This window comes from Cupressus sempervirens, chromosome 3, assembly GCF_028749045.1.
Source record: "Cupressus sempervirens isolate cs-2001-9-10 chromosome 3, ASM2874904v1, whole genome shotgun sequence".
In the NCBI taxonomy this organism is placed as follows: Eukaryota; Viridiplantae; Streptophyta; class Pinopsida; order Cupressales; family Cupressaceae; genus Cupressus; species Cupressus sempervirens.
In genome coordinates this window covers 618,178,995-618,755,710 of record NC_143120.1, presented here as the reverse complement: position 1 = coordinate 618,755,710, position 576,716 = coordinate 618,178,995, and the positions used below count along the sequence as shown (strand labels likewise).

Sequence of the window (576,716 nt, the reverse complement as noted above, 5' to 3'; positions counted from 1 at the left end):
AGCTTTAGCCAACATTTGGAGACTAGTGATTCTATGAACCATCTTCTTCATGATCAATATTGGTTATTCTAATCATAACTATCCATTGTGCACCTGACTAAGAATAAACCTAATCCATTTTACTTGGAATTCATGGGGCATGTAAGGAATATGGGTTAATCATTTTGTCTCGAGGTGTTGATGCTCAGGTTTCAAGACGCCATTTACACAACTTTTCTAGGGTTTTGTCCATTTCTAAAGTACCAATATCTTGAATCGTGCATTTAAAATGAGAATGAATGTTGTTAATCAACAATACCTTTGAAGGGATTTGAGATTATGCTCCACTCAGGTCTAGGGTTTTAGTAATTATAGGAGTGACCTTGAAGTCCGGTGTCTTCCATTCTACACCACAAACTAGCATATCTGATCCTTCCTTTACCTTACTATTGTTGGATGCCATCTTCATTTGGTAGGGTTTGAGAAAATTCTAAAACTTTGATAACAATTCACTCAAATTGCTTGGATGTTCTTGAAGATTGCACTGCGCAATAGCTCTTGAAGATTCATGGTGAAAATGACTTCAATTTCATTCCTTTTATCATATTTTTCCATAAATGCTTGGTACGAATGGTAGATCAAAGTGATAGATTGTCATCCACTTTTCTTGCATTGATTACTCGATAGAGTCTTCCATCATTTGGTAACCACATAAAATTTAGTTACTCTTGACCTCTCTTGGTAGAGTCTGTGACCCGACCTCACTCAGTAAGGAAAGTAACTTGGTAGTAACTGGTACCCTTTTGCTCGATGATCCCTTTGTATCTTGAATACAGATATGGATCTTTTCCCTTTCCAATTAGAACTGATTTGGATGTCTTCTTTGGTAGCCTAGTTCCAGTTCTCCTTTGAGAAATCCAGTAGAAATTGTGGAGTGATCTAATTCTTGAGTGACTTGTTCATCATTGTTTGGACTTGCATTCTCAGTAGACTTTGGAACCTATTGTTGTCTCATCTATTTTTTGATGTTATCAGCCTTTGTCTTCTTTTCATCTTCAATCCTTCTAGTATTCATGTAGTTCTTAGCAAGATGACCAAGTTCGGTACAAATGAAACATCTTTTAGTAGTATCTCTTTTCCTCATATGTTGCTTTACATAATTCATTCCACTATGTCCAAATCCTCCACAGTAATGACATCTGCACTAGGTGTTGTAGTCCCAACCAAATATGGCTTTTACAATTTGTTTTGCTGGATTCAATATCTTGGTTTTGCATTCTGATGACTTGTGTCCATGTTTCTTACATTTGTGACATTTACTCTAAAATTTTGGTTTCCCTTTGAATTCATTAGCCTTATGACCATGCTAGTTGTAACTGTAGAACCTTCCATTGAATTTTGCTTTTCCATTGCTCCAACATTTATTTGATGTATGACCTATCTTACCATAGTGACTGCAAGTAGGTTTTTGATTCTTTTGAGCTCCTTGCTTGGAAGATTCACCTTCTTCTGTATATCCAATTCCTGCTTTTCCTTTCTGTCTATGATGATTTTGTTCATTCAACTGATTCATGTCTGCTTGAGATCTCATCATTCTTTCATTGATTTTCCTTTCAAATTTTAGATCATTTTGTAATATTTCATTTTCTAGACCTTCGATGGAAGATTTCTTCATTTGCATTGGTGAGTTGATTAATGAAGTCGATTTGCTAGAGGGATATATGTTGAATCTCATTATCCTTTCCTTCTATTTCTTCTTTTATCTTGTTTTTCTCTTCCATGACTTCACATAACCTTACTGACTGAATTTTTTGTTCTCTTCTTAGTTTTCTTACTCCTTCTTTCATAGAACCATTCTTTTCTAGAAGTTCTTTGATTGCTTCATTTGCTTCATCTAAGCTGCTTGCTGAGTGAAGGTCTTCAATTCTTTCTTTAATGTAGAGATGATCATTCATTTGAATTGCAAGATCTTTTCTTCTTTTTAGAGATTGAGAGAGTTTCTCCTTTGCTTTCTTCAGTTGGGCAAAAGCCATTTCCAAATCTAGCTTCTCATTATCAATAGCCTTGTCAAGTTTGAATATCTCCATGGCCTTTGATCTTTACTCAAGCTATCAAACTTTCTCCTGAGAAGCATAAAGCTCTGATACCAATTGTTGGAAATATTCTTAAAGGCTAAGTTACTAAGAGGGGAGGGGTGAATCAGTAACTTTGAAAAATTCTAAAACTTAAACCAGTTAACACTTATTCCAATATGAAAATTCTGATCGAATTGCATGCATGAGAAACTAAAAATATGAAAGCATGCATAACACTTTGACAAATAGATTTGGTGACCCAAAAACCTTCCAAATAGAAAGTAAAACTAGGGTGTGGATGATACCCACAAGCTTTAGTACTACAGTATAAAGTTGGCTTGTTCAGGCTTACATTGATCACTCCTGATGATCTGCACTGTTAGGAGTAATAAGGATTGCTAGGCCCACCTTGTTAAAGGATTTACAAACATACAATGAAGTATGCACTTGATAAAGAGATTTGCATAAGATTATTAGGTCTACCTTATTAAAGGATTTGACTGATCCACTTGTTAAGATGAAATAGTAACGGATCTTTGATCTACAACTTGGTTTGCTAAATGAGATTCCTTTAAGTGTATAAATCACCTTGCTATGATAGATGAATCTTTGCTGCTCCTTATATTGTTGTAGCCTTTGTAATTCACACTTCTTCTCTTCAATGATGATTACATTACTTCCTTATTGATTCCATACATTCATTGGATGTGATACAATACATTACATATATACCAATCCAATTACACAATTACAAAGTTGGCCACAATACAAGTTTACACAAATATTACAAAGTTGGCTCAAATGTAGACACTCGGGTTCGAAAGACTAACTCTATGAGGTTCTTATACTTGACATCCACTGTCAATGCTCAACATCATCATGCACTCAATAGATGTAGAAGCTTGGTCCATACTAATCACTTCCAAGTAGTCTCGAACTTGGTCTGCACTGATGACTTGGTGAATACTATGAAACTCGTCATATAAACTAAGTCTCTTGGTTACCACTGCATAGCTCGATAAACACTATCACCTCAAGCTCAGTATAAATTGAGTCTCTTTTTTAACACTGAGTAGCTCGGTTAACACTAAACTCACATTATATCAACTACGAACTCAGTACGCACTACACAACTTGGTTTGCATTGTAAAGTCGACATACATTGAGATGCTCGATTTACACTGCTGATCTTCACAATATTTGTAACTATTTGACATATACTGAGATGCTCAATTTGCACTGCTGATCTTTACAATAGTTGTAACTATTCAACATACACTGGAGTTTATCCAAAGGACTTGGTAGTAATTGTATAACTCGATGACAACTGAAATGCTTGGTTAACACTGTTAGTTGTAAAATAAGCTTGGTATATACTTACAATCTAAATATGTGTATGTCACTAATAAAAAACTTGACTGATCTGTCAAAAAACTGGAACAAAGAAAACTCTGTACGCCAGTGCCCATGTGTTGTATGTAAAAACCTCTTATGGCCTTATACTTTTTTGCTGGTTAAAAATGAGAAATGTTTTGGATTTTGGTGTTTCTCTTTTTGATATTCTATATTTTTCAGGATATATGTTTTTTTGTATTTTTTTTAAAAGTATAGATAAAGCCTCAAATAAAATAACTTTAATGACTCAATCATAACGACTATAATTGAATTTCAAATTAATTGTATTCTCTAATTACATAAAATTCTAAAAACAATAAGCAACAAGCCTGAACTTGATTTGCATAGTCAACATTATCGATTAATTAGAAATTTTCTCCATGTTTAGGTGCTCGATTTGATCTCTAAATCAAAAGAATACGGTTCTAGAATAAATATTTTGATCACACTTTGGCACCACATGATTGATAAATGAGTGACAATATCCCTAGGATGTCAAACACCAATGATAAGGATTGAATGTGGTTTAGTAAGGGTAGATTGCTCATCCAAGTGACAGATTATAGGTCCAAAATAGAGTATACTAGGCCTGCCAATTCACACACAACTAATGTAATAGGCTCTCACGTGTAGGAATAACTTGCAGACATAACAATGAGATGCTACCCCAATCCCTATTGATATGATTTACCTCAAGATCTATTTGTTGTGTAAAGACAATCAAATCATTGCTATCCAAATTAAAACACAAACTAGTGATATCTAAAATTTACACCCACCACAAACTCCAACTATCGATTAGGAAAATTTCAATGAATTCTCTTCCCAAACCATAAAATATTGCCAATAAAGAACTCTCCTTAGATACAGTGAGAATAATTGGCAAATTACTTTATAATAGCAACAATTTGTAAGCTATCCTTTAAGATAATTCTCAGAATTCTCAGAAACTTCTCACAATAGATCCAATAAAAACTCCAACAAATAATATTCCTTCAAATCACACCATAGAATGAATCTCTCCTAGATATAGTGAGTAGAACAAGGATATTTGGTAAAGTACTTGGAATTTGTTCCACATTACCTCAACTATGGAATCAATGAACGACTTAGAACCAAACCCTTATACCTTAGCAAGGGCATCAAAATTCAGGACCTCAGATTAAGCCACAAAGGCACAAAAGAAAATATATATTCAAACATGTTTTTCTCAACAAATGGGCTTGTATTTATAACCTCCATATGCTCTTTTGTTGCCAAAACATTAATTAGAATCTTCCATTAGATTCTTTTACTTGACTTGACTTAACTAATTAATAAATGGCTCTTTCCAATGATAACTCAACCTTCAACTTAAGTGAAATTATAAAGTTAAATTATACTTTTATAATAATCTATTTAATTATTTAATAATAATTTGGCCACTAAAAATATAATAACTCCCAAAATACTCATCATTTAAATATGTCATTTGAAATAGGAGTCATACCTATTATTTTTCCATGTGACCAATTACACTTTCAAAAAATAGAAAGGGTCCATCTCAATCAACACTCGACTTCAAGGATAACTTTAAGAAATCCCTCCCAAAAAAATGCCTAAAATGCTAGTAAATCCAACATTTTGTGGGCGGGAAATTTTTAATGTTGAGTGCAATTTTTTTATTCCATGTAGCGAAATAAAATATTATATGTTGGCAATTTTTTTCTTGCCCCAAAAAAAATCATTTTAAATGTGGCAAATTAAATATTTTTCTTGTTGACAAATAAATAATTGATGGCTATTTTTTTCCTTGGCAAAAATGAGATTATAGGGTCAAAGGCGGATGACATGTTTTGTAGGAAAATGAATAATAATGGTCTTGGCTAATCTTTAGTGATAAACTTTAAAATCTAAAAGTGAATTTGCAAGTGTATTGGCTAGTGACCATTAGTAACCAATTGTACTAACTAGTGTACTTTCTATTATTAATAACATTAGTGTCACCATTGGGTAGTGACCAACAATATTGAATACTGACTAGTGTACTGTCTATTATTAATAACGTCAGTGTCAGTTTTCACCATTAGTAATTACCAACTTGGCTACCATCACTTTAGTATCATTAATACATTAGTTTTATCGACCATTGATTAATTAGAGATCAACAACATAAGATGCATTTCAGGGCCAGTTGCTTGAAAAGACTTGGAGCGGCATGAAAATATCCAAAATGGAGACACATGGCATGTTTTGCATAGAAACCATTAACTAGAATGTAGTGAACATCACATCAAGATTAAAATCATAAATGTAGTATTGACAATTAGAATTATTACATTCCATTTATAGCCACCTTGGTAGGCACTTTGACTATCTGACATTAATGCGAGTACATCTCCCAAACTTGAAAATTACTAGAAATACAAAAAAAAGATATGAAAGATGACGAACACCAATCAATTTAATGCAACTACCATTAAAGAGTCTCTTCAATTCCCTTTCATTATCATTTCTCAAATTCTCAAATCTTAATCTGGTTTGTAGAGTTTCTTAGAATCTTAGGGTTGTAAATTGTAATTGTCATTTGTGATGGATACACCAATTTGGTTGAAATGCACCATAATGGGTCTGCAAAATCCCTTTTTGGGCATGATATTTGAGGATATCCCAGCCATGGTTTGCAAGGAAGATGCCATAGGTCCTTTTATCTACTCTTCTTTGTTCATGGTCCTAGGCCATGAATTCTTAAGAAATGAGAAGAGGTATTGCGTGTCCATAGATATTACCTCTTGCTTCCTCGCATCTCTTCTTGACCTTGGAGATAATCAGGTAAACATTTTGATGCTTTTGCAAAACATTTTTAGAAGATGACACCCAAATTCTTGTATTGGTGGAGAAGTTACCAGGGTTAGGCATTGGCATCCCTTTTGCAAATGTAGCATACAAGTGTTGGGAGCAAGGCATAGGGAGCATTGTACAAAAGCATCCCTTCCTGCTCAACATGAATGAAAGATAATTGACTCACCACCAAAAATGGGCACGACTTGGGAGGGATTTTCTGTTGAAGTGGTTATTGTTGGATGACGTCAGTGACACCGACTTCACATGGCTACATGAGTTCAACGACATTATCATCTCCAAGAGATTCCTCACGGAGGGGCTTGAAGACCTTTCTAATTGAAGGCTTCAAGCCCTCAACCTGTTGATGCTCCATGTTCCTTGGTTCCTTGTTCCCTATTTCCTTGACCCTTGTCCTTTGGGTAAAAAAAATATTTTAAAGATATTTATTTTTCTTCAGATTAGGTCTTGCCCTTTAATGTAAATTACGGAATAGCAAAATTAGACTGATTTAATCAACTATTTTGAATCTCTATGCTATTAATTAGTAGTGTGTATATTTTACAATCTCAAATATAATCAATGAAAACAATAGTTTTTGGCTTCTCAAATCATTGTTCCTATTAGTCTATAACTTTGTTTTTGGCTTCTCAATGTATTGTTCAAATGTTAGTCTATGACTTTGTTATAAAAATTAATTGTTATAAAGTTAGAAACAAAAAAAGGGTTTCAACAATCCCTTGTGGTTTCATATTTGATTAATAATTTATAGTAAAACAATATTCAATTGGATACAATGAAATTTTGTAGTATTAGTATACTAATATGTATATGTATGTCCTTTAAATTTCAATACTTGCAAATTAATAGTTATTAGTTATAATAGTTTTAACTATTATTAATTTATTTTGAAAAATAAAATAGTTTATTAAAGTTTAACTTACGATACGTGTAACATCATAATTCCTAATTCTTGAATCCTGAACAATGATCATACAAATTAATTTGTATAACATAAGATAGATAAGATAAGATAAGATAAATTTATTAATGTCCAACAAGACACCAATAAATAATATTGAAATTTGATTTGAAAAGAAAAAGTTTAAACGAACATTTATATATAAATGTTCATATAAAAGATTGAATATTAATTAATTTATTGATTACTTTCTATTTTCAAATCAAACGTAAATTTATTGAAATATCATGATCATCATAATATTTTTAACTTTTTATCATATTTTGAATTAATTGAAAAATGCCACGATTATTTAAATTTAAATTAAGTTATCACTTATCATTATCAAGCTAGAACAATTTAACAAATATTGATTATAATCTAAGTTAATTTTAATTAAGTAAAACTGTTACAATTATTAAATCAAGTTATCATTATCAAGCAATTGCCAATTATTGATCGATGAGTGATAATTGATTATAATTTACAAATAATAATTTATTTTTTTGAAAATTTGATGTTTCATTAATTTTACATGTTTAATTTTATTCTAATCCAAATAAGGGATTTTGGAGATTGTTAAGAAATTCAAATAATTTGTATGTTTTAACTAAATCATTTAGTTACAATGTGTGCAACTGGTTATTGCATTTTGTGATTTAAGTTTTAATTTGCATTGTGCAACAATAAGATAGATTCTAATTTAAATAATTAATATTAGTTATGCGAAAGGTTTAATGATTCACAAATTGATCTGGACCGTTCAATGAATGATAGATCAACAACCGTGGCTCTATTTAGGGCCAAATTTTAAAAGATTTAAGTTAAATTCTATTTCTACCCAAAATCAGGACACATCTACTTGAAGATTCTTTCTTATAAGTTATAGTTATGTTCGAGTCCCGACCATTGATTAAAAGAAAGATTGACGACCCCAGATGAATTTCGGGTAACTTTTGGAAATGCTATTGCTGTTGTCAAGAAACATCAAGAATTGTGACACATGTCCATGAGAATATTCCGCTACTCAAAATCAGGACACATGTAGTCCAAGATACTTTCTTATGGTTATGTCTGGCATCCGATTCTCAACCATTGATTAAAAGAAATATTGACGGCTCAAGATGAATTTTGGATTGATTTTGGGTATGTTTTCCCATGTGCCTAGATTCATCTAGAATTGTGACGCGTGTCTAGTCATTGCAATGCTCGATTAAGTAATAAGTGTCAGAACTCAGTTAATAATAATTATGTTTAGTCTTTTAAACTTTTTATTAGTTAATCCTGATTGTCAAGTAAAAGACATATCAACAATCCTAGATGAATTTTGGGTAAATTTTGGGAAAGCTATCACTGTTGTCAAAAAAATCTAGATTTGTGACACGTGTCAAGGATATGTGTCCGTGACAAGTGTCACACTTCCATATGACTCTTGACAACAATAATAACATTACTCAAATTTACCCAAAAATCATATCAATTATTAAATTTGATTTTTATTATTTAATTTATTTAAAATGTACAAATTTCAAAATTTAAATGTACATTGTACATTGTATATTAATGTAATTAATTATTACTTTTTATTAATATAATTATGTACATTATTGAGTCTTGATGTCATTTACATGTACATTGTACATAGTATTAGTAAAGTACTTTAAACCATTAATTACTTAATACTTACATTTTAACTTTTAACTATTAACCTTTTATGTTTTTAGACTATTTAAGTTCAGAGTTCTCGAGAGTCCGATACTATAGGGTTTTCAAATTTCAACTTTTCAAAGACTCTAATTGAGTTCCATTTTCTGTTATGAAGACTGAAAGTCTAAATCTTGAGTATCATAGGACATCACCAATTATCTAAGTATCTAATAGCACTAGTATTATCGAATCTTGAATCTTGAATCTTGATTTTGGGTATTTAATTTAATTTTTTTCGTAGTGCAATAGAAGCAATAGAAATCTTGATTCTTACTATCTTAGGTTTACACTTTACAATTTTTTAAAATATGGCTCGGGGAAGAATTTTGTGTAAATGGTAATAAAAAATAGTAGACATGGGAAAAAAAAAGTCAAAAACCTCCAGTATGAGTGCAAGCATAAAGGAAAACAAAATCATTGTAGAACTCAGGCAAGTGCTACAAACCCTAGGTTTCATCGATGAATGTCATGATATTTTTGATCTTGTTATCCATGGAGATTTGGGAATCATGGGAATTAGACATTCTTTGTTTAATGAGTGGAATGATCCATAAAAGGGGAGAAATTATTTTAAATATAACAAAAGTATTGGCACAAATACAAATAAACTAGCTACTTTGGTTAGTGGATTAATAAACCTCACTGTACCAGAAGTATTCCCTTGCCCTAAAATTATAATGCTCTGCGCTCATAATTATGATGAAAATAGAAAGGCAATTTTAAACCAAAACACTCATGAGGAAATTTTATCCATAATTGAGAGTGAGTTTTTCACTCTGTTAGACCCAGGGCTAGGGTTTAAACTAGAAGGCTTTAACAAGCACATTGACTTGGATAAACTAGCACATGCTTATGAAAAACTAGATAGAGTTTTTCAAGTTTCATATATTAATGGTTTAATAAACTCAGAGCCATCTATTGATCATACTAGTGTTACTATTACACTGGACATAGACCATAAGCCTCCTTACTAGTATGATATTTTTGTGCCATGGGTTCAGAATACTATTTCTTTGTTATCATTTTGTCTGGGATTGGATAGTAATAAGGAAGTGGGAGCCAATGTTTTCTTGAAATGATTTATAATATCCATTGTTGAGGTCAGTCAGTTGAGAATGTAAAAGTAAGATATAATTATGTTCAACACATTGTTGAATCTATGCAAGAACAATTAGTAATGATTAAACAAAGTACAACTACATGAAATATGAAGAGTTTAGGTTCATAAAATTACTTGTGCTACCTTCTTTAGCAAAGCATCACCCAATATTTGAGACAGAAAACAAGTTTGACATTGAGGTCTATAAGTTTGATGAGAAAACGCATGATAAATTAGAGACTCCAAGTCTAGTATATGAGTGAACACATAAGATGAGGATTACTCCTAACAATACTAACTACAACCATTTTGTAGACTTCTTTTTGGCACCTATTTAGCAAAAAATCATAGGCACTTTGATGCCTAGATTGCCTATGTCTTGTAAATATTGCATTCAACTAGGAAATTAAATTCAATTGGCTGATTGGTTCTTCATGGAAGACTACACTGTGTTAAAGTTTTACGGTTCAGTAGTTGAACCGTGGAAACTTCCAATACATGTTACATAAAGGGTTTTTGCATTGGAATATGTAAGGCAGATGGAGAGCGTAGATGAACTCTTCACTGGACAATAAAAGAAAATTATATTTTCTTCCTTGTCTTTTACAATTGGAGGCCTCAATTTGAGAGAAAGGCTTTCAAAGTGGCAAATGAATTCGTAATTTTTTTTGGCTTTAATTTTGTCAGTCACTGGAATTATGATCCACTAAACATAATTAAGACAAGACTTATTGCCAATGGGAACTCTGTAAGCAAATATCAACATTAGGAGATGTCATTGATAGAAAAGTTAAAAAACATGGATTCGTGGGATGAGGTTAAGAAAGAGAAGAGAAACATGCAATAGAGAATAATATTTCAATGTAAGAATTTTCATTCCAAATTATGACATTGCACATATCAAAGTCACACAAATAAAAGCCTCTGACATACTTAAACTTCTACAAAAAGCATCTCAACCTTCTAAGAGTTCTATGTCGAAAGAAATTAAAGAGGCTTGCAAATTTGAATTAAGATGTCAAACCAAGATGACTGATTTTTGGAAAATGAGGAAAATTTGGATGAACCAAAGACCCCATCGAGTTTTGAGGAAATTGAGGAGGATGAACTCTTTAACAATTATTAGAATAAAGAGCATCCAACTGTAGTATATGAATTTCACACTTGCAGTGATAGTGATAGTCAAAGATAAAAGGACCTCACATTTGGTGGAGACATTTGAGGTACTTAGGATACCGGTTCAACCAAGCATATTATTAATCTTCAAACGAGTGATTCTATTAAACAAATGTATAATAAAGGGGCAACTATGATACAAAAAATGGGTTATGCAGGTATAGGGCCCATTGGTGCAAGTGGTGAAGAGATTTGGAATTTAATTGTATTACTAGACCCACCCAAATGTGGAAGTAAAGTAGTCATTGGACTCTCTGATGAGATTGAAGATGATTCATTTAGAAGAAAGGGCAAAAAACCATTATACTTCTACTTATTAAGGCCATCCCAACACAAAATTTGTTAAATCTTAAAATCCAGCTATAGTTGATCCCACTGGCACTGGCACTACCACTAGCATGGGTGAACATTGTAAAAAAAGCAAAAAGTTATGAAAATTACAACACAAGCAATGTTAATGGTTACTTTACCAATATATACACCAGTATCTTCTATATAAAACCCTAAAAATAGTCTTAAAATACCAGGATTTGGAATAGGCCATCTTCAATATGTTGGCAATCTTCAAAACACAATTATAGGTGGAGTAAGTGTAAATAGATTTAGAGGAGCATACAACAATACAACTAATAATTCACCTTTCAAATAGTCAATTGTGCTAGAAAACCCAAATTTTAGGTTAAATGACTTTGCATCAAAGTTTGATCAGAAAAACTAAAGAAATAGGAAAATTATGAAGACTTTGAAAAGTGATGCAGTTGCTAAACATCAGGGATCTAGTAACAATATATTTCCAACATATGATCTAAACACTGAAATGATGAAATTCGTGGCTATTATGCCCCTAACAAGAGATAATAATCTACCAGAAAATCTAATAAATAGTAATGATGTACAAGTTATCAATCTTCAAATGGACTTCTCAAAAGTGAAAAATATTGACAAAATCAATATATCAAAAGAGAGCAACAAAATGGTCTACTCTACACTTCTGAAAGTGGAGAAGGAAAAAAAGGCTTGCAAAGCAAATAGAAAAGTTATAGGTAGACCTTGAAAATGTGAAGGCCAAGGAGAAAGCAATAGACAATAGGTTGAAAGAATTGCAAAATAGGATAAAGAATTATTCTTCTATAGAACCAATTGTCCAGCAAGAAAAGATGAATGAACAACTAAAAAATCTAACTAAAGAATTGTATGAGTGCAAACAAAGGTTTCAATATGAAAAACCCTCTACTACACAGTTGTTCAAGTCTTTAGAGAGTAGTGCATAGGTAAACAATAAATTGAAAATTGACCTGGAATCTGCTGTTCAAGAAAATAATAATTTGAAGATTGAATTAGAGAATGAAAGAAAAAAGTACTCCTCTTTTGAAAATACAATCCATTATTTGAAGATGGCATTGGAGAATGAAAAGAAAAATGAGGAGTCTAATGCAAGGATAATTGATAATTTGTAGAAGGAATTGAGGAATGAGAAGAAGAAAGAGGAGTCTAGTGCAAACACAATCCACAATTTGAAGATGTAATTGGAGAATATGAAGAAAAAAGAGGAGTCAATTGCAAAGGCAATCCTTGATTTAAAGAAGGAACTAGAGAATGCGAAGACAATGAAGTCTAGTGCAACTAAAAATAGTAACACAATCCACCATATGAAGAAGGAATTGGAGAATGTGAAAAAAAGAGAGGAGTCACTTGCAAAGAAAATGCTTGATTTGAAGAAATAATTGGAGAACACAAAGAGAGAGGAGTCTACTCGTACTGTTAAAAGGCCATGATTTGAAGAAGGAATTGGACAATGCGAAGAAAAAGGATGAGTCCACTGTGAAGACAATACATGATTTAGAAAGGGAACTTGAGGATGAGAAGAAAAAAGATGTAACTATTGCAAAGACAATCAAATATTTGAAGAAGAAATTAGAGGATGAGAGGAAGAGAGCAACTAATTGGCAAGGGAAACTAGAGGAAATATAGAAAAAGGGTGAAATAGAGATGTTTGAAATGAAGAAAAAGATGAAGACTGTAATTGCACAAAATATAACTACATCTTCCAAAGACCATCATGTTAAGGATACTATAATAAACATGGTTAAGGTTATCAAACAAGAAAATTGGGAGAAACTAATGCAGAGCAGTGATAACTTGTTTGAATGACTTGATTTAAATAACAATATTTGAGATGCCTTTGAAAATGTAAAAGAAGATGTTGATGATAAAAAAAGTATCTTCACCACTTCCTTAAAAAGTATTGCAATACAAATTTTGAATAAAGTATAGAGATCCAGTGAGAGGGATTTGGAAAACTAAGGAATAAACAACCGCTGTGATACCTCTGTAATGACTTTGTGGTCTATCATAATTGTGACCAATTAATGAAAATAGATGAATCTCTGAAATCTTCTTCTAGAGACTTGATGAAGATGAATCACATCATATTAAACTTGCTAAATGCTAGATTACCAAATCCAACTTACTCAAATGACAAATTTATTGGAAAAGAAGATTACATGAAAAAGTTGCACGACACCATGTGAACTCTGATTTAGGAAACTTTTTTGAGAAAACCACTCCAGAATGAATTGCAAGTTGCATCAAACTACTATCAACAATGAATGCAATTATAGATAAATTCTTCAATTCATATAAAATATCTCTTCGAAGTATTCATTGTTCATGAGGTTACAACTATTTAGGTACAATCTCAAAAAAATAGAGCTTCCAAATGATGTAGAATAAGTGCCCTAAAGAACATCAGTGGAGTTGGGTCATCTACTCAATCTATTACCGTTAGTGTCAGCCATAGCTAATAGCACTAAGAAGTAACAACTTAGTAAGTGATAGTACTATAATCATTTTTGTTACTTGTTGCTCTTAAATTTCAAATTTTGGATTTAATTTCAACTTTGTCTAATGTTAATTGTTACAGGAATCAAGAGCTAGCATATCAAGATTGTTGGACAACCAGGCATTGGCATACTAGTACTATACAAAGCAAACATAATTTTTTCCCTACTCCTACTTGAAAAAATTGTACAATTAGCAATGTGGCAATGTGATTATACGCACATAATATAGTAATAATCTAATTACATAAACAATTACAAATTGACCTACAACTATTGTTACTCCCTTGTATCTGTAAAAGGGAATTCAGGGTCATTTGACATTGATTCATTTGCAAAGGGTTTTAATATTCTTCTTTTCTAGGCTATATATTTGTATAATTATTTATAATTATTAAATGTATTATGTTACACACTGTTTTATAATTATAAATTATAACACAATTTTTTTAAAAGAAAGCTCATTATGTTACAATTTCTTAAAGAAACTAGAATCAATGAAAATCTAAAATTGTCTAAAAACTAGAATGAATGAAAATATTAAGTTCAACATGTATAAAAACTAGAATCAATGTAAATCTCAACATGTCTAAAAAATACAATCAATGAAAATCTCAACATGTATAAAAACTAGAATCAATGAAAATCTGTACATGTGAACTCTAAAAGTAAAAACTAGTTTCAATGAGAATCTCAATATGTAAGTTTGTAATATCAACATGTTTAAAAAAAAATTAAGCATCTATAATAGGATAGTGAATGAAGGGTATAAATTAACTTCTACAAACATAATTAATTAGTAGATAGAGTCTTAGAAACTAGTAAGACTAGAGCACATAAATCAATTTGAATTGAAATTGGTAAGACCAGAGCTACTAGCCTACTAATTGACTAACACAGAAGTTAGAACTTGAAGTTGAGAAGTTGATATAGTTGCCACTCTACCTAGGCTAGCTCAACATCACTATTATCAAAATCCTCCTCATTTATTGCATATAAAATTTTATTGTTCATTATATTTTCTTTAGATTCATTGTCAGTATGCATGCCAAAGTCAACTTCATCTTCATTGCTTCCAATATCAAGACATGAACAACTGCAACTACCACCGCCACTACTACTGCCACTGCTACTACCACCACCACTGCCACCACCATTGCCATTGCCACTTGGGTTTGAAATTTTGACCATCCCTCTTCTTTGACATTTTTTCTCCAAATGCTAAGAGCCTTTTCATAAGGGAAACTATATACCTCATACCTAGAATTATAGAGCCTCAAATAATTATCTAGATTTTTGTCTAATTTGTTTATAACCTTTGACTTTAGGAATCCCAAAGTACTAAAAACTCTCTCATACTCCACTAAACCCAATATCATTGTCAAACATAAATCAGTAAGCTTGAAATATTCTAGTATTGACTCTCTCAACTGATTGCTCTAACCAAGGTTTTTTCAGAGCTTTGTTACCACTCCCTCTTCATTTGGATTCTCCATAAGATCATATTGTTCCCTCATTATGTTTGCAAAAGAATATGATTGATCTCTCAGTTGAGATTCATCTAAAATTCCATTTATAGTTACCCCATTGATTACTTTAGGTTTGCAAAAATGCTAAATCAAAGTCGTCATCCTTCAAAAATCACTCGGACAGTTTAGGGACCAATGTTGAGGAAAAATAATAGACATTGCTTCTAGCAGTACCTCTAAAGGGAATTTGACTCTAATTTGTGATGAAAGATTGTACAAAACTCAGTTGACAGAGTCAAGCACAGAGTCTTTGATCTTCTTGAAGTCTCCACTTGTAACATGTGCAAGTACCTTCTCTGGTTCTAATTCTACTTTTCTTCCTACTTTATAAAAAGTTTCCAGGATTGTCCAAATCTATGATTTCTATCCACTTTGCAAACTTTGATCCATTTAATGGTTGTAATTGATAAAGAGTATCTAGGCTATTACATGTCATTTTATGTAGCTTATTATATTCTACAATGTACATAACTCTTTGTTGAACCCTTTTCATAATATTTCTCATGTCATGTGGCATAGGGAGAATAGTTGCTAAAGTTAAGAGTAACTTAACATTAGTTAGACTTAAATATACACGAGGGAATTTGTCTCAGACATAGTGAAATAGTCTAAATAATGACGGATATTCAGAGAATACTTGATGCACTAGTCCATCCAATGATCCATTTGGTATCATTATCTTAAAGAAACTTCCTCCATTAGTAAGTCCTTGAGGAAAGTGTTGAAATTCCTAGACTTGTTTTGGACTTCGACAAAAGTATTGATAAATCTCTTTGATTAAAGATTCTGATTTACTTACACAACCAAAATTGCTGATAATTCTAAAAACTAGATTCATTTGATGGGCCATGTAGTGAATGAGAATAGCGTAGGGTGCCAAATCATTCTTGATCTTTTTTGCAAATACTACCTTTATGAGCTTGCATAACTGAAGCTCCATCCCCTTCAACACACACCAACTTTTTGGCAATCTCCATGTTATCCATACCTCCACAATCAATTAGAATACTCTTTAATAAATCATATAAATTTTTAGTTGTCACACTACAATTCAATTTAGCAATAGATAGTAGAAAGGGTTGATGAAAAAGATCATTTACAGTATAAAAATGCATGCACACTCAGGAAGTATTATAAATTTTTGTAACTTCATCTAGAGACAATACAATGAAATTTGACTATTTTTTTTTTCCCCTTCATATCTTCTTTTTCAACCTGTGCAAGATAACTAGCACATTCCCACCTGCTGTTTACTGACCAGTGACTATTCAGATAGTTTCAAACTTTTAAAAAATGCAATAAACTAGTAATTGAAGGGTAGTCCATCATATGATGTCCTCTACTCAAAATATAAAAGACCACACTTAATTGAACAAGTTTTTCCATATTTTCCACTTCCATTGCTTTCCTAATGAAATCTTCAATGAAACCTTTTACTCTAGTACATTTTTCTTGTAATTGCTTTTGTAACTCATATAATTTGGCATTCCTAATATGCAAAAAGTTGTCCTTCATTTTCCAAGTTAGCACAAATATTTTTAACTCCATCTATAGTTTCCTTTTTGTAAACTTTACCAACATGTTTTTCTATGGTATCAAGTTTAAGTTGCAACCTCTTCTCCTTCTTTGTTATGTCTATGAAAATCTTACATTTGTATTCTACAAGAGACTCACCATCAATTGAATTGGAAACTATTTCTATGAACCAATACTTTTCTGCCCATTCTAATTGAAAAGTCCTTTTGGATAGATCCCAGTGAGATTGATCTTTTTTTGATTCCAATTTCCTTTTCCCCTTTTGTGCATGAACATGATTTATGGAATCACTTTTGGTTTTCTCACCCAACTATGAGTCTATAATATAATTTTGTGACTCCCTACTCAAGAGAAATGCCTCCAAATTATGTTCAAGTTCATCCTTGACTGAGATATCAGGTTCACCAACTTGAACTTCTTCAATATGGTCTCAAACTTGTGATGTATCTCCTTTTTCAATATGACCGGGAGATTTAATTTGTGAATCTTGTAGGTTTCCAACATTTCCACCACCAAAATATGTGGATATGGTTTTTGGTTTTGGTAATGGTGGCTTCTCTTGGCTTTTAGGGACCCTACCAGAACCCCTGTTACCCCTCTTGTTTGGCATTACAAACCGATAAAGGCTGCAAAAAAAAATCAAGTTTCAACTTGTTGAACAAAAGACTCAAAGAGTGACAAGTCAAAGACTATGACAACAAACTATTTAGACTATATATAGTAACAATAATATGATTCATTCTCATAAAAAATGTACTACAGTACTACAACCTACGATACTACCCAATAAAATTTACAAACCTATCTTAGCATGTGAGGTGTCTAGTGGACAGTAAAAAATAACTAGTACTAATACCATATAAAAAATAAATTAAAAATCACTTCCCTTTAACAAAAACCACTGTCCATAAGTCAATGGACAATGAACTCAGAACTTTGAGACTTCAACAACAATACGAAATGTCAGTCTCTACTTCCAGACTAGAAAAGAGTGAATTGTGTAGAATGAATGTTTATATACTACCAATATAGGTTGGAAAATTACGTGGGTGGGAATGTCAAATTTAGGTGAAACACACCTTCCTATGCAAGCTAACAATAGGATACAATTGGCTAAACAGGGTTGGTGGTCGACACATATTGGGAAAATGGTAGGTGACGCCCAACCCATGGGAAAATTAGTTGGTTGTAGTAATGGTGAAAGAATATTTCCCAATAAGAAATAACATGCAAATGATAGAAATTTTTTTAAAATAAATGTATCCAAAACATATATTATAGTGGCAATTAGACCGAGATTTTTAACCAATCATGTGAAAACTAATGGGTGACTACCACAAACATTGGACCCAAATCATATAAATATCTAGTGATGAGGTTGACCTACGTTACATGCACTATTCACCAAATGACGATTGACCAATGAGATGAGATCGCCAAATGGTGAAGATTCACTACTAAAGTAATCTCTTCTAAACTCACCACAAATAGTAAGTACACAAAACTAAGCCCAAATAAAGTCCAATATTGGCCAAATGAAGACCAACCAGTAGCTTACTAAATTGTGGAGAAGACAAGACCCTCTTAAGCCAAGCCACTGCCATATAAGACCCTCTATTCACAATAATTAGCCCACGAGGATCTCAATAATAGGCTAATCTTTAAAATTCCAATGCTAACATAAATCACAAGGAAATATACTCTAGAATCCATAAAGAATCCAAGTGTAGCATGAAGCTCTATACCTAACTAGAATAAGGACAACTCTGTACGCCAATCCCCATGTGTTGTATAGATAGCTATGCCTCCCAACCATGTATAACCTAGAGGCTCACTCCCATCATGCTAATGGAGATATTGATCCAACCACAAACATAAAGAAAATTTATTGAAGGTTAACACTCACACCAGCCAAAATAAGGGAATGAAACCAAGATCACAAGACTATGTAGTACAATAGGTCTTGGTTAGACACTCTATGGGATAACTATGTAGGACTCTAGTGGAGTGTAGGTTGTTTGGCATAGGAAAACCCAAGCTATATCTAGTATAGAATGAATCCCTTAGAAAACCATCACTTCGTGCCATCACAAAAAAATTTGTAGAAGAGTGCAGAATGTACACACACTTCACCCTTGCATCATGTTGTGGAGACCATTCAGGTGTGTATTTATCTTATAATTAAGTTTTATTATGAATTAGTTAATTTGGTTATCACTTAAATCTCTTTGGTTTACCTTATCATCCCTAATCTAGGGCACCAATATAAGCCATTCCACACATCTATCCTACATACCCATGCTCATCACATGATAAGTGCCTATAGGCAATGCATTTTCCTAAGCCAACTCTGAATGAACAGTCTCTGAATTGACCTAAACTAGGGAGTTTGGGTTTTGTAAGATCCTGTCATAAACACATATATGTGATCATGTATGAGCATAACCCACCACACTAAATCAATGCTAAACAAGGGTTAGATGAGAAAAAAATAAACACCAAGTGTAAAAACACACTCGACTAAGCATAGTTGGGAGTACTGATTCAACATGAATCCCAATGAATATAAAGTGAAAACATGGTTAGATTGAAAACCTAGCAAACATTTTGAATCCATAACCAAAATTGTTGCCAAGAATCACTCAAGAAAATTGAGCAACATGTAAAATGAGGTGATGTAAGAATCGCTCAAAAATAGAGGTTGATGAAAATTGACAAAATTAAAACCCATTTCCTAAATGGGGGTCAATTTACCCCAAAACCAAATAAAAATTGAGTTTCAAGCTTGTTGCAAAAAAGACTAACATAACACTATGCAATTTATAAATTTCAAAGTAAAAAACCATAGATGCTCACACACACCCAACTGGGCCAAATAAATATATGAAATAGAGGGTAACATTAGTTCTCAACCTCCTCACTAATAGTAATAAAAAATTAGAATCTTATACAAGAAAAAACTAATAAAATGGAGAAGCCCTACCTCACTGCCAAAAGGGAAAATAAGGAAATAGATGTCAAAAATAACAATGACACTAATGTCAAACAAAATTTGAACAAAGGAGGAGTTCCCCATTCTAAATCCAGTGAGCCAATTCTCACGGTGATCCCACATACACAACTCACACAATGAACAAAAGATTGAAACACTCACAAGGGGTTTTGGAGAATTTTCTCCAAAATCCTCAATTTCTAAGTGAGAAGTAAGAATAAGCTCACTTTTAGTCAATATATGCACTTTTTACTAAGTGACATATAAATTAGATTATTTAAAATTAAATTATCTAGTGCAAAATGAATCCCGTGGAAAACCATCCCATCGTGCCCTCACAACAACTTATGTAGAAGAGTGCAGAAAGTACAAACATCTCACCCTCACACGATGTTGTGGAGATCATTCAGGTGTGTATTTATATTATAATTAAGTTTTATTATGCATTAGTTAATTTGGTTATCACTTAAATCTCTTTGCTTTACCTTTTCGTCACTAGTCCAGGGTGCCAATAGAAGCCATTTCACACGTCTATCCTACATTCCCATGCACATTACATGATGAGTGCCTATAGGCAATGCATTTTCTCGAGCCAAATCTAAATGAACAATCTCTCAACTTACCTAAATCTAGGAGTTTAGGTCTCACAAGATCCTATCATAGACACATAGACATGATCATGAGTGGCCACAACCATCCACACTAAATCAATGCTAAACAAGGGTTAGATGAGAAAACAAGAAACACCAAGTGTAAAAACACACTCAACTAAGCATAGTGTTGAGAGTATTGATTCAACATGAATCCTAATGAATATAAAGTAAAAACATGGTTAGATTGGAAACCTAGCATACATTTTGAATCCATGACCAAAATTGTTGCCAAGAATCACTCAAGAAAATTGAGCAACACGTAAAATGAGGCGATGTAAAAATTGCTAAAAAAAAGGTTGTTCAAAATTGACAAAATTAAAACCCATTTCCTAAATGGGGGTCAAATACCCCAAAATCAAATAAAAATTGAGTTTCAAGCTTGTATGCAAAAAGGACTAACATAATGTTATGAAATTTATAAATTCCAAAGTAAAAAACACTTAGATGCTTACACACACCCAACCGGGCCAAATAAATATATGAAATAGAGGGTAACACTAGTTCTCAACCTCCTCACCAATAGTAATAAAAAATTAGAATCTTAAATAGGGCCAAACTAATAAAATGGAGAAGCACTACCTCACTGCCAAAATGGAAAAAAAGGAAATAGACATCAAAAAATAACAATGACACTAATGTCGAACAAAAGCTAGACAAAGGAGGAGTTCCCTAATCTGAATCCAATGAGCCGATTCTCACAGTGATCTCACATACACAACGCACACAAAAAACAAAAGACTGAAACACTTATAAGGGGTTTTGCAGAATTTGCTCCAAAATCCTCAAATTCTAAAGTGAGAAGTAAGAATAAACTCATTTTTAATCAATATGTGCACTTTTTACTAAGTGACATATAAATTAGATTATTTAAAATAAAATAATCTAATTATCTCCCTTAATCCAAATAAATCTAGCAATCCAAATTGTTAGGGAATTAACTACGATAAAATAGCTAGAAATATAAACTGTAAGGAAACTTGCAATAAAGAAATAATATAATTGTTTCCATATAACCCATAATAGATATGAAATAAATATGTAATTTAAATCCACATGCAAGAGAATAAACAACATACCTAAAAAAATGTGACACAAGATATACCTTGGGAAACCCTCACTGAGGGAAAAAAACCCAGCCTCCAAAAGAATCCATCACTAGGTATTTTTCAACAAAAACACCATTGCAATACAACCATGAAAGCCTTAAAAGCCATAGAAAAAATCAAGAAATCCATGTGAATAAACATGAATCCACACATCCCATGCCATGCTTCTAACCTTCACAAATTTTCCCTTGGCTTACCTGTCAAATCTTGTCTTGCTCAACTCTTGCCTTTTCACTTTTTTGTCTTTCTCTACAACTACCCTTGTGGCTACTTATATAGTGGCAAATCCCACAAAACCACCAAGTGGTTTACATAAACCATGTGATACCTAACCCATTGACTCCACATTTAATATTGGGCATTTAATTATTTTCTCCAATATTAAATAATTACATCAAATATTATCACAATATTACAATACAACTCATCAAGTATATCCCATGGGAATATTTATATGTTGCATGTCCATCTAGGTGCAACATTACATAATAAATATAATAATACAATATAAAAATACTATGCAATGTGTGCAACACCCATCATCTCAACAATCTCCCACTTGTTGTATACATTGCATAAGGTCAATCCGTAACTGTATAAATGAACAAGGAGATAATCCCTCTTAGCACATCCACCATCATGGATCAAAGTATGAAAAGTGCTCCATCCTAGTACCTAGAACAAAATCAAAGTATCCAACATCTCAAACATGAATGGAACCACCTTTTATTATGCCACTGCCACTGGACATACATAGAAGCCATCCAAAGAGAAAGCCACCCAACCTATCACATTTGAAGATCATAAAATCATGTACCAACTTTAATGTCAAGCACAAACACCTGATCCAAGGGTAATCACATGTATTTGTAGTTGTCAAAATATCCATAGCTGAGATAACACCCACAATAAGTGCCAACCCATCCAACTATCCATACTTCCAAAGGTATATTGAGTGAATCTCACATCATCAACATATCCAATCTGTAACCTACAATCATAAATCTCAAAGTAATACCTGCCACATATATTCCAAGAATCTCCCACTGAAAAAAATAACATCAAATTTGTAACTAATCCACTCAAAACATCTCAAAGAAGTGAATCATGTAGTATCAAGGATATCCATAACACAAACCAATATCATGCAAGAACAACTCTCATAACAAGTCTCCAATGCTCTCCCAAGTTCTCCACAACCAAAAAATGAAAGAGATAACATGAACCAACACTAGTGATCATAATCTCCAACTAATCTCAAATCCAATGTGAGTGAAATTGAACATCTAGGAAGATAACCAAGACCAAAGATAAATTATACATATAATAACATGTATCATGTTCTTCTACAAACACCCCCAGATGTAAACTATGCAAGTATGATCTACTCCATAAAAACCCAACCAAGAATCCACAACAACATCCAAACCATACTATATTATTCCTAAACCAAGGAATAACCATTCCTAATCTAAGGAATTTGCCCAATATAAAACCATCTCCCAATATCAACCAACATAAAAAGAACATATGCACATTGAGATAACCAATGATAAACCATCTCTTAAATGAACCCTCCAAAACTAACTCATGTACCATAGCTCAAGATACATATACATGAAAGACAAGCATAAACATAATGCACTTGAGAGAAATAATGGGCTACACCTCTCAAGTAGTAAACAACCGAGTAAACTAAGAGTGGGGAATGAGAATGCTCATCAATATATCCAAGTCTCCAACCAAGACTCATCTAAGAAAAATCTCCTCTCAAGTCCATATCAAGTGAATGCCCCTTAGACTTACTACTAAAACTATCAATTTTCTCAATAAATACTTCTCTAATCCAAAAGAAATCAACATCATCACTATCTCTAAGTATCCATGAGCACCTGTAACATTCAATCCATGCCAATTCCAGATGCAACATAGAAATATCATGAACTATCCAAAAAATGATCAATGTATGCAATACAAAGAAAAACAAAACTAAACCAAGATCAATGTCAAAGTTCCAACCATGGTCTTAGGAACAAAAACATGAAAACATGATCTAACCATCTCAACTAAAGAGATAACGTGCTCCATATGAACATACCATAACATGTCACAACTATAATTGTGTATGAAGAGTATACCATGACATGATAATGAAACCATCCTAACACCAAGGATAACATGTCAAATGAAAACAAAAACTACAACTTTACAAGAATCCCATAAGTCCTCACGATGCAACCATCTCCACATACCATGAAGAGAACCATCTCCACACACCATGAAGAATCATCTCCACACACAATTAAGATACAAATGCACCATGCATATGTTAAAAATGCTTCTGCAAGTACAAGATTTAAGAAAAACCTCCAACATCTACAAATACTTAATAAATATATCAACTCCAATAACTATCACACAAGCATGGTACCAAATCACCCATGACATCATAAAATCCATCTCCTACATGAAGATCCTCCAAGTCTACACACACAATTATAGTGTTAGTACCAAGTGAAACCAAGATCTCTGAACCAAGAAGATATAAACCAAACTAGGAACTAGTCCCCATACTGCCACCTCATCACTGTCACAAGCTTCCACTAAACTATATATCCAAGCTATCTATGACATCATGATGAAAAATCATCCTTTAACCATAAGAATCAACCAATGCATTAAACCATCAAAGAACTCAAAGTGCACATCATAAGCTCTTAAAAAGAAATCAAATAACCATGATCCTCAACCAAGAAGATACATCGCCATAACCAAATAAGGAATCCAAACTAATTAACATCAAGGATGTACCTATATATCCAATCATGTCATGCCAAAATACATGGCACCATGATCACATCCATAAGCTAAGCAACTAACTCTCAAAGTTTCCAACCTGTCAACATAACAGTCAACCACAATTCTTCACCATTACTATACTTGGTAACAACATCTCATTCCTTCTAAATGAAGAAAAAATAGAAAATCATTGACTAAGGGCATAAACAACTCAAATCCAAGTCACCAATCTGAAAATGCATCAATAATAAAAGATCAATGGGCAAATACAACCCATATACAAGCCATAAATGCAACCTATAATTATAGACTGCTTACAACACTACACAACTTGTAGAACCAACAAATCATCATACATATGCAAACCAAATACTAATAACCATATCATCATGAGACCAATCTGAAATATGATCTAGGTATACAATGACATCAAATCTCAAATCTCCAAGTTATAAACTCACAATATTACCATAGTCAATATATATCATAAACCATTCAGATCTATATATCACCAAATAAATCATTCCAAACATGCACCAAATCTAAACCAATGTATAGAGCTCTCCAAGATCTTTTCATTGACAATTTAAAATCTAAAATTTGACTCTGCATGTCCAAGTAATGCCCAAATCTGTGCTCACAATAAATAACTTCTAACTTTTAGGCTTTTAAAACCTAATAGAATTTCAAAATCATAGAATCAAACCTACACCAACTTGTAGTGCTTTGAATTAGCTTTTCAATGAGTTTTCAATGACTATAAGAAGTCCAAAATCCAATATCTAGAGAGAAAGTTATGGTCGTTTTACCAAGACAATCTTTTTACCATTTTCATTGCAATTTTTTTTGGATGAAAATTCCAATAGGATTAAATTTGACGACCATCATAGTCTGAAATTAAAAAAACCTCTTTCATTTCCTCTCAGCATGACCAAACTAGGGAATATTATATATCAAAATTTATGGAAGCATCAACCCAGATCCAATGGTGAGGTCTATTTTTGCCTAGGAGGTCATCTCTATAAGCTCCCCCCATAAACCCTCATTTAAATGAAACATCTAAAAAACCCTTTTGTCTAATAATTTCACATGCCCAAAATCAACCAACATCCCATCATAACATTTAATCCAAAATCCTCAGTTCTGCAAAAAACAACCTAGAAAACTCATTTATCTTTCCCTTTCTTTTATCTTCTCATGCATTCCCATGAATTCAATCTAGGGTTACAACACCACAACTATAACTCTAATACCACTTGTAAGGAAACTTGCAACAAAGAAATAATATAACTATTTCCACATAACACATAATAAATCTGAAATAAATATGTAATTGAAATCTACATGCAAGAGAATAAACAACATACCGACAAAAATGTGACACAAGATATACCTTAGTAAGAAAAAACCTAGCCTCCAAAAGCATCCATCACCATGTATTATTCAACAAAAGCACCATTGTAATGCAACCATGAAAGCCTTCAAAGCCATAGCCACAACCAAGCAATCCATGTGAACAAGCATGAATCCACACATCCCATGCCATGCTTCCAACCTTCACAAATGCTCCCTTGGCTAACCTGTCAAACCTTGTCCCGCTCAACTCTTGCCTTTTCACCTTTTTGTCTTTCTCCACAACTACCCTTTTGGTTGCTTATATAGTAGCAAGTCCCACAAAACCACCAAGTGGTATTATATAAACCATGTGCTACCTAACCCATTGATCCCACATTTAATATTGGGCATTTAATTCTTTTCCCTAATATTAAATAATTGCATCAAATATTATTACAATATTACAATACAACTCATCAAGTATATCCCATAGGAATCTTTGCATGTTGCATGTCCATCTAGGTGCAAAATTACATAATAAAATATAATAACACAATTTAAAATATTATGCAATATGTGCAACACCCATTATCTCAACAAAAACTAGATTTAAATCAAATATAAAATTTCCCTGAAACAATAAAATCACAATAATTAATAACTTTTACGACCACTACAAATTCCTAAATGCACATACACACTCACATATCTAATAAAAAATGCATAATACATCCAAATTTATGAATTAATCAAAAGGTTTATTATATTAATTAGCATAGACACATTACCCATATAAAGATGACATTGGCTTAGTATGAATGATCAAATCACTTACTCCACATGCCATTGTTGGGGATATAAGTTCTACATAGTAAACAACCTGATCAAGTGTAGATGCACAATAATAATATAGCCAAAGCAATAATACACACAATCACATAAATAATCATTTGATTAATTTCATCAAAATAATCTATTTAAGTCATTCATTTGTACCATAATAAGAGATTACTGCAAGAATGATATAAATATCCATAGCACAAACACATAAACTATAATATGATAAATTACATCATTTATCCATAAAAAAAGTTTATAACCTAATAAAAAATAACTAGGTATCATCACAAAGCATTATGTCACATCACTAGCATCATCATGTAGATATGCTCAAATAGAACAATGTAGCATAAAGATCTATCAAGTATGATACTAGCAACCAAAGTAATGTCAAATAATCAAAGCACCTGAAATGCATGAAAACATAAATATTATAAAGTACCTCCAAAAAAAAATAGGCCATGGTATAGAATGCAAACATGGGAGGCATTACATCTTCCCCCGCTAGGTATGAGATTACTCTTAGAACCTTACAAAAACATAGGGGTACATCTCCCTCAACCATGTGGCATCCTCCCAAGTAGCTGAAGTCTCATCATTCGGGTCCCATTGGACACTTTCCTTTTCTATGTCCCAACCTCTAAGGTTCATCCTCCAATGCTAAAGGATGTGAATGGTCTCCAAAGAAAGTTGCCCATGCTATACCTATAAATCATCCCAATCAAGTACATGGGTCACATCAAGAATATACTATCTCAAAATAGAAACATGAAAAAATCAAGTATGTAAAATAGGCTAGGTGGAAATTCTAGGCGATAAGAAATGGGACCAATCCACTCTAGGATCTCAAAAGGTCTAACAAAACATGGTGCCAACTTAGAACCTTTTGCATAACATATGGGGCTCTTATGTGGATGCACTCTCAAAAATACCCAGTCATCCCTAAAAAAGTGAGGATCTAACCTATGAACAACTACACACTTCTTATATCTATCCTAGGCATTAATCAAATGCTCTCTAATACATACCACCTACTACTCCATATCTAGAAGCATCTTTGAACCCAAAAATAATTTGGTCCTCTAATTGATCCCAATCCAAAGGGGTTTGACACGGTCTACCATACAAGGTGTTGGGACTAAAAATTGCATGGTCAATTTTGAGTATCATTGAGAAAATTAAGCCCTATAAACGCTTTTTGATGCTTATGTACTCGGTTATACTTAAGAATCCCATGAGATGTTTAATGTTTCTAACACCCTCCATTTAGAATATCCACATGTTCCATGAAGTTAAATTGAGATTTCGAGCCATTTTGTGAAGTCTTGTTTTGGGTAATTGCCAATTCTACATTTTCACCTAAGTGTCAAAAGGCGACAGGAGGTTGTGTTTGCATCTGAATATCTCGTACCCAAAAATGTTTTGTGATTTTCCACTTTGGGAATTCTAGTGTCCATACTAGAGAGCCCATGTTTTAGATTTTGAATCGTTTCAAGTCCGTTTGACTAGGTTTCGAATCCCTCAAAGTTGGTAGTTTACTGTTTTCATGCTGATGCAATTTGCACACAATTCTGGGAAGCCCTATTTGACGTGTTATAACTTTGACCTAGTTGACCAAAATGTGAAAATTACTTTTGCGTTGGATTGTAGACATTAGAGACTTGTTATGTTTCAAGTTTCTGCTTATGACAAATCCATTTGATCAATTTTCAAACGCGATTCTAAATGCAATTTCTATCTTTTTACTAGTGTCATAAAGTGCAGATTGATTGGAACCCCTATTCATGACGTTATAACTCAAGATCCATGATTACCTAGATCGAATGGATTGTACCATTGTGTTTTCCACTGAAAATACTCCAAGTGTGTCAATTTGCAAATCATGACGAATCCATCTGTACACTTTTCTAGGTCAATTCCATTTTCAAAAATTATTTTCTGTCAGTGTTTCCAATTTGCAAAATCCGAGTAGCCCACTTTGACTGATCACCATTTGTGCCCTATGATTCATCATGAGCCCAAATCTTGGTTTCATAATGTCCTCATGACAAAGAACCAATGCCCTAAGTTTTGTTCTTCCAAGTGTCCATTTGCCCAGTGTTTGAAGCCAATTCTGAACCCAATTTATTGCTTTCTAACATGTTTTCTTGCAGGAAGTTCTGTAAGGTCAAATTTGATAGCGAATATCTTATGACCTTGAATTCATCATGAGATGAAATTTTGACAGGGTGAAAGAGTGCAGAGTAAAGAATCAGTGTGTTCAATCTCAGGACCTGATCAGGTGTGGTCATTTTTAAAGTTCGAGATGCTAAATGGATTAATATGAAGGATCAGTTGTCTGGAAACAAATTTTTTTTTTAGTCGGACCAACCTTGGGGCCTGACTAGTCCACATCAGATTAACTAGAAGCTTGGCAGCTAAAGTTGTGGATTTTCCCAAAATAGGAAGGCACCATTGATGCCACATTATCTGATACCTAGGCAATATCCATACTTTATGAAGAAGGAGGTTTCAATCCCTTATAGGTCAAAGAGGATTTTAGACATACTGTATCATGAAGTGCTGAATATGTTTGGAGAAAAACAAAAATGTTGCATTGAAAATACATCGGATATTCTTCTATCATGGTTGAAAAGGTTGTTAGTATACATGGAAATAACAATTGGAATGAAATACTAGAGTAGCTCTTAGCTTGCAACTTTGCCGATTATTCATTAGACCTTGTTCCTACGAATCCAACTGATGATTTTGAGAGGTTAGAGGGTGCCGATGAAACCAATTTGGCAGAATAATAATAATTTTAAAACTCCTATTCATAAAGAAGAGATTGGTAAATTTTATGGTGGATATTGTTATATCATTTTATATACTTACCATTCTAGGAATTGGAAAGAAGAATATTATCTTTATTTCTGGTTGGGGCAGGAGAGAACACCGAAAGATTAAACCATATGGCTCTATACAGTAGTTGCTAGATTCCATTTGCACACATTTTAGCATAGACAATTGCACATGTAAAAGACCTTCCTACCTGCGACTTTAATACTTTCTTGAAGCTTTAGGGCTCTTCTTGTTTCCTCAATGTTCCACAAAGTTTTAATAATAATAGTTTACTCTCTCCTCAAAACACAAAGATTTAAAGGGTGCCTACAAGACTCAAAATCAAATATTTTATACAACAATGCCTTTGTGTAGAGTGAAGAAGCTGCAGTAAGTTTTCAATGCAGGGGAAAGTGGAAGAGTTTTAAAGGAAGCTGCTAGCTAAATAAAATGTAGACATAAGTCTGACAAAGAAAAGACTAAACTACAACATTTGTAGAAGGAAGAAGAGCTTCCAATCTGCAATGTATTGAAGGAAAGCCAACATATTAGAAGGAACTCCCACGATTTGGAGAGCCCATGTCAAAGATGGAGCCGCCAAGAGGAACCCACGCAGGTAAAAGCTCACGCCTAGAAACAAAAAGCAGGCTGGAGTACCATGCCATGTAGGGGAAGTTTGAAAACTGTGAAGGAGCCATGTTAAGTCAAAGCAGAAGAGGTTTAATGGTGATAATGGCAATGGCAGACATAATTTGCTCAAGTCTCAATCTCCTAAGATAGAAAATTGCTCGCCTTTGCCCAACAAATCACATCAGAAATGGACTCATCTCTTTGGTTTTAGGAAGGAGGTTTCCTTCAACATATGTGAAGCCCTAAGAAGTTTCAAAGAAGAGTTCAACTACTTTGTACTATGCAAGTGATGTGGAGGCGTTAGAAACCATAGAGAAAAAATCCGCAACTACAAAGCAAAAACAAAAAAGAGAAAAGTTATAATGATTAATCCCACATCCGCTATGTGCGAGTATTTTAAATGTTTAAATATACCCATGCACACATTGCTTGATGTCCATAAGATGCCCATTTTTATAAGCCAAAGTTTGAATCGTGTGACCAAACCCTTGGTCGGTTAGTTGGAGGCCATTGCAACAAAATTTTAAACAAATCGACGAATATGATGACATGGTAGGTTTAGATGCGGAGGCATAAGATGATGCCATGTGGAAGATCTAGTGGCTAGTGCTTGCCTGCAAATAAAAGTTGTGAGGTAGTTAAATATTGCTGGCATGCAGGCAAGTGCCATGTGGCAAGAGGGTTCTGATGCATGATGACATGGCACAAGCAGAATGAATTAACAACAACTCAAGATGGAGCCTCCAGATCATGCCACGTGTCAAGATCCAATGGCTGGCGCGTGCCCGCTTCCTAGAGTTGCAAGGTGCATAAAAAATGTAGGATTGTGACAAGTGGCAGTGGGCCCTGCTGAGATGATGATATGGCACTGCATCTAAATAATGATGAGGTAGTCCAGTAGCAACAGATGGGCCAATCACAAAGCGCCATGTGGTGCTTGGTCAACAGAGGTTGACCCCAGAACTGAAGGCTAGGGGAAAATAAAATATTTTAAATTGTCTTCTTAAAACGTTTTTCAAAAAAGGTCTATACGTGCAAGGTATTTTAAATAAAAAAGGAATTTAATCTAAAGTTCTTACTTTAGATTAATTTAAATTTTTCAAAAATTTAAAAAACAATGAGTTGCAAATCAGACATTTCTAGCAGAGGTGGACATTTTCAAACTGACTTCCTGGACATTTTTGGTAGGCTAAATATGCGATGTTATATATCGCCGAAATTGAGAGAATCTAATTTTTTTGATTATGCAATTAGTTTCTGCAGTCTGTTCGAGCTATAAGAGGTTTTCTATCAAGATTCCTATTGTGCAACTATATTCAGGTAATGAAGTTTAGAACTATTTCATAACATAGAAATGACCTGAATATCAGTAAAATATAGTGAAGATGCAGTTAAGGTCAAATTATAATCAGATTCACTTAGTAAAAACTCAATTTCACTAGCATTTTCATGAGGCAGATAAGATATTTTGGCAAGAAAAAGGGTTTTCATCATTGAATAGAAGATATTTTCAAATCAGTTACAAAGTAATGATGAAACCAAATCAGATCAAGGTGTGGAAAGAGGAAGGAGGTTTTGTAACTGAAAAAGATTGATTTCCAAATGGACACATGTCACTCTGATATCGAATCAGGGAATTCTTTCTTTCCTATATCTTTCTATTTTTCTTTCATTATAAGGGTTGGTAGTTTTCTCTGGGTAATACCAGCAGGGTTCCAATGTTTTACTATGAAACCATTCTTTCAACACATTCTCTCTTGTATGAACAACATTAGGAAGGATAATATAGATATTTTAGATCTATTAGGTGTTTTTTGTGTTTTGATTTCATGCATATGAATGTATAATTTCAAGGAAATTAATACCAAGAACAATAGATGATTGAGTTTTAGTTGAATCTTGTTTCCTTTATTAGTTGTCTTCAATGTTTTACAATCTTGGACAAAGAGCTTAGGCTGTAGTTACAGTCCCTTAAGGCTTTATGTTATTTCATTGTTGCTTATAACTCAAAGGGTTATGTAAATGCTTTAGGGAAATCAACAGGGTTGCAAGTTTGTTGATGGGGATATCATGTAAGAATGAGGTTCAGATTGAGCATAGATGTCTATTTACAAGTTAAACAGATAGATCAGATATCTGAAGATACACATATATCTCAGATATTCATATGTATGTTTTTGATTCATGGATTTTCCCAATGGTTAAATCACTGATCAGTTACAAGATCATTATGTCTTACTGCTGCATATCTGAGGTTTTGCTGAATTCAACATTATTAATCAAATGTGTTTTACCCTTTTATGTTGAAGAGCTATCAAAGAATTGACCCACACTCAACTTATGGATTTCATAGGTTGCATTTTGCTACTATAGATCTATGTTATTGCATGAGTTATTAGGACATATAAGGAGTTTTCATTTACAGTAAATAAGTTTAGATTTATGTCTAATTACACTAGTACCATATCTCAAAACCTCAAGGTTAACCTGCCTAGGTTTTGTAGAGCCTAAAGTGTAGGAGTTATGCCTTATAGTTGGCCCAAGACTACAGTTAGGTGTATTCGTCATAGGAATTGGCTAGCCTTAGATGCATTCATCTAGTTTCTTGGCCATTTTCAAAGCTGTTAAATCAGGAGCCAACACAAGGCTTGAAAATGTGACATGCCAAGAGAGATATGGTACCAATTGTTATAAGAAAAATCCACCAAATAGAAATGGTCATCCCATTTTTCCTACCAATCCATCATGTACATGCAAATAATGTCCTCCAAGACCTAATTCACCCTCTTAGTCTATTCATTAGTCTCTAGGTGATAGCCAAACTAATTGAGCTGTGCATGCAAAACATGCTAGAGAGGTGTCCACAGTGTTGAGGTAAACAATGGATCTCTATCCAAAATGATCTTACAAGAGATCCCATGCAACCAAACAATATCCTTCAAGAAAACATGAGCCATCAAAGAAGTTGTGTAGGATGCTCTCATGGGTTAAAAGTATGTTATCTTGGACAACTTGTACAATATCACCATAATAACATCACAAAAATGTGATGACATAGGCAACCCTATGATGAAATCAATAGATATTGTGTACCACTTCCACTTTGAAATGGAATGTGGCTGCAAAAGACCCACTGAATACTAATGCTCTACCTTCACCATCTGGTACTCAAGGCATCAATCAATAAAATCAACAACATCATGCCTCATCCCTACCCAAAATTATAACTTTCTAAGGTTGGAATGCATCTTCTTGATGCTAGGATGTGCAAAATATAGTACATAATGTGCCTCTGACAAAGCTATAGAACAAAGATATTCTAATAGTGGCACATAAATGCACTTCAAGTGTCACAATAGCCCATTGGGCTCTAAAGAATAGCCATAAAATTTTCCCTCAAAGGTACATCCAAACTCAATCTCTACCTTAACCTCATGATACCATAGGTCACTAGGAAAAGCCTCTTAGATATAGTTGTGCATATCCACTATGAAGGAAAAAACTAATATCTCATGCCTTCTCTCACTCAAGAAATCAATGACAACATTATCTTTACCCTTGATTTAATGAAGGTCAAAATTGTACTCACATAAAAACTCAATCCAATAACACTGCTATTCATTCAAGTTTGGTTGAGTACAGATATATTGCAATCGACGATGATCATTGTACAACTCAAAGATATATCCCAAAAGGAAATGTCTCTAGTGTACAAGTGCATGCACAAATGCCATTTACTCCAGAGCATGAGTAGGGTAAATCAACTCATATTCCTTGATCTTCCTAGAATCATAAGTAATAACTTGACTCCCCTCCATCATCACTACCAAAATATCCTCCAATGATGCATATGTGCACACCATAAAAACACCTATAGGATTAGGTATTGTAAGGACTAACAGACGAGTCAATCACTCCTCAAGAGCCTCAAATACTAACTCACAATGATTGGTCTTGATATACTTCTTCCCCTTCTACTGAAGAGAAGTGATAGGGTGAGTCACACATGAGAAATCCACTACAATACCCTCCCTTTTCATGACGTGCCCCAAATACTTTACCTTAGATTGAAAGAACTTGCACTTTCCCAAGTTTCCATAAAACTGATGGTCACGTCAGCACTACAATACTTGATGCAAGTGGACCTTTTGTTCCTCCATAGCTTTAGAGTAGATCAATATGTCATCGAAAAAAACAAGGAAAATTTGATTGAGGTAAGTATGGGACACCCCATTCATCAAATTCATGAACATTGATGGCACATTGGTCAACCCAATAGGTACAACCATGAACTCATAATTCTCATAACATGTACAAAAAGGTGTCCGATGAATATCAACCTCATGGATTCAAAGTTGATGGTATCATGACTTAAGGCCAGTCTTTGAGAATACTCTTAATCTCTTCATCAAATCAAACAAGTCATCTATCCTCAACAAGGGATATCATTTCTTCATTGTCACCTTATTCAATTTTTGGTAGTCAATGCATAACCATAATGATCCATCCTTCTTCCTAATGAAGGTGAATGGTGCACCCATAGGGATACACTAGGATGAATATGGCCCTTGGATAACAAGTCCTCTAACTAGAATTTAAGCTCATTCAACTCCTGAGTAATCATGTGGTAAGATGTCTGAGAAGTATGTTTTGTTCTTGGGATGAGATCAATGCAAAAGTCAATGTCAAACTTTAGCAACATACCTAGTATCTCATCAACAAAAAAATCTACATAATCGTGGAGGAGTGAGTGCTCTTCAAGTGATAACTCTCAAATCTCAACATCCTTTAGGCCACTGATAGAGATTACAAATGTTTGACATTGCATGCTCTATTTCAGCTGCTTAGATGAGATCATCCAAAGTGGAACCGATCTTTGGATCCTTACAAGTTTAACCTTCCCACCCATATCATCAACACACTGTACTAAATTTTGTTAGCAATTAATACTAACCTAATGGGAGGATAACCAGCCCATACCCAACATGATATCATAAGATCCTAAGGGTAGGATATTAAGATCAACTACGGTGGTGAAGGTTCCCAAGTCCAACACACAACCACTAACCAAGATTCACAAACACTTTGGATCTTGTAGCTAACTCAACCTACCACCTATATACCTATCATGATACCAATAGCCCACATCAATAAGCAAGATATGGTGAAATAAAAGGATTTGAAGCACTAGAATTGAGAAGTGATAAAGTGGAAAATCCAAGTACATACTTGTAGTCTTAACTATGTTACCCTGATGCTCAGCTTGATGGTTGTCATTTATCACAAAGATTATATGGGATCTACTTGTCTCCCCCACAATAGGATTTGACATGGCTGCAACCTTCTTAGTCTTGCTGATATCTTTTGAGGACATCCTATAGCCTTATGGTTAATCTGACCATAAGAAAAATATATCCCATTGGCATAACTATATTTGGACCTACATCTTAGACTGTTAGGCATTCCTTCTATTGGAATCTTGTAATCCACTTTGGGTGGATCAACTCCAATGTGATTGTTTACCTTGGAAATAGTCACACCCCTTCCCACTTGTTGGATCTGAGGTCTAGCCACCCTATTGGCTTGGTAAAAAGCATCAGTTACCACTTAGATTACACCCACCTCTTGAAGGTGTTGACTGGGTAGGAGTCTATCCCATATATTATGTCTAAGAGGAAGGTACACTTGAACCTATAGGCCATGCACTATGGCTTTGTATACCTACTCTAGTGTCATAGCCTCTAGCCACATTTCTCATAGAAATTATCACCTTCTCAGTAGAAAATGCAAGTGTCCCAAGCTAATGCAAACTGACATCTCCAATTATGGAGTCCTTAAGATCCCAAACAAAATGTTGAGTGAGGAGTGCCTCATTAATTTTAAAGATCATGTATAACCTCAACTCAAAGAACCTCATCTCATGCTGATCTACTGACATGTTACCTTGTTTAATCTCATATAACTCATCACCTTGTGCCTCTTTCTATTGAGGGAATATGAACTTCTTGCTCAACATCTATTCAAAGATCTCCTAGGTGAGATCCACTAGACTGATCTAGAGATTTTTTCCCTTAATATTCCACCACAAGAATGCATGGTTTCTCAGTTACATTATAGCACAATATGTTCTTAGGTTGCTTTCATAAGGATGCATAGGTAAGAAACACCCCATATCTAATAACCAAGTCTTAATCTTGATGCTACCTCCTCTACCATCAAAGAACGATGGTTTGAACTATTGAAGGTCTCTCATCATGTCAATCCAAATAGAATTTTCATCATCATAGTCTCGGCCTCTTCTCACCCTCTACCACCAAGTGGTGTGCAAGAACACTCATGCTCCTCTTAGTCCTCCCTATTATTGTGCTCAAACATATAGAGTATGTGCCTTGCAATCCCTCTCCTTGTCCACCACTTTATTGGGAACCCTCAACCCAAGGTCCTAATTGAGCTATAAGATCCTATAGAAAAGGAACCAACACCTCAAGTGCACCTTGATTGTTTCCCTTTCTTTGTGATGTTCCTCTTCTTAGTATTCTTCATTTTCTACCTCTCCATGTTTATTATGTTGAGTATTCCTTTGACCAAAATCTCTATGTGAAGGAGGAATCCTTAAAGGAATATCAAGAATCCTTAAAGGAATATCAAGACAAGAGTTAGATACTTATGAAAGAAGATGAGGATATCAAACCACAAAACATTAAGTATGATATCAATACATAAGAAATTAAATATCCTCTATCATAGTGGGAACATAACACAAAGATCCCAATGTTGCAACATGGGCTTTGATGCCATATGTAATGCCCCTCATGGAGATCCTTGGAACAAGGATAAACACAAGCTAATATTTTTATTTTATGTGTATAGGTTACAAAAACAATATTAAATACATAAGAATGAAATGAAAGACTAACATAAAATAACCACCAAGGATCCCCAAGTGTTGCTACTTACCAATGAGTTCATTAACCAACTACATGAATTATGCATACAAAGTTCATTCCCAATGTACAACTAGCATTCAATAAAATAATTTATTTTATATCCATTATCCAAGATTCCTAAGTGTTTAATCCATACAAGTCAATTCACCATTTAATACAAGGTAAAGATTGCTAATGAAAATAACTGCACCCTACACATCCTATAACTTAATGGTCAAAGTACGAGGAGCAAGAAATCCCAAAAGGGTACCTAAATTACCTTCTAGAACATACCTAACAAGTTGGGAAGTACCCACTATTTGGCTGAACAGGTATTCCAAAAGACCCCAAGCAATACTTTACAACACTACGAGGTGATAGACTATCCAAAGGTAGTATGATAGACTGCATAAAGGTAGTATGATACTTATCTAGTATTGTACAATAGAACACAAAAGGTAGTACGATACTTCTCTAGTATCATATGATATTCTCCAAACTTCAGTATCGCTATGCCTCCCAACCACATAGAACCCATAGGCCCACTCTAGCCATGCTGATCGAGATAGTGATCCAACCCCAAACACAAAGAAAAGTCATCCAAGGCTACCACTCATGCCAAGCAAAATGGGGACTAAAACCAAAATCATGAGACTATATAGTACAACAAAATCTAGTCAAACACTCTATGGGATAACTATATAGGGACTCTAGGGGGGTGTTGGTCACCTGGTATCAAAAAGCCTAAGATATATATGGCATGGAATGAATCCCTTGGGAAACCATCACACCATGCCCTCACAATAACTTTCATAGAAGACTATAGAACATACAAACACTGCACCCTCGCATTGACACTACAGAGAATGTTAAGGTGTGTACTTATCTCATAATTAAGTTTTATTACCCATTAGTTAATATGGTTATCACTTATTATAATTGCTTCATGTTACCTTATTGGCCCTAGTCTGGGGTATTAAGAGAAGCCACTCCATATGTCTATCGTACATATCCATGCTCATCACACAATGAGTGCCTATAGGCAATGCATTTTTCCAAGCCAACTAGGAGTTTAAGTCTCACAAGATCCCCTCATATGCATGTGCATATGCTCATGTATGGGTACATAATCACGTATGGGCACAACCATCTACACTAAATCAATGCTAAACAAGGGTTGGACGAGAAAACAAGAAATACCAAGTATAAAAATACACTCTATTGAGCATAGTGAATACATGGTTGGATTGAAAACCAAGAATACATTTTGAATCCATGACCAAAATTGGTGCCAAGAATCACCTAAGAAAATAGGATGACACACAAAATGAGGTAATGCAAAAATTGCTAAAAAATGAAGGTTGTCAAAAATTGACAAAATTAAAACCCATTTCCTAAATGGGGGTCAAATGCCCAAAAATCAAATAAAAATTGAGTTTCAAGCTTATATGAAAAAATGACTAGCACAACACTATGAAACTTCTAAATTCCAAAGTAAAAAGCTCTCATATGCTCATACACGACCAATTAAGCCAAATAAACATATTAAATTTGAGGGGAACACTAGTTCTCAATGCCCTACCCTAAAGCAATAAAAAATGATATCTTAAATAATCCAAAACTAATAAAAGGGAGAAGCCCTACCTCAAGCCAAAAGGGTGGAAATAGAAACAAATGTCAAAAATAATGGGGGTGCCAAAGTTGACTTAATGCTCGACAAAGGAGGAGTTCCCTACTCTGAATCCAAAGAGCCAATTATCGCGGTGATCCCAAGAGGACAACTCATACAACGAACTAAAGATCAAAATGCTCACAAGGAGTTTTGGAGAATTTGCTTCAAAATCCCCATTTTCAAAAGTGAGAAGTAAGAATACACTCACTTTTAGCCAATATGTGTACTTTTCACAATGTGACATATAAATTAGATTATTTAAAATAAAATAATCTAATTAGCCCCCTTAACCCAAATAAATCTGGCAATCCCAATGCTTGGGATTTAACTATGATGAAATTGCTAGAATTAGAAATTAGGTTTAAATCAATTATAAAATTTCCCTTAAACAATAAAATTTCAATAATAAATAACTTCCACGACCACTATGGATTCCTAAATGCAAAGAAATGCTCAAGGATCTAATATAAAATGCATAATGAATCCGAATTTCACCAATTAACTGGAGGGTTCATTTTAATTAACACATATATGTTGCCCATACAGGGATGATATTGACTTAGTATGAATGGTTGAATCACTAACTCCACATGCCAGTGTCAGGGATATAAATCTAGGGCAATAAATAACCCAGTTAAGTGTAGGTGCACAATAATAACATAGCCAAAGTAACAATACACAAAATTGTGTAAATAATCATTTAATTAATTTCATCAAAATAATCTATTTAAATAATTCATTTGCACCATAATAAAAGTTTATTGCAAGAATGATATAAATATCCATAACAAGAAGCAAATCAACTATAATCTGCTAAATTCCATCATATATCCACAAACAAAGTTTATAACCGAATACAGAACAACTAGATATGATCATAAAACATCATGTCACATCAGTAGCATCACCATGCAGATATGAACAAACTGAACAATGTAGCATATAACATCTATCAACTATGATACTAGCAACCAAAATAATATCAAATCATTCAAGCATGTCGAATGCACATAAAAATGAATATCATAAAAGTATCTCTGAAACAAAATAGGCCATGGTACATAGTGCACACATGAGAGGCACTACATCTTTGATATCTAACTATATTGAGAATGGATGTTGATGGAGGTCCTTAGAAGAGTCTTCCCTATATAAATCTAAAAAGAAGGAATTGAATTAGGTTCTAGTTCCTACACACATTGGTTTTAAGGATAGAATAGATAGATTGATTTGGAGTGGGTCTAAAGACACAATTTATAGTGTAAAATGTGGTTATGAAGTTATCATTAATTCTCAATAATGATAAAATGAAGAAGGGTACTCTCCCCTTAATACCAAAAATACATAATAGAAATAGAGAAACAATCACAACTTGCAAGAGCAAAAACAAGTTTCTTATTATCTTCGAAGTAAGGAATTACATATTTCAAAAATATAATTTATGAAGCCACATGGTCATTTTCTTTACAATATTCTATAAGATGGAGTCATGAACAACCACCCATAATTTTTCTAGACAACCCTACAAGGCTTTATTATATAGGAAAATTTCCACTATTTGGGAAGGTTCTAGAAATTTATCCCTAACCCTTAAGGTTGACCAACCCTAAAATTACTTTATTTTTCATATTTATTACATGTAGATTGCTCAAAATAATCTTAATTTATAATTAGGTAGCCCAACTTCTAGAGGCCATAACTTCTTAATAGTACACCCAATTATATATTATAACCATTTTCTAGAAATGAAACCTCTTGATCTATGATGCCTAGTCACACAAGCATTCATCAAATATGGTTTGAAATGAAATAAAGTGTTTATGAAGTTGAATTGGTAATAAAGTGTTTGAAAGGCCTATAGGATAACTGGATATCTAACAACCATGTTTTAACATAAAAAATAATGACATGGTTGTTAGATATCCAACTATCCTATAGGCCTTCCAAACATTTTATTACCAATTCAACTTCATAAACATCAACAGTAATAACTCAGTGATCTCATTAAAATTTACAATTCTATAATGTAATCAATTTACTCCAAACTATTATCTCACTATTTCTATAATTATCGAGTATAAAAAATATAACTTGGCTTTTACTTAAGTATTACCTAGTTGTTGCCTTACTGTTACCGAGTTGCAATATTATGTAAATATCATGAAAATAAACTTGAAATATAAAAACATTCACACATTTGACACCATGATTTAAGGTGAAAACCCTATAAAGGAAAAAAAAACTAGGGACTAGCAACCCAAATAATCTCACTCTTCTAAAATAAGCTCTGCTAGGAGCCAACCTTGTTAAAGGTTTACATACACATTTTTAGTGTGATTTGGTTAGAGGGTTTTAACATAAAGATAATCTAGACCTTATCCATCCTTGATCCTATTTAAAGAGTGGCATGCTCTAAAGGACTTACAAACATGCTCTAAAGATAATCATAGACTTGTTGTTGGAAACTTACAATTGGAACAATAGTTGTTTTTTCATTGATGTCAAATGTATTGATAAGATATATTTCTACCTAACCTAAATGTCATATCTATTTGATTGATAAAGAGAATTTGAGAAGTTTCTCATAACAATAGCACCCAGAGGAAAGGTTGAATTATAAAAAGGAAGTTGCAATAGACATTTGATTAGATAGAATTTGATAAAGCAAAGTGATTGTTTATGTCAAGAAAGCTAATTGAAGCTAAGCAGAAGTATAAAATATAGTTAGTGTTAAGTAATTCTAGTGTCAAACAAGCTATAGTTAGTGCCAAGAAAATCTAGTGTTGACCAAGCATTAGCATTGACCGAGCAAGATAGTTGATGCTGAGCCAAATTGTTTTACAAAGACCAAGTGCCTAAATTTAGAGATTTCTGAGTGACAGTATAAGAATGAATTCAAGGAAATCATGAGATCAAGATAACTTAGTTGATTTCTTGGGAGATGAAAACCGCATTGAAGATAAGTTTGATGAGTTGGATCATTAAATTGAAGGCAAGGATTAGGTAAAGACTTAATAGATAAATTCTAAAGAAGTTTCAAGGAGAAGATCAAGAAGATGGACAAATACAATGAATCAAGTTGAATATGATTGTAAACCCTAATATCTAAGGTGTATGTATAAAATGGTAAAGAAAAAATTTATTATTTAAAGAGATACAAAGCTGAACAATTGGTGTTGTGTGTGTATGTGTGAGATTGTATGTGAAGAGAGATATATACAGAGCAAGGTTGATCAATAACACATGAGCGTGAGTGATTGCAAAGTTAATAGAGAAATCTTGTAGTGATGATGCTAATGTTGTTAAGTGGATCTAAAAAGAAGGCTTAAGTGTTATTAAGAAGAGTAGACTGATTGCTTGAAGGGTCTCCAAGTGAATCAAGATTAGAAATGAAAGTGAAGAACTTATCAGCCAGTCAGCACAAGGACCAAAAATAGATTTGAACAAAAAAAAGTGAGTGGTAATCACATAGATCAAAACCTACTATTTTATTTCTAGTTATTTTAAATAGTTTGTATTGAAATCATTTTAACAGAGGTTGACCTAACAATCATTTGAAGACTTAATAGTATGTGTAAATCCTTTAACTAGGTGACATTCTAAATGGAATAATCAAAGTCCTCTTACAAGGCCACTCCTAATAGGGTGAATAAATCCTCTAACTAGGTCACATTTAACAATGTGTTTTGTAACCTTTAACAGGTTGACTCCTAACTGAGCTCACTTTGAAAGAGTGAAAAAGAGTAACATGTTGCTAGTGGTTTTTCCAAAATTTGGTTTCCACATAAGATCCTAGTGTCAAAACTGTGGTGAATGTTTTATGTATGTTTATATTTGATAATATTTTTCATTATGCAATGAAAGCTATGTTTATGATAGTTTTATAGTATAGACTAAGCAACAATGAGATAAGAAGAACAATGAAGTGTTTATTGTTTAATTGTTCAAGTGGTACACATTGACCTTGAGTAACTGATTCTCCCCCTTCTTAGTAATTATAAACATTTATAAAAATTGGTATTAGAGCTTAGTGCTTACATAGAAAATTTTGAAGGTACTTAAAGCTAAAGATCATGACTAACAAGAGAAATGTACCCAAGTTGAACAAGGAGAACTTTACTGCATGGCAGACCTTGATGAAGTTGCACATATTCAGTATCAGTGATGCTGTGTCAATTTTATGGACAATCAATATGTAAAGGTAACAACTACTCCTCTGATTGCTAAACAATTGAAACAAAAACTAGAACATAAACAAGCAATGTTGGAGATCTCCTTAGCCCTAAGCTATGCTAAGTTTGATGACCTAAAAGACTGTGATAGTGCAAAGATGATGTGGGACAAATTGAAGACCATATATGGAGGTGATGCCAATGTTCTATGAGAAAAATTAGAAAGCTTGAGAGGTAAATTTGATGACATGAGAATGATGTAAGGTGAGAAGTACAATACTACAAAAGAGTTAAAGAGGTTCTTAATGTTCTTTGAGGTGCAACTGGAGAAATCAAAGATGAAACAGTGATAAGTAAGGTATTGAGGACTCTACTCCCTATCTACGCCATTAGAGCCTCTACAATCCAAGAACTAAGATACACACTAGGCAACAATTTGAACTTAGAAGGTGTAATTGGTAGAATTACTATTTTTGAGATGTCTAACTTTGATAACTACACACCTACTACTATTGAATTTTCTTTCAGGTCACAACTAGTTCTTAGCAAGAAGAAAGGAAAATATGTGAAGAGTGAAAGAGATAATTTTGATGACAACATTAATGAACTTGAAGCCCTCATTGTAAAAAGGTTTGGAAGAGGAATAGGTAAATACAAAGGTAAATTTCCTATCATTTATTTTTCATGCAACAAATTTGGTCATATTTCTAGTAGAGATGATAAGGATGAAAGGAGGGAAAGAAAGTACAAAGGAAGAAGAGAGGACAAAGATTATAAGAGAAGCAAGGATGACAAAGGTAATGAATCTTGTTATATTTCTAAAGAAAGGACTGATAATGAATCTGAGAGTAATGATGATGAAGTTGTCTATGTTGCTATGAAATAAGATTTTGATGATGAGAAGACTGCATTAATTTCTTTTGTGAACAAAAGTGATAGATGGATAATTGATAGTGGATGTTCCAATAATATGACTGGTGATAAATATAAATTTGAATAATATGGTCCATACAATGGTTGATGTGTTAAAATTTTGTAATGATATCCCATGTATTATAAAAGGTAAAGGTACTATAACTAATTGACAAGATAACATGTGACAATGTTTACTGGGTTGAAGGACTTAACTACAATTTGTTGAGTTTTTCAAAATTGAACAAATTAGGTTACAAAGTTGAATTTCACAATAGAAAGGCCGAGATACATGATGATGATGGTAAGCTAATTGGAACTGATGAGCAGACAAGAGGTAACTTATTCTATCTAGACCTATCAAGTGAGACATCTTTGTTTACACAACAAGAAGATTTTTGGTTATGGCACAAAAGATTATGTCATGTGAACTTTGACAATTTGGTGAATATCAATAAGACAAAGAAAGTAAGAGGGTTTCCTAAACTAAAGAAGTTTGACAATGCTATGTGTAAACAATGTTAATTGGGAAAGATGACAAATTCTATTTTTAAAAGAAAAACATATACTGCTAATGATATTTTGGAATTGGTTCATAATAACATTTGTGGACCCATTGGCATTCAAAGTTACCATGGAGATCAATATTTCATTTTATTTGTGGATGATTACTCTAGAATGATGAATATGATATTTCTTAAAGTTAAATTTGATGCTTTTAAGTTATTTAAGTGGTATTTAGGCAAAGTTGAAAAAGAAATAGGGAAGAGTCTAAAGTTTTTGAGATCTAAAAGAGGTGGTGAATTCATTTCACGTAAGTTCAATACATTTTACAATAATAGAGGAATCAAAAGAAAGATGTTAGCACCAAGGACCCCTCCTCAGAATGGAATAACTGAAAGGAGAAAAAAATCAATAATGGACCATGCAAGAATATTAATGATGGAGAAGATTGTATCACAAAAATATTGGAGATAAGTGGTTAGTATTGCTGTTTATACCTTGAATAGAGTACAAGTTAAGAAAAGTACAAATGCTACACCTTTTTAACTATGGTATAGCTATGCTCCTAATGTTAAATATTTCAAAATATTTGGTAGTAGATGATATATTGAAAGACAATAAGAATGTAAAGCTTGATGCAAAAAGTGATTAAGTGTTAGAATTTGAAAAGATTAATAACCCAGAAAACTAGTGCAAAGAATAAATATCTAAACTATGAATGAAAATGACACAAAATCAAAATAGCAACATAGAGTTAGTCTCCAAGAGAGAAATGCAAATGCTAGAAGCAAAATAGCATTAAGAGGATGCAACAACAAGAGATGCAAATACAAGCCAGGTAGCATGCTTATATAGGCTAGGAAGAGGGAGGAGGTGGCAACACCAACCAATGAGGAGCAACCATCTATCATACTAAAGATAGCAAAGTATCTTCCCAAGATAGCTAATGGATGCTCACATGTAGGAAGGTGACACCTCACAACCATTCACCTAATAAGACATGTTTTATTAACCTAAGTGAGATTATTAAAAGTGTAGGAAAAACCTAGCAAAATAGGAAAAATAAAAAACTACACTAATACCCCCATAAGTGAAGCTTAGGTGGATGTAGAAATGGGTCTCGACTAGTCAAGCCTGATGAGGTACCATGTACATAATATTTCCCAAAAGAGAGAGAAAAGAGACCCCCCCCAAAAAAATTAGGACTCTGAGTGAGAGGAAGAGGCCCCCCCAAATGATGAAGCATCTCACACCCCCAACAAAACTCACAAATGAAGGAGCTTGTTCTTAGTGAAGGGTTTGGTGAAGATATCAGCAACTTGCTCAGAAGTCGGACAATAGAAAAGGTCAATGACATGACCATGGATGAACTCCTGGATGTAGTGCATGTGGACCTCTATGTGTTTGGTCCATTGATGATGAATCGAATTTTGTGAGATCTGAATGGCACTCTGGTTCTCACAAAATATGACTGATGGTCATCTAATCTGAATACCAAAATTAGTGAGAAGATGTTGAAGCCAAATGGCCTCAATGGCAACATTTACAGCCCCTTGATACTCAGCCTCAGTAGAAGATAGAGCAATAGCAGAGTACTTTTTGCTTGACCAACAAACAAGACCTGAGTCAAGTGAGAAGCTATACCCTGAAGTAGACTTGCGATCCTCAGAATCACCTGCCCAATCTGAATCTGTGTAGCCCACCGAATCAAGCTCAATACCTACTACATAGTGAATCCCACAACTATGAGAACCCTAAATGTAGTGAAGGATCCACTTAGCTGCTTTCCAGTGTAGCTCATGGGTCTCCTGCATGAATCAAGAGACCATGCCTATAGCATAGGAGATGTCAGGTCTCCTATGAGTTAGATAAATGAGACTCCCAACAAGTTGGCGATACAAAGTGCCATCAACAAGTGGAGAAGAAAATTGAGCCTCAAGTTTGACTCCAGAAAGGAAGGGAGTCAGAGCAGGCTTACAGTCAGCCATATGAAACCTTGAGAGTAAATCTAGAGCATACTTGGACTGTGTGATGGTGATCCTAGAAGGAGACTAAAGGATCTCAATCCCGAGAAAGTAATGCAACAAGCCCAAGTTAGTCATCAAAAAACTATCCTAAAGGGCCACTTTGACATCCTTAATGGTGGGTGAAGAACTTCCTATGATTAGAAGTCATCAACATACAAAACCAAAAATAGAAGTGAATCACCCTATTGCAAAATGTAGACATTAGGATTAGAATGTCATCGAGTGAACCCAACTGATGGAAGGAAGGAGTCCATCTTGGCATACCAGGCCTGAGGATCCTATTTGAGGCCATAGAGAGACTTTCGAAGATGACACACAAGTGAAGAATCCTAAAGGAAGCCCTATGGCTGCTCCATGTAGATCTCCTCATAAAGGTCACCATGAAGAAAAACACTCTTCACAATCCATTTGATGTACTTCCCAACGATTAGCTGCAACAATGGCAAGAACAATTCGAATGGAATTCATTCAGGCAACTGGGGCAAAAGTCTTAGAGTAGTGAATCCCAGGAACTTGGGAGAATCCTTTGGTGACCAAGCGAGCCTTGTGTTTGTCAACTGACCCATCTGCTACAAATTTTGTTCGATAGATCCACTTAAATTGAACAAGTTTTCTTCCTTTAGGAAGAGGGAAAAGATCCCAAGTGTGGTTCCTCATCAAGGAACTAAACTCTTCTTGCATAGATGTATCCCACTCAGGAATACCAAAAGCCTCATGAAAGGACTTTGGATTTGAGGCAGTAGCAACGAAGACATGTGGAGCATCCTAGAATTGTGAACGAGTTTGCCTGGTGTCTGATGGATCCCCAACCCAATCACCTGCAGACTGCAAGGTCTGTCCAACCCAAAGTGGATAGGAAGATGGAGAATCTGGAGGGGAATCATTAACCTCTGAATGATGACTAGGAGAGGAAGGAGGTGAGTTCTTTGAATCACTTTCTGCATCAGTAGTAGAGGTAGAAGATTGTTTAGGTGAATCTGACTCATCAGAAGATCTGTCATGTATTCCAAGTGACTCTAATGTCAAGGTAGAAGGAATTGGAGAAGTGATAGAAAGCGAGCTTGAAGATCCCTCCTCAAACTGAACACTCCTCTCAATGAATAACTCATGTGTAGTAGGGTGGAGCAACCGATAACCCTTCACACCATTAGGGTAACCTACAAATATGCAAGGTCTACTTTATAGATCCAAGGCCTTACGTTTCTCTATAAGAATGTGGGCCCATGTAGGGGAGCCAAAAACTTGAACGTGCTTAATTGATGGTTTCCAACTACTCCAAGCTTCAAAAGGAGTAACTCCCTTCAAGGCTAGGTGAGGAACACGGTTCTAGATATAACAAGCATGGTTAATGGCTTCTGCCCAATACTGTGGTGCAAGAGATCTAGAGTGAATCTTATAGTTTTCCATTTCCTTCAAGGATCTATTCTTCTGTCCTACAACACCATTTTGCTGAGGATTGTATGGAACTGAATGCTGTAAATCAATCCCCTCTGAAGTGTAAAATCTTTCAAACCAATGGTTGACATACTCACCACCATTATCTATGTGCAAAACCTTGATCGCTTTCCCAGATTGATTTTCTACAAAATTTTTGAAGTCTTGAAAATGATCAAATACCTCTGAATTTTGTTTGAGAAAGTACACCCATGTATATCGAGAAAGGTCATCAATGAATGTGAGGACATATTGGGCCCTGCTGAAAGAAGGATGTTGAAATGGACTAGCCAAATCACTGTGAACTAACTCTAGTATCTGTGAAGCTCTCCATGCCTTACTTTTGTCAAACTTTTCCTTAGGATGCTTACCAAGAATGCAACCTTGGCAAACACCTCCTGAGAATTGAACCGAAGGCAACCCTGTGACCATGTTCTGCTAGTTGAGCTGATGCAAATAGCAAAAGTTAAGATGGCCAAACCACTCATGCCATAATTTACTCACATCATTAGAGTGAGTGAGAAAAACAGATGAAGGAGAATCAGGAACAAAGTGAGAAAATAGATAGAGTCATGACTAATGATCTGCTCTACCAACTGCAACTACATAATCTCTATGCAACTCACGTATCTCCATTGAATTAGGAGTGAAATCAACCCACTTGCCTGAACCTGTGTGAGTGATCTAGTATATTGATAGGAGATTAGTTGATAATGAGGGTACACAAAGAACATCATGGAATGTGCCATCCCTCACATCAACAGAACCTCTCCCACACACCTCAACAGGAGTGTCATCACCCATCAAAATAGAAGGTATAGTACATGGCTCCAAGGATGCAAGTTCTTCCTTAGATGAAGCCATGTGGTGCGAAGCACCCAAATCAAGAACCCAAGTGGATGGTGAGGAAGCAACTGCAACAAGAGCCTTGCCCTTTCCTTTCCCCTTGTTGTTTTCTTTTGCCTTGTTAGACTCTTCATTAGAACTTTGTTTGATAGACTCAGGAACACTAATATTATTCTTCTCAAGAATGTATGTCAAGTGATTAATTTGTTTCTTCAAACATTTATGTTCATCATGACCAGGTCTTTTACAATAGGCACATTTAACCTTTTCTTTCTTAGGCTTATTGCCCTTAGAGGATGAGGTATCAATAGTTGCTTTTGAAGCAATTGGTATCTGATCCTTCTTTTCCTCACTATTATTTTGTTTCTCATCCTTACTATTGTTGTTACTACTTTGTCCTTTTTGTTCTTTTGTGCCTTGGTTGGAAGCTTAGGCATGTGACTTAGAGGACTTAAGAGTGCCCATTTGGATTAGCTTGTCCTGTTCTCAAGTGAGATTGACAGCAAAATCATCTAGAGATGGCATGGTGAATTGAGTACCAAGTGCACCCTTAGTAGCATAGAAGGTAGAGACAAACACAAAATATTCTAAACTTAGCTTAGAGAGAATACTAAGAATCAGTTATTCATCTTTCTTTTCAATTCCACATTGTTTTAACTACAACCTTAGTGATTTCAATTTGGTGAAAAAATCTTGGATTGTGTTGAAATTGCCTGAACTTAAACTAATTAATTCATTGTTCAACATATGACCCCTCATTGAATCTTGTGTGCCAAATAGTGTTTCTAGCTTTGTCCATATTTCATTTGGTGTATCCAAAGACTCAATGTGAAATAGCAAGTCAGGAGAAACAAACAAACACAATGTTCCATATGCCTCATCACATTTGTTAAACCACTTAGGCTTATCTTCATCTTTATTAGGTTCAATTTCAAGTCGCATAGTTATCCTATTTAATCCAACTTTCCTTAAGTGAATTGTCATGCGTGATTTCCACTCAAAGTAATTGTATGGAGTTAGGATGGACATATTTGTTTTGATCCATGATGAAGAAATGCAGAGAAGAAATGCTAAAAAGAAGAGAACCTAGCCACGACAATGCTGCCCCCCCTTTCTACTCAATCAAAGAACCCCCCCCCCCCAAAAAAAAATTGATTTGGCACTTTATTTTAGTGTGTTTACAACTACCACTAGAAAGAAATACTTAGTGGTCTTGATTTCAATGCATTACAAACCCTCATGAAGAGCATATGTTGAAAGTGAAATTTAGGCACAATAATCAAGGAAACAAATAGCACCACTATGATCTACTCAAAAAATCATGCACTTTCAAAAAAAGAATCGCCTCAATACGAGGTCGTATGAGAAAGTTATGATCCTCCGAAGTTTCCAAAATGAGAACTGTGCACAGTTATGGCCAAGAATCTGCAATTTCTGAAAAATTTATGCATGAAAATTAAAAAACAACTCCACTAGTGGATAGATCACAAAAAATAGCCAAGTTCATAACAAGAATCGTCAAAATCGAAGTCCGTATGAGCAAGAATGAGACTTTTGAAAACTGCATTCAAATTTGTGACTGCCAATGGAGAAGGGTACGGCTGTAGCTTTCTGTGCTCAATTTTGCAAAATATATAGATTGCATGCAAAATTGAAAAGATACTTAGATGGTTTTTCGGGGCTGCAAACATAACCCAGAAAGCGTTTCTCTTGCTGATGTATAGAAGATGTAGCTGTAGTGTAAATCCGATGCCTTTAACAATAAAAAATGGCCCAACAACCAAAAAATGACCCCAAAAACTAAAATATGTCATGAAAAGATTGAATCAGCTACCTAATTCAATAAATGACATGTTGGAACCTGCAATATTGATTGAAAACACCATATATGCAAGTTGGTTGTTAGATTTGAGATTGAAACCCCAGTTTTGCAACTTGTATGATGATCTTTGATCTTGGTGAAATGAAAGCCAAATCTAACTTTCTCAAGCCTATTGGATGCATTGGAACAACCAAAAGTGCTGCAATCACTTAGAGATTAAAAATATTTTTGTCAAACTTTTCTGATTCTCAAGATCATCCGAAGATGCGAGAGAAGAGTATACAGGGTTTTTCAAAAATTTACAATAAGATTTATTAGGCCCCCCTGAATCTCTCAAATAAGGAAACTAAAATCTACTCTTGCATGCAGAAAAGCTCTGATACCATGTTAGAATTTGAAAAGATTAATAACCCAGAAAACTAGTGCAAAGAATAAATATCTGAACTATGAATGCAAATGACACAAAATCAAAATAGCAACACAGAGTTATTCTCCAAGAGATAAATGCAAATGCTAGAAGCAAAATAGCATTAAGAGGATGAAAAAACAAGAGATGCAAATGCAAGCCAGGTAACATGCTTATACAGGCTAGGAAGAGGGAGGAGGTGGCAACACCAACCAATGAGGAGCAACCATCTATCAGACTAAAGATAACAAAGTATCTTCCCAAGATAGCTAATGGACGCTCGCATGTAGGAAGGTGACACCTCACAACCATTCACCTAATAAGACATGCTTTATTAACCTAAGCAAGATTATTAAAAGTGTAAGAAAAACTTAGCAAAATAGGAAAAATAAAAAACTACACTAACATTAAGGAATATTCCTAGGTTATTGCACTAAAAGAAAAGCTTATAAGTGTTTAAATTCTAACACTAACAAAGTCATGGAAAGTGAAAATGTGAGAGTTGATTAGTTTGTAGAAAAAGGGGACACTTCATGTAATAAAAATTGAAAGACTATAGTACATTCATCTATGTGGATGATGATGCTCCCAGCTCTTAAAGTGAATAGATGAGTCAAGCTGCAAGTTCCCATTAGATAGGAAATGATGGACTATAAATGTAAATTGCTGAGCATCAAAGAGTGGGTGTTGAGCAATAGAATAAAAATGCCAAGTCATAGACAAACAAATGTCGACCATTAGAGAGAAAATGCTGAGCATGCAAAACTTGAACTAGAACTAGAACTAGAACAAGGAAGATCAAATGAACTTGAGATTAATTTTCAAGATGAGCATATGGAAGATCAAAGAAGGAAACTACATGTGATAGAAAAATATGTGAGAAGACATCATAAACCTGAACAAATCATTGGTGATGCTGAATCAAGTGTTATTACAAGAAGAAGACTCAAAGACAATACATGCTTACTTTGTGAGTTTGAGCTCGAGTCAATAAAGGATGCCTTAGACAATGAAGATTAGATTCAGACAATGAATGAAGAAATTTACTAGATTGATAAGAACAATACTTGGACCTTAGTATTAAGACCTAAAGATAAAAATGTCATTGGGACAAAGTGGGTTTTCAGGAACAAGCTCAATTAAGAAGGAGTTGATTATGGAGAAAAATTTGCTCCTATGGCAAGACTTGAAGGAGTCAGAACTCTTCTTGCATACTTAGCCTACAAGAATTTCAAGGTATATTAGATGGATGTCAAATATGAATTTTAAATGATATACTAGAGGAAGAAGTATACATTGAATAACCTGAATAATTTGTAGATCCAAACAAGAAGAATATGATATGTAAATTGAAAAAAGTTCTCTATGGATTGAAGCAAGCCCCAAGAGAATGGTATGAAAGATTACATAACTATTTGGTAAAGATTGGTTTTGAAAGGAAAAATGACAACAATAACCTATATTTGAAGAATGGTAAGAATAATGACGTACTATTATGTAAATTATTTGTTAATGATATTATAGTTGGAGGAAGAGAAGCATTATGAAAATCATTTTTTGATGAAATGAAGAAAGAATTTGAAATGTCTATATTTGGTGAAATGAAATTCTTTTTTGGACTACAAGTGTATCAAATGAAGTTTTCTATTTTTATTACACAATCCAAATATATCAAGGAGATACTAAATACTTTTGGTATGGAAGATTCTAGGCTAGTAAGTACACCTATGTCTATTGGACATAAGCTACCTAAGATTGATGATTCTATTAATGTGAACCAGACCCTATACAAATCCATGATTGAAAAACTATAGTATGTTGTTCACACTAGGCCAGATATTGCTTTGATAGTTGAGATAGTTGCTAGATTTTTAGAAAATACTAAAGAGAATCACATGATGGTAGTGAAAAGGATAATGAGATATCTAAAAGATACAAAACACTATGAATTATATTACAAAAGAAATGATAAGTTTGAACTAGGGGTGTTTATTGACTCAGATTGGGTAGGAAATATTGATGATAGAAAAAATGATATTAGAGGTGCATTCTTTTTAGGAAAGAGATTGGTGTCATGGACAAGGAAGAAGAATAATTATATTTTCCAATCTATATCTAAAGCTGAGTATGTGGTAGCTGTAGTGAATTGTTCAAATATTATGTGGATCAAATAGTTACTGAAAGGTATGAAGAAAAAATCATAGCTACAATGGTTATCTATTGTGATAACATAAGTTCTATCAATATTTCAAAGAATCCAGTGATGCACACTAAGTCAAAGCACATTTCTATCATCACTACTTGAGGGAATTAGTTCAAGAAAAAGAAGTAAAGCTAGAATATGTGAATACTAAAGAATAGATTGCTGACATATTCACAAAACCCTTACCTAAAGATGCTCATGAATATTTTAGATGTAAACTAGGGGTGATTCCCCTAATCAAAGCTACTTAAGCAAGCAAGGTGCATTTCATCACATATGATAATTAGAATATCCATCATAGCGATGCAATACAACTCTACTTTGTGAAGTACCTAAGGTAGATAATTTAGTACAACATAACAGATTAGTCATAGACACATGAAAAATATAAGCCAAACATGCTAAATCTACATAATTCAAATGTATGAAGAATATGAAACTGAGACAACTACATATCTTTGGAATTGTTTTCAAAGAGGGAGAGATTACTTAAGAGGGAGAATTTACTACAAGATAAATTTAGAAAAGAAGAATCACATCAGAAATACAACCTTTTATATTGTATGGTAACTAAGCTACAACTAGTATTGTGATGTTTGAGATGTTTCCATCAATGCCAAAGAGGGATACTGTTGGAAACTTACAATTGGAATAATTGTTGTATTTTCATTGATGTCAAATGTATTGATAAGATATATTGCTACCTAATCTAAATGTCATATCTATTTGATTGATGAAGAGGATTTTAGAAGTTTCTCATAACAATATCACCTAGAGGAAAAGGTTGAGTTATGAAAATGAAGTTACAATGGACATTTGATTAGATAGACTTTGATAAAGAAAAGTGATTGTTTATATCAAGAAAGACAAGCCAAGATGAGTAGTAGTATAAAATATAGTTAGTGCCAAGTAATGCTAGTGTCATCTGAGATACAATTGTTGGAGTTAAAGATAAAGTAACTAAGAGGGGGGTGAATCAGTTACTTACAAAAATTAATCCACAAATCCCTTAGATGTCTTAATGATCTAGTTACTGCTTTAACTCGGTAAAAAATTGCTGTAACTTGATAAATTAAACTATTACAATCATGCATGTAACTGAAAATAAAGTGAACACAAGAGACACCAGATTTAACGTGGAAACCCAATATGGAAAAAACCACCAAGTAACTAGTCACCAATTTTCACTCTTTTGAAGTGAGCCCTGTTAGGAGCCAACCCTGTTAAAGGTTACAATACACACTATTAGGTGTGACCTTGTTAGAGGGTTTAATCACCCTGTTAGGAGTGGCCTTGCTAGAGGTCTTTAGAATAATTCAACTGAACTGTCACCTTGTTAGAGGATTTACAAAATGGCTGTTAAACCAACTCTGTTAAGAGATTTGAAATCACTACTACAATGGTTAGAAAGCAAAAATGAATTGACCTGAACAAGATGCAATTGAATTTTTTGGATACAGGTCTCTAAAGTTCATTAGATCCTCCTTGATCAGATATGACTCTGCTACTCCTCAATGATCTTTGATCATTCTTCAAATTCACTCCCACAATAATCAGTCTTCATCTCACATTAACTTCTCATATCTCCATACCATCCTCCTTTGAATTCGCAACTTGACTTCTTACTTATACCATTTAGATTTTCAAGTCGACTCATTTACATGTTACATTTACCAATAAACCATTCAACAGTCGGCTACATATATTATAAACAAATAAATGTCCTTTACTGGCCGACCTTGCTCGGTAACTACTACTTCCAGGAATTTCCAGAGCTAACCTTCTTGACTTGGTTAACATTACAATATATTAAAAATCTTTTGGCTGCGGAGTTTACTTGGTAAGAATTGCTTTTACCATATTACCTTTGAGGACCGAGTGAACTCGGTAAGAACTATTTTTATCATATTTTGTTCGATTACCGAGTGAGCTCGGTAAGAACTGCTTTTGTCATATTTTCTTCGATTACTGAGTAAGCTCAGTAAGAACTAATTTTTTTTGATTACCTTGAAGGATTGGTAACCAATTGTCTACTTGGTAGATACTGCAATCTATCTTTACTAACCTTTTGGTCTCGGTAGACACTGTCTATTGCCTTATTGACCTTCTGAGCTCGATAAACACTGTCTATTGCCTTGCTGACCTTCTAAGCTTGGTAGACACTGTCTGATGACTGATATGAAATTTGTGTGACATCAAAGATAACACACAATTGAACAATTGTATCCAACAATCTCCCTCTTTGGCATTGATGGCAACACAACATGTCATAGCAGAATAAATTTTGAAAACAAGTATTTTTAATGACAAAACTCCTTCTTACATATAATCTCTCCCTCTTACACAAAATCTTATTATTTGCAAAATTTTAGAAAGATATGATAGTATATATTCTCCCTCTTTGACAACACATGCCAAAGATAGCTCAAAACAACTGAATAGCATTGTACCTGATGTACTGATTCATATGCAATGTTTTCATTGGTTTGCTGTATCAACTGATAGATCTTCAATTCTGTTCTTGTTGATGCATCACTAAAACTGTATTTTAGTGAGCTTCAGATAGGGGAATGACCCCTAACTTACCTCTTAGATACAAGAATGCATCCTTAGGTAAAGACTTTGTGAATATGTCAGCAATTTGTTCCTTTGTATGCACATATTCTAATATTATTTCTTTTTCTTGCACCAATTCTTTAACAAAGTGATACTTTATGGCAATATGCTTGGTTTTTGAATGCATCATTGGATTCTTGGAGATGTTAATTGCACTTGTGTTATCACAAAACATAACAACTAGTTTTATGATTTCTTGCTTCATACCTTTCAATAATTGTTTAAACCACACAATGTTTGAGCAATTTATTGCTACTATAACATATTCAGCTTTCGCTGTGGATTGAGATGTACAATTTTGCTTTTTGCTTGTCCAAGAAACCAACCTTTTTTCAAGAAAGAAAGCTCCTCCACTTGTGCTTTTTTTGTCATCAATATTTTCTGCCCAATCTGCATCAATAAACACCTTTAAATCCATTTTTCCTCCAAGTTTATACCATAATCCATATTCTTCAGTTCCTTTCAAGTATCTCATGATCCTTTTGATTTCCATCATGTGATTTTCTTTTGGTTTTGCTGAGAATCTTGCTACAATACCTATTGCAAGGGCAATGTCTGGTCTTGTGTACACTACATATTGCAACTTTCCAATCATAGATCTATATAGTGTCTGATCCACTTCCTTTGATTCATCATCCTTAGTGAGTTTTAATCCAGTACACATAGGAGTCCCAACTGGTTTGCAATCTTCCATACCAAACTTTTTTAGTATTTCCTTGATGTATTTAGATTGAGTGATGTAGATGCCATTCTTGTTCTGTTGAATTTGAAGACTGACAAAGAATTTTATTTCACCAAACATTGACATTTCAAATTCCTTGTTCATTTGTTCTGAAAATTCTTTGCAAAGATCATCATCTCCTATTAACAAAGTATCATCTACAAATATTTCTGCCAAAACAATCTTATTATCTAGTCCTTCTTTTATGTACAAACTGTAATTGTCATCAGTTCTTTGAAAACCAATCTGAATAAGATAGTTATGCAATCTTTCATACCATGCTCTAGGGGCTTGTTTCAGACCATATAATGCTTTATGCAACTTACAGACCATGTCCTTCTTTTTTGGATCAACAAAACCTTTAGGCTGCTCAATGTAAACCTCTTCCTCCAATATGCCATTGAGAAATGCTGACTTGACATCCATATGATAAAATTTGTATCCTTTGAATGCAGCATATGCAAGTAAGGTTTTGAAACCTTCCAATCTTGCAATAGGAGCAAAATTTTCTCCATAGTCTACACCTTCTTCTTCAGAGTATCCTTTCCATACCAATCTAGCTTTGTTCCTTGATACCTTACCATCTTCATTTAGTTTATTTCTAAATACCCACTTTGTTCCAATCACATTCTTGTCTTTGGGTTTAGGTACAAGAGTCCATGTTTTGTTTTTCTCTATTTGTTCTATCTCTTCATTCATAGCTTCAATCCAACTTTTATTGTCTAGTGCATCTTTGACATTTCTAGGTTCAAAATCAGCAAGTAAACAAGTGCCTTTCAACTTACTTCTTGTCATTGCTCCTTTTGTTTTATCACCAATGATCTAATCTAGTGCATGATGCTTTCTGACATATTTGGCTAACACAGGCTCCTTTCCTTTTGAATGACTTGCATTGTTATCTTTCTATCTCACAACTTCTGGTTCTGATTCAGGTTGCTCGAGCTTGATAGATGCTAACTCGGTAGCTTCTATTTGCAGCTCAAGTTCTTGCAGCTCGGTAGATGCTGACTCAGTTTGAACTTCTTATGACTCGGTTAATGAAGACTCTGGAGTTGAGGATTCCTGATTGATCGGTATACTCGATATTGTATCAGGTTCAATGTAAAAAAATCTTCTATAGTTTTCAGGTTCCTTTTTGCTTTCTTTTTCTAGTCTTTCTGCAAACTCATCAACTTTCACATGTGCACTTTCTATAACTTTGTGAGTAGATAAGTTCAAACATCTATATGCTTTGCTTTTGCAAGAGTATCCCAAAAATATTCCTTTATCACTTTTAACATCTAATTTACCTTTTCTAGATTCTTTCACAATGTAACATTTACTTCCAAATACCTTTAGATAACTTACATTGGGTTTTTAGCCATACCACAACTCATAGGGTGTTTTGAATGAGTCATTTTTCAGCTGTACTCGGTTCAAGATATGCACTACAGTGCTGATAGCTTCCTTCCAGTATATAATAGCAAGGACTTTCTCAATCATTAAGGTTCTTGCACAATCCATTATAGATCTGTTCCTTCTTTCTACTATTCCATTTTGTTTAGGAGTTCTAGGTGCTGAAACCTGTCTTTTGATTCCCCTTTCAATGCAAAAGTTATTGAACTCATGTGAAATGAATTCACCACCTTTGTCAGACCTTAAGCATTTCAGTCTTTTGCCTATTTTCTTTTCTACTTTGGCCAAATACCATTTGAACTTTTCAAATGCTTATTATTTCTCTCTAAGGTACATGACAGTCATCATTTTTGAATAATCATCAACAAATAGAATGAAGAATTTTTCACCAGTATAACTTTCAATGCCAATAGTTCCACACAAATTAGTATGCACAATTTCTAGAACTTCTTCAGTTTGATAGTTCTTGCTTTTAAAACTAGTCTTTCCCATTTTACCAATTTGACAATTATTGCATAGACCAACCTCAGGTTTCTTTATGTCAGGAATACCTCTTACTTTCTTGAATTTACTAATTTTTATTAAGTTGTCAAATTTTACATGACACAACCTCCTATGCCATAATTAGCTTTCTTCAATTTGAGCAATGAAACATGAACATTCACCAAGTTCAAGATAAAATAAGTTACCTATTGTTTGAGTGCTAGATCCAATTCTAGCAATCTTGCTTTTCCATGCATGAATTCTACTTTGAATCCATTATTGAGTAGCTATACTACACTCAACAAATTGTGCTTTAGTCCTTCTACCCAATATGCATTATCACATACAAGTTCCTTGGTTAGTGAGATTCTTCCTTTTCCTTTTATACAACAAGGTTCATTGTTACCAAATCTTACATTGCCACCATCATAGTCTTCAAAGTATTCAAACTTAGTTTTATCACCAGTCATGTGATGAGAACAACCACTATCTATGATCAATGTATCATTTTTTCTCATATGAGAAATTAGTGCCATTTTCTCATCATTATCAAATTCATCTTTTACAACAATGTAGACAATCTCATCTTATTCTTCATCATCAGAATCATTGGAATCTTTTGCCATAAAACATGTTTTCTTACCTTTATCCTTGAATGATTTGTAGTCTTTCTTGCCATTGTACTTGTGACCTTTCTTTTCATCTTTGTTCTGCTTATTTGGGCATGTAGAAACAATATGCCCAATTTCTTCACAAGAGAAACTGATTAGAGGAACTTTATCTTTGTATTTTCCTTTGCCTTTTGAATATTTTCTTGCTAGTAGAGCTTCAACCACTTCAAGATCATTGTCTGAACTTTGTTCTAATTCTTCATCACTTTCTGATTGTGGTTCCTTCATCTTTTTCTCTTTTTCTTTGAGTGAAAGCTTGGCTCCAAATGCTGATTCAACATTCTTGGCTGCTGGAACATAGTTGTCATAGTTGTCTAGCTCAAATGCAGTCAATCTTCCAACTATGGCCTCTAGATTTATTTTATGATTAACCTCACATCTCCTTTCTTGAATTGCAGAAACTCTGATTGCATAAATAGGAAGTAGAGTTCTAAGAACTTTACTTATAACTGTCTCCTCACTGATATCTCCTCCAGATGCTTTGATTGCACTAACACATGCTTTAACTCTTTCAACATACTTTGCAATGTTTTCATCCTCTCTCATCCTCATTTGATCAAATTGTCCTCTCAAACTTTCTGCTTTGGCTCTTCTCACATTATCATCTCCTTCATAGATTTCTTTCAGCTTGTTCCACATTTCAAAGGTAGTTTTGCAATCCTTGATGTCATCAAATTCTTCATAACTTAGAGCAGATGCTATATCTATCATCATGTTATTGTGAGTCTTCTTTTCAGCAATATCATTGATAGATAATGTACTAGAAGGTTCTTCATATTTTTCATCAAGGTAGTGCAGCCTTGTATCACCAATGGAAGCCAGATGAAGCCTCATCAATCCTTGCCACGCTGAGAAGTTGTCCCTGTTAAGTCTTGGAATTTCCCTTTTGTAAGACATCCTGATCTTTAGCTTAGATGCTTGAAATCTTTTCCTGTAAGCACCAAAAGCTCTTATACCAATTGTTGGAATTAAAAATAAAGTAACTGAGAGGGGGGCGAATCAATTACTTACAAAAATTAATCCACAAATCCCTTAGATGTCTTAATGATCTACTTACTGCTTTAACTCGATAAACAACTGCTGTAACTCGGTAAATTAAACTATTACAATCATGCATGTAACTAAAAATAATGTGAACACAAGAGACACCAGATTTAATGTGGAAACCCAATATGGGAAAAACCACCAAGTAACTAGTCACCAATTTTCACTCTTTTGAAGTGAGCCTTGTTAGGAGCCAACCCTGTTAAAGGTTACAAAACACACTGTTAGGTATGACCTTGTTAGAGGATTTAATCACCCTATTAGGAGTGGCCTTGCTAGAGGTCTTTAGAAAAATTCAACTAAACTGTCACCTTGTTAGAGGGTTTACAAAATGGCTGTTAAACCAACTCTGTTAAGAGATTTGAAATCACTACTACAATGGTTAGAAAGCAACAATGAATTGACCTAAACAAGATGCAATTGAATTTGCTAGATACAGGTCTCTATTTAGCTTCATTAGATCCTCCTTGATCAAATATGACTCTGCTACTCCTCAATGATCTCTGATCATTCTTCAAATTCACTCCCACAATAATCAGTCTTCATATCACATTAACTTCTCAAATCTCCATACCATCCTTCTTTGAATTTGCAACTTGACTTCTTACTTATACCATTCAGGTTGTCAAGTCAACTCATTTATATGTTACATTTACCAATAAACCATTCAACAGTCGGCTACAGATATTATAAACAAATAAACGTCTTTTACTGGCTGACCCTGCTCGATAAATACTGCTTCCAAGAATTTCCAAAGTTCACCTTCTTGACTCGGTTAACATTACAATATATTAAAAATCCTTTGGCTGCTGAGTTTACTCGGTAAGAACTGCTTTTACCATATTACCTTTGATGACCGAGTGAACTCAGTAAGAACTATTTTTATCATATTTTCTTTGATTACCGAGTGAGCTCGGTATGAACTACTTTTGTCATATTTTCTTTCATTATTGAGTGAGCTTGGTAAGAACTAAATTTCTTTGATTACCTTGAAGGCTCGGTAACCAACTGTCTACTTGATAGATACTGCAATCTAGCTTTACTAACCTTTTGGTCTCGGTAGACACTGTCTATTGCCTTGCTGACCTTCTGAGCTCAGTAGACACTGTCTATTGCCTTGACGACCTTCTGAGCTTGGTAGACACTGTCTGATGACTGATATGACATTTGTGTGACATCAAAGACAACACACAATTAAACAATTGTATCCAACAACAATTCATGCTGAGAAAATCTAGTGTTGACCAAGAGTTACCATCAACCAAGAAAGACGATTGATGCTGAGCCATAAATATTTCCAAAGACCAAGTATTTTAGTGATGATCGAGTGCCAAATTCAAAGATTTCCAAGTGACAGTATAGGAATGAATTTGATGAGGGCACACTACAAGACCAAAATGAACACAATAGGAAAAGGGGAATATTATTATCAGAAGTGATATGCTATTACATTCATTACAATGAAAAGAGACCCAATGATGTGCCCTAGGGGCTTACAATGTTGTCTGATTTTGGAGAAAAATCCTCCTCAAAGTACCTTCTCCCAAACTCCACCAAAAATTTCATTTACAATGCCATAAATGTTCTTAAGTAACCCAAATTAGGTTTAGTGTTAGGAATACATTTTAGAATATGCCATTTGGAATCCACCACAAAAAAAAGGTTCTAGAAAGCTTGTAAGAAGTCAGTGTAAATTAAAAGAATCCAGAAATGGTAGTCCAACTTTTGGGAGGCATAAATTTTGATCCGGGACTCTGATTGATGAAAAATTTACATTTTTGGAAAGCTCTCCAAGCACTCTATAACTTTATGGAGTAGCTTTTCTCATCCCCCATTTTTGGTGCCCATTCAAGGTCATTTAGTGCCTCAAAGCTAACTTTGAAGTGCTCTTGGAGGGTCTCTAGGCAACTTAAAATTGCAATAACTTTCAAACCGCAAAATCTTTTGACCTGATTCTTTTTCTGGAGTGCTTTAAATTACAAGTATAATCATCCCTACAATTTATACCATCTAACTCATCATAATTATGGATCAATTAAAAAATAACCTATTTTCTACATTGGTATGTATGCCAAGGTGCTCAAAAACTCTAACCCAGAAAATCTATAGTGTAACTATGAGAGTTGGAATCTCTATTTGACCGAAATGGGTATCTAGAAATGAAAACACATTAAACACAAACTAACACTAAGTACATTTTTGGGTGATACAAGATTGTCCTTACACCACTGAATGCTCCTGCATCAGACACCTAGGGTAGATTGAAAAGTGACCTTGTCACTTTACAGCTGGTAGAGGAAAACCCAAATGGGCAACCTTTGTTGTGGATATCCAAGTTGAATCTTCTACTGGTTGTCCTTTCCATTCACCAAGTATTCTTCATATTGCCTATTTTTGGTACTTTGACCCACATGACTATCCATAATTTCTTTAATCTCTTCCTTCTCAGAAGTAGGGATTGGACATGGCTCTAGCATCAACTCCTCATTTGCACCATCATCATGATATTTTGTTAAGTCGACAATATTGAAAATAGGAGAAATGTGAATCCCATCTAGCAAATCCACCTCATATGCATTTCCCAAGTCATGTTTCTTCAAAATTTTGTAGGGGCCAAATTTCTTCATCTTCAGCTTGTTGTAGGTACCCACTGGAAATCATTCCTTCCTTAAGTATACCATAACAAGATCCCCAACTTGGAACTCCTTATGTCTCCTCTCCTCGTCTTCTCTAGCCTTATACTGTAGGTTCATCTTGGTAATATGTGCATGTATCTCCTCATGTAGGTTCTTGACATGTTTAGCAAAGTCTTCTGCCTCAACACTTGTCCTCTCCCTTTGCTTCATCTTTCTTAGCTTTGGTGCAATCCTTGGACCACTCCCATACACTATTTAAAATGGTGATCTACTAGTACTCCTATTCATAGAATTATTGTAAGCAAATTCTACTTGTGGTAGAATCAAATCCCATCCCTTGGGCTTATCTCCTACTAAACACCTTAGCAAATTGCCCAAACTTCTATTTACTACTTCTATTTGTCCATCAATTTTTGGATGATGTACATAACTAAACTTCAATTCTGTCTTCAACTTCTTCCACAAAGTCCTCTAGAAATACCCAAAAAATTTAGTATCTCTATCAGAAACATTACTTTTTGGGAGACCATGTAGCCTCACTACCTCTCTGAATTTTTTTTTTTGCAATATGCACTACATCATGAGTCTTGTGGCATGGAATGGATTGTGCCATCTTGGAGAATCTATCAACCACCACAAATACTGAGTCATTACCCCTTTGTGTCTTTGGAAATCCAAGAACAAAATCCATACTTATGTTCTCCCAAAGCTTCAATGGATCAGGAAATGGTTGATAGAGTCTAGTATTATGACTAGATCTTTTGGCTGTTTGACATAATTGAAAACTCTGCACAAAATTCTTCACATCCTATGATAATTGAGGCCAAAAATAATGTTCTCTAATAACAATAATGGTCTTATCTTGACCAAAGTGTCTTGCTATCCCTCCACTATGCTTCTCCTTGATCAAGTTATCCCTCATGGAACTCCTTCGAATACACAGTTGACTTCCCTTGAACAACATACCATCGTGATTCATGTAATCTAGCCACCTGGTCCTATATAGAGTTACATGTTCTTTAGAAGCCTTCCAAGCCTCTACAAAGTCAAGATCCTTAGGGTAAAAATTCTTGAGTTCATCAAACCCAACCACTTCCACCTGCATTACTATCAACAACAACTATCTCCTACTCAATGCATTTGCAACCCTATTAGACCTTCTATTTCTATGTTTTAATACAAATGTATAGCTTTGCATGAACTCTACCCATTTCAAATGTCTCTAATTCAATTTACCTTAGCTATTTAGGTATTGCAATGCATGGTGATCAATATACAAAACAAATTCTTTTGGCAACAAATAATGCCTCCATTTGTTTAAGGCTTGAACTATTGCATAGAACTCCTAATCATAAACATAATACTTCTTCTTTGCATCATTCAAATTTTCACTAAAATAGGTAATAGGTTTACCTTCTTGGCTCAACACAGCTCCAATAGCACTAACACTAGCATTACAATCTACCTGGAACACTTTGTTGAAATTAGGAATTACCAACATAGGCTGCTTTTTGACCTTCTTCTTCAACAATTTAAAACTCCTTGTAGCTCCTGTAGTCCACTTGAACTTTTTTTTATCCCCCCTCATTGTTTCAGTTAGGGGTGCACATATACTAGTAAAATTCCTAATGAACTTCTAGTAAAAACTAGCCAGACCATGGAATGACCTCACCTTAGCAGTAGACCTTGGAGTAGTCCACTCCAAGATGATCTTCACCTTCTCTAGGTCCATTTTGAGACCTTCAATTGATACAAAAAACCCCAAATAGACTAACTCCCTTTTGACAAAGCTACACTTCTTCAAATTAATCAACAAGTTCTCTTCCCTCAACCTTTCAAAATAGGTAATAGGTTTACCTTCTTGGCTCAACATAGCTCCAATAGCACTAACACTAGCATTACAATATACCTGGAACACTTTGTTGAAATTAGGAATTACCAACATAGGCTGCTTTTTTACCTTCTTCTTCAGCAATTTAAAACTCCTTGTAGCTCCTATAGTCCACTTGAACTTTTTTTTATCCCCCCTCATTGTTTCAGTTAGGGGTGCACATATACTAGTAAAATTCCTAATGAACTTCTAGTAAAAACTAGCCAGACCATGGAATGACCTCACCTTAGTAGTAGACCTTGGAGTAGTCCACTCCAAGATGACCTTCACCTTCTCTAGGTCCATTTTGAGACCTTCAATTGATACAATAAACCCCAAATAGACTAACTCCCTTTTGACAAAGCTACACTTCTTCAAATTAATGAACAAGTTCTCTTCCCTCAACCTTTCAAGGACACTACAAATATGCAATAAATGTACATCCAAAGACTTACTAAAGATCAAAATATCATCCAGATAGACAATAATAAATTATCCCAAAAATTTCTTTAATACCTCATTCATAAGCCGCATGAAGGTGCTCGGTGCATTGGTCAGTCCAAAGGGAATGACTAACCACTCATATAGACCCTCCTTGGTCTTGACTATAGTCTTACACTCATTTCCCTCTTGTATCTATATCTAGTGATAGCTACTCTTGAGATCTATCTTTGTGAAGTAATGAGCTCCACTCAAGTAGTCCATAAGATCATCCATCCTTGGCAAAGGAAATCAATACTTGATGGCTATTTTATTTATAGCCTGATAGTATGTGCACATTCTCCACTTTCCATCATTCTTTGGTGCTAGCACTGTAGGTACTGCACATGGACTCAGGATCTCTTAAATTAAAACTTTCCTCAATAGCTCCTGAACTTGTCTATTTAGCTCCTCAGTCTCAATAAGAGTCATCCTATGAGCAACCTTGTTAGGAAAAATAGCTCCAGGGATTAAATCTATTTGATGACTAATTTGCCTTATTGGTGGCAACCTTTCTGGCACATTATCAGAGATGATATCTCCATAATCACTTAATAAAACTAAAAATTCAAGTGGAACTTCACTACTACCTTCTTTATCCTTTCTAGGAACTAAAGCATAACACATATGATGATGCTTCATGCCATCTAGAAAATTCCTTCCATCAACAAGACATACCCTAGCACTACTGCATACCTTTTCACCCTCCTTTATCAAGGGCTTCAATTTGTGGTGAACTCCATCCTTTGTCAAAGAGTATGTATTTGCATGATCATCATATATAGCATGCCTATAAAAATTCCATGATCTTCCCAATAATAAATGGCAGATATCCATTGGGATGATGTCACAGAGAGCCTTGTCATGGTAACTCCCAATCTTGAACTTTACCAAAAATTGCTCACTAACTAGGACCTTATGATCATCCTACACCCAATAAATCTGATAGGGATGGGGGTGTTTCTCCCTATTGAGCTTTGGATTTGAGACCATCTCCTATGATACCAAGTTGTTAGTGCTTCCACCATCAACAATCACATCACAACATTTACCCTCTCACTTGCACCTGGTATGAAAAAAACTCCTACTTTGTCCAGGTTTAGTCTCACTACTCAGTAAGACCCTTTTATTTACTAGAACCTCTCTTCATTTTGCATCCTCTAAATGTGATGACTATGTAGCATCATCCACATTAGCAACCCTTTCTTGACCATCAACTCTCCTATCTATCCTTCCTTGGTGTTGAGGGCATTCGTAGGCACAATGACCTTCTTCATTAGAATGAAAACATGTACCATAGAAGTCTCCTCTTCCTAAACCTTGTACACATCCTCTACCTCTTCCTCTTTGATTTCCAAAGTTTTGATCATGGGAGTGGTTGAAACCTTCATTCCTCTACTTTTAGCTAGTACCCACATCTTCATTTTTCTTTTGGTTATGATTTTAGCCTCCAAATGACCTGCCATTGCCCCTTCCTCCTTGACTGTGCCCTCTTTTCCTTTCATCAATTTTTTTTTTAAAGCTTCACCTCAACTCACAAAGAAAAATAGTATGCCTCTTTAATGCTAGTCATTCTCACCAAGCTTAACTCCTAAATGTTGGGTCTTAACCCATTAAGGTAACGAGAAACCTTTTCCTTGTTTGCTTCTGCATGTCCTACCCTAATAATAACTCCATAAAATTCCTTTGTGTATTTTTGGACAAATATTTTTGCTTGTTTTAATCCTTGCATCTTCTTGAACAAATCAAGCTTGTAAACAACAGGATTGAACTGCTTCTTTGGTTTGTCCACCATGCAATCCCATCTTGTGATTTTCTCCTTTCCTCTTCTATTTCTTTCCAACTGAACCTCTTGCCACCAAATTTTGGCATGGCCTTTCATTTTGGCCTTCAAAAACTTAACCCTTTCAAGGTCTATGATATCCTCATACTTAAAATATTCCTCTAGCTCATTGATCCAGTCAATCAACATGTCTGGGTTTAGATTTCTCGAAAACATGCTTACATCAATTTTAGGTCTTTTTCCCAGCTTGGCAATGGCCCTAAAAAGCTTCTACTTCACCTGGTTTAGGACTTCTCCATCTCCTTCCCCTTCTTGCATAGTATTTACTTCTTCTTCATTTTCCTCCTCACTTTTATCGCCTACGACAATATTCATCCCTCTACGGATATCCTCTTGTAATGCATGAACTTGTCTCTGGAGGGCTCTAACCATAGGAGGAACAACCTTGGTGCTTCCACTGTGCTCTCTTCATAGAGGCATCTTCTCACTAAATTAAAACCCACAACCACACAGTCCTGGTGCAAATTGCCTCATAGTCGGCGCTCTGTCTACACACTCAGGAAATGCCACTCTGATACCACTTGATGAGGGCACAATCTAAGACCAAAATTAACACAATAGAAAAAGGAGAATATTATTATCATAATTGATATGCTATTACATTTAGTACAATGAAAAAAAACCTAATGACGTGCCCTAGGGCTTACAATGTTGTCTGATTCTAGAGAAAAAACCTCCTCACAGTACCTTCTCCCAAACTCCACCAAAAACTACATTTACAATGCCAAAAATATTCTTAAGTAGCCCAAATTAGGTTTAGGGTTAGGAGTACATTTTAGAATATGCAATTTAGAATCCATCACCACAGCAAAAGGTTCTAGAAAACTTGTTAGAAGTCGGTGAAAAATTAGAAGAATCCATAAATGGTAGTCCAACTTCCAGGAGGCATAACTTTTGATCCGGGACTCCGATTGACAAACTGTTTACATTTTTAGAAAGCTCTCCAAGCACTCTATAGCCATACAAGACAAATTTTATTGTCCCCCATTTTTTGGGCCTATATGAGGCCATTTAGTGCCTCAAATCTAACTTTGAAGTGCTCTTAGGGGGTCTCCAAGCAACTTAAAACTACAATAATTTTCAAATTGTAAAGTCTTTTGATTTCATTCTTTTTTTGGAGTGCTTTAAATTATAAGTATAATCATCTCTCCAACTTACAACCTCTACCTCATAATAATTATGGCTCAATTAAAAAATAACCTATTTTTTGCATTAGCACTTATCCCAAGGTGCTCAAAAACTCTAACCCAAAAAATCTATAGTGTAACTATGAGGGTTGGAATCTCTATTTGACCCAAATGGGTATCCATAAATGAAAACACATTAAAAAAAAACTAACTCTAAGTATTTTTTTGGGTGATACATGATTGCCCTTACACCACTGGATGCTCCTACATTAGAATTCAAGGAAATAGTGAGATCAAGATGACTCAGTTGATTTCTTGGGATATTTAAATCATGTTGAAGATAATTTTAATATGTTGGATCATAAAATTAAAGGAAAGGATTAGTTAAAAACCTAACAGATGAATTCTAAAGAAGTTTTGAGAAGAAGATTAAGAAGATGGATAGATCTAATGAATCAAGTTGACCCTGATCGTAAACCCTAATAACTATAGTGGATGTAGAAAATGGTAAAGAAAAAATTGCCTATTTAAAGAGATACAAAGCTAAATAGTTGGTGTTGTGTGTGTATGTGGGAGCTTGTATGTGAAGAGAGACATGCAAAGATAGGTTGATTTGTAATGCATGAGTGTGAGTGATTGCGAAGCTAGTAGATAAAGATTAAAGAGATGTTGCTGATGTTGAAAAGTAGATCCAAGCATAAGTCTTAAGTATTATTGAGAAGAGTGGACTGATTGCTTGAAGGGCCTCCAAGTGAATCAAGTTCAGAAATAAAAGTGAATAACTTATCAGCCAGTCACCACAAGGACCAAACATAGATTTGAACTAGAAAAAGTGAGTTGTAATCACACAGATCAAAACCTACTATTTTCTTTCTATTCATTATAATTTTTTTATATTGAAATCCTTTTAATAGAGGTTGACCTAATAATGATCTGAAGACTATCAGTCTGTGTAAATCCTTTAACTAGGTGACATTCTAAATAGAATGATCAAAGTCCTCTTATAGGACCACTCCTAATATGGTGAATAAATCCTCTAACTAGGTCAAATTTAATAGTGTGTTTTGTAACCTTTAACATGGTTGGTTCCCAACAGAGCTCACTTTGAAAGAGTTAAAAAGAGTAATATCTTACTAGTAGTTTTTTCCAAATTGGGTTTCCACGTAAAGTCCTAGTGTCAAAATTGTGGTGAATGTTTTATATATGTTTACATTTGATAATATTTTCATTATGCAATGCAAGTTATGTTTATTAAAATTTTACAGTATAGACCAAGCAACAATAGGATAAGAAAAATAGTGAAGAGTTTATTGTTTAATTGTTCAAGTGATACATATTGATCTTGAGTAACTAGTTCACCACCCCTGTTAGTTATTCTAAACATTTTTAACACTTGTAAAGTCCACTTGGTTAAGATATTTTTTTGCTATAATGGTAAGAAGGTATCAATCAAATTGTATGTTAGGTTTAACACTACCTTTCTTGTTTAGATCTTTGTTCTGTTGTCTTCTTCCTCTTTTGATCTGTCATTGGTTGATTCACTTCTTCACACTTTTACTTTTCTCTAACTCTACTTGACCTTCCTTCTACTCTACTTAGTTCCCCTTGCTTTGTTATGCTTCTTGTTCTCCTTCAATAATTCAACATTCAATTAGCAACCAAAAACTTGTTCTAACATCTCCTTAAATAGTAAAATCTCTACTTCCAAATTCTTCCATATTTTTTTGCTTAATCACATTCGTCAATATTAGGTTTAATGTACTTAGCCACTTAGTAAATAGAACTTTCATTGAACTTTGTGATCATCCTTATCTCACTCAAATCTTCATCATCTCATCTTCATTTTTTTCAATCCCAGATCTTGTAATGAGCTTTGAATTTAGCCTTTGAACTTCTCAAACTTTCTTTATTTTTACCACAAGTCAACCTCAGATTCCATCCTAATATTTTTCCTCTATCTCATGCTTAGTAAACATTACATTTCACTTGGGCAATATATCACTTTATTAACACTAAACTTCAACTTATCTTTCCCAAATGCTTGATTAATACTATATTAGCTTGGGAAATATTGTACCCCTTTTTTCACCTAGTCACTTGTTGTAGCTTGTATCATTCAGTGAATACATAAACTTCATCATTACATTGTATAATTACATTATTGTAAAACAATCAAACCAATATTATAGTATCACTATAAAATTCATTCAAGTGCCCATTAAATACCATACTTATCAACTCTACCAACATCATACTTTGTTTAGATTCTCTTCATCAACCAAATCCTCTTCATCAATCAAATGATATGACACTCTACTGATTTAGCATAATGTCTAGCCAACTAAGAATTTGATATCAATGACAACATAACAAATGATATGAATCTTTCATATACATTCATAGCATTCATAGTTACATCATCAGATGCGGCTAACAATCGCCCCCTTTGGCATTGATGACAACACATAAACATTTGATTTTATACTACAAACCATCACATAAGATAATCAAATATATGTATTGACAAAAATACAACTTGTCAGTTCCTTATCGTTATTCAAATTCTTTGCAATATAATTCATCACCAGATGTACTTAGTATGTACCTTAAGTAGTATTAATCTTCAACATTTCTCCTCCTAAGGATATGTCTCTTTGTGTTCAATTGTATCTCCATTCTTCTTGATTCTTTAATTTTGGTTATTCTCTCACTCATTCCCCCTTTTTACAAATCATTATTCTTATATATTCTCTCTCCTTTTTGTTATTATCTCCCCCTTTGACAACAATACCAAAGGTAACTATAATTTCCAATGTGAAACTTATAAACCTTGTAGTTATACTTTGTACATTACATGTACTATTTACATCAATTTTGTTGCAATCATTTTCACAATATTAGAATTACTTCTAAAGTGTGAACTCTTGCATCAAATCCACAAAGATATTTATGTTCATCCATGAATTGATGCAACATGCATCTTCACTTAGTGAAATTTGGATAGGGAAGGACCCCATTTTTACCTCTTAGATACTCAAAAGAATATTTAGGAAATGACTTGGTAAATATATCAAAAATTTACTTCTTAGAGTTCATGTATTCAAGCCTAATTTTTTTATCTTGTACTTTCTCCCTCAAGTAGTGATACTTGATTGATATATGGTTTGTCTTTGCATGCATCGCCAAATTCTTTGATATATTTATTGCACTAGTGTTATCACAACAAATAGTAATATAATCGATTATTTCTTCATGTATTCCCCAACAATTGCTAAATCCAAATAATCCAAATAATATAGGAACAACAAACTTAGATTTGAGTAGATTGTGAAATAAAACTTTGTTTCTTGTTGCAACCATGTGATCAATCTTTTTCCTAAAAAAAAATCTCTACCATTTGTGCTTTTTCTATCATCGATACTTCTAGCCCAATCAACATCAATATAGACTTTTAGAGTACTGTCACTATCTTGTTCATATCATAATGTAAATCTTTAGCCCCTTTAATATATTTGAATATCCTCTTGACAATAGTGATGTGTGTTTTCTCTAGATTAGATGAAAATCTAGCAACAATTCCAACATCATGTGTAATGTTTGGCCTAATATGTTGCAATTTACCAATCATTGATTTGTATTGAGTTTCATTTACCTTAGCAGTAGTATCTTCTTTTGATAATTTCACTCCGATCACCATAGGTGTCTCAATTGGTCTTGAATCATCTATTCCAAATGTTTTCAAGATTTCTTTCACATAATTAGAATGAGTCACATAGATACCATTCTCTATTTGATGAACTTGTAAACCAATGAAAAATTTGATCTCACCAAACAATGATATCTCAAATTCTTTACTTATTTGATTAGAAAATTATTTACATAGCATATCATTTCCACCAAATATGATATCATCCACAAAAATGTCAACACCCAACAATACCCAACACCGTATTTTTATATTCACTCTTCAAATACAGATTATTGTTCTCACTATACACTTCAAATTTCTTATAAGTAGCATAGGCCAACAATTTTCTTACTCCTTTCTATCTTGTGACAAGTGCAAAAGTCTCACCATAGTCTATTCCTTCTTCTTGATCATAATCTTTGCAAACTAGTCTTCCTTTTTTTCTCATCACTTCTCCATTTTAATTCATCTTATTCCTAAAAAATCCACTTTTTTCCTATCATATTCTTGTTTGTAGGCCTCAGTACTAGTGTCCATGTTTTTTACTTCTCTATTTGGTCAATTTCTTCATCCACAAAATTTATCCAATCTTCGTTTTTAAGTGCAGGCTTAACTATTCCAAGTTCAAGATCAACTATTGAATAGGTATTGTCTCTCGACTTACTTATTTTCATCACTCCAACACTCTTGTCTCCAATGATTTTTTCAAGTGAATGATTCTTTCTCACATATTTTTCTAACATATGTTTAGATCTTTGATTTTCAACATTATTCTCACTCCATTGGGGATTAGCTTCCTACTCAAGTTGTACTGTCTGCTACTTGGGTAAAGTATGTTGTTGCTTGGTAGCTCTCTAATGTAACTTGAGTAGTGCATTAGGTACATCTTCATACACATATACAAATATGCTCTAATATCTAGGTTCCTTCTTGCTATTCATATTGTTCTTATCTGCCAGCTCATCAATTCTCACAATTTTACTTTCAATCATTATGTTAGTAGCTTTATTCAAATATTTATATGCTTTTCTCTTAGATGAATAACCAAGTGAAATACCTTCATCTCCTTTTGAATCAAATTTACCACTTATTGCATCCTTTTGAATGTAACACCTACTTCCAAATATTTTAAAATAACTCACATTAGGTGTATGACCATACTAGAGTTCATAGGGTGTCTTATTTGTTCCTTTCTTCAACTGAACTTGGTTGAGAGTATCGACTACAATACTTATGTCTTCTCTCCAAAAAAATTGTTCAACATCATTTTGAATAAAAATGTCCTTATGTAGTCTACAATTAATCTATTTCTTCTATTATCAATTCCATTTTGTCATGGTGTGCTCGATGCAAATAACTATCTTTTGATACCATTCTTAACACAAAAGTTAGTGAGTTCAATAGACATAAGTTCACCTCCTCTATCATATCTTATACGTTTCAATTGTTTACAATTTTCTTTCTCAACTTTAGCCTTGTGCCTTTTGAACATATCAAAAGCACGTGATTTTACCTTCATGAACATGACAATCATCATCCTAGAGTAATCATCAACAAATAATATGAAGTATCTGCCACCATAATAACTTTCCACTCTTATTGGTCCACAAAGATAAATATGCACTGATTCCAAAATATCATTATATGTGCATAACTTGCTTGAAAAACTAGACTTTTTCATCTTACTGAGATGACATTCTTTGCACATAACATTCTTAGGTTTATGCAAATTTGGTAAGCCTCAAACTCTTTTCTTTCTACTTACCTTCACCATGTTCTCAAAATTTACGTGACACAAATTTTTATGGCACAACCATCCATCCTCAACTTTAGAAAAAAAACATGTCTCAATAATATGATCAAGAAAAATAGATTACTTTTTCTATGCATTCCAATTCCAATAAGATTTCCTTCATCATTAAAGATTTTGACTTTTTTGTTCTATAACTACAACTTGTGACATCCATTGTTTGACTAAGAAATAATCAAAATATTTTACTTTACTCCTTGTAGCCAATAAGCACCATCACATATAACTTTATCATTCAATATTGATGACACTCTTCCTTTTACTGGACATGGAATATCATTACCAAATTAACAATTCCACCATCGTCAATTTCTTCAAGTTTGTCAAATTTAGTTATGTCACCAGTCATTTGATGTGAGCATCCACTATCTATAATCCATGAATCATTCTTGCTAACATGTGAAACAAGGCCTTTTCCCCTTTCATATGTTTCTCCATTGGGGTCTTCCTTGATAACAACATACATCATTTCAACTGTTTCCTTTTTATCATTAGAGTTGGACTCGGTGTGCTCTTCTGTAACAATGTAACATGATTTCTTTCCTTTCTCTTTGTAATCCTTATTCTTCCTATACTTGTGATGATTCTTGTCATTTCTATCACTCTTTCTTTTGTTAGGACACTTAGCTACAAAATGAATAACTCCATTGCACATAAAATAAATTAGGGGTACTTTATCTTTGAATTTACCTTTTCATCTTGGTAATATCCTTGAAAGAAGTGCTTCAATATCATCCATATCATCTTCAGATTCATTTTTAGTTTCATCTTTACAACTCTTCTCTTTCTTTGAACTACCCATGGTTAGTGAAGACTTAAAAGAATTTCCAAGTATAACCAAACTGTTATCGTAATTGCTCAACTCAAATACAACCAACCAACCAACTAAACTATCAAGTGTCAAATCATTACCAAACATAGCTCTAACTACTTGAATTGTAAAAATATTTATAGCACATATGGGTTGAAGAGTTATGAGAACTTTACTTACAATATAAGAATCACTAATAACTCCTTCAACAAATCCAATTGCACTAACAACTTCTTTGATTTGATTCACATACTATGTAACATTCTCACCTTCTTTCATTTTCATGTCATCATACATGCCTCTTAAATTTTCTTCTTTAGATCTCAACATGTTTGGACTCCACCATGTACAAGTTCCAGTTCGTCCCACATTTTTTTAGCATAAGCATAGTTCTTGACATCATCAAACTCAAGATCATTCAGGGAAGATGCAATTTTAATTATCAGACGATTGTGGTATTTCTTCTTAGCTATTTGTTCCAAATTCATAAGATGGAGTGGTGCAGTGTGTTAATTATCTAGATAGTAAATAGAATTGTCACCAATTCCACACAAATATATCCTCATTCTTGATGAAGGAGCACCTTGCATCATAGAATAAAAGGAGGTGTGATAAAAAAATTGGGGAGGAGAGAGAAATTAACAAAATTAGAGGAAAAATAATTTTAAAAAATAGAAAACGAAAAAAATAGAGAGAAAATATTTTTTCATCTATTGAGGTGCATGAGTGGCATAGAAAGAAAAAAAAAGAAAAATGGTTGTCATTTCATTTATCGAGGTTTGTAGGTGGCACATTAGAATTTTGGGGAAAGTTTCTTAAATCATGCATTTAATATTTGTTGTGATCCAAAAAGGTAAAGTAATTAGAGAAATTAACAAAATTAGAGGAAAAATAATTTAAAAAAATAGAAAATGGAAAAATAGAGAGAAAGTAATTTTCCATCTATTGAGGTGCATGAGTGACATAAACAAAAAAGAAAAGAAAAATGGTTGTCATTTCATTTATCGAGGTGTGTAGGTGGCACATTAGAATTTTGTGGAAAGTTTCTTATATCATGCATTTAATATTTTTTGTGATCCAAAAAGGTAATGTAATTTTCTAATTGGCTACATGGTGGTGCTTAGTTGTGTTTGGGTGAGAATTAAATATTTGTTGTAAGGTAGTTGCATTTACCTTTAATCCCACATTGGTTGTGTTTGTAACATTTTGGTTGGCAAGTGTCTATTTAAGTAAGGTATACGAGAATTTGTAATCAAGCTTTCATGGTGTGATATCTTCTTGTATAGAAGCTTGGAGAGAAGGATAAAGTAGAAGAGCAAAGTTTGAGAAGAGTTAATAGTTGCGGCTTGGGAAACATGGAGATCACTTGGCGGCTTGCGAGCACAAGTTAGATTTTCCTTTGAGGTTTTTACTAAAGTGTGGATCAAGACTAGCTAGGCTTTGGGTTGGATCTTAAGGATCTTGTAGAACTATTACTTTCATCTTATTTGATTGTAACCATGAATACCTTACAACCTGATACATTGCATGTAATTAGTAATTTTATGAATAAAGAGTTGTTTTTGGTATCAAATTTTATTTCTTGCATTGTGTTTATGTTGTGTGGTTATTTTCTAGGGGCTAGGAAATCTCCTTTGGGGATTATCCTACCTTCCACTGTGTCAAGTGGTATCAAAGTGAGTTTTCCTAAGTTTTTTGAATGATCGTTGAAGTTGAGGCAATTTGCACTAGGCCCTAGGGTGAAGATTGTCTGATCGAGATTGGACCTGATCAATATTATGGCATATTATTCCTTTTGAAGTCTTAGATATCTTTGTTGTGATGTGGAAGATTATGGTTTTTACTTATGATTACAAAGGACTTGTAGATGGATCGATGGTTGTGAAGATGGAAATTTGATCTTTTTGACTGAAAGTTTGATCAGGTTGGTGGTTGTTAAGAGTGTGGATTTCTTGCAAAGGGTTTACAAAGATATTGGAAGATGCTTATAAGATGATTGGACCTTGGGATGATTGTATATCTCTATGATGTGGTGGAGAAGAATATTAGAGATATGGCTTCTCAGTTGGAAGCTAGATTGACCAATCAAGTTAAGGAAGGGATAGTTGAGTTTCACAGAGATTTGTGTAGCTGGAGTCTATCAATATAGAAGAGAGTGGTCTAGCTAGTTAAGAAGACTATTTAGAGAAGAAGACAAATTATTGTTGAGGAATAGGTAAAGGATGACTTTTTTGAAGCTGAATAGGTATCTATTATTGGTTTTATTGATTAGTTTGTGGAATCTGATATGAAATCTATAAAGAAACTTGCAGTTGTTGCTGAGATACTTGAGCTTACAGAAGAGATTCCTAACCTTGTTGAGAGTAGAAAGGAGATTTTTTTCATGATCAATTGGTTAGATTTGACATGAAAATTTTAGACCATCTTATTGTGGATGATGGGATTACCAATTATGAGGATTTGTATATGGTTGTTGATAAGGACCTGCATTCATATATTATTGTTGAGATGATTGAGGATGTACCAATTACGGTTGATATGGTTGATATAGATTTCCATATTTCTACTGATGTGGATATGGTTTTGTATTCACTAGTTGTTGATGTGGTTAAGGATCTACATGATAATGTAGATCTGTGTGTTCCTAATTTACCTATGGTTGATATGGATGAGGATTTACATGTTGCTCTTATTGTGGATTTTAGCTTTTGATCTTACATATTAATGACTTGGTTTTGGATTTCTCTAACATGGATTTCATGTTTGAGGATATTGTTATTGCTGGTTGTGATCAGATGCAAAGATTGTTGGTGAAGTATTATGTGTAGTTTGCTCCTAGGAGTAAGCTTATTGATTGGGTTGTTGAGATTCATTCAATTATGGTATTTGAGTGGATGAAAGATGTTAGATGTACATTTTTTTTTTGTGTGGGATGGATTGGAAACCTTTGGTGAAGATAAAGTTGGTTGGAGGAATCTCTTTTAGCATCAAAGTATGGGACACACTTTTCTATCTACTCGAGGAGTCTGACACAAGAACATCTTGCATCAGGAAATAAAAGGGGGTGTGATAAAAAAAAATTACATAGGAGAGAGAAAGTGGCACAAATTAGAGGAAAAATAACTTAAAAAATAGAAAATGAAAAAATGGAGAGAAAAATATTTTTCATTTACTAAGGTGCATGGGTGGTATAAAAAGGAAAAAAGGTTGTCATTTCATTTATTGAGGTGTGTAGGTGGCATCTTATAATTTTGTGGAAAGTTCCTTAAATCATGCATTTAATATTTGTTGTGATCCAAAAAGGAAATGTAATTTTCTAATTGGTTACATGGTGGTGCTTAGTTGTATTTGCGTGAGAATTAAATATTTGTTGTAAGGTAGTTGCATTTACCTTTTATCCCACATTGGTTGCATTTGTAACATAGTGGGTGGTATTTGAAGATCCCCTCCTATGGGTTGGGTGAAATCTAATTTTGATGTTTCAATTAAAGGAAACCCTAGAAGAGATGGGTGTGGTGGAGTCCTAAGAGACCATAATAATAGAGTAGTGGATGATGTGGCTACACCTATAGGTCACTTGACTAGTCATAAAGCCGAGGCTATTTTTTCCCTTTATATGTCAAATTGGCAGTGGAAACTAGTTATAGGAACTTATGGCTAGAAGGGGATTCTTTAAACATAGTTAATATGTCAAATAATAAAAATATGATTATATGGAATATTGATGGAAGTATCATGGAAATTAAAAATTTGATTAAAAAGTTTGTTAAAGTCATCATAACTCATAATTTTTGGGAAGGCAATAAAGTGGCTAACTAGATAGCTGATAATGTTGTCTACAAGGATGAAAAGCTGACCTAGAGTGATTACCTCAACAAGGAAAGTGAGCTGATGGAGATCATTAATTATGACATGGCTAATGCAATTAAAGGAAATATTACATGAGATTTTGCGATTTATTATGGCAAGTGGTGTTTTTATTATAAATTGTAATCACATTTCAAGGAGGTACTTTTGTGTCATCATCAAAAGGACTTGGCACATTTTCTAGGTGAAAAGCCTTTTTGAGGTTAAACATAATTTGTCTCCTATGAAACTTACCATTTTCATCAAATTTACAAAGTAGTTAGCACTATGGGTGGGGAGCCAAGGAATCAGGAGCCATCTAGCTACAAAGAATGGAAAGCAAAAAGTGCAGTGTGTGAGATTTTCTAGAAGGGAAAAGTGATAATGTGCATTAAGAAGTTGCATGGCTTATACAAACCCCACATTACTGATTGCTTCTTTAAGAACTATTTTGAAGAAAGGAACACTCTTCATGGAGTAACAATGGATTTGACAGAGGAGTTTATAGTAGAGATAACTGGTCTTCCAATGGAGGGCTTAAAATTCAGAAAGGAAACTAATATTTCAAATGCTTCTTTCAAAAAATTTCCCAAAAATGAAGAGGAGGATAAAAGGCTAGTGAAGAATAGGGACTTCTACAATCTGGAACAAATCAAGGTAATTTGGCAAGATGTTTTTTCATGTGTATATGGTTATTTTATTTTGGATGGTAGATCAAAATGGGTTCATAAACTCCATTTTGTGTTTTTTAACCATTTATGGTATAAGGATAGGCTATCCTTCCCTTTCTACTTGAATTTTCTTTTCTTAATAGCCTCCAGGCCCATAGAAAGAAGGAAACTAGGCCCATGCTCTATGAAGGGCTTATTTTGTTGATTGAAAATTATTGTAGAAAAAATACAGTGAAGCTCTCACTAGTAGTGTAGAAAAAGAGAAAATTGGTTGGTAATGAGCCTTATCACAAGATGAGTGCCAAGAAAATTAAAAACAACACTATCAAAATTAAGGAGGGTTAAAGTGATAGCAGGGGTAAAAAGAAGAGGTCAAGGTGGATACAAATAAGAAAGTGAATGAGGAAGTTCTAGAGTTTGAGAAAAGTATAGATGAAGAGGAGGAAGTAGAAACTGGGGATCTTAGTTCTAACCTAGATGGGTATTCTAGTAGTTGGGGTATCTCTATGGTTAAAAATGATAGGGAAAGCATAAAAGAGGGGAATTTGGAATCAAAATCAATTTTAGAACCTTTAGGGAAGAATGGGAATATTTTGAACCAAAGTGCAGGGCCTTCACCAACTAAAAAGGAAATAACTGATGGCAAGATCTTGGTTAATTTTGGCAAGGAGAAGAATGAAGAGGTAAAATACCTTGTCATAAAAGATCAAAATATAAATAAAGAGAACCAAAAGGAAATGATGGGTCAAGCAGGTTTGAATAATGAAAATCAGTTTTATCTTAGGGTGACCTAGGAAGTTACAACTAATTCTGAGAAAAGGTCACATGATGAGACCAGAGATGAAAACAAAATGGTGAAGATGTATTTTCTCCACAAGGCTAAGTTAAAAGATGACACCTCTCTCTAGGTCCACTCATGACTCTATAATGAAATTATTGTTATCAAGAAAAAAAGGGAGAAATCCAGAGAGAACTAGATAATGAAAAATTGAAGAGAGTCAAGTTGGAGAATCAGGTTGGGAATATCTCTGAAAAGTTGAAAGCCTATGAACTAGAACTTCACCAATTGGTAAAAGACAATGGGAAAAGTATGGATATGGTAACTTTTAGTTTATGTGTGATTGCTGCTAGTTTAGGTAAAAAGAGCAATGAGGAGATTATGTCCCTTGCTATTGTTGTTGTCAAGATTTTGGGTAGCCCTAGTAAAAGAATGAGATAAAGCACGAAGAAAGCTATGAGTGATGCTCTTGGATCTGTTGCAAAAGACATCCTATGGGGTACTGTGGAAGCTGGTAAGAAATTAGCAAAGGTTATTTAAGAACTTATCTAGTTACTGGTTCTATTCTCTTGTAGGGAAATTGGTCCTGGTTTTCCTATTTTTGTTTTGTTTCCAGCTTTGTATTGTTGTTTACTTTAGGTTCCAAGTACTTGTAAAACTTGGTTTTGGACTTTGTTTTGTTTATTATACTGGTTTTGGGTCTTTTTAAAACTTGGTTTGTTGTTATTTTTGTGAACTTTGGTTCTAGGGCCTTGTATAACCTGGGGTTCTTTAACGTTTATCTTTCTGGTTGCTGTAAGGGGTTTTGGGTCCCCTTAAAAGCTATTTTGGCCTTAATATAAAACATATTGGTGGTAAGTTCCTATTTAAGAAAGGAATATGATCATTTGTAATCAAGATTTCAAGGTGTGATCTCTTCTTGTATAGAAGCTTGGAGAGAAGGATGAAGTAGAGGAGTGAAATTTGAGAAGAGCTAGTAGCTGCAACTTGGGAAACAAGGAGATTGCTTGGCAACTTGTGAGCACAAGTTTAGATTTTCCTTGGAGGTTTCTACTAGAGTGTGGATTTGGACTATCTATGGTTTGGGTTGGACCTTTAGGATCTTGTAGAGCTATTATTTACTTTGTATTTGGTCATAATTGGGAAGGCCTTATAGCTCGACACATTGTATGTAATCAATTATTTTATGAATTAAGAGTTGTATTTGGTATCCAATCTTATTTCTTGTGTTGTGTTTCTATTGTGTGGTTATTTTCTAGGGGCTAGGAAATCTCCTTTGGGGATTCTCTTGCCTTCTACTACGTTAATTCTTTTTTTCCATGAGGATAAATTCTCCTCCTCTAGTTTTGGTACCTCTCTCTTCTACATCTTTGGATCTTTAGCTCAAGTTTCTTCAAACTTCTTCCTCCAAGCACTATGCTCTGATGCCAATTATTAGATAACTAGGATGTAGAAGTGGGGGGGGGGGGGAGGGTGTGAATCGGTTATATATAGCTATCCTAAAGGCCTTTAAAACACTTTAGTACCAATTCAACTTCATAAACATTAATAATAATAACTTGATGATCTCATTCAACTTCACAATTCTATCTTGCAATCAATTCACTCCAAACTATTATCTCACCATTTTTGTAATTACCGAGTATCATAAATATAACTTAACTTTTACTTAAGTATTAGCTTTTCATTGTCTTAATTTTACTAGTTGAAATATTATGTAAGTATCACAAGAATCAACTTGCAACATAAAAATATTCACAAATTTGACACCATGATTTAATGTGGAAACACTGTTAAATGAAAAACCACTTGGGATTGACAAACCAAAGAATTTTACTCTTTTGAAGTGATCTCTACCAGTATGCAACCTTGTTAAATATTTACACACACATTTTAAGTGTGTTCTATTCAGAGGGTTTTAACAATAAGATCATCTAGACCTTATTACTCTTTGATCTTATCTAAAGAGTGACCTGCTCTAAAGGACTTACAAACATCACTAATCGATGTTACCATATAGGATTTCATAGACTTGTTAGGTTTACTTAGTTAAGATATTTTTATGCTACAATGGTAAAAAATTCCTAGTTAAATGATCTATTAGATTTAGCACTACCTTACTTGTTCAAATATCTGTTATGCTCTGTCTTCTTCCTCTTCTAATATCTCTTTGGTTGATTCACTTCTTCACACTTTCACTTTGCTCCAAATCTACATGACTTTCCTTATGCTCTTCTTAGTTCACCTTTCTCTATTCTACTTCTTCGTTTCCTTCAATAACTCACATCCATTCTGTTGGAAACTATAATTGGGACAATTGTTGTGTTGTCATTGATGTCAAATCTATTGATGAGATAGTTTTTTTCAAATTGATCTAAATGTCATATCTATTTCATTGATGAAGAGGATTTGAGAATTTTTTTGTAACAAAATAATCTATAGGAAATTTTGAGTTATGAAGAGGAAACTACAAATTGACATTTAATTAGTTCGACTTTGACAAGACAAAGTGATTGTTTAAATCATGTTGATAGAGTAGAAGACAATGATATTTAAGACTTGACAGTGTGAATAAAGATAAATCACTTATGTAAGCTTGATCAAGTAACAAAGTAAAAGACCAAGGAATTTTTTTGTACATGCTAAGTGATGTTAGTGTCAACCTAGCCACATTGAGTGCCAAAAAAATGTAGTGTTGACTAAGCATTAGTATCACCTGAGTGACAATGTTAATGTTGAGCAAGAAGTTCTATAGCGACCGAGAAACTTAGTGATGACTAAGTCTCAAAAGTTAGTGTTGGCTAAGGAACATAATTTTAATTGTTTGTAAGGAATTATAATTTAAGATAAGGAATGGAAAATGTGTTGAAGATAAGGATCAATGAGTTAGATCATTTAATTCTAGGAGACGATTAGGTAAAAGATCTAAGAGATTAATTCAAGGAGAAGTTTCTAGAAAAGGAGAGATAAATAGAATGGTGATTAGATACATTGTATCTGATGGACCGAATCATGAACCCTAAGATCTATAGTGTTAATTAAGTGGAAAAAGATCAAAAGTGCCTATTTAAAGAGGTACAAAGGAAAACTTTCAGCCATGCTATGTTGTATGTTCACATGAAGGAGTTCAAGAGAGTTAGAGCTATTAGTAATTTTTTTGATTGGTGAATCTAAGAAGAAGGCTTAATTGAGAAGAAGTGAAGAGAGATTTCTTGAAGGGTTTCTAAGCAAATATGAGATTGAAGATGGAAATGTAGGCTAGATAGTGAATCAATATTGAGAACTAAATAGAGATCTAAAAATGCAAAGTGAGTTGTACTAAATAGACCAAACTTGCTATTACTGTCTAGCCACTATGAAAAATATTTGAAATCCTTTAATCAAGGTTGACCTATAAGTCTTAAGGACCTAACCGTCTATGTAAATCCTTTAATAGGGTGATATTTTGATGAAATGTTCTAAAGTCCTCTAACAAAGCCAATCCTAGTAGGGTGATTAAATCCTTTAACAAGGTCACATTTAATAGTGTGTATTGTAACCTTTAACTAGGTTGGCACCTAAATGGGCTTACTTTAGAAGAGTGAAAATTGGTGACATGTTACTGGTGGTTTTTCCAAATTAGAGTTCCACATAAAATCTTAGTGTCAAACTCATGTGAGTGTTGTTGTGATGCTTTACTAATTTAAGTTTACATTCTACAAGTCTATTAATTATAGAATAGTGGAAAACCATGTAATGTTGCTAATAGTTTATAGTAGAGGTTGAGCAATGGAGTGATAAGATTTGAAATTATTTAAGTGTTTGTTTATTCAATTGGTACATTTGGACCTTGGATAATTAATTCACCTCCCCTCTCAATTAATCTAAATATTTTAACACCATTCAACATTCAATCAAAAACTTAATAAACAACCAAAAAATTATGCCAACATCTCCTTAAATAGTAAAATCTTTGCTTCCATATTCTTCCAGGTTTTGCCTCTTAATCACATTTGTTGGTCTCATGTTCAATGTACATAGTCACTTAATAAATAGAGATTTCATTGAACTTTGTGGTTATCCTTATCTTGCTTAAATCTCCATCATCAGATATCCATTGTATTTTTTTTCGGTCGTAGATCTTGTAACAAAATTTGACTTTAGCATTTTAACTTCTTGAATATTTTTTATTTTCACCATAAGTTGGCCTTAGAATCCATCTTTCTTAATTTATTCTTCTAGCTCATTCTCAATTAATATTACATTTTAGTTGGGCAATACATCACTTGGTTAACATATGAATTACTCAATTAGCACTGAACTTCAACTTGTCTTTCCCAAACACTCAATTAATACTATACTAACTCAAGAAATAATATACTCCTTTCACCTAGTCACTTGGTCTAGCTTGTATATATCAATGAATATATAAACTTCATTATTACATTATAGAATTACGTAATTGTAAAAGAATCAAATTAATATTACATTTTCACTATCCAAATCATTCAAGTGTCCATTGAGTACCATACTTATCATCTCTGCCATCATCATACTTTCTTCAAATCATCTTCATCAATCAAATGACATGACACTCAACAGAATTAGCATCATGTCTAGCCAACTAAGGCTTTGAAATCAATGAAAATATAATAAGTGGTATGATTCTTTCACATACATTCATAGTATTCTCAGTCACATCATCAGTTGGGACTAACAATCTCCCCATTTGGCATTGATGACAACACATAAACATCTAATTTTACATTAAAAATCATTACATATAATAATAAAATGTATGTATTGGAGATAATACTTCTTGTCATTTATTTTCCTTTACTTAGGTTCTTTGGAACATAATTCATTATCAGGTGTACTCGATCTTTATCTTAAGGAGTATTAATCTTCAACATTTGTGCCCTTTAGAATATGTTTCTTTCTATTCAATCGTATATCCATTTTCCAATATCATCTTCTTCATTCTCTCCTTTTGGTTGTTCTCTTCCTCATTCTATCTCTTTGCATATCATCATTCTTACAGATTCTCTCTCCTTTCAGTCATTCTCTCCTCCTTTTCTTATTCACTCCCCCTTTACTTATTATCTCCCCATTTGACAACAATGCCAAAGGTAACTATAAGTTCCAATGTGAGACTTCTAAAAACTTTTAATTATATTTTATATCTTGCATGTACTATTTACACCAGTCTCATTATAACCATTTTCATAACTTTAGAACTGCTCCTAAAGTGTGAGCTCTTGCATAAATCCACAAATATAATTTTGTTCATCCATGAATTGATGTAGCATGTAACTTAGTGAATTTTGGATAGGGAAAGGATCCCCAATTTTAAATACTCAAAAGCATATTTAGGTAGTGACTTAGTAAATACATCTATAATTTTCTCCTTAGACTTCAGATATTCAAATCTAACTTGTTTATCTTGTACTTTCTCCCTTAAGTAGTGATACTTGATTGATATATTATTTGTCTTTGCATGCATCACCTGATTATTTAATATATTTACTATACTAGTGTTATCACAATAAATAGTAACAAACTTAATAATTTCTTCTTACATTCCTTCTAATAATTGATTAATCCAAACAATATTAGAAGAATTAATTATAGTAGCAACATACTCAACTTAAGCAATAGATTCTAAAATTAAACTCTATTTTTTGCTCAACCATGTTATCAATCTTTCTCCTAAAAAGAAATCTCCACCACTTGCATTTTTTCTATCATTGACATTTCCAGCCCAATCAACATCAATATAGACTCTAAGAGTGAATTCACCATCTTGTTTATACCATAATTTAAAATATTTAATCCCTTTAAAATATGTGAATATCCTCTTGACAACAATCATGTCTGTTTCCTTTGGATTAGATGAAAATCTAGCAACAATTCTAATATCATGTACAATATCTGGCCTACTATGTACAACATATTGTAATTGACCAACCATTGACCTGTATTGAGTTTCACTTACCTCAACAATAGTGTCTTCTTTTGATAATTTTACTTCAATCACCATAGGTGTCTTGAATGGTCTCTACTTGAATCCATTCCAAATGTTTTCAAGATTTCCTTTACATTCTTAGACTGAGTCACATATATACCATTCTCTATTTGATGAACTTGTAAACCAATGAAAAAAATGATCTCACCAAATATTAACATCTACAATTATTTACTCATTTGATCAGAAAATAATTTACATATCAAATCATTTCTATTTAATATAATATCATCCAAAAATATAATGGTGATTTACCAGTGCTCTAGTTGACATAATTATTATATGCAAATTCTACATGTGGTAAAATCAAATCCCATCCTATTGGCTTATCTCCAACCTAAAATCTTAGTGAATTCCCAAAACTCCTATTCACCACCTTTGTCTATCCATAATTCTATGGATGTTGTGATGAGATGAACTTCAAATGTATTTTTAGCTTCCTCCACAATGTGCACCAAAAATACCCAACAAACTTAGTGTCTCAGTCTAAAACTATACTCTATGGTAGACCATGTAGTCTCACCACTTAAAAAAAATTATGCCACATGAACAACATAAATGATTTTTGTGTAAGGAATAAAATGTTCCATTATTGAAAACCCCTGGACTGCCACAAAATTAAATCATGCCCTTAGTGAGTTCTTGGTAAACCAAAAAAAAAGTCTATATTAATATCCTCCAATGACTTCTCTTGTACATGTAATGGCTAATACAACCATGTATTCTCCTTTGATCCATTTTCCATTTGACATCTTTTTGTAAGTATGACAAGTAAAACTCTCACTAACTAGAGCAATGATTTTACCTTGACCAAAATATCTAGCCAATCCTCCACTATGTTTCTCCTTAACAAGATTCTCCCTTCACATAATACTCCTTGGAATGCACAAGTATCTTCTTGTGAATAGAATACCATTCTAGATGATGGAATTAAACCACGTTTTTATGTCTAGAGTATCAAGTATGGGATTTTTGAGCATCACCAATGTTAGGATCCTCTAGATACAAACTCTTGAGTTCCTTGAAACCAACAACCTCAATTTGCACCTCTATCAACAAAATTTGTCTTTTGTTAAGAGCATCTGCAACCCTGTTAGACTTACCACTCTTGTATTTTAAAAAAAATGTATAACTCTACAAAAAATCAATTCATTTCAAATGCCTTTGATTCAACTTTCCTTGAATATTTAAATATTGTAAAGCTTGATGATCAATATACAAAACATAATCCTTAGGTAGAAGATAATTTCTCCACTTTTTCAATGCTTGAACTATAACATAAATTATTAACCATAAATATAATATTTTATTTTGGCATCATTTAACTTCTTATTGAAATAAAAAACAAGTCTACCTTCTGGGCTAAAAAAAACCCCTATTACAGTACCACTAGCATTACAGTCTACTTGAAACATCTTATTAAAAAATTTTCACAGTGTTAAAGCAAGTTGTTCCAATAAATTTCTATTTTAACAATTTGAAACTTGTATATGCTCTTGTAGTCTACTTAAACTCCTTCCTATCACCTTTGATTGTTTCAATAAAGGGTCTACATACACTACTAAAAATATTGATTTAAAAAAAAAAAAAAAGCTATCTAAACCATGCAAAAATATTACTTGAGTAGAACTTCTTCAAGTAGGCCATTCACAGATAACCTTCATTTTATCTAGGTCCCTTTTTAGACCTTTTATTGAAACTACAAACCTATTATACAGTAACTCCTTCACAAAATTGTGCTTCTTCAAATTAATCATTAATTTGCATTCCCTTAACTTATCAAAAACTGATAAATATGCATTATATGCTCCTCCAATGTCTTACTAAAGATCAAAATATCATCTAGGTAAATAATGAAAAACTTACCTAGAAATCCTTTTGGTACCTCATTCAAGAGTCGCATGAAAGTTCTCAGTGTATTGTTTAGCTCAAAAGGCATGATTAACCACTCATTTAATATTTTTTATTATCTTGAAGGCAGTCTTCTATTCATCTCCTTCTTTGATCTAAATATGGTGACACCCACTCTTTAGAACTATCTTTGTAAAATATTGAGCTCCTCTCAATCATCCATAATATCATCCATCCTTGGCAAGGAACATATGTACTTGATTTTGGTTTTATTGATAGCCCTATAATTTGTACACATCCTCCATCCTCCATTCTCCTTTGGTGATAATACTACTAGTATAAGACATGTACTCAAACTCTGTTGAATCGACCCCTTTTGCAACAACTTGTGTACTTATGTGTTCTTGATGAAGGGTCAGTTTGATACCACTGACGAAGGGCTATACCACCCTTAACAAATCATAAAAAAACACTCAACAACATGGAGATAAATAGAAGGAAAAATACTTTACAAAGTGAACATTAATAATTAAAATTAGTTACAAATTCTCTAATATGAGAGAATCTCAACTTTTGACAATATGAGAGAGATTCTAATATAAGAGCTTATAATGTAAAACCTTCCATACTAAGATCTTGCACTCCAAGATCTTTCAAAGTAATATCTTACATACTAAATTAGCTTACCTTGAGAGATTTAACACTAAGAGGTTTCTTATATAGGCACTTACTACCCAAGAAATTATAAACACAACCAATGTGGGATAAAGGTAGATGCAACCACCTTGATAAAAATATTAAATGCCCACCCAATTACAACCAAACACCACCATGTGGGCCTATTAGAAAATTGTATTTCCTTTGTGGGCCAATAAGAAAATAGATAAGACTCAACCTCTAGATAAGGTATAACTACCTAGCTAAAAATATTAAATGCATAATTTAATTAAATAAGGAACTTTCCACACACTTCCAAATGCCACCTAACATCAATTTTTTTCATTGTTTTCTTTCTACACCACCTATACACCTTGGTAAAAGAAATAATCTCCTTTTCTCTTTTTTAAAAATAATTTTAGTGTGCTCCCCTTTTTATTTTTGATGCAAGGTGCTCCTACATCAGGCACTTGAGGTAGGAATATTTTTTTGAATATGGATTCACAAAATGAAGTATCCACTATTGATTTTATTTTTTCTTTACATCTAACGTAGCTAAAAAAAGTATCTGTTGCTAATATATTTCTTTTTTTCTTCTCTTTCAACACCTACTTGGGACAAGTATTTTCTACTAACGATGCTCCTCTACAATTAACTTCATCCAAGTGTAATTCTCATTCTCTTCCAGTCTTGTAGGATTTAATGCACCTGTAAAATACTATGTAATATCACACAAATCTTATTTTTCATATCTAACATCACTTGCAAGGTCCTTATGTAAACCATCATTATTATCTTTCAAATTCATCTCAAATTAAACATACCAAAGATTCATAAAATCTTACCTCTTCAACACCTTCTTCTTTGTTTGCTTCTTTCATGTCTTTAGCAAGGCATATAATCACTTCACTTTATTGAACTCTAAGAAAGGCATTCCACTCTTCTTCTACTATTGCAACCTTCATTGACAGATCATCTTCTTCAAGTATAGGTTCATGAATCTTTTCATCTTCAAGATCTTCCTCTTCTTTTGCACCGCATGCATAGTACTCTACTATATCCTCTTTCTTTCCTGTATCCTAAGAATTTTCATCATCTTTATTTTTTGATGAATTAGTCTTCTCTTTTAAATCTACACTTCAAGTTCATCTACTTGATTCTTCAAATCTAATTTTGAAACTATTTCTTTTTATCTTTATCTATTTTTCTCAAGTCTAGAAATTATAAGAATCCATCCAATCACAAAAAATCATCTTCTTATTTCTCTTCTCCATACTCATTTCCTATTAAGAAAAATTCACCCAACCCAAGGTCCTGGCATAAAATGCCTCATGCTCAATGATATGCCTACATGCTCAAGAACTACTCTGATACCACTTGATGATGGGTCACTCTTATACCTCTTAATAAAGGGTATTCCATTTAGTACCACAAACACATAAAAAAAAATAGAGAAACAACAACAATTTGCAAGAAAAAAAAATGGCTTCTTATTGTCTACAAAGAATAGAATCGCAGATCTTAGAAATAAAATATAAAAAATCACATTGACATATTCCTTACAATCTTTTGTAAGACAAAGCCACCAATAACCACACAAAACTTCCCTAGACAACCTCGGATTCCTTTCTTATATAGGACAATTTTCACCACTTGGGAAGGTTCTCAAAATTTGGCCCTAACCTTTGAGGCCAACCAACCTTAAAATTACTTTATTTTTCATATGTATTACATAGAGCTAGCTCAAAACAAGTTAAAGTATAATTTTTGGTAGCCCAACTTCCAGAAGACATAACTTCTTAATTGTAGACATGATTGGCTATTATAACCAGTTTAAAAAAATGAAAGATCTTCAATCTACATTGCATTACTATGCAAGCATCTACCATTTGATGTTTGACCTCATTTTAGAGCCTCTAAGGCCTTCAAGATTAAGTTCAAAGTTTTTATACCAAAATCTATACCAATTTTTTTCAATAACTTCACCAATACATATGCAAATGAAACTCAACTGGTAGGATGATATATCTAAGATGAATCTCCACTTGTACAATTAGAACAACCTGAGATTGTATGACCACACTACTAAAAATAGTAAGTATCTAGAAATAAAAACTTTTTACTAAAACAACCCTTATGGAAAATATATAAACAAAAACATTTTTGGGTGATGCAAGATTGTCCTGACAACTAGGATGCTTCTGCATTACAAAAGGTGGATCTCCCCCTTAATTTATGATGGGATTCTACTTTTTTTTCTCAAAGTTTGGATGTTTTTATGGGTTTCTCTTGATGAAGGATGTTCCCCTTAATACCAAAAACATATGACAAAAAAAGAGCAATAACAACAATTTGCGAGAATAAAATGTGGGCTTCTTATTATCTCCACAAATACAAAATTACATATTTTAAATTTACAATATGCAAACCTACATGGGTGCCTTCCTTACAATATTCTACAATACAGAGCTACAACCTGTCATCCAGAGCTCTTGTAGATAATTTATGATCCTTCCTTATATAGGAAATTTCACACTATTGAGGAAGGTTCTAGACATCAAACCCTAACCCTTGATGCCAACCAACCCTAAAATTACATATAGAGTCAACTCAAAAAAATAATGTCTTTCATTTTGGAATTTTCAGGTGGTCCAACTTTGGAATACCATAACTTGTAAACTATTGGGCTGATTGAATATTATGACCCCATTATAAAATCCTTAGCTTCTAATCTATGGTGCTTGAGTTGTTTAGGCTCCAATTAACCTCTTTTTAGAGCCCATCCAAATCCTCTAAGGCCTTCAAAACTGAGCCTAAAGTTTTCATACCAAATTTCCAAACCAAAAATTTTCAATAACTTCACGAATACTCATGATATGGAAGTGAACCTCAACTGGTAGGTTGATATTTCTAAGATGAACCTCCACCTCTAAAATTAGGACATTCTAACCTCATATTACTAACTTACTAAGTAACAAGCCTCCACAAACAACATCTCTATACTGAGAAAACCTTCCTTCAAGAAACAAAAAGGAAATATTTTAGGGTGATGCAAGATTTCTCTTACACCTAGGATGCTCCTACATTAGACACCCAAGGTAATTTGAAAAGGGAACATCATGTCTAATGTAGTTAGTAGAAAACCAATATCATCAACCTCCTCCCTTGCTAGTCATGCTAAATCTTCTAATGGGTAAGCTCTCCAAAAAAATTTAATGATCAAATGGTTTAAAAAGATAGGTTCTGAAGGGCATTCAAGATGTCCATTATGTGAGCATCATGAATAAATTATGAATCAAATTCTCTTTAATTATACCTTTCTCTTAGGAGTTTGGACATGGTTATGTGATCAATTGAACTAACATCATCCTTTTCTATGGACCTTCTTGATCCCCATAAAACTTGGCCAAAAAGACCAGCTAAAAATCTTTATAAAAACCTTTGGTTTTTGGCTCCCTCAATAATAGTATGGGAGTTACAAAAGGAGAGAAATAGAAGAATTTTCCAAGATAAAAATATGGATAATCCTATTCTAGCAAACAAAATGGAAGTTACTATATTAGAAGTTATAAAAAATAGACTTAGGAATACTAACTATATTGGAGGTACTTTTTCATCTTGGGATATAGACACAAGGAAGAATTGGTTCAACCTCATTATCCTTCCTTAGTTTGGTAGAAGTGGTATGGATAAGAAATAATTAAAAGATGATTGCCAATTGGATCCTACTTTGGATAACTGATGCAAACTAAATTTTGATGGTGCTTTCTTGAGGAAACTCAAGGAAGGAAGGTATGGTTTGTATCATCCACTTTTTGTATGGCTCAATGCTTGCTAAATTGGCCAAATCCATGGAGAATGATGCTAATAATATGGCTTAATTATACACTTTAACATCAAGGAGTAAATTTAATGGCTTAAATTATCCACTTAATCATGGAGCGGGTAATAGGCAAGATGGATCTCTTAACTACACTTCCATCTTAAATTAGAAATAATGATACTGATAAAATTACACCAATTCACAGGACAATTTCAAGCATACCAACTTAGATCTATTTCTATTTCTTCTATTCTATAAAAGTAAATCACTACTATTGGGGCGCACAAACTTCCAAAAGTAGACGATTTCTTAACTCTAAGTGTATAAGATATTCTAGTTTGCATACATGAAAATGAATTAATTATAATACCATGCATGAACATGAGACAACAATACAAACTATAGTCACAAATTATAATTTTTATGACAACTATTTCTTCTATTCACAACTTCAAAATAAATTGCTTCTTGTACTCACTTTTATCCAAATACACACAAAATTAACACAAACTAAAGATAGAAACACAAATTACAGTCACAACTTCCAATTTGAGGTAGCACGATTTCTTCTAGACACAACTTCAAAACAAATTTTTCTTTATATTCACTTTTCTTTTAAACTTGTACAACAAATAAAAATTTTGTTTGCACAAAAATGGCAAAGCTGTCTTGCATATAAAAATATGATTATTTACATTGAAGGGAACTTCTTTATATAGGAAAAGGAGTGAGATAAAAATGAAGAAAAAGGGGGGAGAAACTACCCCACCTTGACCAAGTCAAAAGGAGAAAGAATATTTATTGGATTACATGACTGAAGGTACATGTAATCAGGTTATATGCAAATGGATTACACATGACCTATCTTATGAGCCTATAAAGCTTAAAACACTTAAACAAACTTAAAGAAAAAATTGAAAATGTTGAATCAATATTGAATATTATCAGAAAATCCTTGTACTTTGTAATGCAATAATGAATAATTGAAAGATTTATAAGTCTCATGCTCTATGCAATTTCATTCACCTTGATTTTTGTGACATTACATAACTTGATGACTTAGTAGTTTTCTTCAATAAACTACCATAGGCATTTTTCTAAAAACCTGTAGCTTGAGATTCTGATCATCACATGCACTCAAAAATTATCCATTGCAAATTCAACATTAAACCTATTAGAGAATTATGAAGTGGCATCTTCCTCTTCCAACAAAGTATTGTCTTCGGTGAGAACCTTGCACATCCTATGCTCTAGATAATCCATAATGTTAGTTTCCATAGTACTGCAACATCTAAGGGCTTCTTGCACCTCTATTGACAACCTTTATATTAATCATGCCTTATGAACCATGAAACCTTTGTATTCATATAACATCTATGGGATGATCTCATATTGACCAAGACATCTAGGCTAGTTTATGGCATTTTGTTCCAAATGCTCAAATCTTTGTCTAAACTTCATTTATGGCCTTTATAAAATACCCCTGAGACATCCAAGAAATTTAAAAACTTCCTTTATGGCCTAAAAATCCCTGTATTATAATTTGTTCAAACTAAGATTTTCCACTTCAGCTCTCTGATTTACCTATTTTGAATGTGGTGTAGTGACAACAAATTGTGAAGACTATTCACAAATAATCTCATGAAGGTGAATATTCTTCAACTTGATCTAGTTCTTCTTCTCCTATAGTTCATCATTTTTGGACAAGGTAGAAACTCCATCTTTTTCATCGTAATGGCATCCAACCCACAACTATCTTCCTAGTTCATTTTTTTTGAACTTGTAAAGCTCTTTAGGTGGCTTTTTCACTAAAGGATCTACAATTTTAGGATACTTGGTTTTCTTATAATCAAATAGGAATCAAAAGAAAACCTTTTAATTATGTACTAGAAGTTTGGATTTGTTCTTCTTTGGAAAAATATCATTAGGTGGTACTCAATCTTCCTCCTCTTCACTGTAGAGCTCTTTAATCGTGTTGGTAAGTTAAAATCTTCTTTAGTTAGGATTGGGATGGTGGATATTGTAGACATTTATCCAAATTGTATCTTTATTATCATAATAGTGCATGCCTATGTTTGCACAAATGGGATCATGCATTCTCTTTGTGATGATTCTGAGATAAATATTTCAAACCTGACAATTTGTTAATCTCAGATTGGTTTTGACAAAATAGTGAAAAAATGCTTAGTCACTATTCAACAAAGAATAGTGCAAGCTAGGTGCAGAGTGCATGCCGAAGATCGGGGCAAGCTGAGAAATCAGTGTGTGTCGAGTCATTTAGGTGTTAAGACAACAGAAAGAACCAATGTGCCAAGCAATTTTGGTACCAAACAAATAGAGTGTGTCGAGATATTCAAGAGTTGAGTATCAATATTAAGAGCATAGTGAAGGCTGAGCATCAGAGTCATTGGATGCTGAGTGAACAATTTATGTCATAGATGTTTTTAATGATACAAACTTCTATATAAACCATTTTTGGGTTGAGATAATCATAATTTCAATTATACGAGATAAGTATGGAGTCATATTACGAATCCCTATACAATACATACAACCAATCAGATTAAGGGAAGCATTAGGCACTAATAAGGATTAACTACAGCTGTTGATTCTTACCTAATCCATCACCACCAATGTTTATTTAAGAAGGCTAAACCTTAAGAAGTTTATGAATGCAAGAGAAGATGAATGCTAAGAGTTTAGAGGGAATTCATGGTGGTTTAGATGGTTATGATAGAGTTATACATTGCAAAATTAGTTTGAGAAAAATAGAGTAAAGAAGTGAAAGAGCAGAGGAGACATATCTGATTAGGAGGATCAATGTTTAAATAGTAAGGAGGAGATATGACATCAAACAACAAGGTGCTAACTAAAGGATCATGGTTTTGAATCATTCCAACAGGTGATACAAAGAAAATCTCTTAACCGAGTAGTCCTAACAAGCTATTGTAAATCTCTTAACTGAGTGCTTACTTTATTGTAAGTTCAAATCCTCTAAAAAGGTGAGATCTAATAGTCTTTGTAAGACTTTGATACTATAGACCTTTCATAGGGTAGACCATAGCTTATGATCAAACACATTGTAGCCATAATTGGCCACACTTTACAACTACAGTAGTGAAGATTTGTGGGTGTCATCCCTACCCCAATTTTACCTTCTCATGTAACCAATTTATTATGTTATGTGTTATTTACTTTATGCTATTGATGTGATGCATGTTAAGTTATTTTAGTTTATATGTTAAGTTATGAGGTGGATGTTGGTGATATGTTTTAAGAGGCAAAAGTTTTAAGTGCTGATTCACCCCCCCTCTCAAAATTTACTTTCCCATTGTTATTTCCAAAAATTGGTATCAGAGCATTGTTCTCTAGAAAGGAGAGTTTTACAACTTTGGAGGTAAGATCTTGAAGATGGAAGTCTACAAGTTGGGAAAGACTATTGAGAACTAGAAGATTGAAATAAAACTTTCCCTACATTGACTCAAGGAGGAAAGAGATGAATTGCAGTGTTCATTGAAGAGAAGGAAGAAATTGGCTCTTTAGTAAAATGACACTCAATACCAAGAAGAATACATTACTAGATTGTTTGAGGATGGAAACTCAAATGAATCTAATGTAGCTATTGTAGATATGATGGAAAATAATGGTGCCCTAATTGAAGAAGTTAGAAATCTCAAAAGAGAACAAGAAATACAGTCAATATTGCTATGTGAGATAACTACAATGAAAAAGAAAGCTAAGGAAGACAAAGTTGTGATTGAAAAAGAAAAAGAATATTGAATAACGAACTTGAAGAGAAGACATCAAATGTGCAAAAGATTGCTAACATGCTATTGGATACAATGAATCAATTGATGCTTGCAAACCATGAATTGAATGGAAAGGACATTGCGATCAAAATCCTAAAGTCATAGAATGATCTACTACAAAATGAATTAAGAGAAAAAAGGGAATTCATTAAAAGATTTAACAAACCAAGTGAAGCCATAAAATACTTTGAGAAATTGACATAATCACTAAGACCTAATAATGATACTATTGGATTTGGATACACTAATATTGAAGAAGGAGAATCATCTAGAGGTGGTGAGCAAAGGAATAACAAAGGTAAGAACTACAAACCCACTTGTCATAATTGTGAAAAATTTGGTCATATAACAAATGTTTGCAGGAGCAAAATTGTCAACCATAACCCCAAGCATAAATACAAAGGATACTACTACAACTACAACAAAAAAGGATATCAGGCAAATGAATGTAGGACCAAGACCATAAGCACTCAAAAATTTGAAGGATATTGTTATAGTTGTCATAAGTATGGACACAAAGTATATGAATGTAGATCTAAGACCAAGTGGACATCATACAAACAAATAAAGGTACACCACAATGGAAACTCCTATGATTGGGAATGCAACACAAGGTATACTTGTCACTATTGTCAAGAATATAGACATGTTTCCAAAAATTACATAAGGACACATTTTTTTAGGCAACTACAATAGATGGTTGAGTGAGATTACATGCTTTAGTTGTCTCAAGACTAGTCACGTTAGCAGAAATTGTCCAACTAGGTCACCAATACCAAGCAATGAATTTAGTAAAGATAAAGAAAATGTCAATGTTAAGAAAGTGAAGGTGCAGATGAACAAGACATGGAGAAAGAAGGAAGATTAAATTACACCAAGTTTAGATGAGGTCACTTCATCTAATGGATTAGGTGATAACATCACCCCAGACTAGGCAATAAAAAATGTGTGGAACTACATTTGAAAATTTATATTATGCATCAGTTCCAAATGTCTAACATCTGAAAAGAATAAATATGCATGAATCAAGATGAAATGAATAAGTTTAGAGTAAGATTTACTCTATAGATATATTGTTTTCTATGTTAATGTTGAGTGATGGAGACAAGGCTAGTATGAGGTGAGATTTCTATATTAGCTAAGCATGTTGAAAATCATATGATAGTTGAGCTTACACATGTATAAGCATTGAGCATTTAATGCCAATGTTGAAGGGTTATATAGTCAATTTTTGAATTATTTGTATTCACTAGAGTTTGAAGAGCACAAAAAACATGAAAGTGATTGGCGAAAGGAGATTGTAGTGTTTGCAAACTAGATCTAACTGCTACTCGACACCATTCTATAGATTGAAGAGGTATTTAGCTTGTGCCGAGTTACACTGTTTTATTTTTTGCAAACCCTAGGAAATTAAAATGGCAGCTAGTTCTTTGTCTACTATTAGGAAATAGGGGAAGACAGTTTTCAATGTTTGGTTGATTAGCAATGATGTTAGGAAACCCCCCTTCTAATAAATTCCTGAGATTATATACAAGGGAGATCTGTTTGGTGCACTATCCATGATACCACCAAAGTTTCTCATTATTTAGGATGTGAGATGTTGTTACACTAGAAAGATTGGACAGGTTGGAGATATGGAAATTAGGGAAACCTACTAGAAGTTGTGTGACAATGGTATTTTGAGGGAAAAGAATAAGATTGTCGAGCGAAAAGGGTTAATGTGTGCCCTAGAATTTCCTTAGATGTTTAAAACAGAATGGATTGAAATTTTTCTAGGCCATAGACATGACAACCAGATTTGGTTAGGGGGTGGACCAATCAGGATTACTAAGAGGATTGTGCATAGAGTAATAGGGTATCCTATCCTTGGCTGACCAAAGAGCATGTAGAGTGATGAAAAGGAGGTTATTGAGAAGAACACGTGCCATATGGAAAAGGTGAGGGATGTCAATTGACACTATTTTAAATCCCACTATTTCTTTGTAGTTAGAGTCATTGCCCATAAATTCTTTCAGTCAAGCTGACTAAATAGTCTTTCCTATATGGAAATCCATTTAGGTTACAAAAATGTGAAGAGAGATCATTCCTATGACCTTGTCGAGTTACAACTACAATAGTTATCATAAAACTTGGAAGCCATTAGGAAGGCCAAAAGTGCATCTTGTAAGTTTGGTTCTTTGATTATTTTCATTTTTTTCTATGTGAAAAATACATTCCCCACTTTTCGTAAAGTTGCTTGGAAGACCAACAGGTCAGTTACACAATAGATTGCAAAATTCTTTGAGCAAATTGGAGACAATTTTGAGTTAGTCATAACCAACTATTTTGAGGATTTAAAGAAATCCATGAAACAAAGATTGAGGATTCCTATATCATTAGTGGAACAACATTACAACGATGTGTGTTTCCTAGTTGATGCAAATTATACATATGTGCAAGAAACAATACCCAAGGCAAGAAGGTTAAAACCCTTGCCATATGAAATTAACATGCATGAAGCCTCAAAAACAATCACAACTTTATTAATAGAGGAACTTGACTCTTTGGAAACTATGATGAGGAAAAATCTAGAAAAATAATAAATTTAGAGATTGTCTCTATTATAAGAAAGAAGAAAAAATAGTGAAGAAGCTAAAAGAGAAGTTTGGTGAAGGTGATGAACAAGTATAAGAAGAAGAAGAAGAAGCAAAAGGCCAAGCACCACTAGAAGTTACACAAGGCATAGGAGGAGATGAAGATGCTGATGTAGAAGGTGTTGAGGGAGAAGAAGCTCAGGAAGCACCTAAGATTGCCGAGAAAAGGATAAAGGAAAATGAAAAGATAGTGGAGAAACCTAAGAAGGTTGTAAAGCAGCCACAACAAAATACAACAATACCTTTAACAAAGTCAAGCGCTCGGGCAGTCACTGCACAAGTAAAAGAAGTTGGAAAACTTAAAGGCATAAGAGAAAATGTCATAGAAGAATTGAGCCAACATTCTCAAAAGAATGTCAAGAGATTAAGGAAGAAGTGAAAGCCACAAGAGAATTCAAATGAGGAGAAGAAAAAGTTAGATGGCTCGAGTCAATTCAAAGTGGTAAACCAAAATCCCTCTTCTAACATTGATAGCTTGTGTAAAAACATTAAAACCAATCGAGATTCATCAGGTTTTTACACATGTTGATTTTGATAAGCTAGGGAGTGTTGATAAAAATAAGGTTAAAGAGGCCATATATGATATGATGTCTACTTTCAAAACTAATCCACTAGAGATTGCCAACTCTTTACCTAAAATACTTTATGACAAAGTTGAGAAAAAGTGGTAATTCAATTTGACCACTGAGAGACAAATAAGAAAGGCTACATTAGCCCAAGTTATGCTTGCTTTGAATAAGAAAATGATTTCTAAAGCCATGGAAACATATAAAGGGAAATTTTCTCCCAAGTACTGAGCATTTAATATAGTGAAGAAAAAAGTTGAGGATGTGGTAACCCAGAGCACATTGTTATGGAAATTTATTTATGGGCTATCCACTAAAGCAATATTTGAGAAAGGTGAACAAGAAGAGAAAGAACTTGATAATAATGAAAAAGGCATATATAAAGAGGTGAACCCAGTCAAGGAATGTAATGTGGAGGGAATTGAAGGAACTATAGAGGAGGCAACAATTGAAGAAGAGCAACAAGATGTACAAGATACACAGGTGCCAAGTGCCAGTCCCCCACATGATGACCAAGAGATTCAACAAGACTCAATAAGCATCAAGGATATTCCTAATAAAAAATCATAGAATGTCAATCCTTTGAATGAAGATGATTTGAAGAAAATTTTGCAAGACTCTATCAATGCAACAGCTTTAATGCAGTATTCCAATATTGGTGAGAGTGGATGAGATTCAAAAGGTAGAAGTTGCATCTACAAAGGAGAAACAACAAGACACATCAAATGTGCCCCCACAAACTACAAAGATAAAGGAAAAGGAATCACATGATCTACAAAGAGATCAAAGTGTCAATCTTGAACATAAAGTTGATACAATAAAGACACCATTGTAATGCCAACTATTTTCATATAGATGGAAGAGGCAAAAGTACAACCTACAGGTATATCTATGCCTAGCCTAGGTAGTTCAGGTTTACCAGCTATAGATATTGTTGATAAGGATGGAAGAGAAGCGCCCAAGGGTTAGGAAGCAAGTTCTATACCTATTCCACCATCATAGAGTGAAGTCAAGAATAAAGGAGACAAGACAAAAGAGTTGAAGTTGACTATTGAACCCAAGGAGAAAATTGGAATACATACTCTAGTTACATTGCCAGTTTCTACATCTCCTCTCAATAGTCACACTCTTCAGAGGCCGAGTACACATGCTATACCATTATAGATAACAAGGCCAAGTTCTATCACACCAAAGAGTGTTGAAGTTACATCATATGAGAATGTAAGCTTAGATGAGGTGATTGATCTACCAAAGTTTGATTTGAAAACAATCAAAATTGAAGAAATGAACATTCTTCAAGATGATCTACAAAGGAAGAAGAGGCAAGAAATCTTGAGGGAGCATAAGAAAAATCAAGTTTTGCATGAAATCAAAGACATATTTATTGATGCTTTCAGTTTCCCAAAAATAAATAAAGATAAGCCCATTACAGAGAAACTTGTCACCATTATGGACAAGATAAAGGATGAAGACCTAGATTCTAATGTCAAATTATTAGAATGGTTAGAAAAAAAGTTTCATACAAAGGTTTTAGAGAAGATATCTAGTGCTATTGCACTAAGACAGGTTGATCTTGCAACCAAAATGGAAAGTGTGAAGAAGGTGTTAGAGAAAATTTTCTCTCTCAACACAAATCTATGCAATGTTGATCTATTAACTAAGGAAAATCAATAGGCTATTGACCAGCTGCAAAGAGATTTGCAACTCATAAGTAGTACATTAAAACTATCTCCTGGTAATAGTCAGATACATTTTTAGAGGTTATTGACAACTTAGAGTAGGCTTTTCAAGTTGCAAGAAAAAGATACCAATATCAATTCTACTCTGATCAATATGCAGTCCATGTTAGCACCTCACATGGAAGTGTTACACAAGGAACTAGCCTTTGTAGACAATTTGATGAAGAAAGATTCCCAACTTTCTCCTCATGAAGGATTAGTTGACCTAGCTACTAATATTGAAATATAGATTCATTCATTAGATGCAACATGTGATAATTGGGATGCAACATTGAAAATTTTAATGGAGCTACACCAACCATTCCTGGACAAACACACTATAAGTATACAACCCAAATGACATAAGTATCAAAAAAGGGGGATACAAAATTTTGGATAATAGGATTAATGAATGAAGAAACATAAATGAAGCATTTACTGAGAGGGAGTAATGAGGTATGGAATATAGACAACAATTTTGCAAATTTTGAAAATTTGAAGTTTTGTATTGAAGTTGAGAAATGAAGAAGCATTATCTAATAAGAATGTTTATGCCATGAAAAAGTGTTTTTTCCACTCATGTAAAAGGGGGAGATTGTTAATCTTAGATTGGTTTTGACAAAGTAGTGACAAAACACTCAGTCATTATTCAACAAAGAATAATGAAAGCCAAGTGCAGAGTGCATGCCAAGTGATCAGAGTGAGCTGAGCAGTTAGTGTGTACTTACTCATTTAGGTGTTGAGCCAATAGATGGAGCCAAATAAATAATATGTACCGAGTGATTTTTGTGCCAAGGAAACAAAGTGTGCTGAGCTATTCAGGAGTTGAGTATTAGTATTAAGAGCACAATGAAGGTCAAGCATAAGAGCCTTTGGATGTTGAGTGAACAATGTCATAGATGTTTTTAATGGCACAAACTTATATGTAAACATTTTTGGTCCAACATAATCATAATTTCAATAATAAGAGATATGTATGAAGTCATATTATGAATCCCTATGCAATACATGCAACCAATCATATTAAGGGAAGTGTGGAAATAAGGATCAATAACAACTGTTGATTCTTACCTAATCCATCACCACTAATGTTTATTTAAGAATGCTAAACCCTAATAAATTTATGAATGAGCAAGGAGATGAATGCTAAGAGTTTTGAGGGCATTTATGGTGGTTGAGATGGCTATGATAGAGTTATACATTGCAGATCAGCTTGAGAAGAACACAATAAAGAAGTGAAAGAATAGAGGAGACATATCTAATCACGAGGATCAAGGCTTAAATAGTAAGGAGGAGATCTGACATCAAGCAACAAGGTGCTAACCAAAGGATCACAATTTTGAATCATTCTAACAAGTGATATAGATAAAATCTCTTAACCAAGTAGTCCTAACAATATGTTGTAAATCTCTTAACTGAGTACTTACTTTACTGTAAGTTTAAATTTTCTAACAAGGTGATACCTAACAATCTTTGTAAGCCTTTAACATGGTAGACCTTTTATAGAGTAGATCATAGCTTATGATCAAACACATTATAGCCATAATTGGCCACACTTTACTATTGTAGTAGTGAAGTTTTGTGGATGCCATCCCCACCCTAGTTTTACCTTCTCATTGGAGGGCTTATGGGAAAGCAAATTTATTGTGTTATATGTCATTTATTTTATGGTATGGATGTAATGCATATTATGTTATTTCAATTTATATGTTAAGTTATGAGATAGATGTTGGTGATATATTTTCAGAGGAAAAAGTTTAAAGTGTTGATTCTCCACCCCCACCCCCCCCACCTCACCTCTTAGAACTTACTTTCCCATTGTTATTTCCAACACAATTGAGGAATGAAGTTGGGAAACTTGGCCCTCTATAAGTGTTGGAAGAGTAGAGAATATCTCAAACAAATCCTCTTGACTTTTATGCTATTCTTTTGTGAGGGTAGAAGGATCTATAGAAGAGATAAGTAATGTTAAAATTTTCACTTTAGAAATATGAATGATGGGTACATACAATATAGAGAAAGAATCTACACCATTTTTCAATGCAAACAAGAACAATTCACCTGGGATGAATGATTGTTGGTTTTTTGGCCATTATAGAGGAGCAATGATTGTGGCTTCTTCTTCCTCATCTAATTCATGTACCTTGAGGAAGGCTTGAGAAGAATGTGATGTTGGAATGCTAACCTTTCCTCCCTTGAGATTCAATTTGAAACCCATTTCTAGCTCTAAAATAGAAGAACCATATTTCTCCTTACCTTGAACTTGAAATTTCATTCCCATTAGACCGAAATGGTTGCAATCTACCCCAAATTTTAATTTAATCCTCTTTATACCCCTTCCTTTTAGTTATGTGTTTATGTTCATCAAGATAACTTGGAATTGGTCAAATATTGAAGTTGATTCCTTCTACTACCATATGATGGGGGGTAAGAAGAAGCTTCTCAATCTAGCTATTGTGATATTCTAGGTCTAAGATCATGTTATCATCCTCAAACCCTTCAAGAATAGGGACTAAGTTGAGATCAATGATCTGTTGCAATGCAAGCCAATAATAGACAATTATGGTCACATCTATTTCACTCCAAAGCTCTATGTAAACATCTTCCATGCATTGAACATGGGTGAATGCTCTCTTCATCTTGGAGTTCATGCCCTTGTAGTCCAAATACACCCTAGACTTGACATTATTGAATGTGATTAGCTGAATTTCAAATTCTATAGCCTTGGCCTTGTACACTGTGGTCAACAAATACTTGCCTATCTAAAGAGGATATGTGGAGGAGACCTTGAATCCTGGCCTATTTTGACTAGTTTGATATGTTTGCATTACAATGAGATATCTTGACAATTCAATAAGGATAACCCTATCAGTAGGATAAGTCGGTAAACAAGAGGGCTCTCCTACAAAGCAACCAACTCTCATGTATGTGAAGTTGTGGAAATTTTAGGAACATGCACCCATATTGACTCACCTTTTTCCATGCCTCCTTAGACATCCTCTTCATTTCCAAATATTTATCAAAATGATACTTAAAATTACCAAAAAGGCATCATGTACCCTTCTATTGTGATACTTACTTTGTGTAAGAATGAGCTACAGACAATAACTTCATATTGGAACTAGGGCTTTATATCCATTGGTGGAGAGTACTGAGAATGTACCCATAGTTGCAATAATGTAAACTAGATAAGAATTAATGTGGAATGTGAGAGAGCTCTTAACATGAGACAATTTTTCACATATTGTTGTACTTATGATGTCTCCCCAATAGATATTTTCTCTCCTTTCAAGAATATGGTAGCTAAACTTATTCATCCATGAATCAAAGTGATTATATTCTCTAGGCCATAAATTAACTTGGTTGAGAAAAGTAATCAAGACATTTACTTCTTGGAAGAAATTAGTTATGGGCATTACTTTAGGCCATCTAGAGAAGATTTCTCTCTTATTGATAAACCACTTATCATTAGATTACTTGACGTAATCATGCTTGTTCTCATTCCATAGATGCAAATATTTCTCTTTGGTGAGGTCCATGTGCTCTAGACTTTTAGGATCTTTAAAAATATTTTCTATCACATTCGAATGTAGGCTAAGGACAACATTCCCATATACATCTTTGACTATCCTTGATTTGGCATCAAAATGATTTGAACATTTCCATACAAACTTAGGCTCAAGGGATTCCATAGGGAAAGTAGAGACTAAGTGAATCTTATTTCTTTTGATCCACAATATGTCTTACTAGGAGGGTATCTCAATCCTTTGTAAGAAATCTTCAATGTCAACATGATGATTTTCTGTGTCCGTGATCTCATCAAAGGAGGATGAAACCAGAGATGGGGCACTATGTGCTAGTTCTGTGTCATACTTGTATTTCATTTTTCATTTTCCTTTTGAATGTGTAGATTTCTCATACATGTCTTGAACTCCAACATGAAAGTTCCAAAGGGTGAAAACAACATTTGATGGGATTGGATGCATGAAGGCTTTTGGGGTTTCAATCATAGTGATAGGTCTATGAGGGATAAGTGTTCAAAGTATGATTTAAATACTTTTTGAACACTTTGGAAGGCTGGAAATGGTTCAAACAACTTGTATTTTGAGAAAAAATGGCCAAAATAAGGTTTTATATGAAGGATTACATATTGAAAAAACATGGTCTTTGCTTTGAATGACTAAGAATGTAAGTTGAGAGTATATGGATATATGTGGACGAGAGTTTTGTATTTTAAAAGGAAGACCTTTTCCCCAAATTAGGTTTTTGAGATGTATTTATGCATGGTAAAAACTCACTATTTTTATCATAAATATGCAATCAGGTTTTAGGAATTTGATTACACATTTGGAAAATGTGGAGTTACCAAAATTTGGAAATGGATTGGATATGTAAGACATGAATATGAAAGATACTTGCATCCTTTGGGAGAAAATTCAAACTTTTCTTCACAAACAAACTAAAACAAGAAAATAATAAACACACAAAAGATATACAATAACAAGAAATGAAGATGAAGAACATATCTCTTACTTTTACTTAACTTGATTAGTTTCAACACTTCACTCTTGTATGCAAATTCATTTTTTGGATGTAGGATCTTTGCATTTACAAAGAATGTGAGTTTTTTTTTTATAGGTAACATGTTTTTTGTATTAATTATAAAAAGATAATGCTTACACAAATATGCCATAGTATTAAGTGACCAAATTCTCATAAGTCCTCATAAATACCCTCCCCCATTTACATTGAAGTAAATACATACTATCTAAGGGTATTAAAACCCACAAACATATCCCATTCTAGTGAACAATGGTATTCACATGTCATGGAGAAGCTACCAGTCATCCAAAAAAGGGCCCAGCACACTCAGTTCTTGAACCAATTTGAAGCATCCTCCTTTGTAAAATTTGGGATGGAACATTCATCCTCCACTGATCACCTCTTCCTACTAGTTTTGATCATGATTTTCTCTCTTGTCAAAGACACATCAATCCATATTCTTTTCCTCATGGAATCCCTTGATGCACCACATCTTTCCCTTACTTGTTGGTATCTGAATAGTTTTCCAAGTGGTCACACACTTTTCCTTGGTGTCATCTTCATTAAACCTTCTTCACATCATCTATCACCCATATTTTCTTCAACAAAAAATTAACCACCTTCCTCCACCCTTCCACCACTTTTGGTAGGCGTACCTCTTGAGGAGCTGCTAATGACAAAATGACCAAAGGTTGTAGTGAGGAATTACCACCCCAATTAACCTCCATGGTTCCTACCCCATTCTGGTTCTACACCCAACTTGAATTTGTTGATAACCTTCTACTCCCATAAGCCATTACGGGTGTAGACACACATCAATTACCCTATGAACTTCCTCTTTTATCTCTCCAACTAATAGAGCTAGAGCTACAAAGAGGGACACTATATCTAGGTTGGACCTCTTCCTCCAGTAGGAGTCCAAGTATTCTAGGCTAAACATCTCCATGATACCACTCATAAATCCCTAGTCATCAAAAATAAATAATTTCTTTAGTTGCCTCACTATGATCTTTCCTTCATACACTCGAGTTTGATTGTCGAATTCCAAAGCAAAGTTGGCCTCCATCTGCAAATGCCCGTATTGTAAAAAAGACCCCACCCTTCTTAAAATCTCACCATCGAAAGATCCAAATGCCTACTTTTTGAGAGTTGTTGATTAGTGTGTATCCTTTGTCACATGTAGGGGATTACTTCCTCTTGAGTTTCCTTCATATCAAGAGTTAAAATAAATAATTGAGAGGCACTCCTTCAAAGGGAGGTAGGCAATCACACTTAAAAACACAACATCCTTAATCTAAATTGAGAAGCCTAATGTCTTCAAAGATTTTATTCTAGTTTCCAAAAGAGGCATTTTCTCCCAAGCTGGCCAACTTATCTGCCACCTTATTTGTCTCCCTATAAACATGAGATATCTTCAAGTCATTAAACTCTTATAGTAGGTACTTTATCTGGCTAATATGCTTGTCAAGATGCCAAGACTCCATCTTCCCTTTCTTGATCCCATTTATACAAAAAATGAGAGTTTTGAACTTATATTAACTTGAAATAAAAATCTAGGACTAGAACTAAATAAATGGAAAGAAAAGAATTAAAGAATGCACAAAATAAGAAAAAATGATCAAGAAATACAAACATAACCTAAATCTTACACTTACTTGAAGCAAAGAGAAAAACTTAGAGAAAGAATAAGTTGGAATGAAACTCTCTTCTCTCAAATCGAGTTTTAGAAATGTGTTTGCATATGTAGATCAAATGCCTTTGAAAAATTCGATCTCCAACCCTAAATCACACTTTTCACATGCAAAGGAATGTGAGAAATGATGCAAATATGTTTCCAATATGCTAATCACACTTTTCCAATTTGTTTACATGATGGAATTGGAGTCCCAAATACAAATCATAATTTTAGGGGGCATTTGCATATGTTGAAAATGATGTATTTGCACATACCAAAAGCTCCTTCCTTCAAATGCCTAAGAAAATCATACTTTTCCAAGTGCTTTGCATTTACAAGATGTAATTCTTAACTCAAACCATGCTTTTCCATCCTCTTAACATGTCACATTTTCTTATAAATGCCCAAAAGCAGAGTTTCCTTGAGAAAATGCATATTGAAAATATGCAAAGGCAAAGATGAAAACTCAAACTTCCAAGCACATTGGGGTTTTCATGGCCAAATGCATATTCAAAATAGGTTTGATATGTAATGACTAAGCTCATATAAACTTAAACACTAAAAAAGAAGGGAGAAATCATGTTTAAATATAATCATTTGGTGAAAATAAGGCTTTTCTAGTCGATTTACATATTTAAAATAATTCCATGGATGCAAATGGGGCTTTCCAAAACACATTGCACATTACACATTTGCATATTCTTGTAAATCACACCATTTGGACTCATCTACATGTTTTAACAAAATATGCAAAGTGTATATTGTAGTTTGCAAGTTGGAATGCATATTTAAAATGCATGTAAAGTGCATATCGCACTTTTCAAACCCATTCTCATGTTCCATTTTGCATAAAAGCCCAAGCTTAGAGTTGGTACCATTGTTCTGGGTGGATTATATATTTCATGTCTTCTCTTTTAGCTATTGGTTCAACTCTGACATTTCACATGTAAATGAGTGAATTAGAGTTTTCATGGTCATTTACATATTTAAAATACATGCAATACCACCCACCCAAGTTGTTTTGCAAGCCAAATTATGGTTTCTAGGAGAAAATAAAAATTGTATATTAAAAAATATGTTATATGCAATTGACTCAAAAGGTGCAATTTGCCACTTGGAGTAAGGAAATACAAGTAAAATTGCACTTTTGAGGTGCAATTACATGTATAAATGATTTTTATAACTTATTGTTTCTATTTAGCACATGTTTAATTGATCCACTTAAGTGAATCTCATTTTTTGGGGTCCATTACATATTTACAAATAATATTTTATGTGTCATGTGTAAATGCATTGAAAAAATGAGATTTTCACTTAAGTGTTTTTAAGTTAAAACAATAAAGTGCAACATAACATCAAATTAGATTAAAAATGTAGTTTATAACTTTAAGTTATAACCTAAAAGATAAAAAATGTAAGTATATAACTTAAAAACATATTATAAAGTGATTTTAAGTCATATTTTAAAAAAGTGCAACATAGCATTAAAATATAAGGTCTAATATTTAAAATGTGCAATGGGGGATCTAAAACCTAATTACACATGCACTTAAGCCTTAATAACTTTTAAATAACAACTTCAATTAAGTCCCAAGATAGCTTCAAATGAGAACATGATCAAAAACATGATATTGAAGGAAATAAAATGACAAAAGAAATTGAAACAAAGATGAAAAAATACAAAAAATACTTTGGACACCTCAAAAATCAAGTATAGGATATTAAATTGAAGAAAAAAAATGACTTGACAAGAACCTTTAGTAAAAAGTGTTAGAGTAATTAGATATTTTCTAATTAACTCTAGTTTTCTTAAGCTAAACTTTAGGCATCTAATAATTAATTCTTTTATTAAATATTATGATGCATTCTAAGTTAGATATTTTTAGGGTTTTGATCTCCTGTATAAGGACAATCTCTCTTTTTAATTATTAACCAATTCATTCATTGTTGATAATAGCAATTTATCTTTTTGATCATCAAGAATGTCTTATCTATGGATCTGACAATTCCAGCCTTCATAGCTTTTTGCTTCTCTCTTTTGTGATAGGTGTTTGCATGTAGGTGATTCTTTGGAGTTGTAGGGTTCATATTGCATCAACTTCAACATGGTATTAGAGCTCTAGATCTTCATGCACTTATTTTGTTCTTGAGAGATTTGACATTGGTTTGGCATCAGTTTTCAAATCTGTGGCTTTCAGAGGATATTGTATTGGATTTGGTGGGGGGGGGGGGGGGGGGGGGGGGGGGGGGGGACCTATTTTTTAGAGCACTTTGAGCCCAAACAAACATCACTGTTGAGCTCAGAGCACTCAAAAATCCCCATTTCCATATAAAATACGTCCAGTTTAGATGCTATTAAAATTTGAGGCAATTATTTTTGCATCCAAGTCATTTTGACCTAGGCACACATATCAAGGCACTTTATTATCTTTGGGGACATCGTATGGTAGTTTTATCGATGGATTACTTAGGTGTTTCCTCAGCCAGGGTGAATTAAAGAAAGTTATCATATTTTTGGATTGATGGGATTAGTTTTGATTGAGAGCCGGTGAATCTTTTCTCTTTGAAACAAATTGCATTCTAAGGGAAAAAGCCCCATGCACAAGTCTTTTCACCTGTAGGCTCTATACACTCACACAAACCAAGTTGGTCCCTGTGCATATCCCTCAACTAACACTCTCCTCTCTTAGCTCGCATGCCTTCATGTCTGCTCGATATCTCCGTGCCACCTCAGCGTAAATTTTGTGAATCTCACTCTTTGTTTGGGGGAAGAGCATCCTATTTTGGGTGTCATTCATTTTTGGGATGCAATTTACAAGTACTTAACTATTGTGACAATAACATATTTTTTGGAGTGCTTGCCTATTTTGGAGATTGAACTGGAGCTAGTTGTTGAGCATGATTTTTATTTTACCTATCATTAAAGATAGTGAATCTTGGGGACCCACATATCTCTCTTAGAGCTGTACTTGCAAACACTCATTGTGGTTTGGGAAGATGGAATGGAATTTTTTTCCATTATCTTAAAATGGCAGTTTATGGTTTGCAACTACTCCTCATTCCCCTATTGTGAGATTTTAGTATTTGGTATGAGATTTTATATTAGTGCACCTCATGGAGACTAGGCTCCATATCATCTGTGCTCTTTGATTGTGACCTTTGCCTCATAGAGTGCTTTGACTTAGTGCTATCCATGACTTGGAGCCTATGGAGCATTCTATTTCCTTGAATATCACCCCATCTAAGCACTTGGAAAAGCACTTCATGGAAATTTCTTCTCCTTTACAGCGGCAATTTGAAATCCCACTTCGCATTAACTGCACAATCACCATTACCAATTGGGGGTGGAAGAGGCATGCATAGTCACCCAATTGCTATGTTATTTTTGGAGTCTACATAGGGAAATTTGCACTCAATTTATTGTATTATTTGAGTCTACAACATAGCATGACTTTTTTTGAGAGGGGCCATCTCTTGGCCTTTATGACTTTATCTACAATGCGATTTCCAAGATTTTCTTTGGTGAATTAGCTGTTCAAGTTCAAATCAATGAGTTCTAGAGGAGAATACAACAATTTGGACATAGTTTTTTTCTTAAGCCTTAGAAGCTCTCTTTATTAGTCATTGAATGAAGATTATCGGGCTCGACCCTTGCCTTGAGCATCATTCAAGATATGTATTAGAAATCAATGCCATTGGCCTCTCATCACACATGTGAGATTGAATTTAGTGCCTTTTTGTTATTTCTTGGTGGTTTGTGGGAGTTTGGAGTTGTGTTCTTTAGTGTGATTAAAGGTAGGTTTCATGCCTTTGTTTGTAAGTTTTTCCTTCTTTTATGGGTGGCTTATTTTGCATAACTTAGTGGTTTTTTTGCTATGTTAATGTGGTTTTTGGAGTCTCATCCACAATTGGTGCTCTCTCCATTCTCATCACTACTTTGCATGTGATATGGCCTTATAGATGCCATGTGGCCTTTTATCCATACATACTCTAAGCTTTGTACTTGCAATTTTTTGGACCCAGGTCCTCTTGTTTTATCACTCAGCTATTGGTTGAATGACTCTAGCCTGCTTGAGTTTTTTAGAAGGGCAAAAATCATGGGTTGCACTGTTATTGGACCACCCATGTTTTTTATTTCAAACATTCAATTTTATGCCCATCAGATTTCTTTTTCTAGCTCAGGCTCAAAGTCAAGAGACAACTATTTTCCAGGCTCTTGGTCTTTTACTAACGGATTATTTTTTCAGCAAAGAGGACTTTTTTTAGGCATTTTTTTGCCTCAATGTCTATTTGACTATCAAATTTATGCTCATCACTTGCTTATGTCAACATTGCATCACCAGTTCTTGTCACTCCTTTAGCCTTTGTTTGGACCTACCTTCATATTTTTGCTCATATCTCATGCATACAGACTCCATTTTATGAAAACAAGATATTATCGGAAAGATGATTTTGAGCCCATTACAGTGGTACAATTAGTTTTTTGTTTTGATTCTTTTTTGATGGATTTTCCTACTATCAAAGTCAAGGATTCAATTTTGCAGTCCAGGAGACTTATCTTGAGCATCCGATCTCCAATTTGGGAATTATTTATATTGTTGGAAAGGTCTTTCCAAGATCTTTCTAGTGATGCTAGTTTTTGTTTTTAATTATGCTCCAAACACATTTTATTTAGTCTTTTTCATTTTTGCATTCTGGTAGATATCTTGGTTGTTTTAGGTCTAAGGATCAATTTCATTGCTTCAGATGATTTGTCATGACTCATACTATCTATTTTATTAGTCTTATGTCTCTTCTAGTCTATTTAGGCTTCATTTGTATGCATTCTTGCAAACACACTAAGATAAAGTACCGTACTACATCTGTATCTTTGTTTTAGTTATTTTTGCCTTGTTTTTCCTTATGATTCGAGCAGTGTTATTTAAGGACACTCATGTAGATTATTGTATTATTAGGACGCATCATATCTTGTGCCTTGTTGTACATGCACTACTCTAATTAAAGTGCCATAGGGGTTGATGTTTTGCCTTTTTTTTTTCCAATCTTCCTTTATCTAGTGAGCTTACTTTCTATGACATTAGTCTCATGAAGTGTCTGAGATTAATTACCTCAGCACACACATATATACTCTTTTGTGCATATTGATCATGGTTCCTTGACATGTAGCTCTTTTGGCCCACTTTTCTAGTTCCTTTTCACCTCACCCTTATCTGCATTAGGTGGGGTTCTTCTATTGTTTCTCATGCTTCCTTGGTTCGATGGAGTGAGCTATGTATTCAACATTTGTTCCTATGTACTAGGCGGATGAAGTGGTTGAGTACCTATGCATTTTAGTGAGATGGATCATTTACCATAAAGATACTCTTCTTTTCATTCCCACTTTAGTTGTGACCTTCCATGTTCGATTGATCAACTATTTAGGCTTTGGTGTTTCATGCCATCTATATCTTTGAGTTCAGTTATTTGCCTTTGTGTGCCTCCTAATTTGATGCAAATTATAGTCTTCTCTACTTGGTCAAGTTCTATTTTAGTGGAGGTTCTTCAGATTAGCAGTTACTTTTGATAGATTTTTGTAGCTTCTACATGCTTCAATGGTGTTCTTCATGATCATCTTTTGTTCCTATCTTTTGGGACATTCCTTAGTCATTCACTAGTTTCTTTCAATATTTTTTCCATCTCTTTTTGGAGTAGGGTTTTTTCCATGTGGTTTTCTCTATTTCTCCTCCTTTTAGAGATTTGGTTGTGCTTGGGTACCTCATTAGGCTTTGTTTTCATGACCCAATTCTACTTTCAGTAGTACTTTCTAGGTTTTTAGCTACTCCTTAAAGTTTATCTTAAGGGGGGTGTTAGAGTAATTAGATATTTTCTAATTAACTCTATTTTGCTTAAACTAAACTGTAGACATTTAATAATTAATTCTTTTATTAATTATTATGATGCAACCTATGTTAGACCTTTTTAGGGTTTCAATCTCCTTTATAAGGATGATCTCTCTTTGTAATTATTAACCAATTCATTTATTGTTGATAATAGAAATATATCTTTTTGCTCATCAAGAATGTCACATCTATGGATTTGGCAATTCCAACCTCCATGGATTTTTTACTTCTCTCTTCTATAACAGTTGTTTGCATGCAGGTGATTCTTAGGAGTTGTGGGGTTGATATTTCATCAATTTCAACAAAAATACTCACTCTATGAATTGGGAAAGAGTGATTGATCAATTCTTTCCAATCTATAGTGAGTTATATTAGAGAAATATAAAACTTAATTAGAATCTTTTATTAGTGTTACCTCCATTTTTTGATGACAAAATGAAGGTTACCACACACATACACACATTAGAAATATATTTTATTCATTTTAACTTAATGTGTAGGCTTTTTAGTGTTAATTATATTATTGGTTACATCTTAAACTTGTGAAGGAAATTAAAATGCTCTCTTTTAAAGGATCTAATTAAAATTTAACTATACTCTTTTGGAATAAAATTATAACCCATAAGTGGGTAGCTAATCAATTAATGAGTGTTCTTGGTATTCATGGGTATGATTGGTTTTCTTTGTCTTGAATATGGATGCAGGTTAGTCAGTAAGCCAAATTTTCAGTTTGAAGACTATTCCAAAAGACCATGTTCTCTTATTTTTAAAGAATATATGTAATCTTATTATATTCAAAATTGTATTGACATGTAAATAAATCAACATTCACGACAATGAAGGGTAATTGTAAATTATGCATATCTCTTAATGTAATGTGTAAAAGAGTATGGACCTATACTATCTTTGTAAGGGAATACATTGAACCTATTACTAAATCTAGTGTAATAAGAAGGAACACCTTCTTCAAAGTCCCTAACTAAGGTTGGAGAACATGTATTTTAGAATTGATACTTAGGATGTAATGTCCTAGGCTATACTAGCTAGCGGCTTTCTTCCCTTTTCTTTTTCTCCTGGTGCCTACAGTTTGAACATGGATAATATTAAACATAATTTTAATAATAACTAAATATAAGTCAAAAACCTATTACCAAGCCAAAAAAATTGTTTTCATATATAAAAATTAATTTTACATATGAACATATAAAACTACAATGGTTTTTAGATCTATATGGAGGGCAATGATGCCATATGGTTGTAAAGACAATTTCATAAATAAATATATATTACTATAATGTTTATTACTTTTTGTGAGTAAGGCAGTGCCATTAGATGAACAGTATTGAATTTATTTAAAGAAATTTATGAAGATGAAAATAATAAATGAGTTTCTTAGTTGGGTGGCTTCTCATTGCCAAATTTTCCAATATATTTGTCATTCATGGTAAAATTTTATGTTAATGATGTAAATTCAATTTTATGTTAAGGATGTAAATTCAATTTTGTAAAAGAATATATAAAATTAGAAAGTTATTTTCTTATTAGTTGTGTGAAAATGCTACTACAATTGACTATTATTAGTTCCTGCTGACACACATGATACTATTGCAATTGTTGAGTGCTACAAAAACCAAGTCAATTCTTTCAATTAGCCAATAGAAATAAAGATTTTTTGTATGTCTCAACTTTTTTACAAAGTTTAATTTATTTATATATTTATTAAAATATATAAATACTATTTATTTATAAGTTGATTGGTTATTGCAAAAAATAGTAGGGAGAAAAATAACTATTCTTAGTCAAAAATTAGGAAAAAATTGAATCAAGACCATTACTAATACAAATATCATAATATTATTAAAGTTGCAAAGAGGCATCTAGAACTTTCAAAGCATCTACAAGCTTTCATAGAAAGAGGCAACACAACAGTATATATTACAGAGGCAACATTATATACATAATATATGCATCATGGAAATAGTATATACACAGTGTATAAAACATGGGAGTACAAAGGAAACAATATTTGAGATCAATATCCCTTCCCGCCTCCCTTGCCAATCTCTAGCAATACTACTTACAAACCCCAGAAGCAATCAACAATGAGCAATCAATGTAGAATTGAAAGAAACTTTGGGTAGAAATAGTATGCATACCCCTTGAAACCACAAAAAATCTATGAAAAACACCAACAGTTATGCCCTAATAAAACCGTAACACAATCCCTTGGCCCTTATGTACAACACACCAATTCCATGACATTCATATATGCATATAGTATATCCCCTTACCCCGAGTCACACGTCATATAAGAATATACTTTAGAAATATCTATATACCAAAATGATATATATGTATGCCCTACCTTATATCTCTCTTCCTATTCTCTTCACTCCCTTAAATTCCATTTTTTCTTTACTATCCATCTCGCATCTTGTACAATAGTTTTCCAAACAAGTGGAATTAAATCAATTTGGAAAAAAGTAGTGGTTCAACTCTGATTTAGCTTGGTGCACCTACTTCTTATGCAAGAATCATATAAGTACACGGTTCCAATACCTCCAATCCCTTGCTCCTTCCCAAGTTTCTAAAACTGTGGTGGATCGATCAGTCATGACTTTTTTTTCGTTCAAAATCGGTTCAGATTCAACGATGCCCTTCCCGAACACCTCATTGATTCCAAACTTCTTTCATCTACTGCTTCTCTCCTTTATGTCCTCCTTAGGGCTGCAATGTGGCCCCCTTTGTAAACAAGAGACCAAATTTTAACTGAGGATTCAAACTGTAAATAGCTCATGTAACGCCTCTACTTCTTTAACTAGACAGGTTTCTGAGGAAGTTGTTTTTGAACCAGATAAAGTTGACGACAATTTTATCTCCTCTAATTGGATTTTCAAAGAACATTGATTTTATTCACTCATCTAGGCCTAGGAGGATTTTCAGATTGAACTATCACATGATTCATTTCAGAGGACTGACATGTGATTTCAAATTTTTTATTTGCCTCACTGCAGAAACAAGCTATATTTTGGTTAAAGACCTCAAACAAGATTAAAAAATCAATGTTGTGGACAAGAATTATTATAGGATGTGTGCACCTGGCATCCATGCAAAGTTTGCCAACATCAGAATTGCTATTTGTTAATTCTGTTCCTGCAACATACACGTGTCTATGCATTTTCGTCAAACATTTTTATTACCCTTTACAAAGCTTTTTATGTCATACTTGCTTGGATAGAGTTTGATTGATGGTTTAAAATATATTTATACTTATTGAATGTAGAATTATTTAGTAATTTCATCTAAATATTATTTTATCATTTTTAAACTTTGAATTAATTTAATTAAGAAAAAATTAACTTTAGTATATTTATGTTAACATTGTTGTTGATAGATAATATTTCAATAGAATATAAATCTTTTAACATTACGGTGAAAAATTTCCTAATAGAATTGTCTAAACAAAATACAACTATGAAAAGGACAAGTTTATTTAATTTCAAACAAATATGAATAGTGATTAATTTTTATAAATTTATTATTTATATTTATCTTGAAAAGTAAAATATAATATTTTCTAAATAGAAAATATAGATATGAAAGTTGAAATAAAAATTAATAGATGCTAATTCTTGTGAAATAGAGGCATTAGATTGTACTCATAATGTATATCAGACACTATTGCCATTATTGGCCTCGCGTATATGATGCTATAGCCCTCTCTATATTTTTTAACAACGTCTTCATATTAATAGAATGTTATGTCTCTTAGAATAGATTCTGACACCCATTTCGACGAACAAAATAATGTGTCTAATATGTCATTTGCAATATTGTCCAAAGTTGAATCATATTTTATAATAATTATTAAAATAAGGTATTATTATATAACAAATACATTTTATTTCACTTTTTCTTGCTTAATTTTATATGCATCTACTTGACACATACAAACACATTTGAGCTAACAATAATTTCAAATACAAATGAACTCTGCTATAAATAATGGTAACATACAAACATGTGCACACACATCATCACATTACTACCTCTTCTTATTCTATTTTTCTCCTTTCCTCCCAATACTACCTTCATCTCTATTTTTACTTACTCTTAACTATACACATGAGGTAGGACTATGACACTTTGCATCTCTTGTTTTATTTATGTTATGATAAAACAAGCATGAATACTACAACTAATTAATTTCCTCATCTAATTGTTGCAAGAAATAAAGTTGCAAAAATTATTCATATTGTAAACTACATCCATATAGGAGCATATGGACAAAAAAGGCTAAAGTTACTACAAAGAGTCAACTTCATTAGTTCAACAATGCAAGAAGTGATGGAATTTTTTTTTTTGAACTTTCAACCTTATTGATTTTTACAATGGTGAAATAAGAGTAACATGCTTTAATGTTATTGAAAATAAATGTTATGTCCTCATGGAGATTAGGAGAGTGTTTGCAATCTCAAATGGGAGCCTCAAACCTACACACAAAAATGTCAACTAGTTAAAGAATGATTGATTCAAATTCTATTACAAAGTAATTCCATAGTTAAGTTGAATTTGGAGGAAGAGAGATTTATGTACAAAAATGACATTTTAATTTTATATCAATAAGTGAATTTAATGGCATGGAAAACAATTATATAGTTGATATCATAGGTGTTGTTTTTCTAGCTGATCCATCAAATTTTATATTCAAAAATAAATGTTGCACAAACTAAACAAAGAACTCTTCAATTGAAAAACAAGGCAAGGTTTATAGTGGAGCTCAACAGTGTAGGGTGGTTTTTGCACTAAGGAAGGCCAATGAATCCAAAACCTATATGAATCAGGCACTTTTCTCATTCTTATTGTAAAGGTTGGACATATCGATGATTTTGGAAGAAAATTTATAAGGACAATCAATGCAACCCAAATTCTTATAGATCCAAATCTTCTAGTGGCTTATCAATTGAGATATTTCTTTCCAATCTATTACAGGTAAATATAATCTTTTAGACAAGATGAAATATTAAGAAATTGTGGCGCAAATTAAGGATGGGTGACTTGGTTGAAGTAATGCACTATGCTAGATTGTGATAAAACTATCGTCTTTTATAAAGATGGAAAATATTTTTATATTAGTTTGACTCTTAAAATTTGAAGATAGGAAATGCAAAAAGAAGGTGAATAGTAATGGATATGGTAGTTGGAATTGTCAAAGATGTGATAATATTTTTCTTTAATGTGATTACATATGTATACTTCAATTTAAAGTGCAAAATGATACAACTTTCACTTGGATTAATATTTTTTGAAAAGCAGGAGAAGAGATTACATATGTTATATAAAAGAAATTAGACATATTGAAGCATAAAGATCAAAATGATGTCAAACTTGGGGAAATTATATAGAAATTTATTTTTAATAAATAAATATTTAAATTTAATGTAAAAGAAGAGACTTATAATGATGGAAAAAGGGTTAAGTGTACAATTGTCATAAAATTAGAAAAGTTTGACTATGCACCTGAAAGAAAAGTTTTATTAGATTCAATTGTGGAATTCTATGTTTTATTTAATTCATTTAATTCTACATGTATTTATTTTTGAATGAAAAGGACTTCAAACATTTCAAATAATTCTTTTGGATATGTGCAAGCTAGTTGATGAAGGATACTCCCCTTACACACTCAACACATGCTACAATACCCCTTAAGGAAGGGCCACATTGCCCTTACAAAATTATATCCAAATACAAAACAACATAGAGAAAAATAGAGAATAAAATGCTTCATGAAGAATAGATTGATAAGACTTGAAGATTCTTACAATTCTCCCAATTGAATAAAGATGAGATCCTTACAACTTCTTAAAAACCAAGACCATGAATATCCACAATCCACAAAATACAACACTAAGTGTATATGTATTTCCCTTGTCATTTTATAAGATGCACTTATTTGATAAATTCTCCTTTTCTCTTAACAATCCATAGTCACTTACCCTCGAATACCATCTTTTTCATTTTTATCCTTAATGCATTGTGCTATAAAAGATCAAATGCAAAAATTATAATTATCACGGGTGAATATTAAATATTCACATTATTATACCTAACTATATATTAATTGTTGTATTGAATTTATTACTTTCCTTTGTCTCTTGAATCTTTGTATATTTTCCATGTATGTGGATTAGGACTATATGAATGTATAATGTTACTTTTAGTTGATTTATACCACTCTAAAATTGCTCATTGTTTCTAGGAAATTGCTTATCTACCACTATCCATTTTTCGACTATACGAGCTCACAATTTGTTAATATATTATTGCATTGAGTTGATTTAGACACGTCCTTAAAAAATATCACTCTATACCATTTCCCCCTCTTCATGAAAAAACCAAAGCATCACTTGTACTATGTGTGATGTCTATTTCATTCTTACATGTGCTATGAGATTCTTGTTTCTCTTCTTGGTTGTTCTTGACATTAGTGTCAAAAGTAAATAATTTTTTTTGTAAGACAATAGTTATATAAAAGCACATGCGATGACCTTGAAAATGTTCTTGTGAAATACCTCATTTACATGTTGATAATGTTGTAAGATTCCAATTATGATTTATTTTATCAAGTGATAGTTATCCATATACTTTGGCAATCAATTATTAAGTTGTCATATTTCAAAAGATTGTGATAATGTTATGGTCAATATATCCTAATGTATATTTTCAAAGGATGAGTGAGAATACTTAAGTGCATAATGTATAAGACCTTGGATATACACATTCTAAGACATTAATAACATAAGGTTTCTAAGCCATATCATGTGCACTTAAAATAATAAGTGAAAAACAAGTATTTACATACGGCAAAGCTTAATGTATATGAGCTTTGTCGAATATTATGAAAAAAGTAATTTTACTTTTATCTTATTTAAAATCAGTTTAAATGCTTAGGGGAAAATAGAGAGAATTACAATTGATAGAATGTGGTTGAATCTTGGAGTTTCTCTAGTGTTTGGTATTTGTGTGGTTTGAGAGTGCGTAGAGAGTAATGTGGAAGTAACTAAAAGTTTGTCCTATTGTAGAATAATATGCATTAACAATTCATTCTTAAGTATATCGAATATTTGATCCTTACTTAGTGTTTCAAAAATAAAAAATGGGAAATTTTGTTTTCAAGTGTTTAGTTATCTAGTCAATTTTTGTTTATTAAGCATTTTTTCAATTTCAAGGGTTTTATGTGTTACCTTAGTATAAGGTTCTTATATCTATGCTAACACAATTTTTCTCCAAGACCTTGTTAAGTTTTTTAGTTGTAACAAACCTCATTAATCCCATGCTTTATTATGTTTAACGTTGGTTTTGGGTTTGTGATATGTATTTTGAAAACCCTAGTTTAGTTTGTGATAAAATATTCTATTTTGGGTTTAATAGTGATACATATTTTATGTTCTCACAACCCTAATTTGGGCATGTTGAATGGATGGTGTATCTTCTAAACCCTTCAAAATAATTTTATATTTTGTATTATATGTTTTATGTTAATGAGAAAATTGTGATAATTGTGTAACTTGGTTGCGATGTGTTGTTGGTTTAAGATGTTTATTTTGCTTTATCAAAAAGTTTCAATTCGTCATTTACTATTGAACTTTTAGAAGTAGTAATTTTATTATGGATAGTTTGAATTCATATTGAAAGAGGCTTATTTGATGATCTTATATGATAACAAATGGAAAATTATCTTGATACGTAGATTATTTATTAAAATAATAGTATTATACTATTTTTGTGCAGGTGTGTTTTAAAAAAGGTATATCATATTTAAAGTTAAATATGATTTTTGTATTTTGAGTTTTGCAAGTAATAATGCAAAATAAACTATATAACTAAAATATATGATATTTTAAGGATTATAGTGAATGATTCTTTAAGATATTAAATGTATTATATTGAAAGTGAAATATAATATGTAGAGAAATAGAGTGATCATTTTTAGTGAATGATAAAATTTAGAAATGTATATTGAAGTTGAAAATGATCAAGTTAGTTAGAGAGATTGATCATTGTCAATGAGACACATTGTAAAAAATGAGTCATATTTAAATGTCAATGAGACACATCATATATAGTGGGGTTATACTAGTGAGACATTTTCTAAATAAGTCAGAGAGACATTTCACAAGTATTTTTCCTTCTCTTTAAGGGTTTTCCACTCATTAGAACAATGAGTTATGATTCTTTTACAAGCTTGTCATTTCTCATGTTATCATTGATATTGCATGTATATGTTACATAATATTTATGGGTAGTCACATCCAAAGTAAAAATGACACTTATTTAGTATAAATTGTTGCCTTTGAATTAAATAAAAAAATTCCTTAAGGAATTGATTCATCCCCCCACTCTTAGTGTCTTTCTCACTCTAACAAGTGGTATTAGAGCCAAATCCTTGAACGAGAGTTTAGGGCTTCCTAGAGGCTAGCATTGGAGTGTTAGTGATGGAAAATAGAAAAATAAATAGAGAAATGAGAGATGTCAAGAAAAAGAATGTAAAAAAAATTTCAGTCAAGTCTAGTAATGAGGTGTTACATGATTCACCCCTAAGAACTGACACAAAGAGTAATAAAGATGGTTTATTAATGAGATTGACGATGAAGAATAATATTTTATCATAGATGAAGATGACTATGAATAGGAGTGTAAGGATGATATAGAAGGTAAACTCTCATGAAATATAAATATATTTAAGCAATTGAAAAAAGAGAACTAGACACTATATGATCAACTCCAACCAGAAAAATACTCCAAGGATGAGGTGATTTCAAATTTTGTAAAAAGATCTTTAGATTTTGAAGAAAAAACTTATAATTATTATAATGGAACAAATAGAAGAATCCAAAAGGGTAGTTGATTTTACATAATATAATCTTGAAGTCAAAACTAGTGAATTTCAAAAACTCAAAAGAGCAATTGCCTCTCTAGTGAAAGATATTGGGAATGTTAGGAAGTAACTAGAGAACAATTAGAATTTTGATGAGACCACATATAAGTTAAAAGACATGCCAAGAAATAAAAGAACATAAATATCATATTGTCTAACCATATTAGATAGGGACAATCTCTACTACTAAAGAAGGGTCAAAATGTAAGTCAAAATTTCTAGCTATAAAGGCAAATGGAATAGAATAGAGTTTTAAGGTCAGAAATAAGTCAAGAAAGAAGATAGATTTAAGTCACTCTATTTCTACCCCTAAGACTAAAGATAAAATATGCTAAAAAGTAAGATCATTGTTAGAAGACAAACAAAAAGACATCAAAATAAGTGGAAGAAGAAATAACCAGTTCATATTATAGGTTTCTATTGGGAAATGTCATTCATTGAGGTACAACTATTCCAAATTTCTTGTTGATTGATAGCTGTTGTATTGTATGGCTTCACTGGTTTTGATCACACTAGATGAACCCATGTATCACACCATGTGGTGCAGGTTATCACACAAATATCTTGTATTGCACCACATATAAAGTTTCATCATATGATACATGTTGAATAGTTCTTGTATCGCTCAACTATTTTGGTAAGTTTGATGTCTCTTTTTGTAGTCAGTGTATTTTTGATTTATGCTTCTTCTTTATAGATATGTAATGATGATATATAGTACCTTTTTGATGGGTTTCTGATGTACTTTATGCTTATTTGATACAAGAAAGCTTCACAAACTTATATATTCATTGAGCCTATCCATAAGGTCTTATATTAGTTAGACACCTTAGTGATGTTGATTAGGTATTATTCATGCACTTGGCCTCAGGAAGATATTGTAACTCTCAAACATCCATGTTAGTCATGGATTTCTAACAACTTTAATAGAGCATTTTTATTATGAGCATAATACATTTCATCTACCCATATAAGAGATCACTATTACATTGGAGGATGTGTGTCATGCATTAGAAATTAGTAAGAATTTGCTTTCAGGTTTAGTACTTGCATTATTTTAGCATATTGATATATTTATCTCACCCTTGTAGGTATTATTGACACAAAACTTTGCACCCATGCTTGAGGTATGACCCTAAAGAAACCTTGTGTGACATGGAAATAACCTTCAAGTGTGGGACTTGCACTTTGAGGCTGAATTTAGTATGTCTTCCTTAAAATCAAGATGCACTTGACTACAAATTTAAGTGAAAAGGGAGAAGGATTGCATGAAATTAAAATGTTGAAAGGGAAAGGTGATGCACAAGATTAAAATTTGGTTACTCTCTCTTCCTAGGACTGCACTACACATCAATAAAACCTTGAAAACATACACAACTCGCATTTCTATTATTAACTAAAAGATTCATATATAGACAAAAAATAATCTTCCACTTATATATAATTAATAAGAAAAATAGATACAACATACTAATTTCAAAAAATAGGAACCAAAACATTTGGCATAAGGCATAAAGGAATTACATAAATAGAGCATAACTGCTATTGCAAAGAACTAGAGAAAAACACTCTAGGAAGAACCCAAAAAATATATACAAGAGTAGCTTTTAAAAAGATCAAACATAACTCAATTACAACATGAAAGTTCAAACTCCAAGTACACTGGAGTTAAGTTGCAGATTTGCAATCAAGAAATATTAGATAAAATCTGATTTTGTGCGCACATTTGATCATGAAATGACATGAAATAGCTTAAAATTAAGGAATTCTATGCAAGGAATAAACAACCCAATTAACATAAATTAGACCAATCTGATTTCCATGTGTATTTGATCCATGAATTGATAGGATATGGACTAATAAATTCCATTGCAATCAAGAAAATCATGCCCATAGCCTCTACAAGTGGCAACATAGGAAGGAAAATAATTTGTGTTGTGTTTAAAAATCCAAAAATATAGCCTGACAATAAATATTTTGCTCTTGGGTCTTATCATAGTTGTTAGTAAACAAATTTGTCTTCTATGAAAATCCTTCACAAATAACTTTGAAATGTCCAAACTGAAAGACAAACTCTGAAACCAATAGTTGAGTCACTTGCAATTATTTTATCAAGTGCTCTCTAAATTTTTTTATGAAGGTACAATTCCCTCCTTTTGATTTATAATAAATAATTTTCAGAGTTCCTATAAATGTCAAAAATAACAAAATGAAAGATGTCTCTGATCAATTATCTGTGATGGGCTAAAGGGTAACAAACAATGTCACAATTTATGGCGACTCAAGGGGAATGCTTTCTTGCTAAGCATATGACAATCAACCTTTAATAAATCCAATGGGGACAATCAACCTTCAATAAAGCATATGAAAACAACATAAAAATCAACAACCCTGCAACCTGAAAAAACATCAAAAATTTCTATCTCCAAGAGGGAAATAGATATGCTTGTGCACTTCTTGGAAAGATGGAAACATCTAATCTACTATGTAAACAACTTTAGAATAAAAGAAATCAAACAAAGCCATTAATTGACTTGTTAAAATAGTTTCCCTTTCTAACAAGTTTCTTGTTCCTTTCATGCATGTGGGCAGTTGAAAATATCAACAAGCATGAAAAACACATTGTTGCATGAAATACCTTTCCAATGCTTAGAAAAAAAAAATCTCTTCCACATTAGGACAAGATAAGCTTTCTCCTCTTTGTGGTATTCATCCCCATTCTTCGAAATAAACATGACCAGGATCAATAAGATGATTTTTTGTAGAGCTTGATTCCTTACTGGGCATTCTCTTGTTGGTAATAGGTCTAGGCAATCATCCTTGACCAGACTGATATGCTCTACAATGATGGTATTCTACTGGTCTAAAATTAGCCTCTTTTCCTTGTGAAGAAATGATCTTCACTATTAGGATTAACCTCAGACAGAAATAACAATTACATGCAAATATAACCAAAAAAGAAAAGAAAAAGATCACACATAAGAGAACACAAGACACCAAGATTTAATGTGGTTCACCCAATTCCTAGGCTATGTCCACCAACAAGAAGTCCAATATTATTATGATATAGTGATTACAACTTGATTCAATCCATAATCCCTTACATCTCAATACCACCGCAAGAACCAATTTTTACATCACACCTTATGAAAAAAAATCTCTAACCCTAAGCCTTTTTATTCAAGTTTTTTTTCCACTTACAAAATTAGGGCTAGAATAATAGAAAAATAGTAGCCAACGCCTTTTACAATATAAGGTCATTTTTGGTTTTAGGGGCATTGCCCTTGAAAACCCTCATGGGGGCCCTCACCCTGTACTACCCAAGGACCCCACAAGGGCACTACCCCTTGACCCCATCTTGGGGGCACTGCACCCAAACCCCTATAAAAATAATCTAGAGGGAAACCACATTGAATAAACCTCCGAGTCTGATTAGGCTCCACATCACAACATTCACCTCTTCCTTGTGATGATTATGAACCACCTTATTTGGAGCTATTAGTATGGTGTGGATTTCCACATGTTTCTATCACAACTCATAATTTTTTGATGAAGGAGAAGATGGGTTCAAATCAATGGATAAGAAAAAAATTCTAGCTCATCCCAAAAGTTATCTTCTTCATTAGACTCTTCCAATTTTTTTGCAATAATATGCATAGGTTTAGGGGCCACCTTAGGCATATTAGCATGTTCTTCCTCAAGGAATAAACTATCCTTTGGGTCCTCTTCATCATCCTTTATATCATGGATGACTTCTTGATATAACAAATATATCCTTATTTTCTTGTAAAGGCTTGAAAGCCAATATTTGTTCCTCAAGGATAGCAACAACCTTGTTTTCATCTTTTTCTTCCATAAAAGAGGTATTATCTTCAAATAAGAGGATGCCCTCTTCCTTTTATTTAATCCCCACCTTTATATCCTCCTCAAGCCTAGGTGAAGGCCATAACTCCTCCCATGGTAGCCTTATTGGATTTGTTTCATTCTCCCAAAATGACATGTTTGGACCATTAGGAGTCCACATAACAAGTTCACACTTGAAGAGTGAAATATAAATAGGTATTGAAGGATGAGAGGGTAAAATTTGTTGCACAAGGAGTGGAGAAGGTACAATAGTAGACTCTTATAATGGAGGGGGCTTCCTAAAGCTTTGAATGGTTTTTTTTGGAGAAGTATCCACCTCTACCTCTTTGGTCTGAAAATGAGTTAGCGAGCCTCATTTTATATTCTTCTACTGCAACAACTTTCCTTGCAAATTTCTCCTCAATTTGTCTATATTATTTCCACATTTCTCCCCCCTCTTGGAAATAGCAGTCATCACCTCATGTTGTTGGTCTATCTCTTGTTGCCTCTCAATCTTATCAAGATGTATATCATAGGCCAACAATTTCTCACTTTGTTCCTAAAACATCATATCCATTTTCCTACTATTTTCATGAAACTTCAAGTCTATATTCTTTTGGAAGTCCAATATCATGTCTTTAAGATTTGTATATGGGGATGTTGGTACTGGAAGAGCAAGAGTGGGAAGGTAGTAAGGATTTTAAACAAACTAGCCATTTGGTGCAATAAAAGTATTTGGGCCATAACTAGGTTGTGGTTGAGATTGATAGTATGAGGGATGAGGAATATCATTTTCATGATATTGGGGAAGAGTAGTCATTTATTATGAAATGGATCTATGACTAGGTATTCAAACAAATAATCTCATACAAATATTGGAAATCACAAAAGATCATAAATTATCTTCATACATACCAACACTTTTTCTTCTTGAAACCAATAGATTTGCACTTAGAGTCATAATGAAATTTGATAAAATTCCTCCAACGGATGATAAAACTAAAAATAACACCCAAATCCTTAATTGATAGATCTCAATCCTGCTAACTAAAGGACTTATGTAGCTAAAATTGTGTCCCACTAGACTTTCCAAACAATATTAACACAAAATTTCCCCCCACGCTTGAGGCATGACCCCCAAGAAACCTTGTGTAATATGGAAATAAATCTCCAAGTATGGGACTTGCACTTTGAGGATGAATCTATAGAGAAGTTCAACTTTCTTACAATCAAGATGTACCTAACTATACCATTAAGGGAAAGGGGAGAAGGATTGCATGAAATTAAAATATTAAAAGAGAAAGGCGATGCACTAGATTGAAATTTGGTTACTCTCTCTTCCTAAGAATGCACTATTGAAGTTGATGAAAACTCAACCCCATAGCTCCCAAGAATCATCTACACACAAACACCTGTCACAAAAAGAGAAGAAAAATATATGGAGGCTGGAATTCCTAGATCCATAGATGAGACATTCTTAATGAGCAAAAAGAAAAATTGCTATTATCAAAAGTGAATTAATGTTATAATTACAAAGAGAGATTGCCCTTACAAAGGAGATTGAAATCCTAACAAGTAACTAACCTAAGTTGCATGATAATAATTAATAAAAGAATTAATTATTATATTCCCAAAGTTTAGCTTAAGTAAACTAGAGAAAATAAATGACTTAATAATTAAATCAATATGATTTAATTAACAAGAAAAAACTTTCTTACTCTAACACCCCCCCTTAAGATAAACTTAGGGAATAGCTAAAAACCTAGAAACTACTACTGAGAGTAAATTTGGGTCTTGACAATAAAGCTTGATGAGGTACCCAAACACAACCAAATTCCTAAAAAGAGAAGAAATAGAGAAAACCACATGAAAAAAACCCTACTATAATTAAATCAGTATGATTTAATTAATAAGATTGTTTTTATTACTCTAACACCCCCCCTTAAAATAAACCGAGGGAATAGCTAAAAACCTAGAAACTACTACTAAAAGTAAATTTGGGTCTTTAGAACAAAGCTTGATGATGTACCCAAACACAACCAAATCTCTGAAAAGAGAAGAAATAGAGAAAACCACATGAGAAAAACCCTACTCCAAAAAGAGATGGAAATAATGCTAAAAAAAACTAGTGAAGGTATGAAGAAGCCTCCAATCTAGGGAATGTCCCAAAAGATGATCACAAAGAACACCACTGGAGCATGTAGAGCTGCAAAGCTATGTCAAAAGTAACTATTGATTTGAAGAACCTCCACTAAAATAGAACCTAACCAGGTAGAGAAGACTATAATCTGCATTGGATCAAGAGGCACACAAAGGAAAACAATGAACTCAAAGATATAAATGACATGAAACATCAAAGCCTAAAGAGTTGATCAATTGAACATGGAAGGTTGTAACCAAAGTAGGAATGAAAAGAAAAGTGTCTATATGGTAAATGGTCCATCTCACCAAAATGCATAGGTACCCAACCACCGCATCTGCCTAGTACATAGGAACAAATACTAAATACATACCTCACTCCATTGAACCAAGGAAGCATGAGAAACAATAAAAGAACCTCCCCTAATTCAGACAAGGGTGAGCTGACATGAAACTAAGAAAGTGGGCCAAAAGAACTATATGTTAAGGAACTATGATCAAGATGTACAAAAGAGTACATATGTGTGTACTGAGGTGATCAATCTCATACACACCATGAGGCTAATGCCACAAAATGAAAACATAGTGGACAAAAGAAGATGACAAACAAAGGAAAAACATCAACACCCCATAGAACTTTAATCAAAGTAGTGCATTTATAATAAGGCGCAGGATATGGTGAATCCTAGGAATACAATAATTTGCATGAATGTCTTCAGATGAAACTACTCGAATTAGAAGGTAAAACAAGGTAAAAAAAATAAAAATAAAAATTTAGATAGAATATGGCACTTTATCTCTGTGTGTTTGCAATAATGCATACAAATGATGTATAAATAGACCATAAGAGACATACGACTAATACAATAGATAATACAACCCATGACGAATCATCTGAAGCAATGAATTCAATCCCCAGACCTGAAACAAGCAAGATATCCACTAGAATGTTAAAATGAAAAAGTCTAAATAGAATGTTCCTAGAGAAGAATCTAGAAAAATAACTAGCATCACTAGAAAGAACTCGGAAAGACTATATCCAGAGTGCAAAACTATACCCCTAACTTTGATAGTAGAAAAAGCCATAATAAAGCATCAAAACTGAAAATTACCTATACCACTGTGATAGGCTTAGAACTAGCTTTCCAGTGATATCTTGATTACGGAAAACAAACTTTGTATGCTCGAGATATGAGCAAACATGCGAAGGTAGGTCCAAACAGAACATGAAGGAGTGACAAGAGTGTTGATGTAGTGCTGACATCATTAGATGATGACATAAATTTAATGGTCAAACAAGCGACAAAGCAAAATATTCTGGTAAATTACCCTTGATGTCATAAAAAGAACTTCCAGTATGTCAGGAAAAGATAGTCTTCTCAGAAAATGAAGGGTTCAGGCTAGAAGAAAAATCTAGTGGCCAATAAATGCGCATGTGTTTAAAATCTAACACCCAATTTTCATGTAAAAGATGCAATACCACATATCAACCAAAAGGAATGCAAATTTATAATGGGCCCCATGTAAGAAAATTCCAAGAAAGAAGTCTCTATGAAGCACCATATGTGTGACAAATATCACTCAACAAAGTGAAACCACTAAATAAAAAAACTCCAAACCTCCAATTAACATGGAAAAACTATTGGAGTTTGACCCACGGACCCATAAAAGAGTTGGCAAAAGTTGTGTTATGAGCAGACCTTTTTGTGCGAATAGAGACAAGGCTAGAAAAGGGCGGTGCAAAGACCAATGTTGCCCTCTCTAGGCATCTAACCCACCAAAAAAAAAGGTCAAAAAACAATCCATTACATGGAGAGTGCTCAACTCTTGTCCACATGGAGCACACATGGAGGTATTGAATATAGAGGTTGGACGTCAATCACATGGTGCCCACAGACCAAGGCTCTCAAAATAGGGTGCCAAGGTGACATTACATATTGGGTACGGTGGACAAGCTTCTGCAAAAACAATGCATCTGCTCCAAAGGGGACCCAAAGCATAGGCACAAAGTTGTGCAGAGCCTAAAGTCATCTCAACCGGTGCACATAGGACTAAAAAGGTAGATCCCCCAAGAAATGTGAATCAAAACCAATTGTCGATGGCAATAAATCAGTCCAATATTCTTCTCCAACCATGTGAATGCATCCAAGCAACCGAAAAAGCCAAGAGCCGATGATGCTCTTGAGATTTTGAAAAATCTCGTGTTGCAATCCAAAAAAGGAGTAGAGAATGCCAAAGATTGGGCTAGAAAAGATGGTGATGGGACTCCAAGTTCATCAAACAAGTCACCATGCTCTGTTGCGGGTCAAGCTGACACCCCATGTAACTGTCTGTGCACTTTGAGTTTTAGTCACCACTCCTTCAATCATTACATGCTTTTTGGCACAACTCCCCACTAACATCTGCACCTTTTGGAGGTGGTATTTGGTTTTTAAAAAAAACCACACTTGACATGCACAGTGGAAGAGAAAGGCCACTGTGGATCAAGGAGGGTAAGCCCAAAATTCACAAACTGTCCATAAAGAGTGTCAAAATGCCAAAAAAGGGCTCCAAAAAATTGTAGATCCAAGGAGCATGAACAAGAAACTGCCTAAGGGATTGCTGAAACCCGCAATCTATAAATCTCCCATCATATTGAAAACAAAAAAATGTCATTGGTGCCGAAACTGCCTAGAGAAACCATTGATTATTTTTGGTTGACTAAGAGTGAAGCTTGATTTTATTAAAACCTCTGTACACTTTCCAAGATCTGGCATGTGTTGATGGGGGGCCTAACATGTAGGCAATAGCTCCAAATCTCAGGAATTGTAAAGTCTCACTTGCAATTATGTGCATAAAACTGACAAGTCAACAAAACTTTACAAGCCCAGAGATGGAAAAAGCTTTGTTACCAAAAATGAATCTGTCCATCAATTTCCAAAAAATCCATGACCATAAACCTCCATATAAGACATAGATCAAGGGGTAGCACATCCTTCAAAAACCAACAACTTCACCCAAAAAAAGAACACTGAAAGAGAGGTTGTCAAAGCCCAACATAGAGGGAACGATGGCATGCCAAAGGTGGGCCATGGGCTGTAGTTTGAAAAGGACAATATTTTTTTGGTTTAAAAATAAGCCAAAACAAATAGCTACCTCATTTTGCGTGTCGAGGTTAATACGACCTAGATGCAAAATTTTTTGCCTAAGATTTCAACAACATTCAAATTGAACATATTTTATATGGAAATGGGGGGTTTTTGAGTGCTTGGAGCTCAATGGTGATTTCTATTTGGGCTCAAAGTGCCTTGAAAATATGTCCCTAGATTAAATACAAAACACTTCTAAAAATTGAAACTCTTTGAAAGAGAAAAATATAGATCTAAAAACCAATCCAAACCTCTTACAAACAGAATAGAGGAATGAATATCTAGATTTTTGATACCATATTGAAGTTGATAAAAGCTCAACCCCACAACTCCCAAGAATCATCTACATGCAAACCCCTGTCATGGAAAGAGAGAAAAAAAGTATGGAAGCTAGAATACCTAGATCTATAGATGAGACATTCTTGATGAGCAAAAAGAGAAACTACTATTGTCAAAAGTAAATTAATGTTATAATTACAAAGAGAGATTGTCCTTATAAAGGAGATCAAATTCCTAATAAGTAACTAACCTAAGTTGTGTAATAAGAATTAATTATTATATGCCCAAAGTCTATCTTAAGTAAACTAGAGATAATAAGTGACTTAATAATGAAATTAATATGATTAAATTAATAAGAAAAAATTTTATTACTCTAACATGCACTATACATCAATAAAACCCTCTTAATGTACACAACTCACATTTCTATTTTTTTATCTATAAGAATCACATGCAAATTAAACTAATGAGATGGCACAAGGAAGATGTACTTGTTGTCACAAAAGTTTGCGCTCTTGTCCAAAGTTTTTACCTAAGGACAACCTTGTGAAATATGGAAACAAGCTTCAAGTTGTGGGAATTGAACAATGAGGCTAAATCTCCAAAGAAGGCCGACTTCCTTTGCTATCAGGATGCACTTAGACTACACTTGGAGAGGAAAAGGGAGGAGGAATGCATAAAAGCAAGCTACCTAATCTGTTCTAAGGATGTGATGCACCAAAATAGAGTGTTTAGACCAATCTCTACCCATACATGCACAGTACAACTATTATGACAATCCAAAGATATATAGATTCAGCCTTATTTTTTAACTCAATAGCCACATGCAGATCAGAAAACCAAATGAGTGACACAAGGAAGAAGAGATTCACTTTATACCATTCATAGGCCAAAAGATATACATACATGTAGGTTACAAATATCCACAATACATCAAAGAGAGGCAAATAAAGCTTGCACAATACATCAATGGCTGAAAGAGATAAGACAGAGTGTCATATAATTTAGAGGCAAAAGGGGATTTACAGTAGTATGCTAGAGCAATACTAGAGAAACAGAGAAGATCTGACCCTAAGAAAGATTATAAGATCTTCTTTTATATTGTAAGCATAACTCAGAACAAAACTAGAAAAGATTTGATCATAGCAAAAATCCAAACGTAGGAAGATCACTTATTCACCAAACAAAACTCTAAGAGGACAAGAACAATGGCCATTGACCTTCTGACTAAGTAGATAGATCAATAGGTAGTGATGGAGTGTTCCTCATAGTTATCAGGCTTGGGGAATGATGAAAGTAGTTGCAAGAGATTGAAAGATCAAATTCGCCATCAGAGAGCTACCTATTCCTTGTTACTAACATGCCAAGTTAGATAAAAAATGTAGGTCAACCATATTCAACTGTTACTCTAGACCTTTCTTGCTACCTGGTTGGTTGAGGACTCCTCTTTTTCTAGCTCAGTGAGTGAAGCTTCTTATATTTTTGGTTAACACTAGAACTCACGATCCTATAATCGTCAACTATGGTAAAAAAAATTCATGTCACATTTTGTTCCTAACCTTGATCTCTACGATCTTACGATTGCCTATACCATAGAGCATCAAGCCGATCCTTCATTCTCCTTACAATCCTTTAATAGTAACAAGACCTACAATCTCATGATAGAATGATGGTATGATAACACTCTCAGCATAAGGTCGCAGTACCATCAATCTCCCCTTGTGATGTTACAGGCACACTTGATTTGACCTCCACAATCTTACAATCACAGTCTATTGTAATATCGATAGCTACAACAATAACCCCTATGATCTTACCATTGTAGTTCACTATCTTTTCATCATGACTTTGGAGGTCTCCTCATTTGCACTTGTGACCTTACAATAAAGGAATATCATATGATTGGAACACCCAATGTCCATCTGAAACTAGCCTCCACCCCTTCTTACCTTGCGATCTTACGACTCTAAGATCATATGACTAACCTTCCCCTTCATAGCATTGGCAGCCTGGGAAGTCAACCCCACAATTCTAGGATCGCTGACCTTTCATGGAATCAAAAGACATATCCCTTTGACTCACGATCTTACAAAACTTCTAATATCATGACTACCTGATGCTATGCCAATTTTGTTCCTCGTGTCTTCAGAAGACATCCTTGCTGTGCCTATGATCTCACGATCATTGACCATCATAACATTGGGCAAGACCTTTCTTTGGCTTATGATCCTTCAACTATTTGATATGTTACGACAACTTGACCACTCAACCAACAGAAGCCTCATAGCATCTTACCACTGCTTGATCCACCCGATGATCCTTCCATACAAGGGTTATAGTAAGATCAGGACCAGATTACTTTGTAGCAGCTCCGGGACTTAAAATATAACATGAAATGGCTTAGAACTTAGGGATAATCTATGGTTATAATTTGCACCTATGCATATTCAAATGTTGGATCTTTGAATCTTGTGATCATTAGGTGGGTTTAAATATTTGAATTCAATCTTTTGGTTGGAGGGCACTTTTGGCCAACAGTACTCATTTATATAACATTCATAAGAAAAATAGATATGACATACTAACTTCAAAAAAAAAAACATTTAACATAAAGAAAATAATATGCACAATTCACAAAACGCCGAGAGAAGATTTTTTTTTTATAGAGAATTCTATTACTGCAAGGCATAAAGAAATTACATATATTGAGCATAAATCCTATTGCAAAGAACCAAAGAAAAACTCTCAAAGATGAACCCAAAAAATATGTACAAGACCACCTTTTAAAGAGATAAGGCATAACTCATTTACAACAGTGAAGTCCAATCTTGAACTATACTGGAATTAAATTACAAACTTGAAATTAAAAAATATTACATAAAATTTGATTCTTTGTGTGCATATTTGATCATGAAATGATAAGAAATAATGAGAAATAAAGGAACTTTGCAAGAGGAATAGACAATCCAATTAGCATAAATGAGATCAAAAATTTCCATGTGCATCTAATCCATGAAATGATAGGATTTGGGACAATAAATGCCCCTACAGTCAAGAACATTACACCCATGCCCTCTACAAGTGGCAACATAGGAAAGAAAAACATTTGCATCATGTGTAAAAGTCCAAAAATGTAGCTCTATAATAAATATTATTCTCTTAGGTATTATCACAGTCATCAGTAAAAATTAATGCAAGCATGAAAATACACAATATTTTTGGATTGCGCAACATTGCACCAAGAATTCCCTTCATTTAGATTGACTTGGGATCATATGAAAGGTTATAAATACAAAATAGTTTTGACTTTCGTATTATCACACCAAATATTTAATTCTTCTCATATCCACTTGTAATCATACAAAAAAGTTAAAAACACACTACATTTTTTACATGTAGATGTCAAAGGAGGAATAAAATATTCCTACGATAAGCCAATCTCCTTCGATGCTAAAAAAACACAATGTTTTTGAGTACTTGAGAATATTTTGAAAACACTCAACTCTCCTATGTTGAAAATAATATAACTTATCCCATGAAAGATGTCTCTGATTAATTATTTGTAATGGGCTAAAGGGTGACAAAAAATGTCAACATGTATATTTTTATCAAGCCCCTGTCAAGGGCATTGTTTCCATGAAAGTGATATTTTTTGATGATACCGGCTTGGAGAGGCACATTACATGGGACTACATGATACATCAGTATGGGCTAGACTATCCCTTAGCATGTATTCTAGCATCACTTATTGGTTGAGTGCTATCTCCAGATCATAGTCAAGATGGATTCTTGTGTGATTGGGGGAGATTATAGAGAGATATGTTGAAACAACCCCATGATTTTTCTTGGGGTCCCAATTTGTTATGTGATCTCTACCAAAAGATGCATTATTTAGCATACTAAAGAGGTAAGTGATGGGTTATGGGTGTTATGGTAGCATAGACATGGGCATGGAAGCACATCCCAATAGATAAGCTAGTTGAAGATGGAGCACGAGCATCAGGGATGCTATATATTTACAAATACCTTGGCTATATTCATCAACCCCCATTAGGAAAGACCCTATATTGAAGATGTAGATTAGATGATCTAACATAAATTATGGCATCCATATGTATAAAAAAAAAAATGGGAGGAGCTTATATGAAGCTTTCTTATACATTCTACAATAAGCCTTTGGTTGGGAGGCATCCAAGACTCTTCAAGAGGCTCAACATACTTGTGTATGGAAATAGTTTAGAAAATAGAAGGGGATGAGTACTAAGTATATAGCATATGCCAGATATGTAGATGAGGAGGCCTTAGGATTGGGGTCCATGATTTATTATGTGGAGGCAATGCAACAGATGTAAGCACTACAACCAATATAGTGGGACTAATTTTTTGATGTGTTGGATGTTAGGACGATGATAGAGTACAAGAAATACCTATAGGCTCATCTATTTATGAGGTACATAGATCTAACAAAGAGATTACCCTATCCTGAAGATGTGGAGGATGATGGTGTGGGAGGTGGAGATGTAGGTTGGTCTGAGGGCTCCTACACAAATATCAGATAAGACACTAGGAGCCAACAATAGTAGGGCTCTATTATTAAGACAATGTTAGAGATGGGACAAAATGGGTACACTAAGATCCATTAGGATAGTTACCATGATGCATATAGAGGAGGAGGGGAGCATTCTATACATCGACACATGGATAGGTGCCCACAAGCATAGTGGGATAATGAGAAGTTGAGGAACAAGGAGTAGCTAGTAGATAATAGCTTGATAGAGGACGAAGATCATGATGCTTTGAGTAGAGATGGATCAAGCGCAAATCACTATAGCATTGTAAGACCATAAGATTGATGATCTCATGAGAAAGCAAGATCGGTGAGAGAATGCACCAACCTTAGAGAGAGGTCATGCCCATTAGGAGGTGCAACATTATGGTACTCAAGTGACATGTTATTTTGGCACCTATATTACAATAGTTCCTCAAGTACAAAAAGTTCCCTCATATTCAAAGTTGTCTGCACAGTCTAGAGATGAAGTGCTAGCACCTACTAGAGAGCATGCTTCTCCTCCTCCACCTTCTGATCTCGAGGGGTGAAATGAGTCATGAGATACCTCTATAGTTTTTTACTTAGGATTTTGATAATTTGTATCTCAATTTTGATATCATGTTGTACTCATGATGTATTAGAGGTATTTTTTGACCTAGACAATTGTGGTATGGAATTTCCCCCTAGTAAGACCTAGACAAAGAATGATTCCAAATGATAGTAATCTTGCGAGAGTCAACAGGGTCATAGTCAAAGCTACAATATGATAGATTGAGTACAAATTTTACAAGTCGCATCTATTTGGTAGGTCTTCACAACTTGGCGAGATTGTTATTTTTGATGCTATGCTGCTTGTTTACTAGCACCAAGACATTTTTAATTTTTTTTTTGGATTCATCAAATCACCTATCTACCAAGTTTTCAATTTGATGATCATTTATTTCAAGGCTTTTTATGATGTTTTTCTTAATTTTTAGGGCTTTTATGTTGTACAAGATCCCTAGATGAAGAAAGTAAGGTGTAGAACTTCTTCAGATGGATAATGTTGATAGGTTCCATGTGTTGTTCTCCCTTTGGTGTTGAGAGTTGGTAGTGTTGAGACTCAAAATTAAAGCCCTGATTTTGAGTACCATTCTAAAAATCAAGCCCTATAAGCACTTTTTAATGCATGTGTACTCGACTATCCTTTTGAGGCCTAAGAGGTGTTTAATGTTTCTAATACTTTGAATTTAGTATATCCACTTGTCCACTTGTCCCATGAAGATAAAATGGTATTCTGAATCATTCTGTGAAGTTCTATTTTGAGCAATGTCCAAATCTGCATTTTTGCCCAAGCATCAAACAACAATAGGAGGCCTAGTTTGCATCTGAATATATCGCACCTATTAATATTTCATGAATTTCCACTTTGGAAGTGTTTAATATCCATATCAAAGAACCTATTTTTCATATTTCAAGTCGTTTCGATGTGTTTCGATTAGGTTTTGAATCCCTCACAGTCAACTATTTATTGTTGTCATGTTGATGCAAATTGTTCATAATTCTAGGAGGCCCTGTTTGATTAGTTATAACTTTGACCTAGTTGACTAAAATGAGAAAATTCCTTTTGCATTGTATTCTAGAGGTCAGAGAATTATTATGCTTCAACTTAGAGGTTATAACGAATCAGTTTCATCAATTTTTGAACATGATTCCATTTGCAATTTGTAAAGTTTTACTGGTGTCATAAAGTGCAGTTTGGTCGGTACCCTTGTTCGGGATGTCATAACTTTGAATCCATGATAGGTGAGATCAAATGGATTGTACCATTATGTTCTCCTCTGAAAATTCTTTAAATGTTCCAATTTACAAGTCTTGACAAATCTATCTGCACACTTTCCCAGGTTCATTCCATTTGTAAAAATCACTTTTCTGCCAGTTTTTCCAGTTCTACAAATCCAAGTAGCCCACTTTGAGAACTTGCCAAATGTGCCTAGTTATTCGTCATGAGCCCTAATCACATATTTATACTCTCCTTTTGATAGTGAACCAATTCTCTAGTTTTTGTGCCCCCAAGTATCAATTTGCCTTGTTTTCAAAGCTAAATCAAAATGTGATTTATTGTTTTCTAACAGGTTCTCTTGCAGGCAGTTCTGAAAAGGAAACTTTGAAAGTCAATATATTTTGATTGAGAATTCGTCATAAGGAAAGATTTGGCAGGGTTTGAGAATGTGGATAGAGAATCAACATGTCTGATTTTAGAGCCCAGTCAGGGGTTTTTGTCAGTTTTTAAGGCCAGCCAAAGGACCTCTTGGCAAGAAAGTTATAATTTGCAAAAAATGATAAAATGAATCTTAATTGGCAGTTCAGTGATGGATTTTGATTTTGAGTAGTATCAGATGATTAATGTATCAATCTAATAGTTCAATTGTTTGGAAATATAATTGTTTTTAGCCGGACCCACTTTGGGGCCCAACTAATTTCGCTAGCCTGATAAGACATCATGAGATTTTCAAAGATGTTATAAGGATGAGATTATTATGATTTTATTTGTCATAATCACTTGGCATATGCACATGATATTTCAAGGCAAATTGGATGTGTGAGTAGTACACATGGTAAAAGGGAATTGAACATATAAACATGGCCATAATGTTTCACCAGTGAGATGCTTTTCAACCTTAGGAAGGAAGTTATGTGCCACAATTATCACAATTCTTGAAAGATATAATGCTATTGTGTGTGAAGCCATTCATTTTTAAAGAAATCTGCAATGAAGATGGCGAAGGTTGCCAGGATCTAAGTATGGAATCAACATCAATACAACTTTCCAGTCTTCCCTTGGTGCCAATGCACATGAGAGGGATTTTAATGTGTAAGCAGATCGAGATACAAACCACTCCTTGCCCGGGGAACAAGGATGTTTGCAAAGATTAATATAGATACATCAGTTTATTGGAATTATATGAGATGTTATCTTTTGACAAACATAAATCATACATATTAGAGAGAGGCTCAATGAGATTGTTGAAGCAATCGATGTGAAGTTTCCAAATGAGCTAGCAGGGATTTTTAAGATTGTTTAATCTTCTATTTTCAAGTCCTGTTATGTTCTTAACATTGTTTTGTTCAAAATAAGAAAATAAGTTGCCAATGTGTATTATATGAGCAGAGTGGATATTAATGTGAAACTAGGCAGAGACATTTATGAGGGAAGATCTTGTATTGATGTTTTTTCTGGGCTGCAACAAGTTAAAGTGATTGCAATGCATTGATACACCATGGCAATGATGTTGCACCTTCACCCAAGCTATTAAAGAAGGAACCATGGAAGAGAGGATGTATCATATTGATGTGGCACTTGAAGTTTAAATTCTTTTATTAATACCAAATTTGTGTATCTTTGATTCTGAATGGAGGAAGTTGTGCATTGTAGAGGAGGAAGAGATGTCCAATGTTGAGAGCTGGGAGGCACAAGAACAATAGTGCCCGAATTAACCGGCACACTCGAAGCATTGATGCTTCGAGTGGCTGTTGTGGGGCCCTCAAATGTTTTCGTTTCCGTTCTCTTCTCTGTAGCAGTTCTGTGACTCCTCACTGACTCTAAACAATTCTAGTAAGTCACCGCTACACTTTAATTTGAATTCAAATTTTGAACTCTCCCACCCAATACTCTGCCAGTGCATGGGTTAGTGAGGTGCTTGATTAAGCAGGCACTTCTATGATATGTGTTACAATGGCAAAAATGCCTAGAATGCAACTTGCGCTCGTCGCAGCCCTACGGTAACCTCACTTCTCTTGCTGATCCTTTCAATTTTGAAGATGTTGCTTTGTTTGACAATCCTATTACTTTTGACAACAATTTTCACTCTCCTCCTATTGGTAGAGTGCAGGGATTTTGTTTATACAACATGAATACTACTTACAATGTTTGAGTTTCCTTCACATTTGTGCTGAATTCAATGGATTATAAGGGCACTATTAGCCTCAGTGGAGCAGATCCAATTGTGGTCAAGTACAAAGATATATCTATCTGTTGTGGGTGGTAATGGAGATATTCCCGATGGCTAGGGGAATCACAACAATTGATAGTGATGCATATGAGGGAGATGTTTATTTCAGGCTATGAGTTAACATCACAACTGATCATTGTTAACTAGAATGGTGTGTTTTGCCTGTTTACTTAAAGTCAATTTTATATGTCAGTCTCTGTTAGTCCTTTAAGGATGAATGTAATCATGGGATTTCTTTTTGTGCTTGTTTTCAGTACATCGTAGCAGTATAGAAATTTGAGAGGAATGAAAAATATGGTGTGTTGGATATGTGTAGAAATGTTTTTATATTTGGTTCAACTTTTCGCATCACTCATACATATTGTGAGGGAAATAAATTGCCTCACAATCCCGCAAACCATGGCTGTAATGGTAGAACACTGCATTTTGAAGGGTCAATGCCACAGATTTTTGACTTCACTGATATCATGCAAACCATAAATGAAGATCACACAAGTTTTGCATAATCAGCTCTAATCTCTTGTGAAATATACCCTCAAGATAGTCATTCTACTACAAACCTCTTTATTCTCTGTTTCATTTCTCTGTTGTAGCCTTCCATGCCTTTGTTAAAAATCTTTATTTTAATATATATTTCCTCCAGGCCTTTTTCTAAAAAAAATAACAAAAACTTTTCTCATCCTTGTTAATCTTAATAGCAAGTTTATGATTTTATATATAAAAATAATTTTGTCAAAATTGTTAAGTTAATTGACATGACATGTTAAACTAAAATATGATTTTATGTCTTAATTTTATCTTCAATTAGACTAACTATTCAACTATTCTAATATTGAAGAAACATATCTTTATATTTTTAGGAAGTTGCCTTAGAGGAAAAAATGTATTAAAAATATTTTGATTTTTTTTCTCAAATATTACATGGTTTCAAATATAGTTTCTACACTAGCGTATATATATTTATATATATATAAAATAAGCCAAGAGATATCTTCTAGAGGCACCTATTTTCATAATCTCATATCTTCTAGAGGCACCTATTTTCATCATCACATATTTATATGAGTCTAAGAGGCATGAAAAAATGATTTGAGATTCTTGATTTGTCTCATTTTTACTTCCATTTTCTCTCTGTAATTTTCATGATTTTAATTATAATTATATTTAGTTTATTTCTATTTTATTTTTCTGACATGTAAATGAACGTCAATTTTTTTCCAAAATAAAAAATGTTTACATTGAAGATTGCTGCTACTGTAGAAAGCCTCTCGGCTTAATAAACTTGTAAAATGTAAACAATAAATAAATCTAGTTATAAAAAAATAGATATGATGATTAAATCACTAGACGTATTGATAAGTATTGAAATAAAAGTAGTTTAATGAATTGAGAATTTGATTTTCTCCTCAATTTTGTAATTCAACATACAATATGACATATCACGAACTTTAATATAATATTATTTTGTTCATATTTTGGGAGTAAATATAAGTCATTTCTTTCATAAATGCCTAGTAAATAGTTTAAGATGATTGGTGTCATCGAAAACTTTTTCGCTAAGTTATGAATCAAGGAGAGCACAAATGAGAAACCTCATCCCCACACACCACTTGTTTAAACCTTCAAGCACTGTGTCAACATAGTAACAATATAAGCATGTTTATACAAAATTAGTTCAAATAAGTAATTTGTGAATAGTAAGAGCTTTTGTAACCCTCTTTGACTAACACAAAAGAAACATGTTTATTTATTTAAAACTTTTTTCCTTGATTGACATTAGAATGAGTGTTATTAATGATATTTTTATTAATATACAAATAAAATCTTTATTTCTTAATATTGTCTAGTTTTATGATAGTTTTTCTAAAGGTTTGAGAATCTTTGGAAAAGATAGAATATTTTTAAAAGAAAGAAATTTGTCTTAGTAATATATAGGGAGGGTTGTGTTTAGTCATAGCACTATAAAGTTACATTTCAACCAAAGAAGTATCTCTATAATTAGAGGTTACACTTCAAATAGAAAGGTCTCACACCTTGAAATTTCTTCCAATTCTTTACATAAGAAAAGAATATATTACACATCCCAAACTTGTTTGTCGATCTAAAATCAATATTCATTCAAATTTATTGGTAAAGATCCTTACAAATCTAGTCCAAGTTAGATTTATAGAATTCACTAGAAAGACCATCAGGGCTAGGGGCCTTGTCATTCTTCATAATCTTAATAGCCTTTTCAATTTCTTCAAGAGAGATATTTTGGCTAAGAAGATAACTATCTTGGTTGGATATAATGTTGGGGATAAACTTTTTATAGTGATGTCTAAGCATCACAACTTTAGCAGATTCTTCTGAAGAAAATAAATTATTATAAAAGTTGATAAAAGCTTCTTTTATACATTTTTCTTGAGTGATTTCTTGGTTGTCCACAAGGATTCTATTAATAGATTCATTAGCTTTTTTTGTTTAAGAAGATTGTAGGAGAGTTTAGAACCTCTACCACCATTTTGGATCTAGTGAGCCTGAGATATGATCTTGGCTCCCTTGATTTTGATTTGTTGATGGTGCTTAAGGTTGTTCTGAGCCTGAGCAACTTGTGAACATAAATTGATATCTTGGGGATCAGATTGGACATTAGTTTCAGCAAAATGAAGTCTACCAAAGAGAATTTTTTCAGAGTATCTATAGTCCTTAGCTTTCTTTTGCCCAATGGTCTTAAGAACGTTATGCCAAGTAGAGATATTATGATTCCATAAGTCAATAGGAGAAAAAAAAAAGGATATTTTTTTGGTTAATAATTATAATAAGTTGAATGGTAGCAAGAACATCTTCATTAAGCAGGAGAGAATTGTTAAGAATAAACCTTGGGTTAACAGCCTTTTGAATAACAAGGGCATTGTTAAGTTTAATACGGGAAAAAATGGGATGGTGGCCAGAAAGAGAGGTAGGTGAAACCATGACCATATTACCAATGTTATCAAGGAGGAAAGAGAAGGAGGTTTTATTGGCATAAAATCTATCAAGTCTGGCATAAATTCTAGAGGGGCTTTGTTGAAAGTTGCACCATGTGTGCCATATGCCATTGTGATTATTAGAGTTGCCAGTTAGGGGGTCAAAAAGGGTCTTAGAAGATTTCAATCTATTCCATTGAAGTTTTTCTTGATCCTTCCAAGTGAAGGGGAGACCGCCAACTTTGTCTTCCTGATCTTCAATCATATTAAAATCACCCCCAAGGATATAGGGAAGGGAAGCTCAGAGAGCCAATCCCAGAGGCTTGCCCGTTCTTTGTAATCATTAAGGCATAAATGGAACATATACCAAAATGGACAAAATTACAAGATAGGGTAGCCCAAAAAACCCTATTGCAAGGAGATACCCCTTTGTTCGAAATGTAAGGAGTCCACTTAGGACCAATAAGGAGGCCTACACCCCCTTTGCCTCTATTGTGGTTGGAGTGGATCTTAATTGCATCCTTCTAAATAAAGTTCAAATTACTTTCAAGAATAAAGTCGGGGGATTTTAGTTCTTGCATCATAAGAGAATCCATATGATTAAAAGAATCTAAGAAACGTTTAATGACATGCTTACTATCTAGGGATTCAAGACCACTCACATTCTAGGAAATAAAATTAATGTTGAACTTGATGAAAGAGGGGGATGCTTAGGGTCTGTGGGCCCAACATTAACCGAATTAAAAGAAGGATTGTCATTCTTGTCACTTGTGTTTTTATTTTTGGAACCTAGGGGTTGACCCCTTTTTTTACTAGGAGAGTAGATTTGTCATCCAATCCTTCATTATCATATCCAGATTGCATTAGAACTTCCATGTCATCAGATTTGGATAAAAGGATTTCTATGCTAGGTGGCGAGGCGATGGGAGATGTGTAGGAGGCAGGATGTCGTATGGAGGGGGTGGCAGACATAATTTTAAAGATGTAGTCATCATCAAAGACCTTTTGGGTGAAGCTGTGAGGTGAAATCATATCCACTTTATTTTTAGTGGGTTTGATCTTTGGCAGGTAGGAAGCAAAGTCTAGAGCTGCCATAATGGCTAATGGAGTAGACATAGGTGAAGCCCTAGGTTCGGAGTTGGAGGGAAGAAGAACATTCTTCCTTCTACGCTTTTTCTTGACCACAGTTTGAAAACCATCCAGAGGGTCAAGCTTCAAGATAGGCTGAGAAGAAAATAATTGTTGGGAGGAGATAACGATGGCCTGTAAATCAACAAGAGTGGCAAAATCATCAGATGACAAGGTTGAGGGAGGAGGAGGAGGAGGGGCTTGGGGAAGGGATGAGGAAGTTGGGGGTGTAGGGGCCTGAGATTTAAGGGGAGCCTTCTTAGAAAGAATCGGGCAGTCCTTTGTGAGATGCCCTTTGTTTATATATATATATATATATATATATATATATATATATATATATATTCATGTATGCCCTTCGTTTTGTCTTATTTATTCATTTAGGACTATATATAATAATTTAAAAAATTTAAAAATATCTAAACAAATATATGACACTCTTTAAACATAATATAAGAAATATATTATAATATCATTTTAAAATATTCTTCAAATATTTAAAAAAAATACTTCATAAAAAAAATATTCTAAGAAAACATCAATTGATTTTTATAAACAACATATCTTTTATATCAATTACAAATAAATAACGAAAAAATATATACTTTTACTTTAAATTATACCTACCGAATACAAGCACATTTGAATTTTATTTATTTACAATAAATTTTATAATACATTTATATTTAAATTTGAATTCTCTTATTATTTTATAAATATTTTTTATACAATTATTATGATTATTTTAAAAATATTATATTTATAATTAACATCAATATTTTTAACATTCTTATAACAATATAATGAAATAAAACTAAATTAAATTAAATATTTAAATATTCACTTAAATTTATTCAAATATATTAAAAAATATTATATTAAAAATATATCTAAAAAACATAAATTATTCTCTTTGTGTATCAATTACAAATTAATTAATAACTATTTAACTTTTGTATTCTCTAAAAATTTACCTTCACATTCTCTAAAAAAAAGTTAGAAATGAAAACTATATAACTTACTTTTCATTTAAAAAAATTTGGATTTGAGACCGCATGGCTTCCGTATTCTAACACTCTCAGCATTTACGATAAATTTGTTGTGGGCTCCACAGAGCCTTTGCCAGGATTGTGCGGGAGAGTTTTTTAAAACTAGATTCAAATTAAACCGTAGCTGTCACCGTCATCGTCGGGAGTGAGAGAGGAGTCAGAACGCCAACGGAAAACTGGAACCAAAACGGAAACCACACTAGCCACTCGAAGAGTCAAAGCTTCGAGTGTGCCGGTTAAGCCCGGCCGAAGGATAGAGAGTGAACAAGTAAATATGGGAAGACAAGATGTGCATTGGCTTGAAGCACTGGATCAGGTATCAAAAACAAGAAACATAAATGCAAGGGGAGTAAGAAAATGCATTGCAAAATCATTTTCATGCAGACCTCCTTAATCAGCCAAGGAGACGCTCTTATCTGTACTTAGAAAAGACGCTTCTACTGCTACAAAAGTTATTGCATCACTTTTGGCATGTTATTCTGTGGCAGGGGAACCTTGTAACAAGAATACATAGATAGAAGAACGAAACAAGGAAAATAATGGTATTTCTAAAACCTTTCATAATAGGATGGACATTGATCAAACGATGATTTGTTTTCCAGAATCAGTTACTCATTGTTGTCGCAATGCATTCCGTGAGATCACTATGAAAGACAAATTTGGAGATCTTTTTAATTTGGTCCAGAATAAGCAAAGAGAGATGTAGATTTTCTATTTCTGCCTAAAGAAGTACCTATAAATCAACACAGAGCACCTGTGAGAAGAGAAGCTGTGGAAGAATGAACTCAGGGTTCTAGTCCCATATGCATGTCGTGGGAGTTGTTTTTTGTCTTTAAATACCAAATCACTCCTAATGCATTATAGAAAAATGGATTTTGTAAGTTACAAGGCTCGCATGGTGGGACCCATTCACTAGTCGGGAAAGGAAGCAATCTTGACCAAAGTGCGCTAGTCGAGCTGATGAAGTGAACATTTTGGACAACCCAAAATTGGAAAATGGCACTTCGACTGAGTTGTACAAATCTGATAGTGACACGTGGCAGGGACTTCCAAAGTGCATTAGTCAAGCCGATGAAGTGAACATTTTGGATGACCCAAAGATTGGAAAATGGCACTTCGACTGAGTTGGACGAATCTGATAGTGACACGTGGCAGGGACTTCCAAAGTGCACTAGTCGAGCCGATGAAGTGAACATTTTGGATGACCCAAAGATTGGAAAATGACACTTCGACTGAGTTGGACAAATCTGACAGTGACACGTGGCAAGGACTTCTAAATCTATTAGATAGATAGATAGATAAAATTTTAACGTCCACGAGGCCAAAAATAGCCTATGGGACAGCAAGACAACTCAAGCAGACTTAAGTAGCGCTGTTCGCCTCTTGTGTAGACTAATGATGAGCCCCCCCAATATGCTTCTTGAGGTATTGATGTGGCAGATAGTGCCACGTGTTGCGATGTTGCTATGTCGCAATGTCGTGGCACCATGCTGAGGTGTCATGCGACATAGAGACCAATGATATGGCAGGATGACATGGTGCAGTGATGGGGTGATGAAGTGGAAATGCTAACCGCATGCTGACATGGACCAAGGTGCCACATGTCACGATGATGTGGCAACATGTTGACTAGGATAGCGACATAGTGACCGATGATGTGGTCACTATGTGGTAGAATAGAGGACCAATGAGATAGTGACACATGGCGCTTGGGTGGTGGGTCTCAAGTGATTGTGCAAAAATCAAGCTAATCTAGTGGTGACACGTGTTAGGGCCGGTCAAACTAGTTTGACCCAGATTGAAAAGTAGGAGGCAAAAAGGCACAGGCATGAAAAATCAATTTTTAATTATTTCCCTCAAAAGTACGTACAGGGTCATTTTAAATTAAAAAATTTTATATTCTAAAGTTTAGACTTTGGAAAATTTTAAATATTTGAAATGAGACATAGTTACAAAGCCATGACATGAGCCTAAAATTCAAACTGAGATTTTGGGTGTTTTTGGTAAGAAAGTATGGCACTATTATATATCGCTAGAATCGGGAGAGAATGAACTTTCCATTTTTGGAGTTTTTTTTTCCACAGGAAGCCACTAGTTCAAGTTATGTGAGGTTTTCTCTCAAGTATCCATTTTTCAGTTTCATTCAGTTCGGCCAGTTTAGATTTGATTTCCAATGAAATGGTGAACTGAATGAATATAAAAGGTAGTATGAATGCAATTAGGGGTGAATTTTGTTACCTTCAAGTTAGTTGAATCATGGTATTATCAACATTTTAGATATTTTGGCAACACAAGGGTTTTCATCATTGAAGAAGAGATATTTCAAATTTGTTACAGATAATGGTGAAAATCATATCAGATTTCAATTTTAGAAAGAGGAGAGATGTTTTACAATAGCAGGGAATGAAGATTCAAGTGGACACATGTCACTTCCAAATTAGATCTGAGATTTCATTCTTCTCCTATATCTTTCTCTTTCTCATCTATTATAAGGGTTGGTAGTTTTTACTGTGAGACCAAGGGTTCCATTTTTGAACATATTTCACTACTGTGATACCACATTCTTCAACAGTTTCCTTTGTAATGAACAATAAGAAATAGGAATACAGATAGTTTCGATCTATTAGGTAGTTTTACATTTCAATTTCATGCATATTATTGTATTTGTTTCAAAGAAATGAATGAAAATGTAGTACCAAGTTAATCTTCATTCTGATATCTTATCTCCCATTCATGTTGTTTGTGATCTTTTGTGTTTTGTAAACAAAGAGTATGAAACTCAGTTGCAATCTATTGGTTGTATGTGTTGATTTATTTTGCTTATTACTCAAGAAGCCATGTAAATGCTTGATTTATCATCATAGGATTGCAGATCTCATCAAGGGATAGGTCGAGTATGAGATTCACAAAGATGCAGATGTCTGATTCATAAGATGAATAGATAGATCATGAAGTCTTGATGTATGGGATATGTCAATGACTTTTAGGGATGTGTGTTAGGGGTTTGTGGGATTTCCCAATAGATAAGGCACTGATCAACTACAAGATCAAAGTGTTATGTTGTTTGTATCACATTTTTGTTGAAATCAACATCATTAAGCAAGTATCTTTCCCTTTAATGTTGAAATAGTTGAAAGGATATCCTCACTTAGCTTATCAATTTCTTATGCCATGTTATTAGCTATTTCATGTCTGGGATCTTTGCATAAGTGTTAGAAGATTAAGGGTTTTATTTTCTTTGTTAGGTTTAAGTGTATTTTTTAGCATTGGTACCATATAAGTGAAGTCGAGGTCCACCTGCCTGGGTTTTGCAGAGCTTGAAGTAGAAGAAGGGTGTAGCCTTATAGTTGGCCTAGTGTTTGAAAGGGTATGTTGAAAATAGGAAGTAGTAGCGCTAGATGTATTATGTTCTCATTAGGGTAATTTGAAACCATAACGTTTCAAAACATCAACAGGTAGGATCCTAAGCTAAATATTTTCATGATGATGTAGGGACCCAACCAGTTGGGTTCAAAATTCCCTTTCTAAGCATGGTTCTATTATTTCTTGGGATTCTTTTGTAGTATCGAATCATTAACCTTGAAAGTTTTGTGTCATAATTTCTTGTTTTATCCTCTAGAAATTCTCAATGGTCGTGAATATATACTTGTGTTCTCTTGATGAATTTGGATATATTTGACCTCCATGGTCAAACACCCACTATTGAAAGGGCTAGTGTGGGATAAAAGGAATAAGATCCATTGTCAAAGCATGTATCAGATTGTTGTGCATCTTATATTGCTTCCATGTTTTAGAAAAATTGGCTGCACCATTTTCCATGGCAGGCTGATGGTAATTAGATCTAAGTAGTTTTGGAGTGAGAGTGAGATTGATTGAGTGATACCTACACATGTCTTCATAGATTTCAGCTAACACACACATAGACTCTTCTTGTTATAGATATCCAAGTAGAGTACCATCTAGAACTCTCCTAATCAATTTGTCAAAAATGATGGTGTACTAGGAAACATTATAGAGGAATTTCCACTTTTCATTCATATACAAGTTGTCAGGAACTACTTGGCAGTGGAGAAAGGATTACATTTTGGTGTATTAGAATGAGTCATGGACAATAATAGCGTATATTATGTGGGAGTTTGGGAAATTGTAGGTGTGACAATGCAAATCTTCCATTAGGAACTCATAGTGTGATTCATGCTCTTGTAGTTGAAGGATGAATGCTAAGGTAACCATTACATCATTAGCATTGTTTTCATTCCTTAGGATTTGGTGGAAGGTGAATAAAATAAATTATTTCTTCAAATTATTGATCATCCATTTGTACGACACCAATTTTTCATATTTAGTTTGGTACTCACAATTTATCTAATTTATGATGAGATGCGAGTCATCATAGATGTGAAGTTCCACAACCCTCCACTCAATAGCCATTTATCAAGGCCTTGTATTCAACAATATTATTTTTATTAGGAAATAATAACTTGTACACCTTAGGTATTGTATTAGCCTTGAGGAGTGACAAAGATAACTCTGGAAACTGAGTCATATTACATGTAGGAGCCATAAAAAAAAGGGTTTCCAAGTATGTTCTATGAGGTATATGATTAAAGAATCAAGCAACTCAATCTGTAAAGGAGTGTCATCTTGCAAAAATCAACCAAATGGTCTACAATAGCATGTCCTTTAATGGCCTTGGAATTGACATAATCAATGTAAAATTTAGAGAGAATCAGCATCCGTTTTGCAAGCTTTCCCATTAAGGTTTCTTTGTTGACTAGGTACTTCAAGGGATCAATCTTAGAAACTAGTTGTGTGGTGTGCACAAACATGTAGAGACATGACTTGTGGGAGGCAAATAGGACTATAATTAAAGCCTTTTCAATATTTCTATAGTTGATCTCATAAGGAACTAATGTCCTACTGATGTAGTATATGATATGCTCCTTATTTTCATCTTGTTGGGTCAGTAATTCCCCCACTGAGGTAGTTGTAATTGAAATGTATAGGATAAGAAGCTTTACTTGAATAAGTGGCATGAGTATTGATGGGTTGGAAAAATACTCCTTGATTTTATTTAGGTTTTAATCACATTCTTCATTCCAGATGCATTTTTTCCCTTGTGGAGTTTCTTTGTAAAAGGTTGGACTCTATCAACCAGTTGAGAAATAAATCACCGAATAGACTATAATCACTCCTGTAAGCTCCTCATTTGGTGGTGCCATCTTCATAATGGCCTAAACTTTTTTTAGATCAACTTCAATGCCCTTGGCTGAGACGATATATCCAAATAACTTTTGATGTGACTCTAAATGCATATTTCTTATAATTTAAGCATAGCTTGAATTACTCCATGCAGTCCATAATCAAACCCAAGTCTATTAGACGTGTCATCCTTTTCCATGATTTAGCTAATGTATCATGGACATTATCATCCATGATTGTATGCATCATGTTGTGGAAGATTGTTGTCATGGCTCTTTGATATGTAGCCTTAATATTTTTCAAATTGAATTACATCGATCTCCAACATTAAGTACTTCAGGAATAGGTGAATGTTGTTTTCTCTTGGTGTTCAAGAGTGATCTTGATTTGGTTATACTTAGAGAATTTTTCCATTAGGGAATATATCTCATAACCTAGAATCATGTCGATGATAGGAAATGGAAAGTCATCCTTTGGGAGAAATTTGTTTAAATCTTAGAAATTTGTACAGACATTGATGAATTTTTCATGTTTAGAAATTAGAACCATGTTGGATATCCACTCTACACAGTTGTTTTCTCTGATAAATTTGGATTGTAGGAGTTTCTTGAGTTCAACTTTTACCAGTAGAGGGATATGAAGGTGTATCTTTTTGAGCTTCTATTTGACAAGCTTAATAATTGGTGCTATGGAAACATGATGCATGTATCCAATCTTGACATACCAAGGTAAGTCTAGGAAAAGGTAATTTTCTTCTCTATGAAGAAGTTCGTGATTTTTTTTCTTCTCTTCTTTAGGTAGAGATCGAGCCATATGGATGATGTGGGGGGACTTGTTTTGTCCTGATGTTTACTACATGTGTAGGTTTAATGAGAATCAATGATTTATCTTGAAAATGACTAGGTAGGCTACCAAGTATCTCATCCTTAAGTACCTCAAAGAGGTTTTCACCTTTAGATGCACTTTTTCTTTTTACTATTTTTGGTTCTGACATTGCCACTAGGTGGTTTTCTCCATTATAATGCTCATTTATTTTTATTTTTATTTTATATCTAAGATATTTGATATATTTCTTTATCATATTAGTAGCCAATTCATTGTAGAATACAAGTTCAATAACATCAAGGTAGCTGGCTAAGGTTTAGTCATTTTGGAAGATGGGAAGATCAATTGGTTGGTATTATTGGGACCAGTCAATGAGTTTAGGATGGATGAGGGCTATGGATATTAAAGGCTCAAGTGAGTTGATAGTATTTCCATCATATTCTATGATAGAAAAACTAAGGTTTATAATATCATCTAATAAAGATGTCTAGCCCAATAGGAATCCTAACATTATAAACTTGGTATGCAAAGGCAATGTGTGAACCGAACTCATTCAAGCTAACTTTTGGCTTGTCAGATGAGTTAAGTGGATAAACATAACTATGTACAACATCAAAATCCAACTCAATTATAGAAACTAAAATTGAGTTCCATTCCCATTTGTTGAGTAAGTTATACTCCCTTTATTTCCATCTCTAGGAACTAGGAAATGACCATGTTTATGTGTCCCATATGAGGATCATCTCTTTGGGAGAGAGGGTATGGTCGAGACAATGAAACCTTTGCATGATTGGTTGGAATACCTACTAAGGCTTTAGTCATTTATATAGCTTCAAGTCCCTTAGTGGTAACTTCTTCTTCATCCTCTCCCTAGAGAAGGGATGTCAAGGGTATGAAGTTAGTTTACTTTGGAGAGATGGTTATTGGAAAAGGAGTGTATAGTCCCCTTGATGACGATGGTTTCTTTCTTGTAGGAGTAGTCATTCTTGAGACATACTCTTAATTTTGACTTCCTCTTCTTCTGATTCCTTTAGATCCTCATCAAAGATTGGACTTGTGTCAACTAGATTGGTTGACATTTAGCTATGATGAAACCATAATCAGTTTTACCTTTAAGCCTTATAGAAGTACTTAGAAATTCCACAATGGCATCTTTATGATACTCGATGGGTCCTTGGCTAAAATAAACCATCCTTTGAAGGAATTCAAACCCTTTTTCATATTTTTTAGGGTGATCTCAATATGCTTGGTTTGTGTTTCTTTATCCTCTCCTTTGTGGATCCAAGTGCAAATGGATTTCTCTTTATTTTCTTCTATAAGAGGGACAAATGTATATTTAAGATTAATACCATCCATAATTAAGTTTGCATTGTTGTTTATAGTGCAAGACTAAAGTTCCAAATTACTAAGCGTTGACATATAATGCATGTGTTGTCAAAACTTTTACACCCAACTATATCTCATTACATATGTATTTTCGAAAGTTATGTCTCAATTTCATTTACATTTGCACTCTTATTATAACTTTGGGGTTTTTTTGTACTTATTGCATATGCAATTGTTTTTTTAACCCCTAACTACATTCCTTCTTACATGCAATTTCATATGTAAACATACATTATAGCTCACAGTACATGCAATGTATATTGATGCTACAATGTGTTTTTGTGGGTTTAACCCCAAAAATGATTTTTATTGCACTTGCGTTATATCATTCATGATGCAATTGAGAATTTTGGTCCTGATTGCAACTAAATATCCTACATTATCTAGTACATTTGGAAGATTTAGTTCTAATTTCATAATTCTGAACTTCCACTATAAACTATTGTAATCAATATTTTTAGTCTTAGTTACACTTATCAAATACATGTACTCCCCTAATGTGCAATGTACCGTCAACAATCCAATAATTTTTTTCACTTTTAGTCCTTTTTCCCCTTTCTTGTGTCTTTTCATGTTTATTCAACATTTTTGTCTCTTATATTTTGTGTCATGTCAACTTGTCATCTAACCATGGAAGTTCTCAAATCCACCATTGTCACTTCATTTAAAGTGCTCTCATTCATGCTTTTCACCTCACTTTTGTGGAGATGATTTCCTCAAAGAATTAGTATTATCCCAAACTAGAATTTCACAGGAGTCTATAAGCTTCATAGCAATTCTTCTAATGTAGAAGACTAGACATAGATCTAAATCGACATACTTTGAATCAGCCTATGAGTTGGTGTGAGTTTATCAATATCACTGTTTCCAACTTTTAGATAAAAGTATAGTTAACAGATCCATCTTGTCCATTATTTACTCCACGAGTAGGTGCATTCTTTATTGAAATAAGAGGAAAAAATAGTGGTAACACCCTTTAAAAAAATCTCTAAACTTCTTGCTTACCTTGAGTTGATTGAAGGAATAGTGAGAAGGGAACCTTCTCTTTAAGGAAAAAGAGACTTTGTCTCACATGTTGCAACTAATAACCCTATTTTGCAAGGGAGATTGTATAATTGTCATGTGTAAAATATCCACCCAACCATGTGGACACTATCTATGTAGCAACATATTTGCACTTTGGTAAAAAACATATTGCTAACAATAGTATGTTAGCAATTATGTTAACTAATTGTATTAATATGTGTTAGTTGTAATACTCCAAAATTGGCAGATTGCCATGCTAAACCAATTTTGATCTATTCAATCAATCCCAAGTTCTATTTTACTAGGCAATTTTGATTCTGATAATCTCTACTCGACCTAAGTGTCAAATGTAGAAAATCATTCATCCATATTAATCACTTACTTTAATCAATTCATGAATATTCATTGAATTGGCTAAATTAACCTTTTTAAATTAAATTAATTGAATTATAAGTCATAGTACTTTAATTAAATTAAATTCACCATTTTGGCTAATATACATGAGAAATTAAATATCCTCATTCTAATTATTGAATTTAATTATTCAATTTAGAATACTCAATTATGAGGTCATATTTAATTTCCTTAAATCAAATATCTTTTCCAATATTCTCTCTTTAGTTCAGAAATGGAAACTCTGAGCTGATTAAAATTAAAAAAAGGAATTACATCAATTAACTCTTTATTCCACTCAAAAGCAAATTAGTTAACTTCCTTCATAAGGAAACTTTCTATTTTGACTAAATCTTCTTCAAGATCTTGACCACTCATCCAAATCGATCTTGACCATTGATCAATTCTTGGATTCTATTTAAGAAGCTCTCAATTCCTCATTAGAAAGGTTGAAATTGAATTGTATCAAACTTATGCTAAACTAATCAAGCATTTTCATTCATAGTATTGTTATTCTTGCATAGTAATCTCATTTAAATTAATGGTTCTTTCTTATTCCTAGATAAATACTTATCTCATCTAGCATAATACTACATCTCATTTAGCAATAAATCCTTCATTCTAGATGTCTAGTTGCTAGCTTCTCGGTCTGAGAGCAATAACATAATCATTCTAGTCAGGAGATAACAAATCAAACTGTTGAACATTTCAAATGAACAATATCATGTCTATCTCGAGATGATCCCCTAGATAATGATCATGTTGAAGTGTGTGTGAAGATAGAGGCTCACATTTCCTATTTACAAGTAAATAACATAGTTGCTAACATACTATTGTTTGTTAGCAATATGTTTATTTACCAAAGTGCAAATATGTTGATGTCTAGATAGTGCCAACAATGTGCATATTGCACAATGAAAAATATGATAACATGTATATATCCAATTACAAACATAATATGTGAAGACATTGAATTTGTTTCATTAATTAGACTAGAGAAAACCATCCGTAGAAATATTACCATTTCACACATAATTTTTAATTTTTAATTGAGTTTACCACTTTTCTTCTTATTTTTTTTAATCTTCGATTTAATAGATTGATAAAAATAAAATTATTATATACGATTCTAATTTGTTATTAATTCATATATTTTTATCAAATTTCTTACTATGATAGATTCACTTCTTTTATAATATCTCATAGTCACCCCCTCTTTAAACATCTTTTATAAACAATTACTGTTTGATATGTAAAATTATATAAAATATCTACCAAATATGTTATTTAAAAAATAATCTAAATTGCACTTTTTAAATCTATTTTCAACTCGTTAAATAACTCTTATAAATGAACCTCAAAACTCATCTGACCCATTACGCTGAACAAATTGCCTTTAAGCTCCCTTTTTGAAGATTTCATATTACGAAAAAGCAGATTTCTTTAATAACATACTGATGTAAACCTTTGTTAAGGACTCAATTTCAAACATAATATTCACATTAACTCTCCTGACAAAATGTAAGGATTCAGCTCGAGCAGCAATATCTATGAACAATTAAATAAGATTTTACAACTATGAAAATTTGGACAAAAGCGATTCGACCACTCCCTGGGCAATTGGGTGGTATGAATCTCTTGCTTCTTCAAACACTCTTCCAGCCAATTTCTTCCCTTCTGAGTTGCTCTGTAAGAGCCCTGTATACAGCGGCCTCAAAAACAACATCCTCCCAACTTCTTTAACACACTTCTCAATTTCTCCATACAGAGCTTTGTAACCAGAGTACGCTGCAATTGTCAAGAAAGCGACTTTGACTTCCCAATTGTTACTTTCACTAAAATGAAATTGTTGATCGAGAGCGGAGATCTGCATTCAAGCAGGACAACAAGATAGATAAAGTCTCTATGTATATATGAAAGAAAGATTTTATTAATATCTATCTGATTCTAACAGACTAAACAAACTGACCATACTATTCACTTTTCCATCCCTTAGAATTTAATTGAGACAACTATTCACTTTGTGATTGGGTTTCTGTAGATTGATTATTCTACTGTACTTTATGAACAGTGCCTGTTTCCAATTAAGGAATGGAGACACGTCCTCAGAGGAAATCCTTTTAGGCTCTCTGTGAAGACATTCTTTTTAATCACTTCGATAAATACAGTTGTTTCATGTTGGGGAGGCAAAAAGTGGGCTCATCAAGGCAAAAGAGAACAGAATAAAAAACAAGTGTTTTAGAATTTTGATTAAGAAACAGGATCAAAAAGATTTATGTCGTCCAATTGCATTGGGAATCTATTCGCTACTTTTACTCTCTCTTTTTAAATAGTAAAAACAAGGTTTTCTAATGGAAAAAACTGACAGAGAGGCTAACAAAGAGAGTCAAGTGAAAAGTGTGCATTACCTGTGACGCCTCAAGTTTCTTGGGCAAATTCTCGAGGAAAAGTTGCCACTCTTGCCCCTGCCATTTGCAAAGGGCTTCTTCAGAAGGCATTTTCCCAGCCATGAAATCCTTGGAGGCAGACAAGACCCTCTTGTGGATTGTGGAAACAGGGTCCATGATGTCTGGAGGAATGCCAATACCATCTATCCACTCATCCAAATCAATTTCATTCTCTATGCCACGAAGATTTTTCTTCAAAAAGGCAAGGAATGTATCTGTATCGATTGATTGAAACTTGAAATTCCTGATGTACTCCTTCAGAAACTCGTCGAATGCAGGGCGTCCAACCTGCACAAAGAAAAAACAGTCAGGTGCATTTCTGCTTTGCTTATCATATGGTGCTAGATGGAAATCAAAATGATCATATCGCAGCCCAAACCCTAATGTGTGGCTTAAATGTCATTTTATGGGGTCTGATATAGAAGCACAGTAAGTCCCCATTCGAAACAAAAAAAACCCAAATGTGGGATATTTGCAGTGTAACATCAGTGCTGGGGTATGTTGGGACGCTTGGGACGAGTTTCTTGGACAATGTCTAAACATAAACTAAAACGTAAATCTTACCAAGACAAATCTTAGCCAGCAGGATACTTTTTTTTTTTCAAACTCCTCTCCCTGATAATATAGGTTTTAGTTAACATTTTAGCCAATACTGGGAGATGATGAGGGGACTGTGGCAGGAGGGCAGGAGGTGTTGTATGCCATATATGAAACTTGAAACACTAGTCATGAAATGATGTTTCGATATAACATATCAAATTGAAATATTTTTACGTAGCAAAATTGCAACACCAATCATAACCATTAAACATTCAATATAATAACACGATACATATCCAATAGTAACATTCAAAATTCAAATAGAAATTAAGCACATCCACAATAGTAACATAGTTGCAGAATGGCCAAGGTGAGAATACTTGAATACACTTAGAAGTACTCAGTACAAAGACGCCTCAAGGAGAGGCAGAGGCACTCGGTAGTTTTGTAGAGGGTGCAAGTGTCCAAGTTTCACTCGACTTTTTTAGGATAAGTTGATCATCACACTACCCAACAAGATATTACAATTTTGATTCTTCCAGATCAGCAGGTGGCTACATTTAAGCTATATGAAGCCTCAAACACAAGATCGATTGGAGCCCACATCCTATTATATGGCTGAAAAAGCCTCAAAAGTGAGAATTTGTGGGTAAAACGACATTTCTCACACCCAAAGTGAAAAATAAAACCAGATTCATGCAGCTCCATACGTGGCCCTATATTCCTTTTAGGGTTGCTGTAATATAACCTCAGTAAGTCCCCACATTCAATCAAACGTTTCAGAAAACACAAAAAGGTTAAAAATTCTGTGAAGATTTGATGACCCACCAAGGAAATTGTTCAGATATTTAGTACACGTTGAGAACCAGTGTCAGCCATAAAGTTGAGTGACCCAGTGTGTGACTGACGCTGGGACCTACTTTACAATGAAATGACAAAAATGTATGGCGCTGTTGGATTAAAATTTGTTTCATCCTGATGGACCACGGAACTAAGAATCAAGCAGCTCCAAAAGCAGAGAAAGTGAAAAACAAGTACCCACCTGACGCTCAATCCGCCAAAGGAATTGAAAACCTTTTTCGTATGGCACACAAGAATAAACATCATCAGGATCTACGCCTTCCTGATTTGTCCTCAGCTTGGTAAATTCCATATTGTCCTTGAATCTTTCCATCTCACCCCTCAGCCCACAGCATCCCAATCCAATGTTCAGAGCAGCACGCTCCTCGCCATCCACAGCTTCAATAATTCTTCTCTCTGCATATGTAGTAAAGCCCTAAAGAAAAAAAACAAGTTTTAAAACAAACCCCCACATGTCTGGAAATTCATAATTCAAAATAAAAATTACTTATGCGTTATCGAATTGAAAAACTTAAACTACATCATATATTCTTTTCGGTATTTAGATAATAGATTTCACTGCGTATGTAGTAAAGCCCTGTAGAAAAAAGAAAATTTAAAACAGACCCCCACATATCTAGAAATTCGAAACATAAATCAATAAATCACAAGTTACCATCATATATTCTTTCTGGGCATTTTGATTTCAGTAGTTTAAGGATTAGGGATATACCTCATTTAACCAGAACTCGTTATTGGAGGCGTTACAGATAAGATTGCCAGTCCAACTATGAGCAAGCTCATGTGCTACAACCTGGCCACCGCTCATATCTCCAACAATAACCGTAGGAGTTAAGAAGGCCAATCTGGGATTCTCCATCCCTCCATAGGGGAAGCTAAAGGGCAACACCAAAAGATCAAACCTCTCCCATTCATACTCCCCAAAAAGTTCCTCACCCTGCTTGATAATCTTCTCCGTATTTCTAAATTCATGCTCTGCAGCTTCAAGAACAGGTGAAGGCTCAGAGAAAACCCTAGTCCTAGGACCAACATTCCTATAAGTGATATTTCCCACCGCAAAGGCAAATAGATAAGGGGGTATGGGCTGTTGCATTGAGAAATGATCTACAATCCGTTCATGGGAAACCCATTTATGATCAGAGCATGCTCCCCTGGCTTCTCCCTTCAATGGCGGTGCCCTTCCGGTGTGGGCGGCAGACATTACGGAGTTCATCTGTAGAGGAATGTTGATAAGGGCAGAATAACGAATCCTTGCCCTTGGAGTGTCCTGGCAAGGGAATATAGAGCGAGCATGAATTGACTGGCATTGGGTGTAAACATAAGGTAGCTTTTTCCCTACAGTTTGTGATGGATTCAGCCATTGAAGGGCTGAAGCGGATTGATGGGTTTTGAATGTAACATTGAAGGAGATTTGATCTCTTAGAGAAATCTTTAGAAGGGTCCCCTTGATGGAGTCTGAAGTGTCTAGAACGAATGGTATGGGATTTGTTAGAGTGGCATCTTGAACTCCATGGATTTTAAGACACCTGGTATCCAGATAGAGGCTCCCTGTGTAAGGCTTTTCTAGAGTCAGTAATGCAGAGCCATCAATTGTTTTGCTATCAAAATCAAAATAGAGTGACAGACTCGCATGCTTGGTCAGTGGGTTCTCAGAATCTGTGAAGGAGTGAGGATCAATGGGAGCCATCACTTACAGGGAGGGACTTACAGGTAGGGACACAGGATTAGTGTTTGGATCGAGAAGAGAAAACCTCGCATGCTTATAAACCATTGCTGGGCATTAGTTATATATATAGAACTGAAAAACATAGGATGATGTGTAAGTCGGCCTAGATAATGACTCATTGCATAATTCTTATGGTCCAATGTTTAAGATATTGAACAAAAATCAAAGCCCAGCATGTGAAGCAATTTACAGCTAGAATCTATTCGAAATTCTGTCCAAATCTTCTTAAAATATTCAATTATATGGAGAAAACATAACTTCAATATGGCCTTCCAACATATTTTTGGATGGAGGTCTTGTATGAAATCATTTTAGTTATTGGGTATGGGAGCATTAGCAGCCAGAAGGTTGTGTTTTTTTCAATTATGAAAAAATGATAATTTGGAATGTATTTTTACTTTTGTGAGCATCCATCCATTAAAATATAGAATTAAATATTGGAAAAAAGTCGGGGCTGGAGTATGCTTGTAGAAAAAAACTACAAGTATTTCCAGCGACTTTGGTTTCCCTGTCTTTTATTGGTTCTTATTTTTCTTCAAAATATCTATCTACAATATTTATTATTAAAATATCAATCTAACATTCTATTTTGGATGGCAGAATTGAATTATCATAGGTCATAGCTCCACAAATTGTTAGTAAAAATGAGCCTAGCCAAAATAAGCTTAGCAGCCTCATGGAGACCCACACGGATAAACGTATCCATTCTGCCATATATCAAATAGTTTATACAGAAACCAATATATGATTTTCGATTTTTTATGCAAGACGACCATAAACTTGCTCAATTTTGATTCTCTTTTCTTAATAGTTTCTTTGTTAAAAAGACTGTATAAGAAAACATCTATCAAGATATCAACATAATTGCTCATATATTGTTATAAAAATGAGATTACAAAATTTAATATCTTTCCAATTGAACTGCCCCAAAAGTATAAAAACACCCATTTTACTATTCTAGAAATCACTAACACAATTATTCTAAATATCTTAAACATCATATTATGAGCATTGGTTTATTTATTCTTACTAATTGCTTTCATGGTACTTGATAGGCCAATATTGGATTTTCTGCAATGAATCTGTCTTTTTTGGGACAAAACAGATTGAAGTAAAAAAAGAGATTTGGCAAGAGGCAGATCAAAGGCCCAAATGTAAAGATTTGTTCATAAATTTTATATAGGAAAGGGAAGGTAATGTGTTATGACTGGAAGCATTTGTCTTTGTACCATGAAAAGCAGGTAGAAGAAATAGTTAAATAAGCAATCTTTCTCTGAGAAGTTTTCTTTTTTTGTAATTGAAGTACACATCATGGACCAACTATTTTGTCTCTCTCGATTTCTGTCTCCCCCAAAATGCTTCTTTTCATAGTTGAAGTACAAGTCATACCTCCACACTTTTTACGTCTCTTGATAGCTTTGACATGCAATTCCAAGTACGCCCAGCATTTGCCACGTTAAATAAAAGTATTCTTTGATGCAACTTCTGTCTGGCGTGTTGGATCATTTTTTATTAAATTAATTTTTATATATAGAATTTCGTTGTGACCACATTGTCGTCCCACATCTTGTTTTTTTAAAGAATTATTTAAGTATGGGGATCCTTAAATTATGAGCTAAATAATTCATAGTTTTGTATATCTATTTTTTTGGGAAATTATTTATTTTATGTGAGGTGGAAATTAGAAAAATGACAAAACATATAAAACAAGGATGCGTTGTGTTTAGTTCCTATTAAATTATTTTATGTTAGGTGGAAATTAGAAATATAACAAAACATATAAAACAAGGATGCATTGTGTCTAGTTTCTACCAGTAGTAATCTTGTTTTTAAAAATATAATAAGAAAAAGTAATGTTAATATAGTTTATTAATTTCTCAATAAAAATAAATGTCCTCTTAAAACAAGGATGCATTGTGTCTAGTTCGTGTCATTAGTAATCTTGTTTTATTTTGTGCTATTAGCAATCTTGTTTTTTAAAATACAATAGAAAAAAGTAATGTTAATATAGTTTGCCTTTTTTATTTCAAAATGACTATTATTAATTAAAAATGAAATTAGAATAATGAATGTTTAAAGACATAACCTTGGGAAAGAGTAATGGAAAATTTGTATTGAAATTATCCCTAAATAGTGAGCTGATTGAACTTGTAAAATAGAAAATTATAATAAATATACTTGAAATTTTGGAAAGAATGAAGAATATATAAATCAATCAAATGAAATTACAAAAATATTTTTAACATGTTAAAATGGAATCTTCATATATTCTTAATCTTATAGACCTATTTACTTATTATGAATCAAAGTTAATAGAAATGTGAAGAAAGAAATTGCATTTGTACTAAATTAAATAAATTATATTAACAAAAAATTGTTTGTCAATGTCAATATGCTAATATAACATCTCGTATTTTAATGCTTCAATATGTCAATGAGAAGTGGAGTCGCCAACATTCATCGATTTTATTATTATTTAGTCATAAAAGAAGAATAAATAGATTTTGACATAGAATACGCCATGTACATCCAAAATCTCACAACTCTCACTGATACCAAATAAAGAAATTGCTACAACCAGAAGCATGAATCTGTACGATTACGAGATGGCTACAACTAGTGAGAAGGTTTTCTACAAGCTTTGTAATGAATATCCAAGGTGTACAAAAGAAGCCCAATTACACCACAGTCTTGGAGTCTAGATTATTCATTTTGTGGCACAAGCCAGCAAAGAAAATGCTAGTTTTTCATGAAAAAACACTCGCTAAAGGCCATGGTGCTCAAACATAGTACATATTAGAGAAGGTGCTTTCCATTGACAATAGACCCTCATCATGTTTACAAAAATCTCATATAGAAGCTCGTTTCTACAAAATGACTCCAACAATAGCTACCATGACAACAAAGAACTATCCAAATGAGATTATTTATATTTTAGACTTAAAAAAGAACTAAATTTGTCATCATAAAAGGAAAATGAATCTCACAGACCAGTAAAGCCCTAGTAGTCGCTAATAATAGAGGGCGTGAATTTCTATGGGAGTTTATAACAAAAATAAATAACCTTGACATTGGTAAGGGTTTGTTGTACATTGGTAAGAAAACTAGGGTTACATTGCTAAAGAACTTAATTTTCTTGATTTGATTTTAGTCTCTACCACAATCAGACATAAAATTTAAAGGAAGGAGAAACAATTTTTTTTACATATAATGTAGATAATGAAGTTACAAGATGCGCAATTAATCAAAAGATTTGCTATTTAGAAAAGAAAAAAGAAAAAAACTAAGTAGATATGTAATTTCTGAATATAGAAAAAAAAGCTAACAACTGAAACAAGAAAAAGATCCCCATCTACAACACCTGTGCATGCATTGATTATGCATATCTTCATTATTTTCTCTAGCTAGAATAACCCAATAAATTCAAATTGTATTGCAAGTAATGGTGCTCTACAATCTTTGCATTTTGCCTCTTCAACATTGTACAAAGTATAAATTGGTATTCACTAACGATTTCTCTACCAAAAAATTTGACCACACTATATTGCTAATATAATCCATTGTGATTTTACTAAAAAGTATGCATCCAAAACAGGCAACTTGATTGTCTCACATGCAACTTTAAATCAACACAGGTACTAGGAAAAAAGATGGACACAACCTTCCCCACAATGTTGGCAAAAATATATGAAACATGCAAATTCAAATAATGTTTCCGTGAACTAAAAACTTGATCATGAATATTCTAGAATGTGTAGGAAGGGAAGAATAGATGAGGACATATTTTTTACTTAAAAATTAGATGTTTCCATAATAATGCATTAATTGCAACCATCTACTATTGTTGGATTTTTCCTAAGCTTATAGGAAAAGCCAAAAGTTGAGGAGAAATATTTGACTTAAATTATTTCAAAGTAATTATTAGAAACTGTTGGACTCATGACTGTTGATTGTACTAACTAGCCAATAAGGAATGAAATAAAAGATTTATAATAAATTTTATGAAGAAATAAAAATTAGAAACATTATAAATGTACAAACATTTGTAAAAGTCTAGGATTTGATTGGTTAAAGAAAATCAATTGACATTCCATGAATGGTATAGTATCCTGCCTATGGTAGGAACTAATAAGTTATATGATTGAAAAGAGTATGTCTATGTTTTTTTTAAAGGACATTCTTAAAAAATGAATAAATTTTTCAAATTTAGTAGGGGTTGAATTTTTTAAGTTCAAAATCTAAGTTTATGCAAATATATATTTATAAGAAAAGAAAATTTGAATTTTAAACTTGATTTTGAAAAAAAAAAAAAATTCTATGTGTGTTAGGCATATTTTGTTAAAATGCTAGGACATTAGGATTGGATGGAATTGGTGTTTAGTTGTTTGTAATGTAAATTATGATGTGGCAAGAAAGAAAGAGCTAATGAGAACTAATAACTAAAACCAATGAGATCAAATATTTAAAAGATTTAAAAGATTACTTCGTGAGTTCAATTTTGTATGTCCATGTGGATATGTTGTATAAACATGAACAATTACTTCTTGATATTAAGATCCAAGTTTCACAAATATGTATACTAAAAAAGAAAATTTGAATTTCAAACTTGTTTTTGTAATTTATTTTGTGCCAATGATATTCTCTCATAGAAAACGGGTGGAAAATTGTATTTTTATAGGTGTTTTATGGTTGCACTTCATTTTTATGTAATATCAATATTTTTAAAAATTGTCTATAAGGGATGGAGTGACTCATCCCCACTTATTTGTAATATAAAACATGATGTGACAAACAAGAGATAATGAGATATAATAATTAAACTAAATGGGATTAGACAATTGAAACAATTGCAAGATTAACCTATGAATTCAATTTTGTAAACTCGTGTAGATATGATAAATGAAAATGAAGGCCTTTAGTCCAATCCTTAACATCAATATAAATTTCACTAAGGACCCCCATTAGATGGAAGCATGATTGTCAACCTTGTGATGATTATCCATCATGCACACATGATATCCACATGCTTAAGTGCTCTTTTCATTGTGAATCCAATGAATACTTACAATTCTAATTATGTATGCATTACTTGGTGGATTTTTTTCCAATCTTGTAGGCTAGCATCTTTGTATGATGCACATTATTATTGTCTTGTCTAAATTGATATGTTCATGTGTCAACCATTACTTTCGGCATATGTGTTTTATGACTACCTAATTGGTTACCTCCTAGTAAAGAGGTGTGCCTAATAGTTCCATAGGGTTGGGATGTGTTTAATAATTGTTGGGATCCATGGATCCTTTAAAAAATATTGAAGAACCTACATGGATGTCTTAATATTGTACTTGTACCAAAATTTCAATTTCTATCTTTTGATGAAGATTTGTTATTTGAGACAAGTTAGTCCTTGTAAGTACATTTATAATTATGATTAAAAATATTTTTGTTTTGGACTCAACCTATTCATATTTGTAACATGAGAACTATTTTATTATTATATAATTTTAAACCTTGAAATCACATGTGCTTGGCATTTTATAATCATATTTGGTAAAGTCCTATAAACATGATGAAAAAGCATAGGTTATATTTCTCTATGAAATGAATGTCTACATGCTCACTTTGTGGCTTGACAACAAGTGCCCTAAACAACTGAAGGAATAATCACATGCTCACCTTGTGACTTGACAATAGGCACCCTAACTACATTAGGGTCATGACATGCCCCCAACCTCTCAAATGATGACCCTCACCTCTGCCCTAAGATTCTAACATATCAAAATAATTGGGGATCTCCCCAAGGACAAATTCACAATACAATTTCTTTAAGAAATGCATTGGAACCTCGTGATTATTGCAGGGAGGGGCATCAAAGACCATCCACCATCTATCCCAAAAGTTATTTCTAATATCATCATGTATGAACCAATGGATGGGGAACCTTTTAGTTGTATGTTTAACAGTGTCTCGTTCTCCAAGCTTTTTAAACAATGCACAAATGCTACCTTTTGCTATGTCTTTTTTTCTTACATCTTTATAGGATAATTTGTTTGTATAATATCTTCTTTCTTCTTCCCTCTTAACACACCAAATATCCAACCGACCACTAACATAAGCTACATGGCTTATAATGGACTCAAGGGAGGATGCCAATTATGCTCTCATAGGATTGGTTTTTCCAAAAGCTTTCAACCTACCAATGATTGCTTCTACTTCATTTTTCCCTCTTTCTATTTCATTCATTATGTTGTCTTGGGTGCTAGGAGGGGGTCTTTCAATCGGTGAAGGTTGCAGAATTTATATTTTTATCTTGTGGAGGGTTTTGATTTGGATCGGTTTTCATTTTAATTTTGTTGATCAAGCTAGGGATTTGGCGGTTGATTATTCACATTTCTTGATAAGAAACCAATTGCATTCTAAATAAATAAACAAATTTAAAAGCAAAACTAAAAAAACCTACAAATCAATGTAAAAACTTATAAAACAATGCAAAAACATATAAAACAATGCAAAAACAAGAGTAGAAAACATACTACGTGATCTCGATCTTGATCTCCAATGATGAGGAGGCATTTTGAGGAGGTGGGTGAGCACATTCTTCAAGTTTTACAAACTGCGTGCGTGCTATTGAGGAGAAATAAGACAACAACAAAAAGAAATGAAATGGGCCACGGGTTTGTAGCCCATATATTAAAACTTATAATTTTAAAAAAGCACACATGCACTATAGTACACATGCACTTTGGCTTGGGTTTCACAAGCCTAAGGCTTGTGGAGCCCAAGCCAAAGTGCGTGCGCACTTTTAGAATTTTAGAATTTTGTTTTTTGTGTCATGTTTTTGGCACCACAACTTGGCGCATCAACCCCATAAGAGGGGCCATTATTATTTAATAGTGGAAAACCACGCCAGTGGAGCATGTACTATGTATGATTTAGGTAGGCTTGGAATGTACAATGCATAGTTGGTGTGTTTCCTTCTCCATAATGCTCATCAACATATATCTCCCTTAGATAAGTATAAAAGTAAGAATATTTGAAATAGAATGCATGGATTTCGTGCAAAGATTCATCCATTCCAATGATTGGAAAATCTTTAACATCACATACACACACTCGTCACTTTCAATTGTTCAATATATTGAGTGTACAATTAAGAGAAATACAAATTGCAAGCTTTTGGATTTCTATTTCACAAAATCCAATCCATATTGTATGTGGTAGTGGAGCATTGATCTCTGATGCACTAATTGAAACTATTATCTAGATAGGTTGACTTGAAACTATTATTTGGATAGGTTGTTGGAGATCAGCCATGTCCTAAAAAATTAAAATGAATGTTAGATATAAAGAAAAAAACTACTAACATTATTTAAAGTTTGAAGTCCTAACTTGTAATTTTTTTTTGCAATTCTTAATGATTTGATATTGTGATTATTAATAAAATTTAGAACTATTATGACATGCCATCATTTAGCTATGTTATTAGATCATTTAGAAACTTTATATGATAAACCACCAAATTCGATAATCAATGTTCTTTTATTTATGAAAATAATATTAGAAAATATTTCTACTCATTTATAATTCTCTCTAAAAAAAAAATCTCTATTATTGTGCCTATCAACTATTCAAAAATTGAATTATATATTAGCAATGTGGAAGAGAAGCACAATTCATGTCAAAAATGTGTGGAAAATAATAATCGTTCTAATTTTGTAAGTAAAAAAATTGTTTAAATGGTCATTTGGTTATAAGTTATATTTTATTTTATTTTAAAAAGAACTTAGTTAATGCAATCGATGTTTTCAATTATTAAAATTGTATATAGTTTAGGTAATTTCATTCAATTTTATTTTTTTATAGGTAAATAGCCGAAGCCTAGGTTATTTATTATTATTATTAAGATTCATTATTATTATGTGTTAATCGTGAGTAGATTCAAACCCAATACCTCTTCAATGAGAGGCTCGCAATTTACCAATGCATTGTAGGCTCTTGCCTAATTTCATTCAATTTTTACTTTTTTGAAAAATAAATTTTTTTTTTTGTATTTTTAAAAATAAAATATTAATAGTAAATTAATATTTTAAATTTTCTTTGGAAAATATTCTAATCTTTAATAAATATTTTAATTTTATCTTTTAAGATGCAAGAAAATAAATTACTTTATAACATTATTATTTTATAATTATTATAATTAAATATAATAGATAATTTAAATGAATGACATAACCACCTAAAAAATTCATCAAATAGCATATTTCTAAGATAAAAGTATCATTTTTTAATAAGAAAACTATTTTAAATATGATTTGTAAAATATTTGCTAATAAATAATTAAAATTAAATACATAATTAAAAATTAAATAAAATTATAGTAAAATAAATGATTAGCGAATACAAATGTGCAACAATTTTTTATATATTTATAATTAATTAATTTGATGAGATAGATTTTAGTGCTTTCAAACTTTTAACTTCTTTTTACAAAATTGGTTTTTATTTCAAAAAAATTGTAACCAATAAAAATGAAGAAAATTAATTTTCAAATTTTGAAAAGTTAAAATTTATGTGTTTTGTTTTATGAAATGCTATAATGTAATATTATAATAAAAATAATACATTTTGATTTGTTGAAATTCTTAATCACCAAATGAATTTGTAGTTAATAATAACACCATATATATTTTTAATCTATTACATTGTCGAAATAGGTACCCCTAGATTACTTCCTATGACTTAACTTAGAGTCAACATATCCATGACTCCACCAAATGACAGTAGAGAATATATAGTTTTCTATCCTGATAGGCACAAACATAATCAATTTAATTACCCATTTCAAAATAGAATCAACAGGCAATAACCAGAAAATAAAGTGCCTACAACATACCCCTTAAGGCTAGTTGTAGCAAGAAACTTGCCATTTCTGATAGCTTCTAGATTAGCTTGGGCAACATCCCTTGGACAAACTATTTGTGGACCTTTTGGTACTTAAGTTTAGTAGCTTGTTTGCTTGGGAATGACAATTAAAAGTTTGGTCTTCCCTTATGCTATCGAAGGGAAATGAGTGTTGAGCTCCCAAGAACATATAATTTGAATGATGGTTTCACAATTTTGTTATAAAAATTTGACATTATATGATGTATCATAAAAAAAAATCATCTCAATTCAATAAATTTGAAGGCGCTTCACTTTTGTAATGAGTTGCAATCCATCATTCTGTGTAACCCCTCTCACCTTCTGAACTACATAAATTACATTCCACAATTTGTCTTGATTGAATTCTTCTGCCCACCACCACAAATATGCTTGAACTCTTGTGCACAACACAACAAATATGATTGAATTCTTGTGCTAACCACCACAAATGCAATTGACTTTTTGTTCCCACCACCCCAAATATGATTGAATTCTTGTGCCCACCACCACAAATACAATTGAATTTTTGTTCCCACCACCATAAATAAGATTAAATTATTGTGCCCACCACTACAAATACAATTGAATTCTTGTTCCCACCACCAAAAATACTTGATCACCACCCATTTATTAAGTTCTTATGTAAAAATCTCTTCCTTTGTTGCAAGACATTCAACTATTGTAATTATTGTGTAAACACCCGGGTAAAAGCACAAACCTATGTCACCTTTTATGAAGAAATGTGATATCAGAATGCGACAGTTCAACATTAATGACAAAAAAAATGGTATTTGTGTTTAGAATTTGAAAATGATGTAAACTAATAAAATGTGTAGAATTGGATGAAATTTATGCCTATCATTTTTAAAAAAAAATTTTGAGTAAGAATTTATTCATTTCTTTTATTTTGAAGTCCCTTTTTTAACTATAAATAATATAGGGTGTAGTTCTCATCAAAAAAATAATGTAAATCATCTTTTTTTGTTTTGATTTGAAAATATCTTATAAATGACATGTATATCTATTGCAAAAAAAAGAAGAAATAATTATTTTTTATTTATATTTTCTTTGTTATAAGTACTCAAGCTCGACCTTCTTAGAAGCCAATGGTTTTTTCCTCCCGTCAAAACTTCCCAATCAAATCTACACCTTCTTGAGAAAAAATTACATATTCATGAAGAGGACTCTCTTCTCTAGACATAAGTATAGTTTTTTTGTTTTTTTAGTATGATTTACTATTTTTTCCCTTTTTTAAGTGAGCATCTTTTGAAATGTTGAAATATCGACTTATAATATTTTTAAATTCTAGCATATTATAACTAATCAAAACACTCAAAAATTTATATAATGATGATATTGAATCTAAGATCTATAAAAGGGTATTTTTAGTTTTTGAATAAAATTGAGTTTTGATAGAGAAATGAAATTTGACCAAAATAGGTTTTGATATCACAAATGGTGACACAGATCTGTGCTTTTACCCACCCTTCATCCCGAGTGAAAACTCTCTCTTTCCCTTTTTTCCCAAGTGAAAACATTTTTTAGTAAAATATATCCCCTTTTTCATAATACCCTAATGAAAACATTTTTCTTGGGTGTAAAAATAATTCACTCTTGTAGTTTATCATTGCACATTTGATACTTTTGAAATTTGTCTCCAACAAGTCATTTGACATCTTGAAATTTTTATTATTATATTATTTCAGAGTGAAACATTACATATGTATGCAATATAATCTATTTTATGTACCTCTAAGTATCTTCTCCACTACTTTTTCAATGGGGACTTGTTCAAGATATGAAACCTTGGCCACACCAACATTACTATGTTAACTGGTCTCCATTGAAAAGCTTCATGATTGGCTTTTTGAATGGCTTCATAATCACTTACAACTACAACCTGCACAAACCATGAAAATAGAAAATAAAGATGGAAAATTGAAAATAGTTTGTGCAACCATCTATTTAAGCATAAGATAACATAAGAAAACATTGGTTGAATTATTTGACCTTGGTATTAATCTTGTCCATTTCACATTGTTTTTTTCCCTTACTACTTCTTTGGAGGCTTTGAGAAATTTAGATGGATTCCTTGCCACCAAGGTCACATAAGCACCTTGCAAAATTGTGTCCTTATCAATCTCAAGTCCAATACCACTAGAGCCTCATGTTATTAGGACATGTTTTTTCTCCAAGCTATGCATACTGGCTTCTTTGCCTTGTGATGGAAAAGATTAAAAGAGAAATGAGAAGAATGGTTATTGTGGCATTGAATTAACAAAAATAGACATAATGGAAAATAACTAGAGTATGTTGCTTTACCTTTTTAGTGTGCATTGATGAGGAATTTAGTCTTCATAAATGTAATACAAATATCTATAAATGACTTTGAACTAATTTTTTAAATTTTGGTAATTAATGATATATAACATCAATTTGAATGTTTACAGTTAGTTTGCATATTACAAATCATTATAAAGCTATTTTATCGTAAAAGGATAGGTAGACAAGAACTTTCAACTCAAAATATTTGTAAATGAATAAAATAGAAGATTTGCCATTTTATTTGTAATTTAATTTAAAGATGGTGCAATGACATTACTGTGAAGTGAACTTATATCATTGCTAGATCATCCAAAAGAAATAGATGCATGCCACAACACAAATGGTTGTGAATCTTTTGAAATTTGACATAGTTGGCAATGACATGGCCATAGGGGAGATAACTATTTTAGAAAGGAACAAAGTAGGATTATGAAGAGGCAAATAAGCTAGAGAATGCTCTTGGAGAAAAATTCTAGTGATTATGAATAATTTATCTTCCTCCACCATGTAGATCAGTCAACACACTCTAACAATGGAGCTTGAGATTGGACCTCCCTTGTATTGGCAATACAATCAATCAGATCTACAAACACACCAATAGTGAATGAATGCCTTCTTTTTTGTGATGGAGAGTGAGGTAACAACATAACATCTCCTACAAAGAAATTTTTTTTAGGCATTTTGTGTTGGATATAAGCATTCAATTGTATGTTTTCTTTGATGTTACATAAATGTCAAGTATATATTGAGCAATCAATGTATGTCAAGCTCACTTAGGAGTCAAAGGAAGTTCCAATGTATGATGAGTGTTTCAAAGTTTAGAGAAAGTGTCCACCAAGCTCACTCGGGTGCCAAAGGAAAGTCCACAAGGAATGAGTGTTAATTGAGCTCACTCAGTTACCAAAGGGAGTTTGTAGAAAGACAACATCTACTGAGTTCACTTGGTAGCCAGAGGAAAGTTGGTATGGAATGAGTGTTAACTGAGATCACTCAGTTAACAAAGGAAGTCTAAAGAAAGTCTTTCGCTGAGTTAGTATTGACCAAGCTAGGTCAACTAACAAATGATTTTCTCAAGTCAGCATATTTAGTTTGATGAATTTATTTGTTAAGTCTAGCCAACTTAAGGAATGACTATTGATTATTTAAAAGTGTATTCAAGCTGATTTGACAAGGTAAATGATATAAGTATAAGGTCAAGTTGTGGAATTGAATGTGAGAAGCAAGAGAAGGAAGAAGATGAATAGAGAAAGTGAATTTGAAGGATAATAGAGTATCCTGAGTTGATCGAGCTGCAAAGATTAATCTGATCAAGGATGGTCAAGTATTCAAGCAAGAACAAAGATATGAAATAAAAAAAGACAGTTGCATCAACTATCAAGTCAAGTCATTGTTACTCTCTAATAATTGTAGCAGTGAATCAAATCTCTTAACAGAGAGCCTAACAAATATTTTCCAAATCCTCTAACAAGGTGGCATTTCTAGATTGAAGTGTTTAAAGACCTCTAACAAGGCCACTCCTAATAGGATGAACTAAATCCTTTAACATAGTCACACCTAACAGTGTGTTTTGTAAACTTTAACAAGGTTGGCTCCTAATAGGGCTAACTTTAGAAGAGTGAAAAATAGTAACTAGTTGCAATTGGTGGTTTTCCCAAATTGGGTTTCCACATTAAATCTTGGTGTCTCATGTGTTCATGTTATTTTCTTTATGTTTTTGCAACTAAGTCAATTAAGGTTAATCACATTTAATATCATCAGATTTGCATGTTCAATGTTATCCAAGTAATAGTGCATATATTCAATATTAACCAAGTGTTTACCAAGTGGTATTCATTCTTAGTGTAAACCAAGTTACTGTGTTAATCGAGTGATTTAGTGCTAACTAAGTTACAATAATATTTTGGTTTCAGTAGAGTATTGGTTTTGAATTATATTGACATCTTAAGGGATCTTGGATTTGTTTTTGTGGTAATTGATTCACCCCTCCCCTCTTAGTTAATCCTCTTATCTTTCCAACAAATGGTATTAGAGATTTTGGTGCTTGCAAAGAAAGTTTCAAGGACCTAAGCTAAAGATCAACATGTCTTACAGGAGAGAGATTCCCAAGCTGAAGAGATAACTTCTAGGCATGACAGGAACTCATGAGACTACATTTGACAACCATTGGAGACTCAAGCCTAAAGTACCTAGACACCAAGTATGTGGCACCTACTAGAACTATGACTGTTGAAGAAATTATAGAAAAGAAGAATCATAACATTATGATGATTGCATTGCCTCTACTCTTAATTATATTGAATTTGATGAAGTAAAAGATTGTGGTACGACTTATGAGATGTGGATTAAGATGAAATCTATCCATGGAGGAGATAAAAATGTGAGGATAGCTAAGGAAAAAAGTCTTAGAGGTCAATTTGATCAAATGAAGATGAAAGAAGATGAGAACATTGCATAGTATAGTGAAATAATCAAAGCTAGTGTGAGTACAATTAGAGCTTCAGGTGGAAAAATAGATGATGTGATAGTGGTAAGAAATGTACTCAAAAATCTTCTTCCTATCTATGCAATTAGAGTTTCAGCTATTCAAGAAATGAGATATAATCCCAAGAATGATATAACTTTGGATGCACTAGTGGGAAGGTTGACAACCTTTGGGTTAGATAACTATGTTCCTAACTCTGGTAACATTGAGTCTACTTTTCAAGCTAAACTATCACTCAAGTAGAAAGTTGCAAAGTCTAAAATCAAAAAGTTTAACAATGAAGATGAAGATGGTTCTAATGATGATCTTGAAGTCATTGAAGCATTGTTTGCAAGGAGATTCTCTAAAGGAAAAGGAAAGTACAAAGGTAAAATACCTTTGATTTGCTTTTCTTGTGAATAAGTTGGTCACATTGTTACAACATGTCCAAATAGAGAAAACAAAGAAGAAAACAAGCATGAAAAATACAAAGGCAAGAAGGATTTCAAAAGCTACAAAGACTACAAGGACAAAGGTAATAAATCTTGCTACATTGCTAAAGATTTTGATAGTAGTGAAGAAGATGAAATAGTTTACATTGTTGTTAAGGATGAATCAGATGATGAGAATGATAAGATGATCCTTATTTCTCATGTTAGTAAGAATGATACATAGATCATTGATAGTGATTGTTCTCACCACATGATTGGTGATAAATCTAAATTTGAGTACTTGGGACACTATGATGGTGGGAGTGTTAGATTTGGAAATGATGAACCTTGTTATGTGAAAGGAAAAGGATGTATTACTTTAACTGATGAACTCATATTTGAAAATGCTTATTGGGTTAAAGGATTGAAGTGTAATCTTCTTAGTGTGGCACAATTGAATACCGTTGGATTCAAGGAAGAATTTGTGAATAGGAAGGCCAAGTTGCTAGATGAAAAATGAAATCTAGTTGGGATTGGAAATCAAACAAGAGGTAATCTATTTTTTAGGATTAACTATTGGAATTACAATAGGAAAGGTAAACTTCTAAGGGGAGGTGAATCAGTAGTTTAAACTTTGACCCATAAAATCATTCACCACACATCCATCTCATACATTCAATAAGTAAACTAGAATACCATGTAAAGCATATACATCTAAAACATGTAAACAAGTAAAGATTCACACATGTAAGACACCATATATGATTACCCAGAAACCGTCCAATGAGAAGGTAAAACTGGGGTGGGGATGACACCCACAAATCTTCACTACTGTAGTAATAAAGTGTATCCAATGAAGGTTACAATGTTTTGATCATGAGATGTGATCTACCTTGTGAAAGGTCTGCCCTGTGAAAGGCTTACAAAGACTGTTAGGTCTCACCCTGTTAAAGGACTTAAACACCCTATTAGAAGTGTGCCTTGATAAAGAACTTTAACTCACAATTAAGTAAGCACCTTGTTAGAGGATTTCAAGATAGCCTGTTAGGACTACTCTGTTAAGAGATTTAACTGATTCACCTGTTAGAATTATTCAACAATGATCCTATGGTTAGATCTTGGTTGCTTGATAATAGATCACCTCTAAATTGATATATTCTTTATCCTTCTTGATCAAATGTCTCTTTTTTATATGCTCTTCTCTTCCTCTGTTCTCCTTTAAGTGATTTTGCAATGCAATCTCAGATCATAACTCCTTAGCCACTATGAATGCTCTGTTTATGCATGCAAACTTCTCTCTTTTCTCCTTCATACTCCTTTTCACACTCTAGAGAGTTTAGGTTTTTTCCTCCTTAAGAAGACTTAGGTGAATTAGGGTTAGGTATGAATCAACGATTGTGATTCATCCATTTTGCCACTTAAACCTTCCCTTTACTCGATTGACTGCATGTAATTGCATTGGGAATCCAACTTAAGATTCATCCTTATTTCCAAAATATCATAATTCAATCTTTAGTTAGCTCAAAAAATGGTTTACATAGTAGTTTGTGCCATTAGGGTATGTATAGGATCATTCAACCAAACTATGGCCTTAAGTGGCAATGAAAAACCAACAAATCAGAGTTATGTCAACTTGACACATAATTTTAAAGTGGTTATGTACTTTATATCAAAAATTTGTAAGAAAATAATTTGTAAGAAATAGAATGTAGTTTCTAAAATACTAGGTCTTATCTGGAGAAAAAAATATTTGACTGGTCAAAAGTTTGGATTTTAATGCAGTACTACAAAAATTTCAGGATGAAAATAAAAAGTAGGTGTATGCTTGACCACCTTAATCAAAATCAAATGATAATATTTTTAAAATAAAATTATAGATATAAAAAGTAGACTCATGCCTGGATGTGACGCATATTTTTGGGTATTTTTATTCCAAATAAATAATTAAATATGAATTTTCTACTAAAAATTTTTTGACAAAAAAAACTCCCATGTCTGACCACCTTAACTAATTGAAAACTCTACAAATTATTATTATTATTTCTTATACTACGCGAAGCATAGAATGTGACACAACTTTTAGATTTCAATTTTTTTATACCGTTTAAAAGTTATAGCTATTTTTCAATCAGTATGTCAATCAACACTTTACAATCATCTTCATTGAAAATTAACTAACAAATACTTATCAAACTCATAATTTGACAGCAATCATATCGATGGAATCTCAAGAGTGTTATAAAACAACCCTTTTTGTTTCATTCAATTTCGATGAAAATAACACTATCAGATGGCTACCTGAAGTCTGAGTGTTAGTAAAACCCTTCTCAAACATGTTTTTTGGGTTGACCAAATAGGCTTGGTAAATACCGAGCCTAATTGGATACCCAAAATAAAATCAGGTATCCGATCTATAATTGGATACTCGATATGAAATCGGGTATCCGATCACTATGAGTTTTTTCAATTGCAATTTTGGAGGGAATTTTGAGAGGAAAGATTTTCCAATTGCAATTTTGGAGAGAGGGAAATTTGAGAGAAAAAAAAATTTCCAATTGCAATTTTGGAGAGAAATTTGAGAGGGAAACTTTAGAGGGTTTTAGAGAGAAATTTATTTGGGGGAAGTGTGGACATTAATATTATTATTACATATGATTATGATTATTATTATTAACTATTATTATTATATATGATTTTAATTATTATTATATATAGTAATATGTATAATAATAATTATTAAATATAATATAGTTATAAATATAATAATTATTAAATATATATAGTAATTTATTTATTTTTGATAGGTAAACGACCGAAGCCTAGGTTATTTATTATTATTATTATTAAGATTAATTATTGTTATGTGTTGATTGCAAGTAGATTCGAATCCAAGACCTCCCCGAAGAGAGGCTAGAAATTTACAAATGCGTTGTAGGCTCTTTCCTATTAAATATATATAGTAATATTATATGACTATTATTATATAAAATAATCTATATGGTTATTATTATTAAATCTATAATCTAGTAACATATAGGATTATTATTGTTATATAATCTAATAATATATTATTATTATATTAAAATATATAGTATTATATTATTAAATATAATATTGTCATGAAATGCATCAAAAGCAGTCATAGGTTAACCTATGACCCCTTTCGACGCATTTCATGATAACATATGTCCCTAGGGCCCCTAGTGACCCAACTTGATGCATTAGAACCAACCACATGCATCCCTAGGGCTCCTAGGGACATACGTTGTCATGAAATGTGTCGAGAGGGGTCATAGGTTAACCTATGACTCCTCTCGATGCATTAGAACCAACCACATGCATCCCTAGGGGTCCTATGGCCCCTTGGGACATACGTTGTCATGAAATGCGTTGAGACGTGTCATAGGTTAACCTATGACCCCTCTCGACGCATTGAAACCAACCACATGCATCCCTAGGGGTTTTGTGGCCCCTAGGGACATATGTGTTGTGAAATGCATTGAGAGGTGTCATAGGTTAACCTATGACCCCTCTTGACACATTAGAACCAACCACATGCGTCCCTAGGGGTCTTAGGGATGCTAAGAACATAGGTTGTCATGAAATACATCGAGAGGGGCCATAGGTTAACCTATGATCCCTCTTGACGCATTAGAACAAACTACATGCATCGCTAGGGCCCCTAGGGACATACATTGTCATGAAATGCATTGACCTATGACCCCTCTAAATGCATTAGAACCAACCACATGCGTCTCTAGGGCCCCTAAGGGCATACGTTGTCATGAAATGCATCGAGAGGGCTCATAGGTTAACCTATGACCCATCTCGATGCATTAGAACCAACCACATGAGTCCTTAGGGGTCGTAGGGCCCCTAGGAGACATACGTTGTCATGAAATGTGTCAAGAGGGATCATAGGTTAACCTATGACCCCTCTCAATGAATTGAAACTAACCACATGCATCCTTAGGGGTCGTAGGGCCCCTAGGCATATATGTTGTCATGAAATGCATCAAGAACGATCATAGGTTAACCTATGACCCCTCTCGATGCATTGGAACCAACCAAATATGTCCTTAGGGGTCTTAGGGTTTGTAGGAACATACATTGATGTGAAATGCATCGAGAGGGGTCATAGGTTAACCTATGATCCCTCTCGATGCATTAGAACCAACCACATGCATCCCTAGGGGTCCTAGGGCCCCTAGGGACATAGGTTGTCATGAAATGTGTTGAGAGGGGTCATAGGTTAACCTATGACCCCTCTCAACGCATTAGAAAAAACCAAATGTGTCCTTAGCAGTCCTAGGGCACCAAGGAACATAGGTTGTCATGAAATGTGTCGAGAGGGGTCATAGGTTAGCCTATGACTCCTCTCAACACATTAGAACCAACCACATGCATCCCTAGGGATCCTAGGACCCCTAGGGACATATGTTGTCATGAAATACATCGTGAGGGATAATAGGTTAACCTATGACCCTTGTTAATGCATTACAACCAACCACATGTGTCCCTAGGGGTCCTAGGGCCCCTAAGGACATAAGTTGTCATGAAATGCATCAAGAGGCCTCTCGATGCATTAGAACCAACCACATGCATCCCTAGGGGTCCTAGGGCCCCTAGTGACATACACTGTTGTGAAATGCATTGAGAGGGGTCATAGGTTAACCTATAACCCCTCTCAAAGAATTAGAACCAACCACATGTGTCCCTAGGGGTCCTATGTCCCCTAGGGACATACGTTGTCGGGAAATGCATCGAGAGGGGTCATAGGTTAACCTATGAACCCTCTTGATGCATTGGAACCAACCACATGCATCCCTAGGGGTCCTAAGGCCCCTAGGGACACACGTTATCATGAAATGCATTGAGAGGGGTCATAGGTAACCAACCACATGCATCCCTAGGGGTCCTAAGGCCCCTAGTGACACATGTTGTTGTGAAATACGTCGCGATGCATTAGAACCAACCACATGCGTCCCTAGGGGTTCTAGGGCCCCTAGGGAGATATGTTGTCATGAAATGCATCAATAAGGGTCATAGGTTAACCTATGACCCCTTTTGACACATTGGAAAGAACCAAATATGTCCCTAGGGGTCTTAGGGCCCCTAGGGACATACATTGTCATGAAATGCATCGAGAGGGGTCACAAGTTAACCTATGACCCCTCTTGATGCATTAGAACCAACCGCATGCATCCCTAGGGGTCTTAGGGCCCCTAGGGACATAGGTTGTCATGGAATGCATCGAGAGGGGTCATAGGTTAAACGATGACCCCTCTCAATGCATTGGAACCAACCAAATGCTTCCCTAGGGGTCTTAGGGTCCCTAGGGACATACGTTGTCATAAAATGCATTGAGAGGGGTCATAGGTCTCAACATATTAGAATGAACCACATGCATCCCTAGGGATCCTAAGGCCCCTAGGGACATATGTTGTCGTGAAATATGTCAAGAGGGGTCATAGATTAACCTATGATCCCTCTCGATGAATTAGAACCAACCACATGCGTCCCTAGGGGTCTTAGGGCCCCTAGGGACATAGGTTGTCATGAAATGCGTCGAGCAATGCATTGGAACCAACCATATGTGTCCCAAGGGGTCCTAGGGCCCCTACGGACATATGTTATCATGAAATACGTCGAGAGGGGTCATAGGTTAACCTATGATCCCTCTCAATGCATTGGAACCAAACACATGCTTCCCTAGGGGTCCTAGGGTGCCTAGGGACATATGTTATTGTGAAATATGTCGAGAGGAGTCATAGGTTAACCTATGATCCCTCTCAATGCATTGGAACCAACCACATGCATCCTTAGGGGTCCTAGGGTACCTAGGGACATACATTATCGTGAAATGCATAAAGAGGGATCATAGGTTAACCTATGAACCCTCTCAATGAATTGGAACCAACCAAATGCATCCCTAGGGGTCCTAGGGTGCCTAGGGACATACATTATCATGAAATGTGCCAAGAGGGGTCATAGGTTAACCTATGGCCCCTCTCAATGCAATTGAACCAACCACATGCATCCACAGGGGTCCTAGGGCCCCTAGGGACATACATTATCGTGAAATGCGTCAAGAGGGGATAGGTTAACCTATGACCCCTCTCGATGCATCAAAACCATCCACATGCATCATATGTTGTCATGAAATGCGTTGAGAGGGGTCATAGGTTAACCTATGACCCCTCTCGACGCATTAGAACCAACTACATGCATCCCTAGAAGTCCTAGGGCCCCTAGGGACATATGTTGTCATGAAATACATCAAGAGGGGTCATAGGTTAACCTATGACCCCTCTTGACACATTAGAACCAACCACATGCATCCCTAGGGGTCCTAGGGCCCCTAGGGACATATGTTGTCATGAAATGCATCAAGAGGGGTCATAGGTTAACGTATGACCCCTCTTGACACATTGAAACCAACCATATGCATCCCTAGGGGTTGTAGGGCCTATAGGGACATACGTTGTCATGAAATGCATCAAGAAGGGTCATAGGTTAACCTATGACCCCTCTTGATGCAGTGGAACCAACCAAATGCATCCCTTGGGATCCTAGGGCCCCTAGGGACATACGTTGTAGTAAAATGCATCGAGAGGGGTCATAGGTTAACGTATGACCCCTCTCAACGCATTAGAACAAACCACATGCATCCCTAGGGGTCCTAGGGCCCTTAGGGACATACATTGTCATGAAATGCATCGAGAGGGGTCATAAGTTAACTTATGACCCCTCTCGATGCATTGGAACCAACCACATGTGTCCCTAGGGGTTGTAGGGCCCCTAGGGACATACATTGTCATGAAATGCATCGAGAAGAGTCATAGGTTAACCTATGACCCCTCTTGACATATTGGAACCAACCAAATGCATCCCTTGGGGTCCTAGGGCCCCTAGGGACATACGTTGTCATGAAATGCATCGAGAGGGGTCATAAGTTAACCTATGACCCCTCTCGACTCATTAGAACCAACCACATGCATCCCTAAGGGTCCTAGGGCCCCTAGGGAAATAGGTTGTCAAGAAATGCATCGAGAGGGGTCATAGGTTAACCTATGACCCCTCTCAATGCATTAGAACCAACCACATGTATCCTTAGGGGCCCTAGGACCCCTAGGGACATAGATTATCATGAAATGTGTTGAGAGCCTCTCGATGCATTAGAACCAACCACATGTGTCCCTAGGGGTCCTAGGACTCCTAGGGACATATGTTGTCCTGAAATGCATCAAGAGGGGTCATAGGTTAACCTATGACCCCTCTTGACGCATTGGAACCAACTAGATGCATCTCTAGGGGTCCTAGGGCCCCTAGGTACATATGCTATCATGAAATGCGTCAATAGGGGTCATAGGTTAACCTATGACCCCTCTCGATGCATTTTAGAACCAACCAAATGGATCATAGGTCATAATAATAATAATAACAACAATAATAATATATGTCGTTATATTTAATAATAATAATAATAATAACAATAACAACATATATAATATATTACGTTATTATATTTATTAATAATATAATAAATAATAATAATAATATATATATATATATATATATATATATAATATTTATATATTATAATATAATTATAATATATATATTATTATTATATATATTATAATTATAATATATATATTATTATTATAATATATATATATTATTAATATTATAATATATATTATTAATATTATAATATATATTATTATTATTAAATATATATTATTAATATAATTATAATATATATATTATTATTATATTTATGGATTATAATAATAATAACATATATTATTATATTTAATAATAATATAATATAATAATCACATATATTAATAATAATAATAGGTCATAATAATATATAATACATAACAATAATCCTAAATAATATTACTCATCATAAATTCTCCTAAATAATATTACTCATCATACATTCCCCTTAATTCCCTCCTAAATTTTGGCATCGATATCAGATATCTTATCTGAAATCGGATATCCAATTTAGCATCAACTATCCAATCTTAGATCAGATACCCAATTAAACTAGCATGATTTTTTCAAAATATTCCCTGTCACTGCAAACCCGACAACATCGCTTTTTGTGGGCCATTTTCACCGGTTTTGGGAAAACTCATGTTTTGGGGCTCAAACAATCGAAAAAGGTTTGATAATATGTCATTAGGTGTCCGATATTGTCATCTAAATGGGGAGCAGTAGTCGTCGAAAGGCTAAATGCAAAAGGAAGGTATCCAATGAAGACATTGCGGCATATAGGGAAAGGGACAAGGTAAATCACTGAAAGAAAAGACAAGGTATGTTAAATGTGAGTCAAGTTGACGATGAATTGGTTAAAGGTGAAATTATAGAGTCAGTTAATGAATATGTGTAGTTGGGGAATGAAAATGTACCAATTGATAACGATAATGCCGGCATTGAAAATTTAGAGAATGAAAATTTGGAGGATGAAATGCTACTAGGTCATAATGTAAATTGCATGATTGACCATGCCGAACATGACAATGCACAAGAATCTTACATATCTCCTAATTATAATTGACATGAAGGTTCTAGAACACCAAAATGGATAATTGAAATTGATGAAATGATTATTACCAATTTGGAAGGGAAAAAATCAGAAAGAACCATTCGGTTCTGGGCTTCAAGACTATATAAGATGTTTTTGGCAATAAGATAGTGGTGGAGCAATGTCAACTTTTTATGCACTTATTAAAGATGCAAAAGATGAGACCTATGCTTTCCAAATTGAAGATTCATGTCAATAAAAAATTGGAAAGAAATGCCATTATTGTGAAGAATCTTTTCAGTGCTCTAAATAGCATTGGAAAAAATAGCAACGAGAAAGATAAGAGAGTTGCTCGAAGGGTTATTACAACCTCTTTGGTAAGTCATCATTTGAGAAAGGGTAGATATATGAGACAAACTTATATTGACTTGAACCTAAATCATACTACTTTGAGAAGAGAACTTAATAGACGAGAGAGAATTGATGATCCTGTTCAAAATGAAATATGGGCTTTTGGTAGGGAGACTTCCACATTCTGATAAGAAGCTATTTGATGATGTGAAGGAAGGCATTACACAATTTTGGCACTCTAGCTCGAGAGTATCACCCAATGCTAAAGACATGTTAAAGTTGAGAATTGGCATCAGAGACCACACGCCACATACGAAACATTATTTGGAGGTAAGTCGAACTATGTTGTTCAAATAATTTAGAGAGAGTCATCCAAGTCTTCATTTATCACAAAGGGCTTTTGAATCTTTGAAGCTATTTTATTGTGTGCCACTTAAAATTTGAAATACATGTTGTTGCAAATATCATGTCGAGTTTTCTATGCACTATGAAATATTACACTCCATCTGTTCTACTTTGCATAGTAAAGAAATGTTGCAGAATTGTGGTGCTAGTGGGCTTCCAAAATCATCAAGAGACTTGCTAGATCAATTTTTATGTCGTAGAGTTGATGGTTGTTTCTTTTATAGAAATACTTGCTTAAATGAGAAGTGTTCAAAATGTGGTGGCTTATCTAAGTTTGACACATGCTTCCATGAGGGGTCTGAACAAGATCTTGGAAAAACAATAGTAAAAAAAAGGTATATGAAATAGTGAAATACACATTGAACAGTGGGGGTGAGGGCTCTAGATGTGAGTTGGTTGCAAAAGAAATCAGTGTGGCTAGATTTATTTCAAATTTCAATACAAAACTTTTCTACAAGTATGCAAGACATATTCACAAGTCTTAGTGGTTGGATCAACAATTTAGAATGTGTAAGGAGACTTTTCCCATTGGCACTATTATATTAGTTGTTGACTTTGCTGAGAACTACACATTGCAACCTCAAAATGAGACACAATCTCAGTATTACAACTCCATTGAGATTGTTATTTTCATCCACATAACATATAGACATGCCCTTGATAGTGCGGAAGATAATCAGAAGATTATTAGGGAATATCATTTTTATATGAGTGATGATAGATCTTACTCTCACAAGTTTGTGCAACACTATTTCAAGAACTATTTTGATTTCTTACAGGAGCATGCAATTGCTATGGATAGACATATCATTTGGTTAGATAACTATATAGGTCAATTCAAGAATGCTCGCATGTTTTATTGGTTGTGTAAGATGCACGTAGAGAGGGGGGTGCCTCATATTTGGAGTTTTTTTTAGTCTGGCCATGGAAAAGGGGAACATGATGGAGTAGGGGCATGTGCGAAGAAAGCTCTAGTTAAGGAGCAATTGAAGATTTTAGGAGCAAAGCTTCTTGATGCTCATAGCATTGTTGATTGGTGTAGTTTAGCATTATCATAGGGGGATACTTTTGATTCAATGGTATGTAGGTTCTTTTGGTTGGTTGAGGAAGGGTCCATAGGTGATAGATCAGATTGTGCTATAGTGAGAGACTCATAAAAAATGCATTCATTCCAGAGCTCTGATTTTAGTACATGGACCATTTGGACATAACAACTAGCTTGCTTTTGTCCTAGTTATTTTTAGTGTGATTGGGATTACTGTGACCCGAGTGAGTGGGTGGACACATGGGCTCCACATTATCTTACTCCATTGTCTATCATACCCTCTATCAGAAATGATGACATGGAAAGTTCACTTGAGCATAACCATCTATCAGATCTTCTTCATCTAGGATATGTCTTTTCATTGGTTGCACCATAGGGGAATGATGAGAAATCTGATTATTGGTTAGCATGTTGTGTAAGAGGTAAAAAAAAGCTTATACAACTAATCACAGATGATGATGGATTCACATATCCTACTGGTTCAGTGGTTGTCGCTGGAACATGGCTGTGGACATACATGCTTAGAAGGAATGGAATTCCTGCATTTGAAGTCTATCAGAAGCACAAAATAATTCTCATATACTCACATCTTATTATAGCAACAAATGTAAAGTTGTTGAAGCATCAAGGAAGACCAAAATTAAAAGAACTTTTTACTATTACTAATGCTGATCATGAAGCCCTATTGGAGACCCTAAAATAGAGAGAGGACCCTACTGGAACACTCGACTAGGTATATTTACTTCTTATGTTATTTTCTTCATAATGATTCAGTGAACTGATGATTATCTTATTTACTACAATAAGTTACTAATATTTTTTATGATATTGGAATGTAGGTACATCATGAAGAGTAGCCGTGCATGAAGATAAAAAGCTAAATAAGAAGTAGAATGAAGAAAAATCTATTCTATTTTTGACACTATGATTTTTGATAATACTTTTATTGATACTACGATTTTTGACAGTACTATTTTTGACACTAATATTTTTGACACAACGATTTTTGGTAGTTATGTATTGATGTAATAATGATGAAACACTTGATATATTGTAAATGTAAACTTGTTGATTTAATGTAAGAAACAAAGATGATTTTACTTAATGCAATTTATGTGGTGGGACCTAAAAAATGATGATTTTAATACATATTAACACCAAACTTGCATTGTGCCAAATGTCAAAAACTTGAGAGGTAAAAAATAATGTTTTTCCATTTAATACTAACCGTACTAACATCCTTGTTTCGACCATGGTTGAGGGTCGTAACTCAGAGCTCATGAGGGCTATCGATGAAACATCAAATTCTACAGGACGGTGATGTCGAGCCTAAAATAACATATCTCATTTTCAAGAGATCACATTCTGTTTGGATTTGGCACAACAATCTTGCTCGATGCCAAAACTCGCAATGTGCCTCAGTTCATAGGTGCACCACAACATAATTTTGAAACTGCTGATCTTGGCATCAAATCATCATCACCATTAGCTTTAGATGGGTGGGTGAACCCTAGTGACACCCTTGTTTCAGTCATAGACACCATCCATTGTTTGCGGCCACCCCATATCGAGGAGTCTCCAAGGTGCTATAAGTGCATTTTGAGGTCGATCTTTCGAGGGTCGTAACTTAGAGCTCATGCAGGCTATTGATGAAATATCAAATGTTATAGTATGGTGATGTCAAGGCCTAAAATAACCTATCTCATTTTTGAGACATCACATTTCGTTTGGATTCGACACATCGATCTCGCTCGATGCCAAAACTCGCAATGTGCCTCAGTTCATAGGTGCACCATAGCGTAATTTTGAAACTACTAATCTTGGTATTGAATCATCAATTCCATTAGCTCTAGATGGGTAGGTGAACCCTAGTGACAGCCTTGTTCCAACCACAGAGATCATCCATCGTCCGCGGCCATCTCGTACTGAGGAGTCTCCAAGGTTCTCTAAATGTGTTTTGAGGTCGATATTTTGAGGGTCATAACTCAGAGCTTGTGTGGGCTATCAACAAAATGTTGATGCTACAAGATGGTGATGCTAAGGCATAAAATAACCTATCTCATTTTTGAGAGATCACATTCCATTTGGATTTGGCACAACGATCTCGTTCAATGCCAAAACTCATAGTGTGCCTCAGTTCATAGGTGCACCACAACGTAGTTTTGAAACCACTGATCTTGGTATTGAATCGTCAATGACATTAGCTTTGGATGGTAGGTGAACCCTAGTGACACCCTTGTTCTTGCCATGGAGACCATCCATCATCCGTGGCCACCCCATACCAAGGAGTCTCCAAGGTGCTCCAAGTTCGTTTCGAGGTTGATCTTCCGAGGGTCATAACTTGGAGCTCGTGTAGGCTATTGATAAAAGTTTGAATGCTATAGGATAGTGATGCCGAGACCTAATTAATCTATCTCATTTTTGAGAGATCATATTCTATTTTGATTCAGCACAAAGATCTCACTCGATGCCAAAACTCGTAGTGTGCCTTAGTTCATAGGTGCACCACAACATAATTTTGAAACTATTGATCTTGGCATCGAATCATCAACACCATTAGCTCTGGATGGGTGGGTGAAATCTAGTGACACCCTTGTTCTAACCACAGAGACCATCCATCATCCGTGGCCACCCTATACTGAGGAGTCTCCAAGGTGCTCTAATTGCATTTCAAGGTCGATCTTCTAAGGGTCATAACTCAGAGCTGGTGAGGGCTATCAATGAAATGTCAAATGCTATAGGATGATGATGCCAAGGCCTAAAATAACCTATCTCATTTTTGAGAAATCATGTTTTGTTTGGATTTGACATAGTGATCTCACTCGATGCCAAAACTCACAGTGTGCCTTAGTTCATAGGTACACCATAGTGTAACTTTGAAACTATTGATCTTGGCATTGAATCATTAGTGCCATTAGCTCTAGATCAATGGGTGAACCCTAGTGAGACCCTTGTTCTAGCCATAGAGACCATCCATCATTTGTGGCCACCCCATATCGAGGAGTCTCCAAGGTTCTCTAAGTGTGTTTCAAGGTCGATCTTTAGAGGGTCATAACTCAGAGCTCATGCGAGCTATCGATGAATTGTCAAATGTTATAGGATGGTGATGAAAAGGCTTAAAATAATCTATCTCATTTTCAAGAGATCTCATTCTATTTGGATTTGGCACAACGATCTTGCTCAATGCCAAAACTCACAGTGTGCCTCAATTCATAGGTGCACCACAACATAATTTTGAAACTGCTGATCTTGGCATCAAATTGTCAACGCCATTAGCTTTGGATGGATGGGTGAACCTTAGTGAAATATTTTTTTCAACCACAAACACCATCTATCATTCATGGCCACCCCATACTGAGGAGTCTTTAAGGTGCTCTAAGTGCATTTCAAGGTTGATCTTTCAAGGGTTGTAGCTCAGAGCTCATGCGGGCTATTAATGAAATGTCAAATTCTACAGGACAGTGATGTCAAGGCCTAAATAACCTATCTCATTTTTGAGAGATCAGATTCTGTTTGGATTCGGCACAAAAATCTTGCTCGATGCCAAAACTTGCAATGTGCCTTAGTTCATATGTGCACCACATCGTAACTTTGAAACTGTTGATCTTGGCAACAAATTGCTAGTGTCATTAGCTCCAAATGGGTGGGTGAACTCTAGTGACACCCTTGTTTTTGCCATAGAGACCATCCATCATCCGCAACCACCTTGTACTAAGGAGTCTCCAAGGTGCTCTAAGTGCTTTTTGAGGTCGATCTTCTGAGGGTTGTAACTCAGAGCTCGTGTAAGCTATCGATGAAATGTTGAATGCTACAGGATGGTGATGCCAAGGCCTAAAACAACCTATCTCATTTTTGAGGGATCATGTTCTCTTTGGATTCAGCACAATGATCTCGCTCAATGTTGAAACTTGCAGTGTGCCTCAATTCATAGGTGCACCATAACATAACTTTGAAACCACCGATCTTGGCATTGAATCATCAGTGCCATTAGCTCGAGTGGGCAAGTGAACCCTAGTGACATCCTTGTTCCAGCCATGAAGACCATCCATCATTCGTGACCACCTCATACTGAGGAGTCTCTAAGGTGCTCTAAGTGTGTTTCAAGGTCGATATTCTGAGGGTTGTAACTCAGAGCTTGTGTGGGCTATCGATGAAACATTGAATGCTACATGATGGTGATTTTGAGGCCTAAAAGAACTTATCTCATTTTTGAGAGATCATGTTCCATTTGGATTCGACATAGTGATCTCACTCGATGCCAAAACTTGCAGTGTACCTCAGTTCATAGCTGCACCACAACATAACTTTGAAACCACTGATCTTGGCATCAAATTATTAGTGCCATTAGCTCTGAATGGGTGGGTGAACCCTAGTGACACCCTTGTTTTAGCCATGAAGACCATCTATCGTCCACGACCACCCCATACTGAGGAGTCTCCAAGGTGCTCTTAGTGCATTTCGAGGTCAATCTTCTAAGGGTCATAACTTAGAGCTCGTGCGGGCTATTGATGAAACATCAAATGCTACAAGATAGTGATGCCAAGGCCTAAAATAACCTATCTCATTTTTGAGAGATCACATTCTATTTGGATTCAACACAGTGATCTTGCTCGATGCCAAAACTCACAATGTGCCTTAGTTCATAGGTGCACCACAATGTAACTTTGAAACTACTGATCTTGGCATCAAATCACCAGTGCCATTAGCTCTGGATGGGTGGGAACCCTAGTGACACTCTTGTTCTAGCCACAAAGACCATCCATCATCTACGACCACCCCATATTAAGGAGACTCCAAGGTGCTCTAAGTGCATTTCAAGGTCAATCTTTCGAGGGTCGTAACTTGAAGCTCATGTGGTCTATCAATAACCCTTTACTAAGTTTGGTGAACTTGTATGATTAAGAATTTAAAGTTATAGCAAAAATTTCTCAAAATTGTAACTTTTGAAACTTTTTCTTGCAAAGTGAAAATGAGTGCAAAGAGTCCATTAGGGGTTGGATCATGACCATACAAGGTTGGAAACACCTATATAACATGTGAAATGATAGCACGCATTAATGAAGCTAGTTTTGTTAAGTGGATCAGTATGGGTAATCTGATCAATGTGAAAAATGTATAGATGTTATTCATATGGATATGGTATTGGGGAACCAAATTAAAAGGGTTTGATCCAATCAAGTCTCTTAAGTTGAGATATTTTGAGGTTATGTTGAAATTGAAAAGTTGTGGTATGAGGATAGTAACAAAGTGAAGGGCTAGTTATCAAAGATTATAAGTCTATGAATGAGTTCGTGGTTGGGAATAGAATCCATGTTTGAGGAGTGAAGTCCTTAAGTGTGTTGAGATTAGATTTGAAGTCAAGAGTTAGTTTCAAGGTTGAAGGTGGAGTTTAAAATTAGATTTGGGGTTATGTGAACCTTGTGTAGGAGGTTAACAAGTGTGTTTATGTCATGATAGCACTTCAAATTAAACGTTTCATCCAAATTCGATAATAAAGGTTGTTAAAATTTTATTCACAAATTATTGCATTTTAATTGAATATAAAAAACATGATTAAAATTAATGATATTTCATAAACATGAACAATACACATGATCCACGATAAATTGAACAATACTAGATACTAAATTAATATGTATATCATTGTGCACATAAATGACAAAAATATATATCAAAATACATGTACCCATAGACAAATTACACAAATATATATCAAAGTTCATGTATCCATAGACAAATTACACAAATATATATCAAATACATAGATCCATATACAAAATGTGGCTGATCATGCCATCATAATGTGTATAATATCAATGTTTGTGTAAACAATGTGGCATATGCCATCTCAAAATGTCTCATGACACATCCTATGACAACTATACTATCCTAGGCTACTGGTGGATGATCAAAATGTAGCCTCTTCACTGCATTAGGTGGATCAGATGCCTCCTACATAAACAAAAAAGGAAAACCCAAAGTTAGACTAATAAATTTATATGATTCTTTCTATCTAACATTGAATCACTCAAATGCATAATGGTATTTTTTTTAATGATATTTTATACTATTAAAATTTCATAATAAATACCTCACTCATCGACCTCCTGCATCAGTCAGGAGTCCTCTCGTATGCCCTCGGCAATGCTTGTACCTCGCTGATTGTGGCCTATGTATGTTCAAATATGTTTGTCAGATGGATCTATAACTTCTATAACATTATAATTCATAGCATGCTAAACTTATAACATATTTAATCAAGAATTCATAGTACAACTTACTAGTGTAGGCTCCTCCTCAGAATATAGTGGCTGCATCATCAAAGATACAAAACTCTCCTATCCAACTTCGTGTGCACTAGGAGTTTCCTATGAGATACAAAATAGTAGTTGTTATATCACAGAAATTAGTTTTGAATTTATTTATGAAGATAAGTAAAATAAAAAATAAATGATACTTATACATACAATGGGGCTCTCGGTGTGAATAGAAATGCTTGAGCATCTACGATGCAGAATCTACATGGGCTCATCATAGTAGCCACACCCTATACAATAAAGAATTTAATTAAATTTCATTACCAAAATTTTTTTACAAGAATGCATTGATATTTAATCAAATAGAAAGCACCTAATTACCTTTCCTTTGTCAATTGGTCTTGGCTCATCCCTCACACTTTGTCCCCTAGGGACAGGTGGTACTTGCAAGATAAAAAGAAATATTAGAAACCATATATGCTATAATATCAAATAGAAAAAATAATGAGAACACAACATAATGTACCATAGATGTCTCAAGGCCAAATGAAATAGCTTAGAGCATGGCATCATCAACCTATCTCAGCTCCTCCTCAGTCATCACCTAAACATGAATGAAGATCACATACATTTATAAGTCAGTATGGCTTAAAAATTAAAATTACTCTATTATAAAAATTAACTTTAAATTGCATATGTCATAACAAAAAAATGTATACATGTACCGACATAGAAGGAGTCCATGCCTCTGCATGTCCCTTCTTTCTCGCATCAAGGTCTGTAGCCTCTACACGTGCATTTGGTGTATCCCCATCTAATACAAATGGATACTTAGGAAGATCACATATGGGACCCAAAAAAATATTCTTGAATTTAATGCAAGTATGAGGCACATAAACGTGTGATGAGCTAGCCGATGATTAACTCGTGCTAGCATCATCAACACACAGAGGTAGGACTGACCTAGCCTAAGATATCAATAGGCTACTCAGTTTATGGATGGCTCTAATGGTCTAAGAGCTAGCCTGTATGATAATATTAGGATGCTACACTTAAGGAGGGGGGAGACATCAATAGGGGGAGAAAAAGTGCTAGCTTTCGTCCACTGGGAAGAGGGTCTATCCTGAGGAGCTCCTAGTCCTACAACCATGTTGGGCTTCATGCTCTAATAGTTCACCTTGAGTTTCAACACAAATTCTACATACAATTTTCTAAGGAAATAAAATGGCATCTCTAAATTTCTATGTGGAGGGATGTCAAAAACCATCCACCAACGATCCCAAAAGTTTGCATGTATGGCATCATTTGTGCGCTATTTAATCAATAGTTTGGGCTGTTTGTGATCAACTGGTAAACTGGTTTTTTGGTTTGCAAAAAGGGCAACCAAATCATCTTTACTTATATTGAGGGCCAAAACCTCATCATAGTCCAACCCATCATCAAACATCTCATGCATTTTTTCATGTCAACGAAGAGTGGCATTTTGTTCCTTGATAAGTGTTTCAATGTTATCCACTATGGTGTTCAACATGGATAACATAGGAGCCAACATGGGTACATTATTATATGTTGTTTGCAAAGTCCTCAATTCAATGAGATTTTCAAATATCAAATCCTCAATTTGAGGAGGTTTTTGAGGGGATAAAGGATCATTTGGTGGATGATTTTGCAAGGGCACTAGATCATTTGGTGGGGGGTTACAAGGAACAACATTCCTTGCCTTAGTATCATCATTTTGGTCTATCATACCTATTAATTCGCAAAACATAATTTATATTAAAAAAAACCTAAATTTTAACAATTTCTATAAAAAAAACCTAAATTCTAACAAATTCAACTAAAAATAAAAAATTTATAATAAAATTTGATAAATTTATACTAAAATTGATTAAAAACATTAAAAAAATACCTATTATCACGTATCTGACTACAAAATAGATATCTGAGCTTGAAAAATGTTGTATCACTATTAAAATAACAACCCTCAGGTTGTGTTAAAAAAAAAAAGAAAAGTATAGTTATCAAGTATTTGATTTGATATTGGATACTTGATATTATTGGATATCCGATATTAGATATCCAATAATATCGGGTATCCAATATCAAATCAGATACTTGATAAGGGTTGAGGGCCTACTTTCCAAGTTTGGTACTAGGATAGGTGAAAAATGTCAGAGAAAATTTTGAAACACTTTTAGATATTTTCAAACTCTATTTTTTTTCACATCGCCACTTTTTGGCACACCATGATCTTGCACAGACCCATTACAAACAACTATGTCAAAACTATCTTACTCAGCATCTGAAGTGTCTGATGTGTTGCATATACTATCTTCTATACTGTGACTGAACATTTGTATCACTTAGCATGCACTACTTGCTCAACTCTTGAATCGCTCGGCATACACTATCTGGTTGGCACTTGGGTGACTCGGCACATGAGGGCCTCGACACTCACTATGGACTCAACATGCTCTATTAAATACATCTTGTGCTTGGCATGTATTACTTGTTTAGCATGAACTAAGTAAATGATATAAGTGTGTAGAAACTCACTTGTCAAAACCAATCTGAGATCAACAATCTCCCCCTTTAACATGAGTGTCAAAAACAGTTGGTCATGCATTGATATCCTTAATCTTAAGGGCATAACATATCTCTTATTTGGCTTATGTACAAAACTTCAAAATTTCAAAATTTTGTAACAACTTATATACCTCAAAATTTGATAACTCTTGAGTTGATAAGTCTATTCTGTACTTAAAAATTATGTACTCCTGCTAAGTAAATGTGTCTTAATTGATACTCTTTGACTTCATGTTTTTTCTTTTCTTGCTCCCCCTAAGCTCATTCTATCTTTTTCTCTTCTCTATCTCCTCTCTATTACTCTTCCAATCCCATTTTTAATTACTCTACCTCTTTTTGACACTAATGTCAATGGGCTATACACTAATAGTGTGTTTATCTAAGAAATACTTATGGACCTCTAGAATAATTTTGAGAGCTGGATCCCAATTGTCACATGCTACATCCAAGGACTTTATTTGGATGGCCAGCTCGACTACAAGGTGAACTATGTCATCTAATATTGAAAGATTGGGGTCTTTCTTCATAAGTGTCTCAACATAGCCTAATTCCTTGTGCAAAATTTCCATATGAAGGATCAATGTTGTTTAGATGCTAATCAATTTTGCCCTTATATTGGCTTCATCTACTAATATTGTAGCTAACTAACTCTAGGTTTGTAGCAAAGTTCTGAAGTACTTCTCACTTTGAGTTGGTGTCATAGGCAATTTTGCACCTGATGCATTAATTTGACTTTCCAAACTCAAAATGTGACTTCTTGTCTCTTGTGTGAAGAGTGTTGGATTGCATAGTTTAGTGTATAATGAGAGAATATTCTCAAGTACCTTCTTCACACTTTCTACTTTAGTGGCCAAGGCAAATTGTATGAGTGCTATATCACTTGATATTTTCTCATTTACTTTATTCTAAAATTTATTTTTTGACCATTCTAACAATTTAACATTTGTGTCAAGGTCTGCATCACTAACCTTTTCCACTATAGTTGTCAGTTGTTCAATGAGTGTCTTGGTCTCATTTGGAGTAGGTAGACTAGATGCATCTAAAAAGATGTCTTTGATATCCAACAATGCTACTTCTACTTGTGCTCCCTTCTGAGTAGTTTCTAATTCTTTTTTCTGGCTAGGGCTTCTTGGAGTATGCCCATCTACTCAATTTTCATTGTTTCATAGTCATACTTTGGTAACACAATCTCTTCATCAAGGCTTACATCTCCATATTGTATCACTTCTTCAACCTTTGATGTACTTGAACTCGACATTGAGATCTACAATGACATTGCATTTGTGCTCAATGTTTGAAGAGTTTGACTTGAAGGTGTGCTAGATTCTCATAAAGTTACCAAAGCTTGAATGACTACTCGCTCCTTCACCTTTGGTGTCAATTTAATCTCTTTAGGCTTGTCCTATTCTTCCATAATGCCTTGTGATGCACCTTGTACTTGTGTTGTAGGTGTAGATAAGATTATTTGACCTATTTGACTTCGTTCTTCAGTAGTGGCCCGAGTTTCCACTTTATCTGCTTCAACTGTATCAACCTTTTCAATTGTATCAACCTTTTCTGATGTAGCTTCAGGTACTTTATCCAAAGGTTTTACATTAGTGAGTTAAGGGGTGATAGTAGGTGGTTCTTGTGTATTCACCTCTTCCCTTGTTGTTTCAGTCACTGATTTTTGGATCTCATCTACACTCACCAATATAGGATTATCATATAATTTTTCCTGTAGTGTAGACTAATCAAGTATCTTTTTGAGATTTTCCTCTATAAGGGGATTGATGTTTTGAGCAGTTAGATCAGAAACATCCTTCATTGTTACTGTTTTAGTATTTATACTTGTTGTTTGTTGAGGGTTGATATTTGGCAGTTGTGTATCTTGTACACTCTGTTCTTCTTGTTGCTCTGCCTCAGTTGTTGCCTAGTCATCTACTTTCATTTATGTCCCTCCCTCAACAATATCTTCATTTTTATCATCTTCTTCATCGTCCTTGACCTCTATGGGCTCTTGTTCACCTGCCTTTACTATTGCTAGCCCATATGTGTCTTTCCACATCTGTGTGGATGTCTTAACAACGTCTTCAATATTATTTTGCAAAATGCTAAAGGCTCTATATTTAGGTACAAACCTAACTACATATTTCTTCACAACCTTAGCAATTTGTGCCTTACTGAGTTTAGGCATCATTTGTGCAAGTGAAGTTTTCCTTATTTGTCTTTTCAAGTTCAAACAATAATGCCATTTCTACTCAACTCTCTCATATAAACTTTTGGGCATAGAGTTAGCAATTTCTAGTGGGACTTTCTTAAAATTTGCCATCATGGCATATATAGCTTCCTCCACTTGATTCTTTTCTACTTTACCAACGTTATCAAAATCAACATGAGAAAATCATAACAAGTCTGCATTATTCTTAACATTTTCACATAGATTCTCTAAATCTAACAATGGATTGTGACTCACCACTTCAAATTGGGTATTGTCATCTGATTTTGTTTTCTTCTCATCATATTCAGCTTGTGCAATGTATTTCCTCCTTGGATTTTTTTGCACACCACCTTCTTGCTCAGTTGGTTTGGCTTTCTCCTTAGCCTTTTGAGTAGTCACACATGCCCTAGCCCTCATAGTAGGTGTTATAGGCTTGGGATGGCTTGGTTTGACAATCTTCTTGGCCCTTGTCATTGGTTGTGCTTTAGCCTTCCTCTTCTTTTGATCAGTAGGTGTAGGTGCTTCGTCAACTTCTTCTCCCTTGACACTTTTAGTAACTTTTGTCTCCTCCTCTTCCCGATCTTCTCCCATTCCTTGTGTAAGTGCTAGTGATGCTTATGTCTAGATGTCTTCTTCCTCTTCATCCTCTTCATGCTTGATACCTTCACCAAATTTTCCTTTCAATTTATTCACCAACTTATCCTTCTTCTTGATAATAAAGGCAGTCTTCAATTCCATAGTAATTTTGGATTTTACAATTTCATAGTTTCGAAATGCCTTAGCATCTTTTTCAATATCTTTTGCAAGTAATACAATAATAGCTACAAAGGCTTCATCTACATTTATTTCATATCCTAAGGGTCTCAACCATCTTACCCTTGGTGTAGTATCTTGAAAAAATGTGTAATCAACATCTACTAGGAAATAAATGTCATCATAATGCTTTTCCACAAGTAATACTAGAATTCTCAATATTTTCTTCATAGACTGCTTAAAGTCCTCAAATTAGCTAGTCATAACTAACCCAAAATTGTCACCGAATTGTTCAATGAACTCACCAATCTGTACTGCCACTGACTTGTTTGTTTTCCATGCAACTATTCCAAATGTAGGAAAAGTGTTTTGAACATAAAAGAATATACATATCAGGATAGAACCAAATTTTCATTGAGCACTCTGTGTTTCTTATGGCTCCTAGGTTCTTAACCAATTGTTGTAGCTATAGCTCTGCAAGATCATATGTGTGATATTTCTTGACAATCTTATAACTAACATCCACTGCAATACATGGAACACTATTCAATATGCTAGATTGGTAAAACTTGTATGAAATAATCCTTACTGCAAAGTCTAACAAAGGATCTATGATGGTATCAATTGTCATTCCTGTCTTGTTCCACATGACTTGTGTATTCTTTTAAATAACCTCTTTTGGTTCACTCCTTAATGTCTTAGGCCAATCTAGGGTTGGATACACTGTTACCCTATGGATTATCCTTTCTATAATTTTGATAGGTTCATTATCTAACCATAGTGAAATATCATGAATTCTACTCAACACAATCCTAATCCATTCAGTTTTGAGAACATTTGGGAAATCTAGGGCTCGTGTTAACCCTTTCTTTTCTACAATTTTAAATTCTTCCCTTAGCACACCATTCTCACAGAGTCTATCATATGCTTTCCTAATCTCCATATCACTAATACTTCCAATTTTATAGTTGTAACATTTCCTAACATCTTGCATCATTAAAACATTTGGTGGTATCATGGATAACACATTGGAGGGGTCTTGTTTGTAAGTAATGTTTGGAATGACTTTGAATATTGGTTGCTTAACCTCATTACTAACCAGTTGCACATTCAAAACCTTCTTACCGTCTACATTCCTTGAACTAGATTCCATTATGCATATGCTAGGGTTTACAAAAATATAAATAGTGTAACTTGACACTTGATAAATACCTTGCAAGATTTGACGAAATGTTGTTGAATCATTGCTCAAATATTTTGCATTCACTTTGGATAGATTTCTATATCACCTCTTTCTCTCCTTGCTCTTTCTCCATTTTGAAATTGGTGAAGTTGATGAAAGCCAACTTCACAGCTTGCCAAGATCACCTACATGCAAATAACCTGTTGAAGGGAATAAAAAGAAGGAAGGGTGGAGCTTGGAGAAACTAAATAGACTAAGAGAGAAAATATTACAATAACGAGAAAATGAAATTGTTGTACAATATTGATATGCAAAAGATATGAAATTACAATAGGAAAGCCCAAATATAAAGGCCTCTAGGAAGCTTTTAGAACAAGCTAGAAAGTGCTAGGAGATAAGGTTAACAACTAAACATATGTCCACAAAAGGTGGGATATCCTCGATCAAGGTGAGAAGATAAATATGACTTAGATAGGAACAAACTCCCATGTTCTTAACAACTCCTAAACTACAACTAATTAATAAATGCATTAACCTAAGTAAACTTAAGTAAAAGCATAAATAATAATTATTTACTCTAACACCCCCCCCTTAAGTGCAACTTAGGGGAATGCACTTAAGCTTACAAACACTAAGATGTAATGCATAATGGGTCTTAGCAATGAGGCCAGGTTAGGTACCTATGTACAATGAAAAGAAATGCAACCTTTGAAAATGGGGAAAGAGGGAAAACCTCATGGGAAAAACCCTTCCCCAAAAAGAGGTAAGAGAAAACCTAGTGAAGGACTGAAGAAGCCTCCAACTAGAGGAATGTCCTAAAAATAGGAACAAAGAAGATCATGAAGAGCATCACTGAAGTATGAAGAAGCAACAAATTTTGTCAAAAAGAAATCGCTAATCTGAAGAACCTCCATGGAAAATAGAAGGCACAAACCGAGCGTGTCTATATGGTAGATGATCCATCTCACTGAAATTCATAGGTAGCCAGCTACTGCAATCACCTAGTATATAGGATCAAATACTGAATACATAGCTCACACCATTGAACCATCAAACCAAGGAAGCATTAGAAACACTAGAGTAACCCCCCTTTAATGTAGATGGGGCGAGGTGACAGGAAACTGAAAAAGTGGACCGAAATTCTCTTGCAAAAAGAACCAAGAACAATAAGAGAGAGGAAGAGGTACAAACACCTATAAAGGCATGTGTCACTAACACATCATGGGGCTAATGTCGTGAAAGGGACACTCACTTGAGAAAGGAAGAGGGCACAAAAATGACAACAACTAACCCCCCATGGTGCTTTATAAAATAGTGTGAGTACTACTATCTCAAAATAATGTTCATGAACTCGAAATGCAAGAGTGACACTTTATCTTAGTGCATTTGCATAAAGATGCTTACGAATGATATCAAAAATGATAAAAAAGGGAAAATAGCTAATACAATAGATAGTACAACCCAAAAAAAAAAATCTCATGCCACAAAAATAATTCTCAGACCTGGAACACCTAGGATATTCATCATAGAGAAAAAATGCCAAAAACATGATAAAAAGAGCATGGGGAAAAATCTAAAGGAAATTACAACATTTCTAAAAAATAGATAGAACTAGCTTTCCAAAAAGATAATGTTTTCAAAAAATGGAGATGGGACACACAAGATAAGCTTGCTAGAGTGAAAACAAAACATCTAACTTTGACTGCAAAAATGAGCCACAAATCTACATCAAAACCAAAAATACTTGCACCAATGTCTCCATCTTGGAACTAGATTTTTGGCACTTTTTTTAGATTGGAAAAATACCTCCGTATGCTCAAGTTATGGCAAAAAAATGGCAAGTCAAAAAGGACCTCAAGACCTTGTAGGAGTGCTGATGTAGTGTTGACAACATGCTAATATCAACATTTCATGATGCTATAATTGATGACCTAATAGACGTCATGGAAAAAAAAGACTGCCACATGGAAGTACAACTAACTGTATGCTCACATGGCACGAGCCATGTGGCAGGTGCCAACATGGCACTCATACCATGTGTCACTCAGAGAACCAAGCAAGTGGGCAGCTCGCATGGCAGAAGAGTGGTGGCAATATGGGTAGCTCTTGCTAGCTGAGGTGGTAGCGAAGCCGTGGAATAGGGCGGTGCATTGGTGTCTCTACTGGTGGGGTTGGTGGGCTGGTGACCCACTGATGATGAATGAGTTTTGGTGGTGCCACAACTACGTGGCTAGCTACAACAGAGCTTGGGTTGAGTGTAGGTGATGTGACGGTGGTCCCACAGTGGCTACTGAGGCTGCTTTTTTATTTTTTTGTTTGTACAATCCTCTCAGGGGCTAAAAAAATTTGCCAGACACTACAAAAGCCAAAAAAGGAAAATTTTATATGAATACTGACTGTAACAGGCCTTCTAAACTTAATGGTAGTGTCTGTTTAGGCCAAAGTGCTCTCAAAAAATGCTCTTCCCCTAGATTGAAGAAAAAAATCGCAAGCAAACTAGGGTCTATGTCTCTGAATCATGGCTTCGAAAATCCTTCAACCAAGAAGTAGTAGGGAGGCTCTGATACCATGTCGAAGTTGATGAAAGCCAACTTCATAGCTCGCCAAGATCACCTGCATGCAAATAACTTGTTGAAGGGAAACCAAAGAAGGAAGGGTGGAGCTTGGAGAAACTAAATAGACTGAGAGAGAAAATATTGCAACAATGAGAAAATGAAATTGCTATACAATATTGATATGCAAAAGATATGAAATTAAAATAGGAGAGCTCGAATATAAAGGCCTCTAGGAAGCTTGTAGACTAAGCTAGGAAGTGCTAGGAGATAAGGTTGACAACTAAGCATACATCCACAAAAGGTGGGATGTCCTTAATCAAGGTGAGAACATAAGTATGACTTAGATAGGAACTGTATTGCATAAAAATGTAATAAATGGAATGAACACTAAGCAACTAACATCTATTCCTACATGATTATGAAAACCTCAAAATATGTAAATAATCATAACATGAAATCAAAATAGCTTAATCTACTAATGCAAACCTCATGAAATCACCAAGTGGTTGATGATTTCTTTGCTTATGGGATGTGGTTGCTCACAATTCTTGCAACATAAAAATGGGGTAGATAGTAGATGTGGAAATGAGGAGAAGCCTCTCATTTTATAGGAAATGAGATGCAATGGACAATTGAGATTCAATGCAAGATGAAGGGCTAGAATCTCTCAGGATCGATGAGGTGTCCATGAGGTGGAGGTCAAGTAGACTCCATGTGGATTAGGTTTTGACCATTGAAAGGGGGGAAGACATGCTCATACATGTGTGAGCAACCTTTGATGGTGACATGATCAATGAGAAGTGTAAGAGGTGTGAGAAGCATGGTCTTTCACACTTGTGAGACACCTTGACTCTCATGCAAGAGGACAAGTGTGCAAGAGGTGTGAGAAGCATGGATTCTCACACATGTGTGAGACACCTTGATTCTCATGCAAGAGGACAAGTGTGCAAGAGGTGTGAGACACCTTGATTCTCATGCAAGAGGACAAGTGTGCAAGAGGTGTGAGAAGCATGGCTTTTCACACATGTGTGAGACACCTTGATTCTCATGGAAGATGACAAGTGTGTAAGAGGCATGGAAGGCATGAGGTGTGTGGGAAGTGTGAACATCCCTCACACATGTGTGAGCACACACTTAGGATTAAAAGGTGATTAAAAAAGATGATTAGGAAAAGTAAGTGTGATTAAGGAAGTGGGTAGGTTTAGAAAGATGGGTTAGTTAGGAAAGTGAGGTTCGGTGAGGGTTAAAGTTAGGAGCCATGTGTTCAAATAGGACTGAATGTAATATTTAATTCCAAGTTGGATCAAAAGGTATTGATTAAGTAAATGAAGTACTTTACTTAATTAAAGTAAATAGGCTAGGATGCAAGTGGAAAATGCTAGGATTTAAATAAACCTTAGTTTGTTTAAATCAAAGAAAGGCGAATATAATTAAATAAATGTAAATTTATTTAATTAAAGTTAAGGTAATTAAATAAATAATAAATATTTATTTAATTGGCCATGAAATGGGTATTTGGAAAATTTTAGGTGTCTACATTTTGCCCCTCTTTGATATAGCATTAGTAATGTTATATCAAAGAAAAATAAAATATAGTGGGTGGGAGGATAAGACTAGTAGCATAATGCCCCAATCATAGAAGGATGAGGAAGGATGATGAGGGTGGAAAGGTATGCCTTCTTGAGAGGACATGCGGGTTAGGAGAACATGGATGTTCTCTCAAAATGGATAGGAACATGAAAGGGAGGGGAAAAATGACAAGAGTGATAGCGTTATGCTGCAATGGTGTGAACAACCTAAGTTTCATATTGTATTCAACGCTATGCACCAAGGTATGAGGAACCAACATGACAATGTGTCAAGTATGTGATAAAAAGGGTCTAATACAACCATATGCATTATGAAACCATGATATGGAAGACCATGATTCCTGGGACAATAAGATGCAAAGACCATGATAAATGCAAAGAATACTAATGCATACAAGCAACAAGCGATCATGGACAAAAAACCAAAAGCAAAGAATTTTTTTTCCTCTAGTCAACCTAAAAACCAATTAATGAATTGATTGATGATGATTGATTAAGGATGGCAAAGCTAACGATAAGCGTAATGCACATCCAAGGATTGGGAAGGATTCATCCCATGATAATGTTGGAAAATGGTTAATGGATTATCAGCTGAGTGGGTCAAATTGATGAATTGATTAAAGATTGATGTACAAGATTGCAAGACTAGATTGATTGGATTAGTATTGATTACATAGTAAGATTTTTTTTATTTTTATTTTATTTTATTGGAAGTTGGATGTATAGATGAAAGTGAAATGCAAGTAGAAGAATGAACGTGGATGAGATTGAAAGAATGATGTTGATAAGATGAAGAATGATGAGAGTAGAATTGATTTGATTTGATGTGAAAGGATTAGAAGAAGGGAAAATTGATTGAGATAGAGGATGAATGAATATGATTGAAGTGAGTTGGAAGAATTAGATTGAATGTGATATAAGTGAATGCAGGATAAAATGGATAGAAATGAAGTGATTGAATGAATGTTGGATAGAATGGATTGGGACCAATGACAAGGGAGAGCCACGACATGGTAAATGGAGGAATAGCAATGTGAGTTGGAGGATGCAAGGAATGGTGGAAGGATATGAGTGGCCAAATGATATGGTATTGAAAAATGTGGAGCCAAGGGACATGTTTTAGAGGAGGCCAAACACCCCATACCAAGGATAGGAAAATGGAAGGAAATATAGTGGGAAAGGATGCATAAAAATGGAAAAATTGGATGAAGGCTAGCGTATGGAGGAAAAGAAGGCATGTGCTCTTCCAAAGCATGTATGAAAATTCTGGTATTGTGCCTCTAATAGTGATCATGAGCATGGGTATGAAAGTGGAATGAATAAGGGATATGGGAGGGAGGGTATGGAAAAGGGGTAATGATATGGAGAGTATGGATGGCATGTGATATGAAGTGGATGAAATGGTGGGATGACCAAGATCAAGGACATATGAAAGGGGGATGGAAGTATGTAGGAGTATGGATGGAAAATGGATGAAATGAACATGATAGGGATTATGGAATGCAAGATATTTATAGTATGTCAAGGTCAAATATATGAAAGGATTATGGCAGTATGTAGGAAAATGGATGGACAATGCACAAGGGATATGGATGGATGAAAGGAAAGTGAAAGTCAAGATCAAAGATAGAAAAGGATAATAAACAGTAGTTGGAGGTATGGAAGATATGTAAGGAAGTGTGGTATGGATTAAGTTTGCCCCTAGTGTAGAGTGCAAGTGGAAGAGGAAAAGTGTCTAGAAGGATAAGTGGATGGTATCAAGCATCAAGATATATGGATGGTATCCCTTGATATTCTTTATTTTCAAGGGATTTTGACTATTTTCTCATAGATGTTGGTAGGATAGTGAAAAAAAGGGTGAAATGGGTTGGGAAGTGGAGGTCAAGGACTTATGAAAAAGTTTGGATTAAGGGGGTGGATTGGGTGGGAGGAAGAAATGGTTTATGGATGCCAAGTTGGAAGACTTGTGAATGAGTGGATGTAGGAGATGGAAAGATCGTCATTGGCACACACCTTGAAAGGTGATGGAAAGGAGGAAATTGTGGAGGATATTTAAGTGTGGATTTTGGGATATAGGGACCCAAAATAGATAAAGGAGATGATGAATTTAGGATGGTGGATTTTGGGACATAAGGACCCAAAATGGATTTTGAAAATAGAAGCTTGGATGATTTATGAATGAGGGAAGCCTTTGGATCAGTGAAATTGGATGCCATTTTGAAGTTTTCTTTGAGATTCATTGCTACATTAAGTAGCTTTGGGATCCACAAAATTTTTGCATTTTTGATGTTGAGCCTTTGTGGCCTTTTGATTTTGTTTTGGATCTGATTTTCCTTTTCTTGGACATGTCTTTTAGAGGTGACATGTTGATCCTTGTATTTTTGTGGATTTTTGACTTTATTTTCTTTTTCTTCAACATCCAATTTGCTTCCATTGGCCATGGTATGAGTGCATGAATGTAAATGGGGTGGAGAGTGTATAGATGGTGAACATTGGAAGGAATTCAAGGATGTGTGGCTTTGTTTATCTTTATTAGGAACATGAGGGGATGAAGGGGAAAACATGGATATGGTGGATGGATGTACGTAAAGACCCAAAATGGAAGGAAGGGATGAAGGGCTAGGTTGTGGAACATAAGGAACCAAAATGGATGGTAACGAGGAAGGAATGGGAATATGGATATAAGGGCCCAAAATGGACTTGGAATAGGAAGGATGGGAACATTTGGGTTTGGAAGGAGGAACTTTGGAATTGGAAGGAGTGAAAGGTGTACCAACATCCTGAGACAATATTTTTTCAATGAGATACTTATCATTCTCAACACAAGATGCAAGTCCATGTAAATGGGGTTCATGAATGGATTGGATAGGTGTGATAAGATCATGTGGAGGATTAGGATCACAAGGGGGATTATGAGGGATAATAGTATCTTGAGATGGAGTGGGATCATGAAAGGCAAATGAAGGGCTGCTTTGATCTTGACTTAAAAGAGGATCATGTAGCAGAATGGGTGGATCATGAGATGGAATAGAATCATATATTGGAGTGGAGGGCATGGAACCATGAGATGGAGTGATTTGATCTTGACATGGAGGGGTATTAGTGGATGGAGTGGAAGGAACCTCTTCATGGAGTGGAGGATCTGTGGGTGCTAACTCTTGAGATGGAATGGAATCGGTAAGATGTATGGTACATGGAATGTCTTGATCTTGATTAGGAAGGGGATCATGAGATAGACTAAGAGGGATAAATGGATCGTGAGGGATAGGGGAATGATGGGATGAAGAAATACTTAGATCTAGAGGAGAAGAGGAATCTATAATGTCATGATTTTGAGGAAGGTCTTGCGATGGAATTGGGGGTATGACTTTGGGTGATTGGTGCACTTCATTTTGTATTTTACACTTAGCCAAGAATGATGAGAAATACCCCTTACAAGGTGGGGATGATGTTTTTGGAGGATTAATATTGTGTGAAGGTGTAACTCTGGGTAGGGGATTGGGATGATGGTTTTTGAAATTAGGCTCAAAGTATGCGGAATTGTATGGAGGATTGGGGTTGGATGGGACATGAGGACTATGATCTTCGAAACATGGGGGAGGAGGACATATGGCATGGAAGGTGGACTATTTTTGCTTACTTACTAAGAGATAATTCTTTAGTTGCTCCATTTCCATGGCAAGGTCATTTGTGTTTGAGGAATTGTGTGGGCTATGAATGGAATCGTATGTAGGTGAAGGATAATGAGGTGGATTTCCCTTGTCAAAGGTAGAAGAATAATGACATGAGATGGATTAAAGTTGGATATGAAGTGTTGAGGATGGATTTTTTATGCAGGTTGAATAGGAGGTAGAACTCCATATTGTTTTTGAAGATCATCAACCATTTGATTAAGAAAATTTGGATCCATAGAAGAGTGATGAAAGATTTGATGATGGATGGAATATGAACTTGGGACTAGGAACAATTTTGGACTTTGTGTCAATTTGATTTGAATTCGATTGGACTTGATAAGGATTTGATTGAATTTGATTTGATATTGATATTGATATTGATATTGATTGGATAAGGGTTTGATTTGATTTGATGAAAAACCCTATGATATTGCAAACAGGTGAATGTTGGATTTGAATGAAAGTCCAATGTTTGTGAAAATGCTCCTTTGTCCAAAGTAGAAGATTTGATGCAAAGTTGAAATAGAAGAAGACTTGAATGGATGAAATTAGAAAGATTGATTATGGATGAAGATGTCAATGGATCAGATTAAGAATTGATTAGAAATGATTGAATTTGAAAAGGAATTGGATTAGAAGAATGATGATTATGAAACATTAGATGAGGGAATTGAAGCAAGGTGTGGAGTATGTACCATGACTAGGATGAAGATTAGGACTTAGATTGAATGATTAGGAAGACAAGGAAATGATTTGGACGAATATAGATGATTAAGACTAAAAGGAATGGTTTGAATGATGAAGACAAGAGATGTATGAGGGTGAATGATATGTGATGGACAGAAGAAGTAACGTGGAATTGATGTGGACAACTTGACTAAGAGGAATTAAACCAAGACTTGTTTTTGTTATTTTTTGAGATTTTTTAATTTTATTTTTATTTTTGAACTTCTACGATTTTTTGGATTTTTATGTTTTATGATGTGTTTGGTTTTTTTAAAAATTGAGATGCAAAATCAAACAAGGAAATATATACAAGGCAAGTGTGTTTCAAACACTCAAGAATGCCAAATACACCAATAATCCTACAAGGCTTCAACTAAGATGTACAAGGATCAAATAGAGGGTCTCCTCGATATACGCAAGGTACGTGAGGCCCAAATCTATAGATGAAAGAAAATAATGCCACATTGCTGGGGGTAGACGGTAACCCAAATATCCTCCTTCACTTCCCAAAGGTATAAAGTTCTTTGGGGCTTAGCCAAGAGTGACAAGATTTTACTTCCAAGAGAGGTGTCTTTCGATTCACCTCTTGATTTTTATACTCCACTAGAACCTTGGAGTTGAGGTCGTCTCAAGGGGTGATGAAATCCCCAAGCAGGCCTCCTAAAAAGATAAAAACAAGACCACTTATTTCTTGTGCACCCAAGATCACCCAAAGGCGCGAGGGGAGAGAATATGTAAGTGGCCTCGGGGTTGAAAAGACACACATTCTTTCTCGATGAAACTTTAGATTTTCTAATCTACTTTGCAAACACATGTGATTATAACATACAATGTTCTTTCCAACTTGACAACGTCATACAAATTGAGAGTTCACCAACATAAGTAAATCGAGCGTCATCAAAATAAGAAAAATTGATAAGGAAAGAATCAATTCCGTCTATGCCTTTCAAGATTGCTTGATTTTTCATTTTAAGCACCAAAATGAAATGTGTATTGCAATGTTCATTCATCATTAGACATGCAAGATTATGTTATCATTCATTCCAAATAAAAAGTGTTCAATTTCCTTATAGCATTCAAGATTACATTTGATTGTTTTAGCTTTTAACTATACATTCCAAGATGAGTGTTTAAGCATATAAGTTCATTTCCAAAACAAATATAAGACAAAAACCTACAAGAAAGATGGTTAGTGAGAAAGTATCCCTACAAAAACACAAGTTAGGGCAGCAAAAATGTAGGACAAACATGAAACAACCCTGCAATGAAAAGGTAAATACAAAGTTCAGATTTTGACAAAAAAATCAGTTATCTAAACAACATTAAAATTTTATGAAACTAGCATCATCATGACGGGCTTGGAATCAACTTTCTAGAAATATTTTATTTTTCAAAAATGGAGTTCGTATGCTCAAGTTATGAGCAAAAAATCAAAGGCTGCTCCTTATGGTCTAGAAGGGCATGTGGAATGCTTGTGCAATGATGACATTAGCAACCTGTGAGGTTAAAATTGATAGTTAGAGGTAAACGAGGTAAAATTTTTTTCTATTTTTTGATGTTTTTTCTTTAAAAAAAGTGAAAACCACAGGTTCCTTAAAAGATAAGTTTTAGTTTTAAAAAATAAGCATAAAAATACAAGCCAAAGTTAGAACTTTAATCTAAAAATAAATAAATAAAAGATTTGTTTCTCTTTTTGCTTTTAAAAAAGAAGAGGGTGGAGGAGATGAGTGAATGAGGGTTTGGTTGTAGCGGGCAATAAAGAAGTGGCCGACGAAGGGTTTGTAGGGGAGGTTTTGAGTGGTGGTGGTGTTGAGCCAAGGGTAGGCAGAGCGTTTGGCAAGTGGAGGTGCTCGGCCTGAGCAAAAATTTGCAAGCGACAATTGGGAGCTAAAGGAAGGGGGAGTGGTGGAGGGCAAAAGGGAGCTGGGCAAAGGCATTAGCTAGGAAGTGTAGTGGGGAGTTGCAGCCACGGGTGGCGAGAAATGTAGAGGACTGAGCATAGGCGGGTGGTGTCTACGGGCTGTAGCGGAGCAGGGGATGGAGGAGAGGTGGCAGAGTTTTGAGAGTAAGTGGATGTGATCGCAGGAGTAAGCAGAGGTGACAGTTGTGGGAGGTCGCAGGGCAGTGGCACCTATGGGAGGCAAGTGCAGGGAGGTGGACAAGTGGGAGAGAAGGGTTTGCATGGATGGAGAGGAGATTGCAACAGGGGTTATGGCAGGTGATCAAGCGATGGTGGGTTTTTCAGCCGGGAGCAAGTGATTGTAGGGTTGCGTAGGGAGTACGAAAGGGTGGAGCAGGTGGCCTTCAACTAACAGAGGAATCGCAGGGGCAAGGGTGGCACTCATGGGTGTCACCGGTAGTGGTGCCTACGGGTGGCCGCACCTGTAAAACAAAAACCGATTTTAATTTTTAAAAAAATTCTCTAATTTTTTAAATTTTTTTAAAATTTTGTTTTGTTATTTATTTATATATATAAAAATGCTAACAAACGCTTTTTATACATTTTTTAAAAACTATTTCCCCACTTAGACTAACCCTTTTTAATTTTTTTAAAAAATAATATATATATATATGTTTAAAATGCATAAAGAAGACATAAATGAAAGAAAAATAAGCCCCACCCATTTCTTTTTCTTATTTATTTATCAACGAAGAGGGAGATTGTTTTTTTTCCTATTAGCAAAGAAATATATTCAACGTATATACACTCGTAGGACTTGAAAATAGAGCAATGAGAAATAAAATATAGTGTTATATGTGAAAAAAACTTTCTTTACGTGCTCCAAACATGATGATGGGCTTTATGGCTCGATTAGAGGCTCTTCATAAGATTTGATCTCCAAGTGCTTCTTCAACCTACAAGCTTGAACACTCACACATGACTCAAAAAAATAGGTTAAATAGTTAGTTCGAACCCATGAAGTGGGTCCCACCGGGTGTGTCAAAATGTTTGCATAAAAATGTAATAAATGGAATAAACACTAAGAAACTAACATGTATTCTTACATTATTATGCAAACCTAAAAATATGCAAGAGAATATGTAAATAAGCATAACATGAAATCAAAATAGCTTAATCTACCAATGCAAACCTCATGAAATCACCAAGTGGTTGATGATTTCCTTGCTTATGGGATGTGGTTGCTCACAATTCCTGCAACATAACAATGGGGTAGATAGTAGATGTGGAAATGATGAGAGGGCTCTCCTTTTATAGGAAATGAGATGCAATGGACAATTGAGATTCAATGCAAGATGAAGGGCTAGGATCTCTCAGGATCGATGAGGTGTCCATGAGGTGGAGGCCAAGTAGACTCCATGTGGATTAGGGTTTTGACCATTCAAAGGGGGGAAGATACTCACACATGTGTGAGCAACCTTTGATGGTGACATGATCAATGACAAGTTTAAGAGGTGTGAGAAGCATGGTCTCTCACACGTGTGAGACACCTTGACTCTCATGCAAGAGGAAAAGTGTGCAAGATGTGAGAGAAGCATGGCTTCTCACACATGTGTGAGACACCTTGATTCTTATGAAAGAGGACAAGTGTGCAAGAGGTGTGAGAAGCATGGCTTCTCACACATGTGTGAGACACCTTGATTCTCATGCAAGAGGACAAGTGTGCAAGAGGCATGAAAGGCATGAGGGGTGTGGGAAGTGTGAACATCTTTCACACATGTGTGAGGATTTCTCACACATGTGTGAGCACACACTTAAGATTAAAAGGGGATTAGCAAGGATGATTAGAAAAAGTAAGTGTGATTAAGGAAGTGGGTAGGTTTAGAAAGATGGGTTAGTTAGGAAAGTGAGGTTGGGTGAGGGTTAAAGTTAGGAGCCATGTGTTCAAAAAGGATTAAATGTAATATTTAATTTCAAGTGGGATCAAAAGAGATTAATTAAGTAAATGAAGTACATTACTTAATTAAAGTGAATAGGCTAGGATGTAAGTGGAAAAGGCTAGGATTTAAATAAACCTTAGTTTATTTAAATCAAGGAAAGGTGAATATAATTAAATAAATGTAAATTTATTTAATTAAAGGTAAGGTAATTAAATAAATAATAAATATTTATTTAATTGGTCATGAAATGGGTATTTGGACAATTTTAGGTGTCTACAGGAACAAACTCCCGTGTTGTCAACAACTCCTAAGCTACAACTAATAAATAAATGCATTAACTTAAGTAAACTTAACTAAAAGAATAAATAATAATTATTTACTCTAACAAAGATGATGTAAAATGAGTGAAAATTGATCAAATACCCTTTTGAAAACTTGCAATCCATGTTGAGTGCTTACACAGCTGTAAGCTCGACATCAACCAAATTTAGACTCACTCGGTATCCATTAGCATTTCCCTCATTTGACAACCATTGCAAGCTCAACACCAACTAGCCAATTTTTTAGCTTGGCATCTATTGGCATTTCACTCAACACTTATAGAAAAAATTTCATGCTCGACAACAGCATGTTCAAAACTTAAAGATTTTTCTTGGATTCCTAATAACATCTTGCATCTTTGTTCATGTTTATGTAAACATTTCAGTACTAAATCTTTTTGGAACCAATGAAAGAAATAACTTTTAAATATTAGTCCCACATACCATTTGATTGCTTAGCTAGATGAGGTGTGATCACTTGATCCATTGGTGAAGTGATCCCTTCTCCATTTGATGTGTTGCAATTATCTTTCTTCTTCCATGTCTTGTTCATTTTATTTATGAAATTTTCAACATTTGCCTTTCCTTTTCCTTTATCAAATTCACAACTTGGTGCCTTTGACCTTGTTGGGCAATATCTACTAATGTGACCTATCTTCAAACAGCTAAAACATGTGGTTGACTCAATCACCTTTTGTACTCACCTCTAAAGCATGTCCTAATATAATTTTCGAGAACATGTCCATATTCTTGACAATAATGACAACTATATCTTGTATTATAATCCTAGTTATAAGAGTTGTCATTGTTCCTTACCTTTGTTTGTGTATTTGATGACCACATGGGTTTGGTTCTACACTCAAAAGCTCTATGTCCATACTTCTAACCTTTATAACAATATCCTTCAAATCTTTGTGTGTGCATGGTCTTGGTTCTACATTCATATGCCTGATGACCTTGTTTGTTGCACTTATGATAGTGAACCATGTTCTTATGCTTGACATTCTGATTTGTAGTTATGCTCTTACACACATTAGTAGTATGCCATTTCTTACCACAATTATGACAAGTAAGTTTGGAATTCTTACCTTTGTTTCTCCTTTCTTCAGCCCTTTTGGATGACTCTCCTTCTTTAGTACTTGTGTATCCTAGTCTAAATGTATCATTACTGGATCTAGGGGATCTCAATACTTTCTCAAAGTATTTGATGGCTTCATTAGGTTTATTGAAACTTTCAAAAAATTCCTTTTCCCTTTTTAGGTCACTTTTCAATTGCTCATTCTGCAACTTCAATGTTGTTATCTCAATGTCCTTGACATTTAGTTCATAGTTGTCATTCATCATTTGACTCAAAGTATCCAATTGCATGTTAGAAATCTTGGTTAGCTTTGATGATTTCTCTTCTAGTCTGTTGGCTAAGACTCTTTTGTCTTCTTCAATCATGATTTTGTCTTCCATAGCTTTTTTCTTTTGTTTAGTCACTTCACATAGTAGTATGGCTTGTGATTCTTTCTCTAACTTGAGATTTTTAATTTCCTTAGCTTGGGCTCTATTCTTTTTCATTAGAATTGTATCTGTTCTATCAAATTCATTGGAGTCTCCATTAGCAAGTAGCTTAGCAGTGTCTATCTCTTTGTATTATGTTTCATTCTCCTTAATAGAAATTTCCTTCCTTCTCTTGAAGGATTTCTTTAGTTCTTCTCTTGCTTCATTCAGTTGATGTAGAATGAGTTGTATTTCAATTCCTTGATTCTCAAAGATCTTTTCTAACTTATAGACTTCCATTTCCAAGATCTTTCCTCAAAGTTGCAAAGCTTCTCTTTCAAAGAACAAGGGTCTAATACCAATTCTTGGAATTACAATAGGAAAGTAAACTTTTGAGAGGCAGGGGGGGGGGGGGGGGTGAATTAGTAGTTTAAACTTTGACTTACAAAATCATTCACCACACATCCATCTCATACATTCAATAAGTAAACTAAAATACCATGTAAATCATATACATCTAAAACATGTAAACAAGTAAACATTAAGACATGTATGATACCAAATATGATTACCTAGAAACTCTCCATTGAGAAGGTAAAACTAGGGTGGGGATGACACCCACAAATATTCACTACTACAGTAATAAAGTGTATCTAATTAAGGTTACAATATTTTGATTATGAGACATGATCTACCCTATAAAAGGTTTGCCTTGTTAAAGGCTTATAAAGACTGTTAGGTCTCACCCTGTTAAAAGATTTCAACACCCTGTTAATTACATAATTGTGAGTTAATTAAAATATGTCAACCCAAAATTAATGATAAAATATTCACGATAAAATAGAGCCCAATAAAACAAGGCCCAAAGAATTATGAAGTATGTACAATACTTCCCTGACCAGTCACATCAAACTAACAATCTCTAACTTGGGGGCTAATCAAGCTCCACACTAGACAAAAATATCCCACTTGGAGACTAATCCTATAGAAATACTACTACCACATGGGGCTCCCATTGGATCAAACCACCCTGGACTCAGCTATTCTTTTATTCTTTTTAGTCTAGAAGACCAACCAAAGCTGAAGAGGAGTTTAGCTTCTCCCTGTTCACTACCTTTGTAAACATATCTATTGAATTGTTACTTATATGTATCTTATACAACTTTATTGTCCATCATACAAAACTTATTGAATGAAATGGTATCGTAACTAAATGTATTTTGTCTTTGAATGCATAGCAGAATTCTTCGTAAGATGAATGTCACTTTGGCTATCTATAAACAAATAATTATCCTTCTGAGGGTGTCCCAATTCTTCCAAAAAGATCTAAAGCCATATCATCTCCTTGGCTTCCTCTATTGCAACAACATACTCTACCTATATAGTGGATAAAGCATAAACCTTCTACAATCAAGAAACCCAACTCACTGCTGCCCCACCAATAGTAATTACATAACCTGTAGTACTCCACCTAATTTCAATATCCCATACCAAATCCAAGTCAACATATCCCTATAAATCAGTAGTAGAGCCCCCAAAATGTAGACACTTACTGGATGTTCCTCTCAAATATCTGAGGATCCATTTGACAACATTCCAATAATCAAGCCCTAGATGACTCATATACCTGCTAACGACTCCCACTGCATGTGCAATATTTGGCCTTGTACATAGCATAACATACATCAAGATTCTTACATCTAAAGCATAAGGTACCTAGGACATCTTATCCTCCTCTTCTTGTGTCTTTGGACACATCTCCTTAGTCAACTTCAAATGACCAGGTAAAGGTGTGTTGACAGCTTTAGCATCCTCCATAGAGAAACATTGCAACACCTTTGCAACATAATCAACCTGAGATAAAGTTAATTTTTTATTCTTATCTCTCAAATATCTGAGGATCCATTTGACAACATTCCAATAATCAAGCCCAAATCCTTCATAGAAAATGTATGTGTTAACTGGCGTTTCAACCCCTTAATGTGATCCATGTTAGACCCAGCTACAAGCATATCATCAACATATAAACATAAAATAATGTAGCTATCATAATCCAACCTCTTAAAATAAACCCAATGACCTAAATAACACCTATTATATCCATGTTCATGCATAAAAATGTCAAATTTTAGATACCATTGCCGAGGTGCTTGCTTCAAGCCATATAGACATTTCTTCAATCTGCACACTAGGTTCTCCTTATCTTTGACCTCGAATCCCTATGGTTGTGCCACATATATCTCTTCATCCAAATCACTATGAAGTAAGGTTGTTTTAACATCAAGCTACTCCAAATACAAATCTTCAGTAGCCACAATACTTAAAATAGTATGGATAGAAGTCATTTTAACAATAAGAGAGAATATCATCAAAATCAATGCCTTTTTTTGTGCAAATCCTTTTACCACTAATTTGGCTTTAAATATTTTCTTACCTCCATCCTCTTTTTTCAACCGATAAACCCATTTATTTTGTATATCTTGTTTACCTGCAGGAAACTTGTAGAAATCCTAAGTCTTATTTTTCAGCGAGGAGTCCATTTCATCTGCCATTGTAGACTCTGATTGAATCTTAGTATCCACCTACACAACTTCATCATAATATTCCAGTTCACTAGCATCAGTAAGTAAAATAGAATACAAAGAATGAGAAAATCTTTTTGGAGGTATACTTAGCTTTGTTGACCATCTAACATTCACTAGTGTGTGTGGTATTTTTTGTTTGTTGCACATCATGAGGAATTGCTAGAACATGATCTTTTGGGGTATCATCCAACACTACATAATCATCTTCTTTCTTCTCATGTTGTTGCAATAGATCTTTGTACAACACTTTCTCATTGAATATGACATCCCTTCTTCTTACAATTTTACAATTTTCAAAATCCCAATGCCTATAACCAAATTCATCAATGCCATATCCAAAAAAATACATTTCTTTGACTTAACTTTTAGCTTGGTTATATTTTTAGAATCTATATGAGCAAATGCTTCACAACTGAAGGTTTTGAGAAAAGAATAATTCACCTTCTTACCAGCCCATGCTTCCTCTAGAATACCACATCCCAAAGGAGTAGGGGGACCTCTATTAATCAAATATAGAGTAGTATTGCCAACTTTTTCCCACATGTTTAAGAGAAACCTAGAATGTAACCTCATGCTCTTTGCATGCTCCATTATAGTCCTATTCATGCATTCAACCACTCCATTTTCATGTCGAGTCCTTAGAACAATTTTTTGTAATACCATTAGTGGAGTAATAATATTCAAATTTATGATTGTAATATTCACCACCATTATTAGATTTGAGACATTTTAATTTCTTACCAATCTCATTTTCAACCAAGCATTTCCATTTCTTAAAAGTTTGAAATAAATTAGATTTCTATCTAAGGAAGTAAATCCATACTTTTCTAGTTGCATCATCAATAAATGTAACATAATACTAAGATCCACTAAGGGAAGATACTTGAGATGGTCCCCATACATCTGTATGCATAAGCTCTAATCTCTCGCTTTTCTTTTCCTTCCCACTCTTCACAAAAATACTCTCTTTTGTTTTCCATACACACAACTTTCACAAAAATCTATATTAACACATTTTAGACCTGATAAAACTTATTTTGAATGAAGTAATTTCATATCTTTTTCACTCATGTGACCAAGTCTATTGTGCCAAAGTGCTATATTAGAATTTACAGTAGCTATTTGCTCTCCCTGCTCAACTATAGCAAATGTTCCTAAACATTCATTTTTCTCTAAAACAATCAAAGTAGAAGGAATAGTATGACCTATACAAAGATATAAGATTCCTACTTTCACACCTTTTTCCACTACAAGAAATTTTTTTGAAACCTTCCAATTTTTATCGTTAAAAGTAACTACACAACCCTCATCACTAAGTTGCCCTGCTGAAGTTAAATTCCTACTTAGTCTTGGAACATGTCTTATGTCATGTAGTAGCCAACGATTCCCATTCTGTAACTTAATCTTAACTTTAACCTTTCCAACAATCTAATAGGGTTCAAAATAAACAAGTCCAAAATCCCCTTGGACATAATCCATAAAATAACCTCTATGAGGTGTAGCATGAAATGAAGGACTAGAATCTAAAACCCATTAATCATCAACACTTTTTAAAGACAAAAGCAAAGCATCCTCCTCGGATTTTTTACTTACTACATTTTCAACCTTATTCCCTTTTGTTTATCTCCTTCATTATTTTTTCAAGTCCATCAATCTTTCTTCTTATGCTCAACTAGTTTCCCACAGTACTATCAATCTCTCGGTCCTATAGATTGAGACCTCTTCCCCTTTGACTTTCCTCTTGATTTCCCATGATTTCTAGAATTATTTTCTCTCTCAGTTGTTCTACCTCTACTTTGTGCATTCAAAGCACTTCCTAATGTAGATCCACATGAGGTTTTTCTATGAGTTTCCCCACTCAAAATAACACTGATCACATCATCATATTTTAGGGTATTAGATCCAAAGATATAATTACTCACAACCATTACTAAGTCATTCCAACTTTTAGGCAAATAACACAAAATCAAGAGAGCCCTAATTTTTTCATCAAAATTAATACCCACTGAAGATAATTGAGTAGTAATAGTATTAAACTCATTTGAATAATCCACAATAGATCCACCTTCTTCCATTTTCATATTAAATAAATTCTTCATGAGAAATATCTTATTTGAAGTAGAGGGCTTTTCATACAATTTTGCTAGGGTTTCCATAAGCTCTATCGTTGTCTTCACTTTTTTAGTGTTAAATGTCACTGATGGTGCCACACATAATCAAAGTCTTGCAAGTGCCTTTCTATCTAAAAGATCCTAGTCGTCATTTGTCATTAATCGCCAAGTCTTGGTTTTTCCTTCTAACGGCTTCCATAAATCCTTCTAATAATGATAGTCTTCCATTTGCATCTTCCATAAGTGAAAATTCTACTCATTAAACTTGTCAAACTTTATCTTACCCTCATCTGCCATCACTCCTACTCAACCATGAGACTCCCACTCAACTATGAGACTTTCTTGGAGAGGATAACTAAAAAAAAAAGACCTCTATCTGATACAACTTGTTAGGATTAACCATAGATAGAAATAATAATTATATGCAAATATAAAAATTAGAAGGATATAATAAATTACATCACCCAAACCCTAGGCTACGTCGACCAAACAACAAGTCCAATATTATTATGATCTATTGATTACAACCTGATTACAATTTGTAATCCATTACAATTCAATACCACCACAAGAAGTGATTTTTGCATCACACCTTATGGAAAAATCCATAACCCTAAGCCCTTTTATACGGGTATTTTTGCCACTTTAGGGTTATATTTAATTACAATACATCAGCCCAAAATTACCAATAAAATATTTACGATAAAACCCCAAAGAATTATGAAGTATGTACAATACTTCCCTTATCAGTCACCACAAACTAACACACTCTACCTAGATCTAACTAGAAATTTGATGTTTCATAGCTCAAGTAGAAGAAAGATGGTTATGACATAAAAGGTTGTGTCATGTGAATTTTGATAACTTGGTCAACATAAGTAAGACGAAAAGGGTCAAAGACATTCCAAGCCTAAAGAAACTTGATATGGGCATGTGCAAGAATTATCAAATTGGAAAGATGGGAAAGACAAGCTTCAAAAGCAAGAATTATCATTCTGAAGAAGTGTTGGAGCTGGTTCATACAGACCTTTGTGGACCTATTGGCACAAAAAGCTATTGTGGAGATAAGTAATTTATTTTATTTGTTGATGATTATTCTAGGATGATGACATTTATGTATTTAAAAGATAAATTAGAAGCTTTTCAAAAGTTCAAATGGTATCTAGCTAGAGTTGAGAAAGAAAAAGGAAAGAAACTGAAATGTTTAAGATCAGACAGAAGAGGAGAATTCAATTCTAATGAATTCAATGAATTTTGCAATGAAAGAGGAATCAAAAGATAGGTATTAGCACCTAACACACCTCAGCAGAATGTAATTGTTGAGAGAAAAAATATATCAATCATGGATTATGCAAGGACACCGATGATAGAGAAGAACATTGCTATCAAATACTAGAAGGAAGAAATTGACACTATAGTTCATATCTTGAACTGAGTTTAGCTGAAGAAGGACTCATATTAAACACCTTTTGAATTATGGTATGGCTATAAACCTAACATTTTTTATTTCAAAGTGTTTGAAAGAAAATGTAATATTCTAAAGGAGTCAACAAAAGGAAAATTTGATGTGAAAAGTGATGAAGGCATATTCTTGGTATACTCCAATAAGAGAAAAGCATACAAATGTTTGAATCTATCTACTCACAAAGTTATAGAAAGTACACATGTAAAGATTAATGAGTTTACAGAAAAGAGTGAAGAATAAAGTAGTAAGGAACCTGAAAACTACATAATTTTTTTTTACTATGAGCCTGATACTTTACCTGAAGCTCAAACAAATGGAAATTAATAGTCTTTAGCACCCAAGTCCCCAAAATCCCCAGTTCAACTTGAGTTATAGCCAGTGCAACCTGAGTCATAGTTAGAAGGACTCGAGTTTCAACCAATGAAAAATGAGTCATCTGATGGACCTGAGTCACAGATAGTGGGATCTAGCATGATTCAAAAGATCATGGTAAACCTAGTGAGTTCAGAAAGAAGGAGCCCAGACTTGCTAGATATGTTATAAGGCATCATTCACTTGTGAAAATCATTGGAGATCAGTCAAAAGGTACAATGACAAGGAAAAAATTAAAGGGTACATGTTTTCTTACTAAGTTTGAACCTAGAACTATCAAAGATGCATTAGGAAATAAAAGCTAGATCGAAGTAATGAATGAAGAGATTGATCAGATTGAAAGAAACAAAACTTGGACTCTTGTTCCTAGACCCAACAACAAGAATGTAACTGGCACAAAATGGGTATTCAGAAATAAATTGAATGATAATGCAGAAGTTTTAAGAAATAAAGCAAGTCTACTGTGCAAGGGTTATGATCAAGAGGAAGGTATTGACTATGGAGAAACTTATTTTCCTATTGCTAGTGTAGAACCAGAATCAGTATGCAAAGAACATTAACAAATAAAGTAAACATTCACAAACCAAAAACTAAATTCACATATATGCTTAGACAAAGGAAGAAAACAAGAAGTGCAAACCTCACAAGAAAAAGCACTCCATGCTTTCTTGATTCTGTAGATGTGTCCTTTTGCTGTGGATGTATGCTCAAGATGCTCAAAAGCTGCTTTAATGGAGATGGGTAATGGAAAATTGGTAGCTTTGTGAGCTCTCAATTTGGCATTATAAGGGTATGGTTGATGGCTTTGGTTCTCAAAATAGCATGGTAACTTTAGCTCAAATATTGTTGATGAAATGGCTTGGGATGGGATTCAATTTATAGGCTAAGGGGTAGAGGGATGGAGGGCTTAGATGCAAGGATGGATGAAGGCTTAAGGAGGGCTAGGATGCACTCAAAGGAGAGCACATGGATTGTGCTTGTTTAGCACCAAAGGGAAGGTGAAACTTGTCACAAGGAGGATGAGTGTGAGAGGGTAGGGTAAAGGGTTGGTTAAAGTCATGATGAGTGGGGTTGAGTATGTAAGAGGGATGTAAGAGGAATGAGTGTGGAAGAGGGAAGAGTGTGGAAGATGGGTGTAAGAGTCATGAGTGGGCTTGTAAGAGTCTTTTATGTTTTGTAAGAGCACTCATGACTTAGTGGTTGGGTTTTTTGAGGGGAGACTTTGGTTTGGATTAGGAAAGTCTTAAACTTGTTTAAGGAATGTGACAACATTAGGGGGTGGATTCGGCTTGGGTTTAGGATTAGATTAGGGATGTTAGAGATGTGCAAGTGGATGGCATTAATGAGGGTGGGTGAGTTAGTGGCTAAGCTTGGTTAGTATGGGTGGATGGGGTGGATTAGGCTAAATGGAGGATTAGAGATAGGTTAGGGGTTTTTGAATTTGAGGATTTCATTTATCAAATAGATTTATTTAATAAATGGGGATTTTTGGAATTAGATAGGAGAAAAGGATTTAATTGATAAATAATAGATTATTTGATTTATCAATTAGGACTATAGATGATTAATTAAATTAATCAACTAGGGGATGACAAAGGATTAATTAAATAGAAATTTAATTAATAATGCCTTTTTAGATAACTAAATAGGATTACTAAAATAGTGTAATCAAATTTAGGTGTCTACATTTTGCCCCTCTTTGACATAGTGTTAAGACAACACTATTTCAAAGAAGTTTGAATGAAGACAAAACGAGGAAGATGTTTTAGCAACAAGGTTGCCCTAGTCTCGGATAAGAAGAGGAGAGACTAGACTTAGATGATGCCCCCTCAAGAAGGCGACGGGGAGAGAAATGAGGCTCGATGACTTCTTGAAAAGTACAAGAAATTGAGACGAGCTGAGACGCAAGTTGGCGAAGAGAAGGGGCTGAATTAGCTCAAACTCTCACTACGGGAGAATGATAAAGGGAAATCAGAGGCACAATAGTAAAGCAAGCTTAAGACTTTCCAGGATTGGGGGGGCGAGGGGAGGAGGAGCGGAGCGCTATTAAAGGAATCCATGGTAGGGAGATGGATGATAGAATGATAAAGCTGATGCAACAAGATTTCAAAGAGTCAGATTGGCAGAAGATGGGTTTCAGGAATCCCTAGGACTAGGATTGTGGATCTCAAAAGATGAGGCTTGGTGGATTGATTTGATTGGTGGATCCCTAAGACTAGGATTGTGGATCCCTAAAGCTAAGCGTGAGGAGTGATTCAAAGAGATACTGATGCATAAGCTGGGGTAGGAGTGACAGATATAGGATATAGATGGGGGATAATGGAGATGAAGGGAATCCATTGAAGCTTTTTGAGTGGGGGGATACTTCAAAGAGAAGTACCACCATGTAGTTGAACACTAGATTTGCTATAGGACTATTGGTTAATTGCCAGGGTTACCAAGAACATCAAGGCCTTTTTACCAACCATCCAGAGGACTGACAAACTGACTCAAAACAAACACACAAGGATTGCCCCAGTATCACACATGAATCCCAGAGGAAGCAGCGTGGAAACGACACTAGGTAACCCACAAGCAGAAAAGGAAAACAAGCAAAAGACCTAATCAAGACCTTATGCTCTAATTGCCCCATTCATAGCATACCATGATATGGAAGATCGTGGCAACCTTGAGGAGGGAACAAGGAGATTGCTTGGAAAAGATATTTCAAGACCCAAAAGGGAAGATCCCAAATCAAAAGAAAGTGAAAATCCAAAAGAGAACTGTTTGCCAATGAGATGGGTAGGACAAGGTACTAACGGACCAAGATCAGACATGAGGAAAGCTATATCCTGCAAGAATCTATCAGAGAGCACCTAAGCTGATGGATCTGGATGAGTGATGCGTTTGGCAAGCTGAACTAAGAAGGATAACACTTTGGTGACATGAGATCTAGCTAAAGAATGCATTGGAATATCTAACCAAGGTGTGCGATGTGTGCAGGATGTTGACCAAGGATGAACTAACACGAAAGCTGGATAGATACAATGATACTAAGCTAAAGAGGATGTACAAGCTGATAGACCAAGATATGTTACAAATGTACAAGTTTGTTCATGTTTTGGTTTTCTGTGAGATGGAAATGTTTGTGAAGGATGGGATGTCTATAATAGTTGATAGGTGGATAGGTAGATGGTTTGTGAAAAGCTTAAGGAAAATGGGATTCTGTGTGTGCATGTGATAGGATACAGGCTAGGATACAAGATTATTTACAAGCTAGAATATGGTACAAGCTTTGGACAAGATTCAGATATATACAAGGTATGGTACAAGATTTACAAGGTATAATACAAGCTTTGGTAAAAGATTTACAAGCTATACAAGCTTTGGTACAAGATTTACAAGGTATAATACAAGCTTTGGTAAAAGATTTACAAGCTGTACAAGCTTTGGTACAAGATTTACAAGCTTTACAGGAGGTATTGACAAGCTCCATCAGATTTTGGATATTTTATTGGAACACCAAGTGAACAAGCAGGTGTTCTTTGGGATGGTGGGTGAATGGATGAGGGATAGGGTAGTGATAGATAATGGATTAGTCTTTAGCACACAAAGTGCCTGAATTGCTAGGTTTTCACCAAGGTACCTATCCAAGGCGCTTGAATTGCCAAGTTTTCACCATTGGACGCTTATTTCTCTTTACTATTTTTTTTTTTTGTATTTTTTAAAAGCTGGGTATACCAAGGATCTTCAAGCATAGAACTTCTTGAGATGAATGATGTTAGTGGGATCATTCAAGAGTTCTCCTTCTGGTGTAGATAATTGATAGGCTCCAGAGCCAAAGGAGGCAGTAACCACATAGGGACCAAGCCATGTAGGTTCAAACTTGCCTTTCTTTTCTCGATCTGCTTGGACTTTCATATTTTCTTTGAGGACCATGTCACCTGGCTGAAAGTGTCGTGGGAGCACCTTCTTGTTGAAATTCCTTTTGAGACGAGTTTGATAGACTGTGAGATGGTCATAGGCTTGTTGTCTCTTCTCGTCTAAGAGATCTAGCTGGGTGAGTCGAGCTACTTTGTATTCTTCATCTAAGATTTGCCCTCGCAAAGATATGCGTAGTGAGGGAAGTTCAACTTCTATAGGTAATACCGCTTCGGCACCATAGACTAGGGAGTATGGAGTTGTGCCTGTGGATGTACTGAAGGAAGTTCGATAGGCCCATAGAGCTAGATTTATTTGAAGGTGCCAATCACGGCCGGAATCATTGACAACTTTCTTTAGGATTTTGAGGAGGGTTTTATTAGTTGCTTCTGCCTGGCCGTTACCTTGTGGGAAATATGGGCTAGAAAAGTGGTGATGGATGCGGAGGGAAGTGCATAATTCTTCTATGTTGAGATTTTCAAAGTTACCTCCGTGGTCAGTGAAGATGGTGGATGGGATGCCGAAGCGGCAAACAATGTGGTACAAGATGAACTTGGAGACTTGAACTCCTGTAGCTGAGACTAGGGGGACTGCTTCCACCCACTTAGTGAAATAGTCTGTAGCTGTTATTATCCATTTATGTCCATCAGATGAGAGAGGTGTGATAGTTCCAACTAGATCAAGGCCCCAACAAGAAAATGGCCAAGGTGGTGCAATAGGTTGTAGATCCTATGTTGGAGCGTGCACAAGATTTGCATGCTGCTGACATGGGAGACACTTTCTGAAAAAGTCACAAGAGTCTTCTTCAATGGTAGGCCAATAGTAGCCTACTCTAAGGATTTGTCGTGCTAGGAAAATACCACTCGTGTGGGCACCGCAAAGTCCAGAATGTACTTCTTTTAATGCCATCGCGGCCTCATTTTCATCTAAACATCGAGAGAGAGTATCGTGATAACCCCGACGATATAGGGTATTGGCTATGATAACATAGCGGGATGATTTTCGGATGAGGTTCTGGCGTTGGGTGCATGTGAGGTGAGGGGATATGATACCATCGTTAAGGCAAGCATGAATTTCATGGTACCAAGGGGATTGGGACCAACCAAGATACAAACACGGTTTGAATCCTCATTTGCATAAGCGGGTGTGAGGAGCTGCTCAACTAAAAATTCATACTGCGTAGCATCTTGGGGAATTTCCAAGAGTGAGCCAATAGTGGCCATGGCATTTGCTGCCTTATTCTGCATTCGAGGTACTTGTGTAAACTGAAGCTTTGTAAAATGCTCGGTCAGCTGATCAACTAGCTCTTTGTAGGGTAATAGCTTTTCATCTTTGGTTTGATATTCATTTAAGACTTGTTTGATGATGAGCTGGGAATCGCCAAAGATTTCTAACTCAGTGATATTTCATTCTGTAGCTATCCTTAATCATGCTACAAGAGCTTCATATTCTGCTATATTGTTGGTGCTAGGGAATTGTAGCTTGAAGGCTTTTGGAATGTAATCTCCTTGAGGTGTAACTAATAATATTCCTGCCCCTGATCCATGAGAGGTGTATGAGCCATCAAAATAAAGCTTCCATGGGGGCTGTTCTTCAAGTAGGCAGATATGCTCATCTGGAAATTCTGTGAGCAAAGGATATGCATCTACTAGAGGTGCATCAGCTAGGTGATCTACTATAGCTTGCCCTTTGATTGCCTTTCTGTCCACATACTGGATGTCAAACTCACTTAGTAGCATAACCCATTTGGCCAAACGGCCTGTAAGTGCTGTTCTGGAGAGCATATACTTGAGAGGATCAATCTTGGAGACTAGTTGGATGGTATGACTTAGCATGTAGTGGCAAAGTTTTTGAGTTGAGAAAACAACTGCCAAACAAGATTTTTCCATAGGAGTGTAATTGAGTTCATAACCAACTAGGGTTCTAATGATATAGTAGATGGCTCTCGCTCTGCTATAATCATCATGTTGTGCTAGAAGTGCCCCTAGAGTAGTAGGTGTTGCTGATATATACAAGATCAAGGGACGATCAGGAATTGGTGGAACCAAGATAGGGGGATTGGTGAGATACTGCTTGAGCTGATCGAAGCTGTGCTGACATAAAAGATCCCACTTGAAGTTCTCATTCTTCTTTAGCAAGTGTGAAAATAGTGTACACTTATCTGCAAGTTGGGAGATGAAGTGCCGGACAGATTGAAGTTTTCCCTGAAGAGAGCGAAGCTGTCGCAGTGTCTGGGGAGGAGGCATGTTTAAGATAGCCTTGACCTTTTTGGGGTCGATCTCTATACCTCGTTTAGAAACTATGAAGCCTAGAAGCTTGCCAGATGTGACCCCAAAGACACACTTCTTGGGATTTAGCATGAGATGATATTGGGCCAACCTATCAAAGAATTTCTCCAGGTTAGCAAGATGATCCATGAAGGTGTGAGATTTGACTAGGATATCGTCCACATAATCCTCCAAAATGCTATGGATAAGATCATGGAAAATGGCTATCATAGCTCTTTGATAGGTAGCCCCAGCATTCTTTAGGCCAAAAGGCATCATGGTGTAGCAAAAGGTTCCCCAAGGGGTAGTGAATGCTATCTTATGCTGGTCCTCTTCTGCAATCTTGATCTGATTATACCCAGAAAATCCATCCATAAGGGATAGAATTTCATGTCCAGCTGTAAGATCTACAATCATATCTATGTTGGGCAAGGGAAAATCATCCTTTGGACAAGCTTTGTTAAGATCTCTAAAATCAGTGCAAATTCTGATGTCACCGGAAGGCTTAGTGACAGGGACCATGTTGGAGATCCATTCTGAGTAGTCAATAGGTCGGATAACCTTAGCAGCTAACATTCTTTCTAGTTTAGCTTTGACTAGTAATGCCACCTTGGGGTGCATTTTTCTAAGCTTTTGTTTGACGGGCTTGATCTTTGGATCGACTGCAAGATGATGAACTACAAGCTTTGGATCAAGTCCTGGCATGTCCTAATATGACCATGCAAATCGGCCAATGTTCTCTCGTAAAACCTCAAAGAGGAGGTCAGCTTGGTCTTGTGATAGGGATGCAGCAATGTGAACAATTCTAGGGATCTCTGAAGAACCAATGTTGACTTCTCTAGTATCCTCTATTAGAATAGAAGACACCTCTGGTCGATTATCTTGAGGAGGCAATACTAAGTCCTCATGTTCTTCTTGTGGCTCTGGATTTTCTTGCTGAGGGGTTCTCTTCGCTACCTTAGCTAGTCCCAGATTTACCTTAGTTCCAGTTTTGGGTGTATCGAAACTAGGTTGGGGATTTTCTCCAAAATGCCCCTTGGGATCTAGCTTGTAGATGTAGGCAGAATCTGGCTTTGTCTTCTTATGAGGAGTTTCGGTTCCCATGAATCTTAGAAGCGCTTCCTCTGATGCAAACTCATCAATATGTATGACACTTGGTTGGTCCCAATCTATGAGTTGTGGATGAGCAAGTGGTAGGTCAATGAGATGGATGGATAGTTCTCGGAGAACAGAGTCTCCTAGGAAGATTTGGTCTGAGATATCGTTGTAGGCTCTCTTTTCAACTTCCTCAGGAATGTCTTCGATTTTGGAAAGGTCACAGTGGATGTTCGAAAAAGTGTGACCGTTCTCGTTGGTGCCCCCAGTTGTGGGTATGCCAAAGCCAAGACTTGACTTTATTTCCCAATTATGTACTTTGATGGGACATTGCATGCCCCTTTCTTCTGGTCCTAGTCCACCTCCTTGATAGTTGCATTTTTCAGTGATGAGCTTATGTTGTTGGGGATACTTCTGGCTGAAGTGATCAAGGTGTGCTTGATTTCTTGGAGGTGCATCCTTATGTAGCCAATTGTTGATATCTGGAGTGAGCTCCTCATGAAGAGGGGTTTTTGAGGACACAAAGGTGGTTGGGCCAAACTGTTTGTATCGAGGAGGTGGAATCTCCTTAGCTTTTTGATATGTTGGCCGTCCATGGGTATGTGGATCAAGTGGGATTGTTCCGACAGCAAATGCATCTGATAGACTATATTCTCCACAACCTTTGTTGTTGATCTTTACAGTAGATAGGGTGGAGGCAAGGATGGTTTCTGCGTCATTACAAGTGTGGGATGAGCTGGCGATGGCTGTGCCGATGTCTATTCCAGGGCAATGGTTTGTATATGAAGCTTCAACCGCATTGCAGTAAGCAAAGGGTTCTGGATCGGCATGGATGGTTACCTCAGTGCCCTGATGTGGAAATTTGATGCACTGATGGTAGGTGGATGGAACGGCCTTCATAGCATGAATCCATGGGTGACTGAGGAGGATGTTAAATGGTAGGTTTAGATCAACAACATGGCAAACTGTCTCTTGGATGACCAGCCCAACCTTGATTGGTAGCAAAATAGTCCCTTCTGTGGTTCTTTCCAAGTTGTCATAAGCTTTGATGGTGATAACCTCACTGATCATATCTGCCTCAGTATACACAACTTGTTTTATAAATTTTAGGGTGCAAATGTTCAAGGCTGATCCATTATCTATCATTACTCTTTTCACGGAAAAATTGGATACCATGATGGCTATGCGAAGTGGAAGGGTGTGATCTGGCTCAACCGCGGGTATGTCGGTGGGTTTGAAAGATAGGGCACATGAGGATGAAAGGTGTCCAACAAGATTATGAAAATAAGTAGCATTGATATCAGAAGGGATATAGGATTCTATGAGAGCACTGTCAAGGATGTCTTTGTACACAAGACTAGTGTGGAGAAGTTCTAAAATGGACATTTGGGCTGGCATGTTCCCAAGGTGTTCCAAGATATTGTACCAGCTTTTTGATGGAGTTGATGGTGTTGATAAAACTGGTGGGCCTGTGATGTTAAATCGCGCTCTTCGACTGGTGACCGCACACTCATTGTCTGGTCCTTGGATATTGATAACATTGACAGAAGGCTCTTTCTCAAATATACAACCTATAAGGCTACCATAGTCTATATAGGATGAAGTGTGGTCATTGTTCTTCCCATGCTGTTGGTTTGGATGGCGGTTGTTGGTATTGTTTTGGATAGGTGCTTTTTCAGGATTTTGGTTGTTGTGTGGAGGAAAAGCATTTTGATAAATCTGTAAGCCTGCATTGGGAGAGGTTTGGGCACCAATAGTGATTTCCTTCCGATCAATGAGGTCTTGCACATAGTCTTTCAGTTTCATGCATCTGAGGGTGGTGTGACCGCTTACCCTATGGAACTTTCAATACTCATTGTCCTTGTACCATGCAGCTTTGAATTGGCTTGGATCAATTTGCTGGGTAGGAGGAAATTTGATGAGGTTTTCTTTAGCCAACTTCTCAAAAATAACATCCAATGGCTCACCAAGGGGTGTATAGTTTCTAGGCGCAGGTTGGAATCTGGGCTTTTGCCCTACAGCTACATTGATGGCATTAGCTTGATTGTTAGACCCTTGAAGGTTGGGTCTTGTATTGTGGTTTTGATAGCTTTGGTTATTTCGTTGTTGGTAATTGATAGCTTGTTGGTTGTTTGTTTGATATGGTGGGTTAGACTGGTTTTGAGAAGGACCAAAGATATTCACATGTCTGGTGTCAGTAACCCCATCTATTGCAACATGCTTGTTTTTGTTCCAATACCTAGACTTGTCATTGGAATGTGATTGATTTTGGTTGGCCTCTTTATAAATCTTTACCACACCATCTTTGATGAGTCCTTGCTCAAGGATCATTCCTTTCTCTTTGATATCCTTATAGGTCTGTAAACAGTTCATGGTCATGTGGTGAGCTAAGCTGGGATGTGCATTATCAATAAACATTTTCACCACATGGTGTTCTAGCAAGGTGCAGGATATGCGGGTGGTAAGGGTTTGCCATCTTTGCAAGTATTCGGCAAGGCTTTCTCCACCTTTTTTCTTGGTGTGGACAAGATCAACTATTGATAGCTCTGTTTCAACAAGATGGGCATATTGGGCTACAAATGCCTCAGATAATTCAACAAAGTTTTTAATTGTGCCATAGGGGATTCTATAAAACCATTCAAGAGTTGGTCCAGCCAAGCTTTTGGGAAAAAGGCACAAGAGGAAGACATCATTGTATGCCACGTCCTGGCAATGCATGTAAAATTCTTTGATATGTGTGACAGGGTCTCCTTTTCCTCTGAATTTGTCAAATTTAGGTACCTCAAAGTGTTTGGGAAATGGTGTCGTGGTAATGGCCCTGTCAAATGGGTAAGGACACACATTCTCAAACTTGAATGTCTTTGGATCATTCCCTTCTTGGATGGCTTTCAGAGCTGTCTTCATTTGCTCCCACTCTGAATTGATACATGATGGTTGGGGTGCCCCCAATGTAGGAGTGCCTTGAGGTAGGTATGTGCTAGATGGGGCCACTGAATATGGATGACTGTGAGGGATTTCCTGATAGGGATTGTACATTGTTTGGACAGCTGCATGGTGGATGACGGGTTGTTGAGGGGGAGGCAGCGCATATTACTGCATGTGCTACGAGGCTTGCTATTGATATGGGATTTGAGGTTGGGATTGAGGAACATAAGCTGGCTGTGGGATAAATGGATTGCTTTGTGGAGGTAAGGTATAAGATGGTTGTGAGGCTTGGGGAAAGGATCAGAGGGCTTGTGGGGTTTGACCAATATATGTGGGTTGTGCCCCCATTTGGGATGGTATCTGCAAATAATTGGTGGTTGGCTGGGGTGGTGGATTACCTCCTAGAAGTGGCATTGAAAAGTAGTTGGTAATTGGAGGTAATGGATGAGTTGGTGGTGGAGGTGGTGGGAATTGAAAGCTTGGGAATGGAACTGATGGGGTTTGATAGCTTTGTGGCTGGATTTGGAAGCTTGGTAGAGTGGTGGTGGGAGCTGGGGTCACTTGGGAGCTTGGTAGAAGATTGGAAGTAGCTTGTGGGTTTTAATAGCTTTGTGGAGTGAAGGTAGTAGCTTGTGGATTTGTGGCTGGTGGTATTGAGCTCCCAAGACTTAATGGAAATGATGGGATTGTACTTTGGGCTGTGGTGAACAAGCTAGGGGCGATGAAAGGTTGATTACTTGGCCCCATGGGTGGCAGCCCTATTGTATATTGCTGAGGTTGGCCAAAGATGCTAGCACTGATTTGGGAGATGGGTGGATTTGGAAGGCTGGGTTGGGGAGCAGCAGCAATAGTGAAGGGGGTGAACAGTGAGGTGTTTTGAGTAAAGGGGGTTTGGAGCGGAGAGGTATGAACCAAGGATGGAGTGGTGGTGGCTAGGTTGGCTTGCGGCATGGAGATTTCAACTTGGGTGGATGATGGTATGTTTGGGTCTGTTGGGTCATATGGATTGGCTGGAGGCTCTTCTTTTGGAATATATTGAGGATAATTTGGATCATAAGAGCCTATGGGTGGTGGCAGCTGCCCAAACAATGGGTGAGATGGGTCTGATAATGGAGGGGGTCTTCCAAAGTCAAAGGTTCCTACATTGTCCCTTCTAAAATTAGCCATGATTGTCTCTTTGTTTTTGTCTATAATGGAGTTTACCAATACTGCATTTCCTGGTTGGTTCATGAAAGCTTCAATGTCACTAGGTGATGGCATAGCTTGCTCTGGGCTGAAGGATGGTTGAGTGCTCAAGGGGGGTGAGGCTGTTTGATCCAAATGATAGGGCTCCATTGTTTCTTTCTTCTTGGCTAAGCGAGTGACGGGTGGCATGAAAAATGCTCCTAGGGATGAGATGCAATAATGCTGATGGATGCAAAAGGGGGAAGGCTTTTCTATGCAAATGATTTCCTAGGTTGAGGCAAAGCTATATGAAAAAACCTAAGGAGGATCGAGTTGGGGATTCTAACTTCAAAGATATGTTGTCAAAGCACCAAAGGTCTGCTTTCCTATGTGCAAGCTTGGTGGTGATTGTGTCAACTTAAGGATAGACTGATGATCCTTTAAGAAGAACACGAGATTGACCACTTGTGGATCCCAAATTTTAGCTCAAGGTGATGAGGGATAACAAGTGACAAAGCTAGATTACCCTAGACAAAGCTCTGTCAAAGGGATAACCTTGGTGAGATTGGTGGATTTGGAAGATTTTAGGAATGGCAAACTTTTAGCAAGGTGACAACAATTTTGAAAGCTTAGATGTGCAAATTTTTCAATTACTGGCTAGATGGTATGATTCTAAATGAGATGGATGAGCTAATAATGCTTAAGGGGATAACCTAAGATGGCTGGCTTTTCTACAAAGATGTGGAGAAACAAGGGTGTCTAATCATAGAAATCATGCCTAGTTGGTAAGGCATAAGTAGGATTAACTCCTGGATGTTGGCTAAATTTGATGGTGTGCTCTAACTAGGCCTCTTGAAGTGCTTCGTTGGTAGCTTTGTCCTCTGCTTTGTGGAGTTTGGAAATTCATGGGCTTGGTGTTATTTCTTTTCTCTTGGCTGAAAGTTCTTGGTATGCTAGAGATGGCTTGAGTTTGACCTTGTGAAACTTTTGTTTGGGTTTGGGTTGTTCCGACATAAATTCCTAAATTTGCTTGGCTTTGGGAAAAATCTCAGTTGTTTTGCTTCAACTTGTTCAACTTCCAAAATAGACAGTGACTACGCTAAGTGTGCCCTAAGCTAGGATTGACCAAGTTTGGCAAACATTCATTCAACAAGTAAAATAAAAACAAGCAATAGATAGGAACACCCAGATAGAAGTTTGTGGTTCTCAGAATGTGATACTTGCGCCAAGGAGTGTGTATGTTCTACAAATGTTTCGATCAGTCACTCCAAACACATTAACATCCTAGATGGTTTTCTGCAAGGCTGACAATTGGTTTAGCTAGGGATTCCTCGATATACGCAAGGTACGTGAGGCCCAAATCCGTAGATGAGACCAAAAGGATGTCACACAGCCGAGAGGAGTGGTAACCCACTTCTCCTCTTTCACTTCTCAAGGGTATAAAGTTCCTTGAGGCTTAGCCCGAATGACAAAATCTTGATCCCAAGAGAGGTGTCTTTCGATTCACCTCCCGATTCTTATACTCCGCCGGAGCGCTGGAGTTGAGGTCGTCCAAGGGGTGATGAAATCCCCAAGTAGGCCTCCTAAAAAGAAACAAGGTTTTGGATCCTAATATTATGCACCCAAGATGGCCTCGAAAGACGACAAGGGGAGCGAAGACTCGGATGACCTTGGGCTAAAAAACACGCTTGTTCTTTTACCAACTGACTCTTATGTGTGCTAATCTAGACTTTGCAAGCACTCATGTTTAAGAGACAATGTTCAATTCCAACTTGAAGCGCCAACAAAAGTAAATCGATCGAAGAATGCAAACAATAAGAAGAGTTAGGGTCAACAAAAGCAAACTCGCGCACCCGGAGGCCCTCCACGTCAAGTATCGATTAATTTTCTTTAAGGCATTCAAGATTGAGTGTGAGTTTGTTTTAAGCCCAAAACAAAAGTGTGTGAGATTCGATTTCAAGCGCGTGCTTGGAGGCTCTCCACGTCAGTTGTTGTTCAATTTTAGTGCCCAAACTTGAAGTGTGATCGATTTAATCTAGATTTTTGGCCATTTAAGAATTTTGATAAAGTTAAAGCAAATGTTCAAAGACCAAGTGAGTGAGTTAGATTGTGGAACATTTAACACCTTTTTCAAGTAGACCCATCCCCATAAATGGCGCTGAGATTGCAACCAATGGTTAATATTTGATGGGTGATTAGAAAAGAGGTGAGTCCAAGGAACTACTCAAATTGATTTTTGTAAATTTGTATTTTAACTTAACAAAGTTTCTTAAATGTCCAAAAATCAAATTTTACCTAGATTGCATGTGAAAAAAGAGATTTGTTTTGTTCAATTTTAGAAGCTCCAAATGAAGTGTTTGATATTGTAATGGTTAATTGATCCTTGGCATTCAAGATTCGATTTTTTTTTTTAAGCATGCATTCCAAAGAAAGTTGATTTTAATCCATGACATTCAAGAGTGTGTTTTGAGCAACATTCATTCAATGGAAAATGTGTTTAACCATTCAAGTTCATTTTTTTTTTTAGCAACATGCATTCAAAGACAAATGGTTAAACATTCAAGTTCATTTTTTAGCAACATGAAAACCTGCAAGAAACATGGTTAGTGGTTCCATATGTGCTCCAACCTACAATGAGACAAAAAAAAAGCAATTTAGTTAGTTAGCCAAAATCTTCAAAAATGAGAGCTCAACTATGGGAAAAAAAAATTTAACTTTTTTTGTTGTTTTTTCTACGCGTAAAAATGGTGTGTAGAAATGGAACATAAGCAAGCAGAGAAGACAGTCTGTCAAAATACGAAGACGCTGAAATACAGAGATGCCACAATACGAAGAGGACAAAACAGATTTGCAGCACAGAACACAGGTGACAAGCAGAGACGCCGATTTGCGCAGATGCGGATTTTCGCAGACGACGATTTTCGCAGACGCGAATTTTTGCAGATGTCAATTTTTGCAGACGCGGATTTTCGCAGACGTTGATTTTCATAGACGTGGATTTTCGCAGACGTTTATTTTCACAGATAGAATAGGTTGCAGACGCCAAAACTGCGCCAAAAAAAAAAGCTGAAAAATGTGAATTTTTTTTTAGATGTTATTTCTTCTTCCTAAGTGTGTTCTTTAACCTGCAAAAATAAGCAAAACACCCTCACAACACACTCAAACAACAACAAACATTAGATGGTTAGAAAAATGACATATAGATGAAAATAGATGATTAAATGACCCATAGTGAGGTCCCACTGGGTGTGCCAAAATGTAGAACCAGAATCAGTATGCAAAGAACATTAACAAATAAAGTAAACATTCACAAACCAAAAACTAAATTCACATATATGCTTAGACAAAGGAAGAATACAAGAAGTGCAAACCTCACAAGAAAAAGCACTCCATGCTTTCTTGATTTTGTAGATGTGTCCTTTTGCTGTGGATGTATGCTCAAGATGCTCAAAAGCTGCTTTAATGGAGATGGGTAATGGCAAATTGGTAGCTTTGTGAGCTCTCAATTTGGCATTATAAGGGTATGGTTGATGGCTTTGGTTCTCAAAATAGCATGGTAACTTTAGCTCAAATATTGTTGATGAAATGGCTTGGGATGGGATTCAATTTATAGGCTAAGGGGTAGAGGGATGGAGGGCTTAGATGCAAGGATGGATGAAGGCTTAAGGAGGGCTAGGATGCACTCAAAGGAGAGCACATGGATTGTGCTTGTTTAGCACCAAAGGGAAGGTGACACTTGTCACAAGGAGGATGAGTGTGAGAGGGTAGGGTAAAGGGTTGGTTAAAGTCATGATGAGTGGGGTTGAGTATGTAAGAGGGATGTAAGAGGAATGAGTGTGGAAGAGGGAAGAGTGTGGAAGATGGGTGTAAGAGTCATGAGTGGGCTTGTAAGAGTCTTTTATGTTTTGTAAGAGCACTCATGACTTAGTGGTTGGGTTTTTTGAGGGGAGACTTTGGTTTGGATTAGGAAAGTCTTAAACTTGTTTAAGGAATGTGACAACATTAGGGGGTGGATTAGGCTTGGGTTTAGGATTAGATTAGGGATGTTAGAGATGTGCAAGTGGATGGCATTAATGAGGGTGGGTGAGTTAGTGGCTAAGCTTGGTTAGTATGGGTGGATGGGGTGGATTAGGCTAAATGGAGGATTAGAGATAGGTTAGGGGTTTTTGAATTTGAGGATTTCATTTATCAAATAGATTTATTTAATAAATGGGGATTTTTGGAATTAGATAGGAGAAAAGGATTTAATTGATAAATAATAGATTATTTGATTTATCAATTAGGACTATAGATGATTAATTAAATTAATCAACTAGGGGATGAAAAAGGATTAATTAAATAAAAATTTAATTAATAATGCCTTTTTAGATAACTAAATAGGATTACTAAAATAGTGTAATCAAATTTAGGATTACTAAAATAGGATTAATTATAGTTTGTGACATAGAAAGGAGACAAATTTGAATTGAAAGCATTCACTAATGCTGATTGGGCAGGAAATGTTGATGACAGGAAGAGCACTAGTGGAGAAGCATTATTTCTTGGAAAGAGGCTAGTATCTTGGACAAGCAAGAAGCAAAGTTATATTTCTCAGTCTATAGAAGAAGCAGAATATGTTGCAACAATAGTCAATTGTTCCAATATTGTTTAGTTCAAACAACTATTTTTAGGCATGAAGGTGGAGATCAAGGATCCAATTGTTATCTTCTATGATAACACTAGTGCAATCAACATATCTTAAAATTTAGTGATGCATACCAAGATAAAAGACATTGCAATAAAATATCATTTCCTGAGAGAATTGGTGCAAGACAAGGAGGCAAGATTGGAATATGTGAATACAAAAGAATAGATTGTAGACATATTCACCAAGCCATTACCTAAGGATGCATTCTTGTATCTTAGAGGTAAGCTAGGGGTCATTCCCCTATCTAAAGCTCACTAAATAAAGTTTAGTGGTGCATCAACCAAAGCATTTTGAAGATCAATAATGTTAATGTAGTATTGTCAGAGCAGATTGCATATGAATTAATACATTAGGTACATGAAAACTACATTGATTGTTGTCTTTGGCATAAGATGTCAAAGAGGGAGAGTTTGTTGTCAAATATCAAAGAAATTTTTATGGTTGAAATGTCAAGAGGGAGAATTTATCATCTGTCAAATCAAAAATTTTGGATGAGATGTCAAAGAGAAAGTGTTGATATAAAAAAGGGAGCATTTTTTGTCAGAAGAAGAAATTGCAGTCAGAGGAATTAGAGAATGATGATAGAGGGAGCTCACACTAATAGAGGGAGTTCTCATGGATGAGAATCATAATGAAACTAAGGATATTATCCTTACTTCTATTATTTCTCTAAAATTTCTATGTATCATGACATGTGGTGTTACCATCAATGCCAAAGAGGGAGATTGTTGGATACAATCATTCAATTGTATATTGTCTTTGACATTACATAAATGTTAAGTATATACTAAGTAATCAATGTATGATGAGCTCACTTAGGAGTCAAATGAAGTTCCAGTGTATGAAAAGCATTTCAAAGTTTATAGAAAGTGTTTACCAAGCTCACTTGGGTGCCAAAGGAAAGTTTGCAAGGATGAGTGTTAACTGAGCTCACTTAGTTATGAAAGGGAGTTTGCAAAAAGATAGTGTCTACCAAGTTCACTCGGCAACCAAAGGAAAGTTGGTATGGAATGAGTGTTAACTGAGCTCACTTGGTTAACAAAGGAAGTCTGAAGAATTTTTTTGGCTAAGTTAGCGTTGACCAAGTTGAGTTTGCTATCAAAGAATTTTTTTGAGTCAACATATAAGTTTGATGAATTTATTTATTAAGTCTAGCCAACTTAAGGGATGAATATTGATTATTCAAAAGTGTATTCAAGCTGACTTGACAAGGTAAATGGTATAAGTATAAGGTCAAGTTGTGGGATTGAATGTGAGAAAGAAGAAGAAGAAGAAGAAGAAGAAGATGAATAGAGAAAGAAAACTTGAAGGATAATAGTGTATCTTGAGTTGACTAAGCTGCAAAGATTAATCTGATCAAGGATGATCAAGTATTCAAGTCAAAACAATGATTTGGAATCAACAAAGATAGTTGCATCAACAATTGGGTCAAGTCATTGTTACTCTTTAATAATTGTAGTAGTGAATCAAATCTCTTAACAGAGTTAACCTAACAACTATTTGCCAAATCCTCTAACAAGGTGGCATTTCTAGATTGAATTGTCAAAAGACCTCTAACAAGACCACTCCTAATAGGGTGATCTGAATCCATTAACAAGGTCACACCTAACAATGTATTTTGTAACCTTTAATAGGGTTGGCTCCTAACATGACTCACTTTAGAAGAATGAAAAAAAGTAATTGGTTGCAATTGGTTTTTTTTCCAATTTGGGTTTCCAAATTAAATCTTGGTGTCTCATGTATTCATGTTATTTGCTTTATGTTTCTAAAACTAATTTAATTGAAGTTAATCACATTTAATATCATAAGATCTTCATGTTCAGTGTTAGCCAAGTAATAGTGCATACATTCAGTATTAACTAAGTGTTTATCGAGTGATAGTCATTCTTAGTGTAAACCAAGTGATTCAATGCTAACTGAGTTACAATAGTATTTTAGTTTCAACAAAGTATTGGTTTTGAATTGTACTAACATCTTAAGGGATCTTGGATTTGTTTTTGTGGTAATTGATTCACCCCTCCCCTCTTAGTTACTCATCTTATATTTCCAACATCTTGGTTTGCTAAAATTAATGTGTGATGAATTTATTTTCACCTAACCCCATTTGCATGAAGTAGCGACAAAAAAATTGATCTTGTCCCTTGTATTAAAAATTTATTCTCTTTTTTTCATAAAATATTTACATTTTGCATCTTGAAAGAGAGAAATTTTTGATCTTTGATATTAATATGCTAGCCAAATCTACTTGAATTAGAGAAAAATTACTAGAATGACTGCTACATCTAACAAAACTCTGATTATTTGGACCCTTTTCCATACTAGAACCATTTAATCCATTAAATATTTACTTACCAAACATCTAATGACAATAAATATAGAGCTCTTGTCATGATCCACTACAACTCACAATATGTATTATATTAATCACTTTATCTTTTGATATTTGTTCAATCTTCTCTGTTTCTTTGAAACCTAAGGTTTTTGAAATTTTGGAAAATATATATATTAGATGTTGGTTTATAGGGCTTCTTGTCATCTCCCCTTTTCAAATAATTAAAAATGATAATCTTTGTTAAGGCAGGCAGGCTCAAAAAGGTGAAGTTCGGCAAAAGGGGCTAATCTTTAGAAACCAATGGACTACTAAATGAAAATTATTATTAAAATATGTTTTATTAACCCATATTGGATGTGAGTTAGGGTTATGCCCTCTTTTAATGGATTTGGAGGCATTTTGGGCTTACTCCAGAACTTGATTTTTGCTTATTGCTTTGTTGTTCTTCAGAGGTTGCCAAACCTGTGGAGAAGGAGACCCAAGGATGGGAGTTTGAAGGTTTCTATGAAGGATAAGGATGGGAGTTTAAATCCATTCCATGTGCAAGCTCATGCAGATTTTTCCCTTGTGTTGAATAGTGCAAATTTGTGAGTTTTTGGGTGTGTTTTTGTAAGAGTTTAGTGTTTCCGGTTGAGTATTTCATAGAAGTTTGGGTTGCTGCTGTATTTTAGACATTTAGATGTCAAAATAAATCTGAATATATGTATTTTTTCATGATTATAATTTTTTGATAGATTATTAGTGTTTTTGTGGTGTTTCTGGGCATTTTTGTGTTAATTTTGGGAGCCCGATGAGCATGGTTTTTGTCCTCCGTTTGGAAGTTGTTGTGTAAATTCTATACAGATCTAGAAATGTCATTTTTAGGCCATTATTCTGGTGAAATTTCTGTAAAAATGTCTACTTTCAGATTTATTAATAATATGTGAAGCTGTGAAGTTTTTGGCACTATTCCGGGCATACCCAATTTGGGTTTTTTATTGAGAAATTGGTGGATCTTTGAAATATTGGTTGTTTGATTTTAAAAATCTGATTAGAGGCTTGAAATATCAAATAAAATTAGAAAGGGGACATTTTAGTGGTATCAGAGCTATGATCTTGCTAGCCTGAGGGTTTGTAGAAGTTTGCATGCAACTAAGTGAAAGAGAAAAGAGATATTTGCAGTGAGAAAAGAATAAAGAAATTTTGATCAAACCTCTAGTTAAAAGTAAAAGTAAAAAATTCAAGGAAGGAAAAAGTATGGCTGATCAAGATGAGATGGCAAAGAAATTTTTCCAAGACATCCAAAATACTCAGAAGCAAACAGTGGATAGTTTGGCAGAAACTAGAGAGGCTTTGCAGATATTGATAGAAAAACTACAAGGAGTTGCATCTATTAATGAGAAAGGGAGCACTTTAGAGGAGCCAAGAAATCTAAAACCCACACCCTCTAAATCAACAAAAACTATTTTCTTGCTTGTAGATGAGCCACCAGAACCAAATCTAGCCCTTAATCCCATGGAAGAGGTTACAGGTAACTTGATTGCATTAAGAGCTACTTACAATGGCTTAGATGATGATTTTCACAATTCGGTTCCTTTTAGAGAATATGTGGGTATGATGAACACTTTGATGCCCAAGAAAGAGTATAGGAGGGAGCATGACATAAGTGGAAGAGAGCTCAAAAATAAAATAAGCAAGTTTACAACACCTACTTTTGATGGAACAAATAAAATTTTAGCTAGAACATGGCTACAAAAATTACAGACCTTCTTCACACTTAACCCCATGAAGGAGAGTGATGTTGTTCAATTTGCAAGTCTACGCTTGGAAGATGTAGCCTATGATTGGTGGTATCATAGAATGACTACTCAAGGTCATGATCAGGTAACTACATTTGATGATTTTAGTCAAAGAGTGATAGATAGATTTGACCTTAAGGATGGTGAAGAGTACTTTAAAGAATTGTCAAAGTTGAAGCAAACCAAATCAGTTAATGAGTATATAGAAGAGTTTCAAAAAGTGGATGTTATGGTACTTGTTATGAGTGAAAAGAGGATTGTTTATCTTTTTCTTGATGGTTTAGAAGATTCTATTAAGGGTTTGGTTAAGGCTTTCTCACCGTCAACCTTACAGGAAGCTATCAAAAGAAGCTTGCAACTTGAAACTTGCGTGCCTATGAAACCAATCACTAATAAAAAACCCCCAAATCTTTGGCAACATAAGGAGAATTTTCAAAAGAAGACTTTTCCAACACTACCACCAAAAGATGTGATAAATGTGGCAAAAAAGAAGGTAGATGAAGAGACTAGGAGTGAATTACGAAGGAAAAAGCTTTGTTTCACTTGTAGAGAACCATGGGTTCTGGGATACAAATGTTTGGGGAAAGGTCAAATGCACTATATTGAAGTTGCTTCAGAATTTGATTTAGATGAGCATGAGGAATTTCATGACACTAAAGAGGAGGAAGAAGAAGAGAAAGAAAAAGAAATCAGCAAGGATGACACTTTAGCAGCATTATCAAGAGTCCCAAGACACCATCCCTTTTGAATTCGAGGGGTACTAGTAGGGCAAAGGTTGAAAGTTCTTAATAGTGGGGAAACTCACAATTTTATTGATGAGGGATTTTTCATGAAAAGAGGGCTTAAAGAAAAATATTTTGAGGGATTCAATGTTACTGTAGTTGATGGATTCGCTATGCCTTGCACACGGGTGGTGAAACAACTCAAGATGACCTTAGGAGATTATGAGTTATGTGATGACTTCTATGTGGTTGGCATTGGGGAGATAGATCTTGTATTGGGTGTTTAATGGTTGAACTCTATTGGAGGCTATTACATGAACCATCAAACTATGGAGTTTAAATTTCATTCCAATGGGAAAGAAGTCTTATTTAGAGGCTTATCGAATGGAGCACCTAAGGCAGTCTCTGCAAAGAGGATGGAGAGAACTTTTCAAAGAGGACAAGTAGCATGGGTAGTAGGAGTCATAATCCATCCAAAAAGCTCTCCAAAGAATCAAGATAATTTCCATTTTGAAATTCAAAATATTCTTGATAAGCATAGTATAGTTTTCAATGACTTGCCTCTAGGATTACCACTAGATAGAGGTTTTGAGCATGTGATAGAGTTAGAACAGGGTGCCAAACTAGTTATAACAACCGCATACCACCATCCAAGAGGTTAGAAGGAAGAAATTGAAAAACTATTAAAGAACTCCTGGACATAGGACTCATAAGGCCTAGCTCTAGTCCATTTGCATCATCTGTGGTACTTGTCAAGAAAAAGGATGGTACAATGAGAATGTGTATAGATTACAGGGCTCCAAACAAGAAGAACATAAAAAATAGGTATCCCATATCACACATAGATGGACTCATTGATGAGTTACATGGTGTTGTATACTTCTCAAAAATTGACTTAAGATCAGGGTACCATCAAATTCGAATGAGGAGTGAAGATGTGGAAAAGACTGCTTTCAGATGTCACTATGGGAACTTTGAATTTCTTGTTATGCCATTTGGCCTCACTAATTCACCTGCAAAATTCCAATCTTGTATGAATAAGGTATTCAGCCAGCATCTTCAAAAATTTGTTTTGGTATTTTTTGATGATATCTTGATTTACAGTAAAACATGGGAAGAGCATCTAAAGCACATAGACACTATTTTGGGAATCTTGGAGCAGCAATCCTTCTATGCTAAGCTATCTAAATGTGAGATTGGTTTGAAAGAGATCCTATATTTGGGACATATTATAAGTTCTAAAGGAGTACATGTTGATCAATAAAACATCCAGGCAATTTTGGATTGGCCTCCACCCACTAATCTTACACAGTTGAGAGGTTTCTTCGGGTTGTGTAGCTACTATAGGAGATTTGCCAAGGGATTTTCTCAGCTTGCTTCCCCCTTGACTGATTTTACAAAGAAAGGAGCTTTTATTTGGACAGAAGAGGCACAAATAACATTTGATAAGCATAAGGAGGTAATGAGTTCATGCCCTGTGCTTGCAATTCCAAATTTCTCTTTACCTTTTGTTGTTGAATGTGATGCTTCTAGAGAAGGTATAGGGGCTGTCCTAACTGAAAGGGGACATCCAATATCATTTGAGAGTAGAAAATTAAATCAATCAGAGAAAGGTACTCCATCTATGATAAGGAAATGTTGGCAATCATGCATGCACTCCATAAGTTCAGACAATATTTGGTATGTGGGAGATTCATTGTAAAGACAGACCATAATAGCCTCAGGTTCTTCTTGAACCAAAGGGATTTGAATAATCATCAACAAAAATGGGTAAGAAAATTGCAAGCTTATGATTTTGATATTGAATACATGAAAGTAAAGAATAATGTGGTTGTTGATGCTCTCTCAAGATAGCCCACTTTGTGTTCCTTAACATCTATCTCTGTTGATTGGAAAGTCTCCATAATTTCAGAGTATGCTAAAGATTCCTTTGCCACCAAGATTTTGGATAATTTAGTGGATGATAATAGGTAAAAGGTTGTTGATGAATTGATTTATTACAAGAACAGGATCTTCTTAGTGCCAGGATAAAAAACTAAGCAGAGGATATTGAGGGCCTTTCATGACACACCTTTGGCTGGTCATCAGGAATACTTCAAGACATACAGGCAAATTCGAGAGTAGTTTTCATGGAAGGGTATGAAGGAGGATGTCCTTAAACACATTAAGAAATTTATGGTATTCCAACAAAGCAAGAGTGAGTAAAATTTTCCTGCAGGGTTGTTGCAGCCACTTCCTATTCCTAAACAAAAATGGGAAAGTATTTCCATGGACTTCATCACTGGGTTGCCCAAGGTTCAAGGCAAGGATTGTATATATGTGGTGGTAAATAGACTAAGTATGCACATTTCTTTCCTATCACATCTGATTTCAAGGCATCATAAGTGGCCAACTTGTTCTTCAAGGAAATTTTTAGATTACATGGCTTGCCTAGAAACATTGTCAGTGACCGGGACAGTAGATTCCTCAGCTCTTTTTGGAAGGAGCTCTTTCATTTGGTAGGAACTGAACTCACTCCTAGTACTATCTATCACCCTCAAACAAATGGACAAACAGAGATAGTTAATAAATGGATAGAGGGATATTTGAGGAACTATGTTTCAAATCAACAACATGCTTGGGTGAAATGGTTGCACCTAGGTGAGTATTGTTACAATACATCTCATCACATGTCTATTGGTATGCCTCCTTTTTGTGCTCTTTATGGTTATGATGCCCTTTCCTTTGTTGATCTAGTACTTTTAGATAGAAGAGTACCTGCAACAAGTGATTTTTTCCAGCGAAGCGAAGACATAATAAGGTCCCTCAAGGATAATCTACAACATGCATAGAACCAACAGAAGTTGTATGTTGATAGGAAAAAGACTGAAAGATCTTTTGAGGTGGGAGATTTGGTATTTTTTAGGTTGCAGACATATAAGCAAAGCACCTTGAAGAGGAGTGGGGCAGAGAAACTCAAGCCAAGTTTCTATGGGCCTTATAAGATCATCAAGAAGGTAGGAGAGGTAGCTTATGAATTGGAGCTCCCACGAAACAGTAAAATACATAATGTTTTCCATGTATCTTGCCTGAAGAAGGTTTTAGGCCAGCAAACCATACTATCTACAGAATTACCACCTCTTGATGATGAAGGGAAATTGGTTTTGATACCAGAAGAGATTTTGGATACAAGAGAGAAAATATTGAGAAATAGGAGCATCATAGAGCATTTGGTCAAATGGAAAGGATTACCACTGGAGGATGCAACTTGGGAAAGAGCACATATTATTGAGAATTCCAACCTTCATTTCTTGAGGACAAGAAATATTTTGGAGGGGAGGATTTGTCATGTTCCCTTTTCAAATAATTAAAAATGATAATCTTTGCTAATGCAGGCAGGCTCAAAAAGGTGAAGTTTGGAAAAAGGGGCCAATATTTAGAAACCAATGGACTAATAAATGAAAATTATTATTAAAATATGTTTTATTAACCCCTCTTGGATGTGAGTTAGGGTTATGCCCTCTTTTAAGGGATTTGGAGGCATTTTGGGCTTATTGTAGAACTTGATTTTTGCTCATTACTTTGTTGTTCTTCAAAGGCTGCCAAAATTGTGGAGAAGGAGACCCAAGGATGGGAGTTTGAAGGTTTCTAGGAAGGCTAAGGATGGGATTTTAAAGCCATTCCATGTGCAAGCTCATGCAAAGTTTTTGCTTGTGCTGAACAGTGCAAATTTGTGAGTTTTCGGATGTGTTTTTGTAAGAGTTTAGTGTTTCCGGTTGAGTATTACATATCAGTTTGGGTTGCTGCTGTATTTCAGACATTTAGATGTTAAAATAGAGCTAAATATATGTATTTTTTTGTGATTATACTTCTATGATAGATTATTAGTATTTTTGTGGTGTTTTCGGGCATTTTTGTGTTAAATTCGGGAGCCCGATGAACATGGTTTTTGTCCTCCATTTGGGAGCTGTTGTGTAAATGCTATATAGATATAGAAATTTCATTTTTAGGCCATTATTCTGGTGAAATTTTTGTAAAAATTTCTACTTTTAGATTTATTAATAATATGTGAAGCTGTGAAGTTTTTGGCACTATTCCAGGCATACCCGATTTGGGTTTTTTATTGAGAAATTGGTGGATCTTTGAAATATTGGTTGTTTGATTTTAAAAATCTGATTAGAGGCTTTAAATATCAAATAAAATTAGAAAGGGGGCATTTCACTTCTTATGGGTACAAAGAAAAACCACTAATTGAGAATGATGGCTTCTTGTTTTCCACTATCGATGACCAATATAATTTGATGGTATTTAGTCTAATGACTATTTGTTAGGATACATAGATGTAGAGAGTAGGAATTCCTTGGTTTGGTCCAGATTCATTCCATAGGCAATGTTTATCCAACATTTGATTTAAATGCCCTTACAAATATAACGTCTCTCAGTTAACTTCTTTTTTGTCTGATTTGACTGGCATCATATTATAATCACATTTCCTCACCTTTCCTAAAATAGATAAAAATTGTGTTGGTTTCTAATCATGCCCAAGCAAATGTTATATCCGTTGAGCCCAAATGTATAATTCTCCAAAGGGAGCTCCATGTGTGTATCAACCTTGAAATGAAATCCAATCTAGGGAAATAAATCTTCTATAAATGAGACACATTATAATACAACCCCAAATAGTTATGCTTTTTGTATTGTATTGAGTCTAAAAAATAAAAGCCCTTGTTATTCTGTCATGTATTTTCTCATCAAGAATAATGAAAGCAGTCCCTAAATCTAAAATTGTTATTATATTTCTTATCTCCATGATATTCATGATCTTGGAAGTCAACTTCAAGTTTTTTCTACCATAGTTATGAATCTTAGACTGATGTATATTGTAACTAGTTAATATATTGTGAAGCATCGTATAAATTCGTCTACCATATTTGTGGATGAAACTTCACACAACTTTGAACATTCAAGGGCATGTTCAAGATTAAAAAAAATGGTACATATTTTAGTGGCAACTCACTGACTTAAAAACAATTTTTATTTCAAGGATTATTCATATAAAAAGCATAATGTGTGCCCTATGCTTGCATATAAATTTTTATCAAACATCAAAGGGGCTTTCTTTGGGATTGTGCATAAAAGATGTGTAATGAAAATACAGTAGACAATAAATATTACCTAAACAAAGTCGGCTACTAATCTCTTCATCATAAAATTTTTGGCTTGTAGACAATAGCAAATTTTTTGATTCTACCATTTGTGATGGAAAATTCTATTTACCATCGACATGGTTTCCTATCAATATGTTTCAATTTGATGAGAGAGTTGACATAAAATTGAGTACAAAAATGTATGCACAAAATCCTGCAATCACCTAGAGAACATATCAATGAGAGACACAAAGGCAGGGGAATGTAAGGAAGAAAAGGTATGCAAACACACTTCCTATGCTAATCTTGAGAGGAATGTAATCATCTAAAAATGGTCATCTAGACTATGAACCCCCTTTCTAGCATTTTTAAATAATATATCTAATGCTTATCCTTGACCAAATCTCTAAAAATCCATTGATTTGATTGTATCCTATAGTTTGACCACTTTATCATAAGTTCATATTTAATTTAAAAAAATGTCCCATTTTTTATTAAATAAAATTCCCCACTCATCTCTTACCCTAAGTTGCACACACATAAAACATTATTACTTTTTTAAATACAAAAGAAAAAGCATTTTTGTCTACACATGAATGCACAATTTTCTATGTGAGAGAAATATTTTATTTTAAAATAAACTTTAATTCTCCTCCACACATTTGAAACCTTCTGAAAAGTCAACATTATGTGATTGGTTGAGATGCTTGTCCACATGGATCATTCAAGATGTAATTTTCTCCCTTGATTATGCCTATTTTGCTTCTTAATCTCTACTATCCATTTTTCCTTAAAAAGGAGGGCTCTCTCCTCATTCTAAGATCTTAGTCTCTCATGCTATTATTATGCTCTAAGTTTTCTTGGTGATTTTGGAGACTTGGATCATTCTTACATTTTTTCTTTTAGAGTAGCTCTCATTCTACTTACATTATGACATACATTTTAACTTAGTTTCCTTTATGCTTTAGCTTAGTTCTCTTTGTTAGCTTGAATTTTTTTTAAGAATAGCTTGCATTTGCATTGCATTTTATTCTATATTCTTGGATGCTATCATTCTTGCTCCCATCTTTGAATCTCTCATTCTATGGTGCACCTTACAAGGGTTTCATAGATTGGTTCATTTGAGAGCCACCATCTCATAGCCTTTGCACATCATAGATAGAGAGCTATAACCCAACTCTTGAGATGCCCTCTTTCATGGGTATTCTCAAGAATAATGGTTTATAGAAGTGTGACACTTTTTGTACACACATTTTTGGCACCCACCATGGTGAAAAATACGAAAAAATTGAAAAATCTACCAAGTGGTGAAAACCTAGGAACGAGCACTACTTGAGACCCTTGCACCTATGTCTATCAATATCATTCATTCAATCTAGAACACATTTCCTAGCTTGGAATTTTCTCTTGTCTTTGTCTTGTGGGCATGGCTGCTTAGCCTATTAGGGTCTCCTTGTGCACTAGGGTTTCTTTGGAAAATTACATAATAGTGTTTCTCAACACTACCCCCCCTTGACATCAAGTGTTTCTCAACACTTTTTAGATACTCAACCTACAACCTAGGATGCTATTATATTTCTCACTATCAAATATGAGTCTTGTAGAAATGGCCATGTGACTTCCACACACACACTTAAATATTAAACTTGCTAAGCTATGATGAAATTTATCTTCTTTGTGTGTTGTTCATGATGATTTATTTGCTGATTTTCCCTCCCTAATAGTCTTTCGAGGATGTCATGGACTAGAAGATTGAGGGTATGGGGTATGTTTCACTTATTTTCTACTTGTGAGTATACTTTTTTAGTCTAAAAGTGTGGAGAGAATTCATGCTTGTCCTACTTGACACTTTGGACATACAATGTATTATCCTTGCTTGTTTTCACAAGATTACACTCGAGGGTTATCTTTGCACTCATGCCTTGATATAGGTGTAATCTTGCCATACTAAATTTAGGGAATCTAACTACACTAGTCATCTTGACCTTTATGTCTTTGATGCTTAGGTTGGGTTTGCACATTTCTATCTGATAGATCATATTCATATCCTAATAGTCATACTAGTGATGATTGTATGATCTTTTGATGTCCCTAATAAGGATCGATGATAAAAACTAGGACCTACTTATGTAACCCTTGTAATTGCAGCTTTTCATACTAGCTTGCATTCTAGGGTTCATTCTAGCTTAGATTTTTATTTTGCATGTTGAGAGAGCTCTCTTCTTTATCTTTCATGGACGTGTCCATTGATTGCATTCATCCTTCTCGTGCCTCTTCTTGACCTTATCTTTTCTTTCCTATTTCTTGCTTCTTTTCTATCTTACCATCTCATCTACACTTTTTACCTATCTTTTCTAATCTCAACATCATGAATCCATTTTCAAGATTTAAATTCAAATTTGGGCTCATCTTGCTAGTAAAGATTTCTTCCTTCTTCTATGTAGTTGGCTGAACTATCGAAGCTTAATCTTTGAATCTTGTTGGGACAATCATCATTTCTTCATTTCTTCATCATTTCTACTCTCTTCCACTCTTTGCTTTCATTTCTATTTCATATCATTTCATCTTTCTTCTTTCTTTGACCTAATTCTTATGCTTTATCTTTCTTTGTCAATCTTAGTCAATCTAGGGCATATCTTCATTGCGTGGTGGTCACTGTTTGGTCTTATCTCTTACCTATCATCAAGAGCTTTTCTTTATTCTAATTTGATCAAATCTAGCTTATTTTTGCATCTCCTCTATCTCATTTTGGTTTCAATCCTAAGGGGGTAGGAATATTCTATCATTGTTGAAAATTGCTTTCTGCTACAACTATCTATTTTCTCATCATATCAATGCTTTTCTCAAGTACTAATATTTTCCTTCTCTCTCTCTCCTAGTGTTTAGTACTATTGCTATTAGGTTTTACATTCAGGACTTGCTATCTCTTTTTGCATTTCATTCTTCAGAATCAGATCTCTCTAACTATTGCCTCCTACTTGGCTTCTGTATTCTTTTATATCAGGTGTTCCTAGATCAATCACACATTAGTCAAAGAAGGGAAAATGTAATCACCCAAAAATGGTCATCTAGACTATGAGCCCCCTTTCTAGCATTTTTACATAATTTATCTAATACTCATCCTTGATCAAATCTCCAAAAATCCATTTATTTGATTGTATCCTATAGTTTGACCACTTTATCCTAAGTTTATATTTAATTAAAAGAAAATGTCCCCCTTTTAATTAAATAAAATTCCCCACTCATCTCTTATCCTAAGTTGCACACACATAAAACATTATTCTTACTTTAAATATAAAAGAAAAGACATTTTTGTCTACACATGAATGCACAATTTTCTATGTGAGAGGAATAGTCTATTTTAAAAATAATTTTGATTCTCCTCCACACATTTGAAACCTTCTCAAAAGTCAACCATTAATTGTGATTGGTTGAGATGCTTGTGCATATGGATCACTCAAGATGCATTTTTCTCCCTTGATTATGCCTATTTTTCCTCTTAATCTCTACCATCCATTTTTCTTTAAAATGGAGGGATCTCTCCTCATTCGAAGGTCTTAGTCTCTCATGTTATTGTTATGTCGTAGGTTTTCTTGGTGATTTTGGAGACTTGGAGCATTCTTGCATTTTTGCATTTTAGCTTAACTCTTATTCTACTTACATTATAGCATAACTTTTAGCTTAGTTTCCTTTATGCTTTAGCTTAGTTCTCTTTGTTACCTTGCATTTCATTTAGCATAGATTGCATTTGCATTGCATTTTATTCTATATTCTTGGATGGTGACATTCTTGCTCCCATCTTTGAATGTCTCATTCTATGGTGCACCTTGCAAAGGTTTCATAGATTGGTTTATTTGAGAGCCACCATCTCATAGCCTTTGCACACCATAGATAGAGATCTATAAGACACTTCTTGAGATACCCTCTTTCATGGGCATTCTCAAGAATAATGGTTTATATAAGTGTGACACTTTTTGTACACATAAGGACAACTATGCAAATTTCAACTTAAGTATCAATAAAGATCTCAAGAAATGCATTAACAAAAAATCAAAATGAAAATGAACATATACCACAATGATTATTGTGGGAAAACCCTTATCGGAGAAAAAACCCACCCTCCAAAATCCGCATAATGTATTATCAAATCAACAAGATTACAGTACACTTGCAATGCAAGGTCTTATATGAGTATCACCACAACTTTGAACTCATAGAGACACCTTCTAGCACCCAGCCTTGCCAAAAAAAACTCAAAGATCAAACTCCTCCACAAGCTTCCTTGTATAGTGATTTTACAACCTTAAAACCATTTGTGGTTTTATCAAACCATGGGAAAAACTACCAGCCACATGTTGCCCATTCTTAACACTTGTAATTATAAGATGGAAAAAACAACCAAGTTAAAATAGAAATCCAGTCCATAATTTTGTCCCTTGTTTTAGACCCTCATAAAAGTATAATGAGTCATCTATGCTTTAAAAATGGCCCTCCTATATTCTACTATGGAAAAGACACATTTTTAACAACTCATACACTTTTTTCCAATGCATAAACATGTGGAAAACTATGACAATTTTTTTTTGGAAATTTATAGAAAAATCTTGCAAGGTTGAGACACTTGTATCTCAACATTTTCCCACTTGTCAAACACCTTGCAAGAGTTAGGGGGTCTAGAGTTTTATGGACTTAATTACTAGGGGTCAAGAGGCCCATAGAATCTAAACACCATCTAAACTTATGTGTTCCCACAGACTTAGTTAATGCATTAGCAACATTTGTGAAAGTGTCTATCTTCTGCATCTTTACCTTGCCATCCTCGACCATATCTCTCAAAAAATGGTATTGTACATCTATGTGCTTGGTCTTGGCATGAAAAGTTGGATTCTTTGATAGAAAGATTACACTCTAATTGCCATTATAAATAATTACTACACCTTGTTTAATCTCTATATCAGAACACAATCTCTTTAGCTATATGCCTTTCTTGTAGGCATAATTAACTATCATATACTTTGTCTTTGTAGTGGATAGAGTGACCATAGCCTGCTGCTTTCTCATCCAACTCACCAAATAGTGTAACAACATATGCATTGGTGGATCTTCTTCTATCAACATCATTGGCCCAGTTTGAATCCACATAGCCTTGAATATTTGTTTCATGTTCCATGAAAACATATAGAGTACTTTGATGTACCCCATAGGTATTTGAAAACTCTTTTTACTGCATCCCAATGTGCTCTTCCTGGATTAGATATATAAAAAGAAAGTACTCCCACTTCTTGGGAAATGTTTGGTCTTGTATAAACCATAACATACATCAAAATTCCAACTACACTCTGGTATGGTACTCTACTCATCTCTTCCATCTCCAATGGGGATGTAGGACACTATGAGCTAGAAAGCTTTGTTCCCATAGTAACAAGAACATTCAATGGTCTAGAATCCTTCTTATTTGAATATTCTCATAATAGTACCAACATACTTACTCTAGCCTAGCCAAAGCTTTCTATTTTTTCTATCTCTTATAATCTTCATTCCTGAAATGTGCCTTGTTGCACCAAGATCTTTCATTTCAAGCTGTGGTTAGAGCTAAGATTTTAACTCCACAATCATAATTTTCCCTTTTCCAATAAACAACATGTCATAAACATATAAGGAAATAACTAGGAAATGATCACCATCAAACTTCAAATATATATTGTGATCAGATTTAGACTACACAGATCCCAAACTCAACGCATATGTATTGAACTTCTGGTACCACATCCTAGGACTTTGTTTTAAAAAATAAAAGGATTTCTTCATCTTATAGACCAAATGAATTTTATCTTTCACCACATAGTGCTCTAGCTGTGTCATATAATTTTTTGCTCCAAATCTCCATGAAGGAAAGTTATTTTTACATCCATTTGCTTAACTTCTAGATCATAAGTTGATGCAATAGAAAGTAAAAATTGAATGGATGTTACTTTTTCTACAGGAGAAAAAATTTCACCATAATCCACTCCTGCAACCTAGGAGTAGCCTTTTGTAACTAAACACTATTTATACTTCTCAACACTTTCATCTAAAACCATCTTCCTTTTGAACACCCATTTACAACCAACAAGCTTTTACCCTTTAGGCAATGATACAAGGTACCATGTGCCGTTCCTCTTAAGAGCTGCCATCTCTTCATCCATGGCTATTTTCTAGGACTTTGGATCATTCACACCAAGAGCCTCTTCCATAGATATCATTTGATCAATGTTAGCATTGGAACTTAAAATTGCAAAAGGATTTTGAGTACCTATTCATGAACTTTACTAAAGTAAGCCCCTATAAATTCTTTTTGTGCTTGTGTCAGGTTGCTATTTTGAGTTATAGGATATGTTTAAAGTTATTATTTCCTTTCATTTTGAATTTTTATACACCTCCGTTTTCATTGGCTAGAAGTTTTGAGTAATTTGGTGAGGTGGTATTTTGAGCACTTGTCATAATCTACATTTTTGCCAAGTATCAAAATGAATTTAGAGGGCTAGTTTTCATTTGAATATCTTGCACCTAGTTTAGTATCATGACTCATCACCTTGGAAATGTTTATAATGCATATCATATATCCTATGTCTCATATTTTAAGTCATTTTGACATATTTTGATAAAGTCTTGAATTCTCCAAAGTCAATTGTTAATCTTTTCTTTGTTGATGCACTTTGCCTTGAATTCGAGGATTCCCTGTTTGACTTTGAATAACTTTGACTCAGTTGAACTTATCAAGAAATTTCCTTTAATAATGTATTTTAAGAGTTAAGAGTTATGTCAGGTTTTTAACTTATAATGAATCTTTTTGATCAATTTTCAAACATGATTCCATTTGCAATTTCTAATATGTTGATGCATATTGGTTTCATAGATTGATTGGGAGGCCTATTCGAGATGCTATAATTTTTAATCCATGATTGATGAGCATATAAAAATTTGACCACTATATTATACTATGAAAATAATCCAAGCATGTTAGTTTAAAATTTTTTGCAAATCCATTAGTCAACTTTTCCAGGTTCATTCCGTTTGTTAAAATCATTGTTGTGTGAGCATACTTATTCTTGCAATTCTATGTAGCCAAATCTACACGTTGGCCAATTGCGCCCAGATTATTTTCATGAGCTCAAATTTGTATATTTATACTCTCCATATAAAATTTTACCATTTCCCCAAGTAGCTAATTCCCAAGTGATTGTTTGACTAATTTTTGAAGCTAAATCCAAATACATTTTATTTCTTTCTGACATGTCACTTGCAATAAATATTTAGAAGCACAACTTTAGTGGTTAATATCTTTTGAATATGATATCATCATAAGTTGAAAATTTATAGAGTGGGAGTTTGTGGACTAGGGAATAAATTTGCCAAGTTTTGACCCTCGGTCAACTGTTCTTATCAGTTTTTAAGGCCAACCTTAGGACATGTCGACACAAGGTTTGACATCTTTGAGAAGATGAAAATGAGATGCAAATAGTCAATTAGTGATCAAATTTAGAAATTTCTCAACACAAGAAGGTTTTTTAAGAGATTATTTGGATATCAGTTGAATGAAATCAAAAAACATATTTATTCAAGTCTTCTTGGGACCCAGCTCATTGTTTCACAACATGATTTTATTGCAAGTTAAAAATTTATTTTGAATGAGACTAATTAGTGACTAATTGATGTCATTTTCAATGTGTTTTTAAAAAGGGTTGTGAATGGTCTTTTTATTAGTCATTTATATGGTGTACAAAGTTGAAATCATAACTATATATTTTTATTTAAAGTTGACAAATGAAGATTTTCTCCATTATGTAATCATGAGTAATGCAATTGAGAAGGGGGTTAATAATCTTTAATGGCCCATCTTCTGCCATGATGGCTTGTAATCTTGCTCATGTATTTTTGATGAAATCAATTTTCCTTACAGTGAGGTTGATGATTATGTGTTTGTTAAGCATGTTGTCCTTTTCATTTCTATCATATGAGTAAGGTTTTGGTTTGCCTAAGTAATTCAAGTGTTCAATATCGTCGTTGTGGACGATTTGATTGTGAAATAATTTTTGATGTTTTGTCCCACATTCATAATGTGTAGACATATTCATGTATATTTATATTTAATGACTCAATGACTTAATGTCTAACACTTTGCACTTCTTGGATACAAGCTACAAGGCATGTCTCAAGCCTAGTAGGGGTTGCTTTAATGTAGTCATGATGTATGTTTTGAATAAATGGTGTAATAAGTAGATAATGAGTTGGCAATGATATGGAGAAACTAACCAATGAATACCAAATTACCAAATGGCATGTTCTGAGGTGAGTGCATGATCACGGAGTTAACCAAGCGGTTGGAAAATTTGGTCGTGAAGTTACACGTAGGTGGTTAATCGCAATGTTGCAAGTCAATCATGCACTAGATGAGGAGGGTCATGAGGTGGCGATAGTCTTGTGTGTGACTTCTCTACTCAAGCTAGCATTTAGCGGTCAAGGGCTCTGAGGTCATGACTAACCGCTAGAGGTTAGTCATGACATCTCTACGCTTAGTGAAACTTCAAGTTTTAGGGTCCTAAAGTCATGCTAACAATTTGAGCACCACTTCTCTACTCTTCAATAAGTCCCATTGAGCACGTTGTGAAGCCGCACCATTGGGACATGTGGCAAGGAGTGATGACTAGGTGCTGAGGTGGTAGTTTCAGGCCAATATAAATGTGACATGTGGCATATGCGAGTTTGAAGGTAAACTTTAGGTATTCTCAAAATTGAAATATTAATTGTATTCCATTCTAAAATGTGCACTCATTTCAAATGAGAAAATATTGAAAGGAGATAGAGAGCATAATGTGGGGCCCACATGAGGATTTGTCAACCAATCATATGAGTTACATTTTAATGGACTTGTTTTCTTATTCATATATTTTCAGTATATAAAATTAAGTATTTTTTGTTAAATTTTTTTAAAATAGCATGTTCACCCTCGAGAGATGACAACTTTGAACAAATGCCTAGGGCATCATTCTAATCCAAATATAGGACTATCATATACCATTGTAAAGATCTCCAATTTTTTTTTCCATTTTTGTAGTCAAAATATGTTCAGGTCGAACAAGGTCAATATTATTAGCATATTTTTAAAATAGGGACATTCTCAAATAAAATTTCTTATTTTTATTATGTAGCTTCATTTTCAATTTCGGGTCAAACTAGGAAGTGGGTTGTCTCCAAACTTGACAAGGATATGCCTAGTAATGGTATTTTACCTTGGAAGTTATTTAGTGGACATTTTGGTTGTAGTTTTTTTTTTTTGGCAAGCAATTAGCTTCTTCATCATTTGGGGATAAATTGGTCAGTTTGTTGAGGCAAATATGAAGATTTGATATTTAGTTGGAGGGGTAAGAGAGAAGAGAGATGCTTTGCAATAGAAGGATGTAGATTCAAGTAGACACTTGTAATTTATAGATTAGATATGAGATTCTTCTCCTTCTTTATCTTCTTTCTTTCTCTCATTTTATAGGGTTGGTTCCAACACATTTGAGCAAGTCTCATTTCTGTGTTTCCACCACTCTCAAAATTTTTCTTTCTATATGAACAACATATGTAATTTCCTTAAGAAAATAGTCAAGTCATATTTTCAAATCTAGTTTATTGTGTGTTATCTTGAGTTATTATGTTGATCTTGATGTACTTTTTAAAGAAATGAATACAAAGCAATAGTTATCAAAATATAGTTTCATGGTGAATCTTGTCTTGTATCTCTAAGTTTTGCAATTTTTTGCGATTTGTGGACAAAGAACCCAAATATGAGTTGCAACTTGTTTAGGGTTGTATGTCATTGTATGTTTTGGTATTGATTGAAGGAATCAAGTAAATGCTTAGTGTATTTTTGATAGGGTTACATTTCTCATGGAAGGATTCCTGATGAGCAAAAGATTCATTTTTGAAAGTTGATGTCTCATTTACAAAGTAAATTGATAGATCTTCAAAATCATGATGTATGTTTTGATTTGAGTAACCCAATGGAAAGGGCTTTAATCATGATTGGATAATCACATACTTTTGTTATTTCATATTTGGCTTATGCTGAAATCTTTAATATCAAAAAATCTATTTCCCTTTCTTGTTTGTAGAGCTAAACAGATGACCCCTACTTATCTTGTGAGCCTCTATTTTGTGTGATTAGCTACTGCACATATAGTTTTTCACTTAAGTATAGAATGTTAAAGGGTTTTACCTAGTTTTTGTAGATTCTTGAATATGTTTTAGCACTGGTTGTATTTGTAAGAATCCAAGGTCTACTTGCTTAGGTTCTGCAGAGCCTGAAGAGTAGAAGGATAGTTTCCTTATAGTTGGCCTAGGTTCTATTCAAAGTGCATCCATCATAGGAGTTAGCTACCCTTAGATGTATTTTTTTTTAGCTACCTTGTTATTTAAACAATTTCAAATTAGGAGCCAACAAAATGGCAACTTTGTTGGTGATTGTATTGGATTTTTCTAGTAGACAAACCTTGAGAATCTAAAAAGAAATCTGATACAACAATGAAAAGCACATGAATAAATTTGTTATAGTATTAAGGTTGTGATGTGTTTTCCATTTCCTTGCTAAAAATTATGTCCCTTATTTTTTCCTTATTCATTTACAATAGTAGCTTTGAGAGTTGGATGTAAATTGCATTGTTAAAACTAAATTTATCATCAATCAATTTAGTTATGTACAAAGTATTGTGGTAAAATTCAGAGTCAAGAATGATGAAGTTTATTTTCTCTCTTTCCCAAGTGTTTAAATTTTGAAAGGTGATTTGATGATCTTTAAATTTCCACAAGTTGAAAGGTTGGTCCTAATTTGTTATTTAACAAATTATGTTTAAAATTTTATCTCACAAGTGTGAGTGACGACTCTAAGATCTCTACACTAGTTTTAATTTTTTATGTAAAAGATTTGAAGGACTTTTAGTATTTTTTTGGGAAGATTTGAAGCTTTTTTGAGTAGTTCTTGGAAAGAGAAGAGAATTCATAAAATCTCAATTTATAAGTTTGAGTGTTGTATCCATCTATTGATTTATTAAAGTTCAAATGTTAAAAAGTAAATCATAGTAGTGATTCCAATGTCCTCTTCAAGGATGTGGTGGCTCTACATAGTTATCATATATTATATGACAAAATTTCATATCTACAACAATATGCAATCAACAAATTAAGTTTCAACATCAACACTCAAGGTATTTTGATTTTTATGTGTTTTCTTTACATGAGAATTGGGCGGTGAAACAATTACCTCTAATTAGTGGTTTCAACACTATGAGTAAGGGGTGTAAGAGTAAAATGGGTTCATATTTAAAAATGATTTACCAATTTATGAAAGTGTTTGTGAAGGTATTGCCTTGTTGAAAAGGGAATTTTATGACCAAGTCATATCTTTTAGAAGAATGGGAGTAGGAAGTAGAGAGGGTCAAATGGTATTTAGTTCTATAAGAAATTCAAGACAATACTCATGGAGCTTCCCCTTTCTTTGAGACCTAAAGAATCCTCATGACCTATTGTGTTTTTAGATACCTTCATGCCTGATTCAATCAATTGGCCAGCATATTCAATGTTAAAAAAGGTTGAGCATATTGAAAAAGTGATGAAGTGAATTGATAATTTCTCATTTGAAAATATTTACCATGTTATGTCTTTTGATAGTGATAGTGAATGTGATGAATCCATAGATACTGATAATTTGTCTTTAGATTATGAAGATAAGGGTTCTAGATCTAATGACTCAGATGAATGCAATTAGTATGAAGAATATGGGTATATAATTGATGATGAATCTTATGATAACATGTATATAGAAAGTGAGAAATGTAGGAGCAATTGATATGGTACTTCTTGTCATGAGTATGAGTTACATGAGATTTAAGATGTAATCTCAAATAAGGAAGAGGTAGTATATTTTTATTATGTCACAAAATTTTCAAAATGTGATACTAATCAATCTACTTTTGCAAATATTTTACTTCAGCCAAGTCTTGCCTGCAGCTATGAAGGAGAGAAAAAGTGACTAGGAATGAAGGCTTGCTAAGTAGTGAATAGATTTCAGCACTATTAGCTTATGATTTTGAAAGATATGGATCCAAGGATCATTCTTTTTTTCTTTTGTCACTAACACCCATAAGTTTCTATGAGAATCAAAGTGCAAACATGAGTGAAAAGTATGACGCATATCCTGATTCTCCTAAGTCTCCATCTTAGCAAATACATTATGATGTAGAAACTTTACGTGAATATGAAGTATGGTATAGTGTTAATGTGTTTGATGAAGAAAATTATACTATTGTAGTTACCAATGTGGAATCATATTTACTTTTTTTAAATGTCCTTGAGGATGTTCCCACATCTCACTTTTCTGATCGTACTCATGATGAAATTATTTCTAAGGTTTATGATACTAAAAGTGGTGAAGAAATTTGTTCATTATCAAAATTGGAGGAAGTATTTGGCAATGAGATGTTTACACATATGGTAAGTTTTAATGAATTATGTAATGAAGAGAGAAGAGATGAAAGTGTGTATGAGCTTCAGTTTGAGTTTTCTTCTAATACTGATGATCTTCATGATAAATATTTCAATGCATTCACATGATTTTCCATTAAGTTATTTGACAAGGATAACGATAGTAATCAAACTTCTAGATATGAGAACTTTTATGAGGATTCTTTACACTTGGTAGTTGATCCATTGTTTTAATGTGAAGAGGTTTCAGCATATGACAAATCTGATCGGATGAGTGATAATGTTGCAAATGAAGTGATATCAGATTTCAGATACTCCTCACAGCTGGATACACAAGGTGAGTTGTAGGTTCTTGATGTATGTAACTTGCTAGATCGAGTAGAGTACCTATCCTTTGTGTTTCCACTTGATAGCATGCATGAATCACAAGTTGAAGAAGACTTTTAGAGTGGTTTTGATATTCATGAACATATTGATCTACATTTTCATAGTGAGAAAGTTTTATGTAGTGTTCCTAGTTTATTTATGCATTATAAAATGAAGAGGATGATTATGGTTTGCCAAATGAGTTACTTGAAGACACTGATGTATTTAGTTTATGATAGAGTTAAGAATATCCAATGAAGCTTTGGTGGCCTAGGGCCATCATTTATACTAGAGAGATAGATTTCTTGATTTCAATAAAGTGTGGTTTAAGGAAGGGTTTTGGAGTGGTCTTCTTATTCTAGACATTTGAATTCTTTCCATTCCTACAAGGGACATGCATCCCCAGATAGAGCCACTATTGGGACTCAAAATTGCAAAAGGATTTTGAGTACCTATTTGTGAAATTTACTAAAGTAAGCCCCTACAAATTATTTTTGTGCCTATATGTTGGATTTCTATTTTTATTAATAGGATATGTTTCAAGTGCTTATTTCCTTTCATTTAACATGTCTATGTACCTCAGGTCATTGGTTGGAAGTTTTGAGTAATGTGGTGAGGTGTTGTTTTGAGCACTTTTCTAAAGTCTTCTCATGAGATAATGTGTTATGAGATCTTTATTAGTTGGATAGAACTTGAATGTGTGCATCACTATTATCATGACTATGGTCCAAAATTTAGGAGTTTCTTTTATTGAACTATTTTCCTAGTCTACTAATTATGACAGTGGCAAGTTTGTTCACATTAGTCTTTGCAAAATCTTGAACATTCATAGGTGATTATCTATGATTGTGCACCAGTATTTAAGAATCACCATTACTAGATCCTCCATCCAATACTCAAGTCATCTAATATGGGGACATTTTAATTATCTTATCCATCTTTCACTAGGCCATGGTATCCCAGTTAAAATTGGCCCAATGCCAATCAACCTTTCACAAATATGATTGATGGACCTTAGGGAGAAATGCATTGATTTCTTATTGTGTAAAAGCTATAGATTAAATGTGAATATGAGGGAATCCTCTCTCTATTTTAGACAAGGAATTTGCATATGCAAGTGTACTTGAGAGGATAACAGTCAGTCCAAAAATGTAAGCAAACAAATGAATTTGTTTATGTTGCTTAGGTCTAGGCTAATTTGACACCTAACAATTGTGGTAGCTAGTGTGTTTCCAATGTTGAGGGAAACCTAAAACCATGTGTTTTAAAGTATTCATGTGTGTCTAAATGGGTATGCATAGTTCTAAGAAAAATGAGGAAAAATTCATTGATTTCCTAAAAGTAGAAATCCATACTCAAGTATATTGCATTCCAATCAAAGTTCAAAGATGATGATCACAAGTAGTGTAAACAAGAAGGGGCATAATCATCTTCAATGGCCCATCTTCCACCATGATGGTCTGCAAGCCTGTTCATGTCCTTTTTGATGAAATCATTTTTCCCTTACTATGAGGTTGATGATTATGTGGTCGTCAAGCATGCTTCCCGTTTTATATCTACCATTATGAGAGTAAGGTTTTGGCCTTCCTTAGTGTTAATGTGCTCACTATTTTTATTGTAGGGGAATTAATTTTGAAGGAAATCTTGAATTTTTATCCCACATTCATAATGTGTAGAAAAATTCCTATGTATTTGTATCCAATGACTCAATATATTAGTGTCTAAAGCTTTCTGCTTCTTTTATACAAGCTATACGACATTTGTTAGGCGTAGTGGGGATGCTCTAATGTGGCCATGAAGTATGTTTTGAATAACTAGTGTGATAAGTAGATGATGAGATGGAAACAATATGTAGAAGCTGATTGGTGAATACCAAAGTACCACATGGCATGTTCTAAAGTGAGCGCACGATCGTGAAGATAACTAGGCGATTGGAAAATTTGGTCACAAAGTTGCACAGAGGTGGTTAATCACAACATTTCAAGTGAATCATGTGGCTAGATGAGAAGGGTCGCAAGGTTGTGATAGTCTTTTATATGAATTCTCTACTTAAGCTATCATTTAGTAGTCAAGGGTTCTAAGGTCACAACTAATTGCTAGTGGTTAGTCGCAACATCTCTATGATTAGTGACATTTTAGGGTTAAGGGTCCCAAAGTCACACTAATAGTTTGAGTGGCACTTCTCTACTCTCTGAGTGGGTCTTATCAAGCATGTTATAAAGCTACACCATTGAGACATGTGGTAAGGGGTGATGACTGAGTGTTGGGGTGGCAATTTCATGCCAATCTAAATGTTACATATGGCATCTACGAGTTTGAACGTAAAGCTAAGGTATTCAAAAAATTGAAATATTAATTGAAACTCATTCTAAGGTGTGTGCTCATTTCATATGAGGAAATATTAAAAGGAGATAAAGAGCATAATGTGGGGCCCACATGAGGATTCTTCAGCCAATCAGATGAGTTACATTTTAATGGACCTATTTTCTTATTTATATAGTTTTGAACTATAGAATAAAATATTTTTGGTTAAATGTTTTAAAATGGCTTGTTCATCTTCAAGAGACAAGTACTTCAAATGAATGCCCAAGGCATCATTATGAACCAAATATAGGACTATCATATACTATTGGAAAGGTCTCAGAATAAAATTTCCATTTTTGTGGTTAGAATATGTGCATGTCTAATCATGTGAATACTTTTTTCCAGATTTGTAAAATAGGGGCATTCTCAAACAAAGTAACTTGTTTTTGCCATGGACCTTCATTTTTAGTTTCATGTCAAACTTTGAAGAGGGTTGTCTCCAAACTTGATAGGGATATGCCTAATAATTGTATTTTTCCTTGGAAACCATTTAGTGGAGATTTTGGGAAGAGTTTTAGTGGAAATTTTTTTTTTAGGCAAACAGTTAGTTTCTTCATCATTTGCAGATATTTTGATAAGTTTTTTGAGGCAAATGATGAATATTTTATATTGAGTTGGAGGGGAAGAAATAAGATAGATTCTTTGAAATAATAGGATGAAGATTCAGGTGGACAATTCGCCTTTATAGATCAAATTCGAGATTTTTCTACTTCTTTGTCTTCTTTCTTTCTCTCAGTGTACATGATTGGTTCCAACACATTTGAGCAAGACTCATTGTTGTGTTTCCACCATTCTCAACATTATTCTTTCGGTATGAACAACACGTGTAATTTATTTAAGCGAATAGTGAAGTCATATTTTTAGATCTAGTGTATTTTGTATTATCTTGAGTTATTATGTTCATCTTGATATACTTAATTCAAAGAAAGGAATACAAACCAACAATTATCAGATTATAGTTTTTTTGTGAATCTTGTCACCTATCTCTGAGTTGTGCAATTTTCTATGATTTGTGGACAAAGAACCCAAATCTCAATTACAAATTGTTTAGGGTTATATTCCATTATATGTTGTGTTTTTGATTCAAGGAATTAAGTAAATACTTAGTGTATTTTGATCGGGCTGTGTGTCTCATTGAAGGGTTCTAATGAGCAAAAGATTCATTTTTTAAAGTTGATGTCTCATTTACAAAGTAAATTGATAGATATTCAAAATCATGATGTATGTTTTGATTTGAGTAACACATAATGGAAAGGGCACTGATCTTGATTGGGGAATCACATACTTTTGTTGTTTCATATCTCGGTTATGCTAAAATCTTTAATATCAAAAAAATTATTTCTCTTTCTTGTTTGTAGAGCTAAAAGAATGACCCCACTTATCTTGTGAGCCTCTATTTTGTGTGATTAGCTACTACACAAATAGTTTGTTTCTTAAGTATAGAATATTAAAGGGTTTTACCTAGTTTCTGCAGATTCTTGAATATGTTTTAGCACTAGTTGTATTTGTAAGAATTCGAGGTCTACCCACCTAGGTTTCGTAGAGGCTGAAGAGTAGAAGGATATTTTCCTTATAGTTTGCCTAGGTTCTATTCAAAGTGCATCCATCATAGGAGTTAGCTTCCCTTAGATGTATTTTTTTTAGGTACCTTGTTATTTAAACACTGTCAAATTAGGAGCCAACAAAATGGCAACTTTGTTCGCGATTGTATTGGATTTTTCTAGTAGACAAACCTTGAGAATCTAAAAAGAAATTTGATACAACAACGAAAAGGGCATGAATAAATATGTTATAGCATTAAGGTTGTGATGTGTTTTAAATTTCCTTGTTGAAAGTTATGTCCCTTAGTTTTTCCTTATTCATTTACAATAGTAGCTTTGAGAGTTGGATGCAAATTGCATTGTTAAAACTAAATTTATCATCAATCAATTCAGTTATGTGCAAAGTATTATGGTAAAATTTAGAGTCAAGAATGATGAAGTGTATTTTCTTTCTTTTCCAAGAAAATCGATAGATATTCAATATCATTATGTATGATTTTATTTGAGTAACACCTAATGGATATGACATTGGTCTAAGTTAGGGAATTGCACAGTTTTGTTGTTTCATATCTAAGTTATGCTTAAATCTTTAGTATTAAAAAATCTATTTTCCTTTCTTGTTTATAGAGCTGAAAGCATGACCCCCACTTGTCTTGTGAGCCTCTATTTTGTGTGATTAGCTATTTCACATATAGTTTGCTTCATAAGTACATAAAATTAAAGGGTTTTATCTTTTTTTATGTGGATTGTTGCATATGCTTTAACACTGGTTGTATTTGTAAGAATCCAAGGTCTACCCACTTATGTTTTGCAGAGCCTAAAGAGTAGAAGGATAGTTATGTTGTAGTTGGTCTAGGTTCTATTCAAAGTACATCCATCATAGGAGTTAGCTTCTGTTAGATGTAATTTTTTTCAGCTACATAGTTATTTAAACACTTTCAAATCAGGAGCCAATAGTTTTCATCCAAAGAAATGGTGCAAGGAGGGACATAATAACTAGGGCCAAAAGCACACCTAGCTATCCAAACCACCCTACAAGAGTTAACACATCAAAAAACACAAAACAAGAACAACACTAGGGAGGGAGAGAACAAAATGTTTTTTTGATTCATTAGATAATCAACATACATGCCCAGCTATAAGGCCTTCTGGGTTACAACCAATTACAATATATAATTTCTAGATTCATGATCCAACTTCAAGTTCACACTTCTAGTAACATAACACCTTATTCTGATCCTCCAAGTTCTCCCTATAAATTCAATCCCATACTTCCTTAAATATTCATGCGACCATAGGTTGACCCATCACAAAATTAAATCTTACATTAAATGCTTGTGCAACCACAAGTCAGCTCACATCAAATATAAACTACCTTTATCAAAATTAAATACAAGCAAGGTCAAGCCAAACTAGAACTAGACTCAGACAACTCAAAAAATGAAGGCTCCACAAAATATTAGCACTTGACATCAAAACAAATTCTTGGCAACCACATGAACTCGATAACCAAAGGATCACTCAAAAACCACACAAAATTGACAAACAAAGGATCACTCAACAATCACATAAACTCGGCAACCAAAGGATCACTCAGAAACCACATGAACTTAGCAACCAAAGGATCACTCAATAACCACACAAACTTGGCATCAAACAAAATGATTAGCAATGCAAGAAATTGCAACTTGGTACAACTAAAAATATGTAGGATAGTAGAGAAACCTAGGATGCTCTTGCACTAGAAAACAGGGTAGAAAAAATGATTCTTTTGAATCATTGAGATGTCACAACTTGAGCTGAATCCAACTTGATTGAGAAATCCATGAGGCATCTTCAATAGGTCTATTCTTCCACTTCACCAAATATTCATAATAATCTTTTCCTCTTGTACTCTTGCCAACTCTCTAATCTAATATCTGTTCAACTTCATTAACCTTCTACTTAGGATAATCACCTAACATGTCCAGTTCATCATCTGACTCATGATACTTATATAAATAAAAAAAATTGAATATAGAAGATATATCCATGTCATTAGGAAACTCAACTTCATATGCATTCCCAGTATCAAATTTTCTCACGATCTTACAAATTCCAAACTTCTTCATTTTTAGTTTACTTTATGTTCCAATAGGAAATCTTCCTTTCTTCAAATGAAGCAACACCTCATCACCAACTTCAAAATCATGATATCTTCTAGACTTATCAACATTCTCCTTATACTTCGGATTACTTTGTTCCATCCTCAAATTTACTTCCTTATGTAAAGATTCTATAAAATCAGCAAATGCTTCCCTTGTAGCACTTCTCTTTTCTTCACCCACAACATCCCTCAACTTTGATACTCCTCTAGGTTGCATTCCAATAAAAATCTCAAAAGGTTTCTTCCTTGTACTCCTATTCACAAAATTATTATATGCAAATTTAGCTTGTGCCACTACTATCTCCCAATTACTTGACTTATTTCCAACTAAACATCTCAGCAAGTTACCCAAGCTTCTATTCACAACCTTTGTCTATCCATCTATTTGTGGATGGAATGTAGAACTAAAATTCAACTCACTACCTATCTTCTTCCACAAAGTCTTCCAAAAATAACCAACAAACTTACTATCTCTGTCAGAAATAATACTTCTTAGTAATCCATGCAATCTCCCAATCTCTTTAAAGAAATGTTCAACAACATGCTCAACATCTGATGTCTTCTTACATGGCATGAGATGAGCCATTTTAGAAAATCTATCTACCACAACAAATGTAGAATTATACCCCTTCACTATTTTAGGCAATCCAAGAACAAAATCCATACTGATGTCACTCCAAGGTTTCTCAGAAACAATAATAGGCATATACAAACTAGTATTCCAACTTAGTGCTTTTGCAACTTGACAAATTCTGAAACTCTTTACAAATTTTTGAACATCCTTACACATCTGTGACCAATAATACTTCTTTTTTAGAAAACTCAATGTCTTGTCAATTCTAAAATGTCTAGCCAATCCACCACTTTGTTTTTCCTTGATCAAATTCAACCCCATAGAACTTCTAGGAATACACAACTGAATTCCTTTAAACAACATACCTTCTTGAATGAAATATTCATCATACTTACTTATGTGATCTATTAGATTTGGTACTCTACACTCTCTCCATGCCTTAGAAAAATTAGGGTCAGTATCATACAACTCTTTCAGTTCACCAAAACCAAGAACTTCAACCTTCATCTTAATCAATAAAGAATACCTTCTACTCAATGCATCAACAACTCTGTTAGTAACTCCACTCTTATGCTTGATCACAAATACAAAATTTTACAAGTACTCAATCCACTTCATATACATTCAAAGGATCTATGCCCTTCTTTACCACATCTGAAATAATTGCCATGTAAACTACCTCTAGAATAAGAATTATCTCTTCCTTAGTAAGAACCAGTACCTCCTCAATAAGAATTGTTGATCTTAGATTCATTTTGAAAATTGAGTGTCAATACACTTAAGACATTTACTTAGTTCATGCCAAACTAGTAATGCATGTCAGGTATAATATGTAAATACAAGACCATGCCAATTTTCAATAGGTATTGAATCACTCATGTGCCGAGTAGATAGACCATGTTGAGTGATTCAAGTGTTGAGTGAATAGTAGATACCAAGTAGTTTAAGTACCAAGTTAGAAACAAAATTATAGTATGTGTCGAGTAACATAGATTGGACATATTTGTTTGTGATTGTACAAACAACTATGTAAACCATTTCCTTGCCGACTTAAGGATAAATTACGATCTTTTGGAGATAAGGATGAATATATTTGTAGAATCTCTATGTATTTTCATGCAGCTAATCAAAAAATAGGAAGGATTAAGGGGCAAAAAAAGATAAATCTTAGCCATAGATTCATACCTGATCCGGGGGATATTTTTGTCAAAATTCAAGTATCTCCAAAACTCCAACAATCAGCATTAGATTAAACTCCTTGAAATTTTGGACCCAACACAATTTGAATGGGCAAGAAAGGAGTCCATACACAAAAGTTACGACTAGTCTAAGGTTGGTCAAATTCAGGTACAGAGGCTATTAAAAAGGAAAAAAATAGACTCTCCAAATTTGGTCAAATTCGGCATCAAATCGAAGGTCTCATCAAGAGCTCTCCAATGACGTTCGTTTTGTCAAAAACGAAGATCGTATGTGAAAATGGCACCCGATTGAAGTCCGAGGTGGTGTGGCATTTAAATATACATATATTTAAAAAAAAAATTGAAAAAAATGCCATTCAAAAACATAGTTGATGGTCGGGGGGGTTTGAACCCGTGACCACCCAGCTCTAAAGCTTGGTTGGTGGCCGATGGCCCATTGCGTCACTTTCAATATACAACTGGCGCACATTGGATATAACCCATCCCCACCAAAATTTGGAGGGAAACAAGGCTGCCGACGGGGTTGGAACCCCCGACCGGCACCTCTTCCAAAAGAGTTTAACTGCCAATGCACTATTTTGGCACTTTAAAATATATTTAGCGTTGTTTTAATTTATCCCTTTAAACCGACGGCCTAACCTTAGTAAAATAAGGTTATTATCTATTTTGACCCCAAAATTAACATAAGCCAATTCTTTAAAAAATGGCTAAAGGTCAATTCGAAGGGAGGAATTAATTGAAGGGTCTAATATTACATCATTTTGTTATAGCCTTATTTTGGCTAATTTCATATATAAAAAGGGGGGTTTAGGAGACTATTGGGGCATTCAGGAAAAGGAGAGAACGTCCAAGTGCTGAGTATAAGAGAGATTTTTGAAGTGCTCATTCCTGTACTTTGAAACAATGTGATGTTGTTGTACTTCAAAGGAATGGCTTTGTAAACATTTGTACTTGATTTTTGGAGATAATCAGATTGGTCCCCCAATTGGAGCAGGACCCGGAGACGTAGTCCATACGAATGAACTCCGAGATCAAATTGTTTGCGTCTTCTTTCTCTCATTGTCTCTTTTATCAACTTAATCTTGTTGTTCTCTTATTTCATTTATGTTAATTTGATTCGTTAAAAGTTTTAAATTAATTCTATGTAATCAATTAGCATTCCTCTGTAATAGTCCTAGATCCTAATCAGATCAAATTTGGTATCAGAGCTTTTGTTGGACTAGTATTACAGATTTGAATGTTAACAAGATCCAGGATTGAGAAAGGCGAAGGAAAGCTTGAGGAATACAATCTTGAGATTGGAAAACGAAGAACTAAACCATCATCACAAATGGCAGACGAAGGTGGACAAGCTTCTCAAGATAAGAGTATTCAAAAGACTCTTCAGAATTTGCAGACAATGGTAGAAGTTTTGGTACGAGAAAGAGAAGAGAAGATGCAAAGACGTGCAGCTTGAAAGGACAAAGGGAAAAAGAAAGGTGCTGATCGTGATCCACCAAAGACACCTCCTTCTTCTCCTTCTTCTCCCTCTTCTCCTTCTTCCCCCTCTTCTCCTTCTTCTACCCATTTTGAGTCTTCTAATATTTTCAAAGGAGGACATAAGCCTCGAATTAAGTTGGATGTAAAGTTTGACTTACCAAAATATTGTGGGGAGTTAAATGCCGAGAAACTAGATGAGTGGATTCAGGAAGTAGAAGTCTACTGTAGAGTTCAAAACCTTGTAGATGATGTTGACAGAATTCAGTTAGCCACTCTTCGTTTGGGTGGTGTAGCCCTAACTTGGTGGGAGAGTAGGTCTCGGGATGAAACTTCACAACATGGTAAGTTTAGTTTGTCTTGGTCAGAATTTGTTACTGCTTTAAAAAAGCAATTCTACCCCCTAGGCCATATGCAATAGTTAATGATGAACTGGCAACATTTTAGGCAAGGGAAAGGTCAGTCTATCCAGGATTACACCCATGATTTTTGCAAAAAGGCTATTTCATTAAATGTCCCATTGTATACCCAGGACACCTTACTCAAGTATATAGGTGGTCTTCATTCTTACCTAAGGCATTCTATTCTAGTCTTGAATCCTTGTAATTTGGATGAAGTATGTGTCCAGGCAACACATTTAGAATCAAGGGGTAAGGGTACTTTCATTGATAAGTTTGATAAAAAGCCATCTAAGTCTAAGGAAAAGCCATCTCCTAAGAAAAGTGGTCCTAACAGGCCTTATCAACTCCTTTAATAGGGTGACATTCCAAGTGAGTGATCAAAGGTCCTTTAACCAAGCACACTTCTAATAAGGTGTTGAAATCCTCTAACAAGGTGAGAATAAATAGTCTTTGTAAGCCTTTAATAGGGTAGGCCTTTCATAGGGTAGATCATGTCTCATGGTCAAACTATTGTAGCCTTAATTGACTACACTGTACAACTATAGTAGTAAAGATTTGTGGGTGTCATCCCCACCCCAATTTTACCCTCTCATTTGAAGGGTTTTTGGGTAATCATATCTAGTGTCAAAGTGTGTGTGTTTAATTGCTTTCATCTTTTAGATGCATTTACTTTACTTGTTATTTCAGTTTATCTATTGAATGCATAAAGTGGATGTGAGGTGAAAAGTTTTATGGTTCCAAGTTCAAACTCCTAATTCACCCCCCTAGAAGTTTACTTCTTTCCCACTTGTAATTACAACAATTGGTATCAGAGCTAAGTTCTTAGGAGGAGAAGCTTTGTAGCTTAGAGGAAAGATCTTGAAATGGAAGTCTAAAAACTGGGAAAGACTATTGAGAACCAAGAGATTGAAATACAACTCATACTGCATCAATTGAATGAAGCTAGAGATGCTTTGAAGAGTTCATTGAAAGAAGGAAAGAAATTGCCATAATAAAAAATGACACACAATACAAAGAGTTTGACACCAAAAAGCTATTTATAGATGGTAACTATAGTGAATTTGATGTAGTGATTGTATATCTAATGGAGAAGAACAAAGCACAAGATGAAGAAATCAGAAATCTCTAGTTAGAGCAAGAATCACAAGCTATACTACTATGTGAGGTGACTAAACGAAGGAAGAAAGCTATGGAAGACAAGGCCATGATTAAAGAAGATAAAAGAATATTAAATAATAGATTGGAAGAGAAGTCAATAGAGCTATCTAGGATCTCAAACATGCAATTGGATACCTTGTGCAAAATGATGAATGGTCATCATGAGTTGAATGTCAAGGACATTGAGACAACTACAATAAAATTATAGAATGAACAATTGCAGAATGACCTAAAAAGAGAAAATGAATTTGCTGAAAGTTTCAACAAGCCAAATGAAGTAATTAAATACTCTAAGCAATTACTAAAATCCCCTAGATCTAATAGAGATACAATAGGACTAGGCTACACAAGCACTGAAGAAGGAGAATCACCCAAAACTATTGAGAAAAGGAACAAAAAAGGTAAGATTTCCAAACCTACTTGTCACAATTATACTGCTAATGTGTGCAGGAGCAAGAATACAAATTAGAATGCTAAGCCTAAGAATATGACTCATAAGTGCACTAAATAAGGTCATCAGGCACATGAATGTAGAACCAAAACCATGCATGCACCAAAATTTGAAGGATATTGCTACAACTATTAGAAGTATGGACATAGAGCTTTTGAGTGCAGATCCAAATCCATGTGGTCATCAGACAAGTCAATAAAGATAAAAAGCCATGTACATTCTTACAATTAGGATTACAATACATGATATAGCTGTCATTATTGTCAAGAATATGGACATATCCTTGAAAATAGTATTAGGACTCACTTCAGTGGTAACTACAAAATATGGTTGAGTCAAACTACATGTTTCAGTTGTTTGAAGACTGGTCACATCAATAAACACTATCCAACTAGGTCAAAGACACTAATTTGTAGATTTGATAAAGGTAAAGGCAAGACAGATGTTGAACACACCAGGAATGAGATGAATAAGACATGGAAGAAGAAAGATGATTACAGTACATAAAATGGAGAAGGGATCACTTCACCCAATGGGTCAAGTGGTCACACCTCATCAAACTAAGCAAACAAGAGGTATGTGGGACTAATATTCAACATATTACATCATACATCAGTTTTAGAAGAAAATGGTATTGAAAAGAATGTATCAAGATGAATAAAGATGCAAGGTGTTGTAAAAATTCAAGTTAAATCTTCAAAGGTTTCATGGTTTTGCCAAGCATGAAAAGTTCTTTGTGTATGTTGAATGAAACACTAGATAGTGTCAAGATGTGAGACTAATTCAATGGATGTCAAGCCTATAGTAGTTTCCAAGTGATGGTCATGTCATTAGAGGTCGAGTGGAATAAAAATCATGTTGATGTCAAGTTTATAGCTATACAAGCATTAAGCATTAAATGCAAGGTTTTTGAAGGATATATGGTCGATTTTCACTCATATTCATCATTTTGAATTTGAGAAAGATCTAAAGATGTAGAAGGCAATTCAAAAGTTTGGTTGAAGCAACTACACAGATCCTAGCAATGATTTCACTCATGTTCTTTGAATTTCCAAAGTATTCTTCATAAGCTGAGCTACATAGTTTGAAATTTGTATAAACCCTAGTTTGTCAAATATCATCCAATTCAAGGAACATAAAGGGACAAGAAATTTTAAATATTCAATTAGTTAGCAATGAGGTGAAACAACCAAATTTCAAAGCAATTCTAGATGTTGCTTATAAACAATGCCCATCAGGCACACTATCCATGATTCCCTTGAAAGTTATTATGGTTCAAGATGTTATAAAATGTTATAACTTCAAGATAGGTGGAATTGGTGATATGGAAATAAGGGAAGCATATGATAGATTTTGTGAAGATGGCATCCTAAAAGAAGAGTTCAAAATTTTAGAAAGGAAGGGTTTGACCCATACCCTAGATTTCCCCATGATGTTCAAAACATAATGGATAAAGATCATATTGAGTAGAATACATGATGGATCCCTATGGTTGGAAGATGGACCAATCAAAATTTTAAAGAGAATAATTCATAGGGTGACTAGTTTTCCAACCCTAGATTAGCCAAAGACTCTACGAAGTGACTCAAAAGAGGTTATAGAGAAAAATACAGGAGCCAAATGGGACAAATGTGGAATGACAATTGATACCATCAGAGACCCTCTATTGGACTTTTCCATAAGGGTAATTTATCATAAGTTTTATCAATCAAGAAGATTGAATAGTGTATCCTATATTGTAGTAGATGTGGGCTACAAAATTTTGAAGAAGGATCATACCTATGATCTAGCCGAACTTCAATTGCAACAAATAAAAAAGAACCTAGGAGCCATTAGAAAAACCACGAGTGCATAGTGTAAATTTGGATCAATCCTAATTTGCATATTTTTCTATGTATATAATACATTTCCATCTTTTGGCAAGGTGAGTTGGAAGACGAACAAGTCAGTAGCTATGCAAATTAATGAATACATTGAACAAATGGGTGAGAACTTTAAAACTATCATGACACATTATTTTAAAGACTTTAAGAAGTCTATGAAGCAGAGGATGATAATACCTATTTCATTGGTTGAAAAATATTACAATTACATATGTTTTCTTGTAGATATTGATTACACATATGTACAAACTACCATACCTAGGGTAAGATGTCTAAGGCCCTTAGGTTATGAGATTAATGTTGATGAAGCCTCAACTGCCATCACTACAATTCTTGCTGAAGAAGTTGATAAAAAAACCAAAATATTTGGAAATTATGATGTGATGAAGTCTAAAGTAGAAATGGAGTTGAAGACAACCTCCACACTAAAGAAGAAAGACAAATTGGTGAATAAATTAAAAGCCAAATTTGGTGAAGGTGCCGCAGAAGAAGAATAGGAAGGAGTTGAAGAGGATGAAGAGGAAGAACAAGATAAAACTAAAGAATCTCTTGCATTAACCCAAGGCATGGGTGAGGATAAAGAAGAAGAAGAGGGTGTTGAGGAAGAGGAAGCAGAGGAAGCACTAGTACATGCCAAGCCAATGATGAGAGGCTAAGGCATAGCTTGTGATGAAAAAGACAAAGGCAAAGCGAACTTCTAAGCCAAGCTCAGTAAAGCCAACAACACCAACAACTAGAGCAAGCACATGGGCCACTGCACAAAAGGCCAAGGAGAAAGCCAAAGAAAAGGCCAAAGCTATAGAACAAAGAGACCAAGTGTAGAAGAAACAAAGAAGGAAATACATTGCACAACCAGATACTAATGATGAGAGAATAGAATCTAAGAGTACAAGCCAATTTAAAGTGGTAAGTCATACACCTCAATTTGATCTCGAAAATGTCAAGAATAATGTAGATTTGTCTGGTTTGAGAAATGTTGATTTTGAAAAACTTGGAAGGAAAGAAAATAATTTTGTAGAAGAATCAATATATGAAATGATGTCCAAATTCAAGAATACTCCACTTGATTTTGACAATACTCTACCAAAAAGTCTATATGACATTGTTGAACAAAAGTGGCATTATTATTTAAACTTGGAGAAGCAAATCAGAGAATCTACATTAGCACAAGTTAAGCCAAAATTGACAAAACAAAAAATTACCAAGGAAAACAAGAAATATGGTGGAAGATTTTCACCTAAATACAGAGCCTTCAACATTCTTTAGAAAAAAATTGAAGATGTTGGGAAGTAATCTACCCAAATGTGGAAATTGATTTATGGGTTAACAACTGTCAAACAAGGAGAAGAAGACCCCTTTGAGGGAAGAAATAATGGTGATTAAAATGAAGATAAGGATGATGACAAGGAAAAACTGAATGTTGAAGAGGAAGCGCAAAAGAAAGATGAAGACATGGCAATAGCTGAAGAGCAACAAGAAGAACAAAGTGTGCAAGACACACAAATGCTGAGTGTCAGCCCTCCACATGACACTAATGTAACTATAGAAATTGTAATTATTAAGGATGTTCCTAATGTCTCTACTTAGAACATCAATCCTTTAACTGCAGAAGATCTAAAAAAGATACTAGACCAATCTATACTTCAGGCAAGATTATGTGAAAACCCAGTATTGGTTAGTGTGGATGAACTTCAAAAGGCAGTAGCTAAAATCACACAAGATAAGGTGAATACACAAGAGCCACCTTCTACCATCCCTTTAGCTACTAGTGATCAAACTTTAATTCAAACATCAGTGGACACATCTACAAAGGTTGACACAACTATTGAAATTTATTTGGTTGAATAGAGACAGATAGCAATAGAAGAGAAAGAAACAACAAATGATCAACCTGATGCACAAGCACAAGTTGCAAGTCCAATCATTGTGATTGACCAAAGAATATCTAAATAAATTAAGGATGCACCAAGGGAAAAGAAGAAAGAAGCCATACAAGCATTGGTAACCTTACCAACATCTGGTTGAGCACGGAAGATGTACCCCTTCAAATTTCAGCACTAGGCTCAAGCTCTTCTAAGATTGAAAGGGTAATTCACTATGGAGATGTAACTTTAGATGAATAAATAGTGATACCTAAGTTTGATTATGTAACAATGACACTAGAACAAATAAACATGTTGCAACAAGCTTTAGAAAAGAAGAAACACCAAGAAATGTTTAGAAAGGAGTATAGACAAAAGCAAGCATTACAAGAAATTAAAGACATCTTTTTATATGCATTTAGCTTGCCAACTCCAAAAGAAACTAATACACTAATGGAATAGTTGTTAGATATTGTGGAAAAGGTTAATAATGAGGACCTAGATAAAAATTCCAAACTTTTGGAATGGTTTGAAAGATAATTTCAAGGAAAAGTGAATGAAAAGATATTTGGTGATATAACATTGTCACAAGTTACTTTGGCAAATAAGGTTGAGGATGGGAAGAAGGTACTTGAGAATATTTTCTCATTATGTGATCCCACACTCTTCACCCAAGACACTAGACATAGAATTCTAAGCTTGGAGAGGAATCTAAACATCTCAGGTATGCAACTAGATCAGAACCCAACTCAGAGTGAGAAGCATTTCCATACATTGCTTCAGTCACATAGTCAACTCACTATATTAATAGAAGAAGAGACTAATATAAGACCCAACCTGACAAATATCCAAGCCTCCCTTACCCCACATATGGAAATACTCCATAAAGAATTAGGCTATGCAAAAAATTTGTTAAAGAAAGATTCTAATCTTTCTACGCTAGATGGCCTAGTTCACCTTGCAGTAGAGCTAGCGATCCAAATAAAGTCATTGGATGTTGCATGTGACAACTGGGATGATGCTCTAAAAATAATAATGGAATTCCATAAATCTTTATTGGAAAAATACACCATAACCATATAGACACTTTGACATAAGTGTCAAAAAGGGAGAGATAAACAAACCAAGGGAGATAAATAAGTAAGGGGGAGACTGACTAGAGATAGATTAAAAGGAGGCAAGAATAATGAAAGGGGGAGATATGAATAAAGAAAATGAGAAAAAATGAACAAAGGGGGAGTAATCAGAACTCCAAGTGGTATACAATTTTGAGAAATACAATGTAGAGATAGAAATAGAGTAGAGTAGATATCAGCTATGTCAAAGCATAAAGAGTATAAGTTCTTTGAAGACAAAAAGTATTAGTTAGCAGAGACAAATCTACTTAGAATGGAGCATAGATTTTGGATATAGAATAGACACATTAACTCAAGGGGAGTTATACATTTTGAGGTATATAGGTTATCTCAAAAACTTTAAAATTTTTGAAGTTCTGTATATAAGCCAAGTTAGGACATGTTATACTTGAGTAGATCAGATTGTTTGTATATATTCAAGTGTTTTTGACACTCATGTCAAAGGGAGAGATTGTTGATCTTAGATTGGTTTCGACAATTGAGTATCAACACACTTAAGACATTTACTTAGTTCATGCCAAACTAGTAATGCATGTTGAGTATAATATGTAAATACAAGACCATGTCGAGTGATTCAAGTGCCAAGTGAATAGTAGATGCTAAGCAGTTTAGGTGCCAAGTCAAAAATAAAATTATAGTATTTGCCAAGCATTAGTAACTTCAAGTGTCGAGTAACATAGATTGGACATGTTTGTTTGTGATTGCACAAACAACTATGTAAACTATTTGCTAGCCGACTTAAGGATAGATTATGATCTTTTGGAGATATGGAAAAATCTATTTGCAGAATCCCTATGTATTTGCATGTAGCTGATTAGAAAATAGGAAGGATTAAGTGGCAAAAAAGGATGAATCTCAACCATAGATTCATACCTAACCCTAAGCCACCAAAGTCTTTAGATGGAAGAAGAAGCCCTAAGTTTTCTGAGAGAATTGAGAGGGTGAATAATAAAATTGAAGAAGCAAACAAGAGAGTTTATAGAGCATTCAAGCTGACTTAGTAGTGAGAATGAAATGTAGAATCAATTAGAGGAGAACAAAGGATAGATTAGGATACAACATTGATACATCTGATCATAAAAAATAAAGAAGGATATTGTGCAGATTTGATCTTTAATCAGGAAATCTAGGGCCAATCACAAGATCTATGCTAAGGCATTTTGACAGGTGATTTTAGTTAAGTCTCCTAAGTAGAGTGGTCCTAATAGGCCTTATCAAATCCTTTAACAGGGTGACATTCCAAGTGTGTGATTAGAAGTCCTTTAATGAGGCACACTTGTAATAGGATGTTGAAATCCTCTAACAATGTGGGACTTAACAGTCTTTGTAAGCCTTTAATAGGGCATGTCTTTCATAAGGTAGATCATGTCTCATGGTCAAACCATTATAAACTTAATTAGCTACACTTTACAACTATAGTAGTAACGATTTATGGGTGTTATCCCCACCCCACTTTTACCTTCTCATTTGGAGGGTTTCTAGGTAATCATATCTGGTGTCAAAGTGTGTGTGTTTAATTGCTTACATATTTTAGATGCATTTACTTTACATGTTATTTTAATTTATCTATTGAATGCATAAAGTGGATGTGAGGTGAAAAGTTTTATGGGTCCAAGTTCAAACTCCTGATTCACCCCGCCTCTCAGAAGTTTACTTCTTTCCCACTTGTAATTCCAACAAGATTCACCACCTTTCCATTCAGTATTTCCTCTGTCATCATTCTTCAATTTAGAATTTCCCTTATCTTGCACAAAATTGTCAGATCTGCCACCTTCTCCATAAGAACTACCTCTACCTCTTTGGAATCTACCATGTTTTCTTATTTTTCTTTGCTCATGCTTCTTTATTAAGGACTCCTTAGCCTTCAAGGCATATTGGTATGCTTCCTCCACACTTTCCAATTTCACAAAACTTATTTCATCTTGAATTCCAGATCTCAACCTATTTATGTACCTTGCAATTTTCTCAACATCATCATCCACATGTTTACATCTGATGTCCAATCTAAAAAATTCCTTAGTATATTCCTTCACACTCATGTGTCTTTGTTTCAGATTTTTCATCTTTCTCAACAAGATAACTTGGTAATCAACAGGGAGGAATTTGTTCTTTACTTTGTTTACCATCTTCACCCAAGTTCTGATCTTCTGCTTTTCTCTCTTTTGTCTATTAGTTTGAAAATGCTCACACCATAATGAGGCATGTCCTTTCAATCTAGTAACTACAGTCTTCACCATCCTATTATTAGGAGTGTTTTCATACTCAAAGAACTTCTCCATTTTAGAGATCTAATCCAACACAACATTGGTGTCCAATTTCCCATCATAAGGAACAACTTCTACAATAGGCTTTGAATTTTATCCAGGCAATAATTTCAACAACCTTGCTTCATCTTGATCTTCATTAGGTTTGGTGCTACTACTTCATCATCACTTACATCATCAAGATGTGCTCCTCTCCTCTAGGTTGTCTCCATAGCATCTAATCTAGCTACATTTTGTCTCAATGTATCGAATATTGCATTATCAACATTTCTTCTACCTCAAACCATCTTTACAAATTAGGTTCCTTCAAGATCATAACCCTCTACAAGTTATAGGTCAAATCCATAGATTTGCAACCATTCAACCCAATGCACTCAGGGTTCCACATGATCCAATCACTACAAGGATGAACCTTGAGCTCTGATACCACTTGGTGTAAGGATGGACAAAATAACTAGGGCCAAAGGCACACCTAGTTATCCAAACTACCCTTTAAGAGTTAACAAAGTAGAAAACACAAAACAAGAAAAACACCAGGGAGGGAGGGAGAAAATTTTTATTGATTCATCAGATAATCAACATACATGCCCAGCTATAAGGTCTTCTGGGTTACAGAAAATTACAATATACAACTTCCAGATTCACGATCCAACTTCAAGTTTGAACTTCCAGGCACATAACACCTTATTACAATCCTCCAAGTTCTCCTTAAAAAATCAATCCTAGACTTCCTTAGATACTCATGTGGCCACAGGTTGACCCATCACAAAATTAAATCTTACATTAAATGCTTGTGCAACCACAAGTCAGCTCACATCAAATATAAACTACCTCTATTGAAATTAAATATGAGAAAGGTTGACACAAACTAGAACTAGGCACAAAAAACTCAACAAATGAAGGCTCCACAAAATACTGACACTCTACATCCAAAAAAATGCTTGGCAACCACACAAATTTGGCAACCAAAGGATTGCTTAGCAACCACATGAACTCGGCAACCAAAGGATTACTCAACAATCACACAAACTCAGTAACCAAAGGATCACTCAACAAGCACATGAACTCGGGAACTAAAGGATCACTCAACAACAACATGAACTAGGAAACCAAGGGATCACTTGCCAACCACACAAACTCAACATCAAATAGAATTCTCAAAAATGCAAGAAATTGCAACTCGGTAGAACTGAAAATATGTTAGATAGTAGAAAAACCTAATATGCTCCTACATCAAGAAAATATACACCTCCAATCATTAGGAGAATATCCATACATTTCTTGTGGTTTCCTTTTCCTACTAGTCCTTCAAACTAATTTTTATTTAGGTTTAGGTTCAGGTTTAGTTTCACACTCAGTTTTAGGTTTGTGTTGTAGTTCTCCCTCTTCCTCTAATGATTATGAACTTGTAGAGCTCTCCTCAACTTCTTGTCTATCTAAGGGCTTTGATTCAACTTTCTTAGGTGTAGCAAGAAGTTGAATCACATATTTTTCTTTTATTTGCTATGGTTTTATAGTAATAGAGAAGGACTTAGTTTCTTTAAATATAACACTTCTAGAATCAAATACATTTTTTTCAACAATATCCCAAAGCTTGTATCGTTTTACACCATAACTATATCTGATGAAAGTACATTTTATAGCTTTGTTATCCAAATTTTCCTACTTCTCCTTAAGCACATGAGCATATGCCTCACAACCAAAGACTCTTAGATTTTTAAGTGAAGGCTTGTGGCCCAACCATGCCTCCATTAGTATTTTATTAACAAGAGATAATCTAGGAGACCTATTTATCAAGTAGAAAGTAGTGGCTATAGCTTCAACCCATAAATTTTGTTCTAGTCCAACATCACTTAGCATACTCCTAGTCTTTTTGATCAAGATCATGTTCATTCTTTATCCAACTGCATTATGATGTGGAGAATAAGGAGTTGTCTTTTGTATTTTAATACCACAATTTGTAAAAAATGCATCAAATTAATTGGAGAAAAATTCACCACCATTATCAATTCTCAAATATTTTATCTTCTTTCTAGTCTGCAACTCAACCAATGCTTTTAATTCTTTGAAATGAGTAAAAACATCAGATTTACTCTTAAGAAAATAAACCCACATTGTTCTAATGAAATCATCAATGAAAAAAAGATAATAAATTGATCTACTAATAGAAGGAAAATCAACTAGAAATAATACATCTAAACAGATTAGATCCCAAATACATGAGGAAATATGAGAACTCGAATAAAATTGAGTGCGGTTTTGTTTACCATAATACAATATTAAAAATAATCAAACTCAAGATTGCAATCATTCAACCCATCAACAAGTTTTTTATTTTACAAGGCCAATAGACCCTTCTCACCTATTTGGTTCGGTCTTTGGTGCCATAACATGGTCTTCTTCACAAGAAACTTTAATTTGATAGATAGAGCACCCTTGGGTACCCAAAAATTATGACCACCTATTGAAGGAGAAACCCTCTCCTTTTCTAATGAAGCAGTCCTTGAAAAAATCATATTAGAAGTGTTATTGCTCTCAATTGTGCATGCATCAAGATGGTACAATGTACTTAATCTTCTTCCTCTTTCTATCACCATAGCAGTTTTTACCATTTTCACACCTGTGTCAAAAAATTAAACATGAACACTTGCATTTATTAGTTTGCTAACAAATAAAAAATTTCTTGCTAGTCCTAGGATATGCAAGAGGCCATAAAATTTTCTAACTCTACCATTAGAAAATTTTACACAAATACTTCCACAACCAACAATATCAAGACTTGAGTTATCACCTAATACACCTAACCACCATCAAAATTGTCATACTTACTAAATTAGTTTATATTAGGATTCGTGTGGAAAGTTGGACTCGTGTCTATCAACCATGCATTGTCACTTGAACAAGTGCCTAGGGCTTTAATAAAATAATCTCCATCTTCCTTCTTGGACTCATAATAAAAATCTTCCTCCTCCTCCTCCTCCTCCTTATTCTTCTTCTTCTTTCCCTCTTTGCAGTCCTTTCACCCATAATTAGAATTTGATTTTGAAAATGTGTCTTGTGGAACAATTCAAGATGTTAATCCAAGGATCCATATTAATTTTTGGATCTAGAAGCCCAAGATGTGTTTTTAGCTTTGTTTCTATATGTTCTAGTGCTTGTAGCAGTCATCTTAGTAGATTTAGTTTCTTGTATACTGTTACCTTGGACTTACCAGGGGATTTTGATCTCCTCTTATTTTTGGACTTTGAATGGCCATGCTTCTTTAATTCTTGCCTCGTTCTTTTATTCTTCCTCAAACACTCAAATCCTCTTTGAAATTCAAAGAGATTTTCCTTCTCATCTCCTTAGAAAGTAGAGAACCAACAATATCCTCTATCTTCAAGACAACTAAAGTGCTCCCTATGGCCATGAAAAGGATATCCCATGAGTTTGACAACAAACATAAGAATATTTGGCACCATTCTTCTTCATCCATTGGCACTCCTACTAAGGTCAACTGATTTACCAACATATTAAAGCTTTCCTAATGTGCAAAAATTTGTGCACCTTCTTTCATTCTCAAGGAATATAATTTATTCCTCAAGAAAATCTTGTTTACAAGTGATTTCACTTGATATATCTCACTTAGCTTCTTCTAAATCTTCTTTGTAGCAGATTCCTCATGGATATTTATTAGAATTGAGTCTGCAAGACACAATCTGATGATACCTTTATCTTTTCTATTTGCCACATCATACTGTGCAGTTGAAGTCAGGTCTATGAGCCTCTACTTATTCTCATCAATCACATCCCATATATCTTGATCAATCAACAAATCTCCATCTTCAACTTCCACATCAATCCTCCTTGACATGCTTTCTATCTTTTCAATGCTATAATATAAAAATGAAATATTCCACACAAGCTCCTACTCAAACCTTGATTAGCTCAAAAACCCCTATACCGAACAAATAGAACCAAAATTAGCCAAGCTTTGATACCACTAGTAAGGAAGCAATGGTATGTGGAAACACTTCCTACACTAATCTTGAGAGGATGATTATACATATTTCAACTTAACTATCACAAAAGATCTTAAGAAATATATTAACAAACAATCAAAATAATAATGAACACATAACACAATGATTACCATGGGGAAACCCTTACAGGAGAAAAACCCCATCCTCCAAAACCCACATAATGTATTATCAAATCAAGAGGATTACAATACACTTTCAATGCAAGTTCTTACATGAGCATCACCACAACTTAAAACTTGGAGAGATACCTTCTAGCACCCAGCCTTGCAAAACAAAAATCAATGATCAAACTCCTTTATAAGACCTTCTTGTATAGTGATTTTATAACCTGGAAACCACTTGTGGTTTTAAAAAACCATGGGAAAAACTACCATGCCACATGTTTCCCATTCTTGAAATGCATAATTCCAAGATGGGGAAAACAACCAAGTTAAAATAGAAATCTCGTCCATAATTGTGTCCTCTAGTTTAAACTCTTATAAAAGTCATATAATGAGTCATCTATACTCTAAAAATGGCCCTCCTATATTCTATTATGGACAAGACACATTTCTAAAAACTTATAGACCTTTTTCCAATGCATAAACATGTGGAGAACTGCCACAAACAAATTTTGGAATTTTCTAGAAAAAGCTTGCAAGGTTGAGACACTTGTAGCTCAATAGGGAGGAAGTGATTGAAAGGCACCAACAAAAATAACATGTATACCTAAGAAATGTGCCCTAGACAAATGCACATGAACTATAAGGAAATGATATAGGGAGGGGCATAGAAATGATGTGTGAAGGAAGATTGTAGTGAATAATGACATATAATAAATGTAGATTGAATACAATCACTGTTAAGATTCATGTCATTTCTTACAAGACATCTCAACAGTTAGTGAGCTTGTCATCAAAACATTCTAATTTTGTTCATGTTTCCAGGTGAAGCCTAAACAACAAAAAAAATTAAATTTGAGGAAGGGATAAAATATAGTAAGTTGAGATCTACAAAGAGAGAATTACAAAAATAAAATATTCTCAAGATCTTTCAGAATCTGATGTCTTTTGTCTTTATGTGGAAAGTAATGCCAAGAAATTCACAAGACATTAACATAAAATTGAAAAATTAAAAGAGTATATAGAGAGATGTAAATAGATGCTACCTTTGTTATAGAGATTTTGTATGATATTTGGCATTATGGAACTTCATGGTCTTGTTTCATTTTAGAGCCTAAATCTACCTTCTCATGTGTACATTTTCTCTAAAATTTACAATCTCCATCTTTGCCTTTACATGGTATAAATATATGTACAACGGAGAAATATGACATTTTACATTTGCACCTATGATTGCACAAAATAATCAAGTGGTCATACCTTCTCACAAAAAATAATGGATAGATTATTAGTTTACTGAATTGGGTGAGAACTATATGAAAATCACCTAAATATTTTTAGATATTGAAAGACAAGTTGTCAATGATCACAATCTCATCATATCATTGTATTTATAAATGAGATTTGTCTAATATTTTTCCATTATGAAAGTAGTTGAGAGAAGTTAGAAATCAATAGTCATTCCTTAGATCTAATTTGATGTTGTGCTTTAATTCAAGCATCTATCATGATTGTAAAAAATATGATAGCAAAATAAAAAATTTAGAAAGTAAAGTCCACCAAGATAATTGGGGGGTGGGGGGTCAAATCTATTATCCAATCATTAAAATATTTATCAACCTTATTAATCCTTAACCATGTGAACAATATAACCAACAACCATAAGAAGATATATATACAAAATAACACCATATATGTTAACTAGGAAAACCCTTGATCAGAGGGAAAACCCTGGTAGGGATGGTGCCCACAAAATGATGTACTAATATAAAAGTTCCTTGTAAGAGGATGAAATCTATTAGGAGCCAATGAAATAAATTTAGTACATATTAGTCCCTATTAGGAGACTTTGAATCCATGTTAGGAGATTCCAACCCTATTAGGAGTTGTAGAAAGCAGATGGACCCATTGTCCAAAGAGCTTCAGGGGAAAGACCACTGAACTCACTGTCCAAATGATATTTGTATTATTCCTTGAAGAATAATAGAAATGAATAATCTCAAACTCCTATATCCTCTTGACTAGACTAATCCTCTTTCAGATGTCAATACTAGATCTTCCAAATCACATCTAATAATCCCTTGGATCACTCACATGCATTTGCCAATTTTGCATATCACTAGTACAATTCACACTTCATACTTTATCTATAAGGAAAATAAACTTCCTCTATACCACAACCTCAAAATAATTTCTTGAGTCATCCTTGAGGCTTTCCCAGTTAATTAAAATAGTACCTCATTAAGACATTACAACCATTTTACAATTACACAACACTATAAGGTCACAACCTTCACAAATTCTCACATGTGTGACCTTTGACCTTGTGCACTCGTTAACATCATCATCAGGCTATCTATTGTCATTGTCTAACTTCTCTCATCATGATTCTATTCCTATTAAGAGATACAATCCAAACATTAGAAATCACTTATCAGGTACTCTATCTTTACACTATCATGTGTAATTATTTAATAACTTTTGCATATATTTGAGTCCTAATACACACACTTGTCAACTTTATCAGGATAGGAATATCATCAAAATTCATGCTAACAATCTCCCCCTTTGGAATTGACAACAACATAGTTGAAAAACATCTAAGTTCCAAGAATACCTAATCCAACTCTTTTGTTGTCGTTAATGTTCTCTTCTTTTTGAATCTTCTTCATCAATCAAATTTAAAACTCATGAGAACACTTTTATGTTTGTGCTTCCTTATTCTTAGGATTGGCATGAATCCTTCACACTCTTACTCATAGGAACAAGTCTCCATTCTTATCTATTATACATGGATAGAAATAAATTGTTCACACTTCTCCACCATCAATCACTCTCAATAGTACATCTCCCCCATTGTTACACATCTCCCTCATACTATCAAAAGATATATTTTATGTACACTTCCCCCCCCATTAACATCAATGAAAAAGGATTCATTATGTCAAACATCTTCTCCAAGTTTTCAACTAGGTCAAGTGTCCAAAGACATTGTTGTATACCAACTACCAAGAGTCCTTGATGGATCTTCTCATCACAAATACTCCCCCATACATAAAGCATCATCATTTAGCCTAGATAAATAATAATGATGCACTCTCTACATCATCTACTCAGAAGTAGGCAAAGGCATAACCCCAAGCATACCTCACAAATACTCAAATGTATCCTAGGGCAAAGGCTTTGTAAAAATGTTTACAATATACTCTTTTTAATTTACATAGTCTAATATGATTTCTTTCTCTACAAATTTCTCTCTCAAAACATGATACTTAATAGATATATTCTTAGTCTTAGAATATAACATAGGATTTTTAGACATACTTGCTATACTTGTGTTATCACAATGTATGATAATAGGTTCTAAAAACTCTATTCCAATGTCCTTCAACACCTACTTCATCCATATAATCTAATTACAATTATTTGTTGCTGCTACATACTCTTCTTATGTTGTACTCTGTAAGATACAGTCATGTTTCTTTCTTAGCCAAGAAACTTATCTTCCTCCAAGAAAAAATGCTCCATCGTTAGTGCTCTTTTTGTCATCCATATTGCCTGCCCAATCTGCATAAATAAATGCACACAAGGTAAAATCACTTGATCTATCAGAACACAAGCCAAAATTAGGTGTACCCTTCAAATATCTTAATATTCTCTTTATTTTTTCATATGTGCTTCTCTAGGATCTTCTTGGAATCTTGTGACTATACCAACTGCATTTGCTATATTTGGTTTGGTGTGAGTCATACATTACAAACCTCCAATCATGGATTTGTACTTCTTCTACTCAACTGTAGGTGTCTCATCTTTGCTAAATAACTTGTGACCAACTATTATAGGTTTACCACCATGATTAAAACTTTCCAAGCCAAATCTTTTGAACAAGTCTTTTAAATACTTAGTCTGTGATAGGAAAATACCATCATTGTTTTGCACATTCTATAGACCTAAGAAATATTTCATCTCACCAATCATACTCATCTCAAATTCATTCTTTATATCATCAAATTTTTTTTCACTTGCTTCATCATTACCTCCAAAGACTATGTCATCCACAAATATCACAATGATCAACAATCAATTCTCAATATCTTTCAAATACAAATTAATGTCTACCATACCTTTAGTAAATCCCAAATTTTTCAAATACTTGTCCAACCTTGCATATTAGGTTCTAGGTGCTTTATTTAGACTATATAATGCTTTCTTCAATCTACATATCACATCATTTTTTGTGTCAAAGGAAATCCTTCAGGATGCTCTATGTAGACTTCTTCTTCAAGTTCTCCATTTAGAAACATTGACTTACATCTATTTGATAAAATTTGAGATTTTTACTTTTTGCATAAGCTGAGAACATCCTTATTGCTTCAATTCTAGAAATAGGGGAAAATATTTCTTCATAATTTATACCTTCTTGCTATGAATATCCTTTTCATACCAGTCTTGCTTTATTTCTCACAACGTCACCTTGTTCATTCATCTTGTTTTTGAAAACCCATTTAGTTCCTATGATATTCTTGTCTTTAGGTCTAGGAACCAATTCCCATGTCTCATTCTTCATAATCTAGTCTAGTTCTTCCTTCGTTGCTTGAATCCATTGATCATCCTTGCATGCATCATCTTCAATTTTTGGTTCAACTTGAGAAATCAAACACAATTCTTCATGTACCATGTTTCTTATCATAAATCATTTTTCTTTACTTCCAATAATCTGATTAGTAGGGTGATTCTTTGTCAAATTTTTGTTAGGTGTAGGCATTACCGTTTTAACTCTTAGGTCTTCTCTAGGTTCAGATCTTGCTTCTTCTCTTTGCTAAAAAACTTGAACATTATTTTGCAAATCATTTTTAGTCTCAAAGAAAACTTCAACATTTTGTATAATAGGTTTAGGCTTATCTTCTTCTTCATTAGAATTATAATCCAACATTCTTCCTTTAGCTCCAAACTTTTCAACTACTTTTACATTTGTGCAATCAACAATAGTCTTAGTGCTTTGATTAAAACATCTATAAAATTTTCTTTTCAATGAATAACAAAGGAACATAGCTTCATTTCTTCTTTCATAAAACTTACCAATATCATCATCTCTCTTTATGTAACACTTATTTTCAAAAATTCTGAAATACTTTATTGAGGGTGCATGTCCAAACCATCATTCATAGGGAGCCTTGTTTGTACCTTTTCTTATATGCACTTTGTTCATTGTGTTTACTATTTTGTTTATTTCTTCTCTCCAAAGTTTCTTGGATACATCATTCTCAAACATCATGGCTCTTGCTACTTCTATTACAAACATGTTTCTTCTTTTAGCAATCCCATTTTGCTTAGGGGTCTTAGGTGCTGATAATTGTCTCTTGAATCCATTTTCTTGACAAAAAGTGTTAAACTCATTCAAGGAGAAATCTCCACCTCTATCTGATCTTAAATTTATTTATCTTTACTCTAATTTAATTCTCAACCCTATTCTTAAACAACTTAAACTTTTCAAATTCCTCAAACTTTTCTTTAAGAAATTCTACCCACATCATCGTAGTGAAATCATCAACAAAAATCATGAAGTACCTTTCATCATGGAATCCTCTTGTTCTGGTAGGACCACTTAGATATGTATGGATAATCTCCAATTTTGTTGTGGTAGTGAAATTTTTTCTAGGAAAGGAAAATTTCTTCTTGTTAGCCATAACACATTCTTTGCACACAACATTAGTAGGCTTCACAATTTTAGGTAAATCTTTGAATTTTTTTTACTACTTGCCTTCATAATATTATCAAAGTTTATATGAAAAATATTTTATGACATAACCAATTGATATCCACCTTTGCAACCAAACATGTCATCTTTGAAGAGTTCAATTAAAAAACATTACCTCTGGATCTTGTACCAGTGACAATCAACTTACCATCTTTATCCTTGATAATGCATGTCATCTCTATGAATTGCAACTAATAACCTTTATCAACCAATGGTCCAATACTCAATAGGTTATTCTTTAATCCATCAATAAAATAAAGATCATTAGTGTTATTATGTCCATCAAGAGTAATAGATCATATTTCCTTGATATGACAAGTTGCATTGTTACCAACTTTGATAATCCCTCCATCATGACAACTAAACTTAACATACTTATTCATGTCTCCAGTTATATGATGAAAAAAAATACTATATATAATCCAATTAGATTTCTTTTTAACTTGTGAAACTAAGGCTTTCTATTCTCTGAAATCTTTTCCAAGATTTTCTTCTTTTATAGCTAAAAATCCTAATTCATCATCACTTTCACTCTAAACTCTTTCTTCAGATGCATCATCTTCATTGGCATACAAACAATCTCTAGGCCTTATAGACTTGAAATTATTCTTATACCTTTTCTCTCTTTTAGGACACTTAGAAGCATAATGACCAAATTCATTGCAAGTCCACCATTTAAAGATTCTCTTACTATTTAGTTCTCTCCTTACAAGTAGGGCAATTCATTCTTAAATTCTTCTATCCTCTTTAGTTCTGGATCTACTTCTACTAGCATAGTCTCTACTAGTGCTTGCACTTATTGATAAATAAGGGTTAACACTTAATGCACTAAAAGTTATTTCTACTTTAGGTAGATCTCTAGATTACTTCAAGCTCACTTTTGTTGCTTCCAATCTTCCAAGTAGAGAATCTATGATAAACTTCTCAGTGTAGGTTATCACTAGCTCAATCATATGTACTATTTACATGAATGGTGGAGTCAAAGTTTCAAGACCTTCCAAATAATTTCATCTTTATTTTTAGATCCATTGCAAGACTTAATTCTAGCAACAATTTTTGATATTCTATGAATACACATTCTTACAGATTCATCTTCCATCATTTTAGCATCTTGAAACAAACATATCCAATTCTATAATTTGGGTATCACTAGCTCAATCATATGTGCTATTTACATGAATGGCGGAGTCAAAGTTTCAAGACCTTCCAAATAATTTCATCTTTATTTTTAGATCCATTGCAAGACTTAATTCTTGTAACAATTTTTGATATTCTATGAATACACATTCTTACAGATTCATCTTCCATCATTTTAGCATCTTGAAACAAACATATGCAATTCTATAATTTTATTCTTTTAGCATGCACATCACCTTCAAATGTATCTTCTAAGCCTTTCCAAATTCTATGACACATCTCTAAGGATTTTACCTAATTTCATTTGTTCTTAGGAACAACTGAAAATAATGTTTCTTTGGCAAGAATATTGTACATAATTTGATCTCTTTCGGCTTCACTGCAATCCTCATATTTACTTTCTTCCACAATATTCTTTCCATTGTTTGTTATCAACCAATACCATAGACACATACATAGAAAATAAGTATTCATCTTAACCTTCCAGTTGTCATAGTTAACTCCGTCCAATTTAGGATTTTATTTTCTAAAGTGACATGTCATTGATCTTCTTAAGCTATTAAGATTTTCATTCATGGACTTGATGCTCTAATACCAATTGTTAGTTAGTAAAGTCCACCAAGATAAGTGAGAGGGGTGGGTGGGGAGGGGGGAATCTGTTATCCACTCATAAAAATATTTATCAACCTTGTTAACCATGTCAACAATATAACTAGCAACTATAAGAAGACACACATACACAATAACACCATATACGTTAACTAGGGAAATCGTTGATCAAAGGGAAAACCCCAGTGGGTATGGTGCCCACAAAATGATGTACTAATATAAAAGTTCCTTATAAGAGGATGAAATTTTTTAGGAACCAATGATTTATATTCAGTAAATATCAGTCCCTATGAGGAGACTTTGAATCCCTATTAGGAGATTCCAACTGTGTTAGGAGTTGTAGAAGGCAGATGGGCCCACTGTCCAAACAACTTCAAGGGAGAGACCACTAAATTTATTATGAAATTGATTTGTTTATTATTTATTGTAGAATAATAGAAATAAATAATCTGAAACTCCTTTATCCTCTTTACTAGAATAATCCTCTTTTAGATGTCAATACTAGATCTTCCAACTCATATCCAATAATCCCTTGGATCAATCACACACATTTACCAATTTTGCATATCACTTGTACAATACACACTTCACACTTTATCCATAACAAAAATAAACTTCCTTTATGCCACAACCTCAAAATAATTCCATGAGTTGGCCTTGAGGCTTTCCCAATTAATTATAATAGGACCTCATTAAGATATTACAACCATTTTACAATTACACAATATTGTATTCTCATAGTCTTCACAACTTATCACACATGTGACCTTTGACCTTGTGCACTTGTTGACATTATCATCAAGTTTCTTACTATTAGTGTCTAACTTCTCTCATTATGAATCTATTCCTATTAAGAAAAATAATCCAAACATTAGAAATCAATTATCAGGTACTTTTTTTGCATAGTGTCCTCTATAATTATTCAATAACATTTACATGTCCTTGGGTCTCTATACATGCAATTATCCACTTCTTTAGGACATAATGTAGAACATATCCTCAAGTCTACTCAACCTCATCATCAATACACTATCTATATGACCTCATTCTTTGTCTTCTACTCTACCAGTCTTCACATAAACAATACTATGTTGACATCAATGATAGACACAATCATGAATGGAATATGTCAATCATGCTAACCATCTCTCCAATGCTTAAGTGACTCCCTCAAAGGAACACCATTAAAATTCATGCTAACACAAATATCCATGGTGAAACCTTTTTCTGACACCTATTTTCCTATGTGAGAAAATTTATGGATGGAGACAACTCCAGAAGGAAAGCCTATCAGCTAATTATATCTATAAGAGAAGGTATGCCTTCTCAAAGATCCCATTTTAAAAGGGGGAAAACATATTGAAAAAAATCCTAAAAATTTGATTGTTCATGTTAAAATCAGTTATCAAAGTACAAACAATGTATTTCTAATATATGTATGTAAGGGAAGGTGTTCCTTTCCAAAGACCCCTTCTATAAAAGGGGAAATTGAATTTATTATAGTTTATAAAGTATTGGTGCTCTAGGCTATACCTGGGGTTTTCTTACCCATTCTTTTTCCCCTAGTTCCTATACTTTGAATGGGTTAAAAAAAAAATTTGTAGTATTTTTCAAAATTAATAAAACATTATGACAATAGCCTTTTTTTCAATAAAAATAAACTTTGAACAAAACATAAGGAATTGCAATAATCTCTATTAATAAGGATCATTATGTAATAATGTGCAAGATCTAAATCAAGAATTACAATTATTTTCACTTGGGGGTGATACTGAGTGCAATAACATTGAGAATTCATTTTATAAAGATACATTTATGAGTTGAGTTTGTTACCCTACAAAGGCATTAGTACAAAAGGTATTTTGTTTTTTTGTCGAGAGCTAAGCTTGCAATGATAAATCATTCAAAATATTTTATATTTTCAATTCTAGCTTTACTCTCATTCAAACCATGAGAAAAAAAACTTCAAAAAGAATATGAAGAATTTTTAGCAAAAGAAGAAATTTCCCATAGACAAAAATCTAGGGAAAGTTGGTTGAAAGATGGAGATAAATAACCTATTTTTTCATGCTTTGGCAAAAGCCAAATATATTCAAATTACAATGTGTAAAATAACAAACCCCTCAACACATCCTAAACATACCCAAATTAGATTGAGGATGAAGTGATGTGCTTCTTTTTGGTCTTATTTGTTACAGATCAACATGATGGGGTATTAGAGACTACCATTAGGATTGGCTTTCTTGGAAATATCCCCTAGCTAGTTTCAGACTATGATAATTTTTCTCTATTAAGACCTTTATGTCTTGAATAATGAGATCTATGGTCTTCTCAATGAGTTTGGACAAGGCATCTGAACATGATGGTTTCTCCCCTTTATTTTGACAAAAATGTTGGGACTTTATTGGTTCAAAAGTTTGGGCAACATTGGAATAGTCAAGAAAAAGTAAGGGTATGTTGAATAAATTTAAATAATATTGTGATTTCACTCATTCCTAAAGTTACTATTTAAATTTAATTTATTGAATTAAATCTCATTTATCTTTGCAAAACTATCTACAAAATAATTTTAAATGCTCTTTCTAGAAGGTTATAATTGGTTATCACAAAAATTGTCTCTAAGAAACAAGGGAGCTTTGTGCTAGTTAAGGAGACTTTAGAAGGGGTATCAGTGGCTCAAAAAAATCTTTAAAAAATTAAACAAAAGGAACTTTAGGGTATGATTATTAAGCTAGATATGCTTAAATCATATGATACAGTTAATTGACAAATTCTCCACCAAATTCCATTGAAGTTTTGTTTTCTTACTAGAAAGTATAAATGGATTCTAACATTCACAACTAAGGATAAATTGTCTATCATTATTTATGTTGATGATTTTGGATTTTTTTATTCATTTCAAGGTATTAGGAAGGGGGGCCTTTATCTTTGTGTCTTATCATAACTATGGCAAAGGGTTTAAATTGCTCCATTACACACATTTATAATGAATTTTTTTGGAGAGGTGTTAAGTTTCCTAATTCAAATATCAGTGTCCCAAATACTCTTTTGATGATATTTCTTTTTTTGGGGAAGCATCTTTGATAGAAATTGGTGACATTAAAAGAATGTTGCAATCTATTATCTTATTTTGGGACAAAAAATTAAAGTTGAGAAATAAATAAATAAATATTCTTTAATTTATCATTGTTGGTTGCATTAGTTATTTCTATATTTTTGGGTTTCAAATAATAACCTCTCTTAAGCATATATCTTGGCATACCTCTCTTCATATGTAGGAATAATTGGGAACCTATCATAAAGTCTGTTCACAATTGAATCCCAGATTCTTGGAAAAATACTTGGCTATCTCTAGTAGGTAGAAGTCTTATGATCATATTAGTCTTAGTTGGAATTCCAAATTATATAATACCACTCCTTCCAGTGCCAAAAGGGACTATATGAACCATAGATCAAAGTTAAAAATATATCTTCAGAAGGGGAACAAAGAATCCAAAGAAAAATACATCTCATGACATGGGATAAAGTTTTCACTCCAAAGACCCTTGGGGGTTCAAGTATTGAACCATTTGAAATACAAAAATGTTTCTTTCTGTGTTAAGCTAATTAAAAAAATGTTTTTAGAACATCAATTCAAATGATAATTTATCCTAAAGAGTAAATACTTGGATGATGAAAGTTAGAAAATAATCTTTATTTTATACATGCCTTCTTTAGGTTCTCATATGTGGAATTTTATGGTCAAATGCATAGAGTTGTTTCTTAAACTTCTAAGGTAGATTTATGGATGACTCTTGGAATAAATTTCCTTCTCTGAGCATAATTGAAACTCTTTCTTGGGCTAAGGAAATATTGATGACTTTGTGGGGGGACAAAATTTAAATATTATTTCCTTAGCTCAAGATAGAATGGACTATTTAAAGCTTCTAGAAAATATTTATCTACTAATCCCATCCTAGATTATCAAAAGATAATTCTTTTAGAGATTCTCTAGGAGATAATTATCTATTATAAAAAATTCTTGGACCATATTAGTTGATCCTCCTCAACCTCAGGTTAAATTTAATCAATCAAGGTTATCAAATATGTTCCAAATTTAATCGCATACTATTTTAAAGAAAATATACCATCTATTGGGTTCCAAAAGTTGTTCCCAAGGTGGTTTATTTCACTTGGTCAATTTTAAGGGGTATAGTACTTACAAGTGACATGCTTTTTCTGCCTTGGCATAGCTCTTGGTTTCAACTATATCTTATGAGGGGCTCAAATTGAAGCAGGTAATCACAAATTTCTTCACTGTGTATTTTCCTCCACATGTCAAGATTATCTTAAATGAAAAATTCATTTATCTAATTCAATTGGACAAGGGATTCCAAATGTATGTGATTCGTGGCTCTTCTTTATTAGGAGTCATTCTTTGCTAAAATGTGTGTGGTGACCCCTTCGCCCTACTTTTAACATTTTGATCCAAACACCTAGTTAGAAAGACCTCAAAGAGATCCATCCAATCATGCATAAAGAGTCAACACAATTTTAACAAAAAATATAGAGAGAAAAAAAAGAGATAAATATTTATTAAGGAAAATTATATGTACAAATGTTCAAATATTCCTTCTTTAATGTCAGGCTCTTACATGCTTACTTGATTTCATTCTTCAATAAAAAACATTATATCCAATTCTAACGAACCATTATCCTAATATCATATAATTTTCCTTCAATAGATATATTTTATTATAATATATAAGCATCATGGTACACAAGTCAACCTAAAGATCCAAAAAATTCTCAAAGAACAAGAAACATAGTGCAAAAAATAGGTCTAGTCTTAAACCTTAAGGAACACAAGACATAAACCATTTGAAATATTAAAAACCAATACTTAGGTCCTCACATGATCCAAGAATATATCTAGAAGAACTATCAAAGATCCATGGTCATATATTTCTATTGCAAGATCAAAATCCACCACCATTAATGAAAATTGGAAAGAACACACTACCTGAGAGAGAGAATGAATCACAACTCAAGTATCATAGATCAAAAAGAGTTGTGAACCTGGTAAAAATAATAGTACTATGCCTAGATCATACTCTAAACATTAAAAATATTAAATAAAATAATTTAAGATTCACAGTATAGATTAACAAACTAAAATGAACTAGCAAACTAGAAATAGAATATAATTTTGGTGATGCAAGATTTATCTGAACCTAAGATGCTCTTGCATTAGACACCTAGAGTTGATAAGAAAGTGAGTTTCTCAATTTGATTCTTGAGAAGAATAAAAATGGTCCAACTTAGCTTGATAAATCCATGAAGAATCTTCAACTAGTCTAACCTTCCACTTGATCAGATGTTCTTTATACTCTTTACCTCTCTTACTCATTCCAACTTTGTTGTTCATTATTTTATTTATTAAGTCCAACTACTTCTTAAGATATTATTTATTTTCATTTAAATAATCATCCAAAATTCTTTGAAATTTATGATAATCGTACAAATATGCAATGTTGAATATAGGTGAAATATTCATATCTGAGGTAACTCCACTTAATAATCATTCTTAGAATCAAACCTCTTCAAGGTCTTACAAGGTACAAAATTTCGCATCTTAAATTTTTTATAAGTTCCAAAAAGAAATCTTCCTTTCTTTAAATGAACCACAACCTCATCTTCTATTGATAAATCCATTTTTTCCCTAGTCCTATTAGCCTTATCCTTATACTTTTGATTCATACTTTACAGATGATGCTTAACCTTCTCATGTAATGACTTCATGTAATTAAGAAATCTATTTTATCAATCCTTTTGTCCTCTTTCTTAAAACCCCTTAACTTTGGAACTCCCTTAGGACTCATATCAATAACTACAAAAAGTGTCTTTCCATTTCTTCTATTTACCATACTATTATATGCAAAATTTTCTTGTGCTAAAGCTAATTGTGTGGCTTATCTCTAACCAATATCCTTAACAAATTCCCTAAACTTTTGTTTACAACATCTATTTTTCCATTAGTTTGTGAATGAAAAGTAGAGATAAACTACAAATGATTATTCAACTTCCTCCAAATTATCCTCCAAAAATAGCCTACAAAATTTCTATCGCCATCTGAAGTTATACTCTTTAGCATTCCATTCAATCTTGCAATCTCCTAAAATAATAAGACAACAATACATGCACTGCATTAGATGTCTTATTACAAGGAATTAAATGAAACATTCTATAAAGTATATTCACCACCAAAAATGTATAATTATTACCTTTTGTGTCTTTGGTAGTCCCAAAATAAAATCCATACTAATATCCTCCTAATGTCTACTGGTACTAGCAATGATAGGGTTTACTTTGGTGGCAAATATTCACCAATTGGTAAATTTTTCACATTGACCTACACCAATTTCAAAAATTATTTCCACAAATGGGGTAGGGTGTGTCACCCCAACTTTACAAGAATGGATCACCACAAGATTTATGCCGCCAACTCTCTTTTTCACATGATATAGCCATTCAGAATTATTTTTGCACACAACAAATTCAAAATATTCAGCTATAATTTTTGAAGGGAATTATACAAATAACCTAAATTTGTCCATAGTTTTAAAAAAAAATAGTAGAGGAATAATATTCACCCCATAATTTTGTGGATGCATGTCCCATACTAATGCAATTTTTCTAGCTACAATATTCATGGCCATATATTGGATAAACCATAATCACTTTAGAAATTACATAAGACATGTTTTTATTACGCGGGCTTCACTAAATATTTTTTATATGCTATAAGATTCCTGTTGAATTCACCAAAAATGTTTGGTATAAATATAGTCATAGATAAGTAAATTCTCTCAATTCCGATCGGTAGTAAAGTCTCAATTTCTCAAACTATGGAGAGCATTGGTGATTGGTGACAACAATTGAGGAAAAGGTGAGTGACTCAGCCCCCTATCTATTTGTAAATTTTAGTTCATTCTTATTTAGTAGGTACCTTTTAGACTATTAATGGCTAGTTATCAGCTAGTACTAATGACCTAGTACCTAGGGACCTAAGACATCTATATTTTATACAGTAGGTTGTACGACCAATTAATCTTATTTAGATAAATATGTGAAATAGTCGACTGGTACTTCTTCAAAATGTTGATTTTTTGGTAGTCTATATTTTTTTGTAGATATCGAACATAAAAAAGGGTAAGAATCCTCCATGTGGTGAAAGCCACGAAAGGCCAACAAAATGCACTCACAAAACCTTGTCATCATATTTTAGTGGCAAAAAAAATTGTGGAAAAAAATAAGAAGCCACTACCGCAAGATTCCCAACCACTTCCAGTGCCACTACCACATATTTATGAAGTTGGTGAACCTGATATCTCTTTTCATAATAAACTTAAAGATATTTCGGTAAATACCCAAAGTAGCCGAAATGGTATAATCAACTTAGATAAGAATTCCAATAATGGTAATGGCACACAGCCAAGAAAGGGACTAAAAATATTGATCATGAATTTTCAAATGGAATGGCACTAAAAAAATCCAATCATTGATTCTATTCGCAATCCAAATCAAGGTAATCCTTTGGTGAATGCAGATGTATGATATACACAAGGATACATAAAAAAGGAAAATAGGTTGCAGCTAAAAATTGACACCATAGAAAATCATATCAGTAAAGTTTATGAGAATAAAATCATAGATGGAGTGGAACAATTAGTGATAAGATGGAAAACCAAGGAGAAATGTCAACATGTTAAGAATGCAGAAATCTTTGAATTTTAGGAAAAAATGCAGAAAGCCTACTGAAGTAAAAGGATCGATTGAATCTTTTCTTGGACAAGAAATGGAATCTTAAACTAAGTGTTAGTATTAAGCCAAGACAAAAATAACAATTACATGCAAATATAAAAAATAGTAGAAAATAATAGATCACATAGAATAGAATACAAGACACCAAGATTTAACGTGGTTCACGCAATCCCTGGGCTATGTCCACCAAATAGAAAGTTTGATATTATTATGATCTAGTGACTACAACCTGATCACAATCTATAATCCCTTGTAGCATAATATTTCCGTAAGAACCAATTTTTGCATCACCATAATGAAACAATCCCTAAACCTAAGCCCTTTTATACAAATATTTTTACCGCTTTAGGGTTATAATTAATAATTACATGTCGACCCAAAATCTTGATAAAACAGGGCCCAATTTTTTTTATGAAGTATGTACAGTACTTTCATGATCAGTCACTACAATCTAACAATCTCCCTCTTGGGGACTGATCAAGCTCCACACTATGCAACAATATCCCACTTGGAGACTGATCTTGTAGCTATGTCGCTACTCCGTGAGGGTCCCACTAGATCAAAACACCTTGGACTCTATTGTTCTTGTATTCATGTTTAGTCTAGAAGACCAACCAAAATTGAAGAGGAGTTCAGCTTCTCCCTTGTTACTACCTTTGTAAACATATCTGTTGGATTGTCATTTGTATGTATCTGGTCCAACTTTAACTATCCATCATCGAAAACTAATTGAATGAAATGATAATATAACTATATGTGTTTGGTCTTTGAGTGCAGAGTTGAATTCTTTGTAAGATGAATGGCACTCTAACTATCTATAAACAAATAATTATCCTTTTGAGGGTGTCCCAATTCTTTTGAGAAGAATTGAAGCCATATCATCTCCTTGGCTGCCTTTGTAGCAACAACATACTCTGCCTCTATAGTGGATAAAACATTAACCTTCTGTAACCTTGAAACCAGCTCACAGTTGCCCCACCAATAGTAAAGAAATAACATATAGTACTCTACTTGATATCAATATCACCTGCCAAATCTAAGTCAACATAGCCCTATAAAACAATAGTAGAGCCCCCAAAGTGTAAACACTTACTAGACGTTCCTCTCAGATATCTAAGAATCCATTTAACTGCATTCCAATGCTCAATTCCTAGATGACTCATATACCTGCTAATGACTCCTACTACATGGGTAATATCTGGCCTAGTACATACCATAACATAAATCAAGCTTCCTATAGCTAAAGCATAGGGTACCTTTGACATCCTATCATCCTCTTCTTGTGTCTTGGGACACATCTCCTTAGTTAACTTCAAATGACCAAGTAAAGGTGTGCTGACAACTTTAGCATTCTCCATAGAGAAATGTTGCAACACCTTCTCAATATAATTGGCCTAAGATAGTGTCAATTTCCTATTCTTCCTATCTCTACAAATCTTCATACCAAGGATATGTTATGCTGCCCCCAAATCCTTTATAGAAAATGCATGTGCTAACTGGCATTTCAACCCCTCAATGTGATCCATGTTAGACCTAGCTACAAGCATATCATCAACATATAAACATAAAATAATGTAGTTATCATCATCCAACCTCTTAAGGTAAACACAATTATCTGAATGACACCTACTATATCCATGTTGATGCATAAAACTATCCAAATACCATTGCCGAGGTGCTTGCTTCAAGCCATATAAACTTTTCTTCAACTTGCACACTAAGTTATCCTTATTGTTGACCTCAAATCCATGTGGTTGTGCCAAATATATCTCTTCATCCAAATCACCATGAAGCAAGGTTGTTTTAACATCAAGATGCTCCAAATGTAAATCTTCAATAGCCATAATACTTAAAATAGTACTGATAGTGTCATTTTAACAACAGGAGAAAATATCTCATCAAAATCAATGCCCTTTTTTTGTGCAAATCCTTTTATCACTAACTTGGCTTTAAATATTTTCTTACCTCCATCCTCTTCTTTTAACCTATAAACACACTTATTGTGTAAAGCCCTTTTACCTACAAGTAACTTTAATAAATCAAATGTCTTATTTTTCAACGAAGAGACCGTTTTATCTTTCATTGCAAACTCCCACTGAATCTTAGTATCCACTTGCATAGCTTCATCATAGCATTCAAGTTCACCAGCATTAGTTAGTAAAATAGAATACAAAGAGGGGGAAAATCTTTCTAGAGGTCTAATTAGCCTTGTTGATTGACTAACATTCACTGGGTGTGTTGTATTTTTTGTTACGATTGTTGCACATCATGAGTTATAGATGGAACATCATCTTTTGGAGTATCAACCAACACTACATAATCATCTTCTTTCTTCTCAAGTTGTTGCAATAGATCTTTGTACAACATTTTCTCATTCAATATGACATCCTTACTTCTTACAATTTTATGATTTTCAAAATTCCAAAGCCTATAACCAAATTCATTAATACTGTATCCAACAAATACACATTTCTTTGACTTAGCTTCCAGCTTGGTTCTATTTTCAGAATCTATATGAGCAAATGCTTCACAACCAAAGGTTCTGAGAAAAGAATAATTCACCTTCTTACCAGTCCATGCTTCCTCTGGAATACCACAACCAAAAGGAGTAAAGGGACCTCTATTAATGTAGTGCCTACCCTCATCCACATCTTTTCTAGACATTGTTATTATTATCAGACTATGATAGACTAGTCTTATGTTGATGGATTAGTGGTATTGTTTTGACACTATCAGACATTATTTTATGGATTCAGTGGTTATATGATGAGATCATTTAGATTTTCCATTTCATGCATGCATGATGATCATTATACTGTTTTCAGTTATTATTGATGATTAGATGGATGGTTTATTATCTTATGTGTTTTATTATGGATACTTACCCCATACTTGCATGTGTATGGTGTGTGTGTTTTCTTATTGTATGGCATTTTTGATGTGGTTAAGGAAGGGAGTCATAGTCACCTGTTTAGTCGAGATCTACACGATGCACCACTTTCTGCCATTGTCTGTTTAGCTTAGCATTATATATATTGTATGTACATGCATGGTTTTTTTTGCAAGTTGCAGGTACCGGGTATCGACTTCCCTTAATTGCCAAGATGAGCGTACCCTATTATACTATCTCAATGATAAGAGAAGGGAGATAAATTCTCAAATCCAAATCCCAAACCTTTAAGCCAATTGTCGTAGCGAGGTAGAAAAAGTATTTGGATATTTTACCTGCCGAATGTGTCGGATGACATAATTCGTGATTTTTAGCCCTTTAGACTAATTTTGAGTGATTTTCTCTATGATGGGTTTTCATATTTTATCTTGGAAGTCTATGGTGAATTTTCTATTAATTAAGTCTTAATAAATAGATTTAATTAATAAATTAATTATTTGAGAAAAATTAATATATAATATCATGTTATTTGATATCTTGATTGTAATTAATTAAATGTGAATTATTGAGGAAAAATGAATTAAATAAAAGAAAATTAGAAAATTAAAATTAATAATAATAATAAAGTAATAAATAAATAATAATAATAAAAGTTATAAAAGTTAAAATGAAAGTTATAAATATTTAAATAGAAATTATATAAAAAGTGAATTGGGGTTATAAGCTTGCATGGGAGTTAGCGCACTTCTCTATTTCTCAAGTGTCAACAACACGGGGGTTAGTGCATCAATTAAGCACATGGTGTCTACAACCCTATGGCTTATCTTGAAGGTTGGAAAAGACCCATGCTTAGTTGGTGACACCTTCCAGCTGTTTCTAGAAGCATTCTAGATGTTTCCTGAAAGCTCTTTATATTCAGGCATTCATAGAAGCTTAGACATAGCGTTGGGAGAGCAATTGGAGCATTGGAGGACTCGAGAATTCTGAAGAAGGGAGGAGCTTACTCTGCAGATTTTTTGAGGAAGAGCGATTTAGCATCAGAATTCGGGTAGATTCTTGTGATTTTATTTATGCTACTTTCGCATCATGTATTCCCTATCTTCTTTGTGTCTTCCATATGTCTTCTGAGAAGTTTCATATTTATATGCATTCTCAATGTGGGTAGATTAATTTTATTGGAGAATTTTATATGCATTCTATAATGCAAATATTTTATTCTTACTTGTAGATATAATCTTTGTGGAAAAAAAAAAAAAAGAGACATACATGGTTATATGTTCAGATCTGCATACATATACATATACATACATACATACATACATACATACATATATATATATGCATATGTATACAATTATTATGAATCAATTATAAAATTTGAATTTATACATACATACATACATACATACATATATATATATATATATACCTATGTATATAATGCACCGAATTGAGCGATTGATAAAATCGCAGTGGAAAATTTATTAAATCCAATCATGATTCATTTCGCATGAAACAAGTATATATATTACACGCCGTGGGCACGATTCGTACCCCGTGCCGGTGGAAGGCAGAGACCTACCGTTGCAGGTTTGCAACGACAGGAGTACTACATACCCGATGTTAGCGCAGTGCCTGCGACCTCAGGTACTGCGTACTGCAACAAGTGTTTTGGGGGTTATTAATGTTAATGTGACGCAAGGAAAATTTTTTTATGTTAAAACATTTATAAACAATTCAATTTCTCATTGCTATATAATATGAAGTCAATCGAAATTATTAAATCGATTTTATGAAAACGTATTAATATATTTACATATGTATGTATGTATATATATATATATATTTAAATAAATAAATATATATATATATATGTATATATGTAATATGTAAATATGTTATTTATAAATTTAAGTTATTTTTATTTGATAAATAATTTATATTGAAGGTTTATTTTCATAAGGTGACTCTTTAATAACTTTCAACTATTTAATAATTTAAATGTTTTAAATTATTAAATAAGGAATTGATAGTTGGGTGGGGGAGGTATCAAACAAATGTTATTAATTGGAAAATGGATTTTAGTTCTAATAAGGAAAACTTTTATTTGTCCAAAAACAATATATGTGTTCCTCCATTCATTCTTCAGATTTGGAAACATAAACTAAGATCTCTACATTTAAACTCAAGTTGTAAAACCAAAACATGTGTTTGCATTGTGTTTTCTTTATGCTATTGTTTTGGGTTTTTGGGTTGACTAGTGTTGACCAGTATAGGACGTCTACCAGAGACTTGGGGGTTATGTGATTGTGGTGACATGGTGATGTTTTAATCTTGATCTTTATAAACCCAACCATGGTTATGTGATGGAGTGCTCTATGTATTGGTTGTGATTACTGATTATTATAGTTGAGATTCTTATGTATGAGACACTTGACTTAACCATTATTTTTGGTCATCGATCAGTTATCCTTGGTTTATTTTCTAGTCGCCATGATGGGACTGTAATGTGGATTTATTTTTGATGATGTCATGTTGTGACATGTTTGACTCAACCATTTTTGGATTCTTCGATTAGTATAATTGAGATATATATATTTTGGTTATTGAGAACCATTGGATATTTGATTATCAGTGATACTTCAGTTGCTAATAGAGAGCTGTTGTGTTCATGATTTTCTATGGATGTTAGCTCATGTAGATTTGATGCTTTTATGCATATTTGATGATTTTATGGATTATCTTTTGAGTTTTTGAGATTTATGATTCCATGAGCATTAGGGTAGGATATCTGTATGTAGTGATGAGAAGTGTCTTGCAATGGGGGCCAGGGCCCTAAGAGGCTGCCAGGGTAACTCATTGTAAGTTGGATTAATAAGTGATAACATTCACACCTAATACTAACTGAATGAACCTAAAAAGATAAGTGTTTTGTTCTCGCCCATGCCTTGAGTGCTTGTTCTCGCCCATGAAATTAGTATGGACCCGTGGAGTTTAGCTAATTGTCAGCATAACTTATATGTGATAATTGCGATGACACTTTCCCACTTGAATAGTAGATTCCTACATGTCATTGTGTGCCTCTAGGATTAGATGTAAGATTTTGTGTTTGAAACCTTTGAGTTAGTATACTTATAGGATTCTTGGACTTATAGAGATATGTGCTATGTGATTTTGATAGCCTGTTTGGGACTTGAGATTATCTCCTTAGCGTGGTGGGAGTGGACCACTTAGGTACCACGCAGTTGGGTGGTAGTGTATTTTCCACTCTTATCATTTTAAGATTCATTTAGACATCGTGGCTGATGCGTCCTTCATGATGGTGGATATGTATCCTTTTTCATTGATGATTGGCATATGTTAGATGTTGTTATCTTATGCTTTTATTTGCATGTTAGATTACTTCTATATATGATGTTGTATTTATTAGGAGTGACATTCCTACTATGTAATATCGATAATCTCTTTGGTGATTTGGAATGTTACGCACAGAGGGATGGCTAGGATCCACGATGGTCTAATGATGCTATTGACGATTGGGAGGAACCGTGCACTTAGTTTATAATGTTTGATCTTTATGATGGATGCATATGTTTTCTATGATGTTGTATCATGTGATTATCTCTACTTTGATGTATCATGGATTAGAATAGGATGATGTACCTTATTCTATGTATGTATATTCTTTTGAGCTTGTCATACCCTGTGACATGTACAGTGGATGATTAAGTATTTGAAATGTAATGAATAAACATTGGACTTATCATTATTATTTCATGTGGATGTTGTACTATATGGATTCATGTATGTAATTCAACATTAAGGGATCTTAAGGAATGTAATCTGTTATTTATGTTATGTTTAATTTTAGATGGAAATTGCTATTGCTTCCGTTATTGTGCATAGGTTATATGTGGTGTTTACTTGCAGAAAAAAAAAATGCTACTAAACTTAGTGAAATTCTAGGTTAATTCTTTGGATCCTTGGAGGGGCATTACATTTGGTATCAGAGCCTGATTTTCTACATTGGGAGCTTTGGGTATTCTGGAACAACTAGGACTATCAACTATTAAGTGTAACTTTCCAAACTTGATCTAGGTGAATTGAAACAGGACTCAAACTATTACTTGAATATTTTTCATACTTCAACACTTAGTTTCAAAACTAGAAATTTTACTTAAACCTAGACATAGAACTAAACCTAGTACCTTGTACTATTGTAGGATGGTATCTGGGACTAGGCCTTTTGTTAGAGGCCATGGTAGAGGCCATGGATGTGACAGAACTATTAGTGTCCATGGATCTGCCCAGGAGGGATCGGCTCATGTAGAGAGCAGGGAAGAGAACTCTAGTAGGCAGCAGGAAGAGAGCCGTAGAGAGGACCAAGCTGAGTTCGAAGAGGTCAGTTTGAGGTAAATGATGCAGACTATTCTAGAACATCTACCTCCTATTCAAGAACAACCTAAAGTGCATCAGACAGAACAAGAGCACAGACGTAGATCTAAAAGTCCTCAAAAGGAATGCTAGAGGTCTATTGTGTCCACTCAGATGAAGGATCTTTCAAGATCCAAGGTTAAGCCTTTCAATGGGAAAGGTTCTGGTTATGTGGCCAAATAGTGGCTTATTTCTCTCAAAAAGGTTTTTTCCATGCAGGAGTTTGACAGCAATGTTAATGCAAGGTTTGCGATCACTAATCTAGAGAATTTTGGGGCCACTTGGTGGACGATAGAGGAGAAGAAGTTGGGAATTGATATGAGGAGTGTTACATGGGAGTTATTCCTAGAGAGTTTTCATGAACGATTCCTACCAGAGGAATGGAAACAACAAAGGGTTGATGAATTTCATAATCTCAGATAGTACACTTTGTCAGTGACCGAGTATGAGCGTAAGTTTTATGAGCTCATGTCTTTTTCAGGGTTCAGTGAAAATTTAGCTCAGTTGACACAACATTTTATTAGGGGTTTGAATAACCGTATTATTGGGGGAGTTAAGGTATTTGAACCAAAAAACCTCAAGGATGCGGTGCATCGACCTATCCTTGTTGAGAAAAGTGTCAACCTTTGTCAAGGTGGTTTTGTAGGAGCGCCAAGTGGTAACAAGAAGTTTTCTTTCTCTAAGGGGAAACAGTATTAGCAGCAGTCTCAATAGACACAACAACAAAAGGGCTCAAGTTCTCAAGCTCAAGGCAGTGGCAAAAGTTCTAACACCAAGAACAACCACAATGCTCAATGCAATAAACAAAATCAGACCAATTAGCCAGCTCAGAGTAGCCAGTCTTTTGTGAACGGGAACAGTCGTCAGCAATCAAATATACCACCTATGGGAAGAGGTTCTAACCAAAATATGGAATTTTTTTCATGTGGTCAGATTGGACATTATGCAGCTCAATGTCCTCAGTGAGCACCTCAGTTTTTAGGACCTAGACCTACCATTTCAGAGCCTACAGTTGGTGATGCCAATAGAGCTCATAGAGTTTTTGCAGCAGTTGATTAGCATTAGGCAGATCATTAAGGAACAGTGGTTAAGATCGCAGGTGCTATTAGAGGTATATCTCTTTCAATATTATTTAATTCAGGAGCTATAGATTCATTTATTTCATCATCTATAATTTCTAAGTGTAAGCTAGATGCGGTAAAGCAAGATCGTATTTGGCAAGTGGAACTAGCCTTAGGCATTAACGTCTCCACAGATTCTGTAGTTCATAAGTGTGGGCTTGGTTTACGAAGCTTTGATACGGCAATGGATCTTCGAGTCATACCCCTTGGTTCTTATGATGTGGGTTTAGGCATCGAATGGCTTGGATCTCATAGAGCCAGTATAGATTGCAGGAATAAGATTATTAGGTGCCAATATGACCAAGGGAATGATGTGTAGATAGTTGGGATACCGAGGCCTATATCTCTGTGGATGATTTTTACTATGCAATTGAAGCGAAGTTTCCGTAAGGGATGTCAGATATTTTCTGTTATGGTAAATGATCTTGATGAGGAAGATTCCATGAGGGATACTTTAGATCACTCGATTTTGCAGGAGTATGCAGATTTTTTTCCAAGCGAGATTCCAGGCATGCCTCCAAAGAGGGACATTGACTTTAGTATTGATCTGATTCCTGGAGCAGAGCCTATCTCTAAAACTCCTTATCACATGACTACTCAGGAATTGGGTGAGCTATGTCTTCATGTAGAGGAACTTCTTACCAAAGGGAGCATTCGACCTAGTGTATCACCATGGGGAGCTCCAGTTCTCTTTGTGAAGAAGAAAGATGGTTCTTTGCGCCTTTATATTGACTATAGACGGTTGAATAAGGTGACTATTAAGAACAGGTATCCTTTGCCTAGGATTGATGACTTATTCGATTAGATCAAGGGACCTACAGTATTCTCCAAGATTGATCTTAAGTCAAGATACCACCAGCTTCGCATTAAGGAAGCAGATATTCACAAGACTACTTTTTGAACTTGTTATGGGCATTATGAGTTCACAGTGGTACCTTTTGGATTGACTAATGCTCCATCAATTTTCATGAGTTTGATGAATGGTGTGTTCTGATCTTATTTGGATAGGTTTGTACTCATATTTCTTGATGACATATTGATATATTCTAAGACTCAGAAGGAGCATGATGAACACTTGAGGTTGGTATTGCAGTGTTTAAGGGACAATCTGCTTTATGCTAATGTAGCTAAGTGCGAATTCTTCAAAACCAAGATTCAGTATTTAGGGCATGTTATTTTAGGTGATGGTATTTCAGTGGATCCTACAAAGATTTAGGCGATAATAGATTGGCCGACAGCGACTAATGTGTCAAAGATTCGTAGTTTCATGGGTTTAGCTGGTTATTATTGCAGATTTGTCTAGAACTTCTCTAAGATAACACATCCTATCACTTCTCTTCAAAGGAAAGGAAAGAAGTTCGTATGGACAGAGAAATGTGAGGAAGCTTTTTAGAAGCTCAAGGAGCTATTGACCAGTGCATCGACTCTAGTTGTACCTGATCCAGAAGGTGATTTCATGGTATGTACAGATGCTTCCCTTGAAGGGATTGGGGCAGTGTTGATGCAGAAAGGATGGGTGATTGCATATGAATCACACAAGTTCAAGGATCATGAGTTAAATTATCCTATGCATGATCTTGAGTTAGCAGTAGTAGTTCATGCTTTGACAAGGTGGAGAAATTTCTTGTTGGGGCATAGAATTGAGCTACATAGTGATAATCGTAGTCTTCATTATATTTTTACTCAGCCTAATTTGAATGCTCGCCACAGGCGATGGATGGAGTTTTTATGCGAGTATGGTTTTGAGGTTAAGTACATTCAGGGTAAGGATAATGTGGTGGCAGATGCTTTGAGTTGTAGGAGACATGTGTTATCATCGATGGGTCTTAGTGTGGATTTGAGGAGTTGGATTCTTCAGGCACTTACTACAGATTCTTGGTATTAGGAAATGTGCAGAAAGATTGATTCAAGAAGATCTTTGGAAGGGAAGTTTGCAGGTTACATTCGAGAGTCAGATGGTCTTTTGAGACATTTGGGGAGGATTTATGTGCCATTTTTAGATGAGCTTCACACCTTGATACTAGCAGAAGCCCATTGTACACCTTACTCTGCACATCCAGGTGTTAAGAAGATGTATGCTAATTTGAGACATTTGTTCTTTTGGTCTGGGATGAAGCGAGATATTGCTGATTTCGTGGCGAGGTGCCTTGAGTGTCAAAGAGTTAAGGCAGAACATCAGCACCTGGCTGGACTTTTGCAGCCAAATCTCATTCCTTCTTGGAAGTGGGATATCATCTCCATGGATTTTATTGTGGGATTACTTATGACAACTTGACGTCATGATGCTATCATGGTCATCATTGATCAGTTGACTAAGGTGGCGCATTTTTCACCGATTAGGTCTTCCTACACAGCAGCTTCTATAGCTAATGTCTTTATGCATGATATTGTGAGGTTACATGGTATTCCTAGAAAGATTATTTCTGACAGGGATCCTGTATTCACATCTGCATTTTGGACATCGCTGCAGCATGAGCTTGGAGCACAGTTAAACTTCAGTTCGGCATATCATCCAGACACTGATGGTCAGACAAAGAGGGTGAATCAGGTTTTGGATTATATGTTATAGATGTATGTGATGGATAGGATGACACATTGGGAGGACTATCTCTACTTAGTGGAGTTTGCTTACAACAACAGGTATCATAGTTCTATTGGTATGGCACCATTTTAGGCATTATATGGACGTCCTTGTCATACACCATTGAGTTGGGATATTCTTGAGGATCGCATCCTGTTGGGTCCTGAGATGCTTCGTGATATGGAGAAATAGGTGGTGCGTATCCGTGAGCACTTGACTACGGCACAGGATAGGCAGAAGAAGTATGTCGATGCTCATAGGACTGATAAGTAGTTATTTATGGGTGATAAGGTTTTCTTGAGAGTGCAACCATGAAAGAGTTTGATCTGATATGGAAAGGGTTCTAAGCTAGCACCTCGCTTTGTGGGGCCATTTAAAATTTTGGAGAGGATTGGCCCGGTTGCTTACCGTCTTGCTCTACCGCCTAGCCTAGCTCGCACTCATGATGTTTTCCATGTTTTAGTGCTTTGGCAATATATTCTTGATATTGTACATATTCTTGATTGGAATGAGTTGCAGGTAGAGGACGGGCAGCTAGCTTTGGAGCCGGTTCATATTTTGGAGCAGCAGGAGTTGACCCTCAGGGGTCGAACCATCGAGCAGGTTAGGGTCCAATGGGACCCTACTGATGATTCTTCAGCTACTTGGGAGGATGCAGCTAGATTGAGGGAGTTATATCCCTACTTGTTTGTAGGCTTCTAGGAGTAAGCCTAACCCAAGGGGGGGTGGATGTAGTGCCTACCCTCGTCCACATCTTTTTTGGACATTGTTATTATTATCAGACTATGATAGACTAGTCTTATGTTGATGGATAAGTGGTATTGTTTTGACACTATCAGACATTATGTTATGGATTCAGTGGTTATATGATGAGATCATTTAGATTTTACATTTCATGCATACATGATGATCATTATACTATTTTCAGTTATTATTGATATTTAGATGGATGGTTTATTATCTTATGTATTTTATTATGGATACTTACCCCATACATGCATGTGTATGGTGTGGGTGTTTTCTTATTGTATGGTGTTTCCCATGTGGTTAAGGAAGGGAGTCGTAGTCACTTGCTTAGTCGAGATCTACACAATGCACCACTTCCTGCCATTGTCTGTTTAGCTTAGCATTATATATATTGTATGTACATGCATGATTTTTTCTGCAAGTTGCAGGTATCGGGTATCGACTTCCCTGAATTGCCAGGATGAGCATACCCTATTATACTATCTCAATGATAAGAGAAGGGAGATAAATTCTCAAGTCCAAATCCCAAACCTTTAAGCCAATTGTCCTAGGGAGGTAGGAAAAGTATCTGGATATTTTACCCGCCGAATGTGTCGGATGACATAATTCATGATTTTTAACCCTTTAGACTGATTTTGAGTGATTTGCTCTATGATGGGTTTTCATATTTTATCTTGGAAGTCTATGGTGAATTTTCTATTAATTAAGTCTTAATAAATAGATTTAATTAATAAATTAATTATTTGAGAAAAATTAATATAAAATTTATGTTATTTGATATCTTGATTGTAATTAATTAAATGTGAATTATTGAGGAAAAATGAATTAAATAAAAGAAAATTAGAAAATTAAAATTAATAATAATAATAAAATAATAATAAAGTAATAAATAAATAATAATAATAAAAGTTATAAAAGTTAAAATGAAAGTTATAAATATTTAAATAGAAATTATATAAAAAGTGAATTGGAGTTATAAGCTTGCATGGGAGTTAGCGCACTTCTCTATTTCTCAAGTGTCAACAACATGGGGGTTAGTGCATCAATTAAGCACATGGTGTCTACAACCCTATGGCTTATCTTGAAGGTTGGAAAAAACCCATGCTTAGTTGGTGACACCTTCCAGTTGTTTCTAAAAGCATTCTAGATGTTTCCCAGAAAGCTCTTTATATTCAGGCATTCATAGAAGCTTAGACGTAGCGTTGGGAGAGCAATTGGAGCATTGGAGGACTCAAAAATTTTGAAGAAGGGAGGAGGTTGCTCTGTGGATTTTCTGAGGAAGAGCAATTTAGCATCAGAATTTGGGTAGATTCTTGTGATTTTATTTATGTTATTTTCGCATCATGTATTCCTTCTCTTCTTCATGTTTTCCATATGTCTTCTGAGAAGTTTCATATTTATATGCATTCTCAATGTGGGTAGATTAGTTTTATTGGAGAATTTGATATGCATTCTATAATGCAAATATTTTATTCTTAATTGTAGATATAATCTTTGTGGAAAAGAAAAAAAAAGAGAGACATACATGGTTATATGTTCAGATCTGCATTATATATGCATATGTATACATTTATTATGAATCAATTATAAAATTTGAATTTATATATATATACATATATACATATATATATACTGATACATATATATATATACCTATGTATAAAATGCACCGAATTGAGCGATTGATAAAATTGTAGTGAAAAATTTATTAATTCTTATCGCATGAAACAAGTATATATATTATATGCCGTGGGCACGATTCGTACCCCGTGCCGACAGAAGGCAGAGACCTGTCGTCGCAAGTCTGCAGCGACAGGGGTACTACGTACCCACTGTTGGCGGAGTGACTGCGATCACAGGTACTGCGTACCGTAGCAAGTGTTTTGGGGGTTATTAATGTTAATGTGACGCAAGGAAAAAATGTTTATGTTAAAACATTTATAAACAATTCAATTTCTCATTGCTATATAATATAAAGTCAATCGAAATTGTTAAATCAATTTTATGAAAATGTATTAATATATTTACATATATATATATATATATATATATATATATATATATATATATATATATATATATATATATATGTAAATATGTTATTTGTAAATTTAAGTTATTTTTATTTGATAAATGATTTATATTGAAGGTTTATTTTCATAACGTGACTCTTTAATAACTTTCAACTATTTAATAATTTAAATGTTTTAAATTATTAAATAAGGAATTGATAGTTGGGAGGGGGATGTATCAAACAAATGTTATTAATTGGAAAATGGATTTTAGTTCTAATAAGGAAAACTTTTATTTGTCCAAAAGCAATATATGTGTTCCTCCATTCATTCTTCAGATTTGGAAACATAAACTGAGATGTCTACATTTAAACTCAAGTTGTAAAACCAAAACATGTGTTTGCATTGTGTATTCTTTATGCTATTATTTTGGGTTTTTGGGTTGACTAGTGTTGACCAGTATAGGACGTCTACCAGAGGCTTGGGGGTTATGTGATTGTGGTGACATGGTGATGTTTTAATCTCGATCTTTATAAACCCAACCATGGTTATGTGATGGAATGCTCTATGTATTGGTTGTGATTACTGATTATTATAGTTGAGATTCTTATGTAGGAGACACTTGACTTAACCATTATTTTTGGTCATCGATCAGTTATCCTTGGTTTATTTTCTAGTCGCCATGATGGGACTGTAATGTGGATTTATTTTTGATGATGTAATGTTGTGACATGTTTGACTCAACCATTTTTGGAGTCTTCAATCAATATGATTGAGATATATATATTTTGGTTATTGAGAACCATTGGATATTTGATTATCAGTGATACTTCAGTTGCCAATAGAGAGCTGTTGTGTTCATGATTTTCTATGGATGTTAGCTCTTGGAGATTTGATGCTTTTATGCATATTTGATGATTTTATGGATTATCTTTTGTGATTTTGAGATTTATGATTCCATGAGCATTAGGGTAGGATATCTGCATGTAGTGACGAGAAGTGGCTTGCAATGGGGTCCGGGGCCCTAAGAGGCTACCAGGGTAACTCATTGTAAGTTGGATTAATAAGTGATAATATTCACACCTAATACTAACTGAATGAACCTAAAAAGATAAGTGTTTTATTCTCGCCCATGCCTTGAGTGCTTGTACAGACTAGGACGGGAGTAGTGAGAGGCATGGTTGCGACCTTGCATTCCGTAGTATGCCTCGTCAGTATGAGAGGATACTAGTGGCCGCATGAAATTAGTATGGACCCATGGATTTTAGCTAACAACCAGCGTAACTTATACGTGATAATTGCGATGACACTTTCCCGCTTGCATAGTAGGTTCCTACATGTCATTGTGTGCCTCTGGGATTAGATGTCAGATTTTGTGTTTGGAACCTTTAAGTTAGTATACTTTTAGGATTCCTAGACTTATAGAGATATGTGCTATGTGATTTTGATAGCCTGTTTGGGACTTGAGATTATCTCCTTAGCATGGTGGGAGTGGACCACTTAGGTACCATGTAGTTGGGTGGTAGTGTATTTTCCACTCTTATCATTTTGAAATTTATTGAGACATCGTGGCTGATGCGTCCTTCATGATGGTGGATATGTATCCTTTTTCATTGATGATTGGCATATGTTAGATGTTGTTATCTTATGCTTTTATTTGCATGTTAGATTACTTCTATATATGATGTTGTATTTATTAGAAGTGACATTCCTACTATGTAATACCGATGATCTCTTCGGTGATTTGGAATATTACGCACAGAGGGATGGCTAGGATCCACGATGGTCTAATGATGCTATTGATGGTTGGGAGGAACTGTGCACTTAGTTTATTATGTTTGATCTTTATGATGGATGCATATGTTTTCTATGATGTTGTATCATGTGATTATCTCTACTTTGATGTATCATGGATTAGAATAGGATGATGTACCTTATTCTATGTATGTATATTCTTTTGAGCTTGTCATACCCTGTGACATGTACAGTGGATGATTAAGTATTTGAAATGTAATGTATAAACATTGGACTTATCATTATTATTTCATGTGGATGTTGTACTAGATGGATTCATGTATGTAATTCAACATTAAGGGATCTTAAGGAATGTAATCTGTTATTTATGTTATGTTTAATTTCAGATGGACATTGCTATTGCTTCCATTATAGTGCATAGGTTTATATGTGGTGTTTAATTGCAGGAAAAAAAATGCTACTAAACTTAGTGAAATTCTAGGTTAATTCTTTGGATCCTTGGCGGGGCATTACATTTGGTATCAGAGCCCGAGTTTCTACAATGGGAGCTTTGGGTATTCTGGAACAACTAGGACTATCAACTATTAAGTGTAACTTACCAAACTTGATCTAGGTGAATTAAAATAGGACTCAAACTGTTACTTGAATATTTTTCATACTTCAACACTTAGTTTCAAAACTAGAAATTTTACTTTAACCTAGACATAAAACTGAACTTAGTACCTTTTACTGTTGTAGGATGGTATCTGGGACTAGGTCTTCTGTTAGAGGCCGTGGTAGAGGCCGTGGATGTGGCAGAACTATCAGTGTCCATGGGTTTTCCCATGAGGGATCGGCTCATTTAGAGAGCAGGGAAGAGCACTCTAGTAGGCAGCAAGAAGAGAGCCATAGAGAGGACCAAGCTGAGTCTGAAGAGGTCAGTTTGAGGAAAATGATGCAGACTATTCTAGAATGTCTACCTCCTATTCAAGAATAGCCTAAAGTGCATCAGACAGAACAAGAGCACATACCTAAATCTAAAAGTCCTCGAAAGGAATGTTAGAGGTCCATTGTGTCCACTCAGATGAAGGATCTTTCAAGATCCAAGGTTAAGCCTTTCAATGGGCAAGGTTCTGGTTATGTGGCCGAATAGTGGCTTATTTTTCTCGACAAGATTTTTGCCATGCAGGAGTTTGGCAACAATGTTAATGCAAGGTTTGCGATCACTAATCTAGAGAATTTGTGGGCCACTTGGTGGACGATAGAGGAGAAGAAGTTGGGAATTGATATGAGCAGTGGTACATGGGAGTTATTCCTAGAGAGTTTTCGTGAATGATTCATACCAAAGGAATGGAAACAACAAAGGGCTGATGAATTTCATAATCTTAGATAGTACACTTTTTCAGTGACCGAGTATGAGCGTAAGTTTTATGAGCTCATGTCTTTTTCAGGGTTTAGTGAAAATTCAGCTCAGTTGACACAACATATTATTAGGGGTTTGAATAACTGTATTATTAGGGGAGTTAAGGTATTTGAACCAAAAAACCTCAAGGATGCGGTGCATCGAGCTATCCTTGTTCAGAAAAGTGTCAACCTTGGTCAAGGTGGTTTTGTAGGAGCGCCAGCAGCATCAAGATCTAAAAGCAACTACAATTCAGGTGGTAAGAAGAAGTTTTCTTTCTCTAAGGCGAAATAGTATTTGCAGCAGTCTCAACAAACACAACAACATAAGGGCTCAAATTCTCAAGCTCAAGGTAGTGGCAAAGGTTCTAACACCAAGAACAACCACAATGCTCAGCGCAATAAATAGAATCAGACCAATCAGCCAGCTTAGAGTAGCCAGTCTTTTGTGAGTAGGAACAGTCATCAGCAATCAAATGTACCACCTATGGGAAGAGGTTCTGACAGAAATATGGAATGCTTTTCATGTGGTCAGATTGGACATTATGTAGCTTAGTGTCCTCAGTGAGCACCTTAGTTTTTAGGACCTAGACCTACCGTTTTAGAGCCTATAGTTGGTGATGCTGGTACAGCTCATAGAGTTTTTGTAGCAGTTGATTAGCATCAGGCAGATCATTAGGGAACAGTGGTTAAGACCACAGGTGCTATTAGACGTATATCTCTTTCAGTATTATTTGATTCAGGAGCTACAAATTCATTTATTTCACCATTTATAGTTTCTAAGTGTAAGCTGGATGTGGTGAAGCAAGATCGTGGTTGGCAAGTGGAACTAGCCTCAAGCATTAAGGTCTCCATAGATTCTATAGTTCATAAGTGTGGGCTTGGTTGAGGAAGCTTTGATACGGAAATGGATCTTCGAGTCATACCCCTTGGTTCTTATGATGTGGTTTTAGGCATATACTGGCTTGGATCTCATAGAGCCAATATAGATTGCAAGAAGAAGATTATTAGTTGCCAAGATGACCAAGGGAATGATGTGTAGATAGTTGGGATACCGAGGCCTATATCTCTACGGATGATTTCTACTATGCAATTGAACTGAAGTTTTCATAAGGGATGTTAGATATTTGCTGTTATGGTAAATGATCTTGATGAGGAAGATTCCATGAGGGAGACTTTAGATCACCCGATTTTGCAGGAGTATGCAGATGTTTTTCCAAGTGAGATTCCAAGCATGCCTCCAAAGAGGGACATTAACTTTAGTATTGATCTGATTCCTGGAGCAGAGCCTATCTCTAAAACTCCTTATCACATGACTACTCAGGAATTGTGTGAGCTATGTCTTCAGCTAGAGGAACTTCTGGCCAAAGGGAGAATTCGACCTAGTGTATCACCATGGGGAGCTCCAGTGCTCTTTGGGAAGAAAAAAGACGGTTCTTTGCGCCTTTGTATTGACTATAGACAGTTGAATAAGGTGACTATTAAGAACAGGTATCCTTTGCCTAGTATTGATGACTTATTTGATCAGATCAAGGGAGCTACAGTATTCTCCAAGATTGATCTTAAGTCAGGATACCACCAGCTTCGCATTAAGGAAGCAGATATTCACAAGACTGCTTTTCGAACTCGTTATTGGCATTATGAGTTCACAGTGGTACCTTTTGGATTGACTAATGCTCCATCAGTTTTCATGAGTTTGATGAATGGTGTGTTCTGATCTTATCTGGACAGGTTTGTACTCGTGTTTCTTGATGACATCAATATGTATTCTAAGACTCAGAAGGAGCATGAGGAACACTTGTGGTTGGTATTGTAGTGTTTAAGGGACAATTAGCTTTATACTAATGCAACTAAGTGTGAATTCTTCAAAACCAAGATTCAGTATTTAGGGCATGTTATTTCAGGTGATGGTATTTCAGTGGATCCTGCAAAGATTTAGGTGATAATAGATTGGCCTACAGTGACTAATGTGTCAAAGATTTGTAGTTTCATGGGTTTAGCTGGTTATTATTGCAGATTTGTCCAGAACTTCTCTAGGATAGAAAATCCTATCACTTCTCTTCAAAGGAAAGGAAATAAGTTCGTATGGACAGAGAAATGTGAGGAAGCTTTTTAGAAGCTCAAGGAGCTATTGACCAGTGCACCAATTCTAGCTGTACCTGATCCAGAAGGTGATTTTATGGTATGTATAGATGCTTCCCTTGAAGGGATTGGGGCAGTGTTGATGCAGAAAGGATGAGTGATTGCGTACGAATCACACAAGCTCAAGGATCATGAGTTAAATTATCCTACGCATGATCTTGAGCTAGCAACAGTAGTTCATGCTTTGACAAGGTGGAGACATTTCTTGTTGGGGCATAGATTTGAGCTACATAGTGATCATCATAGTCTTAAGTATATTTTTACTCAGCCTAATTTGAATGCTCGCCATAGGTGATGGATGGAGTTTCTATGCGAGTATGGTTTTGAGGTTAAGTATATTTAGGGTAAGGAGAATGTGGTGGCGGATGCTTTGAGTTGTAGGAGACATGTGATATCATCGATGACTCTTAGTGTGGATTTGAGGAGTTGGATTCTTCAGGCACTTACTATGGATTCCTGGTATTAGGAAGTGTGTAGAAAGATTGATTCAGGAAGATCTTTGGAAGGTAAGTTTGTAGGTTACGTTCGAGAGTCAGATGGTCTTTTGAGACATTTGGGGAGGATTTATGTGCCATTTATAGATGAGCTTTGCACCTTGATACAACAACGGGTATCATAGTTCTATTGGTATGGCACCATTTCAAGCATTATATGGATGTCCTTGTTGTACACCATTGAGTTGAGACAGTCTTGACGATCACATCCTATTGGGTCCTTAGATGTTTCGTGATATGGAGAAACAGGTGGTGCGTATCCGTGAGCACTTGACTACGACACAGGATAGGCAGAAGAAGTATGTCGATGCTCATAGGACTGATAAGCAGTTTGTTGTGGGTGATAAGGTTTTCTTGAGAGTGCGACCACAAAAGAGTCTGATCTGATATGGAAAGGGTTCTAAGCTAGCACTTTTAGGATTCCTGGACTTATAGAGATATGTGCTATGTGATTTTGATAGCCTGTTTGGGACTTGAGATTATCTCCTTAGCACGGTGGGAGTGGACCACTTAGGTACCACACAGTCGGGTAGTAGTGTATTTTCCACTCTTATCATTTTGAGATTCATTGAGACATCGTGGCTAATGTATCCTTCATGATGGTGGATATGTATCCTTTTTCATTGATGATTGGCATATGTTAGATGTTGTTATCTTATGCTTTTATTTGCATCATAGATTACTTCCATATATGATGTTGTATTTATTTGGAGCGACATTCCTACTATGTAATATCGATGATCTCTTCGGTGATTTGGAATGTTATGCACAGAGGGATGGCTAGGATCCACGATGGTGTAATGATGCTATTGACAGTTGGGAGGAATTGTGCACTTAGTTTATTATGTTTGATCTTTATGATGGATGTATATGTTTTCTATGATGTTGTATCATGTGATTATCTCTACTTTGATGTATCATGGATTAGAATAGGATGATGTACCTTATTCTATGTATGTATATTCTTTTGAGCTTTTCATACCCTGTGACATGTACAGTGGATGATTAAGTATTTGAAATGTAATGTATAAACATTGGACTTATCATTATTATTTCATGTGGATGTTGTACTAGATGGATTCATGTATGTAATTCAACGGTAAGGGATCTTAAGGAATGTAATCTGTTATTTATGTTATGTTTAATTTCAAATGGACATTACTATTGCTTCCGTTATTGTGCATAGGTTATATGTGGTGTTTACTTGTAGAAAAAAAAAATGCTACTAAACTTAGTGAAATTCTAGGTTAATTCTTTAGATCCTTGGCGGGGCATTACAATTAATCAAAAATATAGTAGTATTGATAGCCTCCACCCACATGTGTAAGGACAACCTAGCATGCATCTTCATTCTCCTTGCACAGTCCATTATAGTCATGTTCATGCGTTCAGCCACTCCATTTTTTTGTGCAGTCCTTGGAACAATTTTTTGTCTAATGTATTGCATAATAATGTAACAAGGGAATAAACACTAAGGAACTAATGCCTATTCCTACATGTTCTACAAACCTTAAATATGGAAGTAAACATGCAAATAAGGATGACATGAAATAACGAGAGCTTAATCTACTCAAAATAACACCAATGCAAACCTTATCAAATTACCAAGTGGTGATGATTCCATGTTGTGGGATGTGGTTGCTCACAAATCCTACAACATAGCAATGGGCTAGATAGTAGATAGGGAAATGAGGAGAGAGCTCTAATTTTATAGGAAAATAGATGGTCGAGATTTAATGCAAGATGAAGGGCTAGGATCTCTTAGGATTAATGAGATGGAGGCCAAGTAGACTCCATGTGGATTAGGGTTTTTGACCACTCAAAGGGGGGAAGATGCTCATACATGTGTGAGAAACCTTTGATGTGATAGGTCAATGACAGGTGTAAGAGGTGTGAGAAGCATGGTTTCTCACACATGTGTCAGACACCTTTATTCTCATGTGAAGGGGGGACAAACATGTAAGAGGTGTGGAAGGCATGAGGGTTCCCTCACACATGTGTGAGCACACACTTAGGATTAAAGGGGAATTAGCAAGATGATTAGGAAAAGTAAGTGGGATTAGAAAGTGGGTAGGTTTAGAATGATGGGTTAGGTTAGGAAAGTGAGGCTAGGTGAGGGTTAAAATTAGGAGCTATGTGCTCAAATAGGATTAAATTTAATAGTTAATTCCAAGTGGGGTCAAAAGGGATAAATAAAGTAAACGAAGTATTTATGTAATTAAAGTAAATGGGTTAAGATGTAATGAGATGAGGGGAAAGGCTAGGATTTAAATAAACCTTAGTTTATTTGAATCAAGGAAAGGAAAATATAATTAAACAAATGCAAATTTATTTAATTAAAGGTAGGGTTATTAAATAAATAATAAATATCTATTTAATTCATCATGAAAAGGGGATTTGGACAATTTTAGGTGTCTACATTTCGCCCCTCTTTGATATAGCATTAGTAATGTTATATCAAAGAAGAATAAAATATAGTGGATGGGAGGATAAGACTAGTAGCATGATGCCCTAGTCATGGAAGGATGAAGAAGGATGACTAAGGTGGAAAAGTATGCCCCCTCGAGAGGACATGCAAGTTAGGAGAACACATATGTTCTCTTAAAATGGAATGGAGGATGGAAGGGAGTAAAAAATGAAAAGATTGATAAAGTTATGCTGCAATGGTGTGAACAACCTAAGTTTGATATTGTATTCAACACTATGCACCAAGGTATGAGGAACGAAGATGACAATGTGTCAAGTATGTGATAAAAAGGGGTCTTATACAACCATATGCCTTATGAAACCATGACATGGAAGATATTGATTCCTAGGGACAATAGGATGCAAAGACCATGATAAATGCAAAAAATACTAATGCTTACGAGTAACAAGAAATTATGCACAATAAACCCAAAAGCAAACCAAAATTTGCCCCTAGTCAAGCTGAAAACCAATTAATGGATTGATTGATGATGATTGATTAAGGATGACAAAGCTAATGATAAGCATAATTCACATCCGAGGATTGGGAAGGATTCATCCCATGATAGCATTTGAATATGGTCAATGGTTTATCAGCTGATTGGGTCAAATTGATGAATTGATGAAGGATTGATTTACAAGATTGCAAGATTAGATTGATTGAATTAGTATTGATTGCATAGTGAGATTTTTTTGATGTTTTTGATTTTATGAAGAGTTGGATGAATAGATGAAAGTGAAATGCAACTAGAAGAATGAACATGGATGAGATTGGAAGAATGATGGTGATAGGAAGAGGAATGATGAGAGTAGAATAGAAATTGATTTGATGTGAAAGGATTAGAAGAAGGGAAAATTGATTGAATTAGAGGATAAATGAATTGGATTGAAGTGAGTGGAAGAATTAGATTGAATGTAATATGAACGAATGTGGGATAGAATGGATTGGGACCGATGACAAGGGAGAGCCAAGGCATGGTAAATGGAGGAAAAGCAACATGAGTTGGTGGATGACCAGAATGGTGAAAGGATACGAGGGGCCAAATGATATGGTATCAAAAAATGCAAAGCCAAGGACCATGTTTTGAAGGAGTCCAAATGCCCCATACCAAGGATAGGAAAATGGAAGAAAATATGGTGGGAAAGGATACATGAAAATGGAAAGATGGTATGAAGGCTAGCATAGGGGGGAAGAGAAAGCATTTGCTCTTCCCAAATCAAGTATGAAAATTTTGGTATTGTGCCTCTAACAATGATCATGAGCATGGGTATGAAAGTGGGATGAAGAAGGGATATGTGAGGGAGGGTATGGAAAAGAGGTAATGATATGAAGGGTATGGATGGAATGTGGGATATGAAGTGGATGAAATGGAAGGGGTAACCAAGACCAAGGACATATTAAAGAAGGTTGGAAGTATGTAGGAGTATGGATGGAAAATGGATGAAATGAATGTGACAAGGACTATGGGAGGCAAGATATGGATAGAATGTCAAGAACAAACACATGGAACAGTTATGGGATTATGTAGGATGGTGTATCAGTAATGCGTAAGGGATATGGAAAGTTTATATGGATGGATGAAAGGAAAGTGAAGATCAAGATGAAAGATGGAAAAGGATGATAGCAGTAGATGGAAGTATGGAAGATATGGAAGGAAGAGTGGTATGGATGGAACTTGCCCCTAGTGTAGAGTGAAAGTGAAAGAGGAAAAGTGACTGGCTAGATAAGTGGAATTGGAAGACATTGAATACATGATAGGATAATGAAGGGAGGACTCAAGCATCTATTTTCATGGATGGCATCCCTTGATATTTATGTCTTTTTCTTTCTTATTTTCAAGGAATTTGTACTAGTCTCTCATAGATGTTGGTAGGATAATGAAAAGAAGGATAATGACTTATGAAAAAGTTTGGATTAAGGGGGTGGAGTGGCTGGGAGGAAGACATGGTTGATGGATGCTAGGTTGGAAGACTTGTGAATGAGTGGATGAATTAGGTGAAAAGATCGTCATTGGCACACACCTTAAGGGTGATGGAATGGAGTAAATTATGAAGGATATGTAGGAGAAAGTTTGGATTTTGGGACATAGGGACCCAAAATGGATGAAGGATATGATAGATTTAGGATGGGGGATTTGGGTATGTAAGGACCCAAAATGGATTTGGAAAATGCAAGCTGGGATGATTTATGAATGAGGGAAGCCTTTGGATTAGGAAAATTGGATGTCATTTGGAATCTTTCTTTGAGATTAATTGCTACATTAAGTATCTTTGGGATTCACAAAATTTTTGCATTTTTGATTTTGAGCCCTTGTGGCCCTCTGATTTTTCTTTGGATCATATTTTTCTTTTCTTGAACATGTCATTTAGAAGGGACATGTTGATCCTTGGGCTTTTGTGGATTAGGAAGTGGGTAGGTTTAGAATGATGGGTTAGGTTAGGAATGTGATGTTGGGTGAGGGTTAAAATTAGGAGCCATGTGCTCAAATAGGATTAAATTTAATATTTAATTCCAAGTCGGGTCAAAAGGGATTAATTAAGTAAACAAAGTATTTACATAATTAAAGTGAATGGGTTAAGATGTAATGAGATGAGGGGAAAGGCTAGGATTTAAATAAACCTTAGTTAATTTGAATCAAGGAAAGGCGACTATAATTAAACAAATGCAAATTTATTTAATTAAACGTAGGGTAATTAAATAAAAAATAAATATCTATTTAATTGGTCATGAAAATGGGATTTGGAAAATTTTAGGTGTCTTCATTTATGAATACCATAAGTGGAGCAATAATCTTCAAATTCATGACTACAATACTCACCACCATTTTTAGATCTAATACATTTTATTTTTTTTCCAGTCTCATTTTCAACCAAGCATTTCTATTTCTTAAAAGTTCAAAATACATCAGATTTCTATCTAAGGAAATAAACCCATACTTTTCTAGTTGCATCATCAATGAATGTAACATAATAATGAGAGCCACCAAGGGAAGATACCTGAGTTGGTCCCCATACATCTATATGCACAAGCTCTAATTTCTCCCTCTAATTTTCCTTACCAATTTTCACAAAACTCACTCTCTTTTGTTTTCCATACACACAACTTTCATAGAAATCCATATTAACACATTTCAAGCCTGGTAAAACTTTCTTTCAATGAAGTAATTTCATACCTTTGTCACTCATGTGCCCAAGTCTATTGTGCCATAACGCTATATCAAAATCTATAACAACTATTTGTTCTCCCTACTCAATTGCAACAACTATTCCTAAACATTCATTTTTCTCTGAAACAATTACAGTAGAAGGAAAAATATGACCTATACAAAGATATAAAGTGCCTACTTTCACACCTTTTTCTAATACAAGGGAGCTTTTGAAACCTTTTAATTTTTACTATTAATAGTAACTACACAACCCTCATCACCAAGTTGCCTTGCTGAAACTAAATTTCTACTCAGCCTTGGAACATGTCTTACCTCATGTAGTAGCCAATGATTCCCATTCTACAACTTTATCTTAACTTTTCCCTTTTCAATAATCTGACAAGGTTCATTATCCCCCAAATAAACAAGTCAAAAATCCCCTTGGATATAATCAATGAAATAATCTCTATGGGGTGTAGCATGGAATGAAGCACTAGAATCTAAAGTCCATGAATCATCAACACTTTATAAAGATAGAAGCAAAGCATCCTCTTTGGATTTGTTACTTACCACATTTGCCTCCTTATCTCCATCTGGTTTATCTCCTTCATTTCTCTTTCAAGTCCAACAATCTTTCTTTTTATGCCCTACTTTCCCATAGTAATAGCAGTCATTTGGTCCTCTTGATTGAGACCTCCTACCCTTTGACTTTCCTCTTGATTTCCCATGATTTCTAGAATTACTTCCTCTCTCAATCATTCTACCTAAACTTTGTGCATTCAAAGCACTTCTTGATGTAGATCCTCCTGAGGATTTCCTATGAGTTTCCTCACTCAAAATAACACTTATCACATCATCATATTTTAGGGTACTAGATCTAGGAACATAATTACCCAAAGCCATTACCAAGCTATTCTAGCTTACAGGAAAAGAACACAAAATCAAGAGAACCCTAATTTCTTCATCAAAATTGATACCCATAGAAGATAACTAACTAGTAATAGTATTAAACTCTTTTAAATGATCTGTGATAGATCCACATTTTGTCATTTTCATATTAAATAAACACTTCATGAGAAATAACTTGTATGAAGTGGAGGGGCTTTCATACAATTTTGTTAGGGTTTGTATAAATTCTTCTGTTGTCTTCACTTATGTAATATTAAATGTCATTAATGGTTCCAAGAATAATCAAATGCTTCCAAGTTCCTTTCTATCTAAAATATTTCATTCATCATTTGACATAAATCCTTGATTCTTGGTTTTTCCTTCCAACAGGTTCCATAAATCCTTTTGATAAAGATACTATTCCATTTTCATCTTCCATAATTGAAAATTTTGCCCATTTAATCTGTCAACCCTCAGCTAACCCTCATCTACCATTGCTCCCACTCAACTGTGAGACTTTCCTATAGAGGATAAGTGAAAAACAACCTCACTCTGATACCACTTGTTAGGATTAAACCACAGATGGAAATAATGATTACATGCAAATATAAACAATATCAACAAATAATAGATCACACAGAAAATAACAAAAGACACCAAGATTTAACATGGTTCACCAAATCCTTGGGCTATGTCCACCAAACAACAAGTCCAATATTATTATAATCCAGTGATTACAACCTGATTACAATATGTAATCCCTTACAACTTAATACCACCACAAGAACCAATTTTTGCATCACCACAATGAAACAATCCCTAACCCTAAGCCCTTTTATACAAGTATTTTTATTTCTTTAAAGTTATAATTAATAATTACATGTTGGCCGAAAATCTTGATAAAATAGTGCCTAATTTTTTTTTTTATGAAGTATGTACAATACTTTCCTAATCAGTTACCACAATCTAACACTAAGTGTTATCTTTTATATTTGAGAAAAGGGTGTGCTATGATAGACTACCCATCATTGAGTGTTTTATTACACTTTTTGAAATTCCATTAGTATATGAGGAGTCACTAGTCAGTAAATAAAGTATGGGAATGGGCAAGTTGCCTTGCTGAGTTTGAAAAGAAATATTTTTAGGCAAAATTTAAAGATTCAAATTATATTTCATTATCTTTAGATGAAGTTTTAGAAATAGACAATAGTTCTCAGGTATGCATGCATGTCTATACTATACACAAATTTTTCTACCAACCTAATCTACTAACTGTGTCAAAATGAAGGATACTTTCAGAATAGGAAACATATTTGAACTAGATAAGAGTTCTCTAATTTAACATGGAGGTATAGATGACATGATGTTTTAAAGAACATGGAGCTGTAGTAATGCAAGGCCACAAGAATAGTCATGTCACAAAGTTTAAAAAATCTTATAGCTTATATTATTAGCATTCACTACATGACCCACATAATGAATCTAGCTTTTGGAATTGTTAGTGACTATATGCAAATATAAAATCTTGAATTTTTAATCAAAGATATTCACCGACACTTCTATTGAAGTCCTAAATGATTCAGAGAATTTCTTCAATTTTTTGAGGGACTAACTAATGGGAGGAATCTTATTAAGGATAATGATACCAAATGGATCTCTTTGGATGGACTAGCACATCAAGTTTTTTCTGAATATCCATTGTTTCTTGGTCAAATGGAGTCAATTCATGACAAGGGTGGCATACAAAAATATGGTGAGATACTTGAATTGTTAAGTAATATAGAGAAACTATTAACATTACCATGTATTCTCCCCATGCTAGAGGAAATGAGAAATATAATGAAGAAGATCCATTAAAGATTTATGTATATTGCAGGATATAATATGCTACATAAAATGATACGTGTGGCCCTTGATAATCTCTACACAAATCTTGCTTCATTTTGTGGCGATGGAATTTTTTCAGGGTCGATCAAAATCATAAATTTGGATAATCCTAATAAAATTTTAAATATTGATGTAAATGGGGAGTTATGTTCCAATATATATGGTGTTTTAGTCAATGCACTATTATAGAAGGCTTGAGTCCACATGTAAAGGAAAGAAACCCACATAGCCAAAATTAACCATTGTAAAGGAAGCCTTTGCCAAGATTGTTCAGTCTAAAACTGATTTTGTGAAGATTTTGAAAAATTAGAGAAAGATTCCTCCACATGAATTACTTGAAGCAATGTGTATTGTGTTTCCCAAATATTAGAGTTTTAGAATTTAGAAATATTTTAGAGATAAGTTCATGGTTTTGATAGATAAAATTTGCAAAATTGAAGAAATCAACGGAGCAATTGTAAATAGAATTTTAGATGAATCTCATTTGAGAGAGAAATCATTTAATTTTATAGATACAATTTTAAATTTTAATACCCAATCAATAATCATAAGTTATAAATTTACAACAATTAGACTTAGCAAATGACCCTGAATTCCCTTTTATAGAAATAAGGGAGAAAAAAATATTTAGGTCAATTTTCCTCATGGAAAGAGTTGCATCAAATTCATTATCACAAACATTTTTGACATTTACATTTGATAGGCTAGTTCAACAAATTAGCATCTAGATTTCACTACGTTTATCTTGTTCAAGAAACAAAGTACAAACTTCAAACTAATACATTAGAAATAGAAATAAAATATACACTATAAGGATGATTAAAAGTACTTTACAAGTTTCACATAATCTGATTGATCACTTATGAGATGATTCTATCATCTATTTTAGGGTTTTCAATTCTACTTTGTTTAGAATTTGAATATTTTTTATGTTCTAGTAAATGACCTACAACTTGATTATACATCCATATTTGGAGGATTTACTTGAAAGAAATGCTACATCCAATAGTGCATTCATATTTGACAATGGTTTGATGCAATTCACAATTCCTTCAAGAGTTGTGTCCCAAGGAAACCTGACTACTTTAGACCTCATTTTGTCCTTCAACTCTTTTTGGTAAGCTTCCCTTCCAACAAATTTTGTCCTTCAACTCTTCTATGGAATGGATTCAGAAGAAAAAGAATTATCATTAATTTTTCTCAGTCATTTATCTTGGAAAGCTTTCTCACAAATAAGTTCAAATATTCCTCTTCTTCCCTTATAATTTAGCATTTTTGAATGATTATTTATGCCTTTATTGATACACGAATGTAGTCATTAATTATGTTGCTTTTAAAAATACATGTCACTATTGTGTTGATTATGTGTATTATATGTCTTGCAATCTTCTCAAGCTTAAAAAGGTCTTTGGTGTTCTCAACCTTCTCTTTGATACTCCCATAAAAAACTCCAACACTTTCAAACCAATCAAACAACCTATCAACATTTTCCATAATTTCTCCCCACATGCTTACTTTAATTTTCTTGAATATATTGTTAATTTTTCATTTGACTCATACTTTATTTTCATAGGTTTTGATTGTTGTATTTTCCTTATGTACCTCTTGCACCAATTGTGACAACTAATTTTCACTTTGCATCTTTATTTGCTCTACTTTCTCTTCCCATTTTTTTCTTTTTTCCTCTCATTCTCCAATTTCTTATTTAAGTTAGTGATTACATGTCTAGTGGACTCCAAATGTTTGAAAATACTTAGTGAGGATTCATTTTCATTTTTAAGTTTTTAATTTCTCTCTTGCAATTTTTCCCTCACCTCTTAGAATTTTATTTTTGTATCTATATTTACATCACTGATTTTTTTATTACTTTCCTCTATTTTTTCCTTCAGCTTCCTGAGTCCTACTTCTCTCTCCATATTTATATCACTTAGTTTATTATTTCTTTCTTCTAATTGTTCCCTTGGAATTTTCATTTTTTCCTCCATTTTTTTTGGTTGTCAATTGCTTCTTGAGAGGAAGAATTTCATATCCTTTTCTCTAATTCTCTGCACATGTTATTTGCTACTTTCTCATTTGAATATGCATTTACCAAGTTTCCTTATAACATTTCAATTACCCCCACCCTCCTCTCTCTCTCTCTCTACCTTTTTTACTTTGGAGAAATCCATTGATATAGTGCTAACATTAAAATCTTATAGGTTTGTCTGATGCTTTAGTGGATTATTATCTATCGATGGGGACACAACAACCATGAACTCTAGTATTATTTTATTTCTCTTATATGTTAGGAATACCCAACTTGATGTAGGTTCTTGAAAACAAAATGCATCAAGTACATCCTTCTTCAATGCCTTATTATTTTTCCTATTCACTTTTTGGTTTTGTTCAAAATTTATTACAAAATTATTGAATTGAAAATGTGGGTTTTCTAATACAATACAATGTTGGAAAGGAGAAAGAGCAGTTCCAACAATGTACTTGCCTCCACAAATGCCTGAGGTTCTAATAATTACATTATGAGGATTTGCAACAACCTAACTGGTGTAGGGCACCAAGGAAAATGTATAGGGATCCTAGTTGTAGATTAGGAACATGGTTTCAAAATGATGTAATAAGACCCAAATTGTAAGGTCAATTGGACTCTAGGTGCCATTGTAAGCCAGAGTGCCAAATTGAACCAAGTGGTCAAAATTGAGAAAATTTGGTGATTTTTGATTTCAAATAGGATTTTTTTATTTCTTAGGAATTTTTGATGATCCTTGGGGTCATTGGGTCAAATCCTAGGTGTCTAGGAGGTCAAATTTCAAAAATTGCAAAATTTTTTTCAAAAGTTGTCAAGCAAAATTGCAAAAATGCTGACAACTTTGCAATTTAGTTGCAAAAATAAGTGAACATTGCAGCCACCATTTCAAATGTGGTTATAAATATTGGAATGGAAGCATATATGTATGTAATGACTGTACAAGCTAGGGGGAGAGATGGTGATATGGATTTGAGATCATTTGGAGCAATAAAGACTTGATTTTTTGCTATTTTTACTATTTTTTGATTTTGTACGGATGTGTATAGATTGGAACATGTAAAAATTTGGAATTTTTGGATAGGAATTTGAATTATATTTCAATTTCATTTATTTTGATGGTTTTATCTATTCATTTGTGTGAGATATTGCAATTTTACGGAGGGTTGCTTGGTTAAGTCTAAAATTTGACTAGTTTGCACATATGGGCCTCTAACTTGCAACCCAACGGTGGGAACATGATGTCTTTTGGAGGGAAGAAAGTTAGGGGTATATAATTTTAGATGGTAGAGTTTCAAGGGCAGAAAAGATGGTTTGCTATTTTCACTTGCAGGCCCTAGTTGAACATCCTCATGTGTTCAGCCCAATTTTGAAGAAGAATTGGTGTTAAACTGCCAAACTTACTATAATTACCAAGGTGAAGGATGGAACAATATGTTAACATGGTGAGGAAGATTCCCAAATGGTTGTGTTGATTTTGTGAACCCAATTTTTTGCACTTGTTTTGGAAAGCCAACCTAATTAGGCCTATTAGGTCTGTGAGCCTATTTGGTGTTTGGACATGCTGGAGTAGGATCAGCCCATGGGACTTTGGAATATTCAAGAACCTAGTAAAGGGTATTTGGAAAGGTTTTTAGTTTTCCACATTGTGTGGGGAGTTTGGGAGTTAACCTTGAAAAACTAAAAATATACCTACTAGGATTTCTAGGCCTTGATTTGGGAAATAGGTCAATTGAAGGTGTTGGAACCTTGAAAGTAGATGAATCCTAGTGGGATAGGACTAGGAATGACAAAAAAATTCTTTGTTTGAACCCTTGAAAGCATTTTTCATCACTCACCCCTTCCTAATACTTCCCCACTACCACTTGCAAGTGGAGTTTTTGGAATGTCTTGAGGGTTTTGTCCTGAGGGATTTGGGGTTGGCATTGTATCCATAACCTTTTTCTTCTTTTCTCCACTTTGTTGGATACGATTCCCTATATTATTTGTGTCTAGACTTATTGACCTTTTTTCATGTGTAACCTAGAGTTTACAAGTTTTATAACTTAATCCAAAATACATATTTAATCTCTAATCTAGACAATAATTGTGTGGCTACGTATGTTAAAATTGTTGAAACTACAAGAAGGTTTATGCTTTAAACACTTAGCTATGTGTTTAATTACACAAAAGAAAGAATAAATAAACTAGATTAAATAAGAGAATAAGAGAGAGGAAGAAAATAGATCAAACACCTTGATAACAGAGTTCTCCTTATCAAGACTATGTATTTGAATCTACTTCTCAATTTGGAGACTACTTTATTAATGTTGCCAGTGAAAACACCATATTAAAACACCCAAGCTTTTAGCACTTGTCAAAAATCTTCTTCCGTACACTTGAAAACACATTATTAAAATATCAGCCCCTTTACAAAAATTCTCTCCAAGAAACTCCTCCGATCCAAGACTATCTTTCTTCCCAAGGTCTCATTCCTCTTATAAAGGAAAATAACCCCCTTTTATACAATTTTACATGCCAATTTAGGATTTTAACCATAATATTCCCCATATCTCCTATAGAAACTAAAAGTATTTGAAAATACCCCTTAAATAACAAATAAAACTAACAAAACTCTTCAAATAATCAAACCCAAACCATAATAATCAGCTAATGAAAAAGTTTCTTCTTGTTTCCTAAAGATAATCCTTGCATTTTTGGATTTACTAGTTTAGGTGCCTACATAATTGACCATGTTATGCCAAATAAACATCCACCAAAAAAATTACAATTTTTTTTTTAATGTTATTGGTTGGAGAAGGAAATAGTTTGTTCAACCCACAAGTTGTTTTGAAGTAGATTTTGGTGCATTCACAATGCAAAATCATTTATGTAACATGGTAGTAGAGGGGCACACTTGTCACAACAAGGTTCCAAGTTTGAATCTTGAAGTAAAAGCCACCAACCTTGGAGTGGTGCTAAATTGTAAAACTAATAGCTCACAGTGACACATGTCATTAGATTATTTGAAAACACCATCTCACATTTCCCTATTTGGATTGAATGACTGCCACATGAGCATGTTGATTAGACTTTTGACATCATGTCGACATCATCATTTGATTGGTCAACCTTTTTCCTAGGTAACTTTGACCGACCATACCTTTTGCATACATATTCCATTTTTGAAACCAAAATAGTTCTGTAATCGTCCCAACAAGCTCTAAAACTTCGCATAACTTTTTCTTTGATTAGTTACAATCCATTTTCACCTTTTCTTAGTCAACCTTTGGTTCACTATTTTGATCAAACCTTTGACTGAGCATAACATCTACATATGAGCTCCTTTCAACCCCATTCAAGTTGCATTAGGTCCAATTTCCAAAGCTCTTTGTAATGATGTTGAATTTGAGAGATTCTAAGATTATAGAATTTTTGGCTTTTTCTAGATCCACTTTTGATCATTCCTCCCCACTGAGAAACTTTGGGACCTCCAAAGCTTATTTTTGTAAACAATTTAAGTGAGGACATGTTTTCCTCACTTTCCCAATATCACTTGTATAACCTACTAGAATTTTGAATACCTAGCTCATCATAAACATCATGAGAAGTGAAATAGCACTATTGAGACAATGAGGCATGCATCCTACACTATTTATTGCTAATTACATTACCCACATAGTACCAACTAGTAGAAAAAGATGCAACTACACTAAATAAACTTATGAAATATAAAAAGTGTCAACAGGTTGGACCTTCTACACAACAACGCCATTAGAAAAGGACTCATTTAAATCCTCTATTACCATTACTAGTTGAAGACTTGATTTTGTTTACACTTGATTCTCACTACCTATTGCAAACATAAGAGTTAGATTGTTTCTTCCTATTATAATCCTTTTTAGTTGCCATAAATTTACAACTGACCCTTCATTCTTCATGTGATGAGTTCTTATGATGTATTCAATTCCATCCTTAAACAAATGATACTTGTTTTGTTTCCAATAGAAGATAGCTTTTCTATCATATAGGTATGAGCTACCTAAAACAATTCCACAAATATCAAGTGACATCACATCAAATTCAACCTCATCTATGTACTTGGATGTTATTGAAAATTTTTAATTGCATTATTTCATTACTTGCAATCTGCTATCATTTCAAACCCACCCTAATGGATAAGGTCTTTTATGTGGCTTAGTTTCCAATCCTAATTGTTTAACAACTTTCTTTGAAATCATATTAACTTGGGACCCACTATCTATCAATGTGTCAATTTTAGTGTTCTTTGAAATCATCCTTATATGAAAAAGTTTACACCTTTTACTACCTTCAAGGAAATTATGACTTTTGGAAGTAGAACATGAAACACTAATGGTAGAATAAAAAAAAGCTTTCCCTTTCAACTCTACAACTGATATCTTTGTTTCATCATTAGAACCCCCTCCTAGATCTTGAACAATAGCTATAGTGTTCTTTTTTCCTTTACAATTCTTCTTAAACCACTTCGGTTTCAATTTTGGCAAAATTTTCCAACACTTCACATTTGCATGCCCTCTCTTTTGGAAATGCAAACATGTAGGCTTTTCAGCTTCCACTTTCTTCACTATGGTTTCTTTCTTATCCTTCTTGTTTCCTTCAAAAGGAATACATTCTTTCTTTGAATTGAAACTTGTATTTCCTCCACCTGCTTCAATATGGGTTGCTTGGACACATACTTCATCAAAGTTAGAAGGAATAAAAAAAAATATTGTATGTTTCAAATATGAATGCATTCCACCTATATACTCTAACAAAGTATCTTGTGTATAAAGAGGAATTCCAAGAGTTAGTGCCTTCTTCATGTAAAACTCTATATACTCTTGCACAGATTGCCTTTTATCTTGCTTGAGACTTTGCCAATCCACAATATCTTGTTGCAATAACCCAAAGGATAAAATTATTTCTTTAGAGTAGAAGTAAACTCATACCAAGATGAAATGATTTTACCATGTGTCACAAGATCATCTTTGATATTACTCTCCCACCAGACTAATGCAATACCTCCCATTCTAAGTGTAGCTAACTAGATTTTTGCAAAATCATCCAAAATATTTTGAACCCTGTAGTACACTTCTATCCTCTTAAGAGAGTTATCTAGGTTTCTTTCATCCAGTTCATTACTATATATAGGAAAATCAAATTTTACATCTTGTTTTAAGAAGGGTGTCTTTACAAATTTCTTTTTAGAAGAAGTAGAGAACTTAGAAGATGAAGAAAATGGAGATTAAGGTTAAGGGGTATCACTACTACCTCCTATTCCTTTTCCTTTTTCATATTTTAATGAGGATTTATCTTTCTCCTTCATAGCCTTGTCTATCTTTCTAATATATCATTCACGCCTCTCTTGGAGATGAATGTCAACCAATGCCTTCATTTCTATAAAATATCTCTTGAAGGCTTCTATATCAAATGTAGGAAGACTTTGTTCATGAACTATCTCTAAAAGATAAAAATTCCTTCTTTATCCAATCTCTGGATTGGACTTTTCTATTTTATCTTCTCCTTGTTTCAATATCAACCAGTTTAACATTCACCACATGCAATTTTTTGTAAAATGGCCTTTGATACCAAACTTGATTTGCAAACTAGGATTTAAAAGTTTTATAAATTAATCCAAAATATAGATTATCTCATACTGATTATCTTCATCTTGAACATTAGCTTATTGTGTGTCTTCTTCATATAGATGCTCGTTATCCCATAATTTCCTAAATATTACATCCTCATCCATCTCATGAAAATTTGTAGAGGTCTTAGGCTCACCAAGATTATTCCTCATTTTCAAAAATCAATATTTTTTCTTCAAGGCTTATGTGTAGCTTTGCAATCTCTATTTATGGAATTTTGAATTAAAATTAAGTTAGACAATCTATTTTTTAGTAGAAATTATAGGACTTCCTAGGCTACACTTTTTCTTTATGTTTTTGAAATTCTTTAACTTGCGTTGGCAAATTCTCTAGGTCTAATAGAATAGCAAATTGACTCTCTATTATTGAAAAAATTACCTCTTGTGTATTTTTATTGATAATTGTCCTACTATTTTCATCATCATTTTCCTTACATGCCATGAAAATTTCTTGATAAGGGAATACTGGAGGTGATGCCGTGTGCGCCACTCTAGCAATCCATGCTACATATTTATTTGTCTTGGACCCTATCATGGTGTTATATTTAATACATTTTGACTCCTTTTGTGGATAATTTCATTTATTTTTAACAACAAATCTAAGTTCCCTAATACTCTTTCCATAGATAATAGGATCATACATATCATGGAATTCATTAGTGGAACCTAACATTTTAACTAGTTTATGGAAGTCTATTATATGTTTCCTAGTCCACTATATATTAATTTGGGTTGCACTACCAGTGCCACTCTTGTATTTTTTTTATCATTGAAAAAATTAAATAACTACACATAATCACAAATTATAATTGATAGGGTCGATTAAAAATTAAACCCTAAATTGTAATTCAATTATTTTACTTAGTGAGTTAGCTAGTTGTTATGATGTAAAATTTAGGATTATAATAGACGAGTGATTCAAAACTAAACCCTAAATTCTATAGTCGATGCTACACTTACAATAAAAAATATGGTGGGAAAAATGTGTTGAGGACTTTAGCCACAAAGTTGAAACTTGAATTGAGAACTGTGAGTTGTCTTAAAAGACTAAGAGGTTGCATTACAACTTGTAAATCGTAACCACTTTATGATGCTTTGATACCTTTATTGAATCTTGGTAGAACTCAAACACATATATTTGACATTGAACAATGAAAACAAAACTTTATGGTCGACACCAAGGATAAATTTTATAAATTATAACATTATGAGACTGTGTTTGATATTAATTTTTGTTACTTTTACAACTATATATTGTACAACTTGTATGGTATATTCCTGTGAAACATGTGATGTATTCAACATTAACTTTTATAATTATGTCTACATTTTGAAGAGTTGACTTCTTTTTTGGGGGCATTTGGGAAAAAAAATGGAGTGTTTCTAAAATTGGCCTAAAATACATCTTGAGCAATTGATGTTTGTTGATCCAACTCAATAAATGCATTGCCTCTATTGCAAAGAGTATATGATGTAGATGTTGCATCATTGGACCATGTCATAGTGATGTTGAAATTTGATTGAAAAATCATTATTAAAAAGGGAGATTGTTGCTAAAGAATATTTTCAATCATTGTTTTGTCACTGGATGTCAAACCTTCTATTTGTTGGAATGAAAACTACTTATAAGATCAAAGTACTATCACTTAGTTGATTGATGAAGAGGATTTAATCAATAAGATGCAACAAAAGGACCTAAGGAAAAGGTTTAGTTAGGGTTTTTTAATGAAGTACAAGGATTAGTTAAGACAATGATAAAATGTTGTATTGATAATATACTTGAAGATATAGAGGTTGGCTACACTTAGAAACTCTAGAAGAACAAGTTGTAACAATACTATCTGCAAAGCTTGACTAAGTTCATTAGTGGGTGCCGACCAAGCTAGTTCATGCCAAGAAAATTATCAATAAGTGCCGAGAAGATACAAAATCTAGTGTGCGCCGAGTGAAATAGAAGGAGCTGAGCAAGTAATAGTTGTCGAGAATCAAAAAAATTTAGTAGATGCCGAGTGAATCCATAATAGATGTTGAGCATCAGTAAAACATAGTAAGTACCAAGTAACACAGTATGTGTCAAGAGTCATAAGTTCAATAGTGCCAAGTTGTTGCATTATTTGAAAAGTCAAATTCACAAGATCTAAGCCAACAAGTTTGTTACCTTGAAGTTTGTGAACCAAATGAAGGATGAGGATGATGAGCTGGTGGCACAAAATTTTAGGTTAACTATTTTTGGGAAAATATAGCTGGAGTCTTCATGATGCTTCTAGAAGAAACAAGATAAGGAGCAGATTCATTGAATCTTACCTAATCCATTCAAACCAAAATTAAGAGTGGAAGGATTAGAGTGGGAAAAAGTATTCTAGACTTCTATTTAAGAAGTTACAAGTCAAGAAGCAAGAGTTTTTGAGTGGTTGGTTGGATGTCAAGGTGAAGGCATTGAGAGGAAAGAATAGAGTACAGAGACTCTACTTTGATAGGTGACCACAAAGGTGATTGCATTGGCACATTGAGAATGGAGACTCAAGGAGACAAATCTTGAATGAAGGAAAAGCTATCAAAGTTGTAGAGACTAAAGGCCAATCAAATTTGTGAGCTAAATTGAGATCTAAAATCTACAAGTTATGTTGTGAGTTATATCAGATCAAAACCCCTTGTTGTTACTCTCTAGTAATTGTATCAATTAGGGTAAAATCCTATGGACTTAGGTTGGTTTAACAACCATTGTGTAAATCCTTTAATAGGGTGACATTCCAAGTGAATTTTCTAAAGTCCTTTAACTAGACCCACTTCTAATGGGGTGGTTGAAATCCTTTAACCAAGTCACATTTAATAGTGTGTTGTAGCCTTTAATAGGGCAGGCCTTTCACAAGGCATCACTTCAGAAGAGTGAGAATTAAGTAGCATGTTACTGTTGGTTTTTTCCAAATAGGTTTTCCACATAAATCAGTTTTATGTATTGATCTTTCATGTCTTACTCTTGCATGTTGATTTTCTAGTAACTTGCTAGGATGAATGTATAGCTTGGATGCATGATTAGTTAAATGGCCTCACTATACTTAGTGAAAAAGTTTTATTAGGACATTCGGAACTTGAATAACTGATTCACCCCCCTCCCCCCTCCCCCCACAACCCCCTCTTAGTTATTCTAATGCATTTCTAACAATTTTTGTCAGAGCCATTTGCTGATTTAGTTTAAAGGTACTAGAAGTAGAAAAGATCAAGATGTCAAAGAGATAAGTTCCCAAGTTCAACAGAGATAACTTTGCTACATGAAAAAGTTTAATGAAGCTTCACCTTGGTTCAATAAGTGATCATGCACAAACCTCAATTAAAGTGGAACATGTTGATCTAGTTGGTGTCCCTATTGCAAAAGATATGAAGAAAAAATAGGAGCATAATTAGGTGATGTTGGAGATTGCCTCTGCCCTCAATTATACTAAATTTGATGACATCAGGGGATGTGACTCTACATTCAAGATGTGTCAAGCCTTGATCAATATTTATGGAGGAGATTAGAATTTCTAACAAGCAAAAAGAGAAAGTCTAAGAGGAAAATTTGATGACATGAGAATGGAGGAAGGTGAGAACTTTGCTCAATATGCCTCTAGAATAAAGGAAATAGTAAATGCAATAAGAAGTTTGGGTGATCATTTAGATGATGAAAATATTAATAGTAAATTATTAAGAACCTTGCTCCCCATCTATGCTATTAGAGTATCAGCCATCCATGAATTAAGAAGCATACAGGAAACAAGCTAACTCTTGAAGGTATAGTGGGAAGACTCACTACATTTGAGTCGTTCAACTTTGATAACTATAGACCTAAGAATATTGAATCTTTTTTCAAGGCCAAGCTATTGTTGAAAGACACTGAGGAGGTGAAACCAAAGAAGAAGAAGAGAAAGGTAAAATATGCATGTAGTGACGATAGCACAGATGAAGAAGATGTGGAACAACTAGAAGCACTACTGGCCAGAAGATTTCATAGAGGAAAAGATAATTTCAAAGGTAAGCTACCTATCATTTGATTTAATTGTAATGAATTAGGACATATTGCTACAAGGTGCACATATAAAAAGAACTACAGAGAAGGAAACAAGCACAAAAATAGAAGAGAAGATGATAATGAAGATTACAGAGACAAAGGCAAAAAGTGTTATATTGTTGAAGAAGAGGATTTTGATGAAAATGATGATGAGGTAGTCTATGTAGCCATGAAGGATGAGTCAAATGAAGATAAGGCAATAGCACTGGTAACCTATGTGAACAAGAATGATAGCTAGATCATAGACAGTGGGTGCTCACATCACCTGAAAAGAGACAAAAGTAAGTTTGTTACCTTTACTCAGTATGATGGAAATAGTGTTAGATTTGGAAATAATACTCCATGTCTAATCAAAGGAAAAGGTTCTATTAATCTTATAGAGAAAATTTCATGTGATAATGCATATTATGTTGAAGGATTGAACTATAATCTGCTGAGTGTGTCACAGTTAGGCAATATAGGATGCAAAGTAGAATTTGGAAACAATATTGCCAAAATCTATGATATTGATAGAAATCTGATAGGAAAAGGAGACCAAACTAGGTGTAATTTATTTTACCTAGATATGGAAGAGGTAGGCTATCTTATTGTTAGACTTGATGATGTGTGGCTATGGCATAAAAGGCTATGTCATGTCAACTTTGATAATCTGATTAGCATCAACAAAATGAAGAAAGTCAAAGGTCTACCAAAACTAAAGAAGCTTGAAAATACAATGTGCAAACAATGTCAGCTAGGAAAGATCACCAAGTCAAGTTTCAAAAGTAAAACCTATACTTCTAAAGAAGTATTAGAGTTAGTCCACAAATTTATGTGGCCCAAGAGAAGTGCAAAGCTACAATGGAGACAAATATATAATGTTGTTTGTAGATGACTACTATAGGATGATTACTGTCATGTTTAAAAAAAAAAAATTGATACATTTCAAATGTTTAAGTAGTATTTGGCCAGGGTTGAGAAGGAAAAAGGAAAGAGTTTGAAGTGCCTAAGATTAGATAGAGGAGAAGAATTCACTTCAAAAGAATTTGAGACATTTTGCAATGACAAAGGAATCAAGAGAAAAACATTAGCACCTAGAACTCTCCAAAAAAATGGCATTTAAGAAAGAAGAAATAGATTAGTGATAGACTGTGCTAGAACATTAATGATGGAGAAGAATGTTACTTTAAAATATTGGATAGAAGCTATAAGTACTGCTATCTACACCTTGAATCAAGTACAAGTCAAGAAAGGTACAAATGCAACACCTTTTGAACTATGATATGGTCACTCACCCAATGTAAAACTTTTCAAAGTGTTTGGATGTAAATGCTATATTGTTAAAGATTCTAGAAATGGAAAGTTTGATGCAAAGCATGATGAAGGCATATTCCTTGGATACTCCACTAGAAGTAAAGCATATAAGTGTTTAAGTACTAACACTAACAAAATTGTGGAGAGTGCAAATGTAAATTTTGATGAGCATGCAATAGTTCAAGATGATGAATCCATCAAGAAACTAGAAGAGTATAGATCATTTGTATACGTCTATAAAGGAATGAATATTGAAGAGGAAGCTACCAATCAAGTTGGGAATCCTATGATGCATGCTAAAACAAAGCACATTGCAATTAAGTGTCACTATGTTAGAGAACTAGTGGAAGACAAGCAAGTGAAGATGGAATATGTCAACTCAAAGGAACACATTGTTGGCATCTTCACAAAAGCACTACCTAAAGATACATTTGAGTATCTTAGAGATAAGCTAGGGGGAGTACCCCTATCCAAGGTTGTTTGAGTAATAGCAAGATTGCCCTGCATCAAATGAGTTGAATACTAAAATGTTATAAATTGATGTAGAGGATATTTACTTTAGGTTTGTCCTGAAGTAATTAATACATTGAAATTCCAAATCAGTTACAAGAAAGGTAATAGAGGGAGAAATTGAAGTTTTTGCAAATACTACACTTGCCTGATAAGATGCTAAAATAGTATGTCTTTGGTATTGTTGTCAAAGAAGGAGAAATAGTAGAAATTGGTTAGACATGTAGAGGGAAATTTGATCAAAATGGTAAGATACAGAAAAGAAGGAGAAATAAAAAATCTATAGGATCAAAAGTGTAAGAGGGAGAAATAGTAGAAAGGAAGAAAAAAAGAAAATAGCAGCTAAGACGGAGAAAACAACATATAGAAAAATCAATAAGGATGACAAGATCAGAGAGGGAGTAGAAAAAAAAAGGGAGAAGATAGTGTATCAGCAAAAGAGATATCCTTAATACTTTGAAAGAGGGATTTATACAAAATTTTCTTTTTTGCATTTGAATTACTATTATTAATCCAGTTAGCATTTTGATAACTTGGTTGATCAGTTTGGTTTGCCATCAATGCCAAAGATGGAGATTGTTAAATGTGATTGAAAAGATCATTATTAGAAAGGGAGATTGTTGCAAAGAGGGAGATTGTTGATAAAGAATGTTTTCAATCATTGTTTTGTCACTGATGTCAAACCTACTATTTGTTGGAATGCTAATTACTTATAAGATCCAAGTACTATCACTTAGTTGATTGATGAAGAGGATTTAATCAATAAGATGTAACAAAAGCACCTAAGGGAAAAGGTTGATTTATGGTTTTGTAATGTAAGTAAAAGGATCAGTTAAGACAACGATAAAATGTTGTATTGATAATATACTTGAAGATATAGAGGTTGGCTACAATTAGAAACTCTAGAAGAACAAGTTGTAACAATGTTGTCTACAAAGCTTGACTAAGTTCATTAGTGGGTGATGAGCAAGCTAGTTCATGTCAAGTAGATTATCAGTAAGTGTTAAGAAAATGCAAAATCTAGTGTGTGCCGAGTGAAATAGAAAAAGCCAAGCAAGTAATAGGTGTCATGCATTAGAAAATTTTAGTTGATGTCGAGTGAATCCATAGTAGGTGCCAAGCATTAGTAAAACACAGTAAGTGTCAAGTAACATAGTATGTGTTGAGCATCAAAAATTCAATAGTGTCGAGCTATTGTATTATTTGAAAAGTCAAAGATTCGCAAGATTTGAGCCAACAAGTTTGTTACCTTGAAGTTTGTGAACCACTTTAAGGATAAGGATGATGAGCTAGTTGCACAAAATTTTAGGTTAACCATTTTGGGCGAATATAGGTGGATTCTTCACGATGTTTCTAGAAGAAACAAGATAAGGGGTAGATTCATTGAATCTTACCTAATCCATTTGAGCCAAAATTAAGAGTGGAAAGGATTAGAGTAGGAAAAAGTATTCCAGACTTCTATTTAAGGAGTTATAGGCCAAGAAGCAAGAGTTGTTGAGTGGTTGGTTGGATGTCAAGGTGAAGGCATTGAGAGGAAAGAATAGAGTATAGAGACTATGCTTCAATAGGTAACCATAGAGGTGATTGCATTGGCACGTTGAGCATGGACACTCAAGGAGACAAAGCTTGAAAGAAGGACAAGTTTTTAGAGCTATAGAGATTGAAGGCAAAGAAAATTTGTGAGCTGAATTGAGATCTGAAATCTAAAAAGTTATGTTGTGAGTTGTATTAGATCAAAAGCCCTAGTTGTTACTCTCTAGCAACTGTATCAGTTAGGGTAAAATCCTATGGACTTAGGTTGGTTTAACAACCATTGTGTAAATCCTTTAATAGGGTGACATTCCAAGTGAATGTTCTAAAGTCCTTTAACCAGGCCCACTTCTAATAGGGTGGTGGAAATCCTTTAACTAGGTCATATTTAACATGTGTTGTAGCCTTTAACAAGGTTGGCCTTTCACATGGCATCACTTTAGAAGAGTGAGAATTGAGTAGCATGTTATTGGTGGTTTTCCCAAATTGGGCTTCCATGTAAATCACTATGTTATTTGTTGATCTTTCATGTCTTTTTCTTGCGTGTTGATTTTCTAATAACTTGCTAGGATAAATTTATAGCTTGGATGCATGATTAGTTTAATGGGCTCACTATACTTAGTGAAAAAAATTTATTAGGACATTTGGACCTTGAATAACTGATTCACCCCCACCCCCACCCCTTCAGTTATTCTAAAGCATTTCTAACAAGTGAATAGTGATTAGTCACACTTGATATGTTTATGCCACATTTCTTCTCTCCAGAGACATTTGGGAAAAAAGTCAAGTATTACCGAAATTGATCCAAAATACATCTCAAGTCATTGATCTTTGTTGATCCAACAGTGGTTGGTGCATCCCCTTTTTGCTACACTATAAATGATGCACATGTTGCATCACCGTAGGTTCCTATAATTTTTACCATGTCAAACTAAATATGGATAATGATTAGTCACACTCACACTAGGGATTGGACACATGCGATATTTCCAGAAGGGTTTTGTAAAATTCCCATTTATCTCCCCCAGCTTCCCTAAATACATTGTATGTCATTGATTTATTGTGATCTAATGGTTGTCATGTTAAATTCAAATTTAGTATAATAATAAGTATTAAGATATGAATAGCCAATAGTGGTATGTTGTGATGGTTAAGTTCTTGCATTGTTATCCTTGGCATCAAGGTTCAAATGTAATGGGGATGAGGTCCCCTATTTGTGGCCTCACTAGTTCATAGCTCCAGGTCAAAAGCATTTACCCCTATTTAAAAAAAAGAAAGTATTAAGATATGAATAAGTATAATATTCAAAATTTGTTCATAAGATGGATCAATTTTATTATGAATATTAACAAGAGCACTCTATCATGGCCAATGTAATGGCTTAGTACTTTCCTTCATAAAACTAATTATAATAATAATAAAATTGTATTTCATAGAACTATAGTTAATTAAAATTGAAAATTTAATGAGATTGATCGATTGATTAGGAGTTGGATATCAAATTATTAATAATTAGTAATATAAATAAATATTGATTAATGTAGTTAGTAAGTGAAAACATAATTGGTATTAATCATAAGATAAATAATATTATCGATATTTCAATTTGATATATTATTTAAGATATATATGATAAGATGAATAATATTATTGATATTTGAAATATTATCTACAATTTATTTTTTCAAATTCAATATATTCAATTATCATATTTTAAATTAAATTAATAAAAACTAAAAATAACCCTTACAAATGTAAGCTTTTAATTTTAAAATAATTAAATAATAGTAACTTCTTCTTTTTTGGTCAATAAAAGGAAAATACCGATTTTTATTAATATCAAATTTATTTACATTTTTTCTCGTTCAAAGTGCAAGCATTGAAGGAAAAAGAACAGGAGAGAAAACCTTTGGTGTAGCCTAGGACTGAAGTCCTATATCAAACATACAATTTCCTAGTTAGGGACTTGAAGAAGGCATACCTTCTTTTACATCAAAAAATAATCTTAGAAATGTATAATCAAAGAGGCCTATATTTTATCAATATTACATAGTTGGTCTTTTTATACAAATTGAAGGATGCATTCCTCCTTTTACAAGGTTAAGCCTTTAGGAAAATTACAATAACATTGCATATTACTAGATCCAAGAAAGGAACAAAACCCATATTATAATTTGAGCTTCTGTGGTCCATCATTCACTTTATGTTAGAAAATAGAATATCAAGAGGTGAGAACCACACCCAAATTCATAGTAATTGTTAACCATATTACTGGTAAAAAAAGAAATAATTTCTTAGAAAAAATAGTAAATCACTATCTTACTAATTTGACTATTTATCCATAAATTTAAGTATCATTATAAAACTAGAGTTTGTAGGTTCTCAAAATTTAATTTATCTGAACTAGCTATTAACCATATATCAAAATTTGATATCTTAGAAATATCATTGAAGTATTTTCATAGTAGGTTACTAATTGTAAAGAAATTTGAGTATTGTTTTAAAACCGAAGTTCATTGGTTCTCAAAAATTTAAAAGTTTAAAACTAGTTCTTTAATGAAAGAGTTCCAAAAAGTGAATATTCAAAAAGTAAGCACCCTATTCCCTAATACATATATGATTCCTTAAGATTTTCAATGTTCACATGTAGAATACCCTCATGTTCAAAGTAGGATTCAAGCCGATCTTCCTTAATAGGGTCCAAAATAGCAAATAAAAAAATAAGGAAGCGAAGACTCCTTTTATAGATAGCCTATCCTCCCAAATACCAACAAGGCCCTCTATAAAAATAATTGGTTAGGTAGGAACCGACTCCCCCCTAATATATAGCACACCATAATTTGTAGTCAGGGGAATTGTGAGGACATCCCTTATGTAAATCATAATTGTGTGTAGATCACCTAGAAGTTCTTCATCAAACTGAGGTCTTGATCTTCATAGATGTGTTTAGCAATAGTGATGAACATTACCATAATGTCTTCTTTGGACTAAAATCTATTGGGACAATTGATGTACTAGACAACAACATAGTGGAGCACTTCCCTCCATATTACCTCATTTCTAATAGGGACAAATTGTGTATTCCTATCAATGGTTATGATAGCATTGAAGGCCATAAGCCTATTTGGGCACCTTAGCTTAATTTGAGTATCCATGATTGTAGTATAACATTATAAACTTAAAACTCCATTGAAATAAGGAGTTCAAAGACACTAAAGGAAATTACCACAATAAATGCAATAAATGAATAAAACTAGTAGTGAAAAAAGCACAAATCTACATAATCTTTTAAAATCCCAAGTGTAAAAATAAAAAATATCATTTGAAAAAATAAATGACACATAACACATAAAATAGGAAAATGGGTCTTTTAAAAGTACTTCCTAGATATGTGTCCTCAAATGAGTTATGGAAAAACTAATGAATTCTAAGAAATGACACAAAAAACTATTGAATGCAATAATGTTTCCTAAAAGACAAGTACTTATAACTCATTAATTTTAAGTAAAGTGGACTACAATACTAGTTATTACAATTGAAATTTGACACAAGACTTCTATTTGGGTGACACTTAAAAAATTAGTTTCATATGAATTCCCCAAATCTACTTGAAATTCATCTTGGGTCCTTGATCTAAGTTGAATGAATGATGATCATTTATGTTTCTCACACGTAATCATCATTAGTAGTTTGTGATGGTAGATGTGTATAAATGTCTAGAAATTGTTTTGGGAATTTTGGCCTCATTAATATTAGCATAAACTTAATTACAATGTGACTCAATTGATCCATTACTTAAATTAAATGTTAATTACATGTTAAATGTTAAAGCTTGACCTTTTAATTTTAATTCAATGTTAAATATTATATTTTGTTTCTTACAAATTTACAAAAACTCTTTGAAAATTCAGAAACATTGAAGCAGTTAGTAGAACAATGAAACACAATTTTAAATGGAAGTGCAAATTTTTCATTGATATTTTTTTAAAATTACAATTTATAGGTAGAAGTATGTACAACAATTGTAATTTGATGTAACAAAATATAAACTTTGGCCCCTAGGAAAACCCTATTCAATGTAGAAGTTATTAGTTATGATTAAGTCTAAGGATTCTTAAAGCCAACGATTTCCCTCTTCCACTTCATCTAGATAAAACCATTTCTAAAGAAAATCCTTACCAATTCGCACCCATTTCTTATGGTACTTCAACTACCAAACATTTAGGTGCAACATAAATGGTTGTTTGGATACATTCTAGCCAAGTTGTAGAAGCTTGTGTATTTCACTTACCCATTAAGGGATCCTCCATCCCTAATTATGCATGAGTAATAATCTCAATGTCATTTTCTAAGTATTTTACTTTAAAAGTCTTCATCGGGAGAATCTAAATTTTAACATTTTCTCCTTTGAGGTCAAGGAGGGAGGCTAGAAAATGGGACATAATGTCCATATTGGCATGGTACATGTTCTCATTCTCCAGAAACTCACAACCCAAAACAACATTCATTGCATGATTGATGAAATGTACAATGTCCCCAACCTCATTGGTAACTAACTCAAGGTTCTCATTAGGGTAGGGGCGTAAAAAGGCCTTCATGTCCTCTTATAATTTACATGTCATATGAATTGCAATGTCCATCTCAATTATCAAATTACATAAATAGGATGAAATAATTAACTACCAATAAATTAACTAAAGTAGACTAATTGGTTAAAAATTAAATTACCCACAAAGTAATGACTACCAGAGCAATTAACTAAGCCAGACCAAAATTTTATCAAGCAGTACCACTACTAGACTAGTGACTACCAAAGATGAGATGAAAAATGATGAAGAAATGAACTTGATCACCTATAAATAGGATTAGGGCCTTTTTCCTTCAATTTCAATTGCTTTGAATTATCAAATCTTTAGAAATCTTCCTCATAAATGTAGGTTTGTAGCAAAAAAGAAGTGATGTGTGTAAAGTCAATGGAAGAGGGACTATAGTTGATAGTGAGAAGACATCTATTTAATGATCAATGCAACTGGAACTAGGTGAAAGGAGATGTGTCACCATTATAGAGACTTTAATAAGGTTGAGGTTGTGTACGAGATGTTTGGCCAAAAATAAACCTTCAAATATTGATATAAATCATTGAGTGATAGATGTATGTTAGGTGCATGCTAGAGATATAAGATGTAATACTTATTAAAAAGTGTTGGCTCCAATAAAAATATAAATAAGTTTGAAATCTTGTCACTTTAGATCTAAATACCAGGACTAATGTACCCTAACTTTTAATCCTAATAAAATACTTACTAACCAAAAAATTAAATTAGGAATCTAAGAACTTAATCTTGATATTCATAAAAGTTATAAAAGTTATAATCTGATTACTATAAAAGAACTATAGCCAAAAACAAAGCACCGTGCGATAGAAAATTGAAGTATCAAAATGGGTTTGATTTCATAATATTCCATATATCTTCTTTATATTTCATCTTCACACACACACACACACACACACAAAAAAAAAAAAAAAGGTTATGGTTGTATCACCTAATTTAGTGTTGTAATATGAATACTAACTATTAAATGAAAGCATTAACAATACTAAGCAAGCTAACACTTAAGATAGGACCGAGGGTTATCACCACAAAAGAAAGCAAACCAAGAATGGTAGGCACCTAATGGCATAACACATGGTATGAAATATTTGACCTTGATTAAGATATGTATGCTCACATGTACGCTCAAGTTTTAGATCGATGGATGGAGTGGATGAAGCAAAGTTTCAACAATGGATTCATGGAGGTATTTCAGCATTATAATAGTATTTTGGTAGTTTTTAGGCTCTCAAAATAGCATTATAAGTTTGCTTCAAAATTGGATGATTTTTTTGAAGGAAGAGGCTTCTATTTATAGGCCAAGGGGTAGAGGGATGGACGGTCAAGATGCAAGAATGGTAAGATGGTGAGGGATGGCTAGGATGCACTCAAAGGGGAGCACATGGATTGTGCTTGTTTGAAGCTAATTAGGAGGTGACACATGTCATAGGATGATCGGATGTGAGAGGGTAGGATATGGTTTGGTCAAAGGAGTAATGAGGGAGGTTGGGCCATAAATGGGGATGGTTGGGTCATAAATGGAGATGGTTTGGGGGAGAATGAGATTGTTGACTTTGGCTTGGGTCATAAATGTTGGAGAGTGAGGGGAGAATGAGATTGTTGACTTTGGCTTGGGTTAGCAAGTATTAACCCATGTTTATGATTGTGCACATGATTAAAAGAGGATTAGGCTTGGATTAGAGGGGGATTAGGAGGTAAGTGGCTTAGATTTGATGGGATGGGTTAATTAAATGGCTAAGTGAGGTTAGTATGTGTGAATGGGTTGGATTAGGGGTTAGGATAGGGTTTAGGGAGGCTCTTAGGATTTTAGATATTTTATTAAATGATTTATTTAATAGAATGGGGATATAGAATCAAATTGAATAGATTTGAGGATTTATTCAATTTAATAGAGGAATAGGGATTTAATTGATAAATTGATTTTGGGTGATCTTTTAATTTTATCAATTGCACTATAGTTAATTAAATTAACTAATTAACTAGGGGATGACAATAGATTAATTAAATATTAAATACTTAATTAATGATGCCTTAGGAGATGACTAAATAGGACTACTTAAGTGATTTAATCAGATTTAGGTGTTTACATTTTGCCCCTCTTTGAGATAATGTTGGATCAATACTATTTCAAAGAAATTTGAAGATAGACGACATAAAGAAAAATTTGAAAGCAACATGATTGCCCCAATCTTGAATAGAAGAGGAGAGAGTGGACTGTGTGATGCCCCCTCAAGAAGATGGTGGGGAGAGAAGGTGAGGCCCGATAGCTTCTTGAAAGGTACAAGAATCTAGGGTGAGCAGGAGGACTAAGAGTGATGAAGAGAGGTGGTTCAAGGAAGCACATGCTCTCACTATGGGAGAATGGATAGAGGAAAAAAATTTGGTACAAGGATAACCAATGGGTAAGAACACTGGCTATAGGGAAAGGGGGGAGGGTGATTGGGTTTCTAAATTTGAACCTAGGGTAGGGATTGGGAAGATGGAAGATTTGGGGAGATTTATGATTCGAGGATTTATGATTGGTGATGACTAAGATGTCGATTGATTCAGGAGCTATGATTATGATTGATGCAGGAGCTATGAATATGAGTGATAAAGGAGCTATGATTAGGATTGATGAAGGACCTATGATTATGATTGATGAAGGGGCTAAGATTATGATTCATGAAGGAGCTATGATTATAATTGATGAAGGAGCTAAGATTATGATTAATGAAGGAGCTATGATTATGATATGGATAAAACTGTTAGATCATGATTGTAAGACTAATTGGATGGGGTGCTTGGATAGGATGGGATGTTTTGATAAGAGGGGAGTGTGAAGTAATCTAGTGAAGCTTGAGCATGTGGGTATTCCAAAGGGGAGCACCACCATGTAGTTGAGCACTTATTTTGATATAGGAATATTGGGAATATGCCAAGGTTACTAAGAACATCAAGGCCTTTTTACCAATATTACATAGGACTGATGCCAAAAAAACACGCAAGGATTGCCCTAGCATCACACATGAATCTTGAAAGAATCAAAGTGGAAATGATACCGAGTAACCCACAAGAAAACACTATTTCCCAAGTGCACCATTTAACCACAAGTGATCACATGTTTGGACTATGCAAGGGCCATATCTGACTGACTCACAAGCATAAAAGAAAAAGAAAAAGACTTGATCAAAACCTTGCTCTTGAATTGCCCCATTCATATCACACCAGGATATAAAAGATCATGGCGACCATGAGGAGGGAAAAACCCAAATCAATTGGAAGAGATACTTTAAGAACTAAACTTTGAAATCTTAAAAAGAAAATAAATCAAAAGAAAATGTAAATCCATGAAAAAGTAACCTTTTTCCAAAGAGATTGGTAGGACTGGATATGGATGGACCAAGATCAGACGAGAGGAAGGATGCATCCTACAAGGATCTATCAGTAATATCAAGGACTAGGATGAGCTGGGCAATCAAAATTTTTTAGGAAAACATTTTGATGACAAGGGATCTCGTATGAGGATTTGCTAAAGCACCTAACCAAGAGAACTATAAGTTATGATCAAGAATGAACTAAAAGGAAGAGAGGAGAGATATACAATGATACCAAGTGAAGGACTGAAATGCGAGAAATATACAGTGGACAAACTAAAGTATGTACAAGGGATTACCATACAAAAGGTTAGCGTGATAGGATAGTGGCGGGAAAGATGAAAATGAGAAGATTAGTAGAAGAAAATCTGGGGATGAGGAGATAGTGCAAGGAAAAGTGTGAGATGAGAAGCTAGTGGAAAGAAATAGGATATAGCATACTGTTACTATAGGGGAGGTGAGGTGTGGAAAGGATGGAAGTAGTTGCCGACTTGACTATTATGATGGTAGGTATTGAAGCTTATTGTCGAAGATATGGATAGCGTGTAATGGAAGTGATGGAGAATGTTGTTGGTTCTATAAAAGGTGAGTGAATTTGATGAAAACCCAACAACAAGAAGTGTTAGTTGAAGCATAAGAAAAGTGTGAGCAAAGAATTAAGTTATGAGTGAAATACCAATGGCCGATTCGCAAGAGCAGAGGCAGAAAATGCTAGAGGTGATAGAAGGAGGAATGGGGGGATGGAGTGAAGAGGAAAATGAAAGCCAAGGAGAAAGTAAAGGGTTATGGGGGCACAAGCGAGGAATAAAGCAGAGCCAACAAGAAGGAAGAGAAACCTTGGCATGTCAAAGTGTGCAACATTGGGATCGGGGAGTGGTGGAGGCTAGCAAAATTAATCCAACTCAAAATCAGCCAGAAGAGGAAGAAGAAGATCCAACCTTGCTACAACTATTTGTAGAAGGTAAGATGCAACAAATAGAGGTGAGGGAAAAAGAGAAGGAGACAAACTTACCAAGTGTGGGAGTGTTGTTAGAGGGAGCATGTGCAGAAGATCAACCATCTGTAGAAGAGACTCTTCCAGAAGAGGAACAAAGATTCGTGATGTGACCAACAGTGGTCATATGCAAGAAGGGAAAAATAAGTTTAAGGGATATGATGTAGAGCTCTAGGGAACAAAAGGGTGACCCAGTGTTGTCTGCATTTCAGCCATTTCAAGCATTGCAATCTGATGATGTAGTACAAGTAGCTCATGATGCAGCGGTGGTGATGGATAAAGCATTGGCAATTGAAAAAGAATGGGCTAACCAAGCGGAGAAATATGTGAATTTCTTTCAAGGCCTGATTGAAAGAGCGTGAGAGGATGGTGCATGGATGGAAGATGAGTGCCTAGGGATGATGTTAATGATGGAGCAAACAAGAGTGGAGACTGTGGAGGTGACTTTGGCAGCTGAGAGAGTGGCAATAGAGAGATGTGAAAATGAATTAGTGCTCCTGTGGTCGCAAGTAGAAGCATTCAAGGAGTCAGCGGTGCAGACTAATAGTTTAGCATAGAGGTCACAAGAGCAGCTAAATGCAAGTAATGGATGCATTATGTGGTACCAAAATTAGTTGAATACAATGAAATATGAGAGGGAGTCAATGAAAATGATAGCAAATAGATATGAAAGAGAACACGATATTGCACATAGGACAACAACTATTCCAAGAGTAGAAAGACTACAGGTAAAAATGAAAGATGTCATGGAGCAATTAGTGAGGGTTGCGCAAGAGGTGGCATACTACATGGGATTATATCACCAAGAAGTCCCTTTGGAGCAAAGGAGAGGAGTTGTATACTCTAAAAAACTTTTATGGAGCAGATAAACACACTCTCTAGGTGTGGTAACATCCTAATCCCAATGGACACACTTTGGGTAGGTGTGAGGATGACTACAGGGCCATCATCATCTGGGACTGGGTCTGAAGGAATGCCATTGATTGGACACCCTATCTTGCCACCTCCCTTAGGGATGCCAGAATAAAAAAATCTGCCAAACATTATTAGTTAAATGGAATGTTGTTGTTGCTGTCGTAGGAGAAAAGAAAGTTTGTGCTTGTTGTTGTGGCAATCAAAGGGACAACAGATGTTGTTCATACTGTAATGTCATGGTTTATTTTTTGGGATTTTTATTAAAGATATATGGATTTTTTGTGTTTTTTTTGTCAAATATTTAAATGTTTTTGGGATGTTTGATATATATTTGAATATTTTTGTGTTTTTGTGACAAATAATGAAATAGTTTGACTCTTGTAAAAGTGGGAACAATACAATCTATAGAGTAAGGGTAACCATGACTCATAGGTGAGAATGTCTGTGTAGATTTAGCAAGTATGATAGACAATAATAAGACAAAATGTGGGGATGTTTCTCTAGGTGTGTGATGAGAAGGATGTTTATGAGGCATGAAAAAGGCATTGGGACCTACGCAAGGCTTGTGATGGCCAAAAGAGTTCAAATAGGGTCTTGAAAAGGCCAAAAGACAGCCTTGAAAAAGGCATGTGGACCAAAAAAGATGTCTCGGGGGCCTAAAAAGGTGCTTGGGCCTAGAAAGGCATCTTGGGGGCTTAAAAAGGTCAAAATAGGGCCTTGAAAAAGGCGCTTGGGTCTAAAAAGGTAGTTTTGGGGCTTGAAAAATGCGCTTGGGCCTATAAAGGCATTTTTGGGGCTTGGAAAGGTCAAAATAGGGCCTTAAAAAAGGCGCTTTGAGCCTAAAAAGGCATTTTAGGGGCCTAAAAAAGGTGCTTGGGCCTATAAAGGCATTTATAGGGTTGGGAAAGGTCAAAATAGGGCCTTGAAAAAGGCACTTTGAGCCTAAAAAGGCATTTTAGGGGCCAAAAAGGACATTTGTACCTTGAAAAAGTTATTTAAGGCCTAAAAAAGGCACTAGAGTGGTCCAAAAAGGACACTTGGGCTTTGAAAAATCATTTAAGGCCTAAAAAAGGCACTAGAGTGGTCCAAAAAGGACACTTAGGCCTTGAAAAAGCATTTAAGGCCTAAAAAGGCACTATAGGGGTCCAAAAAGGACATGTGGGCCTTGAGAAAAAGCTTTTAGGCCTAAAAAGGCGCTAGAGGGGTCTAAAAAGGACACGTGGGCCTTGGATTAAAGCTTTTAGGCCTAAAAAGGCGCTAGAGTGGTCCAAAAAGGACATGTGGGCTTACGAGATAGTATCGATATATTTGTTGAAGGTGGGTAGACTAATCATGGCCACTGCAACTTAAATAAGACTCAAAATCCTTCTTGATTCACATTAATAATGGTTGCATGGAAGGAAGGCGACAGTCGGCTTTGCAGCATCTCTTTCGCTATCTGAGTTGTGCTAGATTTTCCTAAGCTTGGAATTATGTTTTAGGACATTACCACACTTCTTCTTAATATCATAAATTGAGAGGAATTTTGGGGTGGTGTTTTAATGTTTCAAGCTTTTATGGCCATATTTGGCATTTATGACCCCCTTTTGAATGCTTTGGAATTTTATTTTATTTTTGTATATTGTTTGGGCAATTTTTGAATTTTGTAGGTATTTTTGGGTGATTTTTGAATTTTTTTTGGTATTTTTGGATGATTTTTGAATTTTTTTTGGTAGGTTTGGATGATTTATGAATATTTTTGTATTGTTGGATGATTTTTGAATTTTTTTGGTATTTTTGGATGATTTTTGAATTTTTTTGGTATTTTTTGGTAGTTTATGAATTTTTTTGGTAAGTTTGGATGATTTATGAATTTTTTTGTTAAGTTTGGATGATTACTGAATTTTTTTGGTATTTTTGGGTAGTTTGGGTAGCTGTGTCGGCTATCAACGTTGTCTTTCCCTCCATCCTTGTGGGTTTGATTTTTGTGGTGGTTTGTGCATAATCCTCTGGCAATCCAATGGAGGACATTGAAGAGCAAGTTTGGCTTCATTTTCTAGAGGTATCGATAGTCAGTAGAGGAGTGATGGGGTTGGTTCTCTTTTTATGGTGTGAGGCAATTGACATGGACCTTGCAAACGGTTACAACTCCAAAAGATTTTCTTCGAGAGGTCTATGTGAAAGGGTTGTAACTCTATTGGTTTCTCATTGTGTAGGGGCTGTGAAAGGCTTTTTTGTCTCATGTTAAGGTCTTTATTGTGGAAAGTAAGGTGTGTGTGAAAGGATTGTGAGAGGAGGAAGTTCTTCTTCTTTTTTGGTATTTTTGAGTGATTTTTGAATTGGAACTAGGATGTGGGTGAGATAGTGCTGTGGGATTTTGTTGTAAGGCTCAAAAATATACAAGCATGAATAGGAAATGGGTGGATGACTCAGGAATGTAGGATAGAATATAGTAGCGGATATGCATATGATAGGAACAAGCTTAGGATGAGGAAATAGCATTGATGCAATATGGTTATTGTTACATGGGTATGATACACAGAATTATTGGTTGCATGACAAGGATGTGGTACATAGAATATTGTGGCTTGGTATAGGTATATGATATAAAGGCATGGTTTTAAGGATAAAATACACCTGATATGATACATGTGGTAAGGTGCAAGGATGGAATAAATATGCTAACCATGGTAGAATATGAGATCTAGGTAGGCTTTCCAAACAGGTGTCATGAGTTGTTGGAGTGCGAGGAGGGAACTTTTGGAATATCTTGGAAAGTGGGGAGATGGGCGATGAGATGAAAAGGGGTGATACTGGATATGTAGGTCATTGCTAGATAATGGAAAGGCTATAGTACACCTAGAACCTATTTGCTAGGTTTTCACTAGGGACCTATCCAAAGCATTTGAATTGCCAAGTTTTCACTATTGGACACTTTATTTATTTTTGCCTATTTTTTATTTGCAAATTTTTCCCTCAAGCATAGAATTTCTTGAGGTGAATAATGTTGGTAGGATCATTTAGGACTTCACCTTCAAGGGTAGATAGTTGATAGGCTCCTGAGCCAAAAGATGTTGTGACCAGATAAGGACCAAGCCATGTGGGCTCAAACTTGCCTTTCTTTTCTCTGTTAACTTGAACCTTCATATTCTCTTTGAGGACCATGTCACCTTCTTGAAAAATGTGAGGATGGACTTTCCTACTAAAATTGCACTTGAGGCGATTCTGGTATACCATGAGGTGGTCATAGGCCTATTGCCTTTTTTCATCAAGTAGATCAAGTTGAGTAAGTCGAGCCACTCTATATTCTTCATTAGATATCTGTCCTCGTAGAGAAATGTGAAGCAATGGGATTTCAACCTTAATAGGTAGGATTGCTTCAGCACCATAAACCAAGGAGTATGGAGTTGTGCTAGTGGTTGTATAGAATGAAGTGTGATATACCCATAGGGTTGGATTAATTTGCAAATGCCAATCACGGTCAGAGTCATTGACAACTTTCTTGAGGATTCTAAGTAGGGTTTTATTAGTTGCCTTTGCTTGAGCATTACCTTGTGGGAAGTATGGGCTAGAAAAATGGTGATGGATATGAAGGGAAGTGCACAATTCCTCCATATTTAGGTTTTCAAAATTACCTCCATGGTCAGTGAAAATGGTAGTTGGGATGCTGAAGTGACATATGATATGGTATAAGATAAACTTGGACACTTTAACTCCAATAGCAATGACATGGGGAACTGCTTTGACCCACTTAGTGAAGTAATCAGTGGTGGTGATAATCCATTTGTGTCCTTCAGAAGAAAGTGGTGCAATAAGACCAACAAGATCAAACCCCTAGTAGACAAAAGGCCATGGTGGTGCAATGGGTTGCAAGTCCTGAGCTGGAGCTCGAATCATATTAGCATGTTGTTGACAAGGTAAACATCATTTCAAAAACTCACATGCATCATGTTCTAGAGTAGGCCAATAATATCTAGCCCGAAGGATCTTCTTTTCTAGCACCATCCCACTCGTGTGAGCACCACAAAGTCCAGTGTGTACCTCTTTGAGAGCCATTGCAGCCTTATTTTGATCTAAACATCGAGAGAGAGTATCATGATAACCATGATGATATAGGGTTTGGGCGATGATAGTGTAATAGGAAGCTCTGCGAATAAGGTTTTGGCATTGGGTTCATGTGGGGTGAGGAGATATGATACCATTTAGTAGGTAAGCATGAATTTCATGGTACCATGGGGATTGGGGACCAACCAAGATGCAAACTCATGTTGATTCATCATTCTCATATGTGAGTTCATGCAGCTACTCAACCAAGAATTCATATTGTGTAGCTTCGCATGACATTTCCAAGAGAGAACCAATAGTAGCCATAGCATCAGCTACTTTATTCTAGAGTCTAGGTAACTGTCTGAACTGGATCTGAGTAAAATGCTCCTTTAATTGATCAACCAGATCTTTGTAAGGTAGTAGCTTGTCATCCTTGGTCTGATATTCATTCAATGCTTGTTTGATGATAAGCTAAGAATCACCATAAACCTGAAGCTCTATGATATTCCATTCAATGGCAATTTTGAGTCTCGCAACAAGGGCCTCATACTCTACAATGTTATTGGTACATCAAAATTGTAGCTTGAAAGATTTAGGAATATAATCACCTTGAGGTGTAACCAAGAGCATGCCCATGCCGAAGCCATGAGATGTATAGGAGCCATCAAAATATAGCTTCCAAAGTGATTATTCTTCTATCAAATAGAGGTATTCATCTAGAAATTCCATGATGAGTGGGTGACTTGCAACTAAGGGTGCATCAGCCAAGTGATCTGCAATAGCCTAGCCTTTGAGGGCCTTTTTGTCAACATATTGAATGTCAAATTTTCTGAGAAACATAACCCATTTTTCCAAGCATCCGGTGAGTATTGTGCAAGAGAGCATATATTTCAATGGATCAATCTTGGATATCAGGTGCACAGTATGACTCAACATGTAATGATGTAGCTTCTAGGTGGAAAACACCACTACTAAGCATGCCTTCTCCATTGGCATGTAGTTGAGCTCATAGCCCACTAATGTTTGACTAATGTAATAAATAGCTCATTCCTTTCCTGCATCATCAAGTTGTGCTAGAAGAGCACCTAATGTTGTGGGAGTACCTGTGATGTACAATATGAGTGGGCACCCTGCAATTGGAAGAACCAAAATAGGTGGATTAGCTAAGTATTGCTTGATGAGCTCAAAATTGCACTAGCAAGCTGAGTTCCATTTGAAATTTTGATCTTTCTTAAGAAGGTGAGTGAAAGGTTGACACTTATCAGCAAGTTGAGAAATGAATCACCAGACTATAGGATTTTTCCTTGCAAAGAATGAAGGTGCCTGAGTGTCTTAGGAGGAGCCATATCCATGATGGTTTTGACCTTTTTAGGGTCAATCTCAATACCACACTATGACACAATGAAGCCTAGGAGCTTGCTTGAGGTGACACCAAAGACACATTTCTTTGGATTCAACATGAGACAATATTTTGCCAATTGATTAAACACTTCTTTGAGGTGAAATAAGTGATCAAGAGCATTGAGATACTTTACTAAAATATCATCCATGTAATCCTCAAGAATCTTATGGATTAGGTCATGGGAGATGACCATCATGGCATGCTGCCCCAGCATTCTTTAGCCCAAATGGCATCATATTGTAGCAGAATGTGCCCCAAGGTGTAGTAAATTTTGTCTTATGCTGATCTTCCTCTACTATATGAATTTGATTATATCCAGAGAAACCATCCATTAGTTACAAGAGTTCATGACCTATGGTGAGATCCACAATCATGTTGATATTTGGTAATGGAAAGTCATCCTTCGAACAAGCTTTATTAAGATCCCTAAAATTAGTGTAGATTCTAATATCACCAGAAGGCTTGGTAATAGGTACCATGTTAGAAATCCATTCAGAATAATCTATTGGGAAAATTATTTTGGCCTCCAACAATTTTTCTAACTCTTCTTTAACCAATAAAGAAACTTTGGAGTGCATCTTACAGAGCTTCTACTTAATGGGCCTAGCCCCTGGATCTACTGCTAGATGGTGTACAACTAGTTTGGGGTCCAACCCTAGCATGCCCTGATATGAGCATCCAAAGTAGCCCACATTTTCATGGAGAACCTCAATAAGAAGATCTGCTTGTTCAAATGGTAGAGAGGTTGCGATGTATGTGATATGTGGGATCTATATCAAAGTAATATTTATTGGCCTAGTTTCCTCTATCAAAACTGAAGAGATAGGATGCCTATGCTCTTGTGGGGGAAGGATTAAATCTCCATCTTCAGGCACCTCAAAGAGGTTTTCACCATCAAATACATCCTTTATTTTTATTTCACTTTTTGAGTTATCCAATGATGCTCCAAAGGAGTTCTCACCAGAGGATATTTTTCCTTTGATTTTTTGCTTTTTTGTTTCATTTTTTATTTATGTTTTGCGATTGGAGATTTCCTCCTCCCCAAAGTAACCTGCGGGATCTAGCTTGTAGACATATGCTGATGGTGGTGGCGGCTATTTATGTGGCATTTCTTCCCCCATGAATTTAAGGAGCATGTGCTCAGTAAAGAACTTGTCAACATGAACGACACTTGGTTGGTCCCAATCTATGAGTTCGGGGTGAGCGAAGGGGAGGTCTATGAGATTCAAGGATAATTGATAGAGCACAGAGGCTCCAAGGATTATATTTTCAAGTAAAATATAGTCATAAGCTTTATTTTCAACTTCCTTAGGGATGTCTTCAACCTCAATGAGAGTGTTTTGGATGTTCGTAAAGGTGTGGCCTTTCGTTGTAGTGCTCCCAGTTGTGGGAAGTCCATAGCCCAAGCCTTTAGTTTTCTACCCTTCATGTGCTTCTATAGGCTATCTCATACCTGATTCTTTGTGGCCTAAACTACCTCCTTGATAATCCCATTGCTCCGTGGTCAAGCGATATGACCAGGGATATTTCTGTTTAAAGTGATCAAGAAGTGCTTCACTTTTAGGAGGGGGCTCTTTGTATAGCCATGTGTTAATGTCTGGTGCATTCTCCTCTCCATCAAGAGTACCCTTGGTAATAAATGTGGTAGGGCCCATTTTTTGGAGTTGAGAGGTGGTTTTCGATATAGGCCCTTGATGTGTCGAGCATCCTTGAGTATGTGGATCAAGTGGTAGAGCGCCAATAGCAAAAGGATCTATAAGACTATACTCACCGCAACCTTGGTAGTTGATCTTAATCGTAGAGACAATTAAGGCTAAAATGGTGTCTGGATCATGGCAAGTGCCAGAGGAACTGGCCATGGTGTGGCCAACTTCGATCCTAGGACAATGATTGGTGTATCAAGCTTCAATTGCATTACAATAAGCAAAGGGTTCAGGGTTTGCATGGATGGTTATCTCAGTGCCATTATGCAAAAATTTGATACACTGATGACATGTGGATGGAATGGCCTTCATGGCATGAATCCATGGGCAATTGAGGAGGATGTTGTATGGAAGGTTAAGATCAACTACATGGTAAAGTGTTTCTTGAGTGGCTAGGCCAACTCTTATATGGAGCAAGATGGTTCCTTCAATGGTGCGCTCCAAATTGTCATAAGCCTTGATGGTGATTACTTCATTAATGACATCTGTCGTAGTGTATCTTTCCTATTTGATGAACTTTAAAGTAGATAGATTTAAAGCCGATCCATTATCTATCATGACCCTTTTAATAGCAAAGTCAGAAACCATGATGGCTATGCAGAGTGGAAGGATATGATCTGGTTCAACTACTGGGATATCAATGATTTTGAAGGATAAGGCATATGAGGCCGAAAGATGGCCAAAAAAGTTGTGAAACTTGATGGTATTTATGTCGAAGGGGATGCATGACTCGTGTAGAGTACTGTTGAGGATCTCTTGATAAAGTGGGCTTGTTCGTAAGAGATCTAGAATGGAGATCTGGGTCAGTGTGTTTCCAAGGTGTTCCAAGCTGTTATATTGTGGCCCTAATGAGGATGATTCTGATGGAGATTCTCTAAGGTGGTCTTGATGGTGCAAAATTAGGTGGGCTAGCTATATTGAGTCGAGTTTGGTGAGTAGCAACTGCACATTGGGTATCTGGGCCTATAATCTTAATGACATTGATGGATGGCTCAACATGTGATATGCAACCAATAACACTTCTATAGTCTAAATATGCCAAGGTATAGTTTTGAGACTTGTCTCGGTTATCTCCTTGTTTGACTTGAGTATTGTTCAATTTATTGGCAGGTGGGTTTGTGGGTGCTTTTCCTAGGTTTGTGTTATGAGGAGGGAAAGCATTTTGATACATCATTAATCCTGCATTAGGTGAAGTTTGTACCCCCACTATGATTTCCTTCTGATTAATTAGGTCTTGGACATAGTCCTTGAGTTGCATGCATTTGAGGGTGGTATGTCCTTTGACATGACAAAATTTGCAAAACCCATTATCTTAATACCAGGATGCCCTAGATTGGTTTGGTTCCAAGGGTTGTGTTGGTGGATGTTGAATAAGATTATACTTAGCTAGGTTTTCAAAGATTGCATCCAGAGATTCCCCCAATGGGGTGTATACATGTGGTTTAGTACCCGTCAAAAGTGTGATAGCATTGGTTTGATTATGATGAACAGGTATTTGTTGATTGTTCTGTATGGGTGACGGGTGATACACAGGGGGTTGTTGCTGACAAAACATGGCAAAAACATTGGTAGCTGCCCCAACAATATGAACTTGTTGGGTGTCGGTGGCACCATTTGTCACCGTGTTTTTGTTTTTGTTCCAGTATCGAGTTTTTTCATTGTTTGGTCCTTGGTCTTGGGTGTTTTCCTTGTAAATTCTAATAACACCATCCTTAATGAGGCCTTGTTCAAGTCCCATCCCCTTTTCTTTAATGTATTTATATGTCTGTAAATAGTTCATAACCATATGATTGGCGAGACTAGGGTGTGCATTATTTATGAACATTTTGACAAGATGACGCTCAGGGATTGTACAAGAAATCCTGGTTGTGAGTATTTTCCAATATTGCAAGTATTTTGCAAGGCTTTCTCTCCCTTTTTGCTTAGTATAAACTAGGTCCACAACAGATAATTTAGTTTCAACAAGATGGGTGTATTGAGCCACAAAGGCTTTAGAAAGATCAGCAAAAGTTTTAATAGTGCCTTGAGGGATACGACAGAACCATTCTAAGGCTAGGCCTCCTAAACTATTGGGAAAGAGCCGCATGAGGAACACATCATTATAGGCTACCTCCTAACAATGCATATAGAATTCCTTAACATGTGTGACTAGATCACTTTCCTCCCTAAATTTGTCAAACTTGAGGATCTCAAAATGTTTAGGAAACGGTGTCATTGTGATGGTTTTGTCAAACAGGTATGGGAATTCATTCTCAAACCTGAAAGTTTTGGAGTTTGTCCCATCTTTGAGGGATTTGAGAGCATTTTTCATCTCTTCCCATTTAGAGTTTATAGGTGGGGGAGCAAGTGCCCCCAACATAGGATACATGCCAAGATCTAACAGTTGATATGGAAAACCCTAGTTGCCATATGGTGTCTATGGAAAAATAGGTTGCACAGCTGGTGGGATGGATGTTATGGGTTGTTGGAATGTGTTTTGGGTATACTGATGTATTTGTTGAGAAGTTTGTTGGTGGGGAAGATAAGTATGAGGCTACTGCCCTATGAGATATCTTTGTGTAGGTGCTTGAGCATACTACTAGTGTGAAGACTATAGTTGAAAGAGTGGTAAAGTGGGTAATGCATGTGCCATGCTTTGGGAATACATACCTTGTCCAATATATGTGGGTTGCACTCTTGCTTGAGAGTATGACTGATTATGAATAGACGCAAGGTAATTAATCTGTGGTAGAGTATTCATCATAGGGAACTGCAATGGCAGGGTGGTTTGGCTATTTCCCAAAGGTGGCATGGAGAAATAGTTGGTAAGGGGTGGTAGTGAATAACAATTTGAAGTGGTAGATGAAAGTGTCTGAGGGGCGGACATGGCTGCAGTGCTAGGGGGAAGACTAGTGGTAGGTCCTTGTGATATAGCAACATTTCAAGGTCCTAAAGGAAATGAGGTTGAAGAGCCTTGGCTAGCTACAAAGGGGTTGATAGTGATGTTGGGTGGGATGGAAGATGATGTATTTGACCCTAGTGGTTGAATTTGAGTAGAAAATAGACTAGGTGTGCTGTGAGGTGGAAGTGAAAAGGTAGTGTTGATGGATGTAAACGAAGGATTTGGTGGAGCAGGGAAATGATTGGTTGAAGCAGAGGTAGATGATACACATGAGGTTTGGTTGGGATGTAGTATGTACTAAGGGTTGAGTGAGGATGGGATGGGTGTTTTGTGGAATGGGAGCAGGCACCTGGGTTTAGGGTATATTCAGGTCTGCAGGTTCTGTCTGACATGGTTGATATCTAGAGAAAGGATCAATAAGGACAAATGACTCTGTAACTAGTGGTTGCCACCCAAAAAAAGGGTGTGTAGGATCTAAAATGTTGATAGGTGGTGGATGCCCAAATTCAAAGGAACCAACACTATCCCTTAAGAAATTTTCCATGATGGTTTCCTTGTTTCAGTCTATGGTGGCATTAACAATGGTGGCATGACCAGGTTGGTTCATGAAAGCATCAATGTCTATGGAGGAACCTGTCTCTTTGAGGGTTTGTGGTGGTGGATTTGGTGGCATCATGGAAATGATGGGGTATGGTTGAGCTTGAGATGTGTTATTACTATGACTAGGATCCATGTCCTTTTTCCTTGTGTTCCTACCAAAACAAGTGGTGGGTGGCATGAAAGGATGACTTTCCTAATAATGAAAATGCAAAGTAGGATGATACTATGTGTATATGATACTTTTAGGAATCTAGATGATATGGTGCTACATAGAGGAGATTGTGTTTCCCTTAAGTGTGAACTTGAATATGTGGTAGTGATATCAAACCCTAAGGTAGCCTTGTGACTATTGGGAAGGAAAATGGGATCAATTGTGTAGCCCCACCTTTTGCTTAAGGTGATGTGGGACACAAGTGATAGTTTATCCTAAACAATGCTTAGTTTAAGGACAAATTATGATGGTGAGATGGGCAGAGATTTCTTTAGGGAGACAAAGCTTAATGAGGTGATGCAAAAAATGTTTCTAAGTGTGGAGCAACTAATGAAGGATTCTAGGGTTTAGTGATGCTTGATTTGGAGGATTTCTAAAAACCTAAGGTTTGATGACAAAAGGTGGAGGAGATGATTATACCAAATTTTTAGATGGGATGAAAAATTAACAAAGAGACTAAACCTACAAGGAGACAAGTTCATAAGTGTGTGTGTAAAAAGATGGACCTAATCAAAGTAGTTAACACAAGAGTTATTGATAAGGCTATGGTTCACACCTCGTCGGAGAGTTAGTTTCTAAATCTTGTAATCCCATTCAGTTTGTAATACAACGTCTGCTCCATCTTTCTTAATTTTGTCTAGCTTGGCAATCCTTGGGTTGGGGGTATGTTTTTGATGTTCGACTTCTATCTCCTTGTAAATTGGTATTTGTGGAAGTTTAGTCTTTTTGAACTTAGCCTTAGGTTGGCCTGACATGAGATATTTCTAAGGGATTTTGATCACAACTATGGGGTTTTGGAGGTAGTGAATACACTAAGTATACCTTCTAGATCTTGGGTTGGAACATGAATCAATTAAGAAATAGCATGTTTTGGATTCTTTTAGGATTAATTTGGCTAACTATCTTCTAGTCAAGGAAAACAATGTGTCATTTTCAGTCAAGTAGATTGGTAGCAAAAAGGTATTTTGAAAAGAGCAACTTTTGGATCTTTTTAGAGAAAAAATGGGTTTGTTGGTAACTAGACTTTTGTGAGGTATTTTCTAGGTAATAAGTGTAGGCAAAAGGCAAACTAAAAGTATGATGTTGCGAGTGGGCTTGCTAACAACCGTTTCTTATATATTGAAGGTGAGGTCTCTCAAAGATAAGATTTGTGATATTTTTGATCAAATAGGGTAAATGGAAAAGTATTTTGAAAAAGAACAAGACTTTGGGCCAACAAAATATTTATAACTTTAGGTTCTTCTTAGTGATTCCTATGTTTTTGAGGGAATAAGTCAATCATTTTGAGACAAATGGACAAATTGGACTAGCGAGACAAGCAGTTGTTGCGAATGGACTTGCTAACAACCGTTGTTTTGAGATGACAAAGGTGAAACTTTCTTTCTTATGATATGGGGATAAATGAGCAATCAATTTCTCAAAGGACAAAGCAACTTTGAGAAATACAAATAGTTGATCTCTTTAGCAAAAGGATTTTTTTGATAGTAACCATTGAATTGTGTATGTTCAACAAATATTTTTTTACAGGTCTTGAGCACAATTTAAGACAATTCAAACACACACTTTATCACTACAAGTCATAATTTGATTGTCATATATTATTCAACGGCCCATAGCTTGATGTCTCTTGATTCTAGTGCAATATTTTTCTCTAAGTGAATAGGTGAGTCAATACAAGAGTCGATTGACAAAGGATACACATTAGAGAACCTTCAAGGCATGACAAATAGAAGTTCCCCTTCTGTGGGAACAATGACCCTTGTAGATTAAACCCAAGTGGCCTTATGCCTCTACCAGGGGAGCACAATTGTGAGTAATCTTGAGGGATGTTGTTTCCCTTGCACCGTGAATAACATACCATGAAAGAAAGTGAGATACTTTAGACTAAGAGGGTTGTAAATGGGTTTTTGGAGTCTCTGCAACAGTTGTTACTGGCTGTGATCCACTTAAGGATCTATTCTGGACATGTTGAAATCGTGGGAAAGATTTCCCACCTCAGGCTACTCCCAAAAACATGCTGCCTAAATTGAAGATATGGAGCGAGAAGGTTTACCCTTCCCCTCATTTATAGACCAGCCAAACTATTTACCAGTTTGAGCTTCTCACCAATGGGGATGCACTTCCCAGAGGTGGATGAACTCGCTAGAAGCACTCCTAGGTTGTTGTGGATGACCTTGCTAACAACTTTCAGTACATGTGTCACTTATTTTAATGGTCTTACTTTGCATGAAAAGAGAGAAGTCTAAGATGTGCTAAAATGCACAATCTCAAAACACACAAGACATGGGGTTCATTTCTATTTGGACACTTTTAGATTCTCTATCATACAACTTTGAAGACACATGTGATTAGCATTTAGATGTTCATTCCAACTTGTCAACGTCACCAACAAAAGTAAAATTGAGTCAACAAAAGTAAATCACGCACGTGAAAGCTTTTGAAAAGGAGGGAATAAGAACATTTTCACTTTAGAGCATTCGAGATTTGATGAATTTATTTTAAGCCCCAAAATTGAAGTGTTTGTACATAAGTGTTCATCACAATTGTTCATTTTAACCTTTAGCATTCAAGAGTCCATTCCAATGAAAACATTTAGATTTTAGTCCATGGCATTCAAGATTGATTTTAGCAACATGCATTCAAACACAAGTGTTTAAACATTCAAGTTAATTTTCCAAGAGCATTAAACCATGTAAGGAGAACCTGCAAGAAATATGGTTAGTGGTTTCATAGATGCTCCAATCTGCAAAGCTACAAAAGCCAATTTGATTAGTCACCAAAAATATCAAAAATTGAAGCTTAACTATGGGAAAAATTAAATCAACATTTTTTTTTTCTTTTTCATAGGTGTAAAAATGCTTAGAAAAACCTCTACTCTATAGAACCACCAAAAGTTAAAATTTTATTTATACTCTTTTTTAAAAAAAATTTAAAAAAAATGTAGACGACAGTTAACAGGCGTAAATGCCAAAACTCATAATTATAAAAATAATGCAGGGATTACCAAATTGTAGCGGAGATGAAAAAACTATGGAGATGCAAAAACTATGGTGTGGAGATGCCAAACTACGAAGATGCCAAAATTGTGGTGCAGAGATGCCAAAACAAAGGTACAGAGGTGCCAAAACTACAGAGTGGAGATGCCAAAACTGTGGTGCAGAGATGCCAAACTGCGGAGACACCAAAACTATGTTACGAAGATGCCAAAACTATGGTGCAGAGATACCAAACTATGGAGATGCCAAAACTGTGGTGCAGAGATGCCAAAATAGAGGTGTGGAGATGCCAAAACTATAGTGTGGAGATGCCAAAACAGTCAGAGGTGACACTACACGCAAACAAAATGAAGGAGTGTGATTTTTTTTAGAATTTTGTATTTTTTGGTATTTCAGGATATGTTTTCTTCCTAAATGCATCCTTCAACCTACACAAATAAGAAAAACACCTTGCAACATCCTCAAACAACAACAAACGTTAGATCATTAGTTTGTAAAAAATAAAAATAGATTAAATATGGATTGAAATGGATAAATGAATGACCCATAGTGGGTTCCCATCAAGCATGCCAAAATGTATCACCTAATTTAGCGTTTTAATATGAATACTAACTATTAAATGAAAGCATTAACAATACTAAGCAAGCTAACACTTAAGATAGGACTGAGAGTTATCACCATAAAAGGAAGCAAACCAAGAATGGTAGGCACCTAATGGCATAACACATGATATGAAGGATTTTTCCTTGATTAAGATATGTATGCTCAAGTTTTAGATTGATGGATTGATTGGATGAAGCAAGGTTTCAACAATGGATTCATGGAGGTATTTTAGCATTATAATAGTATTTTGGTATTTTTTAGGCTCTCAAAATAGCATTATAAGTTTTCTTCAAAAGTGGATGATTTTAGTGAAGGAAGAGGCTTCTATTTATAGGCCAAGGGGTAGAGGGATGGATGATCAAGATGCAAGGATGGCAAGATGGTGAGGGAGGGCTAGGATGCACTCAAAGGGGAGCACATGGATTGTGCTTGTTTGAAGCCAATTAGGAGTTGACACACATCATAGGGTGATTGGATATGAGAGGGTAGGATATGGGTTAGTCAAAGGAGTAATGGGGGAGGTTGGGCCATAAATGGGAATGGTTGGGTCATAAATGGAGATAGCTGGGCGGAGAATTAGATTGTTGACTATGGCTTGGGTCATAAATGTTGGAGGGTGAGGGGAGAATGAGATTGTTGACTTTGGCTTGGGTTAGCAAGTCTTAACCCATGTTTATGACTGTGCACGTGATTAGAAGAGGATTAGGCTTGGATTAGAAGGGGATTAGGGGGTAAGTGGCTTAGATTTGATGGGATGGGTTAATTAGGTGGCTAAGTGAGGTTAGTATGTGTGAATGGGTTTGATTAGGGGTTAGAAAAGGGTTTAGGGAGGCTCTTAGGATTTTAGATATTTTATTAAATGATTTATTTAATAAAATGGGGATATAGAATTAAATTGAATAGATTTAAAGATTTATTCAATTTAATAGAGGAATAGGGATTTAATTGATAAATTGATTTTGGGTGATCTTTTAATTTTATCAATTGGACTATAGTTAATTAAATTAACTAATTAACTAGGGGATGAAAATAGATTAATTAAATATTAAATACTTAATTAATGATGCCTTAGGAGATGACTAAATAGGATTACTTAAGTGATGTAATCAGATTTAGGTGTCTACAATGGTTTCCCTAAAAAAGAAAGTGACAAGTTTCCAACCATTACATTTTAATTTTTTTTGACAATACATTTTACAAAATAAACTATAAACTAATGATTCTTTGCGTAACAATTAGTTTGTCCTTCAAAACATCCCAAAATAATTGAAGTTTCAGTTTTCCCATTCCACTACATCTGCAATCTATTCTTCAAAATTAGCAGGGCCAATACCCATTTCAATGAACATAGCTTGGAGCTCTACCTTTTCCTACTCCTTTTCTAGATCTTTCATGACATCCCATGGATTAGCAAAGAGAACTTGCAAAGTTCCCATAAGCCTAGAAATATTATCACTCTTCTCCTTATCCTCATCCAGATTCAAACCTAGGTTGACAACAGGGCTTGGATTTTCATTCAATGGTCCCTCTACCATAGGTAGTCCCATTTCTAGCAATCAACTAAGTTTCTCATTATGTCAATCGAGATATCTTCTTTTTAAAGATTTTTTTTCCACTAGTTGACATTCTACAATAAATGCAACAATATATTTCATAATAAGGTAATTATCCTAAAGAATGAGACAATCAATCTACTACGTTTATGGGTCATCCTTTTGATATTGATCATAATCTTTTGATTATCAAACAATTGATTTGATAGCCATACAATTAATTTTTAGTTGTTGATTCATTTAATAATCACATGCCATATGTTGATGATATGACCTTATTTACTATTCATAGTACACATTTTCTAACATATTAGATATATATTTCATTAGAAGGGAAAATTTGCTTCATGCAATCTATGATTTTTCCATTCAAAGGGAAAAACGAGCTCACACAATATATATTTTTTCCATTAAATGGGAAAAATTGCCTCATATATTATATATATTTCCATTACAAGGGACAAAATATATATCTTTTTCATTACAAGGGACAAAGTTTCTTGTTATATTATGTAATTTTTCTTTTACCAGGGAAAAAATTGCCTCAATTTTATGAAATTTTACTATGGTCAGAGTAAAATTGCCCCTGAAATTAAAGTTTTTCCAATGTTGAAAAGAATATTCACAATTAGAAATCAATTTTCTTCCCAAGAAATAATGTTGGACTTGCCACGACTTTATAAATTTTCCCAAGAGTGGGTTTCTTAAAGTTATCCTTGAGAAATGGTGTATACAAACCCACAATCTAGCTACTATTCTTAGCAACTTGAAAAATTATGCCACTTTGAACAAATCTTCTAACTCCCTTACAAATCTATGGCCAACAATGCTTCTCACTAAGAAAACTTACTCTATTGTCTATACCAAAGTGTCTCAAAAGTTATCCACTATGTTTCCCCTTAATCAAGTTATCCCACATTATTCCTCTAGGCATGCATACAAAAACTATTTTGAATGACAAATCATCCTAAATGACATAATCCAACCACTTGCTTTGATCAACTAAAACTAGTTCCTTACAAGCCTTCCTTGCTTCTACAAAATTAGGATCTATTGCAAACAAGGTCTTCAATTCATCAAACCCAATTACTTATATCCTCATTTGACTTATAAAATTCCTTCTTATACTCAAAGAATTGGATACTCTATTTGAGTGTCCAATCTTATGCTTCAACACAACATTGCAGCTTTGTAGGAACTCAACCTATCTCATGTTTCTCAGGCTTGACTTTCCTTGAATACACAAATACTGTAATGCTTTCTTATTAGTAGACAACACAAACTGCTTAGAAAATAACTAATGTCTCCACTTCTTCAAGGTTTTAACTATGGTGTAGAAATATTGATTATAAATTGAATATTTTCTCTTGATCATTCAAATTTCCTCTATAAGAATTAATAAATCTACCTTCTTCACTTAACATAGCTCCAATTGCATGCCAGTTGCACAACAATCCATTTAAACACCTTCTTGAAATATGATAAATCCAATACTGGTTATTCAAAATAAATCTATTTCAATAACTCATAACTCCAATATGTTCCTTGTGTCCATCTAAAATACTTATGATCACCTCTCATGGTCTATATCATAGGATTACAAACCAAATTGAAGTTCAAGATAAAATTTTGGGAAAAATTAATCAATCCATGAAATGATATAACTTCCTCAACACTCTTTGATGTAGGCTATTCTAAATTGATTTAAACATTTTAGGAGCCATCCTCAATCCTTCATTTGAAATCATAAATTGAAGATGCACTATCTTTTCCTTGATGAAGTAATATTTCTTAGTATTGATTAACAACTTTTCTTCTTTCAATCTTTGCAATACTTATCTTATATGCAACAAATGTTCATCCTTACTCTTACTAGAAGTAAGAATATCATTCATGTAAACAATCACAAATTTTCCCAAGAATCTCTTTAATATCCCATTCATTGATCTCATGAAAGTACTAGGTAAATTTGTTAAACCAAAATGCATAACTATCTATTCATATAAACCCTTATTAGCCTTAAATGTAGTCTTTCATTCATTACCTTCTCTAATTGTGATCTAATGATAAGAACTCTCCAAATAAATCTTGGTAAAGTACTTTTATGTACTCAAGAAATACATTATGTCACCCATTCGAGGAAAATGAAATATGTACCTTATTATGATCTAGTTTATAGCTCTAGAATCAATATACCCTGTCCATTCCCCATTGTTCTTAGGTTCCAATACTATAGATATCATATATTTCATCATCAACTCTTTCACTTTTGTAATCAATTCATAATTGTCCACAAGTACCATCTAGTGTGGTGATTTTTTTGGAAACATTTCCCACAAAACTAGATCCATACAATTACTGATATTTCTATCAAGGGGTAATCCATCTGATACATTATCTAAAATGATTTCTTCAAATTATGTTGGTAACTCTTTTATCTCCTTAGGTTTTTCATTTATCATTCCAAAATCAATTTTATTTAGGATCAAAGAATAATACATATTCCCCTTAATCAAGAAAACCCTTACTATTGTACAATTATCATTCTTACAATCTCCTACAAAAGGTAAAAATACTTTCTTCATTTCATTTTCTACTATGGTATACTTAATCTACCATTATGTATTACTTGTCTATCATACTTCTGTGGTCTAACCAATAATCCTTTTGTTGGTGTTTTAAACCTATGGGCCTTAAAATAGTACCAAGATGCAAAATAAAAATGGATGCCTAGTGCTAGCTATCTCCCATGCTCAGCAAGAACTCATTCAGATCTGGACCAAATTAACAAAGCACAAATGGTTTTCTACACTTTAGGCTCTATAGGGCCAAGTCGAGTGCACCTAGGCATTTTATCACGCATTTACTAGTCTTCGTTACACAATATTCATCCCTTATTATAGAACATAGTATATAATCTTCTTGAAATTATAATTAACTATTTGTTTTATAGAAGCCAACTATAAACTTAGAACAAGCTATTACAATAAGTGAATAACCAACATGAAACCCTCTATTGCAAACTTTAGATAATTTAATTTTGATTTAAGTGTGTATTATGCAACCAAATGAATGCCCCAATTTGCATCTCAACTAATGACCAGTGTCTTATCCATTGTTGTACAGAGTCATACCAAATTTTTTTAATTTATTCAATTGACTTGCAATTAAATTTATTAGCTATTAGCCCTAAATCCCATTCTTATGATATCCCTCCCATATGTTTAGATACCTTATCAATTCATAGAATTATTTATTTCATTTCTTGAATTAAAAGCAATAGTGAATTGACATACAACCTATCCTAGTTGCATTAAATTGAAAGAAACTTTTCTCACAAAATCCTAAAGTAACTAACACATGAAAAATGGAGACATAATTCAAAGACATAGATATTCAAAACCTCATATTGTATTAATTTCCTTGAAATAATATATATCTAATAAAAAACTCAAAGTAACACAAAATTTGACAAATTTGTCATTCAATATTCACTATGTTCTCATACTACAAAATTGAGACAACATCAAATTAACATAAAGATTGGACCGATTATAAATTACATAAACACAAAAAATAAATCAGAACTTGGACCCTCACTCCACATCATGGAAATCATTTTATAGACAAGGATTGCAACAAGCTTAAAATGGGAAGGCACTTGTCAAAATTTGATTAAAAAACAAAATACAAATACATTCTTGATATTTTCAAATTACAAGACATTCTTTGTACTTGGACAACATGAGGGAGCAGTTCCAAAACTAGCAAATGATAATTTTTCTGAGGTTTCTTTGGGATGAGCATGTGAGAACGTTAACAACTTGTCACTATCATTCTTGATTCTCTATTTTTTTCCTTTCTACCTTTTGATTCTATTATCCATTGCTTCCTATAGGAAAGGCTTTAATCTCTCCCACAACCTCCCACATGTAGATTTCCTTCTTAGTTGGCCATTCAATGGTTCTAAATCTATCCAAGTCACCTACTTCCTTATTCCATCTATCATTTTTAATGGTCTTTGATTCATTTATAAAATTATTTATGTCTATTTCCATGTTAAAATGGGAATCAATCAAATTATTGAAAGTAACATCACTTTCATCTTCAAAAATAGCCGATACTCCTCCTTGAGCTAGTACTAAACTAAAAGAATCTGACCACTCTTACCAATCCTTCAATTTGTTGTCAGCATCCAAAATTGGTGGGACGCATGGTTCAATCCCTCCTGATAAAAGCTTCATCTTATTTTGTATGATTTGTAATTTTCCAATAAAGAAGCCAATCTATTCTTTCACTATTTATAGGCCTTCTTTTATTGTGAAGATTTTCTCAGTAAAATATGGTTTCTTTTCCATCAATAAGATCAATCTTTCCAAAAACTAAATGTGTGGTCCCCATTGATTGAAAAAAGGCAATAGCCATAAGAGTGCTTCATTTCATACATGCTCAACACTTTGTAGAGACATAAAAAGGCTATGTGCCTATTTAGAGATCTTCTTTACTATCTCTACTTTGTGGCCTCTCATACCTTTTAGGACATTAGTCCTAATTTCACCAACTTACTGTGGAGATTCATCATCTATGCTCATTCTTCTTGGCTCAACATCATCTTGCACCAACTCTGTTGACTAAGTAGAAATTTCTTGAGTGATGCTTGTTGGTTTCTCACTACTAGTCTATGCTTTGCTCTATTCTATAGTACTAAGTTGCTCTTTTAAGGAAGCAACTTTAGCCTCTAGCTCTTGAGCCTTTGCCTCCAACTCATTTATCCTTTGGCTATAGACATAGCTATTCTTGATCTCTTCCTCATATAAATTCTTTATATCTATGTAATAATGAAAGGTCCTATCCACTTTAGTCTCTATTTCTTCCACCTTAGCTTCATTCATGAATGAAAAATTCTCTAAGGCTTTAGAAATCTTTGAATAAGAAGTATTCTGCAATGTCCAAACTATTATATTACCTTGAGCGGTATTCTAAACATCCATCAATTCTAGCTTGTTTGTCTTAGGTGTCATGCTCCATATTGCTAAGGATTTGAAACTTATGTTGAAACCTGATCCCCTTTTAAGACCATCACCACCAAATGTCTCATAAGAAATTGAATATTCTTCTCTTGTGATCTGATCAAGCCTGAAAGATTGCTCTAGATCCTATCCACATACTAGAAGCATTCCACTTCTTTAAACCAAGTCCTTGCCTTTATAGGAGTCATCTTTTCACTCTCTAGGTCATAGGCATGTTGCTTGTCTACCAATTCTTGAATTTTTTCTTCTGATTCTCCCAGTTTAAGTTTATGAACCAATTCACTCTACTTCACTTTGTACAAAAAGCTATTGAACTCTACAAATTTGAGAAATTCATCATCCTCCATGAATTGTTGTTCTTGGATGATCATGTCATCTAGTCTAGCTACTACTAGCTATAGATCAGTTAGAGATTTCTCAAATACTATCACTCTATCTTGCAAATAGTTCTATCTTAAATAAGTACTATATTGGTTCTTCCTAGGCATTAATTGAAGTGTCCTTTACTTTACCTTCACAGGCATATGGATCACTTTTTGTCTTTTGTTGCCCTTGGCAACTAATGACACCTATGCAGGCTCATCCTTCTCAACTTCCAAGACAACATCTAGCTCACAAGAGTGATGGTTCACTCTTCCCTCTTTACCCACTAGTTTTTCAAGCATTTGTGCCATGAATTCATTTCAATCATCCACCATTTTCCTCAGTTTGCATGGATATGGGACATCTAAAAGGAAGCTCTTAAAGCTTGGGTCTGCTTTCTTCAACTCATTATGTACCCTTAAGATATCTTGAAATTTTGTCAATCTGTTTGTAGCTTCACCTTTGGCTAGAAGGTTTGTGATCAAGTATTCATATGGCAACTCCTTAGTGTTGGGAAACACATAACCCCTAATCTCCTTTAGAGATTTCCTCATAAAGCCCTCTAGGTCATACATTATGTATGGGGCAACGGATAGATTGTAGTGGTGGAGGAAAACATGAATCTAATCTAAGGATTCTCTTCCATTTGAAAAGTCCCCTATCCTAAAACATCTACACAAGAATGTTCCCTTATTCATTTTTTCCCCTGATTATTCCCTATTTACCATGAATAATTGCCACTTTGGTAATATATGTGGTGGTTGGGGACATGCATAGACTATGATAAGGGAAAAGGTTTGAAACAAAAATATGTAACCCAAATTATGATCTAGCCTCTTCTTCTTAGGCAATAGGGTTGTTCATAATTATTTTTTAAAGATATCAGGGGCCCTAAAGAAACTAGGGTCTAGTATTTTGATTATTACAAAGATAAAATTATTAAAGAATGAAATAGAATCATACTAATGATAAAGCCAATATGATACCCATGTCTATAGCTATATTGGAAGCTATCCATTTGCATCATATTTTGGTCAATGAAGTCTAGTCTAATGTATCCCACATTCTTATACAATATAAGATGCATCCGTAGTGAATAATGGTGGAATTTGAAGTTCCCCAATTCCCCTCTCTGTGTTGATTTGAACTATTCTTGCATCTTCTCTAGGATGTAAGCTACATAATAATATTCCCCACTATGGTATGCATCATTTACATCTCAAGATATAATGTAGATTGACCCATACACCACATTAGACCCATCACTCCCCACCACCTTGTAGACACCATATATAGTCTTCTAAAAGTAGTTTTTGAATTTTCTCATAGGCATCATTTTGTCCACTTTCTTAAGGTAATCATACACCTTCTTGAGGTTCATAGGGATGTGTTGCAACAAAGCCTTTCTAGTGTAGGCATTTGTATTCCTCTCAAACTTCACTTGAAGTTCATCTACATCTAGTGGTTTTCTCATTTGACCATCCAATCCAAATGATTCAATGAATGAAGCACAATCCATGGTACATAGAATGCTCCCATTATGCCCATGGAATGATTTGGTTGCCAAATTGTAAGACTTGATTAGGGTCTTCACCAAATCAACATCTACATATACATCTAGGAATAGTAGCTTTTCCAAATTCTTGCTCCATAAATTGTAGATGGGGATCTTTTCAAATCTGTTAATGTAGAAATATCTGAAAATTTCATACCTATTGAGACTAGGAAAAATTGCATCCCTGTAGAATGTGTATGGGTCTCTGTAGTCGTGATCATTTGTAGAGATGACATTTAATGAGTCTAGAAATATCTTCATCCATTCATCTGCAAATTTGTTTGGATTTCTCTACCAAGTCTTCCCTCCCTTAGAGGTTGATGTTTTTGCAATCTCCATGTCCTTAGCCTTAATCTCTTCTACCTCTTTATTTTACATTCTGACTACAAACAAGAATCTGGAAGCTCTACAACTAAAAACTAGAAACCCTGCAACTTATCTTAAAGCTCTACAAACTCTTTGAACTCTTCATGCTTTATGAACAATATCTTTTTTTAGTCTGAAAATGTTCTTTTATGCTGTGTGTACCTCATCAACTCTTTGTTGCATTGGTTTTTTGCATGCATGAGATTTAAATCTTAGTTCTTTCTGTCACCTCAATGGAGCATTGACTTAACTGTCCATCTTAGCACTTTTCTATACTTTCTCAAATTTTATTGGTTGAGAACTTTCTATCATTTCCAAATTAGAAAAAGAAGAATTTTTTTTTCATGTTATAACTAGGGCTTCCAATTGTATACTTCAGTTTGAATATCAAACCCTTTGTAACCCCATAAGCAAGGAAACTAATCTTTATAATATTACTATAATTCCTTTATCATAGCTGCAAAAATCCATTTTATACTTCTTGCGAAGTTACTCCCGTTAGTTTTTCATTAGACTGGAAGCATTAGCTGCAATGTCATCTTCAATACCTATGAACTTATATTAGGTAGTTTTCAAATCTTTTCATAGCATTAACAATACAAATCTAAACCTTAACAATCTCACACTCATAGCCATCTGAACCTTCACTATAACTTCTGAAGTTTTCTTTTAACCACTGCCTTCACCGTACGACCATACACTTAGTCTTGTCTCATAGCTGTGGAATCCTTCATGTATTTCTCTTATGATCTTATGATCCTTTACCTTTGTATCTTCGAAGAACTTTATTGACATGTGTTGAATTCCTTTATGCCTATGCGCTAGACCCCACTTTGTAAGATCTTAATAATATATAACCCTTAAACTTCACACCTTATGATCTCCCACTTCTCTTAATTTTCATATGGTCAAAGGTCCACTCAAAATATTTTACGCTTCTACTCTATTCCTGTTGCCATAAGATCGTGACATATGCTACCATCATGAAAAAATATACAAAGATATGTTGCCCTTATGAGTGTAAGATAGAAGACCAATCAAAGCACCTATATGCCTATATAATTGCATTAGTTATCATATCATTAGGAGACTTGAAAAATAACCTTTATGAACACATGCTAAGCCTTGTTTTCTAATGTCAGGAGATTGAAAGCTTAGACCTATGATTCCATGATGAAGAATCTGATTGTAAGATCATAAGAAGAGATAGGAAAATTTGAAAACCAAGTACAATCTCCTGCTAAACATAAATCCTAAAGTAAAAACCAAGTCTAATTGCAGAAAAAAGGAAAATTTTCAATGATATGGCAAAGGAAATAGCTCTTAAAACATTTGTAGGACCTTATGTTAGGGAAAAATTTCAAAATGAGCTAGGACATAAACTTGTTATATTAGGAATTTTATTTGAAATTTGACAACAATATGTGAAACCCTGACTACACAATATTATTCAAGAATTTTTCACATTGTACTTTCAAAATTTTAGCACAGTGAAAATATGGGATATCAATGGCTCTATCTGGGGATGATGGATAACTTGTATTCATGCAAGAATTCATAATTACTGGGTTAAGAAGACCACACACACATAATAGAAAAATGACAACATTGGAGAGAAACACTTGACAAAATAGGGGAAACCAATAGGACAAACAAAACCAGAGGACTATATAGAAATTTATAGAATACTCCAAATATACAAGATCCATAAGCTAATATTCATGGAAAAACAAGCATTTAAATAGAAATACCTCTTCAATAATTGTCCATAAACTGATAATTCCATAATACCTCCTGATAATTCTTTTATAAAATATGAGTCTTCTCCCCAATTTTCTTGAATCAAGTATGGGCCTAACTAGATAGGATCAAACTTTCCATGTTTTCCCTTTTCTTCTAACCTAGCATCCCACATAAACACCATGTCTTCAAGCTAAAACTTTCTTGCTAATGTCCTTTTATCATATAAGTGTTTAACTTGGACCTACAACTTTGCATTTCTAGTAGAAACATCTCTCCTTGTCTCATCCAACTATAGTATATCATCCATTCTAATATGCATTTAATCAATGATGTTTTCATCATACTGCTGGGAAAATTTGTACATCCCCTTCAAATTATTTTGAGGTAGCCTAGCATGGATTCCATATACCAAATAAAATGGTGTACATCCTATAGCCTTTTTTATTGTTACCCTACCAGCCCATAGTGCCAATGGTGGTTTGGAATCCCAAGCTCTCTTGTTTTCATCTAAGAGCCTCTTGATGATCTTTAGTAAGCTCTTATTACTTTATTTTTCTTGTCCATTTCCTTAGGGATGGTATGGTGATGAAGTAGACTTGGTAATGCCATATTTTTCATAGAAGACATTATATTATTAAGATCTAAATCACATTGCATTGTCTATGACTATCTTCTCAGGGAAACTAAACCTAACAATAATATTATTCAAAATAAAATCCATCACTACTTTACCAGTAGACTTTCTAGTAGGGATTTCCTCTACCCATTTTGTAAAATAGTCAATGGCTACTAAAATCCAAGCATGCCCTTCACTTGACTTATTTAAAATTTCACCTATAAAATCAATACTCCACTGTTGAAATGGTTCTTGCACCTCTATTGGTTCCAATGGAAGATTCCAATAAAACTTTAACTTACCAGTGAATCTCTAACAAGCATCACACCTTTTTACAAGTTCATGTGCATCCTTAAAAAGAGTATGCCACCAAAATTCTTTTCTAATCACTTTGTGAGTTGTTGTCTTAGCCATGTAATGGCATCTACATATTCCACCATGCATTTCATTTAAGACTATTATTGAATGTTCCTTTTCAACACATTTAATTAGCGCACCTTCCAAACTCCTCCACCATAGCTTCCCACTAACAATAACATATTTAATAGCCTAAAAATTTAAGGCTCTTATCTAATTATCATTTAGCCCTGGTGGGGATTTGATGTATTGTAAGTAAAATATTAAATCTTCATGCCAGTCATAGATATCCATATCACATAATTCATTTTTGTAATTATCATCAAGTTGGTTTATTTGATTTGCTCCAAGGTTAGCCTCTACCATTAGTTTTAGAAAGTTCTTATCCCCTCACCAACTTGGTAATCTGGATATCTATATTGAATTCTTTGATCCTATTGATCCATCTACATCTTCTCCCTGAGACTTCTTGATGTGAGAAGATATACTTTACTATGGCACTAGGTACAAAAGTGACTACTGTAGCTCCCATTAGACAGCATCTAAATGCCTTCACAAATTTGATCAATGATTAAGCTTTTTTTTCATTTATTTCATATTTTAATTTTTTAACTTGGCAGAACTTAATAAAAATACTATTGGTTGTTCATACCCATCCTCATTCTTCTGTAATAGAATTGCTACAACAATATCAAATGAGGCAAAGGAGAATATGTGCATTGGATTAGAATAATCAAGGGCCCTTAAAATAGGAGCATCTTTTATTGCTTATTTGATTCTTTGAAAAGCCATTCTTGGCTCATCATCTCATCTAATTTTAGAGCCGTTCTTTAGCATCTTGGATATTGGCCTACTTATTTCTACAAAATTAGTGACAAATCTTCTGAGGAAATTAATTTGTTCAAAAAAAAGATTGAATGCCTTTCACATTCTTAGGCTTCTCAATTTTATCTATAGCTTCCACCCTCTTTGAGTCTATCCTAACTCCTTTTCCAACCAAATGACCCAACAATTTAGCTTTATTGACAACAAAGACACACTTCCTGGGATTCAAAGATATAACATACATAAGAGATATGATAAATACCTTTTCAAGATGCATAAAATAGTCATTTTCATCCTATAATCATGTTGTTAGATCATCTTGATACACCACTAAGAACTTATCAATTAATGTCTATAAAGGCCACATCCATGGATCTCTAAAATGTAGTTGGTCCACCTCACAATAGGTGTGTAATAATCATGCCCAAGGCATTACTTAGGAATAGTATATTCAATATAATGATTATTCTCCCTACCATGAGGTGCATTTAATTCATCAACCCAAGGACATATACTTGAAATGGTCAACACAATATGTGCACTAGGTTTCTTAACGAGTCATTACACTTATGTTGCAGGAAAGTAAAATGCAAGGCAAGAACCTACACTAGTGTTGTAGGAAACTAACACATTTAACTCTTCACTAAAATGAATGTTGGAAATGCAATTAAATGCTAACCTATATTCCAACTCAGTCCATCTACTATAACTATTCTCACAGCTACTATAAGAACACTCACAAAGTATGATGTTGTAGGAGGAAACTTACAACTTCTACTTGAAATACTAGAGATGCTAGAAGTAAATCTATACTACTGTAGTCTAATCCACCTCTCAAGTGAGCCCCCTTGGTCAGCTTCTACTAATCTACTAACACAGAATGTAAACCAAGAATTATCTCATTATATTCTAAAATTCCTTACATTAGCACAATACATAAAACTGTAAAACAATTCACTACAAGAGTCAACAGTTTCTTTTCATAAACTTTCTTCTAACTTTTTAAAACTATCGATCCAATCCCTATAAATAGAGGATCAACACATATTCTAAAACAAGAAACAAAATAAACTAACTACAAATATGCCAGAGAAAAAGAAGGAAACATAACAGTTTATGGTACAAACAATAAAGTCTGGATAACCCAGTAAACACAATAGTAAACACAGAGGAAATATAGCAACTTTTCATCCTTGCATTCATGGAATAATGGCTCCTCCCTTGTAGCTGTCATGTCTCCTAATACCATTATGGTTCTTCCATCATGACTAGATTTTAATGTTCCTCCTTGAATGATGTTGACCATCTCTAGCTTCTTCCCTATCAAGTTAGTTGTGATGTAGAAATATTTGCAAACAAGCATAATCAAATTAAATCCAAATATTAGAACACACATTCTAATGGTTATATAAAATACTACATTATATGTATAATATTGGCAAAATATGACATATTATCGACCCATAGGTTAATGGTTCTATCTAGACTTAATCATAGGTTTAGCTAAACATAAGTTCACAAATGTCTTGGAAATGTTAAAACAAATTATTTTAAAATTATCATATAATAGAGGCAATAATCAGCCTCATCATCAACCCCCTTGATAATTTTGATGCTTATCCTCAAGCACTGCACCTTCTAGTCATTGATCAAAAATCTCCAACTTCAATCCTCCCTCTCCTGCTACTTTTGAAGGTGTAGTAGAATCCTCATGTTCTCTCCTAGACTTCCCTTTTATGGCCCTCTTGCATCCTATCAAATTTTTTAGAATTGATATCATATAGGGGCCACATGAGCATTGGTGGCTACATTGTTAGTGGACACCATAGTTTTGGTCTAGCCTACCTTCCCAACTGTATGCATTTTAGAGATCGATGAAGGGCAACCTCTAAGTTAATAGGATTGTGTGGCTCTGATCTTTTGATTCCTTCAGGTAGTCTTCCCCATCTTCTTTTAACACCAACCATGGCTCTCTGAAAGGTAAAGTAAGGCAGGTTATCATATTCTGCAGATACCTTTTTTTTGGCTTCAAATATTCATTTTCTTATCTCCTTGTGCTTATCCCCATAGGTCAATCTAGACCAATCCCTAAGGATTTCTTCTAGTTTATCACTCCTTGCTCTTAATGGCAGGATTTATGTTCTTTCCACATCTCTATAATTGTAAAATTGTCTATCATAATTAGCTTCATTGTGCATCCAAGACATTAGGGCCCTTAGATGTATATCTCCTATGTAAGGTAAAGGATTCCATTGAGTTTCTATAGGGATAATGAAATTGTGCACATACAATTCATAGAGTAAATTTTTCTACCACCCGGATGGAAGAGTTTGGTATAAACCATAGAATTCCTAGGCTATCTTGAATTCTACATTTATGTCTTTGAGGGTCAGCATAAGATGGAATAAAAAGAATTGTTCTTTTAAACAAATAGCATAGATCCTCGGTGGTGGTTTGCAAGTAATTATTTGATCAGCCAATTTGAGGGCATGATCCATCTTTTGTTTCTATTTTGCCAATTGCTCTCTTAATTCTGCAATTTCTTCACATTGATATGCTATAACCTTCTTCATCCTCTTTTTCTCCTCTTTCCATAGGGCTATATTCATCACATGTTTATTATACAACTAGAAAAGAAGCATTTGTAGGGTAATTGGGCCACTTTCTTCCTCATAATTATTTTTCCTCTATTCCCTTCATGATTGTTCTAAGAAATTTGTAAACCATGTCTGCTTGTAGGAAACTAGGCCATTTTTCAAACAAGTTAACTGATGCATTATTGGGGCTTTTTCATCTTTGCATCCTGGAGTATATAGTTGGCCTACTAGGGAATTATTTTTTCTTTCATTCACCTCAACCCTACATTCCTCTTCAAGGTTTTGAGGAATGTATGGAATTTTAGGTTGATTGTGGGAATCATTTGAGACAATTTATACTAGGGATTCTTCATTAGATGGTTTGGGTAAAGTAGACTGAGTTTCTACTGATACTTTAGAAGTTTTTCCTTTCATTTTAGGGCTTCTTCACATAGGGGTCTCCTCAAGTACCACAACCTTCTTCCTGCTACCTCTTTTAGGTGTCTCTACTACAGGATTGATTGCTATAGGACTCAACTTTTTTTTCTTTTCCTTTGAGATTGTGGGGTTTTGTTTTTTTGCTACTAGAGTCAAGGTTTCTTCTTATACTTTCCATTTTATTTTTGCTTAGGGTGGAGGTAGGTACATTTATCTTTTGAGTGGGTAAAGACACATTTTCTTACACATTTCCAATTTTAGCACCTTGGGTTCTTTGCTCAGTAGTTGTGTCAATGGGTACTGCATTTTCTTCACTAGGTTGTTCATTAGGGGTAGCCTAAGTTTGCAAGGTTTTACACTAGAAAAATTTGGCCCATGACATGGGATAGGCATCCCTAAGAGATCTCTCTATAAGGAATTTGATTAGGGCATGGTGAGTAACAGAGTTGTCCTTCCCTTTTTGGGTTTCCTCGGCACTAATACATAACATATGTACAAGAAATTGGGAACATTTGCTGGAGAATTATTCCTTATATAAATGAGCAACTTAAAATGATGTGCATGTAAATATGAAAATCTTCCTTCATAGGTAAAATACTTGATAATGTGTACGACCAACTCATTGTATGGCGGTAGAAGAGACATTCTTTTGCAACCCTGCTTGGTTATATCCAATGGAGGGTCAGTTGGTTTGAAAAATTGGGCCCTAGTTGACCTTGCTTCATGTGCATTAGGGTAGTGTTCTCCCATTGCTAGTAACCCAATTACTTCTACTATCTACTCTTTTGTGGCAACAATTAGAAATCCCCATACTGTTGCTTCTCCTTGCTCAAATGTATGTATAAATTTAGTGGCTACTTCATCATCAAACTCTGTTAGTTTTTAAAAATACCCTAACTAGCCACATGCATTAAATCTTCTCACTACTTCCACATCTAAAAGTAAAATGCTATGCTTCACCAATTCTCATCACTGCAATTTTCCTCCCATTTGTGCTTGTCAATTTTAGACTCTACTCTACTTGCACTATTACCTTCTTCCCTTCTATAAATTTAGGCTTTCTTTTATTTTTGAAAATCACAGACCTTTTCACATTTCACATTCTTTTCTACTAATTTTCATCATGAACAATACATCATGAGTAATAATAATGTGGGTTTAATAAAAATAAATCATAGATATGCAAAAAAAATCCTAAAATTGAATTCAGGTCACATCAAAATTGAATTTGGGTCATTTCATAGCCTAACAGTGAGGAATTATTTGGTAATAAGAGTATGACACATGACACTTATGTACTATGGTAACTAGGTTTTAAAGAGAATGTAAATATTTGAAGATCTTTAATAAATAAATAAATATGTCATTAAGAATTAGTAACCTTCCTTGCCCCCTATGATACATGGACAAGTGCCCTCACTTGTCATAACTGGCACGAGGTATGGAACTAGCATAATATCGCAATAATATATATAAGATAGTAATAGATATAACCAACAAAATCTATGTTCTATAAATGAATAAAATTTTGAAAAACTTATACTTGCTAATTGATCATTGCATGTGCCAAAGGTGGCAAGAGTTAAAGGTCAGTAGTGATAGCATACATCAACGAACTCATCGTGTTATTGAAAGCATAACAAAATGATGATGTGGAAGATCGGTGGATGGAAGAAAGAAATGAGATGGGTTGAAAAAGAAGAAATTAGAAGGTGAATGAATAATTTGAACTTTATGTCATCATAAAGTGTTTATTATGGGCATGCTTGAAGAAGTTCTTATTGAAGAGTTGCAGGAAGGAGGTTGGCACCTTCTGCTACAGGAAGTGTGTCAGCTGGAAAATTGTGTAGTAAGAACTACTAGAGAAACTCCTCTTTGGTTTGTGGTTTATGATAAAGGTGTAACCTATGGCTATTTACAATAAATTTGAAGTGGACAAGATCAATAGTTGTTAGCTGGATTGCTCCATTGTCAAAGACATACTAAATTTCATAAGGCCCTAGCCATCAAGTCTACAACTTCCTTGGATTCTCTTTGAGACAAGAATCATATAGAAGGGACCAATCTCCCACTTGAATTTTTTTATTATTGATATGTGCATCATGCCACTTCTTTCACTATTGTTGAATGATCTTCATTTTTTCTAATGTTATCTTTTGCATTTCATCCAAAGAGTTCAAGTGAAGAAGTCTCTCTTGTTGTGCTACAAGAAGGCTGATGTTCAATTCCAAAATAGTATGCAAGGTTTTATGTTCAAATTAAATGGAAACATTGTTGCTTTTCCATAGTCAAGATCAAATGGAGTAAAGCCAGTGGTTGTCTTCCATGAAGTTCGGTATGCCCATACAGCTTTTGTTAGCCTACTATTCCAATTCTTCTTGTGTATGTGCACTGTCTTAGTTAGAATGGCTTCAATTTCTATATTGGTGACTTCTACTTGCCCATTTGCTTGAGGGTGATAGGGAATGGATTTGTGGTGACTTATGTTGCATTTTTTCATAACTTTAGTGATCAAGTTTGATGTAACCTAGGCTCCTTGATCTGTGACAAGTTCTCTGGGAACTCCATAGTGGGTGAATATTTATTTGTATAAGAATTTAGCTACTTTCTCATCTCTTTCATTTTCATTGCCCTAACTTCCACCTATTTAGTTAAATAATCTATCCATACTAAGATGTAGGCCAATTTTCCACTTGATGGTGGGTTAATTGGACCTATGAGGTGCATACTCCATTTGTCAAAAGGTGTTACTACAATCTATAGATTGAGTGACAACTCATCAATTTTGGTTGGGTGGCCCATCCTCTAGAATTTGTCACAATTGGTTGTATAAGTTACTACATCCTTGTGTAATGTTGGCCAGTAATACCCAGTAGTAAGGACCTTTTGTGTTGTTCTCTTTCTTGCAAAATGGCCTCCACATGGTTCATTATGACAAGCATGTAGTATGTCATATATTTCATCCTCTCTAATACATCTCCTCATGATCTGATCTAGTCTAGTATAGAAGAGATTGTTATCTATCCATGAATAATGAAAACTTTCTCTACTAACTTCCTTTTATCCTTGTGAGAGAAGTGTGGGGGCATTCTATTTGTAGTCGAATAGTTTCCTATGTCTACATACCATGGTGTATGAGTTTCTATATGGAACAAGTGCTCATCTAGAAAGGTATCTTCAATGGGGGTTGGATCTTCATCAAAAATGTGTAGTCTAGACAAATAATTAGCAACTATATTGGACTTGCCTAGTTTATCAATAATGGTAATATCAAACTCTTGTAACAATAAGAGACATCTTGCCAATCTTCCAATTACAACAGGTTTGTTCATTAAGTACCTTATAGCTAAGTGGTTAGTATGAACAAAGATAGGATATCTAGTTACATAATATCTAAATTTGTTCAATGCATAAACTACAACTAAAAGTTCTTTTTTAGTTACTGTGTAATTCAGTTCAGGGCCATGAAAGCTTTTACTAATATAGTAGATTTCATTTTCAAGATTAGCATGCTTTTGTCCTAATACAACACCTACAACATAGTTTGATGCATTAGTATGAATATGAAATGGAATTAACCAATCAGGTCCCTTTAAAATTGGTGTTGTAGTAAGGAGTTTCTTAAGCTGATGGAAGGCTTCATTACATTTGGGTGTCCAAATGAATTCATCTTCCTTAGTCAAAAGTGTATACAAAGGACTAGCTATTTTACTAAAATCTTGTATGAAATGCCTATAATAGCTAGCATGACCTAAAAAAGATCTTACATCCTGATTTTGTAGGTATGGGAAAAGTTAGAATTACCTCTATCTTAGCTAGATCCACTTATATTCTTGCAGCTGATCTAAAATGACCAAACACCACTCCTTCCTACATGAGCATGAAATATTTCTAACTATTGAGTGATAGATTATGTTCTTGCATCAGATAAGAATATTTTCAAGATTCATGGAGGCTTCTTCAAAGGTGACTCACAACATTGTGAAATCATCCATGTATATTTCCATGCAATCGTGCAATATATCAATAAAAATGCTAATGATAGCTCTTTGAAATTTTGTGGGGGTATTACATAGGCCAAATGGCAAGACAAAATATGCAAAAGGACATGTAAATGTGGTTTTATTTTGATATTTAGGAGCTATACTTGTCTAATTATAACCACTATACCCATCTAGGAAAGAAAAATATTTCTTACCAGCTAGAGTGTCTAGAACTTGATTAATGAAGGGTAAAGGAAAGTGATCCTTCTTGGCTGCCTTATTCAATTGTTTGTAATCTACACAAATCTATGATTTCCTTCCTTTTTTAGGCACTATGACCAGAGATGAGACCCATCTACTATCATAAATAGGGTATATAAAACTAGCATCAAGAAATTTTCGCAGTTCAGTTTTAACTATTTCTCTAAGGGCTGGATTAATCCTTCTCTGGGGTTGGCAGAGTGGAAGGCACCCTTCATTGATATATATTCTATGGGTGCATGATGTAGGACTTAACCCTTTCATATCCCCATAGTCCCATGCAAAAGCGTTTTCATATTTTTGAAGAAGCTCTGTTAATTGTTTCATTTGTGTGAAAGGAAATTTAGGATTGACGTGGAGATTATGACCCATTGACAACTTAATAGTAGTTGTGAGATCAACTATAGTAGCTTTAGAGATTGGACTTGTATCTAGTTCACATGGTAAAAGATAATGAATAATGTCTAGCTCCTTGGGCAGAAAAAAACTCTTATTACATTCCTCATATGTAGTTAATTCTAACATAGAACTGTCAGATACATATTTTTCTACCACATAAGTATTATTAAGAATACTCTAAATTACCTAAATCCTCTTCCTACGGCTTCAGAAAAGACTATCTATGTAACATCATAAGCTGCACTATAGAGTTTAACTCTTCTTCTCCATCCTTTAAATCTAGCCATATGGATGTACTTAAATCTAGTTGTGGTTGTGCTAGAGGATACAGGTCAAATTTTTTTGTTTCTTGTCCATCTCATATGGTCATACTCCCTTACCTACAACTTATATTTGCATTAGTTGTAGCTAACCATGGTCATCCTAAGATGATAGGGCAACTAGATAAATTGAATTTTGGGGACAAAATCATGAAATTTGTAGGGTACTCTAGAGAGTCTAGCATTACTACTATGTCTTCTATCATCCCATCAAGAGTGACAGTAGAACTATCTGCAAGCTAAAGAATTTTTGGGGTAGCTCTTAAGCCTTCTATATTTAGCTTTTTCATAGTGTCTTTAGTCATAATATTTATAGTAGCACCAAGATCAATCAAATCATTTTTAACAAACTGACCATTCATAATCACATTTACAACTCGAATATTTAGGAATAACCAATTTTCCTAACATAATAGTAGCCAATTGTCCTACAACATGAACTATGGTTGGTCCCTATTTTTTCTCCCATGATTTTTCTAAATAGGCTTCTCTAATGACTTTTCCATAAATAGGAACATCTTTAATAGCTTCGAATAAAGGAATTTGGACATGTATGTTCTTTAGATGATCAATAATATTAAAGGATTATTCCTCTATTTGTGCAAGTTTGTGTGGTATGAGCTTTTCTAGAAAAGGAGGTTCAACTACTATTTGGGTTTGAGTTGAGCTAGTTATATCAAGGTTGGGTCAACCATTTGTGGCTAAGAAGTTGTAAATTCTAATGCTGTAGGAGTATCTAGTATTTTAGTTATGAGAGGTGCTTTAGGTGTTGGTAGGGTTGTACCAGATCTCAAATGTATATCTGCAACATTTAGAGCATAAACATGGTATTGTTGAGCATTAGAAAAATACATGGGTTGTTGTGGCTACTAGTTATTTGGATTTGGATAAGGTTGTGCAAGAAAATGAGTCTATTTTTGAGGTCCAAAACTTGCAGGTGATGGCATTAGTGTAGGTTGTTGGACTGGAGATGGTAATTGTGGATTACTAGTATTTTGGTTAGGCCATTGCTAAGGTCATCTCCATTGGTTTTTAGATTTCCAATTCCCTTGGGGTGGTTGCCATTAGTTCTGCTGATTTTTCCATTGATTATTTTTCTGGTTAGACCACTGATTATTTTGTTGGTTTGGCCAGGAAGGTTGGGAATTTTGAGGCCATTGAGATTGTTGTGGATTATTTTGCCAAGCATTATTCTAATTAGGTTGACTATATTGTGGAGGACCTTGGGTACTATATTTTTGCCATTGATTACCATATATATTTGAATTTTGTAAAGGGTCTTGAGATATACCTTGACGATGGACCCATGTCTGAAATTGAACAATGAAGAATGCATGCTCATCCTCTCCATCTATCTTAATGTTCTTAGTTGGAAGGTGTTGGTTCTCCACGCTAGTGACCAATTTGCATTGGCAATCTTTCTTCTACTTCTAACAGTGTGGATAATACTTAGCTAGTTGCACCTCAGCTTGTGCATGCTTCTTCTTTGTAGTCATTGTGTCGAGATGTGTAGCGATGTCATTTATGATGTCATGCTTAAAATCTAAGAGTAGTTAGATATCTCAAGCTTTGAAATACCCTAAATAATTCCTTTAGTGGTTGTAGTTTGGTGTACTCTTCCTTTCTTCATAGTTGACCTTGAGTAGTTAAGTCAGATTTTCCTGAGGTCATCCCAAGAAGAAAAAACCACCAACCATTAGGTCTAGTGCTTCTAGACAATTATCATTCACCCCTCTCAAGAAGACTAGCTTTTGTAAATCCTTTGCTAGTACATGTTGAGGGTTCTTCTGTAGTGTATACAAGAAATGTGAAACATATTCTTCCAATGTTTCATCCTCCTTTTGTGATATTCTAAAGATATCATCTCCTCTTGAATCATTTGCCTTGCAATACTCTTTATCTTTATCCAGAAGTAGAGCTTGCATTTTATCCTAAGTACCTGCTACATTAGCTCCTAAACCCATGAACCATCTTAAAGCTAATTCTTTCAATGTTGTTGGAAAGAACTTGAGCTTATGGGCATCAATGTTATAGTCAAAGCTATGACAGAGTATATCAAAATCAAACAAGAAAGTATCAGGATCTTTAGTTGCAAGGCCATAGAACTTTTGAAGAGTAGCTATAGGTATATTTTTGAGAGTAGCATTGGTTATGAGGCTTGGGAGAGGAAATGGAAAAGTAGATTGTGCCATTACTGAAGGTATTTGATTATGGGGTTGTTAATAAAAAGGAACATTTGGTACTGGATTATTAACAATAGGTGGATTTGGAGCAGAACTACCAAGAAAGATGACCAAAATTAGTGGTGTCCAAGGGTTGTGCTCTAGAGGAAGATTCTATAGGAAAAATAGGGCTCGCATCCTCAAAAGGAAACTCAACTTCTTCTTCAATTTCTTCATTCAAATTAACAGACTCCCATGGAAGAAATCTGCCATATTCATCTCATTTTCTTCCTCTTCGATGCATGCAATTAAATTCTTCACACTTGTGAAGAAACTTTTAGGACTGCAAATCTCTTAAAAAAATATAACTAAAAAAAAACTATGACCCAAAAATGTTCCTTACTTGACACCATCCCCAACAATGGTGCCAAAAATGGTCTGCCTCCCAATAGGTGTGTGATAATCATGCCCAAGGCCTTACTTAGGAATAGTATATTCAATTTAAGGATTATTCTCCCTACCATGAGATGCATTTAATTTGTCAACCCAGGGACATATACTTGAAATGGTCAGCACACTAGGTTTCTTAAAGAGTCATTACGCTTATGCTGTAGTAAAGTAAAATGCAAGGAAAGAACCTATACTAGTGTTGCAAGAAATTAACACATTTAACTCTTCACTGAAATGGAATTTGGAAATGAAATTAAATACTAACCTATATTCCAACTCAATCCATCCACTATAATTATTCTTACAGATGCTGTAGGAACACTCACAAGGTATGATGTTGTAGGAGGAAACTTACAACTTCTACTTGAAATAATAGAGATGCTAGAATTAAATCTACACTACTCTAGTCTAATCCACCTCCCAATTGGACCCCCTTAGTCAACTTCTACTAATCTACTAACATAGAATGTAAATTAAGAATCATCTCATTATATTCTAAAATTCCTTACATGAGCATAACACATAAAACTATAAAATAATTCACTATGAGAATCAATAGTTTCTTTTCATAAAATTTCTTCCAACTTTTTAAAACTATTGATCGAATCCTATAAATAGAGGATCAACAGTTATTCTAAAATAGGAAAGAAAAAAAACTAACTACAAATTTTCTAGAGAAAAAGAAGGAAATATAATAGTTCACGGTACAAACAATAAAGTCTAGATAACCAAGTCAGCACAATAGTAAACATAGAGGAAATATAACAACTTTGTATCCCTGTATTCATGGAATAATAGCTCCTCCTTTGCAGTCATGTCTCCTAATACGATTATGGTTCTTCCATCATGACTAGACTTTAATGTTCCTCCTTGAATGCTGTCAACCATCTCTAGCTTCTTCCCTATCAAGTTAGTTATGATGTAGAAATATTTGCAAACAAGTATAATCAAATTAAATCCAAATATTAGAACACACATTCTGATGGTTATATGAAATACTGCATTATATGTATAATATTAGCAAAATATGACATACTATCTACACATAGGTTGATGGTTCTATGTGGACTTAATCATAGGTTCAGCTAAACATAAGTTCACAAATGTATTGGCAATGTTAAAACAAAGTATTTTAAAATTATCATAAAATAGAGGCAATAATTAGCCTCATCAGTAGCATCAACATTAGTTAAACCAAAAGACATTTGAATGTAAACTTATGTTACCCAAGGTGTTGAAAATATAGAATTGTATTTCTCTCATTCCTTTACAACCACTTGATTGTATCCAAAGAAGCCATCCATCATAGACATTAACTTTGATCCAGTGACTCTTTGTAGCATAGCCTCCATATTGAGCAAACCATAACTATCCTTTAGTGAAGAAATGTTTAGATTCCTAAATTCAACACATAATATTATGTCACCATATTTCTTCCTAACAGGAACCAAGTTTGGTACCCAAGAAAAATACTTGATTGGTTTGATGATCTTACATCCCTCAACTTTATCAATTCTTCTTGCATCTTTGGTGCAAGAGTTGGACTTATAGGCCTCTATTGTTTTCTGAAAGGCTTAGCTCCCTCTTTCAATGGGACTTCATGCTGAAAGAGATCCTCTCTGTAGGCCTTCAAATCATCATATGAGAAGGCAAACACATGTCTATACTTTCTCAATAAACTAACCAATTTTTTTTTGATTTTAGGAAATAACTTGTTGCCTATGTACATTTTCTTAGGCACTTCTCTAATTCCAAGGCTTATCTCCTCTAAATCCTTTGCATCATGTTCACTTTTAGTTACCTTAAATCTATCATGGTTATCAAAAAAAAATCTAATATAACCAGACTTATGGGAATCTTGTTTATTTTTAATGGAGCAACCTCTTCACCAAAAATGGTATCCTTACCATCTATTATCTCCACAAATGTTGCACAATCAATCTCTTGTCCCTAAAATTTGTCCTCACAATTTAGAAACCTTATAATATCTTTTTCTTCTTCAAAAACCTGCCAATTTTGATAAATATTAGGGATTGAAGGTCTGGTTTGTACTTCTACTTTTGATAGGCCAGAAAAAGTTATGTCATCAGGCCTTACAAAAATATTTTCCAACAAGTCAGCCATCTTTCTATTACTCCTATCTTTCCATGTTATCCCAAAGACATCAAAAACCTCTATCATATCCCTAACAAAATTTCTCTATTATTTCAATCTTTTGTTCTTAGATACATATACTTGTCTTACTTGGGAAATAATTAACTCAAAGTCACCAATGACATATAAGCACTTGATGCCATGTTTGTGAGCCAATGTTAATCCTAATAGTAAATCTCTATACTCTGCAATGTTATTTGTACATGGAAAATTTAGAGTTTAAGAGAACTTGTAAGTGCAACTATTAGGAGAAATCAAAAGAATAACTGCCCCTGATCCTTCCTTTTAGCAAGCTCCATCAAAGTATATTGTCCTCAAGTCTCCCTTTTCCAATTCTAATTAAACTTCTACTGCAATGGGTGACTTAATTTTTTCCTTTTGTAATTCTTGAGCTTTAGCCATAAATGTATTAATATTAGTATCTACAAAACATGTCACATCTGTGTTAAGATTTTCTTCAAGCATGTGGATAACTCTAGGTTCTCTTTTAGCCTTAATGGCTTTATCTCTAATGTGAAATGTGACATAAGACAAATCATATTGTAGGCTACCTCCCATTACAACTCTTCATTTCCTTGAGAGAAACATTCCTTATTGTGGAAGAATGTCAACTACTAAGACAGTCATTGTTAAGTCAACATCAGGGTATGTAGCCAGTTTAAAAGGAAAGGCATTAATTGTATGTATAATAGGTAATTATGTTGTATCCATAGCTCTACATCTACCTTTCTTTGTATTTACTTTTAAACCAAGGGCTTCCATGATCCTAAATGGAATAATAGTATTTGAGGCCCTTGAATTAGTCATACAATTCTTCAAGTTTTTCCCATTTATGAAATGGCTAAGGAAGAAAGGTTCAATATTCTCTATACATGTTGCAAATGAATTATCCAAATACATCTGTGGTATTTGTGACATGATTTCTTTTTCTTCCTTTTTCTTTTACTAAAATTGGTATTTCTTTCCTTGCTAATGACTCCCTTTCAGCAACATTAGTATTTACTATTCCTCCTAGCCAAGAGAGAGCTTTATTTTTGTGTTCTTCTATCCTAAAAATCTCTGATAATTGGACTTTGATAGTGATTTTTGATAACATAGAATGGGTTGTTTCACTTGTCCAATGACATCAAGACTTGAGTTCTATTCTTGTGTGTTGATCTTAGTTGTCTCTATACCTTGGAACTATGCTTTCTTATTGGGTTCCCATTTCTTGGCTTTAACATCCTTAATATTGAAAATCACCAAACCTTCCTCCTTTGGGGGATCATTCATCTTATGGGTTGTTTCCTTGATGAAAATACCAGATGCTTTTTTAACATTTTTATTTATTGTTCTATTTTTTAAATTATATGTACTATAAACTTGGGCTATCAGTTCAGTATTTATTCTATCAATCTTTTTATTTGATGGTTTCCTCAAGTTCATATTCTCAACATATGATATCATATTACATGTTTCATTATCACTCTAATCTTCATCATTTGAAATTTTTTACTGATGATGCAATTGATGCACATTTTTTTATTAGTAACATCAATCTTAGAATCTTCCAAGTCAAATTCCTCACTATTATCACATAAATTTATCATATTACATGCCATATCTTCATGACTCTTTTCTTCTTCACCTTCCTCCTGATGTGTTTATTGATTTTCTGAAAAGGATTGGACAACTGCACAATAATCAAGAGAATGATGGGACTAGCATACAATACACCAAGGCATGTCTTCCACCGTATTCAAAGAATTTATTTGTAGTGGATATGGTGTGCCCTTATCTTTTTTTCTTTGAATAGGATTAGGGATAGGTTTACCATATTTTCATTGGGTAGTATAGGGGTAATTATGCATTCTGGTATGCTTATTATAACTATTATAGAATTGAGGCTTCTCACCAGAATTTGGCTTATTTGCATACTTTACTGGTGGATTCAAAATTTTAAGCAGATTCAGAACTTGGTCCATTTTTTCATCTTTAGGCTTCTTAGTTGTAGTATGCTTTTCACCTTCTCGTGTATTACCCTTTGGGTTGAATAACTTTAGATCATCTCTTCTCCCTAACTTACCAAATGCTTTCCTATGATTTTCTATATTGACAACCATTTTATATGCATCCCTCAATGTCTTGGGTCTTTATCTCTTAGGGTGTAGGTCATCTTACTATCAAAAGCATTAAAATAAGTTGTAAGACCCACATCTTCACCTAGTCTCATTACTTGGAAAAATATACATTCGCTAATGAAACCTTACATTCAAGTCAAACGTTGATTCATTTGGATTTTTCTTAATGTTATTGAAGTCATTTAACACAAAACTTGCATTAGTGTTATCACCATACTTTTCCTTAAATAGCTTTTCCAAATCATTCCATGGCCAATGCTATCATTAGGTAACCTTCTAAACAAATCTCTTGCATCCTCAGTAAGAGAATGTACATAACCACATCCTCATGCTCTACCTTATAGTCATTTAACATGTCTATTGATTTTCTAAGATGCTCTTCACCAGTTATAGCATTGTTGCCTAAAAACTTAATGACTTTGTCTTTGAAATCATTTGAGATGGGTGAGGAAAATTGGGTATGCCTACAAAAGACATTTGTTTATATTTATCCATATAAATGGGTCTTATCTCAAAATCTAGGGCATGTGAAGTTCTTACTCCTACCCCATGAGTCTGCATAGGGATTTGAGCTGAGCAACACGTATTTGGCCAATTGTTGTGGAAGAAGAAGAAGCTACTAACTAAGAAAAATTTTGGTTGGTTAGTATAGGTCCAAAGATAGGAACAAAAGGCATAGCTTGTGAAGGTTGGTTTGGACAAGATGCTAGGGCAGAAGTGGAATTGATAAAGTACATCTTTCTTCTACCTTCTACAGCTCGAGCTTCATTTTCAACCTTCTCAGGTCCTTTATCCAAATCTTCCCTTTCCATATTTTCTCTTTCTAAGTCTAAATAATTTTTAGACATGATAGGCTTGTTAGAAGGCATTTGGGGCTCATTAGTTTGGATCCCTACTACTTTTTGCTTCCCTTTACCTAGATTCTTCACAGTCAAGTCTATGATATTTTTTTCAATAGGTTTGTAGGGCTAGATTTTAGAGATAAAAGGCCCTTCCTTCTCCTTTAGAAGGTGTTCTTATTCTTTAATTTTGGACTTCAACTCTTCAACATCTCCAAACATATCAAAATGTAGGACAATGGATCTCTCTTCTAACTTTCCATTTTGTTCTTTCAAGGCCTCCATCCTTCTAAGTAGAGTTTTCCTTTGTGTTAGAGCATTCATTGTAATGGTTTCCTTCTCTTTTTCTAAAAAAACTCATTTAACATCCTCTTCTACAAGCTTCTTCTTGAGCATCTCAAATTCTAACAATAACTCATCTACATCTGCAGAAGTGGTCTCTAGACCAATTGGGTCATCTAAGTCTGAGATTTCTCTCATCATATGGGATTTGTCTAGGATTAAATATAGTATCTAGAATATCTTTATATACCCACCTATGGTTAATTTATCTTTTCATTTTAGGCTTAAGAGGGATGTCTCCTATAGAAGAGATAGTTTAATCTTGGTAGCTCCCCTCTTCTAGTAATGGGGTGGTAAATATCTCTCCCAAAAGTCTATTAGTTATAGATATAGAGTTTATAGAAGAATGTTATCTTTCTTTCTATCATAGGTTGGTATTGTGAATGTGTTAGATTGCGGTGACGTAGCCCAGGGTTTGGGTGAACCACGTTAAATCTTGGTGCCTTGTGTTCATTTCTGTGTGTTCTATTATTTTCTGTTATTGGTTATATTTGCATATAGTTTTTATTTATGTTCATGGTTTATCCTAACAAGTGGTATCAGAGCAAGGTTGTCTTTCAGTTATCCTCTGCAGGAAAGTCTCACGATTAAGTGGGAGTCTCACAGTTGAGTGGAAGCAATGGCAGATGAGGGTAAGTTGAGGGTTGACAGGTTTAATGGGCAGAACTTCCAGTTATGGAAGATGCAAATGTAAGACTATTTATATCAAAAGGATTTATGGAAGCCGTTGGAAGGAAAAGCCAAGAATCAGGGAACTATGTCAGAGGCTGAATGGGATCTTTTGGACAGAAAGGCACTCGAAAACATTCAGTTATGCTTGGCACCATCGGTGGCATTTAATATTACAAAAGCAAAGACGACAGAAGATTTGATGAAAACCCTAGCGACACTGTATGAAAAGCCCTCCACTTCAAATAAGGTATTTCTCATGAAGCGTTTATTTAATATGAAAATGGCAGAAGGTGGATCTGTTGCAGATCATTTAAATGAGTTTAATACTATTACTAGTCAATTATCTTCTGTGGGTATCAATTTTGATGAAGAAATTAGGGCTCCCTTGATTTTGTGTTCTTTGCCTGAAAGCTGGAATGGCTTGGTAATGGCGGTGAGTAATTCTGTTCCTGGATCTAGTACTCTAAAATATGATGATGTGATCGGTGTTATTTTAAGTGAGGAAACTCGTAGAAAATGCTCAGGTGGATCTACATCAGGAAGTGCTTTAAATGCACAAAGCAGGGGCAGAACGACTGAAAGAGGAAGTAACTCTGGAAATCATGGGAAATCAAGAGGAAAGTCAAAGGGGAGGAGGTCTCAATCGAGAGGACCAAATGATTGTTGGTACTGTGGGAAACCAGGGCACAAAAAGAAAGATTGTTGGACTCGAAAGAAAAATGAAGGAGATAAATCAGATGGAGACAAAGAGGCAAATGTGGTAAGTAACAAATTCGAAGAGGATGCTTTGCTTCTATCTTTAGAGAGTGTTGATGATTCGTGGGTTTTAGATTCTAGTGCTTCTTTTCATGCTACACCTCATAGAGGTTATTTCATTGATTATGTCCAAGGGGATTTTGGGCTGGTTTATTTGGGGGATAATGAACCCTGTCAGATTGTTGGAAAGGGAAAAATTAAGATTAAGTTGCAGAATGGGAATCATTGGCTACTACATGAGGTAAGACATGTTCCAAAGCTGAGTAGGAATTTAATTTCAGCAGGGCAACTCGGTGATGAGGGTTGTGTAGTTACTTTTAATGATAAAAATTGGAAGGTTTCAAAAGGTTCCCTTGTAGTAGCAAAAGGTGTGAAAGTAGGCACCTTATATCTTTGTACAGGTCATATTGTTCCTTCTACTTTGATTGTTTCAGAGAAAAATGAATATTCAGGAACAATTACTGCAGTTGAGCAGGGAGAACAAATAGCTGTTGTAGATTCTGATACAACGTTGTGGCACAATAGACTTGGGCACATGAGTGAGAAAGGTATGAAAGTACTTCATTCAAGGAAAGTTTTACCAGGTCTAAAATGTGTGAATATGGATTTCTGTGAAAGTTGTGTGTATGGAAAACAAAAGAGAGTGAGTTTTGTAAAGACTGGAAAGGAAAACAAAAAGGAGAAATTAGAGCTTGTGCATACAGATGTATGGGGACCGGCTCAGGTATCTTCCCTTGGTGGCTCTCATTATTATGTTACATTTATTCATGATGCAACTAGAAAAGTATGGGTTTATTTCCTTAGACAAAAATCTTATGTATTTCAAACTTTTAAGAAATGGAAATGCTTGGTTGAAAATGAGACTGGTAAGAAATTAAAATGTCTCAGATCTGATAATGGTGGTGAGTATTGCAATCATGAATTTGAAGATTATTGCTCCACTAATGGTATTCGTAGACAAAAAACTATTCCAAGGACTCCACAGGAAAATGGAGTGGCTGAACGCATGAACAGGACTATAATGGAGCGCACAAGGAGCATGAGGTTGCATGCTGGGTTGCCCTTACACATGTGGGCGGAGGCTGTCAATACTATAGTATATTTGATTAATAGAAGACCCTCTACTCCTTTGGGTTGTGGTATTCCAGAGGAAGCATGGACTGGTAAGAAGGTGAGTTATTCTTTTCTCAAGACCTTCGGTTGTGAAGCTTTTGCTCATATAGACTCTGAAAATAGAACCAAGCTAGAAGCTAAATCAAAGAAATGTGTCTTTGTTGGATATGGCATTAATGAATTTGGCTATAGGCTTTGGGATTTTGAAAATTATAAAATTATAAGAAGCCGGGATGTCATATTCAATGAAAAAGCGTTGTACAAAGATCTGTTGCAGCAACATGAGAAGAAAGAAGATGATTATGTAGTGTTGGATGATACTCCAAAAGCTGATGTTCCAGCCATTCCTCATGATGTGCAACAACTGCAACAACAAATACCACAAACACCAGTGAATGTTAGACGGTCAACAAGGCCAATTAGACCTCCACAAAGGTTTTCTCCCTCTTTGTATTCTATTTTACTTACTGATGCTGGTGAACCTGAAAGTTATGATGAAGCTGTGCAGGTGGATACTAAGATTCAGTGGGAGTCTGCAATGAAAGATGAAATAGACTCTTTGTTGAAAAATAAGACATGGGATTTGTGCAAGTTGCCTGCAGGTAAAAAGGCTTTACAGAATAAATGGGTTTATAGGTTGAAAGAAGAGGAAGGAGGTAAGAAAAGATTTAAGGCCAGGTTAGTTGTAAAAGGATTTGCACAGAAAAAGGGAATTGATTTTGATGAGATATTTTCTCCTGTTGTTAAAATGACTTCTATTCGTACTATTTTAAGTCTTGTGGCTACTGAAGATTTGCATTTAGAGCAGATGGATGTTAAAACAGCCTTTCTTCATGGTGATTTGGATGAAGAAATATATATGGCTCAGCCACAGGGTTTTGAGGTCAAAGGTAAGGAGAACTTAGTGTGCAAATTGAAGAAAAGTTTATATGGCTTGAAGCAAGCACCTCGGCAATGGTATCTGAAATTTGACAGTTTTATGCATGAGCATGGATATAATAGGTGTCATTCAGATTACTGTGTTTATTTTAAGAGGTTGGATGATGATAGCTACATTATTTTATGTTTATATGTTGATGATATGCTTATAGTTGGGTCTAACATGGATCATATTAAGGGGCTGAAATGCCAATTAGCACATGCATTTGCTATGAAGGATTTGGGGGCAGCAAAACAAATCCTTGGTATGAAGATTTGCAGAGATAGGAAGAACAAAACATTGACGCTATCTCAAGCTGATTATGTTGAGAAGGTGTTGCAACGTTTCTCTATGGAGAATGCTAAAGCTGTCAGCACACCTTTACCTGGTCATTTGAAATTGACTAAGGAGATGTGTCCCAAGACACAGGAAGAGGAGGATAAGATGTCCACGGTACCCTATGCTTCAGCTGTAGGAAGTTTGATGTATGCTATGGTATGCACTAGGCCAGATATTGCACATGCAGTGGGAGTCGTTAGCAGGTATATGAGTCATCCAGGATTTGAGCATTGGAATGCTGTCAAGTGGATTCTCAGATATTTGAGAGGAACATCCAATAAGTGTTTACACTTTGGGGGCTCTACTACTGATTTACAGGGCTATGTTGACTCAGATTTGGCTGGGGATATTGATACCAGGCGGAGTACTACAGGTTATGTCTTTACTGTTGGTGGGGCAGCCGTGAGCTGGGTTTCTAGGCTACAGAAGATTAATGCTCTCTCCACTACCGAGGCAGAGTATGTTGCTGCTACAGAGGCAGCCAAAGAGATGATATGGCTTCAGTTCTTCTTGGAAGAATTGGGACATCCTCAGAAGGATAATTATTTGTTCACAGATAGTCAGAGTACCATTCATCTTGCTAAGAATTCAGCTCTGCATTCTAAGACCAAACACATACAGTTGCGGTACCATTTCATTCAGTCAGTTTTGGAGGATGGACAGTTAAAGCTGGAGAAGATACATACCAATGAAAATCCAGCAGATATGTTGACAAAGGTTGTAACAAGGGAGAAGTTGAACTCCTCTTCAGCTTCAGTTGGTCTTTTAGACTAAATGTGAATAAAAGAACAGCAGAGTCCAGGGTGGTTTGATCCAGTGGGAGCCCCATGCGGTAGTTGTGTTGCTACAGGATCAGTCTCCAAGTGGGAGATTGTTGTTTAGTGTGGAGCCTGATCAGTCCCCAAGTGGGAGATTGTTAGATTGTGGTGACTGATTAGGAAAGTACTGTACATACTTCATAAATAGTGGGGTTCAGGGCATCACCCCGAAAAAAAAAATTTTGGGAAGTAGCCGACATGGTAGCTGACATATTATGGCCGACATATGGCCGACATGTTATAACCCTAAAGCGGTTTAATACTTGTATAAAAAGGGCTTAGGGTTGGGTATTTTTCATGTGTGGTGATACGAAATTGGTTCTTGTGGCGGTATTGAGTTGTAAGGGATTACGGATTGTAATCAGGTTGTAATCACTGGATTGTAATAAGATCGAACTTGCTGTCTGGTGGACGTAGCCCAGGGTTTGGGTGAACCACGTTAAATCTTGGTGCCTTGTGTTCATTTCTGTGTGTTCTATTATTTTTTGTTATTGGTTATATTTGCATGTAGTTTTTATTTCTGTTCATGGTTTATCCTAACAGAATGGATTGGCACACTGCCTCTAGGCTTCCATGTATGGTTAGGATCTACCTTTTTTTTTTCTTGGTTCTTTCTACCCACATGACATAAGTCTATGTACAACAACACTTCCAAATTTTCTTTTGTGAATGCTCTTGTATTATTCCTTTTATCTGTCATTTTTGAATTTAAGAAAACATAGATATAGCGCACTAGCTACAAAACCTTGGCTGAGTCGCCACCCAATGAAGGGAAAATACTTCTAAAATGTCTTGGAGATAGGAAAATATCATAGTCAAATAAAAAACTTAAAAACAGATCTGACATAAAACCCCCAATCACAAAGAGACTTTAATACTATAGACTTGGGGTAAATTAACTCTTATATGTTGTAGACAAGGCACCATTCAAAAAAAACCCATGTCACTTTCCTCCTATTGTATTGGAATTTTATTTTTAAATTCTCAAGGTTTGTCACTAGAAAGAAATCAGTACAAATAGTGGTAAAACACAAGAGACTGCAGTGATTTAGAGAATGAGTTTCTTCGAACAACTCCCTAGCAGAGTCACCATTTTGTTGGTGTTTTAAAACTATAGGCCTTAAAATAGTACTAGGATGCAAAATGAAAATGGATGCCTAGGGGCTGGCTATCTCCCATGCTCAACAAGAACTCATTCAGATCTAGACCAACTTATCAAAGCACAAAGGGATTTCAACACTTTAGGCTCTACAGGGCCAAGGTAGGTGCACCTAGGGATTTTATCACTCATTTAATGGTCTTCCTTACACAATATTCATCCCTTATAGCAAAACATGGTCTATAATATTCTTGAAATTGTAATTAACTATTTATTTTACAGTAGCCAACTATAAACTCAAAACAAGCTATTACAATAAGTAAATGACCAACATGACAATCTTTGTTACAAACTTTAGATAAATTGATTTTGATTTAAGTGTGTATTATGCAATGAAATGAATTCCCCAATTTGCATCTCAACTAATGACCAGTGCCTTATCCATTGTTGCACAAAGTCTTTTTTTTTTTTTGATCTATTCTATTGACTTGCAATTAAATTTATTAGTTGTTAATCCTAAATCTCATTCTTATGATATCCCTCCCGTATGTTTAGATACCCTATCAATACATAGAAGCATTTACTTAATTGCTTGAATTAAAAGCAATAGTGAATTGACATACAACCTATCCTAGTGTGTTAAATTAAAATGAACTTTGCTCACTCAATCCCAAAGTAACAAACACATGAAAAATAGAGACAAAATTCAAAGAAGAAAATATTCAAAACCTCGTCTTGTATCAATTTCCTTGAAACAATACATATCTGATATAAAACTCAAAGTAACTCAGAATTTGACAAATTTTTATTTCAATATTCACTATGTTCTCAGAATACAAAATGGATACAACATCAAATTAACATAACGAATAGACTGACTTTAAATAGCATAAGCACTAAAAATAATACATAACTCAAACCCTCACTCCACATCTTCGAAATCCTTTTATAGACAAGGATTGTAGCAAGCTTTAGATTGGAGGACAATTGTCAAAATTTGATTCAAAAACAAAATACAAAGATATTCTTGATATTTTCAAATTACAAAACATTATTTGTACTTGGACAAAATGAGGAAGCAGTTCCAAAACTGGTAGGTGGAAATTTTTCTCAAGTGTCTCTAGGATGAGCATGTGAGCATCTTAACAACCTATCACTATCATTGTTAATTCTCTTCTTTTGTCCTTTTTTCCTTTTATTTCTATTTTCTACTTCATGTATGCAAGGATTTAATCTCTCCCTGTAATGACCCCTTTTAGGTCATTCATTTATTTACCTTTTTTTTTTGTTTATTTATATGTTTTTTCAATATATTTTTCTTGATGATCATCACCAACATTTGCATTCTATATATATATATATATATATATTCTAAGAGTCACATCTTTTCAAAATAATTATATTATATTTATGATAATATAATTATAATTATATATTTATAAGCTTAGTTTATATTAAATATATTATATTTATATTTATATTATAATATATTAATTTAATGATATATTAACTATATTTATTATTAGATTATAATATTTTATTATTATAACACATTGCTACATTAAAATATATCTTAATCTTAATTATATTATATTATTATTATTATACGATATATATGATATCATTATATGATGATAATATAATATTATTTTATAAAATATTATTATTTTAATATTTCTCTTAATATTACTTCATATACAATATTTTGCTAAAATGGGGATATCATAGTCCTCCCCTCTCAAATTTTCTTGTCCTCAAGCAATTGATTTGATCCTCATTAATTCATAGTCTGGATTCATTCTCTTTCCTACATATGTGTTAGATACTTGCAAAGTAAATATGTTAGTATATAATAGCATTTACAAGAACATATGTATAAAGGCACGAAGTAGACACATTAATGCATAAAGACACGATGCAAACACAATGTATACACATGAATGCAGGAAGACATTAAGAAGACACAGAGCAAACACATTGATGCATGAAGACACGATGTAGACACATAGTATATACGTTAAAACCTTGCTTACAAATTGAGATAAGAAAAAGTAAGAAAATGTTGTACCACCTTGATCATGAATGTCGTGCTCCTTTCCCCTGTCTCAAAATCAAAAGTTAGATTGGAAATGCATATTTTCTATAGCTAGTACTATAATAGGGTGTATTATTCCATAGTGGATGGAAGATTTACTGTGGCTCTGAGTTTGGACACGCTCAGTTTGGGGCTCCCTTAAATATTTAATCCATATTGAGATTCTTGTGCCCCAACATGACCGATTTACCCCTCCACCTGTGCACACTCCCTACCCACTAGGAACATATTTAATTTTTTTACGTGGATGGAATATTTATTGCTGCTTTGAGTTTGGACATGCTCAGCTTGGGGTTCCCTCAGATTTTAAAATCCATATTGAGATTCTTGCAGCCCAACGCAATTGATTTACTCCTCCCCCTCTGCACACTTCCTACCCACTAGGAACATAATTTTTTTACATGGATGGAAGATTTACTGCTGCTCTAAGTTTGGACATGCTTAGCTTGGGGCTCCCTTAGATCTTAAAATCCATATTGGGATTCTTGCACCCCAACATGACTGATTTACTCCTCCCCCTATGCACACTCCCTATCCATCATGAATTTAAACACAAATGTCTCTCTCTTAAGACCCAAGAAGGATTTCTATCAACTTCTTTTTATATTATTTTTTTCAACTTATGCAAAAACTTAGTTTACTTATGTCACACAAAACATTATTGCCCACATATATGTAATTATCTATAATCATAATGTACACTATATCAGATTTATTATTCCAATCATTAATAACTTTATCAATAATTTATCATACATTTTTTTTGTAAGTATAAATATAATTCAAAATTATTTTCAAACAAATAATTGAGATATAAGAAAAATCCATTATAAATATACTTACCTCAAATCACATACCTTTTCTTGTTAGTTGAATGAATTTCACTATTATTTAGGAGGGTCCATGGATGTTTTCTCTTATTTGCATATGTTCTAAGGCTCAACACATTATTTATTTTGAGAAGTGAGTCCTAGTGCAAGCAAAGCAAAAGAAAGAGATTAAGAGCACCATCCCTTTTCCATTGGGACAAGTTTTGATCTTGTGGCATCTATCATTCGGGTAGTCCTCAGACTGACATTCCTCATCTGTGGTGCAGAGATCGCTAAGACAGGGATTAATATCAAAACAACACCATCCCATTGAAGGACCACATTCATCATCCAAAACATCGCAGCATTGATTGCTCGCACAATTATAATCAAATTCGTAGGGAACCACATCGCATGGATCACCTTAGGCAGCTTCTGCTATACCTAACAGTAGCAGCCAAAGCCCAGCCAAGTGCGAGAAGCAAGCATATTATGCAACCCTGGATCTGTACTGCAATAGCAAACTTACTATAGGAAGCCTTACTGGCAAACAAAATAACTGCGTCCAACATCTCCCATCCAACCATGGTTGTCAGCTCTAAACTCACCAGAGGTACTAGTTGCCCTAGCAATCACAGTCTGAATACCGCCTCCTCTAATTTCGGCTTTTTTTTTTTTGAACTAATTCTCTAGAACATAATTCACTGGAACATATATAACTTTCCTACGACGGTCATGGAGTGTTTTAGTGTGCTCTCATATTGTTTGTTTTGGCTCCTAAACGTTTAGGTATTGCAAAAGATTTGAAATATAAACACGTCTTCTTAGTTGTCTGGCCTTCATCATTTTCAAGCACTCATAAAGACAATACTACTGTTGCTTACTATGCTGACTTCAATACTTGTTTACGGTTGATTGGGATCCCCTCGTTTGTTTTTTTCTCCCAATTTCATTTTACTGCTGACTTCTTATTATAATGAATTGCTGCCTCATATATGATCTTTATACTTATTTCTTGTTGACTGTCATCCCTTCTTCTCTTCCACAAGCATCCTCAAATTTGTTGACATTTCTTTTGTCATGTCTGACTTAAGACTGCTAGCTTCCCTATCAAACTTGGTTGATGACTTTTTTTAATAGACATCTCTTAAATTTGATTTTATTGTACCTTATTTAGTCTTTCTAGATTATTTTTGTTTACGTTGAGAAAGGATCATGCTCAACTTAAATTTTAGTTGGAGGAAGAGTTTGATACAAATCAAGTATTCAAGATGGTACAAATTGTGATAGCTGCTAGTATTATACAATCTGCTTTGGCTAAAACTGGTGTTTGTGCTACAATTGATGTAAAGTTCCCAGTGACTGATTTCAGTCACTTTAAATACATTAGACGTCTCTATTTTCCCTTCATTTTTTTTTAATAATTTTTTTTCCTTTTATATTCTACTTGGTGTATTGCTTTTTTGCATGTACAAAACATCCCATTCATCAAAATATTTGAGCTCAATCATAGCAGATTGGTTGCTAGAGATACCGTCCTTCAGAAGTGAATGTTAGACAACATTCTTTGGAACCCCTTCACCCAAATCACCACAAACTTGGGCATATATACGTCTATCAATTAAGAATAGTTGAGTTCCATTTTACTAGTTTTAGAAAATAAAAAATAGATCCTTGGGATACCAGCCATATATGAATATCTCTGACTTCCACCGTTTTACCATTTATCTTTGACATCCAATCTCGTTCTTAGCACGTTTGGTATTATTGAAGATGAGTTTTCTCAATATCAATCATGTGGTCTGTCGTGTTTTAGTTGTAGTACCATTGGGATCCATCATACTCATTATGAGGTAGCATTTGTTTGAACCACTCAAGTATTGGTTGTGATGGGCATCTGAATTAAATTATTCATCATCCTTCCTGTACAGTACACTGGTTATCAATTGACAGCTTCTTCCTGTTGCATCAGCTAAGATGCAAATTTCTTTTCTGTATGTCTTTCAAAATCATTTTGTATTGTAAAGTTATATTATTTTTAACTCATAGGGTGGCAGGAGCAAGCTCTCATACCATTTGTAATGATCCCTTTTAGGTCATTCATTTATTTATCTTTTTTTTGTTTTGTTTATTTGTATGCTTTTTCAATATATTTTTTCTGATGATCATCACCAACATTTGCATTCTCTCTCTCTCTATCTATATATATATTAATTCTAAGAGTCACGTCTTTTCAAAATAATTATATTATATTTATAATAATATTACTATAATTATGTATTTATAAGCTTAGTTTATATTAAAATATATTATATTTATATTTATATTATAATATATTAATTTAATAATATATCAACTATATTTATTATTAGATTATAATATTTTATTAATATAACACGTTGCTACATTAAACTATATCTTAATCTTAATTATATTAGATTATTATTATTATTATATGATATATATGATATCATTATATGATGATAATATAATATTATTTTATAAAATATTTTTATTTTAATATTTTTATTAATATTACTTTATATACCATATTTTGCTAAAATGGGGATATCACACTCCCACTGCTTCCCACACATAGATTTCCCTCTTAGTTGGCCATTCAATGGTTCTGACTCAATCCAATTCACCTAGTTCCTTGTTCCATCTGACATATGTAATAGCCTTTGATTCAGTTATAAACCGGTTTATGTTTATTTCCACCTTAAAAAGGGAATCAATCAAATTATTGAAAGTAACACCACTTTCATCTTCAAAAATAGCTGCTACTCCCCCTTGAGCTAGTACTAAATCAAAACAATCTGACCACTCCTGCCAATCCTTCAATTCATTATCAACATCCAAAATTGGTGGGACACATGGTTCAATCTATCCTAATAAAACCTTCATCTTATTTTGTATAATTTATAATTTTCTAGTAAAGAAGCCAATCAATTATTTCACTATTTTTACGCCTTCTTTTACTATGAATATTTTGTCAAGAAAATCTGGCTTCTTTTCAATCAATAAGATCAATCTTTCCAAAAACTAAATGTATGGCTCCCATTGATTGAAAATGGGTGACAACCATAAGAGTGGTTCATTGCACACATGCTTAACACTTTGTAGAGACATAAAAAGGCTGTGTGTGTTGAGAGATCTTCTTTAGTATCTCTACTTTGTGGCCTATCATACCTTTTAGGATATTAATCCTAATTTTACCACCTTGTTGTGGAGATCCATCATCTATGCTCATTATTCATGGCTCAACATCATCTTGTTCCAACTTTGTTGTCTGAGTAGACATTTCTTGAGTGACCCTTGGTTGCTCATTGCTAGTCTTTGCTCTGCTTTTTTCTATAGTACTAAGTTACTCCTTTAAGGATGCAACTTTAGCCTCTAGCTCCTGAGCCTTTCTTGTGGGAAATATATATGATAGACTAAGTTACTAAGAGGGAAGGGGTGAATCAATAAACAATAAAACTTAATCTCTATTTACCAATTAATCCTTCATGTGAATTCTGATCTAATTCCATGCATAAGAAACTAAAAGCATTAAAGAATTGATAACACTTTGACACATAATATGGTGACCTAGAAACCTTCCAAATAGAAAGTAACATTGGGGTAGGGATGATACTCACAAGCTTTAGTACTGCAGTATAAAATTGGCCTGTTAAGACTTATAATGATCACTTCTGATGATATGCCCTATTAGGAGCAATAAGGACTGCTAGGTCCACCTTGCAAAAGGATTTACAAACATAAAATAAAGTATGCACTCAGTAAAGAGATTTACAAAAGATTGTTAAGTCTACTTTGTGAAAGGATTTAACTTATCCACCTATTAGGATGAAATGGTGGTTGCTCTTAGATTTGCAATTTCATTTGCTGAATGAGATTCCTTTGAGTGTAATGATCACCTTGCTATGATAGATAAATCTTTGCTGCTCCTTATGCTATTGCAGCCTTTTTACTTCGCACTTCTACTCTTCAAATTTTCATTATTCTTCTTGTCATTTATTAATTTGGATGTGATACAATTTATTACATATATACTAATCGAAATTATAATTCAACAAAGTCAACTACAATACAAGTTTACACAAAATACACAAAGTCAGCCCAACTACAAGAACTCGGGTTTTGAAGATTGGCTCGGTGAGGTTCTTATACCCAATATCCACTGTCAATGCTTGGAATCATCATGCATTCAATAGACATAGAATTTGGGTCCATACTGATCACATCCAAGTAGTTTGAACTCGGTTTGGATTGGTGACACTGTGAATACTGTGAAACTTGACATATAAACTGAATCACTTGATTCACAATGCATAGCTTAGTCAATACTATCACAATGAGCTTGGTATAAACTAAATCAATTGGTTAACACTAAGTGGCTTAGTCAACACTGGATTCATATCACTGTAATTGTGAACTCAGTAAGCATTGCACAACTCGGTTTGCACTGAGGAACTTGGTAAACATTAAGAAGCTCAGTTTACATTGCTAAAGACCATTATGGTAGAGACTATTTGACACAAACTTAATACTATTTGTTGAACTTGGTAGCAGTTGTAGAACTTGGTAAAGCCTAAAATGCTTGGTTAACACCGTTAACTATATAATAAGCCCAGTAGATACTATCTATTTGAATAAGTGTGTGTCACTAATTACAAACATGATTGCAATGTCAACAATCTCCCCCTTTGGCATTAGTGACAAAAACACTTATCATCTTGTGTCTTCAACTCGGTAGAGTATTCTATTTTTGATATTTTTCAAAATTGCTTTTGTAAGAGATGTATCTTTAAATATCTGTACATGTATAGAATATGATGTTGCTCCCCCATACATATATATTCAATATTATGTACATCTTCTCATCTTCTCTCCTTTATATATCACATCTCTTCCCCCTTTACATATGCTTTTCATGTTATACATTTTCTCCCCCTTTTTGTATACTACATCTTATATTATACTATCTACATTTTCTCCCCCTTTTTTATATAAATGCCAAAGGTGTAATCTATACAATAATACCAAAATGTGACAAGAAATCAGAATGCACATTTGGAATCAATGCCACTGTCTTGTCCCAATTTTCTTGCAACACCTTGCTTATGTGCAATGCAACTTGAACTTCTATTGATAGTTCAATCATGTGGTCTACAATAGAGAAGTTGTTATCATGGATGAGAATTTTAGCATGTGTAATATATTTCTACAATGCATCCATGTTCGAGAGAATCATGCCCTATATGTCTACTAGTGTAGCTCTTATCTTGGCTTCTTCTCTTAGCAATTCTACCTGCATATCAGTTAAGAATCAGATCTTTATATAGTGGGTAGAGCTATAACTTGAGTCAAGTTGCAACTATTGTGCACTTGCCTTTAGATCTTCATCAATCTTTGAAATTTCATCTTTAATTTCTCTAGTAAAATATGAAGTATCATAGAGTTTACCAAATAATGAAGTCACATTGTTGCAAGAGGTCTCCAATGAGCTTAGAATAGTAGAAAAATCTACTTGATGAATTGCAATCTTTTGTGCAATTAGCTCCAATACCTTATTATCAAATTTCTTCTCTACTCTCTACAATAATTTCTCCCATCCATTCAAATCTTCACTGAATTTCTAGACTACCTCTGCTAACTAAGCCGAAATTGGTTAAGTGTCAACCTCTATGCTGAATGCCTTTGCTAGAATATTCTTTGCATCTTCAAGCACTTGAAATTATTTATTCCTTTCTTCTCTAAGCCTCTATTTCTTAGCTTTCTTCTGAAGAAGTTCTCCAATGATGTACATTTGATGAAGATTAAGATTGGAGATATCCCAATTTGAGATAACTATCTCTTCATCAAGATCAATTTCTTCTTCATTATCTTTTACTTTGCTCAAAACTTTTGTACTTGGTTGAGGCTTGGTCTTAATTGTCCTTGCATTTATTAATTGCATGCTCAGAATGGAAATAATGGTAGAAATAGTAGGATTGGTAGAAAAAGTAGATACTGCACTTTTTGAAGAAATACCTTGTGTAACCAAAACTAATGGAGGAGGAAATGCTGATTTCTTGGTAGATGAAGTGCTTGTCACTTCTGTCAATGAAATACTAAGCTAAACAGGTGCAAAAATTGATTGAGTTCTTGTACTGGTAATGTTTGACACAATTAATTCTGCAGTATCTTTATTTGAGCTTGATGCTTTCAATGCTTTGCTTAGAGAATGAGGAAGTGAGGCTATGACCATTGCTATAATTTTCTCTAGGTTGATCTCCTTAGTGTTCTGAACTTCCGGTAGATCTTCCTCAGTAGCTTCTTGTTCTTGTTCCTTATCATCTATATTGTCATTATTTGTTTCCTCTTCATCGTTATTTCCTTCTTCTTCCTTTTCATCATCATCACCATTATCATCATCATCCTCGTCAATGACATTAACAACAAAATCACTCTTCTTATGAAGATTATAGATGTTTTTCCATGTGTTGGTAGCATTATTCACTACATGTTCGATGTCATTAATTAATATCAAACAAGTGTTAAACTTCAAGGTAATCTTCTCTTCATTTTGCTTGATGGACTCATTAACTTCTTTATCACTCAAGCTCCACATGAGTTGCCTCAGGGTCTACTCAAATATGTCTTTGGTAGCTTTCTTGACTTATTCCCATCTTGGCCTAACTTTCTCCATCAATTCACTCAGAATCTGTTGAACATGGTAGTCTAGAGAATATTTCCATTTTCCCATCTTAGACATTACCATGTCTTCAATTTGCTTCTACTTCTATGTAGTTCTTATTTCATACCTTAATGATTTGAAATTTTCCATACCAGTTCCAATATCAATTTCCTTCAACTTTTCTTGGAATGAGGGTGGTGGCCTTTTGAAGATTACATCTCCTCCTTATTTCTTCCTAGATTCCCTCATTGTGAACACTATAGTAGATGGTTTTGTACATTTGGTTATAATAACCATACCTTTCTTCTTTACTGGCTCTTCTTCCTCTGACTTCTCTTCATCTTTTGCTTCATCTTCCTCAATGTCATCTTCTTTGCCTTCAATCAACAAAAGAGTGGAGCTAGTTTTCAATTTTGCAATCCTCTTCTTTCCTTTGTTGACTATCTGAGGGAGTTTTATTTCAAGTTCTATTATTTCTTTTGCTTCATCATAAGTGACAAAATATGTAGCTTTTGGGTCAACAAGATTATTTCATAGTGCTTCAATAATGTCTTTGGTTTCATCAATGTTAACATCATAACCTAGAGGCTTGACCCATACAATTCTTGGTCTTACTAATTTTATGTACACTTTATCACAATAAACCATGAAACAAATATCATCTTTGTAGTCATCAACAAGTTTCTTAAGTATCCTGAATTTGTTATTCATCTTGTCCTCAAATGCATCAAAGTAGTTATCCATAATATTGACATAGTTTTCTTCCATTTTTTATATATACTCATTAATTTGGTACAAAATAGGCACATCCTTCCTCCATACGACCATACCTTTTGATGTGAAGAACTTTTGCACAAAAAAAAATATAAAAGTTAAGAGTGAACTGAACTTACAAGGGTTGTTCTTTGAAGTTCTTATGCTCTCCATGTTCCTGTTGAACTAATTCAACATCAACTCGGCTAGGTCATGTTGACCTGGTTTTTCACCCTTTATATTTTTGTTACACCCTATAGTGAAAACCCTAGTTCTATGTTTAAAATTTTGAAATTTGTTATAACCCTAGATGAAATCTTTCAAATTTCATAAATGTTTGTTATTATGCCCTAGTTCTCAAAATCATGGAAAGTAATATTTTATAAAATGTGTAGGAAACCTTTATCCTAAGTTTTCATTTTTATTTTTCTTCCGTTTATTTTCTATTTTACTTTTCTAAAAATTTCTTTATTACAAACCCTTTTCCTAACCGTGGTTTCACCTTTGTTATTTCCTTAATACCTTCCAAAGAATCATAACCACGGTGGTTTGTTTTTGCCAACAATTGATCTTTGGAAGATCAATGATGAGTGCATGGATGGAAGATGAAGCTACTCAAAGTTTATGGAATGTGGACAAGAGCCTACTTGCCATGTGGCTTTGGTGACGTTAACTCAGTTACTATGCTACAAAATCCTAAAGTTGTCAAAAGTAGTCAAAGCACATTTAAATTTCAAGCAATTTAAAATTGGTTCCACTGAGCAGTAGGACCATCTTTGGTATTGTATTATTGAGTCATTGATCTTTGGAAGATCAACGATGGGCATATTACCACTTCATGAAGATGCGCAAAGTTTATCCAATGTGGTAACGTGCCCACCTGACATGTAGCATTTGGTAAGGTCATGGGCCCACAATTTTTTAAAAGGTAGTAATGTGGTATGTATAGTTGGCGACTATTAGAACACGTTGGAAAATGGCAATGCATTTATTAGTTAACTTTGCTAACTGGATTTAAAAGGCATGATCTATGTATGCCATTAATCCTGGGAAGATCAATGGATAGCATATTCTTGCAAAAAAAAAAAAAGAAGAAACTTTAGTTGAAACGAGGAAGAGCTTACTTGCCATGTGGACAGGTGGGACTAGTTGCTGAGAAATTTTCTTTGTCATGTTAACATGGAAAAACATGGTGATATGGAGCATGTTAATTGGTGGGACAGTCCATGTTTTACTAAGCTGGAAGATGATTAAGCCATGGCCCCATAGTTTTTAAGGTCATAATTATAAACTTGTAAGGACTTTTGTGATCTTTGATCTTTGGAAGATCGATGATCTGCACTTCACTACTTTGTGAAAGTGCTTTTCTTTTAAGAAATGTGGGAATGCACCCTGTTGACATGTGGAAATCTCTAAAAAGGAATTAATGCAACTTTTTAATTTTAAAATAAGTAGTTTGATGCTTGATGATTAATGGTTGAAACTCAAAATTCATGACATGGAACAAATTTTTGACTGTTGGAGTATTAATTCTAATTAATGCCACTCTATATGAGCTTAATGCTATAGTAAAATTCTGAATTCACTATGATTGAGCCATAAGATCACAAAATTATCATAGCACAAGTATTTTCAGAGTTAGGGCAAGAATTTTTCATGGTTTTTAGCAATCTATAGAGTAATTTACAAAGTCAAAAAGCAATAAATGGCAGGTAAGTCGTCCAAACTTCTAACAAGTAAATTTTTTTGCAATTGTATTAGGGTAAATTGCAAATGATGCCTCCACACAAGGATTTTTTTGGAAAAGTAGATTATTTGAAAAGGGCAGTTCATGACAACTTTTTGGAACAAATGTTGCTATCAATAAATAAGTTGACTAGGGGTAAAGAATTGATTCTGAAAAGCCCTTGGTTACTAGTCAGCAAGGGTTTCTATGACAAAGCCAAATGGTTGAGGGATGTAGAGGTATCTATGGGAGGATTAGAACTTTTCAAGAAATGGTTTGCAGAAAGGAAATTGGATACTGCAATAAGCAATGCTTGGGAATTTGACATAGGTAAACTAATTACCCCTAGAGTTTTCTTTGATGGTGACTTACTAGCAGATATGGCCAAGAAATATGATCCAATTACTAGGGTGGTAAAGAAACATGTAGGGTATAACCTTTTTAGGGTTTCACCTAAACTAATTAGAGAGGTATTCAAGTTGAACCCCAATCATGTTGTTCATAAGAATATTGACATGGAGGACCTCCAAGCTAGATATGATGCACAAAGGGTATATCTAAGGGGAGGGCCATTACAACAACATTTTTTTAAAATTTGATCATTGCCCTTAGTCACACAAAATACCCCCGAGCCCTTGTTGAAAAAAAAAATTAATCCTAGGACATAGGCCTTCTATTTCTCTCTTTGCAAATATTTGGTATGGATGAACAAGATAACATCCCATACTCTATTGTTCTTATTATTGCTCAAACTTTTCAGTATGGAATGAGAGTAATTCTTGATTTTTCTTCTTTTTTGGTTGAATAGATTCATAATGGTTTAATTGGAATAGCACAAGCTAAACTTAGTAGGCTCTTTTGTTGGTATTCAATGTTAGTGTATATATGCTTATATAAAGGAGTTATCTTTTTCTCCAAAGAGATGAAACTGGAATTAGAAAGAGATGGAGAAAGATTCCTAGTTGAGTTATGGAGTGCAGACATGATGTGGGAGGTAATTGATGACAACTTTGTCAGATTTGATAGGTATTTTGCCTCAAGGCTCATATTGTTGTTGATAGGAGATAGCCCTAGAATACCACAATCCTTATTAGAATTGATAAGAACTAAAGATCATGATAAAGGATTGTTGGTAAGCCACAATTGGGGAGATGTCATTCCATATGTTGTCTCTATTGTTTTCAAAGTTTATGGTTTTTTGGGAAAAACACATGTGCTACCATACCAAGTATCTTTTAAGGTGGGGATTTTTGAATTATTATGAAAAATCAGACCAGTTGAGGAGAGATATTTACTAGGAAAATCCAAACATACTTTCTTTAAAATAATTACTTTCATTGATGATTCTGTGTTTGTTACGAAGGGATGGAGAAACTTGGGGAAATTTTTAGATTAATATCAGATGGCCCAATCCTATGCCCATTTTGTTGATTCAAAGGGATTCTATGATCTCCTTAGAGAAAGGAGTAAGGCTAAGGTTCAAATGAAAACTATATATTTTCCTAAGGATATAATTAGAAATAAGTTCTCATTGCAAGAACAAGAGGTTAGAAAAAAAAAATGAATAGCCTATAGTTAAGTCTTGAATTTCATAAATGCTTTTGAGCCAAAATATGATCCCTTAGTAGACAATAGATATTGGGACATGAATATAGATATGTTAATGAATAACTTTTCTTGGATCATGCAAACATTGAATGAGAATAAATAAATCATTTAAAAAGCATAACCAAACAAGGTTGTTAAGGTGGAGAGAAGAGTGGCTAGTAGAATGATTGTGACCTTGGGATAGTACACATTGTAGAAAAAGGTCAGGTATGTAGTGGCCTAGAACATACAATATGTTCCTCCATACAAGAGGCCTAGATCTAAAAGCCCTCTTGGCACACATGTCCCTAAAAAGTAGAGAATAGAGCAGGGTTCATCTTCTCATGTAGCAGAATATTCAGCATCCCAAAATCCACTCAAAATAGATGATGAAGTATCTTTGAGAGAATAGTTGAGGAAAATTGGGGGGGAAGGGGACATTGTGATTACAATTACTAATATTCAAGGAGGAGTACTTGAAGAGCCTTCTATGCCATCTATTGATCTTACTGTTGCAAACTATAGAGGTAAGGAGATAGACCCTGTGATTGCACAGGCTTCCGAAAAATTCATTGATAATGAAAATTTAGTAAAAACTAGAGCCTTTGCCTAATTTTTGTGGAGAAGAAATATTGATAATTTTGAGAGTAAGTGCAAATTAATAAAAGTAGATAAAATTGATAAATTAGACTCTAAAATTGAGAAAGAAGTTAAAGATAACTTCATGTAGGAATTTGCACAATTAGCCCCTGAGGGGGGAAGGAAATTACTAAAGGACTTAGGAGTTTTAATTTTACCCTAGGTTGTAATCATTGGATTGTAATAATATTGGACTTGTTGTTTGGTGGACGTAGCCCAAGGATTGGGTGAACCACGTTAAATTTTGGTGTCTTGTGTTCATTTCTATGTGATCTATTATTTTCTATTATTGGTTATATTTGCATGCAGTTTTTTATTTTTGTATGTGGTTTATCCTAACAAGTGGTATCAGAGCGAAGTTGTCTTTCAGTTATCCTTTGCAAGAAAGTCTCACAATTAAGTGGGAGTCTCATGGTTGAGTGGGAGTGATGGCAGATGAGGGTAAGCTGAGGGTTGACAGGTTTAATGGGCAGAACTTCCAATTATGGAAGATGCAAATGGAAGACTATTTATATTAGAAGGATTTATCGAACCCGTTGGAAGGCAAAGCCAAGAATCAGGGAACTATATCAGATGATGAATGGGATCTTTTGGACAGAAAGGCACTCAAAAGAATTCGGTTATGCTTGGCACCATCAGTGGCATTTAATATTACGAAAGTAAAGACAACATAAGATTTGATGAAAACCCTAGCGACACTGTATGAAAAGCCTTCTGCTTCAAACAAGGTATTTCTGATGAAGCATTTATTTAATATGAAAATGGCAGAAGGTGGATCTATTGCAGATCATTTAAATGAGTTTAATACTATTACTAGTCAGTTATCTTCTGTGGGTATTAATGTTGATGAAGAAATTAGGGCTCTCTTGATTTTCTATTCTTTGCCTGAAAGCTGGAATGGCTTGGTAATGGCGGTGAGTAATTATGTTCCTAGACCTAGTACCCTAAAATATGATTATATGATTAGTGTTGTTTTGAGTGAGGAAACTTATAGGAAATCCTCAAGTGGATCTACATCATGAAGTGCTTTGAATACACAAAGCAGGGGCAGAACGACTAAGAGAGGAAGTAACTCTGGAAATCATGGGAAATCAAGAGGAAAGTCAAAGGGGAGGAGGTCTCACTTGAGAGGGCCAAATGATTGTTGGTACTATGGGAAACCATGGCACAAAAAGAAAGATTGCTAGAATTGAAAGAAAAATGAAGGAGATAAATCAGATGGAGACAAGGAGGCAAATGTGGTAAGTAACAAATCCGAAGAGGATGCTTTGCTTCTATCTTTAGAAAGTGCAGATGATTCATGGGTTTTAGATTCTAGTGCTTCATTTCATGCTACACCTCATAGAGATTATTTCATTGATTATGTCCAAGGGGATTTTGGGCTTGTTTATTTGGGGGATAATGAACCCTGTCAAATTGTTGGAAAGGGAAAAATTAAGATTAAGTTGCAAATTGGGAATCATTGGCTACTACATGAGGTAAGACATGTTCCAAGGCTAAATAGGAATTTAATTTGAGTGGGGTAACTCAGTGATGAGGGTTGTGTAGTTACTTTTAATGATAAAAATTGGAAGATTTCAAAAGGTTCCCTTGTAGCAGCAAAAGGTGTGAAAGTAGGCACCTTATATCTTTGTACAGGTCATATTGTTCCTTCTACTTTGATTGTTTCAGAGAAAAATGAATGTTCAGGAAAAATTGTTGTAGTTGAGCAGGAAGAACAAATAGCTATTGTAGATTCTAATACAGCACTGTGGCACAACAGACTTGGGCACATGAGTGAGAAAGGTATGAAAGTACTTCTTTCAAAGAAAGTTTTACCAGGTCTGAAATTTGTTAATATGAATTTCTGTGAAAGTTGTGTGTGTGGAAAATAAAAGAGAGTGAGTTTTGTAAAGACTGGGAAGGAAAACAAAAAGGAGAAATTAGAGCTTGTGCATACAGATGTATGGAGACCAGCTTAGGTATCTTCCCTTGGTGGTTCTCATTATTATGTTACATTTATTGATGAAACAACTAGAGAAGTATGGGTTTATTTCCTTAGACAAAAATCTAATGTATTTCAAACTTTTAAGAAATGGAAATGCTTGGTTGAAAATGAGACTGGTAAGAAATTAAAATGTCTCAGATCTGATAATGGTGGTGAGTATTGCAGTCATGAATTTGAAGATTATTGCTCCACTAATGGTATTCATAGATAGAAAACTATTCCAAGGACTCCACAGGAAAATGGAGTGGCTAAACGCATGAATAGGACTATAATGGAGCGCGCAAGGAGCATGAGGTTGCATGCTGGGTTACCCTTACACATGTGGGCAGAGGCTATCAATACTGTAGTATATTTGATTAATAGAGGTCCCTCTACTCCTTTGGGTTGTGGTATTCCAAAGGAGGCATGGATTGGTAAGAAGGTGAGTTATTCTTTTCTCAAGACCTTTGGTTGTGAAGCTTTTGCTTATATAGACTTTGAAAATAGAACCAAGCTAGAAGCTAAATCAAAGAAATGTGTCTTTGTTGGATATGGCATTAATGAATTTGGTTATAGGCTTTGGGATTTTGAAAATCATAAAACTGTTAGAAGTTGAGATGTCATATTCATTGAGAAAGTGTTGTACAAAGATCTGTTGCAGCAACATGAGAAGAAAGAAGATGATTATGTAGTGTTGGATGATACTCCAAAAGCTGATATTCCAGCCATTCCTCATGATGTGCAACAATTGCAACAACAAATACCACACACACTAGTGAATGTTAGACGGTCGACAAGGCAAATTAGACCTCCACAAAGATTTCCTCCCTCTTTGTATTCTATTTTACTTACTGATGCTAGTGAACCTGAAAGTTATGATGAAGCTGTGCAGGTGGATACTAAGATTCAGTGGGAGTCTGCAATGAAAGATGAAATGGACTCTTTGCTAAAGAATAAGACATGGGATTTTTGTAAGTTGCTTGTAGGTAAAAAGGCTTTATAGAATAAGTGGGTTTACAAGTTGAAATAAGAGGAAGGAGATAAGCAAAGATTTAAGGCCAGGTTAGTTGTAAAAGGATTTGCACAGAAAAAGGGAATTGATTTTGATGAGATATTTTCTCATGTTGTTAAAATGACTTCTATCCGTACTGTTTTAATTCTTTTGGCTACTAAAGATTTGCATTTAGAGTAGTTGGATATTAAAATAGCCTTTCTTCTTGGTGATTTGGATGAAGAAATATATATGGCTCAGCCACAGGGATTTGAGGTCAAAGGTAAGAAGAACTTAGTGTGCAAATTGAAGAAAAGTTTATATTGCTTGAAGCAAGCACCTTGGCAATGGTATCTAAAATTTGATAGGTTTATGCATGAGCATGGCTATAATAGGTGGCATTCATATTATTGTGTTATTTTTAAGAGGTTGGATGATGATAGCTACGTTATTTTATGTTTATATGTTGATGATATGCTTGTAGCTGGGTCTAACATGGATCATATTAAGGGGTTGAAATGCCAATTAGCACATGCATTTGCTATGAAGGATTTGGGGGCAGAAAAACAAATCCTTGGTATGAATATTTGTAGAGATAGGAAGAACAAAACATTGACGCTATCTCAAGCTGATTATGTTGAGAAGGTGTTGCAACGTTTCTCTATGGAGAATGCTAAAGCTGTCAGAACGCCTTTATCTAGTCATTTGAAATTGACTAAGGAGATGTTTCCTAAGGCACAGGAAGAGGAGGATAAGATGTCCAAGGTACCCTGTGCTTCAGCTGTAGGAAGCTTGATGTATGCTATGGTATGCACTAGGCCAGATATTGTCCATGCAATGGGAGTCATAGCAAGTATATGAGTCATCCAGGATTTGAGCATCGGAATGCTGTCAAGTGGATTCTCGGATATTTGAGAGGAACATCCAATAAGTCTTTACACTTTTGGGGCTCTACTACTGATTTATAGGGCTATGTTGACTCAGATTTGGTAGGGGATATTGATACTAGGAAAAATTCTACAGGTTATGTCTTTACAATTGGTGGGGCAGCCGTGAGCTTGGTTTCTAGGTTACAGAAGATTAATGCTCTATCCACTATAGAGGCAGGGTATGTTGCTGCTATAGAGGCAGCCAAGGAGATTATATAGCTTACGTTCTTCTTGGAAGAATTGGGACATCCTTAGAAGGATAATTATTTGTTCACAGATAGTCAGAGTGCCATTCATCTTGCAAAGAATTCAGCTCTGCATTCTAAGACCAAACACATATAGTTGCGGTACCATTTCATTTGGTCAATTTTGGAGGATGGATAGTTAAAGCTAGAGAAGATACATACCAATGACAATCCAACAGATATGTTGACAAAGGTTGTAACAAGAGAGAAGTTGGACTCCTCTTCAGCTTCGGTTGGTTTCTAAACATGAATAAAGGAACAGCAAAGTCCAAGTTGGTTTGATCTAGTGGGAGCCCCATGTGGTAGTAGTATTGCTATAGAATCAGTCTCCAAGTGGGAGATTGTTGTTTAGTGTGGAGCTTGATCAGTCCCCAAGTGGGAGAATGTTAGATTGTGGTGACTGATTAGGAAAGTACTATACATACTTCATAATTAGTGGGGTTCGGGACATCGCCTCGAAAAAAAAATTGGTACTATTTGCCATTCATAAATTCACCACTAAATTTATGGCTAATTTATTGCTGACATGTTATAACCCCAAAGTGGTTTAATACTTGTATAAAAGGGTTTAGGGTTGGGTATTTTCATTAGGTTGTGATGCGAAATTGCTTCTTGTGGTGGTATTGAGCTATAAGGGATTACGGATTGTAATTAGGTTGTAATCACTGGATTGTAATAATATTGGACTTGTTGTTTGGTGGATGTAGCCCAGGGATTGGGTGAACCACGTTAAATCTTGGTGCCTTGTATTCATTTCTGTGTGATCTATTATTTTCTGTTATTGGTTATATTTGCATGTAGTTTTTTATTTCTGTCCGTGGTTTATCCTAACATTTCCTCTACAAATTTCTAAGAATACGTTAATTGTCCATTATCATGGTGTCTTATTTTGAGTTATTCTGAGTATCACCCAATATCATATACTTTTTAAATAAGTTTAATGCAAAGATGAACTATCCCCATTTTCTTTTCTCTCTAAATCTTATCTCCATTTTTAGTGACTAGTTATTTTGACATTGTATGAGTAAAGCTTGTTGAGTTTAATGCAACTAGGATAAGTTGTATGTTAATTTGTTATTGTTGTTGATTTAATGAATTGAGTAAATGCTTCAATGAATTTGATAATATATCTAAGCATTAGGAAGGATTTATGTAAGAATTAGTTGTAGAGAGAATTGTTGATTATATTGATTGAAATGCAGTCAATTAGGCCAAGAAAATTGGACAAATTTTGAATCCCAATGGATAAGGCACTAATCAACTATTTCAGCTAGCATATGGATAGATCATAGATAGATGTCAAGGAAATATCTAAAATAAATATCAAATTTTATTTAAATGTTTGAAGAATGTCTAAGTTGGTCAACACTTATTTACATTTAACCTCTAAGTCTTAGTTAGCTACTATTGCCAAGAATTATTTGTAGATCTAAGAATAATTGTGACCAATCTGTTATAAGCAATGAAATATTGTTGCAAAATATTATAGAATGAATGAAATATGGATGTAGTATCAAGTTGTGAATCTTTTATCCCCCAGGTGCACCCACCTTGGTTTTGCAGAGCCAAAAGAGTAGAAAATATTTCATGATTTTGTTGAAGTTGGGTCTAGATCTGAAGAACATATAGTTTTTTGCAGGAAGTTTTTAACCCTTAGGTTATCATGATCTTCATCATATTGATATTAATTATTTCATTTCTTACTAGTGCAAAACACCAACAAAATGGTGACTCTACTGGGGAGTTGTACAACACATGCTTGTGTGTGATGTACTGCAGTTTCTTTGGTCGTGTCAGTATACATTTTTTCAGATTCCTTAACAGTTAGTCATGGTTATATTGGACCTTTCTAGTGAAAAACCTTGAGAATTTAAAAGAAAAGAGAAAACCTCAAATATCATAGGTGTACACTGACATATACAATCCTTACAAAGTTTCTTATCTATCAAGAAAGAGTCGTAGTCCAAGATTTATTGTGATTGGTTTCTTTTTATGTGTCAAATTTATTCATATTGTCTTGTGATATTTTCCCTGAGTCAACAAGTTATTGCATAATACTTTTCCTGAGATAGGGTGGTGACTTAGTCAAGTTTTTGAAGCTGATGCTTATTGACAAATAATCCCCATAAATGGCTGACAAAAAGAAAAGCACACAAGCTTATACAAGAGCCAATCCTGATATACCATTGCATATTGATTTTCCCTAAGGTGGTAGAAAAAACCAAAACAAGAAGAAAGTAGATATAAATCCTACTTGGAAACCAAGGGGTAGTACATAAGTAAACTCTCAATACCAACTAGTGGTATGGAGATAATCTTCTTCATTAAGTTCTTAATCAGAGACCACAAGGCTCTTAAGAGGAATATTTAGTACCTCATTTCAAGATGAAAGAGTTTATCAAGATAAGAATATGTCTCCAATGAGAGATGCATTACGTAGAGTAGATGTGATAGATGAAATGGATCATAGGTTTGGAAATAAGAATATAATGGAGGATATTTTTAATCCTAGAGTAGTTCCATATGTAGAGAGAAACCTTATAGATCTGGATAATCCTGCTGATTTAGAAGCCACTTCTGTAGATCCAAAAGAGGTATACACAGAGATAGGAGTTTTAAAGAAGTGGGTTGCAGAAGAAGAAGATAAACATGCTCATTTAGAGAAAGAAAGAGAGAAATCCATCTTGAATGCCATTATTGAAAAGATAATTTTCTTAGAAGGATGGCTTCCTTAAAGGAGAAAAACAAGAAGTTAGAAGAAAGGAATTTAGTCCTTCATGTTGATGTTTTCAGAGACGTAGATAGCTTGAGAGCTAAGGTTTGAGAACAAGAAAAATCTACAAGCCAAAGGCAAGAACCTATCATATCCCAAATCCAACCCTACAATCCTATCCAAGAAGACCCTGTAGAACCTACTATCAAGTAGATATTGTAATATGGTTAATCTCCATAATAATGTTCTTCTCTTCTTCTTCCTCCTCATTCTGAACATTTTGATCTGTAGCAAATGATTGAGCAACTGCACAATAATCTGAGAAGTGAGGTAATTGGCATATGATACCATGGCACATTAGCATTCATGTTAACAGAACTTATTTGCAGAGGATCTGGTCTACCCTTCTCTTTCACATTTTGGGTCTGATTAGGAATTGGTTTACCATCTTTCCATTAAGTAGTATAAGGGTAATTTTGCATTCTTGGTTGTCTATTGAAATGGTTGTTGTTCACTGGGGTCTTTTCACCAACATTAGATTTTTGTATATTAAAATTTGTTGGGTTCATCTTCTTTAATAAGTCCAATACTTGACCTATTGTGGCTTCCTCAAGCTTCTTACCTACAAGAGTTTTATCATTCTCTTTTTTTGTTCCTAGGATTGAACAACTTTGGATCATCTCTTCTTCCTAGCTTACCAAATGTTTTTCTATTATTTTCAATATTCACTGTAACCTTGTAAGCATCCCTCAAAGTTTTTGGATCTTTGTCTCACCACTAATAAGCCATTTTACTATCAAACGTATTGAAATATGTTGTAAGGAACACATCCTCATTCAATCTCATAACCTAAAATAACTTGTACATTCCCTTCTAAAACCTTACATTGACATTGAAAGTAGATTCATTAGGGTTCTTTTTGATGTTATTGAAATCATTCAACATAAAGCTAGCATTAGTATTATCTCCATATTTTTCTTTAAATAACTTTTCTAAATCACTTCATGAACTAATGCTATCATCAAGTAGTCTTCTAAAGCAATCCCTTGCATCTTTAGTCAATGAATGCACATACAATTTCATTACCACATCCTCATGTTAAACTTCAAAATCATTTAGCATATCTATAAATATTCTCAAGTATTCCTCATAGTAACCACATTATTTCCAAAAAACTTGACAACTTTGTCTCTTAGGTCAAATGATATTGGATGTGGAAAACCTTGGATACCTAAGAATGACATTTGTCTATACTTTTACATGTATATGGGCTTGTTCTAAAAACCAACAACATTTTATGTTCTCACTATATTGGCCTAATTATGAAAAATATTTAGAGATTGTTGCATCTGAGCAGTAGGGACTTGGGTACTAATGGTGGATGATGAATCAAGAGTAGATTGAGACATAATCTAGTTAGAAACTAGTGGTCCACAAGTAGGTACAGAATTTTTAGCTTGGGTGGACAAATTTTTTCCATGAGGCTAAGGCAGAATTTGATTTGATGAACTAAATTTTTTTCCTAGTTTTTGCTATCTGAGCTTCATTTTCAACCTTCTCAAGTTCTTTTGCAAGATCCTCCTTCTCCTTTCTACCCTTTTCCAAATCTAGATCCAACTTAGACATGGGAAGATTTGAGGTCTTGTTTGGTACAATTTGAAGTTCATTTATATGGATTCCTATAGCATTTCCTTTTCTTTTATCTATCTACTTGATAGTAGGTTCTACAGGGTCTTCTTGGATAGGCTTGTAGGGTTGGACTTGGGATATGATAGGTTCTTGCCTTTGGCTTGTACATTTTTCTTGTTCTCGAACCTTAGCTCTCAAGCTATCTATTTCTCTGAAAACATCAACATGAAGGACTAAATTCCTTTCTTCTAACTTCTTGTTTTTCTCCTTTAAGGAAGCCATCTTTCTAAGAAAATTATCTCTTTCAATAATGGCATTCAAGGTGGATTTCTCTCTTTCTTTCTCTAAATGAGCATGTTTAGCTTCTTCTTCTGCAACCCACTTCTTTAAAACTCCTCTCTCTATATATACCTATTTTGGATTTGTAGAAGTGGCTTCTGAATTAGTAGGATCATCTAGATCTATGGACTATGTATTTTTATGGGGCAAGCTCTAAAGAAGGTTTAGGGATAGGAGTAGTCTTTTTTTTCTCCTGAGAAGAACACATTTCGATATTCATTCACCTTGAACTTTTCTTGTACCAATAACATAGTAGAATATGAAGCACTCTTATTAAGATTAAGAGTTGCAACACACCGTGGAATTAAAAAGTTACATCTTATAGGTGATTCTAAATTAGTGGTTTCCCAAGTTAGAGAAACTTATGCATCAAAAAAAGAGAGATTAAAGCAGTATAGAAATGTTTTTTATTAGATAAATAGGTTTTACAAGGAACCTGAAACCCGAAAGTTAGTACATAAGAAGGCTGATAATAAGCGTGACAGCCCAGCCAAAAAAGTTTAAGTTCAAAGGCTGATAATAAGCATTAAGCCCAGCCAAAGGAAACAGTACTAAGAAAAGACTAGGAAAAGGAAACAAACAAAGCCATGGCCAAAAGCCAGCACAAAAAGCCAAAAGACAGTGAAGAACAAAGGAACAAGCAAGAGTTATTCCTCGTTCTTTCGCTCCAGATTCTACATCACCTGAGCAGTATAGAAATGTTGTATGGGATCAAATTGAGTTATTTGATGCATTTGGTATTTCTTGGATGGAAATGAGTCAAAATAAGATGGATGATCTGTTGGAAAATGTAACTATCAAGCACAAGGATGTATCATTTCCTAGAACTTCACATATTGAGGTACAAAATCGGCCTTCAATACATGATAATATAGAGCATTGGCAAGTCTTTAAGGATGATAGAGATATTTTGAATTTCTTGCCAAGTGAAGATAAATATCATGGCCAAGAATTAGATTGTAGTGCTTTAATTGAAACTATATATGGTAAGCAAACAATCTTTGGTTAGGAGATTATACAATTGAAAACCAAAGAAGTACCCAAAGGGTTGGTGGTTTTGGACAACATGTTTGATAACCAAGATAGGGTGAAGTTTGGAATCAGAGATCATAAACCCCAAGAAATGGAAGAGATAAACATTGATACTTTTGAAGCCCCAAAGAAGGTTTATATTGGTCAACAAATATTTGCTAAGATTAGAAAACCTCTTATTGATTTGCTAAGAAAGTACAGACAGGTCTTCGCATGGTCATATAATGATCTTAAGGCCTATAGAGAAGACCTATTATAGCATGTCATACCACTCAAAGAAAATGTTAAACCTTTTAGGTAAAAGTAGAGACCATTAAATCCCAGCTTAGCTCCTAAAATGCAAGAAGAGTTAATGAAGCTAAGGGATGGTGGAATTATTAAACTAATTAGGCATTCCTCTTGGGTATCAAACTTGGTACCTGTTAGAAAGAAAAATGGAGACATAAGGTTATGTGTTGATTTTAGGAACTTAAGCATTGCTTCTTTGAAAGATAACTATGGATTACCAAACATGGAAGCCATGTTGTAACAAGTGACTAATTCTAAATTAATGTCTATGATGGATGGATTTTAAGGATATAACCAAGTCCTTGTAAATGAAAAGAACAATTTAAGATAACTTTTACAACTCCATGGGGTACTTATGTGTATGTGAGAATGCAATTTGGGTTAATTAACGCAAGGGAAAAAATTTAGAGGGCTATGGATGTGGCCTTCCATGATTATATTAACAAATTTATGGCAATATATGAAGATGACCTCACAACATATTCTAAGAAGACTAAGGATCATCATAGGCATCTAGAGAATATTTTCATTAAGGTCTTAGAATATGGAGTATCCCTGAACCCAAAAAAGTGCACGTTTGGAGTAACAGAAGGGAGATTGTTAGGTCATTTAGTATCAAAGGATGGTGTGAAGATAGATCCTAAAAGAGTATTTGCCATTGATAAAGTTACTAAGCCAAAAAATATAAAAGGAATACAATCATTCTTTGGGAAAGTAAGCTTTTTGAGAATATTTGTTACAATTTATGCTAGAATTAGTAGACCTATATCTAAGATGCTCAAAAAGGGGATTATTATCGATTGGGATGGGGAAACTTCATGAGCCTTTCAAGACATTAAACTAGCAATAAAGAATGCTCAATCCTTAGAACTCCTAATTATACAAACCAATGCATATATTTTCTTTTGCATCTTTCCATACTATGACAACAGTACTATTACAGAAGAATGAAGGAGGATATGAACAACCTATTGCATTTTTTAGCAAATCCCTTCAGCCTGTTGAATTGAAGTATGAAATAAATGAGAAATAGGCTTATGCCTTGGTAAAAGTTGTCAAAGCCTTTAGGTGTTATCTTGTATGTGTTATTGTTGTGGCATTTGTACCTAGTGCAGTTGTAAAGGATATATTTTCTTAGCAGGAAGTGTCTGGTAGAAGATGTAGATGGATCAATAGAATTAAGGAATTCAACATTGTTATCCAAATCACCAAATTGGTAAGAGGTCAAGGGCTAGCAAAGTTTATGGCCCAATCCAACTTAGATGCGAATCAAGAAATTTTAGTAGCAGATGACCTAAGATCATATTTATGTGATATGGATCATTGTGAATGGTATACCAATGTTATATATTGTTTGCAACACATGGAAGCTCCTTCCCATTTGACAGAAAATGAGAAGAGAAGCACAAAATTATAGGCTATTAGGTATATCATTGTTAGGAACAATTTATGGTGGAGAAATTTTGAAGGAGTGTTGCTTAAATGCATTAATCTAGAAAAATCTAAGAAGATATTGAATGAGATGCATGTAGGAGTTTCTGGAGGACACTATATGGCTAGAACCACTACCCACAAAGTGATGTGAGCTGGATTTTGGTGGCCTTTTCTTTTCAAAGAGAAAATGTGATGCTTGTCAGAGATTTGTAGGTAAACTAAAGTTTTCTAGAAATACTCCATTAAAACCAGCGAAGGTCCAAGCACCTTTATAGGAATGGGGTATAGATTTTATAGGTGAAATTTTTCCAAAGTCTAGTACTAGTTATTGATCAATTTTGGTAGCTACTGACTATTTTTAAAAATGGGTAGAGGCTATTCCAACAAGGAAATCTACCAGTAAAGTGGTGAATAATTTTCTCCTAAACAATATTATTTCAAGATTTGGATGTCCAAAGAATATTGTAACTGACAATACAATGTGTTTTAGGTTAGACAAGTTCATAAACTTCTATGACAAATATGGTATAACAAGGCTAGCATCTTCCCCTTATCACCCATAAGGAAATGGACAAGCTAAATCAACAAATAAAATCTTATTAAAAGTAATAAAAAGAATTTTGGATGAAAATAAAAAGGCATGGGATTCCAAACTACAATTGGCAATATGGGATGATAGGATAACAATGAAGAAAGCTATAGGTGTAGCACCCTTTGATATTGTATATGTGATTTGTGCTAAAATGCATCAGAATAATCTAGTAGGTTTATACAATTATATCTAGATGTAAAATGAGGATATTATTGATGACATGTAGGAAAGGATAGATGAATTGGTAGGACTGACTAAGACTAGGAAGGAAGCTTCTCTGAAAAATGCCAAATTAAAGTTACAAGTCAAAAAACTTTATGATAGAAAAATAATGAGTAAGAAGTTTGAAATTGAAGATTTAGTCCTCATGTGGAATGCTAGGATTGAGGATAAGGGAAAGCATGGCAAATTTGATCCTATGTGGCTAAGTCTCTATCTGATTGAAGCCACATGGGCGGAAGACTCTTATATTTTGAAGGATCTATCAGGAAATATTCTTGAATTGCTAGTTCATGAACAATTCTTGAAGAGGTTCTTCCATGAATGGTAATTTAGGGTTGTTTTCTATATATTTTGTTCTAGTGTTGTTGCTCTATTAGAGTTGTCAAGAAAAATTGGTCAGTTATGCTCATGAATTATGAATTATGCTCATTCATCATCCCCAGATAGAGCAATTGTTGACTTGGATTTCCACCCTTTATAGTTTTGCTCCACCCTATAGTGAAAAATCCTAGTTTTATGTTTAAAATTGTTAAATTCATTAGAATCCTATATGAAATCTTTCAAAATTCATAAACCTTTGTTAATATGCCCTAGTTCTCAAAATTGTGGAAAGTAATATTTTATAAAATATGTAGGAAACCTTTATCCTAAGTTTTCATTTGTATTTTTCTTATGTCTATTTTCCATTTTACTTTTCTAAAAATTTCTTTATTGCAAACCCTTTTCCTAAATGTGGTTTCACCTTTGTTAGTTCTTTAATACCTTCCAAAGCATCTTAACCATGGTGGTTTGTTTCTCCCAACTGTTGATCTTTGGAAGATCAACGATGAGTACATTCCAAAAAGATGAAGCTGCTCAAAGTTTATGGAATATGGGTAAGTGCCTACTTGCCATGTGGCTTTGGCAATGTTAACATAGTTATTGCACTGCAAAAGCCTAAAGTTGTCAGAAGTTGTTAGATCACATTTGAATTTCAAGAAATTTCATTAGTTTTGCTGAGCAATAGGACCATCTTTGGTATTGTATTATTGAGTTGTTAATATTTGGAAGATCAACAGTGGGTGTATTACCACTTCATGAAGATGCACGGAGTTTATCTAATGTGGTCAAGCACCCACTTGACATGTAGCATTTGATGAGGTCATGGGTCTATAAGTTTTTAAAAGGTATTAATGTGGTATGTATAGTTGGCAGTTGTTAGAACATGTTCCAAAAAGGCAATGCATTTATTGGTTGACTTTTTTGATTAGATTTAAAAGGCGTGATCTATGTATGCCATTGATCCTAGGAAGATTAGAAAATAGTGCATTCCTACAAAACAAAAATGACTGAAGCTTAGTTGAAGCAGGGAAGCACCTACTTGCCATGTAGACAAGTGGGACCGGTTGTTGAGAAATTTGCTTCGTCATGCTAGCATGGAAAAACATGGTGATATGAAACATGTTAATTGGTGGGACAGTCTATGTGTTGTTGAGTTGGAAGATGATTGTGCCATGGGCCCATAGTTTTTAAGGCCATAATTATAAAGTTGTAACTACTTTGTGAAAGTGTTCTACTTTTAAGAAATGTGGGAATGCACCTTGTTGATGTGTGACAATTTCTAAAAAGGAATGAATGCAGCTTTTTAATTTTAAAATAAGTCATCTGATGCTTGATGATCAACAGTTAAAATTCAAATTTCATGACATGGCACAAATTTTTGACTGTTAGAGTATTAATTCTAATCAGTGTTGCTTTGTGCAGGCTTAATGCCATAGTAAAATTCTGAATTCACCATTATTGAGCCATAAGATCGCAAAAATATCATAGTACAAGTATTTCTAGAGCTAGGGAAAGAATTTTTCATGGTTTTTAGCAATCTATAGAGTGATTTAAAAAGTTGAAAAAGAAAGAAAATGTGGGTAAGTCATCCAAACTTCTGACAAGTAAAAAAATTTGCGATTGTATTAGGGTAAATTGCAAATGATGCCTCCATGCAAGGATTTTTCTAGAAAAGTAGATTATCAGTTCATAATGACTTTCTCGAACAAATGTCCTTATCAATAAATGAGTTGACTAGGAGTAGAGAGTTGATTCTAAAAAGCCCTAGGCTACTAGTCAGTGAGAATTTCTATGACAAAGCCAAATGGTTGAGGGATGTAGAGGTATCTATGGGAGGCTTAGAACTTTTCAAGAAATGGTTTGCAGAAAGGAAATTGGATACTCCAATAAGAAATGTCTAGGAATTTAACATAGGTAAATTGATTACCCCTAGATTTTTCTTTGATGGTGACCTACTGGAAAATATAGCTAAGAAAAATGACCCAATTACTAGTGTGGTAAAGAGCCATGTAGGGGATAACCTTTTTAAGGATTCCCCCAAACTAATCAGAGAGGTATTCAAGCTGAATCCCAATCATGTTGTTCATGAGAAGATTGACATGGAGGACCTCCAAGCAAGATATGATGCACAAAGGGTATATCTAAGGGGATGGTTGTTGCAGCAACATTTTGTTAAAACTAGATCATTGCCCTTAGTCACACAAAATGCCCTCGAGACCTTGTTGAAAAAAAATTTTAATCCTAGGGCATAGGTCTTGTATTTCTTTCTTCACAAAATATTTGGTATGAATGAACAAGATAACATCCCAGGCTCTATTGTTCTTATTATTGCTCAAACTTTTCAGTATGGAATGAGTTCAATTCTTCATTTTTCTACTTTCTTGGATGAAGAGATTCATAATGGTTTACTTGGAATAGCACAGGCTAAAGTTAGTAGGCCCTTTTGCTAGTATTCAATGTTAATGTATATATGCTTATATAAAGGAGTTACCTTTTTCTCTATAGAGATGAAATTGGAATTAGAAAGAGATGGAGAAAGACTCCTGATTCAATTGTGGAGTGTAGACATGATGTGGGAGGTAACTGATGCCAGCTTTTTTAGATTCGGCAAGTATTTTGCCTCAAGGCTCAAATTGTTGTTGATAGGAGATAGCCCTAGAATACCACAATCCTTATTAGAATTGATAAGACCTAAAGATCATGCTAAAGGACTGTTGGTAAGCCCCAATTGGGGGTATGTCATTCCATATGTTGTCTCTACTACTTTTAGAGTTTATGGTTTTTTGGGAAAATCGCATGTGCTACCATGCCAAGTACCTTTGAAGGTGGGGATTGCTAAATTATTATAGAAAATCGGATCAGCTGAGGAGAAGGATTTGCTAGGAAAATCCAAAGGTACTTTCTTTCCAATGATTACTGTTATTCATGATTTTTCGTTTGTTAGGAAGGGATGGAGAAACTTGGGGAAATTTTTAGATAAATATTAGATGGCCCAATCCCATGCTTGTTTTGTTGATTCAAAGGGATTCTACGATCTCCTTAGAGCAACAAGTAAGGCTAAGGTTCAAATAAAAACTATATATTTTCCTGAGGACATAATAAAAAATAAGTCCACATTGCAAGAACAAGAGGTTAGAAAAGAAAAATGGATATTTAATAGTAAAGTCTTGAATTCTATAAGTGCTTTTGAGATAAAATATGATCCCTTTGTAGATAACAGATATTGGGGCATGAAGATAGATATGTTAATAAATAACTTTTTTGGGATCATGCAAACATTGACTAAGAAGAAAGAAATCATTACAAAAGCATACCTAGACAAGGCTATTGAGGTGGATAGAATAGTGGCCAGTAGAGTGATTGTGACCTTGGGACAATACACATTGTGTAAAAAGGTTGGGTATGTAGTGGCCCAGAACATATAGTATGTTCCTCCATACAAGAGGCAAAGGTCTAAAAGCCCTCTTGAAACACATGTCCCTAAGAAGTAGAGAATAGATCACGGTTCATCTTCTCATGCAGAAGAATATTCACCATCCTAGACTCCACTCAGAATAGATGATGGAGCATCTCTAAGAGAATAGTTGAGGCAAATTGGAGGTGAAGTGATTACAACTGCTGATATTGAAGGAGTACCTGACTTGTGTCATTTTTTGATCTTACTATTGTAGGCTATAGAGGTAAGGAGATGGACCTTGTGATTGCATAGGCTTCCAAAAAATTCATTGATGATGAAAATTTTGTAAAAACTAGAGCCTTTGCCCAATTTTTGTGGAGAAGAAATATTGGTAATATTGAGAGCAAGTGCAAATTAATAAAAGAAGAGAAACTTGATAAATTGGACTCTAAAATTGAGAAAGAAGTTAAAGCTAACTTCATGGAGGAATTTGCACAATTAACCCCTGAGGGGGGTGTTGAGCTGTCGTTATGCATGATGCTAAAAGGCAGAAATTCTTGTAAACTCCTCTCTTGGGAAGCTGATTTTGTGAATCAACTCCAAGGTTTTAGATTGATCTTGTGACCTACTAGAACCCATTCAGTTGAAGACAAATGTGATTTTTCACAAGGAGGCCTTTGCTCGTTCTTCTTGATTACAAATGAGATAAAGAATTTGCACACTACTTCAAAATAAAACATGCAAGAAAACTATGTTTTTGTATTTTTTATGTTTTTTATGAATGAAATCTAACAATTCAACTAGTATGAATTCCTATTCTAACAAGGGGGTTAGAGCAAATAACATGGAATTGAAAATCCTAATGGACATAAGCTATGGAAAATGACACACCTGCGACTTAGGCTTTCAAAGAAATCGATAAATAACCAATGAAAGGAGCAACGCTTCCTTGATTCCACTAATGCAATCATCGATGAGAAAACTAGTGATCGTATGATGTTTCACCCTTCATCAAATCGCAAGGCCACAAAAAGTGCACTCATGAGAGATGAAAAGTTATGTAAGCACAATTCGATGATTTCTTCTCAAGCTAGTTATGTCAGCGAAATTCGTCTAAACCATAACAAGCACTAGAACTAATGAAATGTACAACCAGAAACAAAGCAATAAAACTTTGGCTCAATCATAATTTCATAACATGAATCCACAAAAATATAACACATTTAGGCAAGAATTACTACACTCCAAATGTGAGAACCAAAAGCATAATTTTATTGCAAAATAATAGCAGCCCCAATTACATATTACAATGGAGTATTTATAAGAAATTGTCTCCTCAATTTGTGTTCAAAGTGAGAGATATCTTCATGCAATAAAATGCTTTTAATTTAATGAAACAAACTAATTATATACAAACTAACAATCTAACTGGTGCTCAGCAATACTCCATCCATTTTTTATTCATTAATTAGATGCATGAGCCATTACATTTTTAAAACAAAGAATTGTGAGAGGAGAAAAAATGAGAAATCTTTGAGTCGAAGTGAAAGTGTTTGGAAGTGCCAAAAATGGAAGTTGGTCCTTCACTGGGCATTTGTCAAAGTTTAACTACCATTAGAATGTGTTTTTGATGCATCGAAAGCTCTATTTTTGGAACTGGCAGTTAACTATCAGCAAAGCTTCTAGAAATGTGCACCTGCAGATCTACGAAGCTGTGGACTTGTGCTCTACGGACATGCACACTTCAAAATGGTCCAAAAATTTAAAATTTTACTGAGTGTCAAAAATAAAATTCTAGCATCTGGGTTTTGTTCCCCTTCATCCCAAAGCTATGTTTGGATGTTTGCCCTTGAATTTCTCTATAATCTCAATGATTTTTGCTGCATCTGATAAATCTAGAGCCTTATATTTATTTTTGACCTTCTTTCTATAATTGTCTACCTCAATCCAACTGTTAGCAAAATCCCCAAGTTTGGTATCCAATTCTAACAAGGCTTCTTCTATTTTGAAGGCTTGTCGACTATCTTCATCACTGCCTCTATAGGTAACAATTTTTCTCATTCTTCATCTTCAAAAATCCTAAAGCAAGAATTTCTATAATGCTTCTCTACCTCCAAAATTTTCTCTTGGGCTTGGTCGTTGAGCCTATGGATCTCTGCATATAATTTTTCCATTACTTTATTACTATTAGTGATCATTTCTATCCAATGATCAATTAAATCTAATTCCTTTGCCATATAAACATCTACAAAAATTCTATATCTTTGCCCCTTTATTACCTGCAAAAATTTTAAGTCCTTACTCCAGGCCCTTACCTCATCCATAATGCTAAATTCTTGCTTCAAAATTGCCACCATTTTACTCACATTCTCCTGTGTAGCATGTAGTAACTTCATGTTCCCCCAGATAATCAAAATACCCTTATCTTCAAAACTTTCTTGCTACTATTGACAGGCTTTCAAAAATGGATCTACATGTACACTTCCCCCTTCTCTGAGAATGGTGTTCAATGCATCCTCGGGGTGATTAGGATCAAGAGGACCAACCACTTCAGCTAAATATCCTCTTAGGATCTTACTCTGCATTTGAAGTGGTTGGAGTTTGACCTCTTCCTATTCCATGCTCCTAAAGACTTCTTTGATCCTCATGGTCACCATTAATTGGGTTGTATCCCACTTGGGCCTCCCAAGCATGACCTCTTTGATTTGATAGTCTTGGGGACTAAGGCTTTCTACATCTATGTCTTTAGGAGGAATGACCACTTATGCAAACAACTCCCAGTCCCATGTATTGTTGACAAACACCAATGGTCTTGCCTCATGCAATGGGGACTCAAGTTTATTCAAAATCTCAAAAATGTCTTCCTTATCAGCACAAAATTGAGGTTTGGTACTCTTCATTAATTCCTTCTAGAGCCATCTTGGGATGCGCTTAGTTGAAGACCTGCCTCTCGAGGATGAAGGAGTATGTTCTGCTACCTCTTTCCCCTTATTGCTCCTGATTGGAGTTGTTTCCTTTTGTGAAGGCTCTCCTTCTGTGGTCTCTATCTCAATAGACCCTATAGCTTGTACCTTAGTGACTTGGGGAGGTGGTCGAGAATATTCTACCATTTGTCCCTCCTTCAAGACTTCATCAATCGCCATTTGTTTGGGTTCCTCCTCTTGTGATGATTCCTTCTAAACCTGTTCTTCTTCTAAACTCTAAGGAAGATGAGTAACTAAGCCTCTATCGACCACTATGACTTGTGGTGGAGATGGGGGAGTAAGATTAGGACCCTATGAAACTAGCAGCATTTGTGTCCAATCTTCTTGTTGGGGTTCACCTGTAAGGGTGTCCTTGATCTTGTCCCCAACCAAATCTATCCCCATAGGCATAAAATCAAAATCTGACATTTTGAAAATGTCATTTCCCTCTTCACTCTACTCGTCCACCCACTATTGTACTTCATCTTTTGAAGAAGAGGCTTCCAAGGGTTCTTTGGGGGCAGATGGTGGTGTTATTGTGGAGCTTCTTCTACTTGACTATTTTTTGGCTTTGGCTATCTGTTTTCTTCCTTGCAATAGCACATGTTCTTCTTCTTCCTCTTCCTCTGCCTCTTCTTCTCCCTCTAGAATGGTCTTGGGGATAGATGGGAAAGGCATCATTCTTTCTAGTCACCCTTTGCCTCTTCTTCATTCAGATCTTAATCCTTTTTTTGTTTCGTAGAGGCAGAAGGGGATGTTGGCTCTTCTTGTAAAGAAGGAATAGAAACTTGATGAAACTCTCCCACTTCTAATTGGCTAGGCACAAAGGGAGGCAATTGAGGGTCATCCTGGACTTGAGTAGCTCCAGTATCCTCAAACCCTTCTACATCTTCTTCCTATTTCTGGGGAGGTGCTTGCACTTTAGCTTCTCCTATTTCAACTCTTTGAGGAGAGCTCATCTTCCTTTTGTTCTTTCCTTTCCTCTCTAGAGGGTGGTAGTATCCAATTGGGTAGTCAAGTTAGTATATTATCTCTAGCCTGATGGGAGACTAGGTTGCAAAGGTAGGAAAATTAACTTTCTTCCCTCTACCTTTCTATAGGCATACTTGAGCATGAAAGATCATAGTGTCAGGTATTGGATCAAGTTGAAAAGGCTTCTTGATCCAATCCTTCATCATTATGATGACATGTCTTGCGTAATGATTAATATCATCGCCCTCCTCCCTATCAACCTCGACATTCATGATGGATCTCTCTTTGATTTTGTCTGAGTTAAATAGGGGGTTCAACAACTCCCCGAATTCCTATTGCATTATTTCCTCTAGAATGTTTAGTTTGAGAGCCTTCTCTACCAAATACAAATTCATCCTACAATAGTCCCTTATATGGACATCATAGTTGATTGTTGGATTCATCCAATGATCTTCAATGGCCTCCTCATGATGGAATTCTTTACCAGCCAGACGCTCCACTTTGTCAATATTATCAAAATAGGGTCGGGGAGACTTGTATTCCACAAGGGGATAATATTCCCACTTCCACTCAAAAGATGAAATATCTTGCTTTCATTTCAACTAGTATGGTCCTATGACCAAAGGCCATGTCCAACATGGTCTCCATTGCCTCCTAACCCTGTCATAGGAAGACTCAATTTGTCGAGCAATCTGGAGCAAAGCCAATTTATCACTTGGATATCTAGGGAGCTTCTCAGGGTTGACAGAGGCACTAGCTACCTGTAGATACATGAATGTCTTAAACTGGATGTAATAGGCCTTGAGATCTATTATTTGTGCTATATCCTCATCAAATAATGTCTTTGCATAATCTCCTTCTATTAATTGGATGACCGTGAAAATGAATGTGTCATTCACAATTTTGTATTCCTTGCTCTATGTTGAGAGCTTCTTCCTCACCAGTTGAGGGTAGACAATGTAGGGCCAGGCATTAGGATCTTGCATATTGCCTCTCTTGTACAATCTAGGGTAATTGGTGGCTCTTGTTGCTAGCAGATATACCATGTAAGAAGTCATATAAAACTTCTTCTTATCTTTGACTACCCCTAATTGCTCACACAAGTTTTCACTTAATGTGGTGGCCCAGTCTAGTGGCATCTTCATTGTCTCGATTGTCTCAATAAAGTTCACCATGAAAGTGTTGAGGTGGCCAGCTACTGGTAGACCCATGAATCTACTCAAAAGAATGATAGAATAGCCAATATCCTCCTTCATGTATCCCCTAGTCATGTCCACATTTCCTATGACCTTACCCAAAGGAGTCTTCTCAATGAGATAGGAGGATTGGATGATTTTTTATGCATCTTTCGGGTGCTCCCTGTACCACCTGTAGTGCCTGCCCCTAAGTCACATTTCTGTCATCCTTGCCAAACTCTTTTAGGCCAATTTATGTTTGATGATTAGTATTATTATTTTAGAGATTATCAGATGTTTTTTACACTCAGTTTATTATATGATGAGATTACTTGGTACTCTATATTTCATGCATGTATGATGATTATTCAATGTTTTCAGTTATCGATGACGATTAGTTAGATGGTTTATTATCACATGTGCTTTCTTATGGATACTTACTCCATACTGCATGTGTATGGTGTGCGTGTTTTTTTTATTTATGTATGGTGTTTCTGATGTGGTTAAGGAAGGGAGTTGTAGTCACCTGCTAGTCGGGATCTACACGATGCACCACTTCCTGCCATTGTTTGTTTAGCTTAGAATATTGTGTTTGTACATGCGTGGATTTTATGCAGGTTGTAGGTATTGGGTATCGACTTCCCTAAATTGCTAGGATGAGCGTACCCTATCGCATTGTCTCAATGGTAAGAGAGGGGAGATAAACTCTTAAGTCCAATTCCTAAACCCTTTAGCCAATTGTCCTAATTGATAATTAGGACAAGTATCTGAGTTAAGTACCCTCCGAATGCATTAAATGATGTAATTTCATGATTATAACCCTTTTTGTTTTGATTTAGTATGTGTTTTTCTATGATGGGTTTTCGTATGTTTCTTTATGAGTCCTTGGTGTATTTTCTATTAATTAAGTCTAATTAAAAAGATTAATTAATGATTTAATTTAATAGAAGATTAATATGATATCTTTAATATTTAATTAATTGAGAAATTAATTAAATAAAAGAATTAAATTTGGAAATTAAAGTTCAAAGATAAATTTAGAACAGGATAATATCTATTTAATTTAATAATAATATATTTGGAGTTCATTTTTAAATAAATGCTAAATATTATTATTATTTAAATTAATTAATTATGTTATCAATTAAGTTCTAAAATAAATTAAAAGTTGAAAGATATAAAATTATTAAGAATTCTAGATCGCATGATCTAAGCATGAGTTTAAATATGAGAATTAAATTAAAAGATTAAATATTAGAAATTAATAATGTTATTTTAATTTCATGAAGTACACATGAGATTAAAGTAATAAATTAATTTAAAATAGAAGTCAAGTAGAATATTAAATAAAGTTATTTAATAAATCAACTTAATGTGCATAAAAGATGAATGCAAATTAAAAAGAAAAGATAAGAAAGGTTAATTTGGAGTTAACTCAATTGTGCAAAGAGTCTTCTCGGCTGAACCCACAATTAGTGCCCCGATTTGAGGAAAAAATTGCTTATCACAACTTTGGGGGTTCATTCTAGGGGGACACGTATTTGGACGGGAATTTTTGGGAGACTACTTTTGGAAGCAAATTTCAGAAGGCTGAGACCAAGAAAGTTTTCCAGAGGAAGGTTATTGAGGGAAGTGAATTCTCTTACAGTTCCTGGAGATTGCATAATAGCATCAGGATTAGGTAGGGTCTTGTGTTTTTTATTATCAATTTATTACGCAATTATCCTTTCCTGTCTTCTTCGTGTCTAGGGTTTGTAAATCTGAAATTCTCTGTGAAGAATGTTTAAACATTACGATATTGGAATTTATCAGATGCTTGTGTATAAACTTCTGTATACATGAGATTTAAATGGGAAGGGTTGAATCTAATACTGAAATTCTAGATTAGAAGTTTGGATGGTTGACTATATTTCTATACCAATATATAAAAAAAAAAAAGAGGCAATTCTTTAATATATTTATATGTTTATATATTAAAGAGGAATTGAGTTAGTATATTTATAAATTTATATATTTATATTTAAACGAAATTAAATTTCAATTAAAAAAAAAAACAAATTGTTAAAAAACAAATTCGTTGTTTTTGTTTTTTTTTTTTTTTTAATATATATAAAACAAAAAATGTATTTAGTGGGGGGGAGGGAATCACCCCGTACCCACCCCCACTGTCGGCGGGCCGACAGTACCTGCGTCGCAACTACTGCGATGGTAGGTACAGAGTACCTGCCGCCACAGGCCTGCGGCAGAGCCGACGGGCTTTAAACGTTTGTTGAAAGGTTTGTTTAGTTCATTTTTTTTTTAATATATATAATTTTTATTATTTATAAAAATAAAATTTTATTATTATTTTTTTTAAAAAATAATTAATAAATTTTATATATATATTAATTAATAAATATTGTAATCTTTATTAATATTTAATAATTAAATAATAATACACTTAACATAGTTTGTAAATATTAATTTATTAATAATTTTGGGTTAAATATTAATAAATTAACAATTAATGAATAGATTAAAATAAATAATTAGAATAAGCAATTATTGATTAATTTAATTAAAATTAGTTTAATTAAAGTTAATTAATAATGAATATTATTTGATTAAATTATAGATTTGGATTGTTGATTTAATGAAAGTAATTATAGAAATGGGTTAATCGTAAGGGGTAGTTATGAAAACTTAGTTACTTGAATTCGACATTAAACTGAAACATAAACCTTACCTTAACTCAATTATATACTTTCAAATCCAATCTCTGAGACTTTGATGTTTTCTATGTGTTCTCTGTATTTTGGGGTTGTTCTAGTATTGACCAGTTTAGGTTGTTACCAGAGGCTCGAGGTTGTGAATGTGATGTCATGATGATTTGGTCTCGATCTTTCTTAACCCGACCATGGTAATGTGATGGAGTGCTCTATGACGTGATTGTATTTACTAGTTGTTATTGTCTTCTGTCTTCTTAGGTGACGTTGTGGTGTATATATATTTGAGATACTTGACTTAACCATTTTCGAGTCTCGATCAGTTATATTTGATAACCATTTTTGAGTCTCGATCAGTTATACTTGGATTGCTTTTCAATCGCTTGAGAGGACTGAAGTGTTTGTTATGTTCTTGATGATGTCATGTTTTGACTTGACCATTTTGGAGTCTTCGATCAGTATTGTAATTTACTATTGGGATACTTTCTGGTTGCTCATTGGAGAACCATTGGTTTTTGATCTATCATTGATGCCTTCAGTTGCTGATAGAGAACTGTTGTGATCATATGATTATTATTTGATGCTTATCTATTGCTCATGAAGAAATGATGTAAATTTTGTGGCTTATCTTTTATAATATTTTTCAGTTGCTTGTATAGGACTGAGGTGATTTTATTATGATTCTTTGATTTGTGATTTCATGAGCCTAGGGTAGGTTATCTATGTGTAGTGTCGGGAAGTGGCTTGCAATGGGGATCAGGGCCCTAAGAGGCTGCTTGGAGTAACCCATTGTAAGTTGTTTTAATAAGTGAAAACATTTACACTAAATGAGAGAAAATGAACCTAACAAGATAATTGTTCTCTCCCATGCCTTGAGTGCTAGTACAGGCTAGGATGGGGTAGAGAGAATGCTTGGTTATGACCTTGCACTCCATAGTATGCCTCATCAGTATGAGAGGATACTAGTGGCCGCAGGGATCAGTAGGGACCCAGGATTCCTAAGGGATTGCTCGGGTAACTTCTACGTGACTTTTGCGATGACACTCTCCCGCTTGCATATTAGGTTTCCTACGTGTCTTTGTGGTACCTCTGGGTTTAGATGTCGATCTTTTTAGGAACCCTTGAGTTAGCATACTTATAGGATTTCCTGGACTTAGAGAGTATTTATGATTATAGCTTTTGTTATCCTATTTGGGACTTGAGACTATCTCCTCAGCGCGGTGGGAGTGGACCATTTAGGTTCCACGCGGTCGGGTGGTAATGCTTTACTCTTACCATTGAGATCTGTTCCGTGGTCATCGTGGCTGGAGTTTTCGTGATTGGCATTTACCTTCACTATGTTCTTGGATTATTATGATGGATGGTTAGAGTTTATGATAGATATTTTATCATTATGGATGTATGGATGTATCATGTATGGTGAATAGTTTCATATATTTTTACTGTACTTTGTATCATGGATTCGTAGAGGTTGATGCATTTCTATTTTTACATATGTATATTCTTTTAAGCCTTTCATACCCTATGACTTGTACAATGGATGATTGTGCATTCCGAATTAATTTTCCAAGAGGCATTCAGAACAAATGTATATTATGGACATGGGACTTTCTGATTATTCTTTCATATGTATGTGATAGTTGTTAGACTTAGAATTAATTAAATTTAAAAGTGACTCAACATCTTGGGATCCTTAAGAAATGTAACTTTCAATGTATGTTTGTCGATGATTACATGTTATTGCTTCCGCTACTATGTGTTTGATGTGCATGTTATACATTCTTACTTTAAAAAAAAAATGTTTAGCAAACTTAGTGAAACTTTAGGTTAATTCTTTTGGATCCCTTGGCGGGGTGTTACACCACCTCTCTATTGTTTCATAGGAGAGTCTTATGAATTGATCTACCCTCGAGAGATGGAAGACCCTTTCAATTTTTTCAGGTCAAAGGTCAAGAAACACTTCTCCTGTCACACTCTTCACCAATCTTTCTTTAGGAACAAAGTGTTGAGCTAGTATCATGATCAGTTCCACTGATTGCACTAATACTAGATGCAAAGCTGTGCTCACCAAACTCGATCGGATTAAAGTGGATATCAGAACAAATCTCTCCATAGGTTTGTTGTGAATTTTTAGGAACTCTCCCAAATTGGTGTGTCCCAAATCAATGTCTTTGATTTCTGCATAGTCATCTTGGAACCTTGACTTCAATGGCATGCCTTGGAACTTGAACACAATAGGCTTAGGTGCCATTTTCTCTTTGGATGTGGATGTCATTATATCTGCACGACATAAGAAAGGCATCTATTAGTTCACAATAATGAAAACCTAAAAATTAAAATTAAAAAGTATTCAATTATTTACTAACAAAAAATAAAAATGAAAATAAGGTGCATCTTTCATTTATTTATTATTTCATTTTTTTTTAATTTTAATTTTTTTTCTTATTTTTAGGGATTTATGGAGGGGGGGGTGTGGTTGCGCATCAAAGTGGGTGAGTGAGAGTGGGTGCATGAGAATTGTGAAATGTGCGTGTGCATGGTGCACAAGGCAGGCATAGAAGAGGGTTTTGTGATGTGCAGCAATGAAGGTGGATAGCATAGGTGGTTCGTGGCAACACGCATAGCATGAAGTGTGCAACAATGGTTGTGGTGTGGCATGTGAGAAGCAGTGTGAGAGTAAGGTGCGGGTGGTGCGCGTGATTAAGGCATGTAGCACAGGTGTACACATGGATTGTGCATATGAATGTGCACATACATGGCATGCAAAATGTGGTGCACATGCAACATGGAGGTTGTGTAGTACACGATGGATATGCACAAGAATGCATGGTGGTGAGGATGTAAAGTGGATAGGGTGTGGTGTGTAGGTGTGCAATAGCATGAAGTGTGTGGTGCACAATGACATGAAGTGCATGGGTGCGCTATAGTGAGAAGTGCATGGCATGCAATGGCATGAAGTGCATAGGCATGTGACGGTGAGAAGTGTACAGTGCATGATACTGTGAAGTGTACAGATGTGTGCACAACATATGGGGAGGTTTCTCAATGTGCGGTGACATAAGGCATGTGATGCACGAGTACGTGCGGCGTAAAGTGTGCACACTATGTTTTGTGAGGTGTGTGTGTTTTAATGTGACATAGGTGCACACACTAAGACTGCAGAGTTAAACAACATGCAAATAAAAATGTATTGAGAGAAGGAAGGGGTGCACAGGTGTGCGCCTGCATAGGTACACATCACCAAAGGTGAGTGCACTTGAGCACCTCCCTAACTACGTAGATGCGCATTTACCATTCTTTTCTTTCTTTCTTTTTTGTGACTTTTCCAATTTTTATATTTTTATATTTTTTCAATTTTTTGACCTTTCTATGACTTTTTCGATCTTACAATTTTTTTCAAGTTTTTTTAATTTTTACTTTTTTGACTCTTTGAATTTCCATGATCCCAAATTGTGAATCTGAGGATTCAAAAATAAAGTAGGGGGTCCCCATTCCTAGTAGGGAATGGGGCATGTGTTGTGGAACCACAACAAATAGCCTCGAAAAAAGGAAGAAATGACAAAGGCATTTCTTCACTAGCAAACATTCTTTTGACATGTGTGAAACACCAACCAAACTCTAAATGCCTCGAGTGTAGTTCAAATGACCTCGCAATCAAACCCTAAGATACAAAACCTTTTGAAATGAGTGTGTGATTTGTGTGTTCATTCCCTTCAACATCTCAAGATGCAGTCTATCAAAGTTTTTTGACCACTTGGAAACAATCTTCCACCCTTCCTGGCTCATCCATTCAGAATCTTCATGAAGGTTATTTACCAATCGCTTTCTTGACCAAATGAGAGAATCAGTTCAAGGGCTCTTAGTGGGCTGCCACTTTCTTTTAATTTTTTGGAAAATTTTAAGGAATCACTCCATGTAGCTTGTAATGTAATGTCACTACTTGATGAAGCACTATTTTAGTACAAAGATACTTCATTTTAAAATTGTATCATTTTGTCATTCCTAATTTTTAGAATCCTTTAATATTAACACTATCCTTTTTTATTAACACTATCCATGAGCATTTCAAAGCTTAGTCTATTTGCATTAACCCTCCTCAAGTTGAGGATGTTGACAAAGGTAGCTCCAGCTTTTCTTTAGACTCTAATGACATTGAGAGCATTAGCTTGGAGGAGGAGAATGTTACCTCAGGAAAGAAGAAAAAAGGTCAAGACAGGAAATAGTCCACAGCTACAACTCCTAGCAAGAAAAGCCCTAGGGATCATGGCCAAGCTCAAGAAAAAGAGAGTTATGCTAAGGAGGGGGAGGAAATGGATACAGAAGATTCTGACAAAGAGTCGGAGGAGGAGTTGGAAGAGGAGAAACTTGGGAAAAAAATGGAAGAGAGAGGTAGTGAGAGTTTAGGAGACTAAAAATCAGAGGACGGATGCTATTCCTCTTCCCCTCTCCCCTGTCCAGTCTCAGCCTCCTTCAAAGGAAAAAGTGAATGTCATCACTAGTGAGAATGAGGGGGAAGTGTAGGTTAATAATAGAAGAAAGGCCTAGAAAAATTTCAATGTGAGGACTGCTACTATGGGGATTTTTAGGGAAGTTATGAACCCTTAGATCCTGGTGGACAACCTGGAGCAACCTAGGCTCAATGAGCACATAGACCCAGCTATCCTGGCCATTTCAGACAATGCAAGAGAGAATGGAATGAACCTTCTGAATAATGCCCATAGTAGTATGATTGACAACTTCAGATCAATCAAATGGCTCTTCCATGAGCTAGAGGAAGTTAGAGAAAGGGTATCCCAGATGGAAAGTACTAAGAATAAGATAGGTATTGATAGCCAAGAGGACTAGGATAATAGAGAAAGCTTAAATGATAGGAGATTTAGAAATCTTGAAAACTACAACCACAACCTAGCAAGTCAGATGATTTCTCTCCCGAGTTTGATGAATGACAACATCCAATCCCTTGCTGGTGGAGGAGGGAGGATAGAACAAGGATAAGGCCAAGCTAGATGATGACAAGGCCACAAGAAGTACGCTCACCACTATGGATCAGGGCATGGAGAAGGTCCAGGATCAAATGGCAAAGGAGCAAAAAAAGATAGTCGAGGTAGCTCAGACTATGCAGGAAATGAAGAAGATAACTGAAGACTAGTTTTCTTGTCTTTTGTATATTCGTCTTTCTAGCTTTTGGCTTTTGGACAGGCTTTCTGTAGTCTATTTTAGTTTGTTTGTTTTCTAGCCTTTCTGTGGGCCTTTGTTTTGGGCTAGGCCTTCAAGCTTTTTGCAGCTGTTGGCCCTTTGTTTTGGCTAGGCTTCTTTTGCTTATTATAACCCTTGTTTTTTGTAAAACTTATGGATTTCAGGATCCCTTAAAAAATGTTTATCTTATCAAAAACACTATCCTTTCTTTTTGTATTTTGTATCTTGACTACACTTAGACTGTGCAACTAGGACATCAGTGTCATTTCTTGGATTCAATCTTTGGTGAACATCGCTTGCATTCCTCTTTTAGAACTTTTAGAAACTCTCATGCCAATCAATAATCTTAGCAATCCTTCGAGAATACTCCTCCTGTTTGAACCAATTGGAGTTTGGGATCATCCCTTGCTATCTTCAACCTTAATCCAACAACACCTAACATGATCAATTCTTAAGTTCACAAAGTTTTGAGAGCTCATTGGTTTAGAACCCTGAATTCAAGACTAAAAGTCTCCCTATTTCTACAAGCAACATTTGTTGTTAAGTTAGTATAAAACACACAATCATCCAAATGCTTTACAAAGAAATATATCTTCCTAAAATTGGAACCAAAGAGTGGTTAGTGAAATATCTCAAGATAAAATCTCAAGTCCACCTTACCACCTGGAAGTAACACTACTTTGGAAATTAAACACTCGACTAAAAGCAAACACACAACTGAAAGCAAAACACACTTGCGAAAATAAAACCAAACTAATTGCAAAAATAGAATCTAACTAAGTGTAGAAATAAAACCTAAGTAATTTTTATTTTTTATTATGTATCCTGACTACACTTAGACTGTGTAGCCAGGACATTGGTGTCATTTTTTGGATTCAATCTTTGGTGAACATCCCTTGCATTCCTCTTTTAGAACTTTTAGAAACTCTGATGTCAATCAATAATCTTAGCAATCCTTCGAGAAGACCCCTCTTATTTGAACCAATTGGAATTTGGGATCATTCCTTGTTATCTTCAACCATAATTTTCCAACATCTAAGATGATTGATTCTTAAGTTCACAAAGTGTTGAGAGCTCATTGGTTTAGAACCCTAAACTCAAGACTAAAAGTCTCCCTATTTTTGCAAGCAACATTTAGTGTTCAGTTGGTATAAAACACACAATCATCCAAATGCTTTAACAAATAAATACCTCTTCCTAAAATCAAAACCAAAGAGTGGTTAGTGAAATATCTCAAGATAAAATCTCAAGTGCACCTTACCCCCTGGAACTAACATGACTTTGGAAAGTAAACACTCGACTAAAAGCAAACACACAACTGAAAGCAAAACAGACTTGTGAAAATAAAACCTAACTAATTGCAGAAATAGAATCTAACTAAGTGCAAAAATAAAACCTAACTAGATTTTTATTTCTATTTTAGGCCTCAAAATAATGTTTTAGAAATTGCCCATTTACTAGCAAGGGAAGAAATTCCCCTTGTAAGGAATTGATCCTAAAAGTGTTTTCTCTAAGGATTTCTATTATCTAATAAGGACACATCCACAAGCGTTGGAACTTGGTATGGCTACTTCGGTTTTCTTTCACCTTATCCCAAAGTAGAAAAAGGTCAAAAATCCTGAAGGATTTTATCGTGGCTCTCTTTTCGAACCATCTCTTCATGACAGCTTGATGTTTAGCCACATGCTCCAGTGCAGTTGTTTATTTTTCATCCATGTCTAAAATATTCATCAATCTTATTTTTATTTTGTTCACCTCTTTAGTGGAATACTAAGGTTGAGTGGAAACACTAGCTCTTGTTCATGGACAAGAAAATACAAAGAAGTCCCTAGAGCACTTTTTACCCTTACTCAATCTATCCATAGGGCATATTTTAGTTGTGTATGCCAATCTCTAGGGTTCTCCTTCAACAATTGTTGTATTATTATAATTAAGTTATTATTCATAGATTTAGCTACTCCATTTCCTTGCAACTAGTAATTTGAAGAGAACTTAATAATAACCTTATTCTCAAATGCCCATTGAGTCAAAAATATTGATGGAAAAGAAAATTTGTTATTGCACACAAGGGCGAATGGCATTCTGAATCTAATAACAATATGTTCCTCCAAGAAGTTTGTCACCACCTTAGCGGTGCAATTTTTATAAGTTTAAGCTTCTATCCATCTTGTAAAATAGTCGGTGACCATAAGAATATAGGTGTGCTTTGTTGATGATGGTGGGTTAAATAGAGCAATGAAATCTAGCCCCCACTTTGCAAAAGGGTGTACTTCATATATGGGTTGTAGTGGCATCATCAAGTGTCTTTCTTGATTAGCACTTGTTTGATAGACATGATAAGAGTTCACATGCTCAAAAGTGTCCTTGAATAACATGGGCCAAAAATAACTTGATCTCAAAATCATATGAGTCGTCGCCTCGACTGAACCATACTTTTGAAACTATTCTAGGACTCCCTTCACTTCTTCATGTCCAAGGTACTTTAAGTAGATCCCTTCATAGTTATTTTTGTAAAACTTATTATCTTGTAGCATATAGGACTCACACTTCATTTTAAGTCCTCTGTGTTGCGAACTATTTATCCAACTGGGGCATCAATTCTATAGGAGATAGTAAACAATATCCTAGTACCAAACATATGTCACTATACCTTAGCCTATGTCAACTTGAGATACTATCATTTTCTTGTAATCTACATCATCTACTTCTTTCTCACTCTCAAACTTGTTTTCATCACCAATCTAGTTATCAGCTATCATCCTTGACAATCCTTCACCTCTAACTAATTTCATAGGTTGGATCTCTAGGTTGAACTCTTGAAGTATTGCCATCCATTTACCTTGCCTTTCACCAAGTTCATTTCGCATCAACAATTTCTTTACTATTGGGTTAGGTACAATAGCATACACCTTACTCCTTAATATGTAATGGCAAAACTTCTTTACCACTTTAACCAAGGCAAAAGATTATTTGTTGAGGTTGCAATAATTCAATTCAGTGTTTCTTAGTGGGCAACTCATAAAATAAATAGGTCTTTCATCTTCCTTCTCCTTCTTCTGAGTCAAATCAGGACTTACCAATACTAGAGCCATAGAAATGGCTACCTTAATATCCTTGAATGATTTCTTAGCTTCAAGAACCCATTCCATTTTAGTTCCCTTCTTTAGCAAATTATTGAGAGGACACACAATCTCTATGAATACACTTATGAATTTTTGAACAAAATTTATCTTTCCAAAAAAGGATTTGAGTTCCTTCTGACTATTTGGGGGTGATAACTTCAAAATGGCTTGAACTCTATCAAGATCTATGGAGATGTCAGCTTCAGAAATGATATGACTTAGGAGTTTCCTTTAGTGACCCCAAATGAACACTTCTAGGGATTGAGAGATATGCCATATTTATGACACCTATTGAACACCTATCTTAGGTTAGAAATATGAGTAGTTTGATCTTTTACAAAGATAGTTAAGTCATCCATATAGATGACTATATATCTATTAATCAATCCCTTAAACGCTTCATCCATAGCTCACTGAAATGTAGCTCCCGCGTTGATCAATCCAATGGAATTCTCTTGTAGGCAAAGGTTCTCCATTTGGTTGTAAAGGCGATCTTTAATCTATCTTTCTCCTCTACCATCACCTAATTGTAACTAGAGTATTTGTCCAAGAAAGACATCATTTTTGAACTGTTTACAATTTGTAAGGCTTCATCTAGTGAGGGCAATGGGTAATTGTCCTTCTAAGATGCCAAGTTCAAATTGCAAAAAACTATGCAAAGTCAAATCACTCCAATCTTCTTTCACATAGGAACTAGATTAGCCACCCATGTGGAGTGATGCACAGGGAAGATAATCTTTGCATCCAAAAATTTCTTGACTTCATTCATTACCAGAGGCTCGAGGATGGGATTGACAAGTCTTTTCCTTTGTCAGAAAGGTTTAGCATCTGGTTTGAGGGGAATATCATTCGTAATGATCTAAGGATCATATGTCTTTAGATCTTCATAGCTCCAAGTGATGACATCCTTGTATTCCATGAGTAATTTGAGCATGTCTTCCCTTTCTTGTAAATTGTGTGCTTTCCCAATTCTTACCATCTTGGGATCATCTTCCATTCCTAAATTGTATGAATCACATTCGTCGGTCCCCTTTTCTTCAAGAATTCTTTTTTTGAGCACTGATTCATCATGATCAAAGATACACTCTAATTCAACCATCCCTTTTGGAATAGTATTGGTTTTTAGGTTCAAAATTCCATCTTCATCTTGGATTGTGGTATCTTCCAATTTCACTTGTTAGATAATCAATTGAGAATCTCCTTTGACGATGAGAGTTGTAACTCCTTTCTCAAGTACAAAGAGAAGTCCTCAAATTAAGGCTTCATACTCTAAAACATTGTTAGTGCATCAAAATTGCAATCGACATGTAGTATAGAAAGATTTACCTTTTGGACCAACTAGCTCAATACTTGTACTGGCTCCTAATTTACACTTGGAACTGTCAAAGTGGAGCATCCAAATTGAGTTTCCCCTAGGTTTTCTAACCTTGTGCTTGTTTTTTCTCAATTTCTCTTTTATCTAATCTTTAAAGGATTGTTTCTTAGGAACCCATTGTGATTTTTTGGGAGACAAACTTGATGATTCTCTATTTTGAATACTTGATAGAGGAGGCGTGTGTTTTTCTTGTTTGTCTTGAATTTCCCCAATCAATTCTTTAATTTCTTCCACTTTAGGCAAGGGAAGAAAAACCACTAAAGTCCATCCTTGGCCTTTTATGTACCTTCTTCTTCTTTGTACTTTGATCATTCTGGGTGGAGTAGAAGACAAACCTTCACCATTTGAAGAGGTATCACTATATGATGCATTCAAATCTTCAATTTCAATAGCATTAGAAATGTTTGTAGCAGTTTGATTTTCTATAGGTCCATTTTGTGAGTCATCAACTTTCTTTTCTTTGACCATTTGTATCAACACCTTAGCAACTACTTCTTGACATGATGAACATTCGAACTCCAAATGACTAACTTTATGTAATAGGAAAAATCCCAGAAGGAAGAGAATATTAGGATCAACCTCTTCTCCTAGAAATTGTAGATTAGCCATCATATGGTCTATGAATTGTGTTACAACCTTATCTTTTGGGGCTGAAATCATGGAGTCCACATGTTGATCATTTGGTTTACTAGTCGACATTGTATCAAAAAGCATCACCTTATAGGAGCCTAAATCTATTTGTAAGAAGGCTACCTCATTAGGAGTGTTGTAATTAGTGATCATCTTTTTTAGCTTGGGCTCCACATCTATCTTGATTTGATTGTTCAGACCTTTCCATAGTAACCAAAGCCGAGTGAAATCTATGGAAAACCATCCCCTTAGACACTTTGTCCATTCTCTACTGAGGAGAAATTTGTACATTTTTGGAATATCAACCACATGTATATCAATGATGTCTTTAATTTGAGGGTCTACTGTTAACTATGTCTGCACATCTTTCAATACACCTATGACTTTCACCTTTGTTTTGTCCAACTATATCACTATCTAGTTGGTAGGTTGAGGGGTGACCCCTAACTTTTGTGCTATGGATAATGGCATGCCATTGCACGAAGCTCCTAAATCAATAAGGCAATTGTGAAGATTCTTCCTTTATATTCTGATACTAAGCAAAAATTGGGGCACCTCTACCTTGTCTTTAAACATGGTGGGCAATGCCTCCACAGCGTTAACTTTTTGTGACACCACCTTTTGAGGGGTAGTATTAGCATTGTGGGAAGTCTTTGTATAGTCTAAGGTCTTTAGGAGTGCTTCCCATTGTTGTGGAAAGTTTTGCAACATGTCAAACATAGACATATTGGCCTTTGTTCATTTCAAATCCTCAACTGCATTGTATCTTTCGATAGACCAAGTAGGATTTTTTTAATATTGTAGGCACATTCACTTGGTTTTGATTTTTTTGTCCTCCAAGTGGTGACTTAACTAGCACCAGATTGTTACTCGCCCTTGGATTAGGAGGAGTTAGTTGTAGCACTGGAGGAATTCCATCTATCAAAGGTTCCTTTCTACTTCTCAAGTTGTACATATTTCAATTATCACTACGAAAGGAAAACATCTCTTCTTGTTGAAGGTCGGGTTCTTGGCTAAATGGAAATGAGAATTCTTCATCAACCAATTGTTCTACATGCATCTTTTGCGTGGTGTTATAGGATTTTGACAACATAGTAGAATTATCACTTGCTTGAGAGCTTTGAGCTACCTCTCTATTTCCATTGCAGTACAAACCATCGTTGCTGGGTGTACTATGATTGTCATCATACTGATTGATATCTGCATATTGAATGTTGCTATTGTTGTTATCAATAGAAATGCTTCCATTATTCAAATGTGTGTTCCACTGTCAGTTCTGTCTCTGAAAGCCATTATTGTGAGTAGGAGGACTGAAGTTGTTTCCCCCATTATTGTTTGTTGTATTGTTATTATTTCCATTGAAGTTTCTATTCTAACTTTGGCCATAATTAATGTTGTAAGGACCGACATTGTTTCTTTGGAAGTTGTTGTTCTATTCTAACTTTGGCCTTCTTCTTGAAGAAAGTAGTCTTAGGAGGCTCATACCCTAGATTGGTCAGCATAGGGTTCTATGGAGTGGGTGCCTGCTATAGTGGAATTGGGTTCATAGGTACAAACTGACTAGGCACCAGGGGTGCTCTGACTGGGCATGTTGACATTGTTGTGATAGCTTGAGCTGGGAGCATCAATCCTCCTCCATTGGAATTTCCTTGCTTGGTGAAATTTATTGCTTCTATGAAGACCTTTTCCAATGTGTCAATATCTACTATAAGAAGCCTTCTTAGAAATATAGTAGTAAGAGGGTCCATAGCATTTAGATAAATCTAAATAGCCACTTCAACTGGTATAATGTATGTTGTTTCCAATCTGCAATAGGCCATATGAAAGCGATGATTGAAGTGTGAAAGGCTAGATCCCTTTTAATCAATATGAATTGTTGATGTATCACCATTGGGTTGACAAAGCTTTTAAACTATTCTAGGAACAATTTTTTGAAGGTGTCCCAATCTCTGATACACCTAGGTGGAAAATTGATGTACCAATTGTAGGCAACTTCCCCCAAAGAGTAGGGAAATAAATGAAGGACCACATCCTCATTAGCAATCTACTTTCAGTTGCAAATTTATTTGAATACTCTAATGTGGTCTTCAGCAGTTCATGTTTCTCTATAAATGAACCTTGGGCAAAACTTTTTGAGATTCTTAGGGAGGTCATGGAGTGCACCTCTCAAGTTTATTGGTGAGTCCATAGTGTTTGCGAAAAAGGCCATTGGAGGATTTGGCAAACCTAAGGGTGGTTGTTGTGGAGATAGAACTATCGGAGTATGTGGTGGTCAACCAGGTGGTTGGAGTAGAGGTGGAGTTGAAGAAGATGATGAAAGTTTGAAGGAAAGTGGTTGAATTCGGGGAATCCCTTTATCACTGTGAGGCTTGTGAAAGTGGGTAAGCTCAAGAAACTCGTGATCCCTCCATGAAGATCTTAGTGCTCACTGAAATGGGAATTTTGGATTGGAACCCTCTAGTTTGCACCAATTGTAGATAAAGTGCACCTTTGTAGAAGTACACTTTCTCACAAATTAGGTGGACCATAGAGTTTTGCAAACCTTGTGTAGCTGCGCACCTGAATTTCCCAAAAACTCAAAAAAAATTCTAAACTTGTGGCAAATGAAGATTTTTGCAAAAGTGTAGAATCTAGAAACTTTGGCAAATTTTCCTTCCTTTTATAAGAATTAAAAGTGTGGCCCTCCTTCTAGTGCCACTTTTTTTGAGCTATCGTTATGCATGATGCTAAATGGTCAAAATTCTTGGGAACTCCTCTCTTGAAAAGCTGATTTTGTGAATCAACTCCAAGGTTCTGGGTTGATCTTGCGACCTACTAGAATCCGTTCAGTTGAAGATAAATGTGATTGTTCACAAGGAGGCCTTTGCTGGTTCATTTTGATTTTAGATGAGACAAAGAATCTGCACACTGCTTCAAAATAAAACACGCAAGAATTTTGTATTTTTTATGTTTTGTTATGAATGCAATCTAACAATGAAACTAGTATGAATTCCTAGTTTAACAAGGGGTTAGCAAAGCAAATAAAAAAACTTGAAATCAAATAACATGAAATTAAAAATCCTAATGGACATAAGCTATGGAAAATGACACATCTGCAAGTTAAGCTTTCAAAGAAATTGGTAAATAACTAATGAAAGAAGGAGCAACGCTTCCTTGATTCCACTGATGCAATCATCGGTGAGAAAACTAGTGATCGTATGATGTTTCATCCTTCATCAAATTGCAAGGCCATAGAAAGTGCACTCATGCAAGAAGAAAAGTTATGCAGGCACAATTTGATGATTTCTTCTCAAGCTAGTTAAATCAGCAGAATTTGTCTAAACCATAACAAACACTAGAACTAATGAAATGCACAACCAGAAACAAAGAAATAAACCTTTGGTTCAATCATAATTCCATGAACATGAATCCACAAAAATATGACACATTTAAGCAAGAATTACTACACTCTAAATGTGAAAACCAAAAACATAATTTTATTGCAAAATAATGGCAGCCCCAATTACATATTACAATGGAGTATTTATAAGAAATCATCTCCTCAATTTTTGTTGAGAGTGAGAGATATCTTCATGCAATAAAATGCTTTTAATTTAATAAAACAAACTAATTATATACAAACTAACAATCTAACTAGTGTTAAGCAAGACTCCATCCATTTTTTATTCATTAATTAAATGCATGAGCTATTACATGTAAAAAAATGAAGAATTATGAGAGGAGAAAGAATGAGAAAGTTTTGAGTTGAAGTGAAAGTGTCTGGAAGTGCCAAAAATTGAAGTTGGTCCTTTACTAGGTGTTTTTTGGAGTTAAACTGCTGTCAGAATGTGTTTTCAATGCATGGAAAACTCTATTTTTGGAACTGGTAGTTAACTGTCAATAGAGCTTTAGGAAATTTGCACCTATGGATCTAGAGACTTGTGGACCTGTATACGTGCACACCTCAAAATGGTCCAATATTTCAAAATTTAATTGAGTGTCAAAAATGAAATTTTGGCATCTGGGTTTTGTTCCCCTTCATCCCAAAGCTATATTTGGATGTTTTCCCTTGAATTTCTCTATAATCCTAGTGATTTTTGCTACGTCTGGTAAATTTAAAGCCTCATATTTATCCTTCACCTTCTATCTATAATTGTCTACCTCAATTCGAGTGTCACCAAAATCCCAGAGTTTGGTATCCAATTCTAACAAGGCTTCTTTTGTTCTAAAGACTTGCCATATATCTTTGTCAATAGCAGCTTCCTCAAAAATCTTCTTAAAATTCTCCACTACTACCTCTACTGGTAACAACTTTTCTCATTTTTCATCTTCAAAAATCCTTAAGTAAGCATCGTTGTAATGCTTCTTTGCCTCCAAAATTCACTCTCAGGCTTGGTCCTTGATCCTATGGATCTTTGCATGTAATGTTTCCATTACTTTATTACTATCAATAATCTTCTCTTTCCAATCATCAATTAAATCTAATTCCTCTACCGTATAAACATCTACCAAAATTTTGTATCTTTGCCTCTTTATTGCCTGCAAAATTCGTAAGTCCTTACTCTAGGCCCTTACCTCATCCATAATGCTAAAGTCTTGCTTCAAAATTGCCACCATTTTATTCACATTCTCCTTTTTAGCATGTAGTAACTTTAGGTTCCCCTGGATAATCAAAATACCCTTATTTTCAAAACTTTCCCACCACTGTTGATAGGCTTTCAAAAATGGATCTACATGTACACTTCCCCCTTCTCTGAGAATGGGGTTCAATGAATCCTCGGGATGATTAGGATCAAGAGTACAACCACTTCAGCCAAATATCCTCTTAGGATCACATTCTTCCTTCAAAGTGTTCAGAGTTTCACCTCTTCCTGTTCCATGCTCTTGAAGACTTCTTTGATCCCCATGGTCACCATTAATTGAGTTGTATCCCATGTGGGCCTCCCAAGAATGACCTCTTTGATTTGATAGTCTTGGGGACCGAGGTTTTCTACATCTATGTCTTCAAGAGGAATGACCACTTGTGCAAACAACTCTTGGTCCCATGTATTGTTGAAAAATGCCAATGGTCTTGCCTCATGCAATGGGGACTCAGGCTTATTCAAAATCTCAACAATCTAAAAAATGTCTACCTCGTCGACATTGAATTGAGGTTTGGTACTGCTCATCATTTCCTTCTGGAGCCATCTTGGGATGCGCTCAATTGAAGACCTTCTTGTCGAGGATGAAGGAGTATGTTCTGCTACCTCCTTCCCCTTATTGCTCCTCATCGGGGTTGTTTCCTTTTGTGAGGGCTCTCCTTCTATGATCTCTATCTTAGTAGACCTTATTGCTTGCACCTTAGAGTCTTGGGAAATGGTTCAAGAATATTCTACCATTTTTCCCTCTTTTGACACTTCATTGATTGCCATTTGTTCTTGTTTCTCCTCTTGTGATGATTACTTATGAACCTGTTCTTCTTCTGAACTCTAAGGCAAAGGAGTAACTGAGCTTTTATCTACTATCGTGACTTGTGGTGGAGATGGGGGGCTAAGATTAGGACCCTGTGAATCTAGTGGCATTTGCATCTAGTCCTCTTGTTGGGTTCACCTATAAGGGTATCCTTGATATTTTCCCCAACCACCTCTATCCCCATGGGCATAAAATCAAAATTTGACATTTTGAAAATATCATCACCCTCTTCACTCTACTCATCCATCCACTGTTGTACTTCATCTTCCAAAGAAGAGACTTCCAAGGGTTCTTTGGGGGTGGATGGCAATTTTTTTGTGGAACTTCTTCTCCTTGATTCTTTTGTGGCTCTAGCTAGCGAGGTTCTTCCTTGCAAAAACACCTATTCCTCTTCTTCTTCCTCTTCATCTTCTCCTAGAATGTTCTTAGGGATGGATGGGAAAGGCACCATTCTTTTAGTCACCCTTTGCCTCTTCTTCATTCAAATCTTAATCCTTTTCTATTTCGTAGAGGTAGAAGGGGATGCTAGCTCTTCTTGTGAAGGAGGAATGGAAACTTGCTGACACTCTCCCACTTCTTATTGGAAGGGCACAAAGGGAGGCAATTGAGGGTCATCTTGGACTTGAGTAGCTCTAGTATCCTCAGACCCTTGTACATCTTCTTCTTGTTGCTAGGGAGGTGCTTGCACTTCAGCTTCTCCTATTTCAACTCGTTGAGGAGAGCTCCTCTTCCTTTTGTTCTTTCCTTTCCTCTCTAGATGGTGTATGGGAATTGTGAAATGTGCATGTGTGCAATGCGCACTAAGCATGATGCATAGTGCATGAGGTAGGTGTAGAAGAGGGTTTTCTAATGCATAGCGTAGGTGGTTTGTGGTGGTGCGCATGGTGTGCACAGTGGTGGTTGCCATGTGACATGCCTCAAGTGGTGTGAGAGAAAGGTGTAGGTAGTGTGCACAATGTAGGCATATAGTGTAGGTGCACACATTGAGTGTGCACACAAATACGTGTAGATGTTGCATGTGAAGCATGATGTGCACGTAATGTGGAGGTTGCATAGCACACAGTGGATATGCACAGGAATGTGCAATGGTGAGGATGCATAGTGAATAGGGTGTAGTGCATGGCCATGCGATGATGTGAAGTGCACAGTGCATGATAGCATGAAGTGCATGGGTGAGCAACGGTGAGAAGTGTGCAATGCATGACAGCATGAAATATGTAGGTGCACGATAGTGAGAAGTGTGTAGCATAGGATGGTGTGAAGTGCACAGATGTGTGTGCTACATACAGGGAGGTTGTGCAGTGCGCGGTGATGTAAGGCACATGGCACATGAGTACATGTGGCATGAACTGCACGCGTGGTGTTTGGTGAGGTGCTCATGTTTTAATGTTTTGTGCACCTATTGGCTAGTGTGGAGGGCACAAGAGGAGTATGCAAAGGGTGCCAAATGAAGACTATAGATTTGAACAATGTGCAAATAAATATGTATTTAGGGAAGGAAGGGGGTGGGGGTTTATATAACCCCATCCACCTTTTGTGGTGCACAGGTGCATGGGTTCATGTTCGCACGTCACTGGAGGTGAGTGCACTTGCGCACCTCCCTAACTGTGCAGGTGTACATTTACCATTCTTTTCTTTCTTTTTTGCGAAATTTCCAATTTTTTCAATTTTTTAATTTTTTAAAATTTTTTGACCTTTCTATGAATTTTACGATTTTATGATTTTTTTAGGTTTTTTTTTTTTTTTTTTTTTCAATTTTTACTTTTTTAACTCTTTGAATTTCCATGATCCCGAATTGTGAATCTAGGGATTTGAAAATAAAATAAGGGGTCCCCATTCCTAGTAGGGAATGGGGTGTGCTTTGTGGAACCACAATAGGGGGAAGGCAATTACTAAAGGACTAAGGAGTTTTAATTTTACCTAGCTGGGACATAGCCAATGCCATGATTTTTTATTCTATTAGAAAAGAAAAATATACTCAGTATAAAACTGAGGAGGAAATCTTATAGGCAAATAGAAGTTTGAAATATAGCAATGATCACCAAGCATTGGTGATATGGTCTATTGAAAAGAGAGACAAAACTAGGTTACAAGAAGTTTCAAGTGATAAGCATGCAACCAGCCTCATGGTATATAGAGTAGATGAGGTAGACAGTGAAAAGGTATCCAAAATGAATAGGGAGATGACGAACTTTGGGGTAGTAGTAGCTGAAAAAGTTAAAGTTAAATTCTTGGAGCTAAATTCCAAGATTGAAGAAATACTAAAGGCATATGAGGAGAGAGAGAGTAGAATACATCAGCTAGAAATTTAGGTATCCTAGATGGGCAAGCAACTAGGGAAAAAAAAAGTGGGAGAGTCAAGCCAGCCCCAAATTACCTATCCTCACCCCCTATTGAACCATTCAAGTCAAATTTGTTGATAGAGTTACCTGACACTCCATAGGAATTCTATACTGTTGAAGAATTCAAGGAAGAAAAGAGTAAACTATGGGTGTTACATGTGGAACAAAATATTCAATATGAAGATAAGATGAGGAAAGATCTCATGTATTTAGTTAATAAAATTGATTGGCTATCATTTTATGAGCAACTAACAAAGGCGATAAATATATGGGATGAGATAAAGGCAAATGATGAAGCCGTGAAGCCAATTGTCAACAAATGGAGTAAAGGTTTTACTCTTCTATGTTTTTCTGTCATCAATTTATCCTATGAATATATAGAAAAGACATATGATGTGACCAATGATCTGTCAAAGTTTGATGGTAAAAGAGTTGAATTACAAAAGAGGATCATTAATTATCTAGACAAATATAAGAGTATTAATTTTGAACTCTTCCCACATGCCATAGACAAAAGGGATAAATTGAAAAATAAAGAGGAACGGGCCCAGTAATTGAATGACTTATTCTACCTTCGAATAAATAAGGTCATAAATGAGAAATGAGAAAGGGAATGCATGGTGGGCAATTACAACTAAAGAAGCTGTAAAGGTGCAATTATTTTATGATTCTTTGAGGAAAGATTTTTCTAAAATTGAAAAAGTTGGAAAATATGTAATTAAAAAGCACGAGGATATTCTAAGCTTTAATTGGCTAGATGACACACTTTTTGACAAGTGGATGATAGATTTTTTTCATCCTGAATAGTTAGAACTTGATGAGACGATGATGATCAAGAGGAAATTCAAATAATAGATACATCAATACAAGCAGAAGAGGAGAAGAATCAACAACCAACTTTAGCTACCAAAATCGAGGTCCAAACTGATAATATGGCAACAAAAGAATCAAATGTAACTATAGTTGGCAGTATGTGATGACATGGATGGAGGCTCTCAAGTTGAAGTGACTTTGCAGACATCTAAGCCAGGTCCATCACGTGCAATTCCATTGGCTATATCTTTTGAGAAGCTGCAACAACATCAAAGCCAATCATGAAAATTCTTAGCATTAAAAGTGTAGCAAAAAAAGGTCCCCACCAAAGAATATTTATGATGTAATTTTTTTCAGTTGCAAAATTATTTTTCTTTTATGATAGTAACAATGCAAATATTTTATGTCTTAAGGAAAGCTATCAGTTTCTCTATTCCTGAAGCTTGATGCATCTCACACTATATAAGTGAGATTCTAGGGCTAGAGAAAAGGTCTGAGTCATTGTGAAATTTTAGTTTTACTAAGCTTTGTTTGGTCCATTTTTTCTTGATATGAACTCTTTGATGTATTTCCTCTATAATTTTTTTAGAATACATTAATTTTCCATTATCATGGTGTATTGTTTTGAGTTATTCTGAGTATTAGCCAATGTCATATCATTTTCAACGAAGATTAATGCAAAGATGAACTATCCCCATTCTCTAAATCTTGTCTCCATTTTTAGTGATAGGTTATTTTGAGATTGTATGAGTAAAGCTTGTTCAGTTTAATGCAACTAAGATGAGTTGTATGTCAATTCATTATTGTTGTTAATTTAATGAATTGAGTAAATGCTTCAATGAATGTGACAGGATATCCAGGCATTAGGAATGATTTATGTAAGAATGAGTTGTAGAGAGAATTGTTGATTACATTGATTGTAATGCAGTCAATTAGGTCAAGAAAATTGGATAAACTATGAACCCAATGGATAAGGCACTGATCAACTACTTCAGCTAGCATATGGAAAGATTATAGATAGATGTCAATGAAATATCAAAAAATAAATATAAATTTTTCTTTAAACGTTTGAAGAATGTCTAAGTTGGTCAGCACTTGTTTACATTTAACCTCTAAGTCTTAGTTAGCTACTATTGCCCAAAATTATCTGTAGATCTAAGAAGAATTGTGAACAATCTATTATAAGGGATGAAATATTGTTGTAAAACATCATGGAATGAATGAAATATGGATTTAGTATCAAGTTTTTAATCTTTTATCCCTCAGGTGCACTCGCTTTGGTTTGCAGAGCCAAAACAGTAGAAAAATTTTCATGATCTTGTTGAAGTTGGGTCCAGATCTGAAAAGCATATAGTTATTTATAGGAAGTATCTAACCCTTAGTATATCATGATCTTCATCATCTTGATATTAATTATTTCATTTCTTAATAGTGTAAAAACACTGATAGGTCAAATGATATGTTGTTCCTTACTGCTTTGTATGCAAGATCCACAGCTTCACATGATACACTATTGAGTCTGCTCGAGTCATAAATCTTATGTTCAATGACATGTATCTTGATTTTCAATTTCATATTCATAACACAACTAATCTTAATTACCCTTCCATCCCACTCTGCAAGGGTTTCCTTTTCTAGCTCGACCCGACTTATGGTTTTAGTCATTTTTTCCTTGGTTAGCATTGGGAGACCTGTGATCTTATGAATCATTTTCTTCATTATCACAATAGATTTTTCCAACCACAACTGTCTATTATGTACATGGTTGAGGATAAATCTTATCCATTTAATTTTCTATTTTTAATACCCCATTGACACACAAATTTCCCAATGACTCATCCATTTCCAAAGTTCCAATATCTTGAATAGAACATCAAAAATGTGAATGAGTTTCATTAATAAATAGTACCTTGGGTGGAATTTTTGATTGTGCTCCACTTAGATCTAGGGGTTCCACAATGACCAGACTCAACTTGAAGTCTGGTGACTTCCTTTCTACGCCTTGAACTAACATTTGACCCTTTCTTAGTCTTGTTGCTAGAGGATGTCATTTTCTCAGTAGGGTATTCAAAGACACAGAAATCTTCAATAGTAATTTTATTAGATTGCTTGGATGAACTAAAATAGTTTTGCATAGATAGCTCTTAAAAATTTTCATTGACAAATGAATTTGATTTTGCCTTTTTATCAAATTTCACCTTTCAATTGCCATAAATGTCTTGTATGATAATTCACTCAAATGACAGACTATCTTCCACTCAGCCTGCATTGAATGCTCAATAGAAATATCTATGACTTAGTTTCAACATAATAATGAATTACTCCTAACCTTGCTCGGTAGGATCTTGCGACCTGACCTCGCTCGATAAGGTCTGCAACCTCATAGCCTTTGATCTTTTCTCAAGCTATTAAACTTCTTTCCTAAGAAACACAAAGCTTTGATACCAATTTTGGAAATATATATGATAGGCTAAGTTACTAAAAGGGGATGGGTGAATTAATAACCAATAAAACTTAATCTTTATTTACCAATTAATCCTTCATGTGAATTCTAATCTAATTCTATGCATAAGAAATTGAAAACATTAAAACATTCATAACACTTTGTCACACAATATGGTGACCCAAAAACCTTCCAAATAGAAAGTAAAACTAGGGTAGGGATGATATCCACAAGCTTTAGTATTGTAGTATAAATTTTTCCTATTAAGGCTTATAATGATCACTTCTAATGATTTTCCCTATTAGGAGCAATAAGGACTCCTAGGTCCACCTTGCAAAAGGATTTACAAACATACAATAAAGTATGCACTTGGTAAAGAGATTTACAAAATACTATTAAGTCTACCTTGTGATAGGATTTAACTGATCCACCTATTAGGATGAAATAGTGGCTGATCTCAGATCTGCAACTTGGTTTTTCGAATGAGATGTCCTTGAGTGTAATGATCACCTTGTTGTGATAGATAAATCTGTGTTGCTCCTTATACTAATGTAGCCTTTTTACTTCACACTTCTCTTCAAATTCACATTATACTTCTTGTCATATATTATTTTGGATGTGATACAATTCATTACATATATACTAATCCAAATTATAATTCAACAAAGCTAGCTATAATACAAGTTTACACAAAATACACAAAGTCGACCCAACTGCAGGAACTCAAGTTTTGAAGACTAGCTCGATGAGGTTCTGATACTTGGCATCCACTATCAATGCTCATCATCATCATGCATTTGGTAGATGTAGAAGCTTGATCCATACTGATCACTTCCAAGTAGTCTAAACTAGGTCTGCATTGGTGACTTGGTGAATACTGTGAAACTCAGCATATAAACTAAATCACTTGATTCACATTGCATAGCTCAATCAATGTTATCACAACAAGCTCCATATAAACTGAATCACTTTGTTAACACTAAGTGGATCAGTCAAAATTGGATTCACATCACTATAACTACAAACTCAATAAGAACTACACAATTTGGTTTGCATTGAGGAACTCGATAAACACTAAGAAGCTCGGCTTACACTGGTGAACACCATTATGGTAGAAACTGCTCAACACAAATTGAATACTATTTCTTGAACTCAATAGCAAGTATAGAACTTGATAAAGCCTAAAATTCTTGGTTAACACATTAACTATACAATAAGCTTGATAGATACTATCTGTTTGAATAAGTGTGTGTCATTAATAATAAACATGACTACAATGTCAACATTTGCCTCCAACTCATTTATCCTTTTGCAATAAATGTAGCTCTACCTAAGCTCTTTCTCATATAACTTGTTGATATCAATGTAATCATGGAAGGTTCTAGCCAATTTAGTCTCTATTTCTTCCACCTTAGCTTCATTCATTAAGGCTTTAGAAATCTTTGAGCTAAGAGTATTCTACAATGTCCAAACTATCATATTACCTTGAGCAATATTCTGGACATCTATAAATTTTGGCTTGTTTGTCTTAGGTGCCACACTCCATACTACTAAGGATTTTGAATCTATGTTGAAACCTAATCCCCTTTGAAGACTATTAGCACTAAATGCCTCATAAGAAATTGAATTTTCTTGCCTTATAATATGATCAAGCATGAAAACTTTCTCTAGATCCTATCTAGGTACTAGAAGCACTCTACTTCTTTGAAACAAGTTCTCTGCCTCTAAAGGAATCATCTTTTCACTCTTTAGGTCATAAGCATGCAACTTGTCTACCAGTTCTTGAATTTTTTCTTTTGATTCTCCTAGTTTAAGTTTCAAAACCAATTCACTCTACTTCACCTTGTATGAAAAGCTCTTGAACTCTAAAGATTTAAGGAATTCATCATCCTCCATAAATTGTTGTGCATGGATGATCCTATTATCTAGTCTAGTTGCTGCCAGCCGCAGATTAGTTAGAGATTTGTTTGTTGCTATCACTTTATCTTGAAGATAGTTCTACCTTAAATCAATAATATATTGGTTCTTCCCAGGCATTAATTGAAGTGTCCTTTTCTTTACCTTCTTAGGTATCTAGATCAATTTTTGTCTTTTGTTTCCCTTGGAAACCCATGACACCTTTGCAGGCTCATCCTTCTCAACCTCCAAGAAAACATCTAGCTCAAAGGAGTTAGGGTTCACTCTTCCCTTTTCACCTACTAGTTTTGTAGGCATCTGTGCCATAATTTCATTATAATTAAGAACCATTTTCCTTAGTTTGCATTGATATGGGACATCTAAAAAGAAGCCTTTAAAATTTGGGTATGCTTTCTTCCACTCATTCTCTACCCTTAAGATATCTTCAAGTTTTTTCAATTTATTTGTAGCTTCACCTTCGGCTACAAGGTTTTTGATCAAGTCTTCATATGGTGACTCCTTGGTGTTGGGCAATACATAACCCTTAATCTCCTTCAAAGTGTTCCTCATTAAGCCCTCTAGGTCATACATTTTGTATGGGGAAGTGGATAGATTATAATGGCAAATGAAATATGAATATGATCTAAGGATTCTTTTCCAATTGAAAAGTCACATATCCTGAAACATCTACACAAGAATGTGCCCTTATTTACTTTTGGCCCTAAGTATTCCCTATTTACCATGAACAATTTCCACATGAATTCAATGATGGCAAGTCTGGTAGGGATATACTTTAGCAGTTTATGTGGTGGCTAGGGACATGCATAAACTCTCATAAGGGGAAAGGTTTGAATAAAAAATATGTCACCCTACTGATCTAGCCTCTTCTGCTTAGGCAATAGGGTGGTTCTTAATTAAAAAAATTAAGATCTTAGGGGCCCTAAAGAAACTAGGGTCTAGCATTTTCGCTATTACAAAGCTGAAATTATTAAAGAATAAAATAGAATTAGAATAATGATAAAACCTATCCCATACCAGCATCCATAGTGGTACTTGTAGCTCTCCATTTGCATTAGATTTTTGGTCAATGAAGTATGGGATAATGTGTCCCATACTCGTATACAATATAAGATGCATCAACAATGAATAATGGTGGACTCTAAAGTTCCCTAACTCCCCTCTCTATGTTGATTCAAACTGTCCTTTCATCTTCTCTAGGATGTAAGTTACATAGTCGTATTCCCCACTTGGTATGCATCTTGTACATCTTAGGCTATAATGTAGATTGACTCATACACCACATTAGACCAATCACTCCCCACCACCTTGTGGACACCATATATAGTCTTTTGAAAGTAGTTTTTAAATTTTCCCATATGAATCATTTTATCCACATTCTTAGGGTAATCACCCACTTTCTTGAGGTCCATAGGGGTGTGCTACAACATAGCCTTTCTAGTGTAGGCATTTGTATTCCTCTTAAACTCCCCTTGAATCTCATCTATATCCACTACTTTGATCATTTGACCATTCAATCCAAAAGCTTCAATTAATGAAGCACGATCCAACATACATAGAATACTCCCATCATGCTTATGGAATGATTTGGTTTCCGAATTGTAAGACTTGATTTGGGCCTTCACCAAATCAACACCCACATATACATTTGGGAATAGTAGCTTTTCCAAATTATTCCTCCATGGATTAAATATGGGGATCTTTTCAGACCTATTATTGTAGAAATATCTGAAAAGTTCATACCCATTGACACTAGGGAAAATTGCATCCCTCCATAATGTGTATGGGTCTCTAAAGTTGTGATCATCTACAAAGATAGAATTTGATGAGTCTAGGAATATCTTCATCCATTCATTTCCAATTTTTTTTGGCTTTCTCTATTGAGTCTTCACTCCCTCAAAGGTTGATATTTTTGCAATCTCCATGTCCTTAGCTTGAATCTCTTCTACCTCTTTATCTGGCATTCTGACTACAAACAAGAATCTGGAGTCTTTGCAATTGAAAACTAGAAACTCAACAACTTATCTAAAAGCTCTGCAAATTCTTTGAACTCTTCATGCTTTGTGAATGGTATCTTGTTTCAGTCTAGAAAATATTCTTTTATGCTATGCCTACCTCATCAACTCTTTGTTCCATTGATTTTTTGCATGCACAAGCTTTAAATCTTAGTTCTTTTTGTCACCTCAATGGAGTGTCAACTTAACTATCCATCTTATTACTTTTCTATACTTTCTCAAATTTCATTAGTCGAGAACTTTCTATCATTTCTAGCTCAAAAAAAGTAGAAAATAGTTTTCATGTTGTATCTAGGGCTTTCGATGTTATACTTTAGTTTGAATTTCAAACCCTTTGTAACCCTGTAAGCAAGGAAATTGATATTTATGATCTTATGATCAAATCCTTTATTGTAGTTGTGAAAATCCCTTTTATACTTCTTACAAACTTACACTCATTAGTTTATCATAAGATCATAAGCATTAACTAGATGTCATCTTCAAGATCTACAAACTTATGCCATGCAATTTTCAAACATTTTTGTAGCATCAACAATAAAAATCTAAACCTTTATGATCTCACACTCATAGCCATCTAAACCTTCATTATAATTTTGGGATATTTATTTTAATTATTGCCTTCATAGTACAACCATATGCTTAATCTTGTCTCATAGTTGCAGAAGCCTTTATGTCTTGCTCTTACGATCTTATGATCCTATTCCTTCATAGCTTTAGGAAACTTTATTGATGTGTTGAATTTCTCTACACCTATGTGCCAGACCCCACTTTGTAAGATTGTAATACTATATAACCCTTAAATGTCACACCTTGCAATATCCCACTTCTCTTACTTTTTGTATAGATGGAGGTCCACTCAAAATATTTTATGATTATTTGCTATTCCTACTACCGTGAGATGATAACATATGTTTTCATCATGAAAACACTTATGAAGACATATTTTTATGAGTGTAAGATCAAAGAGAACTCAAAACACCTATATGCCTATAAGATTGCATTGGATATCATATCATCTAGAGACCTAACAAATAATCTTTACAATCACATGCTAACCCTTATTTCGTAACATCGGGAGATTGAAAGCTTAAACCTGCAATTCCATGTTGAAGACTCTGTTCATAAGATTGTAACAAGAGATAGGAAACTTTGAAAACTAGGTGCAATCAAAAAAAATTCAAGACCTTATGTTACGACAAAATTTGAGAATGAGCTAGGGCATAAACCTATTAGATTAGGGCTTTTATTTGAAATTTGACAACAATATGTGAAAATCCTAACTGCAAAATATTATTCAAGACATTTTCACATTATACTTTTAGAATTTTAGGGCAGAAAAAATATGGGCTATCACCTTTGATATAATATCATAAAGAACTTCATCATAATAATACCCAATTTTTAAATTTACTGCACATTTCTCACTTGCCAATACCTTATGATCATCTCTTATACATACAATATTATATGGATTAGAATGCTTCATCCTTGGAAAATTTGCAACTTGGAAATGAATTCCCTGGATGCCACATTGCCTGAACTTCCACTATCAATACTAAATTTGCAACATTTTCCTACAACTTTACATTTAGTATAGATTAAACTTTTCCTAAATATGCATTCTTGATCAGGTTCATCATTACACAGTGTTCTTCTAATCATCAGGGATTCTCCATCTAATGGTTAATGCATAGATTCAAGTGACTCTTTCTCCATAAAATTATTCCTTTTATTGCTATTGTTCTTCTTGCTTGAATTTCCCCATAAGCTCTCAAATGACCTATGACCTTCTTCTCTACGTTTAAGACAAGCTCCCTTGAATACACTCATATCCTCTCTTCTTTAATTATTACCACTAGTTAACCTCCTCCTCTTTCTTACTATGAATCTTCTTCTTTTTATTCCAATTTTACTTTTCTAATATTTGAATAAGATCTTCCTCCTTTGGTAAATTTTCTACCTCTACCACCTCTTCCTCTTTGGCTATGTTCATGTCTCTTGTTCAGTTTATCCTCATAATTTAGGAAAAATTGATAAGCTTCCTCAATGCTTACCATCTTAACCAAACTAATCTCATCATAAATAGATGTCCTCATACTATTAAGGCATATTTCACTTCTTTCAACATCATGATCTATATGCCCAAATCTAATATCCAATGTACAAAATTCTTCAGTATACTCTTTTACAGTAGATTATTGTTTCTTTAACTTGTTCATATTCCTCAATAAACAAACTTGATAATCACGAGGCAAGAATTTTCCTTTTAATTTATTCACCTTCTTGTCCTATGATTTGATCTTTTTATTTCCTCTCCTTTGTCCATTGGCTTTCAAATGTTCTCACCATAATGATGTGTGTCATTTCAACTTAGTGCTAGCACTGTTCACATGTTATGTAAATTTATACTTTCATACTTCAAATTGCTTTTCCATCCCAATAATCCAATCAAGAAATTCATTTGAATCAAGGTTACTTTATAATCAAGTAAATTGAAGTGTGGTATGGCATTAACTCTAGTCAAGGATATCAAGAATCTTTCATCCCATTGTTCAAGTATAGGTTCAATATTTCCTACAACTACTTAGCTCAGTTTCCTCATTCTCACATCTTCAATAAGTCATCCTCTTTTTTGGATAGTTTCTAGGTTACTTCAAGTCTATCTAAAATTTGTCTCAAAAAATACATCATTAGAAGATTTGTGTCTTTCTTTTGTCAAACCATCCTTGTGACCCTCTACAATGATAAGTTAGACCCTAAGTATTCTACCATAAAACAAAAATCAATTAGGTTTTTGCAACCTTAGATTCACAATACAAATCCACAAAAAAATACAATCTCACTCTGGTACCACTTAATGAAAATGTTCAGTTGGAGGGAACTCAAAGAGATTAGTCAAATTCTGCAACGAAAATAAACATGATGAAAAAAATTCTACAAAAAGAACAAACTAAGATCAACATTTATTCATGGAAAATTAGATGTAAGATGTTAAATATTATGCTTTCTTACATGTCAAGCACATACATGCTTTCTTGATTACAATATCCAGTCAAAGACCTTAAATGCAATTGTAATAAACTACTCTCTTGATACCATTTAAGATAGCTTCAATATATAAATTGAGTTACAATATATAGGCATTGTGACATGTAGATTAGCCTCAAGATGCAAATCATTCCCCTATAATAGAAGATGTATTACAACAAATAGGTATGGTCCCAAATCTTAAGGAACACTAGACTTAAATTGTTTGAAAGCATGCAATTCCATATATAGGTCCTCACATGATCCAAGAACATATCTAGAAGAACCACCAAAGATCCTTGGTCATAGATTTTCATCATAACATTGAAAATCCACCAACCATCATGAAACTAACAAGAATGTGCCACTTGAGAGAGAGAAAATCAAAACACAAATATCATAGATCCAAATATGCTATGAACCTAGTAACAAGAATAAGACTATGTCCAAATCATGCTCCAAACATTGAAAATGTTGACCTGAACAAATCAAGGATTGGTGAATCAATCAGTAGACTAATATAAACTAGAAAACTAGCAAACTTGGAAATAAATTTATTTCTATGCAAGATAATTTTGAACCCAAGATGTTCCTACATTACATTTGGTAGAAACAAAATAGAAGAAAGTTTCAAAATGAGGCCATCTCTCTTGAATTTGTTATTTATAAAATTAAAACATCTATTTTTAAGTATGTTAAAGCTTATTGTATCAAAACTAAAATTTGAGATTCATGTTTCACTTCATAAGACTCTTTAGTTTATTGGTTGAATAGGTCAATATCTTGCTTCCTTTCAAATAAATGTCTTATTAAATAGAGTCAATAAATCAATAGAAACAAGATTGGATGGAAACCCTCACCTCTAAATTTTATAACATTGAACTTTGATGGTGCATCCAAAGGTAACCTATGCATCTCAAGAATCAAGATTGTTCTTAGAAACTCCAAATTTTACAAATAACATGGAAAAGGCAAGGGACGTCCTTGCAGAAATCAAGATTATTTTTTTCTCACAAGGTCTAAAATCTAGTTATTAAAGGAATTTCTCATAACATCATTGCAATAGTAAAAGAATTCAAGTATCCCATTAGAAAACAAATTTCATTTTAAATGAAGTTTGTGGATTCTCCCCCTTTTTTACCTATACCATATTCAACATTGTTATAGGGAAGGAAAAAGTGTGGTAGATATATTGCCTAACTAAGGTTGTCTATTTGATTTAGGACAATCATTCTCCTAGGGTAAGGAAGTTTTGGAAGATCCTCTCCTTCATCAACTATGCCTTGTTCACACACCATCTTGCCTCTTCAAATTTGGGTTGAGTGGGCCTTCTCTTTATGTCACCTTAGAATGTGCACATAAGTTATCCATAATCTTTGGTTCATCTTGGTTATTATGCTTGAAAATCAAAACAATTTTTTTTCTCTCTATTTTGAATATATGCACCAATAGGTGATGGGTATTTGTAAATATTTGGACTTTTTTCAATAAGTGTTGTAAGTTCACTCTTATCTTCCTACTTGTCAGTGCCCTTTAATGAATCAACTCCCAAGATTTTAATGCGGTTGGTGCATTTTTATGTTTTCTCTACTTTTAGGTGATTGTGTGGTCCTTGTTTAGTTTGTTCCCTTGGTGGTAGTGTGCAATGGGATATTTGCACATTTTTCGAGGTAAAATAGAACATTTATTTGTTGCTTGGATTTTGCTTTCTATTATCAACTCGTTCTCACATCTCTCTTTGAGCATATTTTTATCTATAATTTCTACTGAAATGCAAATGTTGTTGGTGGTTTTTCATCGCTTCTCTCAATCCTTTTTCTAGTTGCATCTTTACTTCCATGTTTCAAATTGCAAGGACAATATTTTGGTATAGTATTGTATTGTGTGTAACTGTTGTGATTAAAGATAAAGTAACTGAGAGGGGGGGTGAATCAGTTACTAACAAAAATTAATCCACAGATCCCTTAGATGTCTTAAAGATCTAGTTATTGTTGATAATCGGTAAACAAATGTTGTAACTTGGTAAATTAAACTGTTACTTATTTTTTCAAGCATTTGTGCATGTAACTAAAAATAAAATGAACACAAGAAACACCAAATTTAATGTGGGAACCCAATATGGGAAAAACCACCAAGTAACTAGTCACCAATTTTTCACTCTTCTAAAGTGAGCCCTATTAGGAGCTAACCCTATTAAAGGTTACAATACACACTGTTAGGTGTGACCCTATTAGGAGTGGCTTTTCTATAGGTCTTTAGAACAATTCAACTAAATTGTCACCTTGTTAGAGGATTTACAAAATGGCTATTAAACCAACTTTATTAAAATATTTGACATCACTGCTACAATGGTTAGAAAGCAACAATGAATTGACCTGAACAAGATGCAACTGAATTTGTTAGCTACAGGTCTCTATTCAGCTTCATTAGATCCTCCTTGATCAAATATGACTCTATTGCTCCTCAATGATCTCTGATCATCCTTCAAATTTGCTTCCACAATAATCAGTCTTCATATCACATTAATTCCACACTTCCACGAACTTAGAATTTGCAACTTGACCTCTTACTTATACCATTCAGATTGTCAAGTCATCCCATTTATATGTTACATTTACCAATAAACCATACATCAGTCAACTATAGATATTATTCTAAACAAATAAACATTATTTCATAAAATAGTGAAATCCTTTACTGGCCGACCCTGCTCGGTAAATACTGCTTCCAAAAATTTCCTAAGTTAACCTTCTTGACTCAGTTAACATTACAATATTCTTAAAGTCCTTTAGCTGCCGAGTTTACTTAGTAATAACTGAATTCCTTCATGAGAGCTTGATAAGAACTGCTTCTGCCACATTCCCTTTGATGACCGAGTGAGCTTGATAAGAATTGCTTCAATCACATTTCCTTTGATGACCAGGTGAGCTTGGTAGATTCTGTCCTTTTGCCTCGCTAACCATCTGAGCTCGATAAACAATGTCTTTTGCCATGCTGACCTTCTGAGCTTGGTAGACATTATCCTTTGCCTTGCTAACCTTTTAAGCTTGGTAGACACTGTCCTTTGCCTTGCTGACCTTTTGAGCTTGGTAGACACTATCCTTTGCCTTGCTGACCTTCTGAGCTCGATAGACACTATCTGATGACTGATATGACATTTGTGTGACATCAAAGACAACACACAATTTGAACAATTATATTCAACAATCTCCCTCTTTGGCATTGATGGCAAAACAACATGTCATAGCAGGATGAAATTTGAAAACAAGTCTTTTAATGACAGAATACAAAACTTTCTTTTTCAAATACAGCAAACTTCCTCTTTCATAATAATCTCTCCCTCTTACACAAACTCTTATTATTTTGCAAATTTTAGAAAGATATGATAGTATACTCTCCCTCTTTGACAACACATGCCAAAGACAACTCAAAACAACTAAATAGCATTGTACTTGATGTATTGATTCATATGCAATGTCTTCATTGGTTTGTTGCATCAACTAATACATCTTCAATTCTATTCCTGTTGATGCATCACTAAAATTGTATTTTAGTGAGCTTCAAATAGGGTAATGACCCCTAACTTACCTCTTAGATACAAGAATGCATCCTTAGGTAAAGGCTTTGTGAATATGTCAGCAAATTTTTCCTTTGTATGGACATATTCCAATCTTATTTCCTTTTCTTGCACCAATTCTCTAACAAAGTGATACTTTATAGCAATATGCTTGGTTTTTGAATGCATCACTAGATTCTTAGAAATGTTAATTGCACTTGTGTTATCACAAAACATAACAACAGGTTCTTTGATTTCTTGCTTCATACCTTCCAATAATTGTTTAAACCACACAATGTTTGTGCAATTTACTGTAGCTACAACATATTCAGCCTCTACAATGGATTGAGATGTACAATTATGCTTTTTGCTTGTCCAAGAAACCAACCTTTTTCCAAGAAATAAAGCTCCTCCACTTGTGCTTTTTCTATCATCAATATTTCCTAACCAATCTACATCAGTGAACACCTTTAAATCCATTTTTCGTCCTAGTTTATATCATAATCCATATTCTTCAGTTCCTTTTAAGTATCTTATGATCCTTTTCATTACCATAATGTGATTTTCTTTTGGTTTTTCTGAGAATCTTGCCACAATTCCTACTGCAAGGGCAATGTCTGGTCTTGTGTGCACTACATATTGTAATTTTCAAATCATGGATCTACACAATGTCTGGTCCACTTCCTTTGATTCATCATCCTTGGTAAGTTTTAATCTAGTACACATAGGAGTCTCAACTGGTTTGTAGTCTTCCATACCAAACTTTTTTGGTATCTCTTTGATGTATTTAGATTGAGTGATGTAGATGCCATTCTTATTGTGTTGAATTTGAAGACCAACAAAGAATTTGATTTCGTCAAACATTGACATTTCAAATTCCTTGTTCATTTGTTCTAAAAATTCTTTGCAAAGATCATCATTTCCTTTGAACAAAGTATCATCTACAAATATTTATACCAAAACAATCTTATTATCTAGTCCTTCCTTTATGTACAAACTGTTGTTGTCATTAGTTCTTTGAAAACCAATTTGAATAAGATAGTTATGCAATCTTTCATACCATGCTCTAGGGGCTTTTTTTAGACCATATAATGCTTTATGCAATTTGCAGACCATGTCCTTCTTGTTTGGATCATCAAAACCTTCAGGCTATTCAATGTAAACCTCTTCATCCAATATGCCATTGAGAAATGCTAACTTGACATCCATCTGATAAACTTTGAATCCTTTGAATGCAGCATATGCAAGTAAGGTTCTGACACCTTCCAATCTTGCGATAGGAGCAAAAGTTTCTCCATAGTCTACACCTTCCTCTTGAGAGTATCCTTTGCATCCTAGTCTAGTTTTTTTCCTTGATACCTTACCATCTTCATTTAGTTTTTTTTTGAATACCCACTTTGTTCCAATCACATTTTTGTCTTTGGGTCTTGGTACAAGAGTCCATGTTTTGTTTTTCTCTATCTGTTCTATTTCTTCATTCATAGCCTCAATCCAACTCTCATTGTCTAGTGCATCTTTGACATTTCTAGGTTTAAAATCAGCAAGCAAACAAGTGCCTTTCAACTTACTTCTTGTCATTGTTCCTTCTAATTTATCACCAATGATTTGATCTGATGCATGATGCCTTCTAACATACTTGGCTAACATGAGCTCCTTGCCTTTTGAATGACTTGCATTGTTATCCTTCTGTGTCTCAACTTCTGGTCTTGATTCTGGTTGCTCGAGCTCAATAGCTTCTGTTTACAACTCAGGTTCTTACAACTCGATAGGTATTAACTTGGTTTGAACTTCTTGTGACTTAGTTAATGAAGATTCTAGAGTTGAGGATTCCTAATTAATAGGTATACTTGGCATTGTATCAGGTTCAATGTAAACAAATCTTCTGTAGTCTTCAAGTTCCTTTTTTCTTTCTTCTTCTGTTCTTTTTGCAAACTCATCAACTTTCACATGTGCACTTTCTATGACTTTGTGAGTAGATAAGTTCAAACATCTATATGCTTTGCTTTTGCAAGAGTATCCCAAAAATGTTCCTTCATCACTTTTTACATCAAATTTACCTTTTCTAGATTCTTTTAAAATGTAACATTTACTTCCAAATACTTTTAGATAACTTACATTGGGTTTGTAGCCATACCACAACTCAGAGGGTGTTTGAATGAGTCCTTTTTTAGATGTACTCAGTTCAAGGTATGAACTGCAGTGCTGATAGCTTCCTTCTAGTATTTGATAGCAATGCCTTTCTCAATCATTAAGGTTCTTGCAAAATCCATGATAGATTTGTTCCTTATTTCTGCTATTCCATTTTGTTCAAGAGTTCCAAGTGCTGAAACCTGTCTTTTGATTCCCCTTTCAATGCAAAATTTATTGAACTTGTATGAAATGAATTCACCACCTCTGTCAGACCTTAAGTGTTTTAGTCTTTTTCTTGTTTCATTTTCTACTCTGGCCAAATACCATTTGAACTTTTCAAATGCTTCTGATTTCTCTCTTAGGTATATGATAGTCATCATTCTTGAATAATCATCAACAAATAGAATAAAGAATTTTTCACCCATATAACTTTCAATTCTAATAGGTCCACACAAATTAGTATGCACAATTTCTAGAACTTCTTCAATCTGATAGTTCTTTCTTTTAAAACTAGTCTTTCCCATTTTACCAACTTGACAATTCTTGCATAGATCAACCTCAGGTTTCTTTATGTTAAGAATACCTCTTACTTTCTTGAATTTACTAATTTTTATTAAGTTGTCAAATTTTACATGACACAACCCCCTATGCCATAGCCAACTTTCTTCAATTTGAGCAATGAAACATGAGCATTCAACAAGTTCAAGATAAAATAAGTTACCTTTTGTTTGAGTGTCTGATGCAATCAACTTTCCTTTTCCATCCAGCAATCTTTCTTTTCCATGCATAAATTCTACTTTGAATCCATTATTGAGTAGATGCGCCACACTCAAAAAATTATGCTTTAGTCCTTCTACCCAGTATGCATTATCACATACAAGTTCCTTGGTTAGTGAGATTCTTCCTTTTCATTTTATACAACAAGGTTCATTGTTACAAAATCTTACACTGCCACCATCGTAGTCTTCAAAGTATTCAAACTTAGTTTTATCACCAGTCATGTAATGAGAACAACCACTATCTATGATCCATGTATCATTTCTTCTCATATGAGAAATGAGTGCCATTTTCTCATCATTGTCAGACTCATCTTTCACAGCAATGTAGACAATTTCATCTTCTTCTTCATCATCAGAATCATTACAATCTTAAGCCATGAAACATGTTTTCTTACCTTTTTCCTTGAATTATTTGAAGTCTTTCTTGCATTGAACTTGTGACCTTTCTTCTCATCTTTGTTTTGCTTATTTGGGCACCTAGCAACAATATGTCCAATTTCTTCACAAGAAAAGCATATTAGAGGAACCTTACCTTTGTATTTCTCGTTGCCTCTTAAATGTTTTCTTGTTAGTAGAACTTCAACCACTTCAAGATCACTGTCTGAACTTTGTTCTGATTCTTCATCACTATCTAATTGTGGATCCTTCATCTTTTTCCCATTTTTTTGAGTGAAATCTTGGTTTCAAATGCTGATTCAACGTTCTTGATAACTAGAACATAATTTTCATAGTTGTCTAGCTCAAATGTAGTCAATCTTTGAACTATGGCCTCTAAATTTATTTTATGATTTTCCTCACATCTCCTTTCTTGAATTGCAGAGACTTTGATTGCATAAATGGGAAGTAGAGTTCTAAGAACTTTACTTATAAGTATCTCCTCACTGATATCTCCTCCAAATGATTTGATTGCACTAACACATGCTTTAACTCTTTCAACATACTTTGCAATGTTTTCATCCTCTCTCATCCTCATTTGATCAAATTGTCCTCTCAAACTTTCTGCTTTGGCTCTTCTCACATTATCATCTCCTCCATAGATTTCTTTCAGCTTGTTCCACATTTCAAAGGCAGTTTTGCAATCCTTGATGTCATCAAATTCTTCATAACTCAGAGCAGATGCTATATCTATCATCATGTTATTATGAGTCTTCTTTTTAGCAATATCATTGACAGATAGTGTACCAGAAGGTTCTTCGTATTTTTCATCAAGGTACTTTAGCCCTGTGTCACCAATAGAATCCAGATGAAGCCTCATCAATCCTTTCCATGTTGAGAAGTTGTTCTTGTTAAGTCTTGGAATTTCCCTTTTGTAAGACATCCTGACCTTTAGCCTAGATCCTTGAAATCTTTTCCTATAAGCACCAAAAGCTCTGATACTAATTGTTGGGATTAAAGATAGAGTAACTGAGCGGGGGGGTGAATCAGTTACTAACAAAAATTAATCCACAGATCCCTTAGATGTCCTAAAGATCTAGTTATTGCTGATACTTGGTAAAAAAATGTTGTAACTTGGTAAATTAAACTATTACTTATTTTTTCAAGCATTCGTGCATGTAACTAAAAACAAAATGAACACAAGAAAAACCAAATTTAACGTGGAAACCCAATATGGGAAAAACCACCAAGTAACTAGTCACCAATTTTTCACTCTTCTAAAGTAAGCCCTGTTAGGAGCCAACCCTATTAAAGGTTACAATACACACTATTAGGTGTGATCCTATTAGAGGATTTAATCACCCTATTAGGAGTGGCCTTGCTAGAGGTCTTTAGAACAATTCAACTGAACTGTCACCTTGTTAGAGGATTTACAAAATGGCTGTTAAACCAACTCTATTTAGAGATTTGAAATCACTACTACAATGGTTAGAAAGCAATAAAGAATTGACCTGAACAAGATGCAACTGAATTTTCTAGCTACAGGTCTCTATTCAACTTCATTAGATCCTCCTTGATCAAATATGACTCTACTGCTCCTCAATGATCTCTAGTCATCCATCAAATTTGCTTCCACAATAATCAGTCTTCATATCACATTAATTCCACACTTCCACAAACTTAGAATTTGTAACTTGACCTCTTACTTATACCATTTAGATTTTCAAGTCAGCCCATTTACATTTTACATTTACCAATAAACCATACATCAGTCGCTACAGTATTATTCTAAACAAATAAGTGTTATTTCATAAAATAGTGAAATCCTTTACTAGTCGACCCTGCTCGATAAATACTGCTTCCAAAAATTTCCTGAGTTAACCTTCCTAACTCGGTTAACATTGAAATATTCTTAAAGTCCTTTGGCTGCCAAGTTTACTCGGTAAGAACTGAATTCCTTCATGAGAGCTTGGTAAGAATTGCTTCTGCCACATTCCCTTTGATGACCGAGTGAGCTCAGTAAGAACTGCTTCAGTCACATTTCCTTTGATGATCGAGTGAGCTTGGTAGATTTTGTCCTTTTGCCTTACTAACCATCTAAGCTCGGTAAACATTATCTTTTTCCTTGCTCACCTTCTAAGCTCGGTAGACACTGTCCTTTGCCTTGCTCACCTTCTAAGCTCGGTAGACAATGTCTTTTGCCTTGCTGACCTTCTGAGCTCGGTAGACACTATCCTTTTCCTTGCAAACCTTTTGAGCTCGGTAGACACTATCTAATGACTGATATGACATTTTTGTGGCATCAAAGACAACACACAATTTGAACAATTGTATCCAATAGTAACACCTTATCAACACCATTAAAATTCTCTCTTGTTGTGTGTGTGTGTGTGTTGTGGTTGGCAGTTTCCCTCTTCCACAATATTTTTTGATTTTATTATTCCCTTTGTTTCTAGTGCTACTTTAGTTTTAATAAATATGTTGCTTATTTATTTATTTTATTATACATTATATGTGTTTCTCCGAAAAAAATAGTATTTTTTCTCTACATTCTTGCCTAAATTTTCAATCATGATTTAGGTTAGAAAAGTCATGTCAGACTTCTAGAATAATATGTTAATAGAGAGTTTCCAAATAAAAATTTCAAAAGAAATTACTACTTCAACAAAATTATACAAAAATTTACTCTTTTTGTACTTTCCAATAGTTCTCTTTGTTTTTACTAGGCTAACATATTGTATTTTTTTTAGTTTTTTTTAAATTATTGTAATGTAATTATAAGATTGAAGTGGAATGTAATTTTTATTAAACTATATAATATTTTAAGTCAAACACATTGAACCATGTTTCATTACCCCTATATCTATGGGTAATGATTTACAAGACTCCATCTCTTGTGAGAATGAATGGACCACTACAATCATTGTATCTATATGATGCTCACATAGGTGAACATTACACCTTTGGGGAGGTCAACCATCACAATACTACTACAACTCATGAATCATGGATCAATAATTTTGACTAGAAAACTAAATAGTTAAATCCTAATAACAATTATCATAAATTTTTTGGAAATCTAATGGGAAAGTAAGATACTAAGAGAGGGGTGAATCAAGATCTCTTTAACACTTTAACATTTCAAACATGAATCATATCTAATAGCTTCACCATTAACCCTTAACTCAATATTATTATAAACCAAAATAGACATTCACTACAATTTAATATCAAATCTAATAACTAATTGCATGGATGATCAATCACAAAAAATAAACAACTCATAACACATGACACAAAGATTTGGTAAAGGTAAAACTGTAGTGGGGATGACATCCATAAAGTCTTCACTACTGCACCAACAAATTTCACCTGTTAGGGCTACAATTTTGATCACTTTTGATGATCTACCCTATGAGAGGTCTTCTCTACTAAGATATTTACAAGACTTATTCAGTCTACCTTGATTAAAGGATTTTACCTCATAACTAAGTGAGTTCTATGCTAGGAGATTTATAAAGGTTTGTTAAAATCTCTTCTATATAGTCATTGATCACTTCTTTAGTATGATTTATCACTAACTCTGTAATTCACCACTTCACTGCAATACTCATTCACTCTTCCTAATTCACCTTCAACTTCACATGCATCCAATCTTTAAACTTCAAATCATCTCTCTATATCTTGAATTTCCATCACCAAATCATGCTTAAATATTTTCCTTAGAAGCTCCCAATTTGGATCAACTATCGAGATTCATCATTTGCACCCTTATTCCTTCCAATTTTTTGATTGGCTAAACATTTGCATAGCAATTAATAATCTTTAATGGATGCATAATCACCTCCATAACCAACTCCTAGATCATGTAAATAAATCTCTAGCTTGGAAAAAATAGTTTACCTCAATGTTTGTGACATTACAAACAATCATGTCAAACTATCTTACTTGGAACTTGAACTTGTTGATGCTTGACCATGTCTAATATGCATGTTGTCACTCATCTTCAACTCTTCTTGACATATTCTATTTTACTCATTCTCTATCAAACTCAGCATAAGAATGAAATCATCTTTTATACTACTTTTTGACTACTTAGCTAATACTAGAGTACTCAATGAGCTCTAACTTACTTGATAGTAACTACTACTCGACACAAATTGAAATCTATATAAGTCCTTCATTACATTTCTTGGCCTATATAGGATGACTTAGTAACAGTGATGACCAATCAACCCTACCTGATGAATGACTAATGTTTTTGCACTAACTAAAAATACCATGATTGCCTTGAGGATCAACAATATCCCCTTTGACATTAGTGGAAAAACACTTTATCATGATCAAAATTTACATATCAAAAGTAAAAAATAAGTACTCCCCCTTAGGATAAACTCTATTATATAACTAGGTCAACACATGGACTTCTATACTTACAAATTTCAAAATCTTTTTCAAAAAAAAACTTTTAGCATACACACCTTTGAGTATCAGATTTCCTGACTCCATATGATTCCCATACTAGGATACACAACAAAATTGAAAACTTTTCGTTTTTGTTATGCTTGGTAATACCTTTGGTCATACCTTATTCATTTATTCCCCTTACTTTTGTCATGGTTGTTCTTGTTTGTAACTAGGGGCCAGGAAGTATACAATACTTCTCCAAAAATGGGTTGTGGGAAATTAACATTATTACCATGGTGTTGTCCCATTTTTTCTTTAGTCCGTCAAGAATTTTTCTTTAAATCTCTAGTGTAGCTACAAGACTTATCATATTATTAGCTATAGACAGTTGTTTTTTACTCTAAATCAGATATTTAACAATTTTTAGATGTTTTTGCATGATTTCCAAATGTGGATTCAGCAAATTTTGGATATTCAGTATCTCAGCTCTTATTTTACTCTTTTCCTGCATGAGTTTAGATTTCTTCCCTTGCAAAAATCTTAATTTTGAAAAATGAATTAAACTTGAAATGACATCTAAGGTCAACATACTTGCACTTCTTTATAGATGAGCATCTATCTTGTACATTTGATCTCTTATCTCTGTTGTAAATGCTAGAACATAACATAACTTACCAAAAAATGAATTAGTATTAGAGATTAACTTTTCATCATCATTAGCTTGGTTAGAGTGTTCAACCATATTTGTAGCTATTTTGGCTGACACTTTCTCCTTGACCTTATTTTCATATTTTCTTTTAGCTCTTTCCGTCAATTTATGTTGAATATCAATGTTAGGTTCAATGATGTTATCAACATTTTTTACCAATTGTGCATGAATGGGGGCCTACACATCTAAATCATTAACAACTATAGTTTCAAGTAAAATATCCTTGATATCATACAACACTTTCTTTTGTTGATGCTCTCTTCTTAGCTTGGCTTGCTTAGCCTTTCTAGCATACAATTCACTCAATATTCTCATTTTCTCTTCACTCAAACTAGATTTATCCCAGTCATGTACAAAAATATCTTCATCTAAGGTAACTGACTTACCTCTTGTGACCTAGGTGGAGCAACTTAGACTTTTCTTCAAATTCTTACCCTTAGAATATGGTGTGCTTGAGCTCAACATAGTCAGTTGTAAACCCTAGGTTTGAAGTGCTAGATTCAACTTGTGTGACTCTTGGGTCACATCACCTTTCTTTTCTTCTTCTAATGTTTTCTTCTTTTCTATTGTCCTCTCTATACTTGGTTGTGGTGCTAACACACTTGATTGATCTTTCATAGTAGTAATTGGAAGTTTGCATGTGGAACTATATTTACCAGCCTCTCTTTCTCCATTTGGCTAAGATCTTGAGGCAATTTTATTACTGATTGTAGAAGACTAATCTTCTTGGTCATTATATTTCTTCTCTCCATCCTCTTCTTCTACATTATCAATGCCCTTTGAGGCCTCAACTATCTTTACTTTCTTAGGTGGCTTATTTTCTATAGTATTAGTCGGCTTTCCTTGTTGCTCAATATTCTCACCTTGTGCATCATCATGAGTAACCTTTTGTTCAACTAAGAATGTAGGAAAGTCAGAGGTATTTGGTGATGTGTATATAATTTGTGCACATACCTATGTTTCTATCTTTGGATAATATTTTATTTGAACCAACACATATTTAACTTCCTTGCATCTTGATAATGCGAGAAAGCATTAACCCTTGATCTGTGAAGATCTGATTGTGCACAGAGATCTGTAGAGCTGCATGTCTAGTCAATTAGATGGGCCAATAAGATCTGCCTTCATACTCTGACTTTCCTGATAGCTGCCACGGAAGACAAGCCACCTATTGATATCCTCTGAGAAGTGGGCCCATGACATTAGCGAGACAGGTGTCGCCAAACCACTTCCCCGCATTTTTTAATTTCCTCACATCTTCATAATGCGGGGAAGTGCCAGCCCTTGATCATCTTAAATCTGACGATGCTCATCACTTGTACTTCTTGGACTTGCACAACCACCCACTATGACATCTCCTGAGACACGCATCAATAGCCTTCTTTCCCACATTGTCAGAAGGTCTGACAAAGCTCAGAATGTGGGGAAGCGGGAAGCGGGCACCAATCAATCTGCCAGCTCAGTCACCACCTGTCCAACCTATGGCCCATAGAAGGAACACAAACCCACCTGCCATGCATCACAAAAAGGCTTTCCCACATTATTTAAAGGTTGCACATCTTGATAATGCGAGGAAGCAGGGAATCATAGATCTATCTCGATCCAATGATAAGGAACTTGCACATTGAAACTTGGTGAAGACCCCACGTGATGTCACTTGTCCATGCGTCAGAAAGGGGGATTCCTGTATTATTTAACTTCCTTGTATCTTGATAATGTGAAAATGTGGTGATCGTCGATCTGGGAAGATCCAAAGGCGAGGAAAGTTGCATGCCAGTGAGACAAAACATTAAATACTTTGGGCATTAAAATATCATTAAAACTAGGGACTAGCCATTGGCGGGCAGGCATTTTGAAATTTAAACTTTGGCAGGGGCACAAAAATAAACTACATTTCTGGCAAGTCATAGGGGATGCTAGCCCGCTATGCATAAGACTAGTGGCCTAAAGTATCCATCGGGCTATATAGTCATAAAATAAGTAGATTCTGAGCACTGAGAAACCCTAACCCTACCTCTAAGAATAAAAACCCAGAAACCATGTCTTTGCAACTAGAACTAGAAAACAAAAACCTCCTCTACAACCACAAAACTTCAAAACGTGTTGCTCACAGAGACAATCCAGTCCTCGTGCACTTCTTGGAAAACATGAAACAAACAAATAAATAAAACTAAACTAACTATGTACATGGAATCTCAAACCCTCAAAAACAAGGCTTGAGATAGATCCCATTGACTGGGATGGGAAAAATCTCACCATCAGGCTTGCTTAACTGGAAAGAATTGGCCTATTTGCAACTAATAATTAGAGAGGGGCCACTCCATAATGCATCAAACTTTGAGTGTCTTCCTAGTTTTGCCCTATCTGCATTCCATTTTAAAACCAAATCTCCCTCCCTGAAGATTCTGACCCTAACCTTTCTATCAAAGCTCCTTTTCACCTGTTGTTGGTGTGTCTTTAGGGTCTACATAGCTGTATTTCTCTTTTCTTCCAGCTCCATCAGCTCTACCATTCTCACTATTATGGCATCATCTTCAATTAGTTCCAACCGATGAGCTAGTTCTAGGGATGGAAATTCCAATGAAATTGGAAGCCTTGCTTCTCTACCATATACTAACATGAATGGAGAGTTCCCTATTGATCTTTTAGGTGTTATCCTATCAGCCCATAGTGCTATACTTAACTTTCTATGCCAACATCTCTAGTTATCCTCTATTGTCCTTTTCATGATCCTGATCAAGTTCTTGTTGGATGACTTAGCTAGGCCATTACCCTAAGGATAGTAATTTGAGGATGTGCTCAAGTAGATATTATGATCAACTACCCATGCACAAATCTAAGCTCCAACAAAAGACTTTGCATTATCTAAAATAATGGTTGAAGGGGCACCAAACCTGGTCACAATTCCATCAAGGAATTCCACAACTAAATATTTTGTGGCATCCTTCAATGCAATTGCCTCCATCCATCTGGTAAAGTAATCTGTAGCAGCTAAAATCCATTTGTGACCTAAACTAGAAGGAGGATTGATAGGGCCTATGAAATCCAACCCCCACTGAGCAAAAGGTTGATCCACCTGGATAGGATGAAGGGGAAGGGCTGCAAGTCTTTGTTTCCCAGAGAAGAAGGCACATTTTTCACACTTCCTCACATACTTATGACAATCATGAAATAGAGATGGCCAATAATAACCAGCCCTCATGATCTTCATTGCAGTTTTTCTAGCTGAGAAGTGGCCACCATCAAGACCATCATGAAGTTCTTTGTTCATTCTTTCAGCCTAGTCCGTATCAAGGCATCTTAATAGTGCTCCATTAAAATCTTTTCTAAAAAGGATACCATCAACTATGACATAAGGAATTGACTGCAATCTATACTGTCTCCTTTTAGTTCTATCTAATCCCTAAGGGTATCCATTTCCTAATAAGAAACTCTTCATGTCATCCATCTAATTACTTGGGTCACCATTTCTCACCTCTTGTTGCTCTGTCAGTATCATATCTGCTTCCTCATCAGGCTCCTGAGATGATAACATCTATTTACACAACCCCCTCCCTCTTACCAGCTTGGTAATCTAAATGTCAACATCATATTCCATTACCTTAGTAATCCAACCAACTCTTTTCTCACCAATATCTTTGCTCAAAAGGAAATCCTTCACACTGGCATGGGGTACTAACAAATGGATCTTATTGTGGGATAAGAGGTGTCTAAATTTCCTCAAAGCTTTGATGACTACAAGGGCCTGTTTCTCTACATAGATGTACTTATCTTCATATTCCTTGAGCCCTTCACTAAAGAAGGCTATGGGTTGCTCTTCATTCTTGTCATTTGTTTGAGTCAAGACAGCAGAGATACTTGACTCACCACCTAAGGTATAAAGAATGAAATCTTTCTCAAAATTTGGATTCATGAGAGTAGGGGCTGAGACTATGGATGTCTTGATCTCTTCAAAACTTTCCTTCCCTTCCTTGGTCCATGCAAAGACCATACCTTTCTTGATCATAGCTTTAAGAGGTTTCACCATGGTAGCAAGATTTGGAATAAATCTTCTCACAAAATTTATCCTGCCTAGGAAACTTTGTAGCCCTTTCTTGTGTTTAGGAAGAGGAAGGGAAAGTATTGCTTTTGTCCTCTTTGGATCAATAGTTAAACCCTCCTCAAATACAATATGTCCTAATAGTTTTCCTTGGTTAGTAGCAAAGACACACTTTCTTGGGTTAAGGGAAACCCCAAACTCTCTACACTTTAGGAATACCTATCTTAGATGATCAAAATGATCATCTACATTTTTTGAATATACAATGATATCATCAAGGTAAACTAAGACAAACTTGTCAATCAATTTCTTGAAGGCCGTCTCCATTGACTTATGAAATGTAGCACCTACATTGGTTAGCCCAAATGGCATCTTACAATAAGCATAGGTACCCTATTTAGTGGTAAATGCAGTCTTGTACCTATCAGACTCTTTAACTAGTACTTGATTGTAACGAGAAAATCCATCAATAAATGAAAATCTCTTTGAACCATTGACCTTGGACAAAATTTTCTCCATAGAAGGGAGAGGATGGTGATCTTTAAGGGAAGCTTGGTTAAGGTCCCTAAAGTCCACACACAATATAATTTCCCCATTCTTCTTCCTAACAGGGACAAGGTTTGCTACCCATGATGAGTGCTTGATAGGGAAAATTATATTGGCCTCAATCAATTTGGATAGCTCTTTTCTCATTAAGGGTTTCATTTTGGGATTCACTGGCCTCTATTTTTTTCTTACTGGTTTTACATTATCAACTAGATCTATGGTATGCTAAAACAACCTTGGCTCAAAACCCTTTAAATAATCATAAGTCCAAGCAAATACATCATTAAATTCTTGACATAGATGAATAAAGCTTTCTTGTTCAATTTTAGAACATACCTTTCCCATGTTTAAGGACTTTCCATCAGCAACCATGACTAGAGTGTAGTCACCTTCATTAGTAGCTAGGTTCATGGCCCTGCCTCTTTCTTGGTCATCAGGATTGAAAACACTTTCTAAGGTAATGAGACCCTTAGGAAACTTGTTAGAACTAAGGTGAATGATTTGATCACCATATTGGTCTTGCAGTCTTGACTGATTTCTCTCTAAAAACTCCACCTCATTCTGCAAGAAGCTCACAATTTTCTCATTAGACTCAAACACTTGCCAATGTATGTTGTTATCATGGATGGCAAGCCTTACTACCACTCTGATTTGTTGCTTTTTCTCCTCCTCTAGGTTCCCTGGCACATCATAAGATGTACCTATTGCTGCATGTCTATTAGCATGTCTATTTTCCTTTCTAGGGATGCTTTGAATATTAAATGCATTAAAACCTTCAATAAAATCCCGTACCCTATGTTTATAAGACTTGAGAAAACTATTCTTGGTGATATTCTGATTTCTCACTTGACTAACCACCAACTCAATATCTCCATACACCCCTAAGGTTTGGATTCCTCTTATTTTGGCAAGTAGTAGACCTTGAATCAAGGATTCATACTCAGCTACATTATTAGTGCAATTGAATTGGAGCCTAAAGGAGTGGTATCTTACTTGTGTAGGAGAAACCAACATCACACCAGCCCCTAATTCATTTTTATTTCTTGAGCCATCAAAGTACATACTCCATATCCCACTCATATCTTCTTTAGCACCCACAAGATTGGGAACTAGAGCATCTCTTTCCAATATACAATATATACTGAGACCTATCTCAAGGGTTTCTGACATAGGGTCAAATTGATATGCATTAGCCCACTCATCCAAGAAAAAATTAGGTATTTGTGCTAGAGAAGTGGTGGGCTCATTCATTATGTCATTCTCATCCATCTCTAGGATAGGGCAGTTCATGTTGATGGAATTAGGGGTGTAGGTTTCAGTATGATGGAGGGCTTGAGGCTCTGCTCTAATTGAAGCATTGGCTCCATATCTTGTTTTAAAAAACATATATGACCAATCAAAAGATATGTAACCACCTATCTGGGCAGTAAAATCTCTTGACAGACAGATGGCAAAATATGGCTTGACCTCAGCAACAGAGATATCTTGGGTTACAGTACAACTAGGGCATGCATGTATGCCATCTCCACATTCCTAAGGATCCCTATAGTCTTGATAGTACTACCATCCAATTGTAATACATCTCTGACAATGGGCTCATATTTCATTCCCAAAGTATCAGCAACACACCTAGGCATCACTGAATTGCTAGCCCTTGAATCAATCATGTAATTATGGACTAGCTTGCCTCCTATAATTAGAGAAACATAGAATGGAGGAGGTCTAACCTTTTTACTTGTTTCTACCTCCCTTGATGGTTTTACTAGGCTTGTGGCACTTTCCATGCTGAGTGTTTGATCCTTAGGTTCAATTCTTTCCAATTCTTGTTGCAGCAACCTCTTTTGCATGGGTATAGTAGCAACAGCATCCAACATGTAGATATTCACATTTGTCTTCTTCATTTTCTCTACCACACTAAATGGCATAGCAGGTGCTTTGGTAGAAACCTTGGGAGCTGCAATTGTATGAGGTTGAGATGGAATAGCCTAAGGATCACTTGCATCCCTTCTACCATGATTTTGCCTTTGCTGCTGAAAGGTACTTGATTGATTATTTTCTACTTGCTCATGAGGTGTTGCATTTGAAGTTGAGGCCTGATTGGGAGGAGGAGGGATAGCATCTTCCATAGCTCTTATTTTTCTTCTAATGTTATAAGCAATGGAATCCTGGTTTACATTACAATGCTCCTCCATTTGATGATTCATAAAAGAGCAATCACCCTGTCTTTGCATATCTAAGGCATCCTTAAATTGGTCCTTCTTGTATAATTGTTTTTCTATAGGTTCTAGGACTGTCAAGGCCATAAAAGATTCAGCCTTCTGACACATTCAATAGGCATAAGAGTAGTTACAAGAGGGACAAAAATCTTGATCTTGAGCCATATTGTTTTGAGGGACTATGGCCCTATTTTAGTTTATATTTGAGGTTGAAGTGTGGCCACCCTGTCTATTCTGATCAAAAGAATTGTTCCAATGATTAGGATTTGGAGGCCTACCACCACTGGGAGCTTAATATTGCAATTGATGAGGTTTACTACCTTGAGCTTGTTGTCTTTCTAAAGTCACCACCTTGTTGCTCATTTTCTGCATCATAGAGAAATTATTCTCTACCCTCTTCCCATGATCTTGCAATCTCTTCTCTAGGATCTTCTCTCTTTTGTCCATGTTCTACATTAGAGATTGCATCATCTCCTTGATTTCATCTATCCCATTTGAAGATGTGGAAGCTTGAGGAACTGGAACAAGGGATTGAGATGTAGAAGTTATGGGAAGGGGAGCCATTGCTGGTTGATGATTTGGAACATCAGGGAAGAAGGGCATAGGAGGCCTTAGAGCTAACATAGCTCCTTCTATCAATATATTTTTTTCCCTTATTGCTATGTCATAAGCATTAAGCAAGGTATCTCCTTCCATAGTTTGGATTGTAGTAGCAATATCACTATTAAAAGCTCTAAGGTAATGCAAGAAGGCATTACCAAGGCTAGGCTTCACTGAAGTAGGTATTCTATCCCATGTCTTTTCAAATCTATAATTAAAATCGGTCATACATTCATGGGGGGCTCTTTTTATAGTGGTCAACTATTCTAAAAGTGACAAGTAGTCACTTTTATCCTCAAAATGTTTGCACAATCCTACTCCTAATCCATCCCAATCAGTTATAGAACCATGAGCTAAACCTCTATACCATTGTAGTGATTTTACTTTCAAGGATGAGGCTAGGATTCTAACTGCAACACCATCTTCTGTAATACCATGGATATTACAAACATTTGCAACTTCTTGAATATGTTCTGAGGGGGAGATAGAAGTTTCACTAGTAAATTCTAGTAGACTTTTGAGTGTAACTACTGGCATGTCATGTCTTTGGGCTAATAAGAGAGGGCTCCCACCATTAAAGGTGTCAAAAGTATGAGCTCTAGGCAATGCCATATAGACAAGTGATTTATTGATATGTATTGATGGTAGTCTAGGCTGAGATCTAATAGCATGAGGAGTAGAGATAGATCTTGTAGGGGTATTTGTTACTACTGTACTCCTAACTAGTGATAAAGATATTCTAGTCTTCCTTCTTCTAGAGTTTGAAAATGAAAGCTCTTGATACTAAAACTTACCTCTAGAAGATGCCCTTGTTTAAGCTCTAGGCATGAATTACTGCAACTTTGGTCTAGAACCAGATATGTATTTGAAGCTCAGAGTTGCCAAGTACTTTGAAGAACGAACCTCTTGAAGGCTTGAACACCAAAGCCAATACTATCTCCTCGGTATTGGTCTTGAAATATTCCCTTTTGACACCAGTAAGCTTGAAGTTTTCTGAGATGTAGTCCCACCGAGCATGTCAAAAACTGTTGGTATGACCAGTGGAGGTTCTGGAAACTGATTTGAATTTGACTATTTGTCCCACCAAGCATGCCAAAAACTGTTGTCACTTAGGTTTGCACCCTTGTCCAAAGCCTATGCATGAGGACAACCTAGTAAAACATGGAAACAACATCCAAGCTATGGGACTTGAACTGTGAGATTGAGTCTCTGGAGAAGGCCGGCTTCCTCTTACTATCAGGATGCACCTAACTACTCTTAGGGAAGAAAAGGGAGAAGGAGAGCATGAAAGCAAATCTACCTAATCTAATCTAAAGAGGTGATGCACCAAAATAGAGTGTTCAAACCAATCTCTGCCCATATATGCACTATTGAATCAGAATGAAACTAAGGATAGTAAACATTCAAACTTTCTTTAATCTAATAATCACATGCAGATCATAAAACCAAAATGAATGACACAAGGAAAGAGAAGATTCACTTATATATCATTCATAGGCCAGAAGAGATACAGTCATGTAGATTACAGACTTCCACAAAATAATGGCGGAGGCAAAGAATTCTTGCACTTTCATACCAATGGTTGAAGGAGATAAAGTAGAGACTCATATAGTTTAGAGGCAAAGAGAAATTTTACACTAAAATTATAGAGCAACAGCAGAGAAAAGTCAGAGAATGATCGACCTTAACAAGATCTACAAAATTTTCCTTTATAGTGCAGGCATAACTGAGATTTTCCCTCCAAAACTATCTTGCAACCACCGCCATCAAGTCCTGCAGGGAACAATCATGGGGATCTAAAGAAAATCTTATCTTTGTTGCAAAAAGTACCTTGAGAAGATTGATATGGTGCCATAACTATGCCCTGACCAGGTAGATGGATCAACTGGGGGGTGATGGAGTGTTCTTTCCTTGTTCGAAATTCACTTCTGGGTGGTTGGAATCGATCGCAGAGATCAAATCATGTGGAAAAACCTAATCTCCTTTGTTTCTAGTTCATGAATCAGCATGATTAGCAGGTCAACCAAACTCTGCAAGAAAAACAAGCCATGTGGACCAACGAGCTTATTTCATTTCATCACCTAGCAAAGTCTTCATGCGGTTGACCATGCCTTTCTTCACTAACTGTGTTGGCTCCTAAAATTCTAACCGTGATGTTATACCAACCGTCAGTTGCTAACTGTTAATGCCTTAACTATCAATACTACCTAAGCTACTGGGACACATGTCCTCTACCCACTTTCTTGCAATATTTAAATTTCTCCCATCTTGATAATGCAAGGAAGCATCGATCGTTGATCTCCATGAGATCAATGATCAAGAAACTCGTTCATGTACTGCGCTTGTTCTTGTCTCGGGCCCATCACTCCTAGTGCCACCTTAGCAATCTGTACCACACTGAACAACACCTGGCATCCAACTGGTGATCCATAGAGAAATTGGTCCCAAAGAGACACATGGCAGCTACCCACTTTCTCACAATATTTAACTTCCTTGCATCTTGATAATGTGAGAAAGCGTCAGCCCTTGATCTGTGAAGATCTGACGGTGCACAGAGATCTGTAGAACTACATGTTTGGTCAATTGGATGGACCAATAAGATCCACCTTCATACTCTGACCTACCTAATAGCTACCACAGAAGACAAGCCACCTATTGATATCCTCTGAGAAGTGGGCCCATGATGTCAGTGACATAGGTGTTGCCAAACTGCTTCCCCACATTTTTTAATTTCCTCACATCTTCATAATGTAGGGAAGCACTAGCCCTTGATCATCTTAGATCTGATGATGCCTGTCACTTATACTTCTTGGACTTGCACAACCACCCACTATGACATCTCCTGAGACACGCGTCAATAGCCCACTTTCTCACATTGTCAGAAGGTCTGACAAAGCTCAAAATGCGAGGAAGCAGGCACCAATCGATCTGCTAGCTCAGTCACCACCTGTCAAACCTACGGCCCATAGAAGGAATATGGACCCACCTATCATGCATCACCATCTTGATAATGTGGGGAAGTAGGGAACCATAGATCTATCTCGATCCGATGATGAGGAACTTGTTCGTTGAAACTTGGCAAAGACCCCATGTGGCATCACCTGTCCACGCATCAAAAAGGGGGATTCTTGCATTATTTAACTTCCTCATATCTTGACAATGCAAAAATGTGGTGATCGTTGATCTGGGTAGATCTGAAGGTGAGGAAAGTTGCACATCGGCGATGCAAAACATTAAATACTTTGGGCATTAAAATATCATTAAAACTAGGGACTAGCCGTTGGCAGGCAAGCATTTTGAAAATTAAACTTTGGTGGGGGCGCAAAAATAAACAACAATAACAAACATCAATATGTTGGGTGTTTGAATGTGCAACTGAATTCTTAGAAATGTTGATTGCACTTTGATTATCACAATAGATAGGAACTGGTTTAGACACTATTACTTTCATATTTGATAAAGTTTGAATCATCCAAAGAACCTATTGACAACAAGAACATGTGGCTATATATTCATCCTTTGCAGTAGAAAGTGGAGTAGATTCTTGCTTCTTACTATGCCAACACACTAGCTTGTTACGCAAGAAAAATATTGCTCCTAAAGTACTTTTTCTTTCATCTAGACAACCTACCCAATCTGAGTCAGTATAAGCAACAAATCTGAAATCATCATGTTTAGGATACCAAATCCAATAATCCAAAGTACCCTAAATATATCTAAAAATTATTTTAACTACCATAACATGAGATTCTTTAGGTGAAGATTGAAATCTTGCAACCAAACATACATCATGCATGATATTAGGACTTGAAGCTGTGAGATATAGTAAACTACCAGTCATGGATCTATAAGTAGTTTGATCAACATTAGGAGAATCATCATTTTTAGTAAGTTTAAATCTTATTATCATTGGTGTTCCCATAGCCTTACAATCTTCCATATGAAATTTCTTTAATATTTCTTTTACATACTTAGTTTGGGATAAGAATATACCATTTTCCAACTAAGAAACTTGCAACCCAAAAAAAAATAGGATAGTTCCCCAAGCATGGACATTTCAAATTCAGATTACATAAGCTTTGAAAAACCTTGACTTAAAGAATCATCATTGGATCCAAATACTATATCATCAACATAAACAAGAACAATGAGAACATCATCACATGTACCATATATGTACAAATTGCTATCAACACCACCTCTTCTAAAGCCATTTTTGATAAGATACTGATCCAACCTAGAATACCAAGCCCTCAGAGCTTGTTTCAAACCATAAAGAGCCTTTTTTAACCTGTAGACATGATTAGGATAGTCTTTGTTTTCAAATCCTTTAGGTTTATCCATATAAGCCTCTTCATCAAGATAACCATTAAGAAATGTCATTTTAACATCATTTGGTACATTTTAAAGCCCTTGAAAGTTGAATATGCATTAAAGATTCTAATTGCTTCAATTCTAGCCACTGGTGCAAAAGTTTTATCAAAGTCCACACCTTCTATTTGTGCATAACCCTTACAAACCAATCTAGCCTTGTTCCTTGATATCTTTCCATTTTAATCAAGTTTATTTCTAAAGACCCATTTAGCACCTTTTACATTTTTATCTTTAGGTTGAGGTACTAATTCCCAAGTTTTATTCTTTTCAATTTGACTTAGTTCCTCTTTCATAGCATTCACCCAAAACTCATCCACACTAGCTTCTTTATATGATTTAGGTTCAATTTGAGATAACAAACAGAGATTAGCACATTCACTAGATCTTTTTTCTATAACCTTTGTACCTATAGGTTCTGGTGTTTCTATTTGATCTTTTATCTCTTCTTCACCTTCATCAACCTTATTATTTACTTATTTGCCTTTACCAACTTTATTGCCAACTTCTTTCAATGCTTTATCACTGTCTTGCAGTAAAGTATTATCAATTTGTATTTCATTTTTATCCTGTGCAACTTCATCCACTTTCACATGTACACTTTCAATGAGTTTATTCAACCTTTTATTAGAACATTTATAAGCTTTACTTTGAGAAGAATATCCTTAACAGATTCCTTCATCACATCTTGAATCAAAGCTTCCTATTTTATCATTAGAACTCTTAATGAAGCATCTAATTCCAAAATTCTAAAATGCTTCATAGATATAGGATGTCCATACCATAACTCATAAGGAGTGTACTTAGTTTTTACCCTTAGTTGTTCCCTATTTAAAATATATATTGTTGTTTGAACTGCTTCTTTCCAATACCTGTTTGGTACTTTAGATTCATCTAACATAGTTCTTGCCATTTCTTTCACTGTTTGGTTCTTTCTCTCAAAAACTCCATTTTTTTGAGGTGTCATAGTTGTTGCATATTTTCTTTTGATACCATGTTTTTCACAATAATCAACAAATTCATCTGAAGAAAACTCACCACCTTTATCTAATCGTAAGCATTTAACCTTCATGTCTGACTCATTTTCAACCATTTTCCTGAAAATCTTAAACTTGTTAAATGCCTCTAATTTATGTTTTAAGAATGTTACGCATGTCATTCTTGTATAATCATGTATAAAAAACATGAAATACTTTTCACCATTTAATGACATTGTCCTTGTAGGACCACATAAATCAGTATGTCCTAATTGTAATGGTTTAGAAGCAAAATATTCTTTTGAAGGAAAGGATTCCTTTTTTTATTTACCATGTTGACATCCTTCCCAAATAACATTCTCTAGCTTACTTTTTTATGCTTACTAACTTTTACCAAGTTGTCAAAATTCAAGTGCCCAAGCCTTTTGTGCCATAACCAACTTTCATTCACCTGTCCCATAAGACAAACATCTTCATGATTCTTAGTATTTGTGATATCTTTTAAATTGTATGCATTCCCTTTAGATCTTTTACCTAATCCAACCAACTGCCTAGATTTTAATTTGATTTAGCAACCATGGTCATCAAAAACAACTTCATATCCATGATCACAAATTTGACTAACACTTAGAAGATTGTAATTTAATCCATCAACATAATACACATCATGAATGGGCATTTTTTCACTAAGCATAAAAGAACCCAAACCTTTAATTTTCCTTGCAGAATCATCACCAAAACTAACATTTCCACCTTTGTAGTTAATCAATTTTTCAAACTTCATTCTATCTCCTATTGCCAATTATCAACCCTCATTTGATACCAATTGTTGGTATGTTTGTCATTGTGACAAAAGATTGAGCTATCAATGAATATCACAAATAAGAGACTTACCTAGATCCACAAGAGGCAATTAATCCATGTTGCAAACCCTAAAAGAGGTGTTGACCACCAAGTCAACAATCTCCCCCTTAGCACCAAATGAGGGGTCCACACCAACAGAATGAAGGAGACCTCTCGAGATACGAACCCATGACCTAAGGCTCTGATACCAATTGTTGGTATGTTGTAGAGGAATATATCCTCTACTTATAAACCAAGAAAGTCAAAATTTGGAGGTAGTTACATACCCCAAATTTCCATTAGACAAAAACCACTCAAAACTACCAAAACTATCATAAAAATTTGGTACCCATTTTTGATAAACAAACTTTTTCTCTTTCCATACATGTGTTATGCAAAAACTAATGAAGACCCATTTTAGCTAACTCTGAGACCTTTCATAAACGTTATGATAGTTGGGTTCTATCTGATAAAAAAGCTTGTCAACTTTCTAATAGACTAAAACTATTTTTTTAATACCTGTTTTCAAAAAAAATGTGAACATTAAGTGTTAATTGTATAACACTTAAGTATTTGTCTTGAATATATTTTGAACAATATTGAAGGAAACCAAATAAGATAACTACATGATGTTAGCCATACTATATTCTCATTATTGACATCAATGACAACAATCAAAGAACAAATACCAAGGGTTCAACAAATTTGTCTCTCTGTCATTATGGCATATTGTCACTTTTCATCAATACTATTATACAATTCATTAGGGACATTATTCCCTATCTCCAATGATGTGGTCTTGAATTTTAACATCATATCAACTAGGGCTTCTTCTATCTTGGCTTTATCATTTTTATTTAACTTTTCATACTTGATAAATTCAAAAATTAATAATCCAACAAGACTTCTTATATTGTCACATACCTCATCAATGCTTTTAGGAGGCTTATTTACAACAACTCTATAATGACTAATATCATTAGACTCAGTCTTGTCATCATCTTCTTCTTCAGTTTCAACAATGGGCCTTCTTCATTTCTTCACTTGTTTTTTCAGCTCTACCCTGGCTTTAGTAGGCTTTCTCTTCATTGAACTGTAACCTTCATCTGGTTTGACAATTCTTTCCACTTCCTTATATTTTGTCTTGGCCTTGGCTATAGTGGTAACTACCCTTTTTCTCAATCTTGTCCGACTAGGAGGATTAGGGGTAGATTTATTCACTACTATCTCTTTACCCTTCTAACTATATTGTTAGCCTCCTTCTCTTCACTTTCTCCATCATCGTCATCTTCATTGCTAGTCCTTTCTTCATCATGGTACCCTAGGAATCATAGCTTGCACATATGTATAATCAATGTCTAACAAAAAAAAAACTTCATTATAAAACTTAGCAACTAATTATTTAGGAATTTTGGTCCTTTTCTTCATCTTTTGTTTGAACTCTACAAAATATTCATCCATCACATCCTTAACATTTTTACCTATCTGACGAATAAATTCATTGATATGTTGTGTAATAGGTATTCCTTGATCCCAAACACCATTTCCAATTATAGGAAAATAATTCTAAATATAGAAGAATATACAAACAATCAACGATTGAAACTTACACATTATTTTTTTGGCTTTCCTTATGGTTAATAGATTCTTGGCTAACTAGGTTCATTAGAGCTCGAGAAGATCATAAGCATGATATTTCTTCACAATTTTTCATGCCTAATCAACTACAACACATGGGAAATTATCAGGTTGGCTCAACTAATAAAATTTGTGTGATGTGATGCTTACTCCAAATTCAATTTCAAGATCAGTAATTGTAGAAATTGTTAAACCCCTCTTGTTCTAGACTTCCAGAGTATTTTCTTCAATGACATCTTGGTCGGCTTTGGCATCACATGTACTTATTTCTATCACTTATAGGGTAACCAATTACATTGTGTATGATTTTCCTTGTGATCTTAATTGGTCCATTTTCTAGCCACAATTGCATGCTGTGAATCCTCCTTAGCACTATCTTGATCCATTCAATCTTGAATTTTCTTGGGAAATTTAGACCATGATTTAACCCTGCTTATGTTGTTCCTTCAATACTCCTTCACACAACTTCTCATATGCCAATCTCAACTCATAATCTCCCACTTCTCCAACCTTACACATGTAGGATGACCTTATATCATGAATCATAATCACTCTTGGTGGAATTGATGATAGGGAACCCAAGGAATCAGCTTTCATCACAATTCCAGGGACTACCTTATACTTAGGTGGGGATATGCATCATTCTTGACTAATTGAGTATTACTAAACTCTAGTCCTTTCTTCTTCTCACTTGTTGATGAACTAATTGTAGATTCTTCAAATTGGGGTTTTGATCACAAACTTTTTTACAACTCAGCAACCACAACTTCTTCACAATTTACAATGACTACCAACAACACACTTTCAATCTCCTTGAAATCTCTACTAAAAGCTTCTCCAAATGCTCAAATTCACTCTACTTTCTAAAATCTTGAATCCTTGGTGCATAAAATAACTCTGAAAATTTTCTATACACTTCAAAATTTTGATTTTAGGGCCACTTTAATACTTTTTACATATAGTAAGTGACATACAACTATCACAGTCAACATAAGGTAATTTGGTTATAATACTTCCACATTACACAAATTTAGTCAATGTCATAGCTCAATCACAACTACCATTCCATCTCGACCTCTTAACACTTTCAAAACATCTTAATATTGACACTCGATCAATACTAACATTTCAAGATACATAACTTTGTTCAAACATCAAACTTGCCCTTGTGTATCCTTTAACATGTTGATATGGACTTTAATGCATTCAATCTTTTGTGCATCCTTTAACATGTTGATATTTTACAAGTTGAAACATAGTTCCACACATACCCACCCATGTTGGAAATATAGATGGAGTATCTGAGAAGGGGGAGGGGGGGTGAATTAGTTACCACAAAAACAAATCCACAGATCCCTTAGATGTCTTAAAAACTAGTTACTGCTATCACTCAATAGCCACACAGAAAAATGCTATAACTCGGTTGATGTGCTTTAAGTTATTACTGATCTTTAAACATTCACAAAGATTTAACATGCATGCATAAAACAAATAATATCTACACAAGAGACACCAGATTTAACATGAAAATCCAATATGGGAAAAACCACCAAGTAACTAGCTATTGATTTTCACTCTTCTGAAGTGAGCCCTATTAGGAGCCAACCTTGTTAAAGGTTACAAAACACACTATTAGGTGAGACCTTGTTAGAGAATTTAATCACCTTGCTAGGAGTGGCCTTGCTAGAGGACTTAAGAACAATTCAATAGAACTATCCACCTTGTTAGAGAATTTTAAAAAATGGTTGTTAAACCAACTCTATTAAGAGATTTAGGAATCACTGCTACAATGATGAAAAAGTAACAATGAAGTAACCTGAATGAGATGCAACTGAACTTTGTTGTTACAGATCTTTTTTCTACTTCACTAGATCCTCTCTGATCAAATGCACCTTTGTTGCTCCTCAAGGATATATGATCCTTCAAAATTCACTCACACTTTTCTCTTCACACAATTAACTCACTTGCATGCTCACTCATTCATCCATCCATTCATACATTTGAATTCACAACTTGACCTTCTATTTATACCTTACAAATTATCCAGTCAACTCATTTACAAGTTACAATTACCAATAATCATTACATCAGTCAACTACATTCATTACATGAAACAATTAAACTTCATTTCCCAAAACAATGAAATCTTTCATTGGCTGACCCTGCTTGGTAAACACTGCTTCAGAAATGATTTCCAGTGTTAACCAACTAAAGCTTGATAAATACTATGAATTCTGCAAAATCCTTTGGAGACTGAGTGAACTCGGTAAACATTGTCTTCCCTTTACTAACCTTGTGAGTTTGGTAAAAACTAACTTTTGCCACAGAATCCTTCAATGCCTGAGTGAGCTCGATAGAAACTATTTCCATAGAGTATTTTCAGGAACGCTTGGTAGACTCTAGAGTCTACTTTTCTAACCAACTGAGCTCGGTAAACTCTATAATTTTCTTTGCTAACCAACTGAGCTCGGTAGACTGTATAATTTTCTTTGCTAACCAACTGAGCTTGGTAGACTCTATCTGATAACTGATATGACATTTGTGTAACATCAAAGTTAACACACAATTGAACAATTGTATCTAACAATATCCTTCTTTGGCATTGATGGAAACACATTTCATAGAAGAATAAAATTTTAGAACAAGTCTTTTTCTGACAGAATATTTCTCAAATACAGTAATCTCCCTCTACGAAGGAATTACATAGCTTCTTTTCAAACAGAAAACTCTTCACAAACAAATTCAAATTTTAGAAAGATATGACAGCTTTCTTTGACAACACATGCCAAAGACAACACAAGCCAAATAAGTAACAATGTACCTTAAGTACTAATTCATATGCAATGTTCCCTTGATTATGCTACATCAACTGATAGATCTTCAACTTGGTTCCTATTGATGCATCGCTAAAACTTTATTTTAGTGAGCCTCGGATAGGGGAATGACCCCTAACTTACCTCTTAGATACAAGAATGCATCCTTAGGTAATGGTTTGGTGAATATGTTAGCAATTTTTTCTTTTTTATGGACATATTCTAATTTGGTCTCCTTATCCTACACCAATTCTCTGACAAAATGATACTTTATTGCAATGTGTTTGATTTGTGAATGCATCATTGGATTCTTGTATATATTGATTGCACTTGTATTGTCACAAAACATCACAGTAGGTTCTTTGATCTCCACCTTCATGCCTTCTTGAACCAAACAATATTGGAATAATTTGTTGCTGTTGCAACATACTCTGCTTTTATTGTAGATTGAGATGTGCAATTTTGCTTTTTACTTGTCCAAGAAATGAACCTCTTTCCAAGAAAGAATGCTCCTCCACTTGTAGTTTTTCTATCATCAATGTTTCCTACCCAATCAGCATCAATAAACACTTTCAAATCTAGATTACCTCCAAATTTGTACCATAATCCATAATCTTTAGTGCCTTTTAAGTATCTTGTGATCCTTTTGATTGCCATCATGTGATTTTCTCTTAATTTTGCTGAAAATCTTGCTATAATACCAACTAAAAGAGAAAATAGTTGGCCTTGTATGAACTACATCCTACAACTTTCCAATCATTAATCTATATAAGGTTTGATCCACCTCTTTTGATTCATCATCCTTAGTAAGCTTTAGTCCAATACACATGGGAGTCCCAATTAGTTTACAATCTTCCATACAAAATTTCTTGACTTTCTCCTTGATGTATTTAGATTGAGTGATGTAGATACCATTCTTACTCTGTTGAATTTAATGACCAACAAAGAATTTAATCTCACCAAACATTGACATCTCAAATTCCTTGTTCATTTTCTCTGAAAATTCTTTGCATAAATCATCATTCCCTATAAACAAAGTATAATCCACAAATATTTTTTCCAAAAAAATCTTGTTATCTAGTCCTTCCTTGATATACAAGCTACTATTATCATTAGTTCTCTGAAAATCAATCTGAATCAAATAGTTATGCAATCTTTCATACCATGCTCTAGGGGCTTGTTTTAGACTATACAATGCTTTGTGTAATTTTCAGACCATGTCCTTCTTATCTAGATCAACAAAACCTTCAAGCTATTCAATGTAGACTTCTTCATCTAGTATACCATTGAGAAATGCAGATTTAACATCCATTTGATATACGTTAAATCCTTTGTATGCAGCATATGCAAGTAAGGTCCTGACACCTTCCAATCTTGCAACAGTAGCAAAAGTCTATTCCTTCTTCTTGAGAGTAGCCTTTACATACCAGTCTGGCCTTGTTTCTTGATACCTTACCATCTTCATTCAACTTATTTTTGAATACCCACTTAGTTCCAATCCCATTTTTATCTTTAGGCCTAGGTACAAGAGTCCATGTTTTGTTCTTCTTTATTTTCTCTATCTTTTCATTCATAGCCTCGATCCAACTTTCATTTTCTAATGAATCTATGACATTTGTATGTTCAAAATCAGAAAAAAAACAAATACCTTTAGCTTACTTCTTGTCATAGTACCCTCAGATTTGTCTCTAATGATCTGATCTGGTGCATGATGTCTCTTGACATACTTGGCTAATATAGGTTCCTTGCCTTTTGACTAAGTTCCACTGTCTTCATTTTGAGTTTCAACTTCTGACTCTAGCTGCTCTGTCTACTACTTAGGTCCTTCAGACTTGGTAGGCATTGGCTCAGTAGCATCTAAATGTGCCTCTAGTTCATGTAGCTCAGTTTGAACCTCTTGCAGCTTAGTGACTGAAGACTCAGGAGTAGAAGTTTCTTGATTGACATATGTATCTGGCACTGTGTCAGGTTCAATGAAAAAAAATCTCCTATAATCTTTTGGTTCCTTTTTGCTTTCTTCTTTAATCCTTTCTACAAACTCATCAACTTTCACATGTGCACTTTCTATGACTTTGTGAGTAGACAAATTCAAACATTTATATGCCTTACTCTTACAAGAATATCTCAAAAATATTCCTTCATCAACCTTCACATCAAATTTACCTTTTCTAGATTCTTTCATAATATAACATTTACTTCCAAATACTTTTAGGTAACTTACATTAGGTTTATAGCCATGCCATAACTCATAGGGGTTTTTGAATGAGTCCTTCACCCATACTCGATTCAAGGTATGAACTACAATGTTGATAGCTTCCTTCCAATATTTGATAGCAATGTTCTTTTCAATCATTAGGGTTCTTGCACAGTCCATGATAGATTTGTTCCTTTTTTCAGCTATTCCATTTTTTTTGGGAGTTCCAGGGGCTAATACCTATCTTTTGATTCCCCTTTCAATGCAAACGTTATTGAACTCATGGGAGATGAATTCACCACCTTTGTTTGACCTCAAGAATTTCAGTCTTTTACCTATTTCCTTCTCTACTCTAGCCAAATACCATTTGAACTTCTCAAATGCTTTTCATTTCTCTCTCAGATACATGACAGTCATCATTCTAGAGTAATCATCAACAAAAAGAATGAAAAACTTTTCTCTAGTATAGCTTTCAATTCCAATAGGTCCACACAAATCACTATGCACAATTTCCAAAACTTCTTTAGACTAATAATTTTTATTTTAAAGCTAGTCTTTCCCATCTTACCAATCCTACAATTCTTGCATAGACCAACATCAGGTTTCTTTATACTAGGAATGCCTCTTACTTTCCTGAATTTTCTTATTTTCACCAAGTTATAAATGTTCACATGACATAACCTTTTGTTCCATAACCAAATTTCTTCAACTTGAGCAATAAAGCATGAACATTAACCAAGTTCAAGATAGAACAAGTTACCTTTTGTCTATATGCCTGATCCAATCAGCTTTCCTTTGTCATCCAACATTCTTGCTTTTCCATTCATGAATTCCGATCTGAATCCATTATTGATTAGTTGTGCCACACTAAACATATTTTGTTTTAGTCCTTCAACCCAATAGGCATTATCACATGCAGCTCTTTGGTTAGTGAGATTCTTCCTCTTCCTTGTATGCAACAAGGTTCATTATTATCAAATCTCACACTACCACCATCATAGTCTTCAAAATATTCAAACTTTATTTTGTCACTAGTCATATGATGAGAGAAACTACTATCTATGATCCATGTATCATTTTTCCTCACATGAGATATAAGTGCCATTTTATCTTCCTCATCATTATCAAATTCATCTTTCACAGCAATGTAAAAAATTTCATCTTCACCATCATCAGAATCATTAGAATCCTTAGCCATGAAACATGTTTTCTTACCTTTTTCCTTGAATGATTTGAAATCTTTCTTGTCATTGCACTTGTGACCTTTCTTCTCATCCTTATTTTACTTGTTTGGGCACCTAGCAGCAATATGTCTAATTTCCTTACATGAAAAACAAATTAGAGGAACCTTACCTTTGTAATTTCCTTTGCCTCTAGAATATTTTCTTGCTAGTAGAGTTTCAACCACCTCAAGATCACTAACAGAACTATGTTCTAATTCTTCTTCACTTTATGACTGAGAATCCTTTATCTTCTTGCCCTTTTCTTTGAGTGAAAGCTTGGCTTCAAATATTGATTCAATTTTCTTGGAAGCTAGAACATAATTGTCATAGTTATCTAGCTCAAATGCAAACAATCTTCCTACTATGGCTTCTAAATTTATCTTATGATTTGCTTCACATCTTCTTTATTGAATTGCAGAAACTCTAATTGCATAAATGGGAAGTAATGTTCTAATAACTTTACCTACAAACGTTTCCTCCTCAATGTCTCCTCCAGAAGCCTTGATTACACTGATGACTACTTTGACTCTTTCAACATACTTGGCAATGTTTTCATCCTCTCTCATCCTCATTTGATCAAATTGTCCTCTTAGACTTTCTGCTTTGGCTCTTATCACATTTTCATCACCTCCATAGATATCTTTCATCTTGTTCCACATTTCAAAAGTAGTTTTGTAGTCCTTGACATCATCAAATTCTTCATAGCTTAGGGTAGATGCAATGTTTATCATCATGGTGTCATGAGTCTTCTTCTCAATAATGTCATTGATAGATAGTGTACCAGAAGGAGTTACATATGCTTCATCAAGATATTTTAATCTTGTATCTCCAATGGAAGCCAAATGGAGTCTCATGAGACCTTGCCATGCTGAAAAAGTATCCCTATTAAGCCTTGGAATTTCCCTCTTGTAAGAAATCTTTCTTGCAAGCACCAAAAGCTCTGATACCAATTGTTGGAAATATAGATGGAGTAACTGAGGGGGTGAATTAGTTACCACAAAAATAAATCCATAGATCCCTTAGATGTCTTAAAAACTAGTTACTGTTGTAACTCGGTTGATGTGATGTAAGTTATTACTCATCTTTAAACATTCACAAAGATTTAACATGCATGCATAAAAAAAATAACATCTACACAAGAAACACCAGATTTAACGTGGAAACCCAATATGGGAAAAATCACCAAGTAACTAGCTACTGATTTTCACTCTTCTGAAGTGAGCCCTATTAGGAGAAAACCTTGTCAAAAGTTACAAAACACACTGTTAGGTGTGACCTTGTTAGAGGATTTAATCACCCTGCTAGGAGTGGCCTTGCTAGAGGACTTAAGAACAATTCAATAGAATTGTCCACCTTGTTAGAGGATTTACAGAAATGGTTGTTAAACCAACTCTATTAAGAGATTTAGGAATCACTACTACAATGATGAAAAAGTAACAATGAAGTGACCTAAATGAGATGCAACTGAACTTTGTTGTTATAGATCTCTATTATGCTTCACTAGATCCTCTCTGATCGAATACACCTTTTTTGCTCCTCAAGGATATCTAATCCTTTAAAATTTTCTCACACTTTTCTCTTCACACAATTAACTCACTTGCATGCTCACTCATTCATCCATCCATTCATACATTTGAATTCACAACTTGACCTTCTATTTATACCTTACAAATTATTCAATCAGCTCATTTACAAGTTACAATTACCAATAATCATTACATCAGTCAGCTACATTCATTACATGAAACAATTAAACTTTATTTCCCAAAACAATGAAATCCTTCATTGGCTGACCGTGCTCGATAAACACTACTTCAGAAATGATTTCCAGTGTTAACCAACTAAAGCTATTAAAACATTGTGAATTCTACAAAATCCTTTGGAGACTGAGTGAACTCAGTAAACATTGTCTTCCCCTTGTTGACCTTGTGAGCTTGGTAGAAATTGACTTCTGCCACAGAATCCTTCAATGCCCGAGTGAGCTCGGTAAAAACTGTTTCCACAGAGTATTTTCAGGAACACTTGGTAGACTCTTGAATCTACTTTTCTAACCAATTGAGCTTGGTAGACTTTGTAATTTCCTTTGTTGACCAGTTGAGCTTAGTAGACTCTATAATTTTCTTTGTTGACCAACTGAGCTTGGTAGACTCTATCTAATAACTAATATGACATTTTTGTAACATCAAAGATAGCACATAATTGAATAATTGTATCCAACAACCTAATCCATAGGATTAGGTGATCTCACCATCATTCACACTATTTATTCCTTCTTCCTTCTTTCTCTAGGTTTGATTCATTTGGCTTTTTACTTGTTCAACTCCAACTATTACTTTTGCCTTTTCTTGTTCATGGTTGAATACTAGTACTAGATTCATGCATTTTCTACTTAAGTGACCAACCTTATGATAGTGGTAACAAATGATGCCACCATTCATCTAGCTTTGGGATTTTCTTCTAAAATATGTCCTTATGCAATTTGTTGTGATATGGCCATACTCTCCACATAATTGAAAATTGTACCATGTATTATAATCCCAATTGAGATTGTTACCTTGTCTTGGTACATTTCCTTGATTCTTCGATGGTCAATTCTTCTTTGCATTAGATCTACAATCTTGAAAAATAATAATTCCTTCAAATCTAGGAGCATATGGTGTCTTACTAGCCTTTTCTCTTCACTCATGTACTTGATGTCCTTATTTATTGCATTTGAAATGATAACCATTGAATTTGGACTTAGTATTTGACTTACCAAACTTTCTCATATAGACATTTGTTGTGTGACCTAGCTTTCCAAAGTGGTAACAAGTAGGCTTCTTGTTATTTGGCTTTGCATTCCTTTGTGCAACTTGCTTAGATGACTCCTCACTCAGTTGACGAAATGTGCTTAGTATAGCCTAGTTCAAAAGTATCATGAGGTCTTCTATGTGCTCTCATATGCCCATCAAGCATCCATATTTCTTCTTTAGGTTTGTTCACCCTTTTAATGAACTCCTCAGATTTCAACTCATTCTTCAATCTGTCATTCTTAAATTTCATATTTATGATCTAAAGTTCCTTTCTAGTGTTCCCTTGAGTGTCTCCCAATAGATTATTGACCATGTTAAATTGATTATGGGCCAAATTTTGTACCTCGGTAATCTTTTCGTCCAACCTTGCAGTCATTTTCCTCTTGTCTTCTCCAATCCTACCTTTGTCTTCTTCAAATTTTTCTTCTATTTAATAACTTCACATAACCTTACTAGCATAATTTTATGTTCTCTCTTCAATTCTTTTATTTCTTCATTTAGATTATTGTTCCTTTCTAGTAGATCTAATATTATTGCATCAGTGTCACTAGATTTTCCTTCATTGCATATGTCCCCAACACTTTCTTCCTTGTATTGTGTGTCATTTTTTTAAAATTATCATCTCCTTGTTTTGTTTTAAGAACTTCCTTAGTTCCTCTTTAGCAACCTTGACCTGCTCCAAGGCAATTTGCAAATCAATCTTCTTGTTCTCAATTGTCTTTCCCAGCTTATAGGCTTCCATCTTCAAGATCTTGTTTCTCAAGTGGTTATACTTCTAATAAGAGATCTAAGGCTCTAATACCAATTATTGTAAACCTAATGGGAAAGGAAGATTTAACACATTAACACTTTAAACATGAATCATTTCTAATAGCTCCAGCATTAACCCTTAACTCAATATTATTATAAATAAAAATAAACACTCATTACAATATAATATCAAATCTAATATATAACTACATGAATAATCATGTACAACACATAAACAACTCATAACACATGACACCAAGATTTGATTACGCAAATACCCTCCAAGGTAAAGGTAAAACTGTGGTGGAGATGACACCCACAAAATCTTTACTATTGCAGCAAAAGATTTCACCTATAAGGGCTACAATTTTGATCACTTCTGATGATCTAACCTATGAGTGGTCTACCCTATTAAGATATTTAAAAGACTTATTCAGGCTACCTTGATTAAAGGATTTTACCTCACAACTAAGTGATTACTCTATTAGGAGATTTACAAAGATCTATTAAAACCACTCTATTAAGAGATTTACACCTTAAAACACTTGTTAGCATGTATCATTACCTAATCCTTTAGTTTGCACTATAATTATGATAACATATCTCCTCTCTATTGTCACTAGTCACTTCTTTGGTTTGATTTATCCCTAACTCTGCAATTCACTGCTTCACTGCAATGCTAGGTTTATCTTCCTGATTCACCTTCAACTTTGCATGAATCCAATATTTAAACTTGTAGTCTCTCTTTATATCTCAAATTTATATCACTAGATCATAATTAAATAGTTTCTTTAGAAGCTTCCAGATTTGGATCAATGACTAGATTCATCCTTTTTTCCCCTTATTCCTTTCAATTTTTTGACTGGATAAACTGCTTGCATAGGGATTAATGATCCTTATTGGAATGTGTAATCACTTTCATAACTAACTCCTTGATCATATAAATACTATTGATCTCAAATTAGTTTTAAAAAGTGAGTGTCAACAAACTTGAGTCATTTACTCAGTTCATGCTAAACTAGTAATACATGTTGAGCACAACATGCAAATATTGGACAATGTCGAGTTGCAATGAGAGCCGAGTCACTCAAGTGCCAAGCAAATAGACCATGCTGAGTGCCAAGAAAATAGACCATGCTGAGTGAATCAAGTGCCAAGTAAATAGTAGATGTTGAGTAGTTTAGGTGTTGAGTCAAAAATAGAAATACAATGTATGCCAAGCATCAGAGACTTCATATGCCAAGTGACACAGTTTTGGCATATTTATCTGTAATGGCACAAACAACTATGTAAACCATTTTCAAGCTGACCTAAGGATAGATTACAATCTTTTGAAGATAAAGATGAATCTATATGCAAATTCCCTATGCAATTACATGTAGCCAATCAAAAAATGGGAAGGTCTAAGTGGAAAAATGGATGAATCTTAGCCACAGATTCTACTCAACACATTTTGATTCAGTTAGAAGAGGTTGTAAATAAATTCAGTGAGGACACCTTTGGCCAAGAAAAATTGATTGAAAAGGCTAAAAGAAAATTTGATAATAAGGTGCTTGAGCGCATTTCTCGGCACATTGCAATAAAATAGTTAGAATTGTCCACAATTTTGGTCAATCTTGAAAATTCTTTTAATAATGTAACTTCACTTTTTGCCAAACTTTGTGATGTTAGCAAGTACACCAAGGAAATCAAAGAAAAATTGAATAAAATTGATGAGGATATGAAGGTCAGTGCCCGAATGCTACAACTTGACCCCAATTCAAGTTCATCCCATCATCTCAAAATCAATTTTTTGTCAAAAAAGAAAGCAGAATTGTTGAGAGAGGAAGCAAGGATCATATCTACATTGATTGAGATTCATAATATGATTCTTCCTATCATGGACACAATGTAGAAACACATTACCTACTCCAAAACATTGATCCATGACAACAATTTCTCAGTTGCAGATCATGTGATTGAACTTTCAGCTGAAGTTCAGATAGAACTCTCCACCTGCAAAATTTTGCAAGAAAATTGGGATAAGACTTTGGCTCTTATTCTCAAGGTGCATTCTGAGTTTATCTCTCTTTTTGGTGTTTCTATGTAAATACATATTGTTTACTTTGGCATTATTGTCAAAAAGGGGGAGATAGAGTACCAAAAGAAGAGATAGAGACATATGTAAATAAGGAAGCCACATGTAAAGATAAAGATATTTGCAAATACTATGTGCATATTGTATGGGGGAGATATATGTAAATCAGGACATCAAATTTTGCACATAAACTTTGGCTCATAAGTGTTTTTTTCACTAATGCCAAAGGGGGAGATTGTTGGAATTATGATATATTTGTCATTAGTGCAAACACTTATTCAGTTCTGAATGCTTACCAAGCTCATCACTTAGTCTACAATATATACCAAGCATTCAGTGGTTACCTTATAAGTTTAGCAGGTAAACAGTTGTCACCGATCATTCCAGAGGTTACCAAGTGAATGGGCAGTTCAATAGTGTTCACTGAGCAAAGCAAGGTAAATGAAGAACTCAGTGTTCACTGAGAAAACCAAGGTAAATGAAGAACTCGATGTTCACCGAGAAAAGGAAGGTAAATAAAGAACTCAGTGTTCACTGACAAAAGGAAGGTAAATAAAGAACTTAGTGTTCACCGAGCACAGGAAGGTAAATGAAGGACTCAGTGTTCACCGAGCACAGCAATGTAAATGAAGAAGTTAGCTTTTACTGAGTGACACTATATCTACCAAGTCACCAATGGTTAGTGAGTCCCAAGCAGTAGTGTGTGGCTAGTATGAACCGAGCCTCTACTTCTACCGAGTGCATGACGATGCCGAGTAATATAGTAGATGTCGAGTATCAGAAGGTCACCAAGTCAGCTTGAGGAACCCAAGTTTTCTACTATCTGGCCGACTCAGTAATGTTTTGTTCACTTATGTTTTAGCCAACCTTGTAGTTGTAAATATTGGAATGGTATATATGAAATGTATGATATCATTTGTAGTATGGTATGATGTGTAGAAATAAGATTAATATTCACATATGAAGAAGGTATTGATATATTTTGAGAAAAGTGAAAGTGAATCAGCAGCAGAATAAAAGGGAATACAACAAGGTCAACATAGGAGCAGAAAAGCTATACCTATCACATCAGGTGATCAATGCAACAAGGATCTTATTAGAAAACATTTGTAGGTAGATCCACTGCTTCATCCTAACAAGTGAATCAGTTCATAAATCCTTTAACTGGGTGGACCTAACAGTCTTTTTGTAAATCTCCTAACAGAGTGCATACTTCACTGTATGTTTGTAAATCCTCTAACATGGTGGATCTAGCAGTCCTACTTGCTCCTGACAGGGAAAATCACTAGAAGTGATCATTGTAAGCCTTAACAAGCCAACTTTATACTACAATATTGAAGTTTTGTGGGTACCATCCCCATCCGAGTTTTACTTTCTATTTGGAAGGTTTCTAGGTCACCAAATCTCTATGTACATGTACAATGAATGTTTGTTTCTTCAGTTATACAGTAGTTTAGATGAATGAATGGTGAATGGTTAAAATGTTGAATAGGATAAAAGTTTTATAAGTTACTGATTCACCCCTCCCCTCTCAGTAACCTACCTTATCCTGAATATTTCCAACAATTGGTATCAGAGCTTTGTGGTTCTCAGGATAAAGTTTGATAGCTTGAGAAAAGATCAAGGACAATGGAGATATTCAAACTTGAAAAATCTATTGAAAATGAAAAGCTGGATCTAGAAATGGCCATGGCTCAACTCAAAGAAGCAAAAGAGCATCTTTCTCAACCTCTAAAAAGAAGGAAGGAACTTGCAAGACAAATGAATGATCATCAATATGTTGAAGAAAATATTGAAGACCTTTTACCATCAAGCAGTTCAAATGAAGCTAATGAAGCAATCAAGGAACTCCTAGCTAAAAATGGTTCTCTGCAGGAAGAAGTAAGGAAGCTTAAAAGAGAACAAGAAATCCAATCCATCAAGCTATGTGAAGTTTTGGAATAGAGGAACAAGGCAAATGAAGACCTAGAGGTAAGAAATAATCAATTCCTTTACCATGAAAATCTTGTAGGTCAACTATCTAATGCAAATGAAGAAGTTATGAATCTAAGATCTGAGAATGAAAGTTTAAGAAATGATTTAATCACTGAAAGACAAATCAATGCAAGCTTACAAAGTGATCTATGATCTGAGAGAAAAATCAATGAAAGCTTGGAAAATGACTTGATCACTGAAAGGCAAGTCAATGAAAGAATGATGAAATCTCAAACAGACATCAAACAATTGAATCAACAACATGAGCAGAATCTTCATAGACAAAAAGGTAAAGCTGGTCTTGGATACAAGGAAGAAGGTGAATCCTCCAAACAAGGTGCCCAAGGGAATCAAAGACCCACTTGCAATCACTGTGGCAAGATAGGTCATACATCAAAAAAATGTTGGAGTAATGGAAAAAGATAATTCAATGGCAAATGCTTCAACTGCAATCAGCATGGTCACAAAGCTAATGAATGCAAAGAAAAATCAAAATTTGAAGGCAAATGTCACAAATGCAAGAAACATGGTCACAAGGCATTCCAATGTAGATCCAAATCATTCAATCCAACTAAACAACTTGTCAAAGCAGTCTTTGGATGGGACTACAATACTTGGTGCAGATTTCATTATTGTGGAGAATATGGACATGTTGGCAAAGACTGCTCAAGGCATCACTTGAGGAAAAGAGACACAACAATAAGATGTTATACATGTACAGAACTTGGTCATATAGCCAAGAATTGCATGAATACTGAAAGAATTGAAGATGAAAAGAAAGCTAAAGCTGATAACATTTGAAAGCAAATGAGACAACAATGGATTCCTAAATCTACCAAGCAAGACAGTTCAAATGATGGTTATGTCACTCAAGAAATGGGTGACTCCACCATTTCCAATTAAGATGTAAGAAGAATCAAGAAATGCATCATCAAGCCATATCTCAAACAATTCTAGAGTGAAAGAGTGTAAATGATCAAATCAATATTTCAAGTTCAAGAACCAAAGGAAATTTATCATTCACCATGTTGCATTTACCGAGCAAGGTTGGTTAAAGACTTTACCGAGCTAGGTCAGGATTATCAAAGATTTTGTTTGATCACCGAGTTGCAAAGCTTTACCAAGTAGAGTGATGACAGACTGGCAAGCACTATGTCATCTCATCTACCTTCATACTAAGCATTAATGACAACATTTTCATCAAAAGGGAAGAATTCAATTTCATTTTTCATCGCGACTTAAGAATACTTAGAGCTAAAAGATTTCCAGTGAATCTAGAGAAAATCCCAAGTGATTCCAAGCAAATTTCAAGCGGAGAATTCGTTCAATATTTTCTTATATTTACCGAGCAGTTATGGCATCCATAAGCACCAGTAGTAGCAATGCGAAAAGAGGTTCAGAGATGTTAGTAAAGAGTATAGAATGGAAAGTGCCCAATTTCAAGATTGTTCCGGCCGTTGCAGAATCACTCGACCCAACTGGAGCTCAATCACAAATACCCCCTAAGGTACTTCTTATCAATGATATTCGTACTCATTTCAAATGTTCTATTCAAGAAATCAAAAACCTAAAAATGGATAGTGCCCTAGGTCAAATGAGTGTAGATGGCTCTTTGAAACTTGAATTCAAACATCTTGAAACCAAAGGATTGACTCATATCTCATATATGCCTAGAAACTTCCAAACCAAATGGATTAGGTATATCTTGAGTTGGGTACATAATGGACAATTATGGTTAGAGCAGCCAGTGCTAATCACTAAGAAAATAATTCACAAAATCACGGGTCTCCCTATGCTCAGCAAAGCAAAAACCACCAAAACCCTAAGTTAGGAGGAGTTACAAAGGCAAACCCTAGCCGAATGGGATGGTAGAGGTTTAAAGGTAAACACTATATCTGATGTCAAACTAAGATTTGGCATTCATGTAATTGCATACAAATTATTTAGTTCCAGTGGATTGAATAGTGTACCTTGTGAAGCTGTGGATTTAGCCCTCAAGGTTGTAAAGAAAAACCTTGAACTTGATTTGTCCGAGGTATTGCTGAAACAATTGAATAAAAATATGGACAGTATAAGGACTTCCAAGAATAACTCTTGTAAATTCAGTTCTTTGTTGATTTGTTTATTCTTCTACATTCAAAAATTCTTTCCATCTAAAGGAACTATCGTATGGAGAAAAGACATTCCAATTTTGTATCAAATAAATGAGTTTATAGCAGAGATGGGTGAAAATTTTGATAGCATCATGGACAACTATTTTGAAGATTTCAAGGAGAGAATGAATAATAGGTTCTGGATTCCACCAAAGTTAGTTGAAGATTACAAAGATGATGTATGCTTCATGGTTGACTGTGATAAGGTGTACATCTAGGCAGTCAGACCCCGAGTTGCATGGGTAAAACCTCTTCCCTATCAGGTAAATATTGATGAAGCTAGAGACATCATAGAAGCACTGGTAAATGAGCTAGTATACCCAATGCAACAAATTTTTGGAACCTATGATGAAGCAAAGGCCAAAATTTAGCTTGAAATAAAGCTACCACAAGCCATAAGCAAAGGTAAGAGGAAGATAGAAAAATTGAAAACTGCATCTGGCCCTCTTATGCTAACAGAAGGAAAAGGTGAGGACGAAGGAGATGATGAAGAAGAAGGAGGAGAAGAAGAAAAAGAATAACAAGAAACTAAAGAAGAACCTCCAAAGAAGAAAGGTAAGGTAATAATTACCAAACCTAAAAGGAAGCCTACTGCAGTATTTACCAGAAGGACTAGAAAAGGTAAGCAGGAACCTATATTGGTCAGGCTTACACCTACATTTGAGGAAAGGCTCAAACAATTGGAAGAAGGATCTTGCATCACAAATTTCAAAGCATTGAAATTTGAAACTAGAACAGATGCTGAGAAAATGCAGATAGAGGAACTGGTACTAAGCAAAATGGGTAAACGGAAATACTCCCTGCACCAGCTTGCCTCCCAAATCTCAAAGGAACTACTAGAGAGATTGCAACTGAGATGGGAGTCAACAACCCAAATGGTAAAAGACATATATGAGCAATCTCTGAAGAATCTTCAACCAAGTCTCACTGGAGCAGAAGTAAAAACTGCAATGAAAAACCATGAAGGCAAAATGATGATCAGATTTCACACATGTTTAATTTTGATCAAAGACATTGAGCATGTTGTAAATGATGCTACAAACATGTGGAAAAACATCTATCATCTACATAAGCCCAGTGAAGACCCAGTAGAAATCAAGGATGATGACAGTAGTGATAGTGAGGACATTGATGGCACTCCATCTATCACAATTTCGCCAGGTGAGCTACATTCATTAATGAGAGAAGACAAAGAGGAAGGAGCTGAAGAGGAAGATAAGGAGGAAGATGATCCAGTAAAAATTGTAGTAGCAGTCATTGCATCCCTTCCTCACTTTCCACCTAAAATTGTCACATCATCAAGGTTGGAGTCAGATTCAGTAGGTTTGATAACATCCACATCAGATTTATCATCTGCACTTACCTCATCACAACTCTAGGTATCATCAATGTAAGTGTCTACCACTTCATCTACTGAGCTACAGCCTTCTCCTTTAGCTATCGAGCCAGCCTCCTCAGCTTCATCATCTTCAGTCAGTATAGCAGTAAGTTCCACAATTTTGTCAGCTACATTAGCACCAATTTTTGCACCAATTAGTCCTCCCATTATAAATATTCTAGCTTGTTCTACAATTTTGTCTGCATTATTTACATCTACTTCAAATCTAGTTAGATCAGATACCATATTACTGAGTGTACCATCATTTTTGGGAAATGCTCTAGTTTTTGATCTGATAAATACTCCTATTGGCACTCAATCCTCAAGTATCCCAGTTTTCACTGCTAGTCCTTCCATCTCCACTATTGTGTCTATTCCCAAGGTCAAACCAATCATCAGAGAAGCCATAAAAAAGAAACCATTAAGACTTCTACTCACTGGAAAAGAAATTCTCAAGGATATTGACTTAGACACAGAGATAGTGATTCCAAAAATTGACTACGAAAATGCTACCATTGAAGAAATGAGGTATGCTAGTCAACTAATAGAGATTAAGGCTACGCAGAAGCAGTTAAGGTCTGAAAGGGATAAGGAGTACAGAATAATTGAGAATGCTAGGAATACAATTACAGAAGCTATAGGTGTTGAAGTAGATTCTACTCAACACATTTTGATTCAGTTAGAAGAGGTTGTAAATAAATTCAATGAGGTCTCCTCTGGCCAAGAAAAATTGATTGAAAAGGCTGAAAGAAAATTTTATAATAAGGTGCTTGAGCACATTGCTCAACGCATTGCAATAAAATAGGTAGAATTGTCCACAATTTTGGTCAATCTTGAAAATTCTTTTAATAATGTAACTTCACTTTTTGCCAAACTTTGTGATGTTACTGAGTACACCAAGGAAATCAAAGAAAAATTGAATAAAATTGATGAGGATATGAAGGTTAGTGCCCAAATGCTACAACTTGACACCAATTCAAGTTCATCCCATCATCTCAAAATAAAATTTTTGTTAGCAAAGTAGGCAAAATTGTTGAGAGAGGAAGCAAGGATCAGATCTACATTGATTGCAATTCAGAATATGATTCTTCCTATCATGGACACAATGTAGAAACACATTGCCTACTCCAAAACATTGATCCATGACAACAATTTCTCAGTTGCAGATCATGTGATTGAACTTTCAACTGAAGTTCAGATAGCACTCTCCACCTGCAAAATTTTGCAAGAAAATTGGGATAAGACTTTGGCTCTTATTCTCAAGGTACATTCTGAGTTTATCTCTCATTTTGGTGTTTCTATGTAAATACATATATTTTACTTTGGCATTATTGTCAAAAAGGGGGAGATAGAGTACCAAAAGAAGAGATAGAGACATATGTAAATAAGGAAGCCATGTGTAAAGATAAAGATATTTGCAAATACTATGTGCATATTGTATGGGGGAGATATATGTAAATTAAGACATCAAATTTTGCACATAAGCTTTGGCTCATAAGTGTTTTTGTCACTAATGCCAAAGGGGGAGATTGTTGGAATTATGATATATTTGTCATTAGTGTAAACACTTATTCGGTTCTAAATGCTTACCAAGCTCATCACTTAGTCTACAATATATACCAAGCATTCAATGGTTACCTTATAAGTTCAGCAAGTAAATAGTTCTAACCAAACATTTCGGAGGTTACTGAGTGAATGGGTAGTTCAGCAGTGTTCACCGAGCAAAGTAAGGTAAATGAAGAACTCAGTGTTCACCGAGAAAACCAAGGTAAATGAAGAACTTGGTGTTCACCAAGAAAAGGAAGGTAAATAAAGAACTCAGTGTTCATGAAGCAAAGGAAGGTAAATAAAGAACTCAGTGTTCACCGAGCACAGGAAGGTAAATGAAGGACTCAGTGTTCACCGAGCACAGCAAGGTAAACGAAGAAGTTAGCTTTTACCGAGTGACACTATATCTACCGAGTCACCAATGGTTACCGAGTCCCAAGTAGTATTGTGTGGCTAGTATGAACCAAGCCTCTACTTCTATCGAATGCAGGACAATGCTAAGTAATATAGTAGATGCCGAGTATCAGAAGGTCACCAAGTCAGCTTGAGGAACTCGAGTTTTCTACTATCTGGCTGACTCAGTAATGTTTTGTTCACTTATGTTTTAGTCGACCTTGTAGTTGTAAATATTGGAATGATATATATGAAATGTATGATATCATTTGTAGTATGGTATGATGTGTAGAAATAAGAGTAATATTTGCATATGAAGAAGGTATTGATATATTTTGAGAAAAGTGAAAGCGAATCAGCAGTAGAATAAAAGGGAATACAACAAGGTCAACATAGGAGCAAAAAAGCTATTCCTATCACATCAAGTGATCAATGTAACAAGGATCTTATCAGCAAACAGTTGTAGGCAGATCTACTGCTTCATCCTAATAGGTAAATTAGTTCATAAATCCTTTAATTGGGTGGACCTAACAGTCTTTTTGTAAATCTCCTAACAAAGTGCATACTTCACTATATGTTTGTAAATCCTCTAATAGGGTGGATCTAGCAGTCCTACTTGCTCCTAACAGGGAAAATCACCAAAAGTGATCATTGTAAGCCTTAACAGGCCAACTTTATACTGCAGTATTGAATTTTTATGGGTACCATCCCCACCCCAGTTTTACTTTCTATTTGGAAGGTTTCTGGGTCACCAAATCTCTGTGTACATGTGCAATGAATGTTTGTTTCTTCAATTATACAGTAGTTTAGATGAATGAATGGTGAATGGTTAAAATGCTGAATAGGATAAAAAAATTATAAGTTACCAATTCACCCCTCCCCTCTCAATAACCTACCTTATCCTAAATATTTCCAACAAGTAATTGAATTGGAGAGTGAACAAGATAGTTTGAAGAGCATTTAAGGTGACTTAGAAGTGAGAATGAATTACAGAATTAGTTAGAGAAGAATAGAGGATAGAGAAGGACACAACATTGGTACATCAGATCATAAAGGACCAATTAGAGATTGGATAGAGGTGATCTGTTATCAATCAAGAAAGTGCCAACCATAGGATCTATGCTGAGACATTTTGACAGGTGATTTCAGTTAAATCTCTTAATATAGTAGTCCTAACAAGCTGTATGAAATCCTTTAACAGGGTGCTTACTTAATTATAAGTTGAAGTCCGCTAACCAAGTACACTTCTATTAGGGTGTTGAAATCCTCTAAAAAGGTGGGACTTAACAGTCTCTATAAGCCTTTAATAGGGTAGGCCTTTCATAGGGTAGACCATGATTCATGGTCAAACCATTATAACCTTAATTGGATACACTTTATTACTGTAGTAGTGAAGATTTTTGGGTGTCATCCCCACCCCAATTTTACCTTCTCATTTGGACGGTTTGTGGTTGATAATATCTGGTGTTAAGTGTGTGTGTTTGATTACATGTTTACATAATTGATGCATATTCTTTATATGTCATTTCAGTATATTAATGCATGTAATGTATGAATGGTGAAATTTTTATGGGTCCAAGTTTAAACTCCTAATTCACTCCCCCACACACACCCCCCCCCACCCCCCCCCCCCCCCTCCCTCATAATTTTACTCCTTTTCCACTTGTAATTCCAACTATTGGTATTAGAGCCAAGTTCTCTGAAAGAGAAGCTTTGCAACTTAGAGGAAAGATCTTGAAATGGAAGTCTACAAATTGGGAAAGATTATTGAGAACCAGGAGATTTAAATACATCTCATACTACATCAATTGAATGAGGTAAGAGAGGAACTAAATAAATCCTTAAAGAGAAGGAAAGAGATTGCTATAGAAGAAAATGACACACAATACAAAGAGATAGACACCACCAAGCTATTTGTAGATGGTAACTCAAGTGAATTTGATGTAGCAGTTGTAGATATAATGGAAAAGAACAGAATCCAAGTTGAGGAAATTTGAAGATAGAGCAAGAACCACAAGATATACTACTATGTGAGATGACTAAACAGAAGAAGAAAGCCATAGAAGACAAAGCCATGATTGAAGAAGATAAAAGAATTCTAGCAAATAGATAGGAAGAAAAATCAATAGAATTAACCAAGATCTCCAACATGCAATTGGATATACCCTTAGTCGAATGATGAATGCCAACTATGAATTGAATGTCAAGGACATTGAGATAACTACATTCAAGTTGTAGAGTGACCTGAAAAGAGAAAAGGAATTTTCTAAAAGTCTCAACAAGCCAAATGAAGCCATCAAATACTTTGAGCAATTATTGATATCCCCTAGGTCCAACAATGGTACATCAGGATTGGGGTACACAAGCACTAAAGAAGGAGAGTCATATAAAAGTGCTGAAGAAAGGAACAAAAAAGGTAAGAACTCCAAACCTACTTGTCATTATTGTGGTAAGAAAGGACATACTGCTAATATGTGTAGGAGAAAGAATACAAATCAGAATGTCAAGCCTAAGAACATGACTCATTGTCATAAGTGCAACAAACAAGGTCATCAAGCACATGAATTTAGAACTAGGACCATATATAAGTAAAGATTTGAAGGATATTGCTACAACTATCAAAAAAATGGGCATAGAGCCTTTGAATGTAGATCCAAATCCATGTGGTCATCAAACAAGCCAACAAAGGTAAGAAGCTATGAGAATTTTTATAATTGGGATTACAATACAAGATATAGCTATCATTACTATCAAGAATATGGACATATTCCTGAGAATTGCATTAGGACACACTTCAATGGTAACTACAAAAGGTGGCTGAGTCAAACTACATGTTTTAGCTATTTGAAGACTAGTCATATCAATAATCATTGTCCAACTAGGTCAAAGGCACCAAGTTGTGAATTTGATAAAGGCAAAGGAAAGGTAGATGTTAAACACAACTAAGATGAGATGGACAAGACATGGAAAAAGAAAGATGCTTGTAGCACATCAAATGCAGAAGGGATCACTTCACCCAATGAATCAGGTGATCACACCTCATCAAACTAAGAAACCAAGAGGTATGTGGGATTGATATTCAAGTGTGATATCATACATCAGTTCCAAAAGGAGATAGTACTGAAAATAATATATTAGCATGAATAAAGATGTAATATGTTGTAAATCCAAGTTAAATCTTCAAATGTTTTTATGTTTTTGCAGAGCATGAAATGTTTTCTGTGTATGTCAAGTGGAATGCTAGTTGATGTCGAGTTGCCAAGCTAGCTAGTTGATGTTGAATCTATAGTAGTTGTCAAGTGATGAAAATTTCAATGGATGCCGAATTATCCTAAAATTGGTTGACGCTGAGTTTACAGTTTTACAAGCACTAAGCATTAAATGCAAGGTTTTGAAGGGTATATGATCATTTTTTCATCATTTCGAGTACAAGAAAAGAGATAGTAGAGCAAAAGGAAATTTAGAAACCTATTGACAGCATTTGCAAATAATTTGACAATGATCTCACACTAGTTCTCCAAATTTTACAAGGTATTTATCACAAGCCGAGCTACGCAGTCTTATTTTGTACAAACCCTAGTTTGAAAAATGGCATCTAGTTCGAAGAATGTAGAAGGGAAAGAGGTTTTAAATGTCCAACTTGTAAGAAACAAAGTCAAACAACCCATATTTAAGGTCATCCCTGACATAGCCTATAAACAAGATCCCTCTGGCGCACTTTCAATGATTCTATCGAATGTTATTATGGTACAAGATGTTAGAAAATGTTACAATTGTAAAATTGGTAACATTAGAGACTTAGAAATTAGAGAAGCTTATGATAGATTATGTGATAATGGTGTTCTAAAGGAAGAATATAAAATAGTTGAGAAGAAGGGTTTGATGCGTGCCCTAGATTTTCCTAGTGTATTAAAAACTAAATGGATTAGAATTGTCTTGAGCTAAATACATGATGGATCCTTATGGTTGGAGGGTGAACCAATTAAGATCACTAAGAGAATAATTCATAGGGTTACTGGCTATCCAACCCTAGATCAGCCCAAGACTCTGAAGAGTGATTCCAAGGAAGTGATAAAGAAAAACATAGGGGCAAAATGGAACAAAAGAGGCATGACAATAGATATTGTTACTAATCCATTGTTAAACTTTGTTGTTAGGGTAATTTCTCACAAATTCTATCAATCTAGCAGATTAAATAGTGTACCTTCTATTGCAATAGATGTTGGTTATAAAATTGTAAAGGAAGATCATACATATGATCTGACAAAACTTCAGGTACAATAATTGATGGAGAACTTTGGAGCTATAAGGAAAACCAAGAGTGCATAATGCAAGTTTGGTGCAATACTAGTCTGCATATTCTTTTATGTGTAGTATACATTTCCCTCTTCTGATACTATAAGATGGAAGACAAATAGGTCAGTTGTGGTACAAATCAATGAGTTCATAGAGCAGATGAGTGAAAATTTTGAGACATTGATGACTAGCTAATTTGAAGACTTTAAGAAATCAATGGAGGAAAGAATGAGGATACCTATTTCATTGGTTGAGCACCATTACAATGATATATTCTTTCTTGTTGATTCTGACTACACATTTTTGCAAGCTGCCACACCAAGGGTCAGTTGGTTAAGCCGACTTGGGTATGAAATCAATGTTGATGAAGCTTCAGTAGCCATCACAACACTCCTAGTAGAGGAAATTGACAAGACTGCTAAAATATTTGGAAATTATGATGTGATGAAATGAAATATTGAAATGGAATTGAAAACTACTTCTACACTTAAGAAGAAAGATAAGTTAGTGAAGAAGCTAAAGGCTAAATTTGGTGAAGGTGCAGATGAGGAAGAAGAGGAAGGAGATGAAGAGAATGAAGAGGAAGAACAAGAACAAACTCAAGAATCTCTTGCATTAACCCAAGGCATGGGAGAGGAAAAGGAAGAAGAAGAAACAAAAGGTGCCAAGGGAGAAGAAGCTGAGGAAGCACCTACACATGCCGAGCCAAAGAAGATGAAGGCTAAGGGACAACCTATGGCTAAGGCAAAGAAAATTACAAAACCTAGCTTGGACAAGCCGAGTGCACCTACCACCAGAACTAGCACATGGGCCACAACACAGAAGGCTAAGGAGAAATCCAAAAAAATAGGGCAAGGAGGCCAAGTGAAAAATAAACAAAGAAGAAAATATGTTGCACAATCGGATTCAGATGAAGAAAGGATTGAATAGGGTGACATAAGCCAATTCAAAGTGGTAAGTCACAAACCACTTTTTGATATTGAAAACTTATGTGAAAATGTTAAAAATAATGCAGATCTATCTAATTTTAAACATGTAAATTTTCATGATTTGGGAAAAGAGGAGGAAAAATTAGTAGAAGAAGCCCTATATGCAATGATGTCTAAATTTAAGACTATGCCATTAGAATTTGCCAACTCAGTACCAAAGAAACTATATGACTTAGTTGAGAAAAATGGAATTATTGTTTAAATTTGGAAAAACAAATAAGGGAAACCACTTTAGCCCAAGTAATGCTAGAACTAACAAAAGGGCAGATTTCTAAGGCTACTAAGAAATATGGAGCTAGGTTTACACCTAAGTATAGAGCCTTCAACATACTTCAAAATAATATTGAAGATGTGGTCAAGAAATCTACCCAAAACTTATCTATGGGTTGACCACCGTAAAACAAGGAGAAGTTGGTCCTTTTGAGGGTAAAGATGATAATAAGTGTGAAGATGAAAAGGATGATGATGAAAAATAAGAAGATGATATGAAAAATGATACAATGGGGGGGGAAACTAAAAAAAAAACTGATGACAAGGAAACAGTTGAACAACAACAAGACGAATAGAGTGTGCAAGACACACAAGTGCCAAGTGTCAGTCCCCCACATGATATAGTCAAGTCTACTAAAACTAGTATTGTAAAGGATATGTCTGATCCTTTACCTCAAAACATCAATCCTCTTACTACAAAAGACTTGAAGAAGATACTAGATCAATCTACACTACAAGCTAAGCTATGTGAAAATCTAGTTTTGATCAGTGCAGATGAGCTCCAAAAGGCAATAACTAATATCACAAGGGAAAAGTCAAATCCACAAGAACCACCTTCTTCCATCCCTTCAGTTACTCAAGTGCAACCTTTGATCCAAACAATAGTAGATACACCTACTAAGGTTGATACATTTTTTAAAATTGACATAGTTGAGTAGAGGCAAATTGAGAAGAAGAAATAAAAGTTTGTATTATCAGACAGTAGGAAGTAGGATAGACAGATTCATCTATACCTAAAGCACAAGGACAAAGTACTATTCAATTCATTGTGACAAGAGCAAATCTAAAGAAGATGAGCAAACACCTAAGGTAAAGGAGCAAGAATCGATCTAGGCATTGGTAACTCTATCAACATCTGGTACTTCTCTTGCAAAAGTTCTTTTGAAGCTAAGCATAGAAGCTATATCATTGCATATCTTAGTGCCAGGCTCTAGCTCTTCAAAATTTGAAAAGGTAACTCACTATGGAGATATCACTCTTGATGAAGAGATAGTCATACCTAAGTTTGATTATGATACAATGACATTAGATCAAATAGGTATTTTGCAACAAGTTTTAGACAAGAAAAATCATAAAGAAATGCTTAGGAGCAAACACAGGTAGAGGCAAGTGCTTCAAGACATTAAAGACATCTTTCTGGATCCATTTAGTCTGCCTACTCCTGAAGAGACCAAGCCACTACTAGAAAAACTATGAAATATAGTGGAAAAGGTCAATAATGAAGACATTGATACTAGTGCTAAACCTTTAGAATGGTCTGAAAAGAAATTTCAGAACAAGGTAAATGAAAAGATATTTGGTGAGAGAGCACTGATTCAAGTCACATTAGCAACAAAGGTTGAGGATGTGAAGAAGGTACTTGAGAATATATTCTCATTGTATACCAAATTGCGTGACCCTACACTCTTCCCCCAAGAGACCAAGCATCATATTCTAAGCCTCAAGATAAATCTAAACATATTAGGTACACGGTTACCTCAGAACCCAGCTCAGAGTGAGAAGCATTTTAATACTTTGCCTCAATCCCAAATTCAATTAGTTGTGTTAACCCTAGAAGAAACTAGCGTAAGAGCCAAAGTGACATGTATCCAGGCATCCCTCACCCCTCATATGGAGATATTGCACAAGGAGCTAGGTTATGTAGAAACTTTGCTAAAGAAAGACCCTAATCTTTCTACTCTAGATGGCCTAGTACACCTTGTTATTGAGCTTGCTATCCAAATCAAGTCATTGGATGTTGCATGTGACAAATGGGATTCAGCTCTTAAAATTATAATGGAATTCCATAAATCCTTTTTGGACAAACACACTATATGTGTATAGCCCATTTGACATAAGTGTCAAAAAGGAGGAGAGTTAAAGAAAAGGGGGAGAATAAATAACAGTAGACATTTGAAGAGATAAACATGGGAGAGAGATATAAAGAAAGAAGAAGAGAATAAAGAAAGGGGGAACAAAGAATAAAATAGAGCAGAGTAGATATCAACTAAGGGAGAGCATGAAAGAGTATAAGTTCATTGAAGTCAAAGAGTATCAGTAGAGACAGATCTACTTAGAAAGGAGCATAGATTTTGGACACAAAATAGATATATTAACTCAGGGGGAGTATGAATTTTTAGGTATCTAGGTTATTTCAAAATTTTGAAGTTTTGTATATAAGCCGAGTCATGGATATGTTATGCTTCAGAAGTTAAGTAGAATATTGTATATTTAAATGTTTTTGATAGTCATCTCAAAGGGGGAGATTGTTGATCTCAAATTGGTTTTGAAAAGTGAGTGTCAATAAAGTTAATTCATTTACTCAGTTCATGCCAAACTAGTAATACATGTCAAGCACAACATGCAAATATTAGACCATGTCAAGTTGCAATGAGTGTCAAGTCACTCATGTGCCGAGTCACTCAAGTGTCGAGTATATAGACCATGCTGAGTAAATCAAGTATCGAGGAAATAGTAGATGTCGAGCAATTCAAATGTCAAGTTAGAAACATAACTATACTGCATGCTGAGCATTAGAGACTTCATATGTTGAGTGACACAGTTTAGACATATTTGTCTAAAATGGCACAAAAAACTATGTAAACCATTTTCAAGCTAACCTAAGGATAGATTACGATCTTTAAAGATAAGGACAAATCTATATGCGGATTTCCTATGCAATTACATGCAACCAATCAGAAAATGGGAAGGTTTAAGCAAAAAAATGGATGAATCTTAGTCGTAGATTCATACCTAACCCTAAACCACCAAAGTCTTCTTAAGGAGGATGAAGCCCTAAACTCTTAATGGTGTGGATGGGTGAGTAATTGAATTGGAGAGAGAACAAGATAGTTTGCAAAGCATTCAAGGTGACTTAGAAGTGAGAATGAATTGCAAAATTAGTTAGAGAAGAATAGAGGATAGAGAAGGATACATCAGATCATGAAGGATCAATCAAAGATTGGATAGAGATTATCTGTCATCAAGAAAAAAAGTGCCAACCACAGGATCTATGCTAAGAAATTTTGACAAGTGATTTTAGTTAAATCTCTTAACAGAGTAGTCCTAATAGGCTATATGAAATCCTTTAATAGAGTGCTTACTTAATTGTAAGTTGAAGTCCTCTATCCAGGCACACTTCTAAAAGGGTATTGAAATCCTCTAACAAGGTGGTACTTAACAGTCTCTATAAGCCTTCAACAGGGCAGGCCTTTCATAGGGTAGGCCATGATTCATGGTCAAACCATTGTAACCTTAATTAGATACACTTTATTGTTGTAGTAGTGAAGATTTGTGGGTCTCATCCCCACCCTAGTTTTACCTTCTCATTTGGAGGGTTTCTGGGTGATCATATTTGGTGTTAAGTGTGTGTGTTTGATTATATATTTACATGATTGATGCATATGATTTATATGTTATTTTAGTATATTAATGCATGTAATGTATGAATGGTGAAAGTTTTATGGGTCCAAGTTTAAACTCCTGATTCACCCTCCCCCTCTTAAGTTTACTCCTTTCCCATGTAATGTATGAATGGTGAAAGTTTTATGGGTCCAAGTTTAAACTCCTGATTCACCCTCCCCCTCTTAAGTTTACTCCTTTCCCACTTGTAATTCCAAAAAATCCATCTCCAACTTGGCAAAAAAGGTTTACCTCAATGTTTGTGTCATTACCAACAATCATGTCAAATTTTCTTACTTGGCAGTAGAACTTGATGATGCTTAGCCATTTCTAATCTTTGTGATGTTACTCAACTTCAACTTTGCTTGGCATACTTTTTTTTTACTCAGTCTCTATCAGACTTGTCATAAGAATGACCTCATCTTGTATATTACTTTTTGACAACTCAACTAATACTAGAGTACTCGATGACCTCTGACTTACTCGGTCATAACTACTTCTTGACACATACTAAAATATATACAAGTACTTCATTATATTGTTTGACCTATATAGGATGATTCAGTTGCAATGATGACTGAATAGCCCTGCCTAATGAATGACTAAGTATTACGTACTAACTGACAATATCATGATTGCACTAAGGATTAACAAATTTAACTTACAAAAAATATCTCCTACTTATCAATTGATGAGCTAAAGGGTCTCTATAATGAATAGTTCATAGGACACAACACTTGCGAAAGGACCAACACTTCATCTTTAAGAACATCACCTAGATACAAAAAGCACTAAATTTAGGTGAATAATTTGAGTCAATTTGAAAAAAATCTCATAATGATCCATTGTTCTTCATCTAATTTTTAATTTTTTTAATCTATTTTCTTCAAATAAATTTATTATGAATTCATTGTTAATGGAAAAAAATGACTTTAACAATCACTTCATTGAATTTTTTTTATTTTTAATATTAAAGAAGCCAAAATGAGGGGACCAATCCTTTAAAATAATAAACAAGATTGGTGAGGCTTCTTATTAACATTTACCACACATAGAGAATAAGAGATATAAATGGCCCATTAACATTAAAATTCCAACAAATTATTAGTATATTCCCTCCCTTAATATTTAAAATGCATCCCTAGTCCTAGATGAAAACAAAAAATGGCATAGTCCCATACAATCCCATGTCATCCAAAACTAGACAGAAAAATGTGACGAGAACAAAAAAACCATTGACATAAATCTTAACAGTAATAAGTATAATCCAAAAATCATAAGATCAGTCATAGATAAACTAGTCTAGAGAGTAATTTAAAAATTTTATGTTGTGCCACACATGGATAAACCATTAAAAAAAAATCCACAATGGTCTATGAAAAGCTACTAAATAAAAGAGAGAGAAACCTAAAACTAAAGTAAGCCTCAAAACCTAAAACACCATCCTACAAAAATCCTTGTAGAGAAAAGAGAATCCACATCACTTAATTTTTCTTCTTGGCCTCCCTCAGCTTTGATAGTATCAATTATGTCCAATTATTTGTGAGAAACCTAAACACCTCCTTGGTGACATCTTCACCAATGCCCTCATTGTTCTCTTTGTCTTGTTGCAAAAGGCATAGAGTGGTAGTTGAAGTGTGCATGCCTTTCAACATGAAATTGGCCATCCCAGAGAAGGTTTTGTCTAGAATATCCACCTCCTTTTTTAAATTCTCTTATTTCCTCCCCATTGGTAGCACAATCTCCACAACTACTAGTATCAATATTTTTACCGCCAAAGTCATCAAAAAGTTTTCCACCAACATCATCAGCAATTTCACCACCAATAGATATATATTTGCTTCCATCTTGGGTATGAGGTAGAGAGGTAGCACTCATAAGAGACACATTTTTTATATCCTCCACATGCATGTTAGTGGTGAGGTCCAGGGTTTTATTTTTATGCTCAAAGAGACATGTGTAGAGAAGGTGTTATTATTATTGGTATCTTTGTCAGTCAAAAACTTATCACTACCCTTTGAATCATTTAAATTCTTTTCCTCCACAATGTCTCTCTCCATTATCATCGTATGCTTCATTCTCATTTTATTCACAATCTTATAGATCGACGAGGGGTTTCACCAGCCTCCATTTTAAAATATATCATATGGATTTTGGGCTCAGTTTTAGGTTTCATAGATGCCTTAGATTTGGAAGGCCTCAAAGGTACCTTTTAATTCTTTTTACTAGTTCCTAAGGGGGTCTCAGGCATAAGTGAGTCAAAGGAGATTAGTGATTTCAAGTTTTTAAGTCTTCTTTTTCCCATGATGGTTGATAGTGATACCTAGAGGTGGGTTTGGGGAGGAAGGGGTACCTTGGACATAAATAATTCTAGGTGGACACAAATCATAGTGAAAGTTATACAAATGTATCATAAGGCCTTAGTGAAGAATGGTGAATTTCTTGCCTTGGTTCTTAGACTTCCTTATATCCTTAATTGTGTACTAAAGAGAATGGAGAAGATAAAACATAAAGGAGATCAAATCATAGTGGCATCAGTGATCATGAAAAAGAAAGTGATAGTAATAGTAAATACCAAAACACCCTTCATGAGTAAATTATTTCATAATGAAGATATGAACATGATCTCAATGCTCTGGGAGTTCCTCCCTATTGAACCATCCATGTAATCATAGCCACCATGAACTAAACTATGCCACCTTCATCAATATGCATACATACCCTAGGGTTGGTGAGAATGGTGTCTTCAATTTTATCTGGCTCCACTCGAACTCTTTCACCACCCATATCTAGATTTTCCAGAGTGTTAACCAGGAAATTGCCTTAAACTATAATATGGTAGAGATTGCAGAGCCAAATAACCTTGCAATAGTAGGTGAAAATGCCAACAAAATTTCCCATAAAATATTATGATGGGGTGTAATTATTGCTCGGATTGACCCTTCTCAAAGTAGGTATGACCCAACTCCACAACACACATGGAAGGTCATTCCATATTAATTCATATTTATTAAAATTTGATCTCTGTTGGAAGGGTCTAGAGTCCAACCATGTATCTACATATCCATATTTTTTCTATCACCAATTCCCAATATATGATGGTAAAATAATAATATTTATTTTCTACCATAACTTCCCAATATATTATGGGATTTGAAATCTGTCGAACCAACTTATGAAATATCACAAGTTGACAAGTGGAGTCTAAATCATTAATGTCTAAAAAATGGTGGGTCTCAATTAGTCCCATATTAATGAAATTGAATTGAAATTCATGTCACCTTTCTCATAATAATCCAAAGGAACTAATATAGATTCCAACATGTCAAAAGGACTTGTGTCATTATTGAGAATGTAAAAGTTATTATCTTCCTATAGGGGATTTAGTAGATTCTAGGAGGCTTACTAGCTCTCTGTAGCATAAAAAACCCTACTTATCAAGACCAATTGTAGCTAGGGAATAAACTACATCATTACCTTCTCTAAATATGTATTGAATTCTAAAATTCTCTATTCTTTCCAACATAGATCTTATGTCCAAAAGGATAGTGCCATAGCTAGGAAGTCAACTACATCATTACCTTCTCTAAATATGTATTGAATTATAAAATTATTTATTCTTAGCAACATATATTTGATATCCAAAAGGATAGTGACAATCCTCCAAATGGCCTCCATATTTCCCTTTTTTGTTTCAAAAATCAGCTTCAAGTCCACTTCTATAATTAGCCAATTTACACCTATAGATTGAAAAAACTTAAGACCATAGAGTAGGGCCATGGCTTCAACTTGGTTATTGGAGACTAGACCCAAGTTTCCAATGAAGGCCAAAATTATATTTTCCTTATGATCCCTAATAATCCCACCTCTTGCAACTTTCTCATGTTTGGTAACCCCATCAAAATTTGGTTTCAACCAAGGGAGGTAAGGGGATGACCATCCTATATTCATACTAGTTTGCCTCTTAGAATTGTCATAGTTGTAGAAAGTGCTTGGAAATTTCCACACTCTAGTCAACTTAGCACTTTGAAGATTCTAGCCAACTTACAAGAATTATCTGAAGGAGGATCCACCAAGATCTTACACTTACAAATAAAGATGTTTTTGGACAATAATTTATCCAAGATTGAAAGGACAATTTACTTTTAGTTTTCACAATCCATGAATATGTGGTTGTTCCTCTCTATTTAAAAGCTCCAAAAAATATAGGGATATATTATCTTCCATGTGTGTTTAATTAAATGATGCAAGGATGGGAAATCCTAACTATAGATGAACTACTACAACGATGAGTTCCTGTAGGCATGCAAATTCCCAACCCAACCCCAATGATCATAACTTTTGGAAGTACCACAAAAGATTGGGCCTTGCAAGTCACTGAAAAATGCATGCACATGTACTCGTGTGTGGTGCACCACCATCACGAAGATCATAACACAAGGACTAGATGAGAACACAAAGCAAAAAGTCACTCAACCAAAAATAGACTCGGGAGGACAGATGTGGCATGCATCCCAATGCAACATAAAAGTGCACCAAAGGTCTGACTGACATCCAAATGGATAATCCAGGTCCATGACCAAACTCATGCCAAGAAAACTTGAGAAAACATGGTGGCACGCAAAATGAGGTAAAAGCCCCAAAATTGGAAAACTTCAAAATTAAAACCCATTTTTCCTTTGGGTACAAAAACCTCAAAAATTCAATAATATTTGGGTTTGGACACCATATGCAAAAATTGCCAGCATAACAGTGCAAAACCCAAAACCCCCATCCCAAAAATTAAGAAAATGTTCATACCTGACCAACCAAGCAAAACCAGCAAACAGAAACAGAGGGGAACACTAGTTCTTAGCCTCCAGACAAACAACTATCAAAAACAAAAGTTGAAATGAAGCAGAAATAATAAAATGGGAAAGCCCTACCTAACAGCAAAATGGGTAGAAACTGAAACCCACACAATAAAATAAAATGCTCATTGAATCTACTAAATATCATGGCAAAGCAAGGTCTACTTGAGCCGGATCCAACGAGACCAACCTCCCAAAGATCCCATGCTCACAGCTCTCAAAATGAACAGAAACGTGATCCTCCAAAAGAGGATTCTTAGAAAAGCTCTCAAATTTGCATTTTCAAAAAGTGAGAAGCGAATAATAAAATCCCTTTTTCAATACTTATTCAATTTTTGAGTGAATAGTCAATTAGGGAAAATAGCCAGTTAGATTAGCTAGAATCTAAATCGAGCCAAAGAAAATAGGTTCTTCTTCATAATAGGAATTCACCTAGGGAAAAGCTACCTGAAATTAAATTCGAGAAGATTTAAAGCTCAAAAATCCAAAATCACAAAAATCGCTAACAACTTTCGCAATGATGAAAACCTCTAAATGCACAGACACGCTTACTAGTCTAATCACATAATGCAGATTAGTTTGGATTTAATAATCACTGAAAGGTTTTAATTTAAACAGCTAAAATAAGGATACATTGACCATATAGGGACGACACTGGTAAAATATGAATAGTTGTTCACTAACTCCATGTACCACTGCCACGGATATAATTCCTACACACTAAAATACATGATCAAGTGCAATTGCATATACTACATAGCCGAAGCAATAAATGCATTAAATAACTAATTTAACCATTTATTCAGTTATATCTAAAAATCCATTTACATCACTCACGTTCGCATAAAGCATAAGAGACAAGAATGATGTAAATCGCCATAGCATAATATCCATCACATGACATAATCAGAAACATGTCCAAATACTAGATAATCAGATATCATCATAGATCAACTATCATCTCAAAATGGCATCAACATGCAAATATGATAAACTAAACAACATAGCAATAAAGCATCTATAATACTAAATCAAAGTATAGCATCCAACCCTCAGGTCATCACAAGGTACATATAAAAAGGGTATCAAGTATCTCTCAAATCAAAATAGGCAAGGTATAGAGTGCAAACACAAGAGGCACTACATGATCTACAAGTTATTAATCTTAGGTGCATTATTGCTTGTTTCATTTGATATGCTATGTAATGCAAGAAATCTAATGAATGGATGTAACAAATTGCAAATGAAGTATATGGTTGCTATGGAATTGGTATGTGTTTGCTATGAAATTGGTATGTATTACTTTTTTTTTCTATGGTTGGTTGAATGTAGAAATTATTTTCTTTTTATAAAAATGTTTGCATGGTTTTGAGGCTACAAGAAACCAATAGTAGTTGACATGAAATGGAATATGTCTTCTATTGCAGGAGACAATTACAATTAGATGTTATCAACATACAATAAAGACAAGTATTGCTTTGTGGCCACAAACCATATTAGAATCGATTCAAAAATACCTTTAGAAGAAACTCTTGAAATTGAGCAACTATTCCTTACCAATAAATAGGAAGTATACCAAATTCATAAATATGACTTTTAAATTGTGAATGTATTTTTTTATGCAACTTCTATATACATGGTTAACAATGGGATGTGTTCCCTTTTCGTGGCTTTAATAATAGAAAAGACATAATTTCAACAATCTTTACATATATTTCAAAAAAGCATCATTACTGCCCTTTCAATCTACTAAGAATTTAGATACATTACACAAATGTTTGGTATAGTTGTCATCCTTGTAAACATACACATATTTTGTTGACACTTCCTTTGAAAATTCTTGTTAGGCCATTTTTTCCGTTATCATCTACACGTGGTCAACCATGTCATTTGTGGTCTTCAATTCTAAGAGACCATCCAAGAAACTACTGAAAAATAATGATCTCCATTTCTGTAATGGCATTAGAAAACCATCTTTGAGGATGTTGGCAATACATGTGTAACATCACAATTGAGTTTCATCATATCAAAGTGTAACTTCTCAGTCTAGTCTATGTGTTGTTTCAAGATGTCATGTCCATACCATTCATGCCCTAATTTTTTATGATCATTTGTCTTCATTTCTTCTTTAATTCTGGCCATTAATCTCTCATTCTCTCATATAGCTTCAAAAGTTCCCGAGTAATGGACCCAATGCTTGTCCACCATCTTCATTAACTTGTGACATCTATTTTCAACAATTCCAATTTCCACATCATCCAACTATTCGCATCTTTTTGTAAGTATGCCATCCATATCTCTTTGTCCCTGATCATGGTTTGCAGTTTCAAAATTAAAGCCTTTGCACTTCTCGCCCTCCAACTAATATCTTTTTGTTTCCATGCTTCCTTTTCAATCTTTGATTTTTCAAGAAATGATTTGTTCTTGTTCATCATTCTAAATAACCCATCTACCTGAGCCTGGTTCTTCATTGCAATAGTGACATTCAGTTATGCCATGTGTCTTGGGTCTATTATGTTTAATTTATGAATTTTTATTTAACACAAATCCTCATTACTATCCATCACAATTGATCTTTTATCTATGTGATCTAATCCCCGTGGTAATAAAGCTTTCTCATATAAATCCTTCACTGATGTGTTGCCAAGATTTCTAGAATCCTTTGGTTTACAACCTTTACCTCCATTTTTGTGTTTTTCAAAACATTCATGCACTGCTACACATTGCAAATGGAAACCCTGGTTTATCAGAACACTAGCATTGTTAACTATTTCCTTGGCCTTATGTGGACCTATTTCCTCAAGTTCCTTTTGCACCTTATCCTATAACATTTCCTCTATCATTTCATTGTCCAACTTATTTGAAGTTTGGCATAACTACCTTCATCTATATTGAAATATTAAAGATCCAAACTCACTGGAATATATGAAATCATCATTACACACAAATTGGTTATGTTCAATTTCCCTAATATCAAGTGATCCTACCATATAAAGGGGCTCCAAACTTAGCTCTCAGTGATAACATTCCCTAAAATAGGTCGATGTTTACCACAACTATCTTCTCCTTCTTTTATGTGCTTCGCCTATATGTATTGTTGACATGATAGATGACCAATGGTAATTGCTTGTTCTTACAGCAAACCATCGGGAGCATTACTCAAAATCTCATCTTTCTCTTATAACAATTTGAAATATCTACTAAGTGGATCTGTGATACCACTAAGAAGATCTATATTAATCTTCCCTTTCTTAATTTGTACTAGAAATCTCTCTCCACCTTTCTGTACATCTTCTTTCTGCTTCTAGCTTCATTCCTTTCCAAGTTTCTAATTAGATCATCAATTAGTATTGTCCTATGTTCAATAAGACATAAATTCTAAGAAGCCCTTTCCCTCACTATTTATCCCTCTAGATCGAATGCTCTCCTTGAGTCACCCTGACTTAGTCCATATCTGCTAAGTTTCTTGGTAATATCTAGTCAAAACTTTGTAATGTCTTGACCATAAAATCCCCAAATGACATTTTGTCAGGCAAGAATGATTGTTTTCTCTTTGAAGTCAAGTGTTTTGTATTGGAGACTATCATTTGCCGCACAATTTTAAAATACATGATTCGATCAAGTACTATGATGGGGAGGTTGCTAGGACATCCTTCATAACCATATACTCTAATTCTAGTAAAATTTTCAAATGCAAACCAATCACCCCAATTGTAGTCTATTCAGCCTTGGTCGAGATATGGTTTGGGCCTTAGGAACATTTTTTTATCTCTAGTGACAGGCTATGATTGTACTCCCCCCTTAGAAATTTCATAAGTGGTTTCACAAAGTGCTCTTCAAAATATAAGTAGTCCAAAAATAGGCATCTCCAATACCAAACCTCGATCTATAACTGTACAGGATTCCTAAACCCCTGAAATCATACTCCTAAACTAGTAGTCCTTCTTCCCAAGCATTATTCTCTTAGCCGAAGAAGATCAACATATGCATCAAAAAAGAGTAATGCTTGAAACACAACTTGGACAAATATTTTTTCAATACAAGTAGGTCCTTATTTATCTTGTTAGCAATAAATGTTGTAAAATCAAAATTCCTAGGTTGGTTTGATTGAATGTTTGTTGCAACAACCATCAATGAAATGTCCATTAATGAGGGGTATCAATTCTAAATACATATCTAGTTGGCATGTAAGTAAACTGTAGATGAGGGTGAAACATATTCATATCAAGCAGTGGAATGTCATTTCTCTTTAATATGGCTCTTGCACCTCCAATATTTGGGTGATGGGCAAGAAATAGAGAAACCTTGTACAAGATCTCCATACAAAAATAATCCTCTTTCAATTTTGGTATATTCAAAATTGTTTTGTGACCTGTCTCTAGTTGAAAAACTTTCTCACTTGTAGGTTACGCAATGCTAATTATTTCTTTACCAAACTATAATTTGATTGTCTATATTTCTTGATCATATATGTTTATAGTTTCTTGCAACAGGTCAATATTGACAAATACATATGGAATGATGATTTTTCCTATATTTGTTGTCCATCCTTAACAAACTAGTCATCTTTCCAATCTTCTATTATAATGAAACAAAAAGAAATTAATATCCCATCTTCATTTCTATACATCCCCAGTCTCCCCACACCTATCTTCAACACCCACCTCCCCTGCCTTCACTCTTTTCAAATTTTGAGAAGATGGTGGTAGTAGGTCCAATAGATCTTATTTCAGATGTCTCCCCTTTGCTTTATGCCTCTTATGTTTGCATTGTTCAGTAGACTGCAACATTCGAACATCATTTTTCTTCTTTTCCATTCACTTTTTGGGTGACAAAGGTTCCATTTCATTTAAGTTTTCCAACTTAATCTGGAAAAAAAAAATAGTCATGACCATATTCAAATCTCGGTCTTTCATTGCTAGAAAAACTCTGTTCATTTGTTTTTAGCAGCATAGATTAAGCATTCTTAACACTCATTCGAAAAAACATGAGCAGATTCACATGAAACCCATAGTTTAGTGTATTTCTTAAATCTTGAGTGGAAGGCATAACTCACCTAAAAGTTGCAATTCCAAATCTATTTATGTAACTTCCACAAGCATTGGCAACCCTAATTCAACCAAACATTTATCAGATGATATGAAACCCTATCTTTCATTGTCAATATCTTTCTTTGACACCCTACCTCACTCAAAATTAGAGGTTTGAAAGCATTTAAGGTTACTTGTCATGGTGGACACCTTCAAAAAAAGGAAAATGTTACAATCAATGAGATTTATTTTGTACGGTCGCATTGGAAACCTCAATCAATAGAAATCTACTTTCTTGATTTGATGTTTCTTTTCGATCGCATATCTATGGGTCCCATTCTTTATGGTTACATGTATATGAACCACCAAATGTGAAAATAAAAAGTTTCGCACCTTCATGGCCATGGACAATTGAACTTTCAAATAGGTTGCGAACAAGCAATTTATTTTAAATTTGTTAAATATTTTCAGGCAGTTTGAGTATTATGAGAAATGCATTACAATTTCATCCATATTTGCATACTGTTATCGACCAATTTGGGTAATTTTATAAACACATTCATCCATATTTTTCATTATGTAATACGATACCAGTACACAAAATTTGTTAATTATTTTTGGGCAATTGAGTATTATCGAAAATGCATTATAGTTTCATCCATATTTGGATACTATTGTCGACTAGTTAGGGAATCCCAATATATTTTTCTCACCATTGATTTTTCTTACTTGGCGTAATAGGAAAGTATCTAAGTATGGGCCCTTTAATCTCTAACTTTACCCTTTGTTGCACCAGATCAACAATTCTTACATTTTTGGAAAGCTCAACTAGATGGTCGCAAGAACCAGTTAGGATAATATCAAAAATACATTATAGTTTCATCCATAATCTTAAATTTTTTGTTGTTCTAAAGGTTTTCATCATAGCATACTATTTTTTATTTGATAAAAGGAGTCATTTATTGCATTTCTTTTGTTTTGAAGTTTCTTCAAATCTTGTGAGATGTGTGATTTTTTCATATATCGCTATAGCTACAACAATTAGGCTTCATGAATCGGCATACACTATAACAATCACAATATGGTCAAAAGAAATTGTGGGTACTATATTGCTATAGCATATAGTGAACTCTTCTATCACTATACGGAGAAGGCCTAACATTGGCATAGTGATGAGTGATGAGGAAATTATATCGCTATGATATATAGCGATCCCTTTTATCTTTATGCGAGGAAACTACAAAAATAATATAGCGATGAGCAATAAAGGAAGCTTATCGCTATAACATATAGTGATCATTGATAAACTAAACAAAAATATAACCATTAGAGCATTGAGCAATAGAGATGTTGTATCATTATAAGTCATGGTGATGAGTGTTTTTGATCATCAAAAAGGGCAGATTGCATTATAGCAATCATCAATAGATGATTGTCATCGTTGTGACCTATAGTGATAGTGGAATTAAAAGGTATTTGTGGGTCTCATCCTTTGTTGTTACATAAAATTTTAAATGTGCAAATAAAAGGTTTCACACCTTCGAAGCCATAGAATAGTCAATCGTGGCAACCCATCCTTACATGAACATGCAAACAAATCTAATGAAACCCTAGGTTATAAAAAAACCCTACCTTGAACAAAACCCTAGCTTGAACGAAACCCTTGTCTATACGAAACCCTCACTTCAATGAAATCATTTGTCTATACGAAACCCTTCCTTCAATGAAAGCCTAGTTATATATTTACAAAACCCTATGTTCTTAAATTAAGAAGGTTAAATTTATAAAAGGTGGTGAAAACATTGTTGCATAAAATCGAACAACATTAAAAATATTTATGAAAATTCCTACCGAAACTTCACTCATAATGGGCAATGTACACCAACATTACACATTTTTTGGGTTTTTCTCTCAACTACAGAGAAAGTGGAAAGCAAGTGGCACCAAGCTTTGTTGGGGCTGCAATTTGTGGAGAAATTGATAAGTGTGTTTATAGTTAAATATGCTTAAATTATAATTTGATTGTTAATTTTTAGCATTTGGTTTATGTATTGCAATTTTGTGCTAACCGTAGTTAATTTTGTAGCAACCATAGTCAAATTTTATGGCACGCACACTATAATTTCATGGTTGTGATATTGCATTTTACTGGCATGTACAGTGCATAATCATGGGGAGGAAACAATATTAGCTCAAGTTATCAAGAAGGAAAGCTATCAATTAAAAAAAATGTGCACCCATTATTATGCTTCCACTATGATAATGTTGTGTAAATTATTTGCATGATTCCATTTTTTTTATTCATTATTGAACACAAGTCGTCACAATAATTAGAGATTTTCTATTAGTAACCACAGTTCTTTTTGCGAGAATCATATAACTTTACGTTTCAATTTTGAACAACAAAAGAAATGTAAGAGGGATAGATTTGTTTGCAAAATACAACTCAAATATCAGATGACATAAAATAGAGAGCACTAAAATGACTAAAAAAATGATAATAATATTCCTTCTATCAAAATTTGGACCCTCCACATCCCAGTCTTGGAAATCCTTTTTTATAACATAAGGATTGCAACAATCTTCAAACATGGGATAGTAATGACACATGTCATATTTCTATTTGACAAACTTGTTACATTTAAGAGAAAACAACAAGAAATGTTATTGGAGCTAGATTCCTCCATCTATTGGATTTTTATTGCTTTATTCAAGCTTTGTTCAGTCACTATCTCCATTAGGCAAAGCCTTCATTTCTGCTACAACCTCCCAGATGGTGATATGAGTGTCTATAAATCTCTCTCTCTCTTCTAGGATAAGTCTAAGGAAACAAAATGAAAAAGCACGTCTATTTGTTTATGAGATTTATCTTAACTGGCCATGTAGTAACTAAGTATTACATGTTGATCAATTAAAACAAATTTAAAAAGGAAATTGAATTCATTCAAGTGATTCTGATGTTGACTCTTTAATAAAATCATTGTATTTTTTGATATGCTCCTGGTATTTGTCATCCTTGAGAAAGTCTACATCTGCATTGAATTCCCAAGCTCTGAAATCCATCTTGATCATCTTCTCCAACTACTCATTTGTCTTTTTCAATTCCAGGTCATCGTTTCACGATGCTCCCAAGGCCTCCTCCAATACTGCATGACAAGTCTCAATCCATACATCCTAATTGATAATTTTTCCATCCTAATCATCCCATACTGGTACTCCATTACTAGATCTTCAAACATCTTTAAACTGTTGTTGAATTTTTTTGTAAACACCTTATGATCATGAATTAATCGGTTGGCTTCCTGGATATTAGCGTCTTCAACCAATTCATCCCTTTCCTTGGTCAACTTGTTGTAGATTTCATTATGTTTTAAAGCCAAAGGTTTGTAGCCATTGTATAATTCCCACACATGCCCAAGTTTGTTCAACAATATTTTGAAGCAATTTCTCAATATGGAGCTTCATACTTCTCTCCTGATCATAGTTGTATCCTTTATTTTTTATTTTCCTCTTGCAACCTCTTCAATTCCCTTTTTTTGGCATCATCTAGTGATTGAATTATGGGCTGCATTTGTGGCTTTCCTATTTTGAATAGGCTTTCATACATTTCTCTCTAGTTATCTCTTTCAATTGACACTTGCTTCATCTGAGCCTCATTGAATTGGGCTAAACCCACTTGCATGTGTGCTAATTTATTAGGGTTTGTTACCCCTACCTTCAAAGTCATCAAGTGTTCAAATTCTTGATCAATATCAATACTTTGTGTCTCTTCTGTGGAGGGTAAAGGGCCCATAACAACATAGATCTCTCATACTCAACAAACCTAGAACCAATAATGACATATTTAACTCCCTACACATCAAGCTTCATATCATTTTTCTTGGATTTTATTAAGCTTTCAAATATATAGGATGCACGAAGATCCCATCCAGGAAAAACCGTGACTCCTACTTCATTAAGCCATTCTCTCCCTCTTGTCAGAGTCATGTTCTCCACCTCTTTCTTGATATCTTCTTTTAGTTTTTCCATTACCTCCTTTTCATTTTTAGGAGTGATATGTGGAACACTCTGCTTGAAAATTTTTCCTATATAATTGTATAGACAAGTCATGAATTCCTTTGACTTTATAAATTCATCATCACCAATAAATTTATATGACTCAAGGATTCTTTTATCCTTTTCCACATTAACCCTATCAACTACTTGGACACCATGTTCCAGTGCTTGTATCTCAGGTCTATCCAAAGTTCTAGTCAATGGTACAGGGGAGTTTGGTGCATTTTGTATGTCATCTCTAAATTTCTCCAACTCTCACTACCTTCTTTCTTCCAACTCCTTGTTTTGTTCTTGCAACTTCTGTTGAACATCCAACCACTCCATGTTCTTATATTCTTCCTCATTTCCATAATTTTTTATGAATATAGTCACCCAATTTCTATGGCTTTCTATAGGCATGGATATAGCCCTCAGGATCATAATGGGTCCAGGGATCCATGGTGTACATATGATAATCATTATTCAATTTTTCCCCAATTTTTTCATAAGACTTGATGGCACAAATAACAAAATCTCCAAAAGACAGAGTAGGGGGGAGAAAAGTTTGTTTCCTTTGCTTCCCTCCAAAATGTTTTTTTTCTTGACTCTGACATTTGTCTCACAATTTCCAAATAAACAATCCTATATAATATTGAGGCTGGTAACCGATAGGGCATCCCTTCAAATCAATGTACTCTAATACAAGTGAAATAGTCATAGGCATACCAATCACCCCAATTGTGTTTAATCTTTTCTCGCAACCCATTATCTTTAGGTCTTAGAAATCTCTTTATGTCAGGGCTAATGGAAGAGAAAGCTTGATATCCAAACAACAAATATAAAGGTTAAACAAAATAATCCTCAAAGGTGAGGTAACATGAGGTATATATGTATAGTCCCACATAGAAGTCCACATCTGAACTAGTTTAATTTCTCCATCAGTTTCCTTCATATTTGATTTCAAATTCTATGCCACTTATCTCTCATTTGACCATAATACAAAATTATGTGCATAAGGAGATAATAATGCCTAAAAATAGGAGTATCAACTTCTTTGAAATTAACAAAATTGGTATGAGTATTGTGAACAACATACTTGGCATAATTGTAGGGCCTAGGCTCCAACATTTGGACATCAGAAGCTAGCACCATAGGTCCAGTCTCCATTGGGTCAAGAACCTCCATTTCTCCAACTTGTCCATAAGACTGATATATGTAATGTCAAAGTATGTTTTGAACAATTATATGTTGAATGGCAGCCCATCTACTTGAGTAAGTGGCTCTTTCTTGACCTTGTGTAACATTAGCTTCTATTGCATGTATGATATATTTGACCTCTCGTATTCATTCTTTAATTCCCTAACTAATAGCCTTTTGGTGAGCCCATCTATTAGCATGAAAAATTCATTTAGAGAATCAATTGAAATCTCCATGAACTTTTTCCCTATACCATCATATATACATTTGTCATCAGCATTGTATTTTCCAATGATATCCTTTAGCAATTTGACATTCACAAACACATTTGGCACAGTCAATTTCCCCAAATTCATCACCTACGGATGACATATGGGCCCCCTATGATCCCTTTTGATATAGTGATACAAGAAAATTTCATATCCTCGAGTTCTTGTCCATATATTGTTAACGTTGTTGTACTTGTCTTCCAATTTATCTGGAGAGGCAAATTTACTCCTAGATTTACGCCCGACAAACTCTATTTGTTCAATCAAGTCTTCATTCAACTTCCTTGGAGGAATTTCATCTTCTTTCTTCTACTTCTTTTATGTTTTCCCCTTCTTTACCTTCTCAGGCTTTCTCTTTACTAATGAATTGGAGCCTTCCATTTTTTTGCAAATTGTTACTTTAGGAAGCTCTAGAAAATCTCATAATTCTTTACAAATTCTCTACTTGCAGAATGCACGATGATCACTTTCTTGGTAAAAATGCCTTATGAGTTAATGCATTTATTTCATTTCACTACATTGATTTGTGCAATTAATATTTTTGATCATTGTAAGCATGTCAGCAGTCATTTCTTCTTTTTGGTCATTACTCACCCACTCCACGAAATTCAAATAAATGATTGCAGTAACTCCTGGCGAAAAATATGTGCACACCATTGATTGCTTTATCTCATTATTTCTAATAGTGATCTATTACATTTTTCACTTTTATTGCTATAGAAATAGTGATAACCCTAACACTCATTGCCATATCCATTTTCCTGTAAAAGAGATTCGTGATCAAAATTGCCTTATTGCTATAATCTATAGTGATCCATCTTATATCCATACTGCTTTGTTGTCATAACACATGGCAATATACATCTCTTCATTGCTTATCACTATGTCATGTTTATGCCAAATGTGACATGTGATCTTTTTACCTATTGATATAATATATAGTTACCTATACAACTTTATCGTCATAACACATAGAAATACACATGTCTTCATTGCTTTTCACTATGTCATGTTTACTCCAAACATGATGCATGATCCTTTTAACCCAACACTATATTATATAGAAACCTATACTGCTTTGTCATCATAATACATAGCAATACACATGTCTTCATCGCTTATTGCTATATCATGTTTACTCCAAATGCAATGTGTGATCCTTTTGGCCCATCGCTATATTATATAGCGACCTTTTGAGAGATCATACTTCCATTTCCATAAGGTACGACAATCATATATTTTCTATCACCAATCACCTCAACACAATCCTCCTTTTTTATCACTAAAAACACTTATCTCTAAGACATATAGCAATATAATATCTTTATCGTTCATCACCAAGATGGCTATATTTCATTTCCGCTTGTCGATAATCACTAGGTGTTATAGCGATATATCTTCCTTGTCACTCATTGCTATGTCAATTTTATGCTTTCTCTACATAGCAATAGAAGAGATCACTACATGTCAACAATATAACACCCAAGTTTTCTTATGACAATGATGTCGTCACTATAGTATATATCGATTCATGAAGCTTTCTCTCTATAGCTATAGCAATATATGAGAAAAGTATAAGGCAATGGTTAGGATGAAAAAATCTTTCGAGGGTTGACACAAGATGCATAAAAAATATTAGCATATGAGTTTTGGAGAATTCTTATAAAATGACTATTACATGAAAATAGCTAAAAAAATGTTGCAATGCAGACTTGGTTGTAGCCAATCTTGGTAGGAAGGTAGCGATCATGAAGTTCTATATGTCTAAGTGTGTTTTTATGTGGCTTTCCATATTTTATACTTCACCTTTGCAATTGTAGTCTCTTGCAATGTGGAGAGATTGTAAGTGGCACCTACTTGTCAAACTTGAAGTGTAGGATAGAGGTGATGGAATGAAGCCTTTTTCAATAGACAAAATTTAGCGAGCTCCGTTTCAGTTTGACAAAGATGTGGTAGCAAATTTGCATGTAGTTATTCCACTACACAGACAGAATGTGGTTTCGTCCATAAGAATCATAGGGACAACAACCATGCAAACTACAAGAAAGGCAACACAAAATTGTATTCTAGGTGATTAGAGATGCAATCAATAGTTTGTGTTTGTTATGAAATTGTACCATAAATTTTATGATTTACACTTTGATTGACTATTCTTTATGTGAAATTATTGTTGTTCTTTTAGGCTAGAAGATAACAGGACCAAATCACCAGCATAGAAATGCCATTTTCATTTTATTAAGAAAAGGGGGTGTCGAAGCCACTTCAATGTAAAGGTTATGTTTGGTAGACTAGATGTCACTATTATTAGCTACACTGATATGTTACATGTAGATAATGAAGGTTGAGATTTTCATGGGATAAATGATCCAAGCAATGAGCCATGGGTTCATTTGGCCCCGAACCTATCTGTTGAATGCAAGGCTTACGTAAAGGGCCTTTTGGAAATGGATGTGAGTGTGGATAATGTAATGGATAGACATCTAAGTGATCCATATTTTGTGGCTATGTTGTAGAGGGATACTTTCCTAACTCAAAAAGATGTCATGAATGCTTGGAGGAGAGTTAAGTATTATTAGTATTATTAAATGGATAGAAGAGGACCGAACTAATTTCTTTTATTGGCAGAAGCCACAGAAAGATGGCATGCCTTTCATTATGGGTTTCCAAACCCCGTGGATGCTTCATATGATGGTCAAACACTCTAATAATTCTATAATATCCATGGATTCAACTTTTGGAACAAACAAATATGTGGTGAGACATGTACAATTATTTTTTACCATTAACACTTTGTTCTTCTTAATTGGCAAAAACATGTTGCACACCATTTTTAACTTCTTAGTCGATTGATGTACCAACTATATTCTCTTTTCGTCTTTGACAAACATCAATCAGGGGTTCCAATTGCATGGGTTATCTCGTCTCCCAACAAGATTGAGGACATAGAAGGCTGGCTCTCTTCCATCTATAGGTGAGGAAAGAAGGCTAGAAATGACTAGACAGTCAATGCCTTCCTGACTGACGATGTGAGCACCGCAATACATGCAATTGAGTAAGGGATGAAACTATATATATATATATATATATATACATATCTTTGACTACACATTTGAACTTTGTTAACATTTATATCTCTTTTTAGTATTCCCTCAGAAAAGGCAATGAATTTCATCTTCATGTCCACTAGGGCCGCTTTCAACTTTTGTGTCTTTCTATGCATTTGGCACATTTGTTAGGCATGGTTGAAGAATGTACTGAAGTATGCATCAAAAGATAGAGAGAAGTCAATGTTTGAATAGCTCAGGATGATTATGAATGCAATAGGTGAGAGTGAGGATACCACTTATAGGCTATTGAATGATTTTTTTCCTCAAATTCTCTGATGAGCATGAATTCTTAGTATACTTTTGGAGGACATGGTGCAAAGGGGATGGTCATATATGTAAGGCACTTCACTCTTTTATTTGGAACTATTGTTACATTAAATTTATCTTCTCTTCGCTACACTAACTTTTCATGAAATCTTGTCCCCTATTACACACACAGAAAGGTGGGCCAAACTATTCAGAATCTTCCCACATGCAAACCAGGACACAAATGATCTCATTGAATCTTATCATTGCACATTGAAGATGTCGTACCTTCCCGACCATCAAAATAAATGTATGTGTCGAATGGATCATCTATACTTCACCCTAGTTTATAAGATGGAACCATTCTATAAGCAAAATCAAAAGTTACAAGACTTCAATTTCACTAGGAACTACAAGGCACAAAGTTTGCAGAAAGGTATAGATAAATCACAGGCAATTCCTAATGATGATTGCATTGCTGATGAAACTTGATTAAGATACTATGTTGTCAAGAGCCATACTAAAAGCAATTATTATGTTGTCAGACCCTTCGGTGATCAATTGTATATGTGTGATTGTCCTTGGGCTTTGCAGGGTAACCCATGCAAGCATGCATTGAAGGTTTCAGCTATGATTACACCTATGATTAGTGGAAAGTATATGTGTTCTCATAATCTAATTCATGCATTGATCTAATGCCTCTAACATAACTATTGTAATGTAGGCAATTTATGCACACATAATTATTCAACCAACTTATAGACATATATCCTACCACCACAATTTGTTGTGGAGAAAAGTCCCCCTGTGAGGCTACCTTCAAACACCCCTGGAACAAAAAATGATGCCCAATCCCATGTTCAAACATTGTATGAGTGGAAAGAATCCATGGCATTGTTGAAGGTTGCGACACATATAATGCGATAGATTGGTGAACAAGCGAAAAGATTCTATAAATGCTTGAACTGATTTTGAAATGATCTTGCCATGTTTGGTGTTCTTCCATTCAATCTTACTCCCAACACTATTCCATCTACAAATAGCATAGTACATATGCATCCATGGTTTTGTCTAACCTCGCTACCAGTCCCCTAGAAGTGACAATGGCAGCATGCCTCTCAGCATGATAATCTCAATCACAATTATTATTTACAGCCATTCGTGTTTCCCACTAAGGGACGTAGGAGGGGGAGGACTAAGAAGGACTCCTTGCATGTACCTGAAGTCAACATTCAAGCTGCATCTACTTCACTAAATATTGGTGAACACACATTGGCATTTGGTTGTGGGAAATACGCACTACATATGTTCAATCTTCTTAGTATCTCATGTTTGTTTGTTCTTTTAATTGTCAATATAAACTTTCTCACAAATTAATGTATATAATTGACATGTAGGCCCGACATCTACATCTACAAATCGTCGACATTGATTGTTGTTTCACAATGCAAGTAGCGAAGACGTTATAGAGGCTGGTGTAAAATAGATAGCACATGATTGTTAGGAATAAGGTGTCTCAACCTTGTATAATTCCTATTCTTATTATTTGTTTTGTAAAATGTATTTCTTGCAAATAATGTTGATGTGTCGACATCTTGAATTGTGTGTAAGGAGATCATGACTAAAACGGTTACGACGGATTCCTATGACACGTAAGAGCTATGTTAGGAAGATTCAATGACAGGTAAAGACATGTGGCAACTAAGATATTTGAGTACTGTACACTCTACCCCAATAGTGGGGTTCGGCCAAAAAAAATTTTGGGGTTCCTATTTTCTCGGAGAATGGTAAAACCCTAATATGGTTTACCTTTGGGAGTAGCCCTAAAGTGAAGCGCATGTTATAAGCATTTTTAGACCCAATATGCTGCTGTAAAAAAACCAGAGATAAGAAATGAAAGCAAATGGAGCTGAAAATTTGATTCAAGCCCCACGGTGGGCGCCAAAAATGTACACTCGAAAGTGTCCCACTCTAAACCCTTCTATCCAAACGATTCCATGAGATGGGAATGCTTGGATGCCGGCTTAGAGCTCCCTATCCACGGAGTGCAAGAGAGTGTATTTCAAGTTCAAGAGCTCTCAAATGAGCCTTAGAGATACTCTTCTTGCTAGTAAACCATGCAATGGGAGGTTCCAAAGACAAGATGCAAGAATGCAAATGTCCCAAGGAGTTCCTCAAGAATGCAATGCAAATGAAGATTAAGCTAGAATGAGATGCAAAATGGAGCTATGCTAAAACATGTATGAGAGTGTTACAATACCATTATTAAGCTATGTGAGATTAAGCTACATGTAAAAATGAAAGCTAAGCTAAGATTCTATGGTATGAGAGAATGTAGACAAGAAATAGAAGTTCTCCACAAAGCTCCAAAGAAACCTGTTAGAAAACCTGCAGCATAACAATATTCAAAAGATGGATGGATTGAGGGGGAAAGCTCTCTCCCTTTTAAAGATGTATGGACGGTAGAGATCAAGATGAAGATGGTGGATGATCAACGGTGGAATTTGAAAATAGGAGTGATCCATGTGCACACACAAATCAACCAATAGAATATAAGTTGACTTGTCATATAAGACAAAAGTCACAAAGCCTTTTCTTTTAATTGCAAAATAGAAAAAGGACTTTATGTGTGCACTTTAAGTGGGTTATAAGAATGGGGTCTTTTATTTAATTAAAAGGGGACATGTTCTTTTAATCAAATAATGAACTTAGGATAGCATAGTCAAACTATAGGTTATAATCAAATAAATTGATTATTAGCAATTTGGCTTAGGTAAGTGATTAAATTAATTTAGCCAAAATGTTGAAAAGGGGGCTAATAGTCTAGATGACCATTTTTAGGTGATTACATTTGCCCCTCTTTGACTAATGCGTGATCGATCTGGGAACACATTATGTCAAAGAAAATAGAAAGCCAAGTAGGCGGTGATAGATATAGATATCTGATTTTGAAGAATGAAATGTAGAAAAAGATAGCAAGTCCTAAATGTACAGCCTGATAGCGGTAGTACTGAACACTAGGAAGATGATGTTAGAATTCAAGAAGAATGCTAACACTTAGAAAAGCAAATAGAGTGAGAGCAAGTGAGAAGATCAAACAAATGCTCCTAAGCAGTGATAGATTATTTCTGCCCCCTCGGGATCGAAATTGAAATGAGGTAAGGGGATGCAAAAATTGGCTAGAAATGAGAAAATTAGAATATAGCAATGTCCAAGATGACATATAGATGATTAGAACCCAAGAATGACTATATAAAAAAATTGATAAAATGCCCCAGTTTGAGTAGAGTTGACCTTGAAGGATATAGCATAAAAATAAGGTCGAAATGAGTAGAAAGGTGATTTTAGACATGAAATAGTGAATTTAAGTAGATATGAAGTATGGAAATGATGAAGACATGAAGAAATGAAGATGCCCCAGTGATGATTCAGAGATTCGACCTCAAAAGGTCAGCTAACTACTCAGAAGAAAGTAGAATTTTAAAAGACAATTTTGACCATCAAGATGAACTCGAATTTGGATTTCGATCCCGAAAATGAATCTAGGATGTCAAAATTATTTAAGAGGTCAAAAATTTATATAATGTGATGATAAGATAGAAAAGAGATGAAGTGAAAGATTAAGAAGGTGAAAAGACATGAACAAGAAGAAAGTAAAGAAATATATGAAAGCAGTTAGCCGATATGTCCATGAAAAGATGAAGAGAGAGCTCTCCCCATATGCAAGAATGCAAGACTAAGCTAGAAAATGAACCTAAAATGCAAGCTAATATGCAAAGTGGTTTACCAGCAAGAAGCGCATAACATTTAGACTCTTAATTTCATCATTGAGCATTTATTAGGGACATCATGAGATCATACAACCATCACTAGTATAACTATGAGGATATGAATATGATCGATACCAGATAGGTATGTGGAAATCCAATCTAAGCATCAGAGACATGTAAGTCAAGATAACTACATGATTAGATTCCCTAAGTTTAATTTAGCAAGATTACACCTGTATCAAGGCATAAGCGCTAGGATAAACCCTAAGTGCAGTATTGCGAAACAATCAAGGATGATACATTTATAAGTCAAAGTGTTGAATAGGACAAGCATGAATGCTTACAACACTATAGACAAACAAAAGTATACCCACAAGCAGAAATCAAGAAAATATGTCCCATGCCCCCAGTCTTCTAGTCAATGACATCCTTGAAAGACTATTAGGGAGGGAATACATGGCAAAGAAATCATCATAGACAGCACACAAAGTAGATAAATGTCAGCATAGCTCAGTCATTTAAGTGTTAAAGTGTGTGTGTGTAAATCACTTGGCCATTTCTTCCAGACTTGATTCTGATAGTGAGATATCGCGACATCGGAGACCGTAGATAAACTATCTGTAAAGTGTTAAAAAACACTTGATGTCAAAGTGGGGGAAGTGTTGAGAAACACTATTTTGTGAGTTGTCAAAGAAACCCTAATCCACAAGAATACCTCAATAGGCTAAGTAGCTATGCCCCCAAGATGAGGACAAGAAACAATTCCAAGCTAGGAAATGTGTAGCAAAGTGGATGATTGAGATTGATAGACATAGGTGCAAGGGTTTCAAGTAGCGCCTGTTTCCAGGTTTTCACCACTTTGACAGCTTTTTTTTTTTTTTTTTTTTTTTTTTTTTTGGTGATACATCAAAGTGAGGTTTTCACTAAGATGATCATTTTTTCAGGACATTTTCTGATTTTTAAGATTTTTTCAGGCTCATAGATATATACAAGATAGCTGAGCAGCAAGCCTCTAAGTATAGAACTTCTTCAAGTGTAGGATGTTGATAGGTTCTGCAAGTTCTTCACCCTCTGAAGTAGACAACTGGTAAGCACCAGACCCAAATGATGTTGTGATAATGTAAGGACCTAACCAGTTAGGTTCAAATTTCCCTTTCTGTTCTCGATTTTGCTGATTTTTGGGATTCTCTCTAAGCACGAGTTCACCAACTTGGAACTCACGGGGGTGAACCTTTTTGTTATATTGTGTAGACATGCGCTTCTAATAAGCTCTCATGTGATCAAAAGCAGCCTTGCGTCGTTCATCCAGAGTCTCTAATTCCTGTACTCTCATAGCTCTATGGTCTTCATCGATTATTAACCCATGTAAGGAGATGCACAAAGAAGGTATTTCGACTTCTAATGGGAGAACAGCCTCAGAGCCATAGACTAGAGAAAAGGGTGTAGCCCCTGTAGGAGTACGAATAGAGGTTCTATAGGCCCAAAGTGCCGGATTTATTTGCAAGTGCCAATCTTTCCCAGACTTGTGAACTGTGCGGTGTAGGATTTTCAGCAGCGTTTTATTAGAGGCCTCAGCTTGGCCATTCCCTTGGGGATAGTAAATGGAAGACCAGTGTTGCTTAATTCCAAACTTTTTGCACAGCTGTTTTAAGTCTTTATTTTTGAATTGTCCTCCATTATCTGTAACAATAGAGGATGGGATACCATATCGACAAATGATGTGATTCAGTATAAACAGGGCAACATGTTTGCCTGTAGCAGCAGATAATGGTACAGCTTCAACCCATTTAGTGAAATACTCCGTTGCTGTGATGATAAATTTATGACCGCTGGATGAGCTTGGATGGATCTTTCCTACCAAGTCAAAGGCCCATTGCTGAAATGGCCAATATGTCACAGAAGGGATTAACTCTCGCCCAGGAGCATGTATCAAGTTACCATGGAGCTGACATTTCTGACAGGACTTTGCATAGCGCACAGCATCAGCTTGCATGGTGGGCCAGTAATAACCCGTCCTAAGAAGTTTTCGGGCAAGTGCAAGGCCATTAGAATGCGCCCCACAAATGCCATCGTGGACTTCGGCAAGTGCCTTCTCGGACTCTTCTAGTTCTAAACACCTAAGCAACGTTCCGTCTAGACCCCTCCTATACAAGTCACCAGAGACCAAAGTGTAGTGTGAGGCATTACGAAGGAGTTGGCATTTTTGGTTGCGTGTGAGGGTTTCGGGAATAACCTGATCACGTAGGTAGGAGAAAATAGCCGCATAGCGGGAGGAATCGTGACCTACAACAGTGTAGATCACCTGGTTATCTAAAGAATCATAGTCTGGATGACACAATTCTTCCACCAAGAACTCAAATCGCGATTCATGTTCTTGTAATTGGAGGATAGATGCTAAGGTGGCCATAGCATCAGCAGCCTTGTTTTCTGCTCTAGGAATTTGTTGGAATGTTACAAAGGTAAAATAGTTCCTTAGAGCATCTATCAACTTTTTATAAGGGATCAATTTATCATCCTTTGTTTGATATTCATTATTCACTTGGTTCACAACCAGTTGAGAATCCCCATAGATGTGTAGCTCAGTTATTCGCCATTCAAGGGCCATTTTGATCCCATTTGTTAATGCTTCATACTCTGCAATATTGTTTGTACATGGGAACAATAATTTGTAGGATTTTGGGATCGTATAACCATGAGGGGAAACAAACAACACCCCTACTCCTGCTCCATTCTGTGTATGGGATCCATCAAAAAACATTTTCCATGTTCTGTCAGTAATGTTCATGATTGAGGCATCTAGAAACTCAATTTGTAGAGGTGCTACATCTTCAAGTGGGAAGTCAGCCAACTGGTCAGCTATGGCTTGTCCTTTGATTGCCTTACGTTCAACATACTGAATGTCAAATTCGGAAAGAATCATCATCCATTTAGCAAGGCGACCAGTAAGTGCAGCTTTACTTAATAAATATTTCAAAGGGTCTATCTTGGCAATCAAGTGAACTGTGTGGGCCAACATATAATGTCGAAGTTTTTGGGAGGCAAAAACTACAGCAAGGCATGCCTTCTCTATACTTGTATAATTTAGTTCATAAGCCACCAAAGTTCGACTAATATAGTATATGGCTCTTTCTTTACCCGTCTCATCACTTTGGGCTAAGAGTGCTCCTAGAGAAGAATTCGTAGCTGAAATGTACAGAATCAAAGGTTTTCCCAGAATGGGTGGCATCAAAACTGGCGGTTTTGCCAAGTAGCCTTTGATTTGGTCTAAGCTTTGTTGACAGTCACTGTTCCAAATATGGGTAGATCCTTTATGCAGATTTTTATTGAAAGGTTGAGCCTTATCAGCTAATTGAGAGATAAATCTTCTTATGGATTGTAGCCGTCCTTGCAGACCTCTAAGCTGACTGATAGTCTTTGGTGGAGGCATATCCATGATAGCTTGGACCTTTTCAGGGTCAACCTCAATGCCTTTTGTTGAGATGATATAACCTAGCAATTTTCCAGAAGTGACACCAAAGGCACATTTTTTTGGATTCAACCTAAGTTGGAATTGTTCCATACGGTCCAATATCAAACTAAGGTCTTTGAGATGTGTGTCTCGTTTCTTTGATTTCACCAGTGTGTCATCAACATAGTCTTCCATGTTTTTATGCATCATATCATGAAAGATGGTTGTCATTGCTCTTTGATATGTAGCGCCAGCATTTTTGAGCCCAAAAGGCATGACATTCCAACAAAAGGTACCCCATGCACATGTAAAGGCTGTCTTTTCTTGGTCTGCTGGAGCTATCTTTATTTGGTTGTACCCAGAAAATCCATCCATGAGCGAGTACATCTCATAACCTGCAGTCATGTCCACTATCATATCGATTTTTGGTAGTGGAAAGTCATCCTTGGGGCACGCTTTATTGAGGTCTCTGAAATCAGTACAGACTTGTATGGATTTGTCATGCTTGGAGACAGGTACAATGTTGGAAATCCACTCAGCATAATCAATGGCCCTAATGAAGTTTGCATTCAATAGTTTTTCTAACTCTGTCTTGACCAGTAGAGCCACATGTGGATGCATTTTTCTTAACTTCTGTTTGACAGGCTTGACATCTGGTGAGATTGATAAGTGATGCATGATGAGATCTGTATCAAGCCCTGGCATGTCAGAGTATGTCCATGCGAAGTTGACCTTCTTGTCTTGAAAGAACTGAGAAAACTGTGTCTTTTCTTTGTTTGACAAAGATTGAGCTACATGGATAATCTGAGGACATTCTTCTGTTCCCAAGTTGATAGGCTGTGTAGGTTCGACTAGAACCGAAGATCTATCCTGGAAATAGCTTGGCAGACTACCAAGTACCTCATCCGCAGGTGCCTCAGAGAGGTTTTCACCATTAGATACGTCTTTATTTTTACTTTTTTGAGGGTCAGACACCGCCACAATGTGGTTTTCGCCGTCTGATCGCTTATTTTTTCTTTTAATTTTTTGACTGAGGTACTTGATATCTGATTCCGTCATGTTAACCGCGGGTTCGCTGGTGGAAGAAATGACAGGTTCAATTGCGTTTAGATAACAAGTGATCTCATAGTCATTTTGGAAAGACCGTATTTCAGGTTTTTGATTTTGGATAGACCAATCTATGAGTTCTGGGTAAATTAGCGAGAGTGAGGGAGAAGTTTTAATGTGATTGATATGGAAGGAGTCATCTCTGGTGACCTGTGAAGTTGAGCCTATAGAAAATGTCGCAAAAGAGTTCAGCTCAGGAATAGTCCTAGAGGAACTAGCGTGATCCATTGAGACATGTTGTGAGTCAAACTCATCTGACCTCATACTAGACCATTTGACTACATTGGGTTGGGTTGCATAGGCATGAATGACATCCACCCCTAGCTCACAAGATGCATCAGAGAGGCTTTCCCATTCATACTCATGAGAATCTGTACTTTGACCCCTATTTATGAGATGAGCAATATTCTGCCTAATTCGTCCTCTATTTATGTCCTCAGAAGTAGACCCTTCTTGTTCCTGTTGTTGGGAGGTAGAAGCTTCTTCATTATTAGCAATAACTATGTCTTCTCCCCAAAGGAGGGAAGTGAGAGGAACAAAGTCTTCGTCTTGTGTAGTAGTAGCAATTATGGGAGAGTCATCATCCTCCGATTCACTAGACATGAGTAATATTTGACTACAGTTTGGTGTATTATTGTCTAGCCCAAAGCCTAGACCAGCGGTGTCTCGAGCATCATGACCTTGAGTGTGACTTAAAGGTTCAACTAGAGCATTCTTACAACCAGTTAAGGACCCGTGGCCCTGGTAGCCCATTTTTGTCAAAAATTTATAGTCTTTTCCATATTTTTTGGGAGAAATAGGGGTAGTCATTGTAACCTCCTCGTCTTCCTCTTCTCTGTAGATCCAGTCCCTAATGGCTTGTTCTTCCTTCTCTGCTTCCAGTGGCATGGAAGATTGCACAAAAGTGCCAAAAAGTGTCATAGCAGAAGCAGAAGACTTCTTTGCAATAGTTGGTTTCCCATAAGACCGAGGGGAAATTGGTAAGGCAGCAATAGAGTCCAAAGTGTACTCGCCCATACCAAGGCTCATCATTTTCAATTTTTGTTCACATTCTGTGAAAGATGGTGCTAGCTCATGAGAAGAGCGATTGTGCGGGACTAGCGTTTCGGCAATAGATAATGTGTTGATAGACATGGAGTTGTCGCCGGGGACAACCACTTCAGTACCATTAAAAGGGAACTTAATGCACTGATGGTATGTAGAGGGTACTGCTTGCATATCATGAATCCATGGTCGTCCCAACAACAAGTTGTATGCAAGTGGTATGTCTAAGACTTGGAAAATGACATTCTTCTCAACTGGACCAACTCTGATTGGAAATACAATTAGACCTTTAGAAGGCCTTTCAACCTCATCATAGGCCTTTATAGTGATCTTGCGCTTAGGATCGATGGCAAATTCAGACATGCCCAATTGTTGGATTACATTGAACGAAATGATATTTAACCCTGCACCATTGTCTATCAAGACTCGATGAACACGGGTACGAAAGATTTGAACTTCGACATGAAGAGCAAGGTTATGGGGATGACTAAGAGCTCGGTCATCTTCTTCAGAAAAGGTGAGATAGTGGGGCGAGGAGATGTGGTTCACCATAGCTTGGAATTGTTCCGCATCAATATCTGTGGGAACATTGGCAGAACGTAAAGCTTTCTCAAGGATATCCCTGTGCAAAGGAGATAACCCTAGTAACTCAAAAATGGAGATTTGTGCTTGTGTGCATTGCAGTTGGCTAACAAGATCATAGTTGGAGATCTTGGAAGTAATTGGTTGCTTAGATGATGAAGCATTTTTAGGATCATTAGCAACTTTTAGGACAACCTTAGATTGCCCCCTAGTGACAGCGTTAAGTGGTTCACCCTAAGAAGATGAAGACTTAGCCACTCGGAGTACCACCTTGGGTCTAGTATCAGTATGATCTTGAGGAGTGGATCGTGTCCTTAAGACCACTCTTGTTCGTTCATCTTTAGCGTCATAATTTGGCCAGTTGTCATTGTTGGAGCTTGCCATACATATGTATTCAATAGGCTCAAGCATGCTTATAACATTATCAGTGTTAGCGTAAGCATAACTAATTTTGGCGTCATGATTCTTTTTGGCAGCTACCCTTGAGGTCTCACCCTTTTCGTATTCAGGTAATGGTTTTTGGAAAGCCTTATGATCAGTATTCTTAACAAGGCCATCTGTAACAACTTTTCCAGCTTCGATGAGGTCTTGAATTACATCTTTGAGTTTGAAGCAATTCTCTGTGTTATGTCCTTTACTTTGGTGATAGCTACAAGTATGATCTTCTCTCCATCATGGAGGTCTAACAGGTGGATCGTAAGGACGTGAGTTGTTTGGTAAGGTAACCAATTTGTTTGCAATTAAGGTTTTTAAAACCACTTCATAAGGTTCGACCATAGGTGTGTAAACACGTCGCTTCTTCACAAATTTAGAGCCTTTGTCAAAGGGTTGTGGTTTTGAACCTTCTTGTTGCTTTGCTGCATAGATGGCATTGGAAAGGTTAAACGCAGGCTCCTTAGTCTTAGGAGTGTCCACTACTCCGTCATTGACAACATACTTGTTTTTGTTCCAAGGTTTGCCTTTGTCTTTATTGTTCCCATTGTTAATTCTATCCTTGTTTATGGTAATATCACCTTTTTTGATAGCAACATCCTCAATGCGATATGCACTTTCTACCATGGCGTTGAAGGATGTGAATAACTGTTTTCTTAGATCAAAGTATAATTCAGGTACAAGCGTGTTGACAAAGATGTCAATTTTTTCAGCCTCGGGCACTTGCCGAGGATACCGAGAGTATAAAGATCTCCATCGTTGAAGGTATATTGCAAAAGACTCTCCTGGTCTTTGTTTGATGTTGCATAAGTCTAGCACTGTCACAGGATGTTGAATGTTGTACGAATATTGCTGGATGAAATGTTGTGCAAGTTCGTCAAATGTTTTAAGAGGAGGACTCAATTTTGTGAACCACTCCATAGCTTGTCCTCTTAGACTTCTAGGGAACAAACGCATAAGAAAGGTGTCTTCATGCATAAAGTCCATGCTAATAGCATAGAAATGTCTCACATGGTCGTGAGGGTCACCATTTCCATCGTATTTGTCATACTTAGGAACCTCTATATCCTTAGGAAATGGTAGCATGTACAGACCCCTATCAAATGGAAGAGCGCAAATTGATTCAACAAATGATGTCTTAGGTGGCTCTTTTGAAGTTTGCAGTTGTGTAAATTGTTTTCTTAGTTCTTGTATTTCTTCCCTTAAGATTTCAGCCTCAGTGGGCTCTCGTTTTGGGATAATATGTTCAACATTAAAACCTTTAGGGAGTTTCCATCCCCTAGCTGCCATGTATCGAAAGTATTGGTCTCCATTTTCCTCTAAAGCTCTGAGCATTAGTTTTTGGGCGAAGCCATCTTGTTGAAATTTGATCACATCTTCGCTAGTTACTTCTTCATCACTATCATGATGAGATGGTTTAGGTGAAGGACATGCACCAGTGGCAACTGTAGGAGTCCTTGGAGGTGTGTGATTACCATCATTATTTTCAAAGGGATTTCGAGGACAAGTTCCTTTATATCCTTCGTAGCGTGCCTGATTGTCAGTTTCAGCTTGTTGATTTTCTCTCTCCGTAGCGTATATAGCCTCCAAAGTCTTTTGGGTTTCACGTGCTTGTTCTTCTAAGCGACGTTTAATTTCATCGGGATGCACCATTGTGACTATACCACTCGTACCCTCGGGTGTCTCAAAGGGTGTGCCAAAGGGATTTTCAAAACTATAAAGTGGGTTGTGTCGAACGTTAGCTGTTTGTGTTTGATCAAATTCGAGGTTCTTATCACAAGGTTGTTTGCGAGGACGTTTGGGTGGTGTTTCCAATTGTTTGAAAATGAAAGGCGTGTGGCTACCGTTACCACCTTGATATCTAGTTGTGACCGGCATGTAAAGAGTTGTCTTTGTTTAGTAGGACAAGAAGAGCGAGCCAAATTTGAAGCTTTTACGATCAGGACTAGTCACTTGTCAAAATGTGATTAGATGGCTTGTCAAACAGTGCTCAAGATCTTACAGCACGGGTGACTCGAGCCGAGCGGACGAGCGAGAAGCTCAATAGTGGATAGCTAGAAAAATAATAGCTGAATTTTGACAAGTGATTTATCAAGACGTTTCAAGACTTACATTCGACGGACTAAACCCATCTTTTCAACTTAAGATGAATTCTTCACACACTGATACGTGGCCAGGATCAAGGGTGACTAGCGTGACGCTCCTTAGACCAAACAAATCCGACGGAAAACTCTGTTTTTGACCCAAAATGACTCCGATACTTTCTCAAAAGGAGGGTGACATAAGTTCAGCAAATAATGTCGTGCAACAAAATTTTAGGAACAGTGCGATACTTTTTGTTCAGGTGACATATATTTATACCAAGTGCGACGGAATATAAGACATAGTGTGACATAATTTACTACTGACGTGCGACATAATTTTTGAAAAAAAATGTCGCGCAATAGTTCTCATGAAAGCGTGCAACAAAGTGCCAGTTTTGTGTAAAAAAAAAAAAAATCAATTTTTTGGCTTGGAGTTCGTTTCAATTTTTCAATCAGATAGTTGTTTCAATCAGACAGCATTTCGTCTCAACTTGTATCAGTAAACAGCAAGGTTTGCAAATAGTAAGTGTTGTAACATGTCTTCAAAACAATTGATCAAGGGTAAAAACAACCTTGTCAATACGCACTTGGGATATCAGAACAGCCTTCCTAACAAATCTTTATCGGAATGTTTATGTTGCAAGAACGTTAACACTGGTCAAAACATCGAAAACAATAGCCAAGCAATCTACCTTAGAGTCATGGTTCATTACTCAACAACTTAGCCCACGCTTGATGCTCCTTCGCCTCACACCAAGTGGTTGCCCACAAGAGATATTGGCTTTGTCATGGAAATGCCATAAGCATAACCAAGGGAACACATATGGTGAGTGTAAATCTTGGGGTGATCCGGGTAGTCCACTAGGATCAATCCTTGCACCAAGAAGTTGAGCGGCTAAAAAAAAGGTAGTTACTAACTTAGAGTTTTTAGATCGGGTTTCCGTTCATAGTGTTCCTCTTGCTCCCAATTACGGGACACCTCACCTTGCGATGAGTAACCGATCTCACGATCACAAGAGTACCTTAAGCATTCTTGCCTAGTGATCTCCCTATGGTCGAAATCCCATAAGCGATCACACTAGACGAAGATAAACACTACGTCTACCAAGGTTTTGTGTCCTTGATAGCCTTGAGTTTATAGTGGGTTGGAAGAGCCAGGTAATCGGCTTGTTCCCACTTGGGTCGTTCCTCTCAGGTTGTCCGAGAGCAGGCCCTCTAAAGGATTCTAACTACACAAAGTGGATCAAATTTTGGAAGTCAAGATTTCTGGTTCACCACAAGGGTGAAGAGTATACTCTCCTATTCCAATCATTTTCTCCCAAACACGCCAAGAAGATTCAGTTACCCCTTGCTTTTGAAACCAAATGGCAAGTCAAGATTTCTTATTCACCACAAGGGTGAAGAGCATACTCTCCTATTACCAAAAGACTCCAATCACAAGTTTTATGTGCCTATGAAAAATGAACAATTATTCAATGCCACACATGAAAACAAAAAAGCAAGAAATTTGAGTTTTTATGCTTTGGGCAGCCCTGCAAACAATCGTTAGTAGCCCTTGTGTATTTGAAGCTTTGACATGCGTTCTTTTTATGCAATGTTTCAATTTTTTTCACAAGGATGGCAACCTGAAATCACAACTTGTTAGCAACAAAAGTTAGTGTGAAATAACATAAAAATCTGCAATAAAAAGTGGTGAGTTGCTTCAAAAATCTAATTTATCCTCCAACCAAGTACATGCAAAGAAAGTGCAAGTTAATCACAAATGCTTTCATATTTACTCTTTGGTTTTGACCTAGTCAACAAGATTGGACTTTTTTGCTATGATTTCGTATTCAAAAATAAAAATGAAAAAAAGAGACCCCTGTTAAAAATCAGAGAGCTTTCCAAAAATGCAAGAAATTTTTTTTAAAAAATTCATTTGCTCCCTAGAGATTGATTTTGTCAAAACAGGCCAAATTTATCAAATCGAATTTTTTATCCTTAATACGATCTCAAAATTCAAAACACAAAGAAAGAACCCCCATTAGAATTGAAAAAGCTTTTTGAAAATGTAAGTTTTTTTAAAAAAATCGCTGATTTGCGATCAGAAACGACTTTTTATGAAAAACAAAGAAAAACTCACAACTCCCGAAAATCACATCAAAATGCTCTGCAAATCGGAGTGAGACATTTTGAGCATATATCCAACCTGCAAAAAAAATTTCAGAACCAAACTCCAAGCGGTTTAAAAGATATGATCAAATCTTTAAACCAACTAAGTTTTTGGCCTTCAAACCAATTTACTTATGGCTTGGCCTTAAAATCAAAGTGATAATTCTACAAAAGCATTTGATTAGACCCAATATGCTGCTGTAAAAAAATCAGAGATAAGAAATGAAAGCAAATGGAGCTGAAAATTTGATTGAAGCCCCACGGTGCGCGCCAAAAATGTACACTCGAAAGTGTCCCACTCTAAACCCTTCTATCCAAACGATTCCATGAGATGGGAATGCTTGGATGCCGGCTTAGAGCTCCCTATCCACGGAGTGCAAGAGAGTGTATTTCAAGTTCAAGAGCTCTCAAATGAGCCTTAAAGATACTCTTCTTGCTAGTAAACCATGCAATGGGAGGTTCCAAAGACAAGATGCAAGAATGCAAATGTCCCAAGGAGTTCCTCAAGAATGCAATGCAAATGAAGATTAAGCTAGAATGAGATGCAAAATGGAGCTATGCTAAAACATGTATGAGAGTGTTACAATACCATTATTAAGCTATGTGAGATTAAGCTACATGTAAAAATGAAAGTTAAGCTAAGATGCTATGGTATGAGAGAATGTAGACAAAAAATAGAAGTTCTCCACAAAGCTCCAAAGAAACCTGTTAGAAAACCTGCAGCATAACAATATTCAAAAGATGGATGGATTGAGGGGGAAAGCTCTCTCCCTTTTAAAGATGTATGAACGGTAGAGATCAAGATGAAGATGGTGGATGATCAACGGTGGAATTTGAAAATAGGAGTGATCCATGTGCACACACAAATCAACCAATAGAATATAAGTTGACTTGTCATATAAGACAAAAGTCACAAAGCCTTTTCTTTTAATTGCAAAATAGAAAAAGAACTTTATGTGTGCACTTTAAGTGGGTTATAAGAATGGGGTCTTTTATTTAATTAAAAGGGGACATGTTCTTTTAATCAAATAATGAACTTAGGATAGCATAGTCAAACTATAGGTTATAATCAAATAAATTGATTATTAGCAATTTGGCTTAGGTAAGTGATTAAATTAATTTAGCCAAAATGTTGAAAAGGGGGCTAATAGTCTAGATGACCATTTTTAGGTGATTACAATTAGTACCCAGAATCTTTTTTGACCATACTACAATCGCTATAGTGTATCCCGACTCATGAAGCCTAATCATTGTAACTATAGCGGTATATGAAACATCGAACAAAGAAACAGAATCTCTATCGATTGAGATTTTTGATGCGCATGTGCTAAATAAATCTCATTAACAGTTAAACGAAATGTTGAATGACAAATTCCAATGCTTATTCAATGGTTTGAGTGACACAGAGCGTCGAAGAAATATACAAAGAAGTCAAGGCAGGGTTTGGATGAAACTTTTATGCGTATAAATGTATCAAATTACATAATGAAAATATGGATGAAACTATTATACGCTTTGGATATTATGACTCGTTAACAATATCAAAACATGGATGAAACTGTAATGCAGTTTTGATAATACTCATAATGACCAAAAACACTCATCAAGATACTAACCCTAACCAGACTGCTCGATAACAGTATCCAATTATGGAGGGAATTGTAATGTGTTTTTGATAAAACTAAAGCTACCCAAAAACATTCAACACATCATATAATTGTATCGTATTACATAATGAAAGTATGGATGAAATTGTTATGTGCTTTCGATATCTCCTCTTTTTCGATCACCAAAAATACTCATCGCCTTGACTTATAGCAATACAACATCTCTATCGCTCATCATTGTAATGATTATATTTGTTTTCCATTTGTCGATGATCGCTATATGTTATAGCGATAAGTCTCCTTTATCGCTCATCCCTATATTGTTTTTGCAGTTTCTTTGCATAGTGATAAGAGGGATCGCTATATGTCATGGCAATATACTTTCCTCATCACTCATCGCTATGTCAAGATTAAGCTTTATCTGTATAGCGATAGAAGAGTTCGCTATATTCTATAGCGATGTAGTACCCAAAATCTATTTTGACGTAGTACCCAAAATCTCTCTTGACCATACTGTGATCGCTATAGTATATCCCGACTCATGAAGCCTAATTGTTGTAACTATAGCTGTATATGAAACATCAAATGAAGAAACAACATTTCTATCGATTGAGATTTCTAACATGCCTGTGTGAAATAAATCTCATTAACGGTTAAATGAAATGTCGAATGACGGATTCCAAAGCTTATTTAATGGTTTGAGTGAGGCAAGGCGTCGAAGAAATATACAGAGAAGTCAAGGCAGGGTTTCACAGCATCCACTAAATGTTTGGTGGAATTAGTGTGGCCAATGCTTACACAATTTCTAACCACAATGTCCAAGTGAGTTATGCCATCCACCCTTAAAGATATAACAATAAAGCTGAGCCCAACGTTTTGTATGAACCCACCAATATTTTGTCGAATGAGGGTTACAATGTTCGCGCCTTTAGTGCTTCAATTAACGTGACTTGTACAAAGTAGCGACGGTGCAAAATGCAGCTACTTGCGCGTTCACCGGTTCACTTAAAGTTTAAATGTCAGGTGTTATGGTTACGTGATCATAACTCTATCGTTAAAGCATGGGACACGCGATTGGGCGATCGAAAGGATAAGTCAAACGACAAAATAACACTTTTATTGATGCAGTCTTATGATGTGACAATCATTTGAATTGGGGTATGTGCCTTCACATGTGAACAATCAAATAACATAGTGACAACTCACAAATGATACAGTTAAATCACTTCAAATGGTTAACTCTTCAATGAAGTAATAGTAATGGCTAATGTGATGAAGGTTTTGTAGTTATTGAATTTCATGTAACATCATGCCCACAAAACCGTATTGAATGACAAAAATTTTCAAGTAACAATTCATACGAAAAAGGTCCACGGTGACAATTCCATCGTCAATCCATTCCTTCGCATCAAAATCACCTATTGGACACAAAACGAACACAAGAATGCAAGTCATGGACTTTGATTGACAAATGACCGTGACTTTTTTATATATATGTATGGTAGTCCTTTTTTATGTATGTATGGTGATTTTCTCCATACGATTATGGTACAACAAGACGATTTGTAGCAAGGATAGTTGCATCCCATCATAGGTCCTGACTGAAACATTATACGATTGCTCCCATGTTAAAAAGACATTGTAGTTTACTTTTGATTATGGGGTCCTTATATTCCGTGCGAACAACCACTTATCCAGAGACCCATTTTTTAAAAGCTCATAAATCAAGCCTATGCACAAAATCCTCTAAGCCTTACCAGATTCAAATGGCTTATACTGCCAATTGCTACATCATCTCTAAATTCCTTATATCCTTGTCTTGGCCCATCTAGCTTTTTCTAGCATTTTCACTGCCACTTTGTTGTGTTGTTATCTTTAAGAATGCCTTCATAGACTAGACCCAAATCCCCTTGTCCCGAGAATTTTGCCTAAGTAATCAAGGGCTTCCTTAACTTCATGAAATGTAAATCTTGGGGAAAATACTTGGAAGGGTTCTCGAGAACGAGAGATGCAGAAGGAGCCTTGTTAGGGCAGAAATTCTGTTGTTTGGAAGGGCTACTGGTGAAGGAAAGAGCCAAGTGCTTGTGTTGTGTGTGCCCACTCTCTTCACTCTTACTCCGTACATGAAATCCTTCACACTAATCCACCGTTATAATCCAGATCTCCCGATTTTGGCATCATTTTGGGCTTTGCGTTCTTCAATGTCCTCCAATTTAGAGGTCTCCAAGGGTTCAAATGCGTTTCAGAGAGTAAGAGATCTTGTTCTCCTCCGCTGAGACACGACTTTCTGTGGCCCCCTTCCTCCGTTTCCCTCTCCGCCACCGGAGCCCTCAGAGGAATCTGTTTCTGACATATGTTTTGTGCCGCCATGGGCTTTATCCAGCCACTGAAAAGGGGGTCATCTGCCGGAACAACTGGCTCATCAGAATCAATGCAGAGAGGGCACCGAATTCGAACTCGGGGTTCAAATCTCCAATTGGATTCTCTTCTCCGCTCATCTGGGGTTGACCCATTTGGCGTGAAGGTGAACCGTGGCGGTTGAAGAAGAAACGCCCCGGACTCGAAGGACCGCTCATGGAGGACATGTTGCATTCCAGAGGCCTTCCATTATGTGTTAAGTCTGCAGGTGAAGATTATAAATTTGGATGATAAATTAATTACCCTACAGAGCTGCAACGACTCTGCAAAGGTGAATGCAAAGAAAGTAGTTGGATTGTGCGAGAGCAATCCGAAAGTTAAGAACTCATTTCTAGAGACAGACAATATTAAACACAATTCTTTAACATTATTGGCTCACGTAGTCGGTTTATTTGCATGTAACCGATGCATTAGCATCCTGGAACCAATTAAATAATACAAATAATTAGGGAAGTCGCTCTATAAATCTACCCTACATTGTGAATAACTTTCTATGGACGAAACTATAAATTAATTTTCAGTAAGTTTATCGATGGCACTTTAGTGGAACGGATGCCGCTTTCTCCATTTAACTCAGATCGATTTAGGCCAAACACAATACCACATTAAAAATTTCACAGAGGTCAAATATTTTGGTTAAAATAATACTTCAGCATTTCAGCAAAAACCAGGGGAAAAAAAACGAGCAACAGCAGCACAAATGCCGTCGAAACGGCATTCATCAAAGTCCTAAGCCAAAACCCTAAAATGTCAGTACTATTCATTGGAAAAGAACAAATAACTTTTTTATAGAAAAAAATGATCTGAGAACGGAAACAGTAAAAGCTTTCCAAAATAGTGATTCATCCACCATACAGGCTGCACAATAAAGAACCAGATAAACGAAATGGAAAATGGAAACATATCTTCAATGAATGCCATTAAGAGCAAGTCGAACTAAACGTTTATTATAAACCCTAACCTATGCAGGATGTAAAAACCAATGCCAGTCAGAAATCTCGTGTGGAAAAATAGTGGGATCATTGCACGTAAACGTGCTTCCCCATTTCGAGTTCATCAATCTGGATTCATAGATATACACTGCAAAATGATTCATTTCATTACTACCATCAATTCAGCCGTTAAATATATTTTTGCCGGCCATGATCTCATACATGCCAGAACCCTAATCGAATCACGCAATTTTAACCCTAATCCGCAGGAGCGTATTTCAAAAGTGAACGAGCCTTCTCGTTTTCTTAGGATTTTCTTCTATTTTACGATGGTTTAATGTATGACGGAAAAAATTTAAATACTTGGATGTGGGTACATGTGGACTTGAAAATTTATGTAAATTCTTTTGATCTAACTTGTAATCAAATAGATCAAGGGGATTTCATTCTAATTTTTTTTTAATGAATAGTGATCTTTTCTATAAATAAAATGTATTCAATTTACAATTCACAAAAAAGAGGTCGAGGGATACAAGATCACCATGCGAAAGAGTTCACACGGCCGAAGCCGGACTAAAAACACGGCCGCAATCGGAATTAGAAACTATTCGTAAAAAAAAAAACATATAAGGCAACCTCACGCTGCCAAAGCAGTGCTAGCCGAGGGTGGTGGATCATCTTTGTCTTGAAAACCCCAATCATCTTTAGGACTGGGGGGTGGGTTGGGAACAGTCCAACCATCATCAACAGCAGCAGCAGCAGTGGCAGCCTCCTCATCTTTAACCTCTGGCCACAGAGGAGAAATCGCCAAGTCCAGGCGAGGCCACTTCCCAGAGTGCACACAATGAGAACCAGGAGGAGGAACTGAGGACCAACCAGTACCACCATGAGGTGGGGAAGCTGAGCGACACCTCCATCCACCATCACCACCGTTGGGAGAGCGGCGGCAAGAAGCTTGGGAGCACGGGGTGTGCGAGTGGCAGCTGAAGGAGTGGCGCCAAGGACAGCGGCCACAAGGCATCGAGGTCTCCGTTGAGGCATCAAGAGGAACTTTGGCGACAATACAAGGAGCATTGTCTCAGTAATTGAGCAGCTCCTACAGGTGAGCAACTTCGAGTGCAACTTTATTAGCTTGCACATGAATCTGCATAATTACATTATTACAAATGCATGCTTTAGTATACATAGCAATGTTAACATCCAGAAAACTGTCTGAAAAGAATAGCATTCCTATCTTTCCACAGAGAAAACAGGATCTCCAACCTAAAGGTATGCCAAATCTGGGTGAACTTCCGAGGAAATCTGGGAGAGTCACCCAGTAAAATCATATGCCAAGAGAAAGACTCAGGTCTAAATGGCTTGGAAAAATCATGAATCCAGTGCCAATAATTATGAGCATGCTTGCAAAACCAAAAAATGTGCAAGAAAGACTCTGGTTGTCCACAAAAGGGGCATCTAGGGTCAGGAACCCCAATGTGTTTGAGCCGAGGCCCCAGGGGAAGACCTTGGAAGGCCAGTCACCAAGCAAAATGCGCAATCTTGGGTTCAGTTATAGCATTCCATATGGTGTCAAAGTGTTTTCTCCATTGAGAAAGAGAAGATTGCAAATGCCATCTGTGGTTTAGCATATCCACCATGGGAAGATGAGGCAAAAGCCATCTGTAACCCAAACTTGGCTTGTAATAGATAGCATCAAATAGATAGAGTGCCTCTTTCTCAATTTTCAATTTTATATTCAATACAAATGGACCTCGTTTCTAATTTTCTATTCAATGATAAATTTTAATGGAGTTTGAACCCTTGATGGCAAGAACAAGAAGGCTACAATTTAATATCCCAACATCACAATGTTAGTTTTTAAAAGTCTAATTTGAATGATAAGGTTATTTGAAATTTATAAAGGAATTTAATATTAAATTTAAATTTAAATGAAAATAATTTGATTAAATAGTTTGGTAAATATTCTACCATTATATTTAGTGGATTGTAGCATAAAAATATACATTTAAATTGGAAATTGTTGATGGATTGTCATTGCAATAAAAATCAATTCAATTTTAATTAAAAGAAGATGAGAGACAATATTACTCTTTAAAAGATGGCATTTACTTCTTAACACATTCATGTAGTTGCTATGGTCTCCATCTTATCATTATCCCATTTAAACTTGTTATTCCATCAAATCATGTGTTTTACAATCTCTTTTATGCTTCTAAGGCCACACTTGAGAGTGTTAAGACTTGTTTAGCTTCCAAGTTAACTCCAATTCTTTATGAGAAGGCTCATGTGATTAATATGTATAGTTTTTCACGTGATTTGGGGAATCCTTCAAGTTCCATGATCTCATAAAAAGATGTTTAGAGCTCTTATATATCTAAGGCTTCTTCTTTAATCAACTACTCAAAACTTTCTAAGATGTCCTTTTCAATATTTTTAGCATGCTTCTAAGAAGTACAACATTTTCACAAGATATGCAAGAGTATTGATCCAATCTTTTAAAGTTCTACAACGTAGCAACTTGTTTTATATTTATGTTAATAAAGGTGTAAATTTCAAATATTGAAGGGACACTATATTGAAAAAAGGAAAAATATCATGTCCCAAACAAATTTAGAAAAGGTTGAAGTGGATAGGTGGGGAAAATATTGATACAACATTCTTTAATTGGTAAATTCAATGGATTTAGGCCTTGCCTTATCTTATTTTTAAATTATTTTTGAATGTATGTATACCTTTGTTGAAGAATTGGATTAATATCCTCCCATGTGTTGAAGGTTTCTTTATAGTCAACCTTGTGTCTTAAAGATATAGGAATGTTACCCTCAATCTGATGGTTTTGAGAGGATAACACATTGAGATTGAAACCATAAAACCCCTCCTTTGTTTGTTTTAAAGATTATTTCTCTCATACACTTGTTTGGATGTGTCTTCTATAATTTTTGTTATAATACTGAAGTTATCTTGTTATGAAGTTGTTGAGAATTCTTTGTGTAAATTTTGGATGTTGGATAGGAATCTGTATACCAATTGGAGACCACTTATGTCCATATTTGTGTGGAAGTAGATTTTGATTAGGGTTGAATGAAGAAATGATTCCAAAACAAGTAGAAAACCATGGGTACAAAAACCAAACTATGCAAGCATCTCCTTTATTTACTACTTATGTTAAATGTATATGGTACTATGACATTTCACTACCTTAATAAGGCTCACATCCAGCCCAATATTAAGAAGCATTAATCTCTTCTAACTTAATTGAGAGGGATTTACCCTCATCAACTCACTATTTTTTCATAACAAGGTGCAAAAACTTCTAAGGTTGCTAGGCAATGTTTAGATAGACAATGTATTTTGGAGACCTCTTCAAGTAAAATGTCTTTACACTATCAGGGAAAAAACAAATACTCAGAATCTTGAAAAAGAAAAGAGAGGCATTGGTGAAATACAGGATAGATAGAATGTAGGGGTGGGGGTGGGGAGAAGGTGGGCAATCAGTATCCTTTAAATATTTTAACCTTAAGCAAACTCAGTACTCTCTTTGCTTCCTCCTATTACTCAGTTAGCATTTAACATAAATTGGTTTGCTTAAAAATGGAAGTAAAATGATTAATTGTACATCAACACATAAACTCATGAAACGCAACCCATAACATAGTCATTTGGTATCGCAAAAACCCTTGGTCAAAGGGAAAACAAGAGTGGGGATGGTACCCACAAATCCATCACTACTATAATAAGAGGTTTCCCTATTAGGGCTACAATATTTGTCACTTCTAATGACTTAATCGGTTAGGAGTATAGAATAAGATCTATAAGGATCTACCTTTTATAAGGATATTACAATACTCTTCAAGCATGCACTCAGTTAAGAGATTTACATGTCGATTGTTAAGTCGACCTCTTTCAATGATTCAAGATACTACTACAATGATTAAGCAATAGCAATAAAATGATCTTTATAGTAGCAACTTACTTTTCTTGATTAGATCCATCTTCTTCTCTATAATTATCACCTTCCTATGATTTACTCTGTATTTGTCTCTGATCTCTAACCTCTATACTGAACTCTGACCTTTCTATTTCGCCTCAATACTTCATTTATCAAAATTCACTTCTTCGCAAATACTCTTCACCATACTATAACTATCAACAACTTCAAAATTGTTCCCGACATGTCTTTATATATTTTTCTTTTATCATTTTCATGTCTAACCTAATTAGGGTTTTAGAACTTTCTAGAATTGATCACTAATCATGATCAATGGTTCTATAATCATCTATCCTTTCCTTCCTTCTCATCTTTATTCTCATTGGTTTTTTCTACCTTGAAATCATCAATAGTTATTTCACATTCTTCAAGAAAATCTTACTAAATTTTACCTTGATTAGTGTAAACCATTTTTCTTGCTCATTATAGACACGTCACATCAGACTTTGTGCAAATTTAGACTTTGATGTCACATTTGTATTACTTGTTAAATGCAATGTTCCTTCATGTTGTCACTCGATGTGAACTTCTCTTGGTCTCCTCTGACTTGCATAGTGTGGCTTTATCTTGACTCAAGTGAAGCTTTTGCTCAATAGATATACAATTACTCGATTTGAACTTGATCTTGGGTATAGTTGTAAGTTTTTTTCATCTCCTCCTTCATTTCTTAGACAATATAATGACTTAGTTGCTATGCACATTTTGACACTAATTGGCAACATTATAATCCATAGCAGTAACAATCTCCCCCTTTGACATTAGTGTCAAAAAGAATGTGTATAGAAAAAATTACATGTCCCCCTAGACATGCACTCCCTTGATAGACATATTCATTTTTATTTTTTGAAAATCTTTTTCAATTTTATTTTTTGTATTAGATCAATCAACTCCTTATAACTTCATGATTACATTTATAACGCAAACAACCATATACAACGACAAAAACATATTATCATATTATCCCCCTTTTTTGAAACTTATGTCAAAATAACTTAAGACATAGATAACTTATTAGGGGTGTAATCCATAAGGATAAAGAAAATCTTCATGGTATATCTTCAAAATTGTTATTATGTTGTCTCAATTATTTTTTATCAAATTTAGTGTTTGCACTTCAATCAATAGCTTGGTTGCTAGATCTATCATGTAATCTACAATTGATAAGCTTGGGGCCGCAAAAATTTCTATAGCAATCTTCAAATGTGTCGATGCAATAGTAATAAGGCTTGAATTTCATTTATCTTGGCTCTTATGTTTCCTTCTTCCTATAGATATTCATGTTATAAACTAGATAAATACCTCACTTGGGAATAATGCATAGAATATGTACTTGGATTATTCGTCAACTCTTTTGCACTCTTCTTTATGTATTCAGTAACCTTCTATAACTTTGTCTTTATGGTGCAGGAGCACCCACATAAAGTATTTAGGTCAAAGTTTTATATAAAGTATTTAGGTCAAGTTTTATGCACGAGCCGACTTGAGAAATTTATCTTGATTTTGTCATTAGGATAAGATAATTTTCTTAGGATTTGTATAGATCATTGTGGGGTCATTCTTCCCCATTCTATACTGATCTAGAATTTTCTATAAGTTGTTTTTCCTATTTTGTAATAATCTAGAAGGTTTTGTAGATTATCTTAGCAAGTATAAATAGAGTTTTAGGTTTAGGTTTAGGTCAAGTTGGAGAGCAAAGTTTCTGGATACTATGTTACAAAGAGAAGAAATCTACAGGACAGCTAGTGTATGTACTATTCATTTGATAAATTAAATAGAAGAATTTTATAATCTATCTCTTGCTGGTGTTGGTTCCTATTGATATTGCTTCTATTGAATTTATCTCTGCATCACTTTACTCTGCTTGTTAAGAATGGTATATCACACAACTTTTAAAAGAATAATGAAATAATTTATTTCTTTATTTCTAAATTGGTAATGGAAGTAGACAATGCTACTTGCTTGATTTTTATATCGGTGGAGACTTTCTCTAATACTTTGTTTTAAAATTTATTTTCATTGCTCTTAGGTAGTACTGAGTGAGTATCAATGTTTGGATCAGTTAACATTTCAACACTTTGTACTAGTTGATCCAATATGGGAGTCTTGTCATTTAAAATAGTATCTGGCACCACCTTTAGAAGTATATCCTTAACATCATGCAATACTTGCTTCTTCTTGTGTTCTTTCCTCAATCTCGTTTGTTCCTTTTTTTCTTTCACACAACTATGTATAGATCGTCATTCTCTCATCATCCAATATGTTTGGATCCTAGCTCGGTATAACAATTTCCTCCTCTAAAGTTACTAGGCTTGACCTGAATAAATACAATTTCTTCTTCTTCTTGAGCTTCTTGCCTCTACTAGTGTTGGGTAAGACATTTTGTTGCATTAGAACATGAATTTCCAAATTATGGTCCCTTTTCTTTTTGTGACTCTTATTCTTGTTTCATGAGTTTAACATTAGATAGTGTTGTTGTTGGCACAAATGGTACTATTGCCATGCTCGGTGATGTATCCAAATCTTCATTGTTCTTTTGTTCTACACTTGGTAGTTCTTGCACTTAAATTTCAGGTAACTTTAGAACTGGTGTTTGTAAAAACATGGAATGAATAGAAAAAAATGATAATGGACTGAGAAATCTAAGTCGTCCAGTATTATATTCCTTTCCAATAATTAGTTGGCCATGCCTAATTGTTCCCTCACTCAAAGATCTATGGGTTGGTTATTTATCACTTGTAGCAGAAATGTATGTATTATGCTTCATAGAGTCTCCTCCAGTTTGAGCATGTTTTGTATCAATTCCCTCATCTCCATTACTCTAATCTCCTTGTCCTACTTGTATTTGTTGAGCCTATTGCTTGATATTTGTACTCATCTGTTGTCACTCAATACTCACAGTGGTGTTTGCTAACATATGTAGAGATCTAATAGGAATATCATCTACATTTTGATCCTTAGGCTTTAGGAACTCTTTAATCTATTGAATTACTGGATCAAATCCAAGTATGTGAGCATGTGTAGATTCATCAAGTGTTGTTCCCTTCATCTTTGACTCGATTGTCACTATGAAATCCTCATCCTTCTTTAACTGCTTGGCGGGATCTTCATTAGGAATGTCTTCAATAGTAACTATATCTTATTTTTTAGTAATATAACTCACCATTTCATGAACTAAGTCTACAATATCTTGTAGCATAACAATATCAAACTCATCATCTTGATTATCAAGTTCTACTTCTGCTCAGTTTATTATCATCAACATCAATAGTTTCATGGGGATCTTTTACGTTATAAATTTATTTACAAATCATCTTTGAATCTTCATCCACCAATTTTAAATTGTGATTCAGAATATAACTAGCTTTATGTTTTGGGACAAATATATTCTTGTGCTTCTCTAGAGCTTCAATCATATCTTCCAAACTGAATTCGGGCATAATAGTTTCTAATGCTTTACTTCTTATTTCTTTCTCTATTCTCAAATAATATTTACACCAATTGTTAATCCTGTCGTATAATTCATCTGGAAATTGATTTCCAATTTCTAATTGGGCATACTTGAATTTATTCATCATTACAATTAGAGCATCTTCTATTTTCTTCTTACTTTCATCACTCATCATTTCATACTTGTAATTTTTTAAATGTTGCTAAACCACTACATTATTGGTATATATAACCATTATTGTCTATTAGTGTCAACCACTTAGTCATTTACAAGGTAGAGTCAAATGGTCATCACTACAACTGAGCTACTCTATATAGGTTGAGTCATGTACATAAGCAAGTTTGTATCGAGCTCTATAGGAGCTAAATAAGTTTTTTGGTCACAAAGTATTTTCTATATGAGTCAAGCTCATCAACGACCAAGAAAATTCCAAGTATATAAGTGTCAAGTTATATAATGTGTGTTGAGAACAATACACATCGAGCAATCAGAAGGGTAATACAGAATGAGCAACAACAATGTCGAGCATAAGTAAATATTAAAGTTGTGAAGAAGGAATATTTAAGTTGTGAAGAGGTTATTATAGAACATTTAATACTTATAGAGGTTGTTACAGAACATTTACATGATGTGGATCATAGATCCCTATGTTATGTGTTCAATGATCAGGATGAAGAGGCAAAACATGGAACCATCTAGAAAATGGCTTACAAATCACTTTAAATAATGATGATCTTAACCTAGATTATACATACATACATACACACTGTTGGGTGATTATGTCCAAGGGGATTTTGGGCTTGTTTATTTGGGGGATAATGAACCCTGTCAAATTGTTGGAAAGGGAAAAATTAAGATTAAGTTGCAGAATGGGAATCATTGGCTACTACATGAGGTAAGACATGTTCCAAAGCTGAGTAGGAATTTAATTTCAGCAGAGCAACTCGGTGATGAGGGTTGTGTAATTAAATTTAATGATAAAAATTGGAAGGTTTCAAAAGGTTCCCTTGTAGTAGCAAAAGGTGTGAAAGTAGGCACCTTATATCTTTGTACAGGTCATATTGTTCCTTCTACTTTGATTGTTTCAGAGAAAAATGAATATTCAGGAACAATTACTGCAGTTGAGCAGGGAGAACAAATAGCTGCCGTAGATTCTGATACAGCGCTGTGGCACAATAGACTTGGGCACATGAGTGAGAAAGGTATGAAAGTACTTCATTCAAGGAAATTTTTACCAGGTCTAAAATGTGTGAATATGGATTTCTGTGAAAGTTGTGTGTATGGAAAACAAAAGAGAGTGAGTTTTGTAAAGACAGGGAAGGAAAACAAAAAGGAGAAATTAGAGCTTGTGCATACAGATGTATGGGGACCGGCTCAGGTATCTTCCCTTGGTGGCTCTCATTATTATGTTACATTTATTGATGACGCAACTAGAAAAGTATGGGTTTATTTCCTTAGACAGAAATTTGATGTATTTCAAACTTTTAAGAAATGGAAATGCTTGGTTGAAAATGAGACTGGTAAGAAACTAAAATGTCTCAGATCTGATAATGGTGGTGAGTATTGCAGTCATGAATTTGAAGATTATTGCTCCACTAATGGTATTCGTAGACAAAAAACTGTTCCAAGGACTCCACAGGAAAATGGAGTGGCTGAACGCATGAACAGGACTATAATGGAGCGCGCAAGGAGCATGAGGTTGCATGTTGGGTTGCCCTTACACATGTGGGCGGAGGCTGTCAATACTGCAGTATATTTGATTAATAGAGGTCCCTCTACTCCTTTGGGTTGTGGTATTCTAGAGGAAGCATGGACTGGTAAGAAGGTGAGTTATTCTTTTCTCAAGACCTTCGGTTGTGAAGCTTTTGCTCATATAGACTCTGAAAATAGAACCAAGCTAGAAGCGAAATCAAAAAAATGTGTCTTTGTTGGATATGGCATTAATGAATTTGGCTATAGGCTTTGGGATTTTGAAAATCATAAAATTATAAGAAGCCGGGATGTCATATTCAATGAAAAAGTGTTGTACAAAGATCTGTTGCAGCAACATGAGAAGAAAGAAGATGATTATGTAGTGTTGGATGATACTCCAAAAGCTGATGTTCCAGCCATTCCTCATGATGTGCAACAACTGCAACAACAAATACCACACACACCAGTGAATGTTAGACGGTCAACAAGGCCAATTAGACCTCCACAAAGGTTTTCTCCCTCTTTGTATTCTATTTTACTTACTGATGCTGGTGAACCTAAAAGTTATGATGAAGCTGTGCAGGTGGATACTAAGATTCAGTGGGAGTCTGCAATGAAAGATGAAATGGACTCTTTGCTGAAAAATAAGACATGGGATTTGTGCAAGTTGCCTGCAGGTAAAAAGGCTTTACAGAATAAATGGGTTTACAGGTTGAAAGAAGAGGAAGGAGGTAAGAAAATATTTAAGGCCAGGTTAGTTGTAAAAGGATTTGCACAGAAAAAGGGAATTGATTTTGATGAGATATTTTCTCCTGTTGTTAAAATGACTTCTATTCGTACTGTTTTAAGTCTTGTGGCTACTGAAGATTTGCATTTAGAGTAGATGGATGTTAAAACAACCTTTCTTCATGGTGATTTGGATGAAGAAATATATATGGCTCAGCCACAGGGTTTTGAGGTCAAAGGTAAGAAGAACTTAGTGTGCAAATTGAAGAAAAGTTTATATGGCCTGAAACAAGCACCTCGTCAATGGTATCTGAAATTTGACAGTTTTATGCATGAGCATGGATATAACAGGTGTCATTCAGATTACTGTGTTTATTTTAAGAGGTTGGATGATGCTAGCTACATTATTTTATGTCTATATGTTGATGATATGCTTATAGCTGGGTCTAACATGCATCATATTAAGGGGCTAAAATGCCAGTTAGCACATGCATTTGCTATGAAGGATTTGGGGGCAGCAAAACAAATCCTTGGTATGAAGATTTGCAGAGATAGGAAGAACAGAACATTGACGCTATCTCAAGCTGATTATGTTGAGAAGGTGTTGCAACATTTCTCTATGGAGAATGCTAAAGCTGTCAGCACACCTTTACCTGGTCATTTGAAATTGACTAAGGAGATGTGTCCCAAGACATAGGAAGAGGAGGATAAGATGTCCAAGGTACCCTATGCTTCAACTGTAGGAAGTTTGATGTATGCTATGGTATGCACTAGGCCAGATATTGCACATGCAGTGGGAGTCGTTAGCAGGTATATGAGTCATCCAGGTTTTGAGCATTGGCATGCTGTCAAGTGGATTCTCAGATATTTGAGAGGAACATCCAATAAGTGTTTACACTTTGGGGGCTCTACTACTGATTTACAGGGCTATGTTGACTCAGATTTGGCTGGGGATATTGATACCAGGCGAAGTACTACAGGTTATGTCTTTACTGTTGGTGGGGCAGCCGTGAGCTGGGTTTCTCGGCTACAGAAGATTAATGCTCTCTCCACTACAGAGGCAGAGTATGTTGCTGCTATAGAGGCAGCCAAAGAGATGATATGGCTTCAATTCTTCTTGGAAGAATTGGGACATCCTCAGAAGGATAATTATTTGTTCACAGATAGTCAAAGTGCCATTAATCTTGCTAAGAATTCAGCTCTGCATTCTAAGACCAAACACATACAGTTGCGGTACCATTTCATTCGGTCAGTTTTGGAGGATGGACAGTTAAAGCTGGAGAAGATACATACCAATGAAAATCCAGCAGATATGTTGACAAAGATTGTCACAAGGGAGAAGCTGAACTTCTCTTCAGCTTCAGTTGGTCTTTTAGACTAAATGTGAATAAAAGAACAACAGAGTCCAGGGTGGTTTGATCCAGTGGGAGCCCCATGCGGTAGTTGTATTGCTACAGGATCAGTCTCCAAGTGGGAGATTGTTGTTTAGTGTGGAGACAAAGAGGCAAATGTGGTAAGTAATAAATCCGAAGAGGATGCTTTGCTTCTGTCTTTAGAGAGTGTTGATGATTCATGGGTTTTAGATTCTGGTGCAACGGAAAATGGCCCCCACAATTGGTATCAGAGCCTAGTTTTGGCCTGGTTATGGGTTCAAATCTCTCTGGTGCCTTCTCGACCCGTGTAAGCACCTGGTATGCGAGTCGAGGGGGAGATTGTTGGGTGATGCAACGCGCTCCCCTGCCCACAGGTGGTTAATTATGTGGTGTTCCATGTTCACTAACAGTCATGGCTTTTGGTGCAACGACAAATGGGCCCCACACACACACACACACACACACATATATATATATATCATGAATGCATGTCAAGTAAGAGAAAAGGAAGAGAGGTGTATGCATGCAAACAAGAAGGTTTGAGAACAGATCATAAGTCAATGAAGGGTTATGTTATCATCGAATAGAGAAAGTGACCTAGTCATGGAAATGAAGTGAAATGGAAAGACAAGTGATATCATATCAAAGGAGAGGATCAGTTAGCAATGAAAAGACTCAAAATCAGCTTGCAAAGAAAATTGAGAGTTAGGTACTGAATTAGTTTTAACATACTTGAATCAAGTTAATCTCTTAACAAAGTGGTCTTAAGATATCTATTTAAATCTCCCAACAGAGTCATTACTTAGTTTTAAGTGTAAAATCCTCTAAGAAGGTGAGGCCTAATAGTCTCTTAAGCCTTTAATAGGACAAACTCCTCATAAGGTAGATCATATTTTATGATCAAACATTGTAAACTTAACTAATTAACTTTATTACTACAGTAGTGAAGATTTATGGGTGTCATCCCCACCCTTTTTCAACCTTCACCTTGGAGGGTTTCTTGGTAACAAATATTGCATTATGTGTTTTATTTTCATGCATGTGATTGATTAGATTTATATGTTACAACAAATTTACATTATAATCTTTACATGCACAAGTTATTGATAGCTATGAATGTATTCATGAAAAGTATAAATTGTTAAAGATTATGATTCCCCCCCCCCTCAGTATCTTTTTTATCCTATTTACTCCTCCATAAATCAACAATTGGTATCAGAGTATGGTTTCTTTGAGAAAATCTTAATAGCTTGGAGATGGAGGCTTATAAATTGGACAAGGTTATTGACAGTCAAGTGATTGACATCCAGCTCACACTATAGAAACTTGAGATGGCAAGAAAAGATCTGAAAGATTTCCTAAAAAGGAGAAAGGAAATTGTCATCCAAATAAGGCAATTTTTGTATTTAAGAAGTTGAGATTGAAGGATTGTTTGAACCAATTAATCCAAATGATAAAGCATCTGATGATCTACTTGACAAGAACAAACTTCACAAACTTCTAAATGAAGAAGTGATAGCACTGAAAAGAGAACATGAAATTCAATTAATAATAGTGTGTGAAGTGACTAAACAAAGAAAGAAAGTTGAAGAAGATGGGACTATGGTTGAAGAAGACAAAAGGATAATGGATATCGGACTTGAAGAAAGGACATCAGATATATAGAAGCTCACTAATACTCAATTGGACATGATGAACCAACTAATGCTTGCAAATCAAGAATTGAATCGCAAGGGTGCGAAAATTGTAAATCTTAAATCACAAAATGACATATTCAAGAATGAACTAAAAAATGAGAAGGAATCTATGGAGAGATTCAACAAAACCAAAAGAAGCAATGAAGTACTTTAAAGAACTTATGAAGTCATCAAGCTATTTTAATGGGTCAGGACATTCATGCACTAAGAAAGGAGAATCATCTAGGAATGGAGATCTGAGGAATGTAAAGTCAAAGAAAAAATCAACATGTTATTATCATGGAAAACTTGGTCGTACTACAAATATTTGTCGAAGAAAACATGGTTTGAAAAATTCTAAACCTAAGTTTACTTGTTACCATTTTTACTGCAATAAATAAAGACATTAAATACATGAGTGTAGATCAAGGCTGAGGAATACACCTACTATACTTCAATTTCAAGGATATTGCTATAACTATTAGAAATATGGGAATAGAGCATATGAATGCATATCGCATACAAAACCCTACAGGACAAATCAGAGAAAGAATTATGTACCTAACAATGCATGTTCTAAATGTCACAAGTTTGTACATCAAAGAAAGAATTGCAGGACTCAAGTACATTCAAAAAATTAGAAAAAGGACAAAGGCAAAGACAAAGTGGACATTGAGAAAGTTAGGAATGAAATGAACTAGAAATGAAAAAGGAGAGTAGAAGATGGAAATAGTGGAGCTAATGGAGCTAAGATCACCCAATCCAATAGAGAAGCTGATCACATCATCTCAATCTAGGCAAGATAGGCATGTATGGAACTATACACTTAATTGATATATCATACATCAATTCCTTACATGTAAATGTGCCAAAATTTCATATATGCATGTGTGAAGATGCATAAGAACAAATTTGTGTAAGATTTTTGAGTGTCAGCAAAAATGTCTATTTTGACCGAGCATTGCAACATAGACCGAGAATTTTAGAAGAGGAATAATAGAGGCTAAATGGAATGATAGAGATCAAGTAATTTGGAAGAGACTGAGTTGTAATTCAAAGACCTAGTTGAAAGGCATCAAAATCGATCAAGATAGTTGGCTTCCACCCACCTGAATACACAACATTAATGGAGACCCTAAATTGATCAAAAGAATGTATATAATGAAATTCAAAATCATTATTTCATACCTTGCATTCGGATTTTTGAGAGCACAAAGTGATTTAGCAATTTTAGAAACCAAAAAAGATTTAAAGAGTGATTTGATCAAGAAGCTTGAACGAGTGGAGAATCTGAACTACGTTGAGTATCCAAAGAAGAGAGAACTTCAAACCCTAGCTATGAACATGGTAGCTTCATCAACCACTAGAATGAGTGAAGAGGTTAGTAAAATCCAATTGGTGAAGAGTGACACTTGTCCTCCACCTAAATTTTATGTTATTCTAGAGATTGCTATGAAAGGAGACTCAGTGGGTGTGTTATCTTTGATACTAGCTAAAGTCATTATGATCCTTGATGTCAGAAGCCATTATATGTGCAAAATTAGAGAAGTAGGAGATTTTGAAATTGGGGAAGCTTATGAGAAGTTGTGTAATGAAGGAATCTTGAAGGATGAATTTCAAATTGTTGAGAGGAAAGGGTTAACTCGTGCCCTAGAGTTCCTGAGAAATTTCAAAATTGAGTGGATTAAAGTTATTTTGAGTAGAATTCATGACATGAAGTATTGGCTATAGAATGGACAAGTGGAGATCACAAAGAAAGTGATACATAGGGTTATAAGTTATCCAACTCTAGATAAGACAAAAACCATGCAATGTTTAAGTCATGAAGAAATTGAGGCAAATACAGGAGCTAAGTGGAATGGACGTGATCTGTCCATTACAAGCATCTCTGATCCACTAATTGAATTTTTAGTGAGAGTCATTGCTCACAACTTCTATCAGTCGAGATGATTGAATAATGTCCCTTGTATGGTTGTGGATCAAACATGGAAGATTGTGATGAAAGATCATGAGTATGATCTTGTTGAGCTATAGAATTTACAACTTACAGAATATATGTCATCAATAAGGAAAGTGAAGAACTCAATGTGTAAGTTTGGATCCCTTATCATTTGTATTTTCTTTTATATCTAGAAGTATTTCCCCTGTATTGGTAATGTTGTATGGGAGCAAGACAAACCGATGACAAAGAAGATCAATGATTACATTACTTAATTGGGAGAAAATTTTGAAAATGTAATGAATGCTTAATTTGACGAGTTTAAGAAAAGGATGAAAAGAAGAGTGAGGATTCTTGAAAAATTAGTCACCAGATATTATAGTGATACAGACAACACTTTTGTATAGGCAATTAAGTTGAGGAAGGCTCAGTTACAAATTTTTGATTATGAGGTAGTGATATATTAAGAGCAAATATTGAGGCACTACTGAAGGAAGGGATAGACATCAAGGTTGAACATTTTGGTAGTTATGAGTAAGCCAAAGAAAGAATAAGTATGAACATTAAAATAGCTTCCAAGGAGAAGAAGAGGAACAAGATGATTGAAGACCTAGAAGCTAAAATAGGCAACCTAGGAAAGGGAAAGGGACCATTGCAAATTATACAAGGTCTTGATGAAGATGAAGAAAATTACTGAATTAAGAGAAAATTTTGAAAATGTAATGAATGCCTACTTTGATGAGTTTAAGAAAAGGATGAAAAGAAGAGTGAGTATTCCTGAAGAATTGGTCACAAGATATTATAGTGACATATGTTTTCTTGTTGATATGGACAACACTTTTTTACAAGAAGTTAAGTTGAGGAAGGCTTGGTTACAAAGTTTTTATTATGAGGTAGATAGTGATATAGTAAGTGCAAATATTGAGGCACTACTGAAGGAAGGGATAGACATCGAGGTTGAACATTTTGGTAGCTATGAGTAAGCCAAAGCAAGAATAAATATGAGCATCAAAATAGCTTCCAGGGAGAAGAAGAGGAACACGATGATTGAAGACCTAGAAGCTAAACTAGGCACCCTATGCAAGGGCAAGGAACCATTACAAATTACACAAGGTCTTGGTGAAGATGAAGAACAAGACAATGGTCATGAGGGAGAAGGAGGAGGAGGAGGAGGCAAGGAAAAATTCCTAGTTGTTGTCATGCCACCAAGAAAGAAGGCCCAAGGAACACAAAACAAGCTGATAGTGACACCTCCATCACTAGACAAGCCAAGGACCAGAGCAGCTGCTAATGTTGACCAGTCTACAAAATAGAAGGTAGTAGAGACTACTGAGCCCAGTGCCCCCAGAACTAGAAGAAGGAGATTAGTTAAAGGACCACCTATCAGAAAGATAAAGACTATTGATGAGGTATGTGAAAACTTGAGAAGATCTATAGGTTTATCTAGTTTTAGATATGTCAAATATGACACACTAGATAATGATGATAGAAATAAAGTTGAGGAGGTTATGGTAGAAATGATTGCAAATTAAAAACTAGCTCTTAGTACAATAGAGAAGAAGATACCCAAAGGTCTTTATGATAGACTAGAGTAGAAGATGGCAACAGGCTAAAGTAGTAGAGAAACACATAAGAACTGACACATTACTCAGAGTTATGCCTAATCTATCACAAGATCAATGAGACACATTTTTGGAAAAATATAGGAGTAGATTTTTTCCTAAGTAAAAAATGTTTTTGGTATTACAAAATAAAGAGGAAGTTATACTACAACAAAGTGTGTTGCTATGAAGAAGCATTTTTGGGTTAACATCAAAGACTATAGAGACAAACATTGTAAACATCAAAGATGATTATAATAGTGGAGAAATTTTAGGTCTCTTGAGTCCACAAGGAATCATGTCCCCTATATGTGTTGACATCCCTAACACTCCAAAGGCCGACAAGTCAAGGCTCACAAACATAGAGGCAGATGATGAAGATAGAGAAACAAATGTGAATGATAACATTGTTTCAACACCTTGTATTGAGGAAGACAAAGAATCAAATAAAGTTGAATCGAGTGTGACTATTATTTTCTTGAGCATAGATGTACAAGAAAGATTGGGTGGTGACATCCCCACACAAACTCCTAAGGTAGTGATGAGCAATAGCATTCCCCCAACTAGTAGAAAGAGGAAAGCAATAAAAGATATTTCACCAGATATTGAGGTTAGTCTTGATGAAATCATTGAGATGCCACAATTGGATCTGGCAAATCTCACCTTGGAGAAAAATATTTTCCTACAAGAAATTTTGATGAAGAAAAAGAGACAAGAGGGGCTCATAAGAGAGTACAAGTAGAAAAATATACTATATGATGCAAAGCATATTTTTGTTGATGTTTTTGATATTCAAAATTTTGAAGAAGATACACCAATCATAAACCAAATTATAACTATAGTTGAACAAGTAAATGCTAGAAATATGGAGTCAAATGAGAAGCTAATGGATTGGTCTACTAGAAGATTTGAAACCAAGGTTGTGGACAAAGTTTCCATAACTACTACCAAGCAGAAAGTGCTACTACAAGAGAAAGTATAGGTTATGATTGAGCTTATACAGAACGTACAATATTTGTACACAATTTTGTCATATGTGCCAAGATTTACTAACAATATTAAAGTACAAATAAATACAATTTAGGCTGAGATGAAGAGATCCAGTAGCATTATTTCAGAGTCAACATGATCAAGCATTGATCACTACAATAGTCTACTATATGCTCGAGGCATATTGGTCAAGCTTTAGGTAGCTGTCAGCAATATGAGATCCAAATTGATCTCTATTTAGGTGATGATGATACATCATTTGGAGGTCATGCAAAGAGAACTAAAAACAACCCAACATCTTATTATAGGAGATCACAATTTATCAGTGATTGATAGTTTAATTGATTTCGTTGCAAGGCTTCATTTGCAGAATCACATTTTGGAGGTAGTAAGAACCACTTGGGATCATGCATTATTTATGATTACTAGATTTCATTTGGAATTTATTGAAACATATGGATTACTTCCACCCATTTGACCCCAGCAATAGTGACATATAATGTTAAAAAACAAGTGGGAAATAGAGTCAACAAGGGGGAAATAGAGTTGACAAAGGGGGAAACAGAGTTGATAAGGAGAATGTGATGTGAACGAGATGTCACACAACAATTTGAATAAAGGTGAAATTGATTTTTTATTCATTTTTGCATTGTTTATTCATTTGCATAAGACTTAGGGGGAGCTCATTTATCAGATTGTATTGTATAGATGTAAATATGCCAAAGTGATGTAAATATGACAAAGTGTTTTTTCCACTAATGTCAAAGGGGGAGATTGTTGGTTTCCCTACCCATTGTTATCTATTATTGTCAACCATTTAGTCATTTACAAAGAAGAGTCAAAGGGTCATCAATGTGACCAAGCTAATCAATATAGGCCGAGTCATGTACATAAGCAAGTATGTACCGAGCTCTATAGGAGTCGAGTAAGTTTTTTGGTCATAGAGTTTTTTTTGTACAAACCTAGCTCATCAATGATTGAGTAAGTTATTAGCGACTGAGGAAATTCCAAGTACACAAGTGTCAAGTTATATAATGTGTGTTGAGCATAATACATGTTGATCATCAAAAGGTAATATAAACCAAGCAACAAAAAATGTTAAGCATCAGGAAACAATAAAGACTAAGCAATGCAGAGTTTATATAAGTCAGGAATGGAACAGAGTTTGATGCAAATTAAATATCAAGCTAACTTGTAATAAATATTTAAGTTTTAAAGATGTTGTTACAGAACATTTAATACTTACAAAGGTTTTTATAGAACATTTACTTGATGTGAATCACAAATCCCTATGCTATGTGTTTAATGATCAGGATAAAGAGGCAAAACATGGAACCATCTAGAAATTGGCTTACAAATCACTTTAAACAATGATGAGATTAACCTAGATTGTACACACACAAAAACACACACACACAGAGAGAGAGAGAGAGAGAGAGAGAGAGAGAGAGAGAGAGAGAGAGAGAGAGAGAGAGAGAGAGAGAGAGAGAGAGAGAGAGAGAGAGAGAGAATGCATTTGAAGTAATAGAAAAGGAAGAGAGGTATATGCATGCAAACAAGAATGTTTGAGAATATATCAGAAGTGAAGGGTTTTATTATCATCTAATAAAGCAAGTGACCTAGTCATGCCAGTGAAATAAAAGGGAAAGACAAGTGATATCATATTAGAGGAGAGGATCAGTTAGCAAAGAGAAGACTCAAAATCAATTTGTAGAGAAAACTAAGAGTCGGGTACTAAATCAGTTTTAACAGACTTGAATCAAGATAAATCTCTTAACACAAAGGTCTTAAAATATCTATGTAGATCTCCTAATAGACTCCTTAGTTGTAAGTGTAAAATCCTCTAACAAGGTAAGACCTAACAATCTCTTAAGCCTTTAGCAGGGCAGACTTCTCACAGGGTAGATCATATTTTATGATCAAACATTGTAACCTTAATTGGTTAACTTTATTACAGTAGTAGTGAAAATATGTAGGTGTCATCCCCACCCCATTTTTACCTTCACCTTGGAGGGTTTATGGGTAAAAAAATATTGTGTTATGTGTTTTATTTTCATGCATGTGATTGATCAAATTTATATGGTACATCAGATTTACATTATAAGTTTTACATGCACAAGTTATTGATAGGTGTGAATGAATTGGTGAAAAGTATAAATTGTTAAAGATTTTGATTCACCCCTCCCCCCCAGTATCTTTTTTTATCATGTTTACTCCTCTATAAATCAATAGACATTCAGTAATAGATTGAACAATTTCATCTATAGTCTATGGTCTTTTCAATGAAGTAGTTCGGGCATTACTTACCTCATCAAATTCAATTTGTTTACTATCATCCGCTTCATATTCTTTCAAGATCAACTTTCTTATTCTCCGAGCTGGTCTCTTAACCTATTTTCTTGTGGGCTTAGGGGATTTCTTCCTTTCTGATAATTTTTGACCTATTGTGGAGTAATCTTTGTGATCTTAACAATACTTTTCTTTAATGTAGGGGTAGCCTTCTATGTAGCTCATGTTCTGGACTAGGTATTCTTTAGGATGATGGGGGTAGCTTTAGGTCTTTTCTTCCCTTTTTCAGTTTGTGGCTCAGTAATAATAATTTCTTTGCCTTTTCCCACATCATCTATATCATCTCCACCATTCCCCTTAGTGATCATTAATGGTTTATTGCCATCCCCTTCACTAAATGCAATCTCCAACTTCATTATTTTCTTAGCTTTCAATTCCATTGTTTGTATAACAAGATTCATAGTGATCTTCTTCTTTGCTATTTCATATGTCCCAAACTCAAGAGCACCTGGGTTGACGGGTTCATTTCCCAATGCTTTAATTGTCGTAGTGCCTTGATCAATATTGATCTCATAGTCCATTGGTTCCAGCCATGCAATTCTGAGTTTAACAACTATTACAATAATGTTATTAGTATCAACTAAGAAATAAACACCATCATAATACTTATCAATTAGGATTGAGGGTATCCTCTATCTCTAAGTCATCCTCTCCTTGAAATTTTCAAAATATTCATTCATAACACTCTCAGAGTAGTTTTCAAGCATTTGAATATACTCATTGATTTGGTAGATGACTAGGGTATCAATTTTCCAATTAACTTCTCCAACACTAGGGAAATATTTTTTAATGTCAAAGAAAACACATACTAGAAGTGAACCAAATTTGGGTGTATTTGTGTTGGCAACTCAAATTGTCTTCATGTTGTCTGTTAGTTGCTTGAGTTGTAGCTCGATGATATCATACTTGTGACCTTTCATTACAATTTTATAACTTAAATTGACTATCATGCATGAGACACTACTGTGCCTACTAGATTGAAATATTTTGTAGGTGACTACATACATTTTGAACTTTGTCTCCAAATTGGTTATAGTATCTACTTTCA

General features: G+C 34.7%; 1 protein-coding gene across 1 annotated transcript; it reads right to left on the bottom strand.

Annotated features, from left to right (window-relative positions):
* Positions 1-155,078: 155,078 nt before the first annotated feature.
* LOC149568189 (leucine aminopeptidase-like) lies at positions 155,079-159,316 on the bottom strand. Its single transcript, XM_089821193.1, has 4 exons — positions 158,249-159,316; positions 157,718-157,951; positions 156,097-156,423; positions 155,079-155,555 (listed from the first exon to the last, which is right to left on the bottom strand). The coding sequence occupies exons 1-4, from the start codon at positions 159,221-159,223 to the stop codon at positions 155,265-155,267; spliced, it is 1,827 nt and encodes a 608-aa protein (XP_089677319.1). The 5' UTR covers positions 159,224-159,316; the 3' UTR covers positions 155,079-155,264.
* Positions 159,317-576,716: the final 417,400 nt, after the last annotated feature.

Coding starts and splice junctions, on each gene's coding strand:
- LOC149568189 (XM_089821193.1), bottom strand. CDS start 159,223: ATGGCTCCCATTGATCCTCACTCCTTCACAGATTCTGAGAACCCACTG. Junction 156,424..157,717: donor TTTGGCGGATTGAGCGTCAG/GTGGGTACTTGT, acceptor TTCTTTGTGCAG/GTTGGACGCCCTGCATTCGA. Junction 155,556..156,096: donor AGAAACTTGAGGCGTCACAG/GTAATGCACACT, acceptor GCTTGAATGCAG/ATCTCCGCTCTCGATCAACA.